At 42.2% G+C, this 533,769-nt stretch overlaps 9 protein-coding genes, 3 non-coding genes and 1 pseudogene across 15 annotated transcripts; 8 read left to right on the top strand and 5 right to left on the bottom strand.

Moving 5' to 3' along the window:
• Positions 1 to 30,941: 30,941 nt before the first annotated feature.
• Positions 30,942 to 56,759, top strand: SLC22A5 (solute carrier family 22 member 5). Its single transcript, XM_065918136.1, has 10 exons — positions 30,942 to 31,815; positions 38,256 to 38,359; positions 45,324 to 45,478; positions 46,698 to 46,869; positions 48,020 to 48,146; positions 49,888 to 49,988; positions 51,815 to 52,029; positions 53,509 to 53,691; positions 54,821 to 54,956; positions 55,323 to 56,759. The coding sequence occupies exons 1-10, from the start codon at positions 31,423 to 31,425 to the stop codon at positions 55,408 to 55,410; spliced, it is 1,674 nt and encodes a 557-aa protein (XP_065774208.1). The 5' UTR covers positions 30,942 to 31,422; the 3' UTR covers positions 55,411 to 56,759.
• A 16,047-nt stretch (positions 56,760 to 72,806) lies between these two features.
• On the top strand, positions 72,807 to 329,916 carry RAD50 (RAD50 double strand break repair protein). 2 transcript variants are annotated; one of them, XM_065918132.1, is made up of 27 exons: positions 72,807 to 72,930; positions 80,839 to 80,955; positions 111,792 to 111,830; positions 214,210 to 214,293; positions 251,957 to 252,108; positions 256,427 to 256,612; positions 256,949 to 257,153; positions 264,438 to 264,566; positions 264,783 to 264,948; positions 266,689 to 266,882; positions 267,211 to 267,417; positions 268,482 to 268,664; positions 269,455 to 269,612; positions 275,769 to 275,944; positions 276,441 to 276,678; positions 280,743 to 280,932; positions 283,301 to 283,427; positions 284,067 to 284,260; positions 287,200 to 287,310; positions 287,770 to 287,862; positions 287,949 to 288,062; positions 294,370 to 294,497; positions 296,424 to 296,648; positions 325,156 to 325,241; positions 325,787 to 325,929; positions 328,053 to 328,186; positions 329,555 to 329,915. In XM_065918132.1, the coding sequence occupies exons 5-27, from the start codon at positions 252,041 to 252,043 to the stop codon at positions 329,739 to 329,741; spliced, it is 3,642 nt and encodes a 1,213-aa protein (XP_065774204.1). In that variant the 5' UTR covers positions 72,807 to 72,930; positions 80,839 to 80,955; positions 111,792 to 111,830; positions 214,210 to 214,293; positions 251,957 to 252,040; the 3' UTR covers positions 329,742 to 329,915. The 2 variants fall into 2 exon arrangements, with proteins under 2 accessions (XP_065774204.1, XP_065774203.1); XM_065918131.1 differs by lacking the exons at positions 72,807 to 72,930; positions 80,839 to 80,955; positions 111,792 to 111,830 and adding an exon at positions 211,547 to 211,955 and having other exon boundaries at positions 329,555 to 329,916.
• IRF1 (interferon regulatory factor 1) lies at positions 143,886 to 156,875 on the bottom strand. 3 transcript variants are annotated; one of them, XM_065918135.1, is made up of 11 exons: positions 156,860 to 156,875; positions 152,298 to 152,443; positions 150,263 to 150,354; positions 148,863 to 148,962; positions 147,888 to 148,064; positions 147,715 to 147,764; positions 147,475 to 147,607; positions 147,155 to 147,226; positions 146,767 to 146,816; positions 145,781 to 145,916; positions 143,886 to 145,466 (listed from the first exon to the last, which is right to left on the bottom strand). In XM_065918135.1, the coding sequence occupies exons 2-11, from the start codon at positions 152,326 to 152,328 to the stop codon at positions 145,354 to 145,356; spliced, it is 954 nt and encodes a 317-aa protein (XP_065774207.1). In that variant the 5' UTR covers positions 152,329 to 152,443; positions 156,860 to 156,875; the 3' UTR covers positions 143,886 to 145,353. The 3 variants fall into 3 exon arrangements, with proteins under 3 accessions (XP_065774207.1, XP_065774205.1, XP_065774206.1); XM_065918133.1 differs by lacking the exon at positions 156,860 to 156,875 and having other exon boundaries at positions 147,155 to 147,274; positions 152,298 to 152,433; XM_065918134.1 differs by lacking the exons at positions 152,298 to 152,443; positions 156,860 to 156,875 and adding an exon at positions 151,380 to 151,753 and having other exon boundaries at positions 147,155 to 147,274.
• Positions 195,778 to 197,964, bottom strand: IL5 (interleukin 5). The gene is made up of 4 exons (XM_065934212.1): positions 197,827 to 197,964; positions 197,589 to 197,621; positions 195,984 to 196,112; positions 195,778 to 195,876 (listed from the first exon to the last, which is right to left on the bottom strand). The coding sequence occupies exons 1-4, from the start codon at positions 197,962 to 197,964 to the stop codon at positions 195,778 to 195,780; spliced, it is 399 nt and encodes a 132-aa protein (XP_065790284.1).
• Positions 268,933 to 269,003, top strand: TRNAW-CCA (transfer RNA tryptophan (anticodon CCA)). Its single transcript has one exon. It is a non-coding gene; the product is annotated as a tRNA-Trp (tRNA).
• Positions 329,917 to 345,283: 15,367 nt separating the features above from the next.
• Positions 345,284 to 345,590, top strand: LOC136157032 (anaphase-promoting complex subunit 13 pseudogene; annotated as a pseudogene).
• Positions 345,591 to 351,759: 6,169 nt separating this feature from the next.
• LOC136156719 (U6 spliceosomal RNA) lies at positions 351,760 to 351,863 on the bottom strand. The gene has a single exon (XR_010661205.1). It is a non-coding gene; the product is annotated as a U6 spliceosomal RNA (small nuclear RNA).
• Positions 351,864 to 372,136: 20,273 nt separating this feature from the next.
• Positions 372,137 to 374,091, top strand: IL13 (interleukin 13). Its single transcript, XM_065934202.1, has 4 exons — positions 372,137 to 372,268; positions 373,238 to 373,291; positions 373,530 to 373,634; positions 373,984 to 374,091. The coding sequence occupies exons 1-4, from the start codon at positions 372,137 to 372,139 to the stop codon at positions 374,089 to 374,091; spliced, it is 399 nt and encodes a 132-aa protein (XP_065790274.1).
• Positions 374,092 to 391,602: 17,511 nt separating this feature from the next.
• Positions 391,603 to 399,356, top strand: IL4 (interleukin 4). The gene is made up of 4 exons (XM_065934199.1): positions 391,603 to 391,737; positions 392,020 to 392,067; positions 396,851 to 396,976; positions 399,258 to 399,356. Exons 1-4 carry the CDS (start codon positions 391,603 to 391,605, stop codon positions 399,354 to 399,356), a joined length of 408 nt encoding a protein of 135 aa, XP_065790271.1.
• A 5,689-nt stretch (positions 399,357 to 405,045) lies between these two features.
• KIF3A (kinesin family member 3A) lies at positions 405,046 to 488,141 on the bottom strand. Its single transcript, XM_065918130.1, has 17 exons — positions 487,999 to 488,141; positions 484,538 to 484,811; positions 467,952 to 468,096; positions 467,735 to 467,819; positions 452,520 to 452,625; positions 430,320 to 430,459; positions 429,714 to 429,911; positions 429,018 to 429,192; positions 423,081 to 423,179; positions 415,772 to 415,928; positions 415,357 to 415,537; positions 415,061 to 415,171; positions 414,575 to 414,700; positions 411,414 to 411,467; positions 410,825 to 410,893; positions 410,119 to 410,243; positions 405,046 to 408,030 (listed from the first exon to the last, which is right to left on the bottom strand). The coding sequence occupies exons 1-17, from the start codon at positions 488,002 to 488,004 to the stop codon at positions 407,982 to 407,984; spliced, it is 2,100 nt and encodes a 699-aa protein (XP_065774202.1). The 5' UTR covers positions 488,005 to 488,141; the 3' UTR covers positions 405,046 to 407,981.
• On the top strand, positions 462,007 to 462,113 carry LOC136156634 (U6 spliceosomal RNA). Its single transcript, XR_010661126.1, has one exon. It is a non-coding gene; the product is annotated as a U6 spliceosomal RNA (small nuclear RNA).
• Positions 488,142 to 492,819: 4,678 nt separating the features above from the next.
• On the top strand, positions 492,820 to 500,753 carry CCNI2 (cyclin I family member 2; the record flags this gene model as incomplete). Its single annotated transcript, XM_065918129.1, has 6 exons — positions 492,820 to 493,287; positions 493,588 to 493,719; positions 494,263 to 494,337; positions 495,979 to 496,119; positions 497,065 to 497,295; positions 497,909 to 500,753. Coding segments are annotated over 6 exons (1,110 nt in total), but the record flags the coding sequence as incomplete, so codon positions are not given.
• A 103-nt stretch (positions 500,754 to 500,856) lies between these two features.
• Positions 500,857 to 522,286, bottom strand: SEPTIN8 (septin 8). Its single transcript, XM_065918128.1, has 10 exons — positions 521,958 to 522,286; positions 510,755 to 510,875; positions 509,573 to 509,768; positions 509,053 to 509,239; positions 507,835 to 507,996; positions 507,168 to 507,264; positions 506,804 to 506,972; positions 506,463 to 506,595; positions 506,169 to 506,359; positions 500,857 to 503,717 (listed from the first exon to the last, which is right to left on the bottom strand). Exons 1-10 carry the CDS (start codon positions 521,985 to 521,987, stop codon positions 503,714 to 503,716), a joined length of 1,290 nt encoding a protein of 429 aa, XP_065774200.1. The 5' UTR covers positions 521,988 to 522,286; the 3' UTR covers positions 500,857 to 503,713.
• Between the last annotated feature and the right edge of the window lie 11,483 nt (positions 522,287 to 533,769).

The following is a 533,769-nucleotide window of genomic DNA, read 5'->3' as shown; positions in this document are numbered from 1 at the left end:
AAATATATATGTATTTACTATCTAAATATTTTTCAAAGGAACCTTTGATGAAACATCTTGGCAAACAATCCTTATTGCTTCAAGACCCTTAACTTGAGCTTTTCAGATTATCTCAGAAGTTTTTCTTTATATTGCCATATTTCTAACACATATTTATACCCCTACGGACACACTGATCCCACTTCTGAGTGTTACCTTAAAACCCACTAGAATTCTTGAGAGAGTTTACACTTTCTCACTGGGGACTCAGGTACACAGCTTCATCTACCCGCCACCTTTATCTCCCCACTGGGGCAACCTGTCTGGATCACCTTTCTACCTACCCTGCCGGATACTAGCTGCCTGTCATGCAAAGAGCAGGTCCTGCTGCCTTCCAGGAAATGCTCCTTCAACTTCCTTCCCACCGGCAATGACTGTTCACTCCTTTGTGCTCTTCTGGTACTTGTTTTTATACCTTGCCTCTGTTGGGTTCTTGTCTAGTTGCCCACACCCTTCCCCTACCCCACATGTCTATAAGCCTCTGGGAGGCCAGGCACCTCACCTTGCTTATCTTTTTATCCTTACTGTGGTGCTTTCTTGCACGGAACAGGCATTTGATGATATTACTTTCAATTAAAATACTTTGTAATGCTAGCTTGGTAAAAATGTTGTTTGAAACATAGACATTTAAATTTTTTTTTTTTACATTTAAATTTTTAAACACTGAAGTATAAAATGCACTTAAAGCTTTTTTTTTTAATGTAAAAACTAAGGATATGATCATTGCCTTTTACTGCAGTTATATGCATATTATATGGGTGCTTTATTATTATATTTTATAATTGTAAAAACACGACTTTTAAAAATCTATTCATAAAAAAGCAATGAGTACACAAATGCATTATCTCTTTGGTAGTTCAAAGCCCAAATAGATCAATACATGCCAAACTAGATGTATTCCTGATTTTTAAAAACAACTTTTAAAATTAGGCCTACAAGGCAATGACCTGAACTGGCTTGTGAATATCAGTCTCAGACTGACAGCCAGTATTACACTACATGTTAGAGTGAAATATTGGAAGCATCCCATTAACAGTAATTTTATGGATATGTGTTTTAGCACCTTTTCAACATTTTTTGGTTTTACTAACTATAGTCGTAGTATAAAATATAGATTAAAAATAAAGCTATTATAAAATAGGCAAAATTATCAATATTACAAGGATTCTATAATCATATTCTATTTTATTTTTAAAATCCAAGAGAATTAACTAAAAGTTCTAATATTTAGGAGTTTCAGCTTAAGTGGAGGCATATAAGAAATTTTCCAAAATCAGCAACTTTTTATGTACTAGAAATAATCAGCTAGAAAATACACTAGAAAAAAATAGGATCCATTCTTAATAGTCATAAAAACATAAAATACCTACAAATAATCTCTAAACAAACATATAAAGTCTAAGTGAAAAAATTATTCCATTTTATTAAGAGTTGAGTAGAGACATGCTGTGTGTAAAATGAATGCTGTGGACCTACCTACCATTCTTACCAAATTAACTCACTAAAATTAATATTCCAGTGACATATTTTAGGAACTCAAAAAATAATTTTAAAGGGCATCTGAAAGAATAATAAGCAAAACTAAGAAATTTTGGGGAAAGAAGAGTTGTAAGGTAAAACATTCTTCAGATTAAAAAATACAAAGATAAATAGGAAGGCCAGAAACAGACCCAAATGTTTATAAAATTATAACATATGATAAAGTGCATTACAAATTATCAAGAAAAAGATAAACTATTCAAAACTAGTTCTGGGACAACCGACAAACTAGGGAAAAAACAGGATCTTACCATAAAATACATACCAAATTAATTCTTAATGGATTAAAGAGTCAAAAGTAATAAATAAGCTGAAAGAAAATACAGGTGATTGTTTAACCTCAGGATGGATAGGGAATTAAAGATAAGGTAAAATAAACAGACTTTGCTATAAACTTTAAAAATTTTCTGTACACCAAAAATCTTAAAATTAACACAAATTTGAAAAATGTTAACAAAAATATTTTGGACAAAGTTAGTTTCCTTTCTGTTTATTCATCAATTTAAAAGTACCAGCTAATACTCCAGTTGAAGCAAATAGTCGGAAGGTTAAGTGCACCTTTGGAGACCAGTGTTCTTGCTTGGGTAGCCTTGAGCAAGTTAAACAGGCACACCTCGTTTTATTGTGCTTCACTGATACTGCTTTTTTTTTTTTTTCCAAAGTTTTGTGCAGCCTTACATTTTCAGATGATGGTTAGCATTTTTTAGCAATAAAGTATTCTTAAATTAAGGTTTGAACATTTTTTTTTATGACACCATGCTATTACACACTTAACACTGTGGTATGGTGTAAACATAATTTGTATGTGCACTGGGAAACCAAAAGATTCATGTGGCTCACTTTATTGTGATATGATGGTGGTCTGGAACTGGACCTGCGGTATCTCTGAGATATGCTTGATATCTCCGATATTCTTGAGCCTTCCTAAATCTCAGCCTCTTCATCTCTGAAGGAGGCCAAGCAGTTCCATGGGATGACTCTGAGGAGTACATGAGATAATGCATGTACTTAGCCCCCTACCTAGCAGACTTAGATGTTTTCCTCTATCTCATATCTCGCTGTACTCAACAGTTAATCATTATAATCAACTTCCTTGCCCCTTTCTTAGTCCACCTTACTCTCCTGGGCAAACTGCAATGCTGGTTAAATCCAGCCCCCCTCCTACTTCCATCAGCACCTGCACTGCTGGACATCGCTGGGGGGGAAAAGATGCAAAACATGCTGACTGGGTTCATTTAAAATTAATCATCAGTCATCAAGAGGAACTTTAATGCTGACTGACAGTCATGCTCCACTGCTCCACTGGTCCATTCTCTGTCCTCAACGACCTTTGTCTTCAGAACTCTAATATCTCCTCCCCCATGCTCACCCTCAGCTGTGCCTTTTCTTCCTATTTCACTTAAGCTCTTATCGTCTTAATCTTCCAATCTAACTGCCTTTATATCCTTACACTCTGTCTTTTCTCCTATTATTTGAGATCAATGGTCTCTGCTCATAGCAGAGAATTCTCTCTCTCTCTCTCCCCCTCTGTATGTGTGTGTTTCTGTATTTGGTGCCCCCATCCCCTCCTTACCTACTCAAGGACATTGCTCCAGCAATTAATTTTCCTGCCTGCTCTATGATTGATCAATCAATCTTTTCCCTCTCTACTGGATCTTTATCATTCAGCATGCAAACATGCTATTATTTCTACAATACTGAAAAAGCTCTCTCTTGACCCCACTTCTGCCTTCAACTACTGCCCCATCTCTCCCTATCCTTTTACAGCATAACTTCTCGATAGATATAGTTAGCTCTATATTTGCTACTTCCAAGTTTTTCCTTCCAGTTTTCTCTTGAGCCCACTACAATGAAGTTTTAGCCCCCACCTCTTCACCAGAGCAAACTTCAAGGTCCCCAATGGCCTATATGTTTCTGAACTGAATGGTCAATTCATAGTCCTCATCTTACCACCCCTCTCAAGGGATCAGACAAACTGATTTCTCTTCCCTTGAAATGTTTTCCAGATATCACATTTGCTTGGTTTTCCTCTTGCTGTGTTGACTGTTCCTTCACAATTTCTTTCACTGGTCCTTTCTCATCTCCTCTATTGCTAACCATTAGAGTGCCCAGAACTTAGGCTTTGGTCTTCTTCCTCTTCTTAAAAAAAAAAAAATCTTACAATTTTAAATACCACTTCTACATTAACAACCACCAAATACAGAGAGAGCTTAACTTCAGGCTCACACACCAATTCACTATCCTCACAGATGTCTAATGGGAATCTTAAACTTAACACACCTCAGTTTACTTTGTACTCTTACTCTCCCCCACTTCCATCCCAAATCTGCTTTTCCTATTCTGTTTCATTGGCCTATATATCTGTCTTTCTGCCAGTACCACAGTGTTTTCATTACTGTAGCTTCATTTTATTCTTCTCAATTTGGTTACTTTTTATTTCTTCTTCTTGCCTAACTATTATTATGGTCAGAACTCCCTACACAGTTCAGGTCAGTTTAGTCGCTCAGTTGTGTCTGACTCTCTGCAACCCCATGGACTGCAGCACGCCAGACTTCCCTGTCTTTTACCAACTCCCAGAGTTTGCCCGGGAGTCTCATGTCCATCCAGTCAGTGATGCCATCCGAATGATGCCATCTGCTTCTTCTCCTGCCTTCAGTCTTTCCCAGCATCAGGGTCCATTCCAATGAGTCAGTTCTTCACATCAGGTGTCCAAAATATTGGAGCTTCAGCTTCAGCATCAAGTCATTCCAATGAATATTCAGGAGTGATTTCCTTTAGGATTGATTGGTTTGATCTCCTTGCAGTCCAAGGGACTCTCAAGAGTCTTCTCCAACACCACAGTTCAAAAGCATCAGTTCTTCAGCACTCAGCTTTCTTTATGGTCCAACTCTCACATCTATACATGACCACTGGAAAAACCATAGCTTTAACGATTCAGACCTTTGTTGGCAAAGTAATGTCTCTACTAATTAATATGCTGTCTAGGTTTGTCATAGCTTTTCTTCCAAAAAGCAAACATCTTTTAACTTCATGACTGCAGTCACCATCTGCCATGATTCTGGACCCCCAAGAAAATAAAGACTCTCACTATTTTCATTGTTTTCCCATCTATTTGCCATGAAGTGATGGGACCGGATGCCATGATCTTAGTTTTTTGAATGTTGAGTTTTAAGACCTAGAATTTAATTCTGTTAGCTTCCTAACTGGTCCCCTCTCCTTAATCCTGCTCCTGCTTTCCTTCAGTCTGTTCTCAGCATAGCAATATGAGTTATCTAAATGAGATCATATCATGTTACTGCTCAAAATCTCTCTATAGCTTTCCATCTCAGTCAGCGTTCTTAAAAGCTAAAGTCTTTATAGTAGTCTATAAGTAGGATGATCCCATGTCCCAGTTTTCCCAGGACACTTGCAGCTTCTATCTATAGACCCAGTGTAATACCTATTAATGGACCTCTCTGGTGGCCCAGACAGTAAAGAATCTGCCTGCAATGCAGGAGACCCAGGTTTGATCCCTGGGTCAGGAAGATCCCCTGGAGAAGGAAATGGCAACCCACTACAGTATTCTTACCTGGAAGATCCCATGGACAGAGGAGCCTGGTGGGCTACAGCCTGTGGGGTTGCGAAGAGTCGGACACGACTGAGAGATTAGCACTTTCACACGCTTCACAATACCTACTAATACCTCCCATCTTTCACTCTAAAAATGTCCCAACTTGGATAATGAAATGTATATGGTCACCCAAATTTTAGGACCCTCCTCCGTGTGTCCCCACCCTTTAGCTCCCTGACTTCATCTCCTATTACTCTCTCCTTTGCTGTCTCTTCAGGTTATTCAGGCCTTGTTCTCCTTTGAACATGCTTCTTCATTTTATTGAAATATAGTTAATTTACAATGTTTTTATGTTTAATTTCTGCTATACAACAAAGTGACTCAGTTGTGTGTGTGTGTGTGCGTATATATATATATGTATATGTATACACACTCTTTTTCATGTTCTTTCCCATTATGGTTTATCACAGGATATTGATTATAGTTTCCTGTACTTTACAGTAGGACCTTGTTGTTTATAACATGTGCTTCTGCATGTTCCCTCTTCTTAGGAATGCTTTTCCCGGGTGTCTATGTGATTGGGTCCCTATTTCCTTTATGTCTTTGCTCAAATGTCACCTGCCTAATCAATCCTTCCTTGAAGACCCTATTTAAAATTATAGCCTGTTCTCTCTTCATCCTAACCTTACCTGTTCTGCTTCATGTTTCTCCATATCACTCCCTGACATCCTAACTATTTACTTCTTCTTCACTGCATTCTTCTCTTTTCTCATGGGACTTACATCCCAGAGGCACACGTTTGTCTCATTAGCAGTTAAAATAGTGCTTAGCACATAGTAGTGCTCAATAAATGTTTGTTGGAAAAAAATGAATCCATGTGTTACTGTTATCATTATTATAGTTAAATGGGTAAAAGAAATTATTAATTTTCAAACAAGAAAACACTGGCTGGCCAATAAATACACACAGACACACACAAAAAAGTGTCCTTGGGAATTCCCCCCTGGTCCAGTGGTCTTGTGGTTAGGACTCTGACCTTTCACTGCTGAGGGGCCAGGTTCAATCCCTGATTAGGGAACTAAGATTTCATATGTCTTACAACCAAAAAAAAAAAAAAAAGGTGTTCCTGCTTCACAAGTGAAGTGACAATGTGATTCCATTTTCCATGTAACACTTTAACAAAGATTACAGAATGACTGTGTCAGTATTGAGTATGATGAGATACACTTTCATACTCTTCTGGTGGAAATGTAAAACTGGTTTATTTTTTCTAGAAAGAAAATGGCAAAGTGTATCGAGAGTCTTAAAATACCTTTTTTTTTTTAATATAGTAACTCAACAGCTAAGAAATAATCAGAGATACATGAAATATTTATGAACATATATGTTTATCAAAGCATTATTTGCAATCTTAAAAAATTATGGCCTAACAAGGGACTTCCCTGGTGGCTCAGTGGTAAAGAATCGGCCTGCCAATGTGGGAGATGCAGATTCAATCCCTTGGTTGGGAAGATTCCCTTAAGGAGGAAATGGCAACCCACGCCGGTATTCTTGCCTGGGAAATCCCATGGACAGAGGAACCTGGCAGGCTACAGTTCATGGGGTTGCAAAAGTGTCAGACACGATTTAGTGACTAAATAGCAACAACATGGCCTAGCAAAGGAGGTAAAAGACTTGTACACTGGAAACATGAAACACTGCTAAAAGAAGTTAGAAACAGATGGAAAGACAGGCTATGCTTATAGATTGGAAGTCTCAGATATCAGTGAAATGTCCATACTAACTAAATTGACCTACATATTCAATGTCATCTTTATCATAATCCCAATGGCATTTTTTAAGAAGTAGGAAAAAGAATCATCCTAAAATTCATATGGAATCTTAAGGAACTCTGAAGAGCCAAAACAATTTTGAAAAAGAAGAAAAGAATTGGAGGCCTCTCACTTCCCAGTTTCAAAAGTAATACTAAAGAGCAACAGCAATCAAGATAGTTTGATACTGGCATAAAGCAAGATATATGAACCAATGGAACAGAGTAGAGATACCAGAAACAAACTCTTGCACATATAGCCAAACGATTTTCACAAGCATGCCAAGAATACACAATGGTAAAAGGACAGTCCCGTCAACATACTTTTTTTGAAAACTGTACATTCATGTGCAAAACAATGAAATTGGATCCATACCTTACACCATATATAAAAATGAGCTCAAAACAGACTTAACTGTAAGACCTAAAACTATCAACTCTGAAAAGAAAAGCTTCAAGACTTTGAATTTGGCAATGATTTCTTGGCTATGACACTGAAGCACTGGCAACAAAAGCAAAAACAGACAAACGGGATTACATCATAATTTAAAACTTCTGAGTGTCAAAGGAAACATCAGAACAAAAAGACAACCTATCAGCAGACGAATGGATAAGGACGCTGTGGTACATATACACCATGGAATATTACTCAGCCGTTAAAAAGAATTCATTTGAATCAGTTCTAATGAGATGGATGAAACTGGAGCCCATTAGACAGAGTGAAGTAAGCCAGAAAGATAAAGACCATTACAGTATACTAACACATATATATGGAATTTACAAAGACAGTAATGATAACCCTATATGCAAAACAGAAAAAGAGACACAGATGTACAGAACAGACTTTTGGACTCTGTGGGAGAAGCCGAGGGTGGGATGTTTCGAGAGAACATTTATATTATCTATAGTGAAACAGATCACCAGCCCAGGTGGGATGCATGAGACAAGTGCTCGGGCCTGGTGCACTGGGAAGACCCAGAGGAACTGGGTGGAGAGGGAGGTGGCAGGGGGGATCTGGATGGGGAATACGTGTAACTCCATGACTGATTCATGTCAATGTATGACAAAACCCACTGCAACGTTGTGAAGCAATTAGCCTCCAACTAATAAAAATAAATGAAAAAAAAAAAAAAAGACAACCTAGAAAATGAGGGCAAATGTTTGCAAATCATATATCTGCTGAAGGTTTAATACTTAGAATACAAAAAGAACTCATACAACTCAACAACAAAAAAGCAAATAACATGATATTAAAATGACCAAAGGAATTGAACTGACAGTTCTCCAAAGAAGATATGAAAATGGCAGGCATTTGTAAGAAATGATGCTCAACATCACTCATCATTCAGTTCAGTTCAGTCACTCAGTTATGTCCGACTTTTGCGACCCCATGGACTGCAGCACGCCATGCCTCCCTGTCCATCACCAACTCCCAGACTTTACTCAAACTCATGTCCATCGAGTTGGTGATGCCATCCAACCATCTCATCCTCTGTCAGCCTTTCTTCTCCCACCTTCAATCTTCCCCAGCATCAGGGTCTTTTCAAATGAGTCAGCTCGTCTCATCAGGTGGCCAAAGTATTGGAGTTTCAGCTTCAGCATCAGTCCCTCCAATGAACCCTCAGGACTGATCTCCTTTAGGATGGACTGGTTGGATCTCCTTGCAGTCCAAGGAACTCTCAAGAGTCTTCTCCAACACCACAGTTCAAAAGCATCAATACTTCAGCGCTCAGCTTTCTTCACAGTCCAGTTCTCACATCCATACATGACCACTGGAAAAACCATAATCTTGACTAGATGGACCTTTGTTGGCAAAGTAATGTCTCTGCTTTTTAATATGCTGTCTAGGTTGGTCATAACTTTCCTTCCAAGGAGTAAGCGTCTTTTAATTTCATGGCTGCAGTCACCAGCTGCAGTGATTTTGGAGCCCCCAAAAATAAAGTCTGACACTGTTTTCACTGTCTCCCCATCTATTTCCCATGAGGTGATGGGACCAGATGCCACGATCTTAGTTTTCTGAATGTTGAGCTTTAAGCCAACTGTTTCACTCTCCTCTTTCACTTTCATCAAAAGGCTGTTTAGTTCTTCTTAACTTTCTGCCATAAGGGTGGTGTCATCTGCATATCTGAGGTTACTGATATTTCTCCTAGCAATCTTGATTCCAGCTTGTGCTTCCTCCAGCCCAGCGTTTCTCATGATTTACTCTGCATATTAGTTAAATAAGCAGGGTGACAATATACAGCCTTGATGTACTCCTTTTCCTATTTGGAACCAGTCTGTTGTTCTATTTCCAGTTCTAACTGTTGCTTCCTGACCTGCATACAGATTTCTCAAGAGGCAGGTCAGGTGATCTGGTATTCCCATCTCTTTCAGAATTTTCCACAGTTTGTTGTGATCTATATAGTCAAAGTCTTTGGCATAGTCAATAAAGCAGAAATAGATGTTTTTTGGAATTCTCTTGCTTTTTCTATGATCCGACAAATGTTGGCAATTTGATCTTTGGTTCCTCTGCCTTTTCTAAAACCAGTTTGAACATCTGGAAGTTCACGGTTCACATATTGTTGAAGCCTGGCTTGGAGAATTTTGAGCATTACTTTGCTAGCGTGTGAGACGAGTGCAATTGTGCGGTAGTTTGAGCATTCTTTGGCATTGCCTTTCTTAGGAATTGGAATGGAAACTGACCTCTTCCAGTCCTGTGGCCACTGCTAAGTTTTCCAAATTTGCAGGCATATTGAGTACAGCACTTTCACAGCATCATCTTTTAGAATTTGAAATAGCTCAACTGGAATTCCATCACCTCCACTAGCTTTGTTTGTAGTGATGCTTCCTAAGGCCCACTTGACTTCACATTCCAGGATGTCTGGCTCTAGGTGAGTGATCACACCATCGTGATCATCTGGGTTGTGAAAATCCCTTTTGTACAGTTCCTCTGTATATTCTTGCTTGCCACCTCTTCTTAATATCTTCTGTTTCTGTTAGATCCATACTATTTCTGTACTTTATTGAGCCCATCTTTGCATGAAATGTTGGTATCTCTAATTTTCTTGAGGAGATCTCTAGTCTTTCCCATTCTATTGTTTTCATCATTAAAGAAATGCACATGGAAATCAAAACCATAATGAGATACTACCTCATACTCATTAGTATAGCCGTTATCAACAGAACGGAAGACACATATGGGTAAGGATGTGGAGAAATTGGAATCCTTGTGCACCACTGGTGAGAATGTAAGATGGTACAGCCGTTACGGAAAACAGAAATTTTCCATAACACACAGAGTATAGAGGTTCCTCAAAAAATTAAAAAATAGAATTATCGTATCATCTATCAATCCCAATTCTGGATATATATCTAAAATGATTCAAAGCAGGATCTCAAAGAGCTGTTTTGCACACCCATGTTCATCACAGCATTATTCACAATAGCAAAGAGCTGGAAGCAGCCCAAATGTCCATCTACAAATGAGTGGATAAAGATAATGTGGCTTATACATACAATGGAATGTTATAAAGCCTTAAAAACAGATGAACCTCAAGGATACTAGCATATCCTTGAGTGAAATAAGCCAGTCAAAAAAGGACAGGTTCTGTATGATTCCACTCATAGGAAGTATCTAAAACAGTCAAAATCATAGAAATTAGAAAGACAGTTACCAAGTCAGGGGGAAAGAGAGAAAAAGAGATGAGGAGGAATTAGTGCTTGGTACATTTTGGTTTTGCAAGATGAAAAAGTTCTAGAGATCTGTGCACAACAATGTAAATATATTTAATACTACAGAGCTGTACTCAAAAAAATAGGTAAGATGGTAAATTTAAATTTTTTTAATTACAATTTTAAAAACTCAGTATGGAAATAGTTAAATCAATAATGGTGTGTTTTTATGAAAGAATGTTATTCAGCCTTTAAAAATAGTGTTTAAGAATTATTTTTAATAACATGATACAATATTTGTGATATAGTGCAAATAGTTTTAAATGTATACAGTAGTACTGACCAATTAATGAATTCATGGATGAATAAACTATGTTTAAAAAACATGAAAAAAATAACTTGAAGGAAATATCTTAAGGTATTAATAGTAGGTATGTTTTGATGGGGTATTATAGATGACTTCTATTTTAGTTTCTTTTCTGCAGTCTTCCATACTTTATAATTGTTTACAAATAACATATTTTTATAATCATATAGAAGTTAAAACATTAAATTTTTTATTTTTTACTTTCATTTTATTGAGTATTAATAGAAGTGTTTCTTTTTTAATTTCTATATGATTATAAAGTACTAGGGAGCAAACATGAAAAACATAAAGAATATAAAACTGGAACTCTCATGGACACAGTCTAGCCAGATCATAAGCTCCTTCCTTTTGGCCTCAGTAACTAGACTGGTGCCCCAATCTGGACCTGAGCACTGTAGAGTTGAAACCCAGGTCAAAGTCATTTTCTTCCATCCCAACTTGGCATTTTTATCTCTCCTCTCACTCTGCTTGAGCAACAGTCACCTCTACCCTGATTCAGATCAAGTCAAACTTGCTCTGCTGAGGTAAATTACCTTATCATGAGGTCATGTTTAAGAGACTGATTAAAAAAAGAGAGAGAGACTGATGAATGGGTCATAAAAAGGTATGAAGATCTGACCCATCACTCAGTGTCTCTGAGTTAGAACAGAAATGTCTGAAACCTGATTTTTACAACTGTGAAACTGTCTCTCTCCAGCGCTGCAAATTTAATCCCTTTTGTTGAATACTCTCATTCTGGCTCCCCTCTCTGCTCCCTGTCCCTGCGTAGCCTGCCGTCTCCCACTCCCACTGTTTCCTTCCCTGCTCCTCTGTCCTCTGAAGCCCTGGTCCACTGTGGATAGGCAGCTTTCCTCCATCAAGAAATCCCTGGTTGCTCTCTCCACACCCTCCCTGGGCACTCCGCTGCCTCGTGCTCCTGTCTTTTAAATGGAGGCTCTTTCTTCTCTACCTCCTGTGAACTTCAGAGCCAGGTAAGATCTCAGGACTTCCCTTGTTCTCCACCACAACTCCCTCACCTTCACATATATAAAATGTTTCCTTCAAGGTTTGCGCTCTGCCCTTCTGTTTGCTGTTACCGACAATGTGCCAGTTACTTATCCACATTCTGTGGGTTGTCTGGAATCCAACCTGAGGTATTGACTTTTGTGCTCAGGTAATGAGTAATCCTACACCACATCCTCATAATAACTTGACTTTTACAGTCCTATAATCCCTCCCTGACAGGGACACACCCTGGGCCCCATCATCAGTCACAACAACTCCACCTCATTCCAGGACCTTTTATTTTCTTCACAGCTATTTAGCTTGACATCCCTTGACATCCCTTCCTCTCCCTTCCAGTTTATACCTCATGATCCCTTCATTACACTCACACTGCTACCCGAATCATTCTGTTTACCCATTTTGCAAAATCTAAGCCCAAGATAAATCAAAACCATTTTACTCTTCACTCTCAATCTGCTCCTGAATCAAGATATAGAAGGGAAGGGGGATCACTGATGGACTGGAGGTGAAGAAGGAATTCATAGGGCCTGGACTCCATCTCAGGCCTGTCCGTGCTGATCGTGCTCGGCTGCCTCTCCAGTGGACTCTGAACTCTCTGCTTAGTGCCTGTGGGAACAACAATGGAAGGATAAGACCCCCTCCGGACAGGGGAACCTTGAAGATCATATCCAGGTTACTCATCGCCTAAGAGAAAACAGACACTAATCACCCCTGCCTCCGGACACTATCTATCAGAATGTAAGCACAGGCTTATCGGTTATTAACTGTTTGGAATGTAACTGCGGGCTGATTGATTATTGACTGTTTGAACACATAACACGGGAATGATGGGGTTATTGTAGTTAGTTGTATTTACCCTGCCTTTGTTTATGTAAGTCTCAAGGGAATTGAGGTGGTGGGTTTGGACACGTACACATGGGGTATAAAAGATTTTCACAAATGCTGGACGGGGTCCTTGGCTAAGAGGTGACTCTGCCTTGGGCCCGCCGGTGTAATAAACTGCACTCCACTATCTGCATTGTCCTTCTGAGTGAGTCTGTTTCCCGGAAAGCGTGGCTATAACATTTGGTGCATTGGCCGGGAAACTCCTCGCTTTGAGGAGACAGGTCTCATTTGAGGCCACCCCGAGGCTTTGTAGCTTGAATCTCCTAGAGGGGGGAAGGCGCCTCGCCCCTCTGGAAGGATTCTGCTTTTCAACGCCCGGACCTTTCACGTAAGCAGGTAGTGGACGGCAGCAGGGGAACTGAGCGCTCAGGTGAGGAGGAGCCCACCCAGCAGGGTGGAAGAGGGGGCCTGATCCCCCCCCTGGGAGGGACTAGAAGGAGCGGGGACCCACAGGAGCCTGGAACAGGCAGGTGGCGATTGCTTGGTACACAGGTCGACGAGCGTGCTAGGGTTTAAGAAGGAAATTTGTGAAGGACATTTAGGAGGTGTGTCCACGCCGTCTCGGGGAAAATTATTACCAAGCGATCGCCAGGGGATTCTTAGGATAGGAAACTGGTCCTTGTATGCTCGTATTCTGCCCTCCCCCAGGAGGTGTCCCGTCTGCTGTGAAATTCTTGACCCCCTCGGAATTGTTAGGCTAGAAGGAGGGGGATACAGAAGTGAGTATGAATTGGCTTTTCCGGAGATGGCCTGGGACATGAGATATTTAACCCATCTGTGTTTTCATCCGCACCTGATCAAGCCCACCAAGGCAGAATGGACTTTAAGGGAGAAACAGTCTCGGACCATGTGATGTTCTGGTTCAGCTGTGCTGACCGGCAGGTGAAGACACGCCGATCCCCCTTCTCCCTCTGGGATCTGGCAGGTAAGGCTCTTCTCTCCCCAATTAGAAAGGAGGCAGAATGGCAATTTAAGTGTCACTGAGTGGAAATATGAGAAGTACATAGGGTACTGAGAACTTCGTAGACAGAACGAAAAGGAAAAGTAGAAGAAGGTCCGAGAAGGTAAGCAAGATGGGGGAAAGTGAATCTAAGGCAACTGTGTTGGAGTGCATGATTAAAAATTTAAAGAAGGGATTAGGAGGAGACTATGGGGTGAAGATGAAGCCTAACTGCCTCCACATACTCTGTGAGGTCGAATGGACCCCTATGGGAGCAGGATGGCCACCAGAGAACACCGTGAACTTAAAAATAGTGGAAGCAGTCTATACAGTAGTCACAGGCGAGCCAGGACACCTGGATCAATATCCATCTATTGACTCATGGCTAGGGTTAGCTAAAGACCCTCCTACTTGGACAAGGTTCTGTATCCAGAAGGGAAAGGGAAAAATATTAATGGCACAAAAATTGACTGATGATAAAAAAGGAAATTCTACAGGATTTGGACGGGGATGACCTGACCCCTCCCCCATGCTGGATAATGACACGCCTGCCTCCCAGTGCTCCACCAGGACCGGAGGCCGCCTAAATGCCCGATCCAGGGCCAGGTGAAGTTTCTGCAACAGCCACTGCTCCTCCGCCAGCTTTCCCGGAGTTCGGAGTTCGTAGAGCCGCCGTTTGGGCAGGCTCCGATCCCGGTGACAGAAGCCTCTGGCCAACACTTCCAGGATCCGGCTCCAACCAAACCGCCCAAGCTATACCTGCCTCTCCCGGTGAGTACTGACAAGAGGGGAGGGAGACGCTGGAATTAAGCAGAGACTGTGCTCTGCCAGAGAGCCGGAGGGAATAAAAGAGAACAGACAAGAGACTTACAGTGCTAGCTGCTGCTCTGAAAAAGTCTATCTTGGGCCCTCCAGAAAACCTCATCTGCCCCAGGGACAGGACAGTCCTTCAACGGTCCCAAGGGAGGCCCCGGTCCCCGTTACAGCCAAACCAGTGTGCCCAGTGCATGCTTTTGGCCACTGGAAGAATGAATGTCCTAAGGCAAGGAGGGAAGAGGAAGCTCCTGCAGTTTTGGGGCTTGCTGACTTGGATATTAACTAGGGTTGCCAGGGCTCAGAGATATCAGGTCCCTGAGAGCCCATGGTAACCGTAAAAGTGGGGGACCAAAACATTGACTTCATGGTGGATACAGAAACAGAACTGTTGGTAGTAACAAAACCTGTGGCACCACTGTCCAAAAAGACTACCGCTATAACTGGGGTATCGGGAGAAGAGATGATTAAATCGTTTTGCAAGCCCAGAAAATGTCAGATGGAGGGGGGACACCAAGTGACATTCCTGAGTGCCCAGTACCCCTGTTGGGAGGAGAGCTCTCCAAACTAGGAGCACAGGTGACTTTCCTCCCTGAGAAGAGGCCCACCTTCTGGACGGACTCTATGACTTATTTGCCCTCTCTCTCAGTGCCAACCCAAGATGAGTGGAGGTTGCATGAGCCCCTGAAGGCAGAGCCGGGTGGGCCGGAAGAGCATGAGAGAGCTAACTCAATTGTTCCCTGAGGTCTGGGTGGAAGACAACCCCCCCTCCCCCCAGGCTGGCTGAACATCACGCCCCAGTGATAATGGAACTCAATCCAGGTACCATCCCAGTTAGAGGGCACCGGTACCCGCTATGGATGGAGCCTGAACCGGCATATTGCCCTACATCAATAGATTGAAACAAGCAGGCATTCTAGTAGAGTGCCAGTCGGCTTGGAATACGCCAATCCTGCCAGTCAAAAGGGAAGGAGGACAGGACTATAGGCCTGTACAAGATCTCAGGCTAGTCAACCAGGCTACTGTGACTTTACACCCCACTGTTCCAAACCCCTATACCTTGCTTAGCCTCCTCCCGCCGAGGACTAAAGTTTACACTTGCCTAGATCTCAAGGATGCCTTCTTCTGCGTACACCTCGCCCCAGCATCACAGCCCATAATTGCCTTTAAATGGGAAGATCCAGTCGGGAGCACCAGATAACAAAGGCTAACTCCACAGCCATCTTTGGGGAAGCCTTGGCTTCTGATCTGAACTCATTCCATCCGGAAGAGTATGGATGTCAGCTCCTACAGTACGGAGATGACCTGCTGCTGGCTGCCTGAGACCAAGGAAAAATGCTAGAAAGGGACAAATGCACTGCTCCAGCTGTTGATGAAAGCAGATTACCGGGTGTTGAAAAAGAAGGCACAATCTACAAAGAGGAGGTAAGGTATCTGGGGTTTGTTTTAAAAAAGGGCTCAAGGTTCGAGACCCTAATTGGGTCTTATATACTGATGGCACTCGCATGATAAAACAAAGACAACAGCTGTTGGGTTAGCCAGAGCAGAAGGGGCCATCAAGACTGAAAAGAGATGGTGGGAATTGTCAGGTGACAAATTATTGGTACCAGAAGAGCTGGCACACACTCTGGTAAGCCAAACACACCAAGCGACCCACCTAGGCCATGCTGTCTGCTCACAGGTTAATGCTGCCTCTTGGGTATTCAGACAAAATCCTCTGAGTATTCACCTGAAAGGCATGCTGCCCCTTGAACACCTGGGAGTGGACTTCACTAAAATGAAACCTCACCAACACTACCATTATCTGCTGGTCATGGTATGTGCATTCTTGAGATAGGTAAAAGCTTTTCCTACCTGGACTTAAAGAGCATCAGAAGTAGCCTGGTGGCTGCTTAGAAAAATGGTTCCCAGATTTGGATTTCCTACCAGCATTGGATCAGGCAATGGCCCGGCTTTTGCAGCTGATTTAGTACAAGTAAGCAAAACTTTAAACATCAAATGGAAACTGCACACTGCATATAGGCCCAGAGTTCTGAGATAGTGGAATGAACCAACCAGACACTTAAAGAGACTGACTGCTCCTGAGTGGACTTGCTTCTGACGGCTCTGCTCAGACTCAGGATGACCCCACAGTCCCAAGGCTATTCTCCATTCGAAATTGTGTATGGGAGGCCTCCTCCCATAATAAAACAGGTGTCAACAAATTTGCCTCAGGTAAGGGGGGATAAGATTTCACAGCAGATGGAACTGGGTAAGGTAATAAATTGGGTAACTAAGTTTGTACAAGAAAGGGTGCCGTTCCCCCTTGGGGAACAGATTCATGAGTTTACACTTGGTGACCAAGCATGGGTCAAAGATTGAGAACATGATTTGCTAGCCCTTTGGTAAAAGGGCCCTTATGTTATTCTAACTACCCCTACTGCAGTTAAAGTTGCAGGTATTGTCCCTTGATCCATCACACCAGAGCAAAGAAGGCATACCACGCTGACCCGGAGGACGCCAAGTGTACCACCCAGAAGGACCCCACCAACCCACGGGAAACCAAGATCATTCTGAGGAGAAAGAAGAAAACGAGGTCCCGGACGAGCCCTCTACAGGATGGAGCTGGGTAAACGACTCCTGCTGCTCGGCCTCATCAACGCAATTCTGAACCTGACCACTGCTCCTGCACAGGACAACGTCTTCATCTCGTGGGCCACAACTCTGCCAACTGTTGGGTGTGTGGGGCTATGCCCCTGTCAGTAATGGACAGACTCCCCTGGTGGGTATCGCCACTCTGTTCCTCTCTCCAACCATAACCTTTCTTTGCTCTCCTGGTGTAAAAAGAAGCCATCAATGGGCCAGGGACATAGGGTTACATTTAACATGAACACCAGCCTTACAGAAGTAACAAAGGCTTATACCTCATATGTGAAAAATAAAAAGGAGAAGTGTTCTTTACAAAAGGGGGACAGGCCTCCCGGTACCTTGAGCAATACTACTAGGTCTGGGATGAACATTTCTGGATGACTCCTGAGAAAGGACAGTTGATTACCCCTGCTACTATTTGCTGGGAACAAAAAAAAAAACAAAAAGTTAGATTTGGAGACCACCCCCTAGACCCAAAAGAATTAAAATATATGGGTTATTTGCCCCCTGAACAATGTAAACAAATCTTGGAAGTTACCTATCACCCCAATCAATCTGTTCAGTGACCTGTTTCCGACTGGAAATATAATCCTGAAATGTGCTGGGTAGCCCCCAATGGGACCCAGTGGCTCTGTGGGCTTAACTTATGGCCATGGTTACCAGTTGGCTGGGTGTGGCGTTGCACATTAAGATTTGCTTTCGCCCATGGCAGAATTAAGCCTAGCCTACACCAGCCTCCAGTAAACCTGCCTTATCTGCATGCAAAATGGACACGATCTGTGTTCCAATGGTATGACTATCTCGCTGCCTTGTTTGTACCCTCTGTAGGGACAACGGATATCATGGTTAAAGTAGAGGCCTTAACTAATTTCACTAAACAGGCCCTCTTAGACAGTACAAAAGCCATTCAAGCTTTGAACGAGAAACAAATTCAGATGAGGAAGGCAGTAATTCAAAATAGGATGGCATTAGACATACTCACAGCAGCCCAAGGAGGGACTTGCACCGTAATTAAAGTTAAATGTTGTGTGTATATCCCTGACCTGTCTGAAGATGTATCTACTGCCTTGAAGGATATAAAAAATCAAGTGAAAGCCATGTCTAATGAAAATATTCCCTTTTGGACTTCAGTTCTCTCCTGGGTAAAGGGAGACTGGTAAAAAACCATTGTAACTGTTGTTATAGTAATCTTAATCATACTGCTCTGTGGGCCCTGCTTCCTATAATGTCTTGTGAATTTTGTAATCCAGAGGTTGATAGCATTCTCTCATATGGGTGGCAGGAGGGCTAAGGTACAATATATCTCAATAAATGATGCTCGTTATGGAAACTAAGAGCATCAAGAGGGGGGAATGAAGAAGGAATTCATAGGGCCTGGACTCCATCTCAGGCCTGTCCGTGCTGATCGTGCTCGGCTGCCTCTCCAGTGGACTCTGAACTCTCTGCTTAGTGCCTGTGGGAACGACAATGGAAGGATAAGACCCCCTCTGGACAGGGGAACCTTGAAGATCATATCCAGGTTACTCATCGCCTAAGAGAAAACAGACACTAATCACCCCTGCCTCCGGACACTATCTATCAGAATGTAAGCACAGGCTTATCGGTTATTAACTGTTTGGAATGTAACTGCGGGCTGATTGATTATTGACTGTTTGAACACATAACACGGGAATGATGGGGTTATTGTAGTTAGTTGTATTTACCCTGCCTTTGTTTATGTAAGTCTCAAGGGAATTGAGGTGGTGGGTTTGGACACGTACACATGGGGTATAAAAGATTTTCACAAATGCTGGACGGGGTCCTTGGCTAAGAGGTGACTCTGCCTTGGGCCCGCCGGTGTAATAAACTGCACTCCACTATCTGCATTGTCCTTCTGAGTGAGTCTGTTTCCCGGAAAGCGTGGCTATAACAGAGGAACACGTGGGTTGGGAGAATGACAAGTGGGGCAAAAGTCTACCTGTGATTGAAAAGGTAAATTTGTAGAGACACCAATTCACATAGTTGTGTGATCTTCTGTACGGTCCCAGGGTAGGAATGAAATGCACAAAGGACTGGATTGGGGGGTTTGCAGTACAGGTGAGCAGAATGACAAGACAACAGAGGAACTGAGATTGAAGCAAAGTGAGTGAGAGTGAAAGTCGCTCCGTCGTGTCCGACTCTTTGTGACCCCATGGACTATACAGTCCATGGAATTCTCTAGGTTAGAATCCTGGAGTGGGTAGCTGTTCCCTTCTCCAGGGGATCCTCCCAACCAAGGGATCAAACCCAGGTCTCCCGCATTGCAGGCGGATTCTTAACCAGCTGAGCCACAAGTGAAGCCCAAGAATACTGGAGTGGGTAGCCTTTCCCTTCTCCAAGGGATCTTCCCGACCCAGGAATCGAATCAGGGTCTCCGGCATTGTAAGCAGATTCTTTACCAACTGAGCTATCAGGGAAGCACTTTTGAAGCAAAGGACCATAATATCTAGATAGAAGATGAAAGGGAATAAAAATGTGACAACTTCTGTTGTTTCTTGTGTGCTGTGTCCATCAGTCTTTTTATTTTTGGTGTATGAGAACCTGGCACAGTTTTAAGATCCAGAGTGTTCAAAGTGCTGCAGATCAGCCTAACTAAAGGTGTCAGGATTGTTTCCACCTTTCCTGAACCATTCACCACCAGCAAAGATGTGACTATGGTGATATGAAACCTAAGGAGACTGAATGCAGTCAGTTGGTAAAGGCCGGGGGATAGATTCCATTTTTCATAATAATGAGATTAATAATTAATAGTGTAGGTTTGATGTAGACCAACCAGAGTTTTAATTTGGCCCTGCCACTTACTAACTATAATAACTAGGTGAATTACTCACTTTGGTTTCTTTATCTGTAACATGGGGACAATAAGAATATCTTAAGCAGCCACTGTGAGGACTAAATTATGTCTTGGGCTATTGTTAGTATTATTATTGTAATAATACAATAGCAAAGAAGGTTGATACTTTGCCAGGAGTTTCTAATTTATAACCAGGCATCTAGCTCAGAAGATTAAGATCTTCAATAACTCATATTACTCGAATTTAACTCAGTCAAAACCTTCTGATATTTTCCTATGAAATCTTACTTCAGTATGACTGTATCCTATTAGGAGACCTATGTGTTCCTATGTATCTTCTCTTTTGGTTGGTCTCATACAGACCTATGGTTATAAATACCACCCATACATGGATAACTCTGTATCTCATTCAGACCTCTCCTATGATCTTCAGATTTGTATGTCCAACTATCTCCAAACTTTATATTTAAATATTAGTTTACTTTTATATTTAAAATAAAACTCTTTTTACACAGGCAACAAAAGAAAACAGATAAAATTGAACTCCATCAAAACTTAAAACTCCTTAACATAAAGGGATCTAATCAACAGAGTAAAAAGGCAACCCATGGAATGGGAGGAAATATTTGGGAACTATACATCTTATAAGGGGTTAATACATAGAACATAAAAAGAACTCCTACATCACAACAACAACAAAAAATCACCCAATTAAAACTGGCAAAGAATTTGGATAGACATTTCTTCAAAGAAAATACACAAATGACCAATAAACACATGAATTGATGCTCAACATCACTGATCATCACAAATCACAAAGAAATATCACTTTGTACCTTATTAATAGAATAGCTACTATTTTTATTTTTATTTTTTTTACTTTTTATTTTTTTATGTGTAATAAAGTTTTATTAAAGTATAAAGGAGATAGAGAAAGCTTCTGACATAGGCATCAGAAGGGGGCAGAAGAGTACCCCCTTTGCTAGTGTTAGTAATGGAGTTATATACTTTCCAATGAATCCAAAGAATGTCTGGAGGCTGCAAAGACCTCACCAGACCCACTCCCATAATTTACATTTTAAGATAACAGAGTTGGCCAGAAGGTTTAATTCAAAGATTGTCCTCAGGCAGGATACTTCCTTGTAAAGACCAGACCTGCTCCCATAATTTACATTTTAAGATAACAGAATTAGCCAGAGGGTTTGATCCAAAGACTGTCCTCAGGCAGGACACATTATTATTATATAATCCTAAGGAATGTAGAGGGAAAAAAGTAAAAAAGTTTGTCCTTTCTTCCTCCTTGAATATCCCAGACCTCTCTCTCCTTGGGGACCCCTAGACTTCTTATCAACTTGCCTAGGAAATGACTCTCTCATTCCCCCCTTTTCTTTTAGGAGAATTATGTTGCCTAGGGAAAAGGGGCGTCGTTCTCATTCCATAACTGCTTCTGAGCTGACAAGGGGCGTTGTCCCTAAATTGGTGAGGCAACATATTCTCCTAATCCTCATAGTGAGGATGTCTGATCCAGGGGCTCCAAGTAGTAGTTGGAGGAGGCTGTGGCACTCATAGGAGCTCGGACAACTATTTGTAAATTAAAAGAATAGCTACTATTTTTTAAACAAGGGGAAAGTAACAAGTGTCAAGGAGGATCTTGTTGCACTGTTGATGGAAATGTAAAATGGTGCAGTCCCTATGGAAAACAGTATGGCAGTTCCTCCAAAAATGAAAAATAGAGTTACCATATAATCCAGAAACTCCATTCTGGATATATACTCAGAGAACTGAAAGCATGGACTTGAAGAGATATTTATACACCTATATTCACACTATACACAACAGCCAAAAGATGGAAGCAACCCAAGTGTCCACTGACAGATGAATGGAAAAACAAACTGTAGAATATCATACAAACAATGGATTATTATTCAGTCTTAAAAAGGTAGACAATTCTGACACATGCTTTAGCACAGATGAACCTTGAGGACATTATGCTTACTGAAATGAGCAGTCACAAAAGACAAATACTGCATGATTCCATGTAAATGAGGTACATAGAATGGTCAAATTCACAGAGACAGAAATTAGAAAGGTGGTTGCTAGGGGCTGAGGAAGGTGGCGAATGGGAAGTTATTGCTTAATGGACAGAGTTTCAATTCTGCAAGATGGAAAGAGCTGGTGATGGTTGTAAAACATCATGAACATACTTAATGCCACTAAACTGTACACTTAGAGTTACGATGATAAATTTTACATTATGTGTATTTTATCACAATAAAATTTTTAATTAAAGCAAAATTCTTAATTTCCCAAATCCCCCACCCCACCCAATTTCCTCATTCCAAAAACTGGCACCAGGTTACTTAAGCCCAAAACCAGGAGTCATTTTAATTCCTTCTCTCGTGCCCATATCCAATAGTTAGTAAGTCATGTTACCTTTTGCTTCCAAATTGTATTCTGAATTCATCCACTTATCTCTTCCACACATACCACTCTCGCCTGTGATGCTCCAGAAGTTTCCTAACCAGTCGATCTGTTTTCATTCTTGTCCTCTACGGTCAGTTCTCCACAGAGCAGCCAGAGTACTCTTTTGAGGATAGAAACCACACCTTACCCTTTCTCTGCTTAAAAATATTCTGGTGGTTTCTCATTGTACTGAGTATAAAATTCAAACTCCTTGACATTGTCTACAAAGCATTAGATGGTCTGGCCTCTTGCCAATGTCTCTGATCTTATGTCCCATCACTACTCACTTTGATCACTATGTTCCAGTAATGCTGACCTTCCCTCTGTTGCTCAAACACCCTAAGTGCCTTTGCACTTGTTCCTCTGCTTGGGACACTGTCTTCCAGTTCCTCACATGATAGACTCCTTCTCACCCCTGCGTCTCAGCTCAGACATCACCTTCTCAGAAAAATATTCACTCGCCATTCAGTCTAAAGTAGCCACCCACTGACTGTCACTCTTTACACCCTTATGCCCTTTTATCTCTACTTGGCGCACTTAACCACTATTTGACACTTATACTTATTTTCACAAGTTTACGGCTGGTTTCACCATCCTCCAATTATCTCACCATCTGAGCTCCCTGAGAACAGTGTCTTTCTCAATTCCAGAACAAGGTTGGGCATATAACCTAATTTGCTGAATGAATGAAGAAGTAAATAACATTAACAACCCAAGTTTCCTTCCATGTCACAGATGCTCATAAAATCCTTTGGGGGTAAATTTGTATTTCTAATGCTAGCTGTCACCAAAGTCTCTTCCATCTGTTCCAGAATGTGCTAACTAGCCTTTAAAACGCAAGCAACCTATTTCACATCTCATTCTCTGTAGGTGTACCTGAAAGAACAAGTTTATATTTCTACCCCCACTTTTGTGGCAGTGGGTATTATATGAAATTTTTAAACTCTCATGTGTCTCTTGAAGATAGATTGTGGGTTTTTGTATTAGAAATTACACTCGTTCAAAGGAAAAGTCTGGATATCTGATAAGTCCTTTGAAAACTGTTCAAAGTATTTGATTATATAATTTTTTAGTCTGCAGAATGTTTCAAGGCCCATTCTCTTCATGATTAGCTACCTATCTGTCCAGGACAAAATAGTCTAGCACAAATGTGATTTCCCTGGCCGTTCTGCTTGAGCAACTCCAATCTCCAACCACAGTTGGGCTCATGAACATAGACTTCTCTTTTTTTTCCCTGAGATGTGTCTGCAGTAGACACCTGGATAACAGCACAAAAGTGCTGCGTACCCACTGACAACTGAAGTCATGCATGCCGAGCTCAGCTGCAGCTGCTCTAGTGTGCTCAAAATGCTGATATCCGTAGGTGATGACACGCCACTTGGGACGTTGTCTGGTGATGTGGATAGAGTCCTGTTCCTTCACTCTTGAGTCATACTCTGGTGTTTTGAGGCCAAGGCAAACAATGTCTCACAGAGATCTTGGGCAAAAGATAGCTATTTTAAACTTTACGCATGGTCCCCTTTCTATAAAATCCATACACAGTCAAGGGGATCACCTGAAGAGGCTAGACAGACCTTCTGCATTCTCCTCTATTCTGATGGAGAAGTTCTATTATTCAACTAAGCCTGGACTCTCTACTCTTTTTTTTTTTTTTTTCCTCAAAGGAGTTCTTTAGAGCTTTCCTCTTCCTTGGGCAAGTAAGTACTGACTGCTTCATCCCACACAACTCACAGACACATCCAAAGGTGTTTTTTTAAAGTCAGTAATCAAAATAAAACCATTAGTTATAGCTAATGTTTATTTCACACTTAATGGACCCTAGGTGCTGAGTTAAGCACTGCGCTAAGTTAAGCACTAGCATCTGGGAAATTGAGGCTTGGAAAGTTTTAAAAACTTGCTAAGCTAAGACTTGAACGAGTCAGCAGTTGAATACTGATCTTTATTCAGAGGTTATACTTTTAACCAATACACTATGTTACCTCTTATGAGGGAAATAAATTATAAAGCTTATCTGTAAAATTCTATTCTGATGTTTAGAAGGTAAAACAAATCAAGGAGTTACAGATGTTTATTCTTCTATATTTTAAGTCAAAATATTGTTCAATTATCTATGTATTAGTTATATATTGCTGCATAACAAGTACCTCAAAATTTAGCAACTTAAGACAATGAACTTTTATCTCTTATAGTTGATGAGGCTCAGGAATCTGGGAGCTACCTTAGCTGGGTGGTGCTAGCTCACAGTTTCTCATGAGGTTGCAGTCAAGCTATTGGTTAGGGCTGCAGTCATCGAAAGATTCAACTGATGCTGAAGTCGCCCCTCACAAGCTCACTCATATCAGGTCAGAGCACCTTGGTTCCTCATTGCCTGCTGGCAGGAGTCTTCATTCTTTGCCATCACCTGGGACAGTCAAAAGGCTGTTTACAACATGGCAGACACCTTGCTTCTCCTAGAGAAAAAGACAGACAGAGAAAAGGGTGGGGGTGGTATCTAGGAGGGAGGTCACTTTATTTATTTATATTTTGGGGGGAGGTCACTTTAAAATGTAACCACTGAAGTGATGAAATATCACATATGCTATATGCTCTTGGTCACAAAGACCAATCCTGGTACTAAGTGGGGGAAGCCTACACAAGAATATGAATACTGTCAACAACAACAACAAAATCACAGGAGGCTGAAATAAGAACATAGTTTACCTGGGTCTTAAGAATTACAATTCAGGAGACACAGATTAGGGTTAACCCTGAAGGAGTGTTCCATGGGAGAGAAAGAGCCACGGGCTTACAAAGACAAACAGGCATGGAAGTTGTTAAAAGTTGCCTGGCAAAAGGTGTAACTGACTGATGCAAGTCAGAAAGCAATTGCCCTTAAGGAATCATGAGCTGTTTTAGCGTAGGAGTCTAAAAAGTAGAGAGACTATTACAAGTTAAATCAGAGTAAGGGTCCCAAACTGATCACATGAACCACAACCTTGTCTAATTCAATGAAACTATGAGCCATGCCATGTAGGGACACCCAAGATGGACGGGTCATGGTGGAGAGTTCTGACTCTCATGGTGTGGTCCACTGGAGAAGGGAAAGGCAAACTACTTCAGTATTCTTCCCTTGAGAATCCCATGAACAGTATGAAAAGGCAAAAAGATATGACACTGAAAGATGAACTCCCCAGGTCGGTAGGTGCCCAATATACTACTGGAGAAGAGTGGAGAAATAACTCCAGAAGGAATGAAGAGACGAAGCCAAAGCAAAAACAACACCTAGTTGTGGATGTGTCTGGTGATGGAAGTAAAGTCCGATGCTGTAAAGAACAATATTGCATAGGAACCTGGAAGGTTAGGTAAACTGCATGTATCAAGGTGTGTATCCATGAATCAAGGCAAATTCCAAGTGGTCAAACAGGAGATGGCAAGAGTGAACTTAGACATTTTAGGAATCAGGGAACTAAAGTGGACTGCAATGGGTGAATTTAACTCAGATGACCATTATATCTACTACTGTGGGCAAGAATCCCTTAGGAGAAATGGAGTAGCCCTCACAGTCAATAAGAATCTAAAATGCAGTACTTGGGTGCAATCTCAAAAATGACAGAATGATCTCTGTTCATTTCCAAGGCAAACCATTCAATATCACAGTAATCCAAATCTATGTCCCAACCAGTAAAGCTGAAGAAGCTGAGGTTGAATGGTTCTATGAAGACCTACAAGACCTTCTAGAACTAACACCCAAGAAAGATGTCCTTTTCATTATAGGGGACTGGAATGCAAAAGTAGGAAGCCAAGAGATACCTGGAGGAATAGGCAAATTTGGCCCTGGAGTCCAAAACGAAGCAGGGCAAAGACTAACAGTTTTGCCAAAAGCACACACTGGTCACAGCAAACACCCTCTTCCAACAACAGAAGAAAAGACTCTACACATGGACATCACCAGATGGTCAATACTGAAATCAGACTGAGTATATTCTTTTTTTTTTTTTTTTTTTTTTGAGTATATTCTTAATAGCCCAAGATGGAAAAGCTCTATAGAGTCAGCAAAAACAAGACTGGGAGCTGACTGTGACTCAGATCATGAACTCCTTATTGCCAAATTCAGATTTAAATTGAAGAGAGTAGGGAAAACCACTAGACCATTCAGATATGACCTAAATCAAATCTCTTACGATTATACAGTGGAAGTGAGAAATAGATTCAAGGGATTAGATCTGATAGACAGACTGCCTAGAACTATGGACAGAGGTTCGTGACATTGTACAGGAGGCAGTGATCAAGACCATCCCCAAGTAAAAGAAACGCAAAATAGCAAAATGGTTGTCTGAGGAGGCCTTACAAATAGCTGAGAAAAGAAAAGTTAAAGGCAAAGGAGAAAAGGAAAGATGTACCCATTTGAAAGCAGAGTTCCAAAGAATAGCACGGAGAGATAAGAAAGCCTTCCTCGGTGATCAATGCAAAGAAATAGAGGAAAACAATAAAATGGGAAAGACTAGAGCTCTCTTCAAGAAAATCAGAGATACCAAGGGAACATTTCATGCAAAGATGGGCATAATAAAGGACAGAAATGGTATGGACCTAACAGAAGCAGAAGATATTAAGAAAAGGTGGCAACAATACACAGAAGAACTATACAAAAAAGATCTTCATGACCCAGATAACCATGGTGGTGTGATCACTCACCTAGAGCCAGACGTCCTGGAATGTGAAATCAGGTGGGCCTTAGGAAGCATCACTACAAACAAAGCTAGTGGAGGTGATGGAATTCCAGTTGAGCTATTTCAAATCCTGAAAGATGATGCTGTGAAAGTGCTGCACTCAATATGCCTGCAAATTTGGAAAACTCAGCAGTGGCCACAGGACTGGAAAAGTCAGTTTTCATTTCAATCCCAAAGAAAGGTAATGCCAAAGAATGCTCAAACTACTGCACAATTGCATTCATCTCACACGCTAGCAAAGTAATGCTCAAAATCCTCCAAGCCAGGCTTCAACAGTACATGAATGGTGAACTTCCAGATGTTCAAACTGGGTTTAGAAAATGCAGAGGAACCAGAGATCAAATTGCCAACATCCACTAGATCATCGAAAAAGCAACAGAATTCCAGAAAAACATCTACTTTTGCTTTATTGATTACACCAAAACCTTTGACTGTATAGATCACAACAAACTGTGGAAAATTCTGAAAGAGGTGGAAATACCAGACCACCTTACCTGCCTCCTGAGAAATCTGTATGCAGGTTACAAAGCAACAGTTAAAACGGGACATGGAACAACAGACTGGTTCCACATTGGGAAAGGAGTACATTAAGGCTGTATGTTGTCACCCTATTTATTTAACTTATATGCACAGTACATCATGGGAAATGCTGGGCTGGATGAAGCACAAGCTGGAATCAAGATTGCTGGGAGAAATATCCATAACCTCAGATATGCAGATGATACATCCTTATGGCAGAAAGAGAAGGAGAACTAAAGAGTCTCTTGATGAAAGTGAAAGAAGAGAGTGAAAAAGTTGGCTTAAAACTCAACATTCAGAAAACCAATATCATGACATCCAGTCTCATCACTTCTTGGCAAATAGATGGGGAACCAATGGAAACAGTGTGAGACTTTATTTTGGGGGACTCCAAAATCACTGCAGATGGTGACTGCAGCCATGAAATTAAAAGACACTTGCTCCTTGAAAGAAAAGTTATGACCAACCTAGACAGCATATTAAATAGCAGAGACATTATTTTGCCAACAAACGTCTGAATAGTCAAAGCTATGTTTTTTCCAGTAGTCACGTGTGGATGTGAGAGTTGGACCATAAAGAAAGCAGAGTGCTGAAGAATTGATGCTCTTGAACTGTGGTGTTGGAGAGGACTCTTGAGAGTCCCTTGGACTTCAAGGAGATCCAACCAGTCCATCCTAAAGAAGATCAGTCCTAAATATTCATTGGAATGACTGATGCTGAAGCTGAAGCTCCAATACTTTGGCCACCTGATGTGAAGACCTGACACATTGGAGAAGACCCTGATGCTGGGAAAGATTGAAGGTAGGAGGTGAAGGGGATGACAGAGGATGAGATGGCAGCACTGACCCAACAGACATGAGTTTGAGCAAGCTTCAGGTGTTGGCGATGGACGGGGAAGCCTGGCATGCTGCAGTCCATGGGGTCACAAAGAGTTGGACACAACTGACTGACAGAACTGAACTGAAGGGTCCCCAAGATTAGCTTGAGTCTCTGGTAGGTGTTTTGGATGACTTCATCAGGCCAAAAGGTCAGATTCCACTCAGATTAAGACATTCATAAATCACACTTCTTTAATGGCCTCTGACTCAATTTATAAAGCTCTCTTAGCAATACTGACTCTGTTTTCATTTTTGTTTTGTAATAACACAGGACACAACGATCATTGTGTATTATCCTGGAGACCAACTACCACATCCGCTAACATTTTAATCCATTTAATATAGGGTCCTAATCCTGAATTTGCTATCTACCATAAAAATCAGTTTTATTTTCTTTTATTCATAAAGTAAGAACATCCTAATTCAGAATCTTGAGGGTTAAAGGGACTCAGGTAACTGATTCAGATTCTGAGTTCAATCTCTTTTGAAAAGATGCAATTCAAATAATTATAACATTCAGAGAGGAATCCCTGCCCCACCAAGAACTGGAAGGCCCTGAGTTGCTCTTGGCTTTGTGCATTTGGATAAGCCATACACGAGAAATGGTTTGTTTTCTTTTCAAGATCTGCAACCTCTTTAGTAGCCTATTGAATTGTTTCTAAACCCTTTCAGGTCTGTTTTCTGATGCCCAACTGATTATTTCTTAAAATAAGGCTTTTTCACCTCCTTTGGTCTGGACACAGGTCAGCATTTTTCTCATAGAAGCTTTCATTTATTTTGCAATATTAAAACAATTCTGAAAGTTGATAAAAAAAAGTTTATGTTCAAAACGTTTTCCCTTCTGTTAGTTCCAGCAAAGGACTGTTACTTGAGATAAGATGCTAGAAAGGATTAAGTACATTTAATCCTCGCCAAGCATCTTCAGGAGGCAGAAACAGTAGTAGGTTACAGTCGGTGTAAACAAGTAAGACCTGTTTAGTAAGACTAAAACCTGTATAAAGAATTTGAGCCTAATTTTTTAAAAATCCTTGCATTTTATGGAAACGTTTCCTTGTGTAAAACATCCTGGCAAGGATAGCTTCTCCTCTTTTTTTATTTTCAATGTAGAATCGATCACAATTGGTTTAACCAACAGGTTATATTTAAAAGTGAAAGTTTAGTTCTCTATCATTAGGCCACTATTATTACAAAAAGGAAAATGCCCCAATGTTAAATTTAACAACCCTAATTCTTAAAGTCTTAGAACAGCGCTGTCCAATAAAATAGCCCATAAGCTACATGTGGCTACTGAGCTCTTAAAGTTTGCCTAATCCAAACTGAAATGTGCTATAAAATCACACATTAGATTCTTTTTTTTTTACACACAGATTCTTATGATTTAGTATGAAAATTATAAAAATATAAGATCTTATGTAAAAATGTAAACTATTACAATAATTTCTATATTGATTACACTATGAAATGTTATGGGTATATTGGATTAAATAAATATGTTATTAAAGTTAATTTCACCCATTTCTTTTGACTTTATTATGTAGGTTTGCTGTACACAATACATTTGAATTTCATATGTCCCTGTGCACATTTTATTAGTATAAAATTATTCATTGTTTGCGAGTTCTCTAGTGGTCCAAAGCTTAGGATTTCCAGCTTTCACTGCTGTAGCTAGAGGTTCAATCCCCTGATCTGGAACTGAGATTCCACAGGATTCATGGTTTGGTCAAAAAAAATTTTCTTGTATATAAGAAATTCAAATTTTAACTTGGTGTCCTACACTTTTACCTGCTAGATCTGGTAACTTAATTAATATGACTACTAGAAAACTTTAAATTACAAATGTAGCTACTTATTCTATTGGACAGTGAAGCTTTAGAATCACGTAGTTGCTTTTAAAAATTACCCTTCAACTCTTAACTCTGTGCAGAAATAACTGATCTGAGGAACATTTATTTAATCCTAGACTGAGATCCTCAATAACCCTGAAGTTAAAATTTTACATTTGCTTGAACAAGTTAAAGAACAACAAAAAGGGCTTGTTGCAGACCACAATGTGAAAAGGGCATGTGAATTAGAATTAAGTGCTTGTTCCCAGTCTCTCCATTGGGGTAGTTAACGGTTTCGGTTTCAAAATAATCACGGTCTCTTTTACAAAAATGGGCGGTGTCAAGGGCATATACTAACTACGAGGCCCTGGGCTAGTCACCTACCCCTTTAGGCCTCTGTAAAAGAAGAGGTCGGGGAAGGGACGCTGCAGTATTTCTAATACCTGAGCCTAGCTGCCGGCTCACCCACTCGGGCGCTCTCCGGGCTCCGCGCTGGGCTAGCGAGCTTGGCCTCAGACGCCGGCGAGGTCACAAGCCTCGCGGCACTCCTCAGCCCAGCCAGGGTTCCTTCGGCTGTAACCTCAGGGCTTGGCCCACTGAGGCCAGCGGAGACCGAGCGCGCCCGGGGGCAGCGACCAGCCGGAGCTCCAGGTGCGCCCGGCGGCCCGGGCCCGCCCCCCGCCGTCACGCGCGGTCCAGCTCCACCCCCGTCCGCGCCGCACAACCGGCGACTGGGCGGTCTGGGCGGCTCAAGCCCAGAGCCCGCCCCGGCCTCGCGCGCTATGTAAGGCCAGTCGCTTCGGCTGCGGCGGCGGTAGGAGCCTGCGAACCTGTTCAGTCAGCGGGCCGTCCCCAAGCTCCGGCCCTTGCTCGGCCGCACTGTGGGAATCCGCCGCGCACGCGCGCACGCTCGCCACGCTCCGCCCCCGCGCGCCGCCGCGTCCTCCGACCCCGGGCCGCGGGCCGCGCGCGCGCGCCGGCAGCTGAAGGCGGCATGCAGGACTACGACGAAGTGACCGCCTTCCTGGGCGAGTGGGGGCCCTTCCAGCGCCTCATCTTCTTCCTGCTCAGCGCCAGCATCATCCCCAACGGCTTCAATGGCCTGTCGTCTGTGTTCTTTACGGCGACCCCGGAACACCACTGCCGGGTGCCGGACACCGCGAACCTGAGCAGCGCGTGGCGCAACCACAGTGTCCCGGTGCGGCTGCAGGACGGCCGCGAGGTGCTTCAGAGCTGCCGGCGCTACCGACTCGCTACGATCGTCAACTTCTCGGCGCTCGGGCTGGAGCCGGGGCGCGATGTGGACCTGGAGCAGCTGGAGCAGGAGGGCTGCCTGGATGGCTGGGAGTTCAGCCAGGACATCTACCTGTCCACCATCGTCACCGAGGTGGGTACCAGCTCCGCGCTCAGGGCCTGAGACCTAGGCGTAGGCAGGACCTTCACTGTCTTTAAGGTCGCGCACTCCACCCGCCAAGGTGCGTGCTGGATGCTGTCACTCCCTCTCCGCGGACTCACTACATACTGGTGATGGACATCCTCCAGCCAGGTGGCTCTGAAGCACTTTTCGTGGTGACTTCCAGAGAGATCATGGCCATCGCAGCACGGTTCTGTCTGGCCACCCATCCTTGTTGGCTACCTTGGAGAGGAAGTCAAGAAGGCCCTGGCAATTCCTTGTAAATACTCCAAGATACTGAGCAGTCAAAGTCATTCCCCATTAAAAAAAAAAAAAAATTGTTTACTTTTTACTCATGGTCAGTTATCATTAGTCTTTTAGGATTCTGTGCATCTGAAGATCCATTCGGAGTGACTTCTTGACCTGGAATGTTTTAGGGTATAAATGTCTTTAGCCAGATTTAGTTAAAGCATACAGCCTTAGTTCATCGGAAGCAGGGGGAAAACCTTTCTTATTCCCCAGCCCCTTGGATTTTCCTTTTGGGCGGCCTTTTCTATCCCCGGTGACCTTGTAGTTATTAAAGCTGGATGTATGCTGTGATATTTATGGATGCATGTGGTTCTGCTTTGCATCTTACTCCAGCTCTGGCACTCTGACTCTGTGTAGTCTCAGCAGAACTGAGCAAGCAGGACATTAAAAAGAGTACTTCTTGATAGATCCTCGGGTGCCTAGGTTCACTGGGTGTCAGAAACAGGGGGTTGAGGAGTAGGGAAGGCTTCTTGGAGAAGGAGGCTTGTCGATGAGTCTGGGGTGTATAGCTCAACAGAGACAAAGTCTGGAACATCTAGAAACAACCTGGCATAAGGCCAGAATTCACAGGGAAGAGGCTGAAAGGAATGGTCCATAGTTCCTGGTATGGCATCAAACCCTACTGGAGCCTCAAGGAGGCTTTCATGGAGACTGTGTGTGTGTGTTGCTTCTGGGGGTTGTCACCCTTCAAGGTAGTCTGAGTGCTGCCACAACAAACTTGTGTGTGTGTGTTGTTTTTTGTGTATTTGGACATTTGATGTCCCCAGATGTGTGTAATAGGAGTGTGAGAAGAGCCCCACTGGGATCTCAGCAAGTGACACCATTCCAGCGTCCTCAGGCATTGCTGCTTGAGAGAAGAGGCACTGCTTGGAGGTAGTTGATTATGATCTGTGGCTGAAGAGGGCACGGAGCATTAAAACCTCCAGTCGTCACAAATCCTCAATCCTAGCCTCCCAAGTGAGTCTGTCACTCTCCTGGAAGCCAGTGAGCATTGTGAAAGTAGAGGCTGTCCCTCAGATTGCAGGCAAAGACCACGGAGGGGAAGCCATACTCCATGACTTAGAAGTCCCTGCAAGTTCTGCATCTGGCTGCCTGCAGAAGGAGAAGGCAGTGACGTCAGAAGCAGCTCGTGGCATTTCTTAAGACTTTGCCCTAACCCCTAATGTTTCTGATTTACTCGAATCATTTGCTCTTTCTTTGCTGACCCCATCCTACCTTTGGCTGAGAGCAGTGATGGCACTGATGAGCTCCCAAAGGCAGACTGTTCCAGAAGGGTCCTTGAGCTATGTTGCTACCAATATCAGCCTTTCCTTTTATATGTTTCGGCTGTTTCTTTAGCTGTCTAAACAGTTTCATAAGAGCGCTGTGCCCTTTCACCTACTTCCAGGTTGTCAGTGTTTGCAGGGAGGGAAGATTAATACATTACTTAGCTCTTTGTTTGAGGATGCTGGTGTGCCAGACTTTTAGGTTCAAGGCTTCTCGTTCTCCTCTGGTGAACAGTCACTGTTGTAAGCTGTTACATTAACATTCTGATGGCTCCATTTTTCTAAGGCCCCTTTTCTTTCAATCGGACCTGCCCGGCTGACCACTGCAGCTAGTCCTGTGCCTGTTAAATGTCTTCAAGCCTGCCCTCTGCCCCAAATCATGCCTAGAGGTATTTGTAAGTATGCTGGTATGGAATTCCTATTCATGTTTTTCAGCAGAAGATGAAAACCCCCCGTTTCATGTTTGATTTTTTTTTCTTTCTTGGAGTTGACGAGTACACACATAGTACTAAACTTTGTGGCGCACTTATATCTTGCAAGTCCTGACACTGATGCTGGACGCAGATTGAGTGCTCAGAAACATTTTTGTTGAATGGATTAATGAATCATTTTGAAATCTTCTCCACTGTGGGAGAACTGAAGAAGAAAAGGACAGGTTTAACTCATAGAAGAGAAACTCAGGGGTGGTCAAAAAGCATTAAGTGGACTATTTCAAAGTAAACATAATCCCCCACTCCAGAGACTGGTGCTTGTGCCCGTGTGGATCTGCAGCAAGGTGTTGGGAGTGGCAGAAAGAAGGGGACACTGTTTATGAGGTGAAAGAGGTTGTTCTCCCATGTCTCTAGAGTAAGTTAGTGGTTCGGGAGCTCCTAGGCTGAGCCCTTCGGTAGCTAGCCGTTCAGTCACCCCGGGGCATCGGCCGCTCCACTGTGCAGTGGAGCCACTCCAATCCCTGTGTGTTCCTTGGCCCAGCACTGCCTCCTCCTCTGGGAGCAGGGGTGACTTTTCCGGCTGCCTGGGTCACCTGCCTTTTGGTGTTGCCATAGCACAGCCTGTGGCTGTGGAGTTTTCCTTTGGCAATGTCTAGGCACTCATGAGGTAGGGTCTCTTCAGCCAAAAATCCCGCAGTTCTCTGTGGCCCCTTGCCCCGTGCCAGCCTCTGCTTCCCAGAAGCCCCCTGGCCCGGCCCTTGGCAGCACTCTCACTCACTCCCTGTTGTCCTGGAAAGCCTCTTTTTGTCGACCAGCTTTTCCATCAGCCTTATCTCATAAGTGTATAGTCTTAGAAAATAGGAGAGCACCCGCTGTTATCTCCACATCCACCTAAAGAAAAGGCTACATCAACTGGGCAGGCACACTCCGGACTGACTATAGGGTGGGGAGACCAGAGAGACCCGGAGCCAGTGCCTCACTGCTCTGCCTTTCTGACTCCCCTCACTCTAGGGAAGTGCAGACCCTATTCTCTGCCCCTGCAGCTCATGGCAAATCCCCGAGGGCCCCTGTGTACATAAGTCACAGCAGACCCATCTGACCATGAGCGGTCAGATTGAGACTCTAGCTAGCTGAGAACCAACACCCTGGGTCAAAGTTCTGACAGTTGACACAGAGAAGGGATGAGGGAGAAAGGAAAATAATCTGTTCTTGAGAATGAAGTTCAGGGTTCATCTGGGCTTTGGGCAGCTAAACCCAAGGACGAAACCCAAGGGATAGTATGGTTTGGAAGGTTAACAGTCCTTTATGCATCGAGTCACTCACTCACCTGGGTATCAAACAGGTACTGAGTCTCTCTGCTGCAGGGCTCTGCCAGGCTTTTAGAGGATGTGGTTGCAAATTCTTCTTGCCCTGACAGCCTGGGGTCAAGGATTCACCATTAACAGGATGGCAGGAGGCAGGATGAAATGTGTGTAGGACTGCATGGCCTTCAGTAACAGGTAGTCCTTACCAGTGTCTTTGACCACTGATGCGGTCAGGCTCGGTATATCTTAGGGAAGAGCTTCTGCCCTGTGGGCACAGGCTCTATCACTGTTTTCTTCCAGTTAACTCACAGGTAAGAACATTTAGTCCCAGGGGACTACATCATCTCTACTTCCCATAACTGAGAAGTAGCACCAATTACATACTGCGTTCAAGAGACACAGTTCTCTTTCTTTTTAAAAATGTAAACAGCTTTATTGAGGTATAAATTACATAAAACAAACTGTGCCTAACCATAGTATGTAATTTTAAAAGCTTTATATATATATATAAGCTATCTCCAAGAAGCTATCGCCGCTAGAAAGGCACATTTCTAACCAGAAAGGGTAGCAAGCCTAGGCCCCTTGCCAGGGTTACTGTCAGATTTTTTTTTTTTTTTCCTCAGTTTGCTCCTGCTTTTATAGCTCACCCAACTGAGGGGTAATGATGCTAGGGTCATGACATAAATCTTAAGCCTACACATTTAGTTCTAAGGTTAATACCTATTATCATCAGCCAGTACAGTTCATCCTTCATACCAGGTGGCTCCTTCAGTGAGCAGATCTATAGCTGCCTTAGTCACGGCTGCCAAGCAAGGAACTCGGTAGAGAAATACTAGATTATTTTTGCTGTAAAGACAGCAAACCTTGGGTCATAACCTGGACTCTATGGGCCTCTCATCCCACTCCTCCTTAGGGAAGGCCAAATCCTAGAGCCCGCTACAGTCCATCTGGTGGTTGCCAGGTGGGTGGGTTGGGTTGGCTGGGTGGAACCTAGTCTGTGCTTGCCCTTCTGTTCATTTTTTGAAACCTAGTACCTTTCCTGACCCTATATACAGGCCCCTTTGGCCAGTAGGAAGGAACTATTAACCCATGCTTGCTTTTGGAGGGCCCAGAGCCAGACCATGAGAATTGTTAAGAAATGTCGGTAGTAGATGGAGAGCCCAGTTACTTAAGGTAGTTACACGCTTGCCCAGAGTAAGGACACTGAACCAAGCTGGAGATATGCTCTGGGGATCCACATGAGGAGCACTACAGTTACCTTATCTCCTGCAGAGCATTGTTTGACCTGGTTTCAGGTAGCATCTGGCCTTGCCAGTCGAGAAGTCCCTAGAAGCCTATACTGGGAGACCCGACATGAGGTGGGGGGCTAGAGGTTCCACTCCAGAACTCATTGAAAAAGCCCCTTTGGACTTCTAGTCTGGCTCAGCTATATCAGACCCCAGCTCTCATGAGAAACCTATTGAGAAGCAGCTAATGACTCTATTCAGTCTTTTTTAAAATCTCTTGTCACTACAAAAATAGTGCCTGCTAGCTGGGAATAGATCCCATCATATTCTCTTGTGGCCATAACCATAATCAGGCCCTGAAGCTCTAACACCCAGAGGCTGGCACCCCCTCACTGAGTCCCTCAGCTCTAACTCCCTGCCACTCCTATCCTGACTTCAGCAGCTGTATCTGGATGGCAGCTGCCCTAGGAGCACATACCCTCCTAGAAGGAAGATGGTATCTGGCTGCTGGCACCACTGAGACTGCAGAGATGAGAAGGCTACCCTTGCTTGTCCCCTGATAGTCTGGGCTTCCTCTAGACTTAAGAGTTGGTGACCCGCAACTCTTCCCTGGAGTGGGGATCACCACCTATTCTCAGTCCATCCAAGGTGCAGGCTTGCTCCCGAATGGAGGGCCAGCTTGCGGCTGAGTGATCCTTATCATCTTCTGCAGGGGTTCTTGATCCATCCTGAGGGCTGCCCATTCTGAGGTGCCTGGAGGCTTTCTGCATGCACTTCCCAGCAGGGCTGAGAAGCAGACTTGTTTTTCCCTCTGACCTTGACCTAGAAGAGATGCTTTCTTCTTGGAAGCCGCACATTCCCCAGGAGCCAACAGGATCCATGGAGGACAGGCCTGCAGCCTGTCACCGGGCAAGCAAGGGGCTGAATTCCCTGGAAGGTGGCCTTCTTGGTTATTACAGAGCACCATCTCTCTGTTCTGGGAAACATTTTTCTGGGAACCAGCAAGCTTCCTATTTTGGTTTCTCATCCTTCTCTTGGCCCTTGTTAGACTGGAGCAATCTCATGTGTGAGTGTTCAGTGCTTCTCCGTGCCCGCAGATCTCTTCCCATGCCAACTATGGTTGCAACTCTATACCAGGTTCCAGGAACCTCAAGCACTGTAACCTGTTCCCTCCCCCAGTCACTGTTTCATAAATGGGGAGATTAAGGCAAGATGGGGTTGGTAGCTAGTTAACAGAGTAGAAGCTACAACCCAGCTTGGCTCCCAGCTCAGAGCTCTTGGCTGTAATCGGGCCTTACATTGGCACAGCATCAGGGATAAGAGCTCTAAATGTCAGCAGAAGAAGCCAGGGGTCATTGACCCAGAGTCAGGACCTGAGCAGAGCTGAAGGAACAGATCCAGAAGGTGCATACTAGGCCTTCTGGCTGCATTTCCTTGCTGGATGCCTTGGCCCTTGGAGCTGCAGAGCCCTGCTCCAGAAACACTCATATGCCATCCCTGCCAATGGCCTGAACCCCACTGAGAGGTTACCTACTCCACCCACAGTCCCAGCCTCAGCCCAGATCCTTAGAAGCGACCATATTAAGCCTTGCCCTTCCTCTTGGGTTGGCACGTGGGCAGACTACCTACTCCCTGCCTGTCTCCCCTCCTGAAACTGATAACAAAACAGTGAGACTAAAAGTTGTGAAAAACAAGATGGCCAGTCTGCCCACTGAGGGGAAACCTGCGCCATGCCTTGCTGCCTGATGGGCCATCACCTGCCTTAGTGAGCTCACACACCCTTGCAATCATATAAACAGAGCATGCAGGGATATGGGATGTTCTGATTTCATTTTCCAAGAAGCTGAACATTTACAGCATTTTTAAAAAGAAGTAATACATCCCTCTCTCCTCTTTCAGTGGAACCTGGTGTGTGAGGACGACTGGAAGGCCCCGCTCACAATCTCGTTGTTTTTCGTGGGTGTGCTGATGGGCTCCTTCATTTCAGGGCAGCTCTCAGACAGGTAAGGTGGGTATCTGTCTGCTGCAGCTGCTGGGGACCCCAGCACAGAGCAAGGTAGTGTTCTCTCAACCTGGGCTGTCTGTTTGAAAAGGGGGCATGCACATCGATACTATAGACTCCATCCCAAGTAAGGAGAGTCAGCGGCCTCCTCTCACTGATGCTTGCTGAGCAAAATAACCTCAGCTGAGTGTATCCATGATCCAGTTGACCAGAAAATATGCCTTGATCCACTTCTGTGGTGCCTGGCTGGCCTTCCCTAGGTAAGCATAACTCTTTGGTGTCTTCGCGAATTAGGAGAGGGAGACACCACACACAAGCACATGAGCTATGTTGTAGATCTTAGGGCATTCCATAGACAGTTGCCTCTGTGTTCCCAAAAACCATCACTCTTTCCTCACGGTAAGAGGAGGTCTGACTAGCCAATGGCAGTGTGATGGGCAGAACTCTTAAGTCCACAGGGCTGTTTCCCTTTAGCTAACAGGCTTGTGGTTATTATTTATGGTACTTCACAGCAATCAGGAAGTGTGCTGTTTCGACCCATAAGCAGGTGATTTGTATAATTCCAGGGCTCTTGACTCAAGGTCTGGGGCTTAGGGCGTTCATCTCCTCTGGAGATTACCTACAAAATTTTAGAGATTGTATGCGAGCATTGTTCTGGAGACAGAAATTCCAGAGTTGCCACAATTTTCACAGAGGGGTTTATGATATTGTATCTTTCTATCTCAGGACTTCAGGGTCTGTGAGAGAAGCCTGTGGCAAGGAGAGTAGCCTTCAGCAAGGTCCTTGGCCACACTGGATCACCCAGTGGAGAGGAGTCCCAGCATCCTCCCAGCAGGGGGAGTCTCTCATAAGTTCAGGCTGAGGATGTCATCCTGCTTTGAGAACATAGCCATTTTACCCTGTAGCTTTCATGCAGAGGGATGTTTGGGCATGTTGCATCTATGGATTAATATCTTTACCTGAGAAGTCTTTCCTCATAAGAAATATGTGCATTTTTCACTAGATTTGTCTTTTCCGGTGTGTCATCTAGTGATTTTGAAAGGGACAAATTCCCACAGTCACCTGTAAGCATTAAAGAGTTAAGTAGGCTGTGACCACTGACTGTTGACTTTAGATGAGCCTGAGACACTTGCTTCTTTAGGTGAAAGGCCTTTGCTTCCCCAGACTCTTAACCTAGCAGCACGTATCAGTTAGTTACTTACATTTATTTAATAAACATAGAGGATCTGAGAATTCCTTGGTAGTCCAGTGGTTAGGACTCCGTGCTTTCATTCCCAAGCTCACAGGTTCAGTTCCTACTGGGGGCGGGGAACTAAGATATCTCAACATTTACATATTTAAATGCATATTTTAATGAAACTTTTTTTTTCCCTGTTTTTCCTTTATAAATACACTTGGAGCATTAGCAGTATTTACTGAAGGTGAATATACACTGACTCTATGACTCAGCTACCCCACCCAAGAGAACTCTTAACCTACGGCAAGCGTCAGTTAGTTACTTACATTTACTTAGTAAACACAGAGCATCTGAGAATTCCCCAGGGGTCCAGTGGTTAGGACTCTGCACTTTCATTGCCAAGGTCACAGGTTCAGTTCCTAGTCGGGGCAGGGATCCCAGATCCCATAAGCTGCACAGCACAGTCAAAGTAAATGAATAAATAGATAATAAATACATACATGTGGAGCTTCTAATATGTGCCATTCACTCTTACAAGTACTGTACAAATAAACAACAAATAATTTAATCTCTGTAACCCTATGATACAGGAAGTAGTATTCTTGTCATTTTACAGATGGGAAAAATGAAGCCCAGAGGAATTAAGTGACTTGCCCCGAGTCACACAACTGGCAAGTGGCAGGGCTAGGATTCGGGGCCAGAGAGTCTTGATCCTCTGTTTCCTGTGAACTACTGTTCTAGGTGCCCACTCTTCTAGAACTTGCCTTCTAGCAAGGCAGAATGTATTAAACAACAAATTGAGGGAAATACTTATTACCCTTTGTGATGGTAGGTGATAGAGAGAAGTACAAGGTACTCAGAGAGGGTATGACAGAGGAGGCCTGAGATGGTGAACCATGTGCTAGGGGTTGAAAAATGAGTAGGCATTAACCAGCTAAAGGGATGGAGAAAGGAAAGAGTGCTCTGTGCAGGAAAGCCTAGAGTGCTTAAGTCTAGACTCAAGAAAAGGCATGGTACACCATAGGAGCTTGGAGACAGTGCTCTGGGGTGGTGTGGAAAGTGGAATAGAGACACAGCAGTGAGGCAGGCTGAGTCCCACGCAGAAGAGCAGGCCAGACTTAGCAGGTGACAGGAGTCTGGGCTTTCATCACAAAGCAGGGTGGAGCTTTTGAGAGTGTGACATCATCAGATTTGCATTTTTAAAAAGTCATTTGATAACTTGGTGGAGAAAGGATTGAAAGGAAGCAAGAGGGATGGTGGAAAGACCAAGTGAGAGGTTATCACAATGATTTATACAGGAAATGAACGTGACCTGGACTAGCCTGAAGGCGGTAGACATGGAGAGGAGTAGAAGGAGGTAAAACCAACAGGACTTAGCTATGTGCACACAGGAAGTGAGGGGAGGGAGACGCCTGGCCTGCGCAGCTGTGTAGATGATGATACCTTTCCCAAAGACAAAGCCCTGTGGAAGAGGACCAAGTTTGTAGAAGAAGATATTGAATTCCATTTGAACATACTTAATTCAGGGTGACTATGAGACTTAGGGTCTCATAGAAATAATTGAGTATGGAGTTGGATGTATGGATAGGGTGCTCCATGAGAGGTTTGGGCTAGAGAAACACATTTGGGAATTGTCAGTTCACAGAACCCTCATCAAAGCCCGGCAAGTGGATGGGAACAGCGTAGAGTGAGAGAAGGGCATGCCGTGGACTGAGCTTAGAGGGCCTCCTGGAGCGGAAGTGGGACGTCCTCCTCACAGGGTGGGTTGGCAGCTGAGACTCAGAGTAATTACCTTGATGTGAAAAACTAGGAGCAAGTACCCCAAGTTCAGAGTTGAAACCCAGTGCATTTCTCTGGTCAGCTGTGTCATAGAATAGGTAGATCTTTGTGGGTCAGCTTCGGAGCCTGATGACCATGTAAAACCATGATGGATCTGAAGAAAGGGTTTAAGTTTCAAAAGATCTGCTCCCAAGGAAACAATAGAAACAAAGTTAGTGACTGTGTTGAAGACTACCTTATTCTTCAGAAGGGCTAGTAGAGTGCTTCTCAAACCTTTAAAAATTTTTTTTTGCCAGCAGACTTCTTCTTTTAAGTAGGATCCTTTAAGTCCAGTAAATGAAATAGCCAAAAATGTGGCTGTTTTGGCTGCAGCACCTGCCTTTAGCTCCTTTTACCACCCCTCAAGCTTGTCTGCACCACCTTAGGCGGCCCCAGGGCTCTGCGGGGTGGACAGTTTTCTCCTAAGTGAGCCAGGTCAAAAACCTAAGCCTAACAGATTGCCTTAGAGCAGTACATTCATGCCCTCCAGTGTTGTCTGTGATAGCAACAGTAACTTTTTATATAGGACTCCTTTCAGGAATATGAATAAGCCTAAAAGTCAAGAGCAATAAAATAATCCTGGGTTGCCAAAGTGTTTTATCTGATGTCACTGAGTTACCTTTAGGCGCAGAATTATAAGGGAGGCACAACCCTGGGGAAGAAGTAGCTGATATTTTTTATTTTTGTGGACATGTGTGTGTTTAACCTTTTGTTGACAGATTTTAAAAGTGAGCCTTTCTTGCAAATCAAAACTACAGTGACAAGTATCACCTCATACCAGTCAGAAGGCCATCATTAAAAAGTCTACAAATAACAATTGCTGGGAAAGGAAAAAAAAAAAAAACCAAATGCTGGAGGGGGTGTGGAGAAAAGGGAACCCTCCTACGTTGTTGGTAGGAATGTAAGTTGATGCAGACACTATGGAGAACAGTGTGGCGGTTTCTCAGAAAGCTAAAAGTAGAACTACCACATGACCAACAATCCCACTCCTGGACAAAACTGTAATTCAAAAAGGTACGTACACCGCTATATTCATAGTAGCACTGTTCATGATAGCAAAGACATGGAAACAACCTAAATGTTCATTGGTAGATGAATGAATAAAGAAGATGTGGGACATATGTACAATGGAATTCTACTCAGCCATAAAAAAACAATGCCATTAGCGGCATCATGGATAAAACTAGATATTGTCATATTAAATGAAGTGAGTCAGAAAAGGAAAGACATACCATACAATATCACTTATATGTGGAATCTAAAATATGACACAAATGAATCTATCTACAAAACAGTAACAGACTCACAGACACAGAGAACAACGTTGTGGTTGCCAAGGGAGAGGGAGGTGGGGAGAGATGGACTGGGAGTTTGGGATTGGTAGATGCAAACTATTATGTTTAGAATGGATAAACAACAATATCCTATTGAATACTGTCTAGCACAAGAAACTATATCCAATCTCCTGGGATAAACTGTAATGGAAAAGAGGAGGAAAAAAGAATGTCCATCTCTATATAATTGAGTCACTTTGCTGCACAGCAGAAATTAGCCCAACATTGTAAATTGGCTATACTTCAATTTAGAAAAATAAAGAAAAAAAATGTTAGTGGCTGTCAGAGAATATAGCTGATTTTTATTTTCTTCTCTGTGCTTTTCAGTATTTTACAAATGTGCTGTATAAATAAAAATAGACAAATGTTTCTTTTTAAAAGTGACTGTTTTGAGTCCCAAACCCAGATTGCCAAGGACTGTTGCAATGGAAGGGCTCCCTGAGTTGTCCTCTTGACTACTTTCCAGGGAGCCCTTGGGAGGGGAGAGCAGGGTAGGGAGGCCCCACCTCTTGGTTGGCGTGCTGCGCACTATTGTTACAGGACAATGCAGGGGAGTCTCCTTTTAGGCCAGGGTTGCTCAAGCTCGGCACTGTTGACATTTTGCCCCAGAGACTGCTTTGTTGTGGGAGACTATTGTGGGCATTTTCAGATGTTCAGAACATCTCTGGCCTCTATTTACTAGATGCCAGTATCATCACAAACAGCAAAACCCTGTTGTAATGGGGAGAAGCACCAAACTCTTTACCGTGGCTGAAGGCCTTGTGCAGTCTGGCCCCCTGGCACCCTCTGCAGTCTCCCCCCTGACCAGCTGCCCCTTGCGTGCATTCGTCTTGCCCCTCCAACCATAGTTGTACGTGCTCTTCTCATAGTCACAGCAAAACATTCCCAGACCCCCACCCCTGTGCCATGGCCTTCCTTGACCACACAGGTAACCTCCTCAGGGTGTCTGGTTTACATTATTACTCTGGTTCCTTGTGCCTTGCCTTCACATTGCCTATCAGAAATAAATAAAAGATGTTATCATATGATTAATGTTGACCTCCCCCACTGAACTGTGAATATCATTAAAAGCTTGCTCACTCTCCCCTACCCTCTCTTGTCAAAAACTGCTTTACCTTTGGGTCTGATCTTGGTGCCCCATCTTCAAGGAGCCCTCCCCTGAATGCCCAAGTCCTCAGCCCCTCCCTGCAGTCCAGGACAGGTTCCTTCTTGGGTCCCTTGTGGGTCAGGATGCTGATCCTTCAGCGCCCTTGTATCAGTGTGTGATCGTACATTGAGCAGTGTGATTAAAATATGACTACTGTCTGTCTCACCAACTACACACTATAAGCTCCTTGAGGGCAGAATCAGTGTCTTTTTTTCTTATTCAAATACATTTATAGTGACTAGTATATAATAGATGTTGAAATAAATATTCATTGAATGAAAATGGGTATCTGATAGCCCTGGCCAGACTCAAGCTGAATCTGCTAGGTTGAATGAACTAGGTTGACTTGTTCCTACTTTTTGTAGCACTGTCTTTAAAACCAAACAAATCCAAAAAACCCAACATTTTAAAAAATTTTAAGTTGAACATAGGTATAGAAAACCACATAGAACAAATGAGGTTTAATGAATTATTCCAGGGAAATAACCATATAAATATCATCAAGTCAAGAACTAGAACTTTGCTGGCCACCAGGAAGGCCCACTCATCTGTTCCATTCCAAGGACAATAGCCTCCCTCACCTATCAGTAAACACTAGCCTGACTTATAATAATCACTTCCCTGTGGGTTTTTGGTAGTTTTATCATCCTAATGTGCATCCTTAAACACAAGTTTAGTCTTGCTCACTTAAAAATTTTTACATGTCTGTTAGTCTGCTTTAACCTAGGGGTTCTCCATCCTTTTCTCTGCCTGGGCTATTCTACCTGTAGAATTTCCCAGTCTGAATTTTGCTGAGGGTATACTTACAGTGCAATTGAACATATTCCTTTTTTCTCTGCATTTCTTGCAAATTGCAGCTAGATCCAGAGACTTCATCATATTCAGATCCAGCCTCTTTGGCAAGACTATAGGAGTCATACAATGTTCAAGTGTCTCTTTTTATGATGTTAGCAGTCATTGAAACATGATGCCCATATCTGTTCACTCACTGAGAGTTGTAAAAGGATGATATTCTAATTTTATCACTTTGGTTTCATTTAATAGTTGGGATACTTTTATGAAATGATACTTTCCCTCATCTGTTACTGGTTACTGTTGATATAGTTTACATAGAAAAGTCAGGACAAATGTCTTCCCCTTTATTTAAACAGTTTTCATCTATAATGAATTGTTTCTCCATTATCCTCCAAAGTAAACAAACTCTTTAAAAATATTAATTATGAATGTATGAACTTAAGTATAATGAATGTGTTTCGGTCCCTTGTGATCATTGTGTCAACTCTGGCACTGCCTTTTGGGCAATGCTGGTGCCCGGGCTGTGCATTCGTAACAGCCTAGGGACCCAGAAACCAGGACTGCCCCCGCACCAAGTGCCCTGACAGCACTGTCTGCAGCCCCTCCCTGAATGACCCCGGGGAAAGACCCCTTGGGGGGCCATTCCTGCTGCTTTCTCGCAGCTGGTTCTCTGTCGCTCTCCTTTCCTTCCCAGGTTTGGTCGGAAGAACGTGCTGTTTGTGACGATGGGCATGCAGACAGGCTTCAGCTTCCTGCAGATCTTCTCGAAGAACTTTGAGATGTTTACCGTGCTGTTTTTCCTTGTAGGCATGGGCCAGATCTCCAACTATGTGGCAGCATTTGTCCTGGGTATGGCCATCAGTTTGGAGTTGAGTACTTGATCCTGTGTTTCACCATCATCCCACCACCCACTTTCTGGGGACAGCTGTGATGTCCCTGGGGGGAGGTGGTCTCTGGCAATGCCAACCAGGGATCCTTGGTGGACCCAGTTAGTAGGCATGGAAACTGAGTCCTCCAAGTGCCCACCTAGCCTTGCGTCCCCAGCAGCACAATAGCCTGACTGCTGATTTCCAGTTCTTCTCTGGCTCCCGACGTGTGGCACCTTGGTCTCATTAGTACTTGATGGCCATTTTACTAGAATTCACCTAAACATCTTCTGTTAAAAAATAGGGCCTGCCATTTCCCAGGGCTGGGGTAGCTAAGGAAAGAGGGAGGCATGACATGAGGAGCAAGGGCCATGATTGGCAAGCTCACCAAGGAAGAAAACTGCCTCTTCTGAAACACACAGTGGCTAGTGAAATTGACTGGCAAGAATGAATTGAGGGACTTCCTTGGTGGTCCAGTGGTTAAGACTTTGCCTTCCAATGCAGGGGGTGAGAGTTCAATTCCTGGTTGTGAAGCTAAGATCCCATATGCCCATAGGGGAAAAAAAAAAAAAAAAACAAAGAAAAAACCCAAAACATAAAACAAAAGCAATGTTGTAAAAAATTCAATAAAGACTTTAAAAATGGTCCACATTTAAAAAAAAAAATCTTAAAAAAAAAGTGGATTGATAGGGGTGGGCTTTAGTCACGAGACCTTCAGGGTTTTAATTCATAATCCACAGTGCAGGACTTGGGCCTGCTCTCACTGAGAAGCTGCCAGTCGCACTGTTTGGAGGAATCTAACTCTAGCTTTTGGGTCATTGGGTTCCTTGGGCTGATCGTTGAAAGGATTATTTGTTTCTCTTCACATTTAATGGAAAAATTTTTCTTAAAAGTGCAATAGTCAGCACGTGTGGCTGTAAAGCAACTTCCCCTTTAATGAACCCTTCCTCAGTGAAGATTTAAATTTGAGGCCCCTCATGGCATCTTTAGCATAGGGTTTCGGGAAGTGATGTCAGTGTCAGGAGAGAACCCTGAGGTCCCCGCAGCAGGTGGTCAGAATCCTGTCGCTCCCAAAGGCTTGGAAACTTTGAGATAATTCTGCCTGATCCCTTATCTGTATGTTGAAAATTACACAAGAGAAGATGAATAAGGAAATGACCAGAATTAAAATACTAACCTGACTCCTCCCTTGTTTTGAACAGGAACAGAAATTCTTGGCAAGTCAGTTCGTATTATATTCTCTACGTTAGGCGTGTGCATATTTTATGCGTTTGGCTACATGCTGCTGCCCCTGTTTGCTTACTTCATCAGAGACTGGCGGATGCTGCTGCTGGCACTGACGGTGCCGGGGGTGCTGTGTGCGGTGCTGTGGTGGTGAGTGTGCCCTGTGCCCTGGTGGAACCCGCCAGGGGCCGTGGTGTCTTCTGTCTGGCTTACACTAGGGGGCAGCAGCAACCCACACATCCTATGTTCTTTCAGAATGTTTTTTCCATCCACAGAAAAGCCCCAAACAAAACAACCTCAGGAAATCAACAGACTTGTTCTCAGCCCTGTGCTGGGTTGATCGGAGTGTACAGAGAGGAAAAAGCAGTAGATGCGAGATGATAAGTCTAGCATGACCTCCAGGAAGCTGTCAGACCGCAGGACAAGACAGCTCAGGCCCTGGCTCTGGTGTTGGGTGTTGCTGCAGCCTCGTGCCGCAGGACTGAGAGGGGAGGGAGCACATTGTAAGTGTGAGTCCCTCCAGGTAGCAGGATGGAGGAAGTCAGGCTCCATCTTAGCCTCCAACATAGAGCTGGACAAGTAGAGAGGAGGCTATTCCATACTAAGAGAGAGAATGCAGCTGAGAGGCTGAGGCGGGAGTTCCACTTTGCAGGTGGGGATGGTGAGGGCCCTGGCCCACCCGGATGTGAGAGCATTGCAGAGCACAGTGGGAGAAGATACAGGGCACAGAAGACACAGATGAGTCCTGGTTATGACCCAAGGGCAGAGGCCACCTGGTGAGGTTGAAAATAAGATCCACAGTCTCAGAACACCCAAGTGCCTTATAGAGGGTCAACTGGAAAAATCAAGGAGGGAGGGATGAGGATAAACTAGAGGCTGTCAGAGGCCAGTGCAGACGCTTCTGTGGATGCCAGGAGCAAGCAGGGGAGTACAGCAAGGTGAGGTTCCTCCCCCCGCCCCAGGCTCAGCCCTTGACCGAAGCCAGGCTGCAGGAACCCATGTTGCGCCTGTCTACTTAGTGTCCAGCAGGTGGCACCACCACTCCCCAGAAGTGGGAGGTGGCCAGCCAGAGAGGACCCCATCAGGGTGTGTTGGCCCCTGTAACTTCTGTGTACTTCAGTGTAATCAGACGCTCACACTCACTGGTTGTAGCACGGTGCATCTCTTAACTTCTGGCTTGGAAGTATCAAACATTCCTCAAACCTCGCTCTGGTTCTGAAACCCCATTTCCCACCTCCACTTGTGCTCCACCTGGTCTGAGGGACAGAAGGCTCAGTGAGATTGCTTCTTGTACTTCCAGGTTCATCCCTGAGTCCCCCCGATGGCTCATCTCTCAGGGACGATTTCAGGAGGCAGAGGTGATCATCCGCAGGGCTGCCAAAACCAATGGAATCACTGCACCTTCAACCATCTTTGACTCCAGTGAGGTGAGCACCGTGCAGGGGCCGGTGGGAGGGTCCCGGCGACCACAATTTTAGGGCAGCATCACACAGCCCCAAAGCCCTCGCTTTACACAGCAGCCCAGCCCCCTCCATGCCTAAGGCCCAGCTGCCCCCAAGGCAGGTCCTGTTAAAATTCAGAAGTTGAGAAGGTGCCAGCTGCCTCATTCCTTTAACTTTCCTGTGGATTTTAGATTTTCATACTTTGTATAAATCTTCTCTTTTAGGTGATCATACAGTGGAACCATTACTTTTCATAATAAAAACTCTTTATGTGTTTATATGGTCTTCCATGAAGTTGGCATTCTGGGAAATCATTGTTTCTTATACCTTAGTCAGTTTCTAATTAAAAAAAAAATGCACTGCCTAAAATATGAAACAAAAATAGATTTGGAGTTAAAACTGTTCTGTCTCCTTCCGCCTACCAGTGCGGAGTTGTTGAGTATCGTCTTAGAGCCAGGTCCTTTTTGATATCCACCCTCCCCCAAACTCACGCCTTCCTGCAAACCCTGTTCTCCCGTGCAGTGAGTAATTTCCTGGCCCTGCCTGATTCCTGGGTCTTGCTTCTCTTTCCTGTTCCCTCTGTTTCCACCCTGTCTGTAGCAAGCAGTTTTCCTCAGTCCCATGGCTCTCAGAAGAGGTTAGACGTTGTCATTGTTGGCTGATGGGGTTCTGGAGTGTGTCTCTGCTCTGACAAAGACAAGGGCCTGGCTGTGAGAAGAGCCAGCAGGAGCATATTGCTGTGTGCAAAGGCACGTTCGAGCCAGTCTGACTTCCGATGCAGAGTTCAGGTTTGAGAAAGAGAGACCAGTTACTAGAGGTGGCCAAGAAGCCGCTTGCCACTGCCAGCTCTGCCAGCCTCACAGTTAAGAAGTGGCCCAGCACCAGCTCCCACTTAGCATGTCCTAGAAAGGACTCGGTCAGAGTTCAGCAAGGGGTAGATGGCGGGAAGGCTTCTAGTGAGGTAGCCTTGGTAGCTTTGCAGAGGTCAGTCTGGTGAATGCATGAATCCACCGGCATCTTTATAGAAATGAGGGTATTTCAGGGGATCTGTTAGGTCAAAATTTGACCTTTTGTTGAACTGCTAACTCAGGAAAAACAGACTCCAAAGCTGGGTTTGCTTAAGAAAGCAACATCAGTGTGTTTAGACGTGTGGTTTATTAATGTCCTTGGCTGTGCCAAATTTCATAGGAAGTTACACTGGGTGAAGCCAAGGTCAATTTTCCTGTTTTTCTATCTGAAAAATTTTTTTCCTTGGAAGTAGACCAGTAACTACATGGTAGGAGGACCAAAAAACATTAATTCTTTAAAAAATATCATATCAATAAACTACACAGCCAGTTTCTCTCTCTGACCCAGAGGGCTGGGAGCCAGGCTTGGGAAGGAATGCTCAGAGGCCTCCCTGGAATGTGGCCATTGACGGGGTTCGGGGTGGTGCTCAGAGAAAGCCATCGGCTTAGGCCTCCTCCTTGGCTGCATTGCATTACAGGCTGGTCACTTACTTTTATTCCTCTTTCTTGTTCACTAATTTGTTATCAACAAGGCCTGGTGAAGCCTTCTGCAGCCCAAGATGCAGCCTCTATACCTACTCTTCTTTTCAAGCAAGAAACATGAACCACTTCCCAAGTCAGAGACACAGAAAGCTAAGATGCCAGGGTTTCAAGTATGTTCTGGGGTCTCTAAGTCTGCAACCCTCTCTCCCTCCCATACCCTGTCCTGTTGTCCGCAGCTACAAGACCTAAGCTCCAAGAAGCAGCAGTCCCACAGCATCCTGGATCTGGTCCGAACTCGGAACATCCGGATGATCACCGTCATGTCCATAATTCTGTGGTGCGTAAGTGAGACCTACCTGGGTCCTCCAGATGCAGCTTCTGGCAATAGCTCTCAGGCTTCACATTTGCAGGCATGTCTCAGACCAAAATTGGAAACCTGTGTAATCAGAAAATGGCACAGATATGCCTTGCAATTAAAGAAGTGGGCATGTCCTGGTTCTTAATGGAATCTCAGAAGAGGAGTACGAAAAGTGTTGTGGGGGCTCTTGAGGAAGATACGGGATCTGTGGAGATCCCTCTGGGTCATAAGGTGAAGAGTTGCTCATGTTGGGTCCCTGGTTTAGTTGTTCCTGTCGACAGTGCATCAGACGGTGACAGAGGAGGACTGGTGAGGTCTTTAAAAGTTAGAAGTGAAGACTCCACGTCCTTTAGGGTACATTCTTGAAATGTGGAAGCAGGAAGTCTTCTCTCTGGAATGTTTGGAGACTGTCCTGGAGGCAGAGCCATGGCCTGCATGTGCTCTTCAAGTTCCTTCTAATGTGGCATCTCCCCAAGTGTGTCAGGCAGGGATTTGTGACTTACCAGAAAGAAGGAACACTTCTAAGTGCCTAGAGAGTGTTTGCTCAGTGGCCAGACCCTTGGGATTACAGGTGACTACCTGAGCCTGCAGTGGGGGAGGAAGGCAAGCTACATCTCAAGAGTCCTTATTGCCAGAGTCAACAAGCCTTGGCAACCAGCTGGGTTGCTCCCTGGGCGGTACTATGAGTCACCCATTTCCAAGGAATGGCCCGGGATCCCTCAGGGCAGCACACCACCCCTGAGTCTGCCTCAGACAAAACCAGCATTCAGCCTACACCACAGACTTGCCAGTCCTGAGGTTCACCCGGGCTCTCCACCTGCTCTGGATTTCCCAGGGACTCCTGTATGAGCCCTCTTCCCTGATTATAATGGCTGTGACTTCAACCTGCAGATGAGTTAGAAAGAATCTGATTCATGTTGGTCTGGTTTGCCAAAAAGTGCTGACCGTCAACAGAGGGAGTGTCTGCTGGAGACAGGCACTCAGATGGCCCACTGGGAGCTCCCTTTCCTCCTCACAAGTCTGGTGGGGTTGGGATCAACTGCTTCTGACCAGTCTCTTAGCTCGTCGCCCCAGAGGATCTGCCAGGGATCTTTCTCTAAATATTTGACCAGTGACTGTTCCTTATTTTATGTTATGTCACCAATTTTACCGTGCCCCACTTAATAGCTGCCTCTTTACTCATTCCCGAGCTCCTTCTGCAGTTGCTGATCTGGAAGGTTCGGAGAGTAGGGAGGTAGGCTTTTGTGAGTGCTTCAGCTTAGGATTCCTGGGTGGCTCAGTGGTAAAGAATCTGCCTGCCAGTGCAGAAGACGCAGGAGAAGAAGAAGATGCTGAAGACTGGTTCAATCCCTGGATCAGGAAGTTCCCCTGGAGGAGGGCATGGCAACCCATCCCAGTATTCTTGCCTGGAGAATCCCATGGACAGAGGAGCCTAGCGGGCTACAGTCCATGGGGTCGCAAAGAGTCAGACACTGCTGAGCACACACAGCTTAGGATTTGTAAAGTCAAAAGGCCTATTGACGGGTTGTTGGGTCTTGGTGTTTTTTTCCAACATAGGAAATCTATCTGAATTATATGTCTTTGCTGGGACACTTTGGAATGCTTTGAAAGTGCTCTGACCCAAAAGGTACCCTGGTCTGGGGGAAGTTATCTTTGTTTCTAAGAAGCAGGACTCAAGGTTAAGCCTGTTGCCCTCCTGGTGAGGATAGTTTTGAATTTCCTGCAGTAATGATATTTTAAAAGTCGCCCAGGTAGGGAGGCACCTGGATGCTGCTTCTCCAGCTTTCCTCGGCACTCTGTTTCAGGATGACCATATCCGTGGGCTACTTCGGGCTCTCCCTTGACACCCCTAACTTGCATGGGGACGTCTATTTGAACTGCTTCCTTTCGGCCGTGGTTGAAGTCCCAGCGTACGTGTTGGCCTGGCTGCTGCTGCGGCACCTGCCCCGACGATACTCCATGGCCACGGCCCTCTTCCTAGGTGGCAGCGTTCTTCTCTTTGTGCAGCTCGTGCCCCCAGGTAGGTCCCATACGTGTCTGCAGCCTGAGGTATCCACTGAGTCACCCGATTTCTAGCAGACTGTCTCACCCAGTTAGTAAAGAGCATGAAGTGATGCCGTCACAGCTTGCCTGCATATCTGTGTTCTCGTCCAACAAATCAGGAGAAAGTACCTCCCGGGACCAGACAGTCATCACGGCCTGGCTTTGGGGGCAGGAGGGACAGCAGCCATGTGGGGCTGGCAGTTGATGGTACTCTTCTACCCAAGCTAAAGTGAGCGTGTTTGTTTCTGCAGAGTGAGGGGGAGGGAAGAGAGCCATCCCTGTGTCTTTTCAGTCTGGCCCCGTCTTAGTCATTCATTCACTCATTCAATAAGCAGCTGAGCCGTGTTTACTGTGGGGGAGGTGCTGTTCTTGGGGCTAAGGAGCAGAAGTAAACTAGTTGGGCAGGGCCCCAGGTCTTCCTGGAGCTCAGGTTCCAGTTGGGAAAACAGAAAATGAACAAGTAAATAAAATGCTTAGTATAGCACAGGCAGTGTTACCTTTTATAATGACAGTGAAGTACAGTGGAGAGCTGGTTTATATAGAGTGGTCAGAGACAGTGTCCCTGAAGAGGGGACAGTTGAGTAGCAACAGATGAAATGATGGAGAAACCCAGGAAAAAGTCTAGAAGCAGAACATTTCAGGCCAAAAAAAAAAGGCCAAGACCCTGAGGAGGGTAATGAGCTTGGACTGTATGGTAAGAGGTGAGGGGAGGAAAACGGGAGGGTCAGTCCACAGCAGGGTTCTCACAGGCCAGCTGCAGGAGTTTATTTGTAAAACTGTCTTTGTATCCTACAGAAGGGTGTGAGGTCTTTGAAAATTCACAAAATGGTTTATGGACCCTCATGTCCATGGTGGTACCCCGAGTTGTTATGGATCGGGGACCTCTGGATCCCTGAGGCTGGCAACACTGCATAGTGTGGCTGGGAGCCCAGGGGTGTATGTGGAGGCTCACATCACATCTCAGGGAGACCCACAGGGTACTCGCAGCATCTCCTCATTGGCACAGCAAGCAGGGGAGATCAGAGGGTCATTTCTGAAGGTCTGCTGGTCTGTGAAGTGTTGAGTAGAGTGATAGCATGAAGTGAGTTATGACTGGACTTCCCATTTATACACAAATCTTTAGATAATTCCACAGTGTGGCAGCATGAGGTTCCATGTCTTCAGTGACTTTGTGACTGGGGAGCAAGTTTCCTTTGGATTATTGAGGGGCTCACTCTGGTGGTCTCAAGACTGAGGAGAAAAGTATGTCCTCACACAGCTGCTGGTCCCAGCCTCCTCTCAGTAAGCAACTTGGAGGGACATAAGCCCCTTATCCCACAGTAGGAAGTTATAGAAACTTCCCTCCCCAATGCTTCCCAGAAAGAAAGGGAGAAAATATGTCTGTTTCAGGCAAAAAACAAACAACAAAAAGAACCCTCTGTTGCCTCCTCCTACTTGCCTCCCTTTGCCTCTCCAGAGCTCTATTACTTGGCTACAGTCCTGGTGATGGTGGGTAAGTTTGGAGTCACAGCTGCCTTTTCCATGGTCTACGTGTACACGGCGGAGCTGTACCCCACCGTGGTCAGGAACATGGGCGTAGGCGTCAGCTCCACAGCGTCCCGCCTGGGCAGCATCCTGTCTCCCTACTTCATTTACCTTGGTAAGTCCCTTGGGGCAGATCGCACACAGGAGGGTTGGGGTGGAAACACTGATTGGCTGTAATGTGGGCCGGGGACTGCTCAACAGGAAAACAATTGTACACGCAGCCAAGACTGGATCTGTGCCGGGGGGAGGTTCCTACTGAGGTGCACTGTGGTGGAAGCACTCATGTGGAAAACAACCTACAGACAAGCTCGAAACTGACAAGAGTGGAGGCTTTTGTGCCTGTTTTAGCCTTCCTAGGCCTTCTGTCAGAGAACGTAATTCCCCAGTCCTAAGAAATTGCAGCATGTTTAGGGAGCCAGTGTACTTAATTGGTGAAATTCCTTCTTGGAATTTAAAAGGAATAGGAATAGGGAGGGAAGGATGTCCACTGAAGAGATCTGGTGAACAGAGAATCTCTGTAACTTGTAGCACTCAACGCAGCAGTTTTACACTGTGCAAAGATCTGCATTATGGCATCTTATGTGACAGGGCCCCAGTTTTATCTTTCTCAGAATTGTTTCCTCACAGCAGCTGCAGTCCCCCTGCACATTCCTAGCTGGCACATCTCTGGGGAGGGTTGGCCCCGCCTTGGGAGCACTTTATGAACATGCTGCAAAGATCTGACAAGCAGAAACACCTCCTGACCTGGCCTGAAGACAAATCGAGTGGGTTGTGACATGTCTGGAGAGGTGGAGGAGTTATTCCTGTCTCTGGATAAGTACCTCGAGTTCCTTGGAAATCCAGCATTAGGAAACAGGAATGGAGGGACTTCCCTGGCGGCCCAGTGGCTAAGACTCTGCGATTCCACTGCAGAGGGCGTGGGTTCGATCCCTGGTCGGGGAACTGAGATCCCACATGCCACAGGGGATAGCAAAAAAAAAAGAAAGAAAGGAAATACAAATAGAAGTGGCCCAGCCCTATCTTTCCAGTCTACACCCCTCCCCTGCATCAAGATACTGCTGGTTTGTGCCAACTCTGGGTTCTGTGACCTGCCTAGGTGCCACATTCCAATATGGCAGCTCAGACTGGGAGATGCCGAGGCCGAGAAGCCAGGTTATACCATTAGAGTCCTGGGGACATGAAAGGAGGGGAGAGACCATGTCTAATTGCACCCCCAGCTTGGGACTTTGTCTGCTTCACCACAGGTGCCTACGACCGCTTCCTGCCCTACATTCTCATGGGGAGTCTGACCATCCTGACAGCCATCCTCACCTTGTTCCTCCCAGAGACCTTCGGCATTCCACTCCCAGACACCATTGACCAGATGCTAAGGGTCAAAGGGTAAGGAGGCCTCCTTCTTCACAAAGTTAATGTGCTAGATCTGGGGCTGGCAGAGAGTTCCCCACAAACTCAGAAATGCCATGGACGAGTTTAGCCATAAGAGGATCAGACATGGCGAGGTGCTTACAGCCTGTTCTTTCTGGCTGGACCTAGACCACCAGGTCATCACGCATCTCTCCACAGCAACAGCAACTCTGGGATAGTACAGAGACAAGGAGAAACCTTTCTGAATCTGCTGTATGATTTTCCCCCCCCTTTAATGAGATAACCTCAGCTACGGCAATGGCGGGGGTGGGGTTTGTTTTGAGACTGGTAGATAATCTTTCTAAGATTTGTTACTAACTTTTGTTTGACTTGTTTTTACAGAATAAAATACAGGCAAACTCCAAGCCACACAAGGATGTTAAAGGATGGTGAAGAAAGCCCCACAGTCCTTAAAAGCACATCCTTCTAACACAACCTCCAGTGAGAAAGTGAAGAGGAAAGACTGTCTTGTCAGAAGTGACTTGTGCAGACACTGGTCCTTCAGTGGCAAAGGTCTTTGCTATTGATTCTATGGATGCCATGTCTGCCTTGCTCATGATGGACACCCAAACTCAGCTGCTTATGGTCCTAGACACTACCTTTCTCCAGGGACTCTGGCTACTGACAGACAACTTTGGATAAATCCTAACCATTACAATGATGGACTTGGCACTTTCTAAGAAGTTAACCACTAACTGGAACCAGTAGGATTTGGAAAATAGGAGAGGCATTTGCTAAATTTACGTTTTAATTTCAGACTGCCTAAAAAAGGCCTCTGATAGACCGGAGGGTCTAGTCCTCCCCTCCCCAACCCCTACCCCACTAAACATCTTTACCCCATTTCCCTCTAATGGTGCCCTTTAGAGGAAGAGAAGTAATTTCACAGGAAGTTTGATTTCTCATACTTTCTCAGTTACAAAGGATATTGTTGCTTCCCCAGGGCAGGAGAACACAGGTCTGGGGAAAGCTAGAAGAATTTAATATGGAGGGAACTGAGCAGATACAGAACATAGACAAGTGCATTGACTTACGAGCACTTAAACCACTCAGAGTGACTTCTGGGTAGACTTGTTTACATCTGATCAAAGCATTGGGCTTGTCCGGGCCCATAAGAGATGCATCACTGAATCTACTATACTTGTTTTCCACTGCTATGTGAATCAGGTCTCCTAGCTACTATGGTTTCTGACGTATGGTTTGAAGGAAGTAAATCAGTGAGAGAGACAAGCAAACGTGTCTCCTCTCCCAGAACTATAATGAGGATTTTGATTGTTTGTGTTTTGTTTGTTGTTTGTTTGTTGTTATGTCTTTTTTCTCCTTAAGTTATTTGCCCTTCAGAATAGACTTAGGAAAGGCTGGTTCCTTAGCCTCCTGGTTTTGTCTTTTGTTGTTTTGTTCGTTTCAACCCAGAATCACTCGGGCAATGGTTTGCAGTTGCCACCTCTGCATGGCCTCACCAGCCTTAGCTATACTAGCACTTCTCTGAGTGCCAAAAATGACGTCATTGTGTGTGTTCCTTTTGTGCTACTTAATCATGGGGAAGAAATTACAGAGAAGAAGGTTAAGTTGTGCTCAGTCTTTCAGAGTTGCTCACTTCAGTGGTTTAACACTGGGAGATACTCTGTGTTCAGTGTAAAATTGTCTTCTCTTTTCTGAATATGTTACCATGGTACTCCTAGAGCATATGCTTCACCTGGTTTAAAAAAAAAAAAAAAGTATTTTTGTGAAAGCTACTGAAGTGCCTTGGGAAATGAAGATGTTTTAATAAATGATTTTTTAAAATAATAACTGCCCACAAGTTTTATTTTCACAGTCTGGTAAGTCATACCACCCCTTCACGTGACTTTTCTCTGTGTCAGCTTGGACTAATTCTAACAGAAGTTTATAATTGGTCTCTAAAGCTAAGATTTAATTCCCGTGTACTAGAGACCCTCGCTCTGTTGACTATGGATTGAGCCAGAATTCTTGCACAAATGTCTTAGCCTGGGTTCCCCTGCAAGTGGAGCGGAAGACCAGTGCTTCTATGTAGTTGTGTGTGTGTGTGCTCAGTTGCTCAGTCACATCCAATTCTTCGAAATTCTCCTGGCAAAAATACTGGGGTGGGTTGCTGTTCCCTTCTCCTGGGGATCTTCTGGACTCAGGGATTGAACCCAGGTCTCCCACATTGTTGGCAGATTCTATACCATCTGAGCCACAGGGAAGCCCATAGAAATACGAAAGACAGAGCAAAGGAAATGGAGGAATAATTCAGATTTTTTTTTTTCAGATTTTTAAAATAATAAAAAGTTTTCTACTACAGATCAAAGTGAAAACAGGAGTGTACCCTATAATATTTTCCTATTCTTGGCAAATAGTTCCTGCCTCCAGACTTCCCTAAACACTCTTCTAAATTCCAGAAGGCTAGTATTTGACAAAGAGAATTAGTCTGCTTAATATCTAGAATAATGATGGTGAACATGTTGGGCAGAGGGTCTTCTCTGTCAGGTGGTAAGTAGCACAAGAAATCTTTCCCCTGGGTGTTTGTCACTTAACTTATTTTCCTAAAGGACTTTTTAAAAAAAAATTATTTATTTTAATTGGAGGCTAATTACTTTACAGTATTGTAGTGGGTCTTGCCATACATTGATATGAATCAGCCATGGGTGTACATGTGTTCCCCACCTAAAGGACTTTTTAAGGTGACAGAAAGAGGCATGATGCAATTCAGCATTAACAATACCTTATGTTGTGTGCCATAAAAGCACTTTGGAAAAATACATCTATATTTTCATTTGATTCTCATAAAAGTCTTATGAGATTGAGAAAGGATGTCCAGGATGACACATCAGAGGTTTCTTAGCAGAAATCATAGCTACCTGGAGTCTCAGGCAGACCCACCCCAGAAGGTCTCACCTTGGGAAGAAGGGGCCTCATTTTAAGCACAGGTGTGCAAGAGGCTGCCAGAGACACTGGGACATCATCTCTCTGCTGAACCAGCCAGAAGGCAACAGTCGAGAACCAAGAACCGGACTGACTCTTCACCCCAGAAGTCTCACATGAGAAACTCTTTTCATGGATGCATAGGGAAGATATGGAAATAAACATACATCAAGGAGAGTTTGCTGAATGCATGCAGCGGTGTCAGTATTTCCCAGACTGATTTACTGAGCCTTCAGAACTACTTTATTCATAATCATGTAACCTTTGATTATAAACAAAATAGTTCTGAAAAAAAAAAAAATGTCATCTTAGAATTGCCTTCCCCTAGATGAAACAGAGCATTAAAATGTAAAAACCTATGAGTTTTTTTTTTTCACCAAAATGAACCAAACAAGAAAGCAACATAACTTAATACACTTTAGAAACTGGTGGAAGGAAAGAAATAGAAGAGTCTAACATTGCCCCTCAACTCTTCAGCCATACTATGAATAAAAAATCATCAACATCTGAAACAGTCTCTACTTACTCCCACATCTGACAAATAGCAAACTGGGTGAAGGTCTCTATTTCCCTATTCAAAGATTTTTGGCAACTACCATAGAAGTTGGCAACAAAGAAGTGAGAACTGCTTGGGACTTCCCTTGTGGCTCCAGTGCAGGGGACGTGGGTTTGACCCCTGGTTGGGGAACTAATCCTGCATGTTGCCAAGCATGGCCAAAAAAAAAGAAGTGAGGCCTGTTCAATGAGAAATGGTAAAGGGAGTCCTTTGGGCTGGAATGAAAGAACAACACCAACATAAAAACACGTGAAAGAATAAAGAATACAGATAAACTGGAACTAGCTAATAAATATAAAAGACCGTGTTAATGAGAGTGAGAAAATCACTACCAATAAGAGAATACCAGAAATAATCATATGCAAACAAATTAGATAAGCTTGATGAACTGGACAAATTCCTGCAAACACACAAATTATAAAAGTTGTCTTAAGAAGAAATAAAATCGGAGCAGACTTTGAATTAATAAACAACCTCCCAACAAAGAAAAGCCCAGGATCAAATGGCTTCACTGGTGAATCTACCAAGCATTTAAAGAATTAACACCAATCCTTCTCAACTTCTTCCCAAAAGTAGAAGACACTTCCTAATTCATTCTATGAGGCCAGCATTATTCTGAGAGCAAATCCTGACAAAGACATCAGAAGAAATCTATAGAGCAATATCCCTTATGAAAATAGATGTAAAATATTCTACACAATACCAGCAAGCCAAATTCTGCAGTATAATAAGAGGATTACATATTTGACCAAGTGGGATTTATCCCAGGAATACAAGGGTAGTTTAATGTACAAACATTAATCAATGTAATACAGCACATTAATAGAATGAAGGTTTTAAAAAATGATGATATAAATTGATGCAGAAAATCATTTAACAGGGATTTCCCAGATTATCCAGTGGTTAGGGCTCCGTGCTTCCACTGCAGGGGGCATGGGTTCAATCCCTGGTCAGGGAACTAAGATCCCACAAACTAAACAGCTGAAAAAAACCCCAAATCATTTGATAATATGCAACACCTTTTCTTGATACACACACAAAAAAAGGACAAAACACTCAACAAACTAGAAATAGAACTCCTTCAGTGTGATAAATGGAGAAGGCAATGGCACCCCACTCTAGTACTCTTGCCTGGAAAATCCCATGGACAGAGGAGCCTGGTAGGCTGCAGTCCATGGACATGACTGAGCGACTTCACTTTCACTTTTCACTTTCATGCATTGGAGAAGGAAATGGCAACCCACTCCAGTGTTCTTGCCTGGAGAATCCCAGGGACAGGGGAGCCTGGTGGGCTGCCGTCTATGGGGTCGCACAGAGCCGGACACGACTGAAGCGACTTAGCAGCAGTAGCAGCAATATGATAAATGACCTCTATAAAAACCCCATAGCTAATGCTGTACTCACTGGTGAAACTGAAAGTTCATCCCCTAAGATAAGTAACATGACAAGGATGTTCATCTGGCCATTTCTGCTCAACACTGTGCAGGGAGTTCTGACCATAATAATAATCAGGCAAGAAGAAGAACTAAAACGTAGCCAAAGTGAGAAGAATAAAATGAAGCTACAGTAATGAAAACACTGTGGTACCGGCAGAAAGACGGATATATAGACCAACGCCGAAACAGAATAGAGAGCCTCAAAACAAAGGAAGGACAGTCTTTTCAACAATGGTGCTTCCAAAACTGGGTGTGTGTGTGTCTGTGTGTGTGTGTGTGGTGTGGTGTGCACTGGGTGTGTGTGTGTGTGTGTGTGTGTGTGTGTGGTGTGGTGTGCACTGGGGGTGTGTGTGTGTGTGTGTCTGTGTGTGTCTGTGTGTGTGTGTGTGTGTGTGTGTGTGGTGTGCTCAGTTGTGTCCAACTCTCTGTGACCCCATGGACTGTGTAGTCCACCAGGCTCCTCTGTCCATGGAATTTTCCAGGCAGGGATACTGGAGTGGGTTGTCATTTCCTACTCCAGGGGATCTTCCCAACCCAGTGATTAAGCATGTGTCTCTTGCATCTCCTGCTTTGGCCGGTAGGGTTACTTTAGTGAAGTGAAGTCACTCAATCGTGTCAGACTCTTTGCTACCCTATGGACTGTAGCCTACCAGACTTCCCCGCCCATGGGATTTTCCAGGCAAAAGTACCAGAGTGGGTTGCCATTTCCTTCTCCAGGGGATCTTCCCAACCCAGGGATTGAACCCAGGTCTCCTGCATTGACAGGTGGATTCTTTACCACTGAGTCAGCAGGGAAGCTTGATACTGGACGGTATGGGCAACAAAAGAATAGATAAGTTGGACTTCATCAAAATGAAAAACTTTTGTTGTATGTTGATTATATCTCAATCAAGCTGGGGAGGGTGTTTTGTGTATCGCCCAATATTTTGTCCTTGGTATAGGACATTACCAAGAGATAAAAAAGCAACCTACAGACTGGGAAAAAATGTTTGCAAATCATATATCTAATACGGGGTTAATATCCAAAATATATAAGGAACTCTGACAACTCAACAATTAAAAAAAAAATTTTAATGGGCAAAGGATTTGAGGAGACATTTCTTCAAACAAGATATACAAATGGGCAATAAGCACATGAAAAGATGTGTTAGGCGTGAAACATGTGTTAGAACACGAAAAGATTTGCATTAGGGAAATGCAAATCAAAACCACAATAAGATACCACTTCACACCCAATAGGATGGCTGTTATTTAAAAGAAAACAGCATTGGTGAGGTTGTGGGGAAACTGGAACCCTTGTGCATTGCTAGTGGGAATATAAAATCGTACAGCTACTATGGAAAACAGCATGGCCTTTCCTCAAAAAAAAAAAAAAAAACCCAAACAGAATTACCATATGATCCAGAAACTCTACTTCTAGTAATGAAAGTGACAGTGAAAGTCGCTCAGTCATGTCTGACTCTTTGCAACCCTATGGCCTATACAGTCCACAGAATTTTCCAGGCCAGAATGCTGGAGTAGGTAGGTGTTCCCTTCTCCAGAGGATCCTCCCAACCCAGGGATTGAACCCAGGTCTCCCACATTGCAGGTGGATTCTTTACCAGCTGAGCCACAAGGGAAGCCTACTTCTAGGTATAAGTCCAAATAAATTGAAAGCACACAGTTAAACATATTTGTACAACTGTATTTATAGCAGTATTATTTACAATAGACAAAAGGTGGAAACAACCCAAGTTTCCATTAACAGATGGGTGGATAAACAAACTGTGGTATGTATATACAATGAAATACTATTTAGCCTTAAGAAGGACTGGAATTATGAGACATGCTATAGCATGGAGGAGCCATAAAAACACTGTTAAGGGAAATAAACCAGACACAAAAGGACAAATACTATATGAATTCATTTATATTAGGTACCTAGAATACTCAAATTAATAGAGACAAAAAACGAATAATGGTGACCATGAGCCGAGGAGGAAGAGGTAATGGAAAATACTGTTTAGTGAGTAAATAGTTTCAGCTTGAGATAATAAAAACACCATCACCATTCCGGAGATGAATGGCGGTGTTGACTGCACAACAATTTGAATGTACTTAATGCCACCGAATTGTACACTCAAAAATGGTTAAAATGGCAAATTTTATGTTACATGTATTTTACCACAATAATTTTAAAAGAATTGTTCAAGTAAAATGGAAATAAATATTCTCAAATACGAAATTCAAGCAATAAGGTACCCATAAATCCTTTTTGAAGGAAATTATTTAAAAACTAAATCCAGCCCATTGCCAAAGGAATCCATTTGCAACTCATATTTTGTTGTTGTTCAGTCACTAAGTCATATCTGACTCTTTGCAACCCCATAGATTGCAGCACGCCAGTCCTTCCTTCCCTATCTCCTGGAGTTTGCTCAAACTAATGTCGACTGAGGCGGTCATGCCATCCAACCATCTCATTCTCTGTCACCTCCTTTTCCTCCTGCCCTCAGTCTTTCCCAGCATCAGGGACTTTTCCAATGAGTCGGCTCTCCAAATCAGGTGGCCAAAGTACTGGAGCTTCAGCTCCGGTATCAGCCCTTCCAATGAATCAGTTCAGTTCAGTTGATCAGTCGTCTCCAACTCTTTGCAACCCCAAGGACTGCAGCACACCAGGCTTCCCTGTCCATCACCAACTCCTGGAGCTTGTTCACTCATGTCCACTGAGTCGATGATGCCATCCAACCATCTCGTCCTCTGTTGTCTCCTTCTCCACCTTCAATCTTTCCCAGCATCAGGGTCTTTTCCAATGAGTCAGTTCTTCACAACAGGTATCCAAAGCTGTTGAAGCTATTGGAGCTTCAGCTTCAGCATCAGTCCTTCCAATGAATATTCAGGGTTGATTTCCTTTAGGATTGACTGGTGTGATTTGCAACACCACAATTTGAAAACATCAATTCTTCGGCACTCAGGCTTCTTTATGGTCCAACTCTCACATCTGTACATGACTACTGGAAAAACCATAGCTTTGACTTATGGACCTTTGTCAGCAAAATGATGTCTCTGCTTTTAATACGCTGTTTAGGTTTGTCATAGCTTTTCTTCCAAGCAGCAAGGCACCTTTTAATTTCATGGCTGCAGTCACCACCCACAGTGATTTTGGAGCCTAAGAAAGTAAAATCTGTTACTGTTTTCACTTTTTCCCCATCTCTTTGCCATGAAGTGATAGGAAGGGATGCTCTGATCAGAGTTTTTTGAATGCTGAGTTGTAAGCCAACTTTTTCACTCTCCTTTTTCATCTTCACCAAGAGGCTCTTTAGTTCCTCTTCACTTTCTGTCATTAGAGTGGTATCATCTGCATATCTGAGGTTGTTGATATTTCTCCCAGCAATCCTGATTCTAGCTTTTTCCAGCCTGGCATTTCGCATGATGTACTTTGCATATAACTTAAATAAGCAGGGTGACAATATACAGCTTTGACATACTCCCTTCCCAATTTTGAATCAGTCTGTTGTTTCATGTCTGGTTCAAACTTCTTGTTGCTTCTTGTCCTGCATACAGGTTTCTCAGGAGACAGGTAAAGTGGTTTGGCATTCTCATCTCTTTAAGAATTTTCCCCAGTTTACTGTGATCCACATAGTCAAGGCTTTAGCGTACCAATGAAGCAGATGGTTTTCTGGAATTCCCTTGCTATCTCTATAATCCAACAGATGTTGGCAGTTTGATCTCTGGTTCCTTTGCCTTTTCTAATCCAGCTTGTAAATCTGGAATTTCTTGGTTCACGTACTGCTGAAGCCTAGCTTGAAGGATTTTGAGCATTACCTTGCTAGTATGTGAAATGAGCGCAAGTAGACAGTAGTTTGAACCTTCTTTAGCATTGCCTTTCTTTGGAATTGGAATGAAAACTGACCTTTTCCAGTCCTGTGGTCACTGCTGAATTTTCCAAATTTGCTGGCATATTGAGTGCGGCACTTTCACAGCATCATCTCTAAGGATCTGAAATAGCTCAGCTGAAATTCCGTCCCCTCCACTAGCTTTGTTCATAGAAATGCTTCCTAAGACCCACTTAACTTCACACTCCAGGATGTTTGCACCTCATATAACAAAAAGCTAATTTACCCAGTACAGAAAGATCTACTACAAGAATAGAATAAAAAAATAAGAAATCAACAACCCGGGTAGAAAATTGCTCAAGAAATAAAAACAATCTGTATTGACATACAGATGACATTTATTTTTATTTTTTGGCTGTACTGGGTCTTCAATGCTGTCAGGCTTTTCTCTAGTTGCAATGTCCGGGCTTCTCATTGCAGTGGCCTCTCTTGTAGCAGAGCACTGCCTTGAGGGCACTGAGGCTTCAGTAATTGCAGCTCCTGGGCTCTAGAGCACAGGCTCGGGAGTTGTGCTTCATGGGCTTAGCTGCTCCACGGCATGTGGGATCTTCCCGGATCAGGGATCAAAGCTGCAGCGGCAGGCAGATTCTTTACCGCTGCGGCACCAGTGTGTGCTAAGTTGCTTCAGCTGCGTCTGACTCTTTGCGACACTGTGGACTGTAGCCTGCCAGACTTTTCTGTCCATGAGATTCTCCAGGCAAGAATACTGGAGTGGGTTGCCATTTCTTTCTATAGGGGATCTTCCCGACCCAGGGATCAAACTTAAGTCTCTCATGTCTTCTGCATTGGCAGGCAGGTTCTTTACCACTAATGCCACTTGGGAAGCCCCTAGAGATAACTGTTACACCTATGAGAAGATTCCGTACCTCTCTCCTAATAAGAGAAGCACAAATGAAAACTATACTGTCTATTCATCCTTCTCTCTGAATAAGTCAAAGAAAAATCTATCTAATAATATTTTCCTAATATTAGTAGTAGTACTTTTTAGATAGAAGGATTTGTGGAGCTTTTAACACATTTATTGTTGAATGTGCTACAGTGTTTATATTTCTTATAATGAGCATGTATAAATTTTTAAGCAGTTTTAGTTAAAAAACAAAGATATGTGCAAAGGAAGTAAATGTGCAAGATGAAAATGAGGATGGATTATTTTCTTCTGTGTACTTTTCAGTATTTTTTAAACTCCTCCCACCCCCTCCCAAGCTTTCACAAATTTTAATGTATTTCAACTCCTGATATGACACACTTTCAGTTTTATATTTCTTTTTGTCACTCCTGCCTTCATATATACATTGTCCTCCTTCACCTCTGATTATCCTAACTCCACCCATGTTCAAGGTTTACTTCAAAGCACATCCTCTCCTGGGAGGCACTATAGCTACAGCTAAGTGTCCGCACCAGAGCAGATATGTGGTCCCTGAGATCCAAAAGCAGGCTTCTCCACTTACCAGTTCTATAAGTTTGAGCAACTCAATTAACCATTCTGAGACTCAATTTCCTCAGTTATTGAATAGGTGGTCTATTCTAATCTCATTAGGTTTTTATAAGGATTCAATTGGATCATGCATGTAAAGTACGTAGCAGAACTAAATTTGTGTTGATAACAATATTGCTATTTCTCCTCCCTCCAATGTAATTTTTGAGTCTACAAACAATCTTTATTTTCTGTTTGGTTTCATGAAAGGAATTATAACTACCTTTGGGAGAAAAAGACAGATCTTCTAACCCTAAAGTATTTAAGTAGTACATTCACTTTACATTTGGTCATTTTTCAACAAATACTTTTACTCATTCATTCCTTAATGAGGGACAGACCTCTCAGGAAAATATATTTCAAGAAATATGCATACTTCACACAGACTTCTTTTTCTTTTTAGTCCAAGTGAACTAATGATACTAGACTTCTCAAAAGCTAGGTAACAAAACATGTAAACTCACCTACTGTCAGCCTCCACACTTCACAGTGAGATGGGTATGGGTTGTCTGGGATCTGGGATTAGTGAAGGAATTGTTTGTCCTTTGAGAAAGCGCAGCAGTAGTCATGGTTTGTGTTCAGGCCTGCTTCAGTAGGATAAGCCAGTGTTGGACCTAAAGAGCTCTGCCCTCTCACAGGTGATTCACTCCAACAGGCATCCTCTGGGGCCAGGTCATCCTATGCCACCAAGCTCTCCAAGGGAAACTTGCTCAGGAAGAAAGATATCAGAGCAAGAGTGACTTTTGGTGTGCTAACTTATTTTTCGCACAGAATGACAGAGATTTCCATTTGTACTGCCAAATATATGTCTTTCCCTTTGGGAACACTTATAAAAGACTTCTTTTTCCCAGAAAACCAGGGTCACCTACAGAAAAATAATTTACCTTCGATTGTTCAAGAATAATTGCTCACTCCTTTCGATTTTTTGATTCTTGCCTCCTCCTCAAGAAGGTTGAAAGTTATTTTTGCTGTTGGTTGGTCACATTTCTGTAGAGACCAATAGTTACAGTACTGAGTTCTAAACTGAGATTTGGAGATTATCCATGGAACAAACATATTATAAAGAAGATACCAGCTCACACAGAGGACACAGCTGATAGTTTCATAGTAAAGCAGAATATATCTTATGAATGGGAAAGTGGATAGAGAGGTCCCCTACCCACCTGACACCTCACCCGACGTGGGCAGAACTGAAGTCCTCCAAAACAGGGTCCTTTTCCAGACTCTCCAGCTCAGAGAACAGCACTGTTGTGTCAGTCTGAGTCCTCCTAGAGCAGGTGACAAGATGGAATTAAATGTGTGAGCTTAATGGGGAAAGTGCTCATGAAGGGTTAAGAGGAGAGGGAGTGAGAAAAGGCAGAGAGACTCAGATGATGATGCAGTATGTCGCCTTATGAAAGAGGAGAGGGAAGAAGGGGGACTATGTAGAAAGAGCCTCAGACTGCAAAGCAGTTCTGGGAAAGTGTTGGCCACACTTACAGCACGTCTCAGAATACAGATTTGTTGTTGGAGTCCCACCTTAGGCAGAAATGGCCTGGCTCTGGTATCCGCCCTGTGATGGTTCATTGACTGGTAGCAACCAGAGTGTGAGGCCTTGTGTGAACACTGCAGTGGATCTAAAGGTGCAGTGGCTGCAGGCTCACAGCTATGTTTATCATAGAAGGGGGCTTTTTTTTTTTTTTAATTTATTTTTTATTGTGCTGGGTTTTTGTTGTTGAGAGAGCTTTTCTCTAGTTACAGAGGGCGGGGGCTACCCTCATTGCAGTGACTTCTCTTCATGTGAAGCACAGGCTCTAGGGCACCCAGCTTCAGTAGTGGAGGCACATGGGCTCAGTATATTTGTGGGTCCTGGGTTCTAGAGCACAGGCTTAGTTGCTCCGCAGAATGTGGGACCTTCCTGGATCAGGGATCAAAACCATGTCTCCTGCACTGGCAAGCAGATTCCTTACCACTGAGCCACACCAGGGAAGCCCTAGAAGGGGCTCTTGAAGAGACAGCTGAATACCTACATAGCTGCCAGAATCAGTCATTCAATTATGCAACCTGGGAGTCATGCATGGTGTCTCCTCTCTTATCTCTGTGACCCAATCCATTGGTGTGTTCCTGGATCATTTTATCTCCTAAACAGCTCTCACATCTGTCCATTTCTCTCCATCTCCTCTACCACTACCACCATCATCTTGCTCCCAACTGGTGACCATCTTTCAATCCATTCACCACACAGCAGACAATCTTTCCAAAACACAAGTCAGATGATATAACTCCTTGCTTAAACAACATCAGTGCTCATGGGATAAAGACCTAAATCCTTAGCATGACCTTCAAGGCTCTACCTGATATGGCTTCTGCCTTGCTCTCCAGCCTCCTGGGACTTGGGTTCTCCTAACTGCTCAATTGACCCTTTGGGGTATCACGTAGATAAGGGATCAGATTCAACCCACTTCCAGTTCTTCAAATGCTCCAGGTTGGTTCTTTCCTGCCTTGGGACCTTTGCACATGCTTTCTTTCACTGATTATCTCTTCTCCAACCCCATCTCCTTTACCCAGTTAACTAATCCTCATTCTTCCTCGCAGTTCAAACAACCAACAACCCTTCATCTAAACAAACTTTTCTGACTCTCTCCCTCCCCCCAGGGAAGTTCAAATCCTACTCATAAAATCAAATTCCCTTTGTAATATTTAGGGCAGTATTCTATAAATGACTGACTATTTGATTGTCTGACTACATCACTAAATTGTGTTTCCTGAGGGCAGAGACTGTCTATTTTCACTCATTATTGAATCCCCAGGATTAGTAGAGTGGCTGCATTTTGTAGTTGCCACAAAACACTTTTTGAATGACTGAAGTATCTAAAAGATTTTTAAATTTTTTTTACTTTTTATTTGAATCACACACCAGGTGTTTTCTTTTCTAACCATGTATTTCCATTTATATTGTACTCTAGCTACATTGCATTATCTCCATCCCCACCTCCATTCTTACTCTCTGACCATGATAAAATTTCTGAGCTCTGACCATGGACTTAGATTTTTGGGTCTTCATTGATGAGCACTGCAGGCTTGGATAAAGTGCTTATTGCAGAACTTGCTATTGCACAATATTTTACTCTAGATTTAGAAGGTCAGGGAGGGTAAGAAAATAAAGTGAGTTACCCCCAAAGAGCTGGAACACACAATTAGATTATAAATCAAGTCAATCAGAGCAAAGACAGGCTTCCATAAAAAGAAAGGAGGACTCCAGGACATAAAAGGCCTAACAATACTGTTATTCAGTAAGGCCTTAATTTATCTAAAAAAGGAATCTGAGCATCTGAGAAGGCGCAGCCCATGAAGCATAAAAAAAAATCGAGGGTCAATCAGGTACCATTCCAAGGAGAAGGTCCAGCCAGGCCAGGAGGAATGAGTGCCCCGTCCTCCCAGCAGGTCATTTGATCTTTGGTGTGGAAGAAGACATAGCAGGCTACCCAAGGCTGTTATCATTAAACATTTAAGGCAGATAATTCACTTTTCCGATTCTCTGCCAAGCTCGCAAACCCACTTGCTAATGATTAGGCTCCAAATTGCACACTTATGAGAAGGTAATGCATTCATTAGGCAAACTCTAGAGTCCAGTTCTCTGGACAGTTTTGCTGCTCACAGGACCAGTTAGGCTCCAGATTTTGGAATCAGATGACCTTTATTTGAATCCTGACTCTACCACTTATATACACCCTAACTGTGGGATCTTGGGGATTTCATTCATCTTTTTTCCCCCAAGTGAAAAAAGATCACAAGGTATCGCATGACTGTAGAGAGAATTAAATGAGGCAATATATGTAATGTACTTAACATTAATGTACATGCAGAGTTCCAAAGAATAGCAAGGAGAGTAAGAAAGCCTTCCTCAGTGATCAATGCAAAGAAACAGAGGAAAACAATAAAATGGGAAAGACTAGAGATCTCTTCAAGAAAATCAGAGATACCAAGAGGACATTTCATGCAAAGATGGGCTCAATAAAGGACAGAAATGGTATGAACCTAACAGAAGCAGAAGATATTAAGAAGAGGTGGCAAGAATACACAGAAGGACTGCACAAGAAAGATCTTCACAACCCAGATAATCACAAAGGTGTGATCACTCACCTAGAGCCAGACATCCTGGAATGTGAAGTCAGGTGGGCCTTAGGAAGCATCACTACGAACAAAGTTAGTGAAGGCGATGGAATTCCAGTTGAGCTACTTCAAATTCTAAAAGATGATGCTGTGAAAGTGCTGCACTCAGTATGCCAGCAAATTTGGAAAACTCAGCAGTGGCCACAGGACTGGGAAAGGTCAGTTTTCATTCCAATCCCAAAGAAAGGCAATGCCAAAAAATGCTCAAACGACTGCACATCTGCACTCATCTCACACGCTAGTAAAGAAATGCTCAAAATTCTGCAAGCCAGGCTTCAGCAATATGTGAACCCTGAACTTCCAGATGTTCAAACTGGTTTTAGAAAAGGCAGAGGAACCAGAGATCAATTTGCCAACATCTGCTGGATCATCAAAAAAGCAACAGAGTTCCAGAAAAACATCTATTTCTGCTTTATTGACTATGCCAAAGCCTTTGACTGTGTGGATCACAATAAACTGTGGAAAATTCTGAAAGATGGGAATACCAGACCCTCTGACCTGCCTCTTGAGAAACCTGTATGCAGGTTACAAAGCAACAGTTAGAACTGGAGATGGAACAGCAGACTGGTTCCAAATAGGAAAAGGAGTACATCAAAGCTATATGTTGTCACCCTGCTTATTTAACTAATATGCAGAGTACATCATGAGAAATACTGGGCTGGAGGAAGCACAAGCTGGAATCAAGATTGCCAGGAGAAATATCAATAACCTCAGATATGCAGATGACACCACCCTTATGGCAGAAAGTGAAGAACTAAAGAGCCTCTTGATGAAAGTGAAAGAGAAGAGTGAAACAGTTGGCTTAAAGCTCAACATTCAGAAAACTAAGATCATGGTATCCGGTCCCATCACTTCATGGCAAATAGTTAGAGGAACCAGTGGAAACAGTGGCTGACTTTATTTTTCTGGACTCCAAAATCACTGCAGATGGTGACTGCAGCCATGAAATTAAAAGATGCTTACTCCTTAGAAGGAAAGTTATGACCAACCTAAACAGCATATTAAAAAGCAGAGACATTACTTTGCCAACAAAGGTCTGTCTCGTCAAGGCTATGGTTTTTCCAGTTGTTGTGTATGGATGTGAGAGTTAGACTATAAAGAAAGCTGAGCGCAGAAGAATTGATGCTTTTGAACTGTGGTGTTTGCAAAGACTCTTGAGAGTCCCTTGGACTGCAAGGAGACCCAACCAGTCCATCCTGAAGGAGATCAGTCCTGGGTGTTCATTGGAAGGACTGATGTTGAAGCTGAAACTCCAATACTTTGGCCACCTGATGCGGACAGCTGACTCATTTGAAAAGACCCTGATGCTGGGAAAGATTGAGGGCAGGAGGAGAAGGGGATGACAGAGGATGAGATGGTTGGATGGCATCACTGACTCAATGGACATGGGTTTGGGTGGCTCTGGGAGTTGGTGATGGACAGGGGGGCCTGGCGTGCTGCAGTTCATGGGGTCGCAAAGAGTCAGACATGACTGAGCGACTGAACTGAACTGAACTGAAGTGTCTAGCAAATGGTTAATGAAATCAGTAAGTTTGCATTCTGATTTTATACTTCGCTGATTTTTAATCAAAGCTGGAACACTGAAAAGATGAAAGTTTTGATCCCACAAGGTCAAGGACCAAATCTAGACCTTGGGAAATCACCAAGACTCCAGGCTAGCCCTCACCTCCTGGCACCTCCCTGTTCCCATGGGTAACATCTATAAAAGGTAACCAGGATTTGACTTTATCTCCTAGTGTCTTTTCTTGTCTTTTCCCTGCCCCCTATCTCCCAGACATATTTCTTATGCAGAAGCAGATTTAGGTCTACTTTGCTGTTACAGAGTCAAGAATCATCGCCCTTTAACAAGGGAGAGGCTCCGAGGCTGTTTTGAATTTTTTTTTTTTTTTTTTGCTTCATGCTACACACTAAAAGCATCATCTTCCGGAGGCGGACATATGTTTTTCTAAGGTCATCATTTGGCCTGCCCCCGTTCCCCACCTGCTCTTGAGGGAAACACTGTCAGGACACATAAAAAGCCACAACATGAGTCACAGATGAAGACCTCCATCGTACAGGGAACGTGCCTAAATTACACACAGGCAAACCAGAGTGACTCTGGCAGATTAAGCGGTTTGTTTTGTTTTTCTGTTCCAGTTATCAGACCACTCTGTGATTAAAAAAAACACCAAACAAACCCATGGTAAACTGTGTTTGGAGTATGGAGTCTTTTTTTTTTTTTGAGTATGGAGTCTTGACAGTGTATTTTGGTTTCTATGGAAGTGCCTACAGAAGTATTTTTCAGATGTCAGTGGCTGATGCTGGACAGAGCTGTAGAGACTTCTGTCAAACTTTGGAGCAGTGGCATAATTACAGGGGCTAATCGTCAGGCTCAGCGTGAGGTGCCCTCCAAAAAGACTGCATGTTCCCCCTCCCCCTCAGTTATAAATCAAGGTAACACGGTTCAAACTTTGAAAACTTCAGCTGTTCATTAGAGAATGTCTATCAAGCATCCAAAAAAACAACTTGATCACTGCCCTCACAGAACCCACCTAGAACCTAATAGAAAATACCAAGTATTTTCTCCCTTACATAATTTAATTCCCACAACGCTGAGGTAGGTATGGTTTTTATCCCCATCCTACAGGAGAATAAACTAAGGCTAAAAGGAGTAAATATTTTGCTCTAAATCACCCAGCCAAAAATTGCCAGAATCTGTGCTTGATCGAACCTGGAATCTCTAAACCCTCGGGTATTGATGGGGACCACTTAGGCCAGTGGGTCCAAACCTTAAACTTGCAGTTTCAGTTTTCCTTATCAAACGAAGCGTCCCTCATCTCACAGGCATCACTGAATTTTAGCTCTCCGCTGACCCAGGATGAAGAGCCTGGTGCCTCACGGTCAGGACCCGGCTGTAGCCTTGCTGGTGCCCCCAGCTCGGCCGAGGGACCAGTGCGGGGAGCGCCCCGCTGGGGAGCGCCGGACCCCTGGGGTCTGCGAGCGAAACCCGCCCCGGTTCCCTCAGCGCCTCCAACGGGGACCCCTCAGTGACGTGCTCCCGGCCACCCAGGCCGGCACCCGCCTGCTCAGGCCAGAAACCCACGAAGCGCCGCGGGCAGTCAGGCTTCGGGCCGGCCTGCAGCTGCGAGGCCCCGACGGGCGCTGAAACGAAAGGCAGATGAGGGAAACGGCGCCAGGGGAGCGAGGCGCCGCGGGCCGCGTAGCCGGCGAGGGAACGCTGCGCCGCCGCGACGTGCGCCAAGGGCTGGCTTATCGGCGCCTCCGGTGGACGCGGCTCCAGCCGGGACGCCGCCGGGACCGCCGAGCGCAGACCCGAGGCCTGGAGCCCCGGCCTCTGGCTGCCGGCCCGCGCCCCGCATTCTCCGCGCACTCGGGCCCGCCTCTCGGCCGTTTTCGCTTTCGCTTTCTTGCCGAGAGCGTTGAGGAAAATGAAAGTGGCAGTGTCCAGAGCCTGCGCGGCAGCCGTCGGGGCGAGGGGCGCACCGTGCGGGGCGCCCAGCCTGGAGCGGGCGAGCCGGAGCCTCAGCCCGCACCCGGCGAGGTAAGCGCAGCCCCTTTCGCGGTCGCCTCGCGGGCTCCTCCTTGCGGACCGCGCGGGCGGGACGCCAGGCGGCCGTTGGACGCTGGCAGGCCCGGCTGGGGGTTCCTGCCGCGGGGTTGGGAGGGCTTGAGATGCGGCACTACTGGGGCTTTCGGGGCTCTGGTCCTCCAGGCCGGGCTGGAAGACCTGTGCGAGTCTCGGACTAACGTGCCAAGGATCTGGCGGCCTGAGGTCGAGGTGGGGCGGGTGCAAGCCAGGCCACCCCTCCCAGCACACATTTTCTTTTCTGTAGAATGCCGCCCCGACCATCCCCCGTCCCGCCCCACCCCCATCCCCACCGAGTTTCGATAAAAATCAAAGTGGGAGGATGTATATAAAATGCTGAGAAAAGTATCTCACCTGAGCCCAGCAGGGAGGAATTAATAATTTACCCCTTCTTACCTATCAAACTCCTCTGTTTCCGCACGCAGCCCCAAACCTCGCTTGTTTGGCTAAGTTTTTCAGATCTGGTGCACTTGCATGCACTTGGGATGCCCTCCAAGCTTGCGACTAGTCTCTTTTGGTCGTAGGTATGGACAGGAGCTAGGCCAGGATACCACCCGCTTCCCAAAGCTCTGTCCAGGTGAAAACGGGCTGACTCTACAGGAGCCCCTATCCATGGCTGGCAGAAACGGTCAGGGATGGGTGCACTGAAACTCAGTAGATCCCAGACAGGACGCTTTCTGTGCAGAGTCCGCCAGCAGAAGGGTGAAAGATGAACGCCCAAGTCTTGTATGCCTGCTCAGAATTGGGCTCCTCCTCAAGGCTGTTGGGACAGTCTCTGCTTTTGGGTGCCCCCCATTCCCTGGCAAGAGAAAATATATATGCAAAACCAGTTGTGTAGATGAGGGAAGACCCTAAGTGTTAGGAGTAAAGTGACTAAATCTGCAGGCACTTGATTTAACATTTGAGTGAAGATGGTTTTTGTAGGCAATACCAAGAACACCACCCCCATTTTACTCAACTTTAGTCTAATTACATGTATCTGATCATAATACCCATTACTGAAAGAAAACTTGAATAACCTTAACTTTGAAAACAGCCTTAACCAAAGATATAGGTCCTTCCTAATTTTTAAAACATGGAGTTCCTCTTTTGTACTCTGCTTCAGGATGGCGGTAAGAATTCACTGTTTTTAGAAAATACCACCTTTATCATGAGCCAGAGAATCAGATTCTTTGATTTTTGCAATGTACTTTCAACAAGCTGTTCCTTTTCTTCGGAATTCCTTAATGTCTCTCTCTTCTCTCTCTCTCCTGTTAACTAAATTTAAGCTGTAATGCATGGTTCTCTCCCTTTCCTCTTCTGTCTGTGGGTGGAGAGGGAGAGGGTTGTAGTGGACACCATCCACAGCATTTTCACCCTGCCAGGTTCTTGCTTTCATGATGGTGAAAACTGAAAGACTCCACTAAAAATCAGGCAAGCCTCTGTCTTCCCCAGTGCCTTCTTTTCTCCTGGCTTTCTTATTCATTGGTTTAGCATGTGATGAACTTTATTACGTTTTTCAGAAGATAGTAATGCGTGGGATTTTATTTTCCGTAGGATGTCAGGACTTCAGAACTAAATTGCTCATACTCTTCAGTTAATGGCACACTCTAATCCTTGGTCTGTTTAGAATCATTTTGTTTTATTTTATTTCCTCCTTTTATCTTCCATTTCTCAACACCCTCACTCCCATGCTTGCATACTTGGGCAGGCATGGTGACATATTTGTTCTTACATCTTTCCTTATATCTTCTCAGAAAATGTGTGTCTTTGGAAGGTATGTGATGTTTTGCTTTTATCTGAATAAAAGGCATCATGTTATAAATCTCATGCTGTTTGCTTCTCTCTTTTTTTTTTTTTGGCCACACTGTGTGGCTTGTAGGATTTTACTTCCCAAGAATCAAACCTGGACCCTTGGCAGTGAGAACGAGGCGTCCTAACCACTGGACTGCTATAATTCCCTCATACTGTTTCTTTTTTTCCCCCAGCATCATGTTTTTAAGTCAAACCATCTTGATATGTGTGAGTCTAACTCATTAGTCCTGGCAGTTGTGTACTTTTCTATCAAGAGTGTACACCACAAATTCTTAACTAGTCTCCTGGGACTAGACATTAGGTGAGCTTCATCTCCTTGCTTCCACAAACAGTACTGCACCAGAAGTTCTCCAGCAAGAACTTCTCTGAGATAGATAGATGGGGAGATAGATTGCTAATTTTGGAATACTTGTATGATGTCATTTACTAAAAACTGCTGCTTTGGGCTGCAGAATGGCTTCATCGGTTTTCTCCCATCAGGAGTTCGTGAAGGGTCCCTTTTCCATCATCTGCCAGCACTTAGTATTATCTAATTTACTAATTTTTTGTCAAACTAGTAAGTTAAAGCATTTCTGTTTTCGTTGAGCACCACATATTGTTCTGCCACTTGTGAATTGCCTATTTGTCTCGTTCGCTCTTCCTTTAGGTTTCTGATATTTTTCTGTCTGGGTTTCATTTTGATCCTTATATATTGGTATGGTCACTAAAATGTTAATCCTTCATGGAATGGCAGTGTTATAAATCATCCCCTAGTCTGGTCACCCATCTGTTAACTTTATTTATGATCTTCATTTATTATTACTATTAGCACCTTTATTAAGATATAATTTACGTACCATAAAATCCACCCATTAAAAGGATACAGTTCAGTGGTTTATAATATATTTGCAGGAGGTGTAACTATCTCCATAATCTAATTTTAGAACATTTGTGTTACTTCATTAGCAATCACTCTCCAGCAGCCCTTAATATTCCCCTCTCCAGCCCTAGGCAAGCACTAATCTACTTTCTGCCTCTATATTCTTTTTTTTTTTTTTTCTGCCTCTATATTCTTGCCTTTTTCAGGCATTTTATATAAATGAGATTGTATAATATGTGGTTTGTTGTGACTGGCTTTGTACACTTAGAGTAATCTTTTGGAGGTTTATCCACATTATATTATGTATCAGTAATTTGTTCCTTTTTATTGCCCAGTATATTCCATCCTGTGGCTATCCTGCATTTTGTTTATCCATTTATCAGTTGATGGACATTTAGATTGTTTTTGCTTTCTGGCTATTATGAATAATGTTTCCGTGAACACCCACGTACAAATTTTTGTGTAAGCATATATTTTAATTTCTCTTGGGTATATACCTATTAATAAAAGTGGAATTGCTGGATCATATGGTGTGTCTGTGTTTACACTTCCAGTTTGTACATGCAAAGTCACTTCAGTTGTGTCTGGCTCTCTGTGACCCTATGGACTGTAGCCTGCCAGGCTCTTCTGCCCATGGGAATCTCCAGGCAAGAATACTGGAGTGGGCTGCCATGCTGCCATACTTTTCCCAAGTAGCTGCAACATTTTACATTCTTACCAGCAGTGCATGAGTGTTTCAATTTGTCTATATCCTCACCAACATGTGTATATTTTTTATTATAGCCATCCTAGCAGGTGTAAATTTCTAGCTCGTTGTGGTTTTAATTTGCACTTCCTGGATGACTAATGATATTGAGCATCTTTTAATGTGCTTATTAACCATTTGTATATCTTCTTTGGAGTAATGTCTGTTCATATCTGTTTGGAAAATTTGATTGTATTTGTTACTGAGTTGTGTTATTTATATATTGTTTCTTTTTTCTGACGACATCTGAAATCATCAAGGTGTCTTTGGCTCCATTCTTTTCTCCTTAATTTCATTCAGTGACTTGGAATTCTGTATCCTATTAGGAGCCCTAAGCATAGGTAAACATTTTCCTACAAATGCTAAAAATTAATTAAAATATCCAATTTCATCCCAAACATAAGAAACATTTTAGCATGTTTTTAATTCTCTTCTTCTCCCACAGGCACATGCACATGAGTGTGTCTGCCTGAGAATTATTGAAATAATCTGGAAGCTTCTTATTGTTATTAAATCTTCATGCTTCAAAATACATTTTTATTTTTCTATTTTAGAAGTCTTTTCTTAAGAATTGCATTAATTTGTAGCATATTTGCAATTACCTATCACACCAAGATAGGAAGGCTTGAACGTATATTTATTTTAGAGTTTTGATTGACATACTGAAAATTTTTAGTGATTTGTGTCTCAAGAGTAGTACCTCTCTGGGTCTCTTTATTTCTCAAAAGTATTATGTGGAATCCATGCTATTCTGATCCTCATTTGACCTTTGCCAGAACAAAAGCATTCTAAAATATTGGCAAATGCTAAAGTCACTTCCTCGTATTTTACTGAGTTTACTTTAGCTTGGTTAAACCAAGTGCAATATCAGTTTTGCAATATCACTAGCTGAAAGTTTATATAATTGCCTTCCCCCCTGCGTCAGAAACTGACCAGAGGAATATGAAAATAGCTTTGAAAAATTCAGCTGCTGAATATCTTATACCAGAAAGCTAAACATTTTTGTTTATGACAGTATTTGAGGGTGAAGTAAATCAGACACTCTAATAGTAAAACTATGGTAAAACTGACTTGGATGGAGTTTATCAAAACCTTCTTAAAGTGTCCATATGTTTTTATCCCAGTAATTCTACTTTCAGCATGTATCCTAGAACACATTTGCCTTTGGGCTTTTTTCAGGTGGTACGGGGTATAATTCTAGGTGGGGTATATTTGCAGCATTACGTAACACTGACTCCCATGGTGAGAAAGTTATTCCTCTGGTCGATTCCTTTCCAATCTTCTGATCAGGGGAAGGAGAAAAATCTCAGCTTGGTACAAGTATGTCTTTAACACCGTGTTAAGCCTTCCAAATCTCCCACTTGATATGAAAGGATGTGCAAAGCGATAGCAATATCAACTATGTTTTCATGACACCATTGTGTTTTCCATTGTACTTAGTCTTATGACTGCCTTCATTTATGACATTTAATGCTGGCTTTCCATTTACAGTAGTAAATAAGGTTTGCTTTTAAAACATTTATCTAAGGGTAGAAATGAGTTGATTTAAAGAGAAATGTTAAGTACAGTATATATGACATTTAATTATGGAAAAATAATAATAGTGATGTATGGATGGCTGAAAGGTGTGAAACACAACCCTGAAAAATAATCTGAGCTTCAGACACAGATTTTAAGTGAGGAGGTTTTTTTATAGATGGGGCTGTTCCTCCCTGTCTGACTTCTGTTATAATGAAATTAGAAACCAGTCAGTTGTCCAGCAGTTAGGGATTAATTAAGAGATTTTGATACCACGAAAAAATAGTGATAGAATAGTGCCAACTGTTGAAAGTATATTTAATGACATGGAAAAATTGTATACTATTAGATAAAACAAAGCTGGTTGCAAATATGCACAGTATGCTAATATTGTTAGAAAGTGTATGTTTGTATGTATGTCTGTGTGTGAGAATCTCAAAAATTATTAGAAGAAATATTTACAAATAAGTTACCTCTGAACCATTGGGACTACAGCAAGTTTTTGGTTTTTTCCACTAATAAACATGTCACTTTTGTCAACAGAAAAACGGTTTATACAAATAACTGTTCTAAAATGAACCCATTTGAACGTTCAGGACTGCCTGGTATTTTGGCGTCTATAGGCACTCCTGCGTCCTTGTATGTATGCTCCAAGAATCCAGCCTGGTCTCTGTGGTCCGCAGAGCCACAAGAGGTTGACAGGACTTGCTTGTTACCACTCAGTGTCCTCCAAGGTACTTCTTAGTGTGTCTATATTTATACTTTTGGAGTAAAACAGAATATATCTAAAATTCCCTGAAATAATTTTTATTGCCTCTTCTTCTCAGTAGCCCTATTAGGTTGGGCCAGATTAGAATCCCACTTTCTTAGCGAGTCTGAATCATTAGATAGGAATGGAGGAGATGGTGAGAGAGGGTCTCCTAGTTTTCTCCTTTATTCTCTTTCTGTAATTTCTGCATTATTCTACTGACCATGAAATTTCTACATGTTTGGTAAAACCATGTTTCTGTTTCACGTGGGTTTAAGATATGTATATTTAAATTTTGGATGCCTCCTTTCCAGGATTACAAAATCTCTCTTAGGAAGAAAAAAAGGTTCCCAGCAAGGCCTCATGCTTGGCCAGAACACTTGCTACTTTTTTCCTGGTAGAAATTCCTAGGTTGTTACTTCTTAGAGCATATTCCTGGAAGTCCCTGGACTTCTTTGTGGGAAAGGGGTTGGCAGGTCCCTGTCAATTGAACAAATGGTGTCTGTGTCTGGTCTTACAGCCCTGTGCAAACTTGCTCCTTCTGCAGAGGGTGGTGTTCTCTGCCTAGGGTGAGCCGGGCAGGTCCTGAGCCTAAAGAAAGCCTGCTTCAGCATTCTAGTAATGTCTGGAACTTGACTGGCCAATACCTCCCCTCCTGGGGTCCTTCTGCTCCTCTTCACCTCTCTGCCACTGCTGTTGTTCAGGCTCTCCCATCTCTTGTCTGGGGGACACAGTGACCTCCAGCTGGTCCCTGCCTCCACTTCCCCTTACTTATAATCTGTGTTTTACAGAAGCCAATGTGTAGTAGTGTATTGTTGTTATAACAAATGAACACAAAATTAGTAGCTTTTAACAATCCAAATGTATTATGTTACCATTGCAGAGTTTTCAGAAGTGCTCTTTTCCTTCTGGAGCTCCTGGAGGAGAATCATTCTGTTGACTTTTCCAGCTTCTGGAGGCTTCCTGTATTCCTTGGCTCATAGACCCTTCCTCCACCTCTAAACTAACAAGTGTTTCTCACGCTGAAACACTCTGACACTCATCTTCTGAATCTCACTTTGCCTCCCTCTTACAGGGACACTTGTGATTCCATTGGGTCCACCTGGACAATCTCCCCATCTTGAGATCCTTAATCATATCTCCAGTGCTCTTTTTGCCTTTGTAAGGCAATATAGTCATAGCTTCCCGGGATTTAGATGTTGACTTCTTTGGCGAGACCATTAGACCATTATTCAGTCTACACCATAATGTAATCGTTTAAAAACACACTCATCCAACCATGTTACTTCTCTGCCTAAGGCCCTGGTGTGGTGCTTTCCTCAAAGGATAAGGACCTCCTGTGGCTGGAAGTGCCGTGCAAGGGCCACAGCCCTGCTCCCCTCCTTCCATCTCCCATCTCCCCACTCTGCCTCTGCCCTGCTGTCTGTGATCCAGCCTTTGCACATGGTCTGCTTTATTACCAAGGGTGCTTCTTCTTCTCCCACTCCATCCCAGGTTATTGAGCTCCCTAAGATGCTCTCACTGGGACCTGTGCCGTTCTGCTATCACACCTACTACAGGTTAACATCTTTGCTTTTACTTAGGTGATCATATGCTTCTTCTGTACAACATTTATCACCTCCTCTATTGTGGCTTCCCTTCACCAGAATGGAAGCTCTGTGAGAGCAGGGACTTTGTCTTTTGCGTTCATGCCGTTATTCCCAGGTCCTAGAGCAGCGTCTGCTCCATAACGGGCATTTGATAAATATTCAGGGGATGGATGATCTGGGGGATGTTCAGAATCTGTCCCAGAGTTTTCTTATCTGACCCTTCTTTGAAATCAGGTATTACCAAGTTTTTCATTTTAGTTATTCAGCTTAACTCAATAATCAGGCAAATTGGCAGAGACCTCCTAAAACATCCACCCAATTTTTATGAGGATTAAATGAGCTAATAAATATAAGGCATTCAGAGCAATGTCTGGCACATGGTGAGCCCCGTATAAGGGTTTGCTGATATCGGTAAGATGTACTTGAGCCCTTAATTGTTTAGAATTTTTACCATGTCTCAGCTCTGTGGTGGGATCCCAGATGCAGAACTGAGTGAGTTCTTCTGTTTCTTGCACCTGGACAGGACCCAGGTGTTTCAGCCCAGGCAGGAGGGCTTCAGGTGGGTGATTTGAGCCATAACTTGTGTTTTTTTTTTCTGTTTTGCCTGCAGATGGCGGTAGGCCCTGGACTTCCCTGCACTGCAGGGAAGTGATGAGGCTGAGCAGCAGAGAAATAAGAAAATGGACTCCCTCCTCCTGAAGACAAGAATGCCAGCCACCAGCCATGGGTGAGCTTCCAGCTTGACCAGAGTTTTTCTCTTATTTGTTCCACATTATTGGTGGTTGTTGTTATATAGGATTGGTATAGACCACACTTGTTTGATTTTGAGGTAGTTTGTTGATTTTCACAGTTTGTTTATAAAAACAGAAAAGCAATAGCAGTGAAACCAGAAATATTCCTGGAATGTTACTGGACTATATTACTGGAATATAAGGGAATGGAGGGCCAGGTGGTCATCCTCTGCACTGGGAGTGTGGTATCCCTTCACTTATGCTCCTTGGGCCAGCCCCTTTTGTCATCCTGGGAGCTGGTACCCACCCAGGCAGACCCTTTAATTCGGCAAGTGTGTGGTAGGTTGGAAATACGCGGTGTTCTCTGCGTGGACTTTGTGGTCCTTTTTGCAGCTGCTCACTGGGCACGTTGTTCCTGCACTGCTGGAGAGACACCCCTGGTCCAGGAAGGCCCAGGGTTCCTTTCTCCTCACCCTGACCTTGTTGCCCCCACAGAGGGCTTCTCCCTCTGGTCTCCCCCCAATCCCACGTTGGGTAATTTCACAGCTCTCGTTTATCTGTCCTAAAACCACCATTAGTGTTGTAATCTGAGCAGTTGGAGTAGGGATTGTTTCTGTTCTGTTTTACCCCCATTTGTGAGATTTGTCCTCAGCAGGCAGTAATTCTAAGTTTTATATTTGGTAATAATAATACTTTCTGTCCGTAACGCTGAGGACTGCTACCCCACTTCTTGGCATTCTGATGGGGTCTCGCAAAGGCCTTCCTTGATTTTCAGCATCTGCTAGGTATGGTGGTGTCCTTCCCTGAGCTGCAACCCCTTCGGAGCCCTGCCTGACAGGAGTCCCGGGACATCTTCCCTCTCGGTGTCACAAGTCTTTGCGAGGAACTTGATGTTCCCTCGACCTTCACCGCAATCCGCGCCAGCTTTGCCTCAAGCCTCTGTGTGTTAGGCATATGCCCCATGGTTTACAGCTTATTCAGCCTCCCTGCAAACTTGGTCAAATAAGTGATACAATTCATTTGTTTCGAATGTGGAAGCCAGGACTCAGAGATTAGATTACTTTCAGAGCGAAAATGTAACAAGTCAGAGTGGCAGCCCAAGGTCTCTGAAGCTCTTGCCTGTTATCAGAAACTTGGGCTGCGCCTTCCCTGATAGCTCAGTGACAAAGACTTTGCCTGCCAGTGAAGGAGACATGGGTTCCACCTCTGATCTGGGAAGATCCCATATGCGGCAGAGCAACTAATCCCCTGCACAACTATTGACCTGTGTGCCGCAACTACTGAAGCCCGTGTGCGCTAGAGGGTGGCCCCTGCTCGCTGCAGCTAGAGAGAAGCCCGCCCTGCACCGAAGACCCAGTACAGAACCCCCAAAATAAATAAAATTATTATTTTTTTAGTTAGACTGGCCACTTACAGGTAGAAGATGAATTATATTTGCATACGTGTATCTGTAATATACTTCTTTTTTCATATTTTATTTAACCTGAACTGTTGGCACACACTGGTAAAGTTTGCCTTTATTACTGTTTGCCTTATGTGCATCATTATGTGTACCAGTTGATTCAGGGTAGTTCAGTAGTTCATCTGAAGAACCTGTAACCTCCATAAATTGGAAAGGTTTGATTTCAAAAATCTGAAGTCTTCCTCTGCACCTGGGAGGTTTGGTGACCTGTTTGAGGAGGAACAAACGGACAAACTCTAAGCATAAATCTTTCTCAGCCTAGTTCTAATAAAACTGACACAACTCAAGTCTAAGTTGTTGTCAAGATCAGCTGTTTTATAAACCAAGTCACTAATAAGTACTTGCTAATATCTGAATGTTTTAAAATATTACAGTTAAAACTGTGGTCCATGAAAGAAAAGCTGTCCTTTGTCCTGTGGGACTGCTTTAGGGCACTTATCCTCAGGCCACTCAGGACAGCCTTGAGAACAGATTAATTCTGGGTGTTTCAAACTGATAGTTTTATACAGCAGTCTCAGAAATCACAGTCACTGACTTGGGATTGTGGAGTACTTTTTCTGTGTCCACTTTTTAAAAAATTTTTATTGAAGTATAGTTGATTTAGAATGTTGTGTTAGTTTCCTCTGTACAGCAAAATGGGTTATACATATATATATATATATATATATATTCAGTTATACATATGTGTATATTTTTCATATTCTTTTCCATTATGGTTTATCATAGGATATTGAATATAGTTTCCTGTGCTATATAGTAGGACCTCGTTATTTGTATATTTTGTATATATTAATAATTGTTTGCATCTGCTAATCCCAACTCCCCGTCCTTCCCTCACCCATGCCCTCCCTTCTTGGCAGCCACAAGGCTGTTCTCTATATCTGTGAGTCTTTCTGGTTCATAGATATGTTCATTTGTGTTATATTTTAGATTTCACATGTAGGTGATACTGTATGTTATTTGTCCTTCTCGTTCGGACTTATTTCACTTAGTATGATAATCTCTAGGTTTACCCATGTTGTTGCAAACAGCATTATTTTATTCTTTATGACTAATACTCCATGGTATATACATGGCATATCTTCTTCATCCATCCAAAGACAGTTGGGTGGACAGGTAGGTCGTTTTCGTGTCTTGGCTATTGTGAATAGTGCTGTTATGAACATAGGGGTGCGTGTATATTTTTGAATTATACTTTTTTCTGGATATATGCCAACGAAAGGAATTGCTGGATCATGTGACAACTCTGTTTTTAGTTTTTAGAGGAACCTGCATACTATTTTCCGTAGTGTTTGCACTAATTTACATTCCCGCCAACAGTGTCAGAGGGTTCCCTTTTCTCTACTCCTTCTCCAGCATTTGTTATTTGTAGATTTTTTTTTAATGATGGCCATTCTGACCAGTGTGAGATGGTACCTCACTGTAGTTTTGATTTACGTTTGTCTAATAATTAGCGACAATGAGCATACTTTCTTTGGAGAAATATCTATTTAGGTCTTTTGCCCACTTTTCAGTTGGGTTGTTTGGGATTTTTTTGTTATTGAGTTGTATGAGTTGTTTGTATATTTTGGAAATTAGGCTGTTGTTGGTCATGTCATTTGCAAATATTTTCTTCCAGTCCATAGGTCATCTTTTTGTTTTGTCTGTTATTTCCTTTGCTGTTTGATTAAGATCCATTTGTTTATTTTTGCTTATTTCCATTGCCTTGGAAGACCGACCCAAGAAACCATTGGTGTGATTTGTGTCAGACAATGTTTTGCCTGTGTTCTTTTTGAGGAGTTTTATGGTGTGATGTCTTCTTTATGGTGTCGTGTCTTCTTTTTAAGAAACAGCTTTATTTAAATATAGTTCTCTGGTGCACTGGGAGGACCCTGAGGATTCGGGTGGGGAGGGAGGTGGGAGGGGGGATCGGGATGGGGAATACGTGTAACTATATGGCTGATTCATGCCAATGTATGACAAAACCCACTGAAATGTTGTAAAGTGATTGGCCTCCAACTAATAAAATAATATTTAAAAAAAAAAAAAAAATAAATAAATAAATATAGTTCTCATACTGTGCAATTCACCTATTTAAAATGTACAGTTCAGTGGTTTTTAGGATGTTCATGGAATTGTGCATTCATCACCAAAGTCAACTTAAAACCTTTTTCATTACCCCTAAAAAAAACTCTGTACCCCTAATTATTGCCTCCCCAATCTCCCCATTTCCCCCAGCCCCTGAAAACCACTAATCTACTTTCTGTCCCTATAGATTTGCCTATCCTGGATCATATGAATAAAACCATACAATATGGGGTCTTTTGCATCTGGCTTCTTACACTTAGCTTGATGTTTTCAAGGTTCATCCACATTGTAGCATATGTCAGTATTCCATTCCTATTCGTTGCCAAATAATATTCCATTGTATGGGGATACCACATTTTATTTATTCATTCATCATTTGATGAATGTTAGGGTTATTTCTATTTGGGGGCTATTACAAATAATGCTGCAGTGACCATTTTTGTGTACAGGGTTTGTGTGAACTATGTTTTGTGACTCTATAAGCTGTAGTGACCAAGTCCTATTTTTAAAAGTATGATAAAGGAAAAGAACTAAGTTGATGCTGTTTGAAATTTAAAGGTACATTTTCTTCGTGTCGATGTAGAATTGCATTCAAAAAGATTATCTAATACCAGGTTAAAATCAAAAGATATGATATCTAATTCTTCTCTTGATACTCTATCTCTTGAGTTTTCTTTTTTTTTTTTATTAGTTGGAGGCTAATTACTTCACAGCATTTCAGTGGGTTTTGTCATACATTGACATGAATCAGCCATGGAGTTACACATATTCCCCATCCCGATCCCCCCTCCCACCTCCCTCTCCACCCGATTCCTCTGGGTCTTCCCAGTGCACCAGACCCGAGCACTTGTCTCATGCATCCAACCTGGGCTGGTGATCTGTTTCACTATAGATAATATACATGCTGTTCTTTCGAAACATCCCACCCTCACCTTCTCCCACAGAGTCCAAAAGTCTGTTCTGTACTTCTGTGTCTCTTTTTCTGTTTTGCATATAGGGTTATCGTTACCATCTTTCTAAATTCCATATATATGTGTTAGTATGCTGTAATGTTCTTTATCTTTCTGGCTTACTTCACTCTGTATAATGGGCTCCAGTTTCATCCATCTCATTAGAACTGATTCAAATGAATTCTTTTTAACGGCTGAGTAATATTCCATAGTGTATATGTACCACAGCTTCCTTATCCATTCGTCTGCTGATGGGCATCTAGGTTGCTTTCTCTTGAGTTTCTAAGTGGTATCTTTTAATATTCTTTAAAAACACACAAGAAAGAAATATGCATTGGTCCTTAGGTCTTACTTGAGACAATGTAGAATTAGTTTACGTGGGGAGTTAAGCAAGTACTTTTTTCCAGATGTATTTAGTAGATGAGTGGGGGAAGCAGAGGCATGGGCCAGAGAGAGGAACAAGGCAAGAGGAAAATCTCAGGTGATGTTGCTCAGCTTCCCCAGGGCTCACCCCCCCGGCCACAGGGCGCTGGCCAGTCATACTTAGTGTGTGTATTGCTTGCTCTCTGGGTGTTGTGCTCCACGGCTGAGTGCTTCTGTGTCCAGTTTCACTCTGCTTCTGACTCACAAAGCTCTGGTGTTGAGCTGTTGGTTTTTAGTAAAAGCAGGTGTTAGAAAGAATATGCTGAAGGGTGAATCAGCCCCTAAGGGTCTTTGATAGACATGGTCCTAAAAAACACTTCCTGTCTGTTTGTTGTGTGTGTGTGTGTGTGTGTGTGTGTGTGTGTGTGTGTGTGTTTAACACCAGTTAACAGTTTTCAGTTTAACTGTGTTTTCCTTCCTGAAATCTTGAAGTGAGACTAGTCCTTGTGATTTATTCAATGCATTGTTTTTAGGGAGTTCTTTTACTTGTCAAGTCTGGGTTGGAGGTTGAGGTGGTTTTTTTTTCCCTTTCCTTGGGTAATAGAGGTAATATTGGGGAGCATTTTAACTGAATTCTAACTTCAGATGAGTCAGCAAGAATTTTTATGTATTATTTAATGCGATCAGTCCTGAGTGTTCATTGGAAGGACTGATGCTGAAGCTGAAACTCCAGTACTTTGGCCACCTCATGCAAAGAGTTGACTCATTGGAAAAGACCCTGATGCTGGGAGGGATTGGGGGCAGGAGGAGAAGGGGACGACAGAGGATGAGATGGCTGGATGGCATCACCGACTCGATGGGCATGGGTTTGGGTAGACTCCAGGAGTTTGTGATGGACAGGGAGGCCTGGTGTGCTGCGATTCATGGGGTCACAAAGAGTCGGACACGACTGAGCAACTGAACTGAACTGAACTGAACTGAGGGAGGAGACATCATAAGAGAAGAGACAGTTGCCCTCAAGGATCCCACATTCTGCTTGGAGAGTCAAAACTTTGTTCCTATCTGTTAACATGCAATACTTACACCAGTGAGTGCCCAGAAAAGCCCATGTTGGGGAGACTTCGTGATGCCTGCCCCTGGGCTTAGGTTGACTCTGGTAGGGAGAAGAAGGTGGGTGGTAGCCCCAAGTGCGCAGGTATGAGAAGGAGCAGGAGTGTTGGAGGAAGACAGAGGGACCATACCTGGTACACTGGGTTGACTGGATTTTGGTGATGGTGGGATCTGATGATCAAGCCAGGGAGTTTGACTTAATATCACAAAGAGTAGGAAGTAAAGGCATTTGAACAGGAAGACAGGCTTACTATATAAGGGGGGGACATTTTTTCCATTTTGCACCTGAGAAAAGCAGTGTTTTTCAAATGTTGTCTTTTCAAATGACTCTCCAAAATCACATGGTTGGCGGAGGTTGGGTCTTCCAGAACCCAGAGTTCACACACACACACTTGCGTCTACACTGGCCTGCCTTATCTGCAGAGCACAGGCTGGTCTCCAGTTCACGAAGGCTTCCCCCAACCCTGACCTCATGTGACCCTCTGAATCTGTACATGGCTGCATTTGTTTGTGTCACTCGCTGGGCTGAACCGGTCCAGGGGAGAAAGGAGACTTTGGGCAACTCACTTGCCAGCCTGTCTGAGGCCCTGGGAAAGCAGGGACAGGAACCTAGCCAGGCCTTCATGGTCTGCACAGCAACAGCCCAGACAAGTTCCGAGAGCTGCAGAGACTGATAGGGGAGTTTTGGAGGTACAGGTCCCCAGGCATGTCTTCCCTCCAAAGTGGGAGCCACAGGGCTGATCAAGATCTGGGCAGGGTGACAGCACAGCTGCAACCAGAACACAAGTTGACTCTTGCTGCTACCTTAATCCTCCACCGCAGGCCAGAGAATGTGAGGACCTGTGTTGAAGTTTTCCATTCATTCCTTTGTTTATTCCTTCATAAAGTATTCGGCAAATAGCTAAGCACTTTAAAGATGTCAGTCTGTGAGATTACAGCAGTAAACAAAACAGCCTGCTTTCATGGAGCTTGCAGTCTGATTCTGGAGACAGGCAATGCCTTTTTTTTTTTATATATATTTGTTGTTGGCTGTGCTGGATGTTCATTGCCATGCGGGCTTTTCTCTAGTTGCCCAGAGTGGAGGCTACATGCTAGTTGCGTTGCAAGGGTTTCTCATTGCGGTGGCTTCTCTTGTTGTGGAGCACCCCTCTAGGTCGTGGGGGCTCAGTAGCTGCGGTTCATGGGCTCTAGAGCACAGGCTCAGTAGTTGTGGCGCACAGGCTTAGTTGCTCCATGGCGTGTAGCGTCTTCCCAGACTAGGGGTCAAACCTGTGTCTCCTGCACTGGCTGGTGAATCCTTTCCTGCTGAGCCACCAGGGAAGCTCCGACAGGCAATGCTTTATGCGGTGTTTGGGAGCAGTAGATGCCGTGAGGGAGAGTCAAACCAGCGAAGAGCTTAGAGTGACAAGGTAGTCCAGGAACACTTCTTCAACGGGGTCTTTGAGCAGAAGTCTAGGTGAAGTCAGGGAGCAAGCGAAGTGAATGTCCTTGTTCCAGGCAGAGGGAACAGTAAATTCATAGCCCTGAGTGGGGACTGTTTGCAGAACAGGAAGGAGGCACTTGCACCAGAGAGCCCGCTCCTCCTACCAGAGAGAAGAGGCAGCGGCCGGAGGAGGGGCGAGCCCTGCAGGGCACCAAGGGAAGGTAGGGTTTTGTTCTCCTCCCAGCTCTAGGGTGTGGTTGAAGCATTGTTCCTGGTTGGTTGGCCTCCCATCTCAGAATTCTGTTTAGACCCTTCCCTAGCAGTATTAGCCACTGTTAGTTCCATTGTCTGCAACTATGAGCCCTGATACAGAGCTTTGCCAGGAGAGGGAAGACCAACTATGGTCAGAACTCAATATTGACCAGCTTTGTCGTGAAATAAAATTTGCTTTTAAGGTTAGAAAGGGTGTACTTGAATATTATATTAAAATGTTTAAGTTTTGGTTGGAGGGGCTCCACCTTAACACAAATGGGAATCCTAGTCCTATCTTCCTCTTAATCTCCTGGCTGAGGGCCTAAGTTGGCCAACTTTGCTTAACCTTTCTGGTATCATCCATAGAATTTGGCTCGTCGTGGCATTCTTGCCCACAGGGAAGGAAGAGGGGGAAAAATGACTTATTGGGGGTCTTTCCTGTCTTGGAGGTCTCTGATTCTGTGGACACATGCTACAAAATGTGCTTCAGGAGACTAGGGTTATACCTTAAGTGATGTCTGGGGAGTTGTGATTTTTATTTATATTTCGAAGCCCCTCTTCCTAATTTGCTTTGAAACGTTTTTACAAGTGTCCTTTATAAAGTAACTCTGTATGTCACAGTGGGGAACAGCTTAGAAAACACATGATCCTGAGAGCCAGAGCCACCCTTTCTAACTGTGTGGCTCTGGGCATGTCTCCTAACTTTCCTGTTCCTCCACAGTTTCCTGCAAATGGCAGAGAAAATAATAGCTACCTCAGAGGAGTCTCTGAAGATGAACGTGGTGATACATCCAGCATAGGGCCTGGTTCAGAGTAAAACCTCAGTGAATGTCAGCTATGATGACAGTTTAGACCGGGGAGATCGAGCGACTTGCTTCAGGTCATGTGGAGAGTTAGGAGCAAAGCTGGAAATAGGAGCCATGGCTCATGGAGTCCCAGGCCAGTGCTTTCTCCCCAGGATTCACTTTGGTGTCCAAGAAAAAATGGTAATATACAGGAACAATTCTGAGTCTAATCCTCTGGCAGCTGGTACTGGCTGTTGTAGGGGATTGAGGCACAAGGCCTTCTCAACACACGGGACCCTCAGTCTTGGGCATTAGGAGCCCCTCATAGAAGGGCATCCATGGTAACAGATGCTGGGAGCCTCCTTTGTTTTCTGAGAGGCAGAGCAGGGCTGGGGGCAGTGTGTTTCCAGTGTTCCCTTCCCCATTCCCCACCAGACCAGAGCAGACCTGCACCACCCTTGCCCTCTCCCTGGGGTGACACAGACTAAACCTGGAGTGTGGAGGGGCCTGAGCAAACATGCAGGTGGCAGGTGGGCACTCGAGAACTCTCTGTCCTGAGCAAAGCTGGGCCCTTACCCCTACAGCAGTACTCTACGTCAGGCCTGCAAACTGGGTGTGGGAGAAGTCTCCTAAGACCCTCTGGGAAAAGAAACCTGACTTGCCCTATGGGGCAGGGATGGCAGATGCTCTTTCCCGCTGCCCTGGTCACCCTGCAGCCTGAGGACTGCTCCCGCTGGTCTTAGATACACAGTTGTGGCTCTTGCTCCTAGCAAAGGAATTTTAAGGTCTACCCAAGTGGGTTTTCCCAGGATGTGCACAGCTCTTAAATTTTTGCTTCAGCTAGTATAGCACCGTGGGGAAGTCCACAGTCAGTCAGGCCTGGGCTTGAATCCTGGGTGTGCGTCTTTGTATGTGTACACAGGTGAGTGGGGGTGTACGTGGGAAACTGTTCAGCTTCTTCACCTCTCACTTTCTACATCTGTAAAATGGGAACAAAGAATGCCTACCTCATAGATTTGCAGCTTGAATTAAATACAGTAACCTGCGTGAACTGTTTAGCATGTGCATGGCCCATGGTAGCTATTTTTATCATCCTTGTCAAGCATATCAGTAGGCTCCACTAGTCTGTGGGTGGAAACAGCTTTCATGTGTGGTTCAGTCTGTTGAAGGCCGTACATCAGGAGCCTAGAATGACTGAGCCAAAGAGCTCAAGCCTGTCTTTGCTGTACTCCTACTTGTAGTCATTTCTGTTATCCCAGGCAGGTAATCAAGTTTCTGCTGGTGTGTAATGCCATGCCATTCACTTCCCTGTTTCTCTTCTATTTAGTTCATTGTTCTTGAAAGAAAAAATAGTTACATAGCTGAAATGTATTGAAGGTTTTATAACTAAAAGTTTTATGCATCTTATCTCCTTTAATTTCCATGACAACCAGATGAAGAACCAGCAGGTAAATGATGCCTAAGGCTACACTGCTGTCACGCAGCAGAGCCAGGCCTTGAGGGTCCAGTTTGAGAGTCCACGCTAAGCCCTGTACTGCCTCCCTGAATGGGGCAGTGGCTGACCTTGGTGGCCTTGAGGAGTCAGGTGGTCTGGTCTGTCCCCCAGCCCCCCCCTGTGTGTCACAGAGGGGAGAATGAGAATCTGTCTTATTGTAGAAGCTTCCCTGAGGACACTGTGACGCTTCCTTTGGTGGCCACTTCAGGTCTGCAGGGGCAGTGGCTTCCCTCTTAGTCCCCTTGCAGTGGCCTCTCGAGGCCAGTTGTCCACCCTTGAGGGTTGTTCTGTCGAGGGTGTGCTCGGTCGTCAGATGGACACGCTGACAGCGAGGGTGACGTTCCCCTGGCAGGCTGAGGGTGGGACCTTCTGCCACTCTGACCGTGGTGCTTGGCATCCAGTGCAAATGTGGCCACTCTTCAGCCCTGTCTGCCCTCCAGCCAAGTTGCCTGACCACAGCTGACTCCTTCCTCAGAGGTCTGTAGGACTCCTGGCTCTGAGAGCAGAGAAAGTGGCCTGTGGGCCCGCTGGATCTCTTGAGGAGATGAGAGGCCGTGTTTGGCGTGGCCTGCAGTCCCTGGGTTGACGCAGGTGGTGGTGGATCTGCTCCAGCCGCAGCAGCCCCTCCAGGGCTCCCCAAGGTGCCTGGAGGCTTGAAAACCAGCATCCACCCTGGGGGGGTTCTTCGTTCAGCAAGCACTTATTGAGCACCTATTTTGTGCCTCCAGAGTTCACATGAATGAGACGTCAGGTGCCAGTTGGTGTAGGGCTGTCCCACCCAGCGGGCAGGGCCGCCAGTGGCCACCAGGGAGCACCACCGCTCTCAGAAGGACCCAAGGCTGGCAGAGGAGCCAGGTTGGCTGTGTTGCTGTTTATCTGAGCAGCTTCCATGACAACCGGAAGATAATTACCTGAGGTCAAGCAAATCCTGGAGCAAGATTAGGGTGTCTGGATAGGGTGGGGCCTGCACTGTGATTTGAAGACCCTTAAGTGACCAGAATGTTTTGGATGGTCAATTCAGTGTGTTTAACTAGTTTGTTAATGCCCCACTGTATTCCGGAAAGGATTCAGAGTGACTTTCCATTCAGCAGGTTTCTTAGAGGGAAGAAGGTATCCTAAGCTTGCTCTGAGCTAAATGTTAGGGTTTAGACCTCACAGGGGTCATTTACCAGCTCACCTCCATGCTCCCAGGGCTGGGTCCCTGGAAAGCACAGCCTTTGCTGCCAAAACTCGTTTGCAACATTTCTGTGCTCACCTCCTGGTTCCTTTGCAACAAGTGGCCCCGATGTCTTCCTGCCTTGAAGCAAACCACGTGACTTAAGAGAAGCAAATCTGACCTCAATTACCAGGTGCAAATATCAGTCACTGGGAGTAACCAGGAGGCCAGTGTCCCTGGTCGTTTTGGCCTCTGGCGTTAAACATTAAGAGTGCACTGTTCAGGGCGTGATAAAGACTGTCTCTCACAGTTTATGGTTTCCAGTAAACCAAAGGACTTCAAGGAAGGGCCAGGGGCAAGGGAGAGACTCAAGGCCTGGCCCGCTGCTGAGCTGGCAGAGCAGTTTCTGCAGGAGCAGAGGGGCAGGAGAGAGGCCGCAGCTTCTCAAGGCTGTTTCTGTGGCAGAGCCAGGGAGACATGCTGCCAAGCCATGTGAGGCAGGGCCAGCTGCTACACCCAGCCAGGCAGGTCCGTGTATCACCACCACTCAGGGTGGTGATGTGGGAAAGGAAGATTTCTGTTCTCAGCGTGCTGGACACTGCACTTCCTTCCTGCTGGGTGCCAGCCCAGCTGGGAGCCCTGAGCACGTTCCTCTGTCAGTCTGAGCAGTGGGCATCTGGAGGTGCATTCTCAGCATCTGGAGCCTGCAGAGACATGGGCCAAGATTCCTCAGCCTCTGGTCACAGGACGCTGTAAGCAGGCAGCATATCCCACCTTGGCCTGGGAAGGAGCCGAGGTCCCCCTCCCGGCCTCCAGTGCCATGAGGGAGACGCGTCTCAGTTTCTCTGGATCTCCTGCTCCAACAGCTGAGAGAGAAGGTATACATCAAATTAAATCAAAACACAGTAATAGTTGCATGCATTCATTTGACAGACATTTCATGAACACCCCGCTAAATGGCATGTACTTTGCCAGGTGCCAGGCATACAGTTATGAACAAGGTTCCTGCTCATATGAAGCTTAGAGTCTAGTGGTAAAGATAGAAAATAATTAAAATAAACACATAAATAAAATGTCAACACAGTAAATGTGATATAGCAAATTAAACCAACTGATGCGTAATCAAGTGACTGAGTGACTGCTTTGGATCAGGGGTCAGAGGCAGCCTCTGAAGAAGTGGCATTTAAGAGATTCCTGAAAAAGAAGAAGACTGATGAAAAAGCAGGTGAGCAGCCGTAAGGTTACCTGTCCTGACTGCTGTTGGTGCAGGAGAGGCAGGGTGATAGGAGGAAAGGAAGAATGCCATAGAACATATAGTTTGGTTAATTTGATGCCTTGGGATTTGTGACACTTCTATTTTCTGAATTATTTCTTAAACATTTTTTCATTCAGTATCCTTTGTGTGCCAGGCATTCTGCTGAGTGGTGATAAAACCAACATGAGTATGTCAAGGTCCCTCAAGAGGTTTTCAGTCTGTTGGGAGAGTTAGGCCAGGAAACAAGACAGTGTAGTATGTACTGTGAGATGATCAAAGAGAGTTAGTGGGATCATACAGAGGGTTTCCCAGCCCCTTTGGGTGTTGAGAGGAGGAGATAAGTTAAATAAGGCTTCCTGGAGGCAGTGACATCTGGGAGGGTTTGGAGGATGAGGTGAGATTAGTCAGGCGAAGAAGGCAGAGTGTATGTTCCAGGCAAAGAGGATGGCCTATGCAAAGGCCTGGAGAGGGAGAGTCAGCACATGTGAGAAAGAGCAGATACACAAGAATGTTCTGCTCTGTAGCCTATACCAGACACTCAAGAGTAGCTTGCAGAGTTAAGACAGATTCCTCAGGGGCCACGTCAGCAGCAGGCAAAGGCTTAAGGAAAGGATTCTGGGGTTCAAGAGCTCAGACAACTCTCTGGACCTCCCTGCCTGCTGGGAGTCATCCCATGAGAGGACCAACTCACTCCAAGCAGACACTTCCCAAATTAGAATATAAGATTCACTTGAACCAGGCACATAGATGCGAGCATGCATGAACATCCATGTGAACAAATTTGACTACTTCATTTTTGGAGGAAAGAGGGTACTGAGTTAAAACCTATTAATCTATGGGTAAGAACAAGATTTTGTATTTAGGGTAGGAATACCTCTTTGCATCCTTAGAAGTCTCACTAGGCTTTCTGGCAAGTCTCACTAGGCTGTAAAATTGCAAAGGCATGGTTGTTACATCCCAGTAAGTGCTTAATTTGATCATAAATTAAGATAATCTCATGTTCACTTCAACCTGATAGGGAACATACAGCCTTCTCCCATCCTTTCCTCCTACCTCCTCCCCTTATTTTGTTTCTCTCTCTTCCCTAGTCCCCAGAGCCCCTGATTATCTTTTTTATGCACTCATTGCACCCTCAAAACCCTGTAATAGTGATAACAGCAGTTTATTACTTGTGAGACACCTCAATCATTCATGACCTATTAAAATCCAGAAAGTAAGCAGTAAGATAAAAAGGCAGCCAGAAAGAGAGCAAGTGAGAGAGAGAGAGAGAGAGCCAAAGTTCAGAATGAATTAACGTTTATTGAGGACTTGTGGACTTACTATGTTCAAGGCCTTCTGCTAAGCTCATCACATTCTCTGTTTTGTTTAATCTTTCCAAAAGCTCTTCCGTTTGTGCCTCCAGATCTGTGCTCCACCATCTCCACCTGCTCTGTGCTGTGGAAGACTGACCTGTATGCACTGCATCACCATCTGCCTTGCCTCTGACTTCTGGCTAGGTTTGGCTAATAGAGAGTACTGGCCAGAGATCGGTGGACACAGGAAAACTAGATCAAGAATTTATTCCCCTGGTTTGCCATTGATTCACTGCAGGCCAGTTGCATCCTCCACTGAATCCCACAACTCCAGTCAGACACCTGTTCAGACAGCAGCCTCCCCTGGGCTTGTTTACCGCTTCCCTTCCTTCACACCTTCAGGCTAGAAGTAGTAACAGCTCCCCATTGTCACCAGCCCTAAAGTGCTTCACTAACCGTTGTTGATTTCCTTAAACCCTTCCAATAAGAGTGTGCCATCTGTTTCCTCCAGGACCCTGATGGTACGATAAACTTTTTGAGGGAAGCACAGTTCAGTTCAGTTGCTCAGTCATGTTCGACTCTTTGCGACCCCATGGACTGTAGCAGCCAGGCTTCCCAGTCCATCATCAACTCCCACAGCTTACTCAAACTCATGTCCATCGAGTTGGTGATGCCGTCCAACCATCAAGTCGTGATGTCATCCAGCCAAGAGGGAAGCACAGTATTATCCCGTTGTAAGATAAGGAACCTGAGGTTAAGAGAAATTTAATAACTTGTTCAAGAACACACAGCGGGCAAATGGTAGAACTAGCACTCAAATCCAGGTGTTCCTGATACATGTGACTAAACACACGTATGTTCAGTCATATGTCACGTTGCTTCCCAGGACTAAACACCACCTCCCCCAGACTCCACTAAATATCCATTTTCTCTTGTATTTTGTTTCCTAATCCACAGCCATTTAAAAAGAGCAGAAATTATAAGTCAGTGCTAAAAGCAGGCTTTCAGTTAAATAATGAGAAGTGATGGTTACAGTTTGAGAAAACGCATAATTGCTATTAAAAATAGGCCTAAAAGCATAAAACACTTTCAGAGTTCACGGTTGGCTGTGTCTTCTCCACGTTTTGAGGGATGGTAGTGCTGACACTATAGTCCACTGGAGCCCAAAGTAAAATTTCTCAGTCGGCCAGAAGAGTTAAGTTGGGGTTGCCCAATTCTCCCTCACACTATTCCTTATTATAGTGGCCAGTTTTCATGCTTGATTTGTGACACTGCAAGCAAAGGGGCAGAGGTTCTTTTTAGTTCTGAAACTGCTGATTCAGTTTGCATGAGGATATTACTTTTTAAGGAACTTTCAAAAACACCTAAAATTTAATTGTAGCCATAGTTGAGTTAGAGAACCCCTGGGTGTAAAATTTTCTCCACCTCCTGTTTATAGACTCTGACATCATTTGGGTTTGGAGGGAGACTCTGGGGAGAAAGGCCAGGAGACACTCAGCAGGTGGAAGGGCCTTTACCTTGGGATTCTTATTGATGGACAGCTGTATGGAAGTTGTTATAAAGACTGTCAGCTCCTAAGTGTCCTCTTGATGGCTTGTCTGGCCTTCAAGATCTTAGCATGAGGAGACTAAAAGAAGGCTTCTTTGCATTTATTTATTAGTTAAAGTTGACATTTTAAAAACACTTTACATTTGTATTTCTTTTGAGAATTCTTTTTCTTCTTTTCAGCCATATCGTGCAGCACACAGGATTTTAGTTCTCTTCACATGTATGTTAGAAATTGCTAGTTGTTTTCCAGTTTCTATCCCCACCCCCTTTCTTAGTAACAAATCCAGTTTTTCAGCTGAGCCCTTTGCCACATGACTGAAAGTCTGTGTTTCCGTGAAGCTTGGTATGGCCATGTGACCGAGCTCTGGCCAATGAGATGTAATCATTATGTGGGATTTCTAATAAGTCCCCTTAAAAGGAGAAGAGTGTATTGTTCTACCCACCCTCCCTTTCTCCATCCGACCTCCTTAAATGAGGGCATGTTGACTAGAGCTCTAGGAACCAGCATATGCTGAGAGCTGTACCCTAAGGATGGGGCAGAATGAGCAAGATGCCTGTCTCTGATGACTCCTGGAGTTACCATCCTAACCCTGAGCCGACTGTGAACTTCTTTTTTTTTAATATAAGAGTGAAATAAACTTACATCTTGTTTAAGCCCCTATTGTTTTATGTTATATGTAATTGGACAAAATTCTAATCAATACAAAATGCTTGTTTCTGTCTGAGCCATTTTTTTTGTTAGTGGTTTTTTTTTTTTTTAACATAAGAACGATGTTTCTTCTCTGTAAATGTTGTGAATATTAGCCCTATTTTCGCATGCCTTTTGGTTTTGTTTGTGTTTTGTTTTTAAAGAATAGTTTTTTTTTTTTTTTAATGTTGTAGAAAGTTAACAGACTTTTAAAATGCTGTTTGCAATTATGTTTAAAGTCCTTCTCCATTCAGATCAGATAACATTCACCAATATTTTTTCTAGTTTTTTTTTTTTTTTTTTAACAGTTTCACTGTTTATATTCAGCATTGTAGTCCACTGGTAAGTGCTGCTGGTGAGTTGTGACTCTTTTGTAGGTCAAAAGTTTCTATCCCCAGCTACCCTCCTAGCTGTGGGACAGAAGCCAGCATCACTTCTCATTTACACCACCTGGCTTGGCCCAAGCCTCTGCACTCAGGCCAGTACACTCCGGCACACATCCCCTCTGCATCTCCTTCCTCCACCCTCTCCTCCTCTGCGAGTCATGTACTCACTACCCAGGATAGCACTCTGGGCTTCTTCTGGAACTTCTGTCTTTGCCACCCTGCATTCAGCTCTATTCCCAATCATCTCTAGTTCCTGTTTACCTAGACCAGGCCATTGACATTGACAGACCTCCCCAATATCCCAGAAGCTTTTTGTTATATTTTCCTCTGGATAAGAAATATGAAGAATTTTAATATATTTTTTCCCAGGACATGGAGCTTTTTAAATTGCAATTTTTGTTTTAAGAGAGATTATCTGTGTTTATCACCTTAAAAATTGGAAAATACAGAAAAGCACCAAAATAAGTAGAAATAAAAACCTGATTCTCTCTCTTAATAGTACTTTGTAAAAACATAAAGTAAAAAAGTGAAAGCCCTCTGCTCTGAGAAATAACTGTTATCAACGGTTGATGTATCTCCTTCCAGACTTATGTGTATAAGCACATGTAGAAGATACGTATATGCACACTTATGTTCTTGAAAACTGGATCATGCACTATATTCGTTCAGCAACAGGCTTTTTACAAATGGCAATATAATGAAAACCTCTTTCTTTCTAAGACAGTACAAAGAGGCCTGCTACACTCTTTTTAAAGACTGCATAGTATATTATTTTATTGTGTGGATGTACCATTTTTTATCTTCCTTCCTACAGATGAACATGGAGTTTTCTAATGTCATGCTAATATATATAAGGCTACTATAAATGCCCTCATTATTATATTTTCATGCATTTGTCCTAGCATTTCTGTAAGATTTCTAAAATTTGGATTGTTGAGTTAAAGAGTATATACATAGTAAATTATACAGGCTGCCAGTTTCTTCATGTCAAAATCTTGTACCAATAAATGCACTGTCCTTTTAAATGGTCCTTTCACCGCCACATTCCGTCCTTACTGGTTCATTCCTTACTCTGTTGCTAGATAACATTTGTAAAATTCATATTTGATCATGCTTCCCATATTTAAAAGACCTCAGTGGCTACTCCTTGCCAACAAGTCAGAGTCCAGACACTGAGGATTCATCCAGGATCCTTCTCAGTCAATTTGGATCCTCTGGGTAGCAGACACCAAGACGGAGTTCAAAGTGCAGGAGATTACATGAGGGGACTGGGGGGTAATGCCTTTGAAAGATGAAAGGAGGACTTCCCTGGTGGTCCAGTGGTTAAGAATCTGCCTGTCGGTGCAGTGTACACGGTTCCATCTCTGGTCTTGGAAGATTCCACATGCACTAAGCCCATGTGCCACAACTACTGAGCTGGTGCTCTAGAGCCTGTGCTCTGCAACAAGAGAAGCCACTGCAGTGAGACGCTCGCACACCGCAACTAGCGAATAGCCCCTGCTCACCATAACTAGAGAAAACCCACAGCAGCATTGACGACCCAGTGTGGCCAAAATAAATAAATTAATTGAATTCTTTTAAATAGATAAAGGGAAGGCAGCAGGAGGAGGTCAGGAGAAGGCAGCCTCCAGAGGGAAGTCCAGCAATCGAGGTCGACCTCCTGGGAAGGGAGACGGGGAAGGAAGAAGGATTGAGTAGGAAGACCCTCTGACTGTGATGCAGCGCTGAGAACCTCTCAGTCAGCTCACTGGGAAGCTCCAGCATAAAGATTGCCCACTAAAGGAGTACCACTAGGAGCAGAAATAGACAGGCCCTGACACCCCTGCCATAGTCTGCTTCTGGCTGGGAACTTCCTAGGAGGCAGTGGGGCCTTGACTTGAATGGTTGGTATGGCAGATGCTGAAGCTGCAGGTGGGCACTCCACACAGCAGGCCCTCTGAATGGCACTTATCCACGGCTATCATAAACTGCAGCCTGCCTTTTATTTTCTCATTCCCTGCCCCCAGACCTCAGGCTCTGGCGCCGCTGGCCTAACTACATGATATACCCCATGCAACCAACTGTCCATTCCACTCCCTCCCCAAATCCTAAGCTTTGTTCTGTCAGTTCTTTCTGCTTGGAATATCACTCCTTCCCAGCTTTACCCATCAAAATCCTAGTATGTTTTCAAAGCCTGACTTAAATGTCACCTCTCTAGGTCACCTTCCCTGATCCCACCATGCAGAACTAGTTGCTCCTTGCGCCTAAGGTGCCATTTGTAGATTAGTGCTTCCCAGGTTGGATTATTCCTAGCTACTCTTTTCTAAGATTCTTGTCCCCTCAAACTTTAAAACCTAGCACAATGTAGGTATACAATAAATGTTGACTGAACTGTTTTCCTGCTCCTCTCAAAATGCCCAGAGATTGCATAACTCCAGCTCCTAGAATGGTAGGACGCAAAGTCAGTGGTCAATAAATGTTTGCAGAATTATCCGGAACCTCATGTGGTGAGGCAAAGCGGGCCGAAGGGTGCTGGGGAGAGGTTGTTTACTGTAAACAGTAAACAACTGTTAGGGATCACTTGGTTTAGTACCAAGTCAGAGTTTTAAGACTAGAGCGTGTCTTTGTCTGTTTATATTTTTCTCTGTGATTTGGAAAGACCCCAAAGGTTTTGTGTGTGTGTGTGTGTGTTTTTAAGTCTTTATTTTATTGCCTCTGGTCAACAGATGGGAACTTTTGGGGGGCTTCCCTTTTTCAAACACATTTTTATGTGTTGGGATTTTGCATTTCTTCATCAGTCATTCTCTTTATGGATGTAAGGAGAGCCATTAGGGTACCTGGCATGAGATCTCCAGTTATTTTCTAACTGAGTATATTTAGAGAGTGGAGGGAATTGGGAGGCATAGAAATATTTTTCCTCTTCCTCTTTCCCACACCCACCAGTTAAAGAACTTCCCTGGGAGGGGACCTGTGGGAAGTGGCGGAGGGTTTTCAGGGTGGGCATAGTAGGGCTGACATCAGGGCTTGGTGCGGGGATCAGGGTGAGTGGAGAGAACTGAGAGGAAGAACTGCTGACCCAGACTCTTCAGCCTCCTTTACGTGTCCGTTGGCCACTGTCCCTCAGCGGAAGGAGGTTAGGGCTGGGGTGGCCACACTCTCCCTCTTCTCTTCAGCCTCTCCAAGCTGTGGGGCCTGAGGAGAAGCACAAGGGTTTTCTGTCAAGGTGGGATGGTCCTGTGCCTCTGCCTTCTGTCCAGGGTGTTCAGTGCAAGAGGAAGTAGGGCGGTCCTGGACTGAGGCCTCCGCTGCTGGTGCTTGCTTGGTGGTGGTTAGGAATGCTTAGAGGCTTTGCTTTATCAGGAAGCCCCTCCAAGGCCCGAGGTTCTTATCTCTAGGTTCAAGGCTCATCTTCATGGGCTGTGAACCCATTCTGTCCCCTCAAGTGGTATTTTATTGTGTATTTGGTGGAGACATAGCTCTCATCAGATTCTTTTTTTACTGGAAAAGTCTTTGATCCAAACTATACTGTAGCCCAAAGAAGAATAGCCTTTCTAATTAAAAAAAAAAAAAAATTAAAAAAAGGAGATGTCTTTCTGTAAAAGCTGGATTCTAGTTGGACTGCCAACTAGGCGATCCCAGGGTGATGCTAGAAAGACGCCCAGACTGTCACCTTCACACTGTGATTGTCCCTCGGGAACTTTGCATGTCCCCTGTAATCAAAGTTTGTGGTTTAGGGACCAGGACCGTGTGGGTTCTGTTGGTAGAGATCCAGAGACCTGAACCCCTGAGAGTTGTGCCAAGTAGTCTGACGTCCACCTCCAAGGACACCAGCCCAGAAACAGGGCAGACCCTGCAGGTGTGTTGATGGGGGCAAGGGAGCCATGTTGGCTCTGGTGGGCATGGAATGTTTATGAGAATAGAGTGTTGCCAGGCTTTTAAATGAATTCCAGCATAACCAGGCTAAAATCCCCTACAAACCTGAGTTCTGGGCAGATTCTGGTCTCCATATTAGGGGAACAGTCCTGATGCCGCAGAAGCACAGAGCTTTAATATGACAGCCTCTGCAATTTTGACAACCCCCCTACTTTTATTTTTTAAGTCCTGGCCACAATTATAAATAGGGAACTATATCTGTTGAGACTTCCCAGGAATTACATAAACAGTTTTTGGATGGTTATATTTTTTTACACGACAGTTTCTGAAAACACTGGGAAAAAATCCCACTTATTTAACAGCGTGATGCTTGAGCCAGCCCTGGGAGTCCCTGGGAGGCCTTGCTGCAGAATCACTTCCTCCTGGCTGCAGTGGGGGCAGGGCTCTGGCGTGGTCATGAAGCTCGCTGACCACGCAGAGAAGGAAGAGCAGGGCACAGTGGGAGGGCTGAGGAGGCCTCAGATTGCTCCTCCTCAGGACATCTGCTGTGTCTTATCACCAGCAGAGAGTAGGGACCCAGGATGCAGCAGCCATAACTTTTCTGAAGGCTTGGCCCTTCCGCGAAGGAGCATATGCTTCAGATACGTTCCTCCCACTTGAGGACTGATGTGATCATAGAAACAGGGTTCCTGGGCCCCTAAGTCATAGTGAGAATCTTCCCTTCTTTCAAAGGACTTAGCAGCCTCAGTCGCCTTGGAGGTGTCTTGAACCTGAGGGACTGAGCTTCATCTGAGAAATTCCTATGTCTCTTTTGGCAGCGCCTGTCTCTCCTGTAGTAGCCTTCAAAAGCCATCTAGACAGAAAAACCGATCTTCTGCACCAGTGGGAGTGGCTGAAAGGATAGCAGGAAGGCCTCTTGCCTCAGTGTCATCCTCCCTACCTCAGATTTCAACTCTACTTCAATTTTGCCCTTAGAAATGCGCTTTCAGTTAAGCGTTCTCCTTCCTGAGGTGTTGTTTTGAAAATACAGTTAGCTAAAGATGCATTTAAGTCATTAGTGTAATTTAACTTTATACTGTAAACTACCTTCACCTTTAAATAGAGGGCTTGGTCCAGTGGTTCTCAGCAATTTTTAAGTCACACACCTCTTTTAGAACCTAGGGAAATAGATGGACCATTTCCCCAGGAAAACTCATGAACATCCAGGATTTTGTATACCACTTGTGGATTTCAAGGAGCCCTTTGACCTCACCCTAGAGTTCTGAGTTCTTATGAGAGGACGGCAAATGGGAGAAGGTAGTGATGAGGAGTAGGAACCGGGACAAACAAGGGCACCGGGTGCTGCTGCTGTGACCACTTTGTGGTTTTCCCCAAGACCCGTCGTGTGAACACGTCAGAAATGAAGTCTGTCGCCTGGCTAGTGCTTCTGTAGGTAGTGATGCTGGGGACCTGTGCACCACATCTCTGAGCGCCTAAGAGTGTGTGGTGTATCTCCATGAAGCTGCTTAAGAGGAAAACTACCTTGGGGATGCTGGAACTGCCTTTCTGCTGGAGGAGCCTTGTGTCCCTCTGGTGGGCCAAGGTCCTGTTGGCAAGGTGACAGGGACCACCAGCCTGCTACCACCACCCCCCAGTAGAAGAGGCAGCAGCTTGGTCATTCTGGACTGCATACTCATGACCTTGAGTCTGAGATCTCTCTTATTTTCTTTGGGGAAGTCAGCTTTATGAGGCAGCTTGTGATTCCCTGGGTATTGTTCTGTTCAAACTGGGGGAAACATGGGGGAAGTTTTGGGATCTAGACTTCATCTGAAAGCCTCGCAGGGGATTTTGGAAGTGATGCAGCATAGTGAAACAAGCATGCAATCATCTGTAGTCCCATGCTTGTGATGTGAAGCTCCTTCTGTTTGTGGTGACTCGAAGAGGGGAGAATTCCCCCATCGCGAGCCAGCTGGACAAGTGTCAAAACTGCTCTCTCTGCAGGTTTCAGCATGGAGGAGGAGGAGCAGGGCATGGACTAGGGGAAGCCCCCAGGGTTTGTGGGGCTGGACCCAGTTTAACACACATGAGGGGGGGGGGTCCTTCTCTTGAGCCAGTCAGCCAGGGTCCCCCTGTCCCTACAGAGCCATTCTCAGAGCTGGCACAGCACCCTGTCCAAACTGGACACCAACACTGGCTTGTTGAACTGATCAGAGACTCACCTCTCGCCTACATCACATCCTAGAATGAAGCACAGGCTTTGCATGTCACACTCAAGTGGGCACACCCTCATGGACAAATGCAGTCTTTCTCCCACTCAGTCAGACTTTGTCTTTTCAATTCTTTGGATTTTTTTTTTTAATTTTTAATTATTTTTATTAGTTGGAGGCTAATTACTTCACAACATTGCAGTGGGTTTTGTCATACATTTCTTTGGATTTTTAAACATTAGCTTTTTGTGATTATTTCTGTGTTTACTGGATTTATTGACATTAAAACAAATATTTCTTTTTTAAAGAATTTAGTTATTTTTATGTTTGTTTTATTTATTTATTTTTGACTGTGCTGGATCTTTGTTGCTCCGTGGGCTTTACTCTAGTTATGGTGAGTAGGGGCTACTCTCTAGCTGCAGTGCCTGGACTTCTCATTGCACTGTCTTCTCTTGTTATGTCTCCCAGGCTCTAGCGCACAGGTTTGGTGGTTGTGGCAGTTGGCCATACTTGCTCCTGGCATGTGAGATCCTCCCAGATCAGGGATCGAATCCATGTCTCCTGCACTGACAGGTGGATTCTTTACTACTGAGCCTCTAGGGAAGCCCCTAAAATAAAGATTTCTTAAACAGTGTACAAAAAGCAATAGTCATAGATGAAAAGATAAATTGAACTTTCATGGTCTTTTGTTCATCGAAAGATACCGTTAAAAGAATGAAAAGGCAAACCACAGGCTGATACTTTCAGTGACAGAGGACTTGTAGTCAGAATATGTGAAGAACGCCTGTAGGTCAATAAGAAAAAGACAGGCAGAATCAGCAAAAGCCTTGAGCAAGAACATGTTTAAAGTGGACATCTAAATAGTCACTTTGCAAGTTAGAACTTATAACACTGTATATCTACCCTAAAGGACCAAAGCCTAAAAGATTGATAATACCAAATACAGGCAAATCCTCATGTGTTGGCTTCCCTGGTGGCTCAGCTGGTAAAGAATCCTCCTGCAATGCGGGAGACCCGGGTTTGATCCCTGGGTTGGGAAGATCCCCTGGAGAAGGGAAAGACTACCCACTCCAGTTCTGGCCTGGAGGATTCATGGACTTTATAGTCCATGGGGTCCCAAAGAATCGGACATGACTGAGCGACTTTCACTTTCATATGTTGGGGATAGGAGTATAAATTTGAGCGTTTGGAAATTTGGAAAACTATTTAGTAGTATCTACTAAAGCTGAGATTACATTCATTCTATAAACTATCAGTTCCACTCCTAAGTATGTACTCAGTTGGAATGAGTGTTTATATCCTCCAGTGTTCTTATTCATCAACTGGAAACAGCCCAAGTGGCCATCAGCAACAGAATGGATAAGTATATATGCATAAGTCATATGCATACAGTGGAATACACCACAGCAATTTGAAAAAGAACAAACTATGTTGGCACATAACAATATAGATGAATCTCAGGCATGTTGAATAAAAAAAGTCAGACACCAAAAAAGTACATATTGTATGATCTTGTGCTCCTGGAGGATAGGACCACGCATTTTATCTCTGAAAGTAAATATTTGTTGACAGAGCGAGTAAAGGAAGACGCGGCCTTTACTCTCAAAGATATTTTCAGAGTAACATTTGTGTGTGTGTGTTAAGGTGAAATCAGTTTGGGATGCAGTTAACAAATGCTCAGTTTGCTGTAAAACGAAGTAGAAAATACATGCCAAAAAAAAAGAAGAAGAAAAAGCAGAAAAGAATCCATTTTACCTTAATGGGGAAGGGAATGACAAAGGGGCTGTATGATTCAGGAAGAGGCATTCACCAGTGCTCAGGGGACTAGAAGGGCTTCCTGAAAGGAATAGTATTGAGCAGAACTTTGACAAGGGTTGAGATGACAACAAGCAGAGAAGGCCTGAGAAGGACAACCCAGGTTTAGGGAATGGCACATCCAGGTGTTTCTCAGGCTTTAGCACATGTCAGAATCATCTGGAGGACTTTTGAAAACACAGGCAGCTGGGCCCCACCCAGAGATCTTGGTTCAGTAGCTCTGGAGTAAGACCTGAGAATTTGCATTTCCAACAATTTCCAGCTGATGCTGATGCTGCTGGTCTGGGAACCACACTTTGGGACACACTGGCTGGTCCAGGTAATTGCATCTCATGTGAGTCACATTCACTTACTTAGGTAAGTGAAGTGCAAGATGGGAGGGTGTTTTTAGGCAGGTAAAGTGGGCCATAGTGTGGAGGCCTTTGGCTGCTGTCTGAGCTTACACCTAATCCTATAGACTTAATTTAGGGCCACGTGGATAGATGTGTGTTGTATGTGATTTCCAGGGTGTCCCCCTCAGGATCTAGATACCGTCAGCCTTAAGGCTTAAGCTTAAGGCTGTACAGTTGTGCAAGCGATAAAATGCATACTGAGTTTGGCCTTGTAGAGATGAGCCCTGAACAAAGCACATCATCAGAGGGCAACACAGTTTACACGGATTGAAGAAAGGCATTACTTTAAGTCTGCAACACCAGGATTATTTAAAGCCATGTAACACATGCATGCAGGGGCTTCCCAGGTGGCTCAGTGGTAAAAAAAAAAAAAAAAAAAAATCCACCTGTCAGTGCAGGAGCTGCAAGAGACATGGATTCAATCCGTGGGTCGGGAAGATCCCCTGAAGGAGAAAACGGCACCCTGCACCGGTATTCTTGCCTGGAGAATCCCATGGACAGAGAAGCCTGGTGGGCTATAGTCCATGGAGTTGCAGAGTTGGACACGACTGAGCACACAAAAACACCACCACATACCGTGGGAATGGCAGGTGGAAAAAGAACCTGCTGATCTGACCGTTCAGGCAAAAGCAGCAGTTTTACTTTAAAGAGATAATTGCTCTGAATGTTTCTTTCTCATGGCCCACAGCCCTCCCACGTTCCTCAGGACAAGGATGTTACACCATACACCCCGTCCGTTTCTGTCACCAGAGAGACGCACAGAGTCAGGAGATTCCCCCCAGGTGGTCTTTCTTTGGCTCGGGAAAGGAGAGTTAGTCACCTGGGTGGGATTTGGGGAGGGAGGCACACACCCTGAATAGCCCAGCTGAAGAGTCCCTGCCCCTCTCTGGGGCCGTCCTGGTCAGGACACTGGACTTGCAGGACCGCCCTTTCCGGGATGACCCCGGCACAAAGAGCCAATGCCGTCTGTCATCCTTTATACTGGCTTCCAGTTATACCTCAGTAAGCTACAATTCAGTTGCTATTACCGAATACTAAAGTATTCTACTGGGTGTGGTAGAGACACAGATGAATCAGCCACAGACCTGCCCTCCAGAAACGTACAGTTTAGTAAAGGGGAAAGGAGACAGAGGTTGTTCTTGGTCATTAAAAACCCTCCTGCCTGGTCCCTGTTTCCTCCCTCCACATCCCTGGTTTACGTCTAATTGCTCCCTCTCCCTTAGTCACCACTGTTGGAGACTGGGGGCTCTCACTCATTCAGTAGGATCCTGAGGTCATGGAGATGAGTAAATCAAGATGCTTGTGGTCTGATAGGGAGCTTGTCCTGCCGCACAGTTGAATTCAGGCCATCCCTGAGCAGATACCCTGAAGCTGCCACCCCTGTTGCTGGGACCAAGACCATCAGCTCTGGGCAGGAGAAACCTAAGTCCCCTTGCTGGCTGGGTCCCACACTGATAGATGATGCCTGGGGTCCCCACCTTTGCATCAGCCTGTCGCAGACCAGCTAAACCACGGGCCTCTGGGGGTTGCAGCTGTTGCATGCATGGTGATCCATGGGAGGATAAGAGGGGGCTCCGGTGACTGCTGGTACCCTGACAACTCTCCAGCTCCCTGAAGACCCCATTCCTCTTGGAGTTCTGCTGGCCTTTTCCCTCGGAAGCCCTGGGAACTAGGTTGCTTCCTTCTTACCCCCATTCTATTTGTTAAGAGAGTCACCTAAAAGTGAGCAGGGGCCCAGAAATCAGAACTGGGTTTAGATCTTACTCTGCCACTCCCAGTCTGTGCAACTAGGGCAAGGCACCTAACCTTTCTCAGCCTCAGTTTCCTCATCTGTAGAATGGGAATAACAACCTTGCTTATTACTTCATATTGTTGTTCAGAGACAGAGAGGATACAGACAGAATTCTTGTCCTTAAACTGCCCTAAGCCTAACGGGGTAGTTGGACAAGCACGCATAGTGTAATGTGTACCACACCAGAGGCATGTTTGGGATGCAGTAGTGAGCAGAGTAAAGGTAAACTAATTCTAACAAGGGTGAACTGCAGAGCTTCATGTCAGTGCTGTGTGCAGAGCATGGTGGAAGCACCTCTCCAGGGCTTTGGCCGCTAGTGTTTCTTGAATACCTGACACTGTGTTAAGTATTTACCCATGTTTTATATTTTAATTCACAACAAACCAGTGAGGTGTTATCACCCCATCTTACAGATGAACAAACTGAGGCTCCAAAAGGAGCATATATTGACCTGGCGTGGGATTTATTGAGCACCTACTACATGCTAAATTTTACAAATATAACAGTAAACAAGAGAGATCCAAGTCCCTCCCTCCTAGATCTTACGTTCCGCAGGTGAAGTCACTTGCTCAAGATGAGACTGAAATGTGCCAGAGCTCAGATTCAAACCCAGGTCTGATGACCTCCTGGGCTTGTGCTTTTCCCACTCACTCCAGAACTCACTGTCTCTGAGGACATTCCTCACATGGGAGGCACAAACTGTCCCTGCCAGCTCCTCTGAGGAATTCAGGGATTCGGGAGCAAGGCTGGATCAGGAGTAAGAGAGGAGCTCCTATTTCTGTAGAACCCTCTCTTTCACAAGGACTCCCCAGCAGCCCTGCCCCAAAGAAAGACGGCCTGCCTGACCCCTCAGATATTTTCCCCAGGAAGGGGTGGACGGAGGAGCTTCCCCGAGGGGATTTCATGGGAGAGGTGGTGCTGTCTGTGCTCAGGTCAGAGAGAGACACCCCCTTCCTGGCTCAGGTGGGGAATCCCTTTCGATTTCACTTGGCCTGTGGGAGGGGCCTATTATTTTCCTACTCCTCAGGTCCTCTAGGGAGGAAGTCAGGCCTGGGTTATGTCAGAGGATTAAATCAGGCTCTGGGGCTCTTGGGTGCAGGCCTCAGCCCTGCCCTCCCTCTGCCCTCAGCCTCAGGCTGCCTCTTGATGCCATGACATCTGTGGCACTCCCACTGGGCAGTGACATTTTCACTTAATCCAAGGAAACAATGAGAAATTTGCAAGCCTCTTCCACTAAAGAAAAAAGATACATATAGGATTACTCATTATAGTATTTACTCATAGTAGCAGTCACCTGGAAGCAATCTAAATGGCCAGTGTTTTGGAATTAAATAAAATATGATAAAAGTATGCATTCAATGAAATACTATGCAGCCGTTAAGAATCATATGGAGAAGAAAATTATATGAGTGCTTATAATTTAGTCACAACTCATGACTAAAACAATGTACACAAAACAGAATATACAACATGATCCCATTTTTTAAAAATTTGTGTATATATGAGTAGAAAAATGTCTAGAAAGATGCACACCAAATGTGAACAGTAAAAATAAAAAGTATGAGCAATAACGATCTCTGGGTAGTGGAATTGAAACTTCTGTTTTCAGTATTTCCACGTCTTTCAGTGAAAAAAATGTGTGTATTTTCTAATCATGGAGCGAAGAATCCCCACAATATATATTAGAGAAGAAGAGAATATCTCTTTTTGGACCTGTACTTAGCTGGTTCCAGTCCCTACCTAGCCTTGGGAGGTTTGAAAGCTCAAGAGCAGTGTGAGATTGGGCACAGCTTGAGGAGAATGAGCTGCCCTCTGTTCAGTTCAGTTACTCAACCGTATCTGACTCTCTGCAACCCCATGGACTGCAGCACTCCAGGCTTCCCTGGGTCTCATCTGAAATGTCGTCTGCCAGAAAGGCCTCCTGATCGCACACCCGGGCTGAAGGAGGCCCCTCCCACATTCTCTCTTCCTCCCTCACCCCGTTTTTTTGTCTTCATTGCACTTAACTATGTCTGCAGTGACCTGCTGCTCATCTGTTCTGGGTGGTTATTCGTCCTCTCCACCAGAAGGCAGGCTTTGTGGGGGCAGGACCCCTGCTGTCTTGCTCCTCTGACTTCCCATCAGAAGAGACCTGAGCAAAATCTTGGTCTATAAGAAGCAGACCAGGCTGTTCAGCAACCCTCTGAAGTTGTGAGCATGGATCCTAAGGCTGGAGGTGACCTGGAGAAAATGGGATTAACATCCTGGGAGTCTAGAGACAAGCTGATTACTCTCTCTGAGGACCAGAACTGGTTGAAGCTCAGCAACATGGAGAACCTGGTCCAGCTTGGTAACACCAGCTGCCAAATTGTTACGTGTGTTGTGGAAGTGCCAGCTTTGTGCTTTACAGCTTATAAATGAGTGAAGTGAAGCTAGAAGCAGTTTATCTGATCATCCCTTACCCCTTCGCTTCCAGAGCTCCTGAGGCTGCCAGCCCCCATCTGTCCTCTAGCTCACGACTTGGGCTCCCCTCTTTTGAACCTGTTCCAGTCAGGTTCTCATCCCAGCCATTCCGCTGACTCTGCCCTTGACCGAGATCGCCTGTGCTGCCAAGACACTAAATCCAGTTATTAATTCTCTGTCCTCATATGACTTGACCTAGCACAGTGAAGTGCTCCATCTCCTCGAAACCCTTTCTCCTGGTTTCCTTCCTATTGTACTTGCTACTCCTTCTCAGTCTCCTTTGCTGAGCAAGTGAATGGAGCTTAGCCTTCATGAGGGCTTCCCTGGTGGCTCAGACGGTAAAGAATCTGCCTGCAATGTGGGAGACCTGGGTTCGATCCCTGGGTTGAGAAGATCACCCTGGAGGAGGGCGTGTCAACCCACTCCAGTATTCTTGTCTGGAGAATCCCCGTGGATAGAGGAGCCTGGTGGGCTACAGTCCATGGGGTCACAAAGAGCCGGACACAACTGAGCAACTACGCATATACACAGTCTTCATGAACTGAAGGCAGCTTGTACATTGACAGTTACCCGCCTTGGTGACCTCCTCCTATAGCATGGCTTCATAAGAACTACATGCTGAGCACTTGCAAATCTTCATTTCCAGCCTGGATCTCTCTTTCCCTGAACTCCAGACACATATATCCACCTGCCTACTCACCTCTCCACTTGAGTGTCTAAAAGTCATCTCTTGCTTAACAAAACTGAGTTCCTTATCTCCCTGCCAGACATGCTCCATCTTCAGGCTTCTGCATGCAGATAATGACTATTCCTTCTTCTCATTTTCTCAAGCCAAAATCTCAGAGTCCTCTTTGACTCCTTTATTTCATATTTTTCTTCTAAATCCATCAACATATCCTGTTGGCTCTACTTTCTAGTATCTGACTGGATCTCAATACCTGTCCCCCGCCCCAGGCTACCTCTCCAGTCCAAACCACCATTGTCTTTTCCAGGATTTCTGCAGTATCCTCCCAATTGGTTTGACCTGTGCTCCCCAGGTTACTCTCAACACAACGTCCAGACTGACCTTGTTAACACGTGAGACACATCGTGTCCCTTCTCTGTGTAAAACTTTCCAGTGGCCCCCATTTTGAGTCAAAGCTCAAGGTCAGTGCTTGATGAACTTCAGTGCTCTGCACACTCTGGAGCCTCTCACTGCCTCTCTGCTCCCCTCCCTTACTTCCTCTTCACTCACTCTTCCCTAGCCACACTCCCCTCCTCTCTGATCTTTACCATCTCAGACAGGCTCTTCCCTTCTGCCCTTTGCACATGCTGTTGACCCCACCTGGAAAGCTTCTTCCCTACTTATTGTCAGGGTTCATGTCCTCATTTCCTTCAGTTCTTTGTCCACAAGTTATCTTCTCAGATATCCGGGCTTCCCTGGCTACAGTATTTACAGTTTTAGCACTTCTTTCCACCTTCTGCTCCAACATTTCCTTCTACCATCTTTTGCTTTATTTTTTCTCCAGAGCAGTTAACTTTTCTGATTACTATGTAATTAATTTATTTGGTTGGTTGGTCTTCAAGTTCCACAAGGGCAAGGTTTTCATCTGTTTTGTCTTGTGCTATATTTCTAGAGCCCAAGGACAGTGCCTGGCATATGGTAGGTGCTCAGTAAATATTTCGTGAATGGATATATGAATTAAAGTGTATGACGGGGACTTCTCTGGTGGTCCAGTTGTTAAGACTCCACACTTCCACTGCAGGGTACATGGGTTTGATCCTGGGTCAGGGAACTAAGATCCCATATACCACATGACATGCCCACCCCTAACCACCTCCCGCAAAAAAAAAGGTATGACAGAACCACTTACTGTTTATATAAGGCCTTGAGACGAGGGGAAAGAGGTTTCTGCCAGCAAGAGTGTCAATGAGCCAAATGAGAAAGAACTGCCCTGGGCAAGAGAATACCCCTGTGTGGATGTCAGGGGCCTGTTTCTGCCTTGGGCCAGCATGCAGCCAACTCACAGCTGAGTTGCCACAGATGAGCACTCACCACTCAACTTCCATTCAGGCTTACTTTGCCCCAAGGCTCCCCCGTAGTGCGCTCCCTTAATCACTTACTTTCCTTTTTACCTGCAGGTGCCAGTTTGCAGCCTGTTGAAGGAAAACAACATCAAGGTAAAAGCACAATAAGACTGTGTCTAGTTTAAAACTTCTCAACTTAAAAGGCCTTGAAATGTATTCAGTGAAGACCCAGAGGGCTGAAAGTGTTGGCAGACAAATAAAGTGAAGGTGCGGGAACTGGTGTTGACCTCTTGGTTAGAGTGAGAGCTGGGGACAGTGAGGAACAGCTAAGTAGTGAGGAATGGGTCAGCAGAGGCGGCGATGCAGTCTTCAGACCCAGGAGGACAGTGCTTCCCTTGGGAAAACCTGGCAGCCTCCCCCACGACAGTCAGTCATGGGCCCACAGCGTGGCCCTCCTCCTCTGCTTTCCTCCCTCCAGGCCTCTACTCTTCTTTGGTCTCTCTGGAGGTTCTACCCCGCCTGCTGAAGTCAGAGCAGGCCTTGGCAGAGTGTGTGGGCTTTTTTTTTTTTTTTTTAAAGCAAGAATGGTTTGGTTCTAAGTCTAGAGGAATATACTAGGATGCTTCCAGCATAGAGGGGTCTCTGTTTCTGTGTTAAATCACAGTCCAAATTTTAAAAAGTGAAAATACTCAGTAAATAATGAATGTGGGGGGAATGTGCAACGATGTGTATTGCTGATGCGATTGGAAAAGGGGCCCCTTTTAAAAATGTATCTAGCTTTTGTCCAAGCAGTTCTCCCATCTGGAATTTATCCTCTGGAAATAAACACATGTTTGCAAAGGTAGATGAATAGATATTTATAACTGCATTGTTTATAATAGGAAAAAAGGAAACATTGGAAAGCCCAACAAAAAGGAGTTGGTTGTTTAAAATCTGGCATATCTACACAAAGACATGTCATGCAGCAGCATGACCCAGGGGTGTATATATATTGATAAGAACAATGTTTACATATATTGATAGGTTTAAAAAAAAAAAAAGTGTACGGTCAGGCCATTCAGAAGAGCTCTTCTCATTTTTGTTTTGTTTTAAATATTTTATTTATTTATTTTTGGCTTTGTTGCTGCTTTGTTGGGTCTGCATTGCTGCTCAGGCTTTTCTCTAGTTGCAGAGAGTGGGGTCTGTTCTCCATTGTGATGCCAGGGCTTCTCGTTGCGGTGACTTCTCTTGTGGAACGCGAGCTCTAGGGCGCACAGGCTTCAATAGCCGCAGCGCGTGGGCTCGGTAGTTGTGGCTCCCCGGCTCTAGAGCACAGGCGCAGTAGTTGTGGCACACAGGCTCAGTAGCTCATCCACATGTGGGGTCTTCCCAGATCAGACGTTGAACCCACGTCAGGTGGATTGGCAGGTGGATTCTTTGCCACTGAGCCACCAGGGAAGCCCAGAATGGCTGTTCTCTTGCTCTCTATACGTGCCGTGCTGGATCAGTGCCTGCTTCACCTACACCCTATTCACATGACTGAGCTTCCTATATACTTGCTTGCCACAGGCCCCAACTAGAGATTGTTCTTGTCCAAGAGGCAGTGAAGGGCGTGCCCCTCTGCTAGGTTCCCTGGTATCCGATGAGCCAACCTGCTCTCTATTTCCCCTGTAACATGCAGTCTACCCTTACCAGGAGCGAAGGCTGCCTCCTTGTCCTGCTCACCATCACATGGGGGGTGTTGCTCCAGGACTTTGCTTCACATTTGTAAGATGGATCCCCCTATCCATTTATATCATTGATGTCTCTGTCACTGACTCCAGGCTCTTTCTTCAGTCTTGAAACTGGGCAAGTATAGGCCTTATAGGCCTGTGAGATGCACCCCAACAGAGAGAAAAAGAAAAATGGAAAAATCTTAACAAAACATGCAAGGAAAGTGGCTTTGTACTCAGCCTAGAGGGTTTAAATCGAGATCAGTCTCTTAACCCACATGAGAACTCAGGCAAGTGATATGATCTCCTTAAGCCTCTGTCTCCTGCTTGTAAAATGGGCATAATAAGGCCTGCCTCACAGAGTTGTGAGGATTTGGTGAGATTAACACCTCTAAAGGCCCAGCTCAGGGTCCACCCTGTAGTGAGTGCTGGTGGTATTCAGATGAAACATGAACCAGTAGTACTTTTCCTGGGTACCTGTGAGGAAGCGTGGAAACATTCTGCAAATTCATAGACAAATATTGATTTTATTTGGCTGGTTAGAATTATAGATGATTTTCAACAGTTTGAAACTTTTCTGCAAGGAATACATGTTACTTATGTTGACTGAAAAAAAAAAAAATGCAGCCTAAGTAAGAATTGTGTTTTATTCCATGAATTTTATGAGGACTTCAAGCCTGGGAGTCAGCCTCTCAGATAGCTCTGGGGGACTGTTCTCAAAGAGGTAAGGTAAGGGAGGAGCCAGGATACAAAGGAGTTTCGCCACAAAAAACAGGTAGTAAGAACGTAAAAAAATTACTGTTAATTAAAGAAAATTAGACACCTCGAGTTAATGAATTTAGCGCTTTTCTGTGTATGGGAAGATGCAAGAGTCTAGGCTCATTGAAATCATTCCTTTGATATGCACCTTAGCTGTCCAAGGCCAGTATTCTGGCCAGTATCTCAGGCTCACTGTTGGGAGTGGTGGTAATGACTGATGGCTTGATGATCATAGGATCCTTTGTTTGCTGATATGGCAGGCAATATTTTTCATCCACACTTATATAATGATGATGTAATTTTTAAAAAGGAAGTAACAGTTGAAAAGGTTTAAAAAAGAAAACAAACTTCAGGCAGGCCAACTGAGCAGTCTCCAGGTCAAAGCTCCTGAGGACTGAGGTAGAAGGTAGTGGAGAGGGAGAGGGGTAACAGTCAGTGAGTGGGTGAAGGAAAAGGATGGTTAGGCTTGAGGGCTGGTGCCCATTTAAATGTACCTCAGAGGTAAGGCCCCAGACCTCACAAGCACGTTCCCCACTTTGCCAACCTGGGGAGCCTCTGGTAGGAGATATGGTGACCCATCAGATGATAAGGAGCGTATATAGTCCTGGGTGGCTACGGAGATGGCCTGCGGGGCGGGGCTGCAGCCACGGGCTCAGCTCTTGGCCCACCCTCAGAATCCACGCTCAAGGGCAGGGTCTCCCAAGCAAATACAGCCTGCTGGGAATGGGATCTGGTGATGACTGCCCAAGGGCTGCTCTGCCACCCCCCTGTCCCCACCCCTGCTCCCACCCACCAGCTGCTGACCAGTGATGTCAGGAGACTTCTTCCACATGAATGAGCTCTGTGCTGCCCATGCCAGTTTACTGAGCATTCTTGGGGCATGGTTTGCCCACGTGAGTGAATTTTCCAAATAATTAAATATAATCCCATCACACTGCAATTTGTTTATTGGATTCATTTTTAATAAATGTTTATTTTTTCAAATTTATCAAAATAATGCATGCATATGGTTTAAACAAAATAAAGGCTTATAATATTAATAAAAATCCTCTCTCCATGTTTTTCTGCCCCACTCTGTTCAGAGGAACCCCCCTCAACCCTTTTATTATTTTCTGTTTCTATTTATTATGTTATTTCTTGATTTACCAGTTTTAGACCTCTGTGTACTTCTTGTGGTATCTGAGAATTGAGCTCACCTACAAAACCACCTCCAGTTCTTCTTCTTCCATCCTTCCAGTAAGACTAACAAGATTTTTGGTTAACTCAACACATAGTGAATGTAGACATTCTTTACTGCTGTGCTAAGTCATGTGTGATGTATCTGTCCTTGAGTTCTAGAGGAAAAAAATTAATTCTTTGATAATTTTCTCCCCTCTGTTTTACCTGTTGAACCTACTGGATTAATCATCTAATTTTCTTATGTTTTCTCTTTTGTTTCCCCTCCATTTGCCTTTTGGAAATACTTTCTTGATTTTTAAAATTTTTGGCTTTTATATTTTTAATATACAAATACTCATTCTTATTTCTGATTGCTTCTTTTTCATAATATTACAGTCTTGTTTTATGAATACACTATCTCCCATTTATTTCTCTGAAGGTATTACTTACTTTTCATTTGTCTGTTAGTTTTTAATATTTTTCTATTCTCTAAATTGTCTTTGTTTCCACCTGGCTTCTTTTTGTTTTCTCTCTCTCTCTCTTCTACATTGGAAGTTTTCCTCAAATATCATAAATATCTATTGATATTTATGAGTGAAGCAATAAAAAGCTGAATTAAACTGTATTTGGGGAAAACTTGACTGGGGCATCACTCTAGGAAGCAAGCCAGTCTTTTCATTAACAAGCCTCTAAATGTCAGACTCTTTTCTCTAGAGCTGGCTTTCTCCCCCTCGGCATGTTGACACTCGGGGCCAAATAATTCTTTGTTGTAGGATGTTTAGTGGTATTACTGAACTCTGCTCTCCAGGTGCCTGTAGTAACCCTCCTCCCAGAGTGGTGATAACCAAAAATGTCAGTAAACCTCACCAAATGTTCTCTGGGGAGCAAAATTACCTCCTTAAGTACCATTGCTCTAGAGCCACACGGCCTCTCAAGAGAAGGGTTCTAACTCCTGTTCCAATTACTATTACTGCCTAACAAACCACACCAATACTTAGTAGCATAAACAACACCCACTTTGTTGTGCTGCAAGCCAGGAATTGGGAAAAGGCATGGCTCTTCTCTGCTCGACAGTGTCTGAGACGGCTGAAAGTTGGAACCAGCTGCAGCTGAAGGATCCACTTCCAACATGGTTCTTCACTCGGCAGGGATAGCTGGAAGACTGGGTGCAGCAGGATTGGAGACCAGGCAGACGACCCATGGCCTCCCCAGGACAGCAGCCTGGTAGTTGGGCCTCTTGTGTTGTAGCTCAGGATTCTAGTGTGAATGTTCCTGCCAGCAATACGGAAGCTGCAGGGCCTTTTGGAAGTCACATAACATCACTTCCCCTGTAATACAAGCTCACCCAGATTAAGGAAAGGGGAAGAGTCCTCCCTCTCAAAAAGTGTCAAAAATTTTTGTAGCCGTGTTTGAAATTCACTATACTGTGGTACAGGATGACACACACCTGGACAAGGTGGGGTATGCAGACTTGCCATCATTCCTGCATTTACATCCTTGTGTCCATCTGCCCTCTCTTCTGCCAGGGTCTCTCCCATTTAGTGTCTGCAGTCTCCTGCTGTGTTGAACAGAGTATGACGTGGGATCTGGGAGGATTCCAAACTATGGCCCTGGTTCCTTTCCCCACGCTCTCTGTACTTTCCCCACCATCATAATACCTGGTCTCACCAAGGTCTGAGCTCCCCCACGGTTCTGAGACAGAAGTGGCTTGCGTCATGTCAGTCTCCCTCTCTGGGAGCCCTTAAGAGACTAACTTTTTCCATATCAGCCCTCCCTCATTCTTCCATCTGCTTTCCAGTTTCCCAGAGTTTGCTGAGGTCTCTCATCCGCTAATGTCTCTTTACCATTCTGTTTGCTCTTGAGCATATTTACCATTTTACTTCTTGACTGGCATTTTTAGTGACAGTTCAGATGAGAAAGGAGGTAGAGACATGTGAATAACCTGACATGTTTAATGATAACTTGTTACACTTCTTTTGAATGGATGTGTGTGTGTGTGGGAGGGTGCTCAGTTGTGTCCAGCTCTTTGCAACCCTCTGAGAGGCTCCTCTGTCCATGGGATTTTCCAGGCAAGAATACTGGAGTGGGTTGCCATTTCCTTCTGCAGGGGATCTTCCCGACCCAGGGATTGAACCTGGGTCTGTTACATCTCCTGCATTGGCAGGTGGGTTCTTTACCACTGTGCCACCTGGGAATCTCCTTGAGTGGATATATGGTATCTCTAAATTGTGTTATAATCTTCCCTTCCCTGTTGAAGCTCAGTTAAGTAGTACAGTGACCACATTTAATGTGTTATTGATCATTTAGAATCTTCTTTATGAATATACATGTTTACTTTGGAATTATTAAACTTAGTAAAGCTATCTGTCCCCCTTCATGTTGAGGATGCAGATCACTGTACCAAAATTCCTTAAACCTTATTTCATGGACATCTCTGTCTCTGACTGCCTCTTTTCCCATTTATATGTGGTGAGGGGGCCATATTACAGCTTATTAACTTCTAATTTACTCCTTTTAAATGGCTACTAAACTAGATGACCATGCAGGGTATGGACTTCCCTGGTAGATCAACAGAAAACAATCTGCCTGCCAAGGCAGGAGACGTGAGTTCGATCCTTGGGTCGGGCAGATTCCCTGGAGGAAGACATGGTAACCCACTCCAGTATTCTTGCCTGAAAAATCCCATGGACAGAGGATTGCACCAACCAGGCCCTATGCCCTCGTGCCTCCAGTTGGGTTTGGCCAGGTGAAGGCCCCTGCAGGAGATATGAGAGTAATGTTGGGGTGTATTAGGGTACTTTATCCACCCCCCCCCCAGCCCCACCAGCTCCCTCCCTTGCCAGGCCTCTGGTCAGGACTGTGTTCTTCTCCTTAAAGCCACTGCAACTCCCAGCAGCCCTTCTTTCTGCTCTCTCAGGGTCCTAGTAACAGTCCCACCTCCTCCCTGCAGGCCATGGTAACAGCTCCTCATTGTCACTGATTCCAAGGTGTTTCTCCTTTCCTCCATGCTGCTCACCCCCTTGGAAACAGTCCCTCCTTAAGCTCTGCTCATTACCGGGACCCTGCCCAGACAGAAACTTCTGATTTGCTTCTAAAACAATAATGGTCCCTGCCTGAGCCCTGAAGCATCCTCTTTGAAATGTTCTGTGTGAGCTCCTTGACATCTCTGGGTTACTCAGGGGCTTTTGAAAATTCACTTCCTAGTTGTTAAGCAGAATAGATAGTAGAGGGTACGGCATTAGTGACGTCTTCATGTGGGGAAATGTTACTGAAGTGTTTTGAAAAGGAAAATAAGCATGTAAATAGAAGGAAACCATGAGAGAGAATTCATGATGACTTTCAGAAATTATATCACAGGCTGGAAAATATCAGGGGTTTTAGAAAAGGATTAAATCCCTTCCTGCATAACAGATCCTTGCTGGGTCTAAGGTAAAGTGGGTATTTGGGGGACATCCAGAGCAATTCTGAGTGGGATTCCCCCAGTGTGACATTAGAAGTCCCTCAGTTCAGACCTGCCAGGCCTCTGTGCTTCCCGGTCAGTAGCTTCTCTGATGCTTTTGCTCTGGGAAGTGCCATGTGCTTGTCTGTCCACTAGAGCCCAGTGAGCCCCACAGCCCTGCAGCAGCATCAGGGCTCACACCCTACAGCAGCCGAGCTCTCCCGTGGCACCTCTGAGCTCAGCCCTCACGACTCACCTTCTGGAATGCTCTCTGGATTCTCTTACCTCCTCACCTGCTGCCCAGTCCACCCTTGGTGAATTTATGCACCCCTTTCAAGCAGAATTTTTCCTGGCCGCCCATTTCCTAAAGCAGAAAAAGGAAATGTATCATAAATACTTCTCAGAGATGATGACAGGACGGGGTAGTGTCCCTCTGGCTGGCCAGGGTTGCCACTGTGGCAGTTCACAGGTGGGTGGTGAGGCGGCACATGGGGGCTGATGTCCCAGCTAGGGGCAGCACAGGCACAGCCCTCAGGGCCCAACCTCCCCGACCCACACCAGCAGACTCCTGGACCCTCAGCCCTCCTGCACAGGAGGAAAAGGCCTGGAGGCATTGCCCTGTCTCACAGGAAGGAGCCCAAAGCCAGGGAGATCGAGGGCTGCAGCTTCAGTAGAGAGACATCCTTATACCCTGGCTTCCTTATTCATGTTTCTCTTACCTCTAAGGACTTTTTTTTATTAATAAAATTATTTTATTAATAATTTGAGGAGTGGGGACAGGGCAGTTGGAGAAGGGTTTGTTATTTTCAGTGTGGCTACCCTCAAGTGATGTAGTCTTTTTCAGTTTACCTTATTCTGTTTCAACCCTATACCACTCTGTGTCCTTCAGCCAAGTGAGCTGAAGCGTCCCACCCAACAGAGGTGCAAGAGGCCCCAGGTCGCATCCTGTTCATTCTTGCTCTGTAAACGTACTGCTGGGAGACAGATATGTAGGAACGTGGCCAGAGGAACCAGCCCCTGGCTGGAAAGTGGAGGACCCTGGAGGGCTGGGGGAGGTTTCTGGGGCCTCTATGCACTCCTCCCATAGCCGAAGGTTCAAGGTCCATGCACTTCTGGAAGGGTGGATGGGCCCCAAGCAGGCAGAACACTTGTGTAGTGTATAAGTCCATGTGCTTTCCAAACTTCCCATAGTTTGCTTCAGTTCAGTTCAGTTGCTCAGTCATGTCCAACTCTTTGCGACCCCTTGGACTGCAGCACACCAGACTTCCCTGTCCATCACCAACTCTTGGAGCTTACTCAAACTCATGTCCATTAAGTCAGTGATGCCATCCAACCTTCTTATCCTCTGTCGTCCCCTGCTCCTCCCACCTTCAATCTTTCCCAGCATCAGGGTCTTTTCCAATGAGTCAGTTCTTCGCATCAGGTGGGAAAGTATTGGAGTTTCAGCTTTAGCATCAGTCCTTCCAATGAATATTCAGGATTGATTTCCTTTAGGATAGACTGGTTGGATCTCCTTGCAGTCCAAGGGACTCTCAAGAGTCTTCTCCAACACCATAGTTCAAAAGCATCAATTCTTTGGCATTCAGCTTTCTTTATAGTCCAACTCTCACATCCATGCACGACTACTGGGAAAACCATAGCTTTGACGAGACGTACCTTTGTTGGCAAAGTAATGTCTCTGCTTTTTAATATGCTATCTAGGTTGGTCATAGCATTTCTTCCAAGGAGGAAGCATCTTTTAATTTCAAGGCTGCAGTCACCATCTGCAGTGATTTTGGAGCCCACAAAAATAAAGTCTGCCACTGTTTCCATTGTTACCCCATCTATTTGCCGTGAAGTGGTGGGACCAGATGCCATAATCTTAGTTTTCTGAATGTTGAGCTTTAAGTCAGCCTTTTCACTCTCCTCTTTCACTTTTATCAAGAGACCCTTTAGTTCTTCACTTTCTGCCATAAGGGCAGTGTTATCTGCATATCTGAGGTTATTGATATTTCTCCTGGCAGTCTTGATTCCAGCTTGTGCTTCATCCAGCCCAGCTTAGGGTGTGCCAGAATTCAGCCATTGCTTGGGCAGCTGTCACTAACCACTTGGAATAGAAGGAAAATTCTGAACCCAGGCACATGCACCAAGCCTGACATCATCCTCAGCAAGATGTTGCAAGTTCCTAATCAGGACACAGAGGCCAGAGAGTTTGCGCATCATCTAGAGCCCAGAGTGGGCTGTTAGCCACAAATGTAGACACCTTGAATGGAACCTACCCACCCTGCCTTGCCTGAGGAGGGGCCAGGACCCACTTGATTCCCATGATGCACCACTGCAAACTGACGCCACCAGCTTTCAGCAGACCGTGCCAGGGAAGAAACACATTACAGCGGCATACTGCAATACTTCCTCTGCCCAGGCAGAAGGCTTCATCGTATCAACAAAGTTGGACTTCTCACCCAGCATCCCACTCCACCAAGCTGGAAGTGCCTTTTATCAAGCCCCTTTACAGCCTCTTAGTAGATCTGCTTCTCCCAAGAAATTAAACCAATGGCTTTCAATCCTGGCTTCACATTACAGTTATCTAGAATATTGAAAGTACTGATGCCTGGACCTCATCCTCACCCCGAAGATGCTGACTGAATTGATCTGGGCTTTTATTAAAAAAAAAAAAATAAGTCTTTATTGACAGATAATATGCATGCAAAAAAATAAGAGAGAAAAAAAAAAAAAACAAACATGAGTGTAAAGCTTGGTGAATTTTGACAAAGTGAATTTATCCTAAGCTGCTTCCAGATCAAGAAACATGACTTGCATCCCTTGGTGCCCCAAAGCATAACCGCCATTCTCATTTCTAATGGTAGAAATTTAGTTTTACCTGTTTTATGCTTTATATTATGTAAGTATAATCAAACAGAATATATTCTTTTATATCTGGCTTCTTCTGCTCAACATTGTATTTGTGAGGTTCATCAAAGCTATCTTACAATTGCTTGTAGTTGTTGTAGCTAGTTCATTCTCATTGCTGTAGGGTGTTCCACCATGTGGATATTCCTCTTCTTCTCTGTATTTGACTACCTGGGTTGTAGTTGGCCATTTGGGGTTATTATGACTACTGCTGCTATGAGCCTTCATTGGTGTCTTAGAGCACATTTGCTTGCGTTTCTGTTGGGTCCATACTTGGACATGGAGTTGCTGGGCAAGTATAAAAATCAGTCTGTACAGCTTTAGTACCTTATGCCAAATAATTTCCAAAGTGAATGCACCAATTTATACTTTCTCAGTGATGTATAAGAGTTCTGGTTGCTCTCCATCTTTGCCAGTGATTGGTGTTTTCTAACTTTTTCATTTTAGCCATGCTGGTGGGTGTGTGATGATATCACAGTGTGGTTTTAATTTGCATTTCCCTAATGACTAATGCAGTTGAACACCTTTTCACATGTTAGCCATTAGGTCCCCCCTTTGCAAAGTGCCTGTTGAAGTGTTTGAACATGAGTACTTTTAAGACGTTCCTTAGGTGGCTCTAGTGTGCAGCCAAGGTTAAAAACCATTGAGCTAAACCACAGCTTCATATCTGCTGTTCTGCCTCTCAGTGTTCTGCCTTTGAGCTTGGAGTATTTTGGATCTGAGGGACCTAATGGACATGGGGAAAGATGCCTGTTACCTGCCATGCCACAATGAACCTCCCAGGAAGAAGCAAGAGATTGGAGCTAGAGTTCAGGCAGTTGAAAGTCTTTGGGAACGTGGTCTCCACTTCAGACGGGTTCAGGGAGGGCCTGTGGTGTCCACAGCTGCCACAGGCATTTCCTGACCACAAAAATCACCCCTTTCCGGTCCCCTTGGAGCTCTAGGCAGTCATGTGGAGGAAGTGGAGGGGCCCCATGCCAGGTACTTCCCAGTTTCCAGGCCAGCAGGAGTGGGACGCAGCTCGTGTGGCATTGTGGTCAGGCTGAGGGCAAAGGAGCATGCGCTCCATGTAAAGCTGAGGGAGGCCTGCTGTCTGTGGCCTCTGTTCTGGGTCAAAAGGCAGCCTGTGGGGCTCTTCCACATGAGGCCAGGCCTGGCTAGCTTTTAAGTTCTACAGGTTTACACACAGGTCCCAGTTGTTTCCCTCACCTGTACTGGTCTTCTCTGTCCTCTGTGCCCCACCTTGGGGGCCCTGATCCAGGACCTTCCCTGACCTCCTTCCCTGTACTTGACCCCTTACTCCTCTGGACTTCTGCAGCACTTAGAGTGAGAACTCACAATGTGGCTCCCAATTACACCTTGCCTTCTATTAAGTCCTCATTGCATCATCTGTGCTCATCTCCTCCCCTTCTGCAGCCTCATCCAGGACTGCTGGACACTTCTCTGTGCTCCCCCACAGTGGGTTAAGTGGCAGTTGGTAACTCAGTGATAATGTCCTCCAAATTGGAAAGGAAGATGCAAAAAAATACAGATCACACACAGAGTCCTTCCCTCAGCCTGGAGCTCCGCAGGTGTCAAGCAGTGCTATCCCGTGAGGGCTCCGTGTTGGCACACGTGCTGCTCATCTGGTAGAGGGCTCAGATGCTGGTGCCTGACGGGGTGTGCATACCCTGATGGAGTTGACCACGGTGCCCAGAGCTGGCACCATGTGTGCTAGGAAAGAGCAGAGTCCACCTTCTGCTGACTGAAGTCTTGCCAGCTCTCTGATGTGAGATGAGGTCCATGGAGGCATGTGGGCAAAGTTGACAGTTTGGAGCCTGGTGAGCCCAGAGCCAACTCTGGGCTCTTGGTTGTTCCATGTCCCCTGGATTCAGGCCTATCTTGGAAATTGCTCTGGACATAAAATATTTTATGTCTGATAGTCCAAGTGCAGATGCTATGGTTCCCTTGATTGGCCCAAATGGTAGCCTGAACCAGCCAGCAACCAGAGTGCTGTCTGAAGCCTGGAAGAGGACTCTCCCGGAAGTGTATGAGAGCTCCAGTTGCTTCACATCCTTGTCAGCGACTTGCATTTCCTATTTTCTTCATATTGACCATCCACATATCATAAAGTGAGAGACCCCTCTCCTCCCATTGACCCTGCACCCCCGTCTCTCCCCTTTCACCCAGCCCCCTATCCAGCAGTCAAGCCCTTCAGCTCTCTCACACCTGGGTCTTCAAACTTTCCTTCTCCCCTTGCTCCTGGGGTGCAGTACTTGGCATGCCCCCATCTCCACCATCCCTGTGATGTTTCCCTCCATCCCCTTCCCCATGGAGTACAGCCGTGCTGTCTGCCTCTCATGGCCAAAATTCTGGAATGAGACATCTCCTTTCCCCCCTTCCTTCTCCTCCCCTGCTCATTTATTCAGCAAGTATCCATTTTATCCCTGTCTGCGCTGGGCAGAGCAGGTTCAACAGTGAACGAGACTACCCAGCCCTGCTCTCATGAAGCTTATAGTCAAGTAGGGAAGAGAGGCATTAATCATTACCAAGTGCTAATGGAGGGGCTGCCACAGCCCAACAGCACAGACCAGTTCCTTTCTGCCCTCACACACCTGCAAATGTCTGCTCTTCTTCTGGGGCACAGCTCACAAGCCACCTCATCTGTGCTGCCTTCTCTACGCTGTACCTGAAGACATTGTGGCCCACTGGGCCCACAGAAGCCTTGGGTGTAACTACTTGCCACAGAGGTTGAAATCTGAGGGCAGAGACCAGACTACACTCACTTTAGTGCCTCCTCCTACCTGGCACAGAGCCCAGAACATCAGCAGTGCTCTAGATGAATGCATGTCTCTGCCAAGGCTGAGCTAAAGTGTGTGAACATCTTCAGGGCCTGAGGATCCACATATTTCTTCTTCCTCTTTTTTAATAGCCTTTTGGTTCTTCAAATCATTGTAATGTTTGGTCACAACAGTGAATTTACTTAGCAATATTGAACTGTACATTTATAAATGGTTACAAATGTATATTTTGTGTTATGTGTATTTTACCACAATTTAAAAAAACCAAAGTGCAAAGATTAAGTATTGCAAAAAAAAAAGGAGGAAGAGGTCCATATTATTAAGAAATTAAGGACAGATGACTTGATTTAGGCAAAATTGGATTAAAAATAAATAGTTTGGGACTTCCCTGGTGGTCTAGTAGCTAAGACTCTGTGCTCCCAATGCAGGGGGTCCAGGTTTGATCCCTGGTCAAGGAACTAGATCCCTCATGCCACAACTAAAAATCTTGATCTCCATGCTGAAACTAAGCACAGCCAAATAAATAAATATTTTAAAAAATAATAATTAGTTTGGATTAGGGAAATGCAAATCAAAACCACAATGAGATACCACTTAACACCCTTTAGAATGACAATTATTAAAAAAGAAAGGAAGAAAATAACAAGTGTTGGTGAAGGTGTGGAGAAATTAGAACCCCTATGGAAGAACTGATGCTGAAGCTGAAGCTCCAATACTTTGGCCACCTGATGTGAAGAACTGAGTCATTGGAAAAGACCCTGACGCTGGGAAAGACTAAAGGTAGGAGGAGAAGGGGACGACAGAGGATGAGATGGTTGGATGGCATCACCAACTTGATGGACATGAGTTAAACAAGCTCTGGGAGTTGGAGTTGGTATTGGTGATGGACAGGGAAGCCTGGCATGCTGCAGTCCATGGGGTCGCAAAGTCGGACACAACTGAGTTACTGAACTGAACTGAACTGATGCCCTGCCACTGTGGAAATGGTACAGCCATTGTGGAAAATAGGATAGCAGTTCCTCAAAAAATGAAAATAAACTTACCATATAATCCAGCAATTCTACCTCTGGTAGAATCAAAAAGAACTAAAACCAGAGTCTCAAAGAGACATTTGTATACCCATGTTCATAGTAGCCTAAAGGTGCAAACAGTTGACAAGCGTCCTTTGACAGATAAATGGATAAACAAAATGTGGTATATACACACATGGAATATTATCCAGCCTTAAAAAGGAATGAAATTCTGTCATATGCATGAGTGAAATTCCTGAAATTCATGCCGCATGGATAAACCTTGAAAACTAAAGCTATTTCACTTTCTAAAGTAGGAAGTGAAATAAGCCAGACACAAAAGGGCAAATATTGTATGATTCAACTTATATGAGGTACCTAAAATAGTCAAATTCATAGAGATAGAAAGGAGAATGGGGGTTGCCAACCACCGGCAGTAGGAGAGAATGAGGAATTAGTTTGCTGGGTTTGGAGTCTATGTTGGGGATGATGAGAAAATTCTGGAGTTGGATGGTAGTGATGGCTGCACCACAATGTAAATGTACTTAATGTTATTGAATTGCACACTGAAAAATGGTTAAAATGGTAAATGTTATGTTATGTATATATTTGCCATTATAATGTAATTTGGGTACACTGTAGGCATTTTAGAAACTATTGATAAGCTCAAACGGGAAAAGTTCAAATCATTCATAATCTTACCAGCTAGAGAAAGCTTGCTGTTAAAATTTCTGTGTGTATCTTCCCATTCCTTTCGCGTTCTCTCTCTTTAAAAAAAAAAAAGTGAGTGAGTGAGTGTGTGTGTGTGTGTGTGTGTGTGTGTCTTTGAAGACCACACTGGACCTACAGAAAGCCTCATCACGTGTCCCTCAATTGTCTTAATTGTTCCTGTTGGTGCTGCTTCCCCCTTTCCAGATATTCAAAACGAGGCTATCCCTGTTTTGTACAACAATCGTTTGAGCAATTTCTCACACCTGTTATAATTTCACTGCTTCTAGGGTTACTCTTCACTGAAAATGCCCATTTCTTCCGTGGGTCTGAAATATGGTACAAAGCGGGCCTGGTAATATGTCTGAAGGGGTTGGAGAGAACAGCGAGTGCCTCTCCCACTTTCTCAGATACTGCAGGTCTTAGATACGTGCTTCTGAGCACGTCAGCTTTCTTGGATGATACAGTTGCTGTGGCTCCCGCAAAGGTCGCTGACAACTTAAACGCTCAGTCTGTTGGTCCAGGCTGCACTTAGCCCAGGTCCACATGCACTGCCTTGGGGGTCCTTGCTTCTTGGACCTGGTGCTGAGCCTCACATTATCGCTGTTGATTCTAGCTCCTAGATCCAGGTTCTGCAGCCAAGAGCCTGTAGCCCCAGTCCCCAGTGAGCAGATCCACCCTCTCCACTGTGAGGGAGCACAGAGAGGAGTAGGGTCCCATAGACTCTACGCCTGCTGGGTCCTGGGAGAAGCAGCCACTTCCTCTCTTCCTCCCTTGAGAAGTGGGCCTTCTTCACACCAGGCACCACCCTGCCCTGCACAGCCTTGAGTCAGCAGGAATGAGCCCAGCTATCAGAGAAAAGGGTGCCTTCCACTGCATGGGCCCTGTGGGCTTTGGGGGCTGCCACAGGCCTGGCCTCCAGAGCTGTGCCACTCTCACACCTTGTGGAAGTGCTCCTAGACCCTCACATCTGGGCCCAGCTGCAGCCTCCCTCCCCAGCTTCGCCACCTGGTCCAGGAGCCAGAACATAACCAGCTTCACTGGCAGTGAGAGGGGAATCAGGAGGCCACCGTCACTCAGGTGGCTAAAGTTCATGTCTGTGCCCAGCCTTCATTTGTTTCTAAATCCAGTCACAGAAGTAAGACCCTTCTCTCTCAGCTTTGAGGCCTCCACAAAGGGGTTTATTTAAGGTTTCAACCAAAACCTTTATAGCCCAGTCCTGAGAAGATTATCTTTTTATTGCAACTTTGATTAATGATTGATCAAAAAGTGATACTAGAAACACTGAAGAACAAATTTGCCCTAGAGATTAGCAAAGGTCTACATCTGCCAGGCTTGGGGACCTAACCACCTGCTTCCTCCAAGGTCAAACCAGGGCAAGGGTACTTTGGAAGACCCACCCCACACACAGGTTTTCTCTCTCTCTCTCTGTTTCTGCCTCTGTCTGTCTCTCTCACACACATAGGGAAAAATACAGATGTGTAAATGTTCTTAAATCCTTTTTGGGATTAGCAGGGACAGAACAAAAGGACTTAAGGGCTCTTAATAGAATTTTTCTTTCTTTTGTTTCTATTAATGCCTATTTTAATGTCTGTTACAAATTAGCATCTTAAAGGGAGATCTGGAGTGTGAGGAAGAAAGGAGATTGTGTGAGGACCACAACCTGGGCTTCCTCAGATCTCCACCCCCAAAGAACTGACATCTGAAACATGTCCAATTCCAGGCAGGGAAGAGGCAGGGCATGTGGAACAAAGCTTCACAAGCAGTTGTGGGAAGAGCCTTGAGGAGTGATTGGGCTCTGCTCAGCTGAGGTCTGGCTGTTTTGATGGTCTCTGAGGCTGTGAGTCCTTGTAGGGTCCAAAGGCCGCGTCAGAATCAGAAGGACCCAAATCTACCACCTCAGAGACGGGGGAGCCAGGGATCTGCATTTTAACAATCTCCCCTACCCAGGGTTCGCCCAGTCCCCACCTCCATGAGCTCCATGGAGCAGGGTACTGACAGGAACACATTTTTCTTCTGCTTCTCAGCCCCTCTGGTGCCCTGGGGCATGAGGAGTGGAGAGCTGGCAGAACAGCTTCTATATGGAAACTGAAAAATGAAACCGGAAATCACAGCCTCACAGCCCAAGGAAGTGGGGTTTCTTTTCCACAGGGAGAGTCCCTGAGGGTAAAAGAAGCAGAGGAGCTGGGAAAGGCATGTTTAGTGAAGGCCGCAAGGTGTTTCTTAAGGAGCCTGCTGGTGGACACACTGAGGGAGGGTTGCCGGGCGGTGCCGGCAAGGATGGCTCCGGGGGCTGGCTGGCTGGCTGGCCGCTGTCAGCCCTAGAGGGCTTCCTGTCCTGCAGAAGCTAATTTCAGGCTTTATGTTGAACGGCTATTTTCAGAGGTACTTTAGGAAGAGCCCTGGCTCTCAGTTAATCTGAAAATTGTTTCTCAGAATTGAAAGTTTCATACCAGCATTTCATCCCAGCAACTTCTTGCCCCACCGGCCTCTCCCACACGCACACACAGGCCTTTGATGAGGATTGGAGAGGCTTGAGTTTAGCTGAGGATCAAAGATCAAACACCCTCATCTGCCCGCCCCTCTGGTCTCCCACACCACACACACCTGAGTTTGTGCTCACCCAGGCACAAACGCTAAAAGAGCTTTCACAAAGACGCCGCTTGAGGCAGCCTTGAAGATACTTAGCAGAGCAGCCTTCCTGGAAACAGATTTCCTGAAGGGACTGGAATGCGGGGGAGAGGAGGCCAGTGGGATAGGGGCCAAGAACTGTCCCTACCCACTAACTCCACACCATCCTGGCTGCCCAGCCCCCCATCCCACACACTCCTTCTTTGATTAGGACCTTGAGAGTGAATCCTCTCATAGGACACTGTGTTTTCCAGATATTTGTGTAATTATTTGCCTCACGTCTGTGTCCCTCATTGGAACTAAAGACTCCTCAAGGCCTGGAACATGGTTTGTGTTATTTACCGCTGAATCCTTGATCTTTTGCATAGCGTTTGACATTTGGTAGGGACACACAAAAATATATGTTCCATGAGTGAGGGCAGCCTGAAATGCCCAGCAGAAGGACGGTGCTCTAGCGCACTGGCGTATCTCAGTGTCCACACCCACCCTGGCCCCTCATAGCACCTTCAGCTGAGGAGGCAGTGGACAGATAGATTCCCCAGCTCTGTTGTCCAGTGTCCAGGCCCATGGACTCTTTTCCCATCCCGGTGTGTACAGGCGAGGGCTTAGTGGGGGGCTCTTCTGTGGCTCACCCTCCATAGTCCTGGCTTTGCCTCCTTCTCCTGTCAGATGGGCTCATATACCCTCTTCCCAACAAGCCAGGACCTTGGCTCTCTGGGCTACCCCAAAAAACAAAGGCCACTTTATGATTATTTTTATTTTTGGCTGTGAGGCATGTGAGATCTTCTTTCCTCAACCAGGAATTGAACCCACAGTCCCAGCAGTGTAAGAGTGGACTCTTAACCACTCTACCTCCAGGGAAGTCCCAAGAAAGGCCATGTTAGCAAATAGGTCAGGAGGAGACAAACTGGCGTTGAGTGTGGGGAGAGGGGGAAGTGTGACAGTGATTTAAAAAAAAGAAGAAGAAGATGCTAGTGAATGGTCCTCCGGGAGGAGACGTGGACATGAAAGCAGCTCTGATTTCAGGCCCCTTGTCTTTTATTCTTCTCAGCCTCACTTTCTCATCCAGAAATAGGATTTGTTCTTTTGAATGTGCCTCGAAGCCAATATAACAGAAGATAATAGGGCTTAATTTGGAATTGGGCTATCTGAGATAAAATGTCAGCTGTGCATTTACAGACTACGGGACCTTGAGCCGGTCACTGAATCTATCTTTGCCGCGTTTTTCTGTCAAATGGGAACAATCATAGTGGATTCTGTGCACTAATTCACATTCCTGACACTGGTTGAGGGCTCAGTCATTGTTAGCTATTATTACCTTACCAAGGTTTGTGAGGCGCCAACAAGATGACAAGTGTGAGCATAGTTCCCAGACCCAAAGGTGCTGGGCAAATAAGAGGAAAGAGGGGAATATGTTGGAAATACTGAAGGCACAACTTCCCTCCCACATTTGTTTGGGGTGGGGCAACAGTTAGCTTATTAAATGTTAAGCTAGAAGATGCACCAAAGGAAGGTGACGAACTGAAACCGCCAGCCGTTTGAGCTGTAGGCTGCACTGAAACGTGTGGCCGGTGCAGATGGTGAGGGCCTGGGCAGGCCCACTTCCTCCCTGCGTGCCACGGGTCTTCCTCATACCAGCCGCTTCCCAAGGCTACAGGAAGTGGGGCCAGGAACACTTCAGGGTGTGTGCGGGGAGGCTTGGGCTGGAGGTCGGCAGCTGCCAGGGTGAGAACAGAACCCTTCCAGCTCCTTGGTGGGTCCCAGGGCCACCTGTGCAGTAGACCCTGCCCTTTTCCTACCCGGGAAACCCAGGACGGGTTTGTAGCAGGCTCTCCACCCAGGCTCTTCTTTCTTGAGGTTGCAAGCCACTGTACACAAGACGTCCAGCCCGAGAGAGGCAGGCCAGAGAAGAGAGCTGAATCTTTTCTCAAAGGAAATGCAGTTGTGGTTTTAAGATGTTCACTTCACATCTGTGGTTGGCGTTTCCCAGGGTTCTCAGAGGTGAATGCAGGGTCAGCCTGATGTTGTCAAATAAGGTTCACCAGTGACCCTAGCAACAGGCTTCGCTGCCCATTGGCTGCCACTGCTGCTGCTAGCCAATGAGACTTCCTGCAGGCCAGCGCTGACGCTTCCTCTTGAGCAGGGATCCAGCTGCTACCTGTCAAATCACTGCCCTTTGAAGCAGCACAGATAGGTAGAGAGCTCAGGGCAAAGGTGCCAGGACAGTAGGACTTGCCTGGGTGCCCACATTTCAGAGTCCACTGGGCCAGCGTGCAAATCCAGATCCCACGCTATTAACTGTCATACTGTATTGCCAGTTGCTCAATGTCTCTGACTCAGTCTCTCCTGCTGTGGCATGGGATGCTAATACCTCCCTCACAGGTTTGGGGTGAGGATTACGTGGCATAACTTATGCCACGTGCAGGAACCTAGTGCAGGAACCTAGTACAAAGTGGTGGCTTGTCCAGTGGCACGCCTTGGCACCTGTAAGCTAGGAGCCTGAGAGGTGTGCAGCCCGCACGTTCCTCTCCCACGGAGTGTGCTGCTGAAACACTGAGGTTTGTGGGCTGGACTTCTCTGCGGCCCTCATATTTGGTTTCCACTTCCTCATTCTCAGCCTCCTCCCACCCTCACCCAACTGTGTCACTGAAGTAGGGAGGCTGGAGAGGAGTCTGCTGCGAGAGGCCCTGACCTATGGGAGCCAGAGGGGATAGAATGGCTGGGCTGAACAAGACAAGTTTGGAGGACAGGAGGTGGGCCAGTCAGATGCAAGGGCAGGCATCCTTCATTTCCTCTACGCCAGATAGAAACATGTTCAGAATTGAAAAATACATAAACGATCTGGTAACAATGAAAATACATGTACCCTATAACCCAGCAACCCCACTTCTCAGAATCTGCTCTAACCAGAGTCTCACCCATGTGCAGCACAATATTCACACAGCACCAGCAAGAGTCCAAGTGCCCATCAGCACTAGAGAATGCGAATAAACTGTGCAACATTCCTGCAGTGAAAATGAATGAACCACAGTGACCCGTGGTACTGTCATATTGGATAATAATACCACAATAATACTGTGGCCCTCATCAACATAATGTTTACATGAAACCGCAAAAGAATACACACAGTGTAATTCCTTTCATGGAGAGTTTAACAGCTGGCAAAACTGAATTGTATTGTTTGTTTAAGGATATGTGCAGGGAAGGTAAAACTATAAAAAGCACAGAAATTACCACAAAAGTCAATGTAGTCATGACCACAGGGGAGGGTTGAGGTTGCGATTAGGAGGGGCAGAGGGGTCTTTGAGGGTGCTGGCATTGTTTTATTTCTCGACCTGGCAGTGGTTATACAGATATTTGCTTTATATTTTGTACTTATTAAACTGAACATGTGCTTTGTGCATTTTTTCTGCATAATTATTGTTTTGCAATAAAAAACAAGTGTGTGTATGTCAGTTCTAGCACTGAACCATGCAGTGAATGGACAGGACAGCAGAATGAGCTTTGCCCGACGTGAGCCTTTTTTTTTTGAAACAGCATGCAGGAGTCCCACACTGTTTCCTGAAGCACAGGTGTTAACTGCAGATGAGGAGCCTTGGCAGGAATGGAAGATAAAGGCCATTGTGGAGCTTAGGATTGACAATGATATGTTCAATGGATTGGACAATGATATTGACATATCATTGCAACCAGTGGTTGTGGAAACAGAGGCTGGATCACACCGTGGTCAAGACCTGGCTGAACTTGAGGGGATCTGAAAGGGCAGAAGGACACACGCAAAGCCCACAGCCAGGACCCAGCCTGCTTGGCCCCCATAGAGGGTTGATTCAGCTGGAACTCCCATCCCAGGATCCCCTCTTTAGGGATGTGTATATTTGTTGATTATCTGCTGTATGCCTAATGCCTTCAGGATCCAGGAAGAAAACAGCCCTCCTCAGTGGCTGAGACAGGGCCTTATAGGATGCGCAGCAAAGAGTCGAAGGCTACAGGATGTGCCTTTCCCGACTCGACCTCTGGGGGTTCTGGCATTTCCAAGGTGGCAAGCTTGTTTTATTTATCCTCATTTCCCTACCATGGAGTAGGCAATGAATGACTGCTAATAAACCTTTTTATAGAATATATGCTGCAGAGAGTAAGGTCTCATCAGGCTCCAGAGGCACAGCCTGCCAGGCACCCTGCTTCTCTGGCCCATCTCCAGCCATCCCAGCCGATTACAACAGACTTCCTCAGGAGCCCCCAGGGCTCTGGCCCAGCGGTAGCCCATCAAGTATCAAAGATCACCCTCCGTTTTATTTTTTTCTTTCCAACCTAAATACCACCAGTTTCCACAATTATTTGTCTTATAGCCCTCAGTATTCTGGTTATCCAGTCTTGAGTGGCAATAAAAATATCCAGACATGGTCTGAACAGGCAGAAACATGCCTGCAGATGGCAGATTTAGGTTTGTGTGCTTTGCCAGTCAGTGTATTGAAGCTGTGATGGTGACAGCAGCTGGCGTGGCCTTGGACATGGTCGGAACGTTCATGGTTAGTGCTGAGTGTCTTTCTTTCTTTGGTATTCTCATAGCCTTTGCATGACAACTTTTGGATGGGGTTACAGTCCCAAGCTGTAACCGTTGTCACAGTGTCATATTTCTCCTCAACTCTCCTGGAGACTCCCTGATTGTTGGCTAAATGTAGGCACTTCATAGATACTCAGTTCAGTTCAGTCGCTCAGTCGTGTCCGACTCTTTGCAACCCCATGAATCGCAGCACGCCAGGCCTCCCTGTCCATCACCAACTCTTGGAGTTTACTCAAGCTCTTGTCCATCGAGTCGGTGATGCCATCCAGCCTTCTCATCCTCTGTCATCCCCTTCTCCTCCTGCCCCCAATCTCTCCCAGCATCAGGGTCTTTTCCAGTGAGTCAACTCTTCGCATGAGGTGGCCAAAGTACTGGAGTTTCAGCTTCAGCATCAGTCCTTCCAATGAACACCCAGGACTGATCTCCTTTAGGATGGACTGGTTGGATCTCATTGCAGTCCAAGGGACTCTCAAGAGTCTTCTCCAACACCACAGTTCAAAAGCATCAATTTTTCGGTGCTCAGCTTTCTTCACAGTCCAACTCTCACATCCATACATGACCACTGGAAAAACCATAGCCTTGACCAGACGGGCCTTTGTTGGCAAAGTGATGTCTCTGCTTTTTGATATGCTGTCTAGGTTGGTCATAACTTTCCTTCCAAGGAGTAAGTGTCTTTTAATTTCATGGCTGCAATCACCATCTGCAGTGATTTTGGAGCCCCAAATATGAAGTCTGACACTGCTTCCACTATTTCCCCATCTATTTCCCATGAAGTGATGGGACCGGATGCCACGATCTTAGTTTTCTGAATATTGAGCTCTAAGCCAACTTTTTCACTCTCCTCTTTCACTTTCATCAAGAAGCTCCTTAGTACCTCTTCACTTTCTGCCATAAGGGTGGTGTCATCTGCATATCTGAGGTTATTGATATTTCTCCCAGCAATCTTGATTCCAGCTTGTGCTTCTTCCAGCCCAGTGTTTCTCATGATGTACTCTGCGTATAAGTTAAATAAGCAGGGTGACAATGTACAGCCTTGACGTACTCTTTTTCCTATTTGGAACCAGTCTGTTGTTCCATGTCCAGTTCTAACTGTTGCTTCCTGACCTGCATATAGGTTTCTCAAGAGGCAGGTCAGGCGGTCTGGTATTTCCATCTCTTTCAGAATTTTCCACAGTTTGTTGTGATCCACGCAGTCAAAGGCTTTGGCATAGTCAATAAATAGATAGTCAATAAAAGTCCACAGATATTAGCTCCTATTATTTACTTTACTATTTTCTTTATTTGAATGGACAGACATAACTTCAGTGTCATTTACTGAGCACGCACTATTCATCAGGCACTGCTAGGTGCTGGAATATGACAGTGAACAGAATAGGCCTGTCCATGGCCCCCTGAGAGCTCCCAGACACTCTGGGAAGACTTGTTGATTGAATGGTTGAATGCACTGTGATCCACACCACCACCAGTGACATTCAGACGTTCCTTGGGTGCTCTCTGCGGGTTCTGTTCAGAATGCATCCTCCCTGCCCTCCAGTGCTGGAATTCGAGAGTTATTGAGGAAGACACCACTGTGGGAGTGAAAAAACTCTGAAGCTGAACTGTCTAGAGATCAAGTCCTAGCTCTGCCACAGACCCACTGTGGGACCATGGATGAGTTGACTTGACCTCTCTGAGTGTTGGTTATCTCCTCGTGAAATGGAAATAACAATCCATCCCTCAGAGGCAAAGATGATCAAATAGGGTCCCTGCACTCCACAACTCCAGGGGGTGCCATTCACAGTTTAGTCTCTGCAGCTGCTGGTGGCCTAGGATTAAATGAGACCACTTTGGCTGTGTGACCTGAAGTTAACAGTCAATAAATGGTAGCTATTGTTATGTACAAGTTAAGAGGGGAGCAGGGTTCATTGCAGGCTGGCAGGCTGCTTAGGATTCGACCAGGCTTTGTTCTTCAAGGAAGGGCAGGGCTCTGAGAAGCACAGACTGTGATGCAGGCAATTGTCAGGAGGCAGCAACTCCCAGGGCAGGTCTGGTGGAAAGGAAGCTGGTGAGGGAGGTGGTAAGGAATTCTCTAGAAGAAGCCCACTGGAAGCTGGGCATGGAGCAGAGATGGATGTGACTAAGATGAATGCTCTAATTATTGAACTGCAGAGAATCCTAGAGAGCATCTTGTCCAGCATCCAGTCTCACTGGGCCAGCAGAGACCAGGGAAGAAAAGCCGTTGAATCTCTGAGGTTCTGCATCAAGGACCGGAGTTAGGACTTCTGCCTTTGCAGCACCCAGCTCAGATGACTTCCATTCCAGCATGTAGCTACACAAAAGGAAGTACCTGGCATTTTTCATATGTATATATATATATATATATATATATAAATTTTTTTCTAACTGTAAAAGTACTTATAGTTCATTGTTAAGCATTTTTAAGTTACAGCAATATAAAGAAGAAAATACAACCGCCTACAGTCCTACCAACCAAAGATATCACCATTAATATTCTGATGCATTTCTTCTAGTAGGTATCCCATGTATAAAATTATACATTATATATTCATTAGATTGGAACTGTATTGTGTAGAGTTTCATGTTCCATCTTTTCCCTGTAAAATTGTGTTTCATGAGAAAGAAGGGCCATTTTTTATGCAAAAGAAATTCTAGAAAACTACTTTGCTTAGGAGAAAAAAAAAAATGTGCAAAGCCCCAGTCTGCAGTGGTTGGGAGGACATCCGGCAGGCTGCAGGGTGGCTCTGTCTCACGTCCGGTCTGAGCTCTGAGGCAGCGGCACCAAGAAAGACGAGTCCTCTCCTCTCCTGCCCAGGTTGCAGCCTCCTGTCTGCGGGCAGAGTTGATGAGTTTGCACTCAGCCTTCCTTCCCTGACACAGGATGTATCACCCACTCCATACAGAAGCCTGTGGGGCTGCGATTGTTATTACGGATAGTTACTGCTCGTGAATGACCACAGCATCTCAGTCTGCGCGGTACAGCGTTTCCTCACGCGTTGTCTTTCCCGAGACTCACACACACGGTCAGGCAGGTGAGACAAAGGCTGTCTCACCCATTGTACAGATGAAGAGACAGTCTCCTAAGAGGTTTAGTGCCTTATTTGAGGCCACACAGCCACGAAGTAGCAAAGCAAGGATTTTATGAAGATCTAGCTGACTTTAAATCACTTTGGTGATTTTTTTTTTTCCCTCTCAACTTTTTTTCTCTCTAGTCCTAGCTTGTCCTAAGCTAAACTGAAAGAAAATCCTTTTAGTGAGGTCAGAGACTGACAGAGCTCTGCGCACTATGGGTGTGTGGAAAGGACACAGAATACCGCCCTGGGAGTGTTAAGCCAAGTGCTGTCGGCTCTGGCTAGATCCGCTGGGTGGCCTGACCTCAGGGCAGCTCTTCAGGACAGCTCAGAGCCGACACCATCGGAGGTTTGGGGAGTGGGTTTAGGGAGGCAGCTGCTTCCTGTGGGCTAGCCCCACAGAGGCACTACTCTTCAGGCATCCTTCTTGACCCACCCAGTCATGGGGCTCATGCCCTCCCCTGGACTCCAGAATCACAGTGTCTCCCAGGACAGAGGCAGCTCCTTCCCAGAGGGGCTGTGGAACTCTGTGAGGCTAACTCTAACCGAGGGATTCTGAGCAGCTACGTCCCTCAGGTGGTGTTCCAGAACTACTTCTCTAACAAATCACTGTAAACTAAGTGGCTTAAAACAACACAAATTTATTTTATTTCTGTAGGTTAGAAGTCCAAAACGGGTCTCACTGAACTAAACTCGAGGTGTCAGCAGGGCTGCATTCCTTTCTGGGGAGCTCTAGTAGACAGTCGGCTTCCTTGCCCATTCTGGCTCTTAGAGACCACTTGCATTCCTTGCCTTGTAGCCCCTTCTTCCATCTTCAAAGCCAGCAATGGTTGGTCAAGTCTTTCACACAATGCTGTCTGCCTGATTCTGATTCTTCTGCCTCCTTCATTTAAGGACACTCCCAATTACATTAGACCCATCCAGATAATCCAGAATAATCTCTTTATTTCAAAGTGAGCTAATTGGCAACCATAATTCCCCATTGCCATGTAACGCACAGATTCCATACGTTAAGATGTGGTCGTCTTGATTCCACCATGGACCATTATTCTGCCTACCTCCTCTGGGTTCTCCAGAGGCCCTGTTCTGAGGCACAGAAAGCAGGCCAGACCAGACCACAGTCAGGATGTGCCCACCCTTATTAGGAGAGGTCCCTTATGCTTAGGTCCTCTCCTTCAGCTCAACCTGTCCTTGATTCCTCTTTTCCCATCCTCTGCTCCCAATCTTAGGTAGAGAGGAATTAGGTAGGAAGCTCCAGGGAGTGTGGACATGGAGGAGGGGGGATGCAGGCTGGATGCAGCAGGGCTGTAAGAAGCCCTGGGAACTGCGCACCTCCCACGCAAAGACCCTTGGGCTTCTAAGGACTGGGGCCTGAGCCTTGTCTCAGAGCACTCAGGCGCTGAGGTCTAAGGGTAGGTCCAGGCCTGGAGGGGCAGGCAGCCAAGTATTGAAGCCCCTCTCCCTCAGCATCTCTGACTGCCCTTGACAGCCAGAGCTTACCTGGCCCCTTTCCTCAATGTGACTGCTTGTCTGCCTTTACTCATTCCCTTTTACCACTCCTTCTCTGGGCCTCAGGCTGGAACTTTGTGGGGACCTGAGGGAGCCATGGGCCCTGTGGAGCCTCTGTCCCTGGGCTGCCTGCTGAGGTCCCCAGGGATCTAAGACCCAGGAGGAGGGCTACCCTCCAAGTAAGGTGACCAGCTTACCCCATTTGACCCAGGACTTTCTCAGTTTTAGCAATGAAAATTCCCACATCCCATGAAACTCATCTGTCCTGAGCACACTGGAACACTTAGTCATTCTACCTCCAAGGCCCTTTGCCCCTACTAATCTACTCTAGATTACCTCAGCAGCCTGGATGGATGGCCCTTTGGACTCTTTGATGCCAACCTCTGCCTGGTGTCTGGGAGCAGAGATCTGGGGGCTGATGAAAGGCTCCAGTCGAGTGCTGGGGAAGCACATATCCCAGCTTGCAGTGTTCCCAGCAGAGGCAGCACTCCTGGACCCATGCCACGTATCTACATGGGGCAGAGCTCCTAAATATGTGGACAGGGGAGTGAAAAACTGTGCTTGTACGTGGTCCCTAAACATTTAACAGCCCGATTACTTTGGGGTGGTGGATTGCAGGTGGCTTTAATTAATGTTTCTGTTTACTCATCTTTATTTCTTAACTCTGTACAATTAAACCATGTTCTTTTTTACTTGTGTACATTTTTAATAAAAGAAAGTAATTAATGACTCAGCCTTCCATCTCCAGCAGTCCCACTGAGGGACACAGATGGGTTGTGCTGCTTGTCGTGGGACACAGTGGCCCTTGTTCTGGGGCCTTTGGCCTCTGGCTGGTCATGGCCCATTCTGCCCAAGACTGCCCTGCAGGGTCAGAGCTAGTTACCACTCTGTGCCCTCCCTGTCTCTCTGCCTGCTCCCTGCACCCCAGAGTCCAGCCTTGATTATCCCCCAAGGAAGGACTCAGACAAGCCAGGTGGACTGTGAGTAGAGAGGGTGAGCAGATGCTAACTGCAGGGCTTTGCCGGCCCAGCATTTTGGAAATGTCCTCAGGCACCTCAAGATCCTGCCTGAACAGGATCTCCTCCTGTGAGAATATGGAGATGAACTGCTTGGCTTGGTGGAGCTTCCAGTCTGGTCAGAGTGGTTGGGCACGTGGGGAGTAGCAGACAGGAAGGGAAGAGGCACTGTCTGGTGAGGTTTTGCCTGTGTGAGCAGTCAGATCTGTGAGGACCCCAAGACTGCATTGCATGTGTCTCAGTCTGGCCAGAGACCAAAACTAGGGTCCTCCTGAGTATCCTGAGGAAGGCCTCTCAAGTGGGTGGCAGTTGGTCTCCTAGGAGGAGAACTCAAGTGGCTTGACAGTTCATGGCAGAAGTGTGGCAATGAACTGTTTTCAGATGCTGTTCTGAGTCTTAGAAGTTTGAACATCCTTCAGGCCCTCCTCTGCCACACCCCTCCACCTGGCAAGCTCAGAAGAAGCACTGGAAGGGGAGCTCTGAGCCCTCATCAGAGGCAACCACGTTCCACCTCCCACAGGCAAGGGCAGCAGCTCCACCCCAGTTTACCATCGCCGTTGTATGGACAACATGAAAGGACTTCTTGACTTCTCTCAGTTTTAAAGAATGCAATTGCTCTTCTGGCATAATGACTGCCTCACTCCCTATTCACCTACCAGATCCCTAAAGACCAGCTCCACACAACCACACAACTTCCTCGTTCCATGAAGTCAGCTTTCTCAGAGAAGCCTGACACACAATTTCCTCCCCCCAACCCCGACCTGAGGACTCAGATGGCCTGGGCCACTTACCTTGCTCCTGAACTATGATCCCAAGCGTACCCCTTCACCTGTCTGAGCAAAGGTGTGGCTGGATATTTTTAACTGTTGTGCACCTGCCCTATAGTTCTCGGCCGACTTGGGATTGACAGTGTGAGGGAGAAGTTGGTGGTGGAACCAGGTACCCCACACCCACCTGGCTGGCAAGGGAAAGAGGAGAACAAAGAAGGAGAAGGACCCAGACCAGTCAAAGGCAGACGGCCAGAAATGGAGCTGAGCGGCACCCTGGCTGTCTCTCAGCGGAGTCCGAAGGGTGGGGGAGGCCTTTCCTGAAGGAAGCTTGCCAGTGAATCTGAGAGCCCACCTGATGTAGGGCTGCCAGAGGTGCTGGGTTTTCCCAGGGGTCACAAAGCCAGGAGTCGACTCAAAACAGCCAGAGGGTGGCCCCAGCCTTGTGTCTGAGAGTTAAGATGTACCACTGACAGGCTTGGCTCCTTCCCAGAGCCAGAGTCCAGATCTCTGAGGGCCCCAAGGACTTAGCAAAGAGTCTGATTTACAGCAGAACAAGAGAGACCCAGTTGCCTTGCTCAGACAGAAATGCAGCTGAAAAAGTCCTCTTGGATCCCTAGGGCTGAGCTAAGACCTAGCAGGCTGGAGTCCCCTGGAGCTGGGAGCTGGTTCACAGAGACTTGCAGGACTAAGCCCTGCGCTGAGGCCAAGTTACAGGCCAGTCTGTGTTCCACCCTCGGGGGCCCCACCCACTGAACTGCAGGTGGCCTCCAGGGCATTTGCATCACTTCCCTTTAGGACCAAGTCAAGCCTCACCTCACTGGGGCCCCGGGGCTGGTGGCCCACAGCCTCGTTGCCTGGGGTGGGGACAGGGAGCTGAAGAACGGGGTCCCACACAGTGTTGGGGCAGCTGCAGCTTCTGCTGCCTTCCGTATCTCCAAATGATTTTTGTGCATGAGATACTAGCTGCCCCAGGCAAGCTATCCCAGACGTCTTCCCGAGGTCTCAGTTTCCTCCTCTCTGGGCAGCCTGACACTGTGGAACCAGTCTGGGCTCTGGGCAGACAGATGTAGGTTGGAATCCAGGCCCCATGCTGATTAGCTGAATCATCCCGGACAAGCGCCTCGTGCCAGCTGAGCTTTGGTTTCCGTGTCCATGAACAGGGGCTGCAGTGGGGTGCCAGAGCCATGGTGTGTACAGGGAGCTTGGCAAGTGAGCCCTCAGGGCATGTTGCCATTACCTAGCTGGACTCTGAGGTCCTTGGTCAGTTCTGCTCCTCTCTGAGCTTGTGGAGCTGGATGAGGGATGTTGCGGTGAGCAGACGTCTGTCTGTCCCCTTATACTCAGTCCCCACGTCCTGGCCTCATTGCCTCCAGCATCTTCCCAGTTTAAATTAAACTCAGCATAGACTCCCTCAGCCTGCCTCACCGCTGACCTTACAGAAGTAGGGGGTTCTTCTGCGACTCCCCACCCCTAGGAAATGGGCAGAAATGGGTCTCTTGGGAGCTGCCTAGAGCTGGGAAAACCATGTGGCCGTGTGTACCCTCGTGCTGCCTTAGACTTGGCCTCCCAGGCGAGCCCTGGCTGACAAAGGCAAGCCTCACTCTGCCCAGTACTTTGACTCCTGGAAAAAGAAGTACATGAGCTCCTCATTCTCCCTGCAAGTCTCTGCCCCTTTGACTGGCACGAGTGGGAAAGGTGAGTGCAGAGTTCTGATGAATTTCAAATGTCGTTGTGACGGGAGGGTTAGCTGTGCCCAAATTGAGAAAGGTCACTACGTCTGACAGACAAAAGCTTCCTGGGTGCTCCAGCACAGCTGCTGGGGAATCCCGTACCTTGCTCACACGAGGATTTTTGGATGTGTGCAGACTGTGTAAAAGACCAAATGTTCCCAGGGAATGACAGACAGCCTGGGTGTGACCCAGCCCCACCAGCCTAGGGGCATCACTTCCAGGGGAAAGGACTCCACCTCCAGCCAGGCACAGGACTTTTTCCAAGACTTCAGTTCTGTCTTTGGCAGTCCCCACCCAAGACTTCCAGAAAGATCTGAGAAAGTGCTTATCTTGCACACAGTACACTGAGAGATGCTGCACACTGATATGTCAAAAAGGGATGATTGGCATGTCTTCCCTAAAGGTCTTCTAGGAAGCTAGCATACTAGCCTCTAGCTTTCTTTCTGTTGCCAAGTGAGCTGGATGAATAACAGCCCAATTAAAGGGACACCTTCAGAGTAAGGCGAGGAAATTCCTTTCACTAACCAGAAACACCCTGGAACATCTGTAGACTTGGCAGTTCTGCCCGGCGTGCCTGAATCCTGCTTTGTTGGTTTATCCCATTGGAAGGTGGTCCTTCATGACAATGAGGTTATCACAACCCCCGCAAAGCAGATCTTTCTATGAACTCCTAGTCACTCAGCCAAGAGCTTCTACCATTAGTGCTTCAACTGAAGTTCTTGCGAGTAAGCCACAAAAGCATTGGCAGGTTCTTCAAATGAATTTATTATTTTTTTTCTTCTTCAAATGAATTTAAATTATTATTCCCAAATCTGACACAGATTATACTGATGTTGCTCCATTTCAGGCACTATTTGGCTAATGAGTTAGTGTCACCTGCCATCATCCTTAAGTGAGCATTGGACTTTCCTTTTTCTCCTCAGGCGTGGTGGGGTGTGGTAAGATAACTCGCCATCCTGGAAAATCTGGCTCCATCTCACACTACCCCTCCAGGTCTGGCCACTGGGACCCAGCTCCCTTGTGATGGGGAGGAGGATATTTTTGGGGTCCCTTCTGGAGATTCCAAGGAGTTGGTTCCAGTTGTCTCAGATGCCTAGGGTATGAAGAGTTGGAGACCATTACTCTAGAAACTCCATCTTGGCTCTAGAGATTGGGAGCTCATTGATGGAATTCCTTTCCCATTTTGGAAACTTATAAGTGATGAACTTTGTGTACTAAAACGTGAGAGATATCCATACCTACCTGGGACTTCGGCATATCCACTGCCTACTTACTATCAGGGATTAAGTCTGAGGTCCCTGCTGTTTGCTCTGGGTTGCATGCCTTCCCCGACATCCCTCCTAGGTCTGATCTACCTGGCTTCACACTACTTCCAGCCATCATTAGTTGGAAAAACCACCCACTAGACCTTGTCAAGCCCCCAGTTAGAAGCCATAGAAGGCTGGCCTCCCCCAATACTATTTTTCACAGTAAGGGCTGGGCCCTGGAAGAGCTGGGAAAGTCCTTATTCCTCTCCTGTCGCCAGGTGATGTTACTCTTGGAAGATCCAGGTGGATCTTCTGATGGGCAGGACTTGAAACGAGTATGTCTAGACCTCCACAAGTAGAATGCCTACCCAGCAGGAGGCCACCTGCCATTCAAGGAACAATACTTCATAAGCTTTGCAGAGAATGGCTGACTGAACTTTTACCCATTTTCCAGTTTTTTCTTTATTTTCCCACTCAGCCTTCCCCCTCTCACACTCTTTCCAGACAGCTCGGCCCAACAAGGGGTTTCTCAGACCAAGAATATGGTCTTGATTTTCCTGAGCAACCCCTTCACCGCCATGGCTTCATTCCCTGGAGGATACTAGTGATGCCTGCTGGCTTTCTTGGGCTGGCCTGCCTACTGCTGGGTGCTGTTTAGCCCTAGAGCCAGCCTGCAGAGAGAAATGAGAAAAGCCCATTTCCAGACCTCTGAATCGGTCCTTCATTGCCTTGTATCAGTGATTCCCAACCTGCAGTTTTCAGAAACACTGTCCTGATTCTTCACCCAGAGATTCTGTGTGTGTTAGCCTAGCCAGAACCCTGAAAAGATGTGCAATAAGGACTTCTGCTTCATGTAAGTTATCCAAGATTCTCCTAACACATTTGTGCATGGAGCTGTTACACAGTACACTGCAGGGCTGATTTTCAGCACCAGTTATTATTGACTGTCAAAACAGTAAAATACTTTTGAACAGTCAGGTGAATAGTCCCCAGTCCCAGTCCCGTGTCCTCCAGCTACCCCAGCCCCTGCCCCTCAAATCTGTTCCCAATCCTGTATCTTCCTATATTGTCCAATATGGTAGCCACTGGCCACATGTGGCTTTTTGAATTTTAACTAACTAAATGAAACTTTAAAAATCCAGGGAAATCCCTGGCGTCCACTGATTAGGACTCCAAACTTCCACTGCAGGGGGCATGGGTTCTATCCTGGGTCCAGGAACCAAGATCTTGCATACGAGCAGCACAGCCAAAAAAAATTTTAATCCAGTTCCTCCATTGTACTGGCCACATTTCAAGTGTTTGGTTTAGCACATGTGACTATACCACTGCCTGTTGTAGTGGACAACACAGACAGAGAACATTCCCATCACTGCAGAAAACGGACAGCAAGTTATGCTCAGCATAGAAGGCCTCAGGGATCTTTATGGGGCTGGTGTCTGATCTGATGATGACCATGCTGTGTTAACTGATAACTTTGTGAAGTAGCACCTGAGTACACTTGCAATTTGAGTTTATAGCAAAACATTAGTTGATGGCACATTCCTCAGAAGAACTCAAACCTAACACTCCTTGGGCCCCAGGAGCCCCAGGTCAACTCATAGCTCTATCTGTATAGCCAAGGGCAATGACTGTATTTACATGAACATGTACCTGTGCCACAACTGTCCTTTCTCCTGCCATCTTCTCCATGACCGCAACTGAAAGGATTTCACAAAAGGTGTGTTACCACTCATCCCAAAGTTAAGCTCAGGCAGGATGCCAACACTGAATCCATCATAATGTGTCTATGAAAAGTAAAATCACCTATAATTTACCTCTAAATAAAAGGCCACAACCCTTATAAACAATACAGTTTTTATAAAAAGACAAATGTACATATCTACACACATGTACATGTGTGGTCACACAAGACTTAGTGGTCAGATGGTATTTCCAATTTTAAATCACACCAAGGCACTCACGCTTGCCTCTCTGGGCCTGCTGGGGGCTGCCGGGGCCTGCCTGAGGGGGCACGTGGGTGCAGGGCAAGGCACAGTATAAATAAATGCGAAGGCCAAGAGCTTGGGAAAACGTTAGTGTACACCTCTGATCAGAAACGTGGCAAGGTCCACAAGAAAAAGTGCCAGGTTTTTTTCACAAGCCCCTCAGCCGAAGCAGGGAGCAGGGCAGAGCTCCTCTGAGGCAGGGGGGGCACTGTCCCACAGGGACCCCATTCTTCCTTCACATTTCACTGGCTTTGGAACAGTCCCCAGGGCTCAGCTAGGAGGGGAGGCGGTCACTTTGGGAACAGGATCCACTTAGTGCAATTGTCTCTTAGTGCAGAGCCAGCCCTGGAGTCGATGCCATGTTTTCTGAGGTCACTGGTCCGTTCCCTCGGGCCAGCTCAGGGATAGCAAAGCCCTCTCCAGGCAGTGGGGCGCAGAGGGGAAAGCTGGAGGCTGACTCCTGTCTGAGACTGCCATCTGACACGCCGATCTCAGATCCCCATCTTCCCAGGAGGCAGGGCCAGCTTTACCCCACAAGATGAGTCCAGACCCTGCCCTGCCGGACTGCAGGGGGCCACTGTCCCGAGGAGGCTTCATCCTTGGCCAGCAGTGGGGTCACACTTCATCATATCAAGGGGCCACAGGATTCCTGCTTCTCTGCACCACCGCCACCATGATGCCAGGCCCTGTCACCTAAAGGAGTCAAAGGAGGCCAGGGGGCCCATCTATGGTGCACAAGGAATGGCCTGGATGGAGGGCAGTCTGACCGGGGTCAGCAGGCTGTCCAACCAGCTGGCATCCATGTTCTTCATATCTGAAGATATCAGGCCAATATACCCTAGAAGATATGAAGAAGGTGGGGTGAGGACAGGGGTGAGGAGGCAGGTGTGTTCCCCCACCCCACCAACCCTCCAGCCCATTCCTGGAAGGCACAGACACAGCAGCTCCTGCTGTCCACCCCTCAGCAGCCTCATCTTAGGCAAACCTGAGGGCCTGGGAGCCACAGCCAGTCTGCAAGCTGTCTGTACCCCGATGAATTTAAGAAGGATGCTTTACCTCTGCTGCTGTCTCGTCCTGCCCCCAAGTCTCCCCCACCACTTCCATGGTTTTTCCCATCTTTGAGAAACTATATTGGATCCAGGGTTGTCTTACCCCCAGGGCTGTCAACTTCTGGCTCCTCCTTGCAACTGAACTCTCCATAGACAGAGGTGGGCTGGGCCCCGGGTTCATTAAGCAGGTACCCCTTCCCATCCACGCTTGTCTGCTGCCACCCTGTTTGCTCCAAGAGCTGGGGACAGATAAATAAGAAGCCATCAGCTCACTTCCAGTACGGACTCATCCTCTGGCCCTGCCCGCAATGAGCCAAAGCTTCCCAGCCAGGATCAGGTCCTTGGCTATTTTCATATTCTCAGATGGATACAGATGCGGAGTGCAGTTAGGATAGAGGTCTGGAGGTGAGGGTCTGCCCTGGGCTAACATTCCCACATCTACCTTCTGGCATAGAATCTCCAAGACCTCCCTCTCTATAGAGTAAGGACATACCAACTGGGAGGGTGGCTTACAGCAATGGTTAACATGCTAAGAAAAGACGCCTAGAAATTTCAGCTAGAGATAGGGAATTATGCCCATGTCTCCATTTTTCTATGCTGAAGGAACACAGCCTGGGTACAGCTACTGCAAAAACTTTTTTTTGTATTTATTTTAAAAACTGAAACAGAAAAAAACCTGGAGAATAATTTGCTTAAAAAAAAAAAAAAAAAAAGCCATCATGTTACAGATCCCAGAGGCTGATTATTGAAACCTGATGTGCATTTCCCAAACTAACAGGACTGGGGCATGTTGGGGCGGAGGACGCGGGCCAGGGACCCAGCACTGATGGGAGCTGAGTCAGAGCTATCTGAAGCCTGCTTTAGGACAGCATGTCAGAAACCCAGCCTCCCTCCTGCCCTCATTCCCAGTGTTTCTTTCCCGTCAGCCAAAAAGTCCAGTGGTCCCCAACCACATGGATGTGACACTTGTCGGACTATGCAAGCCAACAGGTCACAACAGCAGCAGCTGCCTACCCTCCAGTTTGGAAGCCCTCACTGAGAAGTAGCCACCTCTAAAGGGCACCAAAGGAGGAAGGAAGGGGCTTTTACCTTCATGATGTCCTCAGTTAATTTCCCTTCCTCGTCCTCATCTGTTGCAGCTGTGGATGGGGAACAGCAGAGAGGTTAGCTGAGGTCAGCCAGGCTCACCCTGAAGTGCTAGCCCACCCGGTCCCCCTGCCCCTTCACCCCCACTCCCCCAAAACACACACACACTGGCCTCCCAGCAGATGTCTGCCTGCCATGAAGATTACAGAACAAAACGCTGTCCTGGTGACTCAGCCTCTTGAACCCTGAAGCCACACCTCTTCCCACCTCTTCCCTCTCCGCGCCAGCCCACCAGTCAGCTCAGTGCCAAGCGGAGTTCTGAGCGTCTTTTCTCCCTCAGGAAACCCCTCCTTGGACCCCAACAGGAAGGCCAGGCCCCAGAAGCACGAACCTTCGGAGGTGGAGGGCATGGGCGACACCTGGAAGTTGTACAGGTCGCTGGTGCTGTCTGGCACAGTTTCCACTGGAATGGGCCAGATAGAGAGAGTGCTACTGACGCTCGGTGACAGCGCTTCAGGACAACAGAAACTGAGGGTCAGAGCTGTGTGCTGTCTTAGTTTGCCAGGATACCCAGCATCCCCCGCATCCCCCGCCCCCACTTATAGCCTGCTCCAACAGGCCACCATCCACAAGCTCAGTGCCTGCTAGATCCAGGAGTAAGAGCCTTCCCACCAATCTATGCGGTTCCCTGACAGCCCCAGCCCTCCTCACCTGGAGTGAGAGTCCGTTCAATGTCCAGGTCCTGCCCCATGTAGCTGCGAACTGTGTAGTTGCTATGGTCATCGGGCAGGGTGGAGCTACTGAGTCCATCAGAGAAGGTATCGGGGCTGTATTCCCCATATGGCTGTAGAAGGAGAAAGACGCTTAGGCCTAGGCTTGCTGTGGCACTCCTTTCACCACCCACCCTGACCCTCAGGAAACCAAAGGCTAACTGCTTAGGATCACACTCACCTTCTTCTTGGCCTTGCTCTTAGCGTCTCGGCTGGACTTGGACTTTCTCTCTGTGGGGGAGATAGGCTGTCAGCCCAGCACTGGTAGAGGCAGGCATGCCGGCCCCAGCTGCCCTTCCTCCTCCTTCCCTCTCTCCCTGAGGGCTTCCCCAGGACCCAGAGCCCTTTGGGTACCTTTCCTCTGGTTCTTGGTGAGGGGTGGGAGCATCCGGTACACCCGCACAGCTGAACTGCCCTTGTTCCTGCTCTGGTCCTTCACCTCCTCAATATCTGGCAGGGAGTTCATGGCACAGCGAAAGTTGGCCTTCCAGGTCTTGGGATCCGGCTCCTTTTCCCCTGCTTTGTATCGGCCTAGTGGGCAGGAAAGGTGGAGAGGATCATCAGGGCTATAGGTGGGAATCCTCATTTGTGCCCTGGCTCGGAAGGACAAAGACAAGGGTATCCCTAAAGCTTGCATGCTGCCAGAGATCCACAATGATCAAACCAGCAGGTATTCCTGGATGACACTGGTGCAGGTCCTGGGCTTCTCAAATGCCCAGACTTGGGCATTTGATACATCCAGCAAGCCTCCAGGAAAGGCCTACCCAGAAGCACTAGAGAGCCCAAGCCCAAAGTGCTATCTTTGTCACAGATCAAGGCAGTCCCTCTTTGGCTGTCAGCAGCCAGAAAGAAGGGACTGGTGCTTATCTGATAGTTCCAAACATGGGAGAGGACACAGAGTAGGCAACAAAGAATATTTACTGATAGGGGGACTGAGTGGTCCAAGATGGGCCAAGAGCCCCATCCTTGAAGGATAAAAGGAGGCTGCCAACAAGATGGGCCCAGGACCATTGGTCAACATTAAGAAAAAGGAAGGCCTGGATCTTTTTCCGTGTCCATGCTTGCCACTGCTTTTGCCAGGGAGAACTTTAATTCAGCCACAAACTCCATGAAGCCACACTTTTTAAGATTTTGGCTTTATAAATTCCTTTGTGAACTTGCTGAAATGATGAACCTCTCCCCCAAAACAAAGGCCTGCTCCCTGCCCACCCTGAATTATGTACATCTCAGGGAACTCAGAGACCCCAGTGAAGATCCTCCGTGTTAACAGAAGTGCCTCCCCTTCTCTCTTTCCAGCTCCTCTTAGGCTATAGAGTCCAGCACACTCACCTGTGTGAATGGCCCAGCTCCGAAACAGACAGGCATCCTTGTTGATATCCCAGCCATGCTTCGCAGCGTGCTTCCATGGGATCTGGAAGATCATCTCCTCCTACACAGCACACAAGCCTGTGTCAGCTCAGAGACCACAGGCTTTGGGCCTTAATCTGCCCAGCCCCCCAGGTCTGGGAAAAGACTGACTTCCCTTTTTCACCCTGACATCTGGCTGGGGTTGACCAATCCCGACAATGGCCTAAACAGACTGGTCCATCTCTCTGGATCTCTCAGAAGAGGCTCTGGGTTCTGATGAGCTATGGCATCATCAGGTCAGCAAAGACCTCCTTCTGCTCATTACAGATGTACTAGGATCCATACAGAGGACCCCTGGATGCTTCTCTCTGGCTTGTCAGCACCAACATGGAAGTGAGAACTTGGTCCATTATATGGGGCTTCTCAGAACAACTATGAACACTGGCTCCTACAAAGGGGGTCCTGGTCATATACCTGCAGGAGCCCAGGACCAGGCTTGGATGATGCCTACCTGTGTGACCCTGGCATTGACACTGTACCTCTTTATCCCTCACTGGTTTTCATGAAATGGGAGCAAAAAAAAAAAAAAACACCACAGTAACAAATATAAAAGCTAAGGTCCCACTGTTATCATTACTGGTGGTTAACAGTATGGATTTTTGAGTCAGGTTGCTCAGGTTCAAATCTTGGCTCTATCGCTTTTTGTGTGATCTCATTATCTACCTCTCAGTGCCTGTTTCCTCATCTGAAAATGGAGATATTAGTAAAATCTTCCTCACATGGCTACTTTGGGGATTAAATGACACAGTGTAAGTAACATACTTAACATGGTGCCCTGCTCACTCCTAGTAAGTGAGCATAGTAAGCATTAGCTATTATTATGAATACAATTAGTACTACTAAGCCTTCAGGGTCTGTTGTTCTTTTTTAAACAGCAAGAGGCCACTTGGGTCTGGACAACTGGTGCAAGATTAATTCTTGGGTCACCTCCTGGGTCAGCCACCTCTTCCTGCCAGCAGTGCCCACTTCTCTGTTTCCTATCTGCCCAAGTGGAGCCCTCTAGAAGGCTGTGTGTGCTTGTAGAGGTCTCCCTCAGTACAGGCCAGAACTTTGGCTCTGCAGATGCTGGGAGAATCTTGCTACTGGAAAACTGTAAGTGACCTCAGGTGGATGCCCCATGCACACCTCAAGAAGGGAGGTGGGCAGAAGGCAGCCAGTGGGGCCCTGCCTGGGCTGGGTCTTACACACTCCCTGCAGGATCCACTGGGAAATACATCTACCTACTCCCTATCACTTCCCTTTTTGAACTGCATCTGAAGCTTTGGACCCCTAAAGAACATAGGTTAAAACAGTGGCAGAAAAATCCAAAGAGTAACACTCACTTTATTAATCCAGATCAGTCCTGGGATTTGGTTGGAATTAATCTGCATCTCTAGCCAAGGTCTCATGCGCATCCGAGTGATGGGCATGTTGTCTGTGAAGAGAAGACAGAAGGCTCCTACTTGGAGTCTGTTGAGCAGTCCCTGGCCACTACCCAGCCCCACCCCAGGTCATTCAGTTACCCTCTCCTGCCCTCATCTAGATACCAAGTACTACAATCATGCTGAAGAAGACTTTCTCTCTAATAAAACCGTCCTCCAAATCTTTTCAGCATCTTGAGCAACACACTCCTTCCCTCAACCCCTCCTAGACAGTCTTGGGAGGAGACAGACATGCCAAGTGACACTTTCAAGATTTATGTTAAGGAAAAGAGACAAAACACACAGATATCTAAGTACTAGAACTTTTCTCCCCAAATTCAAATTATTTGGGAAGAGAGGGCTTCTTTTGCTTGATGCCAAGAAATTTTCCTGTTTGAGCTGTTGTCACTAGCCGTGCACCTTCCCTAATGAACAATCACCCTGCATCCTGGTCACCACCACCCCCCAATCTATCCTATGCCTTCCTGACAGCCACAGTGCCAAGGCACGCACGCTAACCCTTTCGACCTGGTTGCCCTCCTCGAGTGAAGTGGCCCAAAGAACACCTGTGGCGCCTCTTCCCGCGGCTCCGGGAGGCCCTCCAACCTCCCAGCGCAGCCAGCCCCAGCCCCCGCCACCTGCAGAAGACAGCCTGAAACCTGGGGCCTGAGCCTGAGCTGGAACCGCCGAAAAGCCGGCGCGGGGAGCAAAGGGCGCCCACACGCTGATATACACTCGAACCCCCCGCACAGCCCTCGGATGCGCGCAACGAACACACAGGGCCACCCAGAGGCCGCCAGCGGCTTCGCGCACACAGGTCTGCGACAGCGGCCAGGCACGGACAACCTCGGCGGGGTGGGCGGTCCACGCCGCTGCCCGCCCTCCCCTCACAGCTGCTTGCGGCTCCTCCAGCGCCCTCCCGAGCCCGCGCGGGGGCCCGTCGCTCTCCCGGCAGGGGTTTTCGTCCCCCACTTCCTGGTGCCCCGAGCGCGCCTTCGTCCGATGCCACCGGTGCCCCCTGCGGCGAAGGCGGGCTCACCTCGACAGCAAACGCTATCCGACGGCAGCAACCGAGGGTCCCGGCGAGGGCTGCTTTTTGAGAGCGCTAGGAGCGCGATTCCAGTGGGAACGGGGAGAAGGCAAAGGATGCCCGGGTCGCGGAGCCGCTGGGCACGGCTGGCCTTGACTTGGCACGGCTCTCGCTGCCTCTGCTAGCCCGACTTGGGTGCACGTCCTGCCTCGACGAAGGAGTGGCGCGCTCTGCCTGAACCGCGGCGCCGCGGAGAATCTAAACACTTAGCGGGATTCCCCCAGCCCAGGCTGGGCCCCGCCTCCTAAAGAGCCGAGAGGACGCCCATTGGCCAGCGCCGCCTCATCATTTCGGGGAAATCAGGCTGTTGTAGAGCTAGCGGCGAAGGGGAAGTACAGGGCGGCTGCCCCTCCCCACCCCCTCCGGCCTGGCGCCGCCGCCCCGGGGCGATCGCGGGCCCGCCCCGCCGGCTCCCACTCCACCCCCATACCAGCGCACCCGAGAGAAAGCGCTCCTGGAAAGTCGAACGCCCCCGGCCCGCAGTTACTCCCCTCACTCGGCGCTCACCCAGCCTGCTAGCTCCTGAGGCCATCTCTTTGCCCTTCTTTCCTGGGGATGCCCCCGGGATCTCTGTCTTCCAGCCCCAGTGAGGGGGTCACCCCGGCACCTGCCGTCCTGTTCAGAGTGGACTCAAGGATTGAGTCCTTGAAAACCAACCTGCTTCCTCAAGCCCGTTAATGGGTGTCAAGGGAGGGTTTCGGTTTTCAAACTGTCCCCTTTTCGAGGGGTGGCCCACCTCCGGGGGGTTCACCTTCCCCGGGGAAGTAAAGCCAAGCCTACCCTGCGTGGGGCTGCCAAGAAGAAATCCCAGTTTGGCCGCTGTAGTTTCCTCAACTCCAAAACAATAGCCCTACTTTGCTGCTTTACCGTGACAGAGATGATGTCTGTGAAACATCATGCCCTACTTGGGCAGCAGATGATGCGTGGTTTTCGAGGCCCCTGCCAGATTCTGTGACCAGGAGAGACCTCTTCCGCTTCTCCATCTGCATCCTTGGGACTGCCCCACTGCTGGCCTTAGGGAAAGAGAGAAGGGTTTCAGAGAAGCCAGGACTGCTGAGTTGGGGTCGGGGGTGGGGTAACCTTGGTTCCTCCTAGCACTCCTGCCTTAGGCCACCTCCACAGCCTCAAGTGGCCCTTGCCTGAGAGCCTTCCCTGGCAGCACTGGTTTAGTTTCTGGGGCCTCAGGGCTTGGTCCAGAGAGATTCTGGGCAAATGGGGTAATTGCTTACCTTGATCAAGGCCATGGGTCTAGCTAAAAGGTTGGGGAGTCCAGGTCCCAGGTGCTTTGGGAGTGACAGCTATCGAACTCTTGTGCTTACAACTAGACCATGCCCTACTTGTACTCCTAGAGGCCGGGCTGGATGTTCATGTTTCTCTCCAGAGCTCTGGCCAGCAGGCTTCTTCCTTCATCTCCCCAAAGCTGCTGACTCAGAAGTAAATCTCTCTTCCAGTTCAGGTTGGTTGTATCATTCCGGTCACCCCAGCTCTCCCTCCATAACTACACCCCATTGCAATGTTTCAGGCTATAAACAGACATGTGGATGCACCATTCCACCTGTCAGTCACACTATAGCTTTCCTCCCACAGAGGAAATGGATGGGTTAATTCAATTCTGGTACACCAGAATCTGATGCTGTGACTAAGGCCACGCTTGGTTCCCAGGAAACCAATAGGAATGGGTCAGAGCTGTCTCCCAGATACTGATGGCTGGGAGAGCTGAGAGGCAGAGAGACAGGAGAAACTGTGAGGAATGAGGCTACCTGGGTGTTAAGCAAATGCAAGGTGCTGAGGCCCTGGAAGGGGGAGAAGGGTTGGGGTGCTTTAAATGACAGGAGGGAGTGGGAATGCACTACAGAAACCAACACCTTTCAAGCAAGAAGAGAAGAAAACAAGTGGCTCCTGAGTTGCTAAGTCTGTTTTCTGTGCAGCAAATGGGTGCTTGTCCTACCCCTAGGAACCTGACATAGCTGCTGGAAAATGCAGAGTGAGATTAGGGAAGTGAAGTTTGCATTTGATGTCGTCTGAGACATTGACCTTGGGAAGGCAACAGGAGAGAGTCAAGTGTGCTTTAAAATAAGAATTTTAATTCATAGATAATCATTTGTATGTATACATCTCTAATGAGCATCTTTCTGTGTCATGAAATGTACTTCTGCAATATCATTTATAATGGGTATATATTATTCTACCATAAGGATAAATAAAAATTTACCCAATTAATCCCCTATTGTAGGACATTTAGGTTATTTCCATTTTTTCATAATACAGACAGCACTGTGTAGCTAAATCTTTGCACACACCAATCATTTTTTTGCTAAGGAGAAATTCCCCAGTGTTAGTATTTACCAGTGAAATTGTCATTTTACATTTTTGAAGTGTTCTTTGACTTTTTTTTTTTTTTTAATTTTTTAACTTTAGGGATTCTTACATACTCTTGATGCTTATTATGATTGGGGGTGCTATATTTCAAATCAGTGAAATAAAGCTAACCCCTGTTTAAGCATCTCACATTTTTATGTAACTGTTCTTGATGAATCCCACTCTAAAATGTATCACACATTCCTTGTGAAGCTGGACAGACGCATTTTGTCCTTTTTAGGTTTCTGTCAGTAATTCGGGGCTTGCCTTTCCACATTTCTGACTCAAAATACTCTTCTGTACTTCCAGCCATCCCCTTTGGGCAGGTGACCTCCAAAACCATGCTGTGGCTGCCTTCTGGCTGCTCCCCTACAAACCTAACCACAGATTCCGCACACAGCAAACAACTCTTGGCCTCCCCTTTCCACACTGCCCCCAGCACATTTCTTCCTAGTCCCAGCTCCCTCTCTGGTGAAGTCTTTCCCATCCTCCTCCCCCCTTGGCCTCACCTGGTCCTCTGGGTTTTTCTTCCCTACATCAAGTCCTGCTTTCACATTTGAGGATCAGACTGTTGTTGCCACAGCCTCCCCCTGGGAGTGCCTCTCTGCCTGGCCTGCCCTCCAAGTCACCTCTGCACTAGAATTATTTCTGTAACTTTGATGATCTCCCTAACATTTAGGGTACGCACGGAAGCTTTGTGAGTTCCCTTAGACTCTTTAGCCCCACATTCAATTCACTGCTGACTCTGGTCCCAAGGTCCCATTCCAACCTTCTGTCCCACAACTCCCCTACCCTTGGACTATAGGGCCATGGAAAGATAACACAGAATTTGAGTTGTGAAGCTGCATTCTTGTGCTTTTTGCCACTTTCCTGTGTGACCTCAGGCAAGTTACTGTCCTTCTCTGGATCTCAGTTTTCTCATCTGTAAAATAGAAGTACTCTCTGCGCATCTGTCCTGATTGTTACAAAGATGAAAGAAATTATATAGACTATCAAATTCCTTTCTCAAGTGTAAGACATTACTCAAATGACATGTACTCACAGTAATGCATGAACCTTTCACTGTATTTCCATTCTCTAAACACACTTTGTATTTTTCCCCTGTCTTTGCTCTTTCCATTTGCTCCTCATCCCTGACTTCCTAGGATACTTGCATCACTCACCTTACCTGCTGCCCCCCCCACTCCCCCCGCTTCAATTTTAGTCTCTGTTTTAAGGCCCAGAGCAAATGCCTGGTCTTCTATGAAGCATCTCCAAAGCAGCCAACCAGAAATCCTTCCCCTCCTCAAAACCCCCTAGCCCTCAACTTTCATATTGTCTTTTCTCTTCTACTTATCACCTTCTGGGTGGTGATTCTCTGTGGAACAAAGTCTGCATTTGTTTTTTGTTTTTTTTACCAGCTGAACATTATGCAAGATCTTAGTTCCCAGGGATCAAACCCATGCCCCCTGCAGTGGAAGCACAAAGTCTTAACCACTGGACCACCAGGGAAGTCCCAAAGTCTGGTTTTTCTGCAAGAGACCCGAGGGTTTTCTGCAGGGCTCCTCACACTGCAGCTGGAGTTAGCTCCAGAGCAGGGTCTCACTCAAGGATACCTTCCTTCTATACCGTCACTCAGTAAGGGTACATTTATTGCAGCTGTTCTGTACTAGGGTCTGGAGTTTTCTGGGCTGGCAGTGAGGCTGACTGGCGGGCAGAACCACCTTTGCAATCAGGCTGCTGAGGGCAAGATCAGCTATCTGGAAACCTTTTCCTCGATGGACCAAATCATGCTTCCAGTCCCCTCTCTCAGGCTCTCAGAGGCTCTCAGTGTTCACCACCCAGGGTGGGTTCCAGTTAATCCTGAAGTACAGGACCTAGCAAGGCATTAACTAGGTTTTTGAGAGTAGTGCAGCCCTGGGCCCCTGTAGGGCCTGCCACCCAGAGAAGAGGCCACAGTCCCCAAAGCAGATGAAACCCAGCAGGCATTTCACCCCCCAGGTCCAGAGGGAGGGCTATCTTTGATGCTAAAAGTCCATCCCAGCCATCATCTATTTTCACAGCAACTTGGAAGCAGGGCAGTCCTAAACTATGAAGCGCAGAACACAAAGTCAGGCATAAAATAATCTAAAAGCAACCCAAAGCTTTAAGTTAGAATCTAGGCATCATCACCCTAGCTGAAATGAGCCTAATTGGAGATGAAGAAAGTCGTTTTTTAATTCATTCAACAAATATGAATGGCACTCCTGCTCTGGGTCACTTCCAGGTTTGGCCCTGGAGATGTGCTCAGGCACGAGACTAGCCCCTCCCCTCTCACAAGTCAGGCAAAAATGGTGTATGACACAGCAGAATACACGTTGTGCTGTTATAAAAATACTAAACGCAGAGTGGGAGGCTGCAGCTGACTGGGAAAGCACTAGGGGTCTGGCGATATAAGAGTGGGCCGAGGATTGCTCCAGCGCTCCGGGACCGGAACCCCGGAGCGGGAGCTGGGTGTCAGTGTGGGCTGCCGCTGATGCCCTCTGCAGTTTCATTTCTTATAAACACTGCGTTGGGAGGAAAAGCAGCCTCGGCTCTCCAACCACCCCAAGGGGCCCCGAGGCGGGGCTGAAGCTCTGTGGCCAGGCTCAGTGGCCGTGACCCGGAGTGGGGCTGGATGGGACCTGCACCCTCCTCCACCCTTCCTACTCCCACCCCACCCCCGCCAGTGGGTCTTGCACTACGGCCAGCGCCCCTGGCAGGCTTCTTGGCCTTGCTGGGGGTAACAGCACCCCTACTTCGTCCTGGGTAATCGAGTCCCGGTCTGGAGCCCCTCGCCCTAGGTGACCCAAGTTCACGCTTCCCGGGGTCTGAGATGGGTGTGTTTTTGGAGGGGAGGGGGCGCAAGCTCTTCCGGCCAACTTCCACATTCCTGCTCGGCCCAGGCTGGGGGTGAGTTGGGGTGAGCGGCCGGCTCTGGGCTGGCCGGCTTCCTGGAAAGGGAGGGAGGGAAGGAGAAAAGCAAAGCCTCCAGTCCTCGCGGCCCGGGTGGCGGCCTGGGACCGCCCCTCCCCCTCCGCAGCTGGCTGCCCCGCCCGTGCCAGGCAGCTCACCTGCCGGCAGCCGGCCGGGGCACTTCCTCCTTCTTCGCCCAGCCTCCCGCTGCGGGCCACAGGTTTGCAGCCAGCTTCGCAGCTACAGGCTGTGTGATCTGGAGCAAGTTGCCAAACTGCTCTGTGCCCGCCCTACCCCCGCCCCCCACGATGAAGGGGTGCAGAGTCGGAGTACAGAGCTCTTTGTAAACGCCCCTGCCCTTCCTCCTTATCCCCCCTGCGCCCCTCCCCTGGTTTGGCGGACGCACAGTAGGCGCACACAAATGGCGCCCACCTCTACATTGTTGCAGGGGAGGCTGTGCTGCTTGCCCCCCACCCCCCCCTCGCTGGGCACTCCGCCATCGGATGCAACCTGAACGATCGGGTTAGAACTGCAGCTTTCCCGCGGGCGGTGCTGAGCCGCTGGGAACGACACCTGCAGGGGGCGGGCGCCGAGCGCAGCCTCGGCACTCAGAAGGGCCTCCCTCCTCCACCTCGGCTCCGTCGGTCCGGGAGGGGCCGCTCCGGCCGCCCAGTTCTGACCCAGCCCCGGGCGGAGGCCCCAGTTGCCAGCTCCCGGCTGGCGCGGGGGGCGGGGCCTGGGTTTCGGTTTCTTGCAAACGCGGCGGCGACAGGGAAATCGAGGAGTTTCCGGGAACCTCGCCGGGAGCGCAGAGGCTCGCGAGCTGCGGATGCAGGAGGAGGAGGGGGACGGGCGGGTGTCCAGTGTCGCGGGCCCGTGGCCCTCTGGAAGTTCCAGCGGGAGCCGGGGAAAACCGGCCTTGGAAAAGCCCCACCTGCATGCACCTGCCCCCAGCCTCCTCCCGGGCGGCGTTCGCTCCTAAGGGAGCGTGGTGCGGTGTGGATGCAGGGGCTACACTTGCATGCGAAGACCGGACTGTATGCAGGCTGGAGGAGTCAGGAGTGTGGAGGCCCCCCCCTCAAAGGGCCGAGGTCTCCAACTGTAACACTGGCTTGTTGTGTTGTCTTCATAACTGTTATCATTGTCTTCATAGCACTTATCATTGCTGAAATTATCCTTTGTGTGTGTGTGCTGGAGCCTGTCTTGGAGCCCCGTGAGGGTGTGGCCCTGCCTGCCTAGTCCAGCCTGCTGGGTCCTGAGAGCCTCTGATGGGGCTAACACAGGAGGATATCGGGTGAGTGCTTAATGAATGGATGAAGAAGTGGAATGAGTTAGAGGCATTCAGGGTGGCCCCTGTGGCCTTCTGAGCTGCTCCCAGGGGAGCTGCTCCCTCTGGGCCCCCAGCTGTTCTTGCCCCATAGCCTGGCCAGGTCAAGCTGATGCCCCAGCTGAAGGAAGTCCCACTCTGTAAGAGAGGCCTCAGCCTCCTTGGGAGGGAGTCCCCTGTGACTTCCAGAGAACTGCCCTCCAGATGGGGTGGCTGGGCAGTGAGCACACTGTCGTCATCACAGAGGAATGTTGCTGTGGGGGTCGGTCACTTCCTTCCCTCTCCAGGGCTTGCAGCTCAGGCCTGGGATAATTGGGGGTTGGGCCTGCATCTGAGCCAGGGAGGCTGGGAGTTTGGGATGGTGCGGCAGAGTCTAGCACCCTACCCTGACCTCTTCAGACCAAAGTCGCCTGTGGTTAAGGTGGGCTGCGTACACATATTTCCTAAATCCTTGCTTTGGAGCTCCCGCATAAAGATCTCCTTGCTTATAGCCTTGAGAACATGGCTCTTGAAATCAAACAAGTAGAGCTCCCTGAGTCCAGAGAAGCTGAGGGTGGAACAGTGAGTACCAGTGACCACTCTGAGGCACCTAGCTAGCCAGTGGAGGGACAGACAGACCCTCAAGCATTCCTTGACCAGTCCAGCATTGGTTTCCTCTGGTCCAGGCTCAGGAGAAGGGTGGCTGGCCTGGGAGAGGGCCAGGGAAACTCCAAATGCTGCAAGAGTGGGTCTTGTGCTATGAACACAGTCCCTAGTGACCCTGGTGACTCAGCCTGGGAATCCCAACTCCAGGGGCTGCCATGGAAATAAGGGTTAAGACATTGAGGGGGTGCCCCTAAGGGGTCCAGAGACCATGGCAGCAATTTAGTGAGGCTCCAGACCAAATAAGGTCTTGTCTCCTCCTTCTCTTGTGGCCCAAGTCTGGACCCACCATTGCTGGTCCTCTGCCTAGACCAAACAGTCTCTCTGAGGCAGAGAATTCAACCCCGATCCCTGATCCTCTCCCTTAAAGTGGACTCGGTGAAGGACCTGGTCTTCGAGTGTCTATGTCAGACTTCATTTGCGGTCTCCTTTTGGAAACAGTAGATGTAGCTTAAGCTAGAAAACAGCAACAGGAGTATGTCTTTTAGCTTGTATTCAGCAACTGCTGAGTTATAGGAATGTTCATAGAAGGAAAACAGGGCAAGAGACAGGAGAAAAGGGGGTTGGCCCAGCAGGTGTTCTGTCCTGTTCACTGCTGTAACCCCAGGATCCAGCCTTGCCTGAGCACAGCAGATACCCTATGAGTGAGGTGTGGCATGGATGGGCATGGATGGATGGATGATGGATTCGGGTTGTCTCAGCAATATGCCCCCAGTGGTAAAGAAGAAGGGAGGGACATGGCTTTCCTGAGCATCACTGTGGTCATTTCTGTGTGGTTCTGTCATTCCAAGAGGATCTTTGCTCCCTTTCCAGTTGTCTTCACATGTGTGTCCGCTCCTAATCATGCAGAAAGACTGGGTGTCTGGTGACATCAGCCAGCCAGCCACATAACAAGGGGAAGGGGCTGTTAACATCGGGTAGGGTTTCTCTTCCTCTCCTGGAAGGTAGGTCCACAAAGGCCTCAATTTAGATAGAACCTCAGCTCAATGTGAGAGGTTCCAGTCCTTTCTCTGCATGAGTGAGTATCAAGAAAGGCTCTCTTGACTGACTGACTGACTGGCAGGAGGGGCGAAGGGTCAGCAGAGACCCACCTGCCTGGATAGTCCGGAGAAAGCACGACTGACTGCCCTCCAGCTTGGCAAGTGAGAGACTGCAATGATCATGTCACCAGGTTGGATAGCCACTGTGATAGCTAACTCCTAGATTGCTGCTCTGGGAGTATTTCAGAGGACACAGTCCACATTGGGGGTAAAATGGACCAGGGTTTGCTGGGAGAAGGAGCTCTTAGCCAGGAGGCCCCTGGTGACTTGCCACTGCCAGGAAACAAAAATTAGTCTCCTTTCCTCAAAAACCCTCAAGAATGTTGGAAAAGACTTCCCACAGCCTCATGGGCTGGAGCACACATGTATTCTTTGTTGCTAGTTGAGTGGTGACTCTAGAAGCCTGAAGACATAGGGGCATCTGATGGGCATGGAATGTTTCTCAGGCCCATGCCTGTACCAGTCATGCAGAGGCACTTCGAAGCGAGTTGGCACGGTCCCCACGTGCCACCAGCTACCCTGGATATAAGCTCTCTGGGGACAAAAGATGGGGTTATTACCCTCAGAGCCCCCTCCCTGACACCCAGCTCATTCCTTGCTAACAGCAGACAATTAGTAAGTGCACTTGATTGCAGAATGACAGATGTATATCATACCTGGAGTATGAGGCGAAGGGGCAGAGATGCTGGGACGTGGGGACAGAAGTGACTTATCTCAGCCAGAGTTCACAGGCAGCCACTCTGAGGAACTGGCATTCAAGGGCCTTGAAGGGTGATGAGTCAGCCGTGGGAGAACGTGTTTAGGTTGTAGGCACAGCCCAAGCAAAAGCCTGGAGGCTCCCAAGTGCAGGACAGATCCTGCTTGTGGTGTGGCCTTGTGGCCTTGTATGGCTGCTCCAGGAACTAAGGCTGGACCAGCCCACAGGAGCCATCCCGTGAAGAGGCTTGAGTGCTCCTCAGAAGTATGGACTTGATCCTGGCTCTGCGGGGTGAAACTGAGAGTCTGATCTGTGCTTCAGAAATCTCTCTGTGGAGGAGACGCTCACGCAACCCTGTTCTTGCATGACCATGAGAGTGAGTGCCTCCCCTTGAATGTCATACCGCAGGCCCCTACTTGCATTGCCCTTGTCTGGTACCCTGCTGCAAACCAAGGCAGGGCAATGGATAGGAGGCAGCTCGGGTCACTCCACGTGGACTGGGGCTCTGGCCACGGGGGATGGAGAGAAGTGAGCTTAGTTGACAGCAGTATCCATGGATGGCCCGGATGTGAGATGGGTTGGAGTAGAACCCTTCCCAGGCCTTCCCAAGGTTCCCCATTCTGGGAGAAATGTAGGGAGATCCCCACTTTGCCTAAGGGGCCATTGGTTTGATCTCAGGTTGTGAGACTGAGGAGTTGAGGGCATTGAGCTAAAGTGTAGGACAGGTGATTAAAATTCACACATTGTCCCAGGAATACCCAGGTCACTGGTGATCACAGCCAGAACCTGAAACAACATACCAGCACTGTTTGGCCCTGCCCTTTGGACACTGGGTGTGTGGGTACAACAGGCCAGGAAGGCTGGATAAGGGTGCCCCACTGCTGGATGGGGTGTGTCTATAAATTTATCATCCCGCTGCTGTCTAGCAGGACCAGAGTCCACCCCCAGGGCCACCTGTGTTCCCAGGGGATTCAAGTTCTACTCACAAGCCCCAGCCCTCTGAAAGCTCTGATCCCGTGACCGCAGCGCCCCCTGCTGGATAGCACCCTTCTTGGAGTCTAGGGAAGAAAAAGGTGCAGAGACAATGCTGACTCAGAGGGTGGGAGCAGGAATTGAGGGTGGACTTTGGCTGAGGTAGATAGGCAGGTGCCACCTGGTAAACAGAGCACCACGCTTCCTTGTCAGTAGCCTTTAGCTGACCCCAAGAAAAGGAAGAGATGGGGTTTTCTAAGGTGACTTCTGGGGGAGGCAAGAGAACGAGGACCCTGTCTTCTCCCCTGGGGTCATAGCCCAAGAAGGCCTACATCCTAGGCTGAGCACACATCTCTTCAGGTGGGCTCAGGAACCCCATCAGGTTCTCCCAGAGCAACCCCTCTGATCCCTAGAGTGATTTGTCTTGGGACTGAGGGCCAAGGGAAGGGACAGACAGTGCCCTAGGCACTCTAAAAAGAGGAAGAGTCATCCCCAGACAGAATTCCTGCCCAACTGTCCAATCCTGGCTGAGAATGGAGACAAGGACCGGTCACAGAGTCCATGAGCAGCTGCCTGGCTTCTCAGATTCAAACCTTATCTGGACTCACTTCCCTCCTGAGCCCCAGGCCAGTGCCTGGGACACAGGGACCGATTTGGAGTGCAGTGAGATGCCTAGTGGACAGAGGGGTGAGAGGACCCCACAGGCGCCACCTCCTTCCCCCATCTCTGAGCCAGGAAGTCCACAATTAAGGCCATACCTTGGGCGGCCACTTCCCCAGAAGGTGAATTTCCCCGATGAGCTGTGCCCTCCCATGACCCTGGCATCTGGAGTCCCCACCTCAGATAAGAAGCTTCTGGGAGTTTGTTTACCTTGTGAGTCTCGGTTAGCGTGAAACCCGAGGCCTCGCCTGGCTCCTTGGAGCCCAGGCAGCAGTCTTGCCCCCTGCCTCCGTCCCCCCAGGAAACTTGTTTCCCAGGCCAAGACAGGGTGTCTGCTGCCCCCTTTGGGACTGCGCCCTAGAGAGGGCCTAGTGCTCAGGAGAGCAGCTCCTCGCCACGGCCCAGCTGTGGCCTTGGCAGCCATCTTGGTTCACGGCTCCATGTAAGCTCCGCGCAGAGACTCTTCAGAGCGCTCACCTACCAGGTTCTCAGGGAGGGATGAGGCCTAAAGGAGGGTCCTTGGAGAGAAGAGCTGTGTGCTAAAACTGCCTATGCACACTGGGTGCCACCTCACCCAGCAGTTGTTCATTGTTGTCGTTCAGTCACTAGGTCATGTCAGACTCCTTGCGACCCCAAGGTCTGCGGCACGCCAGACTTCCCTGTCCATCACTATGTTCCAGAATTTGCTCAGACTCATGTCCATTGAGTTGGCGATGCCGTCCAACCATCTCATCTTCTGTCGTCCCCTTCTTCTCCTGCTCTGTCTTTCCCAGCATCGGGGTCTTTTCCAGTGAGTTAGCTCTTCACATCAGGTGGCCAAAGTATTGGAGCTAGAGCTTCAGCATCATTCCTTCCAATGAATATTCAGGGATGATTTTCTTTAGGATTGACTGGTGTAATCTCCTTGCAGTCCAAGGGACTGGCAAGAGTCTTCTCCAGCATCACAATTCGAAAGCATCAGTTCTTCAATGCTTAGCCCTGTTTATGGTCCAGCTGTCACATCTGTACATGGCTCCTGGAAAAACCATAGCTTTGACTAGATGGACCTTTATCAGCAAAGTAATGTCTCTGCTTTTTAATACGCTGTCTAGGTTTTTCAGAGCCTTTCTTCCAAGGAGCAAGCGATTTTTAACTTCATGGCTCAGCCAGGAGGACTGGTGCCAAATGGCCTGAGAGAGAGTGGGAACCATGGGAGCAGTAAGCTATTACCCATTCATGGGGGAGCTGAGGGTTGTGGAGTGGGAAAATTACCGTGCAGACTCCAGGAAGTAGAGGAGCAGAGTGAACAGTGGATTAGGTCAAAAGGGTCTAATTTCCTTTGACAAGCACGCCTCCTGCAGACCTTTGGGCTGTGCCTACAAACTGCACCATTACCTCATGTGCATTATGTTCGGGCCTAATAGTACCAGCAACCAACGTAGAGGTTTCCCTAGGGTGGGAGCCCATACCAAAGCCAGTGATATGACAACTCTGTCATAAAACTCCCCACACACTTCTAGAGAAACTGATTTTCTCTCAAACTTCTCTGCAATTTTTCTCTTGTCATTTTCCTAAGTATGTGTCTCTTCTCTCCCTCTTCTAGCCCAGGGATGCTTTTTGATCATTGGTGCCATGGGGATGGATTACATGACAAATTAGACGGCAAACATTTGCTTTCTAGCCAGGTGACAGGCACAGAGGTAGGTGCCATGGGCACAGACAGTCAACAAGAATTTATTGAGCCTGTACTATGTGCCAAGCATGGCTCTAGACACTAGGGATATCGAAATGAATGAGATGAAGTCCCTACTCCCATGAAACATATTCTAGTGAAGACAGGAAACAACAAGGAAAGTGTCACACTGTGGTAACTATTCTGCAGAGAAATAAAATAGCATGAAGTCAAGATAGTGTAGAGGTAGCAACTTTAGATTTTGTGTTCAAAGAATATCTCTCTAAAGGGGTAATATTTTAACTTTCTAAATGATAGAAGGGGCAGCAATGTGCAAAACAGAGTGAAGAGCACCCCAGGCAGAAGGAATAGCTGGTGCAAAGGTCTTGGGAAGAAAACAAACTCAGTGTGTTTAAGGAAAAAGATTCCTGTGACTCCAGCATGGCGGTCAAGGGGAGAATGATAGAAAAAGCATCCAGTAAAATAGGCAAGGGTCAGATAGCATGGGGCATTTGGGGCTTTAGCATTATGCCAAGGGAACAGAGAGCCTTTGTATAATGTTATGCATAGAGGAGAAATGATTCAGTGTGCATTTTTAAATGCTCAGTGACTGCTGTTTGCAGATTGGACTGTGGTCCAATCCCAGTCCTTCTGCAACTGTGAAGCAAGAAGACCATGGGGGAGGCCAGGGTAGGAGGACGATCCAGGAGAGACGAACAACAGTGGTGGTGGTATCAGTGGACAGAACAGGGGGTGGATCCAGGTAGAGTATGGAGGGAAAGCCAAACAGAGCTACACAAAACACAGTGGCTGCAGAATGGGAGAAAATATTTGCAAACCATGTCTGATAAAGGACTTATATGTAGAATATAAGTTTAAGCAAAGAATTTTTAAAACTCAATAAGAAGAAGACAGCACATTTTTTAATGGTCAGAAGATTTGAATGGCTGTTTTCCATCTTCTTTGGTAAAAGAAACATGCAAACGAAGACCACAGTGAAATACCACCACACAGCAAAAGACTATACCAAGTCTGAGCAATGATATGGAACAAATGGAATGCTCTTAAGCTACTGATGGGAATGTAAAATGATACAACTACTTTGGGAAATGTTTTGGCATTTTCCTAAAAAGTTAAGTGTACACCTACCATATAACCTAAGCTTTCCATTCCTAGGTATGTATGCAAAATAAATGAAAGTATGTGTCCACGAAGACTTGTACATGAATGCTTATTGCTGCTTACTTTGTAAAATCCAGAAACTGGAAACAACAAAAATGACCATTAATAAGAGAATTGATAAAAAAGATAGTAGATATCTATACAGTGAAATACCACTTGGCAGAAAAAAGGAATGAACTAGGTAACATGGAGTAAACATTCTCCTCCCTGTCTCTCCCTGTAAATGCAACATTAAAACCTGGACTGAATGCGTGAAAGACTTTCAAGAGTAAATATCAGGGACGTCCCTGGCTGTCCAGAGGTTAAGACTTCACCTTCCAGGGCAGGGGTTGTGGGTTTGACCCCTGGTCGGGGAAGCTGAGATCCCACATGCCTTGGGACCAAAAAGCCAAAACACGAAAGAAAAGCAGTATTGTAATAAAGTCAATAAAGACTTTAAAAATAGTCCACATTAAAAAAGAAAATCATTTTAAAAGTTGTAAGAAAAAAGAGTAAATATCAATAGCGGGTGAACTGGGGAATGAAAACAGAATTTGGAGTGCCGTTGGACTGGGGATGAGTTTCCTGTTTTCCCTCCAGTATTTCTTGGCTGGGCTCTCCAGGTGGTTCAGTGCTAAAGAATCTGCCAGCCAATGCAGCAGATGGCAGGTTGGATTCCTGGGTCGGGAAGATCCCCTGGAGAAGGAAATGGCAACTCACTCCAGTATTCTTGCCTGGAAGATACCACGGACAGAGGAACCTGGCAGGCTACAGCTCATGGGGTTGCAAAGAGTCGGACAGGAATAAGCAACTAAACAACAACATTCCCTGGCCAGACTCAAAGCAGCCTGGAACTTTCAGGTGGAAGTGGGCAACTGGGCCATAGACGGTGAAAACTCTAGGAGAACCCTTCTAGTTCTGGTTTGAAGAATGGGAAAGGAACTCCTAATGTTCAGAGTGAGTGAAGAAACACCCCTTTAAAATTTTTTCTCTGCTCTTCATGCCCCAGCCCCCTAATACTCCTGCTACTGAGGCGTTAAGGCCCCTAAAATTCTTAAGGAACAGACACTTTCATTCTGATTGCAGGTGTATCAGGAGATTGGGGCAAATCTAACTGCTGTCCTTTCACTCGCTCGGTTTCTCTTTTCTTCGTCCTTTTGCCACTTAGCCCTGGGCGAGGGCACAGTTGTAGGAAGTACACAACAAAGCAAAGCAACTAAAGAACCAAAAGGAGAACCAAAAAGAGGAGCCCCAGAGAGTCCCAAAGTACCAAGGAAATTATGGAGAAGGCCCTTGGGAAATTAATTCCATAAAATTGCTTATGAACTGTGCTCTCACCGCCAAGATGAGCGTGCATGGATTCAATCCTCAGCAGCACACCCAAGACTGGAGGACTAAACTGACCCACCGCCTGTTCTCAGAATTACCACTAGAGGGCGCACGTACAGCACAAATCTAAACAGTACCGGAAAGGTTTTGAAAGGGGAACTTGCCTTGAAACCACAATCCCCAGAAGGCTGCTCAGGATTGGTGGCTCAAGCCCAGTAGTCAATTGCCTGCTAAAATAGACATGCCAACGATCTCCATAACTTTCGAATAGGACCCGGAATCTCATAAAATTCAGATGTCCAGGATTTAAAATTATTTGGCATAAAAAGATCCAGGAAAACTTCAACTTGCATGGTAAAATATGACCAAAAGAGGCCAACAGGGAGATATTAAAATTAAGTGACAAAGCCTTTAAACTGCTGTAATAAAAATGCTCCAAAAGTAAAGGCTAACACTCCTGAAATGAATGAAAGTCTTAAATAAATAAAAGATAGAGAAACTAAAATTTTAGAACTTAAAAATATGAGCCAAAATCAAATACTCACTAGATAAGCTCAAGAGCAGAATAGCAATGACAGAGAAGTCAGTAAGTAAACTTGAAGGTAGACCAGTACAAATTATCCAATTTGGGTAACAGTGAGAAAAAGACTTTTTTAAAAAATGAAAAGAGCCTCAAAGTCCCAGAAAGTCTATCATTGGAGTTTCATAAACAGAGGAGAAAGAGTGCAATAAAGGCAAAAATAATGACTGAAAACTCCCAAAATATGACAAATGACATAAACTTCTGGATTCAAACATCTCAGCAAGTCCCAAAAAGGGTAAGCCAAGAAATTCATGCCTGTATGTATCATAATGAAACTGTTGAAAACTTAAGAATACATAACACCACATATATGTGTATGTGTGTTTTTCACTATTGTTGTTCAGTCGTTCAGTTGTGTCCAACTCTTTGTGACCCCATGCATTGCAGCATGCCAGGTTTCCCTGTTCTTCACCATCTCCCAGTGCTTGCTCAAACTCATGTCCATTGAGTCAGTGATGCCATCCAAGGATCTCATCCTCTGTCATCCCCTTCTCCTCCCACCCTCAATCTTTCCCAGCATCAGGGTCTAAGTTGGCTCTTCACATCAGGTGGCCAAAGTGTTGGGAGTTTCAGCTTCAGCATCAGTCCTTCCAATGAATATTTAGGATTGACTGGTTTGATCTCCTTGATGTCCAAGGGACTCTCAAGAATTTTCCAACACCACAGATCAAAAGCATCAATTCTTTGGTGCTCAGCCTTCTTTAAGGTCCAACTCTCACATCCATACGTGGCTACTGGAAAAACCATAGCTTTGACTATACAGACCTTTGTTGGCAAAGTAATGTCTCTGCTTTTTCATATGCTGTCTAGGTTTGTCATAACTTTTCTTCCAAGGAGCAAGCATCTTTTAATTTCATGGCTGCAGTCACCATCCGCAGTGTTATATGTTATATATTTGTGTGTAAATACTTTAAAATTTGTATATATTTTGGTATATGTATATGCATACACACATAGACATATATCTGCCCGAAGAAAATATCTTATTGTGGAAACCAGAATGAAGAGATCACATCTTTAAAGTACAAGAGAAAAAGAACATCAACTAGAATTAGATACAATTCTGTATCCAATAAAAAAGAGTGAAGGTGAAATTTTCAGATGAAGGAAATCTGAAAGAATTCCTTGACTGCAGACCTATTCTAAAATAATTTCCAAAATTTTTTCAGATAGAAGGGAAATAGTACCAAAAGTGTACTTGGAGTATCAGGAATGAAGGAAGACCAACAGAATGGTAAAGTATGGGTTAATTTAACGTTCTACTCTTTTGCTCTTGAGTTCTTTTTAAAAAATTTATATTTAAAACAAAAATTGTAACATTTTCTGATGGTATGTTCAAGGTATGTATATGCAATGTGTAAGAAAACTACAACAGAAAGAAGGGAGAGTAAAGGAAGCTATATGATGGTTAGTTTTTACATTCTGTTTAAAATGGTAAAAATGTCTATCCTAAGCAAGCCTAAAAAGGAAATACGTATCTTGTAATCCCTAGAGTAACCACTGAAAAAAGAGAGAGGTAGTTAAAAACACAACAAATGGATTTAACTGGAATGCTTAAAAAGATGTTCAAACAATCCAGACATACTCAGGATAAAGGGAACAGAGGGAGGGAAAATAGAAAATAAATAATAAAATCTCTAGACATAAATCCAACCATATCAATAATTACAATACGTGTAAACAGACTAGGAGTGATGGCAGCAAAAGTGGTGGAGTAAGGAGCACCAAAAGCTTATCTCTACACAAAAGCAACAGACAAACTGGCAAACCTGTCAGAATTGGCTTTATTGGAACTCTGGATACCTCCCAAGATTTTACAGCAACTAGGAAAATGCTTGAGCTTCCCGATGGCTCAGTGGTAAAGAATCTGCCTGCAATTCAGGAGCCTCAGGAGACTTGGGTTAGATCCCTGGGTCAGGAAGATCCCCTGGAGAAGGAAATGGCAACCCACTTCAGTATTTTTGCCTGGAAAATTCCACAGACAGAGAGCCTGGTGGGCCATAGTCCATGGAGTTGCAGAGTTGGACACGACTGAATGACTAAGCAAGCAAGTAAGAGGAATACTTCAACAAGAAAAACAAAACAAAAACAAAATGCTGAATCTTGATAGGAGAATTTTGTAGTGCTTTAACTTACCAAGGCCCAATCCTCTCTCCCCAGCCTGGTGAAGGCCTTGAAGACAGCAGCCTGAATTCTCAGTTCGGTTCTTAGTACCAGAGGGAGCAGAATGGGCTGGGTTCTGAAGGAATTGAGGTTTTTGTTTTGTCTGTATTTTCAGCTACACAGGGAACATTCTCAAGGGTAAATCATATCAGTTCAGTTCAGTCGCTCAGTCATGTCCAACTCTTTGCGACCCCATAAATCGCAGCACGCCAGGCCTCCCTGTCCATCACCAACTCCCGGAGTTTACTCAAACTCATGCCCATTGAGTCAGTGATGCCATCCAGCCATCTCATCCTCTGTCGCCCCCTTCTCCTCCTGCCCCCAATCCCTCCAAGCATCAGGGTCTTTTCCAATGAGTCAACTCTTCACATGAGGTGGCCAGAGTACTGGAGTTTCAGCTTCAGCATCAGTCCTTCCAATGAACACCCAGGACTGATCTCCTTTAGGATGGACTGGTTGGATCTCCTTGCAGTCCAAGGGACTCTCTAGAGCCTTCTCCAACACCACAGTTCAAAAGCATCAATTTTTCGGCGCTCAACTTTCTTCACAGTCCAACTATGGTAAGACATAAAACAAGTCTTAGTGAATTTAAGATTAAAATTATGCCAAGTATCTTTTTTCTCCCCCTGCTGTGTCACATGGCATGTGGGATCTTAGTTTCCTGACCTGACCGGGAATGGAACCTGTGTCCCCTGCAGTGGAATCAAGGAGTCTTAGCCACTAGACCACCATGGAAGTCCCATACCAAATATTTTTTGGATCACGGTGGTACACAATTAGAAATCAACAACACAAGGAAAACTGGAGACTACACATGGTGGAAACCAAACAGCACACTCCTGAACAACCAAAAGAAATCAGAAGAGAAATCAAAGAATGCCTCAGAACAAATGAAAATAGAAACACAATTTACCAGAACCTATGGGCTTCTGCAAAAGCTGCTCTAAGAGAGCGTTTTACGGTGATAAATGCTTGTGTTAAGGAATCAGAGGGACTTTGCTGGTAGTCCAGTCTTCCCTGGTGGCTCAGACAGTAAAGAGTCTGCCTGCAATGCGGAGGCCCAGATTCAATCCCTGGGTCGAGAAGATCCCCTGGAGAAGGGAATGGCAACCCACTCCAGTATTCCTGCCTGGAGAATCCCATGGACAGAGGAGCCTGGTGGGCTACAGTCTATGCGGTCACTGAGAGTCAGACACAACTGAACGGCAAACTCTTAAGGATGCATCCCTGGTGATCCAGTGGCTAAGACTCCGTACTCCCAGTGCAGGAAGCCGGGGTTTGATCCCTGGTCACTTCAGTTCAGTTCAGTCGCTCAGTCGTGTCCGACTCTTTGCGACCCTATGAATCGCAGCATGCCAGGCCTCCCTGTCTATCACCAACTCCCGGAGTTTACTCTGTGTGGATCACAATAAACAGTGGAAAATTCTGAAAGAGATGGGAATACCAGACCACCTGACCTGCCTCTTGAGGAACCTATATGCAGGTCAGGAAGCAACAGTTAGAACTGGACATGGAACAACAGACTGGTTCCAAATAGGAAAAAGAGTACGTCAAGGCTGTACATTGTCACCCTGCTTATTTAACTTATATGCAGAGTACATCATGAGAAACACTGGGCTGGAAGAAGCACAAGCTGGAATCAAGATTGCTGGGAGAAATATCAATAACCTCAGATATGCAGATGACACCACCCTTATGGCAGAAAGTGAAGAGGCACTAAGGAGCCTCTTGATGAAAGTGAAAGAGGAGAGTGAAAAATTTGGCTTAAAGCTCAATATTCAGAAAACTAAGATCATGGCATCCGGTCCCATCACTTCATGGCAAATAGATGGGGAAACAGTGGAAGCAGTGTCAGACTTTATTTTTTGGGCTCCAAAATCACTGCAGATGGTGATTGCAGCCATGAAATTAAAAGACACTTACTCCTTGGAAGGAAAGTTATGACCAACCTAGATAGCATATTAAAAAGCAGAGACATTACTTTGCCAACAAAGGCCCGTCTGGTCAAGGCTATGGTTTTTCCAGTGGTCATGTATGGATGTGAGAGTTGGACTGTGAAGAAAGCTGAGAGCAAAAAAATTGATGCTTTTGAACTGTGGTGTTGGAGAAGACTCTTGAGAGTCCCTTGGACTGCAAGGAGATCCAACCAGTCCATCCTAAAGGAGATCCAACCAGTCCATCCTAAAGGAGATCAGTCCTGGGTGTTCACTGGAAGGACTGATGCTGAAGCTGAAACTCCAGTACTTTGGCCACCTCATGCGAAGAGTTGACTCATTGGAAAAGACCCTGATCCCTGGTCAGGGAACTATTAACAGATTGCACTTGAGGCAACTAAGGGTTCAAATGTTACAACTAAAGATCCTGCATGCTGCAACTAAGACCTGGCACAGCCAAGTAAGTAAATAAAAAAGAAAGAGAGAAAGTGCTCATTAAAAAAAGAAATAAATAAAAGAAATTATAAACACTGTAAATAAAAGCTTAGCTTTTGCCTCAAAGAACTAGAAAAAGAAGAGCAAATTAAAGCCTAAAATTAGCAGAAGGAAGAAAATAATAGATCATAGTAGAAAATAAATGAAAATAATAGAAATAAATGAAATAGAGGTCAGAAAAACAATAGTAAAGATCAATGAAACTAAGAGCTGCTTTTTAAAAAGATAAGCAAAATTGACAAATCTTTAGTGAGACTAGTAGAAAAAATAAGAGGACTCAAAATAAAAAGTGAAAGAGGAGAAATAATAACTCACACTACAGAAACACATACAATCGTAAGAGACTACTATGAATAGTTATATACCAATAAATTAGATAGCCTAGAAGAAAGGAATAATTTCCTAGAATCATACAACCTAGCAAGACTGAACCAGGGAGAACTAACAAGTCTGAACAGGCCAATAAAGAGTAAGGAAGTTGAACCAGTCATCAAAAACCTCCCAATATAGAAATCTCGAGGGCAAGATGGCTCCACAGGATTATTCTACCAAACAACTAAAGAGGAACCCCTATCCATCTCCAACTCTTCTCAAAAACTGAAGGAGAGGGAACACTCCCAAATTCATTTTACGAGGCCAGCATTACCCTGACACCAAAGCCACATAAGCACATCACAAGAAAAGAAAATTATAGATGAATATCCCTGGTGAACATAGATGCAAACATTCTCAATAAAAATTAGCAAACTTAGTTGAAGAACTCATTATAAAGGTTATATGCCATGGCCAAGTGAGATTTATCCCTGGGATACAAGGATGGTTCAACAAATGTAAGTCAATAAATGTGATATCTCACATTAATAGAATGAAGGAAAAAAATCATATGATCATCTCAATAGATGCAGAAAAAGCATCTGACAAACTGCAACATCCCTTCATGATAAAAATCCTCAATTGGTTGGGTGTAGAAGAGACATAGCTAAATGTAATAAAGGCCATATACAACAAACCCACAACTAGCATTATAATTGATAGAGGAAAATGGAAAACTTTTCCGGTAAGATAAGGAACAAGATAAGGGTGCCCACTCTCACCACTCTTATTCAACATAGTACCCTAAGTTCTACCTAGAGCACTCAGGCAAAACAAAGAAATAAAAGGCATACAAATTAGAAAGGAAGAGGTTAAGTTATTGCTATTTACTGGCTATATGACCTTTTATATTGAAAACCCCAAAGACTCAACTTAAAAATTTCCTGGATCTAATCAATGAATTTTGTAAAGTTGCAGGATATGAAATCAATGCATAGAAATAAGCTGCTTTTCTATACACTAACAATAAAACATCTGTAAAAGAAAGTGTCTCATTCACAATAGCATCAAAACAACAAAATAACTGCTATTATGGCAATTATGTTGTAATATAACTGTATAAAATCAATACGCTGTACACCTTAAACTTATATGTATTGTGTTTCAAATATAGCTCAATGAAAATAAAAATTTTAAAACTTACTATAATGCTACTGTAATCAAAAGAGTATGGTACTGACACAAAGATAATACATATCTGTATTCAAATTTATACACATATATATTTGGAACAAACTTGAGAGTACTAAAACAAATTCTTACATTTATAGTCAATTCGTTTTTAGTAAAGGTGTCAGGACAATTCAGTTGTGTTTACAACAAATGGTGCTAGGACAGTTGATTATCTACATTCATGAAGAAGTTATATAATTACCTCACATAAATATTCAAAATGGATCATAGACATAACTGTAAGAGCTAAAGCTATAAAATGTTTAGAAGCAAACACAGGAGATTATCTTTAAGAGCTCCGAGCTACACTACCAAAACCACAATACATAAATGAAAAATTGACAAATTAGGCTTCAAAATATAAAACTTTTGCTTTTCAAAAGACATCATCAAGAAAATGAAAAGTTAAGCTTAAGATTTGAAAACATTTGAAATCCTATATTGGATAAAAGACATATCTAGTATATAAAGAACTCAGAAAGCCGAGAAAAGAAAACAAAGAAATGAGAGAACAAACAGAATGTGAACAAGAAGAAATGGAAGATTTAAGCCACAATACATCAATAATTACATTAGATGCAAACATTTCAGCATCACTTACTACTAGATAAATGCAAATTATAACTATGATGAGGTACTACTACACATCTATTAGAATAAAAAATATTGGCAAGACCAAGTATTGGTGAGAAAATGGAGCAACTGGAATTCTCATACATTTCAGATGGAAATACAAAATGATACAGCCACTTTGGAAAAGAATTTGACAGTTTCGTATAAAGTTAAACAACATTTATTATATGATCCAGCAATCCTCCTTCTAGATATTTATCCTAGATAGATGAAGATGTATTACAAGTTCACACAAACACCTGTGCACAAATGTTTATAGCAGTTTTATTTATAGCTGTCAAATACTGGAAGCAACTCAAATATGCACCAAGTAAATGGATAAACAAACTCATACACCCATGCAATGAAATATTACTCTTCAAAAAAAGAAAGGGAGGGAGGGAAGAAAGAAAAAGAGAGAGAAAGAAAGAAAAGAAAAAGAAAGAAGGAAACAGAAATGAACCCACGATTTGGGTGAATTTCTTAGTCATCGTGCTGAGTAAAGGAAACTGATCTCAGAAGGCTACATGCTGTCTGATTCCACTAATATGACATTCTCGAAAAGACGAAACCATGTTGATGGAGATCAGATCATTAGTTCCCAGACGTTCTGGGTGGAGATAGCATCAAGGAGTTTTCTGTTCTGTATTCTGATTCTGTGGTGTTGGTTACTCAAATCCATACCCATGTTAAAATTCATAGAGCTGTTCACCAAAAAAGTTTTTTTTTTTCCCCCTGTGGGGGACTTTCTCGGTGGTCCAGTGGTTAGGAATCCTCCTTGCAAAGCAGGAGACATGGGTTCGATCCCTGGTCAGAGAACTAAGATCCACATGTGGCAGAGGAACTAGGCTGTTACTGCTGCAGCCGGAGAGTCCACACGCCACAACAAAAGATCCCACGTGACCCAGTAAGAATTCCGTGTGCCACAGCTAAGGCCTGATGCGGCCAAATGAATAGATATTTTAATTTTAAAAGTTATTTTGTTTTACTGTAAGTTAATTTAAATATAAATCTAAATAAATCAAAATAAAGAATAAACTAGCTGACCCTGAACCACGCTGAGTTAGGGATCCAATTCCCCCATATAGCCAAAACCTGAGATATAACTTTTGACTGCCTCCACTCTTGACAGTATACTAATATCCTACTGTTGCCTGAAACCCTCACAGATAACACAAACAGTTGATTCACACGCGCACACACACACACACACACACACACACACACACATTTTTGTTTGGCTGCACCTGAAAGCTTGTGGGATCTTAGTTCCCCAATCAGGAATCAAACTCTTCCCCCTGCAGTGGAAACACAGAGCCCTAACTACTAGACCTCCAGGGAATTTCCTAACACGTATTTTCTATATGTATTATGTACTGTATTCTTAGAATAAAGTAAGTTAGAGGAAAGTAAAGTTACTAAGAAAATAGTAAGGAAGAGAGAATACATTTACAGCACATATGTGTATTTATTTTTAAAAATCTTCATTAAGCGGGCTCATTGCAAGTTCAAACCAAGGCTGTTCAAAAGCCAGCCCTACTGATGTATGCAGTCAGTTCAGTCACTCAGTCACGTCCAACTCTTTGCGACCCCATGGACTGCAGCACTCCAGGTTTCCCTGTCCATCATCAACTCCTGGAGCTTACTCAAACTCATGTCTATCGAGTCAGTGATGCCATCCAACCATCTCATCCTCTGTCATCCCCTTCTCCTCCCACCTTCAATCTTTCCCAGCATCAGGGTCTTTTCCAATGAGTCAGTTCTTCACATCAGGTGGCCAAAGTTGACGTATATACAACAATATGATAAATCGCAAAGTAATTCTGCCGAGTCAAAGAAGCCAGGCTGAGGGTGATCCCATTTTTATAAAATTCTAGAAAATGCAAACTAATCTATAGTGACAAAAAGCAGATTCTTGACTGCCTAGGGGAGGGGAGGCCAAAAAAAAAAAGGTGGAGGAAAGGATTGCTAAGTGGCACAGTGAAACTTTTAGGGGTGATTGATCTGTTCAGTCTCTTGATTATGGTGATGGTTTCACAGATGCAAACATATTCCAAATTTATTAAATTGCCCAATTTAACTAAGTTCAGTTTCTCCTTTGTTAATGATACCTCAGTAAAGCTGTAGAATAAAACACAGTGGTTGCCCTCAAGGAGCACAGGTTCCAGTGACAAGGAAATTGACAGTTCTGTGACCCAGAGTTACAGGAATAGAAACTGTGGGAGCCCAAAGCTAGAATACCCCCACCCACCCCACCCACCTCAGACATCCTCCTGCAGCTGGTTACCTCTAACACTTTAACTTTGCATCCACAGCTGGAGTGACAGAAAACACAGGCCAGCTGATGGTAAAGCTGAACACATGAGAAAACTTTTTCTCTTTTCAGATTGCTCTCCCAGCACATATCTTTTGTCCTCATTCCATATCCCAATCATTCACAAGCTGTGTGAATTTGAGCTAGTTACTTGGCCTCTCTAACCCTCACTTTCCTCATCTATAAAAGATGGGTGATTAAAGTGCCCAACTGGCAAAGTGAAAAAGACCAAGGCTATAAAGTATCAACATATCCCCAACTGACTGGAGGATGCATCTGGGAAAATTTTGCTTTATACATCATGAATACACACATACACATACACACACACACACACACATATATTCACACCATGCATGTAACACTTTTGATACAGAAAAAAAGAGAAAGAATTGCAACTCTGGGTTAGGACAGCACAGTCCTAAGTAAGGTTGGGTACCTTCTCATCCCACTTACTTCCTAGGTCTGGGAGTGCCCCATTTTGGTTATGGTTGGGGCCATGAGAGCCTCTGGGGGGTCTCTGACATCAGAGCTGGGAGTCCAGACACCTAGCCCGGTGTTCTGACAACAAGGGACCGAGGCCAGGAGAGGAACCAGAAAAATTGTCACTTGGGAGCTGGAGATGGAAAAGTAGGGGAGGTAGTGAAGTGGGAAGCTATTTTATGAGCCACAGCACGCTGTGTTGTAGAGGCAGGATGAGAAGGCAGGAGGGAGGGAACGAATGAGCCAGGGTTCAGTACACACATTCATTCCCTGCATCTGATCACTCTGCCATCCAACACTTGTGGACTGCCAGCACTGTGCTGGGATCTGAGGGAGCAGGGCCGGCCCCTCCCCGCCACTGAGCTGGCACTGACACAAGCCTGAGGGGTGAGGGTGAGGAGAGAAAAAGGGATGCTTGGACACAATTTTAGTTCTGTCAGTGCATTTGGGGCTAAGCCATTGGCTTTACTCACCCTTGTTCCCTGGATTTGTTCTCGCTGCCAACTGGGCCAATGTTTAGGGTGGAAATCAAGAAGCCGTGAGATATCGAGTGGTCAAGAGAAGGACTTGAGACCTAAGATGAATCATCTCTACTTCCCCTTGGCCTTTCAGGTTCAAGGTCCCACCTGACCTCTTCCCTTGACTGAACTCAGATCACCGCTGAGACTCAACCGGGTAGGCCCCCAGAAATATAATGGCCCCTCGCGGAAGACAGAGCTTGGTCCAAGGACTTGTCTCTGTCCCCATCTGGGGAGTGAGCCGATCGGCCTAAGGCTAGGGAAGGCTTTGCGCTAAGAGGTGGGCACAGTGGGTTTTAGAATTAACACCTGTCAGCCACCAGAGGGCAGTGTTGGGGCATGTGAATACCCCAGAAAACTGTCCCTCAGCCAGGGAACAGTAACGAGAGCTTGGTTTCCTTTAGCCCAGGTTTCCGTGTCAGACAGTTTTCGTTTGTTTCCTGATGTCTAAAGCACCTTAAACTCTTAGGACCAGTGTACGTTCAGGGGCTTCAATGGCAGCCTTGCAGCCGGTCACCGTATCCGGTTTCAGTAGGAATTATTAGGGAAATACCCGGATCAGCCAGTAGAGGGAGCCAGGAGGCTGAGATCGTGGGTCCCTGGCCAAAAGAGGAGCTGAGGTCCCCAAACCTCTAGGAAATCGCTCTGGATTTGGGTGAGTAGGGAAGGGGAGTTGGCAAGATGGCACGAGGTTGGAGACAAGCGTCGTGAAAAAGAGGATGGAGAAGAGGAAAATTCACCGCACGACTTCAAAGACCAGGAACACGAGTGCTCAGTTTGAGACCGCTTCTGTCACAGAGGTCTGGGTGGCTGGTCAGCTTTGCTGTGTGAACAGGATTCAGTGGAAAGGGCTGCGTGCTAGGAGCAGCGCTCAGAGAGTATCTGGACAGACCGCAGATGGCAGGAGCAGGGAGCCAGTGGTGGTCATGGGAACACAAGCCCCTGGAACCTGCTGCTACCTTGGCAAAGGCCGTGGGTGGGCAGACGGGAGCTGGAGCCTGCTCATCCAGGTCTCAGGAGCCAGACCAGACTAGCACTCACTCATCTCTGAGTTACAGGAGAGGGCTCCCGGGCCATGAAGCAGCAGGTGGGGAGACAGGGGGCAGGGACCTTAGGTCCACAGGAAGAAGCCGCAGGGGTGGGAGAAGACAGAGATCAGGCTTCCACATGATGGGATTCTGCTCCCTCCAGCCCATCCCACACCATCCCCTGTATCACACACAGACCCAAATTCAAGCCACCGACACTAGAGCAATAGCCTCCTAACTGATTTCCTTGATTAAACATTAGTACCCTCATCTGTTTCTACACAGAGGCAAGAATTTTTTTTTTTTTTTTTTTCAAGAACATGTCAGATAAAGTCCCTCTTCTGCTTGAAACATTCAGTGAGTTCCCACAGTAGAAGAAATGCTGAGTCCTCTCCATGGCCTGCACGGGCCCTCCCTTCTCTCCCTAACCTCGTCTCCAGACCCCCAGCTAACATGCTCCGGCATCTCTGTCTTCCTGCTCTTCCTCAGCCACACCAAGTTCACGCCGCTTCAGGACTCCCGTGCTTGCTGCTCCTTCTGTTTGGCTGTGCCTTCCACAGAGGTGGCTCCTTTTCACCATTAGCAGAGAGGCCTTCCCTGATACCTACGGTGGCCCTTGCTCCCCAGCACCTCCTCAATCTCCCTCCGTCACCTCAAGTACCCGGCCTTTACCACGATCTGAAATGTCCTTTGCTTAACCACTGACTTCCTCCACTGTGATGTAAGCATGTTGAGGGCAAGGCCTTGCCTGTCATCTTCACTATTGATCCTTTGTGCCTGGCACAGAGAAGTATTAGTCATTCAGTTGTGTCCGACTCTTTACAACCCCATGAACTGTAGCCCTCCAGGCTTCTCTGTCCATGGAATTCTCCAGGCAAGAACACTGGAGTGGGTAGCCAGTCCCTTCGGCAAGGAATCTTCCCAACCCAGGAATCGAACCCAGGTCTCCCACATTGCAGGCAGATTCTTTACCATCTGAGCCACCAAGGAAGCCTGGCACATAGAGGTGCTCAGTAAATAGTTTTTGAGCAAATCAGTGTTCAGCCAACTCTATACAGTAAGTTTGATTATCACTGCCAATTTACAGAAAGGGAGACTGAGGCCTAGAAAGGTTAGTTAACTTGCCCAAAGAATGGGCAGTAGAATTTGAACTCAGGTAGCCTGAGTTTCAGGGCTTCCAAAGTGGTACTAGTGGTAAAGAATCTGCCTGCCAGCGCAGGAAGCCTAAGAGACGCGGGTTCGATCCCTGCGTCGGGAAGATCACTTGGAGGATAGCATGGCAACCCACTCCAATATTCTTGCCTGGAGAATCCCATGGATAGAAGAACCTGGCAGGCTACAGTTCGCAGGGTCGCAAAGAGTCAGGCATGACTGAAGCGACTTAGCACATAGCCTGACTTTCACACTGATAGCTTGGTCTGGTGGTTATTTTCCTCCACCTTTGTCTAGCGCTCACCACGGTTTACAGTTGTTCCATCTGCCTGTTATCTGACCCCACTGCTGGTGTAATGGAGCTCGAGCAGGCCAGGGTCCTGCTCCCTGCCACGTCGCCAGTACCGAGAACAGTGTGGCACATCACATGTGCTCGGTGAGTGTTTGCTGGGTGCTGGATAATCAGCCACGTGACCAGACCAGGGAGGGATGGATCTGGAGGGCCTGAGGGCACGGGTGGTGGCAGACGTCCTCAGCCCCAGCTGAGGCCACGCCCAGAGCCCCACGGTGCCTCCACTGGGGGCACAGGGCTTCTCTGAGGGCAGGCGACGGACGTGACCTTGCTGGCTCTTACATCATTACAAAGGTCATCAGCTCCTTGAATCTTCAAACTGGGGGTCATTCCCCAATGAGGGACCTCTACTTGGCCTTTGTTCCTGACCACAGCTGGGAGTCCAGCCTGTCCAACCCTGTCCAGCCTGATACCCAGGGTTCTGAGTGGATCTGTATAAACGGCAGCCTGGCTTCCACTCATTACATGATGTCAGCACCTTTTTCAACTTCTGAGAAACAGGAAGCACCATGATGTGTGGTGGGGTTTGAAAGGACGATAAGAGACATAATCACATTTCTCTGGTTTGGGCATGGAGGGCTGGGGTTCCTGTTTCCTCTGACTCGAACGCATCACCTTTTCCCTTAAACCAGAATTCTGGAGGATGAGGACTGTGTGGAAAATATGCTTTGGGAGGCGGGGAAAGAGCAGGAGGGTAAAGAGCATTAAAGTTACTATTATGAATGTATCATACATATAAAATATAGTGTACATGGACAGTTTAAAGTTTAACAAAATAAAAACCCATGGTAACGATAACCCTATATGCAAAACAGAAAAAGAAACACAGAAGTACTGAACAGACTTTTGAACTCCGTGGGAGAAGGTGAGGGTGGGATGTTTCAAAAGAACAGCATGTATATTATCTATGGTGAATCAGATCACTAGCCCAGGTGGGATGCATGAGACGAGTGCTCGGGCCTGGTGCACTGGGAGGACCCAGAGGAGTCCGGTGGAGAGGGAGGTGGGAGGGGGGATCGGGATGGGGAATACGTGTAACTCAATGGCTGATTCGTGTCAATGTATGACAAAACCCACTGAAATGTTGTGAAGTAATTGGCCTCCAACTAATAAAATAAAATTAAAAAATAAATAAATAAATAAATAAAAAATAAATAAAAACTAAAAAAAAAAAAAAAAAAACCCATCGAATGTGTTTCTTCCACAGCACCCCTCTCGGTCCCCACCAGAAGTAACCACTATTTTGATTTTCTGGTTAATTATTTCTTTGTTATTCTTTATAATTTTATCACATATGTAAATATCCTCAAATTACATATGATTATATTTTACTGGGTTTTGAACTGCTCATAAATGGAATCAGTATTTAAAACTGGCTTTTATTGCTCAACAAAATGTTTTCAAATTCATCCACATTGACCCATATAACTGTACATTTATTTACTGTATTTACTATAATCGGGTGAATGGATAAACCACAATTTATTTACATTTCCCCTCAACTTTTATATTAAAAAAATTTTTTTTTGGTTTATTTTTTGCTGATTTTTGGGTGCGCTGGGTCTTCATTGCTGCCCGATCGATGGCTTTCTCTAGTTTCTGTGAGTGGGGGGCGGCATTCTCTCTAGTTGCAGTGCACAGGCTTCTCGTGTTGAGGTGGCTTCTCTCATTGCAGAGCAGAGGCTCTTGGCATGCAGGCTTCAGTAGTTGTGATGCACAGGATTAGCTGCCCCCACAACTAAGATGTGGAATCTTCCCACATCAGGGGTCAAACCCATGTCCCTGTATTAGCAGGGAGATTTTTTACCACTGGACCACCAGGGAAGTCCCAAGTGTTCACTGTTAAAAACAATGATGCAAAAGGATTAGGTAATAGATAAATAAGATAATTAGATAAATAATAAGGAAATCTGGATAAGGCATAGGCTTTAATTAATAATAACATATCAGGATTGGTTCATCAGTGTGACAAATGTACATTACTTACATGCGTGCTAAGTCGCTTCAGTCGTGTCTGACTCTTGGCAACCCCATGGACTGTAGCCTGCCAGGCTCCTCTGTCCATGGGATTCTCCAGACAAGAATACTGGAGTGGGTTGCCTTGTCCTCCTCCAGGGGATCTTCCCAACCGAGGGATCGAACTCACGTCTGTTATGTCTCCTGCGTTGGCAGACAGATTCTTTACCAACTAGTGCCACCTAGGAAGCACCACATTACTTACATAAGATGTTAATAATAGGGGAAATTCGGTGTGGAGTACTCTGTACTCTCCTCACAAAATTTACCATTTTTTTTGTAAATCTAAAACTATTCTAAAATAAAATTTTATTTTAAAAAAAGCCAGTGCTGTTAGGAACAAACTTATGCTTTCTGGTGTACACATGCAAGAATTTTTGTAGACTACACAGTAAGTTGAGTTTCTGGGTCCAAGAATGCACCCATCTTCCATTTTACTGGGTACTACATTTCAAAAGTACGAGTTTACACTCTTGCTTACACTAATACTTTAGAACGTGTAAGAATTCCTTTTACTTCACACCCTGGGCAAGACTTGTAATATCTGACTTTTTCATTTTTGCCAGTCTGGTGGGTGTGAAATGTTATCTCATTGCGGTTTAATTTTGCATTTCCCTGACTACTAACAAGGGTGAACATCTCTTGATATGTTTATTGGCCATCTGAGTTTCCTGTTCTGAGAAGTGCTTATTCATGTCATTTACCTTCTTTTTGTAGTGGGTTATTTATCTTTTTCTTATTGATAATGAGGACTTTGTTACATGGTCTAGAAATGAATCCTTTGCCTTTTATACATGATACAAATATTTGTCCTAGATTGTGGTTTGTCTCTTCACCCTCCTTATGGTACATTTGAGAAATGTTGACTGTATCCACCTTTCCTTTAATAATCTATACTTTGGGGATTTATTTGCAAAATCCTTGTCTTGGTGCTGGAGAGGCCTGTGTGCCCCTTTAGACCCCCTGCCACCCCTTCTTTAGCTTCTTCTGTGTCCTGGGAGGCATACCAGTGTGGACTCCATTAATGAGTCTGTGTTGGAAGGCTCCCCATTGGGTCTGGCTGGGAGCTCAGCCGAGCTAGGATACGTGTCCTCCCGGCCGCCGTCTTGCAAGGTTGTTGAGCGCCACGCAGCGCAACGGCTGTGTCCCTCGGCTGAGGGTCCTGGCTCCTACCCGTGACCCTCTCCACTCAGCCCTCCGGAGCGCAAAGTTTTAGATACTATTTCCTCTCTTGTTGCAGCTCCTGTGATGAGTCTCAGGAGACTGCATTTTCCTTCACGGTGTTCCTACACCCTGTTCTCACTTTTGGCTTCCCCGGTGGCTCAGTGGTATAGAGTCCACCTGCCAGTACAGGAGACGCAGGAGATGTGGGTTCGATGCCAGGGTCGGGACGATCCCCTGCAGAGGAAATGGCAACCCACTCCAATATTCTTGCCTGGGACATCCCCTGGAGAGAGGAGCCTGGTGAGCTCCAGTTCATGGGGTCGCAAAGAGTCAGACACGGCTTTAAAACGACTAAACATCAGTTCTATTTTTAGCTTTTCAAGAAACTTCCATACTGTTCTCCATAGTGGCTCCACCAATTTACATTCTCACCGACAGTGTAGCAGGTGTCCCTTTTCTCCACACCCTCTCCAGCATTTATCGTCTGTAGACTTTTGGAGGGTTTCCCTGATAGCTCAGGTGATAAAGCACCTGCCTGCAATGCAGGAGACCCCAGTTTGATTCCTGGGTCAGGAAGATCCACTCGAGAAGGGATAGGCTACCCACTCCGGTATTCTTGGGCTTCCCTTGTGGCTCAGCTGGCAAAGAATCTGCCCACCATGCGGGAGACCTGGGATTGATCCCTGGATTGTGAAGATCCCCTGGAGAAGGGAAAGGCTACCCTCTTCAGTATTCTGGCCTGGAGAATTCCATGGACTGTATAGTTCATGGGGTTTTTGATGGTGGTCATTCTGACTGGTGTGAGGTGACACCCCATTTGGTTTGCATTTCTCTAATAATTAGTGATGTTGAGCGTCTTTTCATGTGCTTTCCTGCCATATGTATGTCTTCTTTGGGGAAATGTCTATTTAGATCTGCCCATTTCTTGATTGTGGGTTTTGGTTTTAAAAGACTGGTTTATTTTAAGTTAGTTCTTATTCTAGAATATAAATCTTCAGGGGTCCCAGCTGAAAACAGCATTATTTACCGGAACTGTGCCTACCTGGTGGGCACTGAATTCCCATTTTCGTTCCCCCTTACCCTTGAGACCTCGTAAAACTCTGCTTTATCCACAGTCCCTCAGCCACAGCTCTTCTGTCAGCGTCTCTGTGGCTCAGCTCCTCGTTCTCTAGACCAATGGTTTGTTGCTGTTCAGTTTCTGAGTCGTGTCCAAATCTTTGCCACCTCGTGAACTGCGGCACACCAGGCTCCTCTGTCCTTCACTCTCTCCATAGTTTGCTCAAATGCATGTCCATTGAGTTGATGATGGGCTCTCTAACCATCTCATTCTCTGCTGCTCCCCTCTCCTTTTGCCTTCAATCTTTCCCAGCATCAGGGTCTTTTCTCATGAGTCAGCTCTTCCCATCAGGTGGCCAAAGTATTGAAGCTTCAGCTTTAGTATCAGTCCTTCCAATAAATATTCAGGGTTGATTTCCTTAGGATTGACTGGTTGGATCTCCTTGCAGTCCAAGCGACTTTCAAGAGTCTTCTCTGGAACCACAATTTGAAAACATCAATTCTTCAGCACTCACACCTTCTTTATGGTCCAGCTCTCACATCCATACGTGACTACTGGAAAAACCATAGCTTTGACTATATGAAACTTTGTGGACAAAGTTATGTCTCTGCTTTTTAACATGCTTTTTTGGAAACTTTCCCTTCAAGGAGCAAGTGTTTTTTAATTTCATGGCTGCAGACACCGTCTACAGTGATTTTGGAGCCCGAGAAAATAAAATCTGCCTCTGCTTCCACTTTTTCCTCTTTTATTTGCCATGGAGTGATGGAACCAAATGCCTTTACCAGTTTTTTGAATGTTGAATTTCAAGCCAGCTTTTTCACTTTCCTCTTTCACCTTCGTCAAGATCTTTAGTTCCTCTTCACTTTTTGCCATTAGAGTGATATCATCTGTGTGTCTGAGTTGTTGATATTTCTCCTGGCAATCCTGATTCCAGCTTGTAAGTCATCCTGCCTAGCATTTTGTATAATGTGCTCTGCACATAAGTTAAATAAGCAGGGTGACAGTATATAGCCTTGATGTACTCCTTTCCCAATTTGAAACCAGTCCGTTGTTCCATGTCTGGTTCTAACTTGCTTCTTGACCTGCAAATAGGTTTCTCAGGAGACAGGTAAGGTGGTCTGGTACTCCCATCTCTGTAAGAATTTTTCACAGTTTGTTGTGATCCACACAGTCAGAGGCTTTAGCAGAGTCAATGAAGCAGAAGTAGATGTTTTTCTGGAACTCCTTTGCTTTCTCCATGATCCAATGAATGTAGCCTATTCATTCTCTTGTTCCGCTGCCTCCCAGGAGACACTGGCAGTAAAGAATCTGCCTGCCAATGCAGAAGACATAAGAGACAGGGTTTTGATCCCTGGGTTGGGAAGATCCTTGGAGTAGAAAATGGCAACCCACTCCAGGATCCTTGCCTGGAGAACCCATGGACAGAGGAGCCTAGTGGGCTGTACTCCATAGAGTTGCAAAGAGTCAGACACAACTGAAGCGACTTAGCACACACGTATTCTCTGCCTCTTTGAAACTCAGCTTATATATCTGGAAGTTCTCAGTTCACACACTGCTGAAGCCTAGCTTGAAGGAGTTTGAGCATTACCTTGCTAGCATGTGAGATGAGCACAATTATAGAGTAGTATGAACATTCTTTGGCATTGTCCTTCTTTGGGATTGGAATGAAAACTGACCTTTGCCAGTCCTGTGGCCACTGCTGAGTTTTCCAAATTTGCTGGTATATTGAGTGCAGCACTTGAACAGCATCATCATTTAGGAATTTAAATAATTCAGCTGGAATTTCATCACCTCTGCTAGCTTTGTTCATAGTAATCCTTCCTAAGGCCCACTTGACTTCACACTCCAGGATATCTGGCTCTAGGTGAGTAACCACACTATCATGGTTATCCAGGTCATTAAGACCCTTTTTTGTATAGTTTTCCTGTGTATTCTTATGACTTCCTCTTAATCTCTTCTACTTCTGTTAGTTCTTTACTGTTTCTGTCCTTTATTGTGCCCATCTTTGCATGAAATGCTCCCTCGATATCTCCAATTTTCTTGAAGATATGTCTGCTGCTGCTGCTGCTAAGTCACTTCAGTCGTGTCTGACTCTGTGTGACCCCATAGACAGCAGCCCACCAGGCTCCCCCATCCCTGGGATTCTCTAGGCAAGAACACTGGAGTGGGTTGCCATTTCTTTCTCCAATGCAAGTGAAAAGTGAAAGTGAAGTCGCTCAGTCGTGTCCGACTCTTCGCGACCCCATGGACTGCAGCCTACTAGGCTCCTCCATCCATGGGATTTTCCAGGCAAGAGTACTGGAGTGGGTTGCCATTGCCTTCTCCAGAAGATATCGCTAGTCTTTCCCATTTATTATTTTCCTCTATTTACTTCCATTGTTCATTTAAGAAGGCCTTCTTATCTCTCCTTGCTATTCTCTGGAACCCTGCACTCAGCTGAGTATGACCAATGCTTATTAGTCAGTAAATGCCTCAAGTTAAAAGCTATGCCATGTCTGGCTCACTTTTAAGTTTCCCTCTCTCTGGAGCTTTCATATTTTATGTCTTTATTGCCTTGTTGTGCTCTGATTTTTAAATAGATTTTTAAAACTATTTAACCAACTTTCCTAATTGTTCTTAGGGCTTCCTGGGTAGTTCAAACAGTAAAGAATCTGCCTGCAATGCAGGAGATCTGGGTTCCACCCCTGGGTTGGGAAGATCCCCTGGAGAAGGGAATGGCTACCCACTCCAGTATTCTTGCCTGAGAATCCCATGGACAGAGGAGCCTGGTGGGCTACAGCCAAAGGGCTAGTTTGTGAAAGCTGGTTTGCTTAAGCCTGAGGGATGACTGTACATTGAATGGCATTTGATTATCCATTTTCTTGATTATCCAGTTTCTTGCTCTAGGAGCAACTGAATGTAACAGCCATCACTATAAATCCCTGAGAGTTAAAGATCAAGGGACCCTGACTGCCACTATGGCCTTGCTGCCAGTCGTAGAATGATGTCCACCTTGCCTCTGATGATCATGTGCCCCCAAACTGGCCACTGCCACTCCAGGGATCCCATCATGCCCACTGATATTAGGAAGCTCATGATGGCGGCACCCCCCACCTTCCACCCAGTTTACAGAGAACATGCACTGCCAAGCTGTGTCATGGTGCCTGCTTCTCCCCACTAGTGTTAGTGAAGTTACTGTTGCTGTGTTAGTGAAGGACCGTCCCCTGTGCCTTCTAGGCCCTGGAGTCTAGGGAACATAGAGCTTCCAAACCACAGAAAGGAAGTTCTGGCATCACTATTTCGTAGGCCAGTATCGAGGTCAGGTTTCAAAGCGCCTTTCCAGCAAACTGTCAGCATCAGCTCCAAGAGTTCTTGCCAAATCATTAAATCCTGAGTCACAGTGAGTCGCCTGCATGTCGATGAACTCAGCCCTACTCAACTCTATGTTCTTCTAGACTAATAGACTCAGGTCCACTGTGCTCTGGATTTGGACAGCGTCTATTCGTGAGCTCCTGCAGGCCTTTTGCTTCCCTGCCAAGACTGAATGTCAGTTTTGAAGCTATTGCCTTTCAGATTCACACCTGCCTTCTATACTCTGCTAGGACTGGGTTCTGCAAACCAACTTCTCCTATGCCAGCTGTTTCTCTGTTAGACTCTGTCAATAGCAGGTGCTAGACTAGGAAGCTGGAGGAAGAAGGGACTTGCTTTTTCCTGTTTGTTTCCTAGTCCCATCTCTGATATTCATATTCCTAACCCTAAGGTTAACCCTGGCTGCAGAAGTTTGTTCCAGTAGCAGCAAGTGATTACACTTTGCAGGTTTTCCAACATTCACAGAACCAACCTCGGCACAAACTCGTTTCCTGGATCCCAGCACCAGCCCCCTGGCACCCGCTCAGAGATCTGGATCCCATCCCCAGAGACCCCTTTCCTCCCCTGGCTCAGAAACACTACCGTCAGTAGGGCAGCGCCCCTCCTCCAGGCGCCTGAGTTTCAGGCCCTCCAAGATTCTAGGTTTTACTATTTCTACTCCTTCCATTCGATTCCCAGCCATAGGGGTGAGAGCTGCTTCCAACAGTTACTAGCTTCATGAAATACCTTATTGTTCCCTTTTTGCACTTCCTGTTTTCAAATACCTGCTTAATGGTTATTAATATTCGATTCTATTAAAGTAACCAGCATAGTTTCTGTCTTCTAGTTGGGCCCTAAATTGTACAGTCTGAGATCTGACTCTGATTATTGGCCTGTAGACAGTGAGGGGTGTTGAGGGAGGGTTACAAGGAGAACAAATGTCATCATGTAAAGCACATGTTTCAGGAAAAATGATTATTCTGTCTCCAAGCAAGGAGACGCTACTCTACTCTGGTAAGAGGGAAAGGGCTTCTTATGCCAATTAAGGAAACCTCAGGAAAATTGAAATCTTCAAGAGTCTCAGGTTTTCTCACCCAAAAGTTACTATCCCAGGTCTCATGGTCTCACTCTTTCCCTTATAAGAGCCCCAATTATAGAAGAAGGCCAAAGGTACACACCTATTCTTCCTTGAAGCTCTATGAAGACCTGCAAGTAATCAGACCCTGAGCCTAATTTTCAGCTCAGTCTGCCCTGAGACTGTAGGAGATAAGGGCCTCCTTTAAAGTTGCCATAGAATATTCTAGTAATTGGAGCATATCTTAAAGTGGAATTGGATTGTCCTGAGCCTATCATTCTCTTTTGGTAAGGTCAGGAGAGTACGCTGCAACCCTTGTAATTATTAACAACATGGTTCCCATAAGTTCCCAGCCACTTTAACTGCCATTGACTTGTTCTCCATCTTCCCTTCACCCAAATTAGCCAGAGTTTAAAGCTTAAGACATTCCCAAGCCACTACACATCAGAAGTTATTGCCACTCCACTTATTCCCAGCAAAAAGCTCCTATTATTTTACAGAGGTGAGGGATCCAGCTGCAAAATTCCATTCCAAGGATTCATTACACCTGATACCGATTGTCATAGCCCAGTTCTCCTCAGAAAGCAGAAGGTGAGGCAAGGATTGGAGTGCTGACACTTTATTTGGCAGTTATAAGCCTAGGCTGGTGATGCTGAGGAGAATGGAGAAGTGAGGGAAGAAAGACGTGAAGGAAGATGACGTGATGTACTGGCCACACCATCTTTCCTAGAGACTAGGAAACCCTCATGATTCATATTCAAATCTTCAATGTCTGTGATGTAAATGGTGCTTCCTGCAGATTGTGCAGTTCACATATACCTTCAGTGGTCCTGCAGGCTTTCTTACATGGTCCATGCTTTCTAAGAAATACTTTTAGTCATCACCATTGAGTGTGGTATTTGCTGTAAGCTTATCAGCTGAAAGACATTCCTTTCTATTTCAACCCTGCTGAAAGTAGTTATAATAAATGGATTTTGAATTTCAGTAATTGTTTTATTTCATCAATATAATGTAGTTTATCTCTTTGGTTACTGTAGTAAATTATATTAATGGATTTTTAATCTATTTAACCTTGAATTCTTGAAATAAATTCAACTCAGTTTATTACACCATATATGTTTATATGTACTGGACATGAATTGATAACATTTGTTTACAGTTTTTGCATCCATGTTCATGAGTTTAGGATCATAAATTTCTATTCTTATATAATCCCCCTTGGATTTTACTATAGTAAGTATTAGTTTCATAAAATGAACTGTGAAGTATTCTATTTTATTTTCTGTAAAAGTTTATGTATGTTTAGAATTACATGTTGACTTGGAAATTTGTGGAGACTTACCAATAGAACTCTCTGGCCTTTGTGTATTCTTTGTGGGAAGATTTTAGATGATTGATCAGATTTCTTTAAAGGTTATAGAACCCTTTTGGTTCCCTTTGCCTTCTGGCATCAGTTTTGGGAATTCCTGTCTGGAATAGGACACATGTTTGTATGCCCTCTCTTTCTGATGTAGATGGAATGTCACATTGTCAGATGAGGTCTGGCCTCTTATGTGGCTGCCGATCACCAGATGATGTGACTTGAAAGTACCAGGAGTTGAGCTCTGGTGGAGTAAACCTTGACTGATGGGGTGTGGGAGAGAAAAGGGAGCCCAGCATATCAGCTCCCCTCTCTTTTGCCCTTTCTCTGTACTGTTCTAAAATATTCTTTCTTCTTTCAATGCTTCCGCAGGATGTGATGGGCAGACATACTTGCTGAGACTTGTTGTGTGTCTTTCTGCCTCCATGTGATGGTATGATTTTTAGAACTGACGTGTGGTTCTCCAAGGATAATGGAAAAAAGCAATTGTTTTGTTTGTTTGTTTGTTTTTTGGTGAAGCCACTCAGCATGCGGGATCTTAGTTCCCTGAACAAGGATCAAACCCATGTCCCTTGCAGTGGTTAATCATTGGACAGCCAGCAGCTGTTGATGTGGCAGCACCCTGGGATGGAAGCATCCTGGAACCTGAGCCGACCTGTGGAGGACAGCTACTTTGCAGGGCTGTCCAGGTGACACCCACAGTGTGATTAAGAAAGAAACTCCCCTTGTGTCCCTCCGCTGAGATTCAGAGGTAATTTATTACTTTAGCATCCTCCAGATAATTCTGACTGATGCATATTCAGAGTTGTAGAAGATGGATCTGAAAAGACTACAGTATAAAAACAAGAGCTCTGGAACAGGAATTCTCTGGCAGTCCAGGGGTTAAGACTGCACTTTTATTGCTGAGGGTCCAGGTCCCATTGCTGATTGGGGAGCCAAAATCTGACAAGCTGTTCTGTGATGCAGCCAAAAAAAAATTAAAAAAATAAAAGCAAGGTCTCTGATAGAGGAATGCCCAAAGTAATGCAGGGCATCTAATACTGCTGGTCTAGGCAGAGAGAGAATCAAAAATATTAGTGTAACTCATTAGTGTAATTAGCTAGTATTAGAGCCTGACTGTGGGAGCAGAGAGAAAGGGATAGATGAAAACATCCAAAGGATAACTGCAGGTTCCCTGTGTGGGAAAAGACAGATGTCCTGAGACAGGGTGGGTAAAGGCACAGAAATGGGAAAATCCCTGGGTATGCTGGAAGAGCTTGCATTCCCTACAGAACTTCTTCCCAGTTTTCCACATAGAACATTTATTCATGGGACACATACATATGCCTTCCGAAATACAATACTACATATATGTACCCCAACCCTGATGCATTTTTAAACAGAGTGATGAGGCGGCGAGCTCAACAGAGAAAACCTTTAGGTTTATTCCCAATATAGCATATTGGTAGCATATTGAAGTTCACAGAATACAATTGGAAAGGCTCAGAATGTCAGCTAAGGGGACATGTAGTACATTATTAGGATAAAGAAACCATAGTAATGGTTTCATGATCAGAATATTTAATCTGTTTATTAAATTTAAATATTTAATATTTAAATATTTTACATTCTTATTTCACTACAATTTATTAAACAGACAAATACAGAAATATAAATCTAAAAATATTTTACAGCCTAATATGTCAGCTTGTTGGTTATATACAGGCATTTTACTGTGTTTTATGTTTTGGAAAGTTGGTTGAGGATTTTGGATTAAGACGTAATGCACGAATAGTCTTCCCATTTAAAATAATGGCAATGAGGCTCCTGTTTAGCATTTTCTTTCAAGCAATGTTTAATGAGAGATGCCTGTGTTTCTGAATGGTGGCGCTTAGAGGAGACAATGGTATGACCTGTAAAGAAAATGGACTTGAGAACCAGAAAGTTTTGTTTGCAGCAGTGACATGTGGACGTGAGTGTATTTTATCAATAGCCCTGACTTGGCAGTTATGGAGAGAGCCTGAAGTAGGGAGCTGGTGATGGCTGCGTATAGGTGACAGGTGAGGGCCTCAACTGAGGCACCGATGGAGAGGGGGAATCGGAGAGACATTCCAGAGGCTGGATAGTTGATGGAAGGGCACAGAGGGTTAAAGTCAGGGAGTCTTCCAGAAGGGTGATAGGAAGGTTCAGTTCAGTTAAGTCGCTCAGTTGTGTCCTACTCTTTGCGACCTCATGGACCATAGCACGCCAGGCCTCCCTGTCCATCACCAACTCCTGGAGTTTACCCAAACTCATATCCATCGAGTTGGTGATACCATCCAACCATCTCATCCTCTGTCATCCCCTTCTCCTCTTGCCCTCAATCTTTCCCAGCATCAGGGTCTTTCAAATAAGTCAGCTCTTCGCATCAGGTGACCAAAGTATTGGAGTTTTAGCTTCAATATCAGTCCTTCCAATGAACACCCAGGACTGATCTCCTTTAGGATGGACTGGTTGGATCTCCTTGCAGTCCAAGGGACTCTCAAGAGTCTTCTCCAACACCACAGTTCAAAACCATCAATTCTTTGGCACTCAGCTTTCTTTGTAGTCCAACTCTCACATCCATACATGACTACTGGAAAAACCATAGCTTTGATGAGACTGACCTTTGTTGGCAAAGTAATGTCTCTGCTTTTTAATATGCTGTCTAGGTTGGTCATAACTTTCCTTCCAAGGAGCAAGCGTCTTTTAATTTCATGGCTGCAGTCACCATCTGCAGTGATTTTGGAGCCCCCAAAAATAAAGTCAGCCACTGTTTCCCCATCTATTTGCCATGAAGTGATGGGACCAGATGCCATGATCTTAGTTTTCTGAATGTTGAGCTTTAAGCCAACTTTTTCACTCTCCTCTTTCACTTTCATTAAGAGGCTCTTTAGTTCTTCTTCACTTTCTGCCATAAGAGTGATGTCATCTGCATATCTTAGGTTTTGATATTTCTCCCAGCAATCTTGATTCCAGCTTGTGCTTCATCCAGCTCAGGGTTTCTCATGATGTACTCTGCATATAGGTTAAATAGGAAGGTAGTCATGGTTATATTAGCCAAGTAGGGAACCTCGAAGGAAGAGGACAAAGAAGGACAAGGAAGAGCAGCAGCAGCAGGTTTGAGGGGATGCAGATGGATGACAGAGAGGGGGCTTTGGTTTTAAATGCATTGTGTTCAGGTGTTCTCTGGAAAGGTTCCTCTGCGTCTCTCCAAAACTTAACCTGATTTCTCACTCTGGCACCTCCCACTGGACATTAACAGCAGCATCACTAAGGCAGAGTGCAAATAGATGCTCTTTTATTGGAATAAGCTTTTGAGAGGGAAAATAAGACTCATGAAAGTCTTTCTGTAACCTGGAACCTGCCAGGCCCTCTCCTCTGCTCTACTAGGTTCTAGAGCCCCGCAGTAGTCAGGCCTAGGTGAGGAAGCACTTCATATAACTTGTAGGAGTCCCCCTCTCCCTGACCAGGGGCCACCCCACCTGATTGGTATTGTTTTATAGACTCAGCCGGGGAATCATTGTTTCCACCTTAAATATCCTTGGTAGGTGTAAGAAGTTCCATTTCTGTGAGTGTCATGCAACCCTGAGAGCTTTGGGCTTCTCTGAGACTGGTAGATTGGTAAGAGTTGATGAGTGGGACTTTAGATAGGATATTCCACCCTTAAATCCACAATAACTATATTGGACCTTGATCAAGAAGTAGGAAAATGACAGTTTTTTTTTCCCGCCAAATTAATTTTATTTTTATTTTAAAAATTGATGTATAGTTGAATTACAATATTATTTTAGTTTCAGGTCTACAACATAGTGATTCAAAATTTGTATAGATTATACTCCACTTAAATGATTTAAAAATATTTAGTGTATCCCCTGTACTGTACAATATATCCTTGTAGCTTATTTATTTTATACATAGCACTTTGTGCTTCTTAATCATTACCTCAATATTGCCTCCCCCTGCTCCTCTCCACGGGTAACCAGTTTGTTCTCTATATTCATGAGTCTGTTTCTTTTTTGTTACATTCACCTGTTTAATTTTGTAGATTCTGCATTTAAGTGATAACACACAGTATTTGTCTTTCTCTGTCTGACTTAATTCACGAAGCATAATACCCTCCAGGTCCATCCATGTTACAAATGGCAAATTTTCATTCTTTTTATGGCTAAGTAGTATTCCATTAGATACATACATATATAGAGAGAGTTATATACATATATGCATATACATATATATATATAGTTTCCCTGGTGGCTCAACAGTAAAGAATCTGCCTGCAGTGGCAGGACACACAGGAGAGGCAGATTTGATCCCTGGGTCAGGAAGATCCCCTAGAGGATGAAATGACAGCCTGGAGAATTCCATAGATAGAGGAGCCTGGTGGGTTACGTTCCACGGGACCACAAAACATCGGACACAACTGAAGCGATTTAACACAGACGCGTAAGTTTACAAGGGCAGGGAATTTTGTCCTTTTTATTCACTGATGAATCCTGGTTCCTAGAACAATCCTGGAGCATATGGGAGCTCAATAAATATTTGCTGACTTGAGTTAAACTGACATTCAGTCTCTTCTCAAATTGAGTTTCCTGTTTCCTGTCAGTTTCAAGAGTACTCAGCGTGGTGCTGTGCTGACATCTCTTAATCAGCTCAGCCCCAGCTCTTGGGGCTTCGTGGGTGCACAGGTTGGGAACCTAAGCCACAGCAGAGTGCTGACTACCTTGCCTGAGTTTGTGCTGGAAGGCAAATGCGTCTTCTTGCACAAAAGAACTTGCATTCTCCCACTGGGAGCCTGTGTGCAATGGCCCTGGCCCCTCTCCCACTCCCAGAAACAGCAGGAGCAGTTTCTTCACGCAAGCAATGGAGCACAACACGTGCAATCCATGCAGCTAATGCCAGGTTAAGGGCACCATCTGTAAGGCCCTCTAGCACATGTGCGCAGCTCTCTCCCAGCTCACCGTGCTGGACCTGTGATCAGTAAACGAAGGAAGGAATTAGTGGCATAATAAATGTTGTTACTGGGCCACTCCTTCAGGTCTCAGGTTTTTTAACTTTTTAATTTTTGGCTGTTCAGGCTTTTCTCTAGTTATGGTGAGAGGGGGCTGCTCTCTTGTAGTTGGATGGCTTCTCATTCCGGTGACTTGTTGCAGAGCATGGGCTGCAGGGCATGTGGGCTTCGTCATTGCCGCTCCCAGGCCCTAGATCACAGACTCAGTAGCTGTGAAACGTAGACTTAGTTGTTCTGTGGCCTGTGGGTTCTTTCCAGATCAGAGGTCGAACCCCAGGTCTCAGTTTTAAAGTATATCTTTAAAAATCATATTTTCTGAATCCTTCAGAAATTTCCTCAAGCAGAGGAACTTTCAAATATGGTACCGATAGTGGTAAACAGTCTGATTGGGTTGTTGTTCTGCCTAATGCTGTTCTTCCCTGGGAATATAGATGGTGAGCACCTCTAGAACAGTCTCCCCAGTATAACTGCCTACCAGTGCTTCTCTGCCTGCTGTTAGGCCACAATGTCAGGTGAGGTGAAGAACTCCCCCAGGTCCACAGTGCTCCGGGCTCCACAAAGAGCATTTCCAGCCCCCTCCCCAATCTGGCAGTGGGACTGGTCTGCCACATTCTTCTCATAGATTGGAAAGAGACCTAAATACAGATTCCTACAGTGCCCTCCTCTCTGAGCAAAGTGGTGAAACTCATTTGAATTCTCTGGCCAGCCCTTATAATCACTCATTCATTCATTCACTCATTCATTCATCACCCGCCATTTAGCCTGCACCATCCTAGTCTCTGGGTATAGTGGAATGGAAGCCAGGCTTCGGCCCCTGCCCGTGCCCCTGCTGCCTCCTTCCCCATTCGGTCCCACTAGGTCACATCCACCCACGGTACTCCTAGCAACCTGCCACGTCTGCCACCCAGAAGATGGGAAAGACCTCCAAACTCAGCATGGTCTCACACAGATTGCGCTTTCTGCAGGAGTAAGACAAAGGCCAGCAACAAACTGAACTAGAGTTGTCTATTTTTGTTTTATTGAAACATAGCTTAAGGTGAAATAAATATTAATTTTCTAAGTTCTCAATTATTTCATAAATAATATTAAGTTAACAGACATTTTACAAAATGTTATGTTAAATAAGATAGATAAAAGTATATATATATATATGTATCTATTTTGCCTGGAGCAAACTGGTAGAAAATACTTCAGTGATTCTGACATCTGAAATACAACTCAAATTTTTTGTTTTTATGCACTTTCTGCCTGTGTGAGGTAAAACAGTTGTATGCCTAAAATATTTACTTTGCTTCTGAAGTTTAATTACACTGAATATTAAGGCTCCGCCATTGGTTGGCCCTCATCCTTGTTGCATTAAAACATCCTTCTCCTCCTCCAGAAACTTTCCCTACAGTGAAAGAGGTAGGTCTCAACTTTCCATTGTCCACTCTGTGTTTATCACACCAAGAAAAACTTGCAGGTAGTCTAGGAATTGTTTCACTCTCCATCTTTCTCCTCCACACTTCTGCTGTGAAAAGAACAGACAATAAGTATTGTAGGAAACTGTCAATTCCTACAAATGTAGGCAGAACCAAACAAATATACTTAAGTTTCCACTAAATATTTTTAGCTTACTTTTTGTCTGTCTATGTGTTCTTTTATTAAAGACAAGTTTTTGAATATTTTTTTCACGCCATCCCCTTGTGCAGTTTGATTCTTCAATGTGTCTATTCCCTGAAAGACTTCTTCAATGCATAGTTGGTGCTAAATAAGGAAGATTTAAAAACAATAAATAATCAAAACAAGGTATAAAAATTTGGTCCCAGAAGTTAGTTGTGTTGTTTACATGAGTTCCCTTCTCCAAAGAATGTTTTACTTGTTCCTTTTCCAAGTAGCAGACCACTTCACAGTGAGACATAATTTCCAAAAGTAGATAAAATTTTTGTAATTACTGAGGAGTTTTACAAATGATATAAATTAACTCCTTAACCAAAGTTAAAATGTTTAGGAAGTATAATGTAACTACAGTACTGATTGACCTCACATGAGTTTCCTTTTGTAGTTCCAGCCGGTAATTTTATTTTATTTAGACTAATAAAATCATATATTTTACATTTTAACACAACCATGACTTACTTTAAATGTATGCAATTCCTTTATACAATCATAATAATTTAAATATGTAGAAATGACACACATATTAATATAGGGCATTCATTGTATATTTTAATGTCTACTGATCATGATTCTAAAAGTATAACCCTAACTTGCTCAAGTTTCAGAAAGACATAAAAGTGAGGAAAGTCATAGGTAGTCAGAGTTGAACGGAGACTAGGAGGCTCCTCTCACTCAATATGGGATTCTTATAGAAAGATGTGCTATTTACAATAGCCAATATCCTTTGACAGAAGAATGAATAAAGAAATAAAAAATGAATATAAAGAATGAATAATGAATGAATGAATAAGTGAATAAAGAATGAACAATGGACTATTGTTCAACTATCAAAGGAATGAAATAATGCCATTTGCAGCAACATGGATGGACCTAGAGACTATCATACTAAGTGAAGTAAGTCAGACAGAGAAAGACAAATATCATATATCACTTATATGTAGAATCTAAAGAAATGATACCAAAGAACTTATTTATAAAACAGACTCACAGATATAGAGTACAAACTTATGCTTAACAAAGGAGAAAGGTAGAGGGAAGGGCTAGATTAGGAATTTGGGAGTAACATATACACACTACTATATATAAAACAGATAAACAACAAGGACCTATTGAGTATCACCTATACTCAATATTTTATAATAACCTATATGGAAAGGAGGGAAAACAATCTGAAAAGCAATATATATAAAATAATGTATATATAAACACACACACACGTAACTGAATCACTTACACAACATTGTAAATCATCTATACTTCAATTTAAAAAATAAATTAATTTTTAAAGTAAAAAGACATTAAATACCTAAAAAAAATGAATGCCTGACTCAAGGCTGTTTGAGATGGAGAACTGACATCACTAGAGGGCCTGATCCACTTGTTTAATGGATTTTACTTGTTATAAAGTCATTCCTAATATTTTTAAGTACATACTTTTGTATTCACACATATAAAAACAAAATGGAGAAAAGTAAATCATTCCAGTGATAACTTTGCTTTATAGCTTAAAACATGAAATTCACTTATTCACTCAATCATTTATCAAATCATGATTTAACTTACATTTGTGTGCTCAGGAGTAGGAATCATCAAGTTCTGAAAAGGAAAGGAAATACATTCATTTTAAAAGCACTCTAACACTCGTAACTTTTAGTAAAAATGCTTGCTAGTCGTATGATTATCAATTATATTTGTACTAATCTCTCATAATTTCAAGACTAATGACAGATCTCTAAAAATTAGCCACCACAAAGGATTACCTATATATTTTAAAGGCTGTAGGAATCAAAGAGAAAATTACCCCATCACCTATCAGCAGAGTTCGATGAGTGGAGAGCAAAGTCAAGGTCTCTGCCACCAGTCTACTCAGGGTACTTTCTACAGCAAGGGCACGGGCAGCTCCAAGAGCCACCAAAGTCAAATGCAGAAGCATTCTCATGGCTCTGAAACGTTCAGCGTTTGCCTTGGCAGAGAAAGTGCATAGTACAAGATTGCATACCCAACCAATTTATTCTCTCTCTTTGAGGAAATGAATAATTTCTAACAATCAGATAGAGAATGCCTAATAGTGGCATATTATGAAACTAAATATTTCCAATGCCTGTATCTTATAGTTTTACTTTTATCTTTTAATAATAATCAAAATCCCTATTTTTCCCCCTTAAAAATGTTTCCTGTTTCCAAAGAAAATCATTAGACTGATATATCATTGCCCCACATTTGCATGTCTTAAAGTCAGAAGATTGAATTTCCTTTTAAAAGCTGAGTATAAAAAGAAGTATAATGTAAACCACTACGTAGAATTTTATGCTGAAATACATAAATACTGAGAAGTTCTTTTCAGATCAAGTAAACTCTAATGCAGTTGTAAGCGAGGTTGATCTGTCTTAAAAGAAATTGAAAATACTGGTTGGTGATTGAAGATGGTGATTAGAGTGGAGACCATCAAAACTTAGCAGTCAAGTTGTGTTCACTGTACTCTTGATTAGGATCCTTTCTCTTGCCAGTAACCAAAACCTAACTCAAACTGGTTGAAGCCAAATGAGGGATTTGTTATCTCATACAGTCAAATGATCTAGGGTGGAGGCTCCTTTATGTTGCTTGCCAAAGTGACTTCTGTCTCCACTCTGAGGCAGCGACCCACTCCTTGGGTCACTGTAGACCCAACACCATGTCCAAACTCTTAAATCTGTATGTACCCTGTTCGTGAGCCACAGGAGAAAGCAAATTGTGTTTTTCTGATTGCTCAATTAAAAGTTCTAGAATTCAGCCTTACTCACCCTCAATCCCACGTTTCCCCCTACCCTGTGGCCAGGGCTATGTGATATGCTGATTAGCTCTCCAGGCAGCTGGAGGTGGGCTTCATCCCACTTGAACTGCATAGCTGAGAAATTTGGGGTCCTAGGTGGTAGTAAGAGGGACCTAGATCCTAGGAAAGCAACCAAAAATATACATCACATTCACATCCCACAAAGTGGGGGGATATCCTTTCACACCCTGGGTGGGCCACATAATCCCGGGAGGGAGTAAAATGGGGCCCTCTTCTGGACCACATTCTTCCTTCTTCCCTGGCTGGAGCACACATAATGGAGGTGTAAGCCATGGCTTGTGATGGAGAATTTCAGTGAGCCTCCCAACGTGGTTCTGTGTTGGTGCCTTGGAACCCTGGCTTTAGGACTATTTTGAGTATCTAGCAGAGATGGTACCAAATAAAAATTGCTACCTAGAATCCTCTTCCAAAGCTGGATAGAGCTGTGTATGAGAAGCAGAAGTACCCAGGAGGTACAGAAACCTTTTGCATGCGTGTAGTCACACCTCTGCACAGGTAGCGTAAAAGTAGTGTGGGACTTCAGTAGCAGCCTTCACGTCTGGTTTTGTTCCTGCTAAAGTTTTGAACTCTTAGTTTGAACACTCGAAAAAACTTTTTTTTTTTTTTTTTTTAGACTTCAGGAGTGAGGTAATGAGGTAGGAATCACAATAGACTAGATCAAGGTGCTCTTAAAACGGTGCTCTCAAAACCAAAGCTGACTCAAGCTGACTTCTCTCCCCGGAAGATTTCACAGAGAGTTTGCTCTGTTTTTCCTTGACTTCTACGGGCTATGCCGAGAACGTGTGGGCTTAGATGAACGTTTCAGACGAACTGCCATGTGACTTGTTATCTTAGTACCTTAAATACACAAAGTTCTGAGTTTTAAACTTCTTCCTGTTATAGAGTTGCGCAGGGAATTAGGTGGTGGAGGACTAAGATATCACTGTACTAGTGTTCACTAAAGCAGGAGAAAAGCTCACCAACCCCCCACTATTTTTAGGGAGTCATGCTGGCTGGTTATGAAAATGAGTGAAATGGGCCAGGTCTGACACAGTACAGATGGTGGGGCTGCAGAAATCTGCAGCAGAGTGACCTGTCTCCAGGCAGCAGACGTGCTCAGCTCCAGCTGCCTGTTGCCATGTGACATCCTTGGACTTATGTTGCCAAATCATCCAATTTTTCAAAGAAGCCAGAAATCCTGAGTACCGTGTATAATCTCCTGATTCTTAGATGTCGGCAATTCATAGTTTTTAAAACCATACAGGGTGCTATTTCTCAGCCTCTGATCTATCGCATAACTGTGGGTCCCTATTGGAGGGCGAGTTATTTAAAAATCCTCTTATTCAAAATTAGACATCTCAAAACTTTTAAAAACTGTGGTAAAATACACGTAACATAAAATGTGACATCAATCATTCTTAAGTATACAGTTCAGTAGTGTTAAGTACATTCATAATGTTGTACAACCCATTTCTAGAACACTTTTTTATCTTGCAAAGCTGAAACTCTGTACACATTAAACAGCTCTCTTTTCCCCCCTCCCTCCCAGCCCCTGACAACCATGCTTCTACTTTCTGTCTCCACAGATTTGACTATTCTAGGTAACTCACATGAGTGGAATCATATAGTATTTGTCATTTACTGACTGGCTTATTTCACCTAGAATAGTGTCTTCAAGGTTCATCCTTCTCGTAGCATGTGGCAGAATTTCCTTCCCTTTTTTTTTTTTTTTTTTGGTTTTTTGGTCATGCCACACTGCCTGTGGGATTAGTTCCACAATGAGGGATTAAACCCAGGCCATGGCAGTGAAAGCCTGGAATTTTCCACTGTATGTATATATCACATTTTGTTTATTCATTCATTTATCAATGGACATTTAGGGTTATTTCCATCTTTTGGCTATTGTGAATAATGCCATTATGAACATGAATGTACAAGAATGTACAGGATTACATTTCTTATAATATTGTCATAAGTCATTAACTATTCCTCTATTAGTCTGATTTCCCCAACCTGATTGCAAACTCTCTCTGAGCAGGGACCATAAAATAATGTATTTGAAAGAGGTTTATTAATGTAAAACTTCAAACAAAAGTTAATAATTTTGATCTCTTGTGCAGAATTCCAAGTAATTAAAATTTTTTATTTTATATTGAAGTGTAGCTGATTAGCAATATTGTGATAGTTTCAGATGGATGGCAAAGGGACTCAGCCAAACGTATGTCCATTCTCCCTCAAACCTCCCTCCCATCTAGGCTGCCCTGAAACATTAAGCAGAGTTCCTTGTGCTGTACAGTAAGTAGGACCTTGTTGGTTATCCATTTCTAAAAAAGAAATGATACAGACAAACTTATTTACGAAACAGAAACAGACTCACAGACTTAACTAATGAATTTATGGTTGCCGGGGTTCAGTGTTGGGGGTTGAAGAATGGAGGAAGAGAGAAGATCGGGAGTTTGGGATCGTCGTGTACACTCTGCTCTATTTGAAATGGATAACCAAGTAATTTTTGTAGATATTCTAGCCTCAAGGAAATGGAGTATAATTCCCTTTCAGTGTGGGATACCCTTAAGGTAAGTGTGGGATAAGATTCATTTTAAAGAGTGCAGTCTGGAAAGGGGATTATGAGAAGAGTAACTTTGCAGTGGATAAACCTGGCAAACTTCAGCTGGGTGATCAAGGTCAACATCAACAGTCATAGGTCATGTTGCTTGTGTGTTCCCTTAACAAGATGTAATGAGAATGGCATTTTATTCTTGTGGTCTTACTCCCTAAAACTCAAAACCTCTGTCTAACCATGAGAAAGATACTACACATACCCAAACTGAAGGAATAAATACCTGACCAATACTCTTTAAAACTGTCAAGGTGATCAAAAACAAGTCAAGTCTGAAAACTGTCACAGCCCGGTGTAATTTAAGACAACATGATGACTAAGTGCAATGTGGTGTGCTGGATGAGATCCCAGACAGAAAAAGGATAAGGAAAAACTAAGAAAACCCTCTCAAAACTGTGGAGTCTAGTAATGTGCCTGTGTTGGTTACCCAGCTGTGACAAATATACTATACTAACATGAACAACAGAGGAAAGTGGGTACAGAGGACTTCAGAACTCTAATCTCCTTGCAACTTTCCTGTAAATCTAAAGCTACATCAAATTAAAAGATTATTAAAAATAAACTTGCAAGTTGAAAAAAAGTTAATGATTGTTTATATTATTATGATGATGTAAAAAGACTTTGTATCCTGTAAGTGTCACGCACTTGGGAACTTTTTTACTTCAATAAATTGTAAACACCTTGAGAATAAGGGTTTTATTTAATTGATCTCTTTATCCTCATTGAGCAGCTTATTGTACACACTCAATGTTTATTGAATAAACAGTCAGGCACTTAGCTGTGTCCTGGCTGGCTACAGTCAGTGGAGTTGCAAAGAGTCAGACATGCTAAGCAACTAACACAACAAACATGGTTGTGTTAGATGAACACATTAATGTGAGTACAGTAGAAACTGAAGGAGCCTATGGCCCGGGGCTAAGAGCCTGAAGACAGAAACAACTTTGGTGGGCTCCAAGATAGAGCAAAAGTGAAAGCTCATCTATAGAGAACAAGTCAATGTTAACTACCATGGCATTTTGAAAAACCCACATTATTTTAGGAGACTAGAAAGAAATTAGCAATCAGTATACAGAATTTTTAAGAGTTACTAATAATTTTATAGTTTAGAAGAAGGACTTTGTTGTTGAAAAGTTGTATTAGTAGGCAGCATCCATCCTGTTTTCCTAAAACCTTTGTCTCTATTAGTAAGTAAGGAAGTAAGTAAGTGTTAGTCGCTCAGTCGTGCCCAACTCTTTGTGAAGGACTGCAGCCCAAGTTCCTCTGTCCATGAGATTTAGCAGGCAAGGATACTGGAGTGGATTGCCATTTGCTTCTCCAGGGGATCTTCCCAACCCAGGGATCAAACCTAGGTCTTCCGCGCTGCAGGCAGATTCTTTACCGACTGAGCTACAAGGGAAGCCGTTTGTCTCTCTTAATGGCTTCCAAATTGGCAACAAGGTTTTTAAAAAATGATAAGGATAAGTTTGTTTGTTTTTTTTTTACTAAGCGTATAGTCATTAAGGTCAAATGACTTTTCTATGAACTGATTCTAATCAATCCACAGGGCATGATGCCACATTTTTTTTTTTTTGTAGTGACTAAATGTAAAATGATAGCATCTCTTTCTTGATCTTACTCTCTCATCCTTTCAATCTCCAAGTATATCTTTTGAATAATTTTTAAATGAATAAATAACATCATAGGAAAAGAAACACAGAACAACTTCCCCTTGGCATAGCAACTATCAGATTTTTGTTGATCACTTCCAGTCTTTACTAAGACAGCTTTACAGAGTTACAATCAATGAATGTGTGCAATTTTATCTTTTTTTGCTTATTAATACTTCTCTTCCGTGTAGTATTTTAAAGGTTGCGTGCGTGTGTGCTCAGTTGTGTCCGATTCTTTGTGACCCCATGGACTGTAGCCCACCAGGCTCCTCTGTCCATGGGATTTTCCAGGCAAGAATACTGGAGTGTGTTGCCATTTCCTCTTCCAGGGGATCATCCCAACCCAGGGATCAAACCCACATCTCCTGTGTCTCCTGCATTGGCAGGCAGATAATTTACCACTGAGCCACTGGGGAAGCCATTTTTAAAGTTTACCTGCTGTTAGATGAAATTGGTATACCACAGTTTACCTCACCATTTGGTTTGTTGCTAGTATTCCACGATTAAAAAGCTCTATGTATAAGTTAAAAAATATTTCCTTATGCTGAGAAACTTACATGCTCATTTCAATAGCTTTGTTACATTTTACCAGATAAACCCTGTAAAAATATTCAACGCACAAAGAATAAATCATATTTTTACAGTGTTTTACCATTAAAAAACAACTTTATTTACTTTAGGCTATGCTGGGTCTTCATTGCTGTGCGGGCTTTTTTGTCTAGTTACAGCGAGCAGGGCTCCTGTGGTTGCAGTGCACAGGCTTCTCCCGCTGTGGAGCACGGGCTCTAGGGTGGGTGGGCTTCAGGAGTTGTGGCTCCCCGACTCAATAGTTGGGGTGCATGGGCTTAGTTGCCCCTCCACGTGTCATCTTTCTGGATGAAGGATCAAATCCATGTCTCCTGCATTGGCAGGTGGATTCTTTACCACTAAGCCACCAGGGAAGCCTGTGTTTTACCATTTATAAAGCACTTTCACAAAATAACTTTGCTTAATCTTGATATCAGCTCTGTGGGATGGATTTCTTTCCCTCAAGATTCTTTAGCACTAGAATATAATGAGAGAAATGAACCAAAAAGGAGTGCTATGAAATGATCCAAAGAAGTGCTAATAAAAAAGGTTGATAAATACGTTAGTAAACATAAATAATTCTGGTTTAGAAAATAAATGAGGGTATTTCAAGACAATATGGAAAAAAATTCTAAACACTGATAATGTGGAAAACTAAGGTGGAATTAGACTCAGTGGTTCTTATACTGTTTGAAAGGATACTTAAGATATTAACTTCAGATTTCAAAATAGGCAGGTGAAAAATTCAAGAATAACTATTAAAAGAATCAAAATAGAATGTGCAACTTCAAAACCAGTAAAATAAAACAAGAGAATAATGAAAACTCCATCAATCCAGAAACCTAGAAAGGAGAAATAGAAGGAAAAAGCACAAAATATGAGAAATACAACCAAATTCATCAGGAATAACTGTTCACTTCATGCAAAATGACACTGAACTCAGTCGATTCAGTAGTGTCTGACTCTTTTCAACCCCATGGACTCTTTGCCCACCAGGGTCCTCTGTCCATGGGGTTCTCCAGGCAAGAATACTGGAGTGGGTTGCCTTCTCCAGGGGATGTCCATCTCCAGGGGATCTTCCCAGCCCAGAGATGGAACCTGCATCTCTTGGTTTCCTGCATTGCAGGAGTATTCTTTACCCATTGAGCCACCTGAAGCCTAAAACAACATTAGAAGGGTTTTAAAATCAAAGGATAGAAAGACACATTGTGTGCATGCATGCATTTGTGCTCAGTTGTAGCTCACTCTTTGCAACCCTATGGACTGTAGCCTGCCAGACTCCTCCATCCATGAAGCTTTCCAGGCAAGAATACCAGAGCAGGTTGCCATTTCTTCCTCCATGGATCTTCCTGACCCAGGGACCCAACCTGTTTCTCCTGCATTGGCAGGAGATTCTTTACCACTGAGCCACCTGGGAAGCCTCAGAAAGACACACTAGATAAATACTAATCAAAGGAAAGCTGATAGAACTTCCCTGGTAGTCAAGTGGTTAAGAATCTGCCTGCCAACACAGGGGACACAGGTTCGATAACTGGTCCAGGAAGATTCCACATGTCTAAGGATAACTAAGCCAGCATGCCCTAGAGCTGGTGCTCTGCAACAAAAGAAACCACCACAATGAGAAGCCCCCACACCACAACTAGAGAGCAGCCCCCACTCACCAGAACTCAAGAAACCCAGCGCAATGCACCAAAGACCCAGCACAGCCATAAATAAATAAATAGAATAAATATACACAAATAAAAGAAAGCTGGTACACTGATATCGATATCAGAAAAAGACAGGGTTTTGTCAGAAAGTATTATAAAGATAAAGAGATTCACTAATAGGTACATGAATAGGTATTGCATGGTATTTTACTTATAATGAAAATTTCCATTTCATTGATTATAAGTGAAGCAACATTTTAAAATAGTTTACTGAGAACTGGGAACTTGACTGATCTGCCTTTTTAGTCTTTTTAAAAATTAATCATTTTTATTTCAAATCTTTCCACCCCTCCTCCTAGAGTTGTTATCTTAGTTTTATAGATTCTATAGGTTCCTACCATTAGCAAAAGTGGGGTCTGGCTGCTCACTGCTCAAAAGCCAATAAAGAGGCCAGGTTGGTAGAAAAGAAGGCTTGTTTTATTTTCAATGCCGGCAACAGGAGCAGCAGAGGTGGAGGGAGGATGGATTTCTCTCCAAAAGCTGATCCCTCCCCCTTCCATCAATCAGGGGGCAAGAGCTTTTATAGACAGAGGGAGGGGGCAACATGCAGAAACAGCACAGTCAGCTCTGGCATTCATGTTGAAATCGGTCACTGGTGGTCTGACCAGCATCATCTTGATTGTTTTGGATACAGTTAGTCTTCAGTTCCATGGTCAGTTTTTCCCATTTCCTTGAGGCTAATTCTTGGAATTGAGGCACCTTACGTCATGGCTATGGTCTGATCATCATGTAGTTAACGTCTTCCACCTGGTGGAGCTTTCGGTATTTGTAAGACAGTTCACAGGATATAGCTCAGAGTATTTTCTACAGCCCTTGAGAAGAAACTGAAGGTCCCAAAACTACGTTTAATGACCACATTATTATTTGGTCTCCTTTGTTGTTTTTCTTTGTTTCTGCCTGTTTTTACTTCTCTGATTATTTTTTTGGCTAAAGTTTTCCACATTCTTATAGAATCTACAAAACCCCTTGTTTTAATGACACTAATCTGAGAGTCTGGGGCAATGTCTTGTAACACATTCTGCCTTCCAGATTTGCCTCTTTCATCCTTGTGTTGTTATTAGTTAATACTTCTTATAAACTGGAAGTTTAATCTAAAGGTGCTAAAGATTCAAGTTAAATTTTTTCTTTATCTAAATTCATAAAAGGTAATGTGGGCTACTTCATATTAAGACCACAGCAGGAGACATATAATGTCTGGTTGTCCAAATATTCAATGCCTTTGGTATATCCATCACCTCCAAAAGTTTCTTCTCATCTTATTTTATTTTCTATTATATTTTTTTTGTGTGTGATAAGAATAGTTAACACAAGATCTACCATCTAGGCAAATTTTTAAGTATATAATATAGTGTTGTTAAAAATACCCATGATGGTGTACAGTATTCATCTTGCATAACAAAACCTCTTATTTTAAAGGTGTCTATTCCTTTCTTGTGGTGGTACTTATGATAGGGACAGAGTGAAGGGACAAAGTAGGTAATTAAATAGCTAATCCCACTAGGGGATGGTAAGTAGAAAAAAATATGTATGCTAATGATAGGTACGTAAGTTAATGATTACTCAAGAAAACAGGTTTGCTTAACCACAAAACCAAGCAGGTTTGCTTAGCAACAAAACTATGCAGCAGAAGCACGCGACGTGCCCCAAAACAATGAAATAATTGTGGCATGAGATCCACATACTGCCCAGTGAGCTCAGAAAGTTAAAGATTCCCTACAACATGCTCTCTGCACACACAGACAACAATAATTTGTGGAACTAGCTTGACCCAGTAGGGACAAGAAAACTCCCCTGCTCAATCTGGAGAAGGAACTGATGATGGAAGCATGACATCTAGTCAAGAAAGACAAAGGAACCCTTCTTCCCCTCTGCATTTTTCCTTTGATTATAAAACTGTAGCCCAGTAAATTCTTAGGGTGCAGCATCACTCACTCGCCAGCTTGTAAGCCTCACAAGTGTCCTATTCTAATAAATCACTTCTTATCACTTAGCTCTGGATGAATTCTTCTTTGCACTGAGACATAAAGGACTATGGTACCAGAGTTCTTTAGAGCCCCTGCCCAAACAACATCAATTAGTTTTGCTTATAAAAGTGGACTTCCTTCACATAGTTGTGTAATTTTATAGTTTTATAACATGGGCTTCCCAGGTGGCTCAAGAGTAAAGAATTTGCCTGCCAGTGCAGGAGTTGCCAGAGACGTAGGTTTTGATCCATGGGTCTGGAAGATCCCCTGGAGAAGGAAATGGCAACCCATGCCAGTGTTCTTGCCTGGAAAATTCCATGGAAACGGGAGCTTGGCAGGATACAGTTCATGGGGTCACAAAGAGTGGGACACAACTGATCGGCTGAGTGCAAACACACGCACACACAGAGTCTTAAAACAGCTTTTGGTCTACAATAGTATACAAGTTTTTCTTATTAAATTCCTGTCTGCACTTGTTGAAACTACTGAGGATCCAAAAGAGCTTTTATGTGAGTCATAATTATTAATATTTACTCAATTTGGAGCTAAATTTGAGTTTTAGAAAAGTCATAAGAATATACATGCATACAGTCCATCAGCCATCATTTCGATGATGTCTCCGACATCACGTGATTACTAGAAAACACAGTACACTAATGGCCACTGAGAAACGGACACCACGCCCCCCACTCCACTCCAGGTGTCCCGAGATCACACGATCACACTCTGGGAATCCCTGGCCATCTCAAGTCTTCTCAACTCTTAGTGTTACTGTCCCTCAGTGCTGCCTCTGTATAATCATAAGAGATCTGATTTAGATCATACCGGAATGGTTTAGTGGTTTTCCCTACTTTCTTCAATTTAAGTCTGAATTTGGCAATAAGGAGTTCATGATCTGAGCCACAGTCAACTCCTGGTCTTGTTTTTGCTGACTGTATAGAGCTTCTCCATGGCTGCAAATATAATCAATCTGATTTCAGTATTGGCCATCTGTTGATGTCCATGTGTAGGGTCTTCTCCTGTGTTGTTGGAAGAGGGTGTTTGCTATGACCTGTGCAGTCTCTTGGCAAAACTCTGTTAGCCTTTGCCCTGCTTCATTTTGTACTCCAAGGGTAAATTGGCCTGTTACTCCAGATATCTTTCAACTTCCTACTTTTGCATTCCACTCCCCTATTACGAAAAGGACATCTTTTTTTGGGTGTTAGTTCTAGAAGGTCTTGTAGTTTATAGAACTGTTCAACTACAGCTTCTTCAGCATTACTGGTTGGGGCATAGCCTTAGATTACTGTGATATTGAATGGTTTGCCTTGGAAATGGACAGAGACCATTCTGTCATTTTTGAGACTGCACCCAAGTACTGCAATTCAGACCCTTCTGTTGACTATGAGGGCTACTCCATTTCCTCTAAGGGATTCTTGCCCACAGTAGTAGATATAATGGTCATCTGAATTAAATTCACCCATTCCAGTCCATTTTAGCTCACTGATTCCTAAAATGCCAGGGTTTACTCTGGCCATCTCCTGTTTGACCATTTCCAATTTTCCTTGATTCATGGACCTAACATTCCAGGTTCCTGAGCAATATTGTTCTTTACAGCATCAGACTTTACTTCCATCAGCAGTCACATCTACAACTGGGTGTTGTTTTCACTTTGCTTCCTTCTCTTCATTCTTTCTAGAATTACCGCTCCACTCTTCTCAGTAGCATATTGGGCACTTACGAACCTGGGGAGCTCACCTTTCAGTGTCCTACCTTTTTGCCTTTTCATACTGTTCAGGTTCTCAAGGCAAAAATATTGAAGTGGTTTGCCATTCCCTTCTCCAGTGGACCACATTTTGTCAGAACTCTCCACCATGACCCGTCCGTCTTGGGTGGCCCTACATGGCATGGCTCATAGTTTCATTGAGTTACACAAGGCTGTAGTCCATGTGATCAGTGTGATTAGTTTTCAGTGATTGTGGTTTTCATTCTGTCTACCCTCATGGATAAGGACAAGAGGCTTATGGAAGTGACAAATAGATTCAAGGAATTAGATCTGATAGACAGAGTGCCTGAAGAAATATGGACAGAGGTTCGCAACACTGTACAGGGGGCAGTGATCAAGACCACCCCCAAGAAAAAGAAATGCAAAAAGGCAAAATGGTTGTTTGAGGAGGCCTTACAAATAGTTGAGAAAAGAAGAGAAGCTAAAGGAAAAGGAGAAAAGGAAAGCTATACCCATTTGAATGCAGAGTTACAAAGAATAGCATGGAAAGATAAGAAAGTCTTCCTCAGTGATCAATGTAAATAAAGAGAGGCAACCAATAGAATGGGAAAGACTAGAGATCTCTTTAAGAAAATTAGACATACCCAGGGAACATTTCATACAAAGATGAGCACAATAATGGACAGAAATGGTATGGACCTAACAGAAGCAGAAGATATTAAGAAGAGGTGGCAAGAATACACAGAAGAACTATACAGAAAAGATCTTCATGACCCAGATAATCACGATGGTGTGGTCACTCACCTAGAGCCAGATATCCTGGAATGCAAAGTCAAGTAGGCCTTAGGAAGCATCACGACAAACAAAGCCAGTGGAGCTATTTCAAATCCTAAAGATGATGCTGTTAAGGCACTACACTCAATATGCCAGCAAATTTGGGAAACCCAGCAATGGCTATAGGACTGGGAAAGGTCAGTTTCCATTCCAATCCCAAAGAAAGGCAATGCCAAAGAATGTTCAAACTGCCACACAATTGCACTCATCTCACACTAGCTAGCAAAATAATGCTAAAAATTCTCCAAGCCTGGCTTCAACAGTACATGAACTGTGAACTTCCAGATGCTCAAGCTGGATTTAGAAAAGGCAGAGGAATCAGAGATCAAAAGGCCAACATCTATAGGATCATCAAAAAAGCAAGAAAATTCCAGAAAAACATCTATTTCTGCTTTATTGACTACCCTAAAGCCTTTGACTGTGTGGATCACAACAAAATGTGGAAAATTCTTAAAGAGATAGGAATACCAGACTACCTTACCCGCCTCCTGAGAAATCTGTGTGCAGGTCAAGAAGCAACAGTTAGAACCAGACACGAAAGAACAGACCAGTTCCAAATCTGGAAAGAGGTACGTCAAGGCTGTATATTGTCACTCTGCTTATTTAACTTATATGCATAGTATGGCATGCTAAATGTCAGGCTGGATGAAGCAGAAGCTGGAATCAAGATTGCTGGGAGAAACATCAATAACCTCAGATTCGCAGATAACACCACCCTTATGGCAGAAAGCAAAGAAGAACTAAAGAGCCTCTTGATGAAAGTGAAAGAGGAGAGTGAAAAAGTTGGCTTAAAACTCAACATTCAAAAAACTAAGATCATCACTAATAGATGGAGAAATAGATGGCAAATAGATGGAGAAACAATGGAAACAGTGACAGACTTCATTTGTCTGGGTTCCAAAATCACTGCAGATGGTGACTGCAGCCATGAAATTAAAAGACGCTTGCTCCTTGGAAGAAAAGCTATGACAAACACAGCATACTAAAAAGCAGAGACATTACTTTGCCAGCAAAGGTTTGTATAGTCGAAGTTATGGTTTTCCCAGTAATCATGTATGGATGTGAGAGCTGGACTATAGAGAAAGCTGAGCCAAAAGAATTGATGCTTTTGAACTGTGGTGTTGTAGAAGACTCTTGAGAGTCCCTTGGACTGTAAGGAGATCAAGCCAGTCAATCCTAAAGGAAATCAGTCCTGACTATTCATTGGAAGGACTGACGCTGAAACTGAAACTCCAATAGTTGGGCCACCTAAGGCGAAGAACTGACTCATTAGAAACGACCCTGATGCTGGGAAAGACAGTGCAGGAGGAGAGGGGGACGACAGAGGATGAGATGGCTGGATGGCATCACCTACTCGATGGACATGAGTTTGAGCAAGCTCCGGGAGCTGGTGATGGACAGGGAAGCCTGGCTTGCTACAGTCCGTGGAGTCGCAAAGAGTAGGACACGACTAAGCGACTGAACTGAACTGAGTGCTACCTCACCCCTGCCCCGCCTCCTCCCCTCCCTCTCGCCCCTCCTCCCTCGGTCCGCAGCTAGGAGACACAAGCCGCTTTCAAGAAGACCTGGCACGCGACCGTCTCGGGCTGTAAACCTGCGCGCGCACCTAGCTTCCGACTTCCCGGCGTGCCCCGCGCCTGCGGCGTAAACGCGCGCCGGCGCAGCGACCCACCTGACCCGCGGCGCAGCCAAGGCGGGAGTCTGTGAGTGCCTCGGTCTCGGGCTCCCTGGGCCTGGGTATGCTGGCGGGCAGCCCCGGGCTGGCCCCCACCCCCGCTCTCGTCCTGCAGCAGGGAAGGAATCCCGTGTGGGAGGGACGGTCCCAGCCCGAGCCTTCCGGGACGCTGCAGTCCTTACGACCCGTTCTTGCTGTGCTCCGGTCCAGCTGCTAAACTTTGGTGGGCCCCGGGATCTAGACCCCAGCTGTTGAGAAAAGAAACGTTTGCAAACATGTCCCGGATCGAAAAGATGAGCATTCAGGGCGTGCGGAGTTTTGGAATAGAGGATAAAGATAAACAAATTATCACTTTCTTCAGTCCCCTTACAATTTTGGTTGGACCCAATGGGGCGGGGAAAACGGTAAGTCCTCTAAGGAGCCGCCTTCAGTTCATGGGTCGCCACGTGTTACAAATCTGGAGAATATCTGCAGAGTTCGGAACTCCAGGGTGAGGGGAGTCAGTATGACTCAGCTCCTGGGGCCCCAGGGTACACCTGGGTCTCCAGCTGACTTCCGTGTCCAGGAGCGTGGCTTGGTTTGGCCTTCAGGTCTCTGGCGCCTGAGGCACCTCCCAGACTCACGTCCAGTGCTGCCCAGTGGACAAGGTTTTCTTGAGAATCCCGAGAGACCGGGAGCTATCTGTGTGAGCTTACCGAACTCGCAGCCCCACAGGAACTTTTATATATATATATAGATAGATGTTTTCTTAATTCTGTTTATTCTCATGGCATAGCATTCACTTCCTGGTAGTTGTCTCCGTTCGGGATTTTTTTTTTTTTTAATTATAAAATATAAATATAGATGTGTGACTTTAAGAAAACTGACTATCCCGACTCAGCATAATGACTAGATAAATAACAGTTTTAAAATGAAACATCCATTGGGGCTTTGTTAAGTTGGGAAACTTTTGTTTTTGGGATGCTCTTACCTAGTTCAAATAAAAGGTTAGAGCACGGCATATATACTGTGACTTTAAAACCCTGGAAATACTTAGAAATTTGAGTTGAACCCTGGAATGGTACACAATTATGAGTGAAGTGTAGCTAAGAGGCTCTCTGGTTCGAAAGGGTGGTTTGAGAAAAGCAAGGTGATAACCATTGTAACAGGGAGAAGAAGTGAAAAGCAGAGAGAAAGACAAGGTTTAGTGTTGAGAGTTGAATGCCAGACTCTTGTGTATTTGTTTATGTAAAAATATTATTTAGTGAATGCTTTTTTATGTACCTAAGCACTGCATTAAGTGTTCTACTGATAGATTAGTATGTTTAGTGTTTATGAGCCCTAGCTGCTTGAATACAGAATTTTTTTTTTTTTTTTTTTGCTTCTCCATTTATTAGTTGTGTGACTGGGCAAAAGTGACCTAAATGTTCTTTGCCTTAGTTTTCTCATTTATAAAATGGATGTTAAAAATAGTTTCTATGGCCTAGGGTTAATGCGAGAATTAAATGCTTAATGTATGTAAAAGTGGTTGGTACAGTACCTGTCACATAATAAGGTTGATACTAGCCATTTGTTTTGTTTCAGTTTTTAAAAAAATTTCAGCTTTATTGGAGTATACATATACATTGTATACATAATCATTGTAGGCTCTTTAAAGTGTACATCATGGTGATTTGACAAAAATGTGTTTCCCAAAAGGTTTCTCCTATTCTAGTTAGTTAACACATCTATCACCTTGAACCAGAAAGCTCAGCTTCTCTGTACAACGTTGCCAAATTAGATCTCGGAGACAGTTTTGGGTGAAGTACCTCCAGACCATGTGTCCCCAACTGGGGAATATAGTGACAAGTTTTATAGTAACAGAGCATGATTAGCTTGTGGCCATTCTGAAGGTGAGGTAAGTGGGAATCAACATCATCAACCCTCAGGTGTAATTACTCTGGGGTCTGACTGCATGCCCTGGGCAGCATCCCACCTGGAGGGGGTTTTGGTATCTGCAAAGTAGCTCAAAGATATTGTGTGTATCTGTTGATAAGGAAACAGGACCTTGCCCCAAGGCTGCTCTTGACTGTCTCTCTGGTCTCATCCCCTCCCATCCCTACATCCCCTCCCTTCCCTAAATAACCTTATTGCTTGAATCTACCCTTTGAAACTCAGGGAAGGTCGTGGAGGGTGAATGAAGGCTGCTTCCTATAATCAAAGAAATGGGGGACACAGAAAGTCCTTGTGCCCAGGGCCCTGCAGGGTATCAGCCTCACAAATTTATCCTTGTGTGTGTGTGTGTGTGTGTGTGTGTGTGTGTGTGAGAGAGAGAGAGAGAGAGAGAGAGAGAGAGAGAGAGAAAACATTTAAGTTTCACTCTCAGTAAATTTCATTTATACAATATAGTGTAATCAGCTATGGTGAGCTGTTTAAGCCATTGTTATTAAAAACTTAGTTTAATTTTAATTAGAAATAGAAAATTTTCCTCCCAAAATAATAATTGTTTTTTCTTTCAGTATACCTTCTTAATTATGTAGCTTTTCTATATTTATAGGTCAGGTTTTATATATCAAAATTTACCTAATCATATCTTTTATAGTCTTTTATCTTTTATAAACATTTATAATGAATTAACATTTTATGGTTAAGTTCTGCAGTTTTCTAATAAGTAAATAATATAATTTTCTATTTCTTTAGACCATCATTGAATGTCTAAAATATATTTGTACTGGAGATTTTCCTCCTGGAACCAAAGGAAATACATTTGTTCATGATCCCAAGGTAATGATGCCAGTGAAACATTTTTTTTTCTTTTGTTTTTTAATTTTACTGAAGTATAGTTGATTTGATTATGTTAACTTGTGTTAATTGTGTTGTGTTAATTTCTGCATAGCAAAGTGATTCAGTTATATATATTCTTTTTCATATTCTTTTCCATCATGGTTTATTACAGGATATCGAATATAGCTCCCTGTGCTATAGAGTTGGACCTTGTTGTGTATCCATGCTAAATGTAATAGTTTGCATCTACTAACTCCAAACTCCCAGTCCATCCCTCCTCCTCCCCTCTTCTCCTTGACAACCACAAGTCTGTTATCTGTGTCTGTGAGTCTGTTTCTGTTTTGTATGTGTGTGTTCAGCTACATCCAACTCTTTGCAACCCCATGGACTGCAGCTTACCAGGCTCCTTTGTCCATGGGATTTTCCAGGCAAAAATACTGGAGTGCATTGCCATTTCCTACTCCAGAAACATTTTTTTAATAAAATTTTCATAATGATAAAAGTGATAAAAAAAAAAAGTGATAGCTCGTTGTAGAAAACTTGGCAATGGAAAAATATGAGATATGAAAGTCACTCACGTACAGTGAGTGAGTGATAGCCATTGTTGACATTTTCATGTGTTTCTTCTCCTTTATGTACTGTCTTAAGTAGCTGAAGTCATACTCCTAATTTTGTATTCTGAGCTTTTTTTCCATCTAACATTATCATAAAGTCCTGTGTTATTAAAAACTGTATTAAATTCTTAGTCTGGGTGTTTGGTACATGGGTGCTTTTTATTTATTTATTATTTATTTATTTTAATTGGAGGCTAATTACTTTACAATATTATAGTGGTTTTTGCCATACATCGACATGAGTCAGCCACAGCTGCACATGTGTTCCCCATCCAGAACACCGCTCCCACCTCCCTCCCCATCCCATCCCCCAGAGTCATCCCAGTGAACCAGCCCTGAGCACCCTGTCTAGTGCATTGAACCTGGACTGGCGATCTGCTTTACATATGATAATATACACATTTCAACACTACTCTCTCAAATCATCCCACCCTCACCTTCTCCCACAAAGTCCAAAAGAGTGTTCTTTACATCCGTGTCTCTTTTGCTGTCTCGCGTATAAGGTCATTGTTACCATCTTTCTAAATTTCATACATATGCATTAGTATGCTATATTGGTGTTTTTCTTTCTGACTTACTTCACTCTGTCTAATAGGCTTCAGTTTCATCCATCTCATTAGAACTGATTCAAATGCATTCTTTTTAACGGCTGAGTAATATTCTCTTGTGTTTATGTACATAGGTGCTTATGTAACCTTTTATGAACATTTTTAATGATTGCATCATTTTCTTATAGTCTTGCTTTTAGTTTTTCATTAAAATGTACCATGCTGAAAGTCTGTGTATGAATCTTTGAATTATGGTGTTTTAACTATTAGTGTGTGTTTAGGACATAGACTTTTCTATATACATTTTGGCTTATAGTTTTTCCTTTTTATTGTTGCAGTATAGTTGATTCACAATATTGTGTTAGTTTTAGGTATACAGAAAAGTGATTCAGTGATATGCATATATTTTTTAAGATTATTTTCCATTATAGGTTATTACAAGATATAGAATATTGTTGCCTGCGTTAGATCGCTCTTGCTTATCTTATATATGGTACTGTGTATCTGCTAATCCCAAACTCCTAGCTTATGTCTCTTCCCTAAGTAGGTTTTTCTTTGGTGTATGTGTAGTGAGGTCCTGTGCCTCTCATTACCCCCGCTCCCCAAGAGTTTGTTGTGTATTTCTTCTAGGCTTTTTTGTGTCTTTATTAAAAAAAAAAAAAACCCCTCTGTGTGTATATAAATACACTCACATAAATATTTTAATACATCAATAGAATTTTATTTTACCATGGTACAAATCAAGTATTTATTTTGTGATATTTTTGTTGCTGTTTTTTTAGTTGCTAAGTCATGTCCAACTCTTCTGGCCTCATGAACTGTAGCCCTCCAGGCTCCTCTGTCCATGGGATTTCCCAGACAAGAATACTGAAGTGGGTTGTCTTCTCCCAGGGATCTTCCCAACCCAGGAAACAATCCAGTGTCCCCTGCATTGGCAGATGGATTCTTTACCCCTGCGCCACCTGTAGATACATTAAAATATATATACTTTTGTTTCATTATTTTTAATACTTAATAATATTCCATTGAGTTTATATTCTCTAGCTTATTTAACTGACCCACTGTTGATAGTCTTTTAAATTGTTTCCACTTTTATATAGCTAAAGATAACTCTGATTATGAAAATGATCTCGAGCAGTCTTAGCCTGCAGTGGCTTGAAGCAGGATATTGCCTCCGTGTCCAGAGACTGAAGTCAGGCTGCGATAGAGCACTGAATCCTAGACTCTAGACCATCAGGGCCAGTGGTCAGTGACAAGAGCCAGTGTTCAGTGACAAGGCCCTGGCCCATTGGTTTTGTAGAAATGAATTTCCACAGAGACAGAAAGTAGTGAAACATGTGAAGTGTTTATTTGAAAGAAAAAGGGTATGTATGAATAGACTGACATGAGCAGACTTAGAGAGAATCATGCCCTGGAGGTAGTTTGAATCACTTATATGGGGCGTTTCTTCCAGGTTTCCTCTGGCCAATCATATTACTTTGCCTGGTTCTGAGACTGTATTTGATTTAACTCAAGGTCCTCCCCTGTGTGAGTGTACATTTCTCAGCCAAGGTGGATTCTAGTGAAGAGGCCTATGGGCAGGTTGACATCATCTACCATGGGGTGGTTCCCCCTTCTTTTTGGCCCCTTAGGAGCCTTTCGGTGCACATGTTGTTGGGAACATCTCCTTGACCTCAAGAATGAGAAATGTGTGGTCTCTATCTGGGCAGGGCTCAGGTCCTCCTCACTTCTGCTATTATTTTCATCTTGGAGTATCTGTCCACAGGGGATAAACTCCAGCTGCTCAGCCTGGGGCCGATCTATCTCCTGTCTCAAATCCCCCTGAGAGACGTGAACCCCAAGAAATCTTTATTGGGAGGATAAAGCATGAAGGTCTGTCTTTTGGGCTGGCATGGGGCTTGTAAGCCTACCTAGTTGGCGTCACAGAGCTCTCAACCTGTCTCATTAAGGGGCCCAGGATGACCTCTCTTGTTACACCAGCAGGATCTGTTCTGAGGAGTGGCTGGCATCTCTGCATCGCCATTATCTTGATATGAAACTACTGTAATCTGGAAGAGACAAACTTAACAAGTAGATTAAAAGGGCAGGGGCCAAAAACCAATAAATGAACTATTATAACCAGGGACCCAAGCAGGAGTAAGAACCAGGATATATATGGTAGCAATTTTGATCCAGGTCCAGATGGAGTCAGTACTGGGGTTACTCTATCAGAAGGGATGGAGCCATTTGGCGTGATCTTACATATTTTTGATGTCTGCTTCTGTTAGCCCAGTGTGATTTGATGTAGGTGTTAAAGACTCAGTTGGTTGGACAACCTGACATTAATAGGCAAAATAGATCTCATTTCCTCTCAGGAAAATAAGCCTGAAACCCAATTTGAACCTAGTGCTTTGGGGAGACTTGTAGCCAGGTAGCCAGTTGTCTAGTTTAATCTAACTAGGTTTTAATCTTTGATGTGATATTAACACATAAATAATATAAGCTGTTGATCATCATACATGTCTCTTTTTGTTATTTTGTAAAGCAATTTTAATATCTAGAAATGTAATAGTTACAAGAGGAGACTTTAAAAAGTAAGGTTGTAGTTGCCAGCTGTTAGCATGGCTGGTGAATGGCTGGTGGCATCTCAAGACTGACACCACTCAGAAAACTTAAGTTCTCAACAGTATAAGGACTTGTCTGAAATCACACCCGGTACTAAGTGTCACTTAGTAGTGCCTTGGATGTCTGAAGCATAGTTACTCCATTTTGACTTTAATTGTAGTTTTCTCCTTAATAGCCAAAGCAAATGCTGCTATTAATGATGTTAGTACCTCTCTAGGTAAGAGAAGATGCAAGAATTTGGGCTCGTAAAATCTCCTGAAAATATCTAACTATCTAAAGACCTGTTTTGTCAGTTTTTCCCAGAGCACAGAGTGAGTGCCTCATTACTGATCTCCACCCTGAATGTCTTTTAGGGGGTGTTAAAGGTCAGCAGCTACAGCAGCTCATGATTTAATCCTTGCCAGCACCCTACAGCGGTAGGTGGCAAGTGCCAGTCTCCAGTTGTCAGGGCCCCTTTATGGTCATAAATTTTATGGTCATTAAAAGGGCCCTTTCATAACCATTTCATCCCATGGTGCTCAGATTGCTCATTTCTGGGTCTGGTGAAATTTTGTTGCCAGGCTGCTCAATGAGCTCTTATTGTACTAAGCCTTATTAACAGTAGCCATAAATCTCTATACCACCTGTATTAATTACTAGGCTCTTATGGTCTAGGAAAAGATTCCGTCTTGTAGCTTCTTCTCATTCATGTAAGAGTTCCACTGTTCTAATCATTGACCTCATATAGAACTATATATCTTTGTTGGAGACTCAGTTACACATTGGTAACGCAAGAAATGACAATCTTGTAAAACAGGCAATGTAAAAAAATAATATAGCTAACAGGGTCATTAAGATCATAAGTAAGAAATTAAGAATTTGTCTTACGTACAACCCAGTATATCCCAGATTGTCTGACTTTGTTTTGTACTGATCCTTATCTTTAAGAGAAATTATTATCCACAAGGCACTGAGCTCAGTTTCCTAGTGGTGGTGGTCAGTCGCTCATTCGTATCCGACTCTTTGCGACCCCATGAATTGCAGCATGCCAGGCTTCCGTGTCCTTCACCATCTCCTAGAGCTTGCTCAAACTCATGTCTATTGAGTTGGTGATGCCATCCAACCATCTTATCCTATGTCATCCCCTTCTCCTGCCTTCAGTCTTTGCCAGTATCAGGGTCTTTTCCAGTGAGTCAGTTCTTCACATCAGGTGGCCAAAGTATTGGAGCTTCAACATCAGTCCTTCCAATGAATATTCAGGACTGATTTCTTTTAGGATTGACTAGATTGATCTTGCAGTCCAAGGGACTCTCAAGAGTCTTCTCCAACACCACAGTTCAAAAGCATCAATTCTTCTTCGCTCAGCTTTCTTTATGGTCCAGCTCTCATGATTACTGGAAAAACCATAACTTTGACTACACAAATCTTTGTTGGCAAAGTAATGTCTCTGCTTTTTAGTATGCTGTGTTTGTCATAGCTTTTCTTCTAAGGAGCAAGTGTCTTTTTTAATTTCATGGCTGCAGTCACCATCTGCAGTGATTTTGGAACCCAGACAAATGAAGTCTGTCACTGTTTCCATTGTTTCCCCATCTATTTGCCATGAAGTGATGGGACCAGATGCCATGATCTTAGTTTTTTCAATGTTGAGTTTTAAATCAGCTTTTTCACTCTCCTCTTTCACTTTCATCAAGAGGTTCTTTAGTTCCTCTTCACTTTCTGCCATAAGGGTGGTGTCATCAGCATATCTGAGGTTATTGATATTTCTCCTGGCAGTCTTGATTCCCGCTTGTGTTCATCCAACCTGGCATTTCACACGATATACTCTGTATATAAGTTAAATAAGCAGAGTGACAATGTACAATGTTGACTTTTTTCCCAATTTTGAACCAGTTCATTGTTCCATGTCTGGTTCTAACTGTTGTTTCTTGACCTGCATACATGTTTCTCAGGTAAGGTGGTCTGGTATTCCCATTTCTTTAAGGAATTTTCCACAGTTTGTTGTGATCCACACAAAGGCTTTAGCGTAGTCAGTGAAGCAGAAGTCGATGTTTTTCTGGAATTCTCTTGCTTTTTCTATGATCCAACTGTTGTTGGCAATTTGTCTCTGGTTCCTCTGCCTTTTCTAAATCCAGCTTGAACATCTAGAAGTTCTTGGTTCATATACTGTTGGAAGCCTATCTTGGAGAATTTTGAGCATTACTTTGCTAGCGTGTGAAGTGAGTGCAGTTGTGCCGCATGTTGAACATTCTTTGGCATTGCCTTTCTTTGAGACCGGTATGAAAACTGACCTTTGTCAGTCCTGTGGCCACTGCTGAGTTTTCCAAATTTGCTGGCATACTGAATGCAGCACTTTCACAGCATCATCTTTTAGAATCTGAAATAGCTCAGCTAGAATTCCATCACCTCCACTAGCTTTATTTGTGGTGATGCTTCCTGTGGCCCACTTGACTTTGCACTACAGGATGTCTGGCTCTGGGTGAATGATCACACCATCGTGGTTGTCCAGGTCATTAAGGTCTTTTCTGAATACTTCTTTTGTGCATTCCTAGTGTTACTAATTATCCTTAGTATGATTTAATTGTTCTCAACAAAGGAATTAAGTTTTCTTTAGAAATAGTAAATCTTTTACTATTTACTGAGCCTTTTCTACAATGATTATTTCATACCTTCTCTTAAAATGTACTCTTTTCAATTGATGGATGATCTTGCCTTGTGTTTTCTTGAGAAAATAGAAGGAATCAGATGAAAAGAGGAGAAGGCAATGGCACCCCACTGTGTTTATTGGTCCTTTAATGGACCAGAACCTGGTGGTCCGGAGTCAACGATAAGAAAGTAAGAGAGAGAAAGAGGCTGATATCCCCTGGTTTACTCGGAAAGCCAATAGAGTCCTGTTCTTAGGGCTCGCGCTGCTGCACGTAGGCACCAGGCGCCCTCTCGAGTGGATGAAGGCACAGTGTGCCTTCTCGAGAGGGTCTTAGAAGCCCGGGCAAGAAAGTGAGCTCAGCGGGCCTCCAAGGAATTAGCCAGAAGTAGAGAGAGAGAAAGACATGGGGACCCAAGCTCTGATGGAGCAAAGGTGTTTTAATCAACATGGTGTGTGAATATATACTGTTTTACAAGGTGGTTATTCTCAGCAAAGATAAAGATTAAAATTCCAGACTTACAAAACATAAGACGATCCCTATCAAAGAGAGAGTTGCAAACAATCACCTTTTACCATATGGCTCATAAAAAGGAAGAGGGTACTTATCACCGTAATGAGAAATGCCTGGATTCCTCAGCCCCGGGGGAAAAGTGTGCCTCTCCTCTTATTTCCTGAATATTCAGGATTTAATAAGGGCCAGAGGGTTCCTGACAGATCCAAAACAGCACTCAGGAAGCCTCTTATTAAATGCTTCCTGACACCACTCCATGGGGTCGCTGAGTCTGACACGACTAAGCGACTTTACTTTCACTTTTCCCTTTCATGCATTGGAGAAGGAAATGGCAACCTACTCCAGTGTTCTTGCCTGGAGAATCCCAGGGATGGGGGAGCCTTGGTGGGCTGCCGTCTATGGGGTCACACAGAGTCAGACATGACTGAAGTGACTTAGCAGCAGCAGCAGCAGATGAAGTCCTCGTTTCCAATCATTAAATCTACCAAACTACCCTGCATATATATCCGTACTGTTTTCACCTTTGTAATAAGGGTAAGTTGTTTATCATTTGTTTTAAGGTCAATCAAGACCTCTTGGAACCTAGATCCAATATCAGTCGCTTTTGTCAAGTCAGGCATTTTGCCTTTCAGTTGTCTTTGCCTCCTGCATTCAGTTTCTCCCTCTTTAGGGTATCATTTAAGTCAACAGATAAACTTGGTCTGGTTGCTCCAGTCTACAAACAGACGAACTCTCCCTTTACTCCAGTTCAGCCTCTGGTTACTACTCTTTGTTCTGTTTATACCAAAATTCTTAAGAGTTATGTGTACTTATTGTTTTCACTTTATTGCTTCCCCTTTTCTCCCCAACCTACTCTGTTTAGATTTTCTTTTTTCCCCTAAAACTGCTCTTTTAAGGTCACCAGTAATCTCCATATTGCCAGATAACTTTAAAAAAAAAATATTTGTTTAGCTGTGGCAAGTCTTCATGGTGGCACTTGGGGTCTTTGATCTTGTGGCATGTGGGATCTTCTCTTTTTTTAGTTGTGACATGTAGAATCTTTGTTTTTATATCTTGTGGCATCTGGGTTCTAGTTTCCTGGCCGGGGTCCCCTGTGTTGGGAGCACACAGTCTTAGCCACTGGACCACAGGAGAGTCTCAGAATGGTTATTTTCTAGTTCTCAACACTTTCTGTGCAGATTTGATGTATTAATAATTGGTTTTCCTCTTTTTTTTATAACATTGCTCTCTTGGCTGTCATGACACCATAATCTCCTACCTCTTTTTTGATGGGCTATACTTTAGTCTCCTTTAATGAGTCTACTTTTGCCTGACTCTTCTTGGATGATATTATTCACTCTCACAGCTTTAAGTATTGGTTATGTTGCAGGAAGAGGGACCTCTTTCAGGGCCCAAGAGTGGGCTCTCGTCTAACACTCAGAGGCGAATTGTCTGAGGAGACATGTGCTGAAAAAGCAGGAGACTTCCTTGGGAAAGGGTACTCGGGCAAAGAGCAGCAGAGCGAGGGAACTCGGGAGAACTGCTCTGCCATGTGACTTGTGGTCGCAGGGTTTATGGTAATGGGGTTCCCTTCCAGATTGTCTCTGGCCAGTCATTCTGACTCAGGGCCCTTCCTGGTGCTGTTCTCATTGTTCATCCAGGATAGGTTCCAGTGAGAAGGATTCTGGGAGTTTGGTAGGACATATGAATTAATGTCTCCTCTCTCCTTTTGATGTTTCCCAAATTCTTCCGGTTGGTGGTAGCTTGTTAGTTCCACATTCTTTACCAAGAACTCCTGTTGTAAGATAACCCAAGCAGGTGGTTACTGTAGGGCCTGGCCTTGACAGGCAGTTTGGGTCAGTGGTTCCCTGTACAGTTACATGCTGATGAATCCCCATTTATTATATTTAGTCCTAACTTCTTTCCTAAACTATAGACATATATGTCCAGTTGTTTAAGTATTTAATGGGCATCTCCAATTTAACATACTGAAAATAGAACTCTTAGTTCCCTTTTCCCCCATTCCTCTCACATTCTCAAGCCTATTACTACCTCAGCACCCTGCAGTTTAATAAATGATATCATCTGCACATTTGCTCATGCAGAAACCTGTTTGCCATTCTTTTAGTGATTCCTTCATCTCATCTTGTTTCTAATTCATAAGCAGTTCTTACCTACTCTTCTACAATATGTCCAGAATATGTCCCTTCATTTCATCTCTACTGATTTCCTGGTCGAAGCCACCACCCTTTTCCCTTTGAGTTCTTCTGATAGTCTGCAAACTTGTTTTCCTGCCTCATTCTATTCTTTTTCTGGCTGTGCCATGTGGGATCTTAGTTCCCCAACCAGGGATTGAACCCATTCCTCCTGCAGTGGACATGTGAAGTCTTAACCACTGGACCACCAGGGAGGTCCCTCCTGCTTCATTATTGAAATTCTTTTTTATAGAAAAGAAGAATCTCTTTTCTAATAGCAACAAATTATCTCTAAATATTTATTCATTCATTTAACAGGGAGTGGGTCTTTTAAAGTCTGAGGAAAGAACATTCCAGTCAGTGTTAATACTAAGTGCAGAGTCCTTGAGGTAGGATCATATTTGGTGTGTTCAAGGAATCACACCAAAATAATCAGGGGAGGAGCAAAATAATCAGGGGAAGGCTAGTAGAAAATTAAGTTAGAATAGTTGAAGTGTCTAGATCTGTAGGATTTGGGGTTCTAATTTAAATAGGAATCCATTGGAAGATTTAAGCAGGAAAAGGGCATGATCTTTATTTAAAGTGATCAGTCTAGCTGCTGAGAGGGCTCTCTGTAAATGGCAAGGGTAGAAGGGTGAAGACCGATAAAGGGCATTTTGTGGTAATCCAGGTGAGGAATATTGGTGGCTTGATTAAGCGGTAGTGGTAGAAAATATGACAAATGCTTGGATTTAGGATGTTTTAAAGGTAGAACCAGCCAATTAACTACTGATTTGGGTGTATGAGAAAAATAGAAGCATCAAGCAGAACTTCAAGTTTTTTGACTTTAGCAAATGGATAAAATAGTAGTAATGAGGAAACTCCAGAAAAGGAGGTTTGAGGGCCTCTGGTTTAAATGTATAAATTGGGATGGGAATTCCTAGGCAGTCCAGTGGTTAGGACTTGGTGCTTTCATTGCTAGGGCCCACCACCCCGCTCCCCCCACCCCCACCACTCCTGGGTTCAGTCCCTGCTCAGGGAACTAAGATCCTGCAAACCGAGTGGTGTAGTTAAAAAAGAGAAAAAGAAAAACACATGTAAATTGTGGATGTTTGTTATGTTTGATATTGAAAGGAGATGTCCAGTAGGTAAATAAAAGTATGTCTGGGGAGAGATTTGAGTTAAAATTAGGAATCATTGATGCATACACTTACATATGTATATCGTTAGTGTTAAAGCCTGATGGGATCTCCTAGGAAGTGAATATAGAGAAGACCTGAGCCTAGAGCATATTAGCATTTAGAAATAAGAAAGAGGAGGAGCCAGCGAAAGATGCTGAGAAAACAACTAGTAAAATAAGGAAAATAGAGAATGGTATCTTAGAAGACAAAAGAATAGTGTCACAAGAAAGAGGAGTCATCAGCTGTGTCCGATACGTCGATAGCTCAATCAAGAAGCAGATTTGACTATGTGAAGGTCATTGGTGATCTTGACAAAACCAGTTTTAGTAATCTGAGAAAACAGGAGGTATGGAAGTAAAACGTAGAATTGTTTCATGAGTTTTACTATAAGTGGAAAGAGATGGGGCAATAACTGAAAAAGTATGCAGGATCAAGAAGAGTTTTTTTGACTTTTGTTCCTGTTTTTTTTACATATGTGTCTATTTTCTGGATGTTTCCATGTTGATTGATGCTCTAGTATCTCTGCCAGTCTCATCTGTCACCCACCCCCTTTCCAATTGCTTTCATCTTTCTAGAGCTGTTTTTCTCAGCTATCCTCTCTGTGGTTCTTCTGGCTCTGGTGGTTTAGTTCCCTTCACTTATTACCCGCTTTTTGGCTGCTCTCATTTTCCAGTTCTGAGCTCCCACCTACACTTGTTCATCAACTCTTCTCTCCTGAGTCACTCACACCTCCTACTGTGGGTGGAGCTATTCCCCTCACCTGAATTGCCCACATCCCCTCAGTTTTCCCAATATGCTATGTTCCTCTCAACATTTCAGTTTCTCTCACCCTCTTGTATCTTCAACTTCTTTTGTCTTTCTATTTCCCTGTTTTAATTTGACCCTGCACGTAATATTGTTTATCTTAAACAAATGTCTGGGTTTTTCTGGTTTTTCTCAGTAATTTTTCTTACCTGTGTTCAGTTGTTTCTATCTTTTTAGGTACTTTGATTTCCATGTTGCTTTATTTGCCTAACTTCACACCTTTCTCCTCTACTTCTTTCAAACTTGCAGCTACGTGAGTACATCCATTCTTCTTCTACCTAATTTGCATTTCTTCAGTTGACCTGGACCCTCAGGAGCTCATTTCTCTGTTTATCTGCATCTCATCAAGTTTGTTTTGCTTCTGGCTAATACTATAAATTTTCTGGATGCTTATTTCCTCAGCAGTTTCTTTATCCCATTTTGCGGCCATGTATTGTGTTCCTAACAGTGGGAGACACTAGAACATTTATAAATTGATAGGAATGACACTGGATAGAGGGGGAAATTGATCTAAGGGAGGGGACAATTATAGAGCAAAATCCTTGAGTAGGCAAGAAGAGATAAGATCCATTGCTCAACTGAAGGAGCTAACAAGAGTGCACATTGTTTATGCATTGTAAAAGGACTGCAGGCAGAGGTATATGGTAAATTTGGCGGTGAGAGGATGAATCAGTTCCCTTCTGATTGTTTCTGTAGCCTCAGTGGAAAAAGGAAGTGAAATCATTAGCTGAGAGTGGGAGAAGGGAATGATTGAAGCTAGTAAAATGAAAAAGTAGTTTTTATTTCAGAGTAACTTGATTAGGGAAGTGTTAAAGGGTTACGTGACGGTGTCAAGGGGTCACTTGAAGTTTGCGGGTGAAAATTTATAGGGAGAGCAATCATTGTGTTTGTGTTTTTTCAGTTTTCTTTAGCTGCTCAGTGGCAGACACTGAGTGAGTTGGAAAGTTGGATTTAATCAAGGTTGAGGGTTTGCCTGGTAAATAAAATGAAGGGAGTAAGAGGCAAGGAATTTACTATATTCTTTTTTTTTTTAAACTATGTTCTCAATAGATTTACTTATTTGATCAATCCCCTTATATGTAATGAATCTCCTATCAGTGCACCAGAACTCTTAACACTCCATATTGGACCAACTCTACCCGCACCCCCGCCCTCCACCCCTGTGTACAAACCCTCTTCATCCTTCTTGGGCTATAACCCCTCATGCTGGCCCTCTCGTGTGAATGTTTTCCCATTCCGCTAGGGCTCTGACTTTCCATGCTAGGCTGCCTCCTGCTTTCCACCCATGAACACCTTGCTTACCTTTCTCAGCCACAAATACTCTTTACTGCGAGGCCTCTTGTAGGGTTGCCGTCTCTAATCTGGCATCTGAATGGTCCCAGCAGGCTTCTCCCCAACCCATGTGGATTCCCTCCTCAGTGTTGTCAGGCTCTGCATCCCCACATTATGCCTTCCCCTAGGACAGACATTGTCCTTCTCCTGAGCTTGGTCATCCCTACTCACAGATGCCCTTTTAGCCTGCTTGAATGGACACCCTTGGACTTTGGAAACCCTGGGCCAAGCTGTCTGTCCATGTGCGTACCCTTGTCAGCCTACTCAAGCTCATTCAGCCTGCTCCATGCTGAGCCACCATGTCCCCCCACCTCCAGCTAGCATGCACATGCACCTTCTTCTGCCCCATCTAATGGTTTTACAACTAGATTGTTTGGAAAGAGAAGGGCTTATTATATTTTTTTCTTTTGGGTAGAAATTCTTCTAAGGTATAATATATGCTTCTCCACCATAATAAATTGCTCAGTTTTACTGAGGGAGAGCCACCGGGGAAACCCCTCCTTTTTGAAGAGCATCAACAACAGTGTTGTGCTTGAAATGCTACAGAATACCCCTTCTTTAAATTGCTAATACATTTATTGTTTTGATTCTTGACAGATAGATGCCAGGAGAAAAAATATGTATATGGCTAACCAGGCTATTTGTAACTAACAAGGCATATTGTAAACAAGTTAACTCATTTTCTGGTACATAGATGTGAAAATCCTTTAACTGCCATGGATTAAAATCTCAGTAGTTACTTTCCTTGGCTTCCCTCGTAACTCAGTCAGTAAAGAATCTGCCTGCAATGCAGGAGACCCAGGTTCGATCCCTGGGTCAGGAAGATCCCTGGAGAAGGAAATGGCAACCCACTCCGGCATTCTTGCCTGGAGAATCCCAGGGACAAAGAAGCCTGGTGGGTTATAGTCCATGAGTGTTGCAAAGAGTTGGACACAAATTAGCGACTAAAACAGCTACTTTCCTTGGGATGAAATGATAGGATCAAGTCCCTGGGCAAAGCTAAATATTATATTAATCTTTTACTACCTCCTCACTAAGATGTCTATATCTAAATTTCTCCTGGATTACTCTCAGTTTCTTATCTTACCTCAGTTCAGTCTGTTTACCCTGAAGACAAAATGGTTCTTTTAAAATGCATTACCTACTGCATGCCTTTCCCCTGGAATAAACTCTTTAATGATTTTCCATTGCTTTAAGTTCAAAACTCTTTTAACATGTTTCAGAAAGCTTTTAATTAGTGAGACCATTTTCTGTCTCTACTTTCCTTTTCCCTTCTTTCTGCAGAAAACTTTCTGAAATTACTGTAGCCATTCAGTGTCTCAGATCTTTTCATCTGCTTGCTCCTGCTTATCTCTGTCAGGTTTCAAGTTAAACATTCATTTCCTTTAGAAAACCTTCCCAGTACTCTCCTAGATAAGTTAGATGCCTTTACTCTATGCTCTCAAAGCATCTTGTACTTCTCTTATGATGATACTTAACATTCCTTTTTCTGCCCTTTTGTTTAACCCCTGTCTTCCATGCACCAAAGGAAAAAGTGTCATTTTTGAACCAAAACAACACATGAAAGCTAATGAATGCCTAAAAAATATTTGTTAAACAGTTGATGAATATGAAAGTTAAATTTATGCTAAACAGCCATTAAAAGGTCAACAAAAGTTACCTACAATTTTTTTAAAAAGGCAAAACCCGGGGTTTGTGATTTTGGTTGCAACAGAATAATGACTGTCATACTTGTTCTCCCAAGATGAGCAGCTATAAAACTGGAAAAAAATATTTGAATCAACTCTTTCAGGCATTGGACAACAGATGCTGGGTTGTGATATCTGAGAAAAGCAAAATATATATGGTGATTACACATTTATTCTAGCTTTCTACCTAGGGACACTTTGCAAACTTCAGTGTATAGAATTAGAATCCAACAGAGAGCAGTAGTCACTTGGCAGATGAAACAAAGAAGTTTGGGTTTGCTGAGGTGGTTGTAAATTGTGAGGCAAGGTTCAGGGATGGGATTGCTGTGTAGAGATGGGACCCCAGAAATCTTCATAAGGAACCCATGAATCTTTTGCCAGATACTAAGCTGCTTGTGTTTTAGAACGAGATTCAGTGAGGACTGGCAGAGAACAGCTACTGGGGTAGAGAAGTGGGATTGTGAACTGAATAGAGATTCTAGCTTTCCTTCCAAGGAGCAAGTATCTTAATTTCATGGCCGCAGGCACCTTCCAGAATGATGTTGGAGCCCAAGAAAATAAAATCTGTCACTACTTGAACTTTCCCCCCCTTCTATTTGCCATAAAGTGATGGGACCAGAAGCCATGACCTTAGTTTTTTGGATGTTAAGTTTTAAACCAGCTTTTTCACTCTCCTCTTTCACTTTCATCGTTAGTTCTTCGCTTTCTGCCGTTAGAGTGTTATCCTGTGTGTATCTGAGATTGTTGATATTTCTCCTGGCAATATTGATTCCAGCTTGTGATTCATCCAGCCTGGCATTTTGCATGATGTACTCTGCATATAAGTTAAATAAGCAAGGAGACAGTATACAGCCTTGACATACTCTTTTCCCAATTTTGAACCAGTCTGTTGTTTCATATCTAGTTCTGACCGTTGCTTCTTGACCTGCGTAGGTTTCTAAGGAGGCAGGTAAGGTGGTCTGGTATTCCCATCTCTTTAAGGAATTTTCCAGTTTGTTGTGATCCACACAAATGCTTTAGCATAGTCAATGAAGCAGAAGTAAATGTTTTTATGGCATTCCCTTACAAAAAGACCCCAGTAAAGAAAAAGGAATACCAGTAGGTTTTTTTTCTAAAGTATTGTTGATTGACATTTTTGTGTTACTTTCAGGTGTTGTAGTGATTCAATATTTTTGCAGATTATACTGCATTATAGGTTTTTACAAGAAAATGGGTATAATTCCTTTTGCATTCTTGTTGCTTATCTATTTTGTATGTAGTATCTTGTATCTGTTAATCCTTTATCCCTAATTTATTCCTTTCCCCTCCTCTTTGGTGTCCACAAGTTTGTTTTCTATATATTTCTGTTTTACATATACATTCATTTGTGTTAATTTTTAGAGGGAATAGCAGTATTTTTAAATATAATAATACAGATAAATTAAACATAAAAGGATGGAAAATGTACTAAAATATGCCAGCTAATAAAAAGAAAACTGAATTGGCTATATTAACATCAGACAGTATACTTTAGAACTAGTAATGCTATTGGGGTAAGAAGTGATGTTTTACGATGATAAAAGAATCAGTTCATCAAGAGGATATAACAACTCTAGATTTAGAGCTTTGATATGAAAGAGGCAAAAAAATCTATGGAACTAAAGGAGATACAGAAAAATCTACAATTATAGTTGGAGATCTCAATGCCCCTCTCTGTATAGAAACAGAAAAAGTAGACAAAATAGCAGAAAGACATGGAAAACTTTAACACTATTAATCAAATTAACCTAATTGACTTTTATAGTCCATTTTAACAGTGAATGGCAGAATACACATTATTTTCTTTAATTTATTTTTTTATTGAAGGATAATTGCTTTATAGAATTTTGTTTTCTGTCAAACATCAACATGAGTCAGCCATGGGTATACATATATCCCCTCCCTTTTGAACCTCCCTCCCACCTCCCTCCCCATCCCACCCCTCTAGGTTGATACAGAGACCCTGTTTGAGTTTCCTGAGCCATACAGCAAACTCCTGTTGGCTATCTGTTTTACATATGGTAATGTAAGTTTCCATATTACTCTTTCATACATCTCACCCTCTCCTCCCCTCTCCCTATGTCCATAAGTATGTTCTCTGTGTCTGTTTCTCCATTGCTGCCCTGTAAATAAATTCTTCAGTACCATTTTTCTAGATTCCATATATGTATATTAGAATACGATATTTATCTTTCTCTTTCTGACTCACTTCACTCTGTATAATAGGTTCTGGGTTCATCCACCTCATCAGAACTGACTCAAACGCCTTCCTTTTTATGGCTGAGTAATATTCCATTGTGGATAGCTACCGCAACTTCTTTATCCATTCATCTGTTGATGGACATCTAGGTTGCTTCCATGTTCTAGCTATTGTAAATAGTGCAGCAATGAACAGTGGGATACATGTGTCTTTTTCAACCCTGGTTTCCTCAGGATATATTCCTCGGAGTGGGATTGCTGGGTCATATGGTGCTTTTATTCCTAGATTTTAAGGAATCTCCATACCATTTTCCATAGTGACTGTATCAGTTTACATTCCCACCAACAGTGCAAGAGTGTTCCCTTTTCTCCACACCCTCCAGCATTTATTGTTTGTAGACTTTGGTGATGGCCATTCCGACTGGTGTCAGGTGATATCTCATTTGGTTTTGATTTGCATTTCTCTAATGAGTGATATTGAGCATCTTTTCATGTGCTTATTACCCATCTGTATGTCTTCTTTGGAGAAATGTCTGTTTAGGTCTTTTCCCCACTTTTTGATTGGGTTGTTTGTCTTTCTAGCATTGAATTGTATGAGCTGCTTGTGTATTTTGGAAATTAACCTTTTGTCAGTTGTTTCATGTGCTATTATTTTCTCCCATTCTGAGGATTGTCTTTTCACCTTGCTTATAGTTTCCTTTGCTGTGCAAAAGCTTTTAAGTTTAATCAGATCCCACTTGTTAATTTTTGTTTTTATTTCCCTTACTCTAGGAGGTGGGTCATAGAGGATCTTGCTATGATTTATGTCATCGAGTGTTCTGCCTATGTTTTCCTCTAAGAGTTTTATAGTTTCTGGTCTTACATTTAGATCTATAATCCATTTTAAGTTTATCTTTGTGTATGGTGTTAGAAAGTGTTCTAGTTTCATTCTTTGACATGTAACTGTTTTCCCAGCACCATTTATCAGAGACTGCCTTTGCCCCATTGTATATTCTTGCCTCCTTTGTCAGAAAAAAAGGTACCCATAGGTGCATGGGTTTATTTCTGGGCTTTCTGTCTTGTTCCATTGGTCTATATTTCTGTTTTTGTGCCAGTACCATACTGTCTTGATGACTAATGTTGTAGTATAATCTGAAGTCACAAAAGTTGATTCCTCCAGCTCCATTCTTCTTTCTCAAGGCTGCTTTGGCTATTTGGGGTCTTTTGTGTTTCCATAAAAATTGTGAAATTAAAAAAAAAAAAAAAAAAAAATTGTGAAATTTTTTGTTCTTGTTCTGTGAAAAATGCCATTGGTAATTTGAGAGGGATTGCATTGAATCTGTAGATTGCATTTGGCAGTATAGTCATCTTCACAATATTGATTCTTCTTACCCAGGAACATGGAATATCTCTCCATCTGTTTATGTTGTCTTTGATTTCTTTCATCAGTGTCTTATAATCTGTGTACAGTTCTTTGGTCTCCTTAGGTAAGTTTATTCCTACATATTTAATTCTTTATGTTGCAATGGTGAATGGGATTGATTCCTTAATTTCTTTTTCTGATTTTTCATTGTTAATATATAGAAATGCAAGTGATTTCTGTGTATTGATTTTGTATCCTACAACCTTGCTAAATTCACTGATTAGCTCTAGTAATTTTCTGATACTATCTTTAGGGTTTTCTATGTACAGTATCATGTCATCTGTACACAGTGAGAGCTTTCCTTCTTCTTTTCCAACCTGGATTCCTTTTATTTCTTTTTCTTCTCTGATTGCTGTAGCTAGGACTTCCAGAACTATGTTGAATAATAGTGGCCAAAGTGGACACCCTTGTCTTGTTCCTGATTTAGGGGGGAGTGCTTTCAGTTTTTCACCATTGAGAATAATGTTTGCTGTAGGCTTATATATGACCTTTTCTGTGTTGAGGTAGTTTCCTTCTATGCCCATTTTTTTGAAGAGTTTTAATCATAAATGAGTGGTGAATTTTGTCAAAGGCTTTTTCTGCATCTGTTGAGATTATCATATGGTTTTTATCTTTCTCTTTGTTAATATGGTGTATCACATTGATTGATTTGTGTATATTGAAGAATCCTTGTATTCCTGGAATAAGCCCAGCTTGATCATGCTGTATGAGGTTTTTGATCTGTTGCTGAATTCTGTTTGCTAAAATTTTGTTGAGGATTTTTGCATCCATGTTCATCAGTGATATTGGCCTGTGGTTTTCTTTTTTGGTGTTTTCTTTGGTTTTGGTATCAGGGTGATGGTGGCCTCGGAGAATGAGTTTGGAAGTGTTCCTTCTGCAATTTTTTGAAAAGAGTTTTAGAAGGATAGGCATTAGCTCTTCTCTAAATGTTAGAATTCTTCTGTGATGCCATCTGGTCCTGGGCTTTCATTTTTTGGGAGATTTTTGATCACAGCTTCAATTTCAGTGCTTGTAATTGGGTTGTTCATAATTTCTATTTTTTCCTGGTTCAGTCTTGGAAGATTGAACTTTTCTAAGAACCTGTCCATTTCTTCCAGGTTATCCATTTTATTGCCATATAGTTATTCATAATAGGCTCTTATAATCCTTTGTATTTCTGCATTGTCTGTTGTAACCTCTTCTTTATCATTTCTAATTTTGTTGATTTGATTCTCCTCTCTTTTTTTCTTGATGAATCTGGCTAAAGGTTTGTCAATTTTGCTTGTCTTCTCAAAGATCCAGCTTTTAGTTTTATTAATCTTTACTATGGTTGGATGGCATCATCGACTCGATGGACATGGGTTTGGGTGGACTCTGGGAGTTGATGATGGATAGGGAAGCCTGGCATGCTGCGGTTCATGGGGTCGCAAAGAGTTGGACACGACTGAGCGACTGAACTGAATTGAACTGAATCTTTACTATTGCTTCTTTCATTTCTTTTTCATTTATTTCTGCTCAGATCTTTATGATTTCTTTCCTTCTACTAATTTTGGGGGTTTTTTGTTCTTCTTTTTTCCAGTTGTTTTAGGTATAAAGTTAGGTTGTCTACTCAATGTTTTTCTTGTTTCTTGAAGCAGGATTGTATTGCTATAAATTTCCCTCTTAGGGCTGCTTTTGCTGCATCCCATAGGTTTTGAGTTGTCCTGTTTTTCATTGTCATTTGTTTCTAGAAATTTTATATTTCCCTTTTGATTTCTTCAGTAACCTGTTGGTTATTTAGAAACATGTTTAATCTCCATGTGTTTGTGTTTCTTACAGTTTTTTTCTTGTAATTGATATCTAGTCTCAGTGTTGTGGTTGGAGAAGATGCTTGGCGCAGTTTCAGTTTTCTTAAATTTACTGAGGTTTGATTTGTGACCCAAGATGTGAACTATCCTGGAGAATATTCCATGTGCATTTGAGAAGGTGTATTCTTCTGCATTTGGTTAGAATGTCCTGAGGATATCAGTTAGATCCATCTGATCTAATGTATCATTTAATACTTGTTTCTTCTTATAATTTTCTGTTTTGATGATCTGTCCATTGGTGTGAGTGGGGTGTTAAAGTCTCCTACTATTATTGTGTTACTGTCCATTTCTCCTTTTATGTCCGTTAGTGTTTATCTTATGTATGGAGGTGCTCCTATGTTGGGTGCATAGATATTTACAGTTGTTATGTCTTACTCTTGGATTGTTCCCTTGATCATTATATAGTGTCCTTCCTTATCTCTTGTAGTCTTCTTTATTTTAAGGTCTATTTTGTCTGATACGAGAATTTCTACTCCAGCTTTCTTTTGCTTCCCATTTGCATGGAATATATTTTTCCATCCTCTTACTTTCAGTCTATATGTGTCTTTAGGTCTGAAGTGGGTTTCTTGTGAAGTGAAGTGAAGTTGTTCAGTACTATTCAACTCTTTGTGACCCCATGGACTATATAGCCTACCAGGCTTCTCCACCATGGAATTTTCCTGGCAAGAGTACTGGAGTGGGTTGCCATTTTAGACAGCATATATATGCATCTTGTTTTTGTATCCATTCAGCCAGACTGTCTTTTGGTTGGAGCATTTAATCTGTTTACATGTAAAGTAATTATTGATATATATGTTCCTCTTGCCATTTTCTTAATTGTTTGGGTTGATTTTGTAGATCTTTTTTTTACTCTTGTATTTTTTGACTATATAAGTCCGTTTAATATTTGTTGGTGGTACTGAACTCTCTTAACTTCCGCTTGTCTGAAAAGCTTTTGATTTCTCCATCAGTTTTGAATGAGATCCTTGCCGGGTACAGTAATCTTGGTTGTAAATTTTCCCCTTTCAGTACTTTAAATATATCCTGCTATTCCCCTCTGGCCTGCAGAGTTTCTGCTGAAAGATCAGCTGTTAAGCATATGAAGTTTCCCTTGTATGTTACTTGTTGGCGTCTCCCTTGCTGTTTTTAATATTCTTTCTTTGTGTTTAGACTTTGTTAGTTTGATTAGTATGTGTCTTGGGGTGTTTCTCCTTGAGTTTATCCTATATAGGACTCTTTGTGCCTCTTGGAGCTGATTGACTATTTCCTTTTCCATTTTGGGGAAATTTTCAACTATAATCTCTTCAAAAATTTTCTCATACCCTTTCTTCTCTTCTTCTGGGACCCCTATAATTCAAATGTTGGTGCGTTTTATATTGTCCCAGAGGTCTCTGAGACTATCCTCAATGCTTTTCATTCATTTTACTTTATTCTGCTCTTCAGAAGTTATTTCCAGCATTTTATCTTCCAGGTCACTGATTCACTCTTCTGCTTCAAATATTCTGGTATTGGTTCCTTCTAGAGTATTTTTAATTTCAGTAATTGTGTTGTCTCTGCATGTTTATTCTTTAATTCTTCTAGGTCTTTGTTAATTGATTCTTGCGTTTTGCTTTCAAGGTTTTTGATCATCTTTACTATCATTATTCTGAATTCTTTTTCAGGTAGTTTGCCTATTTCCTCTTCATTTATTTGGACTTCTGTGTTTCTAGTTTGTTCCTTCATTTGTGTAGTATTTCTCTACCTTTTCTTTATTATTACTATTTTATTAACTTATTGTGTTAATAAAAGGTTTCCTTTTCCCAGGCTTCAAGGTTGACTTCGTTCTTCCTTTTAGTTTCTGCCTTCCTAAGATTGGTCCAGTGGTTTGTGTAAGCTGCTTATAGAGTGAGATTTGTGCTGAGTTTTTGTTTGTTTGTTTTTCCTCTGATGGGGAAGGCTTAGTGAGGTGGTAATTCTGTCTGCTGATGATTGGGTTTGTATTTTCGTTTTGTTTGTTGTTTAGACGAGACATCCTGCACAGGGTGCTATTGGTGGTTGGATGATGCTGGATCTTGTATTCCAGTGGTTTCCTTTATGTGAGTTCTCACTATTTCATACCCTCTAGGATTAGTTCTCTGGTAGTCTACGGTCTTTGAATCAGTGTTCCCACTCCAAAGGCTCAGGGCTTGATCTCTGCCATGTCCAGCAGCACCATCTTCACCCATAGCTGGTGCTTGCAACATCCACTCCTGCTCCTAGTGAGTCTGCAGTGAGTCTATAGGGCTCAGCTAGGTACACATTATTTTTAGTCACTGTAAAACAAGTGTAAATAAATTGCAAAGGATTGAAATCCTACAGAATGTATTCTCTGACCACACTAGAATTAAACTATAAGTCAATAAGAAAAAATCTCCAGGTACTTGAAAATTAGACAGTACATTTCTCAAAAAAGGAATCATGAAAGTAATTTGAAAAATACTTTAAATAAAATGAAAGCATACCATATAAATATTTGTGGACTGCAGGTAAATAATGGTTAAAAATTTACAGGATAACATGTTTATATTAGAAAACAAAAATTGCCTAGAATTAATGACCTGAGCTTTTATCTTAAGAAACTTGGAAAAGAAGAGCTAATTAAATTCAAAATAAGTAAAAGAGGGAAATTAAATAAAGATAAGAGCAAAATCAGTGATATAGAATACAGAGACAATAGAACCAGTGAAAGCAGAATGTGGTTCTTTTCTTTTTTAATCAATAAAATGAATAAACCTCTAAGCAAAGTGATATAAGACACAAATTACCAATATTAGGAATGAAAGAGACAACATCACTGTGAATCCTACAGACATTATATAGGTAATAAGGGAATATTGCTAGGAGGTTTATGCCAGTAGATTCAGCAACTTAGATGAAATGGACAAATTCTTTTAAGAACATAAACTACCAAAGTTTACTCAAAAAATACACCTAGTGAAGAAACTGAAAATCCTCACAACAAGAGCTTCAGGTTCTGATAATTTTACTGGTGAATTATAAAAAACATTTTAGGAAGAAATAGTGTCAATTCCACAGGAACCGTTTTCAGAAAAGAGGAAAGGAAATATGTCCCAACTCATTTTATGAAGGTGGTATTACTGTGGTACCAAAAACTAGACAAAGGCATTATAAGAAAACTACAGATGAGTAACTCTCACAAATGCAGAGATCCATAACAAAATATTAGCAAGTCAAATTCAGCATTATATACATGAAGATGACAGAGGTCCAGAATTTAGTAGGAGGAGGAGAGCATCCACAAAATCCTTATTGGGAGTTAGAGCCCAAGAAAAGAATGTGTTAGTCCATAGTGATATTTTAAAAATGAAAAACAGGGTGGCATTTGCAGGGTGGGTGGTATGAGGCAGGGTGTGAAGGATAAATCCCTTCCTTATAGTAGAATCTTAACCAATAAATACAGGAAGAAAAATGGAATTAGAAAATTATTATTTGACAGCTATCACAGTAATAATTGATACAAGAAACATTAGTAGAGGTGCTAAAACTGATGGAGGAAAAGCTTGATGAGATATGAGACATTTACACAGTTTCAATGTGTCTGTGTCCCAAATATTGACAGCAAAGTAAAAAAAAAAAAAAAATATGATGGAGAAGCCTGGCAGGTACCACCTTTACCAGGAGATAGAAGGTAACATCCTCAGTAATGATACAAATTGAAATAGTGCCCATCTGATAAGATGCAATGTAAGGACTATATCATCATTTCTGTGATATTGCTATAGAAAAGTGAAGTCGCTCAGTCATGTCTGACTCTTTGCGACCCCATGGACTGTAGCCTACCAGGCTCCTCAGTCCATGGAATTTTCCAGGCAAGAGTACTGGAGTGGGTTGTCATTTCCTTCTCCAGGGGATCTTTCTGACCCAGGGATCAAACCCAGGTCTCCCTCATTGTGGGCATCTGAGCCACCAGGGAAGCCCGATATTGCTGTAAAGATACATAATCTGATTCTAGTCCTGAAGAAATATTAGAAAAATATAAATTTGGGGAGACATTCTGTAAAATAATGTTCAGTGATTTTTAAAATTACCAGTCATGAAAGTCAGGGAAAATCTGAGGAACTGTTCGAGATTGAAAGAAACTAAAGAGACATGACAACAATGTGTAGTTCTGAATAATGCATAATATAATGTGTAATTCTGAACTGGATCCTGTTATTGTAAAGGACATATTGGAACAGTTGGCAAAATTGCATGGGAACTGAGGACCATATGGTAGTAGTATATCATTCTTAATTTCCTGATTTTTACAGTAAAAAATGCCCTTGTTTTGTAGGAAATACTGGTGTTTGGATGTCAGATCAGCAATTCATTCTCAGGTGGTTTGAGTGGAAAAGTCATGATATATACTGTATTTGTTTTTCTGTAAGCTTGTGATTATTTTTTAAAATATTAAAAACAAACATTTGGTGCTTAAAAAGATAAAATTCATTTTTTTAAAAAATAATGGAGGTAGATAATACAGTTCTGGTAAATTGAACTGTACTTTTCCTCATGCATGTATTTTTTAAATTTACTTAAAAATTTATTTATTTATGTAGTTCCACTGGGTCTTAGTTGTGGCATGTGGGATTTTTGTTGTTGTTGCAACACACACATTCTTAGTTGTGGCATGTGATCTAGTTCCCTGATCAGGGATCAAACCTGAGCCCCCCACTTTGGGAGTACAGAGTTTTAGCCAGTGAATTAGAGAAGTCCCTTAATTTACTTAAAATTTTTTTTTTAATTTCATGTTGAGGTATGGTTGATTTCCAGTGTTGTGTTAGTTTCAGGTGTACGGCAAAATGATTCTCTCATACAATACATATGTCTTTTTTCCCTCCAGATTCTTTTCCTGGGTAGATTATTACACAATAGTGAGTAGAGGCTCTTATGATGTTACAGTAGGTCCTTGCTGATTGCCTATTTTATGTATGTGTGTGTGTGTGTTGTTCAGTCGTGTCCGACTCTTTGCGACCCCACAAACTGTAGCCTGCCAGGCTTATCTGACCATGGAATTCTCCAGGCAGAATACTGGCGAGTGGATTGCCATTCCCTTCTCCAGAGGATCTTCCCGACCCAGGGATTGAACCCTGGCCTCCTACGTTGCAGGCAGATTCTTTGCCGTTTGAGCTACAGGGGAGTCCTATATTTTACATATAGTAGTATGTTAATGTCAACCTCATAATTACCCCCCAACCCTAGCTTTCCCTGTTGGTAACTATAAGTTTGTTTTCGAAGTCTGTGAATCTTTCTGTTTTATAAATAAGATTATTTTAGATTTCATATATAAGTGATATCATATTTTTCTTTGTCTCACTTAGTATGATAATCTCTAGGTCCATTCATGTTGCTCCAAATGGCATTATTTCATTCTTTTTTTTTTTATGGCTGATTAATACTCCATTGTATATATTACCACACCTTCCTTATTAGTTCTTCTGTTGATGGACATTTAGGTTGCTTCCATGTCATGGCTATTATAGTGCTACAGTGAACATTGGGGTGCATGTATCCTTTTGAATCATGGTTTTCTCTGGATATATGTCCAGGAATGGGATTGCTGTGAATGGGATTGCTGTATCATATGATAGTTCTGTTTTTAGTTTTTTAAGGATCTTCAATACTGTTCTCCATAGTGGCTGTACTAATTTAAATTCCTACCAACAGTGTAGGAGATTTCTCTTTTCTCTTCACCCTCTCCAGCATTTATTGGTTGTAGACTTTTTGATGATGTCCATTCTGACCAGTGTAAGGTGATACCTTCTTGTAGTTTTGATTTGCATTTCTCTAATAATTAGTAATGTTGAGCATCTTTCATGTACCTATTGGCCATCTGTATGTCATTTTTTGAGAAATGTCTGTTTAGGTCTTCTGCCCATTTTTTGATTGGGTTGTTTTTTTCTATTGTTGAGTTATATGAATTGTTTGTATATTTTGGAAATTAGCCCTTGATCACATTGTTGACAGATATTTTCTCCCATTCTATAGGTTGTCTTTTCATTTTGTTTATGGTTTCTTTTGCTGTGCAAAAGCTTGTAGGTTTGATTAGGTCCCATTTGTTTATTTTTGCTTTTATTTCTATTGCCTTGGGAAACTGACCTAAGAAAACATTGCTGTGATTTATGTCAGAGAATGTTTTTGCTAATGTTCTCTTCTAGAAGTCTTATGGTGTCGTGTCTTATATTTAAGTCTTTAAGCCATTTTGAGTTTATTTTTGCGTATAGTGAGAATGTGTGTTCTAAGTTCATTGATTTACATGTGACTCTCCAATTTTGCCCACACCACTTGCTGAAGAGGTTGTCTTTTTCTCGTAAATTCTTGTCTTGTCAATTAATTGACCATAGGCGTGTGGATTTTTCTGTGCTGTCTATTCCATTCCATTGATCCATGTCTGTTTTTGTGCCAGTTCCACACTGTTTGATTACTGTAGTTTTGTTAGTGTTGTCTGATATCTAGGAGGGTTATGCCTCCTGCTTTCTTCTTCAGGATTGCTTTGGCGATACTGAGTCTTTTATGGTTCCATATGAATTTTAGAATGGGCAGGAGGAGAAGGGGATGACAGAAGATGAGATGGCTGGATGGCATCACCGACTCGATGGACATGAGTTTTGAATAAACTCTGGGAGTTGGTGATGGACAGGGAGGCCTGGCGTGCTGCGGTTCATGGGGTCACAAAGAGTTGGACACGACTGAGCGACTGAACTGAACTGAATTCTAGTTCTGTGAAAAATGTCATGGGTAATTTGATAGGGATTGCCTTAAATCTGTAGATTGCTTTGGGCAGTATGAACATTTTAATAATAATAATTCTTCCAGGCCAAGAGCTTGGGATAGCTTTCCATTTCTCTGCATCATCTTCAGTTTTCTTTTTTTCTTAATATATGTATATTTTATTGACCTATAGTTGACTTAATGTTTCAGATGCACAGTAAGGTGATTCAGTTTATACATGTCAGGCGAGTGTATGCTGCTCGATTCTGTCTCGTCACAACAAAGATTTGGAGTGACGGACATTAAAGCTTCCCTTGGCGTGTCACAGCTCTCGGGTCTTGGACAGACAGTGTTACAGCTCTCAGGTCTCAAACGGACCGTGTTTTAGCTCTTAGACAAATCAGTGTTACAGCTCTGTTTTATTTAGATAATAGCAGGAAAATCCATCTTCGAGGCGTGTCGACCCAGAGACGTGAAGAGAAGAGCGCCCCCGCGCATGGGAGAGAGAAAGAAAGAGCGCATAAGTGCACCACACGTGGGGTGGGGGGCGGGACAAGGAGCGCACAGGCGCATGCTTGTGTGGGAGAGAAAGAGAGAGAGCCCTTTGACTCCTCTTTTTATATGTTTTTTTTTTCCTTCCCCCTGGGCCTGCCCTATGCAAATTGGGCTTTGTCAGCAGTGCTGTTCTACCCGAAGTCCTCACTCAGGTCCTGGGACCTTCCTTTGACCTTCCTCTGTTGTATTTTCACAGGCTTTTCCCTTCCTTGTCTTTTAGCCACCGCCATTTTGGACTCCTTCTCCCTATTCTGACTACCTAACATACACAAATACTAGTTTTGAAATTATTTTCCATTATAGGTTATTAAAAGATGTTGACTATAGTTCCCTGTGCTATCCAGTAAACCCTTGTTGCTTATCTTTTTTTTTAATTGGAAATCTAGCATTCTATTCATAAGTCAAACATTTGTAAGTGGAATAAAAATGTCATAAATGTTTTAGTTAGAGAAACATTCATAAATTTTCTAAAATATATAGAATGCGTGTTATTTATACATGTATATACAAAAGCTTTTCTACTATGCTTGATAAAGTTCTGAGAAAGAACATTCAAAAAAAAAAGATGGAGAAATTGGAAAACAAACTAAATGAGATAGGAGCACTGAATATGTAATAGAAAAAGTGAAACTAGATAAAAGTAAAAGATCATCATATAGTCCAGTTGTGTTTAAATATGGTTGCTTATTAGAAATATATCTGGAGCTCTGGCCAAAAACCCCCCAATATCTGGGCATTTGTATTTTTAAAAAAGTTCGAAGATAATTCTGATATGCATTAGGATTTTAAAAAGTGATTATGGATTTTTCTATTAAATAGTAGTTTTGGTGATACAGAATTCTATTATTTTTCTTTTGACCAATCAATCATGAGGCAGTGGTATTAAGGGAGTAATAGTTACATGGTCACAGTAGTAAAAGATATTCATCAGTTTTCACAATCAGTAGCCAGACAAAAAGTAAAAGATAGTTACACTGGCAAGCCATAATGGGAACATGATTAATCTAGCAATATAAAATAGTCACATACAATTTGAGGAGTCAAGCAGGGTGATGTGGTAAGTGGAAGTGCACACATGCACATGTTTTCATCTGCCCAGCCAGTCTGTGTCTTTTGGTTGGTGCATTTAATACCATTTACAATTAAGGTAACTATCAATATTATGATCCTTTTACCATTTTCTTAGTTGTTTTAGGTTTACTTTCTGTAGGTCTTTTCCTGCCTAGAGAAGCTCCTTTTAACTTTTGCTTGTCTGGAAAGATTATGATTTCTCCATTGAATCTGAATGAGAGTCTTGCTGGGTGGAGTATTCTTGGTTGTGGGTTCTTTCCTTTCATCGCTTTAAATATATCATGCCATTCCCTTCTGGCTTGTAGAGTTTCAGTTGAGAGTCCTCTAATGGGAGTTCCCTTGTATGTTATTTGTGATTTTTTTCTTTATTGCTTTTAATATTTTATTTTTGTCTTTAATTTTTGCCAGTTTGATTACTGTGTGCCTTGATGTGTTCTTCCTTGGGTCTATCCTGCCTGAGGCTTTGCTTCCAGGACTTGATTGACTATTCTTGACGTTTTTAGCTGTTCTCTCTTCAGGTCCTTTCTCTCTCTCTTTTGGGACCTCTGTAATGCAACTGCTGATGCGTTTAATGTTGTCCCATAGGTCTCTTAGGCTGACTTCATTTCTTTTCATTCTTTTTTTCTATATTCTTTTCTGTGGCAGTGATTTCTACCATTCTGTCCTATAGGTCATTTATCTATTCTTCTGCCTCAGTTATTCTGCTATTGATTCCTTCTAGTGTATTATTCATCTCTGTTTGTTCTTTAGTTCTTGTAAGTCATTGGTAAACATTTCTTGCATCTTCTCCATTGTTTTCCCAAGATCCTAGGTCATCTTTACTCTCATGCTGAATTCTTTTTCTGGAGGGTTGCCTATCTCCACTTCATTCAATTGTTTATCTGGGATTTTACCCTGTCCCTTCCTCTGGGACATAATTTTCTGCTTTTTCATCCTGATAAAACTTTCTGTAATGTGGTTTTTGTTTTAGCTGCTGTGGGACTGTGCTTCTTCCTGTTGCTTCTGTCAGTTCTGTGATGGAGGAGACTGAGAGGCTTGTTTAAGCTTCCTATGGGAGGGACTGGTGGTAGAAAAAACTGGATCTTGCACTGGTGGGCAGGGCCTTGCTCAGTAAAGCTTTAATCCAGTTATCTGCTGATTGGTGAGGATGCACTCAAACCTCCCTCAGAGTTATTTGGCCTGAGGCTACCCAGCCCTGGGGTCTGTGGGTTCTATGGTAGGGTTAATGGGGGCCTCTAAGAGGGCTTATGCCCAAGGGGGACCTTCTCGGACTGCTGGTGCCAGTGCCCCCTTCCCTGTGGTGAGCCCTTGCCGACCATGCCTCCATAGGAGACCCTCCAACACTAATAGGTAGTTTTGGCTCAGTCTCCTGTGGGAACACTGTGCTCCTTTCCTCTGGGTCTTGGTGGGCACGAGAGTTTGTGCTCTCCAAGACTGGAGTCTGTTTACCCTAGTACTGTAGGAGTCTAGTAATCAAATCCCATTTGCCGGGACCAGCCGGCAAAATGAACAAGTCCTGACCGCAACCACACGGAAGCCTGAGAAAAAAAAGATGATAGTAAAGGATGGGGTCGAGAGGGCTGAATGCTCTTTAGGCAAGTCAGCAATTTTATTGAGTAAAACAGCTACCTTTATACTAATACAAGCAGAAAACATAATTCATAAAAAATGCCATCTGGTGTCTGTCAGATCAATACAATTCTTTGTTTTAAGTGATTGCAGAAGCTTACATCTTGTTTTTGGCTTTCCCAAAATAAACTACTAAGTGAAGGTCACTACTACGTTTTTCTCAAGGAAGAACAAAGGAGGCCCAGCAAATATTTTACTACTTTATCTTGGGGTGGCGGGACAGGGAATGGCCCCCTTCAAGGCCTTTTCCCAGGGCCTTTTTGGGCCTTGAGCAGGCCGGCTCCCCACACCCATTGGCCTTCAAAGTTAGATTTCCTGGGGATTCCCAGTCCCTTTGTCAGATCCCCAGGCTGTGAAGCCTGATGTGGAGTTCAGAACATTCACAACAGTGGGAGACTTTCTTTGATATTATTGTCCCTCACTTTGTGGGTCACCACCCAGTAGGTATAGAATTTGATTTTATTGTGATTGCGGCCCTCCTACTGTCTTGCTGCAGCTTCTTCTTTGTCTTTGGACGTGGGGTATCTTTTTTTGGTGGGTTCCAGCGACCTCCTGTCAGTGGTTATTCAGCAGATAGTTACAGTTTTGCTGCTCTCGCAGGAGATGAACACACGTCCTTCTATCCCACCATCCTGACCGGAACCTCAGTTTTCTTTACTAATGTTTTATAGTCCTCAGTGTGTAAGTTTTTCACTTCTTTGATGAAGCTTATGTCTAAGTATTTTATTTTTGAGATTGCAATTTTAAAAAGTATTTTCTTTTCCAGTTTCCTTTCTGATATTTCATTGTTGGTGTAAAGAAATGCAGCTGATTTCTGTCTGTTAATCTTGTATCTTGCTACCTTGCTGGATTCTTTTTTTAGTTCTAGAAGCTTTTGTGTTGAGTCTTTAGGGTTTTCTATGTAACGGCTATTGTTCAGTCATGTCCAACTCTTTGCAACCTCATGGAGTGCAGCACGCCAGGCTCCCCTGGTTCATCACTATCCCTTGGAGTTTGTCCAGATTCATGTTCATTGAGTTGGTGATGCTATCTAACCATCTCATCCTCTGTCACCCCCTTCTCCTTTGGTCTTCAATCTCTCCCAGTATCAGGGTCTTTTCCAATGAGTTGGCTCTTTGCATCAGGGGACCACATATTGGAACCTTAGCATCAGTCCCTCCAATGAATATTCAGGGTTGATTTCCTTCAGGATTTGATCTCCTTGCATTCTAAGGGAGTCTCAAGAGTCTTCTCCAGCCCCACAACTCGAAAACATCAGTTCTTCAGCCCTCAACCTTCTTTATGGTCCAACTCTCACATCCATACATGATTACTGGAAAAACCATAGTTTTGACTATATGGATCTTTGTCAGCAAAGTTATGTCTCTGCTTTTAATACGCTGTTTAGGTTTGTCATAGCTTTCCTCTCAAGGATCAAGCATCTTTTAATTTCATGGGTGCAGTCAACATCTGCTGTGATTTTGAAGCCCAAGAATAATAAGATCTGTCACTGCTTCCGCTTTTTCCCCTTCTGTTTGTCATGAAGTGATGGAACCAGATGCCGTGATCTTAGGTTTTTGAATGCTGGGTTTTAAGTCAGCTTTTTCACTCTCCTGTTTTACCCTCATCAAGAGGCTCTTTAGTTCTTCTTCGCTTTCTGCCATTAGAGTGGTATTATGTGTATCTGAGATTATTGATACTTCTCCTGGCAGTCTTGATTCCAGCTTGTGATTCATCCAGCCCTGCAGATGATGTACTCTGCATATAAATTAAATAAGCAAGGTGACAATATACAGCCTTGTACTCGTTTCCCAATTTTGAACCAGTTCATTGTTCCATGTCTAGTTCTAACTGTTGCTTCTTGACCTGCATACAGGTTTCTCAGGAGACAGGTAAGGTGGTCTGGTATTCCCGTCTCTTTAGGAATTTTCCATAGCTTGTTGTGATCCACACAGTCAAAAGCTTTAGTGTAGTCAATGAAGTAGGTGTTTTTCTGGAATTCCCTTGCTTTCTCTGTGACCCAGTAAAGGTTGGCGATCTGATCTCTGGTTCCTCTGCCTTTTCTAAATCCAGTTTGTATATCTGGAAGTTCTTAGTTGATGTACTTTAGAGTCCTAGCTTGAAGAATTTTGAGCATAACCTTTCCAGGATGGGAAAAGGTCAGTTTTTCATTCCAGTCCCAAAGAAGGGCAATGCCAAAGTGTTTTCTATATGTAATATATCATCTGCATACAATGGCAATTTTACCTCTTTCCTTCCAATTTGGATACCCTCTCCCCCACTTTTTTTTGCCTTACTGATAAGTCATGGCTAGGTTTTCCTCTACCATAATAAATGAAAGAGATGAGAGTGAGCATCCTTGTCTCATTCCAGATGTTAGCAGGAAGACTTTCAACTTTTCACCACTGAGTATTATATTAACTGTGGGTTTGTCACAAATAGCTTTTATTGTCTTGAGATGTGTTCCCTCTATATCCAGTTTGGTAAGACTTTTTATCATGAATGGATGTTGCTTTTTGTCAGATGTTTTTCTCTGCATCTGTTGAGATGATCATGTGGTTTTTGTCTTTTCTTTTGTTTGTGTCTTCTATCACACTGATTGATTTGCTTTTGTTGAACCAACCTTATAAACTTAGGATGAATCCTACTTGATTGTGGTATGTGACATTTTTTATGTGTTGTTGGATTCAGTTTGCTAATATTTTGTTGAGAACTTTTGCATCCATATTAACCAAAGATATTGGCCTGTAATTTTCTTTTTGATGGTGTCTTTGGTTTCTGTATCAGGGTTGAGAGCGTTTACTGCTCTTCCATTTGTTGGAAGAGAATCAGTGTATGTTCTTTATATGTTTGCTAGAATTCTCCTGTGAAGCTATCTGGTCCTGGACTTTTGTAGAGTACTTTTTCATTTTAAAAATAATTTTATTTATTTTTGGTTGTGCTGAGTCTTTATTTCTGCTTGGGCTTTTCTCTAGTTGCAGTGAGTGGGGGCTGCTCTGTGGTTGCAGTGTGCAGCCTCCAGTAGTTGTGGTGTTCAGCCTTAGTTGCTCCTCAGTGTGTGGCATCTTCCTGGACCAGGGATCGAACCCGTCTCCTTTATTGGCAGGCAGACCCTTTCCCTCTGAGCCACCAAGGAAGCCGTGTAGATCTTTTTAACTACAGATTCTGTTTTGCTTCTAGTGATTGATCTATTTCTTCTTGATTCAATTTTGGTGGAGTATATGTGTCTAGAAACTTGTCCATTTCTTTTAGGTTGTTGAATTTGCTGCCGTGTAATTGTTCATAGTATTCCCTTACGTTTTTTTTTTTTTGTTTTGTTTTTTGTATTTCTGCAGTATCAGTTGTTACATCTCCTTTGTCATTTCTTATTTTGTTGATTTGGATTCTCTATTCTTCCTGGTCAGGCTGGCCAGAGGTTTGTCAGTCTTGTCTCTCCTTTCACAGGTCTTGATTTTATTGATTTTTTTTTTTCTCATATTTAAAAAAAAATTGTATGGTACTTTTTCTTTCATATCTTTATTATTTCCTTCTTTTGACTGATTTTAGGTTTTCTTTTCCTTTTTTTTTTTTTTTTCCTGATTTCTTAAAGTGGTAATTCAAGTTGGTTGTTTGAGATTTTTCTTGTTTTTGAGGAAGGAATGTATCACTATGGACTTCCCTCTAAGAACTACTTTTGCTGCATTCCGGAGATTTTGCATGGTTGTGTTTTCATTGTCATTTGTCTCAAGGTATTGTAAAATTTCCTTTTTAATTTCATCATTGACCCATTGGTTTTTTAGTAGCATATTGTTTAATCTCCAGTAATTGTTTTTTTCTCATTTGTTTTTCTGTGGTTAATTTCTGGTCTTATGCTGTTTTGGTCAGAAAAGATGCTTGAGATGATTTCTGTACTCTTAAATTTGTTGAGGCTTGTTTTTTGTCGTGGTATGTGATCAGTCCTAGAGAATGTTTAGTGTGCACCTGAAAAGAATGTGTATTCTGGGATTTTTTTGGAGGTAATGTCCTAAAAATATCAATTATGTCTGTTTTATTGTATCATTTAGGATTTTTCTTTCTTTACTGATTCTCTGTCTAGAAGATCTGTCCATTGATGTGAATGTGGTGTTATAGTCTCTTATTATTGTATTCCTGTCAGTTTCTTCCTGTATGTGTGTTAGTATTTATTTTACATATTTGAGTGCTTGTATCTTAGGTGCATATATGTTGTGTAAAATCCTTTTCTTGTATTGATCCTTTTGTCATTGTATAGTATCTTTCTTTATCTTCTTTATGGCCCTTTTTTAAAAGGAATTGAATCATATGCATTTATTTCTTTTCGGATGTGCTGGGTCTTCATTGCTGTGTGTGGGCTTTCTCCATTTAAGGTAGGCAGCGGTTACTCTCCGGCTGGGTGTACTGCCTTCTCATTCAGTAGTTTCTCTTGTTGAAGAGCCTCGGCTCTAGAGCTAGACTCGGTAGCTGTAGTGCACATAGGCTTAACTGCCTTGCAGCATGTGTGGTCTTCCCATTCCAGGGATTGAACCCCTGTCCTCTACATTGGCATGTGAGTTTTTAGCCTGTGGACTACAAGGGAAGTCCTGTGACCTTTGTTTTAAATTCTTTTTTGTCTGATACAAGTATTGTAATTGCTTTTTTGTCATTTCTGTTAGCATGAAATATCTTTTTTCAGCCTCTCACTTTGAATCGATGTGTGTCCTTTGTCCTGAAGTGGTTATCTTTAGGTATATTGTAGGCTCTTGTTAATCCAGTCTGCCACTCTGTCTTTTAATTAGAGCATTTAGTCCATTGACACTTAAGGTAGTTATTGATAGGTTTGTATTTATTGCCATTTTAAACCTCATTTTCCTCTTGATTTTATATTTCTTCTTTGTTCCTTTCTTTTTGTTTTTCCTGTTGAATTTTGATGTTGTTTTTTTTTTTTGTATTATGTTCGTTTTTGTTTTTCCGAATCTATTTTATGTTTTTGATTTGTGGATACCCTGTTTTTCAAGTGTGCCAACCCCTTCCTTGTGTATTTCTCTTAGACTGGTAGTCATATAGGCTGAAAGACGTTCTAGGAAGAAAACTACATTTTCTTACTTTCCTCCTCCACATGTTATGATTTTGATGTCCTGTTCTACATCTTCATGTTCATCCTTTTGTTCTTCATTGTGTTATCATCACTTTAATAGAAGTTTAAAAATTTTTTTTATATGTGTAATAGTTTAAGTGATTTACTTTCCAATTTTGATTTTCTCTTATAGATTCTTCTTTTCTTTAGAGATTTAGAGAAGATCTTTCAATATTTCCTTTAAGATAAGTTTAGTAGTGCTGTATTCTTTTAGTTTATGTGTGTCTGAGAAATTCTTTATCTGTTCTTCTATTCTAAGTGATAATCTTGCTGGGTAGAGTATTCTAGGTTGTAAATTTTTCCCTTTCAAGACTTTGACTATATCTTGCCACTCCCTTCTGGCCTGTAATGTTTCTGTACAGGTGATAAACGTTATGAGGGTTCCTTATAATTAAATCTATGTTTTTTTCTTTCTGCCTTAAGAATTTTCTCTTTAACTTTTGCCTTTTTTTTTTTTTTTTAACTTTTGCCATTTTTATATAATATGTCTTGGTGTAGATCTGTTTGGGTTTATCTTATTTTTTACCTCCTGTGGTTCCTGTTAGGGCTTCCCAGATGGCTCAGTGGGTCCACCTGCAATGCAAGAGTCAGAGATGTGAGTTCAGTCTCTGGGTTGGGAAGATCCCCTGGAGGAGAGCACAACAACCCACTCCAGTATTCTTGCGTTGAGAATCCCATGGACAGAGCAGGATATCTGTTTCCTTTTATAGGTTTGGGAAGTTTTCAGCCATGATTACTTCAGATAATTTTAGACCCCCTTCTGGTAGCCATCTTATTGGTGGATTTGCATGCCTTATACTATCCCATAGGTCTCTTATATTGCTTTCATTTTTTTCATTTGGCTTTCTATCTGCTGTCCTGATTGAGTGATTTCCATTATTTTATCTTCCAGGTCACTTATTCATTATTCTGCATTGTTTATTCTGCTGTTCATTGGTTTTAGCTCAGCTTTCGTCTCTGCAAATGAATTTTCTAGTTGTTCTTGGTTCTTTGTAGTCCTTTGTTTCTTTTTACAGTAGTCTGTATTTCTGTTGATAGCCTTTCTTATTCCTTCAGTATTTTCATTACCTCCTTTTTGAAGTTGATGTTTACTAAAAGAGGTCTGTCTCATTGTTCTTTCAGGGGATTTCTCTTGGTCTTTTAATTGAGAATGGTTCTTCTGCTTTTTCATTTTACTTATACTTTTCTTATTCTGAGTTTAGGAAAACTAGTTATATACCATGGCCTTGGAGGGCTGTTTATATGTAGGGTTGTCCCTTTGTAGCTTGTATAGGATTAATACATTTGGTATGAAGGCGCTTTCTAGTATGGATGCCTAGAGCCTCTTTCTTCAGTGTATACTGGTTTTTATCCCCTTGATGGGAGTGTGCAGATGTAGAGGCTTATTGCCCAGTCCTGAGGTTCGCAGTGGTGACCCAGGGGCACCCCTGGGGCATGCAGTGGGAACAGAGGTGGCTCGTGACTATTCCTGGAGTCTGCAGCAGGGGGTTGTGACTACTCCTGGGTTCTGGGAGGGAGGTGGAGAGGGCTTGCAGCCATTCTTGGTGTCTGGAATGGAAGTGGTGGGGGCTGAAGAGCACTAGAAGCCCATGCTGCAGGCAGTGTCCTTTCCGCTACCAGTACACACAGTGGGGAAAGGGCTGCTATCCGGGTCCTGCCCCTCTTCTCTTTGCACCCCCTAAACAATGGCAGCTAGCCTCTAAGGTCGCCCAGGCTTCCTTTAAGTTGAGCTCAGACTGGATTCCAGCCCCATGCTCCAGGCTGTTTCCGCAGGGCCAACCACAGTTCTCTTTGGTTCTGATCTCTGAAGCCTGACTGTCAGCACTCAGTCCCTGTCCGCACCAACAGAAGAGCATCTCATGCTAGGGAGTGCAGGTTGGCAGCACCGACCATCTGTGCAGTTGTCCCTCTGGCCTGACTATGCAAACCAGCTGCACATTCTTCTCTGAGACTCAGAAACTCCCCTTATGTCCTGGCCAATCTCCCTGCCAGTGAAGGAGGTCCACAGGGTGCAGGAACCTTTCCTCTCATGGCTCCCTTCCACAGGTGCAGGCCCCGTCCTGATTCCTTTCTCTATTTCTTTTTGTTCTTTTTTCCTACCTGGTTATGTGGAGATTTTCTTAACCTTTCAGAAGTCTGAGGTCTTCTGCCAGCTTTACAATAGATACTCTGTGAGAATCATTCTACATGTATATTTATTTTTGATATGTTTGTGGGAGAAGGTAAACTTCAAGTCCTACTACACTTCCATCCTGATGGCTCCCCTGTATGTCTTTTTTGAGAAATGTCTAGTTAGATTTTCTGTCCATTTTCTGATTGGGTTGTTTGTTGATAGTGAGCTGCATGAGCTGTTTGTGTATTTTGGAGGTTAATCCCTTGTCAGTCACATTATTTGCAAATATTTTCTCCCGTTCTGTGGGATGAATTTTCTTTTTTTATGGTTTCCTTTGCTCTGCAAAAGCTTTGAAGTTTAATTAGGTTCCATTTGTTTTTGTTTCGATTAGTCTAGGAGGTGGCCTTAAAAAGATACTGCTGTGATTTATGTCAAAGATTGTTCTGCAACAGTTTTCCTCAAAGAGCATTATAGTATCCGATCATACAGTTAGGTCTTTGATCCATTTTGAGTTCATTTTTGTGTATGGTATTAGAGAATGTTCTAATCTCATTGTTTTACATGTCACACACCAGTTTTTCCATTACCACTTATTAAAGAGACTGTCTTTTCTCTGTCATATCTTCTTGCCTCCATTGTTGTAGATCAATTGACCATTGGTATGTGGGTTTATTTCTGATCTTTCTAGCCTGTTCCATTGATCTGTAAGTTTCTCTTTGTGTCATTATGTACTGTTTTGATTACTGTAGCTTTAGAGTATAGTCTGAAGTCAGGGAGCCTTACTCCTCCAGCTCTGTTTTTCTTTCTCAATATTCTTTGGTTATTTGTGGCCCTGCTATATTTTGGATAGCATGTAATAATCTCATTCATTTTGTTGTTTGGGTTTTTTTTTTTTTTCATTTTTGATAAGTAAAATTGCTTGAATATTTTCTTTTCAGAAGTAATACTCTGATTCTTATTAAGATAGCATGATTTTCCTCATTTTACCTTCAAAGGTTGCTCAAGAAACAGATGTTAGAGCCCAGATTCGTCTACAGTTTCGTGATGTCAATGGAGAACTTGTGGCTGTGCAGAGATCTATGCTTTGTACTCAGAAAAGCAAAAAGACAGAATTTAAAACCTTGGAAGGAGTCATTACTAGAACAAAGTAGGTGTTTATTTTATATTTGAATGTCTGATCCTTTTTGTCTTTTGGTCTGCAAATCTATGTTTTTCTTCTACATTTTAAGTGTATTTTAAGGGAACTTAATATTGTTTTGCTTTTTAAAACTATTTCAACATAACTGTGCTTACAGAAATACACTCATATGGGTTAATAGAATACGCAATTTGAACCAAAAGCCTGGTACAAGGTTTGTTTGGGGGGCGGGGGGGGGGGGAACAAAGGGTTTGCAGTCTGGTTTTTCAATCTATTAAAAATGGAACTTATTAATTTTTTAGTGGACTTTACCTTTAAACCTGTTTTAGTTTCTTAGCACAACTGAGCAGAAAATAGAATTTCATCTATCTCTACACCTGCACAGCCTTATCCACTATCATCATTTAATTTTTTATTTGATACTATTTATCAGTTAAACAGAGTGATCCCATTAAAGATTTAGTAATAATGGTCCATCCCTTTGAGTAATTTATGGACAGTTGCTGAATTGAAGGTGCATAATCCCTCAAATGTAGATTGAATGAGTGAAAAGTGCTAGTAATCATGTCTGTAGGGAAAGATGAGGTAAGCAGACAGGTAGGAAAGCATATTGTCCCTTTCAGCTGTTGTCATTCTGTTAAGGTCAGGTATCATCTTGTAATGGGTTTGGATGTTGGCATTAAGCTGCCCTGAATTCAAAGCTTTATCCTTATTGAGCAAATTATTTATCATCTTTTCCCTTTCATTTTTTAATTTGTTAAACTAATTAAATAATCTGTTAACCAATAATGTGTAACACCTATCATGTGCTAGAGACAGTGACTTTTAAACACACTCAGGTCTCGCCTGCAATCTCAGGTTTCATTTCACCTCAGTTACAGTCTGTCTTCATCTTCCCCTTTATGGTCAGTTTTTTCAGAAGAGTTATTGATACTCACTATCTCCATTTCTTCACTTCCTCCTGACTCCTTCTCTTGCCCCATTCGTATATTGAAACAACAGAAGATATTAAGAAGAGGTGGCAAGAATACACAGAAGAACTGTACAAAAACTGTACAAAAAAGATCTTCATGACCCAGATAATCACAATTCTGAAGGAGATGGGAATACCAGACCACTTGACCTGCCTCTTGAGAAACCGGTATGCAGGTCAGGAAGCAACAGTTAGAACTGGAAATGGAACAACAGGGTGGTTCCAAATAGGAAAAGGAGTACGTCAAGGCTGTATATTGTCACCCTGCTTATTTAACTTATATGCAGAGTACATCATGAGAAACGCTGAGCTGGAAGAAGCACAAGCTGGAATTAAGACTGCCGGGAGAAATATCAATAACCTCAGATATACAGATGACACCACCCTTATGGCAGAAAGTGAAGAGGAACTAAAAAGCCTCTTGATGAAAGTGAAAGTGGAGAGTGAAAAAGTTGGCTTAAAGCTCAACATTCAGAAAACTAAGATCATGCATCTGGTCCCATCACCTCATGGGAAATAGATGGGGAGACAGTGGAAACAGTGTCAGACTTTATTTTTGGGGGCTCCAAAATCACTGCAGATGGTGACTGCAGCCATGAAATTAAAAGACGCTTACTCCTTGGAAGGAAAGTTATGACCAACCCAGATAGCATGTTAAAAAGCAGAGACATTACTTTGCCAACAAAGGTCCGTCTGGTCAAGGTATGGTTTTTCCAGTTGTCGTGTATGGATGTGAGAGTTGGACTGTGAAGAAGCTGAGCACCAAAAAATTGATGCTTTTGAACTGTGGTGTTGGAGAAGACTCTTGAGAGTCCCTTGGACTGCAAGGAGATCCAACCAGTCCATCCTAAAGGAGATCAGTCCTGGGTGTTCATTGGAAGGACTGATGCTGAAGCTAAAACTCCAATACTTTGGCCACCTCATGCGAAGAATTGACTTATTGGAAAAGACCCTGATGCTGGGAGGGATTGGGGGCAGAGGAGAAGGGGACGACAGAGGATGAGATGACTGGATGGCATCACCGACTCTATGGGCATGAGTTTGAGTAAACTCTGGGAGTTGGTGATGGACTGGGAGGCCTGGCGTGCTGCGATTCATGGGGTTTCAAAGAGTCGGACACGACTGAGCGACTGAACTGAACTGAACTGACACTGTCACAACCTCTGTATTAATTAGAATAACGCTATTGGTTTACCGAATAGACCTTGCAGTGAGTCTGTTTTTTTAATTTGTAAACTATGGCTTCATTATTGCTGTAGATATCTTAGAAAGATGTTAAGGGTTGAAGTAAAGGACAAAAAATGCTTAATGTGTCATTGGGACTCATGTATTAGTTTTCTGTGATTGCTACAGCAAATCACAAACTTAGTGGCTTAAAGCAGTGCAAACTTATTTTATAGTTTTGTAGTTTAGAAGTCCAAATTGGATCTCACTGGCTTAAAATCAAAGTATTGGCAAGGCTTTGTTCCTTTCTGGAAGCCCTAGGGAACATCTGTTTCTTTGCCAATTTCATCTTTCAGGGGCCACCCATATTCCTTGGATCATGAAAGTCTCCAACAGTGAGCAGAGTTATCACATCATCCTTATTTCCTCTTCTGCCTCCCTCTCCCACATTTAATCCCCTGTGATTACCTTGGCCCTACCCAGATAATCTATTTAAAGTGAGATGGTACAGTGAAATGCTACTAAGCAGTTAAAAAGAATGATCTGTTGATACAGCAGCATGGATAAATCTCAAAGAAGTCAAACAAAATAGAATACATACTTACTCCATTTATATAAAACTCTTGAAAATATAAATCTGTAGTGATTAAAAAGGTCAGTCATTGGTTGAGAGTAGGGGTTGGGGTAGAGGAAGGTCAAAATTATAAGGGACATGGTGAATATGTTGAAGATGATAAATATGTTCATTTTTACTGTGGCAGTGGTGTCATGATTATATGCATATTTCAAAAGTAAAAGCCATTGTACAGTTTTAATATGTGAAGTTTATTATATGTAATTTGAAAATATTTTAAAATGCTGAAAATTGTAATAAAATACACTTAACATCAGTTTCCAAAAATAAAGTCAGATGAGGAACAGTCCACTTAGCCATGTAAACTAACACATTTACAAATTCCAGGAATTAGAATATAACTATCCTGGAGGGTCGTTGTTCTATGTACAGCTCAGTAAATGGTAGCTGTTAATCACTTCTTGAAAATTTTTTTCTAGAGTTCCATTTTATAAGACAATATTGTTGCCTCTCTCTCTCCCTCACTCACATCCTACCCAGTCAATTGTTTGGAGTTCCATAGGCTCTGTTTTAGATCCTCTCTTGTTTTTGCTCTACATTCTCATTCTTTTTCATTTGTATTTGTACATATTCATATGTATTTGTAGGTGACTCATACATGAATGTCTCTAGACCAGACCTGTTTCCAGATCCATGTACCGAGCTGTCTCTCTCATTTTCTACCAGTTCTTCCAAAGAAACCTCAGTTTCAACATATTCAAAAACAAGCTTATGATCCTTTCCCCCTTGGCTCCCCGTTAGAAAGCCTCCTACAACGTCCTGATCTGTCCCCCTACAAAACATTTGTAGTACATTCAGTGTAACATTTTCAGAATACATACAAAAATGACAGTAAAGACAGACGTTACCTCTACTGACTGGATACAAGACAGAAGATTTGAAAGAAAATGGTCAGTTTACCCTTCTGAAAAAAGGTACTGAGAAATCACTTGGAATCCAAGGCTAGGGATGCTCCTGGCCCCAGGTGTAATGAAATAGAGAACTTATTTAAAAGGCCCTGAGGCAATTCTGTTTTGATTGTTTTGTCATTATGACCCTACAACTTAGGTCTGTTGATTAAGAATCTTCCTAGGATTTATTTGGATGGGCATCACTAAGGTTTGCCTTTACACTCCTTTTATTGTATCTTTTACTAAACAGTCCCTTATCTAATCGGCACAGTATCAATGTTTTTTTAAGTACCTTTGCCTGTCTGCTGTATATCATCATGCTTTAATCTTTTGAGTCTCTTATTTTCCTTATTTTAAAATTTTGAGGATGGAAGATAGTTTATTTTCCTTTATGTATTGCCTATAAATGTTTTCCAACTACGTAACAAAACAACTCTTAGCACCTGTTCCCTACCACCCTGTTTTACATACTTTTTCATTTCACTTTTACATACTGAAACATTTGAGAGTTGTACTTTTTAGTATTAGAAGGCCATCCACTGGGGATGGATGAGGGGGATTTTTTTTGGCTTTTTTGTAAGTACGGGCACAAAGAATTAATTAAGTAACAGACTAGATACAATTGGATGCCATTTTCCATAAATTCTTGATTTTCTTTTTCTACAGGCATGGTGAAAAAGTCAGTCTCAGCTCCAAGTGTGCAGAAATTGACCGAGAGATGATAAGTTCTCTTGGGGTTTCCAAATCTGTGCTAAATAATGTCATTTTCTGTCACCAAGAAGAGTCTAATTGGCCTTTAAGTGAAGGAAAGGCTTTAAAGCAAAAATTTGATGAGATTTTTTCAGCAACAAGGTTTGTAACCTGTAATTAGATTTTGTAGTCCATTAAGTTATTGAGCCAGAATTGTAATTTGGGTGCTTCTTTTTCTAAACAGAAAGTTAGCAGTTATACCACTTATCCAGTGGAAACCAATGGGCATATTTCCTTTTAGTTTTCTTTCTTTGCATCTTTATTCACTTGGTTGACAGAATACATGTAACATTTGTACTTACTATTATGTCATAAGCATTTTCTGAGTTATTAAAAACTCTTTGTAAATGTTATCTTAATGACTGCATAATATCCATTGTTTGAATATACTATAGTATGCTTACCAAGAAATTTTATCTTTATTTAACTTCTTCAAAGGTACATAAAAGCCTTGGAAACACTTCGGCAGGTACGGCAGACACAAGGTCAGAAAGTAAAAGAATGTCAAACAGAACTAAAATACCTGAAGCAAAACAAAGAAAAAGCTTGTGAGATTCGTGATCAGATTACTAGTAAGGAAGCCCAGTTAACATCCTCAAGGGAAATTGTCAAATCCTATGAGAATGAACTTGATCCGTTGAAGGTAATTTGATTTCTTGTATGCTGAGGAGAAGGTCACCATTTATCTATCTCTTACCCTAAAAGTACTTATTTTTCTGTGAATGGTGTGTGTATTTCTAGAAAAAAATGATCAGAGACTATATATTATGGTTATGTCTTGAAAGTGAAGGTGAAGTGGCTCAGTCGTGTCCGACTCTTTGCAAGACCATGGACCGTAGCCTATCAGGCTTCTCCATCCATGGGATTTTCCAGGCAAGAGTACTGGAGTGGGTTGCCATTTCCTTCTCCAGCTGATCTTCCTGACCCAGGGGTCAAACCCGGGTCTCCTGCATTGCAGGCAGATGCTTTACCCTCTGAGCCACCAGGGAAGCATGGTTATGTCTTAGGTCTGTGTTAAAATAGTCTTAAAGTTGCCTGAAGATCTTGCATTTGAGAGTAAACAAATTAGTAGTATCATATTAAGTGAGTCATGTCACTAGTTTTTAACAGTGTAATGACTCAACCTTACAGTTCTGTATTCTTAAGAAGATTATTTTTTTAATCATTTATTTATTTATGCTTGCACTGAGTTTTTGTTGCTGCATGCAGGCTCTCTCTAGTTGCTGTGAGCAAGGACTACTTTTTGTTGCAGTGCACAGGCTTATTGCGGTCGCTTCTCTTGTTGCAGAGCACAGGCTGTTTGTAGGTGCATGGGCTTCAGTAGTTGTGGCTGTGAGCTCTCAGGCCCTGGAGCACAGACTCTGTAGTTGTGGTGTGTGGAATTAGTTGCTCTGTGGCATGTGGGATCTTCCTGGACCAGAGATTGAACATGTCCCCTGCATTGGCAGGTGAATTCCCAATCACTCTACCACCAAGGAAGTCCGAAAGAGATTACTTTTTAATTAACAGGTCTTTCTTTGCAATTTTTATAATTTGTAGGATGTTCTTGACATTGTACAAAGTTTGAAATTGATGTGTAGCATGTTGATATATTTACAGATGTGTTAGATTTCTAAATTCTGTGATTCGTAAGCAAGACTTTAACAGAATCCCATTCATTCATTTCACAAGCATGCATTAAGTGTTTCCAGTATATACTATGTTTGGAGCTACAGGTGCAAAGAGAACGACAGTAGTGTCCTTTCCATTTACGGTATTACTGGTCTAAAAAAAACATTTTTTAAAATGGCTTTTTAAAGTAGCAGATAGAGGAAAGTTTAAAATTTTTTTTTAAATTACTGATTTGGTTTTTTTAAAACTCTTATAAATACTGGTATAGATATTTGAATTGTAATCTGAAAATAGCTTGGTTTTCTGTCCCAGTGCCTATTGACATGAATGCATCCTTTAGTGAGTACTTACTGTTTTGTGCATAGCACTATGCTAGGTACTCTTGAGGATTGTTGTTGTTGATCAGTCGCTAAGTCATGTCCAACTCTTTTCGACCCCATAAACTGCAGCATGCCAGGCTTCTCTGTCCATCACTATCTCCTTGAGTTTGCTCAAGCTCATGTCCATTGAGTTAGTGATGCCATGTAGCCATCTCATCCTCTGTCACCCCCTTCTTCTCTTGTCCTCAATCTTTCCCAGCATCAGGGTCTTTTCCCATGAGTCAGATCTTCGAATCAGGTGGCCAAAGTATTGGAGCTTCAGTTTCAGCATCAGTCCTTCCAATGAATATTCAGGGTTGATTTCCTTTAGGATTGAGTGATTTAATCTTCTTGCTATTCAAAGGACTCCTCAGAGTCTTCTCCAGCACCACAGTTTGAAAGCATCCGTTCTTCAGTGCTCAGCCTTCTTTATAGACCAACTCTCACATTTATACATGACTGCTGGAAAAACCATAGCTTTGACTATACAGAGCTTTGTTGGCAAAGTGATGTCTCTGCTTTAAAACACTGTCTAGGTTTGACATAGCTATTCTTCCAAGGAGCAAGTGTCTTTTAATTTCGTGGCTGCAGTCACCGTCCGCATTGATTTTGGAGCCCTGTTCTCTTGAGGATAGGGAAGTCAAAGACTTAGACTTTGTTTTTAATGATCTAATAGTCTAGTTGGAGAAATAAAGAATATATTTTAAAAGATAGGATTACAAAGAAGTAAAATGAAGAGCTGTAGCAATGTGAATGATACAGTTTAAACATAGGTTCTTTAAGAGCTTGAAGATGGTAATTGTGGCACAGTTGAGAAACAAGAAAATAGATAAATTGGACTTCATCAAAACAAAACTTTTATTTAGCAAACTATACCATCAAGAATGCAAAAAGACCACACACAGAATGGGAGAAAATATTTGCAAGTTACATATGTGACAAGGAACTTTTATCTGGAGTGTATAAAGAATCCTTGTTGTTGTTGTCTAGTCATTAGGTTTTGTCCAACTCTTTTGCAACCCTTTGGGACTGTAGCCCACCAAGCTCCTCTGTCCATGATATTTCCTAGGCAAGAATCCTGGAGTGAGTTGTCATTTCCTTTTCCAAAGGATCTTCCTGATCCAGGGATCAAACCCACACCTCCTACATTGGTAGGCAGACTTCACTGAGCCGCTAGGGAAGCCCCAGCCAAGATAATGCTAATGCTGCCACACACAGGGAAAACACTGATGGAAGTCGACAGGTTTCTGAGAAGTAGAGACTCCTCTGTTACAGTAACAGAGGTATTCCTGTTTATTGCCGTTGAGAATTAATCCAGTTCTCTTTGTTAGACTGCTCAATATATTTTCTGAATACAGTTTTTTCCCCACAATTGATATGAATGATCACATTCATGAAGGACTTTCTGTATGCCCTGTCACTGATCAGAATGCTATAAAACACATTATACAAGCCCTGTGGTAACCCTGTGAAGTTTTTCAGACAAGAAAACTGAAGCACAGGTATTCATGCTGGAAGTAAGGGGTAAACCTAGGATTTAATTCCAGACCTCTCTGATTCCTAAACCCATACTTTTCTTCCTTGGTCAGATTTATCAAAATATAATTTACTTTTAATAAAATCCACACTTTTGAAATTACTGTGATGAGTTTGGACAAACGCACACAGTAGTATTACTAGTAGGGGTACAGTCAATATGTGGGAACTTTCCATCACCCCCAAAAGTTCTTTCAAGTCTGTTTGTAGTCAGTCTGCTACCCCCACTCCCAGCCTTTGGTGGTCACTCATTTGTTTTGTGTTTTGCCTTTTCCAGAGTGCCGCATCAGTGGAATCATGCATTATGTAGCCTTTGTGTCTGACTTTTAGCGTAACACTTTAAAATCTACCTATGTTGTTGCATGTTTGAGTAGCTCATTCCTTTTTATTGCTGAGGATATTCCAGCATAAGGATATATTGCAGTTTGTTCATCTGTTCTTTTGTTGATGGACGTTAGGTTGTTAACAGCTTTTAGCTATTACAATTAAAACTACTATAAACTTCTGCGTAGAGGTCTTTATTTGTAGATATGTTTTCATTTCTCTTGGGTAACTCCCTCAGAGTGAGTTGTTAGGTTATATATTAAGTGTGTGTTTTACCTTAGTTGCCAGACTATTTTCAGAGGTCATTTGGTAGTCCCACAATGATTTTTAAGAGTGTAGTTGTGCTTCATCCTCACAGTGCTTAGTGTTACTGTTTTTTATTTCAGCCATCAAAATAAATGTGTGGTTGCTGCTGCTGTTGCTGTTCAGTCGCTTAGTCCTGTCCGACTTTTTGCGGCCCCTCAGACTACAGGATGACAGGCTTCCCTGTCCTTCACTCTCTCCCATAGTTTGCTCACATTCATGTCCATTGAGTTGGTGATGCCATCCAGCCATCTCGTCCTCTGTCGCCCTCATCTCCTTTTGCCCTCAGCCTTTCCCAGCATCAGGGTCTTTTCCAGTGAGTCGGCTCTTCTCAGGTGACCAATGTATTGGAGCTTCAACTTTAGCATCAGTCCTTCCAGTGAATATTCAGGGTTGATTTCCTTTAGGACTGACTGATTTGATCTTGCTGTCCAAAGGACTTCAAGAGTCTTCTCTAGCACCACAGTTGAAAAGCATCAATTCTTTGGTGCTCATCCTTCTTTATGGTCCAACTTTCACATCCATACATGACTGCTGGAAAAACCATAGCTTTGACTATATGGACTTTGTCAGCAAAGTGATATCTCTGCTTTTTAATATGCTGTCTAGGTTGATCATAGCTTTTCTTCCAAGGAGATTTTTACTTCATCAAAATTAACATTTTCTTATAGTTTTTGCTTTTTGTTTCCTATCTAGGAAATCTTTGCCTGACCCAAGATCACAAAAATTTTCTTCTTGAAGTTTTATAGTCTTGAGTTCTTATATTTAAGTATATTTCAGGTTAATTTTTTAATACGGTATGAGGTGAGGTTGAGATGTCCTTCTTTACGTAGATGTCCAGTCATTCCAGCTCCCAGAGCCTGTGGTCTTCATTGTTGCACCACCTTGCCTCCCAGTGTCCTCGCCCGCGTTTAAGTCTGGGACTCTGTACAAGTCCTTGGAGTCTCCTGCTGTCCTTAGCATGTACAGGCACAGGTTGCTTTATTGTGCTCCGTAGATAACTGCTTTTTTCTTTAATTGATTTTTTTGTAGTAACTCTGTGTCAAGTAAGTGTGTTGGTGTCATTTTTCCAACAGCATTTGCTCATTTTGGAAGACAGCTCTGCTCACCACTGTATCACCAACGCCAGTCTGTGTCTCTGTGTCACATTTTGGTAATTCTTGTGATATTTCAAGCTTTTTCATTGTTATATTATTATGGTATTTTGTAATCAATGATCTTTGGTGTTATTACTGTAATTGTTCTGGGGTGCCACAAACCTCACCCATATAAGACAGCAAATTTTATTGTTGTACTTCACTAAATTTCTTTTTTTAAGACAACACATTTAATCGATAAATGTTGTATGTGTTTCTACTGCTCTACCACTTGTCCATTCCCCTTTCTCCATCTTCTTCTGAGACACCTATTATTGAAATTAGACCAGTTATTAACCCTGTAGGGGCCTCTCACATCTTCAAGAGACAGGAAGAGTCACACATTTCTCACTTTAAATCAAAACCTAGAAATGATTAAGGTCAGTGAGGAAGGCATATCAAAAGCCATCACAGGCCAAAAGTTGGGTCTTATATGTCAAGTGGTTAGCCAACTTGTGAATGCAAAGGAAAAAGTTTTTGAAGGAAATTAAAAGTGTTACTCCAGTGAACTCATAAATGATAAGAAAGTGAAACAGCATTATTGCTGATGTGGAGATTTTAGTTATCTGGATATAAGATCAAACCAGCCACAACATTCCCTTAAGTGAAAGCCTCATCCAGAGCCAGGTCCTAACTCTCTTCAATTCTGTGAAGGCTGAGAGGTAAGGACGGTGCAAAAGAAAGGTTTGAAAGTAGCCAGAGATTCTTAACTTCAGAGTGTAAGGTAAAGCAGCAAATGCTCATATAGAAGCTGCAAGTTATACAGAAGACATAGCTAAGATCATGAATGAAGTTGACTTCATTGTACAGCAGATTTTCACTGTAGGTGAAACAGCCTTATACTGATACAAGACTAGGACTTTCATGGCTAGAGGAGAAGTCAATACCTGGCCTCAAAACTTCAAAGGTCAGGCTGACTGTTGTTAGGGACTAACATAGCATGTGACTTTTAAGTGGAAGCCAGTACTTGTTGACCATTCTGAAAATCTTAAGAGCCCTTAAAAATTATGCTGTATCTACTATGCTTGTGTTCTGTAAATGGAGCAACCTGGATGACAGTGTATCTATTCACAGCATGGTTCAGTGAATATTTTAAACCCATTGTTGAGATTTACTGCTCAAAAATTTTTTTTTCCAAAACATCCATAATTTTGCTCATCAACCATGTATCTGGTCACCCAAGAGTGCTGATGGAGATGTACAATGAGATTTATGTTTTCATGTCTGCTAACATAGCATCCATTCTGCAGCTCGTGGATCAAGAAGTCATTTTTCATTTTCATGTCTTTTTAAGAAATACATTTCATAAGGCTGTAGTTGCCATAGATAGTAATTCCAGTGATGGATCTGGGTAAATTGAAAGCCTTCTGGAAAGGATTACCATTCTAGATACCACTAAGAATATTCATGGGAACAGATCAAAATATGAACATTGTTTTCTTTTAAGACATAATACTATTGCACACTTCTACATGGTAGTGTAAACAGCTTTATACACTGAAGTCAAAAGATTTGTGTGACTTGGCTTTATTGTAGTAATCACATTATTGCAGTGGTCTGGAACTGAACCCACTTTGCCTGAGGTGTCATAATGATTAGAGGGAATATATAGCAGCACTTAGTACAGTGTCTGCGATATAGCAAGTCTTCCATCGCTGATAGCTATGACTGTTATTGATAATTGTTTTTTAATCTCTCATTCAGCTAACGTACTAAACACTTATTACATGTGCTGGGGAAGCATTGGTGAACAAAGTGAACAACGTTTCTATGATGATAACACACTACCTTTATATAAATCATAAGATATGGTATTAGTGAAGTGAAAGTCACTGAGTCATGTCCAACTCTTTTTGACCCCATGGACTACACAGTCCATGGACTTCTCCAGGCCAGAATACTAGAACACTGGAGTTGGTAGCCGTTTCCTTCTCCAGTGGATCTTCCCAACCCAGGGATCGAACCCAGGTCTCCTGCATTGCAGACAGATTCTTTGCCAGCTGAGCCACCTTAGTATAATTTAGTAAATGACGTTAAAGTTGAGGATGCATTTTGGTACAGGTATGAAAGCTTACAGTTGATATCCATAATGTGCTAGTTTAAAAAGTATCTTAGAAGAGGAATTGGTCAGCCTTAGAAATGTAGAAGAAAACACCAGAAGAATATCCCCAGCATCATCCAAGGAGGGAATTTTCTGAGCCAAGTCACCCATATTCCTAGGAGGTGAGGCAGCCAGCTGTTGCTAGAAGCAGGCCACTGAGATCATTTGTCACATTTCACTTGTGATGCAGCATGAGTTACTAGTCCACTCAATAGTTCTAATTTCTTTTTTAATAAATAGTTATCCTTTTAAGGATTAAGTTCTTAAAATGTGGTATTTTACATAATGTGACTCCAGTTACCCAGTGACTGAATGACTTTTGTGAGAGGTGTTGAAGGTAGGGCATGGGCTTTGGAGTTAGAAGGGAGTTTATTTCCTTCTTTTCTTTATGAGCTATAAGGAGTTGCACAAGTTACAATGTCTAAAATCCTCAGTTTCTCTGTGCTCCCTTTATAGCAATGTGACTAAGTGACTGGCCCTGGGACATATTATTTATCTTCAATTATTTGCAGTGTAAACTATAGTGAATTTTACTTATGCAGCGTGTTTATTTTCAGAATCGTCTAAAAGAAATTGAACAAAATCTCTCTAAAATAATGAGACTCGACAATGAAATTAAAGCTTTGGAAAGCCGAAAGAAGCAAATGGAAAAAGATAATAGTGAACTGGAACAGAAAATGGAAAAGGTTTGTGGTGGTAGAATTTTGTTCTACTTCAGAATTTTGAGATTATTGTCATGAACCTCATTTGATCCCATTTTGTCACTCATTTCCAAACATAGAAATCTTGATGTTTGTGTTACTTCCATGTTTATGTTAAAAGGAAGGATATTGAATAAGCTCTGGTTCATATTTTGTACCTCAGTGTGATACCTTGTTATACTTTATTTTCGTTCTACACAGGTTTTTCAAGGGTCTGATGAGCAACTAAATGATTTATATCACAATCACCAGAGAACAGTAAGGGAGAAAGAAAGGAGATTGGTAGACTGTCAGCGTGAACTGGAAAAATTAAATAAAGAATCTAGGCTTCTCAATCAAGAAAAATCAGAACTCCTTGTGGAACAGGGTAGGACAGTGTTTACTTGTTTTTTTCCTGTATTATAATGTTATGAATTTTATGTATGAATGATGAATCTCCAGGGAATTATGCAGTGTGAAAAAAAGTCAGTCTCAAAGGATTATATATCATATGTTTCCATTTTATATGACATTTTGAAATACTAAAATTTTAGAAATCTAGAATAGATTAGTGATTGCCAGAGTTACCCAGTAGGAGGAAGAATGGGAGGAGGGTTAGCATGATTATGGTTTTATAATTTTAATTTATTTATTTTTGGCTGTGCTGGGTCCTCACTGCTGCACAGGCTTTTCTGTCAGTGGAGACTACTCTCTCCACCGCGCCTGGGCTTCTCGTTGGGGTGGCTTCTCTTATTGTAGAGCACAGGGTCTGGGACGTGTGGGCTCAGTAGTTGCAGTTCCTGGGCTCTAGAGAACTGACTCAGTAGTTGTGGCACACAGGCTTAGTTGCTCCACAGCATGTAGGGGGTCTTCCCAGGCCAGGGATCAAACCCATGTCTCCTGCATTGGCAGGCTGATTCTCTACCACTGAGTCACTCGGGAAGCCCTGGTTCTGGTTTTAAAAGAAAGAAGAGGGGTTCTTGTGGTATTTGAACTGCTCAATATTGACTGTCATGGTGAATGTAAGAACCAACACAGCTGATAAAATCATATAAAAGTTATACACACAGATACAGTTTAAACTGGGGAGATAAAAGATTGATGGATTGTATTAGTGTCATTATCCTTATTGTGATATACTGTAGTTTTGCAAAATGACTAAAAGAGAACATTGTTTTTCTACTCAACAACAGTTCTGACATCAGATGTGTAGGTTTTTCCACACCAAGCAATTTCCCAGTCATCAGTGGATACCAGGTGTCCTGTAATTTCATTCATTTCTGACATCCCTGGTCCGAAATTAGCACAGACCCCACAGATTAAGGACTCAGTCCCATGAGACTGGCCCTCACTTTACTTCAGATGCCGCTCCCAAGTCCCAGGTTGTCTAGCACCTGTACTTCTGACCAACTGGCTATATAAATCAGGGGTTTCCACAACTCCTTTCTCAGGTTCAGTAATTTTCTATAACTTCCTAGAACTCAGGGAAACGCTATCACCAGGTTATTAAGAATAGAGCTCAGGAACAAACAGATGGAAGAGGTGCATAGGGCAGGATAGGGGAGAGGGACATTGAGCTTCCATGCCTTCTCCACATGTGCGACTTGCCCAGCACCTCGATGGAAGCTCTTTGAGTGTCATTGCTTAGGGTTTTTATAAGTTGCATTAGGTAGGCCTGATTGATTAAGTCACTGGCCATTGGTGATTGAACTCAGGCTTCAGCCCCTCCCCAGAAATGGGAGGGGTGGATATTGAAACTTCAGACTCTCTAATCACATAGTTGGTTCCTCTGATGACCAAGTCCCATCCTCCAAGAGTCACCTCATTAGAATAAACTCAGGTAAAGTTGTAAAGGACTTACAATGAATAACCAAAGATACTCTTCTCACCCCTGTCACTGGGAAATTCTGAGTTTTTGGAGCTCTGTATCAATAACCAAGGACAAAACCAAATGTGGATTTCTTACTGTATCTCAATAATATAGTTACCATTGGGGAAACTGGGCAAAGGATATAAGAGATCTTGTTCTATTATTTCTTTTTTTACAATTGCATGTAATGTACAATTATCTTAATTTTTTTAAAAAAATCAACTGATAAAAGAATTACTATGATTATGTTTCTTAAAGGCCGTCTACAACTACAAGCAGATCGTCATCAGGAACATATACGAGCTAGAGATTCATTAATTCAGTCTTTGGCAACACAACTAGAATTGGATGGCTTTGAGCTTGGACCATTCAGTGAAAGACAGATAAAAAATTTTCACAAGCTTGTGAGAGAGAGGCAGGAAAAGGAAGCAGAAACTGCTAGCCATCTGTTGGTAAATACTGTTATTTTCTGTTTGTATTGCATTGTCTAGTTGAATTGTTTTAATTTTTGGGTGGATCTTATTTTGTCATATTTTTGGATTAATGTTATCCATTAAAATTAGCCATGAGGTAAAATTAAAACCTTTATGGGAGCAAATTTTGTAAAGTTTAAAGTTATAAAAGTACAAAGGAAATACAGACCTAGTTTTTTATTTGATTTTAGGTAAAAATTCTTTCTTTATTTTCCTCAGATTATATTACTTTTGCATCAAAGAAACTTTTCCTTAGTGGTGTTTTTTTGTGAAAAATTGATGCTTATGCTTCTTGCTATGTATTTAGAATGACTTCGCAGGAAAAGAGGCTCTGAAACAAAAACAAATAGATGAGATAAGGGATAAGAAAACTGGACTGGGAAGAATAATTGAGCTAAAGTCAGAAATCCTAACTAAGAAGCAGAATGAGCTGAAAAATGTGAAGTACGAATTACAGCAGTTGGAAGGCTCTTCAGACAGGATTCTTGAACTGGACCAGGAGCTCACAAAAGCTGTAAGATAATCTGTGTAATCCAATAGTTTTAAGGTGTAAGATATTTGGAAGTATTTTATCTTTTGCTAGTCCTAAGATTATGGCATTTTAATAAAAATTTCAACTTTGTCTATCAGTCTCCTATAAAATGAATTTATTTGGCTGTCTTAATCACCCATCTCTAATCCTGAAACCTGGTGTGCTGAAAATTAGAATCATCTAAGGAAGGTTTAAAAAAAATACTTAAACTTAGATCTTAAACCTTCCAAATAAAAGTCTCTTAAGAGTGGGATGTGGAAATGTATGTTCAAAACAGAACTGGGTGGTTCTTACGAGTAGTTGAGAACCACTTGACTCAGTTTTAAAAAAGTAGTATTTTCCCTCTAGGTTCCACACACTGTAGATATTATGATTAAATATATGATTAGATATATGATTATTGCCATGTTACCACTTTTTCTGTGGTAGAAACTTTCTTAGCCCACTTCTTCCTTCTGTGAATTTCCAAAATTTCTTCTCCGTTCCTAATCTGTTCCCTTCCCTCTTGTCTGTGTTAGCAAAATAAGCATCCTAAAACTTGGCAAATCCCCGCTTTTGGTCCCATTTGATTATTTAAATGTTTCTTTTTTGCTCCCATACTTAAGAGATAGCGTATATTTTTGCCAGTTTAACCGTTGATCACAATATTGCTCTGTTGTGATGGAGAGATACTGGTCAGGGACCACATCACATTTTCTGTATGTTAGGCAGTGTGTAGTGAGTTACTTACTTCCTTGATAAATGCTTAATTATTGACTGAAGAGTCACTGAACTGTATACGTAGGCATATTTTTCTTAATTTTGAACTAATTTTCATTTTCACTCCTGTTTGACTCTTGTAGATTTATTTACTAAGTCTCTGCTCTTATAGTAAGGTAACTTTGTAAGATATTTCTTAAAAAGTTTATTCCTTCTGTTTTTCTGTTGTTGAATAAAATCAAACTAGTATTTTGACCATTCGGAGGAGTAGCTGATTTCTGATACACTTTGCCATCATTTTAACCCAAAATGTTTAAACCTGTTCGTTTGTTTGAATTATCAATAAGGTACGTGAGCTAAGCAAGGCTGAGAAAAACAGCAATGTAGAAACTCTAAAAACAGAAGTAATAAGCCTTCAAAATGAGAAAACAGACCTAGACAGGACCCTGCGTAAATTGGACCAGGAGATGGAGCAATTAAACCATCATACAGCAACACGTACCCAGATGGAGATGCTCACCAAAGACAAAGTATGACCTTTCTTCTTATTCTAATTATACTCTCTGGTGTTTAAAACAGTTTATCTTACATTCATAATTGTTATACTACGAAGTGTTTAGTTGGTATTGACTTTATATTTGAAGGGTTAAGTGAGCTTTATGCTCTATAAAATAGACTTTCAGGCTTAAAAACTGCACTCTAATTACAAAAAAAAAGAAACAGTACAAAAGTATTTACACAAACACACACATGTACAGTTCTATTAATTTTTAATGTATCATACAGAAATTTTGATCTTCCCAAGTGACTCAGTGGTAAAGAATCTGCCTCCAGTGCAGGAGGCTCAGGTTCGATCCCTGGGTTGGGAAGATACCCTGGAGAAGGGAATGGCAGTCTATTCCAGTATTCTTCCATGGAGACTTCCATGGACAGAGGAGCCTGGCAGGCTAAAGTCCGTCGGGTCGCAGAGTCAGACGTGGCTGAGAGACTGAGCATACATGTACAGAAGTTTTAATTTTTGTGTCATCAGACCTGTTATTCTTTCCTTGAATGCTGTATGAAATTTTCAAGAGTTCCCTGATGGCCAAGTATTACTGGCGGTTTCACTGCCATGGTCCAGTTCGGTCCTTGGTGAGGCAACTGAGAGATTGCACAACCCGCATAGCACAGCCAAAATTAAAAGTGATTTTTTTTTTTTCTTTTTCTCCTTGCATTTTCAGTTTTATTTTTAAGCCTAGAACTGTAATCAACCTAAAATTTGGTTTTATTCTTTATGTGGAGATACTGAGTTTCATTTTTAAAAGTTTTTTTTCCCTTTAGGCTGACAAAGATGAACAAATCAGAAAAATAAAATACAGGCATAGTGATGAATTAACGTCATTGTTAGGATATTTTCCCAACAAAAAACAGCTTGAAGACTGGCTTCATAGTAAATCAAAAGAAATTAATCAGACCAGGGACAAACTTGCCAAGTTGAAGTAAGTAGTTATAACATTTGAAGATGTAATAGAAGTCTCTTATGTCATGCTTTCATTTTTAATTGCTTTGAAATCATTTATTGTCATGAAATGGTATGTCTTATTAATTGACTTTGATTCTCCTATATTTTACAAATTAAGTAAAATGGCAACAGTGATTTGAGCTTCTTGTTCCTTAAAAGTTTGCAGAACTAAGAGAAAGAATTAAAATATTCCTCTGTAAAAAGTGAAACTTTAAAATACAAAACTCCTAAAAGGTAATGTGGGGACGAGTTTCATTATGTTGAAATTGGCAATGATTTCTTGGTTATGACCCCAAAAATATAGGCAGCAGAAACAAAACTAGACAGATGGGACTACATCATACTTAAGAACTGTTACACAACAGAAGGTAAAGGCAATCCACATAATGGGAGAAAACATTTGCAAATGACATATCTATTTAGGTGTGGTGGTTGTTCAGTCACTAAGTCATGTTCAACTCTTTGCAGTCCCATGGACTGCAGCATGCCAGGGTTCCCTGTCCTTCACTGTCTCTTGGATTTTGCTAAAACTCATGTCCATGGAGTTGGTGATGCCATCCAACCATCTCATCCTCTGTTGCCCCCTCCTCCTGCCCTCAGTCTTTCCTGCGTCAGGGTCTTTTCCAGTGAGTTGCTCTTCGCATCAGGTGACCAGAGTATTGGAGCTTCAGTTTCAGCATCAGTCTTTCCAATGAACATTCAAGGTTGATTTCCTTTAGGACTGACTGGTTTGATCTCCTTGTTGTCCAAGGGACTCTCAAGAGTTTTCTCTAGTGCCACATTTCGAAAGCATCAATTCTTCAGCACTCATCCTTCTTTATGGTCCAACTCTCACACCCATACATGACTGTTGGAAAAACTATGAAATGAAATGATGAAAGTCAATCATGTTGTGTCCAAATCTGTGCGACCCCATGAACTAGCCTGCCAGGCTCCTCTGCCCTTGGAATTCTCCAGGCAAGAATACTGGAGTGGGTAGCCATTCCCTTCTCCAGGGGATCTTCTCAACCCATGAATTAAACTTGGGTCTCCTGCGTTGCAGGCAGATTGTTTACTCTCTGAGCCACCAGGGAAAAACCAGTTTTGACTATGGACCCTTGTCGGCAAAGTGATGTCTCTGCTTTTTAATATATTGTCTAAGTGACCATACTGTCGTGATTATCTGGATCATTAAGACCTGTTTTTGTTGTTCTTCTGTGTATTCTAGATACCTCTTCTGCTTCTGTTAGGACCTTGCTGTTTCTGTCCTTTATTATGCCCACCTTTGCCTGAAATATTCACTTGGTATCTCTAGTTTCCTTAAAGAGATCTGTAGTTTTTCCCATTCTGTTGTTTCCTTTTATATCTTTGCATTGTTCACCTATGAAGGCTTTCTCATCTCCTTGATACTCTCTGGAACTCTGCATTCATATCCCAACGGAATATCTTTGCCAGAACCTTTGCCTTGTGTTTCTCTTTTCTCAACTATATATAAGGCCTCCTCAGACAACCATTTTGCCTCCTTGCATTTCTTGTTCTTTGGGATAGTTTTGATCACCGCTAGTGTTATGAACCTCCGTCCATAGTTCTTCAGGGACTGTGTCCACCAGATCTAATCCCTTGAATCTATTTGTCATCTCCATTGTATAATCATAAGGGATTTGATTTAGGTCATACCTGAACTAGTGGTTCAGGTCTAGTGGTTTTCCCTGCTTTCTTCAATTTAAGTCTGAATTTTGCAGTAAGGAGTTCATGATCTGAGCCACAGTCAGCTCCAGGTCTTGTTTTTGCTGACTGTATAGAGCTTCTCCATCTTCGGCTGCAAAGGATATAATCACTCTGATTTTGGTATTGACCATCTGGTGATGTCCATGTGTATAGTTGTCTCTTGTGTAAGACGGTGTTTGCTATGACCAGTGCGTTCTCTTGGCAAAACTCCATTATTTTTTGCCCTGCTTCATTTTGTACTCCAAGGCCAAACTTGCTTGTTACTCCAGGTGTCTCTTGACTTCCTAGTTCTGCATTCCAATCCCCTATGAAGACAAGGACATCTTTTTTTGGTTCTAGTTCTAGAAGATCTTGTAGGTCTTCATCGAACTGTATGATTTCAGCTTCTTCGGCATTAATGGTTGGGGCACAGACTTGGATTACAGTGATATTGAATGGTTTGCCTTGGAAACAAACCGAGATCATTCTGTTGTTTTTGAGATTGCACCCAAGTACTGCACTGATGTGAAGAGCTGACTCATTGGAAAAGACCCTGATGCTGGGAAAGATTGAGGGCATGAGGAGAAGGGGGCAACAGAGGATGAGATGATCGGATGGCATTACCGACTCGATGGACATGAGTGTGAGCAAACTCCGGGAGATGGTGAAGGACAGGGAAGCCTGGCATGCTGCAGTCCATGGAGTTGCAAAGAGTCAATACGACTGAGCAGCTGAACACAAACATCAACTGCATTTTGGACTCTCTTGTTGACTGTGAGGGCTGCTCCATTTCTTCTAAGGGATTCTTGCCCACAGTAGTAGATATAACGGTCATCTGAGTTAAATTTGCTCATTCCTATCCATTTTAGTTCACTGTTTCCTAAAGTGTCAGTGCTCACTCTTGCCATCTCCTGCTTGACCACGTCCAATTTACCTTGATTCATAGACCTCACATTCCAGGTTCTTATGCAATATTGTTCTTTACTGCATTGGACTTTACTTTCACCACCAGATACATCTACAGCTGAGCATCATTTCCACTTTGGCCCAGCCTCTTCATTCTTTCTAGAGCTATTTCTTCACTATTCCCCAGTAGCATATTGAACCCCTACCAAGCTGGTGGGCTCATCTTCCAGTGTCATATCTTTTTGCCTTTTCCATGAACAATACTAACAATATGATTAGGGGTTAATATCCAGAATATATAAAGAACTCTTACAATTTGGTAATGAAAAAACAAATACCCAGATTAAAAAATGTCAAAGGACTTGAAGAGCAATTTCTCCAATAGATATACAACTAGCCAACAAGCATATAAAAAGATACTCAGAATTGCTAATCATTAAGGAAATGCAAATCAAAACCATGGTGATATATCACTCCATACTGGTTAGGATGATAGTTATCAAAACAACAGGAAATACAGTAGTGGGTTATAATAACCTATAATAGAAAATGAAAGAGTAATATGTATATAACAGAATCACTTTACTGTGCAGCTAACACTAACACATTGTAATTCAACTATACTTCAATTAAATAAGTTTTTTAAAAACCCAGAAGACAAATGTTGGTGAGGATATTGAGAAATTGGAACTCTGTGCACTATTCGTGGGAATGTAAAATGGTGCAGTTACTATAGAAAACCTTGGAGGTTCTTCAGAAATTAGGAAAATAATAACCAGATGATTGAGCAGTTCCACTTGTGGGTATATATTCAAATGAAAACATGATCTCAAGGAAGTGTTTGTTAGTCCATGTTCACTGCAGCATTATTCACAATAGCCAACAGGTAGAAGCAACCTGAATGCTTATTGATGGATGGATAAATAAAATTTGGTGTATGTATAATGGAATATTATTTATCTTTGTAAGAGAAGGAAATCTTGTGTGTTGAGAATCCTTGAGGGTATTAAGTGAAGTATACTAGTCACAAAAAGTACTGCATGGTTCCACTTAAATGAAGTATTCAAAGTTGTCAAACTCTTAGATACAGAAAGTATATATATTGGAGGTTCAGAGTAGCTAGAGGATGAGGGCGAGGTGGGGTGGGGTGTGTTGTTCAGTGGGTATAGAGTTCAGTTTTGTAAGATGAAAAAGCTTTAGAGATCTGTTACACAAAAATGTGCATACAGTTAACACCACCATGCCATACAATTTAAAATGGGTAAGGTGTTTTTTTTGTTTTTTCCATAGTTTAAAAAAAGTGATCAATTTTTTCAGATATCACCTTGAGTAGTGTTTAGATAGGAGGGTCAAAAATCCCACACATTTTTGAGGAAGATGGTGAATTTGGCCATGTTAAATTTATATTTCTTGTGGAAATGTCTGTTAGGGAATTAAATATTGGAGTTTGAGGTTTAATAGATTGGAAGTTGTTGCTTTGCAAATGATATTGGCGTCAGTAGTACATAAAAACTTGGAGTTATTCAAAGAGAAGAGAAAGAATTGTAGTCAGATTCCTGGAAAACCCCAGCATTTAAACTGTTGGCGAGCAAAGGAAGAGGAAGCAGGAGAGCCAAATGCCCAGGGACCCAGGGTGCGATCAAGAGAGGCATGTTGTCTGGTTTGCCTGGAGAAAACATTCTTCCAAGGAGGGGCCCAAACGGTGGTGGTGCTGCTAAAATAGTGATCCTAATGAGCGGTGCTCAGTGTCTAGGACGGTGAAAGCATCATCTGCATGTTACTTTATTTCCAAATTTTGACTGCAACTCACAGTGGAAAGTATCAGGATGAGGCATGTGTGCACTCATGCATATTCATCTGAAACAAATTGCTTAAAATAGTACCAGTACTAACTACGCTTAATCCACTCCAATATATTCTGCATAGTATGTTCAGTTTTTCAAAATATGTTGACTATAATACATTAAATTGATTACATGACTTACCTAATGTGTCGAAACCTGTACATTGAAAACCCCTGATTTGTATGGGCACGGAGGCTGGCTAGGATAATATTTAAGAGTTGGAGTGGAAATTAATTGTACTAGTGAGCAAAGTCTTTGGTGAATAAGAGGGAATGAGCGATCAGGTTGTTAAAACTGGTTTGGCCAAGATGTTTGTTCGGTTTTTCCTCTGAGATGGCTCTGGTAGATCTAGTTGTCTTTAACTTCATTCAGAGCGATTTTGTTAGATTGTATTGTGACAGCTGTCCCATCAGCATGCTTTTTAAAATAAATAAATGTCCCCAAATTGGTGAATTTTGTAGCCATTTTAGTATTGAAGATGAAAGAGAAAAGCAACATTTTCACATATTATGCTTTGTTATTTCAAGAAAAGTAAAAATGCAACTGAAACACCAAAATGATTTGTGCCATATATAGAGAAGGTACTCTGGTTAAAAACAGTCAATGTTATGTCATGCGAGATGTAGCTGACATACTCAAAATATCCACATCAAGCTCTGAAAATCATTTGCACCAGCTTGGTTGTGTTAATCGATTTGATGTTTGGCTTCCACATAAATTGAGTGAAAAAACCTTCTTCACCATATTTCCACATGCAATTCTCGACTTAAGCATAACAAAAAGTTCCATTTTTAAAAGAAATTGTGACAGGCAATGAAGAGTGGATACTGTACAATAATATGAAATGGAAGAGATCGTGGGTCAAGGAAAGTGAACACCACCAACCACACACCAAAGACCAATCTTCATCCAGAGAAGTTAATATTGTGTATATGGTGGGATTGGAAGTGAGTCCTCTACTATTAACTCTTTCCAAAAAACCAAACAGTTCCAACAAGTACAGCTGCAAATTAAACCAACTGAAATTCTGTTAATGGAAAAAATTTCAGTTCTTTGGAAGACCATAAAAGGCACCTGGAACAAACTAGTTCTTTACTCAAAAAGATAAAAAGTTTTCAGAAGATGGAATTATGAGTTGCTTAGAAAATGGCAGAAGGTAGTGGAACAAAACTGAATACATTGTTCAGTAAAGTTCTTGATGAAAATGAAAAATGTGTCTTTTATTTTTACTTTAAAACCAAAGGAACCTTTTGGCCAACTCATTGGATGACAGCAACAAAGAGGGAACAAAGGAAAAATTTTTTAGTGGAGGGAATGGAAGTACAGTTTGTAAAGGGTCCACACAGAGTTAAGTGAATGCTCTCCTTTTTTCTAATCTCCCTCCAGTAGATCTGTGAAGCATATTCTCCTTGCTAAGGTTCTTAACGCAAGATCTCAGACCATGATCCCCCCTCAAACCAAGCAGAGTTCGGTCTGTACACATTCTTCTGGGAGCAGCTGTCTGACCAGAGTGAGTCAGTGTACTGTGGGAGTAGAGTGCAGGCAGGAGTAGACTGTTGCCATGACTTCTAAAAAAAAAGCACTTGGTCACAGCAGACTGTTGTAGTATTTTCTGGCAGAGTTTGTCTTGTATCTGCCTTCACACTTTGAATTCATTTCTCATATTTTAAAAATTGTAATCTATTTTCTTATTTTAGCAAGGAACTGGCTTCAGCTGAGCAAAATAAAAATCATATAAATATTGAGCTAAAAAGGAAGGAAGAGCAGTTGTCCAGCTATGAAGACAAACTGTTTGATGTCTGTGGTAGCCAGGATTTTGAAAATGACTTGGACAGACTTAAAGAAGAAATTGAAAAATCATCAAAACAACGAGGTAAGTTACCTTCTTTATGTTATCAGGGCATTTTCATGTTTTTGAATTTTTGTTCACAGGTAGCTGTTAAGGATGGGAGATTTAAAAACTTGGTGCTGGAGCCAGGTGGCTCAAGTTTCACTTCTGGTTCTACAACCTACTTGCTTTATGACTTTGGACAGATTATTGAAACTTTTTATACTTCAGATTCATTACCTGAGGACATAATTGCCTAGGATGTTGGGGAGGAGTAAATGAGATTATAGTGTCTGGCACATAACACTCTCTATAAGTTTTGTTATACTTTTTGTGTTACCAGAAAATAATTTATATAAATCTGAATGTATTGTGCCCTTGAAAAGATTTAAATGTCAGAATTTTTATTTCTTTCATAGTGTGTTTATAAAGCAAGAAGAGTATCATGTATTTACAGAAAAGGATAGAAATATATTAACAAAACCATATTTTATATGCATCTCACTGAGAAGATATATATATATATATGTTTTTTAAATAGCCATGTTGGCTGGAGCTACGGCAGTTTATTCCCAATTCATTACTCAGTTGACGGACGAAAACCAGTCGTGTTGCCCTGTCTGTCAGAGAGGTTTTCAGACAGAAGCTGAATTACAAGAAGTCATCAGTGATTTGCAGTCCAAGCTGAGGCTTGCTCCAGATAAGCTCAAGTCGACAGAATCAGAGCTAAAGAAAAAAGAAAAGCGGCGCGATGAAATGCTGGGACTAGTGCCCATGAGGTGAGAACAGCAATTTCCCATTACCGTGCCTGTATAGCAGCACTCTAAGAGATACCTCTCCACCTCCTAGCATAGGGTGGGTATTCAGTTAGCAAGAGTTGAATGAATAAAGGTTAAAGTCAGGAATCTAGGCCAGAATGTTCCTTCCCTGTTAATTTATGTGATAAGGAAGAATTGTTTTCTTTCAAAATAAGTTTGTTTCTTAAACTACTCACAGGATGGATACATTCTTTACTCTGTGAGTGTGTGTGTGTGTTTCATCCCTGAGACTTGGGTTGAGGGCAGAAATTTTAAAATCTAAATTTTCAGACTATTTGCTGATGTGTCACTTTCTAAACCCAGCAGAAGAATTAAAGTACTGGAAAGCCCCCCTTAAGAGACAAATTTTAAACTAAGGTTTTTCTCACTCCCAGAAAGAATAAATTATAGATGATTTCTATTGTTTATTTTTCCCCTCTCTTCTCTAAGAAATCCAGATGATGGTCTATTTATAAATAAAATCAAGTCAGAGAGTATGTGAAGATTGCCTTGGTATTTCCCAGAACATAGAGCACAAAAATGGTCACAGAGACCAATAAGACATGAGCTTCATGGAGCTGATGATCTTTGTAAGGAAATGCATTAGTTAGGAAGAAAGAAGCCAGTGGACTACAGAATGAGGGTAGTATTTTGAGGGAAGGAGGAGGAATGTAAAGCATAGAAAAGTTGATTTGACTCATTAAAGAGAAGGAAAGGGGAGAGGGGAGTTAGACCAGTGTGTATAAAGGACAGGGAAGAGTGAGACATGTGCTGCAGTAGAAACATTATCTGGAGTTTGAGAACTTATTTGTAGTGACTGATTCCCATAAGTAGGGAAGACAGAGCTGCATTATGTTCATTCCTAGTTACAGCTCTGTCTTTTAGGTGATGGGGAGCCATCCTCAGGGATTTAATGAAAAATGTGTTTTAGGGAAATTAATCTAATGTTAATACATTGAATGGATGAAAGTGAGAAAAACTCTGTAAAAGCAAAAAAGGAGGAGATATGTTGACTTGGAAAACTGAAGAGGAGTGCAAGGAAAAGGAGAAGGAAAGATGCAAGAAGATGTGCTTTGTGGTAGCCAGCTTGTAAGATGGTCCCCAGTGATCCTTGCCTCCTGGTATTCACATTCTTGCATAGTTGTCTCATGTTCCAGGATGGGTTCCAGGATATGTAACCAGTAAAATACAACAGAAGTGATCACAGGTTCCTTCGAGGATCAGGTTATATAAGACACTATAGCTTCCCGCTCTCCTTTTCTTTCTCTTGGATCTGGGGGAAGCCAGCTGCTGTGTTGTGAGCAGCCCTGTGGAGGGACCCACTTGGTGAGGACCTGAGGCCTTTGAACAACCACAAGAGTGAGTGTACCATTTGGAAGCAGATTTTCCAGCAGTAATACCTTCAGATAACTAGCTCACAGCTTGACCGCACCTTCAGTAACACACCCTGAGTCAAAAATACCCAGGTAGCAGCTAATCCTCCTATCTGTGGAGGATTTTTGGGGTGTTATGTAGTGATAGATAACTAATATAATCATCAAGAATAAAAACCAGATCATTAGGGGCTACAGAGAGCATGTCATATGGTGACAAAAGCAATAATTTGAGAATGAAAAAGAATAAGGCAAGATCTTAAAAAGAAAGACATTAAGTGAAAGATAAAATTAGAAGTTGGTAGAAAGTACATGTAGTTCTGTGTCAAACTGATAAATTATGAAGAGCAGAAATAGGACCCTTGCCAACATAGCTCCCCTTGTCAGAATGAGGTACGTATCTTATTCATTGTTGTGCCTCCATAATTCTTTGTGTTTTGTAAATTTGGTAAGTAACTATTTGCTGAATGAATAAGAACTGTAGTAACTGTAGTTCCATGTGTTTATTGCTGCTTAACAACCCCCCCTCAGAACTTGGTACCTCACAACAATGATTTATTACGATCTTCCATGGTTCTGTGGGATAATTGGGCTTAACTAAGTGGGATTGGGGGCAGGAGGAGAAGGGGACAACAGAAGATGAGATGGCTGGTTGGCATCACTGCCTCGATGGACATGAGTCTGAGTAAACTCCAAGAGTTGGTGATGGACAGGGAGGCCTGGCGTGCTTCGATTCATGTCACAAAGAGTCGGACACGACTGAGCGACTGAACTGAACTGAAGTAGTTCTTATTTGGGGTATTTCATGCAATTGCAGTCAGATGTTGGCTGCAGTCATTTCAAGGCTCTACTGGCCTGGTTATTCAGTAGAGTTCACTCATGTGGCTGGTGTTGATGCTGACTGTTGGCTAGGCGCTCATCTGAGGTTCTGCTGGCCTGGGCATTCAAAATGGTTCACTCACATGGTTGGTGGTGATGCTGACAGTTGGCCACAGGCTTACCTGGGCTGTCACACAGAATGCCTTCATTTGACTTCCACCTGTGTCTTGGACTTTTGGCAGCATAGTGGCTAGATTACCACAGGAAGTATTCTAATAGCAAATGTGTTAAGGCCTGGGCCCAGAAACTCATAGTGTTACTTCTGCTGTTTTTTATTGGTCATAGTGTTGCTGCTATTTTTTACTGCTAGTTTTTTACATAGACCACGTCTATGTGTGTATGCAAATGTAAAAATGGGGTTAAAATTTAATGGATGCCTGTAGTTCTCCACAAAGATGACCCAGTCAAGTGAATGCTTGATTGTCATTAGGCTGTTGTAACTTTGTCACTTTTTTGGTAGTCGGCACATAACTTAAGACAAACTTAGGGTCCATAACATCAGGAAAAAATGTGAACATGAATTATTCATAATCTGAATACATTCTTATTTATTCAGGAAAGTTTTTTCATTGCTCTGGTATAAAAGATTACAGGTCTTTTGTCACCACAGAGTGGTTGATTGGCATTTCTTGGTCATAGTGTGGACTTTTAAAAAATCATTAAGTGATTAATGTGTAACATTAATGTGTAACATTAAGTGATTAAGTGTAACAGCTAATGCTTGAGTTTCTAGTTTATTATAAGATTCTCATTAGAAATCAGTTTAATTTATCATACTAATTTGATTTTGATTAAGAATTTAAAACTTTTCTGAAATAAGCTTAATAGCTTTTTATTTTTCAGATTAAATACAAGTTTTGTTGTTTCCAAGGTATTAACAAAAACAGGCTTGGGGCCAGTACCTGCCACAGGGGTGATAATTCATTGGCTAGAGTAGCAATAGTAGAGTGGGTTTAACAGCTTTTGTACCATAAACCCATGTAGCATTTGGCTGGTTTCCTTCCTTCCTTCCTCTTTTCTTCCCTCCTTCATTTTTCTAACATTTAAAGTTTTTATTTTAAAAGTTTTAAACTTTTAAAACTTTTAATTTGCAATTTTACACTTAAAGAAAATTTACAAAGGTAGTACAGAGAGTTCACATATATCCTTCACCCCGTTTCTCCTGATGTTCACAATTTATGTTACCATAATATGGCTGTCAAAATCAAGAAGTTAACTTTAGTGTAATTCTATTAAACTACAAACCACATTTGAATTTTAGCAGTCTTTCTGTTAATATCCCTTTTCTATTTCAGGATCCAACTTAGGATCTCCACATTGCATGTATTAATTATCCTTGTTATTAATATTTATCCTTAGGCTCTTGTGTGGTCTACCATAGTTCTTTGTCTTTCATGATCTTGACACTTCTGATGAGTATGGTCTTGGTAATTTGTAAAATATCCTTCAGTTTGGCAGACAGAGTGGTAAAATTGTTGCTATCAAGATCTCTCAAAAGGTACTAAAATTAGTGGACAAAGGTTTGAGGAAAAACAGAATGTTTACATTGTCTTCAGTGTATTTCTCCTAGGTTTTTATTGATTACATAGAGAAAAATAGTAACTTTACAATGGATAAATCTGGCTGACACTGTCTTTACTAAGTAAGAGTAACATAATGACATCACGTGCCCACTAAAGATGCCCTGAGAAGGATACAACATGACTTCTATGGTATTCTTGCCAAAAATATGTAACCTCCATCTCCTTATGAAGAAACATTACATTGCTTATTTTTAATTGTGTTTTTGTGAAGGCAAAGCATAATTGATTTGAAGGAGAAGGAAATACCAGAATTAAGAAATAAACTGCAGAGTGTGAACAGAGACATACAGCGCCTCAAGAATGACATAGAAGAACAGGAAACACTCTTGGGTGCAATTATACCTGAAGAAGAAAGTGCTAAAGTGTGTCTGACAGATGTTACAATTATGGAGAGGCTCCAGGTACAGTTACTGCAGTTTAATGCTGAGTAAAACTTGTTTCATGTTGGTTTGAAAATGACATGTGAGTGTTTAAATAGCTAGTTTTCTGGTACAAATTGTGTTCCCTATTCTGAATTTTAGGTAGTTTCAGGGAGTAACTGCTTAACTTACATTTCTGAGTTTAGTTCTTTCTATCCATAAGTTAGGAGAATTATGTTTACTTTTCTTTTTTAGTCTGCTTCCTGTAATTTGCTTTAGTCTGCTTCCTTTAGTCCAATAATCAGTTGGGTCTGACTCATTGTGGCCCCATGGACTGTAGCGCACCAGGTTCCTCTCTCCATGGGAATCTTTTCAGGCAAGAATACTGGAGCGGGTTGCCATTTCCTTCTCCACAGATCTTCCCAACCCAGGGATCAGACCCGTGTCTCTTGTGTTTCCTGCATTGGCAAGCAGATTCTTTACCACTGAGCCACCTGGGAAGATGCCTTTTATTTTCATCATTTAAATTAACTTAAGCATAAAATTAAGAGACCAGAGAGCTCTTCAAGAAAATTAGAGATACCAAGGGAACATTTCATGCAAAGATGGGCACAATAATGGACAGAAATGGTGTGGACCTAACAGAAACAGAAGATATTAAGAAGAGGTGGCAAGAATACACAGAAGAACTATACAAAAAAGATCTTCATGACCCACATAATGACAATGGTGGAGCCAGACATCCTGGAATGTGAAGTCAAGTGGACCTTAGGAAGCTTCACTATGAACAAAGCTAGTGGAGGTGATGGAATTCCAGTTGAGCTATTTCAAATCCTAAAATATGATGATGTGAAAGAGCTCCACTTAGTATGCCAACAAATTTGGAAAACTCAGCAGTGGCCACAGGACTGGGAAAGGTCAGTTTTCATTCCAATCCCAAGGAAAGGTAATACCAAAGAACATTCAAGCTACCGCACAATTGCACTCATCTCACATGCTAGCAAAGTAATGCTCAAGATTCTCCAAGCCAAGCTTCAACAGTACATAAATGGTGAACTTCCAGATGTTCAGGCTGGATTTAGAAAAGGCACAGGAACCAGAGATCAAATTGCCAACGTTCATTGGATCATAGAAAAAGCAAGAGAATTCCAGAAAAACATCTGCTGTATTGACTATGCCAAAGCCTTTGACTGTGTGGGTCACAACCAACTGTGGAAAATTCTTAAAGAGATGGGACTACCTGACCACCTTACCTGCCTCCTGAGAAATCTGTATGCAGGTCAAGAAGCAACAGTTAGAACCAACTTGGAAACAATGGACTGGTTCCAAGTTGGGAAAGGAGTACGTCAAGGTTGTATACTGTCACCCTGCTTATTTAACTTATATGCAGAGTACATCATGAAAAATTCCGGGCTGGATGAAGCACAAACTGAAATCAAGATTGCCAGGAGAAATATCAATAATGTCAGATAAGCATATGACACCACCCTTAAGGCAGAAAGCGAAGAAGAACTAAAGAGCCTCTTGATGAAACTGAAAGAGGAGATTGAAAAAGCTGGCTTAAAACTCAACATACAAAAAACTTAAGATCATGGCATCCAGTCCTATCACTTCGTGGCTAATAGGTGGGGGAAACAGAGACCTTATTTTCTTAGGCTCCAAAATCACTGCAGATGGTGACTGCAGCCATGGAATTAAAAGACACTTGCTCCTTGGAAGAAAAGCTATGACCAACGTAGACAGCATATTAAAAAGGAGAGACAGTACGTTGCTGACAGAGGTCCATATAGTCAAAGCTATGGTTTTTCCAGTAGTCATATATGGATGTGAGAGTTGGACTATAAAGAAAGCTGAGTGCTAAAGAATTGATGCTTTTGAACTATGTTGTTGGAGAAGACTCTTGAGAGTCCCTTGGACTTCGAGGAGCTCAAACCAGTCAATCTTAAAGGAAATTAGTCCTGAATATTCATTGGAAGGACTGATGCTGAAGCTGAAACTCCAGTGCTTTGGCCACCTGAAGTGAAGAACTGATTCATTGGAAAAGACCCTGATGCTGGGAAAGATTGAAGGTAGGAGGAGAAGGGGACGACAGAGGAGGAGATGATTGGATGGCATCACTGACTTGAAGGACATGAGTTTGAGCAAGCTCCAGGTATTAGTGATGGACAGGAAGCCTGGTGTGCTGCAGTCCATGGAGTGGCAGAGTTGGATACGACTGAGCAACTGAACTGACTGACTGAAGCTTAAAATTAATTTCATTTTTATCGTATTAAAATTTGTTAAAATTATATCTGGGAACAGTTACAAATTAGATTTTTTAAAGTAATTAAAAGCAGTTAATTTTTAAAGAGTTTGAATAATAATAATGCCATAAATTTCCTAAAGGAAATAACTTTGATTTATTCTTAAGATGGAACTAAAAGATGTTGAAAGAAAAGTTGCACAGCAAGCAGCTAAACTCCAAGGACTAGATTTGGATCGAAGTGTTCAGCAAGTAAACCAGGAAAAACAAGAAAAACAACACAAATTAGATATAGGTAATAGAGTGTGTTTCCTTATAAAGACTTCAACATTCCCAGCATATGGTTTTTACCATTAATTTTATAACTATTATGTGGACAAGGAACCGTCTTCCAGTCCACGGTATAGTCAGTTTCTTTTCTCAAAAGCATCACTTCTCCTCTCTCCTTTCTTTACAGAACAGACTTTGAATAATAGGAACTTCTGAATAATTAATAATAGATGGAAAGTGAAAGTCGCTCAGTCATGTCCGTCTCTTTGCGACCACATGGACTATAGAGCCCATGGATTTCTCCAGGCCAGAATACTGGAGTGGATAGCCTTTCCCTTCTCCAGGGGATCTTCCCAACCCGGGGATTGAACGCAGGTCTCCTGCATTGCAGGTGGATTCTTTACCAGCTGAGCCACAAGGGTAGCCCAAATAATAGATAAGCTGTTCTCTTTCTCAGTCATGTCTGCCCTGTGAGCTCACCCATGGGTGTTGGGACAGCAAGTGGGTTTGGGAGCTGGATAGATTGTTCTGGCATTTTTCTGCAGTGGGTGAGACCCACAGAAACTCAGCCTTTGTGAATGCCACAGACCTATAAACTAGAAAGATGTTACTTATGGTGTTTTCTGTGCCCTTTCATTAACTGTATGGATGTGTTCTCATGCAGTTTCTAGTAAGATAGAATTGAACCGTAAGCTTATACAGGACCAGCAGGAACAGATTCAACACCTAAAAAGCACAACAAATGAACTTAAATCGGAGAAACTTCAGATATCCACTAACTTACAACGTCGTCAGCAGCTAGAGGAACAGACTGTGGAATTATCCACTGAAGTTCAGTCCTTACACAGAGAAATAAAGGTAAAAACATTCATATGTATTTGTTTTTTAAAATTAGTTCAGATATATGAAATGCTCTTTTTGGGACAATGGCCAAAATATGGTTATTGTGAGAATCAAATCAAAATGGTATACAGAACTTGTACTAATAGGTAAAGACTTCTGGGAGAAGATTTACTGGCCATAATAAGAAGGAACTGGCTGCCTGGTTAAGTAGTAAACTTCCCATTACTGGAGGTGGTCTGGTGGTGACTGCTAACTCCGTATGAGGATTCCTACTTGTGTTGGAGATTTGTCTTATCTAAAAATCCTACATGAACGGCAGACACTGCCTCTCAGACATAGCACTTTTCTTTGATTCCAGATGTAATTTCAGTGTACTTCCCACTACAATCAGCAGGCACTGAGTTGATACATGGAATGGAACATAATTGGCATCCCCCACCTAGTTTAATCAAACCTAAGTAAAAAGTGAAAGTGAGAGTCGCTTGGTCATGTCTGACTCTTGGTGACCCCACGGACTATACAGTCCGTGGAATTCTCCAGGCCAGAATACTGGAGTGGGTAGCTGTTCCCTTCTCCAGGGGATCTTCCCAACCCAGGGATCAAACCCAGGTCTCCTGTGTTGCAGGTAGATTCTTTTTTTTTTTTTTTCCATTTATTTTTATTAGTTGGAGGCTAATTACAATATTGTAGTGGTTTTTGCCATACATTGACATGAATCAGCCATGGATTTACATGTGTTCCCCATCCTGAACCCCCCCTCCCACCTCCCTCTCCATCCCATCCTTCTGGGTCATCCCAGTGCATCAGCCCTGAGCACTTGTCTCTTGCATCCAACCTGGGCTGGTGATCTGTTTCACCCTTGATAGTATACTTGTTTCAATGCTGTTCTCTCTGAACATCCCACCCTCGCCTTCTCCCACAGAGTCCCAAGGTCTGTTCTGTACATCTGTGTCTCTTTTTCTGTTTTGCATATAGGGTTATCATTACCATCTTTTTAAATTCCATATATATGTGTTAGTATACTATATTGGTGTTTATCTTTCTGGCTTACTTCACTCTGTATAATGGGCTCCAGTTTCATCCATCTCATTAGAACTGATTCAAATGTATTCTTTTTAATGGCTGAGTAATATTCCATGGTGTATATGTACCACAGCTTCCTTATCCATTCGTCTCCTGATGGGCATCTAGGTTGCTTCCATGTCCTGGCTATTATAAACAGTGCTGCAGTGAACATTGGGGTGCACCGTCTCTTTCAGATCTGGTTTCCTCGGTGTGTATGCCCAGAAGTGGGATTGCTTGCAGGTGGATTCTTTATCAGCTGAACCACCAGGGAAGCCCCAAATCAAACCTAAGACTCAGCCAATTAAATTTTTGAACAGTTTTAGAAAAAATAATCTTATCTAAGTTTATAATTATACACATTCAGTAAGAACTAAGTATATTACTGAATCTGTTGTTACTATAAATGTTTCTTAAGTAGTTTTAGATTACAGAATATCAGAGGCGTATAGTATAAATAGTAATACTACCTTATTTTTTTATTTCTTTACTGCTTATAAAACACTGTGGCATTTAAACTGTTGTATCTCATTTTGCATTCAGTGTATCATTTTGATAAATGTGAATAAATTTCCTTCTTAAAGAAAAAGAAGTTGAGACTTCCAGATATTCCATGATTTGTCCAAGTTCATACAGTTAGTAGGAGGCAGAGTTAATTTACTGGTATATATCTTATGATGTGTAAGACATTTGACTTCCTACCACACCAAACCACTTCCTAATATAAAATATACTGACACTGAACTAATTCTGGATAATTGTTTCTACCTTTATGAATTCACTAGGTACTTCAGGATCTTTTGAGGATCATGATTTTGAACAGTAGTTATTATATTATGCTATAGAGATGTTTCAAGGCCAAATGATGTGTACTTCTGATTAAAATAGTTTTTTGAAAACCCCTTTCTTTCCAAAATAAGTCAGGACACACCTACATCAGTGTACTAGTATGGTTTAATTACCATAAAATATCTGCTTAGCTTCAGCAAGCTAAGCTTAATGTCAGAAGTTCCTTTATGATCATATTTCCATCTGTGAAAGAAAGCACTGGACTGAAAGAGCTTTCCTATTCTTTGGTTACACAGAACTAATATGGGCCCTTACAAACTCAGGAAAATTTATACCTGAAGCCACATGCTCATGTAATTGGAAGCACATGGCATAGATTAAGAATCAAGTCAATGATCTAAAAAGAAATGATACAAATGAACTTACAAAACAGAAGGAGACTCACAGTCTTAGAGAAAGAATTTATGGTTGCCGGGCTGGGGAGTGATGAGGGAAAGGGATAATTAGAGAGTTTGGGATTTACATGTACACACTACTATATTTAAAATGGATAACCAGCAAGGACCTGCTGTGTAGCACATAGAACTCTGCTCAGTGTTATGTGGCAGCCGGGATAGGAGAGGAGTTTGGGGGAGAATGGATATGTGTATATGTATGGCTCAGTCCCTTCCCTGTTCATCTAAAACTGTCACAACGTTGTTAATTGGCTATACCCCAAGACAAAATTAAAATTTTGAAAAGAAAAAAGAATCAAGTCAGTGTAGCATATATACTTGCTGACACAGTATAACATAGTGGCTAAAAGAGTGCCTCTGGGGGGGGAAGAAAAGAGTGCCTCTGGAGTTGAATGAGATCTGAATCCTGGCTCCTTCGTTTACTGGTTTTGGGGACCCTGGACAAATCATTTCTGTGCTCATCTGGAATTTAGCATGAAAATAATGGTACTTTCCTCATAGGGTTGTTGAAAGGAGCAAATGAATGATTTAATCATTTAAATGATTTTTAAAGCCTGGTACATAGAAAGTGGTTTTATTATGACTATGAAGTCTGAAATAAGGTAATGTAATGCTATTATATAAGGTCTTATTTTTTTATATCGTTAGGATGCTAAAGAGCAGCTAAGCCCTTTGGAAACAACATTGGAAAAATTTCAGCAGGAGAAAGAAGAATTAATCAATAAGAAAAATACAAGCCACAAAATAGCACAAGATAAAGTAAGATTTCATTTATTATATATTTACCAAAAGCATTTTTTAAAATTATTATATTCAAAGCACCATGTTGGACACTAATATTTCACATGAAATTAAAAGCATGATAAAATAATATTTGTGACATAATAAGATTTGTGACATAATCTTTTTTAAATAAGGATTAATTATAAATTATTTTGCTTTTTTGGTATTATTTTGCTTCTTGATTTAAACTATTAATAGAAGTTTGAGAATTGAGAGCTTTTAATCTAATCTAATAGGTAATAAAGGGAGATTGTAAAATTTGATTTGAGATAAAATGTGTCAGTGATGGAAACTGGAACCCAGCATTTCTAACCTCCAAGCTCATGTTTCACTGTATGCTCCTGTTAAGTTTTTGTTACCTTAATGTAAGATATTCCTTGGAAATAAATCTTCCTAAATGCCTACTCCCAATATTTAATAAGCATTTTTCTACAGATAAATGAAATCAAAGAGAAGGTTAAAAATATTCACAGTTATATGAAAGACATCGAGAACTATATTCAAGATGGAAAAGATGACTATAAGAAGGTAATTAAAACTACTTAATTGAATATAATTTAAAATAATTTGTTATATCTTTATTTCTTGTGGTTAAGAAATTTTCTTTTTTGTAGCAAAAAGAAACTGAACTTAATAAAGTAATAGCTCAACTAAGTGAATGTGAGAAACACAAAGAAAAGATTAATAAGGAAATGGGAATCATGAGACAAGATATTGATACACAGAAGGTAGGTCCTTTTTTTGCTGATGATTTATGGTGGTATTTATACCAGTAACATTCTTACTTTTTTTATTTTTTACTCTTCAATACTTGCATTGAGTAGATATGAAAACAGTAGGGAAAAGCAATTCTTGTGTATATATTTATATAAAAAGTATGTTTTTCTTTTATGTTATTGAGAGACAAAGCAAATTTTCCTGTGGCAATGTAAAAAGAGATATATTTTCATTTGTAAAATGAAATTTCAAAAAAGTGCACTTGGTGTAACTTAAGCTGTTGTGATTCTTTTGATCATAACATTTTTTTTCTGGTTGTATTTTTTTTTTATTGAAGTATAGTTGAATTACAATTCTGTGTCAATTACTGCTATACAACGAGGTGACTCAGTTATGTATTATATATACACTTTTTCATATTCTTTTGCATTATGGTTTATCACAGGATATTGATACAGTTCCCTGTGCTATACAGTAGGACTTGGTTGTTTATCCAGTCTATATATGCCAGTTTGCATATGATAATCCCAACTCCCAGTCCCAGCTTCTCTCACATCCCTCCCCCTTGGCAAGCACTAGTCTTCTTTCTGTGTCCATGATTCTGTTTCATGTGTGTGCATGCGTGCTCAATCGTGTCTGATTCTTTATGATCCCATGGAATGTAACCCACCAGGCTCCTCTGTCCATGGGATTTCTCAGGCAAGAATACCGGAGTGGGTTGCCATTTCCTTCTACAGGGGATTTTCTTGACCCAGGGATTGAACCCCCATCTCTTGCATCTCCTGCAGTGGCAGGCGGATTCTTTACCACTGTGCCACCATAGGTTCATTTGTATCATATTTTAGATTCTCTATATAAATGATATCATATGGTATTTGTCTTTGTCTTTCTGACTTCACGTAGTATAAGCTCTAGTGGCATCCATGCTGCTGCAGATAGTTAATTCATTCTTTTTAATGGCTGAGTAATACTCCATATGTACGTACCACATCTGTATTCATTTGTCAGTGGACAGTTAGGTTACTTGCATGTCTTGGCTATTGTGAATAGTGCTGCTATGAATGTGGGACTCGTGTATCTTTTTGAATTGTAATTTCATCTGGATGTATGCCCAGGAGTGGAATTGCCGGTTCATATGGTTAATTCTATTTTCAATTTTCTGAGGAACCTCCATACTATTTTTCCACAGTGGCTGCACCAATTTATATTCCCACCAATAGTGTAGGAGTGTTCCCTGAGAAAAGCAATTCTAATAACATTGTGATTTCTTCTTTCCTTTTTTGTTTTCAGTAAGAGACTTCCTTGGTAAAAGTTTAAACATAAAAACATAAAATTAAAAGTCTCCCTCCCCTTCTGACAATTGTCAGTCTCACTTCTATATATTATTCTTAAATGTTGTAAGTAGACTATATATTGTTTTTCATTTGATTCCTTTATTTGCTTTCTCTATTAAAGAAATTAATTTCTACAGTATAATTCAAATCACATTGAGAAAATAATTTTCAACATATCTAATATAAACATGATGGTTAATATCTTTAAAAACTATACTGTTTCTCTGTTCTTGCTGTTCTGAACAAAATTTGATGTTTGAATGCTTTAAACATTTGGTTATAAATAATGGTTAAAATCTCTTTAAAGATTAGCCATATCTGCAGATTCTCTGGCCATAGTGCCAGGAATGTTAAATGTGAGTATCAGTTCAGGTCAGTAGCTCAGTCGTGTCTGACTCTTTGTGACCCCCTGAACTGTAGCATGCCAGGCCTCCCTGTCCATCACCAACTCCCGGAGTTTACCCAAACTCATGTTCATTGAGTCGGTGATGCCATCCAACCATCTCATCCTCTGTCGTCCCCTTCTCCTCCTGCCCTCAATCTTTCCCAGCATGAGGGTCTTTTCAGATGAGTCAGCCCTTCCAATCAGGTGGCCAAAGTATTGGAGTTTCAGCTTCAACATCAGTCCTTCCCATATGAGTATCAGTCAAAGGTAAATCAAATCTCTGCCATATAATAAATGCTATATAAATTTATGATGCATATATGATAGTTATCACTAGCTTATTACGTGTGTTTTCTATTTAAGATCACAATCTATAAATAAGTAAAGTCCATACCAATATACAGAGATAATTAAGATAATACCAGTCTGTGACCCTTTTCAAGTTGATGGTCTAAATTTAGTAGATCTGACTACATTAGTTTACTTTTATAACCTACCTTGTTCTAGAAGTTATTTACTAATTATTTACATAAAGCAATGCTAAGTAATAAATTAATGAGAAAATGCAACAGTGTAGAAATAAGGATAAGAAGGTGGCAGTGAAGCAGGAGAGTACTAAGTATATAAAATGTAGGCCATGAACTCTGATATGCTTGCTGAAGATCTCAGTAGTCACATGAAAAGAGAAAGTCATAATTAAGATTCACATTGTCTCAAAACTAAAAACAAACCAGTTTCCTGGACTGAGACCAGAGAAAAATGTCTCTGTAGGCATTCATGGAAAGAAAGGAAGACGCTGTATAGATTAATAGAAACCAGGTCTTCAGCAAACTTCATGAGGCCTTCTTTTTTTTTTTACAGTATGTTTCAGTACGTTTATTATCCCTTGAGGAAGATTCTGTAGAAGGTGGTATGCTTGGAGCCTAGAATAAATGTTAGAGTGTTTAGAGAGCAAAAGTTAGCTATAGGCACCTATCAAAATCATGTGGATTTTTCCCACTCCTAAGTATACAACCAAGAATTTAAAATATATATTTGCATGCTGCTGCTGCTGCTGCTAAGTCACTTCAGTCATGTCTGACTCTGTGCAACCCCATAGATGGCAGCCCACCAGGCTCCCACAACCCTGGTATTCTCCAGGCAAGAGCACTGGAGTGGGTTGCCATTTCCTTCCCCAGTACATGAAAGTGAAAAGTTGAAAGTGAAGTTGCTCAGTCATGTCTGACTCAGTGCGACCCCATGGGCTGCAGCCTACCAGGCTCTTCCGTCCATGGGATTTTCCAGGTGAGAGTACTGGAGTGGGTTGCCATGCCTTCTCCAATATATTTGCATAAAATATGGAAAACAGCCCAAATTGTTATCACCTGATGAATGGGTGAACAGAATGTGGTATATTCATATATATTTGCCAGGAATTTCCAGAGAAACAGAACCAATAAGAGACTGATAAATACAGATGAAGATATAGACAAAGATAGTTATCATAAGGAATTAACTCAAGTGATTGCGGAGGCTGAGAGTTCCCAAGATTTGTGGTTGGCAAGCTGGAGACCGAGGAGAGCTGATGGTGTATTGTAGTTCTGGCCTGAGAACTAGGAGAGCTAGAATATTCTCTCAATTCAAGAAGAGCCAACGTTTCACCTTAAATATGACAACAGGAAAGGAAAAAAACACCGTCCCAACTCATACAGTCAGACAGGATGATTACCCCTTAATCAGCCTTTTTTGTGCTGTTCAGGTCTTTAGTTGACTGGATATGGCCCATCCACATTAGGAAGGGCAGTCTGCTTTATTCTGTCTACCAGTTTAAATTTTAATCTCACCCAGAAATACTGTCATAGACAGAATAATGTTTGACCGGTGTCTAGGCACCTTGTGGTGTCAAGTTGACACATAAAATTAACCATCGTGGAATATTACTCAACCATTAAAAGTAAGGAAATAATAGATGCTATAATCTGGACAAACCTTGAAAGTATTGTGCTTAAATGAAAGAAGTCAGTCACAAAAGACCATATTGTATGATTCTATTAACATGAAATGTATAGAATAGGCAAATCATAGAGAGAGAAAGCAGATTAGTGTAGCTTGGGATAAGGGGAAAGGAGAGAAAAGGGAATAGAGAGTGACTACTAATGGATATGGAGTTTTGGGAGCAATAAAATGTGCTGGAACTAGCACTTTATGAATACACTGAAACCACTGAACTGTATACTTTAAAGTGGCAAATTTTATGGTACACGAATTATGTCTCAATTAAAAAAAAATCACCTGAGTTATTGAAAATACACATCTGTCTCCATTCCAGCTCAATAAATAGAACCCCTGGGGCATGGGCAGAGGCATGTATATTTTGTTGAAGGTCCTCAGGGATTCTGATGTATCCCATTAACTATATATCAGTTACTGAGTCAGAGCACTGTATAGCTTTCAGGAAATTGGTCTATAAATGGCATTTTCGCCAACTAGACTTTTGGTGGATTTTGGAATGTGGTTTATTCAGCATATTACTCTCTCATAGGTACCTATGAGATTTTCATGTTTCCTTTAGGTGGCAAACCACATGCATTAACTGTTCTCTGAACTGAGTGAGTGGGATTACTATCAAACAGCATATTTATGTACTTTACTCCACAGAATTAAAAAATTTGGAAGTTTAATAATCTTCCTCATTTTTCAGATGAAGGAAACTGGAGGTGACCTGACTTGCCAAAGGTCATAAAAGTAATAGAGTCGAACTTTACCCTACATTGTCAAATTGCTAGTATAATGGAAAAACAGTTTTATGACTGCATCTAGTTTTGTCTGATACTTTATCTCTTTTTCCTCTGATACTTTATATTTTGAAGACTGTAACTGGAATTTTTACTGCTTAAAGTACAAGGACAGATTTGACCCAAAAAGTATTTCACTAGCTTATTGAGCTAAGCACTGCATTTAGTACTTTTTATATACAATAACTATTTTAATTTTCAAAGTAGTTCTCTTGACAGGTGGTATTATTATCCCTATGTTACAAGTAAACTGAGGCTCAGAGAATTTAAACTAGTTTGCCCAAAGTCATTCTGTTTGAAAGTTGCAGTGCTGAGATTTGAGCCTAGGTATATTTGACTTCAAAGCCTATACTCTTTAACTACTGTGCTGTATACTGTCTTCCTAAATGAAAAAGCAATTAGAAGCTGACCTGAAAGAAAGAAATCTCTAGCTTTCTGGTGACCATGCAGGCTAACAGACCAGGAACATTATTTCATGCAAAAAATCAGTCTCACCCAAGAATGTGATAGCCATTCAGAGAGTCCTTTCAGGTATTCATGAAAGCAAATTCCATTGTTCTGTTAGATAAAAGCAAGCAATGCCACATTCTTTTGTTCCTAATAAGAAAGAAGTATAAGCATAGTCCCCCATGGAAGAAGCTTGGGGAGTCTTAGCAGCTGTGGTGGTACATTAGGTTGCCTTGGCAACAAAAGGTAGTTTACAACTGTATCATTTTCGTCATCTCTAGCTTATAATGATGCCTTTAATAGATACGTATATATTTACATTATTCTAGGAAGACTGAAAGGAGCCTTAATGAAGTTAACAACAACAACAAAAAAACAGCAAAACTCAGAATAATGATTTATAGGTGGGCAGGGGTGGATGTGAACATTAAGCATGTGAGAGAAGTGGCTTCCCTTCTGATCTCCCACTTCCCAGAACTGCAGTGACTCTGGAGTCATTACTTTGGCAACAAAATGTTATCAAAGATCTGCCTCCTCCCCTCACCCCCACCTCCCTCCACACTGAGTTTATCTCAGGTTGCTGTAGAAAGGTCTTCTTTGAAAAGGCCTGACTCCAAAGTTAAGGTAAATTTTTTATATTCAGGGTTTTTTGGGCCAAACCATCATTTTTTTGCAGGAAGACTTTTTCTCCCTAAGTTGCAGAGAGTCAACTTATAAATTGTATTCTGTTCGTCTCTTGACAACATAGTCCATTATAATCACCAGGGAAGCTACTGAAATAATTGTGTGGTGCTGCTACCAACAAATGATTTAATGGTTGCTTTTTAAGGACAAAGCTACTCAACAAGAACAGCTAAATTTAAAGTTTTTCAGTTCAATTCAGTGGCCAGAAAAAAATGTCATCAAGTATATAGATACACTATTTTTGTGAAACTTCTTACCACCTTGTCAGCTTGAAGGTAAAGATCTTATCTGACATATTTAACAGTATATAATGGTCTTGGCACATGTTAGTAGACAAATACAACTCAGGAAAAAAAGTGGGGGAGAGTTTGATAGTAGTCTTGCTCTCTTGTATCTCTTAGATCAGTGGGCTCCATTTTGAGGTTCTTAGGAAAGATGATCCTATGGAGCCTGGGTATGAAATACTGGAAATCTAGTGGTAGCATTTTCTCTCATCATTTAAATGTTTGTTTTGTGTGGGGGGGGCCTTCCAGATTTGTCTAGGCCTGGAGGCCCCTTTACATTGGCTTCTCCCTCTGCTGAGTCACACATGAGTCTAAGGCAGAATTGGTACTGCCTGTTGCCAGTTACCTGCTATGAATCACATGTTGGTAACTTCATTATTTTTGTTAACGAATTTAATATTTACATTTAGATACAAGAAAGGTGGCTACAGGATAACCTTACTTTAAGAAAAAGAAATGAAGAACTAAAAGAAGTTGAAGAAGAAAGAAAACAACATTTGAAGGAAATGGGTCAAATGCAGGTTTTACAAATGAAAAAGTGCGTTTTTAAAAATAGTCTTTAGTTTAAATAAAGGTCCTTATAAAAGAAATGTGAAATATATTCAATGCATTTTTTTTTTTTAAGAATTTAAGCCTGTGGCCAAAGTGTCCTTTCAAACTTGAAAGAAGGTAGGCACTTGTATACAGATACATTTAATGGCTTTATAAACTGAATTACTGAAGTAGTAGTAACACAGAATTTATAGTCACATTGTAACTATGCAGTGATAGCCAGTATTAAAAATACCGAATTCACAGACTTTAGCAAGCCTGCTTCACAAGTTAATGATAGAAACAATATCTGGCCTCTGAACCCTGCCTGGGTCAGTGCTTATTCATTCTGTAATTGCTAGTGGAGTTACAGCCAGTTCTTTGTCCTTGATGACCCGTTGTACATGGTCCCAGGTATAATTATGTGACAGCCAGAGCATTTGATTAATTAGATTCTTCTTTGATCTGGTTTTATTGATAATTACTATAGTTGCTATCATCCTGCTACAGCAGAAAAGATTTTATTCTTGTTTTCTTTGCCTTAGGAATTCTGTAAGAACCCGGTTGATGGCTGAGGCACTAGTCTGGTGTAAAAGGTTGTACTAGCCAGAGTTTTTGGTCCCACCTCAGCTGGTTAGATATACTCATTCATTCAGCCATTCCTTATGGAATTTTCATTTTTCTTCTTGACTTCACAAAGAAATCTGGATCAAAGAATGCTTATGTTTTTCTGAAAGATATAATAAATTGAAATTTAATTTAGTTATTAAAACCTAACAAATAGTTACTCCTGTGTTATTGTAAGTTCTCTTGGTTTGGCCATTTTCAATCTGATTCATATATCAAAGAAATAAGGCTTAACTAGAAGAGCTCTTTATCTTTCAGCTTGTTTGTTTTTTATGCATTAGGACACTGAGACCCAGAAAAAAAGATAATAGGAAATTAGAATGAAAGCCAGGAACATGACCCAGATATCCTAGCTTCCAAGCTGCGCTCTTTTCCATTGTAATGTTGGTGCTTTTAGTGCCAAGTTGGTGGTGGGTGGGGGGGTGGGGGTGGGGAAAGCTTATAGAAATAGCCTTTAAATGCAACCATATATTCCTTGCTACTAAAGACCAAAATCGGATATTTTTATACTTCCTTCTGTAATTGGCACATAACAGTGCTTTTCACATTCATTCAGACTGCTAGGCACAACTGCTCTTTTTCAAACCTTTCTTCAACCAGGACACAAGAGCATTGTCAACAAAACAGGAATCAGGCCAGTTCTTTAAGAATATTCATAAACTTGAGAGGTGTGCTTGGCAAATAAGAGGACACTTAATAAGTAACTGTTGAATGAAGGTTTTTAAAGCATATGTTAAAATCTGCATTATCTACCAAGTTATGAGAAAAGTTTAAGTTTTTTACCTTCTTGATCAGTGTGATGCTCTTTATACTTATGTAAGAGAAATTTTGTTTTCATAGAGGAAAATAAACTATTAGTGGTATTACTGCATAAATTAATAGTTTGAGATAGAACTTTATTTTGTCTGACATACTGTGAACAAACTGATGAAACCTGTTAGTAACTTCTCAGAGTCGGTAATTGTGCACTGAGTTCACAATGAGAAGTTCGTAAATTTGTAATATTAGTCACCAAAAGTACTTTACTTAGGTTAATGTGTAAACGTCAGGAACTTTTTCAGTGTTCACATGTTATGAGAGTACTTCATTCAGCACACAAAAATCAGCTGTTTAGAAACCTGCATGCTTCAGAGATTTGGAAAGAAGAAAGTTTTCTTTAGTATTGAAGCCTTAAAGAAAAAGCAAGGAAAGACAGTATTCTGATTGCAAAGAGAATGATTTATTTATCTAGCTGAAGATATCTGGCTTTTCTACTGTAGGCTGCTAAAATCTAAAAATGGTCCTCATTTGTTATTTTCCCTCCTAGTGAACATCAGAAGTTGGAAGAAAAAATAGACAATATAAAAAGAAATCACAGTTTGGCAATAGGGCGACAGAAAGGTTATGAGGAAGAAATCATTCATTTTAAGAAAGAACTTCGAGAACCTCAATTTCGGGATGCTGAGGAAAAGTACAGGGAAATGATGATTGTTATGAGAACAACAGAGCTTGTGAACAAGGATCTGGACATCTATTATAAGACCCTTGACCAGTAAGTACTGGGGATTTGGTTCCTACTGCAATCTGTATCAACTAGCATAATTTAGTTTTACTCCCCACTCCCTTTTAACTTTTTTTTTTTATGTTTAAATATGTTATTTTTCTTTTTTTTATTTTTTATTTTTCAGTGGGTTTTGTCATACATTGATATGAATCAGCCATAGAGTTACACATATTCCGCATCCCGGTCCCCCATCCCACCTCCCTCTCCACCCGATTCCTTTGGGTCTTCCCAGCCCACCAGGCCCGAGCACTTGACTCATGCCTCCCACCTGGGCTGGTGGTCTGTTTCACCACAGATAATATACATGCTGTTCTTTCGAAACATCCCACCCTCACCTTCTCCCACAGAGTTCAAAAGTCTGTTCTGTACTTCTGCATCTCTTCTTCTACCCTGCATATAGGGCCATCGTTACCATCTTTCTAAATTCCGTATATATGTGTTAGTATACTGTAATGTTCTTTATCTTTCTGGCTTACTTCACTCTGTATAATGGGCTCCAGTTTCATCCATCTCATTAGAACTGATTCAAATGAATTCTTTTTAACGGCTGAGTAATATTCCATGGTGTATATGTACCATAGTTTCCTTATCCATTCATCTGCTGATGGGCATCTAGGTTGCTTCCATGTCCTGGCTATTATAAACAGTGCTGCGATGAACATTGGGGTGCACGTGTCTCTTTCAGATCTGGATTCCTCAGTGTGTATGCCCAGAAGTGCTATTGCTGGGTCATATAGTAGTTCTGTTTCCAGTTTTTTAAGAAATCTCCACACTGTTTTCCATAGTGGCTGTACTAGTTTGCGTTCCCATCAACAGTGTAAGAGGGTTCCCTTTTCTCCACACCCTCTCCAGCATTTATTGCTTGTAGACTTTTGGATAGCAGCCATCCTGACTGGCATGTAATGGTACCTCATTGTGGTTTTGATTTGCATTTCTCTGATAATGAGTGATGTTGAGCATCTTTTCATGTGTTTGTTAGCCATCTGTATGTCTTCTTTGGAGAAATGTCTGTTTAGTTCTTTGGCCCATTTTTTGATTGGGTCATTTATTTTTCTGGAATTGAGCTTCAGGAGTTGCTTGTATATTTTGGAGATTAATCCTTTATCTGTTTCTTCATTTGCTATTATTTTCTCCCAATCTGAGGGCTGTCTTTTCACCTTACTTATAGTTTCCTTTGTTGTGCAAAAGCTTTTAATTTTCATTAGGTCCCATTTGTTTATTTTTGCTTTTATTTCCAATATTCTGGGAGGTGGGTCGTAGAAGATCTTGCTGTGATTTATGTCGGAGAGTGTTTTGCCTATGTTCTCCTCTAGGAGTTTTATAGTTTCTGGTCTTACATTTAGATCTTTAATCCATTTTGAGTTTATTTTTGTGTATGGTGTTAGAACGTGCTCTAGTTTCATTCTTTTACAAGTGGTTGACCAGTTTTCCCAGCACCACTTGTTAAAGAGGTTGTCTTTTTTCCATTGTATATCTTTGCCTCCTTTGTCAAAGATAAGGTGTCCATAGGTTCGTGGATTTATCTCTGGGCTTTCTATTCTGTTCCATTGATCTATATTTCTGTCTTTGTGCCAGTACCATACTGTCTTGATGACTGTGGCTTTGTAGTAGAGTCTGAAGTCAGGCAGGTTGATTCCTCCAGTTCCATTCTTCTTTCTCAAGATTACTTTGGCTATTCGAGGTTTTTTGTATTTCCATACAAATTGTGAAATTATTTGTTCTAGTTCTGTGAAAAATGCCGTTGGTAGCTTGATAGGGATTGCATTGAATCTATAGATTGCTTTGGGTAGAATAGCCATTTTGACAATATTGTTTCTTCCAATCCATGAACACGGTATGTTTCTCCATCTATTTGTGTCCTCTTTGATTTCTTTCATCAATGTTTTATAGTTTTCTGTGTATAGGTCTTTTGTTTCTTTAGGTAGATATACTCCTAAGTATTTTATTCTTTTTGTTGCAATGGTGAATGGTATTGTTTCCTTAATTTCTCTTTCTGTTTTTTCATTGTTAGTATATAGGAATGCAAGGGATTTCTGTGTGTTAATTTTATATCCTGCAGCTTTACTATATTCATTGATTAGCTCTAGTAATTTTCTGGAAGAGTCTTTAGGGTTTTCTATGTAGAGGATCATGTCATCTGCAAACAGCGAGAGTTTCACTTCTTCTTTTCCTATCTGGATTCCTTTTACGTCTTTTTCTGCTCTGATTGCTGTGGCCAAAACTTCCAACACTATGTTGAATAGTAGTGGTGAGAGTGGGCATCCTTGTCTTGTTCCTGATTTCAGAGGAAATGCTTTCAATTTTTCACCATTGAGGGTGATGCTTGCTGTGGGTTTGTCATATATAGCTTTTATTATGTTGAGGTATGTTCCCTCTATTCCTGCTTTCTGGAGAGTTTTAATCATAAATGAGTGTTGAATTTTGTCAAAGGCTTTCTCTGCATCTATTGAGATAATCATATGGTTTTTATCTTCCAATTTGTTAATGTGGTGTATTACATTGATTGATTTGCAGATATTAAAGAATCCTTGCATTCCTGGGATAAAGCCCACTTGGTCATGGTGTATGATTTTTTTAATATGTTGTTGGATTCTGTTTGCTAGAATTTTGTTAAGGATTTTTGCATCTATGTTCATCAGTGATATTGGCCTGTAGTTTTCTTTTTTTGTGGCATCTTTGTCTGGTTTTGGAATTAGGGTGATAGTGGCCTCATAGAATGAGTTTGGAAGTTTACCTTCTGCAATTTTCTGGAAGAGTTTGAGTAAGATAGGTGTTAAGCTCTTCTCTAAATTTTTGGTAGAATTCAGCTGTGAAGCCATCTGGTCCTGGGCTTTTGTTTGCTGGAAGATTTTTGATTACAGTTTCGATTTCCTTGCTTGTGATGGTTCTGTTAAGATCTTCTATTTCTTCCTGGTTCAGTTTTGGAAGGTTATACTTTTCTAAGAATTTGTCCATTTCATCCAAGTTGTCCATTTTATTGGCATAGAGCTGCTGGTAGTAGTCTCTTATGATCCTTTGGATTTCAGTGTTGTCTGTTGTGATCTCACCCTTTTCATTTCTTATTTTGTTAATTTGGTTCTTCTCTCTTTGTTTCTTAATGAGTCTTGCTAATGGTTTGTCAATTTTGTTTATTTTTTTAAAAAACCAACTTTTAGCTTTGTTGATTTTTGCTATGGTCTCTTTAGTTTCTTTTGCATTTATTTCTGCCCTAATTTTTAAGATTTCTTTCCTTCTGCTAACCCTGGGGTTCTTCATTTCTTCTTTCTCTAATTGCTTTAGGTGAAGAGTTAGGTTATTTATTTGGCTTTTTTCTTGTTTCTTGATGTAAGCCTGTAATGCTATGAACCTTCCCCTTAGCACTGCTTTTACAGTGTCCCATAGGTTTGGGGTTGTTGTGTTATCATTTTCATTCGTTTCTATACATATTTTGATTTCTTTTTTGATTTCTTCTATGATTTGTTGGTTATTCAGAAGCGTGTTATTTAGCCTCCATATGTTGGAATTTTTAACAATTTTTTTCCTGTAATTGAGATCTAATCTTACTGCGCTGTGGTCAGAAAAGATGACTGGAATGATTTCCATTTTTTTGAATTTTCCAAGACCAGATTTATGGTCCAGAATGTGATCTATTCTGGAGAAGGTTCCGTGTGCACTTGAGAAAAAGGTGAAGTTGATTGTTTTGGGGTGAAATGTCCTATAGATATCAATTAGGTCTAGCTGGTCTATTATATCATTTAAGGTTTGTGTTTCCTTATTGATTTTCTGTTTAGTTGATCTATCCATAGTTGTGAGTGGGGTATTAAAGTCTCCCACTATTATTGTGTTACTATTAATTTCCTCTTTCATACTCTTTAGCATTTGCCGTACATATTGCGATGCTCCTATGTTGGGTGCATATATATTTATAATTGTTATACCCTCTTGGATTGATCCTTTGATCATTATGTAGTGTCCTTCTTTGTCTCTTTTCACATCCTTTATTTGAAAGTCTATTTTATCTGATATGAGTATTGCGACTCCTGCTTGCTTTTGGTCTCCGTTTGCATGAAATATTTTTTTCCAGCCCTTCACTTTTAGTCTGTATGTGTCTCTGCTTTTGAGGTGGGTCTCTTGTAGACAGCATATATAGGGGTCTTGTTTTTGTATCCATTCAGCCAATCTTTGTCTTTTGGTTGGGGCATTCAACCCATTTACATTTAAGGTAATTATTGATAGGTGTGGACCCGTTGCCATATACTTTGTTGTTTTGGGTTCACGTTTATTCAACCTTTCTGCATTTCCTGTCTAGAGAAGGTCCTTTAGCATTTGTTGAAGAGCTGGTTTGGTGGTGCTGAGTTCTCTCAGCTTTTGCTTGTCTGTAAAGCTTTTGAATTCTCCTTCATATCTGAATGAGATCCTTGCTGGGTACAGTAATCTAGGTTGTAGGTTATTCTCTTTCATTACTTTCAGTATGTCCTGCCATTCCCTTCTGGCCTGGAGGGTTTCTATTGATAGATCAGCTGTTATCCTTATAGGAATCCCTTTGTGTGTTATTTGTTGTTTCTCCTTTGCTGCTTTTAGTATTTGTTCTTTGTGTTTGATCTTTGTTAATTTGATTAATATGTGTCTTGGTGTGTTTCGCCTTGGGTTTATCCTGTTTGGGACTCTCTGGGTTTCTTGGACTTGGGTGGCTATTTCCTTCCCCATTTTAGGGAAGTTTTCAGCTATTATCTCCTCGAGTATTTTCTCATGGCCCTTCTTTTTGTCTTCTTCTTCTGGGACTCCTATGATTCGAATGTTGGGGCGTTTCACATTGTCCCAGAGGTCCCTGAGGTTGTCCTCATTTCTTTTGATCCTTTTTTTTTTTTCCTCTCTGCTTCATTTATTTCCACCATTCTATCTTCTACCTCACTTATCCTATCTTCTGTCTCCGTTATTCTACTCTTGGTTCCCTCCAGAGTGTTTTTGATCTCATTCATTGCATTATTCATTTTTAATTGACTCTTTTTTATTTCTTCTAGGTCTTTATTAAACATTTCTTGCATCTTTTCAATCTTTGTCTCCAGGCTATTTATCTGTAACTCCATTTTGCTTTCAAGATTTTGGCTCATTTTTATTATCATTATTCTAAATTCTTTTTCAGGTAGATTCCCTATCTCCTCCTCTATTGTTTGACTTGGTGGACTTTTTTCATGTTCCTTTACCTGTTGGGTATTTCTTTGCCTTTTCATCTTGTTTAGATTGCTGTGTCTGGAGTGGGCTTTCTGTATTCTGGAGGTCTGTGGTTCCTTTTTATTGTGGAGGTTTTACCCAGTGAGTGGGGTTAGACGATTGGCTTGTCAAGGTTTCCTGGTTAGGGAAGCTTGCGTCGGTGTTCTGGTGCATGGATCTTGATTTCTTCTCTTTGGAGAGCAATGGAGTGCCCAGTAATGAGTTTTGAGATGGGTTTATGTGTTAGGTGTGACCTTGGGCAGTCTGTATGTTGACGTTCAGGGCTATGTTCCTGCGTTGCTGGAGAATTTGCATGGTATGTCTTGCTCTAAAACTTATTGGCTCTTGGGTGGTGGTTGGTTTCAGTGTAGGTATGGAGGCTTTTGGACGGTCACTTATTACTTAAAGATCCATGTAGTCAGGAGTTTTCTGGTGTTCTCAGGTTTTGAGCTTAAGTCTCCTGCCTCTGGATTTCAGTTTTATTCTTCCTGTAGTCTCAGGACTTCTCCAACCATACAGCACTGATAATAAAACTTCTAGGTTAATGGTGAAAAGTTTCTCCCCCGTTAGGGACACCCAGAGAGGTTCACAGAGTTACATGAGGAAGAGGAGAGGGAGGAGGGAGATAGAGATGAGCAGGAGGAGAAAAAGGGGGACTCAAGAGGAGAGAGACAGAACTACGAAGTTGTCTGATCCCAGAGTGTTCTCCGTAGCCCAGACACCCACAAAGATTCACAGAATTGGATTGGGAAGAGAAGGGGAAAGGAGGAAATAGAGGTGTTCTGAGGTAGAAAACAGAGAGTCAAGATTGGGAGAGAATAATCAACACACTCCTGAATAAAAATGGGAGCTGAATATTGGATTCTTAAATGTTCACAATTTATATCATATACTGAAAAACAAAAATTAAAAATCTAGAGTAGAGGTTAGACTCTTAAAAATACTATATTAAAAACAAAAACCAAAACATAAAAAAAAAAATTTTAGAAATATAAAGTTTGGTTTAAAAATAGGGCTTCTCTTTTTTTTTTTCCCTGTAAGGTTATAGTGTATTGAAAATGAAAATTAAGGAGTAGTAAGAGGAGTACTAGAGGACTTTAAAAGAAATAAGAGAAAAAGAAAAATAGAAAATAGAAGAGAAGAAGAAAAAAGAAAAGAAAAAAAAAAGAAGAAAAAAAAATTGTTTTACCTAATTAAAAAAATCGTAAAAATCTATGAAAATGAAAGTTAAGGAGTAATGGGGGAGTAATAGGGAATTTTAAAGGAAAATAAAAGAGAAAAAAGAAGAAAAAAAAATTTTTTTTCTTACTTAAAAAAAAAAAAGAAAAAATATATCTAGGAATTTCTCTGGAGCTGTTGCGGTCAGTGTGGGTTCGGCTCAATTTCAGATATCTCCTCATTCCAGCTTACACTTCTCGATATCTACAGGCCCTTCCGGTGAAGTCGGTGTTTTCTTCAGGGATTTTAATCTGTTGCACCGGTCCCTTCTGAAGCGGTTCCCTTTGTTTATTTGGCTTCTGTTGCCGGTTTCTTCCGCGCCTAATTTCCCCCCTGACACAGGCGGGCGGAGGTGGATTCTTAATCAGGTAGCTAGTTCCGTCGGGCTCCGGGGAGGGGCTGGCGCTCCGGGTAGGGGCTGGTGCTATTTTCTCGGTCTGGGCTGCTCGGGCTGCTCAGGCTCCCGGCTGCTCTGCATGGAGCGCGCCCCACGGTGCGCGCGGTTCCAGCCCTCGGGTGATCCACAAAAGCGCGGTACACAAAGCTGCGCCTGCGTTTTGTCCCTACGCCGCCCGAGTGGCTCAGGCAGCCAGGCGCTTGTCGGGGGCTCTCTCTCCGGGTGTGGCGCGTCTTCTGTCCTGCGCGATCCCAGCCTCAGTTTCCGCCCGCGCCGGTCGGGTGCGTGCGCCTTCTGCCCTCCGCGTCCCCAGCCCCAATCCCCGTCTGCACCGGCCAGGCGCGTGTACCCTGTCTAGCCACGACCCTCCCGGCGGATGTCGACCATCCAGAATCTCGGGGTTCTTTTATTAGAAGGTGGAGGCCCGTTTGCAGTGCGGCAGGGGATGCGGTCCTTGGGGCAGAGCCTGCCCCTTTCCCCTCCCCCCTGCCTCCTGCCTCTGGCGGGGCTGGGCTGGTCCGTAGCCTGCGAGCTCTTCTCAGGACTTTCTCGGTCCCTTTGTTCTGCGAACGGCCGGCAGTGTGTTCAGGCCGGTTAATTTTCTCTCTCTCTTTTGCTCTCCCACAGTTCAAGCTGGGAACTCACAAAAGCTCCCTCCGATTGTCCTCAGGGCACTCAGGCCCGGACCCTGCCCCAAGCAATGCCGCCGGCTCCTCTCCGTTCCGCCCCCACTTGCTGGTTGCGGATGCGGGCGTCTGGGGTACTTTTCTGCTGGGAGTTGCTTTTAGGCTCGTAATCTGTGGGTTTTATTTATTGTTCCCCTCCCAGTCAGATTCAAACTCTGAGATTCAAACACTTCCCCCAGGCCCGCCAGTGCGAGGGTTTCCCGGTGTCTGGAAATGTCCTCTATTAAGACCCTTCCCGGACAGATCTCTGTCCTTAGCTCTTTTGACTCACTTTTTATCTTTTATATTTTGTCCTACCTCCTTTGGAAGATAATGGGCTGCTTTTCTGGGCGCCTGATGACCTCAGCTAGCGATCAGAAGTTGTTTTGTGAAGTTTGCTCTGCGTTCAGTTATTCTTTTGATGAATTTGTAGGAGAGAAAGTGGTCTCCCCGTCCTACTCCTCTGCCATCTTGGCTCCTCCCCCCCTAACTTTTTTAATGTAGTTCAAACCTAGCAGAGAATAGAAAAATATATGTATGTATGTTAAGTAAAGCATGCTTACTTAAATTACAAAGTTAAGTTATAAGGCATATTAATATTAACAAGCATCATGATCCCACCCACATACCCAATCTGAGAACTCTGCCATTATCACTAACTACTATCCACTGAGATGCTCCTCCTCATCTCAACCACAGTCATTCCCACTCCCTGTAACTGCTGACACAGATTTTTGCTCTCTCTCTCTGCTTTTTAAAAAATAATTTTGTAAAGTGTATCACGTTTTTAGCTTTAAAAAAAAAATTGTATTCTTTGTACTCTTCTAGAATTTTTTTTTTTTTTTGCTTGTTTTGCTTTTATTAAGTTGCTTATAGCTGTGGTTTATGCATTTTCAGTGATGTACAGAATTCTGTTGTGGAAATATACCATAATGTATCCATTTTCTGGTAGATGGACGTTTGGGTTGTTTCCAGGTCTTTACTAATCTAACCCTTATTGCTAGGAACATTTGTGTCATGTGTTGTGGAGCAAAGATGTAAGAGATTCTCTGGAGTACACGTGGGGGTAAAATTGCTGGGTTGCAGGGTATGCTCAGTTTCACAGAATAATGTTAAATTATTTTCCAAAGTAGTTTTAATGATTTATACCACTAACAGGATATAATAGTTACCTTTGATGTATGTTGTGACATTGATTTTGCCGATTTTAGTTTTTGCAGTTTAATGGGTTTTAAATGATAAATCATTTTGGTCTTCATTTGTAGTCCCTTGATTTAAAAAAAAAAAAGTATTTATTTCGGTTTTGCTGGGTCTTTATTCCTGTGGGGTGTTTTTTCCTAGTTGTGGAGAGTGGAGGGCTACTCTCCAGTTGCATTGTGCTGGCTTCTCTCATTGCAGGGGCTTCTCTTGTTGTCGAGCACAGGCTTTGGGGTGTGTGGGCTTCAGGAGTTACCATCCCTGTGCCCCAGAGCACAGGCTCAGTAGTTGTGGCAGATGGTTTTTAGTTGCTCTACTGCTCTGGAATCTTCCTGGACCAGGGATTGAACCTATGTCTCCTACACTGGCAGGCGGATTCTTTACCACTGAACCACAAAGAAAGCCTTGCAGTCCCTTGATTTCTAATGATGCTGAACATCTCTGTGTTTGATCATGTTTCTTATTTGAAATATTCCCTGGTGGCTCAGAGGTAAAACGTTTGCCTGTAATGCGGGAGACCTGGGTTCAATCCCTGGGTCGGGAAGATCCCCTGGAGAAGGAAATGACACCCCACTCCAGTACCCTTGCCTGGAAAATCCCATGGATGGAGGAGCCTGGTGGGCCACAGCCCATGGGGTCGCAAAGAGTCGGACACGACGGAGCGACTTTGCTTTGCTTTTACCCATTTTGGTGGTCTTACAGATTTGCATGTGTTCTTTTATCTTTTCTGAATTTTAATTTTTTTTGTTATAGGTGTTATAATTATCAAGTTTTTTATATTTATCCTTTTACTTTCTTATAGTGTCTTTTAATAAACAGATTTGATTCTTAGGTAGTTATATTTACTCATCTTTTTAGGTTAGCTCTTTTGTGTCTTGTTTAAAAAATCCTTCCCTATTCCTATGTTTTCTTCTAAAAGTTCTAAAGTTTTGCTTTCACACTCAAATACATTTAAGTATCTAATTCTAAATTTAATTTTGTGTACAGTATAAGTTAGGAATCCAATTTCATTTTTTTCCTGTGGATACCAGTTGTCCGGGCTCTATTTATTGGGTAGTGTATCCTTTTCTAATGGTCTTCAGTCACTTCTGTCATCTTAGTATTTCATGTGTGCATGGGTCATTTCTGGGTTTCATAATTCATTGGTCACTTTGTGCCATTACCAAGATTTTTAATTACTGTAACTTTACAGTATATTTTAATGTGTGGGGAAATTTTATTTTTTATTCAGTCTGTCCATCTTTGTCTTTTTTTTTTTTTTTTTTTGGAATATAGACTTTACAGTGTTGTGTTTGCTGTAAAACAAAGTGAATCAGCTCATCTTTGTCTTTTAACTAGTGGATTTAGTCCATTCGTTTCATTGTGATTGATTACGTAGTTGTATTTATTTCTGTTTTTTTTTTCCTACTTCCCTGACTTCTATGGGATTGATTTATTTTTCTTTATTCATCTTTTACCCCTTCTTTGGGTTGTAAATAATATGCTTTAGTTATTTGGATGTTTCCCTTTACTTTTTTTTTAACATTCACATTTGACCTAAAAATCAAATGTTTTGATTCCCAAAGGGGTCCTAGAGCAACATTACCAGCATCACCTTGGAACTTATTAGAAGTGAGAATTCTCAGTCTCCACTCCAGATCTGTTACATTAGAAATGTTAGGGACAAGGCTTAGCAGGCTGTGCTTTTAACAAGCCTTCCAGGTGATTACAATGCACACCAAAGTTTAAGAACCATGGCTCTGATATGACTTGCTTTATGTTCTTCCAGAATGTTCATTTCTCCTATCTGCTGTGTTTCTATTGCCTGGTATTTTCATTTAACCTTATTTTTATATGTCAGATTAGAAAATAATGTGGTTCATGGTCGGTACTTATTGATAAACCCACATGTTTACCAATTTCTTAAAAATCTCATTCCTTCTTTCTTGGTTCAGTTTCTTTCTTTTTTTGAAGTATATCCTTTAATAGTTTTTTCCAGTGAAGAACTGTGAGTAGTAAATTCTTTTTCAGTCTGAAAATCTCTGCTCTCAATCTTGATACTTTAGCTGAGCATAGAGTTCTAGATTGAAAGGATGTTTTTTTCTTTCAGTACTTTGAAAATATTCCATTTCTTCTTGATCTCCATGATTGCTGTTGAGAAATCATTCTAATTATTCCTTTGGAGGTAATCTGCCTTTTTCCTCTGGTTCTTTTAAGAGTTTTCCCTTATCTCTTGTATTCTGCATTTTTTTGGAGTGTGTCTAGATGTAGGTTTCGTTTTAGTTCTATTTAAAAATTATGCCTATTGATCTGAGGATTGATACCTTTCATTAATTTTGGAAAATTCTCATGTATTATCTCTTCAGATATTATCCTTGCCCATTTCTCACTATTCTTCCCTCCTTCATTTGTCATTAGACATAAATAAACCTTATTCTTTCCTCCAAATTGCTTAATGCCTCTTGCATATACTGGTAATACCCTGGGTAACACCCTAATGAGGACCTTCCAGTGCAGATTCTTTAGTTTCTGCTTATACTGCCTGTTGAGGTGTCCATTTTTAACCTATTTTTCATTTCAATATTTCAAGATATTTTTCAATTCTGTAAGTTTTATTTTACTCATTTTCAGAACTTTTTATTTTTCATAATTATTTTCTCCTTAGTGTTTTGATTCCTTGTATGTCTTTACTCATTTTAAATATAGATTATATTCTTTTTCACAGTCATTTTTTTATCTCACATTTTTAGGAGTCTGTTTGTGCTATATTGTGTGCTGACTCTAGCTCTAGGGAATTATTTCTTGGGTTTCATGTAATATTTAATTGTAAACTCATCTTTAGTGGTGATTTTTTTTTTTTTTTTCCCTCTATGAAGCGCCCCTGTGACTTTTTTATGTGGATGTCCTTCCACATAGTTGTTTTGTTATCTGTTAGACACTCTAGGGCTAACACTGGTCTGAGTCTAGTTTTTATGTTAATTTTTCAATCTGGGAGCTCCTGAACTACACTGGTGGTATAATAAAGGAACTTAAACTCTTGGAAGGGATTTGCCCAGGACTTTGAACTCTCAGCTTATTAATTTTCCACTTTTTCCCTGAAGTTACTGTTCAAGAGTCTCAGCCTTTATATTGGGAGTCACTTCTCTTTGCCTCACTTGGGCCCTATACCTCACCTTCTGTCCTAGGTGAGAATACCTAAACCCTGGGTTATGAAAATAATAACTAAATTCAGCTGCAGTTATCACTGACCATTCTGGTTTTTAGTTCTCTCTTTGTTTCCACCACATAGAGAGTTGCCTTTCTTGTAAACTTGGCTATGCTGTAAAATAATTTTTGTTCTAAATCTGTGTAGCATTTCTAACTGCTTTATCAAGAGAATGATCAGTTACCTTAGATTTTGTTTGTTACTATTTTCTAAAAAAGAATGTATCCTCCTCAATAGAATCTCTTATGTTATAAGGCTTCCTCTGGAAAGAGCCTGGTGAACAGACCAGCCTCAGCATTGGGAATCAGACCACAAGGCTCAGGAGAACAGAAAGACCCCACTTTTCAGTCTGAGGATTCTTTTAGTTCATGACGATAGCAAGGGTAACCCCAGAATCACTTAGCTGTACAGGTTTTGGAGAGTACATAGTATTTTAAGATAAGTGAAAACTGGAACTGAGCCAATTATGTTAGTCATTTTTAAAAATAAATGCTAGTAAGGTTTTTGTTGGATTAAATTTGGCTTCTATAATGAAGGAACACATCTTTTGTCCTCGTTCTCAGTGAGTGAATAAGCTAACATTACAATGCTCCTTGGGTTCAGAAAGGCTCATGGATATGTATGTTTGTACCAGGTAAGAACTTTTGTTTTTAATGTCTTCAAATATTGAAATCTCCCCTAGATTTTTAGTTCCAGTAGTTTAAGTTGTTGAGATTTCATGTTCTTATATAAGAGCAAATGCAGGACATTATTAAAGAGTCCTTGCCTGGTAGACTTTACGTATACAACATTTGTCTTTTTTTAAAAAACTTTCATAATTCTTTTTAGTATATCCATCTATAGGCATATATGCCTTTAGAAGCCTTATTACTTTTCAAGTTCTTTAACAGCTGATGCTGTGTATGTTGTAAACGTTCCGAACATTTGTTGAATGGTAAGGAATATGAAACCCTGTCCTTACTGGCAAGTTTATTTGAAGAGAGAAAAATCTGTACAGAATAGGATAACTTAACTTGGTTTTGATGGAAAAATTAAGCTGTCTTAAACAGCAAGAACTGTTTATATAAAAGTTAATAGTACCTTTTCGAGGCCTGAAAAAAATCCATAATTTGTTGTTAAAAGTGTTGTCTCTAGTCTCTAGAGACTATCTGAATCTGACTTGACATTTAGCAAATTATTTAAATACCATGAGCTTCAGTTTTCTTATCTATAAAATGGAAAAATTTTTTTAAGTCCATTGTAGCAGTCATTGTAGAGTCAGAATTAAAAGGGAAACTCACAGGCCACTTAGTTCAGCTCTCCTTGTCATGTTACAGTCTTTAACAACGTATATTGTTAAATTCTCTATTTCTTAAGGGCACTAAGGAACTTGACAAAGAAAGCATAGGTTTCTGTTGTTTCTATCTAAACGAGCTTTAAGACTAAATTTCTCAGACAGGGGCTGTGCAGAGGAGATACTAATAGTAATTAAATACTTAATATGTGTTGTTCAGTTGCTCAGTAGTGTCCGACTCTTTGCGACTGCAGCATGCCAGGCTTCCCTGTCCATCACCAACTCCCGGAGCCCGCTCAAACTCATGTCCATGGAATCGGTGATGCCATCCAACCATCTCATCCTCTGTCATCCCCTTCTTCTCCCGTCTTCAATCTTTCCCAGCATCAGGGTCTTTTCCAGTGAGTCAGTTCTTCGCATCAGGTGGCCAAAGTATTGGAGTTTCACCTTCAACATCAGTCGTTCCAATGAATATTCAGGACTGATTTCCTTTAGGATGGACTGGTTAGATCTCCTTGCAGTCCAAGGGACTCTCAAGAGTCTTCTCCAACACCACAGTTCAAAAGCATCAATTCTTCAGCGCTGAGCTTTCTTTATAGGCCAACTCTCACATTGATACCTGACTACTGGAAAAATCATGGCTTTGACTCTACAGACCTTTATTGGCCAAGTAATGTGTCTGTTTTTTCATATGCTGTCTAGGTCTGTCATAGCTTTTCTTCCAAGGAACAAGCGTCTTTTCACTTCATGGCTGCAGTCACCATCTGCAGTGATTTTGGAGCCCAAGAAAATAGTCTGTCACTGTTTCCATTGTTTCCCCATCTATTTGCCATGAAGTGATGGAACCAGATGCCATGATCTTTGTTTTTTGAATGTTGAGTTTTAAGCCAGCTTTTTCACTCTCCCCTTTCACCTTCAAGAAGCTGTTTCGTTCCTCTTTGCTTTCTGCCATATGGGTGGTGTCATCTGTGTTAGCCATAATTTAATTGAATTCGATCTCAACAAACTGTGGAAAATTCTTAAAGAGATGGGAGTACCAGAATACCTTACCTCCTGAGAAATCTGTATGCAGATCAAGAAGCAACAGTTAGAACCAGCCATGAAATAATGGACTGGTTCTAAATTGCACGAGGAGTATGTCAAGTATTGTCACCCTGTTTATTTAACTTCTGTGTAGAGTACATCATGCAAAATGTCAGGCTGGATGAAGCACAAGCTGGAATCAGGATTGCTGGGAGAAATATCAATAACCTCAGATATGCAGATGATACCACCCTTATGGCAGAAAGCCATAACTTCATGGCAAGTAGATGGGGAAACAATGGAAACTGTGACAGCCTTTATTTTCTTGGGTTCCAAAATCACTGCAGATGGTGACTGCAACTATGAACTTAAAAGACGCTTGCTACTTGGAAGAAAAGCTATGACCAACCTAGCCAGCATATTATAAAGCAGAGACAATACTTTGCTGACAAAGGTCTGTATAGTCAAAGCTATGGTTTTTCCAGTAGTCATGTATGGGTGGGAGAGTTGGACCATAAAGAAAGCTGAGTGCCAAAGAATTGATACTTTTGAACAGTGGTGTTAGAGGAGACTCTTGAGAGTCCCTTGAACTGCAAGGAGATCAAAACCAGTCAATCCTAAAGGAAATCAGTCCTGACATTCATTGGAAGGACTGATGCTGAAGCTGAATGAAGCTCCAGTACTTTGGCCACCTGATGCAAAGAACTGATGCTGGGAAAGATTGAAGACAAGAGGAGAAGGGGATGACAGAGGATGAGATAGTTGGATGGCATCACCAACTTATTGGACTTGAGTTTGAGCAAGCTCTGGGAGTTGGTGATGGACAGGGAAGCCTGGCATGCTGCAGTCCATAGGGTCACAGTCAGTCACAACTGAGCGACTGAACTACTAGTATAGAGCTGTAAAGAGCAAGTATTCATCAGAGAGATCAAGTAGAGTGTCCAAAATTACCCAGCTAAATGGTAGAGATGAAATTAGATCTCAGAACTAAGACCTTTCTATTCCCACTATGCTGTGCAGCTACCACCGTTCTCCCCCCACTTTTTAATCTTTAAAAAACTAATATTTATATTAAAAAATTTCCTTTTACTTAACTCATACTTCCTGGTTAAGAGCCACAGTAGTCAATTTATATATTTTATACTGCTCAGCAAACTGTGTATATGTATGTGCAAAATATATCTTGTCATGTGCATTAGGATTTTGTTCAATTAAGATTTGAGTGCTTGTACGTTTGGTACTGTTTAGATATTGTATACTAAGTATGTAGAGATGTAGAAACAGAAAGTTCAGAAATAAATCCGTAAATGGTGAAAATTAACCATGATGATGGGAATAACTGACGGGCTACTTTAGGCCTTTTCTAAGGCAGGATCTTTTTTGAGAATTTGACATTTAAGCTGGAATGTGATTCATACAAGATATGCAAAAAGCGAAGATAGAGGCATTCCAGATGGAGAGAGAACTGATGCAGAGGCCCTAAGACCAATACACACATGTTGTGTTCAAGGAACAGGAAGAAGGCAAGCATGGCTGGGAACAGTGAGCAGGGGAATCAGGTCAGAGGGGAGCAGTTCCCAGAGCATGCCATGCCTTGCAGCCTTGGTTAATAGTTCGATTTTATTTTAAGTGTGATGAGGAGTCACTGGAGTGTTTGAAGCAGGGAGGTAGTATAACCTGACTCATAGTTGGAAGAAATCACACTTGTTGCTATGTGGAGAATGGATTGTGGAGGCACCCAGGAGAGTGGTGGACTGGACTAGGATGGTAGCAGTGGAAATGGAGAGAAGTAGATGGGCTCGATTTTTGTTTTGGAAATAGAATTGACAGGCCTTGCTTCTGAACTGAATGTAGGGGAGGAAAGGTGAAAAAAAGGGAAGATTGATCCTACGTATTTTTTCATGAGCAATAGGATGTTGGGGAAGCAAATTCCCACTCCCTGAAATGGGCAGGATTGGGGAGGAGAAAGTCTTTTGGACACTTGAAGTTTGAGGTGCACTTTAAGTAGAGATGTCAGACAGGCAGTTGGATCTGTAATTTAGAGTCTAGAGTTCAAGGGAAAGCTATACATTTAGGAATTATCAGTATATATGTAGTATTTAAAGCCATGGAATGAGATTACATATGGAATAACTGTGGATAGAGATGGGAAGGGTCCCAAAACTCATGTTTACTAATGAAGTGAAGAAGTAGCTGATGAAGAAGGAAAAAAAATTAAAGGCATGGTAGCTTGAAAACCAAGGAAAGAAACTGTTTCAGGAATCTAATGTTCTTGAGAGGTCAAATGAGATAAGGACTAAGAAGTGACCCTTGATTTGATAAAATGGAGAATGTTCATGACTTTGGGGAACAAGTTCAGTGGCGTGATTGGAACTGAAGCCTTAGAGTTGAATGAGGAGACAGTAGGTGGTAAGAAATGATAACAGTGAGTACAGTAAACTCTTTATTAAAAAAAAAGAATTTGTGTTGTGAAGAGTAGCAGAAAAATGGGGGCTAACTAGAAGGGACTTAAGCGCCAAAGTAGGTATATAGATTGGTTTTATCCTAAATCTTTTTTTTTTTTTTAATCCTAAATCTTAAGTGTACATAATTCTGCTACAAAGTAGTTTTTCCTCTTAGTACACTGACTTGCAGACCTGGGGTTTCATAGGTGTTAACTGAACGGAAAGCTGTACCTAGGAACCCTCCAGCTAACCCTGCAAGACCCTGAGAGCCCTGACAGCAGGAACAAAAATTCCCTCAGTGAGGCACCTGTTCATTGAAAAAAAATCCCTGTTCTGTTCTCTCTGGGCAGACTCTGAGGGGATAGAAATATACCCTGTTCTTCCTGTAAAGTTGTAACCGCTCAACAGGAGAGACCATGGTGGGTGGTCCACAGTCTGTTCTGACCTGGACCATGAATAATGAAGGGAGGGCATTTCAGGAGAGAAAAGAGCCTCAATCACAGAGGCATCACACTGAGCAGAGTGAGGGCATATGTGGGAGCTTGTGGGGTTGGAGAGGTACAGGGGTGCTTCCCAGCAATTTAGGCTTGCCTAAGAAACAAAGTCAGGCTGTTTACTGAGTTCTGTTGTCTGGTAATTAGATGGATTCTTCTAAATGAGAAGAAAAGAAGTGGTACAGATTTCCTCAAAATTGAGTGTGTGTGGGCTTATGCTTGCAACTCTTCTTAAGGTTTATACTAGGAGCCTTAAATTTGCCTTCTCACCTAGAAGAAGAAAGGTCCAAAATTTCCCTCATTGTTTCACCTCTTAGAAGAAGCATGCAGTCGTCGTAATTGTTGCATTCATCTATCTATTTAAGATAACACAGGAAATTAACAGTGCATTTTCAAGAAAAGCTGATTGCCATCTGTTATTAGTAATCATTTAAAACCATCACTGATTGTCAGCATTACCAATGGTCAGAGACTCACTCGACAAGGGGAAAACATCCATTATTTAGAATTTACTATCCCTTATCCACTCCCTTAAAAGAAGCCATTGATTAAAATTAAGTGATTTTGGAATATATCATTCAAAGTACACTGTTCTGCCCTATCCCCAAAATGTTACACTATTTTCCTCCAAATGCGTGATGTTGAATATTAAGTCATACTTCTTCTGAGACTCAGTGGAAACATGAAAGTTTTATATCCAAGGCAGCCACCTCTCTTTGAGTCTCTTCAGAACCCAGCTTCTTACTCTCAATGAGGGCTTGATGCGGGACTCACATCATGGCCATCATTCTCATTCTTATCTTAGATACAACAGTTTCACATCAGCTCCCGTAGCATCAAACAAGTAGATTATAAAACCCAATGATAGCTAGTGGCATTTCACAATGACTTGCAGGGTTTTTTAACCAAATACTTATCAACCACTATAGCAATAGTGGTTGACCCATTACCTGAATTTTAAAAGCTGATAATTTGGGAGTCTGGTCAAAGGAAATTAGAGCAGTTCAATAATTTCAAGGGTTTTAGGAAATTAGTTTAATAGTCTTAAAGGGTTATCCAGAAAAAGAGGACATTTTTCTTTTACATGTGCAGCTTAAGATTGGCAAGTTAGGGATTTTAAATTGTGCTAAGTAATAAAAATCACTACTAGTTTAGAACACAATACTCAGTAGAATGTGATACTCATCATATCATTTCCCTTATACTAGAGGACTTCCGCTGACCTATATGTAGGAAGACAGGAAGTTCTCATGGTGGTAGCTACAGTAGGGAAGAGTATTCAATATAATAATGAACAACAAAATTGATCTTAGCGAGTTTTCTGGCAACCTGTATATCTCAGGAAGTGAAGCAAAGCAAAGTGAAAGTTGCTCAATCGTGTCCCACTCTTTGCAACTCTATGAACTATAGCCCACCAGGCTCTTCTGTCCATGGAATTCTCCAGGCAAAAATGCCGGAGTGGGGAACTAATGAGTGAAGAAGCATATGAGAAATACATAAAATCTATTGAGGAGTGAAAATGGAACCCCTAAATTAGTTTGAAACAAGTTAATCTAGCATAGTTGTCTTAAAATTAGGGATGGATATGTATTTAAATGGAGGGCATCACCAACTCGATGGACATGGGTTTGAGTAAACTCCACGAGTTGGTGATGGACAGGGAGGCCTGGTGTGCTGCGATTCATGGGGTTGCAAAGAGTGGGACACCACTGAGCAACTGAACTGAACTGAACTGATGTTTTTAAAGAGCAACTTCTAGGAAAAGAAACTACTTGTAACAATGTTTCCTGAAGAATATACCCCTTAACTTCCTAATGACTTCAGAAAAACACTGCATCTTTTTGACAGCACCCTATGATTTTAAGTCTAGGCTCCAGTTACAATATTCAGAATTCCTGAAATTATCTGGTAAAACTAGTTATAAAAATTATGTAATTCAAGGATAACATGGTTATCTTAAGCCTTATATAATTTTGTAACTTGCTTACAGCCATCCCTGGATTTGGGTCAAAATGATCTTCCCATTAGAAATAACTGGCAGGAGAGAAAAGTTTGTTTGTTGTATAGCATCCAGAAAAGAATAATTACTATCTTAATTTTGCAATATACTGTGTTTGCTGGTGCTACTTTTATACAGTGAAGCAACAGCCTTGCAGGAGAATAAGAAACAATTTAATAATAAAATATTTCAACTTCTTAATTAAAAAAAAAATACTGGAGTGGGTTGCCACTCCACCTCTGTTTGGAGGTACCACCTCTGTTTGGTACAATTTTATGTGTGAGGATAAGAATAGTATTGTTGGAAAAAGTCTTTGTAGGTATAATCTTTTCTACTGCTTTTATTAGGAAGATTTGTATTTGGCCCCTTTAATATTTACTGAAATAGCTTGAGTTATGGGGAGATCCAGTTCAAAGTTTGCCATTGTACATGCATTTCTGACTTTGAATAGCAAAATGGTAACTAACCTTCCTCAGCAGTTGGAGCCCTGGAGATGGCTTAAATATGAAAGGTATAACATTTGAAAAGGTGTTTGGCAGGTGAGGTTTTAGTCTACTTATTTTCTGACCACTCCATTTCAGGCATTCAGTTCTCTGCTAAGACCAAGTCCTGTGATGATTTTAAAAGTGGCTAGAGAGCAGTAGCAAAAACTCTGAACTACTGTCCTGGGGATGCCTAACATGCTTCATTTGTGACATCAAGCTAGAACCCATGCGTACTTAGAAAGTAGATAACTCCAAGGCTTGCAGAAGCTTTTTATTATAGGCCCAAGAGTGGAGACAGTTTGACAGCTTAGAACAAAAAGGAAAACCATCTAGAAGTTGCTAGGGCAGAAGCCATAGTGCAGAGAGGTGCTGATGGGCAGGACAGTCAGCTTGGCATTCAAAGAGTTGTGTGTGTGAAGAGGGAAGAGGGACATGTATGAAAACAGCTCTACTCACTGCATTAGTTCATACTCCTTTCTCTCTCTGTCCCTCTCAATAGACTATTTTTTGAGCAGTTTTAGGTTCACAGTAAAATCGAGCAGAAAGTACAGAGATTTCCCATATACCTCTTTTTCCACCCTTCCCTGACCATAGCCTATCCCACAGTCATCCCTTACCAGAGTGGTACATTTGATGAACATCGTACTCACCAAAATCTGTAGTTCACATTTGGCTTCACTCATGGTGTTCTACATTCTGTGCAATTAGACAAATGTTTAATGACATGAAACTACCCATGTAGCCTGCCATGCTGCAGTCCATGGGATCGCAAAGAGCTGGATGTGACTGAAGAACAACTACCCATATAGTGTCATATGGAATAGTTTCACCTGTATATGTCTTTTTGTCTTTTGGCCTCATTGTGCCCCCTTTCAAACAGCTAGGCCTTTGTCATCTCTGAGGATCACATTCTAACACTTTCATGGATCACTAGAATTTAAATACCACTAAAACCATCCTTTGTCCTCATAAAATGAAATAGATTGTTACTGAGATTTTCAAGAAAATCTTTCAGATTACCAAGAATATTTCAATATAAGATTGATTTATAAATCACTATTTTCTTAGATCTTATAACTTTTCATTTTATTTTGGGAAATCCTTTTTTACAAAACATACACTTAACATGCATCAGTATTATATGCATTTAACTGAGTGACATGCACACTCCAGGCACAGGTGGGGCTGATGCAGCTAGCCCGATGACCACCTACCCACAATAGTTTCCAGCCCATGAAATTTATATCTTTGCCTAAGCAGAATGATAGTTTACTAGATGTCATGGACCTTCAAGGTCATTCTTAAGTGTTAATTACCTGTAACATACAAGTGCTATAATTTTTTCTTCCTTTTGTACATCATAATATTTTGTACCACTTAACCCATTCAGTCTTGTATTACAGATATTTTTATTTCCTCTACACCATTATTCTGCAAATTACAGAACATGGTTCAGATTGGGACTTGAAATTTCCTTGACAGGCTTTGACATTTAGTCAGCACTTCAGTAGAATTACACTGATGAGACATTTTCATTTTCTTCACAGTGCTTTTGCATGCATGTACACATAAATATATCTTTTGCTTTGTGTGAATAGTATCACACTGTAGATTTTTTTTTTCACTTTACCATGTGATGAAATTGATGTTTGTATATGTAAATACCTCATTATTTTTAATGTCTGCATAATATTCTATAAGATGGGTGTTACCTACTTTATTTGACCACTGATAGACATATTAGGAAAACTTTAAATGTTTGCTACTGCAGATAATGCCACAATGTGTGTCTTCGTACACTTGTGCAGATATATCAGAAAGATGGCTACTTAGAGCTACTGGGTCAGAGGGTATGTACATTTTTAACTTGTTAGTGCCACATTGCCTTCCAAAAGCACAAAGTTTGTTTCTACCAGTAGTGCATGAAAGTACCTACTTAAATGTATGGCATTTCTTTATGTCTGCCTTACATATTATCAACTTTTAAAATTTTTGAGTCTTAAACATAAAATATTTTCACTGTACATTTCCCTGTTTAATGGTGAAGTTGAATGTCTTTTCATATGTTGGCTGTTTGTATTTCTTCTCCAGGAATTGTCCAGTCGTGTCTCCTTGCCAAGTTTTCTGTTGGATTGTCTTTTTCTAAGTGGTTTGTATTCCTATTCTAAAATAGATTCTGGATATTCATCCTTTTCACATACACCACAAGTTTTTCCTGGTTTGTCATTTGTCCATTAACTTTCTTGATGGTATTATTTGTAGCTTAGTTTTTAGGTCAATAAATCTTTGGTCTTTTAATGTATGACTTCTTAATTACAAGGACCTTCCTAATCCTAAGATTACAAAAATGTTTTAATAGTCTTATTTATTTTTAATCTTTTATTTGGACTTTGTTTGAAATTTGATAAAAGATAGTGATATAATTTTAGTTTTTTCCTCTTCTAAGCACTATTAAAACCTTTCCCATTGACCTGAAATGTCAGTTATAAAGTTCTGTGTATAGTTGGTTTAATTTTTATTCTTGTCCTCTACTATGATTTTATTCATTGGCATTATCTCTCATATATGAACTTTAGTCATCTTGTGGGTTTTATTTTTTAAATTATTTAATCTTTTTGGGAGTTTTGTTTGGATTCCATTTAATTCAAGATTACTTCTGGGAAAATGTTTGCAATATTGAATCTCCCTGTAATGTATTTATTTAGGATGGTTTTGTTTTTGTTTGTTTTGTTCTATTGTAAAGTATTGCAGCTTTTTCATTTAGATTCTGTACCTTTTTTCTCCTGGTATTTCTTAGTCTTTATTGCCATCATGAATAGGATCCATTTTTCTATTATATTTCATATTGAATTTTGCTACAGTAATGTATGTTTATTTCTGACTACCTTATTAGTCTTAGTTTGTCAGTTGATTTCTTAGGTTTTCTGAGTGTATAGTTATATCATCTGCAGAAACAATAACAAGTTGTTATTTTTGTTCCCCTCGTTTAGTCTTCATTTCTCTTTATTGTCTTGCTCAGTTGTTAGGGATCTCCAGGACATTATTTTAGAGTAGCAATACTGAGAGTTCTCTTTCTCTTGTTCTTAGCTTTAAGAGGAACACTCTTATACCTTTTAACAGTAAGTTTGATGCTTGCTGTGGCTATCTGATAGTCATCTTGTCTAATTAAGAAAATTTTCTATTTCTCTGTATTTAGTTTTTATCAAAACTCAGTATTATACTTTTTGACATCTATTTCGATAATATTTTCTTGCAATCTTTTAATGAAGTGAATTATCTTAATTATCTGTTGTACCATTCTTGGGTTCCTGAGATAAACACTATTTGGTTGTAATACACTGTTTTTAATATGCTCAGCCCTAAATTTGGTATTATTTAGAATATTTGTATCTATATTTGTAAGCAAAATAAGCCTATCTTTTTTTTTTTCTTATTTATGTTTCTCCTTGCTATGTAGTATTTACATACTTTAGAACTAGGGGTACCTTGAAGATATGAAAACATTCACTTATAAAACTGTCTGAGTCTGATGGCTTCAAAGATGGCATTTTGACTGCCTGTTCAAAGAATTTTGATTATATTCAAGGGCTGTTAATATCCCATTTCTCTCTGATCTTGAGCACATTACCAGTTTGATTAAATCTCAGTTTTCTCCCCAGCTTCTGTTTTATTTTATTGAGAAATAGTTAACATACATCACTGTATATGTTTAAGGTATATGGCATGATGGCTTGATATACACATATTATGAAGATTATTAAAGTAGGTTTAGTTAACATCCATCATCTCATGTAGATAAAAAGGAAAAAAGTTCTTGTGATGAGAACTGTTAGGATCTACTCTCCTAGCATTCTTATGTCATACAGCAGTGTTAAGTATAGTTAACATATTGTATATTACGTACCTAGTACATATTTATAAGTGGAAATTAAATTCCACATGTAAGTGAGATCTTATAGTATTTGTCTTTTTCTGACTGACTTCTTTTAACATGCCTTCAAGGTCCATCCAACATTGTTCCAAATGGTAAGACTTCTTTTGTTTTTTATGGCTGAATAATGTTCCTTTATATGTGTAAATGTGTGTGTATAGATATGCTATATTGAGATACATATATATATCTCACATCATCTTTATCCATTCATTCCATGATGGACACTTAGGTTGTTTCTGTGTCTTAGCTATTGTGAACAATGCTGCTGTGAATGGGGGAGGGGGGGGGTGCAGATATCTTTTCAAGTTAGTGTTTTCCTTTCCTTTGGATACATTGCCCAAAGTGGAATCACTAGATGATATGTTACTTCTAGTTTTAATTTTTTTAGGACTGTATACTGTTTCCCACAGTGGCTGTACCAATTTACAGCGTATTCTACCAACAGTGCACAAGGGTTTTCTTTTCTCCACATTCATGCCATCATTGTTATGTTTTGTTGGATGTTCTAAGAGGTATGAGGTGCTCTTTCATTGTGGTTTTAATCTGTATTTCCCTAATGACCGTTAGCATCTTTTTCATGGACCTTTTGGCCATTCATGTATGCTCTTTGGACAAATGTCTATTAAGGTCCTTTGTCCATTTTTAAATTGAGTTTGTTTTTTTTCCCCAGGTTGTATGAGTTCTTTATGTTTTTGGATATTAACTCCTTATCCAATACATGGCTTTCAGATATTTTTTCCCATCCCATAGGTTGTCTTTTCACTTAGTTGTTTGTTTCTTTAGCTGTGCAGAAACTTTTTAGTTTAATGTAGTCCCCCACTTGTTTTGTTTTTGTTGTTGTTTGTGCTTTAGGTGTGATTTCCAAAAATCATTACCAAGACCCATGTCAAGGAACTTTCTTCTGGCAGTTTCATACTTTCAGGTTTTACATTTAAGCCTTTGATTCATTTAGATTTCATTTTATGAGTGATTAAAATAGGGATCCAGTTTCTTTCTTTTACATGTGAATATCCCATTTTCGCAACACTATACGGAAGAGACTGTCTTTTCTCCACTGAGTGTTTTTGGTTCCCTTGTCAAACATTAGTTGACTATATGTGTCTGCATTAATTTCTGGACTGTCATTTATGTCCTATTGGTCTCTTCGTCTTTTTATGTCACTGCCATACTAGGTTTTTTTTTTTAAATCTCTTTTTATATTGAAGTATCAATATAGTTGATTTACAATGTCATGTTAGTTTCAAATGTACAGCACAGTGATTCAGTTATACATACATATGTTATTTTATAGATTCTTTTTCCTTATAGCTTATTACAAAATATTGAGTATAATTCCCTGTGCCAGTACAGTAGGTCCTAACTGATTATCTATTTTATGTAGAGTAGTGTGTATATGTTAATCCCAGCCTCCTAATTTATCCCTCTTCTCCCTTCTTCCCCTTTGGTAACTATAAGTGTTTTCTGTGTCTGTGGGTCTATTTCTGTTTTTTAAATAAGTTTATTTTAATCTTTTTTCTTTTTTTCAGATTCCACATATAAAAAATATCATATGATCTTTGTCTTTCTTTGTCTGGCTTATTTCACCTTAGCATGAAAATCTCTAGGTCCTTCATGTTGCTGCAAATGGCATTATTTCATTCTTTTAATGACTGAATAATGTTCCATTATATATATGTACCACATCTTCTTTATCTGTTGATGGACATTCAGGTTGTTTCCGTGTCTTGGCTATTATAAACACTGCTGCAGTGAACATTAGGGTGCATATATCTTTTCAACTTATGTTTTTCTCTGGATATATGCCCAAGAATGGGATTGCTAGATCATCTGGTAGTTCTATTTTTAGTTCTTAAAGGAAATTCCATACTGTTCTCCATAGTGGTCATGCCAGTTTACATTCCCACCAACAGTATAGGAGAGTTTGATTTCCTCTGCACTCTCTCCAGCATTTATTGTTTGTAGACTTTTTGATGATGGCCATTCTGACTGGTTTGAGGTGATACCTCATTGTAGTTTTGATTTGCATTTCTTTTGAGATGTTGAGGATCTTTTCATGTGTGTTTTGGTCATCTGTATATCTTCTTTTGAGAAATGTCTGTTTAGATCTTCTGCCCATTTTTTGATGGGTTGTCTTTTTTTAGTTTTTTTGAGCTGTGTAAGTTGTTGGTATATTTTTGGAGATTAATTCCTTGTTGGTTGCTTCTTTTGCAAATATTTTCTCCCATTCTGTGGGTTGTCTTTTCATTTATCATTTCCTTTGCTCTGCAAAAGCTTTTAAGTTTAATTAGGTCCCCCCTTTTTTTTCTTTTTGTTTTTAATTTTCATTACTCTAGGAGATGGATCCAAAAGGATACTGCTGCAATTTATTTTCAAATGTGTTTTGCCTGTGTTTTTCCTCTAGGAATTATACAGTGTACAGTCTTATCTTTAGGTCTTTAACCCATTTCGAGTTTACTTTTGTGTGTGGTGTTAGAGAATGTTCTGATTTCATTCTTTTACATGTAGCTGTCCATCTTTCCCAGCACCACTTATTGAAGAGACTCTTCTTCATTGTATATTCTTGCCTCCTTTGTCATAGATTAATTGTCGATGGGAGTACAATACTGCTTTAATTACTGTAGTTTTAGTATAACTTGGAATCAGGAAATACAATGCCATTGCTTTGCTGTTCTTTCTCAGGTTTGTTTGGCTATTTGGGGTCTTTTGAAGTTCCATGTAAGTTTCAGGAGTGTTTTTTCTGTTTCTATAAAAAATGCCATTGGAATTTTGATAAGAATTGCATTGTATTACATACATAGCTTTGAGTAGTATTAGCATTTTAACATAATTAATTCTTCCAATCATGAACATAGGGATATCTTTCCATTTCTTTTTTTCATTTTGGCCGTGTTGCCTGGCTTGTGGGATCCCTGACCAGGGATTGAACCCATGTAGTTACTGTAATCCTTGCATAGTGGGGCTGTAAACTCCATATTAGCAGAGAGAAGATACAAAGTGGGATTCCCATGTGGCTCAGTGGTAAAAGAATCCACCTGTCAATGCAGGAGACACTGGTTTGATCCCTGAGTTGGGAAGAGCCCCTGGAGTAGGAAATGGCAACCCACTCCAGTATCCATGCCTGGTGAATCCCACGGACAAAGGAGCCTTGCAAGCTGCAGTCCATGGAGCCACAGAGTCAGACATAAGTGTGTGACTGAGCGTGCATGCAAGATACAAAGTGAGTGGTCCAACTACTGTTGACATCAGCTCTGTCTGCCACACTCATTGGTGAGTGTAGACTGCCCTAAGGACCTACTCATGGGTGAGGATGCCCCACCTCTGGTGTCCCAGGGAGCCATAGTGTAGACCCTTAAGTATGCATCTGGGACATGTGTGCCCCACCTGGAACTTGTCCTCCACGTTGAGAGTGCTTATTTATGTTAATTATGGATGATTTTTAACTTGAATGGAAAGATGACATTTTTTAAAAGTCATTTGAAGAATCAAGATCATAATGTATAAAGCTAAGGATCACATGATTCATCTCAAGAACATTCTCTGAGGTTTTTTTGGTTTTAGACAAATACTTAGAAGTTGTGTCTCTGTCCTTTTGAAAGAAGTATAAAATCTGAGATAAATGTATAAAAGTAGAAAATAGAGACTTGTTGCATTCTCATCAACAGGCAGAATATGTTTTTTTTCCAGGCTTTATACTTAAAAATCCTTCATCTGATATTTAAAATGTATTTATGTTGAGTCATTTCTTTCTCTTTTGCTGGTAAACCAGAAGATCATGAAATGATTCTGCAGAGGCAGTAGCATTACGTTCAGTTTCTTTTTTTGTATATATCAGATAAGAGACTTGCAAATGGAAGTACGTCCGCCTCACATCCTTTGTATGGTGATGGCAGTGATGTTTGCCTTTTTGTGACTGTTGCAACATTTATTAATTCATAAACCCACTTCCAGAGAACCTAAGGGCTTTTTGGTGAAAGGTGACTATAGTAAAAACGATGTTAGATTTTGACAGGCTACTTTTGTTTTTACAGACATTTCTTTTCTTTTTCGTATTTCAAAACTACTAGTATTTCAAGAGTGTTGTGGGGGGTAGAGGGCTGCCATGATCAAAGAAAGTTAATACACATATTTGGAGTTAGGATTTCTGAATCATTAACTAGTAAGGGAAAATAAAATTTTGAAGTTCAGGTCAGCTTAAGCCTCTGTATCCTCCTCTCTGAACCAGTACTTCTGGTTGGTAAAAAGCCCACAGATCTGAGAGACAAAAGCAGCTTCAGAGGTTGACTTTGGTAAACTGTAATAAAATAGAAGAGAAAAAAGGCAGCAGTTCCAGAGATTCACTATTTTCCTGTGGATTAAGGGACCCTGTACACTTTCTACCCCTCTTTAACTCACTGTCATCCATTCAGCAGAGCTTCTTGTATAACCAGTTGGTATCAGTGGAAACAGCGCTTCTGTTAAACCTGAGGAAAAGTCTCATAAAAAACTGTTTTCAGAAGTTTTCACAGTATTTAAGCATTTAAGGGAATGTTTGTCTTATTTTGGAGCTTCCCTGGTGACTTAGATGGTTAAGAATTAGCCTGCTATGCAGGAGACCAGGGTGTGATCTAGAGAGTGAAAGTGGAGAAGGATAAGGACCCTGGAGTACTGGAATTATATATGCCTGACAGTTCGCAGTACTAGCCAATAGCAAGCTTTTGGTTCTGTTTATTTTTTCCAGCTTTTACTATATTCTACTTTTATTATTAATATGGGGGAAGTTATCTCATTGTTATGATGTTACTTACTATATATATTATTAAACATTTTGTATATTTTTAATATATACTGTTAAATATATTGGTCTTCCCTGGTGACTCAGATGATAAAGAATCTGCCTGCAATGCAGAAGACCCAGGTTCGATCCCTGGGCTGGGAAGATCCCCTGGAGGAGGAAATGGGCAACCCATTCCAGTTAAATATTATGTTATCTTTACCAGTGGATTCTTTTTCCAGAGCAATAATGAAATTTCACAGTATGAAAATGGAAGAAATCAACAAAATTATTCGTGACCTTTGGCGAAGTACCTATCGTGGACAAGGTAATTAACATGGTGTAACATGAATGCTCTTTCTAAACCCCTGTGTCAAGCTCTTGCTTCATATGACCTCTCATCATGCCAGTATTGCCTTTAGACCCCTGTTTGAACATCTCTTTTAGATTTTCTAAGAATTCTTATCTTGATAATATCTTGTAGCAAGAAAAAAATGCAAAGCTTTCTATTCCAAAACCTGACAGGACTTACAAATTTGGCTATGGTACACATTATATTTAGCTGATGACATAATAGGTTCTGTTGAAGTGCAGATAGGGATAAGCTGAAATGAGATAAGAAGAAGAAAACCATTAGGAGGAAATTCTTCATAGGGGAACTAAGAAAAGGGCACAGCTGAGACCAAAGGTTGGTTGGGTATCTGGTTGCTTCTGACCAGGAATCCTCATAACCAGGAAAAGTTTCCAAACCACCCAGTGTTTCCCCTGGGAATGGCAGCCTTGCATGTTGCTTATAATGTTCTTTGATAAGGTTTGCAAATGACAAAAGGTTGCAGAGTATAGGTTCCTAAAGTCTTCTTCTTTCTGTATCAGATATTGAGTACATAGAAATTCGATCAGATGCTGATGAAAATGTATCAGCTTCTGATAAAAGGAGGAATTACAACTACCGAGTGGTGATGCTAAAGGGAGACACAGCCTTGGATATGAGAGGGCGTTGCAGCGCCGGACAAAAGGCAGGTATCTTCACGAACATAAAACCATTTGTACACAGAAATTGACAAAGAGAAATGATTGTCGGTGCAGAGGAAGCGCCCAAGGTGCCCTTGAATGGTGGGAAGCTCCTTATGGCATCATCGCTGCCACATGAAGTGAACCAGGCTCAGTTACTCTCCTTATACTCTCAATTCTAACCAGTATTTCCTGCAACATTATGTAAAGCAGGCTTTTAGAAGAAGAGCCTGAAACAGTCTCACAGGATAGCCTAAATGTAGAGCAAAAAGCTGAAGGCCATTCATTGTTTCATGGCATTCCTTATGAGAATAAGGTTATTTGATCATCATTTATAGACCCACACTAATTTATGTGCCACCAAGAAAGACAAAATTCAATAGTAATTCTAAGATGCATCTTGATTTCAGAGAAGTCAAAGGATAAGGAAGGGTATGTTTTTGAATCAGTGACATACAGTATTAGCACACCAGCCCCTAGATTTAGCCAGATGAGGCATTTCAGTAACTAAGAGTCTGATAGAGAAGGCAGCCTCACCATAGGACTGAGTCCCCACCGCCACTCCCAGCCTAGCCTTGGGGCCTGGGAACCATCTGAAAGCAGGGTCTACCAGAGTCAAAGGCTGTGAAACCCACAGGTGCCTCTGCCCCCCCACCTCAGGGACTCCGTGCTGGGCCAGGCCACCTAGCTCTGCAGGGAGCTCTGGGAGGGAAGCCTAGGCTGGATATACAGAGCACAGAGGAATAACATTTCAAAAAGTTGGGAAAGTGGAACCTGCATCCTTGGGGAACAGTGCTGGGTTCTTTCACTGTGCACTGGTTTGTCCCCAAAATGTTATAGATTTTTGATCTTCCTCCTTTGCAGATTAGAAGCAGAACATTATCAATATTACCTCTGGACCCCTGATTCTTAACAAAATTTTGTAGTTCTGTAAACAGATGCTCACATCATCGGAGTTATTCACATAAAAAGTTTGCAGTTTTTTAAAGACACACTATGCATGTATTTTTGTCATCAACCCAGACAACTGATACAAATTTATAAGGCATCTGCAGATTATTATCTTAATCAGACTGCAAAAATGACAAATCTGTGATCTATAATCAATATCTCTTGAGTTTGAAACATGTCTGTTTGGTTAAAAATACTCTCTGAACAGAAGTGGATTTCCTGTAGCTACTATAAATTACAAAAATTAGTGCTAGTGTTTCCTTGGTGTTGAGTGACAGAACAGACAGTGCTTCGTAGAGGTGGGCCAGGAGCTCCATTCCTACCCCACGCTGAGTGGGTGACAGTGGCAGCAGGAGAGAAGGGCCGGACTGTGGCCCTGGCATCTTCAACCTCCCAGCCTGCCCTGTGCATCAGAGAAAAGCTCTAAACTGCTCTGAGATCGCTCACTCACTCACTGATGCACCTTTGCTCACAAATCTGGGGGTGGAGAGGATATTACAGCTCACACAAAAAGTAGTGTATCCTTCCTAAACTAGTCCTTCCCTCTTAATTCTGTGTCCCTTGTACCCTCAGATGGCTTCAGTGGCAGTCTTAGTATTAGGTTTCTATTAACCACATAAGTTCCTCATAGTTTTGGTTGCTTGGATTTTCTGTAGTCAAGCTTAAATAAAACCATACTTCTGTACTCAGCACTTTTCCTCTCCCTCCCTCTCAGAATCATACACATAAACATTTAAGTTTGGGTTAGACCAATGGTGCCACTTTGGTTCCGCAGAACAGAGAGATTTAAAGATGTCTTCAAGAGAAGAGGTGTCTGTGAGGCTCTGGAAATGTATTATATCCAAGCTTTCTAACAAACAAACATCATCAGGAAAATAGCCAGATTATGAATTTTTAAGGTTATACCTGATAAAAATCATGTTATACCACTTTTAGCATTGTCAGTAACATTAGATAAGTATTAACTGCATTTCTGATGCAGGTCTGTAATTGGAAGCTTTGTTACAGCTGACGTGAGGTGTTGGTGTGGCATTTTAGTGATGCACGCCTGAGGTCAGTGATCCTGTGACATTGCCCCACCTTTCCCTTCGAAAGACCTTGTGCCAGGTCTGCCTGTTTTCCTCAGGTGAGTGAGAAATGTGTGCAGTGCAGCTGAGTTCTGGCACCCTTTTTCCAGGTATTAGCCTCACTCATCATTCGCCTAGCCCTGGCTGAAACATTCTGCTTAAACTGTGGCATCCTTGCTTTGGACGAGCCAACGACAAATCTTGATCGAGAAAACATTGAATCTCTTGCACATGCTCTGGTTGAGTAAGTATCTCAAATTTGGGGCCAAGTTATGATTGTTTTTAAAGGAAGATTAAGAAATTCTATGGTGAAAATCCTCTGTAGATGTGTCCTCCTTGGCAAAACTGGTTTTACCAGAGCTTAGACTTTACCTTGATAGTAATTTTTCAGATGCTTAAAAAAAGAACTACGTGGTGAACAGATGCCCCAGACACATCCTACATCTCCCCAGGAGTGTTCACAGTGAGGGTTTCCTGGCTTGGTTTGGTTTTCCTGTAAACCCACCAGAGGGGCCCATGTGTCTTATACAGGAGTTAGCGTGCTCCACTAAGGCATTTCTAGGTGGTGACTGTGGGTTTTAAACTACCTCTCCAGGTTCTCACATGTGTCAGCATCTATGAGGAATGACAGCGCTTACTCAAAAAGTATATTAGTGGTGAAGTAGAATCCAGACTGTGGACACATTTATCACAGTTCACTGGTGGGGTGGTACAGGCTCTAGGGATAGACAGCCCTTGCTTCTGCACAGTGCCAGCAGAGGAAAGGCAGTCTCCATGAGGTAGAGAAGCTCTTCTGAGGGCTCTTCACTCCAGACAGACTCTTCTAGCAGAGAGAACGTTTCCTGTGGTAGGAGACTTGAGTGGCCCCAGAGCCAGCTGTCTCAGTAGTCTTGTGTGACCCACAAGTAAGGGTTGGTGCTTGTGAAACCTAAGTGCATCCAGCTCCAGGCAAGGGATAAATAAGACTTTTTCTTTTAACTAACCACTTAAGTCTCAGACTCATAACTAGTTACCTTAACATATAGATAACAAGCAAAAATGTTCTCAGTACACCCACTCAGGCCCCCTGTGTGTCATACCAGTGATGCATCTAGTGACTGGTGGTGGCAGAATTCTAAGTAGACCCAGCTCCTAAGAAGGCAGTGGGGCTCACAGTGTTATTCCCCTTGCCTGTAGACTCTTTTTTTAAATAGTTTTCTTCCAGAGAAAACAAATATCAGGTCAAGAAAACCCCAGGAATAAGTCAGAGTGGCATAGATTATTAAGGAAAATTCAATAAAACATTTCTACCTGCTTTAAGAATAAAGCTAGTTCATCATGTATTCTCACCAGTCTTTAAGTCAGACCTCAGTGAAGAGTCAGGCCACACATCCCCACTGTCTGGAGAGATGAGACTGCTACCTGGCTGGCCTGAAGGCCTGGATCCACCCCACCCCTCCCCCGCCACTTCCTGCAGGGCTGTCAGAGGCCCTGATACTCTCACGACACAGGAAAAGCCTGGTTATCACACACAGCACACACTTTATGTGTCTGACAGGGTGCTCAATGGCTTTTGCAAATAAAGGAAAGAGTTATGTATGTTCTTTTGTAATAAAATGTTATATTGTTTCAGGATAATAAAAAGTCGCTCACAACAGCGTAACTTCCAGCTTCTGGTAATCACTCATGATGAAGATTTTGTGGAGCTCCTAGGGCGTTCTGAATATGTGGAGAAATTCTACAGGATTAAGAAGAACATTGAGCAGTGCTCAGAGATTGTGACATGCAGTGTTAGTTCCCTAGGATCTTATGTTCATTAAAAACATTCAAGACTTACATGTTTTAGAAACACTGGTCCTCTGGCAACTGCTTATTTCTGGTATTGAGTCAATATGAAAATGTTCTTTCAAATGAGCCTTGTGTCTAGGGTTTTAAATGTCTGAGAGGTTCAAAAATCATTAAAAGTGTTTCACATGAAATTTGGGCTGATTCTCTGAACTTCATTCCCCTCCAGGCAGCATCTGACAAGCCTCAACAGCAGCGAAAATATGCTCAACTTCCCTGCTTCCCTCCCTAGCACTAATGAAGGAGTCTATGGGACCTGACACTTCTAACTAAATGTTCACTTCTCAAAGCATTAGTGAGAAGCAGTTTCTCTACCTGGAAACTACAGTTTGGGAATTTAAACAAAGTCAGTGTTAAGAGTTACCTCTAAATTTAGTTGGTTGGATGTGTTTTTAAAAACTGAGTTATCAATATTAATATCTGAAGATGAAAGAAATGATTATTAATATCTGGCTCTGTTCTTAACTTTCTAAATCTAGGTAAGTGACCTCTCCCTCTTGGGACCTCAGTTTCTCCCATTTAAATTTGCAGTCGTCAAATGGGGGCTTCAGAGTTTGAAAGGAATCTTAAGTAATTTAATTTCAGTGCCCACTCTATTCCCTCCCCACATATCCCTAACCAGGTAGTCCTCCAAACCGGGGCTGTCTGGAGACAGGAAGTTCCCCACTGTGCACATCCATTTCTGGAAAGCTCTGCCCAAGAGCAAGGCCGCCTCCTCCCTGGGGGTCCTGACCTGCCTTCTTGCAGGGGTCTGTAACTTTCCCATATGTCTGTGCTGTTTTATCAGTTCGGCCTTACCGTGTGTCCCGATGGCTCTCCCAGTGTATAGCTCTGGTGTGGAAAGGAAGCAGGGCTTGCTCAAAGTCAAGACTTGCTCCTGACGGGATCCAAGCAGTCCTGGAAAAGCCCGCCTCATTTTCATTCCAGATGTTGTTTCTAATAAGAGCCCAAATCATACCCTTTCCCTGGAACTGCCAGCTGACAACTTGAAGCCTTTCACAGGCATGCCACAAGAGTGCTACCAAGTCACACACTTCTGAATTAGACTGTTAAGAGTCTGTCAGTCACACGGCACCGTCACTTTTGCCCATCTGCAAATCTAACGAGCACATGCTACAGACAGCCTTTCTCAACACGGGTCTAGAAAAGAAGTAAGCCCTGAGGTTTTAAGCTATCTGTGATAGACTGAATAACGGCCTCTGAAGATACTGAGGTTCTAATCTCAGGAACCTGTGAAAATGTTACCTAATAATATGGCAAAAGGGACTTTGCAAATATGATTAAAATTAAGGATCTTGAGATGGGGAAATGAGCCTGGTGGGCTGAATGTAATTTTGAGTATCCTAGTAAGGAGCGGGCAGAGAGAGTGAATGGCAAAAGAGGAGAAGGTACTGTATTGAGAGATGCAGAGACTGGAGTGATGCGCTTTGAAGGTGGAGGAACAGCTATAAACCAAGAAATATAGGCAACCACAGAAGCTGAAAAAAAGGCAAACTGATTCTTGTCTCAGAACCTCCAGAAGGAACCATCCCTGTTGACACCTCATTTTCAGTCCAGTAAACTGATTTTTGGACTTTTGGCCTTCAGAGTTAGGTAAGAAAATGATACTTGTTTTAAGCTGCTAAATTTGTGCTAATTTGTTACAGCAGCAATAGGAACTAATACAGTATCCACTGTATATAACCAGTTTCTGTGCATCTGATGGTGATTTTATACTACCTTGAGAAAACTGAAAAAGGTTACTCACCATTTTCTGTGTTCTATGGTTCACACAAAGAACCTTGTTTGAAGAAGTCTGGTCCAGACCCTCACTAATCCCTGGAGGAAAGGGCCAAGCAGTCGAAGCACCACTCTAGCCACCTGCTTCTTGTCCACTGGCTAATTTCAGTCATCCCAATGAGCTCTGAAAAACTAAAATTGAGAGAAATGCAAATCAAAACCACAATGAGGTACCATCTCATGCCGGTCAGACTGGCTGCTATCAAAAAGTCTACAAACAATAAATGCTGGAGAGGGTGTGGAGAAAAGGGAACCCTCTTACACTGTTGGTGGGAATGCAAACTAGTACAGCCACTATGAAGAACGGTGTGGAGATTCCTTTAAAAACTGGAAATAGAACTGCCATACAAAAAAAAAAAAAAGAATTGCCATACAACCCAGCAATCCCACTACTGGGCACACACACCAAGGAAATCAGAATTGAAAGAGACACGTGTGCCCCAGTGTTCATCGCAGCACTGTTTACAATAGCCAGGACATGGAAGCAACCTAGATGCCCATCAGCAGGTGAATGGATAAGAAAGCTGTGGTACACAAACAACAGAATATTACTCAGCTATTAAAAAGAATGCATTTCAATCAGTTCTAATGAGGTGGATGAAACTGGAGCCTATTATACAGAGTGAAGTAAGTCACAAAGAAAAACACCAATACAGTATATTAACGCACATATATGGAATTTAGAAAGATGGTAACGACAACCCTATATACGAGATAGCAAAAGAGACACAGATGTAAAGGACAGACTTTTGGACTCTGGGAGAAGGCAAGGGTGAGATGATTTGAGAGAACAGCATTGAAACATGTATATTATATGTGAAACAGATCACCAGTCCAGGTTTGATGCATGAGACAGGGCACTCAGGGCTAATGCACTGGGATGACCCTGAGGGATGGGATGGGGTGGGAGGGGGGTTCAGGATGGGGAACACATGTATACCCATGGCTGATTCATGTCGATGTACGGCAAAAACCACTACAATATTATAAAGTAATTAGCCTCCAATTAAATAAATTAATAAAAAAAAATAATAAAATCACTATATTAGCCAGGCTAGCATGATATCAACAGCAGTACCATGAGGAAAGAACAGCAGACCAATCCTCACTCAGAGGACACATTCAAGAATTCATAAATTAAGAAAGATCAATTCCAGTCATCTTTTAAAATAAACACATGTAATAACCAAGGTATCTTTATCCCAAGAATGTAAGAATATTTCAGAGGATAACTCTGTTCACAAATCATTACCATAACAAAGCCAAAGGGGAAAAATTCTGATAAGAATTTTTTGATAAATTATTTGACCATTATTTGATAAAATTCAATACCTCCTAGCTTTAGTAAACTCAAGTTTTGCAAAGAATAAAAGAATATTTTCTTAGTGTTATTTGTCTGAGTTAAAATTTAATAGTCATCTTAATAGTAAAAGATGAAATATTTTCCATTAAATAAAAATACCAGGTAACTTCCATCAACATATTTTTGAAAGCTCTAGTCATTGAAACAAATAACAAAAAGGCAATAGGAGATAAACACAGCCAATGAAACAAAGTTACTTACAAATTAAAACAGGACTCCCAGTTTCAAGTCTGGTTTCTTCTGAGGATGTGACTTCCCTCACAGCCCTTTTGAGTAACTTTTTCTATTTCCCTCATGTCACTTGGGCTTGGAGGTCGTGTAGGTGCCCTTTTTAAGCTTTTCACCGCTGCTTCTACATTGCTCCCCACCCCCTACCCCCTAAACACACACACTTGAAGATGAATGGACATCACAATATGGAAGTCAAGAATATGAGCCAGACTCACAGGCATAAATCCCAACACCACCACTTACTAGCTTTAGGACCTTGGGCAAGTCATTTAACCTCTTTTGCTCCTGTTTCCTTATCTGTAAAAGTAGCTAAAATGGTGCCTATCTTGTGGTGTTATGAGGATTAAGCGACTTTTAAAGCTGCTTAGGAAAAAAAAAAAAAACTGCTTAGAATTCCCTGGCACATAAGTAAGTGTGTGTATTTAGGAAAAGCATCACCTCATCAGTTTGCTCTTTCTTGTAGTTATCTTTAGGCCCCAGCCCTGTCACTCCCACTTAGTGGCAATTTCAGCTCTCAATTGAGAATTATTCTCCAAATTAATTTCATGACCATTGGTGACTTCAGAATCCAAGTGATGGTCACTTAGATCATACACTTGGATCTCTCGACTCCTTACTGTTTCCTCCAGTGAGGAGATACTCCATAGTTTTAGCCAGAGTCCAGTCCTTCAACAACAATAACCACAACTCTCCATATTTCCATTTTAAGCATCTACAATAATCTCTGGTATCTTTACAGTTCACGCCTGGGATCTCCAACTCTGGCAATTCTTTAAGCCCACCAAGATTTCCTTTTCCGCTATCCATAAAAACATTTATTAGCAAGCATGCACAAACAAAAGAGGTCACGCGAAACTATTCGTGAAGCTCAATGAAGTCCCAGCTGTTGGTCCTCACCAGCGTTCTCAACAAGGACCGTGCTGGGAAGGTACACTGAAGCCCACCAGGATCTCAACCCATTGATTCTACCACTTTTTCAGTTCATGGTCTTTAGATTCCATGGTCCATCCTAGTAATACTGTCTTGCATAAAAACTCAACTTTCTTTTCCCTCTTCTGTTCACAAGTTTTTCTCACAGTATCCAACCCTGGCAAAACAGGACTCCCTTCTCCCTGCACATGCACTTTCTTCTGCTGGTTCTCTATTTCCCTGACCTTTTGGTATTGCCCTGCTTTAGAGCTCACCCTGCATCTGCATCTCTTCTTCTCATACTGACTTATTTGGTGACATTATCCAGTCCCACAGGTTTAAAATTATCTTAGTTTGAGCTCTCCCTGAAGTAAAACCTGAAACAGTGATTCAAGCAAAAGTTAACAGTAGGAGATCAGTTCAGTCGTTCTGTTGTGTTCGACTCTGCAACCCCATGGCCTGCAGCACGCCAGGTTTCCCTGTCCATCACCAACTCCGGGAGTTTGCTTAAACCCAAGTCCATCGAGTCGGTGATGCCATCCAACCAACTCATCCTCTGTCATCCCCTTCTCCTGCCTTCAATCTTTCCCAGCATCAGGGTCTTTTCCAATGAGTCAGTTCTTCGCATCAGGTGGCCAAAGTACTGGAGCTTCAGGTTCAGCATCAGTCCTTCCAGTGAATATTCAGGACTGATTTCCTTGAAGATTGACTGGTTTGATCCCCTTGCAGTCCAGGGGACTCTCAAAAGTCGTCACCAACACCACAGTTCAAAAGCATCAGTTCTTCGGCGCTCAGCTCTCTTTATAGTCCGACAGTAGGAGATGGGGAGTCACAATACATAGTGATGAGAAAGCATCCAACAAAGTGTATTCTTAAACCAGCTACCATAGTAGGCAATTTGGAGTTTAATCCCACAGAGTGTGTGGGAAATTTGGCAAAGCGTGCACCTCAGAATTATCCCAACCGAGGAGCAAGAGAGCTGGGGTATTTATATACCAACTCCCAAGAATCACTAAGGCTATTTCAGGGCCTGTTAAGCTACTGGCTTTCCATGTACATCTTCCACAGAGCTGCCTTCCACAGTCTTTTTTAAAAACGGGGGTGAGAAAAAAGCTTTCTGACAGAGATACAGAGAAGAGCAGCATCTGGAAGTGGGCTGGAGCACACAACGCTCCGGCACAGAGCGGGGGCCCTGGCTGCTCGTTGAATAGTCTTGGAGAGTTGAATCCTCAGGTGTGTCTCCAGTCCAAAGTGATTTAAACTCCTGACTCACACATGACGAAGCAGCAGAAGAGCAACTGGATAGCTGGTTGCACCTGGATGGCCATCTAACAGACATCTGAAACTTAAAATGGCCCAGTCTTCCGTGAGAACCTGCACCTCCCATGGCTTTGGAGGAATGACCACTCGTCTTCCAACTACTCAGGAAAAGATCTTGACATCTTCTCTTTTCTGTTTATCTCATCTCACATTCAACCCATCAGCTTAATACTATGGATTCAACTTTAATATTATATCCAGAATCTGACCATGCCTCACCATCTAAACCATCACTGCTCTGGTCTAAGCCATCATCATCATTTAAGCCAAATAATCAGGAACCACCTAACTGTTCTTGCTGCTTTGGTCCCTCTCCTCACAATTTGTTAACATAGCAGTCAGTCAGTCATCTTTTTAAAAGTAAATCAAACAAATGCATTTTTCACTGGAGTATGGGTTAGCAATTCTGAAACCACTTTACATATGAAAATAAATACATATACATTTGTAGATAATAACTGAGTTTCTCACTGTTAGAGAAAGATGTTTGCACATCAAGAAAGGAGAAAGGCTATAAAAAGAACCCTGTAGTGCTGGATTGAATCTGAAGTATCAGTATAAATGTATGGTTTTAGTAAGTAAAGGAGTTCTGCTTTCTTCAGGGATGTAAGGGAAGGGGAAACTGGGAAGAAAGTAGGGAAAATAATGGAAGAGTAAAGTCTGCCAAAACTCTGCTCCTCCATAAAACCAATGAAAACCCTATCAAAAACTGTCAAACTTTTTCAGAACTTTGGAAGTTAAGGCTTGCAACAAGCCAAGGATAGTTTGTTCAAGGAAAACAGCTGGATTTCAGGGAGAAAAGCCGGTGGCATTTTAACTTGCTCTAAACCCACTCCCCTCGCCCTGTCTTTGTGGTAGCTTTGAAGATCAAAAGCCCCATAACTACAGTACCTGTGAAAGCAGCAACCACCGGAAAGAGCAGAATAGATACGGAGTTCCCCCAAATCTTCAGCTGAACAGAAGTGCCAGTGTTTGACCTGTCTGGCAGCTTACTGAAAATCTCCACTCTTTATTCAGTCTGACTCCAGCTCATTCTGCAAACAGCCCTACCTGCTGTAGTCAACTAGTGATGATTGGCTGACATTGCAGCTGCCAAGGCAGCATTATTAATTGGGACCAAAAGACAGTAACCAAAAAACTTAAAGGAGATGTCCGTGGGGGCTTCAACAAGCTTGAACATAATTCCTAGGAGTCTAGAAGTTCATGTGTATGTCAGAACTTTGTGCATACTCAGGAAAGACCTAAGAAGACCCTAAGCTCTGACCTCTGAGTGACCTTGAAACTACTTATACAAGAAGTGAAGACAGTGGGACTTCCCTCATGGTCCAGTAGCTGAAGCTTCACACTCCCAATGCAGGAGGCCTGGGAGTGATCTCTGGTCAGGGAACTAGATCCCACATGCTGCATGGAAGACTGAAAATTCCGTATGCTGAAGCTGACTTGAAGCAGCCAACCAAATTTTAAAAAATTTTGTAAGATACATGTATGTTATAAAAAAGAAGTGAAGGTGAGGTTGTTGTTTAGTTGCTCAGTCATGTCCCCCTCTTTTGCGACTCCATGGACTATAGCCCGCTAGGCTCCTCTATCCATGGTATTTCCCAAGCAAGAATATGGACCCAGTTGTAATTTACCTTCTACAGCACTGAAGACTGTGAGGCTGTCACGGCTAATGCCATGGCATGCAGCCTAGATTAGGAGTAGGCATGGTTTCCTGGGGTAACATAATTATCAGGCCTCCTGGAGCCAGCCAATCAACATATGCCTAGCCAGAAAAACAAGGGAGCCTATCAGGGGAAAGCTGAAAGCCCCACGTTGAGCCAACAAAAATTACCTTGCAACTGTGTAACCAATCCAATTGCACCAACTACCTGCTGCTTATTTTGACCTAATAAATACCGGAGAGAACTGGAGCTCGGGGCCTTTCGTCCTCACACGTCTGGTGAGGGCGGGAGGCCCTGGCTCGAGTCAGTAATAAATTCCCCTATTGCGAGTTGCATTGTTTCGAGGAGTCTTCTTTCCCGACCGGGGACTCGGACTACGGGCAGAACAAAGACATGACTGAACAAACTGTCTCATACAGACAAAGCCCTCCAACAAAAGCTTGGAAATTTATTAGTTCAAGGCATTAAAAGAAATCTCTGTCAAATCATCAATATACCACTAAGCTAAGACTGCTGTGATCACACGAGAAAGAATACAGCTTTACAGAAGAGTCAAGTCACTAATGTACTAATTAAAGTCAGTAATTAAAAGTCACTATTTAAAGTCAGAATTCCAGAAAAACATCTACTTCTGCTTTATTGATTACACCAAAGCCTTTGTGTAGATCACAACAAATTGTGGAAAATTCTTCAAGAGATTAGAATACCAGACCACCTTACCTGCCTCCTGAGAAATCTGTATGCAGGTCAAGAAGCAACAATTAGAACTGGACATGGAACAATGCACTAGTTTCAAACTGGGAAAGGAGTACGTCAAGGCTGTATACTGTCACCCTGCTTATTTAAATTATATGCAGATTATATCATGAGAAATTCCGGGCTGGATGAAGCACAAGCTGGAAACAAGATCGCTGGGAGAAATATCAATAACCTCAGATAAGCATATGACACCACCCTTCAGGCAGAAAGTGAAGAAGAACTAAAGAGCCTCTTGATGAAAGTGAAAGGAATGTGAAAAAGTTGGCTTAAAGCTCAGCATTCAAAACACTAAGAGCATGGCATCCGGTCCCATCACTTCATGGCAGACAGATGGCGAAACAATGGAAATTGTGACAGACTTTATTTTGGGACACTCCAAAATCATTGCAGATGGTGACTGCATCCATGAAATTAAAAAAGACACTTGCTCCTTGGAAGGAAAGTTATGACCAACCTAGACAGCATATTAAAAGGTAGAGACATTACTTTGCCAACAAAGGTCCGTCTAGTCAAAGCTATGGTTTTTCCAGTGGTCATGTATGGATGTGAGAGTTGGGCTCTAAAGAAAGCTGAGCACTGAAGAACTGATGCTTTTGAACTGTGGTGTTGGAGAAGATTCTTGAGAGTCCCTTGGACATCAAGGAGATCCAACCAGTCCATCCTAAAGGAAATCAGTCCTGAATATTCATTGAAGGACTGATGCTGAAGCTGAAACTCCAATACTTTGGCCACCTGATGTGAAGAACTGACTCACTGGAAAAGACCCTGATGCTGGGAAAGATTTAAGCGGGAGGAAAAGGGGATGACAGAGGATGAGATGGTTGGATGGCATCACCAACTCAATGGACATGAGTTTGAGCAAGCTCCAGGTGATGGACAGGGAAGCCTGGTGTGCTGCAGTCCATAGTGTCACAAAGAGTCGGACATGCCTGGGCAGCTGAACTGAACTGAAAGACTAAAGTTTACTTTTTTGTGGAAAGTCACTAAATGAAGAGTAACAATTACAAACCCTGGGGATTAAGGTAACAAACCCTGGGGATTCAGAGTCAACACATTATATTTGTTTAAATATCCAATAGGAAATTATAAGACATGCAAAGAAACAGGAATATATGGCCCATACAGAGGGAAAAAAGCAGTCAATAGAAACTGTCCCTCAGGAAGCCCAGATAAAGACTTTAAATCAGCTTTATAAATATGTTCAAGGAACTAAAGAAAACCATGTCTAAAGAATTGAAGGAGGGACTTCCCTGGTGGTCCAGTGGCTAAGACTCCACACTCGCAAGGCAGGCGGCCCAGATGTGATCCCTGGTCAGGGAACTAGATCCTGTATATGCTGGAACTAAGACCCAGCACAGCCAAATAAATAATTCTTTTTTAAAGAATTAAAGTATGAGAATGAGATTTTCAGAGTGCATGCTGGGCAGGTGTGGCAAGTCTTGCTTATCTGCTTGGCTAGTGGGCCCTCTGCTTTTCCACGCTTTGGTCCTCTTAGGGAGTAAAGACTTTCTTTTTTTACTAGAAGGGAAAGGCCGCTGACTTCAGAATCAGCCGGAACTTCAGCAACTCGAACTCTGTACCAGACGGTGTGGCCCATCAGCTGGAACGACACTGCTACTGGAGCGCTTTCTTGAGAGCATCCACTCGGATATCCCAGGACACAGGTGATCCAGGGGTTACAGGAGTGGCTGTGCGGTGCTGGAGCGGCGAGCAGCGGAGAGGAGCTACCCCACGTCCAAGGTCAGGAGCAGCGGCTGTGCTTTGCTGGAGCAGCCATGAATAGATACCCCATGTCCAAGGTAAGAGAAACCCCAGTAGGCACTGAGAGGGCATCAGACGGCAGACAGACTGAAACCACAATCACAGAAAACCAGCCAATCTGATCACATGGACAATAGCCTTGTCTAACTCATTGAAACTAAGCCATGCCATATAGAGCCACCCAAGACAGACGAGTGGAGAGTTCTGACAAAATGTGGTCCTCTGGAGAAGGGAATGGCAAACCACTTCAGTATTCCTGGCTTGAGAACCCCATGAACAGTATGCAAAAGCAAAAAGATAGGACACTGAAAGATGAACTCCCCAGGTCAGGAGGTGCCCAATATGCTACTGGAGAGCAGTGGAGAAATAACTCCAGAAAGAATGAATGGGACGGAGCCAAATCAAAAACACCACCCAGTTGTGGATGTGACTGGTGATAGAAGCAAGGCCCAATGCTGTAAAGAGCACTATGCATAAGAACCTGGAATATTAGGTCCATAAATCAAAGCAAATTGGAAGTGGTCACAGGAGATGGCAAGAGTCAATGTTGACATTCTGGGAATCAGCAAACTAAAATGGACTGGAATGGGTGAATTTAACTCAGATGACCATTATATCTACTACTGTGGGCAGAAATCCCTTAGAAGAAATGGAGTAGCCATCATAGTCAACTAAAGAGTCCAAAATGCAGTACTTGGATGCAATCTCAAAAACAACAGAATGACCTCAGTTCATTTCCAAGGCAAACCATTCAATATCACGGTAATCCAAGTCTATGCCCCAACCAGTAACATTGAAGAAGCTGAAGTTGAACGGTTCTATGAAAACCTACAAGATCTTTTAGAACTAACACCCAAAAAAGATGTCCTTTTCATTACAGGGCACTGGAATGCAAAAGTAGGAAGTCAAGAAACACCTGGAGTAACAGGCAAATTTGGCCTTGGAGTACAGAATGAAGCAGGGCAAAGGCTAATAGAGTTTTGCCAAGAGAACGCACTGGTCATAGCAAACACCCTCTTCCAACAACACAAGAGACAACTCTACACATGGACATCACCAGATGGTCAACACCGAAATCAGATTCATTATATTCTTTGCAGCCAAAGATGGAGAAGCTCTATACAGTCAGCAAAAATAAGACTGGGAGCTGACTGTGGCTCAGATCATGAACTCCTTATTGCCAAATTCAGACTTAAATTGAAGAAAGTGGGGAAAACCACTAGACCATTCAGGTATGACCTAAATCAAATCCCTTATGATTATACAGTGTAAGTGAGAAATAGATTTAAGGGACTAGATATGATAGACAGAATGCCTGATGAACTATGGACAGAGGTTCGTGACATTGTACAGGAGACAGCGATTAAGAAAAATAAATGCAAAAAAGCAAAATGGCTGTCTGAGTAGACCTTACAAATAGCTGTGAAAAGAAGAGAAGCAAAAAGCAAAGGAGAAAGGGAAAGATATACCCATTTGAATGCAGAGTTCCAAAGAACAGCAAGGAGAGATAAGAAAGCCTCCTCAGTGATCAGTGCAAAGAAATAGAGGAAAATAATAGAATGGGAAAGACTAGAGATCTCTTCAAGAAAATTAGAGATACAAAGGGAACACACTTCATGCAAAGATAGGCTCAATAAAGGACAGAAATGGTATGGACCTAATAAGCAGAAGATATTAAGAAGAGGTGGCAAGAATACACAGAAGAACTGTACAAAAAGATCTTAACGACCCAGGTAATCACAATGGTGTGATCACTCACCTAGAGCCAGACATCCTGGAATGTGAAGTCCAGTGGGCCTTAGAAAGCATCATTACAAAGCTAGCGGAGGTGATGGAATTCCAGTTGAGCTATTTCAAATCCTACAAGATGATGGTGTTAAAAGTGCTGCACTCAATATGCCAGCAAATTTGGAAAACTCAGCAGTGGCCACAAGACTGGAAAAGGTCAGTTTTCATCCCAATCCCAAAGAAAGGCAATGCCAAAGAATGCTCAAACTACCACACAACTGCACTCATCTCACATGCTAGTAATGTAATGCTCAAGATTCTCCAAGCCAGGCTTCAGCAATACGTGAACTGTGAACTTCCAGATGTTCAAGCTGGTTTTAGAAAAGGCAGAGGAACAGAGATCAAATTGCCAATATCTGTTGGATCGTCAAAAAAAGCAAGAGAGTTCCAGAAAAACATCTATTTGTGCTTTATTGACTATGCCAAAGCCTTTGACTGTGTGGATCACAATAAACTGTCAAAAATTCTTCAAGAGATGGGAATACCAGACCACCTGACCTGCCTCTTAAGAAATCCGTATGCAGGTCAGGAAGCAACAGTTAGAACTGAACATGGAACAACAGACTGGTTCCAAATAGGAAAAGGAGTACATCAAGGCTGTATATCGCCACCTTGCTTATTTAACTTATATACAGAGTACATGATGAGAAACGCTGGGTTGGATGAAGCACAAGCTAGAATCAAGATTGCCAGGAGAAATATTAAAAACTTCAGATATGAAGATGACACCACCCTTATGGCAGAAAGTGAAGAAGAACTAAAGAGCCTCTTGATAAAGTGAAAGAGGAGAGTGAAAAAGTTGGCTTAAAGCTCAACATTCAGAAAACTAAGATCATGGCATCTGGTCCCATCACTTCATGGCAAATAGATGGGAAAACAGTAGAAATAGTGGCTGACTTTATTTTTGGGGGCTCCAAAATCACTGCAGATGGTGACTGCATCCATGAAATTAAAAGATTCTTGCTCCTTGGAAGGAAAGTTATGACCAACCTAGACAGCGTATTAAAAAGCAGAGACATTACTTTGCCAACAAAGGTCCATCCAGTCAAGGCTATGGTTTTTCCAGTAGTCATGTATGGATGTGAGAGTTGGACTCTAAAGAAAGCTAAGCTCTGAAGAACTGATGCTTTTGAACTGTGGTGTTGGAGAAGACTCTTGAGAGTCCCCTGGACTGCAAGGAGATCAAACCAGTCCATCCTATAGGAAATCAGTCCTGAATATTCATTGGAAGGACTGATGCTGAAGCTGAAGCTCCAATACTTTGGCCACCTGATGCGAAGAGCTGACTCATTAGAAAATACCCTGATGAAAAAAAAAGAAAATACCCTGATGCTGGGAAAGATTGAAGGCAGGAGGAGAAGGGGACGACAGAGGATGAGATGGTTGGATGGCATCACCAACTCAATGGACATGAGTTTGGGTAAACTCTGGGAGTTGGTGATGAACAGGGAGGCCTGGCATGCTGCAGTCCATGGGGTCACAAAGAGTCGGACACGACTGAGTGACTGAACTGAACTGATGAGAATGATGTCTCACCAAATGGAGACTGCCGTTAAGGAAATAGAAATTAGTTTTAAAAGAACCAAATAGAAATTATGGAATTCAGAAATATAATAACAAATAAAAATACACTAGAGGAGCTAAATGGCAGATTTAAACTGACGGAACAATCAGTGAACTTGAAAAGAGCTCAACTGAGATTATCTAGTTTGAGCAACAGAAAAAAAATGAAGAAAAATGAACAGAAAGTTCGAGACCTAGGAGACAGTGTCAAGCATATTTAACATTATAAGCCCACCAAGCTTAACAAGAATCCCAGAAGGGGCAAAGAGAAAGGGGTAGAAAGAACACTGAAAGAACTGATGGCCAAAAAGTCCTGAACTTTTATGATAATCATTAATCATCATGTCCAGAAACTGAACAAACTCCAAGTAGAATAAACTCAAAGACCCAACAGCTAACATCATAATAGTGAAAAGCTAAAAGCTTTTCCTCTAAGATGGGGCACAAAACAAGGGTAACCACTCTTGCTGATTTTTTTCAGCGTAGTATTGGAAGTCCAAATCTAATAGGAAAAAGTAAAACTGTCACTATCTGCAGATCATATAATAATAGAAAACACTAAACACCATTTAAAAAAAACTTAGAACTAATAAATCAGTAAAGTGCAGGATACAAAAGCAATAAACAAAAATCGATGCCATTCTTATACACTAATAAGGAACTAGGGCTTCCCTGATAGTTCAGTTGGTAAAGAATCCACCTGCAATGCAGGAGACCCCAGTTCAATTCCTAGGTCAGGAAGATCTGCTGGAGAAGGGACAGGCTACTCACTCCAGTATTCCTGGATTCCCTTGTGGCTCAGATGGTAAAGAATCCACTTGCAATGCTGGAGACATGGGTTTGATCCCTGGGTTGGGAAGATCCTCTGGAGAAGAGATAGGCTACCCACCCACTCCAGTACTCTGGCCTGGAGAATTCCACGGACTGAATAGGAACTGTCAGAGAGATTAAAACAATCCAATTTACAATTGCAATAAAAAGGAATAAAATGCCCAGGAATAAATTTAATCAAGGAGATGTAAGATCTTTTCAGTGAAAACTGTAAGACACTGGCAAAACAAAAGTGAATCTGATACAAGTAAATGCAATAGTATTCCATGTTCATGAATTGGAAGAATAAATATTGTTAAAATACTACCCAAAGCAACCTGCAGATTCAATGTATTCCCTATCAAGATTCCAATGGCATTTTTCATAGCAAAAGAACTAACAGTCCTATAATTTATATGGAACCATGAAAAACTCTTAATTGTCAGAGCAGTTTTTAGAAAGAATGAGGCTGGAAGCATCATGTTCCCCCTAATCTCAAAATGTATTACAAAGCTATAGTAATCAAAACAGCAGTATGATATTGACAGAAACGGATGTATCAAGGGACTTTGCCAGTGATCCAGTGGCTAAGACTACACACTTCCAGTGCAGGAGACATGGGTTTGATCCCTGGTGGTGGAACTAGGATCCCACATGCCACGTGGCACGGCAAAAAACAAAAAAGACACATCAATCAATGGGACAGAATAGACAGCACACCCCCCCAAAAAAATAGACAGCCCAGAAACAAATCCACACATATATGGTCAGTTAACTTTGACAGAAGCACCAAGCATATAAAATGGGGAAAGGACAGTCTCTTCACTAAATGGTACTGGGAAAACTATACAGCAACATTCAGAAAAGTGAAGCTGGACTATATTACACCATACAAAAAATTATCCCAAAGTGGATTAAAGACTTGAACATAAGACCTGAAACCAAAAACTCCTAGAAGAAAACATAGGCAGTAAGTTCTTTGATATCAGTCTTGGCAATTTGGATTTTTTGGATTTGACACCACAAGTGAAAGCAACAAAAGTGAAAATCAGTAAGTGGGGCTACATCAAACTAAAAAGCTTGTGCACAGCAAAAGAAACCATCAACACGATGAGAATGCAGCCCAGTAAATGTGAGGTGTTTGCAAATCATGTATCTGACCAGGGGCTAATATGCAAATACATACAGAACACATAAGACTTTATAGCAGTGAAACAATCTAATTTCAAAAATGGACAGATAATCTAAAAAGACATTTTTCCAAAGATTGCATGGCCAATAGGATCATGAAAAGGTTCCTAACAGCCACCAGGTAAGCCCTTCATTAACCAACAGGGAAATGCAAATCAAAAACACAATGAGATATCACTGATACCTGTTAGAATGACTGTTATTAAAAAGACAAGAAGTCCTGGACTTCCCCCACTTCCGCATTTGATATAGGTTGCCTCGGGCGGAAACCGAGGCTGTGGCGTAGGCTCTCACACCTGTACAGACGGTGGTGGCCCGAGAGGGTCATTTTTACCGAGGGAAGAGGCATTCCAGGTTTGCTCTTGTAACTACAAGTTTACGGAGCTCTAATACAGAGGTCAGACAAGATCAAAGCTGCAAGAGAATGAACAGTGAAGTACAAAGAGTTGGAAGGATCTTGGATTTGACTGACGATGCTTGGCGAGAAGACAAGCTGCCTCACGAGGATGTTGCAATACCACTGAATGAGCTTCCTGAACCTGAACGGGACAAAAGAAGCACCACGGAATCTGTTAAAGAACAAAGAGATGAAGTGGACTGACTTGGCCTTCCAGTACCTCCCTGAGAATGTTCCCCCCGCCCCCGCCCTGACACCTGGCTCCTTGTTCATCAACAGATTTTTTTTTTAATACAGATACAAAACATAAAAAAATAAAAAATAAATAAAAAGACAAGAAAAAACAAGTGTTGACAAGGATATAGAGAAAGGGGAACCCTTGAGTACTGTTGGTGGGAATGTAAACTAGTGCAGGCACTGGAAAACAGTATGGTGGTTCCTTTAAAAATTAAAAATAGGACTATTGTGTGATCCAGCAATTCCACTCCTAGGTATTTATCTGAAGAAAACAAAAACACTAACTTGAAAAGATATATGTACCCCCACTGTTCACTATAGCATTATTTATAATAAAGACAGGGAAACCTAAATCTCCATCAACAGATAAACAAATAAAGAAAATGTGGGGTGGATGTTTGTGTAATTCAGCCATAAAAAAGATGAAAATCTTGTCACTGCAACAACATGGATGGATCTTGAGGGCATTATGCTAAGTGAAATAAGTCAGAGACAAATATAGATCTCACTTACATATGAAATCTTAAAATATGAAAACAGGCACTTCGCTGGTTGCCCAGTGGTTAAGAATCTGCCATCCAATGCAGGGGATATGGGTTCAATCCTGGTCAGGAACTAAGATCCCACATGCAGTGGGGCAGCCAAGCCCACATACCACAACAGGAGAGCACCCTTCAACTACCGAGCCCACACAACTAGAGAAGCCCACGTGTCACAGGAACCAGCACAGCCAAAAAAAAATTTTTAATAAAATATAAGAGTTTATTTCAAAAAAAACAACAAAAATGAATTCATAGATTAAAATACCTGATTTCAGGTTGACAAAGGTAGAGGATGGGGGTGTGTGTGAAATGGGTGAAGGAGATTCTAAGATAAAAAGTTCCAGTTGTAAAATAAGTCATGAGGATGTAAGATACAGCATAGCCACTATGCTTAATAATACTGTATTGCATATTTGAAAGTTATTAAGAGACTAGATCTTAAAGTTTCTTGCCATAAGAAAAAAAAAAACACCTATAACTATATATGGTAACAGATTTTAACTAGACTTACTGTGGTAATCATTTTGCAAAATACACAACTTTTGAATCATTATGTTGTACACCTGAAATTAATACAATGTTATATGTCAATTATACCTCAAAAAAGAAAAAATTCCCTCAAGAGATCTACACTTAGATGCATCATAGCCAATGTCAAAAAACAAAAGACAGAGTCTTGGAAAGAGAAGAGAAAGCAGTGAAGAAGCCTCAGTAAAATTAACAGTTGACTTCTCCTTGGAACAGTGGAAACCACAAGTCGTACTGGGATGGCATACTAAAATGGCTGAATGAAAAAGACTGTAACCAAGAATTCTATATCCAGTAAAACTATCCTTCAAAAACCATGAGGAAATAAGAGATTTTTAGATAAACAAAAACTAAGATCATTTGTCTCCATCAGACTTGGCCCTGCGATACTAAAAGAATCCTTCAGGCTGAAATGAACTAAAACTAGACTCAAATCCACATGAAAAAATAGCTTCAGTAAAGGTAAATACACAGGTAATATAAAAGTATAAATGTACTTTGGTTTATAATTCAGTTTTCCTATCTGATTTTAAAAAACTAAAAGAATAAATTTAGACACTGTGTTGATGGACTTATACTGTATCAAAATATAATTTATATGACAATAATTGTATGGGGCAAAGGGGAAAGACTGAGCTATACAGAAGCTATTAAAATAGAAATTAAGTTGGTATTCATCTAAATTAAAATGCTAACTTGTAACCCCCAGGTAGCCACTAAGAAAATAATTCAAAAAACCTATAGCAGAAGAAAAAAGGGAACTTTAGTGTTCTTGAATTTATCTACCTAACACAAAAGAAAACAGTTAAGGAAGACTAAGAAAAACAATAAAAACATGAGACAGAAGAAAATATCAAAATGAAAGACATAAATCATATATTATCAGTCATTACACTAAATGGACTAAAGACTCCAATCAGAAAGCAAAGGTTAGCAGAATGATTTTTTAAAAAATAACTTAACTATATGCTGTCTATAACAGACATGCTTTAGATGTTTTATACAAATAGGTTGAAAATAAAAGATAGAAGAAGAAATTTCACACAAACAGTACTCAAAAGAAAAAAATAGATTTTTAAAAAATATTTTTTATGTAAACCATTTTTGAAGTCTTCATTGAACTTGCCACAACATTGCTTCTGTCCCATATTTTGGTTTCTTGGCTGTGAAGCATATGAGATCCTAGCTCCCCAACCAAGGATCAAACCCACATGAAAACAAAGTCATAAACACTGGACTGCCAGGGAAGTTTCGGGAAAAATAAATTTTAACATAAAAATTATTACTAAAAACAGAGAGGGGCATTCTATAATGATGAAAAGTAAATCCATCAGGAAAAGGTAAAGTGTTAGTCACTCAGTCATGTCTGACTCTTGGCGACCCCATGGACTACAGCCCTCCAGACTCCTCTGGTCCATGGAATTCACCAGGCAATAATGCTGAAGTGGGTAGCCATTCCCTTCTCCAGGGGATCTTCCTGACCCAGGGATCAAACCAGCGTCTCCTGCATTGCAGGCAGATTCTTCACCATCTGAGACACCAGGGAAGCCCTAATCCATCAGGAAGATGGATTATAATATACGCTTATATATGCAAATATATGCATATAATGCGCCTATATATGCATGTAATGCATATGTGCAAATATATGTGATTATAAACATATATGCAGATAACAATAGATACATGAATGCAAAATATATGAATAAAAACTGACAGAATTAAAGTAAGAAGTAGACCGTTTCAACAGTAATAGTTGGAGCCTTCATTAACCCACTTTCAATAATGGATAGAAATAGAAGATCAACAAGGAAATAGAAGACTTGGACAACATGATAAACAAACTAAACCTAACAGACACCTACTCTATCCTACAAAAGCAAGGTACACATTCTTCTCAAGTGATACAGAACATTCCTCAGAATACATCATAGTTATGCCATAAAACAGGTCTCAATAAATTTGAAAAGATTGGGATTGTAAAAAATATGTTCTCCTACCACAGTGGAGATCAGAAATCACAAAGACATTTGGGAAAGTCAAAATATGTGGAAATTAAGACACACTATTAAATAATTAATAGATCAAAGAAGAAATTGCAAGGGAAAAGACAAAAGATTTTGAGATGAATGAAAATGAAAACACAACACCCAAATTTATGGGGTACAGTGAAAACAGTGCTTAGAGGTAAGTTTATAGCCATAAATGCTTACATTTTAAAAAGAAAAAACTGATCTCAAATCAGTGACCTAACCTTCCTACTACACACTGAATGTTTGTATCCCTCAAAATTCGTATGTTAAAACTTAATCACCAATATGATGGTATTTGGAGGTGGTGCATTTGGGAGATTATTAGGTCATGAGGGTGGAGCCCTGGTGAATCAGTTTAGCGCCTTTATATAAAAGATCCTAGAGTGCTTCCCTTGCCCCCTTCCACCATGTGAGGACACGGCAAGAGGATGGCCACTTAGGAACCAGAAAGCTGGCCCACACCACATACCAAATCTGCCAATTTCCTGTCCTTGGACATCCCAGCCTCCACAATTTTGAGAAATAAGCTATTCTTGTTTAAGTCGCTCACTAATGTTAAAAATACGAGTCTATGGTATTTTTTTTTAATAGCAGCCCAAATCAATTAAGATAGAAGTAAGTACCAAGAGTAGGATGCTTCTATAACAACCCATAGAATATGAAAATGGCCAATAGGCACATAAAAAGATATCCAACATCAGTAATCTTTAGAGAAATGCAAAACTACAATGAGGTATCACTTCACATCCATTAGGATGGCTATCAAAAAATAGAAAATGTATTGATGAAGATGTGGAGAAACTGAAACACTTGGGCAGTATTTATACAAATGTAAAATGATGTAGCCACTACAACAGTTCCCCAAAATTAAAAATAGAATTATCATATGATCCAGCAATTTCCCTTCAAGATCCATATCCAAAAGAACCTAAGTCAAGAGGTCATACTGATATAAAGTACTTAACTAGATAAATGAAAAGAGGAACAAGGGACAGCTTTTCTCTATAGCAGAATTACAAATGACAGATGCAGAAGAAATGAGGGAAATAGAAAAACCACCATTAAGCAAATACCACAGTAAAAATGATTTCAAACAAGATCTTGACTCACTGGAAAAGACTCTGACGCTGGGAAAGACTGAAGGCAGGAGAAGGGGATGACAGAGGATGACATCACTGATTCAATGGAGATGAGTTTGAGCAAACTCTGGGAGGTAGGCAAGGACAAGGAAGCCCGGAGCGCTAGAGTCCATGGGGGTCGCAGAGTCAGACACAACCATGCAACTGAACAACAACAACCCAATGACTGATGGGTGCTAATATTAGTGGACACAAACTAAAGAAAAATAATTTATGCAGTCTCAAACTATCTCAATATATTTATTAACTAAGAAGAGAAAGTAACTTTATAGTGGAAAAACCTGGTAGAAACCAGTTTAACCAAGTGATCAAGGTCAACACCACCATAATAAGTCATACTGGCATTATGAACTCCATGACATGTACTTAAGAAGGACACAATTTCATTTCTGTGATATTCTTGCCAGAAATGTATAACTTTACTTCAGTTTTGAGAAAACATCAAGAGTGACATTGAGGAACATTTGACAGAATAATTGATCAATACTGAAAAGTGTCAAGGTTATGAAAGACAAGAAAAACTGAAGACCTGTTACAGACTGCAGAAGACTAGGAACTAATACTAAATGCAATGTGGGCTCCTGGGTTAAGTCTTGGAACAGAAAAAGAACATTAGAGAACACTGTTGAAATTAGAATAAGGTCTGTAGTTTCTTGATAATAGTAAACCAATGTTAATTCTTGTTACAGTTGCACTATGATTATTCTGTACAACATGACACACACATACATTAGTGTTTGAATTATATGCTTAAAACATGTCTTCCACACTAGGCTGAATATTTACAAAGGCAAAGATTTCATTTTTAGTTTAGGAATGAGGCACTCATCATATACACATACACCTACTAGAATGACTACAGTGACGCTGGATGCTGAGATTATGGGGGATTTTTCTTTCTTTGCAACCTGCACTCTACACAGTATTTTGTGTATTTTATAAAATACAGAACATTGATATTGGAGAATGCTTTTCATATATTTTGGGTGAAAAAAAGAATGCAAAAAGTATATAATCCCATTTTTGTAACAAAATATAAATGTGCACAGAAAAAGGACTGCTAATAGATACTCAGGTGTTATCAGTGCCAGGTCAAAAAGGTGCAGGGTTAGTGTTTCCTATTCATTGCTTGTGTCCTTACTAAATTCTCTATTTTAAAAACATATATTCCAAATAAAAACTGTGGAATAAACATGTAAACTCCCACCTGATAATCCAGTAAGATGAGAGTAATTAAATTTTTAAAAGGTTTAAACCCACGAAAATGGAAGAAAGTAACAACAGCAGCATTTTGAAGGGTATAAACCAAACTGAAGCAGACACACTACTTGGCTGAGCCCAAAATACTGAATCTTAAACCAGCCACAGAGATGAGACCTACTCTGATGTATGGATTCCTCAGATGATCAGAAGCAGACAGAAGACCAAGTACCTCTGGACAGGGAGTGGTGAAAATAAGTCACAACTTGGTTAAAGAAGCAGTTAAATTCCCATTTCCACTCCTCAAAGTTGAGTGATGCCACTCCAGCAGAAGATCAAAGAATTTTTTCTCTGGAGAGGGTATCTAAACCAAGAAACACTATAGGCACAGCTGAGTGTGGCCTAGCTCTACTGAAATCAGGGCATTAAGTGAAAAATTAACAGATGCTGGGACTCCCTTAACAGATGCTGGAACCTTAAACCTTTAACAAAGTTTTAAGTTTGGCTTAAAACTCAACATCCAGAAAACTCAGATCATGGCATCCAGTCCCATCACTTCATGGCAAATATATGGGAAAACAATGGAAACAGTGACAGAGTATTAACTTGGACTCTAAAATCACTGCAGATGGTGATTGCAGTCATGAAATTAAAAGACGCTTACTCCTTGAAAGAAAAGCTATGGCCAACCTAGATAGCATATTAAAAAGTAGAGACTTTTTTTTTTTTTTTTTTACGAATGAGGCAATTTATTAACCCAGCATCATTTATTCTAATGCTTCAAAAATATGGAACGCTTCACAAATTTGCATGTCATCCTTGCACATCCATGCTAATCTTCTCTGTATCGTTCCAATTTTAGTATATGTGCTGCTGAGGCAAGCACAAAAACAGAGACATTACTTTGCCAACAAAGGTCCATCTAGTCAAAGCTATGGTTTTTCCAGTAGTCATGTATGGATGTGAGAGTTGGACTCTAAAGAAAGCTGAGTACCGAAGAATTGATGCTTTTGACTGTGGTGTTGGAGAAAACTCTTGAGAGTCCCTTGGACTGCAAGGAGATCAAACCAATCAATCCTAAAGGAAATCAGTCCTGAATATTCATTGGAAGGACTTATGCTGAAGCTGAAACTTCAATACTTTGGCCACCTGATGCGAAGAACTGACTCACTGGAAAAGACCCTGATGCTGGGAAAGATCGAAGGCAAGAGAAGAAGGGGATGACAGAGGATGAGATGGTTGTATGGCATCACCGATTCAATGGACATGCGTTTGAGCAAGCTCCGGGAGTTGGTGATGGACAGGGAAGCATGGCATGCTGCAGTCCATGGGGTTGCAAAGAGTCGGACACAACTGAGTGACTGAACTGGGACCCCCAGGTACAGCCCTCTACCCACCCTTGGCTGCCAAAATGCTGTCAGCCAAGCTGGAGACATGGTGAATTTTCCTGGGGAAGCTCCCCCACCTCCCACAAAATGTCCTTAAGAAGCTGGTATGGGAGGGCCCCCATTGAAACAAGCCAACAGCCCTCTAGTGAACACTGCCCCCACCAGCACACACACACACATCTCTCACACACACACACACACACTCTGAAGCCTTTAAATCTGTTCTTAGTCCTCCACTCTTACTAAATATGATCAGGGAATTCCATAACATGAAAGAAAGAAGTCGAAACACATTTAAAAGAGAAAACATGGAGGAAATAGAGGCTACGTATGGAGAAGGAATCAGCAAGCATTTCAGACTGCTGAGGAAGGACGGTCACCAGTGAAAGTAAGAGCTTGGTGCTATTAGACATACACACATTCAGAGGAGAGTATAACACCCTTGGCAGGGAAGATAATGTTATGGAAATACCCTAGAGAAGAGAAACATTTTGAATTAAAAAATGAGAAAGATAAAATTAGAGTACCAGTCCAAGAGGTATATCATCAAAAACTTACAGTTCCAATAAGAGAGAAGAGAGATAATAGAATTATAAAACATTTTAAAATATCCTAATCTAAGTTTGAATATAGAAATATATTATTATAAAAAGTGAGACAAAGCAAGGTGCAAAAGTTATATAGGATCCTACTCTTGTGTACGAAGAAGAGAAAAATAAAGCTATATATTAATAGTTGCTTATATGTGTGTAAACTCAGGATACACCAAAAAACTAGTTATTTGTGTGTCCTTAGGAAGTACTGGTGCCAATAAAGCTAGTGAAGGTGATGGAATTCCAGCAGAGCTATTTAAAATCCTAAAAGATGATGCTATTAAAGTATTCCACTCAATATGTCAGCAAATTTGGAAAATCCAGCAGTGGCCACAGGACTGGAAAAGGTCAAAGTGAAAGTTGCTCAGTCATGTCCAACTCTTTGTGACCCCATGGACTATACGGTCCATGGAATTCTCCAGGCCAGAATACTGGAATGGGTAGCTATTCCCTTCTCCAGGGGATCTTCCTGACCCGGGAATCAAACCAGGGTCTCCATATTGCAGGCAGAGTCTTTACCAGCTGAGCCACCAGGGAAGCCCCAGAGAAGGTCAATCCTTATCCCAATTTCCAAGAAGGGCAGTACTAAAGAATGTCCAAACCACTGGATTGTTGCACTCCTCTCCCATGATAGTAAGGTTATGCTTAAAATCCTTCAAGCTAGGCTTCAGCATTACATGAACCAAGAACATCCAGGTGTTCAAGCTGGATTTAGAAAAGGCAGAGGAACCAGAGATCAAGTTGCCAACATTCACTGGATCATGAAGAAAGCAGTGGAATTCCAGAAAAGCATCTACCTGTGTTCCATTGACTATGCTAAAGCCTTTGTCTTTGTGGATCATAACAAACTGTGGAAAACTCTTACAGAGATGGTAATACCAGACTATCCTAACTGTCTCCTGAGAAACCCGTATGTGGGTCAAGAACATGGACCCACATGTCAGTATGGAACAACTGACTGGTTCAAGATTGAGAAAGGAGTATAATAAGTCGGTTTATTGTTACCCTGTGTATTTAACTTGTACACAGACCACATCATGTGAAATGCTGGGCTGGATGAGTTATAAGCTGGAATCAAGATTGCTGGGAGAAATATCAACAACCTTAGATATGTGAATAATACCGCTCTAATGGAAGAAAGAAAAGAGGAACTAAAGAACCTCTTGATGAGGGTGAAGGGGGAGAATGAAAAAGCTGGCTTAAAATTCAATATTAAAAAAACTAAGACCATGGCATCTGGTTCCATCACTTCATGGCAAATAGAAGGGGAAAAGGTGGAAACAGTGATAGATTTCCTCTCCTTGGGCTCTAAAATCACTGCCGATGGTGACTGCAGCCATGAAATTAGAAGATGATTGCTTCTTGGCAGGAAAACTTTGACAAACCTAGACAGTGTGTTAAAAAGCAGACATCACTTTGCCTACAAAGGTCTGTATAGTCAAGGCTATAGTCTTTCCAGCAGTCATATACGGATGTGAGAGCTGGACCATAAAGAAGGCAGAGTGCTAAGGAATTGATGCTTTGAACTGAGGTGGTGAAGACTCTTGAGAGTCCCTTGGACAGCAAGGAGATTAAACCAGTCAATCTTAAAGGAAATCAACCCTGAATACTCATTGGAAGGACTGATGCTGAAGCTGAAACTCCAGTCCTTTGGCCACCTGATGCAAAGAGCCGACTCACTGGAAAAGACCCTGATCCTGGGTAAGAATGAAGGCAGAAGGAGAAGAGGGAAACAGAGGATGAGATGGTTGGATGGCATCACCAATTCAATGGACATGAACTTGGGCAAACTCCGGGAGATGGTGAGGGACAGGGAAGCCTGTCGTGCTGCAGTCCATGGGGTTGCGAAAAGTCAAACACAACTGAGCGACTGAACAACAACCAAATTTGTGGGGGAATTTGAGGCAGTTCACTTAATTTTTTCATATATTTCATTCTGACTTTTGAGCCATGTGAATGGAATACCTATTCAAAGTTACTGGGTTAGCCAAAACTCATTTGGGTTTTTCCATAACATCAAAGCCTAGTCTGCTGGAGTTTTGTCAGAGCCGAACTGGCCTAAGAGAAGAGAAATTCCCATCTCCAGCTGTCTCTAGGCATTCTGTCCCACTGAAGGGTGAGAGGACTGATAGGCACATGTGAAGTTCCAGAGGGACAGGCTCACTAAAAGACTAAGAGGCACTACTCTTAAGACTATAGAAAACAACCCACCCCCATACATACACAACTTACCATCACATTACTAAAGGCATATTTACAGCCGTTCTTTTTACTGAGTACATCATGTCTGGCTATCGAGAAAAAAATTATAAGACATACTAAAGGCAAAAAACACAGAAGAGACAGCAAGCAAGAGAACTGGATTCAGATATGGCAGGGAGAAATATCAATAACCTCAGCTATGCAGATGACACCACCCTTGTGGCAGAAAGTGAAAAAGAACTAAAGAACCTCTTGATAAAGTGAAAGAGGAGAGTGAAAAAGTTGGCTTAAAGCTCAACATTCAGAAAACTAAGATCATGGCATCTGGTCCCATCACTTCATGGGAAATAGATGGGGAAAAATGGAAACAGTGGCTGACTTTATTTTTCTGGGCTCCAAAATCACTGCGGATGGTGACTGCAGCCACGAAATTAAAAGATGCTTGCTCCTTGGAAGGAAAGTTATGACCAACCTAGACAGCGTATTAAAAAGCAGAGACATTACTTTGTCACCAAAGGTCCGTCTAGTCAAGGCTATGGTTTTTCCAGTAGTCACGTATGGATGTGAGAATAGGACTCTAAAGAAAGCTGAGCACTGAAGAATTGATGCTTTTGAACTGTGGTGTTGGAGAAGACTCTTGAGAGTCCCTTGGACTGCAAGGAGATCCAACCAGTTCATCCTAAAGGAGATCAGTCCTGAGTGCTCACTGGAAGGACTGATGTTGTCGCTGAAACTCCAATACTTTGGCCACCTGATGCGAAGGGATGACTCATTTGAAAAGTAATTAGCCTCCAACTAATAAAAACAAATGAAAAAAAAAAATAAATAAAGTGAAGAGATAAGACTGAAAAAAAAAACAAAAAGAAAAGACCCTGATGCTGGGAAAGATTGAGGGTGGGAGGAGAAGGGGATGACAGAGAATCATATGGTTGGATGGCATCACCAACACAATGGACATGGGTTTGGGTGGACTCCAGGAGTTGGTGATGGACAGGGAGGCCTGGCGTGTTGTGGTTCATGGGGTCGCAAAGAGTCGGACACAACTGAGCAACTGAACTGAACTGATGAACTGAACTGATGGCAGGGATATTGTGATTATCAGATCAGGACTTTAAAACAATTATGATTCCATGGCTGATTCATGTCAATGTATGACAAAACCCACTGAAATGTTGTGAAGTAATTAGCCTCCAACAAATAAAAAAAAAAAAACAATTATGATTAAGATGCTAAAGCCTTTAATGGATAAAATAGACAAGATGCAATAATGGATGGGCAGTGTAAGCAGAGAAATGGAAATTCTATGAATGAACTCTAGCAAAAATGCTAGAGATAAAAAACAATATGAAAAATGCCTTTGTTTTGCTTATTAGTAGACTGGACACAGCTGAGGAAAAAATCTCTGAGCTTGAGAATAGCTCAGTGGCAACCACCAAAACTGAAAAAAGCAAAGAGAATAAAAGAGAGAAAAAAAGAACAAAATATCCAAGAACTGTGAGGCAACTACTAAAGGTGAAGCATATGTATAATCAGAATTTCAGAAGAGGAAAAGAAGGAATAGAAGAAATATTTGAAACAATAACGAAGGAAAAATTCTCCTAAATTAATGTCAGACACCAAACCATAATTCCAGGAAGCTCAGAGTATACAGAGCAGGATAAAAGCCCCATCCCAAACTCCTCTCTCCAAATACCTTAGGCATATCATTTTCAAAATACAGAAAGTCAAAGATTAAAACCACTATTCACAATAACCAAGACAGGAAAACAATGTAAATGTCCACTGACAGATGAATGGATAAAGTTGTGGTACATATATACAATGGAATTCAACTCAGCCGTAAAAGAAAGAATGAAACAATGCCATTTGCAGCAACATGGATGCAACTAGAGATCATCATACTAAGTGAAGTCAGAAAAACAAATACCATATGATCTCACTTATATGTGTGATCTAAAATATAACTGATGAGTTGCTGGAGGCTCACGATGGTCAAATCGGAGAGACTAAAAACTCTAAAGGACCTAGTCATGGGGAGCACACACAAATGAACCTATCTATGAAACAGAAACAGAATTGCAGACATAGAGAACACACTGGTGGTTGCCAAGAGTGGCTGGAAGAGGGATGGACTGGGAGTTAGCGATTAGCAGATGCAAACTGGCATATGTAGAATGGATAAACAACAAGGTCCTACTGTGTATAGCACAGGGAACTATATTCAATATACTTGATAAACCATAATGGAAAAGAACATGAAAAAATATATATACCCATATATGTATAACTAAATCACTTTGCTGAATAGAAGTAATTAACACAACACTCTAAGTTACCTATTGTTGTTGTTAAGTCACTAAGTTGTGTCCAACTCTTTCACAACCCCATGGACTGTAGCCAGCCAGGCTCCTCTGTCCATGGGATTTCCCAGGCAAGAATACTGGAGTGGGTTGCTATTTCCTCCTCCAGGGAATCTTCCTGACCCAAGGATTAAGCCCACATCTCCTGCATTGACAAGTGGATTCTTTACCACTGAGCCATCTGGGAAGCCCCAAATCAACTATAGTTCGATAGAAAAAGAGAAAAAAACTCTAAAGAAACTGGGGGTGGGGAAAGGATGCCTTACCTATAAAAGAATAAAGATAAGAATTAAACCTCTTTCTCTTCAGAAATCAGGCAAGCAAGCAAAGAGTAAAGTGAAATATTTTAAATGCTACAAGGAAAAAAACCCCCACCAACCTAAATTCTGTACCTTGCAAAATTATCCTTCAGAATTGAAGGATAAATTAAAACTTTCCCAAGTGAAAACTGAGGCAATCTATTGCTAGTAGACTGAACTTATTTGATTATATATTGTTATATATAAATAAACACACACAAATACATATTCCATATCCATGAGTTCTACATCCATGAATACAGAGGGCTGACTGTAAGGGACTTCAGCATCTGTGAATTTTGGTATCTAGAGAGGGTCCTAGAACCAGTCGCCTGTATTGATGGATATTGATGGATAACAGTATGCATACATAAGCAAACAGGCTTATATGTATGCAACAACAGTGAAACAGCAACAGTGAAACAAGATGGAAGAGAGGAATCAGGATTATTTTGTTATTTGCTATCACACTCCCCAGGAAGTGGTATAGTGTTATTTGAAGTGAACTTGGAATAATTGTAAATATACGCTGCCAATTCTAGGGCAACCACTAAAAAAGTTTAAAAGTATAACTAATGTACTAATAAAGGAGGGAAAATTGAACCATTTGAAATGCTTAATTAATTAAAAAACCACAAAAGGCAGGAAAAAAGTGAAAGGCAAAAACAGCAACAAAAAGCAAGGGCAAAAACTAGAAAACAGTATCAATTATGATAGATTAATTCAACTATAATTCAACAACAATTAATTCAACTATATCAATAATCGGACTTCCCTTGTAGCTCAGCAGGTAAAGAATCTGCCCGCTATGCCAGAGACCTGGGTTTGATCCCTGGGTTGGGAAGATCCCCTGGAGAAGGGAAAGGCTACCCACTCCAGTATTCTGGCCTGGAGCATTCCATGGACTGTATAGTCCCTGGGGTCGCAAAGAGTTGGACACAACTGAGTGACTTTCACGTCACATGCATGTCAATAATTGCTTTGAATATCAATGGCCTAGATGCACCAAATATGTCAGAGTAGGTCAAGAAACAAGGCCTAACTATAAATCCATTTAAAATATAAAGATATATAGAGAGAATAAAAGTATATTGATGGAGAAAAATGTACTATGACAACACTAACCAAAAGAAAGGAATGGCTTTATTAATAGTAATAATATACTAATTTCAGAGCAGACTTCAAAAAAAGGAAAGTTATCAGGGATAAAAAGAGGCATTACATAATGATGAAGGAGTCAATTCTCTAAGAAGACATATCAATCCTTAATGTGTATGCCTCTAACAACAGAATGTCAAAGTGCATGGGGTGAAAACTGTTAGAACTACAAAGAGAAATAGATGAATCCAGTATTATAACTAGGAGTCTTCAACACCCATCTATCAGAAATAGAAAGATTCAGCAAGTAACACTTCAGTAAGGACATTCAACAGCACCATCATATATAAAAACATCTATACACTACTTCATCCAACAACAGCAGAATGTATGTTCTTCTCAAGCTCACAGAGGAAGTTCACCAAGATAGACCACCATTTTGGGCCATAAAATACCTTAACAAATTTAGAAGAACAGAAATCATACAATGTCTACTCTTCTTAAACTACAATCAAATTAAAAGTCAGTAACAGAAAGAAAGCTGGAAAATGAAAGTGAAGTTGCTCAGCCGTGTTCGACTCTTTGTGACCCCGTGAAGTGTAGCCCATCAGGCTCCTCCATCCATGGGATTCCCCAGGCAAGAATACTGGAGTGGGTTGCCATTTCTCTCTCCAGGGGATCTTCCCAACCCAGGGATCGAACCCAGGTCTCCCGCATTGCAGTCAGACGCTTTAACCTCTGAGCCACCAGGCCCCCAAAATATGGAGACTAAACAAAATACATCTTAATAATATATGGGTTAAAGAAGAAACCTCAAGTGAATGTTTTGAAATAAAAATTAAAACATAACATCAAATTTTGTAGGATGTAGTGAAAACAATGCTTAGTATATTTATAGCATTGAAAATATATATTAGAAAAGAAGGGAAAGATCTAAAATCAATCATCTAAGCTTTTACCTTAGGAAACTAGAAAAAGAGCAGATTAAATCCAAAGTAAGCAGAGGAAAAGAAATATTAAGAATTAGAACAGAAATCTATGAAATTGAAAATACGAAGTCAATAGAGAAAAATCAATTACAATAAAAAGTTGATTCTTTTAAAGGATCAATAAAACTAATAAGCCTCTAGTCAGGCAAACCAAGGAAAAAGAGACAACTCAAGTTACTAATAACAGAAATTAAAGACAGACATTACTATAGATTCTATGGACACTAAAAGGATAATAAAGGAACAATAGGAACAACACTATGGCCACAAATTTGATAACCTAGATGAAATAAACCAATTCCTTAAAAGACACAATTTGCCTAAATTCATACAAGAAGAAACAGGCAATCTGAAATAGGCCTGTATCTATCAAGGAAACTGAATAATATTAATAACCTCCCAAAACAGAAAACACCAGACCCAGATGGGTTCACTGGTGAATTTGGCCAAACATTTAAGGAGGAAATATAGAAATTCTCTTCAATAACTTTCAGAATATGGATGTAGAATGCTTCCTAACTCATCCTCTGAGGCCAGCATTACCATAACAAAAAACAGACAAAATTATTACAAGAAAAGTACAGATCAATATCTGTCATAAACATAGATGCAAACTAAATGAAAAATGTATACAAAGAATTATACAGTACCACCAAGTGGGATTTATTCCAGATATGACAGGCTGGTTCAATATTTTAAAAATCAATTAATATAATCCATCACATCAACAGGCTAAAGAAGAAAAATCACATGATCATAGTAAGATATGCAGAAAAAGCATTTTACAAAATTCATCACCAATTCATGATAAAAACTCTCAGTAAACTAAGAATAGAAGGGAGCTTCCCTTGATAAAGAATGGCTACAAAAATCTACACTTAACATCATTCATCATGGTGAGAAATGAAGCTTTCTCACAAAGATCAGAAACAAGGCAAGGATACCTTCATTTACCATTGCTTTTCAACATCATACTAGAAGTCCTAGCTAAAGTAATAAGACAAAAAGAGGAAATGAAAAGGAAAATAGATTAGGGATAAAGAAAGAAAACTTTGTCAATGACATGATCATCTAAGTATAAAATTCAAAAGAATCAATGGGAATTCCTGAAACAAGTGATTATAGCAGGCTTGCATGATACAAGTTTAATACACAAAAGTTGATCACCAACAATGAACAAGTAGAATTTTAAATACTTTCACATTAGTTCCCCCCAAATGAACTACTATATGAACTACAAAATGAACTACTATAAATTTAGCAAAATATGTATGAGATCTATATGATGGAAACTATGAAATTCTGATGAGAGAAATGAAAGAACTAAATAAATGGAGAGATAGCACTCTAATGGCAGAAAACAAAGAGGAACTAAAGAGCCTCCTGATGAAGGTAACGGAGGAGAGTGAAAAAGACGGCTTAAAACTCAATATTAAAAAAACTAAGATCATGGCATCCAATCCCATCACTTCATGGCAAATAGAAGAGGAAAAGGTGGAAGCAGTGACAGATTTCCTCTTCTTGGGCTCTAAACACCACTGCAGATGGTGACTGCAGCCATGAAACTAGAAGACAATTGCTTCTTGTCAGGAAAGCTTTGACAAACCTAAGCAGTCAGTTCAGTCACTCAGCTGTGTCCGACTCTTTGCGACCCCTGATTTGCAGCATGCCAGGCCTCCCTGTCCATCACCAACTCCCGGAGTTTACTCAAACTCCTGTTCATCAAGTCGGTGATGCCATCCAGCCATCTCATCCTCTGTCATCCCCTTCTCTTCCTGCCCCCAATCCTTCCCAGCATTAGGGTCTTTTCCAATGAGTCAACTCTTCGCATGAGGTGGCCAAAGTATTGGAGTTTCAGCTTCAGCATCAGTCCTTCCAATGAACACCCAGGACTGATCTCCTTTAGGATGGACTGGTTGGATCTTCTTGCAGTCCAAGGGACTTTCAAGAGTCTTCTCCAACACCACAGTTCAAAAGCATCAGTTTTTTGGTGCTCAGCTTTCTTCACCATCCAACTCTCACATCCATACATGACTACTGAACAACCATAGCCTTTACTAGACAGACCTTTGTTGGCAAAGTAATGTCTCTGATTTTAAGTATGCTATCTAGGTTGGACAAACCTAGACAGTGTGTTAAAAAGCAAAGATGTCACTTTGCCAACTAAGATCTGTATATTCAAGGCTATGGGCTTTCTAGTAGTCATATACAGATGTGAGAGCTAGACCATAAAGAAGGTTGAGTGCCAAAGAAATGATGCTTTCAAACCGTGGTGTCGGAGAAGACTCTTGAGAGTCCCTTGGACATTAGGGAGATCAAACCAGTAGATCTTAAAGGAAATCAACCCTGAATACTCACTGGAAGGACTGATGCTGAAGTGCCAATACTTTGGCCACCTGATTCGAAGAGCTGACTCATTGAAAAAAGACTCTGATGCTGGGAAAGACAGAAGGCAGAAGAGGGCAACAGAGGATAAGATGGTTGGATGGCATCACTGATTCAATGATCATGAACTTGAGCAAACTCTGGGAGATGGTGAAAGACAGGGAAGCCTGGGGTGCTGCAGTCCATGGGGTCACAGAGTCAGACATGACTTGGCAACTGAACAACAACAAAAAGTCCATGTTTATGGATAGGAAGACTCAATATTGTCGAGATGTCAGTTCTTCCCAACTTGATCTATAGATTCAAGCAATCCCAATCAAAATCCAACAGGTTATTTTGCAGATATCAACAAACTGATTTATAAAGTTTATATGGAGAGGCAAAAGATCCAGAATATTGAAGGAGAAGAGCAAAGTTGGAAGACTGACACTACCCAACATCAGGACTTACTATAAGACTACAATAATTAAGACAATGTGGTACTAGGAAAAGAATAAAATAAATCAATGGAACAAAACAGAAAGCCCATAAACAGACATGTAAATACAGTTAACTGATCTTTGGCAGAGAAGCAAGGGAATTCAGCGGAGCAAAGAAAATCTTTTCGATGAACAATGCTGGAACAGGACATCTGCAAGTGAAAATACACACACACACACACATATACATATATGGATCACAGACCTGAATGTAAAATACAAATTTATAAAACTTCTAGAAGATAAGAGGAGAAAACATAGGACTGTGGGTTTGGTGCTGACTTTCTACATGCAACACCAGAGTCATGCAGAGGCATGAGCCATTAAAAAAAATGAATAAACTGAACTTCATTAAAATTAAAAATTTCTTCTGTGCAAAAGATACTGTCAAGAGAATGAAGACAAGTCACAGACTAGGAAAATATATCTGCAAAAGATGTCAGATACGATAACCCATGCACCTACTGACACCTTATTTTTGACAAAGGAGGCAAGAGGCAAGAATATACAATGGGGTAAAGATAGTTTCTTCAATAAGTGATGCTAGGAAAACTGGACAGCAGTGTGTAAAAGAATTAAATTAGGACACTTCCTAACATCATACACAAAGATAAACTCAAAATGGATTAAAGACCTAAATGTAAGACCAGAAACTATAAAACTCTTAGAGGAAAACATAGGTACACTACTTTATGACATATATTACAGCAAGACCCTCTATGGCCCACCTCCTAGAATGGAAATAAAAACAAAAATGAACAAGTGTGACCTAATTCAACTTACAAGCTTTTGCACAGCAAAGGAAACTATAAACAAGGTGAAAAGACAACCCTCAGAATGGGAGAAAATAATAGCAAATGAAACAACTGACAAAGGATTAATTTCCAAAATATACAAGTAGTTCATGCAACTCAATACCAGAAAAACAAACAACCCAATCAAAAAGTGTGCAAAAGACCTAAACAGACATTTCTCCAAAGAAGACATACAGATGGCTAATAAATACATGAAAAGATGCTCAACATCACTCATTATTAGAGAAATGCAAATCAAAACTACAATGAAATACCACCTCACACCAGTCAGAAGGTCCATCGTCAAAAAAATCTACAAATGATAAATGCTAGAGAGGATGTAGAGAAAAGGGAACTCTCTTGCACTGTTGGTGGAAATGTAAATTGATAAACCCACTATGGAAGACAGTATGCTGCTGCTGCTAAGTCGCTCCAGTCCTGTCTGACTTTCTGCGACCCCATAGACGGCAGCCCACCAGGTTCTGCCGTCCCTGGGATTCTCCAGGCAAGAACACTGGAGTGGGTTGCCATTTCCTTCTCCAATGCATGAAAGTGAAAAATGAAAGTGAAGTCACTCAGTCGTGTTCGACTCTTCGTGACCGCATGGACTACAGCCTACCAGGCTCCTCTGCCCATGGGATTTTCCAGGCGAGAGTACTGGAGTGGGTTACCATTGCCATCTCTGGGAAGACAGTATAGAGATTCCTTAAAAAACTAGGAATAAAACTACTATACGACTCAACAATCCCACTACTGGGCATATACCCTTAGAAAAGCATAACTGAAAGACATATGTACCCCAGTGTTCATTGTAGCACTATTTACAATAGTTAGGAGATGGAAGCAAGCTAGATGTCCATTGACAGGTGAATAGATAAAGAAGCCATGGCACATATATACAATGAAATATTACTCAACCATAAGAAGGAGTGCATTTGAGTCAGTGCTGAGGTGGATGAACCTAGAGCCTATTATACAAAGTGAAGTAAGTCAGAAAGAGAAAAATGAGTACTGTATATGGGATCTAGAAAGATAGTACTGAGGAACCTATTTGCAGGGCAAAAATGGAGACACAGACATAGAGAACAGACTTACGGACATACGAAGGCAGAGAGAAGAGGATGGGACAAATGGAGAGAGTTGCATGAAAACATTCACCAAATGTAAAATAGATAGCCAGTGGGAATCTGCTGTATGACTCATGGAACTCAAACTAGGGGCCTGAGACAACCTAGAGGGGAGGATGGAGGGAAGAGAGGCGGGAGACTCAAGAGGGAGAGGAGATATATACACACACACCTATAACTGATTCATGTTGATATATGGCAGAAACCAACACAATATTGTAAAGCAATTAGCCTTCAATTAAAAAAAAAGACATCAAATACAAAAAAAAAAACTCTTGAAAGTCAAAATAGGAAAATGAATAACCCAATTTTATTTTTTTTCATAACCCAATTTTAGAAAGAGGTCAATGACTTTAATAGACACTTCACCCAAGAAGATTATATAGCAAGTAAGCCTGTGAAAAGGTACTCCACATCATATGCCATCAGAAAAACGCAAATCAAAACAGGGAGATACCATTACATTTTAGTTCACTGATTCCTAAAATGTTGACATCCACCCTTGCCATCTCCTGTTTGACCACTTCCAATTTGCCTTCATTCAGGACCTAACATTCCAGGTTCCTATGCAATATTGTTCTTTATAGCATCAGACCACGCTTCCATCACCAGTCACATCCACAACTGAGTGTTGTTTTTACTTTGGCTCCATCTCTTCATTCTTTCTGGAGTTATTTCTCCACTTATCTCCAGTAGCATATTGGGCACCTACTGACCTGGGGAGTTCATCTTTCAGTATTCTATCTTTTTGCCTTTTCATACTGTTCATGGGGTTCTCAAGGCAAGAACACTGAAGTGGTTTGCCATTCTCTTCTCCAGTGGACCACTTTTTGTCAGAACTCTCCTCCATGACCTGTCCATCTTGGGTGGCCCTACACGGCATGGCTCATAGTTTCATTGAGTTAGAATAACTTCAGATATACATATGATCCTTATGGCAGAAAGTGCAAAAGAACTAAAGAGCCGCTTGTTGAAAGTGAAAGAGGAGAATGAAAAAGTTGGCTTAAAACTCAACATTCAGAAAACTAAGATCATGGCATCTGATCCCATCACTTCATGGCAAATAGATGGGGAAACAGTTCAAACAGTGTCATACTTTATTTTGGGGGGCTCCAAAATCACTGCAGATGGTGACTGCAGCCATGAAATTTAAAGATGCTTACTCCTTGGAAGGAAAGTTATGACCAACCTAGACAGTATATTAAAAAGCATAGACATTACTTTGCCAACAAAGTTCCGTCTAGTCAAGGCTATGATTTTTCCAGTAGTCATGTATCAATGTGAGAGTTGGACTCTAAAGAAAACTGAGCACCAAAGAATTGATGCTTTTGAACTGTGGTGTTGGTGTTGGCAAATACTCTTGAGAGTCCCTTGGACTGCAAGGAGATCCAACCAGTCCATCCTAAAGGAAATCAGTCCTGAGTGCTCATTGGAAGGACTGATGTTGAAGCTGAAACTCCAATACTTTGGCCACCTGATGCAAAGAGCTGACTCACTGGAAAAGACCTTGATGCTGGGAAAGATTGAAGGCATCTTCAATCTTCAAAGGGGACGACAGAGGATGAGATGTTTGGATGGCATCACCAACTCAATGGACATGAGTTTGGGTAAATTCCGGGAGTTGGTGATGGAGAGGGAGGCCTGGCGAGCTGCAGTCCATGGAGTCACAAAGAGTCGGACATGACTGAGCAACTGAACTGAACCATTACATACCCATAAGAATGGTCAATATCCAAAACACTGATACCACCAAATTCTCATGCGGATGTGAAGCAATGGGAATTCTCATTTACTGCTGGTGGCAATGCAAAATGGTACAGCCACTTTGGAAGACACTCTGACAGTTTCCTACAAAATTAAACATACTCTTACCATATGACTCAGTAACTGCATTCCTTTGTACTTACGCAAATAAATTGAAAACTTGGGTCCACACAAAATTCTGCACGTGGATGTTTATAGCAGTTTTATTCATAATTACACAAACTTGATGCAACTAAGATATCCTTCTGTAGATAAATGGGTAAATAAACTTGGTACAACCAGACAACAGAATATTATTCCATGCTGAAAGGAAATGAGTTGTCAAGCCATGAAAAGACTTGGAGGAACCATAAATGCATATTACTAGGTGAAAGAAGTCAATCTTAAAAGGCTATATATTGTATGATTCCAACTATATGATTCTGGAAAAGGCACAACTATAGAAACAGTAGAGAGATCAGCGGTAGCCAGGGGTTAGAGTGAAGACAGGGTGAATATTTAATGCAATTAAACTACTATGTGTGTGTATGGCAGTGACTATATAACATTATACATTTTTTAAGACCCATAGAATGTACAACACGAAGAGTGAACCCTGAAGTAAACTATGGACTCTGTGTGATAATGATGTGTTCATGTAGGTTCATCAATTGTAATGAATGTACTCTGGTGGGGGATGTTGGTGACATATGTGTGAGATTAAGGAGTATACAGAAACTTTCTATACTTTCTACTCAAATTTTGTCAAGAATCTAAAACTTCTCTAAAAAATAAAATTATTTTTTAAAACAGCAATGGCTTTACAATTATTTTTAAAAATAAAATAATAAGAGGTTTAAAATTTCGTATCAGAATGGCCATCATCAAGAAGTCTACAAATAATAAATGCTAGGGATGGTGTGGAGAAAAGGGAACCCTTCTGCATTGTTGATGGGAATGTAAATTGGTGCAGCCACTATGGAGAACTAAAAATAGAGTCACCAGATGATCCAGCAATCCCATTCCTGGGCATATATCCAGAAAAGACAAAAGCTAATTTGAAAAGCTACATGCACCCCAATGTGCATAGCAGCAGTATTTACAATAGCCAGGACACGAAAGCAACCTAAGCGTCCACGGGCAGTGAATGGATAAAGATGTGGTACATATACACAATGGAATACTACTAGGCCATTAAAAGGAATGAAATAATGCCATTTGCAGAAACTTGGCTAGACCTAGAGATTATCACACTAAGTGAAATAAGTCAGAGAAATACAAATATTTGACATCACTTAAATGTGGAATCTAAAAAACAGTACAAATGAATTATTTACAAAACAGAAACAGACCCACAGACACAGAAAACAAACTTACGGTTACCTAAGTAAAAGGATAGGGAAGGATAAATTAGGAGCATGGAATTAACAGATACACATTACCATACATAAATTAGATAATCAACAAGGATTTACTGTATAGCACAGAGAACTATATTCAATACCTTTAAATACAGCATAATGGAAAAGATTTTTTAAAAGAGGTTATATGTACAACCAAATCACTTTGCTGTACATGTGAAACAAAGAGGTTATAGGTATAACCAGATCACTTTGCTATACATCTGAAACTAACCAAGTATGGTAAATCAACTATATTTCAATTAAAAAAAACTTTTTTAAAGAAAGAAAATTTCCTAAAACTTAGAGACATGTTTGTTTGAAAGAGCCCACTATGTCTGGCATCACAGATGAAAATAGAGCCACATCAAGAAACATCATTGTGAAATTTGGAGCACGGGAACCAAGAAATTTTCCTACAAATTTCTAGAAGGAGAGTTAGAAAAGATCTGGATTCAAAATGCTATTGGACTTCTGAACAGCAATATTGGAAGCTAAGAGACAATAGCACAGGTATTCAAAATTCTAAAGGAAAATTACTTCTTTTCTGAAATTCTATGTTTTTTTGGATGTGTTCCTCCCAAGAAAGAGGAAGACCAGGGAAACAAGGAGTAGGAGAGCCACAAAGGAGACAGAAGGGGATTCCCACGGCAGATGGCAGCGTCCATGTCAGAGCAGGTCAGCAGGCTCTAGGGGAGGCTTTCTTGGGAAGATGAAATTGTGAGAATAACTGATTTACCCAAATCTTTTGAAAGGAGATTTATGTAAGTGGCTGAGAATTTAGGATTAAATCACTGAGAGGGACATTATGCAAACTAAGCAGGTGGACAAATAAGACTATTATTATTAGAAAAAAAAAGTTTTTGAGAGAAAATTAATCTTAATTATAGGCTTTAGCAGAGAATATATTAGCATAATTATGCAAACAATAAAACTTTTGACCAATTTCCAAATTATGATCTATGTATACTGGTAGAATGAGAAAAAAAAAGGAATGATGCAATGGAAGGAGGATGGCAAGGAGGAGAAAGAATTAAATATTCATTGTAAACCACAGATAATGCCTGCATCTGAAAACCAAGAAATCTAGAAACATGGAGGTAAACACCAAAAGAAATAGTTAAGGTCATAGTTCCTCCGGAGGCCAATGGGGAGGCAGGGAATTGTTTGTCAGAACTGAAGGCTCTGAGATTTTTATCCCACTTGCATGCTAACCAGTCAGCTTGCCATGGTTTCATGGAGGCTGGCAGAAGACACAGGACTCCCAGATCAGAGACAAAGAACAATTTATTGGACAAAGCACAAGTATTAGAGTATTAGCTCTTTTTTTTTTTTTTTAGATTTTTTTTTAATATGGACTATGTTTAAAGTCTTTATTGAATTTGTTGCAACATTGCTTCTGGTTTATATTCTGGTTTTTTGGCCACAAGGTATGTGCACCCCCTGCATTGGAAGGCAGTCTTAACCGCTGGACCACCAGGGACGTTCCTAGAGTATTATCTTTTTCAGATTCCCTGAATCCCAGTTCTCACAGAGTAATGTCAAGAGAGCCATATGGTACCTGTACACACAGTGAGTTGCATTACAAGATAAGAAGTCTGAGCTTGGACAACCTGAATTGCTAATAATGGATATTTAAGTCTGCCTGCTTTTTGCTTCAGAGGAAGATGCTATCTCTTCCAAGGTTGTTAGCTATGCAAACACTTCTAAAAATACTGCAGGGAACAAAGGAGGGCAGTCAGCATGCCTCACTCACCAGACATGCAGACCAGTGGGGAAATTCTCAAAAGTGCTATTTTTCACAATAAACCTCCTGAAATTGTTTGATTAAAAAAATGAGATGCACGTATTTACCTTCATAAAAAAGAAAATCTATTAAGTTAGGAATTTTACATTATTAAAACTCCTTGCCTAAGCCTTATTCCAACTGACTGAGTTATCTCTTCTTTCAAATGCAGAACCAAAATTGGGAGGAAAAGTTGTTAAAGGAAGTTTTTCAAAACTTCACGCAGGGCAGGCTGGTCCCAGTGAAGGGCGTCCTAACCCGTGTATGGCCAGAGCTGGGCAGTGAGGCTCCTGAGGCTGCCCTTCCCTGGCCAGGGATCTGGGCTGACTCCTACATGCCCTGAGAGCCGGGTTCTGCTCCTGTAAGAGCCGGACCCGGTGGTCCAACTCCAAGTGGCTGGTGGAGAGCTTCAAGCCACATGTGTCAAGTGCCCGGAGCAGCACTTCTGTAGTTGTGTTTATTTCAACGATTCGGGACGTGAACCGAGCCCCGCTGAAAACAAAACAGCATCACGGTCCGACTGACTAGCCAGCAGGGGCTCGCCGGGGGCTGAGGGCCCGCTCAGGAGGGGCGGGCAGCTCGGTTGTGTCCCCGCAAGATCCCCGCCCCAGGGACATGGGCGCCGTCCCCTAGCTGGTGCGCACAGGCACACTGACCCAACCTGGCGCTCAGTCCGCTTGCTCCCACCCTTGCCACTCTCTCGTCGGGCCTCCAACACGCGCGGACGAGGACCAGGGGCGGGAGTGGGTGCTTCGCGACTCCGCGGAGAAGCGAGTCTGCACTCCTACCCCGCCCTCCCTCACCAGCGGACGCCTGCAGCCAGAGGGGACCCAAGCTGCGCGGATCCCGTTTATCAGCCCCATCTCCCATTACATAAGGCGGCGCCTATCTCCGGGGCATCGCTGCGACCGCGGGCCTTCTCCCACGCGCGGGGGCGCCCCTGCCCACCGCTCCCCGCCTGGTTGTGCTGTTCGTAGGGGGGAGGGGGCATTCCACTCATCCTGGCACAGGCCATGGTGGTTCCCCACTCCTTCCCCCAACACAGAGACCCCCACTCCCCCAGGAGATGCTACTGACGCTGTTCTGCCGTGGAAGAAACTGAGGTCCCACAAGCACTCCAGGCACCCGCGAGCCACAAAAGGCAGGGCCTGGCTTCCAGGCCTTAGGGTCTCAGTTATGCTAGGAAGCCTGGGGCTGGGAGAGAAGAGAGGGTGACAACCATGTTACCAGTGAGAGGAGAGGGTGGGCGAGGCTGAGCTTTCTCTTCTGAGCAGGAGCGACAGCCCCGGCGTCCCTTAGAGGACCCTGTGGGCAGGCTGAGCCCCACTGGCATAGGACAGAGATGCAGCCAGAGCCGACAGAGGGGGCCTAGTGGGGGAGGCACAGGCTTAGGGGAGGAAGTGGGTGAAGGAGCAAGCTTGACATCAGCACCCGATAGGCAAATACTGGGGCCTCGGCTGCATGCGTTTCTGAAGGACTTCTAGAGAAATGAGGGGAGAACAGGGAAATGGCTACCCTTCCAGTGTCCCTTCAGGGGGTGGGCTGCCCACAGGGGACCCAGAGTGGGGGCAGGCCCAGGAGTCACCCTCCACAGCCTTCAGTCTGCCAGGGAAACTTGACGACTCAGAGTACAGGTTGGTCTCACAGATACTGGTGTAGAGAGGGGGTCGCCCCAGGTCTCAATGGCACTGGGGACAGTTACTCTCCAACAGGTCCTCTCCAGGGCGAAGGCTGGGTCCACCTCTTGCCAGCGCTGCCCTCTGAAGGTTTCCCAGCAAGATGAACCCACACTGAAGGCTGGGTGTGGCACCCAGTGTCCAGGCTGCACATACTGAGAGGTTATCACCAAAACAACTTTCCAAAGGAAAGCTCCCACAAGGGTCTTTCGATGGAGTCCTGGGAATCTGAAATTCCACAGTCCTTCCCACACTGGGGCAACAGGGAATCAGATGGGTTAAAAGAAATGAACATCACTCTTCTTTTATCCTGTTTGAATTTTGTATCCAGAGCAAGCATTGTTTTGGTAATGTAACAGAACTGTTCAATGAAAAAATAATCCCCCCAGATTCCCACATCTGATAGACTGTGATCAGAGCACTATCTCTCCAGCATTTCTGGTGACCCAAAGAGATCTGTGGACAGGAGCTGGGTGGGCACTCACTAAAAGTGCTGGAGTTCCAGCTGGCATAGTTGACATCGGGCTGCCCTCAGGGTCCTCTCGTTCACCCCTGCAGTAAGTTCACCCAGATCTCGAACCTGCCGTAGACCCTTCTCAGTCACAAGTCCACAAGAAATCAAATTCTTTCCTTTATGTGACACTGGATTTTCCACAAAGTAAAATTAAGATGAGTAAAGATGTGGTTTGTAGATAGTGCCCGACAAAGCGGAGACCAGGGTGTGAGGCGTCACCACTTGGGCCTATAAAAGCTGCCACAAGAGGCTAAGGCCACAAGACACTCAGCTTAGGCCAGCCTATGTGTCTGCTTCTCAATTCTTCCTGTGCATTTCTAGGCTCCATGGCGCTCTTGTTGACTGCAGTCATTGTTCTTACCTGCTTTGGTGGCCTCGCCTCACCGGGCCCTGTGCCTCGCCCTACAGCCCTCAAGGAGCTTATTGAAGAGCTGGTTAATATCACCCACAACCCGAAGGTGAGTGCCTGTGGGCCAGGGTCCCAGCTCTGAGGGGGCAGGGGTGGGGGGCTCTCAAGGAAGAAGCCCTGAGGACTGTGAGGTGAGTCTGGCCTTGAGGGAGAGGAACCAGGCTGGGGGTGAGGTGCAGCAATATGGATGGACCCATGAAGGAATACGGCAGAGACCCCAGGGACCACTTGCTCCTCTGGCCTGGCCCTGCCTGCCACGGTCAGCTCCTGCTCAGTGGTTTTGGAACAGAGGAAAGAAGAGAAGAGCTGGCACCCTCCTAGAATTATTTGGCATTTGCCAACTAGATCTGAACACCATGATGGGGCCATTATTCACAGCATCTTAGTTAAGCCCATTCTTGTGGAAGAATGCATTAGTGGGGTCAGCTCCTCTCCCCAGTGGTGACGGCCCACACTTTCTGAGCACTAATAATGTGCCAGGCCCATTTCTGGGGCTTTACATCTTATGACATTGCTGCCAACCACCTCAAGAGACACGTATGATACCCCATTTTACTAAGCATCAGTGAGGTTAAATGATGAAAGTCAGATTCAAGCCAGTACTGGTTGACACCAGAGTGCCCATGCTCTGAACTGTAGTATCCCCAGTTCAGAAGGCAGGTCGTTTCCAGACCAGATTCCCATCACCTCCCATCAGGTTGGCCGGGCACCTCTGCGCTCACCCTCCCCAGCCCTGGGCCTTCCCTGCAGGCCCCCGCCAGTGTCACCTGCCCCCCGCCCTGGCTATGGCAAGCTTCAGGCAAGGCTTGTCCCTCACTGGTGTGTCACTCAGCATTTCTCAGTTCTGAGCCCCTGGACAGGGGTCTACCCCTCTGTGCAGAGCGGGCAATGAAGCCCGGGAACACTGAAGGGCCCAGGCCTGCCCCTGCTGTCCTGGGAACGCTTGTGGGGCCTGAACGCTGTGGAGGCCTGGCCTGGGATCCCGCCAGCACTCAGCTTGCTGTCTTCGCTCCCTCAGGTGCCGCTGTGCAATGGCAGCATGGTGTGGAGCCTCAACCTGACGAACAGCATGGTGAGGACCCCCAACACCGCGGGGATGAGGCCCGGGCTGCAGCCCTGAGGTCATTTCTGAGCCTCGCTCACAAGACTGGGGGGTTCCAAGCAAGCTGCAAGAGCCACTCTCTGCCCCCTCATAATCTGGGCTCCCCCACCAGCCAGACCTGTCTCCGCCAGGCCTCTCAGTTCCCCTCCTCCTACAGACTCACTGAACTCAGCCTGACTCCCCGGTGTTTCCCCCCACCCCCCCACAGTACTGCGCAGCCCTGGACTCCCTGATCAGCATCTCCAACTGCAGCGTCATCCAGAGGACCAAGAGGATGCTGAGTGCACTCTGTTCTCACCAGCCCTCAGCTAAGGTAAGGCCCCACCATCCTTTGACCTGGCACCCACTTCTGCCAGCCCTGGGCTCACCCTGGGAGCCCCAGAGGAACCTGGCTGAGCATCTGAGGCATGTGTCCACAAAGGGGTGGGCCCACTGTGGAAGCAGGGACATGACTTGGGATTTCCAAGACATGGGCTTGAGGGCTCCCAACTCCTACCTGAGCTTCATTCAGTTCCACATCTGTAAAATGTGGGTGATAACACTACCCACCTCATGGGGGCTTTTGTGAAGAATGAACCAGCCGGTGAGTGGAAAGCCCCTGATGGATGCTGATCGTCCTCACTCTGGCGTCCTACCAACATGCTGGCCTCTTTGCCTTGCAGCAGGTTTCCAGTGAGTACGTCCGAGACACCAAAATTGAAGTGGTCCAGTTTTTAAAAGACCTGCTCAAACATTCAAGGATCGCTTTTCGCAACGAAAAATTCAACTGAAACATGAAAAACTAGCATTATTATCTGCAGAGGCAGATCCTGACCATCTAAGTTGCAGATTTATTTTTCTTTCAGATGTCAGAAATTCCTTGGGGAGACTAAAGGAGGGTTAGGGAGGGGGGATAAGATGTCCTTAGCTTAGACTTAAGCCTGCGCTGCCGGCCTTGAGCCTAGCCAAGTTCAGCTGCCCTGTACCTTGATATCCGGGGCTCCGCCCTGCAGGCCTCCTCCATCCAGGACTCCGAGCTAGGTGGACAAGGGTGGACCTTGCCCCACATGACCTCTCCCTCCTCAGAACAAACTGTAGTGTTTGTTAGACACCTGGTGGAGGAGTCACCTGCTTTACACAGGGGCAACTGAGGCAGAGAGCAGCCCAGGCACGTTCCTTCTTGGCCTTATTTATTATTGTGTGTTATTTAAACAAGTGTTTTTGTCTGTACTGGGGTTAGGAGGGACTGTTACTGCCAGAACTTGGAGCCTTGGGGCTCCAGCACTAAAGCAGTGGGCATTAGGAATCCCTGGCAGTAAGTACTGTATGCAAACTTCTGCTACCTCACTAGGGTCCTGGGGCCAAGGCAGGGGACAGGAGAGAGGGCCAGAGTAGCCACTCTTGTCTGACAGCCAGCAGTGGGCCCTCAGCCAAGTAATTTATTATTTTCCTTGTATTTAAAGTTAAGTATTAAAATATGTTATCAAAGAGTTAATAATATATAGAAGTCTAGAACACTGCATATGGTATGTGTGGACTGAGTGGGGGGGTCACTGAATAAACTGTTTCATTGATTTTGTCAAGCTAAAAGCTAAAATAAAGATGGTAACAAGAGATCTGATGGTGTTTGCTTTTTATTTTGGCCTTTTGGGGATACTGGCCTGTGTTCTTAAAACTCTAAGGAGCTCTCTGGGAAGTAGGCCAGCTGGAGGAGGGGGCCTAGAAAAGAGTGGAGGGGAGAGTGAGGGACGAGACCTAGGCTGAAAGAAAACAAGCAGACTCCTTGGGGAGAGGAGACCTGGCCAGGAGGAAGTTCCCCCACCACCACCCACAGGGAGGCGGAGGAAGCATGGGCCAGGGTGTCGGGGTTCAAAGAGGATGTCTGGAGCAGGCAGAGACCTCGGAAGTGGTCTCATGACCACAGCTCTTGATGGGTGGCCAGCCTCTGTCTGGCACCACCCACTCACCTTCTGGTATCACCCTATGATGTTCAGGGAAGAGGAGGTGGCTTACCAAAGGTCCCACAGGTGGTCAGGAGCAATGCCAGGGTGTGAACCCCAAACTCATTCCAACTCCATAGCTCACATATTTAACTACCCTGCCTTCCTCTGTTCAAATGCCATCTGGCCTGAATCCACGACCTTTATAATATTTTCACCAGCCTGTCTGGGCACCTCCCCTGATGGGTAGTTCACTACTTACTTTCTAGGGACAGCCCATTCAATTCTGGACACCTCTTGTCATGAGACAGTGCACACTCATCATCTCTGTGAACAAAGAGTACCACTGACTTGTGGTCCCTGGTCTGTGGAGTGACCGAGGTGGAGAGCCAAGGTCTCAGGGCCTAGGTCAGACTGCTCCCCCAAGCAGGTCTTTTTGCTTCTCCTTCAGTCAAGGCCAGCACATGGAGGGCAGGAAGCAGCCAGCCACAGCAAGCCACAGCTAATGGGCATACCCATCAGCAATGGTTTACACTGTGCATCTTTGAAAGCACAAGATGCTTCTTGCAATAGGTGGTGGGTCATCAGAGACCAGTCTCAGATGCTGAGTGGAAGGCAGGCACACTTCCTGGGGAGCCCAGAACCCTGGGGGAACATCTACAGTGATGTTCATAAGTCAGTGGAGACAGTCACTCAGGAGCAGTGAGAGTTTATGCCGTGCATGATTCAGGCAACAGAGACCATGGCAGGACCTGTCCAGGATACAGATGACAACAGTGCACGGCTCCGGGGACCACTCACAAATAGAATGAACCCCTCATTTGCACCTAGACAGAGGTGAGGGAGGAAGCCACAGTCAACTGTGCAGGGACCTGGGGATGCTCAGCCCAGAGAGGGAAGACCTGGGAGTAGGCACGGGAGCTGAGTGTCCCATGGGCTGTCCAAGGTGGGAACTGACAGTCTGTGCCCAAGAGGTCTCAGAAGCTGTCAAGTGCCACCGCATTTGCTGAGGACTGCCTGAGGCCCGCACCTCCCCAGCCTGGGACAGTGATGACCAAGACACCACACGTACTCAAAGCTTAGCAGCAGAAAGAAAGAAGTCTTTAAACAATGGGGTGCAAACCATGGAGTTGCAAAGAGTCGGACACAACTTAGCGACTGAACAACAACAAAACAATGGCATCTGGAGAAGGGTGCTCTACCCTGGGAGGGGGAAAGCTCGAATGTCAGGGTGGGAGTAGGAGTGAGATCTCTGCCATCCTCCTTCATCCAGAAATTTGAAGATTTATAAAGTCAAAAGAGTATTATTTATGGAAGATTGAGCTTTTTAAAGCCACACATTTATTTAAAAGTCAAGAGTTTAAAAAAGACTAAACATAGTGGCAAGGATATGGAAGAATTGGAAGCCCCAAACTCTTCTGGTAGGAATACAAAAGGAAAGACCCATTTTACATCACAGTATGTGCTGATATGCTCAGTCACAGCCGACTCTTTGAGACCCCATGGACTGTAACCCACTAGGCTCTCTGTCCATGGAATTTTCCAGGCAAGAACACTGGAGCAGGTTGCAATTTCCTTCTCTAGGGTGATTTTTTTTTTTTTTTTTTTCTTTTTTAACACAATACTTAGTGATCCATTCTCTGGAGGCATCACTTCTGACCCACATCCTCCCTGCTCAAGCAGGGCATTGGTCTGTCCAAAACGAAGATGAAAAGACTTCCAGTGAAAATTCCACGTGAATTTCTTGAGAACAAAGGCTGGAACAGAGGCTGACCTAGGGGAGGACCCCTTAGGGTTTCCCACACCACACACTCAGGAGGGCCCGGCTGCGGGGATGCAGACAGTCCCGACAGGGCTGCCTGGACCCCACCACTAGGGGTCCACAGTGCGCCACATCCTCAACAGCAGCTCCCTGCCTGCACCTCCTCCGAGACTGTCCGCAGAGGGGCCTGTGGTCTCCAGGGGTGTGCGGTGAGCCAGAGCGGGCTGGGGGCTTCCAGAGATGACAGACCTCACAGAGCCACAGAATCAAGTCTCTGCTGCTGGCAACAGGAAGGTGGGCCAGTCAGGAATGAGATAAGGAAGAAAGGGGAAAAGAAAGGTATGTGTCAGCTCTTGTGGCTGGGAGCATCAGCGCCTGGGGACTGACCCGCTGGGTACTTGCTGGAAGTTTTCTCTAACCACATGGCCTCACAGCTTTCATACACAAGGTAAACCCCAAGCAGGGCCCAGAGAGAAGGGGCATCGGAAGAGACAGAATCCTTGGTGAGTGGGAGGGAGATGCAGTGGTGGGGCCCAGGGTGGGGAGCCCCTTGGCACCCCAGGAACCCCAGGCCTGGGAGGTTTCACTAGAAGAGGGGCTGGGGCTCAAGTGAGAAGTGAGACACACACTCAGGTTTCCAGTGAACTTGGTGCCAAACACCTCTGTTTGCTGCTCAGATGAGGTGTCAGAAAACATTCCGAGTCACCTCGGGGGTTTCTCTGAGGCTGGCCGTCTGAACTGCTCAGGACCCAGAAGGATAAGGGTCTGCATCTTGTTTCCTTGTGACCAAGAGGCGTGAAGGCTGGGGTTTATCGAATCCATCAGCTTTTCACTTTTTCATTATGATCAATGGGGAAGTGCCCTCTGGTCATGATCTGAATTTGCTGGTCAGTTTGAACAAACTCAAAACCCACTCCCCCCGAGCTGACTCTGTTCTAAGAAGACCCGGACAAGTGCAGGCTGACTGTCCAAACAGGGCGCCCGGCCTGGCACACACAGGCCAGGGAGCCAGCCTTTCCAGAGGTCCAAGCTGGTGTCAGAACTGCTGGCTGTATCACCCCTCCCACACGTGCTGCCCACTCCTACTCTGAAAAATAAAAGTCATAAAGCCTCATTATCTTCACTCATTTCTCGGCTCCACCCAAAAGCAACAGAGCACAGGGTTTGCAACAAACTTTCCCAGATCAACTGATTTCTCGGCAGCAAGGGAGGGCCCCATGACGAAGCCATTTGAAATCCCAGAAGCAATTTTCTACTTACGACCTCACTTTCTGTTGCGTTCTCTCCCTTCCCCTCCTGAGTGTCTTCTCTTGTGGAAAGTGATTCTCTCAAAGCATCGTTCAGAAACGCCCCCAGCCCGCGCTGCCTGGGCAAATGCTGCTGTGTGGTCACCAGTGACGCAGACGCCAAAATTAAATATAGTAACCCTCGTCAGCTCTGCTCGCTGCATCACTTGGACCAACGTGGGGGCCCTAGGGTTCTTCCTGAAACCTACAAGGGTGGAAAGGCCTGAGCTGGCTGTAGCAAACCCTGTAGAGCCGAGCTGATGGCCGCTGGTGGGCCAGAGGGCCCTGGGCCAGAAGGGGTTACGGTACTAGAAAAGCAGTTTCTCATTCATTGCCTTTTCTTTCTTCTAATTTGTCTTCCCACATTTTCTATGAACAATGAGCATACGTTCATTTCCCACTGGGGGACAAAGACGAATATAATTAGAAAAATTAAGCAATAGAACATGGAATTGATGCCACGTCCATGAAGGAGCTGATCAAATCTGGGGCTGGGAAGGGCCAGCAGTGCACATGAGAGGCAGAGCCCAGGACCCCTCAGCTCAGGGCGAACTGCTCCCTGGGGTTGGCTGACTCAGGAGAGGAGGGGGCCTTCTGTAGGGGCCAAGACGTAGGAGGTCCTACACTATTCCCCACATAGGCTGGACCTTCTTGAACCAATCAAATCCTATACTGCCAAACATAGAAGAAGATATCCTATTCTTGGGAATCTTCACCTAGCCCAACCTGCCTGGAGGTGGGGCCAAGGGGATCAGAGTAGGAAGAGAGAGGAAAGAGTGAATTGCCAGCCCAGCTCTGAGACTGAGGTGCCCTGGGGGCAGATGGACAGCTCCTGCAGACTCCTCAGTTGGCTTCCCTCTCTTTCAGGAGAAGGGATTGCTTTAGCATCTGCTTGGCAAAGACCAAGTCCACAGCCTGCCTCCCTCCTTTCCTTGTCCCCTTGTCAGGGGTCCTCCCTGGGTCTACACCCAGAACCCCATTCCCCTTACCTTCTCCAAGGGTTCAGGGCAATGACTTCAGCATCCAAACAGCCCTGATTTCAAGTCCCAGCTGTGCCCTTGACTTCCCCTGTTGTGACTTAGGCAGAGTCTCAGCTGCCCTTCTGTGAAATGGAGCTCCATTCATTCAAGGACCTCCTGAGGCCTTTATTAGGTGCTACACACTTTTCTAGGAGCTGGGGACTCATGGTGGAAAAAACAAGGTTACTTCTACTGGGGGGACAGGATGCACAAACAAGGGAACACAGGATGTGCAGGGGACAGTGAGTGTCGTGGGGGCAATAGAGCAGTTAGGGGGCAAGCAGGGGCTGCCATGTGGTGAGGGGAGGTCAGAGTCAGATGTATATTGATATATACTTATTTGTATACATCATTTACATCAACATTACATTACATATGATACACAGTAATTATAAATACATGTATATTATGTAGTACATGAATATTTAACTTTTCTATCCATATAAAATTTAAAAATATTTTACTATAGAAAATTTTCAAAAATGTATAAAAGTAACTCTCAGATATCCATTGTCCAACTTCAACACTTAGCAACTCATGCGCTTCTCTGGTGGTCCAGTGGTTAAGAATCCGCCTTGCGACACAGGGGACACCAATTCGATCCCTGGTCTGGGAGGACCCTGCGTGCGGTGGAGCAACCAAGCCTGCACACCAGAACTACTGGGCCTGCTCTCTAGAGCCCTCTAGCGCCCTCCAGAGCCACAACTACTGAGCCCACACACCGCACTCACCGAAGCCCGTGTGCCTAGAGCCTGTGCTCCCCAACAAGGGAACCCACCACAAAGAGTAGCCCACGCATCTCAACCAAGACTTGCCCCCACCTTCTGCAACTAGAGAAAGGCAGCACGCAGCAACAAAGACCCATGACAGCCAAAATTTAAATAAATAAACCTTAGAAAAACACCTCACCCATCTCCGCACTGCCTGTCCCACTTCTGAGCCAGCACATCATTCAATTCTGACTGCAGTCTGAAGGCAGAGACTTGGGTGGCAAATTGGGTATAGAGCACAGCAGGTTTGCACCAGGGTATGAGCATCCTGGTGGCGGTAAAGAACCTGCCTGCAATGTGGGAGACCCAGGTCCCATCCCTGGGGTGGGAAGATCCCCTGAAGAAGGGAATGGCCTGGAGAATTCCATGGAGAGAGGAGCCCGGCAGGTTACAGTCCATAGGGTCACACAGAATCGGAGATGACTGAGCAACTCACACACATGCATATTGGCATGCATACACACACACACAAGCACCCGGAAGAATGGAACTGACGTTTACAAAGGAAGCCTGTGCTCAAGTGTGCCCCACTTAAAAAAATAACTATTGATCATGTGTTGTCCCCCATCCCTTGCAGCTAATACCCCAACATAGTTTGCCTTCCAGAATGTATCCATGCCGCTGTTTCCATTTCAAGAGCCCACACGCTCCAGAAGCCATCTCTGTGATGTCACTGATTGTCTCCCATCACTAAATCCAGCAGAAGCCCTTCTGCCCTATATCTCATCTGACCCTGAGGAACAGTTGACACTGCTGACCTCTCATTTGTCCTCCAAGGCTCTCACGCCTGGGTTCCTTCTAGGGCTCTTGGTTGCCTACCTTTTCTTCCTTCCCTCCCTCCACTGTCACTGAAGTGCCACAGTCATTTCTCGTTCCCCCTCTCCCCTTTCTGCCCACCCCAGGCAGGACTGTTCCCTTGGCATCCCCTCACTCTCTGTCTACCATGCAGCCCCTCCTCAGCTCAGAGCTGCACACCCAGCAGCAGGGGCCTCAGTCCATAGCCGCCTCCCACCCTCCTTCCCTCCCTCAATGGCCATCTCTGCAAACAGCGGTTCCCCAAGCTAGAATCCTGGGGTCCTCTTCCTCTTCCCCATATTCAGCCAATTCTAAGTGCCATTAATAGTAATAATGATGATGATAACAATGATAAAGGTTAAAATGCTAGCTGGCATCTATGGGTTTCCCACATGGAAGGCACACCAAACACTTTATTACCTCAGATAATCTTTCCAGTTTGACAGAGAAGCCTGGACAGGGTCACCCTTCCCCAAGGTCACCCAGAGAATGAGTGACAGAGCTGAGACTTGGGTCCCACTGAGTCTAGAATGTTCTATTGCTGCTGAGTAAACCCCAGCCCCACAGCACTCACTGTCTCACCCTCCGTGCCAGCTCCCTCCCTCACAGGATGACTGCAGTGTTCTAACTGGCTCCCTCCTCCCCACGACCCACTGGCTTTCCTGGCTCCCCCACCCTCTGTAGGCCTCTCACTGCTACCGCTGCCCTAGCGCCCTCCCCACCCTCCAGTCCCCTACATATCCCAGTCTCTACTAAGCACCACGCCCTTGGAGGAGTATCACCTGTCTCCATGAAGAAGCCCATGAGGAGGTGGAAGGGCTCTTGTGGGTGTTGTCTGGCACAACTGACAGAAGAGGAGCAGGGCTTGGGGTGGGACGAGCCACGGAGATGGTGGGAGAGGCAGGAATCACCAGCCAGGGTCCAGAGAGACTGGGCTGCTCTGCTCACCCTCCACGCCTTTCCCCTGAATGTTCACAACTACAGCTCTCAGAAACCCCTGAAGTTAGTCAGAGTCCGGGTGTAACTGCTCTCCTAGAGGGGAGGTGGGGGGCGGGTGTGTGCAGACACCATTTTCCATTCCCTTGGACTAGGGGTAGGGAGGCGAGGTTCCCCCTGGAGGAGTTTGTAGGTGCTAGGAGGCAGTAGCCCTAGGATCCCCGGATGGCAGCCTGAGGACATTCTTGGGCTCCAGGCCTGTAATGGCAGCCTCACGGGTAGCAGTCCTCCCTGAGGGCCATCTCTTTAGAGTTCTGAATCCAGCCTGGAGCCTTCCCTCTAACCTCCCAACATTTTTATAATACCTACTTTCCTGCATTCAAAGTTTTCTGCATAAGGTGCCACTGCAGTATTTGTTTCCTGTAATGAATCCAGATAAATAATCATAAGGGCCACAGTGGAGCAGCTAAGAGTGACTCTCCAAACAGGAATGGAGCTTCAAAGAAGGAGATGCATCCAAGAGGGACATGGGTGGGGAAGTGGCCACTGGAAAAACCTCCACTGGTGCTGTTCGGACTCAAGTTTGCCTAACAAGTAAAAGTACCACAGTCGTCCAGATGACCAAAGATATGGTTAACGTTAACTAACAGCACTCTCTAGGTGCCGGGCACTAATCTGACTGACTACTTCAAAAACATTAACTTCATTATTCCTCAGAACAACCTCAGAGACAAGCTCCACTATGATCCCCACCAGACAGAGGAGGCTGAGGGCGTGTCTAAGCCCACAGAGCAAGAAAGCAGAGCACCCAGGACCAACAGGATGGGAGCTGGCCCACTGGGTGATCTGGGGGCCTCCAGAACAGCCACCCTTCATGGAGTTGATTTCGGGTGGCCTCAGCCTGCAGGGGTTTGAAGCAGGGCTTCGGCTCCCCGCCAGAGGCTGAGGCCAGGTCACAGGGTAAGAGCTCCGAATCCTAGGCACTAAACCAGGTTACTGACAAGGCCCTGGCCATCCGACTTTGCAGAGCAAGAATTCCCACAAAGACACAAAGCAGTGAAACGAGTCAGGTACTTATTAGGAGGAAACAGAGCACAGAACACGGGTGGGCTCAGAGAGAGCGTCGCCAAGTCGTGCCCTTGAGGCAGTTTGAATTACTTTTATGGGGCATTTCTTCCAGGCTTCCTTTGGCCAATTATTTTGATTTGCCTGGGTCACAGTCCATATTTGGCGTATCTCAGGATCCTCCCGTGAGTGAGTACGCATCTCTTAGCCAAGATGGATTTGACCAAAGAGGCCTATGAGTAGCCTGAGCATCACTCCCCTTTTGACCTCCAAGGAGCCTTTCTGCCCATGTGTGGTGTGGGAGGTCTCCTGACTCCAAGAGTAATAAATATGTGGCCTGAGCAGGACCCAGTTTCCTCTTTCAACTGTCCTGCTATTATCATTGAGGAATTTCAGTCCACAGGAGATGAACATCCTATCATTTTTCCACGGAAGGGGGGCCCATCTACCTCCTGCCTCAGGGTCGTGGTATTGCCTACTGCCAACAGCTCTCTTAAGGGTCAGGGCAGCTCCTAAAATAACCACTAAATTAACCCCTTTCAAAATGACATACAGATGATCATTCCTTACTCTGGATATGCTAACCCAGAAACCAAGGCTCATCTTTTTTTTTTTTTTTTTCCAAACCTCATCTTAAATACATTATAAACCTAGGCCAGGTCCAGAAGGCTATATAAGAATATGGCAGAAGAGTAATAAAGCCCTTTTCAGATGACAGTCCCAGTTACCCTGCTGTAAAACCTGGAGACTGGGTACTTTTAAAGACCTGGAAAAATGAGTCCCCAGGGGACCAGCGACTCCCAAAATGGAAGGATCTTTACCAAGTCCTGCTGAGCACCCCTACGGTAGTCAAACTCCAGGGGGTCACCAACCGGGTTCATCCATCCAGGATCAAAACTATCTCCATTGATATGTTACAGGAACCTCAAGGCCCACATTCCAGCCATCCCTGTGAACCCACCCCTCCCTCCAAGTCTCTACAGGAATCAGAAGACCCAGAAGAGCCTGAAAGTTCCAGGCAGATGAGTGGGCCACCACGAGACTTGAAGCTGCTATTCAAAAAGGATAAAAAATACTTCTGAGACCCTAGGCTAAATACCCATAGCTACTATCTGACTGACTGACCCTGACTGGTGGTACTATGAAACTACTAACTGCCTCAGCATCTCTATCCCTATTTCCCTTAACCTGTAGGACGGACATACAACTCTCAACTCCCCATTGCATGAACTCATGCTTCCTCCACTTGGTTGACTGCTGGACTTGTTTACCCCAAGTTAAGTTCATCATGGGCCATGGCAACCTGTCTATCCCGTGACGAATTTTAGCCAAGTTCCTGATGGAAATTGGTTCTACCAGAGACCCAAGGCTTGGAGCAGTAATGTACAGGATTAGAACTGTTCATTTTCCTACTAAAGAAAATTCTAATGCCTCTTCCCTAATCCTCCCCTTAGCAACAGAAGGAGAACATGAACTCAAACTGGGAGGATGAATTGGCATTAAAGTACCCCAGCACTTTATAAAGGATCCTCCTAAGTCAGAATTCCAGCTACCTATTTGAGCTCAAATTCTAACTTGCTACCTGAAGAAAGGAAGAAGGATCCACCTTACAGGAACAGGTATTGGGATGGACGTGGATGGAATACATTGAGTATATGATTGGAAAACATTCCCATAACAATAGAACTGGATATTGCTCCATCGCTAAGTCATGTCCAGCTGCTTGCAACCCCATGGACTGCAGCGTGCCAGGCTTCCCTGTCCTTCATTATCTCCCAGAGTTTGCTTGAATTCATGTCCGCTGATTCAGTGATGCCATCCAACCATCTCATTCTCTGTTGCTCCCTTCTCTTGCCCTCAATCTTTCCCAGTATCAGGGTCTTTTCCAATGAGTTGGCTAGGTCCAGTTAGATGGCTAGGTCTTAAATTCTTAAGCCTGTTAGTCTGCTGTGCCCTGCCAGCAAACATATGCCAAATAGATAAGAGACCATGGACCACTAATTGTCTACACAATAACTCCATGTCCACACAGTGTATGCTGGGAGCCTTGATTACTCCTTTCTCAATCCACTCCTTAAATGAATCCAAGCACAGGGCAAGTTCATTAAACTGTTTACTCAACTAACTCGAGATTTACCTGTTGGTATCCCAGATGGACATGCCTATCTCTGTGGGTACACCTCATTACCATGGTGGGGAGTAGATGCCCACCAACATGTTCTTCAAAACTTATCTCTTACTGCCACAACTAGTTCTCTTACTAGTTTACAGAAGTCTCTAGATTCGCTGGTCAAGGTGGTACCTGACAACCGTCTGGCCCTGGATTATCTGTTGACAGAATGAGGAGGAGTATGTGCAGTTGTCAACACTTCTTATTGCACATACATTAACACTCCTTCCCAGGTAGAGATCAACATGGAAAAAAATTGACAGCAAGCTACCTGGCTTCAACAGACAATACACCACCAATCCACCCAATCAATATGGGTGGGGAAATTGAAAATGGTTTCTCTAACTTGTTTTCCTGGATCCCACAAGGTATTAAAAACTTTCTAAGAGGAGATTTCCATTCTCTTATAACCCCCCTTTTCTCAGGCATCTGCAACCAAGACCTTTCAATCCAAGAATGAGGTCTGGGACCAACAGGTTCAGATCTTCCATTACAGAAATAGAGAAAGATGCTAAAGTTTAAAACCTGAAAATAACAAAGATATGCTGACCTTGTACAACCAGATTCCCACCCATGCTTGAGCCTCTGATTAAAAGTCTTTTACTGATCTTAATCCCTTGCTTCTCTAATCTAACTATTCAGAGGCAGGAAGATGGGCATCCCCCCTCACCTGGGTACACTGATAGTAGATTCATCCCCCATGGACCAAAACTCCAGGATGAGAATAGCAGGACAACTGAGAGAGGAGACTGCGCCCTTCCAAAAACACTTTTCTCACTCGAAGTCAAGAGACCTCTCCAACTACACACCAGCAGAAAGCCTCCTTGGAGATCAGAAGAGGAGTAATGCTAACTGATGCCAAGCTACCCACAGGCCTCTTTGGATAACTGATGTGTGTGCACAGGTGGGAGGATCCTGAGATATGCCAAATATGGACTCTTAACCAGACAAATCAAAATGATTGGCCAAAGAAAACCTGAAAGAAATGCCCCATAAAAGTAATTCAAACCGTCTCTGACAGGGATTGGACAGTTACACAGGTAGCTGTAGAAGTCCCAGTAGGGGACTGTAGATAGAGGGAAACCTAAGAAACTTTGGGAGACCACTGTAAGTTAATGGTCTATTGGAATGTCATTGAATGAAGCAGCCTTGCTGAACTGTAAAGCCTGCTTATAAACAAAAGTATGAGCTATGCCCCAGGTCATTAAGTGAAAGAAAAAAAGTCACATCCCACCATGAAGCAGGCTTAACTATAAAGACTGCTTATAAATAAAAGTATGAGATATGCCTCAGACCATTAAGTGAAAGAAAAATGTCACCATCTCTTTACTGATTCAAATAAATGCTATGAAAATCCTAGTTTGATCTCATAGGGTCAGATACTCTCCTGCCTGATATGAAGGAGAAGCTAGCAATTTAAGCCTCACGTCTACTCAAAGAGGACAATCTTTTCCCTTCTCCCACTTTCCTCTGACTATAAAATTTATTCCTGGATTGGGAAGATCCCCTGGAGGAAGAAAATGGCAACTTACTCCAGTATTCTTTCCTGAAAAATCCCATGAACAGAAAAGCCTGGCAAGCTACAGTCCAAAGGGTTGCAAAGAGTTGGACAGGACTGAGGATTAAGCACGCACATAAAATTGTAGCTCACTAAATCCTCAGGGCATAGCTCCCTTGCCTGCCCCCTTGCATCTCTTACAAGCATCCTATATTAATAAATGTACTTCTTGCCTATCATTTTGCCTCTAGTTAAATTCTTTATGCACTAAGACACAAAGAACCTGAGCCTCATTAAATCCAGAAACCAGATGTGTGACCTTCGTTGGAAGATTGTGGGTTGTGGCCAGGTTCGAGTCTCAGTCATGTGGATTCAAGTCCCAAACTGGGTTTTGGCTGGGTTTGAGTTCCAGCACATGGGTTCAAATACCAATCTGAGGTAAATTATTTCACCACAAGGGCAAGACTCAGCGACTCTCTCTTTGAGTCCGCTTGTGTCTATCTGCACATACTAGACTTCTTTTCCTCCTAAGGACTTAATACTTGTTTCACTTCTTTCCATCTTTGTGAGAATTCTTTTTCTGAAAAGTCAAATGGTCAGGGCCTGGTCACTGACCATCGGTCTAGCGGCTAGGATTTGGTGTTTTCACTGCTAAGACTGGACCTCAATCTGGTGGGAAACCGAAGCCTGGCTTCAAGCTGCTGCAAGCCGATGCCACCTGAGATCATATTTAGTGCCGAAACCTAGGAATTCAGGAAGTCAAGGTAACCTGCAGGCTTCGCCCAGTTCTGGCTTGAGGCAACTAACTTTCACTCTTGCTTTCTTTCTCTAGCGCTCGACTTTGTTTTCTTTTTGAGGCCTGCAAGGCATAACCTCTGTCCACTCACAGCATTATGGCTCCCCCCAACACTGGGGGAGGCAGACGAATTCCCCAGCCTGTGCAGATTCAAATGCTGTCCTTTGGAACATGGCACTTCAGTGGTGCCCCACCTGCCTCGCCATCCTGCCCCACAGCTCCCGCAGGCTGGGAAAGGTCCCTTTGTCTCACATGGCGAGGTGCTGGCTGCTCTCCCTGACATGCAGGTCCCCACCTTCCCAGCTTCTGAACACCTGGTCACATGCATGGTTCCACCCTGCAGGCAGGGTGACCATTTTTAACTGCTACTCTTTGAGGGGAACTTCTGGTCACTCCTGATAGGTTGGAGAGTTTATCCTTTTTTCTCTGGCCTCATCCAACAACTGAAACAGCAAAAAAGAAGCTGTATTCTGCTTCTGGGCTATGGATACCAAATTATATTCCTTTTCTGACTCACATCTTTAACCCCAGAACCCCGAGCCCAAGGTGTGGCCCTCAGCAAAGGTTAAAAAAACAAACAACTGTTCAATATGTAGACAGCTTTTCTATTGCCTCCCACACATGCTGGGATTCTGGTGAACTCTCCTCCTCTCCAGCTCTGCCTCAAACCTCAAGACTTTAGAGGTGTGCTCTACACCCCTTGAACCTTTTCTTAAAAAAGAACTAGGCACCATTTTACTCCAAATGATAGCTAATCTGGATTTGAAGTCTCTATCTATCCTAGAAGGAAGTCTGCCCTTCTCATTAACTCCCCCTATTTGTGTAGCAAAAAATAAACATACCCTAGCAAAAAACACACATAATCAAATTTTAAAATGTCTAAAACTTGCATAGACACTTTTCCAAAGAAGGTATATGAATGACCAACAAGTTCAGGAAAAGGTATTCAACAACACTGATCATCAGGGAAATGCAAATCAAAACCACAATAAGATAATACCTCACATCTATTAGAATAGCATCAACAAGACGAGAACATTGGCAAGGATGTGGAGAAAAGGGAACACCCATGCACTGTTGGTAGGAACACAAACTGGCAAAGCCATTACGAAAAACAGTTATACAGGTTCCTCAAAGAATAAAAAGATAAGAACTACCACATAATCCAGCAATTTCACTTCTGGAAATGTATCCAAAGGAAACAAAATCATTAACTCAAAAAGATACCTGCATTCCCATATTCAAAGCAGCATTATTTACAACAGCCAAGGTATGGAAACATCCTGTGTTCCTCACGAACAAATGAATTTTAAAAGTTGCAGTACATATACCATGGAATATTATTCACCCATAAAAAGGAAATCCTGCCATATATGATAACAGAGATAGACACTGAAGTGAAAACTCAAATGCTATATAATTTCACTTATATATGAATCTAAAAAAAACCCCAAAACTCATAGAAAAAGGGATCAGATTTTTAGTTACCATAGGTGGGGGAAGGTGGGGTGGGGAATTGGATGAAACCAATCAAAAAGTAAAAACTAGGGACTTCCCTGGTGGTCCAGTGGCTAAGACTCCAAGTTCCCATGCAAGGGGCTGGGTTCTATTCCTGGTCAGGGAACTAGATCCCACATGCCAAAACTAATACCCAGAGAAGCCCAAAGAAAGAAAGAAAGAAAAACAAAAAAAATTTTTTTAAAGGTACAAACTTACAGCTGTAAATAAGAACTGGGGGGTATAACATAGAACATGATGACTATAGTTAATACTCTAGTATGGAATATTTGAAATTTGTTGAGAGTATAAATCCTAAGAGTCCTCATCATGAGGGAAAATACTTTTTCTTTTTTTATATCTATATGAGAGAACTCATGTTAACTAAACTTACTGTAATCATTTCACAATGCTGCTGCTGCTAAGTCACTTCAGTCATGTCCGAGACTGTGAGACCCAATTGATGGCAGCCCACCAGGCTCCTCCATCCCTAGGATTCTCCAGGCAAGAATACTGGAGTGGGTTGCCATTCCCTTCTCCAATATATTGATAAATATGATTTAAATCATTATGTTATTCAGTGACATGTTAATTGTATCTCAATAAAACTGGGGGGGAAAAAGAAGTATTATAAAAAATAAAAAAAGAACTTACCCAGAGAAGTTTGATTTTTGTCCTGGCTCTTGGGAGGTAACCTCTAAAACCTTTGAATAAAGAATTGACAGGTCTTTTGTCACCAGTTCCTGGAGGTAGCTCGTAAATCCTTGGGATCTTCCAAGTTACAGGAGTGTCTTTGCTATTTGTGGCAGAACCTAACAGTTCATGCTAGTAAGGCCACTCAAGACGGAGACCAGTTACACTATTAAGCTCTTGTGTCATCAGCCCATCCTCTAGGGAGGAGGTTGGAGGATGAGGTCAACCAAGAGGCCATGGATTCAATCAGTCACATCTACTGAATGACACCCCAGTAAAGCTGGACACCGAAGCTCTGATGAGCTGCCTCGCTTGGCACGTTGTGTGTGGAGTCACACAGCAAAGTGCTGGGGAAGCGATGTGCTCTGACTCCAGGGAGAGAACAGAGGAAGCTTCGTATCTGTGACACTCCTAGACCTCAACCTCCATGTCCCTTCTTTTGGCTGAGTCAGACTGGTATCCTTTTGCTGTAATAAAACTATAACCTTACATATAGTGCTTCTCTGATTTCTGTGAGTCATTCTAGCAAATTATGAATCCGAGAGGATAGTGGGGACTCAATTTTGCAGCCAGCTGGACAGAAGTGAAGGTGGAATGGGGATCCCTGAATGATCAGCCAGTGTATGAAGTGAGGACTGTACTGTGGAAACTGTGCCCTTAACCTGGAAGTCTGGCCCGACGTCATGCAGCTGGTGTCAGACGTCACTGCGCTAAGCCCGGCAAATTTGCTGCACAGTCCCAGTGGAAGGATCCTAAATATGGTCCAAGGACCTTCCTGTTACAATTGTCCAGATTCTTTCATGGACTACAAGTCGCGTAAATAAGAGCCAAAGTGCAGGAATGACCTTAGCAGTCATGGTTTCTGTATGACCTTCCAGAGGAAATTATTGGAGAGGAAGGTCAGAAACCAACAGAAAGGAAGTAGAGAGGAAAGAGAAGAAAGGGCTCAGAGAGGAATAACCAGTGGTATGCTGGGACGCAGGCATCTGAGTCAGTGGTAGGGGTGTGCTGCACCCACAGGAATTAGACTGAGTTGCCAGGGCAAGTGGAGGCAACTTGACCAGGACAATTGATTTGCAAATCTGTGAAATTATCACTCTTTCCCCCTAATTAGCTGAGGTTGTATTTCAAATCCATTTTCAAAGTGATCATTCCTTTTTTAAAAGTTACTTCTAAAAAAAAAAAAAAAAAAAAGTTACTTCTATTTTTTATTTGTTTTTTTGCTGCACAGTATGTGGGATCTTAGGTTCCCTGACCAGGGATCGAACCCATGTCCTCTGCAGTGGAAGTGCAGAGTTTTAGCCACTGGACTGTCAGCAAAATCCCTCAAAAGAGTCATTCCTGAAACCTTGGGATAGGCGTACTTTGCCTAGAGCCTCCTTATTGTTAAAGACCTATGGACCTGACATGGTTCTAATGAAGCTCTACCACATATTACATGTCCTTGGCCAAAATCCTAAATGTGGAAGAAAGGCACGTTTGAGTGCTACAACAGGAGAGAATCTGTGCCCATTACTTTCCTTCTACCCAGAGATAAGAACCACAGATCAGCTTTTCCACAAAAGGAGAGTTTCCCAGATGCCACCCATACTTGGAAGAAGCCAAGGTGAAATACTAATCAAGTCAAACTTTCTTGATATTACTCTATCTTTCCCCAGGAGGGCTGCACTAAAACAAACTCGGACACCTGTGGCCTCTTCCTTCTATGCAAAGTAAAAAGCCAGCAGCAACCCCAAGCTGATAAGATTAATCTAAAGAGCAAATTATGGTGTAATTTCCTATGCTGATACTTTGTAGTTAATTTTAAAAAAAGGTTTCATTTTCCTACTGGTCTGATTTCACAGGAACATTTTACCTGTTTTTGTGAGGCATTTTTTCTCCTGGAAGAGAGGTGCTGATTGGCCCCAAATGACTGACAACCTGGTGTAATGAAAATTTCCAATGTAAACTTATTTTCCCTCAGTTTCAGCAATTTTTAAATCTATATATAGAGATATCTTTATCAGAATTGCATTGTTAGCTTCTCCTGGTAAACTAATTGTCTCACATTGTCAGTGCAAATAGAGATACTATTAATGGGGCTCACCTCCCAGCTGATCCCAGTGCTGGTCTGCTTACTGGCATGTACCAGCCACTTCGTCCACGGACACAAGTGCGATATTACCTTAGAAGAGATCATCAAAACGCTGAACATCCTCACAGCGAGAAAGGTGAGTAAGCTATCTGGCACCATCTCTCCAGATGTTCTGGTGATGCTGTGCCTATTTCTTAGACTGTGAAAAGAAGATAACAGCTCCTAGAGACTTGGTGGTTGGTGGTAGGATGGTGAGCACTGTGGAGATTTTTCTCCTGGTGTTTTTTGTTTTTTTTTCCCCCTGAGGGACTATAGGAAGTTTTCTTAGTTTGAGAGAGTCAGGTCTGCTCAGGAAGGCTTACCCTGTGCAGTTGAAGGTAACTCACTCTCTTGTTCTCTCGTTCCTGCCTGGGCCAAGAATTCATGCATGGAGCTGCCTGTAGCAGACGTCTTTGCTGCCCCAAAGGTAAGAGCTGTCCTGGGTCTGCTTTGGCTGATGGGTGACTTGGTGAAGAGAGCCATCCACAAGTGTTTAAACAAATTTCTTTAACAGAAAGCAAACAGGCTCAAACTAACTATAATGTATGAAATGTTTTCAAAGACTGAGAATTCTGATCTTTATTCTCAAATGCATTTTGGTGTTTCTGGTTTCACTTGACTTAGAAGATACACAGTAGAAAGCTCGGGTTTTGTAGTCATAATTTAGACCTCAATCAAGGAAAAGCTCGTTAAGATTTTACCCAACCCAGATCTAGTACCTGGAATATAGGAGGCACTCAATTAATGCTGCTGAAGGAGAGAATTTTTCTGGCCCATACATTTCTGAAAAACCAAATTCTCTCACAAAAACAGATATTGAGATTACAGGTTGAGAGAGCTTTCATTTTGTCTAAGAGACTTCCTATGGCAACAGAAAACGTATCGCCAGAGCCCCTCCTCTTCCGCAGCCCGGTCACCTAACAGCCCACCAGCTCCGGGCATGGCTGTCCAGAGACCCTCAGCTTTCTCTGTCCTGCAAACCCCCCTCTGGCCGGTCCAGAACCATCCTATCAGACAGGGGCCAACATATCCCTGCCTCCGGCTGCTCCTGCCAGGGCATCTCACCTTTCCTCCTCCTGCGCCTCACCCCCGCCTCCCGATCTGCAGTGGGAGGAGATAGATTTGACAGCTGATAGTGCATTTTCTCTGACAAACACATGACTACAGCCATATCAATAGCTTTCAGCACATCAGTTCCTGTTTTCATGGAAACACACAAGTGAGAATGAAAAACCCAAAGCTTCAATTTACCAGTGGTCTCCTAACCACTTGCTTTCCATGTGTACCAGAGGGTAACTTGGCCAGGGCCAGAGCGCAGGCCTGTCCTGCTTGTAAGCAAAACTATTCTTCAGGCCTTTATCCAGAGTATCTCATTTTTCATTAAAAATTATTCCAGGAGTTGGAAATACAATAAATAATATGAAATATTTTAATATAATAGCATATAATATAAACATATGTACTGTATAATACATATTATATAATTATATCCTTCAGAATCTCATCCTGTATCAGACTATCTAACAGCAGGTTGGAAGGATTTTACATATATATATATAGATAGATAAAATATCATATCTAGTGTATAATACTTTATATATTTCATTTATTAATATTTTATATAGATATCTTATATATAATACTTTATCTATCTTAATATTTTATATAGAGAGAAATAAAATAGCCAAGCATCACCGAGTCATGCTCTGGGTTCTCCAGGGGGTGGCTCACTGCTGAGAGGGTGCTATCAAAGCCAAGGGCAAAGCCCAGCAGAAGCACTGTGGGGCTGGAAGTGAGACAGTTGGTGGCTTTACCCCCAGTTCTGCTATTAACTATGTGGCCTTTGACAAGCCTCTACACCTTTCTGTGCCTCAGTTTCTACATCTGAAGATATGAAAGCAATTTTGAAAGTTGGTTGGAATGCAACTCTTGAGTTAGTGGAAAATGTTACTATATAACTCTTGATTAAAGGCAAAAACTGGTTGTAGAGAAGCAATCATTCTGAGAGAGAGGGGCCAGGGGTTTGAAATCATCAACCCTCCATGACTGCGAGCCCAGGGCGACCCCACTCTGGGCTGCTCTAGAAGACAGCCAACCCTCTCCCCAGCCAAGGTGCAGGTCAGTTCCCACTACCTTCCTTCACTCTTCCCTGTCTCACGCCTTCTCCTGAACTGCTTTCTAGTCCTCCTGGATTAACAATCTCATCTTTCCATTCTTTTCCTCAAAGACTCAGCACTGCTTACTTACCTTTCAAGATACTTCAGAACAAAAAAAGGCTGTTATTTTCAAAACCCACAAGGTTGCTATATGGGAGGAAAAGTTACTTTCTTGTGTTCTCAAGAATATCTTTCCAAAAATCAAGCATATTGATTTTAGTGCTTTTTTGAGATCCAGAGGTCCATTACGCTCAAGTTGGGTGGCATCCTGCTCTTGGCACACGCTGGAACAATGAAAATGTGCTGATCTAAATGCTGGGTTCTGCAGGCAGTGCTCCCAGTGTCTCTGAAGTAAGGTGAGAAAGGTAGAAAGCTAGCAAGCTGGCAGGTCTAGGGAGGACTTCTCTGGTGGACTATTAGTTGGAGGCATTTTCTACTACCAAAAGGTGCAAAAGTCCATAAGTTTTCAGAGAGCTCTATACCAAACCTGAAATCTTTTTTTAAAAGTGAAAGCAGAGGACTTTTTTCACATATAGCACTGGCTGATTAAATCTGGGCATAAGTGGAGATAATGGATACAATACATATAGGATAGATCTGTTTGTCCCAAAGAGAAGCTAGCCAAGACCCTCGTTAGAGCTCTAGCAGAAACCCTGCACAGAAGTCTCACGAATGGTGTGCCACCACTGTTGTACTCCCAGGAGGGGCAGGCTTCTTTCTGGCAGGAAACCAGGTCTCCCTTTTGAGCCTCTTTCCTGAGCAGTTTTGAACTGCAGAGTCCACATGGCTCCTGAAAGTGAGCCCCCTGAGCTACGTAAGATATACTCAAGGCAGTGAAAGCTGGACAAGCAAATAAAAAAGCAGGCGGTACAGAGGGTCATTCTATTGCTACAATCCCAATGGAACTAAAACATTAAGGCCTTTAACTAAAACTGCCATTAGAATTTCTTCTTTTAAAGGTTTTCCATTTGATTCAAACTCTTTTCTGTACTTATCCTAATCATTTTTAGAAATCTTTTGAAAATTCTTTAGAAGATGTTTTCTCAAAATCGAGGCAGTGTAAGTTCTAAGTCCCTAGTCAAAGTAGTCAAAGTTTTAGAAAAGTCTCATTAGATTCTGATGGAAAAATAAGCAAAGGATCTCTTCTCCTTCTGACATTCTTGAACCTCACTGTTCTGTCCCCAGCAACACAGGCGTCTGCCTCCATCCTCATACACAGCTAGCGTCTGTCATCTTAGTCTCACCACCTCTGCTCACCCACAATGCCCCCCAGAGATACAGTGATTTATGGGAGGTTTCTTGACTCCCAGAGCCCAGAGACACTGGTGCCACTCTTAAACTTCCAATTAGAGTCAGGACCCAGGAGGGTTCATGGCTGTTCATTATATACATGTCCTTCTAAAGGACCATGGGCCATCAAACTCCACAGTGCAGAGGAAGCTTTGTAGTCTGGGATTCTGGTGCCTCGGTCTGGGTGAAGGTTTTCCTGGAAATATCCTAAAAAAATCAACAGCACTTCTAGAATGCAGCCTGAAGAAATAAGAGATGAATTCAAACATCTCTACAGATGATTTGCTGCTACTGTACTGATATAAACAAAAACAATGCAAAGGTAGGGGATTGATCAGCTGTGGCACAAATATGCCCTACGTTCCTCCACAGTTCTCAATCTCATGTTCTAAAATACTACTGAATGATTTAAGGAATTGCTAGTACTATATGTTAAGCGTAAAGAGGTTAGAAAAGAATATCACTAGTTGGTCCCTATTGAAAAAAAAAAAAAGTATTAAAAAGAATCTGGGAATATAGTTACCAAAATTGTAATAGTAGTTCTCTCTGGCTGATGGCTGATGAAAAAAAAAAATTCATTCTTGTTGAATGCATATAATTTTTATAGTTAAAAAGCCTTGATAATCAGAAAAAAATATGGAAGAACCAAAAAAGCTGCCTGGACAGAGCTCCTCATGTAAATCCCCTGGAGATCCTGTAAACAAAGACTGATTTAGTGGGTCCAGAGGGAGGCCTGAGATTCTGCATCTCTAACAGGTTCCCAGGTGATGTCCATGCTGCTGCTCCACGGACCTCACTTTGAGTGGCAAGGGATGAGAAAAGGTCCTGGCAGAGGCTGAAGACAGGTTTATCTGAGCTGGATTGGGCTCAAGCTTAAGACATACCCTCCAGGCTCCATGACCCTGTTCTAGAGTAGAATGAGAGAACATACCAGGCCTGACCTGACCCCGAGACATATTCCCTCTCCCAGGTTCATAAAAAAGAGAACCATGTGGCCAGACTCACATCAGAGCTGCCAGTATTCCAAAGAGGTTCTGACCCTGCACACTCAAAGCCAAAGGCCTCTTAGGGAAACTCCGTCCAAAGCCCAGCACTCTCTCAGAAGCTGCCCCTCATCTTCCCAGGCCCACCTCCTGGGGTACCTGGCCCTGATCCCGGAACTCATGTCCAGCTGTGTGGGGACGTGCCTCCTCACACTGCTACCTTCTAGGAGGAGGGCTAAATGGGAGAGTACTGGGGCTAAAGCAGCACTATCCAGGCCAAAGGATGGACATTCACTTTCTCAATAAGCATGTGGGATTTCCAGGGAAACCTAGATTCAAAAACTATAAATTATAGGAGTAAGAGAGAGCAGACTCTGATTATGAGCTCATGTACCTAAGACTCCCTCCACAGACAGAAGAACTTGCATGGGGTAAAGAAATAGACATGGGCTGTAGACAGGTAACCCTGCATTCAAACCCCACTCTCTCATTAACTTAGTTGAGTGACTTGCTTCAGGTACCCTTTCAATAAAACCCTCCAACGGAAAAGAAATTGGGAGGTTTTGGTAAAAGGCTACTGCATTTGCAAGTAACTGGGAAAGGCTGTTGACTGTGATGAGCAGCCTCCATTCACATGGCAGGAATACCTGAATAGCTGGACCACAGGGAAGCAAGCTCACCTTCTCCACCTATCCCCCTGGAAAGAAGAAATCAAAAGGAAATCTCTCCCGTGTTCAAAATCCAGCTGGCCAGTGGCTATCTGTAGCATTTCTCTTTCTAGAACACAACTGAGAAGGAAACCTTCTGCAGGGCTGGAATTGAGCTTAGGCGTATCTACAGGAGCCACACGTGCTTGAACAGATTCCTGAGCGGACTTGACAGGAATCTCAGCGGCTTGGCAAGCAAGGTAAGCTCTGCTATGACAACAGCCTGCCATCCAATGGATGGCAGTACGACTTCTTAAAATATTCCTCCTCATGACTAGCAGTACACTTTTAATCAGCCTGTTCATTCATTCAACAAATTTTATTTGTTGAGACTCTGTGAGTGTTGCTTATAGGTACTGTTCTAGGCACTGGGGATACATTTCCTGCTCTCACAGAATGTTGTAATGGGTCAGTGAGAAAAGCAAACAAGCATATAGCATGACGTCCAGCAGTGATAAGTGCTATGAAGAAAAATACAGGAGTAAAGAACATAAGGGTCAAGAGGGAGAGGGCTGACTTAGTAGTTGGCGACATCATCTAAGCAGGTATTTGAATTAAGCAAGAGAGTTGGCCACATCACTAACTTGGAAGGAACATTCCAGGCAGAGGGAACAGCTGTATAAAGGCCCTAAGGTAGAAATGAACTTCATGTGTTCAAAGATCAACAGGAGGGCCAATGTGGCTGGATCTGAGTAAGTGAGGGGCTTTTAGCAGGAGACCACACAGGGCCTATGGATTCTGCCCCAAGCATGGTGGGGAAGTCCCACAGGGTTCTGAGCAGGGCAGAGACTACCACCTGATTTATGTGACTTTAAATGATCATTCTGGCTACTGTGTGGTAAACAGAATGAGTAGGGTAAGCACAGAAGTGAGATGGCTTGTCAGGAGGCTACCACACTATTCCAGCTGCAGATGATGGTGGGTGTTGCAGAGTAAGAGTGGCAGACATTGTTGGATTCTGGCTATGATCAAAAATAAAGCCAGAAGGACTTGCTGACAGATCTACGGTGCGGGGTAATGGGAAGGGTAGAAGATGGCCTCCTGGTTCCTAACCTGGGCCCCTTGGTGGATGGTTGGTGCTGTTTACAGATATGGAAGACTGGGGGTGATCAAGGCTGGAGGTTGTGAAGACACTGATAGGACTGTTGAAAAAGTCTGAAGCTTAAAGGGAGAGGTCAGAACTAGTGGTATTAAGTGAAGCATTCTCAGAAAGATCTTTAAGTCACAGACCTGAATGACACAGAGAAAGGACAAGATCCAAGGACTGAGCCCAGAGGCACTCATATAGATGTCAGGAAGAGGAGGGACCAGCAAGAGAGACCGAGTAGTAGCCAGTGAAGTAGGAGGAAATCAAAGAGTGTGCGGTATCCCCGAAGGCAAGCGAAGAAACTCTTTTAAGGAGGGAGTGTGTCAAATGTACTGAAAGGTCAAGTAAGATGAACACTAAGAATGGTCATTGAACTCGGCATGATGGAGGTTACTGATGGTGCTGACACAGATGGAGATGTGGGAATGAACGTCTGAGGAGAGTAGGTTCCATAGAGAACAGGTGTGGGGAGGAGTGAAAAGAAAGATATACTGAGTATGAAAAACTCCTTTAGGGTATTTTTCTATAGGGTTGCAGAGAAACAGAACAATAGCTGAAGGCAGGTATGAAGTGAAGGAAGTTCTTTTAAGATGAGGTCTATATGCAGCATGTCAATATACCAGTGGGAATGACCTAGTAAGAGGGGAGAACTGATGATGTAGGAGAAGTGGCAGAGCCAAGAGTGGATGTTACCTAATGCCAAGCAGAGGAACTGGGGATGTTCATCCTCTCTCTGGGCATGCTGCTTTATTTAGAAGGTAACAGAACAGGGAGCAGATATTATACTCATTGTCTCTTTGGACCCTCTTAATGATCTTAGTAAGTAGGCACTATTGTTCCCATTTTATACAAAGGAGGAAACTGAAGCTTTTACAAACTAAGTAGTTTGTCTTAAGCAATGCAATTAATAAATTGGTAGAGCTGAGATTCAAACTGAAGCAGTGGCCAGGTGGTAGGCAGCAGGAAACCTTCCCAACTAAAGTGCTGCCAACCTGTTAGGTTGCTGTTTAATGGGGAGGATGGCAAATGGACTGAATCTGTCTCTCAGTAGTCCAGGTGGCCACACAGAAGGCCCAAGACGGCAGTGGGCAGGTCTGAGCCTCCGTCCCTGTTACGCCCTGAGCAGCACCTAGCTATGACACACCTGTCCAGGGACGGCCACACCCTGAAGGCAGACAGTTATGGATTTACAGTGGCCGATTCTGGAATGTAAGTAGCATGCACAAAAAACAGCTAAACCCTGTTAGCTTAGCAGCAGAGTCAAGCCAGATTGGCAGCCTTGGTTTGATCACCGTTCAAGTGGCAAGTGCAAACACAGGCTTGACCTGGGTAGACTGGCACAAGCAAGATTCAAATACTTAGCAATGCAAACTAATGAAATATTTTTTTTGTAGATCTGTTCTGTGAATGAAGCCAAGACGAGTACAAGTACGCTGAAAGGCCTCTTGGAAAGGCTAAAGACGATTATGAAGGAGAAATACTCAAAGTGTTGAAGCTGAATATTTTAATTTATGAGTTTTTAATAGCCTTATTTTAAACATATTTATATATTTATAAATCATAAAATAAAGTATATGTAGAATCTGATGCATGATGTCACTTTAATGGCACAGGCTATATTTGCTTGCCAACTATTGGGAAAACCAATTTACTGAAGAGAATAAAATTGGTGTGAGAGTCAAAAGGGAAAAACTACTTCCCTCTCAAGCTTTCTCACTGGGGACATAACACATGGTATGATTAAAGAATACAAGGTCACATAAGATATAAATGATAATTAAAAGAGCTTGCAGATTAAGTCCATAAGTCACATTGATTATCGAAAAATTCTGAATTGAAAATGTGTCAACTGGATGCTTAGAACATTCTTCTCCTATTGGCACAAAGGTTGTTATATTTAGTCCATAAGAATGGGGGTGGGAGGAATAATTCTAGCACACTACTCAGCACTACAGTAAACAAGAGTTAAAGTCCTAATAATGTAAATCCTTTTGATACTCAAGTCTTAGAACCAACCAATAGACAAAGCATAGAAGACTTAATTATGCCTACAGAACAGACTGTAAATGCTATCAAACTGACAACATAAAAATAAGCTGAAAATGATTAAGAGGTAAAGAGCAAAAGAAGAGAAAGAGGTGGGGGCACCAATACTCCCCAGCTCACTCAGGGAGAGGTCAGCAATATTGTCAAAGGTTGATAGAACATGAACAAGTCAAATATTTATTCAAAATTGCAAAAGTAAGAGAAGATCTAAAAATAGCTTACTACAAAAATTTGGAAAGGGCAATATAAATAAGGCAGACTCTCACTTTTCAATGGAGAAACCAACACAAAATATCTAAAGTGTGATTAAAAACAGTTGGTGTGGTGGTCATGAATTGAACATTGCAGTTGGAGAGGGGTACATGAAGTTTGGTTGCATTACTCTGCTTTTACTTGTTTGCAAGTTTTTACAATGAAAAATGGGGGGGGGGAGAACAATAGTGAGTAAATCAAGAAATCCTTGGAATTACAATGGGAACCACCAGAGAAACTAAGAAAAAAAAGGAAGGTGGATTGTTGAGGATGGGACTTGGAATAAGGAACAGTGAAAGGACAGGAGATTTTTGACTTTCTACTTGAAGTCTGTGTGTATGACCATGTGCACAAGTGAGAAAATGCTTTTGAAAGTTTAAAAGTTAGGAGACTTCCCTGGCAGTCCAATGGTTAAGATCCTGCACTGCCAGCACACGGAGTGTGAGTTTGGTCAGGGAACTAAGATCCCACATGCCATGAGGTGCAGCCAAAAGATTAAAACAAATTACATAAAAGTTTAAAAGTTAAGGCACTAAAATTAAAGACAGACAGTAACAAACATTGGTGCAAATGTGAAAAAACGGAACTATCACACATTGCTGGTATGATCAGAAAATGGCGCAGCCACTCTGGAAAACAGTATGCCAATTCTTCAAAAGATTAAACAGTTACCGTATACTCCAGGAATTCTAATCCTAGGTATCTCCATCAAGAGAATTAAAAACATGCCCACACAAAAATCTCTACACAAATGTTCACAGCAGCATTATTCATTTACAGCAAAAAAGCAGAAACACCGCAACTGTCAATCAACTGATGAGTGGATAAACGAAATGTGGCATAGCCATACAAATATTACTTGGCAGTAAAAAGAAAAGTATTGGCATATGCTACATGAATATACATATACATATGCATATACATGAATATACATATATATATGCTATATGACATGAAGCCTGGAAACACTATGCCAATTCAAAGAAGCCAGACACAAATGCCACATATGGTATGATTTCATTTATAAGAAATGCCCAGAAGAGGCAAGTCCACAGAGGCAAAAAGTAGAATATTGGTTGCTAGAGGGTGAGGGGATGAAGGAAGACCGAGTGACTGCAAATAGATACAGGCCTTCTTTTGAGAGTAATGAAAATGCTTTGATATTAGATAGTCATAATGGTTGTACAACTCTGTGAAACTACTAAAACCCACTAAATTATATACTTAAAAGGATGAACTTTACAGTATGTGACATATCTCAATAACGTTGCTATTTTAAGAAATTAAAGGGCAAAAAACAAATGTCAAGTCATTGAAATTTGTCTTTAAAGACATGTCTGCAAGAATATGGATCTAGTAACAGTGAATGAGCATTCTCTTTTCATTCTTGCTCACACACATATGACAAAAATTAATACTAGTACTAAAATTATACCAAAACATATAACATCTTTTTAACCCTTTCAAAATAAGGGAACAAATCAAAAGCTTAAAGTCTCACCCTGACCACAGCCAGTTTCACCCTGCCCACATAAAATACCAGCATGCCAAGGGCAACAAGTAACTAAGAGAGTCATGGAGCCTTCTAAGGCCACAATGAACACTTTTAATTCATTTGCATTCAATGGCTAATGTGAGCTGTAGTCTGCCACAGGATATGACTTGTGGGTTACAGTTTGTGTATGAGGCCAGGATGGTAAAAAGAAAGGCAATCGGAACAAAGAGTTAGAACAGGCCATGGAAGGGTCGTACGTAGGCTCCAGGCAGATCTGTCTGTCATGGATGGAAATATCCAACAGTAAGCGCTGGGGTTTACCAAGGGAGTGAGAGAACATGAACCGAGGAGGACACTCACCAGAAGGGCGAGCAGAGAAACATCAGGATTAAGTGAAAGTTGAGATGCTAATCACTTAAGCACGCTCACTTAGGAAACTTAGCTACAGCCCACACCTACTTCATGGGACGTGCCTCTCGTCTACACATGGAACGTGTGACACCGACAGCACAGGCTGATCTCCTCCCTCCCTGCTCTCACCTACCTCCACCTTTTACCTATGAGCACAGTCTATCTCTAACTGGCATTTGTAGATAATAAATACTTACTGAATAAGCAAATGAAAGAAAAAACACATTGTTCAAATCTATAGCTGAATGATCTTCACTGAAACACAAGTTAGAAATGCCAGCCTCTGATAAAAGTGCACCAAGGGCTCTCTTGTTGCTATTAGCCAGTGCCCTGACTTTTTTCCACCCTTCTCGGCAGGTCCTCTTGGTCAGTTTCTTAGGGTGTCCATATCATCGGAGAATGCAGAATTTCAGGGCAAAGTGCAGGGCACAGTTTTCTCATGGCCTGGCCTCTCAGCATACAAGGTTAGCCTTGCAATTCCTACCACCTTCCATTGAGGACAAGGCAAGCACTTTCCCTAGTCTCGGAGCTGATGTCCTGGTTCAAGTGATCAGTGCAACTGGAGCTCCATTCCCAGGTGGAGTTTTCAAACCTCCCAGTTAGCTGCCTTTGCCCTTGAGCACTCAAGAAATTTTCTTCTCAGCTCTAGTGTTTCTTTTGATCCATCCTTCATGTCAACTTCTTCCTTGTTCAACGTTTAGTCTCTAGGATGTCTCTTCCTTGCTTGCTTCCTATTAGCCAACATTAAACCAAACACAAGCATGTTCACACGTTTTAGGTGCTGACTGCTTACCTGGGTACATGTTATACAACATCAGTAACAACAACAAAAAAAAAAATAGTAAAAGATACATAGGTTCCCTCAGCCTAAGTACCAGTCTTGAGGGCAAGACAGCCAGCAAGGAGAGGAGGAGGTTGGCTCCTCTGGCCCATGACTGTCCCAGCCTCCAGGGCACAGGTGTGTACATCATCTGCTCTCATAGCTCCTCCTAATCTAATCCTTCACAATCTTTTTAGCAGTTGTTTTTCTAAAACACAAATAATGTATGAGTCACCCCTTTAAGATCCTTCTGCGGCTTCTCACTGTTTAAAGAAAACTCTGGATCCTGGCCTGTCTCTTTCCTCTTCAGGATCATCAGTCCCCACCTCTTTTGCCTTACTTCAAGCAGGCCACCAACGCACATGACATTCACATTACTCCTTCTGCCTGGAATGCCTTGCCGCACCATTCAAATGCTTTAACGCCTTGAACAGCACTTCTCCTGGGATGAACCTTTTCTGACCCTCCAGTCAGACAAACACGTGCTAGGCATTGAGTCAGCTGCTAGGGAGGAATGCTGTGCCCGGCAGCTCACCATTCACCCTCCTTCACTACAGCCTTCGACATGTCATTCTCCACTCATATGGCCATGAGCCATGCATGGGTCCAGAGTAAATACAGAAGACGCCTGGTGACCGAGCACCCTAACACATGATGGAACAGAAATCAAGGTCAACATAGTATTTCTGTAATGACTCTAGCAGTTTAGGTTGGGTTAGGCAATATCCTCTTGTTAAGATTGGTATCAACTCTGAGAAATATTTTATTCAGTTGTAAAGTCCCAGTTAAATTCCTTTGTAAAGCTGGAGAAATAAAGTCTTTGATTAAAAACTAAAATTTCCCCAGGCCTCTAAAAAGGGGTGGGGGAGGGGAGCAGGTGTAGAAGAATGTCTGATCTGTCATATTCTTTAGTCAGAGCCATAAACGTGTTTGGGTAAGACAAAGTGATGTTCTGATAACGTTGATAAAAGTAACTTTAAGATTGGGTCACAGGAAGCCCAAGATAAATGCTGAGAGGAAACAGGTTCCTTTTGAAGTAGCCTCTTCATAATCATTTTCCCACACATGTGTTCAACTTCCGAAGGAGGACTGAATACTTGATTTGCTTTGCAAATGAAACAGCTTAAGAATGAGACATTCAGATAATCTTACAGCTTGTTTAGAAGGCTCACTTTAAGTTTAGGCTGCAGCTTCAGAACTGTGTTAACAGTTCCTGTAGGCACATGCGAACTGAGGTACCTTAGAATTTTTATTTTGTTCTGTTTTTAGTACTTGACTTTAAAACAGACTCTCAAGGGTCTTCATAAGAAGGTGGGATGAACAATGACCCCAGCAGCATCCTGACAACACAAGCAGCAACAGGCTCCCTGAGGGGTGTGCCTAGTGGTGTTGCTTGGTGAAAGTGAGCATCACAGCTCCAGAATTCAACTGGGGAGGAGGGGCAGCCAGTGCACTACTGATTCCCTTGCTTACACTATGGCAGGCCTCTAATCTTATTTTCATATTCTACACATGTGTAGCAGTTTTACACCAGCAAGCAGTTTGGAAGACCGAGAGAGCAAGAACTGAAATGGCCAGAGTCCCCTCTCTATACAAAAAGCACACGGAAATTCTCTGAAACTTGCCGACAAATCAAAACTTCGTAATGTCCGCTGTGAACTTCTTGTGGCTGCCGAATAATCAATAAGTGTTTGTGAAAAGAATGCATGATTAACAATAATTCAAGCAATATTATGGCTTGAGATATTTTAAACAAGTAAAGTTTTTGAAAGAGATCATGATACCGTTACCACTAAGATACGTCTTTTACCTTTAATGAGATACATTTTCCATACAGACTTCTTTAAGTTTCTGTTCTCAAATACCTAATGATAAGGATAATAAAAAAAACTTAGATTACATTTTTTTTTTTGGTGAAAATAAATTTTTATCAATGAGAAGCATTTTTAAAAACATCTCTCCCAGGTTTCTGTATCAAGATGACTTCTGTTTAAAGACCTGCAACATTAAGAGTTTCTGGTACAAAACTACACAGGCTTCTCTTAATCTCATGAAATTGAGACGCCAAGCACAAAGAACCTGTTTATTAATTATTAAGATTAACATGGATGCAAACACAAAAATGGTCGAGTAAAGAAGCAGACCACAATTACAGGCGTTAGGCTAAAGATTTTTATTTCTTACTTAAGCATGCTGTATGTATACATACAATATCAATATATACAACTTGAACAAATACAATTTATACATAAAATACAGTGAAAGTGTGGCTTTTGAAATTAATGCAACAAACTCATCATACAATTTGTAATTCTGGCCAGTATACAGTATTGTAGTAATGCTATTGAAGTTACTGATGATTTAAATTAGACTACAGTAGAAGTTCAAAGGCACTAGGAAGATCTATGTTTTCTTCTAGCATTTACATCAAAGAGTAACTAAAAAGGAACACAGATGCGTACATTAATAAACTGGGCAGACACTGACATACTTAAATGTAAACTCTACCCATCCTTTAATTTACAGCCCTGCAGGAAAGGGAGGGACTTTCCTTATGGTAACAGTTAAGGGGAAAATGTTATTAAAAGATGAAAAAGAAACACAATAAACTAAAGCTATAATTTAAAAAAATATGTTACAGTTGAAGTAGCACCACCCTCTCCCTCAAAGTAACCTTAAATTTCTTGCGGCAAAAAAAAAGGTCCCCTTTTCTCAAAAAGTAGATGATGTGGCATGTCAAACTGATTCTACCTGTGGGATGAAAACATGGATGTAAACCTCCCACCTTAATTACCCCTACACTTCACAAGAATCTAAACAAAAATGGGGAATACTATCATATTTTAATATCCCAATTATTACTACATGTATTTGCAAGGTTTACTAAAGAACATACCACAAACAACATTCTACCAAGGCTCCTCTTAATAAATATGACTTTTTTAAATTAAAGAGAAAAAATAGCCATTCACATTCAATACACCTACTTATATGTGACACTCATTTTAAATGTTTCTTATTTCAAATAATGAGCAAATTTATCTATATCTTTTCATGAAACTAACACTGAAGTTACAAAATACTTCATTTTTGGACGATGACGCAAAGTAAATGTGAAGAAACCACAGAACTGCTATGATTGGAGCTAAGTGAACAGCTTTAACGTTAGGTTCCCATGCTTTCACATGGATACTCAGGCCTGGCTCCAATATCTAATCTAGATATCAGTTCTAATGTAAACGCTAAAGCAGCCCATTTTTAAAATTTCTCAATGTTTTGACTTTTTATAGCTTTCTTTTTGTTACTGCGGTGACACGGAAAAGAAAAAAATCTAAGATACTGACTTAAATTTTCCTTAATGTTTTAAAGCTTAATGCAAAAGTTATCCCTTTTCTATTAAATTGATGGTTAAAGGCTAGACCTGTGGACTTTTAAAAATAAGACATAGTCATTTTTTTTTTCCTACTGGTAAAATTAAGATTTCTCTACAGTAATTACTAAGAGTTAAATGTGCATCTCTAACTGCCAAGATATTCTGCTTACACAAAGGCTTTACAAGACATAAGTTCACCTCAAGTCTTCACAGTATCTAAACAATGCCCCACAAAGTTATAAATGTCTAACTATCTTGCACATCACAAAGAAAATGTTGTTAGTTAAATCCAATTCTTCTTACCTAGAAAATATTCACCATACACAAGATATTTAGTACATCACCTTTGAAATGTACTTTAAATTTATGGACATATTTTTACACAATTCACAAGTATGCTACCTTCACGCCCATTCTATACATAGCTTTGTAATTGCAAAACAGTATTTAACCAAACTTACTAATTTATGCAGTCTTAAAACATGTAGCCAATGTGTTTCAGGGGTGATTACATAATTTTAAAACCCATAAAAGATAAATATATATATATATATAGTGGTTTTAGAGTAGCATAACTTAAAAAAATAAAAATTTTACAAGCAGCCAACAAAAAAACAATAATTCTATCTATGAAAACTTTTCCTTTGTACTGTAAAATAAAAATAATTTTTATTTTAGAGGTGTGTTCTAATTGGAATTGTCAATGGAAGAAATTCAGGGAAGACTATTTTCTTTATAAAATAAGAAGAAAGACAAACAAAGTATTTCAAAGACAAAGAATTAAAAGGTATTTTTCCTGCTTTGGTTGTATTTTTCAGAAAATGGAGATCCTTCTCAATTGGAAGAGACAGAGCAATTTCCATCAAAATTTAGAAGTCAGACACAGGAAAGTATCCATTAATCAAGTTTCAAAGTGAATTTAAAAAATAATACCTAGTGACAAATATTTAGCTTCTTAATTTTCTGTAACTGGGTGACTCCTTTATATTTAGGTACAAATTCAATGTTTCAAGAAACATGAAATCAAACAAAATTTTTGACCTTAAGTTAAAGTGGCAGAAAAGGTCAAGGGAGGTCCAGATGAAACATATTTTCAGCTTTTGTTTCTTAAACATGTATACTTCTAGACTATCAAATCATAAAAATGTTCTATAGATTAATAAGATCACCCATCTCACACATTAAATGCAATCAATGTGAGTATAAAAATTAGAATATATTTTAAAAAGCCAGGTGGGTGTTAGGATTCCATCATTTCTTAGATATGCAACCCATACATTCATATATAACAGGAAATCATAGGACAACTAGACCTGCAACTTTTCTATGTGCAAAACAGGACTTCTTTTTTTTTTTTTTCTATTTTGAATATCAGTCCAGTTATCTAAATAGATAGTAGTCGAGGAAATCACTGGTAGACTTACGTATACATTTAAACTGCAACTCTCTATAGTATGGACTGCTCCTTCAACTTCCCTCAACAATAAGTTGAAAAAGTAATTGACAATTTGAACAATTACCAGCGGTACAATTTTCATGTTATATTAACTTAATATATATGGACTAAAAGTTATTAGGCAAATTATTAATTCCAGACTTACTCCATGATTTACAAGTTGAATTACTGGAAATTACACAAAAGTCTTCAATGTTTTAATTAAATATTTTATCCAGGCATGAGAATATCACTAATTTTTATTTTGACTTTAAGTCTGTAACGTTTACTGAAGTAAAGAGTCAATTACAGTTTCAGGCTTTGCAGAACGCTTTCTGTTTGGAGAAGAGAAAAAGAAAACATGAATGCTTCCCTTTTTAAAAGACAGAAGTACAAACACTTTACATTATGTAGTAGATAATATCAAGCAGCCAGAGAATCTAGAAACCAGGCAACGTTTGACATGCTATGTTAAGAGATCAATTAATGCCTGCCTTTTCAGGCTAGGGAAAAAGTCACTTAGAGTGAGCCCAAGAGCATGGCACTGCACTCCACCACCCACAGTGATGAGGGAATGAGTGAATGATAAACCAGACTAGACAACGTGGACAGGCTGAGTGGCCTGCATGCCTGCCAGATTTGAACTCCTTGATTATCTCTTCTGGAGTATGCTAAGGGTTCCAGCTTATTCAGTGAAAATCAGAGCCACAGATCACCTGAAGCAACACCTCATAGATGACTGTGTACGAACTGATGGAAATGCTCCATTAATGTATCACGTTTATTGCAGTTTTGCTTAGTACACTGAACTATGTGTTTCTAATGAGGAACATCACACTGAACATTATCAAGTAATGTAACCTAATATCAAAAAACCATGTAATGTGCACATTTGTCTGTATTTATGGCCATCTACTGTTTTCACAATATAGCAGGCTAATTCTGGTACACAGAGGTGCTGGGTTTGGCTCATCTAATGTTCATTCACATGTTGTTTTTTTTTTTAGATTAACAAAAAAGTACATTATTTTAAAATGAGCATTCTGAAAACTGTATCCAAATACCATATTAAATTATTTGCTTGACTGTTTTAGGTCCACATAGTTTCTTAAAAGTAACTAAAAACAAGAGACTTCATATAAATAATCCTCATTTCTGGTTTTTCCTTTGATATAGGGAGATCCAGAAACAATGGGTCCTCTTTCCCCAAACTCACTAGAAACAGGGCAGCAGCTACTCAGACCACGCTCTGCTCGTTTACCCCAGCACATCAATGCCTATTTTTCTCCTACATTGAGGCCAACTGTCTTAGCATTTATCATCACACTTGCCTTGCTACTTTTTTTTTTTTTAACTAACTGCAAAGTTAGGAGGAAAATACCTCCATTAAAAGTGGAAAACTTAATGATCTAGAGGAATTTGTATTTCTTTGAACCAATTTGCTTCATTCATTAATCATGCATGGCTTCCTTTGGCATATGAAAATCTTTTCATATCTGACATCTAAATGCTGGAGAATGTAAAAATTTGTACACTTTTAATATGCTGATTTCTCCTTCCAAAATTTATAAAAGTTAGGTTATGCCTATAAGATTATGTAACACAAAAATGTTAAAACTTAAGACTTTTGAGTTACATGTACGGTGAAGGCTATGTACTCAAAGTAGGGAAGAATACAAGTTTATTATTTCCTATCATTTTAGGAGCCCCAAAGTCTTACAGTCAGTTTAAATAAGCTAAACAGTATTTGCTGTATGGAAGGGAGAGAATAAACAAGCTCCAGCCCAGGACTTTTGTATCCTGGTTTCCCTGGGCTACATTACAATACATTTAAACTACTCAAACAGTCAAAACTAGACCACAAAGCAGAGGAAAAGATAGTCAGAGAAGTTTTCTTTAACTGGTAACTGAGGAAATCAAGGTTCCTAAGGCAATATTCATGACAGAAAAATGAATCAGTTGAATACAATACCTTGAGAGTCTAACCAGGCAAATTAATTGGTATCTCACTAGAAAAATTAATACAAAGATCAAGGAATTTGCCTTATTACACATTTGGAAAGAACAAAGTAAATTAGAAATAAATTCTACTACTCAGGAGGGCTAAAGAAGAATCCAAACTACATAAGGACTTGAATTATTTAGTTAAATAGTTATCATGTTAACTGGGCTTCCCTCATGACTCAGCTGGTAAAGAATCCACCTGCAGTGAGGGAGACCCGGGTTCGATCCCTGGGTTGGGAAGATCAGCCACTCCAGTACTCTGGCCTGGAGAATTCCATGGACTGTACAGTCCATGGGGTAGCAAAGAGTTGGACACGACTGAGTGACTTTCATTATCACATTAATTAAATTTCCCTTAAATGTACCTAATTTGAAAATCTCATTGCCTTTGGCTCATGGGACCCAAAGACAGTTCTTACCTTCTCCCAGTCTTTGGCCTTGCTTTTCCCTTTGAAGTCCGTGGCCTCTCTAATTTCATCAAGGACTGCCGTAGGCTCTCCTCAGTATAGGCAAGATACACATGGGAAAGGTCCACTTCAAAGGGCTATATAAAGGAAAGGAATAAGACATTCTAACACACAGATTTGAGGGAAGATTTAAAATGCTGAATAAATGCCTAGAAAAAAGTCAGAGACAAAACCAAATAAATATCTACAGATATATTTTTCTAATTCCATATATCTCAAATGTATACACCAATCATTGGTGAAGAAGCCCTGACCCACTATAAATTACTCAGTAGTAAAGAAAAACTGTTGGTTTTTCCCTAAAGCTGCTGCTTTCTCTTGTTAACCTAAGATTAGGACCAGTTTTGAGAGGGACAGACACACTCTAGTCTCTAAACAAATCCCCAAGACCCAGAGAGGTGGTGAAAGAGTTTCTGAAGAGGACTCCATGCCCTTCTTATGATATAGAAATGATAAGCTGCTCCCATGACTGCGGGTAAGCAGAACTGTCCTAATAATCACCTGATTCTAGGGCCTCTACTCTCAAAAGATTAGCCTATTTTTCAGCAGAGCTGATTAACAGATATCATGATAACACAATTTAGTGACCCCATTCCTATAAAGAACCAACTGTAGTGTTTTTTTTGTTTTTTTTTTTTAAAAAAAGAAGCACTCTTACATCTTTCTCCTTTTTATCTGGAACTGGAGTCTGCTTTCTCATGTTATTTCCTGTGTAGGCAACACATTTCTCAAAAAAGGAAAAAAGAGGGGGAGGAGAATTATCTTAATTAGCAATTAACACTATGAATGAAGCAAATTACTATGAGATATTCTGACGGTACACTCATAAAACATGATTTGAGGGATTTCCCTGGTGGTCCAGGGGTTAAGAATCCACCTGCCAATGCAGCGGATGTGGATTCAATCCCTGGTCAGGAAACTAAGACCCCACACGCCACAGGGCAACTAAGACCCAACACAGCCAAATAGGTAAATAAATGTTTTTTTTTTTTTTTTTAAAAACAAAACATGACTTGAATGCTGGGACAGAAAGAGAGACCCAGAGTCATTCAGTCCTACACACCAACCAATAATACCATCTCTACTGAATATTCTGTGTGTTATAACCTTTTAAACATCTTATCCATCCTAGTGGATTATCATTTGATTCATCCTCTGGACCATCCTCCCCACTGTAGCCAGCACACTCCTGTCTATAGGAAGTATTCCATTAACTATTTCATTAAAGGATGAAGGTTAATACTCACTAGCTGCCATTCTCCTATGTCTTCATTCCAATGGACATAGTTTTCAATCATTTCCTTTTAAAAGAATCAAAGATGATCTACTTTTAATATTTAGTAACATTTAAAATACTGACTTAAACATGGAACTATGGAGAAGGCAATGGCACCCCACTCCAGTACTCTTGCCTGGAAAATCCCATGGACAGAGGAGCCTGGGAGGCTACAGTCCATGGGGTCGCAAAGAGTTGGACACAACTGAGTGACTTCACACACACACACACACACACATACACAGACTAGCACATACTTTTAGGCTAGACTGAATACGGCTCCATTTTGAAAGGGTGTTTTGGATTATAGAAACAGTATCATATGTTCACGTTCTATATACTGGTACTGCATTGTATACTTTTAATTTTTAGTATTTATCATAATTCTAATTTATCAACTACTGATTCACCACTTATTTACCAATAAGTTTAGCATTTGTAAACTAAGCCCCAAAGAGTACAGACAAATTCCTCTTGGTCATTGCTTATCTGCATCACCTAGCACATGTGCGATGCTCGATAAACATTTCAAATCATTGGATGAAAGACTAATGCAAGGATGTATAATGTAAGGTCTCACTATATTATGTACTTTGCTATGAAAAATCAGCCAAATGTGTGCATTTATATGAAGATATGAGCGAGAGGCAAAAGTTACAAGATAGGAAGTGATATAGAAGTTTGGGGGAGGATACATTTACTTTTTTAACTCAGGAGGGAAGATTAGAGCAGGTTACAAGGCAGAACAGGGAAGCAGGGCTTGAAAACAGAAGAGCAACAGAAAAATCGAGGGACTGAGAAGCATCAAATTATTTGGGTAGAACAGATTGAAGCAAAGGGCTGATTTATGAAGTTGTTGGAAATCATGCTGGAAAAGACAGATGAGGGGCAGTTTACCAAAAGTTTTGTGTAACACACTGTAGGATTTAGTTTCTGTTTAGTCAGAAAAGGAGACAGCAAGGCTTTTCAGTAAGTAAATACCAGGATCAGAGGGAGGCATTGGGGAAAAAAAAAAAAAAAAAAGGAACTAAAATCTTAATATATTAACTGAAAAAAGTTAAGTTTCAAAACATTATGTATTGCATGATGCCCTTTTGGGCTTCTCAGATGGCTCAGTGGTAAAGAATCTGCCTGCCAATGCAGGAGACACAGGAGAATGAGGTTTCAATCCCTGAGTTGGGAAGATCCTCTGGAGAAGGAAATGGCAGCCCACTGCAATATTCTTGCCTGGAAAATCCCATGAAAAGAGGAGACTGCCAGGCTACAGTCTATGGGTTTGCAAGGAGCTGGACATGACTGAGCAACTGAGCAAGCACATGCGATGCCCCTTTTATAAATTTAAAAGTATATACCTTCAAGGAATATAAGTAGATGCAATTAAACTATATAAAAATAAAAAGCAAGGAAATAAAGAATTTAGGATTCAGGATGGTGGATACCTTGAGTTTGAAGAAGTAAAGCGATGGAACAGGGGAGAAAGAAACCATTTGGTTAGAAATAGGTCACTATAATGGTCCTAGATTTTGTTTTGGGTGACAAGTTAACTACAAATTAAGTAAATAAAAGAAGGCCATCCAAGGACCATCAAGGACAGTGTACCGTGAACCAAATATTAACTCTGAAAGAAAGAAAGAAAGAAAGAAAGAAAGAAAAGAAAGAAAAGAAAATTAAAGAGAAAAAGAAAAAAAATTAAAGCTTTATATTTAGACAAATTTCTTAAAACTGTACAGATTTAAAATTTAAAAGAAAGAAAAGGAAAAAAAATTAAAGCTTATGTCTAGACAAATTTCTTAAAACTTTACATAGATTTAAAATAAAATTTAAAAATCAATGTTAAAGTCTACTAAAATGTATTGGAAAGAGATATTTGGTGAAAAGAATAATAGAGGCTCTGATTTTAAAATTATACTAGTATTTAGAGTTAGCATCTATCTAGAGATGGATGGTAGTAGTCATTGCACAATATTGTGAATGTACTTAATGAAATGTATTCTTAAAAAGTTAAAATGGTAAATTTCATATTACGTCTATTTTACCACTCCACCTCAAACATACAGAATTAGCAACCATAAACAGGAAAAAAGAAGTCAACACAGGAATTCTGTTTACCCTATTCACAGGATAAAGAATGTTGAAAAAATAAATAGGACCTATGCCTTTACATGAATTACATGAATCTGGCCTTCCTCCTAAGGACTGAGAAATTCTTATTCAGATACTTACTCAAATGGAGAATAATATATTAAGAAAAGTTAAGTGCCATATGACCCAGCAATCCCACTCCTGGGCATACACACTGAGGAAATCAGAACTCAAAGAGACAAGTGCACCCCAATGTTCATCACAGCACTGTTTATAATAGCCAGGACATGGAAGCAACCTAGATGCCCATCAGCAGGCGAATGGATAAGAAAGCCATGTACATATACACAATGGAATATTACTCAGTCGTTAAGAAGAATACATTTGAATCAGTTCTAATGACATGGATGAAACTGGAGCCCATTATACAGAGTGAAGTAAGCCAGAAAGATAAACACCAATACAGTATACTAACGCATATATACGGAATTCAGAAAGATGGTAACGATAACCCTAGATGCAAGACAGAAAAAGAGACACAGATATATAGAGCAGACTTTTGGACTCTATGGGAGAAGGCGAGGGTGGGATGATCTGAGAGAATAGCATCGAAACATGTATATTATTATCAAGTGTGAAACAGATCGCCAGTCCAGGTTGGATGCATGAGACAAGTGCTCAGGGTTGATGCACTGGGAAGACCCAGACGGATGGGATGGGGAGGGAGGTGGGTTCAATATGGGGAACACATGTAAATCCATGGCTGATTCATGTCAGTGTATGGCAAAAACCACAATACTATAAAGTAATTAGCCTCCAACCAATAAAAATAAATGAAAATAAATAAATAAAGAAGAGAGCCACAGTGAATCTATTCTAAAAAAAAAAAAAGTTAACAGCTGGAGTAAAATGTGATGGAATTAAAGAAAATTTTATCAGCAACAACTGAAATGTAAATATTTACTGTTAACTAAATTAGAAATTGCATTTCTTTAGTCCTTAACCCCAGGCAAGTGACCTAATATTTAAGTCAGAGAACTTCCCACTTACTTGATAATCCTGAGGTATGAAGTTATCAATAATAAGCATCTGAAGTCTCAGTTCCCGGCTAAGTTGTCGAATGTTCTCCAAGAGGCCTTCAATTTCCCTCTGATGTTCTTGTTGGAGATCAGCCATCTACCAGAATCAATGAAAATACTAAGGGACAAATAAAGATTTTAAATACAAAACAATTTCATCTGACAGGGCAGTAGTCTAGGAAACCTTGTAAAAGCTTACCCAGTTCTTTCACAAAAACAATGGACAGAATAATGTAATACTATCACTGTCTACTCCACCACATTAGTAGTTAAAAAAGGCTGAAATAAACTACTTTTACTAGCTTAACAGATGAAATTTAAAATTTCACATAAAGGTGAAAATTTTACTACTTTAAAATTGTAAGCACACGTTATGACTCCTTTAGGATTCTTAATCACACTTAATCAAAGCTAAAAACTTCAAACAACAATAATAGGTAATTTCTAAGAGATCAACCTCTGACTTTGCAGCCATCAGCATAGTCCAAACTTTCTTTAATTTCTTGGTCTTTCCTTGTGCTTCTTCTTGCAAACTGGTATACTTTTCTTCAATATCCAAGCGTTCTTGCTATGACAAAAAGTGGTGAACTTCAGAATAATTTTCTTCATTAAAGCTTAATTATTTAATAAATGATATAAATATTTAGCAAGTATTATCTTTCAAAGCAACCCATAGATATGCTTCAAAATTTTATTAAGAGAAAAGTAAATACCTCAGATGAAACATCAAGCAACAATAAAAATTCACATTACCTCTTTTTCCTCAAGTTCTCTACGAAGTTGCTCTGCTCTTTTTCTCCTTTCTTCCAGTTCCATGTTGGATTCTTCAAGAAGTTTCTCTTGTTCCTCAGCTTTTGCCAACAAATCAACACCACCAACAATTACCTTCTTCTCCAGTGCAGATAATTTCTCTAGCAAAGACTGATGCTCCTGTCTGTTAATTAAAATGAGAATACACAATATCCATCAAATATCTACTATTCTACCAAATCTACCCAAATGTAACAAAAATTTAGATATAAAATTTCAAAATAGGAATGTAAGTACATCTCGCTCAAATTACACAACTGGGTAGTATTATTTTTAATTACAATTCAATTTTCTTGCTTATGCATGCTATAAGAAAAAAATTCAAATCACAAATTCATCTCAATTCAGTAACACTCACTGGGCCTTAAGAAGATCTTTTTCCCGTTTCTCTAACTCAGCTCTAGCCTTGTTTCTTTCTTCTTCTTCCATGTCAAGCTTTGTTTCAAGTGCTTTTCTCTCTTCATCAATTTTTGCTTGCATTTCAACCATCTTGTCTGGGGAAACTTTCTTTTTACCTGTGAGTCATTTAATTGCAACAATCACTTCAGAGTCAGTGTTTCAGACATACACATTACCTTCAAAGGATACACTCCTCAAGAATACAAAATCAAATCTCAACATTTTAAGGAAATCAACTGAACAATATTTTTCAATTCTACTTCTTATGTTCCTAAAAGATTTTTTAACTGCTAACTTCAAACTGCTGTCCAACTGTGCAATGATAACTAAGAACAAAAGTAAATAAAAGAGAAACATGAGATGAGTAGGAAAAAATAAGAGAGAGATTAACAGGAAAACCAAATAAATAAAAAAGCAAAGATCTCTGTATCCCCAAATAACATATTTCATCAAAAAAGCAATATCATTATTTAGTTACTTTTTTCTGATAACCAGGTACAAAATCAAGTTGCTTCTCAAAACACCTTCCCACAAAATTTATTAAAATAAATGAATAAGTTACACACAGATCAGACAGAATTTATATAAAGTAGTTTTTTAATTTTTTTTATTAAGTAGTTTTTAACGCTAAATATATCTTCAGAGGTTTTTAAAAATTTTACTTGATAAAATTACTTGAAAGTATTTTATTTCACAGCTTACTTTTAAAGGAAGTAATGCTATATTAATTATGTAACAGTTACATAGTAATTAGCCAGGCATTTTTTAGGTGCTGAGCTGTCATGAAGTATCAGCAAATCTTAAATGAACTAAAATAACTTATTTTGTCAAATTCAGGATCCTAAATCTCCCTAAGTCAGACTAAACATTTCAAGTGTGAAATATAAGTAGAAATATTATCAAATGATATGGCTAAAAATACAATTTCCAATTGACTGTTTTGATTATAATGCCTAACACGTTTTACATATATATATAAAATAAATGTTCATTAAAGATTTAAAGAATTTCAAAATCATGAAATTAAGATGAAAAATAAAAAAAGAAAAACTAGTTTATTAAACTCGTTATGAAACCGAATTAAAGATAATTCATTTCTGGTAATACAATTTCTTTGAAATGTACTTTCCTTCAGAAAAAACAATCAAATTTTTCGTAGAACTGGTCTGAGGCTCTCCTGAAAGCTTTCTGTCATTCTTAACTTCCTTCCCAAAGGACCACAGAAGAGTGTAGAAGAGTTTATAAACTGTTAATGTCTCCACCCAAAAACTAACCCCACATGCTGACAAGGAAAGAGAACTGAAAAATAAAGATGATGGAGATATATATCTGAATAAACTCTTTCAGGAACCACAAGACAATGAATCATTCACAGGCTTTAATTCTTTGGGTTAAAATCATATAAAACCCTCAAAGTTTTAAAATACATTACCCTTCACTTCTTCAGAAATATAAGTCCAAAGCAAACTAAAGCCACAAGATGAATAAGTTAAATAAAAGAGTAAACAAAAGCACTGATCCAAATTCATGCTTTGGTGTGGTGTGATTCATTGCATCCCAAAGTCAGGATATAGACCTGACTCTATTGGTTTTCTGGCACAATCACCTGTATTAAACACTCTGAACTATACTGCTAAAAAGTAATATTAAAAAGTAATTTAACTCTTATTCCCAGTGAATTCCTAGAAAGGATTTTCCATCAGTAGTAACTATTTCTTAGAAATTTGAGGGGGGGAAGTGTTAAGTTCAGGTATAAAGTAAGTGTGTGCACTAAAATAATTGACTTCCTTTAGACTCTAAAATTATCGTAAAGAAAAAATGGCAAATATGTGAAAAACTGTATGTGTGAAAACTCTATGTATATAGAGGAAACGGTCCTGTCAACACAAGTACATTCATTTCTTAGGCATCTGGGGTTGCAACTGTGTTGTTAGTTAAAAATACATAGCTTCCAAACGCATTAAAAAGCAGCTAAATAAAAAAAAAATGTGTGTGTATACATATATATGTGTGTGTGTGTGTATATATGTGTGTGTGTGTATATATATGTGTGTGTGTGTATATATATGTGTGTGTGTATATATGTGTGTATATATATATGTGTGTGTGTATATATATGTGTGTGTATGTGTGTATATGTGTATATATGTGTGTGTATATGTGTGTGTATATATATATATGTGTGTGTATATATGTGTGTGTGTGTATATGTGTGTGTATGTGTATATGTGTGTATGTGTGTGTATATGTGTGTGTATATATGTATGTGTTTATATGTGTGTGTATGTGTGTGTATATGTGTGCGTGTGTGTGTGTGTGTGTAGAGATACAAAAGCACGTGCCCGCTAATGAATTACTACTCTGCCTGAACTGCATCACTTACTCAAAATCACTCAGGTAATATTTTCAAACTGATGTTTTAGCAGCAAAAACCTTACTGTGCTCACAGCATTTTCATAAAAATGACCATATATACATAGTTAGTTTCAGTTTCAAAAGTCTGATATTTAAGTAATATATTATTTTAGCCAGAATTAGTCTGATGAATTGTATTTATTGTAAGCTAAATGTGGATATGTACCAACTCTAACAAGGCATTTAAAAAAAACATGATACTATGAAAAGTCAGTTTTAGATTTTTTTTAAAGATTAAAAAAAATTATTAATGAATCAAAAAAAATTATTAATGAATCAAACCAATCAACCAACCAAAAAAAAAAAAAAAAACCCCTCCTAAAATTGTAAAAATTTAACACAAAGTTTCAGGTAAAAAAAAATCTAAAAAGAATGTAATGCCACAGAATATTTAACTGAGCCAAAGAGGATTGATAATATTTTAATTCCCATCTACCACATCCTCTAACCAAAACTGAGAAGGTGAACTTTGGCAAGGTAAAGTTAAAAGGAAGAATTTTAGGAGGTATTAACTGGATTAACTTCATTTTCATTACATGAGTATCCATGGTCATATGTAAACAGGCATTTGAGTCCTCGCTTTAAAAAAAAAAAGGAGAAAAATGCTTGTATATGTATTCATTTATATTTCTAAAATTTGGCTTACTAGGTCTTTAAAAATTTAAAGAAATGATTATGCCATGTGGTTCTGGTGATATATTTATTTTTATTGTTTATTTTGTTAATTAGGTCTAGAATGTACAATGTGTTTGTCACTGTCAAGCTAGTAGTTCAGAATTATTTCCTTAAGAAGATAATTTGGAAACTAAAATGTTCCTAATACCTTCATTAATAAAAAGTGAAATAAGCTTTTTAAAAAAGAATTTAATAAAAATGAATTTTAAAAAAAGCTAAAACTGAAAGATACTTTAAAATATGAAAGAGATACTTACCTTGTAAAAAAAATGAATTAAAAAAATGTAATGTGGTTAAATAACAAACTTCTCTATAGTTTAAATAAAATTGTACCACGTGGAGTGCAAATCAATCACACCAACCTGCTTGATCTTTCAACAAGAAGTAGTAAGCAAATCGGAGACAGGAAGCATATGCACAGAGATGAACAGGAAAAAAAGAAAAAAACATTATTTCTTTTGTAAAACAAAGAAAAATGTATTATAGCATTTATTTATAGTATAAGTATAGGAGTAAAATCATTACACAAACTGAAATAGAGCAGTTTTAAGCAAAAAGAAAAGAATATTCAACATAATCAGAGATGATAATTTAAGCAAGGATAGTAAGATTAATTTAGTCAAAGATTATATTTCAAATCAACCTTGACTCCCAAACTTGCAAATATAACAGTTGAGCAACAAATGGAGGACATGGAATTGGGAACCTGCTAAGATCTGGCAAGTAATCTAAAAGAGCAAAACAGGAAACAAAGCCAATTTTAAAAATTAGTAAGCTAAAAGTAGCAGAATTCACACTGTCCATTTTCAAAATTTCCCAATTCAATGACCTCTAATAAGGATACATTACAGGTGTGCCCCCCTTTAAGAAAATCAAACACAAAACCTTCAACCAACTAAACAGATAAACTAGAGAAATTTGCAGTGATCATGTGACTAACAAAAGCACTTAATAAAGAATTTTTAAAGACAACAATACAACTGATTTCCCAACTTGATTTATAAGCATTTTCAAGAAATGCTTATTGCATAAAGTGAAGTACACCTGTACAGTAACAAACTTGCATTCAATCTATTAGTAGACTGTTAAGGGTAATTATAATGATTCTATATAAGTAAATGATCAATTGATGATTCAAGCAAACAACACCTAAAAAGAGGGCCATTCATATTTTTAAAAAGGAAGGAACATACAAGTTACACACAGCAACCACATGCTGGGGCAACCATCTTTCCATGTCATCAACATACCCACAGTGCAACGAAAGAACTGAACACTACACACCAGGTACACACAAAGTAGCTAAAACTGCTTGAATGGAACAAGGTACAACTCATTTCATAACAAAGCTTCATGTAACTGCTTTTTAAGAATTAATGTAAAATTTTAAAACAGAAAATTAAATTATAATACCTCCCACTCAGATATTTTCTTACATTTAGCAATTTATAATACAAAATGAGACTTCTATATGGTTTCTAAAGCAATGTCATGTCTTTTATGAGTTAGCTTATGAAATTAATTGTCTTGGAAAAATACAGGAACTGACAATAGAGAAAATAATTCCTAATATTCTGACAACTCTTCCTCTAGAAAGCTAAAAGCATGAGAATAACAACCAAATGTTTTTTTTTATTAGTTTTGGAAAGGTAAGAATATATAGATAATGCTTTAAAAAGCAGTAAGCTGCAAGCTAGTACAAGAAGGCATCAATTCTCTTTTCTTCTGAAACTAAAATATAAATAAAATTAATAATACTTTTCAAAATAATCGATCAAATTATGGTTTAAGAAAAAGCTTTAGGTTTGAAATAAGTCAAGACAGATCCTGCACAATTTCTGGTGGATCTGAATTCTCTAATCATGACACAGAAAGTTTCTTAAAATCAATCAGGTCATTTAGAAATAGAGATAAATGGTCATTTGATATAAAATATCATTCAATTTATCTTACTTGCTTCAAACTTTACATTCTTCTTTATTTGGGAGCTTTTGGTCTTAAGTTACCCCTAAGAATAGGACACCAACCATAAAATCTTTTTAACTACAATATGTTGTAATGGGCACCATTGTACTTCCAAATAAAATGTGTACCTCATGAGATTCAGAATTTTGTTATTATAGATAGCTCCCTTACACTGACTAGGATGTATGATGAAACATGAAAAGGAACCATAAGAGTTATTCTCTTATACAGCTTACTAGCTCTCTTTACATTATCTCAACTGCAAAAGCATGAATCTCTCTTCCATTGTCTCAAACATAAGCTTAAGCATATGTTTTAACAATTATGGTTAACTGGAAGCAATGAAGAGGGGAGGAAAAATCACCACATGCTTTGTTTTACTGAGAAGTCCAACATGTATTCTTTAAGTCATGACAGGGAGCGGTGCAGCATTTCTCAAATGAAGCCCATGAGTTATGGAAAAGCCAAAGCTCTGTTAGAGAATTTAAGAGCTACCACTCACTAGGCAAGAACTTATCCAGAGGTTTCTCTATGACAGAACATGTGGAGTCTGAACTACTGCTGCTGCTACTGCCTGGAAGACAAAGAAATGAGCCCAACGGGAACCAAAGAAAGAGGAAACAAGAAAATGAACACATACACAGAGAAAGAATTTTAAAGGACAATCAAGTTTTGTATTAAAGAACCAAAACTTACTTTCCCTTAAAATCAGTCTTGGCAGTCTCTGTAGTATTCTCTAATTACAAAGCCATATAGGGGAATTAGAAACTGTATTTAAGTATGCACTGTGGGCAAATCTCACTATTCACTTAAAGTACAGTAATTCAGAGGTTTGGAATGACAAGAATAAAAAATAAGTCACTTGGTGACACGTAAGTCTATTTAAACCATTTCTGTTGATAAACTAAAAGAACTGAGCTTTAAAGTCATGCACAATTAAAGTTATAGGAATGATAAATTACCCTTTAACACAAACAGTTTGGGTATGTCTCCAATTTCACTCTTTCATCTCCAAAACACCAAACTATCAGATATATATGTTTAAGGTTTCACAGCAAATCTTTAAAAGGCTTACTGAAATTGTGAAAATTTCTAAGCCTGGAAGGAAGATGTTACTATTAAATATTTTAATATAGTAAGTAAGCAGTGGCATTTTTCTAAATTCAAAACTTTTTTTTAACAAATTATCTGCTTTAGCTTTGAATAGCTTACTCTGAAAAAATAGGTATGGACACAAAACCATTTCTCTAAATCAGGGGTCAGGAAACACTTGCTGTAAAGGGACAGAAGATAAGTGCTTTAGGCTTCACAGGCCATAGACACATGTGAAGACAGCTGCAGACTGTATGCAAACAAATGAACATGGCTGCTTAATAAACTATATTTACAAAAACAGATGGTGGGCTGATTTTGGCCAGCAGACTACTCGCCAACTCTTGATCTAAATTATATTTTTCCTGTCTTTTGAAGGACTCCCTATGGCTTTTAAATTTGGGACATGTGATCAAACACTGATGAGTTATTTTCAGCAAGAACATTTTAATAAGACAAGCAAAATATGCACCAGCTTGAAAACAATGATCCACATTAATGGAAGAGAGTTCTGAAATAAATACTCCGATAAAAAGATCTGAAATGTAGGCCATTATAATGTGTGTGTCTCTTTCGCACTGTCACCTATGTCTTTATCACAATATACAGTTTTAATAGATACTTGGAAACGAATGCCCCATGTTAACAGATCAGTACATTTTATAAAGAAAATACATTTTACCTGCTATTATATAATAGAATCCTTCTACAAATTTATTACTTAAAAATTCAATGACTTCTAAAGCTTAATCATATTTGAAAAAAAATCACATTATCTTAACTTCCTAAAATATTCAGATTCCTAACATAGATAAAGGTCCTCACATTAAAATCCCACATGAAATTTAAAAATGGAATACCCACTATCACAGATTTTTATAATTCTAAGTAGTATAAAAAACTAGAACATACTGTATGCTGATTCATCTAGAAATAACAGATCAGTATAGGAGGAAAAAATAATGCAAAGTTAACCAGGTATATGGCAAATCCTCTGTTCAAATTGCTACCACAATAAAAAAATGGCAAAATAAAAAGCATGTACTCAAAAGCCTTAGGAATGTTAAACCATCATTAGGCAGCAATCTCATTTAATTTTTAGAACACTGAAATGAACTTACTCCTCCTTTTTTTCCTTTTCTCTCCATCTTCTCCAACCTCACCCTCTTCATCATCCTCTTCCTCTGACCCGCTGATATCAGAGCCTGATATTTCTTCCCCTTGAACAGAAATTTAACACAATGATATTTATTCTGTACCAGATCACTGCCTATTCAGGAAATGCCTATATCAACTTTCTTCATTAAGTTTTTGTGCCCTAAACAAACCTTATTTTAATATTCCTAGAAAGTATATCAGATATGTTAACCTCAGAAACAGATATACACAAAGGTTCTATTTTTAAAGTTCCTAAAGAGAAGTTAGACTTTGACCTATTTCAACTTTCAAATGATTAGTTTACAGTTTTAAATGTTACACGTTAGAGATATTATTTCAGTGTTTGAAAAATATGATCACTTTTGGAAAGCATTTTTTCCTCAGTTTCCTGTTTAAGATTTTATTTATTTATTTTTATAAATGCCACATCTCACTGGCTCATTTTTTTTGCTTCTTTAGTTTTCAGCTGCACTGGGTCTTTGTTACCATGTGCAGGCTTCTCCAGTTGCAGCTGGCAGGCTCTAGAGCACGCGGGCTCTGTAGTTATGGCACACAGGCTTAGCTGCAGTAGGTGGGACCTTAGTTCCCTGATCAGGTATCCAACTTGGGCCCCTTGAATTGAGAGCATGGGGTCTTATCCACTGGACCACCAGGAAAATCTATAAGATTTTAAATAATTTATTCAACCTTTTTATATTTTAAGAGCCATAAAACTGTCATCTAACACATGATCCCACTTTTAGGACTATATCTCATGAAGTAATAGAAGAAGGGCTTATTTGTACAACAAATATGTTAACTTAAAAAAAATTTTTTTAAAGGATATTATAAAGCTAATATTAATGCAAATCAGTACTATGGCACCTTCAAAGCAGTTATTTAAAATTACCATTGTCCACATATGAAATGTCTAGGAAAATAAAGATAACTGGGTGGGAGGGAGTAAAACATACACTAATCATAATAGTTGAACCTAAAAAACAAAAAATGGAAAGAATTCAGAGTCTTGGGAAAAGAAATTCATTAAACATATATTTCTTCAGGTCTAGAAACAATGACACCCTGGCAGCAATGAGTACACGTAATGCCTACATCTTGGTTTCTAAATACCATTCTCCAATGAAAGGAACCAGGAAGAAACAGATGATTTTTAAGAACAGGGTAAGGAAAATATAAATATGAGCCCCAAACACCTGTGGTGCCAGAAAATCAGGAAGTGCTCAAAAAATAGGCAAACAAACTAATGAGAGCATGCTGAAAGGATACAGAAACTACCCTGAAAGATCTCCTAATGGCCAAAGCTGGAACAATTTGAACAATAAAATAAATAATATTATTGTATCACAAACCCACAGACTAAAATAAATATCCATGAGTCCATACTGACATTAAAAAATACTCAAACAAATAGGGGAGAGGAGACCAATCTTCCTTACACTAAAATTCAGAACACTAAACATCAGAAAGAAAAATGGGAAGAAAATGTTATCATTGAGCAAATCCACAGGACTACTGTTGGATGCTAAAATTAGTGAGAAAAAAGTATGATGAGAAACAGAAGTTTTGTATAGTGTCAAAGCATATCTCCACAAGATACAAATTAAATACAAAGGAAATAATAAAATAAATTTACAGTGGAGAAAGTTTGCAGAATCATTATGAGACGTGAAAGTCACTCAGTTGTGTCTGACTCTTTGCAACCCTATGGACTATTCAGTCCAGGCCAGAATCCTGGAATGTGTAGCCCTTCCCTTCTCCAGGGGACCTTTCAGTGGTGAAAATTTGCAGAATAATTATAAGAAAACTACAGATAAATTCAAATTGAGGAACATTCTACAAATATATGACCAGTACTCTTCAAAAATGTCATGATTACAAAGACCGAGGAATTAAGAGACTGAAGAAAATTAAACAGACATGACAACTATCAATAAATGCAATCTATGATCTATAACTGGATCTCGAACTACAAAAAAGGGGCATTAAAGAGAAAACTGTCAAAATTCTAGTAAAAATCTATGGATTAGTTAAAAAGTTGTATCACTGTAAACTTCCTGGTGTGATAATCATCATACACGATTATGTAAGATGCTGACCTCAGGGGAAGCCAGGTAACAGGTACATAGAACTCTCCTTGCTATATTTGTGAGTTTTCTATAAACCTAAAATTACTTCAAAGTGAAAGTTAAAAAGTTATTCTTTTAATATTTTTGCCTATTTTTAGATTACTCCTATGATCAACTCTATTAACTGGATTATAAGAAATGTCCTAAGAGTGTAAATAAAATGAAGTTTATTAAAAACAAAGTTAGCATTACCATATATCTAGTAACTTCACCTCTGGATATATATCCAAAAGAACTGAAAGCAAGGACTCGAACAGGTATTGGTACACTGACATTCATAACAGCATTATTTCCAATAGTCAAAAGGTAGAAGCAACCCAAGTATACATCAACAGATAAAAGGATAAAAAAAAAAATGCAAGAAAATTCTAACACATGCTACAATATGGATGACTACTGAGGACCTTACGCCAAGTAAAATAAGCCAGACACAAAAGGAGACATATTGTATGATTCTACTTATATGTGGTACTTAGAATAGTCAAATTCAGAGAGATAGAAAGTAGAATAATGGTTACCAGGGATTGAGGGGTGAGAGGGATGGGGATTTAGCATTTAATGAGTACAGACAGAGGTTCATTTTGGGATTATTAAAAAGTCCTGGAGATGGAAGCTGGTGACAGTTGCAGAACAATGTGAATGTATTTAATACCATAGAACTTAACACAAAAATAGTTAAAATGGTAAATTTTATGTTATGTATTATATATTTTACCACAATTTTAAAAACGCAAAAAATGGATCAGCAATATAAAGGTATGAACTCAACACTAACAAATCTAAGAAATTTTACATCTTTGAAACACACTGACTATAAATACCACCTAGTGGTCACAGTTAAAATATCAAATTCCATTATCTAAGAGGCAGCTAAACTATAGCTCTTCCTCAACAATCTTACTCAAATTTATTGAATCAGCACCTTCTTCAAATGTTTGTGATGTCTGGATCTGGATTTTACATCTGATTTAACCAGTTTCCCTGTAGACTGGAGACAGGCAATTTCAAAGCCCTTTATTCACCAGGTATGTAAAGGAGCCCTGTGCCAGCTAGTTCATAACACGAAGATTCAAGGAGTTACTGACCAACTAACAATGGTTGGTAAATTTCTCACCCTCATGACAAGGTCTTCCAATTTTCTAAATGTCTAACATTATATCTTGTTAGAAAAGGATTTCCAAAATAGAATCTCAAGTTCAAATTTAAATATGAAAGCATATTTTCAAGGCCATGCAATCAATTTTTACTTATAGTAAATTAGGTTTACATGAGCAATCAACGCAACTGATTATGTTACAGCCTTTGTGTGATCACAACAAACTGTGGAAAATTCTTAGAGAGATGGGAAAACCAGACTACCTTACCTGCCTCCTGAGAAACTTGTATGCAGGTCAAGAAGGAACAGTTAGAACCAGAACAATTGACTGGTTCAAAACTGGGAAGGAAGTACAACAAGAGTGTATATTGTCACTCTGCCTATTTAACTTCTATGCAGAGTATATCATGTGAAATGCTGGGCTGGATGAATCACAAGCTGGAATCAAGATTGCTGGAAGAAGTTATCAACAACCTCAGATATGCAGATGATACCACTCTAATGGCAGAAAGTGAAGAGAAACTAAAAAGCTTGTTGATGATGGTGAGAGAGGAGAGTGAAAAAGCTGCTTTAAAACTCAACATTAAAAGAACTAAGATCATGGCATCTGGTCCCATCACTTTATGACAACTACAAGGGGAGAAAGTGGAAACAGTGACAAATTTTATTTTTTTGGATTCCAAAATCACTGTAGATGGTGACTATAGCCATGAAATTAAAAGACACTTGCTCCTTGGAAGGAAAGCTATGACAAATCTAGACAGCATATAAAAAGCAGAGATACAAAAGCAGAGGTATCACTTTGCCAACCAAGTTCCACATAGTCAAAGCTATGGTTTTTCCAGTAGCCATGTATTGATTGTTGGACCATGTATGGAGAGTTGGACCATAAAGAAGGCTGAGTGCCAAAGAATTGATGCTTCTGAATTGTGGTGCTGGAGAAGACTCTTGAGAGGACCTTGGATTGCAAGGAGATCAAACCAGTCAATCTTAAAGGAAACAAACCCTGAATACTCATTGAAGGACTAATGCTGAAGTTCCAATATTTTGGCCACCGGATGTAAAGAACCAACTCACTGGAAAAGACCCTGATGCTGGGAAAGACTGAAGGGGGTAGCAGAGGATGAGATGGTTAGATAGCATCACGACTCAGTGGACATGAATTTGAGGAGACTCCAGGAAATAGTGGACAGGGAAGCCTGGTATGCTGCAGTTCATGGAGTTGCAAGGAGTGGAATGCAACTGAAAAACAACAAACAACAAACTAGGTTCATCCATAACTCTGTGACTGCTTTATTTACTTCAAATAATAGGGCCTGATATTTATTACAAAGAACTCTGGTCATAATAACTAATTACATGTACGGCAGAACTCACTATAGAGAGAAACAAAAATTCCTTGTTTAGTAAATGGTCATATGAAATCTTTACAAAAGATCATGAAGACTGAGATGGAGGTTTAAATCAAATGAATTTTTAAATCACTACACAAATATTACATAATTACTTGAACTTAATGTGAAAATGTTTAATAATATAAGTAGCAAGTTACTTTGCAAAAATATTCCCTTAAACATCAACGTCAGACATTCAGAGAATTTTTAATATGTGGTTTTGTTAGAACACTTATTGGTTAAACAACACATTTTTAGGCCTCTTGAGGAACCTATATGCAAGTCAGGAAGCAACAGTTAGAACTGTACATAGAACAACAGACTGGTTCCAAATAGGAAAAGAAGTATGTCAAGGCTGTATACTGTCACCCTGCTTATTTAACTTATATGCAGAGTACATCATGAGAAACACTGGGCTGGAAAAAGCACAAGCTGGAATCAAGATTGCCAGGAGAAATATCAATAACCTCAGATATGCAGATGATACCACCCTTTATGGCAGAAAGTGAAGAACTAAAGAGCCTCTTGATGAAAGTGAAAGAGGAGAGTGAAAACGATGGCTTAAAGCTCAACATTCAGAAAACTAAGATCATGGCATCTGGTCCCATCACTTCATGGCAAATAGATAGGGAAACAGTAGAAACAGTGGCTGACTTTATTTTTCTGGGCTCCAAAATCACTGCAGATAGTGATTGCAGCCATGAAATTAAAAGACACTTACCCCTTGGAGGAAAGTTATGACCAACCTAGACAGCATATTAAAAAGCAGAGACATTACTTTGCCAACAAAGGTCCATCTAGTCAAGGCTATGGTTTATCCAGTGGTCATGTATGAATGTGAAAGTTGGACTGTGAAGAAAGCTGAGCACCGAAAAATTGATGCTTTTGAACTGTGGTGCTGGAGAAGACTCTTGAGAGTCCCGTGGACTGCAAGAAGATCCAACCAGTCCATCCTAATGGAGATCAGTCCTGGGTGTTCACTGGAAGGACTGATGCTGAAGCTGAAACTCCAATACTTTGGCCACCTCATGAGAAGAGTTGACTCATTGGAAAAGACCCTGATGCTGGGAGGGATTGAGGGCAGGAGGAGAAGGGGACGACAGATGGGATCACCGACTTGAGATGGCTGGATGGGATCACCGACTTGATGGACATGAGTATGAGTAAACTCCGGGGGTTGGTGATGGACAGGGAGGCCTGGTGTGCTGCAATTCATGGGGTCGCAAAGAGTCAGACACTACTGAGTGACCGAACTGAAGATTAATATTTTCAAGAAAACGTTACCTTCTTCAAGCTTTTTTTTCAGTTCTTCTATTTCCTTCTGAAACTGACGAAGCAAAGCATCCTTTGGATCTTCATTAATTCTAGCTTTGTTTTTAATATTCTTAGCACGATTAGCATACCGCAATGTACTGATGGTTTCATCATAATTATAATCTGCTGGTCCAATATTTGCACACTGTTGAATTAGGAACACAAACCATTTCACTCTACACGTGATACAGTTAAAAATTTTTAATTTATTTTTATAAATAATATTTATAATATTATTTTTATTATTACATTTTAATTTTTAAAATTTATTTATATTTTGGCCATGCTGCATGGCATGCATGATCTTAGTTCCCTGACCAGGGATGGAAACTGCAGCATCCCTTGAAGTGGAAGCATGAAGTCTTAATCACTCACTGGACTACCAGGGAAGTCCCAACACACTTAAAATTAATAATACCATTATGAATATATCAAAGTATTCTGGAACATATTTCCACTCTGACCGTGAAAAGGGGGGCATCACCCCATGGGTTTCCAAACAATCCAATTATAGGCTAGCACACATAGTGTGCTGGAAAAAATAACCACAAATTTTAAAATGTAAAATAATCAATAGCTTTTAAAATGCTATGAATATCAATTGCTGGCATAAATCAGAATCTTAAAATTTTCCTGATAGTAACCAAACCACCAATTAAGTCTTACCATCATGGTTTTTGAATTTCCTCCTAAAGAATCCTGAAGAAGACGAGTCAATTTAGAGTTACGATAAGGCACATGAGTGCTTTTTCCATCAACCAAGGCAGAAATAACATTGCCAAGGGTGGAAAGCGAAAGATTGATTTTTGTAGCTTCTTTCAGGCGCTGTCCAGTAGCTCCAGTCTTTGCTTGTCTTTCTGAACCCTAGCAATAAACAGAGACAGAAGTAAAGCTATAACAAAAAAATACAGAATATTCTTCCCAAAGTTAAAAAATATATATATTTTAACAGTAAAAACTAGTATGGTATCTGGAATTCACTTCAAAATAATACTGGAAAGGAAGAAGTGGCTGAGGGTAGAGATGAAATAGAACTGAACATGAACTGATAACTATTAAAGTTGGGTGGTGAGTACTTGGAAAATTATACTATTCTTTGTTCGTATATGTTAGAAACAGTTCTTAATAGTAAGTTAAACACACATATAAAACTTAAATATATATATATATATATATATATATATAATCACTCCTTTTCACTTGAGTTATTACTCATTTATAAAATAAAAAGAAACTACAAGAGTTATTCTTAACCAGCATCCTCTTACTTACAGCAAGATCTACAAGATGAAGCTTCCCCATCCTGACATGCATGTTACCATCAACACCTTTTTCACTGCATTCTATAGTAATTGTAAAGATGGCATGTGAACGGGAACTATGTTCATTCATATTAGTTGCACCAACAGAACCTTGAATAAAAGAAGGAAACTCTTGAAAACTACTAACAACAGGGAATGCCTCTAAAAATAATATCCAAAATACTGAATTTCATCACAGCCAAAAGTCAGAGAACATGGCTAAAACACAAAAGCTTAGGTGTATTTAGCTATGAAATTTCTGACATTTATGTTGGTAATAAAAAATTAATTTTTTTATATTAAAAAGGTAATTTTAGGACAAAATATTTAATTTCAAGTATTACTGGCTTAAAAAATTAACTAACTGACTTTACAATATATGTTAAATAGTTCAAAAAATAAACTTCTGTTTCAGCTGTCTCAAAAAGGTATTATATTCTGGGAAACAATCACAGGAATACTTTCACATATATGTTAGATGATAAGAAAAATCTTCAGGGTAAAACCATTTACAACAGCAAGACATCAAAAGCAACCAATAGGGCAGCAGTTAATCAATTATATTAAGAGAATAGTCACACTATGGATTACGAAGCAGTCTCTTAAAAAAATAAGGTAGATCTTAATGACATAGAAAGATACCCAAAACATAAGAACTAGAGAGAAAAAAGTTAGACAGGAGTATACAGTATAATCCCATTTCTGTAAAACAAAAGGATCCATTCAAAATATGCTAAGAATTTGAGTGTGTATAAATGTTTTACATGAACATACTGTGCACATAAAAAGATGCTTTGTTTTTCACAATGGGCATGTATAGGTTTTTTCCTTAAATTCCAAAGCACTTTAAAAGCAATATGTTAATTTCATCCAACACCAAAATTATTTTCCTACTATACATTCATGTACAGGCAAGCTGCGATTTTAGAATTTAAACATTAAAAGGGTACTCTTTATCAGCAAATAGCTATATTAGAAGTCAGATAACTAGAATTTAAATTGCATAGATAAGGAAGAGAAAAGCTCAATGAAAGAAGGTAAATGGAAATCAGTGAGGGAAAATGCAAGGATTTGTGATTCCTCATACATAATCTTTTCTATTTTCTTTCAAATCATGAATTTTTAAAAATCAAATTTATGAATTTTCCCACGATATAAAAAAACAGATAAATCTGACATCACTTCAAATCATCTCATCAGAAGAAACACACTATACATATTTCCACAGCGTCAATTCAGTTCAGTTCAGTCGCTCAATCATGTCTGACTCTTTGTGACCCTATGGAATGCAGCTTGCCAGGTTTCCCTGTCCATCACCAACTCCCAGAGCTTGCTCAAACTCATGTCCATCAAGTGATGCCATCCAACCATCTCATCCTCTGTCGTCCCCTTCTCCTCCTGCCTTCAATCTTTCCGAGCATCAGGGTGTTTTCCAATGAGTCAGTTCTTCGCATCAGGTAGCCAAAGTATTGGAGTTTCAGCTTCAATCCTTCCAAGGAATATTCAGGACTGATTTCCTTTAGGATTAACTGGTTTGAACTCCTTGCAGTCCAGGGGACTCAAGAGTCTTCTCCAACACCACAGTTCAAAAGCATCAGTTCTTCGGTGCTCAGCTTTTTTTATGGTCTAACTCTCACATCCATACATAACTACTGGAAAAACCATAGCTTTGACTAGACGGACCTTCGTCAGCAAAGTAATGCCTTGCTTTTTAAGACACTGTCTAGGTTTGTCACAGCTTTTCTTCCAAGGAGCAAGCGTCTTTTGATTTCATGGCTGCAATCCCCATCTGCAGTGATTCTGGAACCTAAGAAAGTCTGTCACTGTTTTCATTGTTTCCCCATCTATTTGCCATGAAGTGATGGGACTGGATGCCATGATTTTCATTTTTTGAATGTTGAGTTTTAAATCAACTTTTTCACTATTTTTTAAGTCAACTCTTTCACTTTCATCAAGAGGCTCTTCAGTTCCTCTTCATTTTCTGCCATAAGGGTGGTATCACTGCGTATCTGAGGTTATTTTATATCTCTCCCACCAATCTTGATTCCAACTTGTGCTTCATCCAGCCCAGCATTTCACATTGATGTCTGCATCAAAGTTAAGTAAGCAGAGTGACAATATACAGCCTTGATGTACCCTTTCCCAATTTGGAACCAGTCTGTTGCTCCATGTCTGGTTCTAACTGTTGCTTCTTGACCTACATACAGATTTCTCAGGAGGCAGGTAAGGTGGTCTGGTATTCCAATCTCTTGAAGAATTTTCCACAGTTTCTTGTGATCCACACAGTCAGAGGCTTTAAGTAGTCAATAAAACAGAAGCAGAAGTTTCTCTGGAACTCTCTTGCCTCCTCTATGATCCAACGGATGTTGGCAATTTGATCTCTGGTTCCTCTGCCTTTTCTAAATCCAGCCTGAACACCTGGAAATTTTCAGTTCATGTACTCTTGAAGCTTTGCTTGGAAAATTTTCAGCATTACTTTGCTAGCGTGTGAGATGAGTGCAAATGTGCAGTAGTTTGAACATTCTTTGGCACTGCCTTTCTTTGGGATTGGAATGAAAACTGACTTTTTCTAGTCCTGTGGCCACTGCTGAATATTCCAAAATTGTTGGCATATTGAGTCCAGCATTTTAACAGCATCATCTTTTAGGATTTTAGGATCCCACAGCATAGGTCTTATTTTATCTTATTTTTTTCCCTCTTAACATTATCTCTACATATATTTCCATGTTAAAAACAACTTAAAATTTTTACTAAAATTGATTTGCTATTGCCTTGCTGAGGGATATTTGGAATTGTTTCCTATTTTAGTTATATTTTATAAAGGAAACTAATATGAGTATCTTGAGCAGATACTTTTTTCTCTTTAGAATTATATCCATGGGATGTATTTTTTAAACTGGAACTACCTTATGAAATGACAGGAATAGTTTTATAGCTATGTGATTATCCAATCAAACTATAGCAGTGTTTTAATTTGGAGAGGAAGTCTAATTTGAAAAAGTCATATTTAATATTTTAATACCTATTATTTTTGCAATATAAGTAAAGCATGCTACTTATGATTGTGATTTTTCTCTTTTCAGTCATGAAAACAAACCAATGTGACAGACATTATATCAAAAGTGACCTACATTAAATTTTACAATGCCTAGGAGAGAACAGCTTGCAGCAATTGAGTAGATTCAATGACCCAACCTAATGATACATAATGAAAATAAAACTAAACACTTCCATAGCTGTAATTTTTGTCAAAATATTTATTTTGGGATATAAAATTAAATTATTTTTGTTTTACAAGAGGGTACAGAAAAACTGATGCCAATCCTCCTCCATACCACCCTTCCTCCTCCTCCTCGGCAATCACTAGTCTGTTCTCTGTATCTATGAGTCTGGTTCTGTTTCATAGATATGTCCAATTGTGCTGTATTTTGGATCCCACATATAAGTCATATTACATGGTGTTTGTCTTTTTCTTTCTTACTATGAAAATCTCTAGGTCCATCCATATTGCTGCAAATGGCAATATTTCATTCTTTTTTGGTCTGAATAACTGAGTTTCCCAGATGGCACTAGTGGTAAAGAACTTGCCTGCCAATGCAGGAGATAGGAGAGACACGGGTTCAATCCCTGGGTCAGGAAGTCATGGCAACCCACTCCAGTATTCCTAACTAGAGAATCCCATGGACAGAGGAGCCTGGCAGGCTGTGGTCCATGAGGTTGCAATCAGACATGACTGAAACAACTTAGCATGCACATATGCAATATCACATTATATGTATATATACATATATGTTGATTCATATTAATATGTATATATAATGCATTAATATGTGCACGTGTATGTTAATATATATAATGTATTACTTTATATACCACATAAATATATCTATATATTAGTATATAGACATATATATTAATTTACAAACACACACACACCACATCTTTTTTATCCATTTATCTGTCAATGGATATTTAAGTTGTTTCCAAGTCTTGGATATTGTGTATATTAATGCCATGAATACTAGGTTGCATGTACCTTTTTTTTCTTAAGTTGTTCAATATATTTTTTTTTAATTGAAAGATAATTGCTTTACAGAATTTTGTTTTCTGTCAACCTCAACATGAATCAGCCACAGGTTATATATATATATCCCCTCCCTTTTGAACCTCCCTCCCCATCCCACCCCTAGATGGATACAGAGCCCCTGTTTGAGTTTCCTGAGACATACAGCAAATTTCCATTGGCTATATTTTACATATGGTAGTGTAAGTTTCCATCTTATTCTTCCCATATATCTCACCCTCTCTTCCCCTCTCCCCATGTCCATAAGTCTATTCTCTAAGTCTGTTTCTCCACTACTGCCCTGTAAATAAATTCTTCAGTACCATTTTTTCTAGATTCCTTACATGTGCATTAGAATATGATATTTATCTTTCTCTTTCTGACTCACTTCACTCTGTATAATAGGTTCTAGGCTCATCCACCTCATCAGAACTGACTCAAATGCATTCCTCTTTATGACTGAGTAATATTCCATTGTGTATATGTACCACAACTTCTTTATCCATTCATCTGTTGCTGGACATCTAGGTTGCTTCCATGTTCTAGCTATTGTAAATAGTGCTGCAATGAACAATGGGATACATGTGTCTTTTTCAACCCTGGTTTCCTCAGAATATATGCCTAGGAGTGGGATTGCTGGGTCATATCATGGTTTTATTCCCAGTGTTTTAAGGAATCTCCATACAGTCTTCCATAGTGGCTGTATCAATTTATATTCCCACCAACAGTGTAAGAGCGTTTCCTCTTCTGCAAACCCTCTCCAGCATTTATTGTTTGTCGATTTTTTGATGATGACCATTCTGACTGGTGAGAGGTGATATCTCATTGTGGTTTTGATCTACATTTCTCTAATAATGAGCGGTGTTGAGCATCTTTTCATGTGTTTGTTAGCCATCTGTATGTCCTCTTTGGAAAAATGGCTCTTTAGGTCTTTTTTCCCACTTTTTGACTGGGTTGTTTGAGTTTCTAGCATTGAGTTGTATGAGCTGCTTGTATATTTTGGAAATTAGCCCTTTGTCAGTTGTTTCATGTGCTATTATTTTCTCCCATTCTGAGGGTTGTCTTTTCACCTTGCTTATACTTTCCTCTGCTGTGCAAAAGCTTTTAAGTTTAATCAGGCCCCATTTGTTTACTTTTGTTTTTATTTCCCATACTCTAGGAAGTGGATTACAGAGGATCTTGCTTTATGTCATTGAGTGTTCTGCCTATATTTTCCTCTAAGAGTTTTATAGTTTCTGGTCTTACATTTAGGTCTTTAATCCATTTTGAGTTTATCTTTGTGTATGATGTTAGGAAGTGTTCTAATTTCATTCTTTGACATGAGCTGTCCAGTTTTCCCAGCACCATTTATCAAAGAGGCTGTCTTTGTCCAATTGTATATTCTTGCCTCTTTTGTCAAAAATAAGGTACCAATAGGTTCATGGGTTTATTTTGGGGCTTTCCATCTTGTTTCACTGGTCAATATTTCTGTTTTTGTGCCAATACCATACTGTCTTGATGACTATAGCTTTGTAGTATAATCTGAAGTCAGAAGGTTGATTCCTCTAGCTCCACTCTTCTTTCTCAAGACTGCTTTGGCTATTTGGGGTCTTTTGTGTTTCTATATGAATTGTGAAATTTTTTGTTCTAGTTCTGTGAAAAATGCCATGGTAATTTGATAGGGATTGCACTGAGTCTGTAGACTGCATTTGGCAGGATAGCCATTTTCACAATATTGATTCTTCCTACTCAGCAACATGGAATATCTCTCCATCTGTTTATGTTGTCTTTGATTCTTTCACCAGTGTCTTATAATTTTCTGTGTACAGCTCTTTTGTCTCCTTAAGTAAGTTTATTCCTACATATTTAATTCTTTTTGTTGCAATTGTGAATGGGACTGATTCCTTAACTTCTTTTTCTGATTTCTCATTGGTAGTATATAGAAACGTTTAAGTGATTTCTGTGTATTGATGTTGTATCTTACAACTTTGCTAAATTCACTAATCAGATCTAGTAATTTTCTGATATTATCTTTAGGGTTTTTTATGCACAGTATCATGTCATCTGCACACAGTGAGAGCTTTACTTCTTTTCCAATCTGGATTCCTTTTATTTTTTTTCTTCTCTGATTGCTGTAGCTAGGACTTCCAGAACTATGTTGAATAATAGTGGTGAAAGTGGACACCTTTGTCTTGTTCCTCATCTTTGGGGGAATGCTTTCAGTTTTTCACCATTGAGAATAATATTTGCTATAGGTTTCTCATATACACCCTTTACTACACTGAAGTAGGTCCCTTCTATGACCATTTTTTGAAAAGATTTAATCATAAACGGGTGGTGAATTTTGTCAAAGGCTTTTTCTGCATCTATTGAGATTAACATGTGGTTTTTATCTTTCAATTTGTTAATATGGTATATATCACATTGGTTGATTTGCATATAATGAAGAATCCTTGGATTCCTGGAATAAACCCAACTTGATCATGCTGTATGAGCTTTCTGACATGTTGCTGAATTCTGTTTGCTAAAATTCTGTTGAGGATTTTTGCATCTACGTTCATCAGTGATATTGGCCTATAGCTTTCTTTTTTGGTGTTGTCTGAGTCTGGTTTCTGTATCAGGGTGATGGTGGCCTTGTAGAATGAGTATGGAAGTGTTCCTTCCTCTGCAATTTCTTCAAAGAGTTTTAGAAGGATAGGCATTAGCTCTTCTCTAAATGTTAGATAGAATTCTCCTGTGAAGCCATCTGGTCCTGGGCCTTTTGTTTTCTGGGAGATTTTTTTTTAATCACAGCTTCCATTTCAGTGCTTGTAATTGGGTTGTTCATAATTTCTATTTCTTCCTGGTTCAATCTTAAAAGATTGAACTTTTCAAAGAACTTGTCCATTTCTTCCAGGTTATCCATTTTATTGCCATATGGTTGTTCATAACAGTCTCGTATAATCCTTTGTATTTCTGCATTGTCTGTTGTAACCTCTCCTTTTTCATTTCTAATTTTGTTGATTTGATTCTTTTTTTTTTTTTTTTGATGAGTCTGGCTAAAGGTTTGTCTATTTTGTTTATCTTCTTAAAGAACCAGTTTTTAGTTTTATTAATCTTTACTATTGTGTCTTTCATTTCTTTTTCATTTATTTCTGCTCAGATCTTTATGAATTCTTTCCTTCTACTAATTTGGGGGGGGGGTGTTCTTTTTCCAGTTGTTTCAGGTGTAAAGGTAGGTTGTCTAGTCTATGTTTTTCTTGTTTCTTGAGGTAGGATTGTATTGCTATAAACTTCCCTCTTAGGACTGCTTTTGCTGCATCCCACAGGTTTTGAGTTGTCATGTTTTCATTGTCATTTGTTTCTAGAAATTTTTTTATTTCCCTTTTGATTTCTTCAGTAACTTGTTGGTTATTTAGAAATGTGTTATTTAACCTCCATGTGTTTGTGTTTCTTACAGTTTTTTTCTTATAATTGATATCTAGTCATAGCATTGTAGTTGGAGAAGATGTTTGATATGATTTCAATTTTCTTAAATTTACTGAGGTTTGATTTGTGACCCAAGATGTGGACTATCCTGGAGAATATTCCATGTACACTTGAGAAGGTGTATTCTTCTGCATTTGGATGGAATGTCCTGAAGATATCCATGAGATCCATTTCATCTAATGCATCATTTAAGACTTGTATTTCCCAAGCAATAAATGCTGGAGAGGGTGTGGAGAAAAGGGAACCCTCTTACACTGTTGGTGGGAATGCAAACTAGTACAGCCACTATGGAAAACAGTGTGGAGATTTCTTAAAAAACTGGAAATAGAACTGCCATATGACCCAGCAATACCACTTCTGGGCATACACACTGAGGAATCCAGATCTGAAAGAGACACGTGCACCCCAATGTTCATCGCAGCACTGTTTATAATAGCCAGGACATGAAAGCAATCTAGATGCCCATCAGCAGATGAATGGATAAGGAAACTGTGGTACATATACACCATGGAATATTACTCAGCCGTTAAAAAGAATTCATTTGAATCAGTTCTAATGAGATGGATGAAACTGGAGCCCATTATACAGAGTGAAGTAAGCCAGAAAGATAAAGAACATTACAGTATACTAACACATATATACGGAATTTAGAAAGATGGTAACGATAGCCCTATATGCAGGGCAGAAGAAGAGACGCAGAAGTACAGAACAGACTTTTGAACTCTGTGGGAGAAGGTGAGGGTGGGATGTTTCGAAAGAACAGCATGTATATTATCTGTGGTGAAACAGACCACCAGCCCAGGTGGGATGCATGAGTTGAGTGCTCAGGCCTGGTGGGCTGGGAAGACCCAGAGGAATCGGGTGGAGAGGGAGGTGGGATGGGGGACCGGGATGGGGAATACGTGTAACTCTATGGCTGATTCATATCAATGTATGACAAAACCCACTGAAAAATAAAAAATTAAAAAAAAAAAAAAAGACTTGTATTTCCTTATTAATTTTCCATTTTGATGATCTGTCCATTGGTGTGAGTAGGGTGTTCAAGTTTCCTACTATTATTGTGTTACAGTCAACTTCTGTTTTTAGGTTTGTTAATGTGTCTTATGTCTTATGTATTGAAGTGCTCCTATGTTGGGTGCATAGATACTTACAATTGCTATGTCTTCCTCTTGGATTGATTCCTTTATCATTACATGGTGTCCTTCCTTATCTCCTGTAATCTTTTTAATTTTAAGGTGTATTTTGTCTGATAAAAGGAGTGCTATTCCAGCTTTCTTTTGCTTCCCATTTGCATGGAATATTTACCATCCTCTCACTGTCAGTCTATATGTGTCTTTAGGTCTGAAGTGAGTTTCCTGTAGACAGCATATATATGGGTCTTGTTTTTTTATCCATTCAGCCAGTCTGTGTCTTTTGGTTGGAGCACTTAATCCATTTAAAGGAATTATTGATATATATGTCCCTATTGCCATTTTCTTAATTGTTTAGGATTGATTTTGTAGCTCTTTCTTCTTCTCTTGTATTTCTTGACTATATAAGTCCATTTAACATTTGTTGTAAAGCTGGTTTGGTGGTATTGAATTCTCTTAACTTTTGCTTGTCTGAAAAGCTTCTGATTTCTCCATCAATTTTGAATGAGATCCTTGCTGGGTACAGTAATTGTGGTTGTAGATTTTTTCCTTTCAGTACTTTAAATATATCCTGACATTCCCTTCTGGCCTACAGTTTCTGCTGAAAGATCAGCTGTTAAGCGTATGAGGTTTCCCTTGTATGTCACATGTTGCTTCTCCCTTGCTGCTTATAATATTCTTTGTGTTTAGTCTTTGTTAGTTTGATTGGTATGTGTCTTGGAGTGTTTCTCCTTGGGTTTATCCTGTACGGGACTCTTTGTGCCTCTTATACTTGATTGGCTATTTCCTTCTACATGTTGGGGAAATTTTCAGCTATAATCTCTTCAAAAATTTTTTCATATTCTTTCTTTCGCTCTTCTTCTTCTGGGACCCTTAAAATTCAAAGGTTGGTACGTTTGATATTGTCCCAGAGGTCTCTGAGGCTATCTGCAGTTCTTTTTGTTCTTTTTACTTTATTCTGCTCTTCAGAAGTTATTTCCACCATTTTATCTTCCAGCTCACTGATTTGTTCTTCTGTTTCAGACATTCTGCTATTGATTCCTTCTTGAGTATTTTTAATTTCAGTAATTGTGTTGTTTGTCTCTGCATGTTTATTCTTTAATTCTTCTAGGTCTTTGTTAATTGTTAATTCTAAGTCTTTGTAACTGCATTTTCTCCATTTTCTTTCAAGGTTTTTGATCATCTTTACTATCATTATTCTTAATTCTTTTTCAGGTAGTTTGCCTATTTCCTCTTCATTTATTTGGACTTTTGTGTTTCTAGTTTGTTCCTTCATTTGTGTAGTATTCCTCTGCCTTTTCATTATTTTTTTTTTTAACTTATTGTGTTTGAGGTCTCCTTTTCCCAGGCTTCAAGGTTGAATTCTTTCTTTTGGTTTCTGCCCTCCTAAGGTTGGTCCAGTGGTTTGAGGAAGTTTTGTATAAGGTGAAATTTGTTCTGAGTTTTTGTTTGTTTGTTTGTTTTTCCTCTGGTGGCAAGGCTGAGTGAGGTGGTAACCCTGTCTGCTGCTGACTGGGTTTGTATTTTTGTTTGATTTGTTCTTTAGATAGGCTTCCTGCACAGGGTGCTACTGGTGGTTGGGTGATGCTGGGTCTTATAGTCCAGTGGTTTCCTTTGTGTGAGTTCTCACTATTTGATACCCCCAAGGGTTAGTTTTCTGGTAGTCTAGGGTCTTGGAGTCACTGCTCCCACTCCAAAGGCTCAGGGCTTGATTTCTGGCCAGGAACGAAGATTCCACAAGTGGTTTGTTATGGCATTAAATGAGATTAAAACAAATATCCAAAAATGAGAAACCAAAGATGAGCCCCGGACAAATGGCAGTTACAAAATCAGGCAAGTAATAATTAAAATAATGGAATATACACATATACATATACACCCATGAGCAAAGTCAAAAGAGTCCAACAAAAATCAAGTACAATAGACTGACCCAGCAAACAAAGGAAATCAAAAATTATATTTATCAGTTAAGAACACACTAACTAAAGCACACACTGGAAAACAAAACTAAGGCAAGGTGGCAAGTGGGGAATAAAGCGATGAAAAGAAAACTAACAAAAATGTTGAGAGGAAAGGGAAAAAAGAAAGAATAGATATGCAAAGTTAAATAGAGGCAGATGAAGAAGATTTATATACATTAAAGATTAACTGCAAGGGGAAAAGAACAGGAGGAAAGACAAACAAAGGAATAAACGTAGAAAAAATATAATAGGTTTTAAAAAATTAAAAATTAAAATTATAAAAAAGAGGGGAAAAAAAAAAAAACAGAAGAAAGAAAAAAGGAAAACTCCATAGAACTGCAAAAGCCCAATACAAATGGAGAAGTTTATAACAACAATAAAAAGTGTGACTGAATATACACATCTACATATATACTCATAAGCAAAATCAAAACAGTACAACAAAAATACAGCACAATAGATTGACCCATGGAACAAAGGGAACCAAAAATTATGTCTACCAGAACAAAACTAACTAAAGCACAAACTGAAAAACAAAACTAAGGCAAGATGCCAATTGAGGTATAAAGCAATGAAAATAAAACTAACAAACATGTTGAGAGGAAAGGAAAGAAAGAAAAGAAAGAAAGAATAGATTTGCAAAGTTAAACAGAAGTACATAAAGAAGATTTATATATATTAAAGATTAACAAGGGGAAAAGAACAGTGGGAAAAGCAAACATGGGAATAAATGCAGAAAAATAATAATAGATTTTAAAAATTAAAATTAATAAAGAAAAATGGGGAAATAAAGGAAAACTCCCCAGAACTGCAAAACCCCAATGTGGAGGCAGAGGTTTACAACAATAAAAAAAATGTGACTGAGGAAAAAAAAGAAAAGAAAAAAGCTCAAAAGCTTAATTAGATTTCATAGTGCCAATAAAATCAACAACTACAATGGGGCAGGGGAAAAAAGAAGGAAAAAAATCCAAAAGAATCTACAGAACAAGTCAAAACATAAGAAAATAATAAATGTTTTTCTTGAGCCACTGCTGTCAAGAGTCCTTTCCCTCACTGGGTGTCACAGTCCACCCCACCTCCCTAGGATGCCCTCCAACACCGTGCTGATCTCTGGACCTGCTGTGGGGGCAGCTCAGATCCTAACCTGGTCCTACTCCTCTCTGTGTTCTTGACTCCAATGCCCACAGCTATCAGAACTAGTGCGTTTTTTGTGGGAGCTCTCAATGACCCTTTATATATTCCACAGACACAGAGTCTGCCTAGTTGATCATGTGGATTTAATCTGCAGCTTGTACAGGTGGTGAGAGGGTTTGGGGTCTTCTTCCTTAGTTACACTGCCCCTGGGTTTCAACTGTGGTTTTATTTCCACCTCTGCATGTGGGTCGTCCACTGGAGTTTGCTCCTGAGACTGCTCTGGATGACTTGGATGCACCAGTGAAGACCAGTGTGGAGGTGATGCAGCTGCTTGGGTCGCAGGGGTTCTGGCAGCACCAGGTACTCAGGGGAGTCGGCAGCGAGGGCAGCAAGAAATATAGTGCTCTAGAAGGGTATGACAATACCCTTTGGCCAATATGCCAGTATTGCCAATACGCTCCAGTTTTCTTGCCTGGAGAAGCCCCTTCCCTGACAGAGAAGCCTCGTAGGCCACAGTCTACAGGGTCGCAAAGAGTCAGACACTACAGAAGTGACCCTGTGCACATAGGCACAAAACTTCTTTTGCCTGTGGCAGCTGTGCCCCAGTGAGAGTTGAGTGTGAAGGTGGCGCAGCTGCTTGGCTTGTGGAGACCCTTGCGGCGCCAAGTGTGCAGGGACACGGACTGCCTCTGCCGCAGGAGTTATGGCCCTATCAGAGTCTTTTTTCTAGCCTCTTGTAGTTGGCGATCAAAAGGCCTCTTTGGCTGGTCTCTATTCGCACAATCAGGCGCTGAGAGGCTTCCTTGCCTGGGGTCTCTGTAGTTCAGCACATCAGGCACACAGAAGGGCCCCCCGGCTGGGGCCCTACTCTGTAGTTCAGTGCATCAGGTGTTTGAGGGGCCGGCCTCTCTATTGTTCAGCTGCACATGCTGGCATGTGGGGGGAGAGAGGCTATGGTGATGGCTCCATCCCCTACGCGTGACTCAGCAGTATGGCCTTGCTTCCATAGCTGCCCCACAGGCATTTCCCACCATAATCTCCTCCCTCACATCCCCTCCGTCTCTCTGCAGTCAACAGCAGCCCTCACCAGGGGGATTGCTCCACAATCCCTAAACTCCAGCCCCCAGCCACTGCGCCATCTGGGGTATGTATGGCTGCAGCAAGGACTGATTCTCATTCCATTTAGGCTGCCACAAATCAGCTGTTTCACTCTCAGCCTTAAATGTTTCTCCTCTGACTCAGAAAACTGCCCCGATGTGGGGACCTGACCTCTGCTTCAGCTCCCCCACCTGCTAAAAGCAGGTCCAGTCCTACTAACACTCCTGTTTTTTCCCCTAGTTCCTTCATCCTACTGAGTTTTGCATGAGTCAATACATTCTTTTCTGCCAGTCAGGTACTCCTTGTCCACTCTCAGCTGCTGTTCTGCACACACTTCTGTGTCTGAAGGTATATTCCTGATGTATCTGTGGAGAGAGATGTGCTCCACATATACTTACTCTTCCATCATCTTGTTCTCCGCATGTATCTTTTCAAATTATACTTTTGTCTGGATATATTCCCAGGAGTGGAGCTGCTCAACTATATGGCCAACTCTAGTTTTCTGAGGAACCTCCATACTATTTTCCAAAGTGGCTGCACCAAATTTACATTGTCACCAATAGTGTAGGATTCCCTTCCCCCCACCACTCCACCCTAAATATTTAATTCTTGAACTCAATTTATTTATTAAGATTGTTTTCCTTCCTGCTCTTAGGTCTTCAAATCTCTTTACCTTCCTTTCATTTTATCTCTCCCATTAGAATTTTTTCATTTTCCTTGGACAAATCTCACATATCAAGTTAAATTAATTTTTAAGTAGTTTATGGAAGGTTTTGGTCACTATTATGAATAAATTATGTTCAAGTTTTTAATTAAATAAGCAATACATGAACATATTCCTAATACAAAAAATTTAAAAATACACACATACATAAAGCAAAGAGAAAGCTCCCTTACAGCCCTTTCTTTCAATGTTATTTCCCTTTCACTAAATGTAACCACTATTAAATGTCTTTTCATTCTGTACTTCATATACACACATGTGAACACACACAGACAATACCTAAACACATAAAGTTTAATAATTTGGCTTTCTTAACACATATATAAATAGGATAATGCAGTACATACTTTGCTAGTTAGATTTCTTTTTCACTTACATCTGCAAAGTCTTTTGAGTCTCTACATGTAGATTTAACTCAGTGTTGTTTTTTATAGCTTCACTATAGTCCATAGTATTTTTGCACCATAATTTACATAACCAATATTCTACTGATGATTAGATTGCATCAAACTTCTTGCCCTTATAAATAATGCTGCAATAAGGTATTTTTTGTTCACATCAAAAAATATCTTTCTAGAATATATTCAATATATCTAGAAATAGAAACAGTGGGTCAAAGGACTGCATTCTTAAAATTTCAACAGATACACTTATATTATCCTTCAAAAAGGCTGTATATTTCCATCACCACTGACCATTTCTTCAGAGTATCACCAACCTGGATATCCTTTCATCCAAACTGATGAATAAAATATCTCCCATTGTTGTTTTAATATACATTTCCTGATTACTTGTGAAGTTGAACATCCTTTCATATACTTACTGCTGAGGACAGTTCTTCTGTGAACAACATATTCACATATATCTTTTGCTCATTTTCCTGTAAAAGTTTTGGTCTTCTATTTTTCTATTATTTGGCTTATAAGAAGACAATTGATTTTTTTACAATTTTTGCTTCATTTCCTTGAGTTTGCTAGATTTTAGTCTAGTCACAAATTTAAAAAAAAAAAAAAAAATGTTTACCTGAGACTGGTTCAAGATGGTAGAGTAGAAGGACATGCACTCATCTTTTCCTGCGAGAGCACCAAAATTGCAACTAGCTGTTGAACAAACAACAACAGGAAGACACTGGAACCCACCAAAAAAAAGATACCCTCACATCCAAAGACAGAGGAGACGCCTCAACGAGACGGTTGGGAGGGGTGCAATCACGATAAAAATCAAATCTTAAACCCACTGGGTGGGCAAACCACAAACTGGAGAACAGTAATACCTAGGCCCCACATCAGGCTTTCCAGCCTGGGGACCCAACAAAGGGACTGGGAATCCCCAGGGAATCTGTCTTTGAAGGCCATTAGGATTTGATTACAGGACTCCCACAGGACTGTGGGGAAACAGAGGCTCCACTCTTGGAGGGCACAAATAAAACCTTGTGTGCACCAGGACCCAGGGGAAAGAAACAGTGAGCCCACAGGAGACTGAGCCAGATCTACCTGTGAGTGTGTGAGGGTCTCCTTCAGAGGTGTTGGTTGGCGGTGGCCCATCACAGGGACAAGGGCACTGACAACTGCAGTCTTGGGAGACGCGTCTCAGCCTAAGTCCTCTTGGAGGCAGCCAAGAGCCCTATCACAGAACCTACAGACTCTAGGCCTGGGTTGCCTCAAGCCAAACAACTAACAGGGAGGGAGTGCAGCCCCCTCACCAGCAGACAACTGGATTAAAGTTTTACTGAGTATGGCCCTGCCAGCCAGAGCAAGACCCAGTGTTCCCCAAAGCCAATCTCTACCATCCAGAAGCTTGCACAAGCCCCTTATCCTCATCCACCAGAAAGCAGACAGAAAAAGCAGTAACTATAATCCTGAATTAATACCATAATCACAGAAAGCTAACCAGAATGAAAAGAAATAGGATTATGTCCCAGATGAAGGAACAAAATAAATCCCCAGAAAAACAACTAAATGAAGTAGAGATAGATAACCCCCTAGAAAAAGAACTCAGAATAATGACAGTGACAACAATCCAGGATCTCAGAAAAATAATGGAGAAGATGCAAGAAATGTTTACCAAAGACCTAGAAGAACTAAAGAACAAGCAAATAGAGATGAACAATACACTACAAAGAATCAACAGCAGAGTAACTAAGGCAGAAGAATGGACAAGGGATTCAGAAGACAAAATGGTAGAAATCACTGCTGCAAAACAGAAAATAGAAAAAAGAATGAAAATAAAAGAAGGCAGCCTAAGAGACCACTGGAACAACATTAAGTGCACCAATTTTCACACGGTAGGGATGCTAGAAGAAGAGAGAAAGGACCCGAGAAAATATCTGAAGAGATAACAACTACAAACTTCCCTAACATGGGAAAGGAAATAGTCAACCAAGTCCAGGATACACCAGGAGTGCCAGAACAAACCCAAGGAGGAACTCACCAAGGCATATAGTAATCAAACAGACAAAAACTAAAGGCAAAACCAATAAGGGGAAAAAGGCAACATTCAAAGGAAATCCCATAATGTTATCAGCTAATTTCTCAACAGAAACTCTACAAGCCAGAAAAGAATGGCACGATATATTCCAAGTAATAAAAGAGAAGAACCTTCAACGAAGAATACTCTACCCAGCAAGACTCTCACTCAGATTTGATGAAGAAATCAAAAGCTTACCAGACAAACAAAGCCTAAGAGAATTCAGCACCGTGAGACCAGCTGTGCAGCAAACGCTAAGGGAACTTCTCTCAGCAGGAACACAAGAGAAGGAAAAGATCTACAAAAATAAACCTAAAACAATTAACAAAATGTAACAGGATCATACATATCGATAATTATCTTAAATGTAAATGGATTAAATGCACCAACATAGACTGGCTGGCTTGGTGGATAGAAAAACAACATCCATATATAAGTTGTCTATAACAGCCCACCTCAGACCTACGGATACTTACAGTTTGAAAGTAAGAGGATGGGAGAAAGTATTTCATGCAAACATCAATCATAAGAAATCTGGAGCAGCAATACTCATGTCAGAGAAAATAAACTTTAAGACAAAGATGGTTATAAGAGACAAAGGACACTACATAATGATCCAGGGTTCAATCCAAGAAGATATAACAATTTTAAATATATATGGACCCAACACCGGAGCACTTCAGTATGTAAAGCAAATACTAACAAACATAAAGTAAGAAACAGACAGTAACATAATAACAGTGGGGTACTTTAACACTCCACTTCTATCAATGGACAGATCATCCAGACAGAAAATCACTAAGGAAACACAGGCCTTAAATGACACTATAGACGAGTTGGATTTAACTGATATCTATAGAATATTCCATCCAAAAGCAACAGACTATGCATTCTTCTCAAGGGCATGCAGAACATTCTCCAGGATTGACCACATGCTGGGCCACAAGGCGAGCTTCAGCAAATTTAAGAAAATCAAAATCGTATCAAGCATCTTTTCTGATCACAATGCTTTAAAATTAGAAATAAACAAGAAAAAAACTCTAAGAAACACAAACGTGTGTTTAGCTAAATAATATTCTACTAAACAACCACTGGATCACTGAAAAAAGCAAAGAAGGAAAAAAAACACTTAGAGACAAATGAAAATGAAAGCACAATGGTCCAAAAAATAATGGGATGCAGCAAAAGCAGTTCTAAGAGGGAAGTTGATAGCAATACAATGCTATCTCAAGAAACAAGAATATGACAAAATCCACTGAAGTGTTGTGAAGTAATTAGCCTCCAACTAATAAAGAAAAAAAAAAGTAATAGATACATAATAGAATGGATAAAAATGAATAAAGTGATACATAAAACACACACACACACAAAAAGAAACAAGAAAAATCTCAAATAAACAACCAAACTTTACACGTAAAACAACTAGAGAAAGAAGAACGAACAAAATCTGTAAGTTAGTAGAAGGAAGGAAATCATAAAGATCAGAGAAGAAATAGAGACAAAATCATAAAGATCAATGAAACTAAAAGCTGATACTTTGAAAAGATAAACAAAATCGATAAACCTTTAGCCAGACTCATCAAGGAAAAAAGGGAGAGGACTCAAATCAGTAAAATTAGAAATGGAAAAGTAGAAGTTATAACTGACTCCACAGAAATACCAAGGATTTTAAGAAACTACTATGAACAACTGTATGCCAATAAAATGGACAACCTGGAAGAAATGGACAAATTCTTAGAAAGGTACAGTCTCCCCAGACTGAACGAGGAAGAAACAAGAAAGTATGAACAGATCAATCCCAAGCACTGAAACTGTGATTAAAGATCTCCCAATAAACAAAAGTCCAGGACCTGACGGCTTCACAGACAAATTTTATCAAACATTTAAAGAAGAGTTAATACCTATCCTTCTGAAACTGTTTCAAAAAGTTGCATAGGAAGGAAAACTTCCAAACTCATTTTATGAGGCCACCAACACTCTGATACCAAAACCAGACAAAAAATACCACAAAAAAAGAAAATCATAGGCCAACACCACTGATGAACATAGATGTAAAAATTCTCAACAAAATACTAGCAATTTATATCCAACAACACATCAAAAAGATCATACACCATGATCAAGTGGGATTCATCACAGGGATGCAAGGATTTTTCAACATCCACAAATCCATCACTATAATATACCACCTCAACGAACTGAAGAATAAAAACCACATGACCATCTCAATAGATGCAGAAAAAGCTTTTGACAAAAATTCAACACATTTTTATGATAAAAACTCTCCAGAAAGTGAGCACAGAGGGCATATACCTCAACATAAAAAAAGACCATATATGACAAGCCTACAGCTAGCATCATACTCAATGGTGAAAAGCTGAAAGCATTCCCTCTAAGATCAGAAACAAAACAAGGATGTCCACTCTCACCACTTTTATTCAACAAAGTTTTGAAAGTCCTAGCTACAGCAATCAGAGAAGAAAAAGAAATAAAGGGAATCCAAATTGGAAAAGAATAAGTTAAACCATCACTGTTTGCAGAAACTACAAGAACTCATCAATGAATGTGGTAAAGTTGCAGGTTACAAAATTAATATACAGAAACCCGTTGCATTTCTATACACTAACAATAAAAGATCAGAAAGAGAAATTCAAGAAGCAATTCCACTTACCACTGTATCAAAAAGAATAAAATACCCAGGAATAAACCTAAGGAATATAAAACCTAAGGAGACAAAAGATATGTACTCTGAAAACTATAAGATGCCGATGAAAGAAATCAAAGAAGATATAAACAGATGGAAAGATAAACCATTTTCACAGACTGGAAGAATCAATATTGTCAAAATGACTATACTACCTAAGGCAATCTACAGATTCAATGCAATCCCTATCAAATTAGCAACGACATTTTTCACAGAACTAGAACAACAACAACAACAAAAATCTCAGAATTTGTATGGAGATACAAAAGACCCCAAATAACCAAAGCAACCTTGAAAAAGAAAAACAGAGCTGGGGGAATCAGGCTCCCTGACTTCAGACTATACTACAAAGCCACAATCATCAAAACAGTATGGTACTGGCACAAAAACAGAAATATAGATCAATGGAACAAGACAGAAAACCCAGAAATAAGCCCATGAACCTATGACATTAATTATGTCATTAATTAATAATATGTCATTAATCTATGACAAAGGAGGCAAGATCACACAATGTTGGAAGTCAGTCTCTTCAACAAACAGTGTTGAGAAAACTGGACAGCCACATGTCAAAAAATGAAATTACATCATTCCTTAACTCCATACACAAAAATAAGCTCAAAATGGATTAAAGACCTAAATGCTAGAAGGAACACTATAAAATAAACTCTTAGAAGAAAACATACGCAGAACACTCTCAGACATAAATCACAGCAACATCTTTTTTTATCCATCTTCTAGAATAATGGAAACAAAAGCAAAAATAAACAAATGGGATCTACTTAAACTCAAAAGCTTTTGCACAGCAAAGGAAACAATAAACAAAATGAAAAGACAACTCACAGATTGGGAGAAAATATTTGCAAATGATGTGACCAATAAGGGATTAGTCTCTAAAATCTACAGTTTATGATGCTTAATAGCATCAAAACAAAGAACCCACTCAAAAAATGGGCAGAAGACCTGAATAGGGCTTTCTCCAAAGAGGATATACAGATGGCCAATAGGCACATGAAAAGAAGTTCAGTGTCACTAGTTACTAGAGAAATACAAGTCAAAACTACAATGAGATATCACTTCACACCAGTCAGAATGGTTATCATCAAAAAATTCGCCAACAACAAATGCTAAAGAGGGTGTGGAGAGAAGGGAACCCTCCTGCACTGTTGGTGGGAATGTAAATTGGTAAAGCCACTAAGGAGAACAGTATGACGGTTGTATGTAAATTGGTACACGGGAATGTAAATTGGTACAGTCGCTATGGAGAACAGTATGACGGTTGTATGTAAATTGGTACACGGGAATGTAAATTGGTACAGCCACTAAGGAGAACAGTATGACGGTTCCTGAAAAGACTAAAAATAGTTACTATGTGATCCTACAATCCCACTCCGGGCACATACCCAGAGAAAAACATGATCCAAAAGGATACATGCACCGCAATGTTCACTGCTGCACTGTATGCAATAGCCAAGACACCTAAACATCCATCAACAGAGAAATGGATAAAGATGTGGTACATACATACAATGGAATATTACTCAGCCATTAAAAAGAATGAAATAATGATATTTGGGTAGACCTTAAGAGTGTCATACTGAGTGGAGTAAGTCAGAGGAGAAATATCATATGACATCCCTTATATGTGGAATCTAAAAAGAAATGATACAAATGAACTTACTTACGAAACAGACTCAGAGTCTTAGAAAATGAACTTATGGTTGGGGGGAGGTGGTGGGGGACTTAGTTAGGGACTTTGGGAAGGTAATGTACATACTGCTTTATTTAAAATGGATAACCAACAAAGACCTATTGTACAGCACATGGAACTCTGCTCAATGTTCTGTGTCAGCCTAGATGGGAGGAGGGTTTGAGGAAGAATGGACACATGTGTATCTACCGCTGAGCACCTCTGCTGTTCACTTGAAACTACCACAACATTGTTAACTGGCTATACCCCAATACAAAATACAAAGTTTCATGATAAAAAAAAAAAAAAAAAGTTTACTTTCTATGTTCTTATCTTTCACCTCAAACTTCTAATTGCTGTTAGCAATATCATTAGTACTCAGCCCTGGAGGGGTTGGAGAGAGGGATCAGCAATATTGCAAAAGTTTTTTATTCTTTATAAAAAACTTGAAACTTACTAAAAAGAATGCCATTTTGTTTGCTTTCTTAGCAATAAAAGGAAGGCACTATAGAGCCAGGGTATTTTTTTAAGCTGAATATATATTTTTAATTTTTTAATTGGAGGATACTTGCTTTACAATGCTGTGTTGGTTTCTGCCTTACAACAACATGAATCAGCCATGACTATATATATACACACACATGTACACACACACACATATATATATGAATTGAAGTGTAAGGTGCAAGTCACTCAGTCATGTCCGACTCTTTCCAACCCCATGGACTATACAGTCCATGGAATTCTCCAGGCCAGAATACTGGAGTGAGTAGCCAGTTCCCTTCTCCAGGTGATCTTCCCAACCCAGGAATCAAACCCAGATCTCCTGCACTGCAGGCAGATTCTTTACCAGCTGGGCCACAAGGGAAGCCCATATATATGTATCACCTCCCTCTTGAGCCTCCCTCCCAACCTCCCCCCGCCAATTCCACTCCTCTTGGTTGTCACAGAGCACCAGGCTGGGCTCTCTGTGTTATATAGCAGCTTCTCACTAGCTATCTATTTTACACATGGTAGTATACATATGTCAATGCTACCTTCACAATACGTCCCACCTTCACGTTCCCCTGTTGTGGCCTCCATGTCTGTTGTTCTCTACATCTATGTCTCTACTGGTGCCCTGCAAATAGGTAGATTCTATACGTGTGTGTAAATATACAATATTTTTCTCTTTCTGACTTACTTCACTCTGTATAACAGGCTCTAGGTTCATCCACCTCAGTTCAACTGACTCACATTCATTCCTTTTTGTGGCTGAGTGGTTACTGCTGACTAACAGTGTAGATTCACATACTCACTCTGACACTTATTAAGTAGTATATGACCTTAGATAATTTACTTTAAATGTCAGTTTTCTCAGCTATAACATAGGAATTTAATACCTTAATAAAGTTCATTCTGAGGATTAAAAGAGATCATTCTTACAAAGCATTTGCACAAGCACTTGCCACATGGTAAGTACTCAATAAATGTTACCAATATTATTACAGCTAACAAAAGACAGTGATATGAGAGTCTCAGATAATAGCATTATCAATAAGCAACAAAATTCTGGACAGCATAGAAAGCAATCTGTGATATCTTTTATTCATATGCTTTATATCAAAGCATATATGCTTTCATAATCAAAGAGAAATGGTTTACAAGAAACCTAAAAATCCAATCTTTATGGTACAAAGTGCCATACCAACTTGGCTTCTAAACCGGACTACTCAACACGTAACTGTTTAATCACAATTAAGCACTACACTTACGATTCTTATGGCCCAGTGTCATAATTCTATCCATATCATCAGCATTATTGACCACATAAGCTGATAAATCCTTGATATAAACTCCCACATCAGGTCTTTCTTTAACCTAAAAAAAAAAGAAATAGAGACTTTACACATATATCCATAATTTTGCCACAGTTATTTACCGAATATCTACTACATGCTGGATACTGCTAGATAGTGATGAATAAGGCAGAGTTTCTACATGGCGGAAGTAAATATCTGCAGGGAGAACATACAAATAAATAATTACACACAAAAATTATTTTAACTGTGATAATGCCATGAAAAAAAAAAAATACAGGAAACTACATGAGAATACATTATGGAGAGACTCAAGCTAGTGAAGCAGGAACCGGACAAGTTTCCCCAAGATGATGTTTAAGCTAAGACCTGAAGAAATAGAAGGTTCAATCTGTGTTAGAATAGGATGAGAGTATGTACAAAAAGCCTGAAATGAGAAAAAACTAGGTAATTTAAAAAACAAAAACCAACTAAACAAACAAAAGCCAAATAAAGAGCAGGCAGCGCAGGGGAAACAGGTGGGATATCTGGCTAAAGAGGTAAGCAGAAATAAAACTAAGCATAGTTATTGGACAAATTTGATTTTATTGAACTATAGTTGATTTACAATGTTGTGCTAGCTTCTGGTATACAGCAAGGTGACTCAGATTACATACATATACAAACATACACACACATTCTTTTTCATATTCTTTTCCATTATGGTTATTACAGGATATTGAATATAGTTCCCTATACCACATGGTAGGACCTTGCTGCTTTTTATTCTGTATATAATAGCTTGCACCTGCTATTCCAAACCCCCGATCCATCCCTCCCGCACTCCCCCCACCCTGGCAGCCACAAGTCTGTTTCCTATACCTGTGAGTCTGTTTCTGTTTCACAAGTAAGTCAATTTTGAGTCATATTTTAGATTCCACAAAAAACCAACACTGTGGTATTTGTCTGACTTGCTTCACTTAAAGTGTGATAGTCTCAAGGTTCATCCATGCTGCTGCAAACGGCGTTGTTCCATCCCTTTTCACGACTGAGCCGTATTCCACTGCACACACACCACATGTTCTTCACCCACTCATCTCTCGATGAACACCTAGGCTGCTTCCATGTGCTGGCCACTATAAATAGTGCTGCTGCTCATACTCTGACTCGGACCCTCGACCCACACCCTTCTCTGCTTCACCAAGAAATTAGCGTCCACTTAAAAAACATGCACAACCTAAAGTTACAAACTGTTTATTCAGTGGACATACTGAAGATTTAAGCCCAAGAGACAGTCTCTCAGATGGCTCTGAAGGACTGTTCATAAGAGGTAAGGGAGCATGTATATTTTCAAATTAGAGTTCTGACTGGATATACACACAGGAATGGAATTGCTGGGTCACTTGGCAATTCTTATTTTTTAGTTTTCTTAGGAATCGCCACACAGTTTTTTCATAGTGGCTGCACCAATTTACATGCCCACCAACAGTGCAGGAAGGCTCCCTTTTCTGCACACCATCTCCAGCATTTACAAACTTTTTAATGATGGCCATTCTGACTGCTGTGAGGTGATACCTCACCGTAGTTTTGATTTGCACTTCTCTAATTATTGGTCTTTATCTTAACAGCAATTTGAAATCACTAGAATATTTCACACAGGTGAGTGAAATAATCAGATCTATGGTATCCATGTTAAAATATTATCTTTCTGTGAGTAACTTTATGAGAACTTTGATCCAATTTGAAGGTTGTATTTAGGATATGTGTATCTAAAATACACATAGTATTTTAATACTAATTGAAAAATATACATAGAAATATAAAATTTATTTTGCATGGACTAGAAGTCACCTCCAAAAATCAACAGAATAACGTGAAACTGAGGTAGAGGTCTGTGGCTGCCAGTGGGACAAGCCATTTCCACAGGTAGTAAGACCTCACAGACAAAGATGACAAAAGTTTAAAAAACAGTATCAGAGACAAAGTCACAGCAGCAAATACTCTGAATTCTAGGTGTTGATTTTAAATCTAATTACAGTTTGGGGTCTTTTTTATAAGACATATTTATGCATTACAAATACTGCCTTTTCTCTGTCATGGAATGTATGTTAACTCCTAATTTTAGTAGCAGTAAATAAATGTGTTGATCTCCATAAAGCAGTGGGTTTCAGACTACGCTCTGACAAGCACTAGATGGCCTATTGGTGGCAATGAGGGGGCCACGGTTCGAGTTTGGGGTTTTAGTCCCAGACAAATTATAAAAAGAACTTTACTTTCATTTATTTTATAGATTGGGCTTCCACATAAGGTCTGGTTTGATTCAAGTGTTAAAATGCTTTAAATCTTTATGTGAATATGACTGGTCTATACCAATGCTCAGAAAACCTATGTTAAAAAATAATGTGTATATTTCTAACGTGGAAAAGTGGTATCTCTGGGAAAAAATCATGCACTTGGATGTCATGAAAATGTCTGATTTCAATGAAAGTTTTTAGTCATGTACTTTCACTTTCTATGCTTATCTTACTGCAGATGGGAAACATTCTTCAAACTGGCATCAGTCTGCAAAGTCTAAGGTCATTTCCAATCACAAGTTATTAATTCTATATTCAATTATTAAGCATAAATTATATATGAAAGATGAAAAAATTGAATATGATTCTGAAATAAAGCAGGACCCTGACACAAGATGGTGGAGCAGAAGGGTGCGAGCTCACACCATGTCAAGAAAACACCAAAGTCACAACTAACTGGTGAACCACCACCCCAACAACAAAAACAAACACTGAAACTTACCAAAACAGATATCCTATATTCAAAGACAAAGGAGAAGCCACAAGACATAGAAGGGGTGCAATCACAATAAAATTAAATCCCATATGCGCCAGGTGGGCAACATACAAACTGGGGAATAATCACATCACAACGGTCCTGCTGCAAGAGTGAAAGCTCTAAGCCCCATATCAGTCCCCATCCTGGGGTCTGGCACTGAGAGGAGCCTGTAGAGCAAATGACTAGGGGAAAGAGAAACTCTGCTCTTGGAGGGCACACACAAGGTCTCATGGAGAACAGTATCTAGGGGAAAAGCAGCGACCTTATAGAAGCCTGGGCCAGACCCACCTGCGGGTCTTGGAGAGTCTCCTAGGGAGTCGGGGGGCAGCTATGGATTACTGTGTGGAGAAGACACTAGCAGCAATAGTTTTGGGAAGTACTCATTGATGTGAGCCCTCCTGGAGGCCATCATTTTCTCACAAGACCCAACCCCAACCAACAGCCAATAGGTTCCTGTGCTGGGACACCTCAGGCCAAATGACCAACAGGGCAGTAACACAGCCTCACCCATCAGCAGACAGGCTGCATAAAATCTCACCAAGCCTACAGCTGCCTGTTAAACACACCCTTTGACACAGCACTGTCCACCAGAGGTACATGGTCCAGCTCTACCCTCCAGTGGGCAAGAAACACTCCCTCCCACCAGGAAGTCTGCACAAGCCTCTTAGATTAGCCTCATCCACCAGTGAGCAGATGGCAGAAGCAATCTAACTATAACCCTGCAGCTGGTGGAATGGAAACAGCAATCACATAAAGGCAGACAAAATGAGATGGCAGGAGAGTATGTCCCAGACAAAGAAACAAGATAAAACTATAAAAAAAACAACTAAGTGAAACGGAGACAGGCACTCTAACTGAGAAAATTCAGAGTAATGAGAGTAAAGATGATCCAACACCTCAAAAAATAGAGGCACAGACCAAAAAGATACAGGAAATTTTTAAAAAGAGCTAGAAGATCTAAAAAACAGAGATGAACAACACAACAACTGAAAAGAAAAACACAATAGAAGGAAACAGTAGCAGAGTAAATGAGGTAGAAAAACAGGTAAATAAGTTGGAAAACAGAATATTGGAAATCACTGCTGTGGAACAAAAAAAAAAAAAAAAAGACCTATATATATGCTGTCTACAACAGATCCATTTGAGCTCTAGGGACACATACAGACTAAAAGTGATGAGGTGGAAAAAAGGTATTCCATGCAAATGGAAATCAAAAGAAAGCTGGAGTAGCAATACTCATATCATGCAAAACAGAATTTAAAGACTGTTACAACAAACAAAGAAGGACACTAACATAATGATTAAGGGACTGATCCAAGAAGAAAATATAACAATTGTAAACATACATGCACCCAACACAGAAGTACCTCAATATATAAGGCAAATGCTAAGACCAGGAGAAACTGACAGTAACACAGTGATTGTAGAAGACTTAACACCCCACTTTCAACAATGGACAGATCATCCAGGCAGAAAGTCAATAAGGAAAAATAGGTCTTAAATGACATCGGAACAGGCAAGACAACTGATTTTTATAGAACATTCATCCAAAAGCAGCAGAATATACATTCTTTTCAAGTGTACATGGAACATTTTCTAGGAATGATCACATACTGGGTCACAAAGCAAGCCTCAGTAAATTTAACAAAACTGAAATCATATTAAGCATTTTTCTGACCAAAATGCTATAAGATGAGAAATCAATACAAGAAAAAAAAAAAACTGTAAAAAACACAAATACTTGGAGTCTAAACAATATGCTACTACTAAACAACCAATGGATCACTGAAGAAACCAAAGAGGAAATAAAAAAATACCTAGAGACGAACACGAAAGCAAGAATATTCAAAAGCTATGGCATGAAATGAAAGCAGTTCTAATACAAAGTTTACAGCAATACAATCTTACCTCAGAAAACAAGAAAAATCTCAAATAAACAACCTAACCTTGCACCTAAAGCAATTAGAGAAAGAAGAAAAAACAAAACCCAAAGTCAGTAGAAGGAAAAAAATCATAAAGATCAGAGCAGAAGTAAATGAAATGGAGACAAGGATAACAATAGAATAGATCAATAAAAATAAAAGCTGTTTCTTTGAGAAGGTAAACAAAATTGATAAACCTTTACCTGGACTCATCAAGAAAAAGAGAGCTCAAATCAGTAAAATTAGAAGTGAAAGGATTAATTACAATGGATACCACAGAAATAAAAGGGATCATAAGAGACTACACTACAAGCAACTATATGCCAATAAAATGGGACAACCTGGAAGAAGTGGACAAACTCTTAGAAAGGTACGACCTTCCAAAACTGAACCAGAAAGAAATAGAAAACAGGAACAGACCAAACCTATGTACCTATGGTCACGTAATCTATGACAAAGAGGCAGAAATATACAAAGGGGAAAAGACAGTCTCTTCAATAAGTGATGTTGGAAAAACAGGACAACTACATTAAATAAATAAAACTAGAATACTCCCTATCACTATACACAAAAATATAAACCCCAAATGAATTAAAGACCTAAATGTTAAGGCTAAATATTTTAAAACTCTTAAGAGGAAAACATAGGCAGAACACTCTGACATAAACCAGAGAGATCTTTTCAAATCCACCTCCCAGAGTAATGAAAATACAAACAAATGGAACCTAATTAAATTTAAAAGCTTTTGCATAGCAAAGGAAACCATAAAAGAAAAAAATAAGACTATCCACAGAAAGGGAGAAGATATTTACAAAGTATGCCACTAACAAGGTATTAACCTCCAAAATATACAAACAGCTCATGCAGCTCAATAACAAAAAAATTAACAATCTAATAAAAAATGGGCAGAAGGCCTAAATAGGTATTTTTCCAAAGATAACACACAGATGGCCAAGAGGTACATGAAAAGATACCCAACATCAAAGAAATGCAAATCAAAACTACAATGAGATATCACCTCACATCCTCAGAATGGCCATCATCAAAAAGTCCCCAAATAAAGGGCATGCAGAAGAGGCAACCCCCCGCTACACTGTTAGCGGGAAAGTAAACTGGTACAGCCACCATGGAGAACAGTATGGAGATTCCTTAAAGAACTAATACAGAACTACCATATGGGACTTCTTGGCGGTCCAGTGGTTGAGAATCCACCTCCCAGAGGGGACACAGGTTTGCTCCCTGGTCAAGAATTCATACGTTGTGGGGCAACTAGGTCTGAGTGCCACAACTAATGAAATCCATGTACCCTATAGCCCATGCTCCACAACAAGAGAAAACATTGCAATGAGAAGCCTGCCCACTGCAACTACACAGTAACCCCTGCTCACTGCAACTAGAGAAAGCCTGCACACAGCCATAAAGACCCAGCACAGCCAAATGAGTAAATGGAAAAAAAAAAAAAAAAGAAAAAAAAAAAAAACTACCATATGATCAAGCAGTCCCACTCCTGGGCATAAACTCAAGAGAAAAATTTAACTTGAAAAGATACATGCACTCCATTGTTCATTGCAGCACTTTTACAATAGCCAAGATATGGAAGCAACCTGAATGTCCATCAACAGAGGAATGGATTAAAAAAGATGTGGTACACTTGTACAATGGAAAATTATTCAGCCGTTAAAAAAAATGAAATGACATTTGCAGCAACATGAATGAACCCAAAGATTATCATGCTAAGTTAAGTCAGAGAAAGACAAATATATTTGCTTACATGCAGAATAAATATATACACATATTAAAAAAAAAAAAAAAAAGGTAGAAATGAATGTATTTACAAAACAGAAAGAGACTCTCAGACTTCAAAAACAAATTTATGGTTACCAAAGTGGAAAGGCTGTGGGGGGGACAGGGGGCACAGAAAGGATAAATTAAATGTTTCAGACTGACACATACACACTAATATATTTAAAATAGATAACCAACAAGGAAGGACCCAGGGAGCTCTACTCAACATTCTGTAATAAGCTAAATGGAAAGATAATTTGAAAAAAAGAACAGATACACGTACGTGTACAACTGAATTACTTTGCTATACACCTGGAACTAACGTAACACTGTAAATCAACCACACTCCAATATAAAATTTAAAAGCTAAAAAAAAAAAAGACAGGACCATGCAGGACCCTCCCATATACAAAAGCCACTCCATGTTCCCTGTTTCTTGTTTGTACAAAAAAGGATGTAGTCTGCTAGGCCTTTTCTGAATTCCAAAGAGCAGAGTCAAGCAATCACTAATTAAGGAAAGGAAGGAATACAAAATCAAAGAAAAAGTCAAGAAATTACTCTTTGTAGTTGAAACAATAGTTCATCTATAATCAGAGTCCTAGTTCCTCCTCGAGAAATATATTCAACAATCTCATGCACATCTTAGAACTGTTCTGCAGAAACTAAGATCCCTATCCAGCTTGAGGATGATGACTACATGCTGACCACAAGAACTAGACCCCAGACTGGACTAAACTAGGAGGTTAATGATTTAAGACTCCTAAAACATCACCCTGTTAACTTACCACCAACCAATCAGAAGAAAGTCAAGCACCCTGCATCCCTCAACACAAATGTTGCCTTTAAAAACCCTTTCCTGAAGGACTTCCCTGGTGGTCCAGTGGTTATGAATATGCCCTGCAATGCAGGTGATATGGGCTTGACCCCTGGTAAGGGAACTAAGATCCCACATGCCACGGGGCAGCTAAGCCCAAGCTCAGCAACTAGAGAGCCCATGTGCTGCAATGAAGATCCCACATGTCACAACTAGGACCCCAGGCAGCCAAATTAAAAAAAAAAAAAAACCTTCCCTGAAAAACAGTCATTGGCGACTTTGTGCCTTTTGAACAAGAATTGCTCATTCTCCTTGCTTGGCACCATGCAATAAACCACTGTACTTTCCCTCAACACAAACCCTTGTCAATAGAATGGCCTTGCTGTGTGACAGGCAAGCAGACCTAAGTTTGAGTCAGTGACAATTTTGGGGACCATGAAGGGACAGCCATCTTGAGAGGCATCTCATCCACTGTACATCAGCCCCTGACTGCCAGTGGCACTCAGATCTTGTCTAGCAGGTGCCAGAGCACTTCTGTCTCAGGGACACCCCAAGTGCTTACCACTAATGGCATCACTGGCCCATGGTGCTTTCCATTCCCTGGTAAAGCAAACAAGGTTCTGGTCCTGGTCTGTAAGAGCTCTCTAGTAAGTGGTGCAACCTCTCATGTCCAGGGCATTCTTCCCTAGTGGGTTGCCTTGACTGGAATTTTACTTTTGGGAAGGGGGGAGGTGTGGCACTCTGTCATCTGGTTTTGAGCACAGTAACACTTTAATTGGACCTTCCTTTCCAGAACAAAGAGTCCCTTCGTTGTCCAGCACTGCCTGAGCAGTAATCAAGAAACTCCCTGTTAGAGCAAGACTCATCTGCACCCCCATTCTCATGCCAGGTAACTGTGATCCTGAGAAGACTCCAGATACTAATCTAGTCTATTTCTGGTAACATCACTCACGTGAAAGAATAATGGGTAATGAGAGCTATGTTCCATCTTGTAATTCCCTAAGGTGTATTTTGCAAACCTGGAAGATCTTAAGCTGCACTCCCATGAAAAGAAAGACAATGATATTTAACTGTAACACCACAGGGCCCCAATATTCTTTAGGCTCTGATGAACAATGACCCCTCAATTGTCTGTAGACTATAACACCTACATTCAACTAGAACTGTTTTTTAAAAAGGGAAGAAAATGGGATAAAATTCCTTATGTAAAGGTTTTATGGTATTGCATCAAAATGAACTTGACTTTTATCTTGGGAGTCTCAATACATGAGTGTGAATTCTGTTTCCTCTCTAGTTTCGACCCTCGTTAGGGGATCCTGGACCTGATTTGGGAGGAGACCCCACCATAAGGAGAGAAAGGAAATGAAAGGATTAATCATTCTCAGACACCCCTGACACTGATCCTCATTAGAGGACCCTGGTCTTTACCTTTGTTAGACTCCTGATAACTTAAATGTGGTCTAGACACTCATAGAAACTAACAGTTTAAATTCAGTCATGAGTCTGAGTCAGAGCTGGCAAGTTCATCTAGAAGTGAGGCATGTGAATGTGAGTGTTATGTATTACTGTCTATGACTACTATTTGTTAATAAAAGCTCTTAAAAATTGGATGGTAATCCTAGCAAAGAATTTTTATCATAAAAACAAAAATATTTAATTTGTATAACAAATAGCTTGTGACACCAAAACAATGAATCTCAATGAAGGCAGCTACTCCCCTGACCAGACTGTTTTAGAAACTTGAGGGGGAGTTTCTGGTTCAGTTAAGGACACTATTAGTATTTGTAGGCAGGAGACTAGGATACTAAACACCTTGAAGTAGGTGGGATGGTCACAATCATGAATGGTCCCATGCAACTTTGAATGTCCTACCAGATATTCACAGGGGTGAAAAAAACAACTTATTAATTTAATTATCTGAATTTAGATCCTAACTCTACTTTACATATAAAGACAAAGTGCTTTCCCAAGGTAATAATAATTTAGAAATGCAGGAAAACTGAGGAAAGAACTACTTTATTTTCCTCAGAACTCTACCAAGAGCTAGATACTACTGTAAAGGATCATGTCATTGAGTAACACCAAACAAGGTGTTTAGATTACCAACTCAGTGCTCGCTTCAGCAGCACATATACTAAAATTGGAACAATACAGAGAAGATTAGCATGGCCCCTGCGCAAGGATGACACGCAAATTCGTAAAGCATTCCATATTTTTGAAACTGGAGCCCATTATACAGAGTGAAGTAAGCCAGAAAGATAAAGACCAATACAGTGTACTAACGCATATATATGGAATTTGAAAAGATGGTAACTATAACCCTATATGCAAAACAGAAAAAGAGACACAGATGTACAGAACAGACTTTGGGGCTCTGTGGGAGAAGGCGAGGGTGGGATGTTCTGAGAGAATAGCATTGAAACAAGTATACTATCAAGGGTGAAACAGATCGCCAGCCCAGGTTGGATGCATGAGACAAGTGCTCAGGGCTGGTGCACTGGGAAGACCCAGAGGGATGGGATGGAGAGGGAGGTGGGAGGGGGCTTCAGGATGGGGAACACATGTAAATCCATGGCTGATTCATGTCAATGTATGGCAAAAACCACTACAATACTGTACAGTAATTAGCCTCCAACTAATAAAAAAATATTTAAAAAAATAATAAACTCATTAAAATAAAAAAAAGATTACCTATTCAACATACTTGTAATAGTCTACATTTGTGGGTATTGCAGTCATAATGATTTAAATATGCCTCTATTTATATATGTCATTGAGTATGATCATGTAAGCATTTATATTGTATATTGAAATACCAGTACTTTTTAAAAGTAATATTATAATTGGACAGTACATTGATATCTTTAAAGTTATGTGTATAGATAGATTTTATCATCTATAAATTTTATTTCAGAATAATCAAAGGGGCATTACAAAATATATGATATAAAAAACGAGCACTGGGTCTAATGTACTTGAGAACCACTGACAAGACTGCTTCTGAGAATAAATCTGATCTATAATTACTATTATAAAAATGGAAATGTTCTTTCCAAATGGTTTTTATTCTAATCATCTGTACAAATAACAAACTTTTAAAAGGTAAAAAGCACAGAACTAAGGGATCCATCAAAACCAAAGATGACAAGAAAAAAGAAACATCTCTATATTTGTTGTCTACATATTATCATTATGGATTAAGTCTTCATTAAGGTCCAACAAATTCAAATAATACTAACACCTAAGCCTATAACATATTGCTCCAAAAGTTCAGTTCATATAGTAAAATTTTGTTTAAAAAGCTAAAATGTATTAAATATTATGTGTGAAGCAATGATCTTAAAATCTTGTATTAATTTGTTATCTTTGGCAATAATCATATAAAGTAGATACTATTATTATTTCCATATTCATGTGGCAAACCTAAGGCTCATAGAGGGTAAGTAACCTGCTTAAGAGATCAGAACCAATATTAAAGCTAAGATGTTAAAACCTCAGAAATCACCCTTTAATCCTTAACCCATTTACCTTACACAAACAAGTCATGAAAATTCCTCTAGGTTTCATTTTTTTACATTAACAAAACTGAACTGCTGAAAAGTTAAATGAAATATGTACTACTACCACCATTTACTACACTAAATGCCTGTTGCTACATTATAAGAGCTTCTTAATAATAGTTATTCTATTATTCTACTGTTATTCTCAGTATATTTTACACTGTTCTACAATGGAGGCTACCATAATTCTATATGCTATTCTACTGTTATTCTACACACATTATTCTCTAATTATTTTATTGACAATACAACTCCAATCAAAATTCCAATATTAATATTTTAAAGGCTAACCTTCTGTCTCATACACCAAAATCTTAATATATTTGGCAATAATTACTAGTCATCTACCACTCGATTCAGCAATCCTGTTTCAGGAATTTATCCTCAGACAAGCCTGCGCATGTATGAAATGGTGTAATTACAAGGTTATTTAGTACATAACTGTTTGTAAGAACAAAAGATTTTAAACAACCCAACTGTTCATCAATAGCGGAGTAGCTAAGCAAACTAAAAGTTATGTCCATACTAAGGATACTATGAGGCAGAAAGGAAAAAAAAAAAAGACAAAAAAAGAATGAAGAAGCATTTCTCTTTACTTACATGGAAAGACTGTCACAATCCATTGCTCAGTTAAAAAAAAGCAAAGTACAATGAGGGGGAAAAGTCTTTTCAATAAATGGTGCTGAAGGACTTCCCTGGTGGTCCAGTGGTTAAGATTCTACACTTCCACCTCAGGAGGGTGGGTTCGATCCCTGATTGGGGAGCTAAGATCCCACATGCCGCGCAGTTACAAAAAAATTTAAAATGGTGCTCAGACAGCCAGATATCTGTATGTAACAGTGAAGTTGGTCCTCTAACTCACAAGGTATATAAAAAATTAACTCAAAACGAACCAAAGACCTAAATATAAAAGCTAAAACTATAAAACTCTTTGGAAGAAAACAAAGGCATAAATCTTCGTGACCTTGGATGAAGCAATAATTTCTTAGATACAACACCAAAAAACACAAGAAATGAAACTAAATGTAGATAAAGTAAATATGATCAAAATTGTAAACTTTTAGGCTCCAAAAGGACACCACCAAAAAAGTAAAAAAAAAAAGTAAAAAGATAATCCATAAGAGAATATTTTTGTAAATCCCTATTATCTGTTAAGAAGCTTGCATTTGGAATATATAAAGAACTGTTGTTTAGTCACTAAGTCATGTCCAACTCTTTTGCGACCTCACAGACCATGTATGGCCCTCCAGGCTCCTCTATCCAAGGGAATTCCCAGGCAACAACACTGGGGTGGGTTGCCATTTCCTGCTCCAGGGATCTTCCTGACCCAAGAACTGAACCCACACCTCCTGCACTAGCAGGTGGATTCTTTGTCACTGAGTCACCAGGGAAGCTCTCATATAAAAAATTATTAATATTTAATTTAAAAAATAAGGACCCAATTAAAAATGAATAATGGATCTGAACTGAAATTTCTCCAAAGAAGACACACAGATGGTGTAAAAAGATGTTCAATGTCATTGGCCATCAGGGAAATGGAAATCAAGCCCACAGATGAAATACCACTTTATACTCACTAAAATCGTTATAAAAAATGACAATAACAAGTGTTGATAAGGATATGGAAAAACTGAACTCCTCATACATCACTGATAGGAACGTAAAATGGTACAGCCACTGTGGGAAACAGTCTGGCAGTACCTAAAAGTAGAATTACCACATTATCTAATCACTGCATTCATTGATACATAACCAAGAGAACTTTATTTTTTTTTCCAAGAGAACTTTAAAAATATACAGTTCAAAGATACTGAAGGTTCGGTTCCAGGCTACCACAATAAAGAGTACCATGAATTTTTGTTTCCTCAGTGGATATAAAAGTTATGTTTACACTATACCATCCATAGACTATAAATGTACAATAGCATTATGTTTAAAACATGTTTGTACCTTAATTTAAAAATACTTTATTGCTAAAAGAAGTGTTAACCATCATCTGAGCCTTCAGTCAGCCATAATCTTTTTGCTGGTGGAAAGTTTAAAATACTGCAAGAATTACCAAAATGTGACACAGACACATGAATTAATTAAGCAAATACTGTTGGAAATACAAAGCTGAACAGACTTGTTCCATGCAGGGTTGCCACAAACCTTCATTTGTTTGGGGGAAAAAAAAAAACAGTATCAACAAATATAATAAAGTGAAGCACTATAAAGTGAGGTATGCTTGTATTCACACAAAAACTTTTACAAGATGTTAAAAGGAAAAATGAAATACTGATTCATGCTACAACATGAATGGATCTTGAAAACATCATAAAAAGTGAAAGAAGCCAGACACAAAAGACCACAATTGTATGACTTCATTTAAATGAAATGTCCAGAATAGACAAATTCATAGAGACAGAAAGTAAATTACCGGTTACCAGGAGGGAGAAGGGGAATGGAGAGTGACACCTAATGGGCATGGAGTTTCCTTCAGGAATAATAAAAATGTCCTAGAACTAGATAATAGTGATGATTGCATAACTTTCTGAATATACAAGGAATCACTAAATTGTACACTTTAAAAGGAAGAATATTATGCTATGTAAGTTACATCTCAATTAAAAAAATAATGATTTGAGGGAGAACTGAGTCCCTTCACTGTTCACCTGAAGCTACCACAACATTGTTAATTGGCTATACACGAACACAAAATAAAAGTTTAAAGTTTAAGGGAAAAAAAAGAAAAAATATTGAATGTGAATCAGCTATAATGAACCAATCCACGATTTTTGTGATTATCTGATAGTTATGCATATAATCTCACATTCCCCTTTTCTAAAATATAAGATTAAAGTAGTGCCAATATATTACCCAAAAGTACACAAACTATAGAGTTTCTCAATCAGAAAGTCTGGTTTTTCCTTCAGGTAAAAGAAAGATTAAAAACACAAATATTTGTGACAACATTCATAATTAGTATTAATACCTCCATTTCTGATACTGTAAAAACTTGGTAAAGAGTCTGCCTGCCAATTCAGGGAACACGGGTTTGATCCCTGGTCCAGGAAGATAAGCCCATGTGCCGCAACTACTGAAGCCCAGGCACCCCAGGACCCGTTCTCTGCAACAGGAGAAGCCACCACAATGAGAACCCCATAGACAGCAACTAGAGAGTAGCCCCCACTTGCCACAATCAGAGAAAGTCCATGCACAGCAATGAAGACCTAGCACAGCCAAAAATTAATTAATTAATTAAATTTTTAAAAAACTTCTGACTTTAAATTCTGGAGTACTCTTGGGAATTCATACCAGAGAATGAAAACTTGTGTTTGCATAAAAATCTATGCGTGGATGTTCATAGCAGCTTTACTCATAACAGTCTCAAATTATACATAGCAGGTGAATGGTTGTCCTTCAGCGGGTGAATGGTTAAATACACTGTGCACTATTACTCAGACATAGAAAGGAATGAGTAACTGATACATGCAACAAGTTGGATGAATCTCTAGGGAGTTATGCAAAGTCACAAAAGCCAATTCCAAAAAGTTACATATTGTATATTTACATTTACATAACACTTTTGAAAATACAAAACCGTAGAACTGGAAAAGAGTTTAGGGTTGTCAGGGGTTAGGGATGGGGACAGAGGAGAGTGGTCACCAGAGAGGTGGAGTGTGGTTATAAAAGGGCAACTTAAGGCATCTTTGAGATGGAACAGTTTAAGTACCTTGTTGCAATAGTGGATAAAATAATCTACACGTGTGATAAAATAGTATACAACACAAATGACTGCAAGAAAAACTGGGGCATTTGAACAATGGATTCAAATGGATTATATCTGTGGATTACATCAAGATCAATATCATTATGATACTGCATTATAGCTTTGTAAAATGTTATCTCTGGGGAGAACTGTGTAAAGGGTAATTTCTCTGTATTATTTCACACAACTGCATGTGAATGTATCTCAATAAAAATTTTAATTTAAAAAAAGGTGCAGATCAATGTATATAGGGTGCTACATAGGAATAAAAATAAAATTATATTTGTATTTACATAAAAAACACTTAAAGGATACCGAAAGTGGTTATCTTAGGGTAGGGAGAAATAGGGTAGGAACCAAGACTTCTCGGTGCATAAGCGTTTAAAATAGTTGTATTTTTGAAATATGTTATCAAGTTTCCTGGTCAAAAATAATAAAATATTGAGAGTACATTTTGTTCAAAAAAGAATTTAATTCAGTACACATTCTCTTGCTTTGGAAAGTACTCCAATTTCAACTATCCTTACCTCTAACCTCTGTGTCTGATCCTTGCCCAAAAGGTCACGAACTTCTTCATTATATATTTCCAAATAAGACACTCGAACCAAAAATCTGTAAAGAAAACATCATTCTTAAATTAAAAGCAGTGAAATATTTATTAGAACAGTTTTAAAAATGTGTTTATAAAGGTTGTACATCTTTCTTGTGTTTGTACTTCTCAATGTTAAAAAATAGTTATTTTACCTCGTATCACCCTCTGCTTTTGCAATATGACCAAATATGTGAGCAAAGGAATTTGGAATGATTCCTCTAAGTTCAGGAACAGCTCGAACACCTTCCATGGTAAACGTTTTGCCAGTTCCAGTTTGTCCATATGCAAAAATAGTCCCTGAAAACAATGAAGAGAATCAAGTCTGATTCTACAGTCTGATGCTACAGAACAATAGCTCTTAAAATTAATTCTTTTGACACAGTGATGCAATTTCTAGCCTGGATTTAAAGTTTATTCTAATATAAATTTCTCCTTTATTATCAGCAATTACAGCATGAACTGTGTACCACACGAGCACAGTACTGTTAAAGTTCTAGAGCCAATGAGATAAATGCAAAATCGAGCATTTTAGCTAATCCTAAGAAGTATCTTATGTTTATGTTAATTATTTAATGCGGACATTAGAGAAGATAGTATAGTTACAGCAAAAGAACAAAGGTTCCAGACTAGAAAGACCTCAACATGAATCCACACATTTGCCACTTTTCAGACATCTGACCTTAGAAACTATCCACCCAAAGATTATCTCCTCAATAGTAAAATGAGGATAAGAATAACTATTGTGCACTGATCACATGAAACAAGAATCACATGAAACAATTTACTTCAAGCAACCAACATGACACTGAGCAAATAGCCTAATCCTAAAATAAGTATGTTATTTCAAAATAAAAGTTAAGTAACAGCTATAAGGAATAGGGGGAATTAACAAAAAAAGTGACTATATATTATAAGAAATTACAGATACAACTTAAATTTTCTAAATATCCAAATTAATTCAATTTAACAAATACTATACACCTGAGCCTGGCATGGTGCTATGCCTCAGGGACACAATGATAAACGCAATCTTTAATCTCCCGGTATGTGTCATCCTGGAGAGGACATATTAGCCAAATAATTATAAGCAAGATGAGTGTTGGGAATGAGAAACAGAGTTCTACATGAGAGTCAGGAACATAATCTAAGCAAGAAAACTAAGGCAGAAGGAAAGGGGAAGAGGTCAAAGAAGGCTTTCCAGAAGAGTCCATATAATACATGAGCATGAGTCAGAAACAGATGGACAGCAAAGATTCCGCAAAAATGCAAGGAGGCCAGAAGGGAAAAAACAGAGACGGAAAAAGACAGTGGATGCGGTTAGAGCTAAAGAAATTGAGGGGCTTAATTATACCGGGTGATGAAGAACATGTTAAGGTTCTAGAGCTTATCTTAAAAAACAAAGTGAAGAGTGTCATCACAGTCACTGGCTATACTGTATACAAAGAACTGGAAAAAAGCAACGGAAGAAGTGAAAAAGCCAGTTAGAGGGCTGACACGGTTAACCAGGTAAGAGATGGTGCTGACGACAGAAGGGGATGAGAAAGATGGAAAGTATTTCACAGATATTTAGCAGTTAGAATCAAGAGGCCTGGGAAAGAACAAGTCAAAAGCGGACCAGGGCAAAGGAAGTATTTATTGAGGGTGACTTTCAAATTTCTGGCTTGACCAAGGGAATGTAACGCTTGCTATATACTGAGATGGTGAACACCACTGGAAGAAATGACAGTTTGAAAGGGAACATCATGCATTGAGTGTGGAGGTACTGAGCTTTAAGTCTGAGATACACTCACATGGACGTGCCCAGCAAGCAGGCAGACGGATGAGACTCATTTGCCAGCTGTAGCTGTGGCATTGGGTGAGACTTCCTCAGGAGACAGTACAACAGATACAGCCCAGGAAGTGCCAGCAGAAACGAGAAAGGCTAAGAAAGTAAACTTTTCTCTAACTCCCTAAATATTTCAAACTCTTTCATTAAGAATATAACTTACTACATTAAAAGGAGCTAAAAATACCATGAACTCACATACTGCATTTTAGAAAAGACACAACAGCTATCATTTACTGACCATCTGCTATGTGCTATGTCATATACTTTATATGCATTCCTATTTTTCACCCCAATCCTAAGAGCTAGGCAATATTTATATCCCCACAATTTAGCTGAGGAAACAAAGGCTTAGAGAGGTTGAATTACTTGGTCTATGTCATTTTAAACAAAATCTGGACACACTCCAGTTGGCTCCACAGCCCATGTATTTTTACCAGTATGTAATGACCAAAAAAAAAAAATTTTAACTCAAAATTAACACCTACTTAATGCAGGACTTCCCTAGTGGTGCAGTGGATAGGAATCTGCCTGCCACCACAGGGGACACAGGTTGGATCCCTGGTCTGGGATGATTCCACATGCTGTGGAGCAACGAAGCCTGTGTGCCTCTGAGTCAACACTCTAGACCCCGCAAGCCACAACCACTGAGGCTGTACGGCACAACTCTGCAAGTCTGCGCACACCAGGGGCCACGGGTTCCAACCACCGAGCCTCTGTGCCACAACGCGTGACGTCTGCGTGCCTGGAGCCTGTGCTCTGCAACAAGAGAAGTCACTGCAACGATAAGAGGCTCACACACCACAGCACAAAGCAGCCCCTGCTTGCCACAACTAGAGAAAGCCTATGCAAAGCAACGAAGACCTAGCACAGCCAAAAAAATACACAAATAAAATGAATGCAATTTCTATGAATGGATTAAATACATGACCATTACTAATTTTAAAAGTATATTAAGTAACTAGAAGAACAAACAAAACCCAAAATTAGTAGAAGGAAAGAAATCAAACGATCAGAGAAGCAGAAATAAATGAAATAGAGACAAAGAAAACAGAAAAGAACAATCAAACCGAAAGCTGCTTCTCTGAAAGATAAACAAAACTGACAAATCTTCAGCCAGACTCATTAAAGAAAAAGGTGGCTCACATCAATGAAATTAAAAATGAAAAGGAAGCTACAATGGACACTGCAGAAATATAAAGGATCATAAGAGACTACTACAAGCAACTATATGTCAATGAAATGGACAGCCTAGAAGAAATGGACAAATTCTTACAACCAACCAACATACAACCTTCCAGGACTGAACCATGAAGAAATAGAAAATACAAACAGACCAATTACAAGGTACAACAGGGATGGTCTTGATCACTGCCTCCAGTAATGCTAAAGAAGCTGAAGTTGAAAGGTTCTATGAAGACCTACAAGACCTTCTAGAACTAAAACCCAAAACATTCCTGAAATGTTCACTGATTCCTAAAATGCTCAATTTTCCTGCTCAAAATTCTCCAAGTCAGGCTCCAACAGTACGTGATCCAGGAACTTCCAGATGTTCAAACTGGATTTAGAAAAGGCAGAGGAATCAGAGATTAAATTGCCAACATCTGTTGGATCAAAGGAAAAGTAAGGGAGTTATAGAAAAACATCTTCTTCTGCTTTATTGATTACACCAAAGCCTTTGACTGTGTGGATCACAACAAACTGTGGAAAATTCTTCAAGAGATGGGAATACCAGACCACCTGACCTGCCTCCTGAGAAATCTGTATGCAGGTCAAGAAGCAACAGTTAGAACTGGACATGGAACAATGGACTGGTTCCAAATTGGGAAAGGAGTACATCAAGGCTGTATATTGTCACTCTGCTTATTTAACTTCTATGCAGAGTACATCATGTGAAATGCCAGGCTAGATGAAGCACAAGCTAAGATCAAGATTGCCGGGAGAAATATCAATAACCTCAGATACGCAAATGACACCACTCTTACAGCAGAAAGTAAAGAGGAACTAAAGAACCTCTTGATGAAAGTCAAAGAGGAGAGTGAAAAAGCTGGCTTAAAACTCAACATTCAGAAAACTAAGATCATGGCATCCAGTCCCATCACTTCATGGCAAACAGATGGGGTAACAATGGAAACAGTGACAGACCTTATTTTCTTGGGCTCCAAAATCACTGCAGATGGTGACTGCAGCCATGGAATTAAAAGACTCTTGCTCCTTGGAAGAAATGCTATGACCAACCTAGACAACCAAAAGCAGAGACACTGCTTTGCCAACAAAGGTCCTTCTAGTCAGAGCTATGATTTTTCCAGTAGTCATTTATAGATGTGAGAATTGGACTATAAAGAAAGCTGAGCACCGAAGAACTGATGCCTTTGTACTGTGGTGTTGGAGAAGACTCTTGAGAGTTCCTTGGGCTGCAAGAAGATCAAACCAGTCAATCCTAAAGGAAATTAGTCGTGAATATTCACTGGAAGGACTGATGCTGAAGCTGAAACTCCAATACTTTGGCCACCTGATGGGAAGAACTGACTCATTGGAAAAGACCCTGATGTTGGAAAAGATTGAAGGCAGGAGAAGAAGGGGATAACAGAGGATGAGATGGTTGGAGGGCATCACTGACTCAATGAACATGAGTTTGAGGAAACTTCGGGAGTTGGTGATGGACAGGGAAGCCTGGCGTGTTGCAGTCCAGGGGTCGCAGAGTCAACATGACTGAGCGACTGAACTGAAAATTAAAACTGATTTTAAAACTCCCAACAAACAAAAGTCCAGGACCAGAAGGCTTCACAGGCAAATTCTATCAAACATTTAGAGAAGAGTTAACACCTTTGAAACTTTCCAAAAATTGCAGAGGAAGGAACACTCCCAAACTCATTCTATGAAGCCACTATCGTCCTGACACCTAAACCAAACAAAGACGCCACACACACAAAAAAAGAAAATTGCAGGCTCCAATATCACTGATGAGCACAGACACAAAAATTTTCAACAAAATACTAGCAAACCAAATACAAAAATACATTAAAAGAAAAAAAAAATACATTAAAAGAATAATACACCATGATCAAGAGGGATTTATTCTGGGGATATAAGGATTCTTCAATACCCACAAATCAATCAGTGTGATAAACCATATTAACAAACTGAAAGATAAAAACCGTATGATCATCTCAATAGATGCAGCAAGTTTTTGACAAAATTCAACACCCATATATGATAAAAACTCTCCAAAAAGTGGGCACAGAAGGCTCCTACCTCAACATAATCAAAGGCCATGTATGACAAACCCACAGCTAACATCATTCTCAACAGTGAAAAACTAAAAGAATTTCCTCCAAAATCAGGAACAAGACAAGACGTCCATTCTTGCCACTTTTATTCAACATAGTTTTGAAAGTTTTAGATACAGCAATCAGAGAAGAAAAAGAAATAAAGGGAATCCATGTTGGAAAATAAGTAAAACTGTCACCATTGCAGATGACATGATACTATACATCCAAAATCCTAAAGATGCTATCAGAATACTACTAGAGCTCAATGAATTTGGTAAAGTTGCAAGATACAAAGTCAAAACACAAAAATCTGTTGCAATTCTATATACACTAACAACAAAAGATCAGATAGAGAAATTAAACAATTCCATTTAACACTGCATCAAAAAGCATAAAGTACCTAAAACAAACCTAAAGAGGCAAAAGACCTGTACTCTGAAAACTGTAAGACACTGATAAAAGAAACCAAAGTTGACACAAACCGATGGAAAGTTATACCATGTTCTTGGATTGGAATAATCAATATTGTCAAAATGACTATACTATTCAAGGCAATCTACAGATTCAATGCAATCTCTATTAAATGATCAATGGCTTTTTTCACAGAACTAAAACAAAAAAAAAAAACTTTAACATATATGATAACACAAAAGACCCAGAAAAGCCAAAGCAATCCTGAGAAAGAGAAAGGAGCTGGAGGAAACAGGCTCCCTGATTGAGACTATCTGACAAATCTACAGTCATCAAAATAGCATGGTACTGGCACAAAAACAAAAATATAGATCAATGTAATAGGATAGAAAAGTCCAGAGATAAACCCACACCCCTACTGTCAATTAATCTATGACAAAGGAGGCAAAACTATACAATGGAGAAAAGACTATCTCTTCAATAAACAGTGCTGGGAAAACTGGACAGCTATATATTAAAAAAAAAAAAAAAAATGAAATAAAACACTCCCTAACATCATACATGAAAATTAACTCAAAATGGATTAATGATCTAAATGTAAGACTACAAAACTCTTGGAGGAAAACATAGGCAGAATTCTTTGACATAAATCACAAGACTGTTTTCTATCCACTTTCTAGGATAATAAAAATAATAATTAGATCTAATTAAATTTAAAAGCTTTTGCACAACAATGGAAACCATAAACAAAATTAAATGGAATGGGAAAAAAACATTTGCAAAGTATGCCACTGATAAGAGATTAATCTCCAAAATATACAAACAGCTCATGAAGTTCTATATGAAAGAACCAAATAACCCAATCAAAAACTGGGCAGTAGACCTAAACAGACATTTCTCCAAAGAAGACATACAGATGGCCATGAAGCACACGAAAGATGCTCAACATCACTAATTATCAGAGAAACGCAAATCAAAACCATAATGACATATCATCTCACACCAGTAAGAATGACCATCATTAAAAAGTCTACAAATAATAAATGCTAGAGAGGGTGTGGAGAAAAGAGAACCCTCCTACACTGTTGGTGGGAATGTAAATTGGTATAACCACTATGGAGAACAGTATGGAGGTTCCCTAAAAAACTAAAACTAGAACTACCATATGATCCAGTAATCCCACATCTGGGCATTTATCCAGAGAAAACCATAACTCAAAAAGATATAGGCACCCCAATGTTCATTAGAGCATTATTTACAACACTCAAGACATGGAAGCAACCTAAATGCCCATCAACAACACAACAGATAAAGAAGATGTGGTACCTATATACAATGGAACACTAGTTGGCCATAAAAAAGAATAAAACAATGCCATTTGAAGCAACGCGGATGGATCTAGAGATTATCATACCAAGTGAAGTCAGAGAAAGACAGCTATCACATGATATCACTTATATGTGGAATCTTGAAAGAAATTATGCAAATGAACTTATTTACGAAACAGAAACAGACCTACAGACGTCAGAAACAAACTGAGAGTGACCAAAGGGAAACTTGGTAGGCAGGGATAAGTCAGGAGTTTGGGATTAATATACACACATACTATATATAAAATAGATAATCAACAGGACATACTGTCCAGCACAGGGAACTCAATTACTTGTACTAATCTATACGGGAAAAGAATCCGAAAAAGATGGATATCCGTATAACCTAATCACTTTGCTGTATACCTGAAACTAACACAAAATTGTAAATCCTCCAGTATGAAATAAAAATTAAATTTTAAAAAATTTTAAAATAAAAGGATACTAATTTACAATATTAAAACTAAGAAAGAAGGACCACAAATCTCCTAAAATTCAAGAATCTCATCTTATTTTCAGAAATGAGAATCCAAATTTCTACTTTTTAAATGTCACTCTTAACAAATCTAATGCTATCATTTCCTTCATATGAGCTTTTTAAATGAACTTTTTAAACATTTAAAAATGGCCTGAGATTTTACCCAGTCTCCTTGTTTCTAACGATCACTAATACTTAAAATGACAGAAGGTTCATCAAAAAACTGCACATGGATATTTACAGCAGCTGTATATAACTGCCAAAACTTGGAAGCAACCAAGATTTCCTTCGTAAGCAGATAAAACTGTTGTACATCAGGACAAAGGAATATTATTCACTGACTAAAAAAGAGATGAGTTAGTCAGTCATGAAAAGGCATGGAGGAAACTTAAGTGCATGTTACTATCAATCAGAAAAGGCAACATACTATATATATATAACTCCAACCATGTGACACTCTGGAAAAGGCAGAACTATGGAGACAGTAAAAAGATTAGTGGCTGCCAGGGTTTAAGGGGAAGGGAGGGATGAACAGGTGGAGTACAGAGTGAAACAACTGTGTACGATATTACAATGGTGAATAACTGTCATTATCTATTTGTACAAACTCACAGAATGTACAATATCTAGAGAGAACACTAATGCACACTATGGGGCTTGGAGGATAACGATATGTTAATACAGGGTCATCAATTTTAACAAATGTAATCACTGTGGTGCAGGATGTTGACAGCGGGGAAGGTTGTGCGTTTTGGGACATAGGGGAACTCTCACTACTTTGTTCAATGTTACTGCAAACAGAAAATGTTCTAAAAATAGCTTATTAATTTTAAAAATCTTTTTTAAATGGTAGAAGGATTATGAACTTGCTACTCAGAATCCAAAAAGTTACAATTAAACTACATGTGAATAATGCAGAGTAAACTGCATTATATATTATAGCATTCCTAATTTTTGTCCTTTTTCAAAATGTTTTTCTATTTTTTACTATCAACAATCTTCAGTCAGCATAATACACTAGAAAACGGGCAGAAAGTCCTTGACATTCACACATTACTCTCTATAATGTTTATTTTTTATATATACAAAACTGTTAGTTCAAAATTCAACTTGTGGCATTTCTGCTCCCAACAAAGATGGAATAAGAACCAAATTCACTCTCCCGGTAGAACAAAAAGCAGACCAAATATATAAAACAATAGTTTTCAAGAGAATGAACATCAGTCAACAAAGGGCTGTGGTTCCTGAAAGATGAAAAACAGGTAAGGTAGGTCATATGATTGCCCAGCTTCCTGTCGTGAGAGAGAATCCAAGTCATGCAGGAGGAAGAAGAACCCAAGCAGCTGTCAGCAGATTCCCTGAGTTGAGAAGAAGCTGAGAATCCCAAGAGGCCAACATAGCTAGAATTTGGAGGACACATTCCCAGAGACGAGAAAGCTGCACAGAAAGAGCTCCAGAGATCTACAGAAGTTCCTCCTCGAGTATTCAGCTGGGTACTCGTTAGCACGAGTATAAGGAAGTATAAAGAAACTATCTAAGTATGGGTGGTAGGGGAAGGAATCACATGAAAAGATGGGAAGGAAAAGTCCCCAGCACTCACAAAGTCCAAGAACTGTATCTGTTGCCTCTCATAATTCACAGGACATTAGGAACATACAGTATACAGTAGGGCCTTCCCTCTGTAGTGGGGAATAATAACCTTACACTGAGCACTGCTCTAGTCCTAACCAAAAAATCTTACAAAAAAGACTTGAAAGAATGAAACTGCTTTCAAGTAAGCACATCACAGAACAAAGCTCATAAATATTTATAGAATGAAAAAAAATCCAAGACCCAAAGTAAAATTCAGAACACCCAACCAAAAATTGCCAAGCTTGTAAAAAAAAAAAAGGCAAAATGATGACTCATAATGAAGAAATCAATCAAAATTAGTTTATAACTAACACAATGTTAGAACTAGCAGATGGTTTTAAAACAGTTATAAAAACTGTACTCTTTATACAATAAAGTGCAAACTCTGGATGGAAGTTTGGAAGAACTTGGATGGGAGATATAACAAAGACCCATGTCAAACTTCTAGAGATGAAAAAAAACTACAATGTATGAGATGAAAAATACAACACACAGGGATAATAGTAGATTAGGCACTGTAGAAGAAAAGATCTGTAAACCTGAAAACATACCAACAATCTAAAATGAAACCCACACAAAAAAAGTAAAAAATCAGCATCAGTGAGCTGTGGGGTAGTTTCAAGCAGCTAAGCATATGTGTGATTATATGCCCCCCCAAAGTGGAGAGGACAGAAAAAATATTCGAAGAAAAATGACTGAAAATTTTCCAAATTTGATGAAACCCACGATCCAAGCAGATTAATGAACTATGGCCCAGACACATGAAGAAAAAATACATTAAGGCATATCATAAACAAACTGACAAAGCCAGTGACAAAGGAGGAAATCTTAAAAGCAACCAGAGAAAGACATGTTACATGAAGAAGAAGAAAAGGATGAAAGTAGATTTCTGGTCAGAAAATAATTTAAATGAGAAGAAAGAAGAGCATTGTCTTTCATACTAAAGGAAGAAACCATCAATCTAGAATCCCATATCCAGAGAAAATATCCTTCAAATACAAAGGCAAAAAAAAACTTTTTTTAGACTACAAAAGCTAAAATAATTTATCACTGGTAGACATGCACTCTAAGGAATGTTTAAACAAAAATTTTCAACGCAGAAGGAAAATGATATTAGATGGAAATATGGATCTACATAAAGGAACAAAGAATACTAGAAATGGTAATTACATGGATAAATAAACACAATTTTTTCTTTAAAATATAACTGATGGCTTAAACAAAAATAATAACAATATGGTTTGGAGTTTATAACATGTACAAGTAAAATGTATGACAACAATAGCACAAAGCTTAGGAGGAAGAGAAATGGAAGTATAGTGTTAGTTTTTATATTATCCATAAAGTGGTACAATATCACTTGTAAAACCATAATATATTTAATATTTATATTATAAACCCTAAAGCAACCACTAAAGTGCAACAAAAATACACTGCTATAAACCAACAGAGATAGAATGGAATAATAAAAACACTAGATTAATTTTAAAGAGAGCATAAAAAGAGAAAAAGGGAACAAAGAACAAATGGGACAAACAGAAAACAAACAGCAAGATGACAGATTTACACCTAAGCAAGTAATTATAATAAATAGAAACTGTCTCAATACCCTAATTAAGAAGCAGAGGTAAGACTGGACTAAAACCCAAGACCAGTCACATGCTGCTGCGCAGAAAACAGCTAACTTAGCAGACCTGAGAAAGCTATCCTTTCAAAGTCCCGCTTTCAAAATTGGCCTTTGGCTGATATCTGGGAATTCAGATTTAGGAAGGGTTCCCACCAATCCCTGACTATTAAGAATAACTCACTATGCCCAAACTGTTTGTATAAACATGGTGGTTTATTCTAAACATCTGCTTTACTTATGAGAGTCTGGGATCTTTGCATGCACCAAGCTGAGGGCCTCCACGAGCAGCCTCCAATAAAAACCTTGGGCATTGTCTCTCCACAGAGCTTTCTGACAGACAACATTCACAAGTACTCTCACAATCAACGCAAAGAGAATTCAGTGTATCCTGAGGGTCCACTAGGAGAAAACTCTTACAAGTCTGTAACCTGATTTCCTCCAGACTTCCTAACATGCACTTTTTCCCTTTGCTCATTCTTTTTTTCGGTATCCTTTTTGTTCTAGTAACCAAAGCCGTAAGTACAACCATATGCTGAGTCCCATGAATCCTCCTAGCAATCATCAAACCTGAGGTGATCTTAGTGACCTCCAGGACAACTACCTACTAGAAATGAACTTTCAATATAAAAACACATATAGGTTAAAAGCAAAAGGATGGAAAAAGATATACCACATTAATTCCAATCAAAAGAAAACTAGAATGTCTATAATAATATCAGACAAAGTAAATATTGGAGCAAAGAATATTACCAAGGATGAAGAAAATCATTTAATACTGAAAAAGAGGTTCATCAAGAGAACTTAACACCCCTAAGCATTTATGCAGCTACTCAGAGAGTTTCAAAATATATGAAGCAAAAACTGACAGATTTAATGACATAGGGAAATACAAGAATAAAAGAATAGCCCCTTCTCAATAACAGACCAAGTAGAAAATAATTAAGTACACAGAAGATTTGAACACTACCAAACAAATTGACCTAATTGACATTTATAAAAATTCCAACAATAGCAAAACTATACATCCTTTTCAGATATACACAAAACACTGAATAATAATAAACCACATTCTGGGTCATAAAACAAAAGATGCAAGTTACATAGGATATCTTCTCTAACTAAAATGGAATCACATTAGAAATCAATAACAGAAAGATGTCAAAACATTTGGAAACCAAGACATGTCTAAATAACCCAGAAATCAAGAGGGAAAATAGAAAGTATTTGGCACTGCATAAAATGAAAACACACTATGTCAAAATCTGTATGATGTCACTAAAGCAGTACTTAGGGGTAATTTAGAGCATTAAATTCCTATATTACAAAGGAAGAAAGGTCTCAAAATGATGACCTTGGCTTCTACCTTAACAAAGCAGAAAAAGAAGATGAAGTAAGTAACAGAATAAAAAGAGATCAAAGAAGAAATCAATGAAATTGAAAATCATAAAAATAATGAAGAAAAATTAGTAAAACCAAAAATTGGTTCTCTGAGAAAATTAGAAAAGATCAATAAAACTGATAAACCTCTTGCCTGATTAATCAGGAGAAAAAGAGAACACACATTACCAATATCAGGAATGAAAAAGGTTACATCACTATATTCTAACATAAGGATAGAGGATTGACACACACAGCTTTCCTCCAATAAAGCCCATAACTTAGATGAAACAGACAAATTCCATTAAAGACAAACTGTCAAAGCTCACTAAAAAAAAACCAAAAATAACCTGAATAATCCTGTATCCATTAAAGAAATTCAATGTGTAGCTAAAAACCTTTCCATGAAAAAAATTCCAGGCCTAGTAGACTTCACTGGTGAATCCTACCAAACACTTAAAGAAGATATAATACTAATCCTAGGCAAATTCTTCCAGATAATTAAAAAGGAGGGAATTCTTCCTAACTCATTCTATGAAACTAGCATTATTCTGACACCAAAACCAGACAAAGACATTACAAGAAAACCACATATTTACATCCCTCATGGCCACAGTTGCAAAAATGTTACACAGCATTTTAGCTAATCAAATCTAACATTATACAAGAGGATAATACCCCACGGACCAAGGGGCATGGCTGATTTCACACTTAAAAATCAATCAATGTAATGGACCATGTTAAAAAACTTTTAGAAATAATGTAAGTGCAAAAAAACTGCATTTGGCAAAATCTGATATACACTCCTGAAAAGAACTCTCAGCAAACTAAGAACAAACAGGAACTCACACAATCTGGTAAAGAATGTCTATGAAAAATCTACAGATAACTTCACATTGGTAAAAGTATGAATGCTTTCTCCCTAAGATTAGGAACAATACAAAAATGTCCCCCCTTACCATTTCTATTCTACACAGGGCAATTCAGGTTAACAGAAAGACTGGAAAGAAAGAAGCTGTCCTGTCATTATTTTCAGATGAGCTCTTGTGTGTAGACAATCCTAGGGAGATTACCTTCCCCAAAAAAAAGCCTACTAGAAATAAGTTTAGCAAGGTTGCAGTATACAAAATATACAAAAATCAGTTGCAAAACATGAGCTCCCACATGAGAAATCACACCCACTACATTGTCTATAATCAAAAAGACAAATAACAAGTTTTGGCAAAGTTATGCGGACGTTGGAAATTTCAAATATTGCTAGTAGGAATGTAAAAAGGTATAGCCATTGTGGAAAACAGACTGGCAGTTACCCAGTTACCGTTTTTTTGTTTTGTTTTATTTTTTAATTGAAGGATAATTGCTTTACAGAATTTTGTTGGTTTCTGCCAAACATCAACATGAAGGCAGGTAGCATTTTGACTCAGCGGTTATATTCCTAAGTACCTAAGAAAACTGAAAATTTATGTTCACATAAAAACTTGTACAACAATGTTCATAGCAACATTATTCATAAAACCCAAGAAATGGAAACAACCCAAATGTTCATCAACTGATGAATAAACTATACAGTATATCCAGACAACGGAACATCATTTGGCCATTAAAAAAGAATGAAGTATGGATATACACAACAACATGGATGAACGTCAAAAACATCATGCTAGGACTTCCCTGATGGTCCAGTTGTTAAGGATTTGCCTGCCAATACCAGGGACACAGGCTCAACCCCTGGACTGGGGAGATTCCACACACCATGGGGCAACTAAACACACGTGCCCTAGAGCCCAGGCTCTGCAACAGCAGAAGCCACTGCAACTGGAGACAGGCCAAGAGCAGCAGTGAAGACCCAGTGCAGCCAAAAACTAAGTAAATAAATTTTTAAAATCATGTTAAGAAGCCAGACACACCAGAATAAATGGTATCTGACTCTATATGTTAGAAATGCCCAGAAAAGGCAAACTCATACACACAAAGTAAGTGCCTGCCAGGGCAGGAGAGAGAGAACTGGGAGTAACTGCTAACAGGTACAGAGTTTCTTTGAGGGGTGATGGAAATGTCCTGGAAACAGATACATGGTTGCACAAATGAAGGTACTAAAACCCCCTAATTTGTACAGTGTAAAATGGTTAAAATAGTGAACTTCTTAGGCTTCCCTGGTGGCTCAGACAGTAAAGGATCTGCCTGCAATGCAGGAGACCTGCCAGGTTCGATCCCTAGGTCATGAAGCTCCTCTGGAGGAGGGAACAGCAACCCACTCCATCCAGTATTCCTCCCTGGAGAATTCCATGGACAGAGGAACCTGATGGGATACAGTCCATGGGGTCACAAAGAGTCAAACATGACTGAAATGACTAACGCTTTACCACTTACTCATGTTATTTAAATTTTATCTCAATTTAAAAAGTCTAAAATAATCAATTGCATTTCTATACATTAACAATGTGCAATTCCCCAAAGAAAATTATGACAGCAATTCTGTTCACAATAAGCATCAAAAAATACTTTAAAAAGTTTACCAAAAGTAGTACAAGATCTGCAATTAAAAACTACAAAATGATGAGAGAAATTAAGATATAAATAGATATATCATGTTCATGTATTGCAAGATTCAATACTGTTAGAATAGTAATTCAACACAATCCCTACCAAAATCCTAGGAGGTTGTATATGTAAATTGACAACGTGTTCCTAAAACTTACATAAAAATGCAAAGGACCTAGAAAAGTTAAAACAACTTTGACAGAGTAACAAAATAAGAAAACATACACTACCTAATTTCAAAACATTTTACAAAGCTATAATAATTAAAACAAGACAGACATGGAATAGAACAGACAATCCAGAAATAAGCCCACCTATTTGTGGTCAGTTGAATTTTGACAAAAGCACCAAGTTATTCAATAGAGAAAGAGTAGTCTTCACAATAAATAACGCTGGAACAACTAGATAGCCACAAGCAAGATAAGGGGAAAAGGGAGTGAGATAGGGAAAGGAAGAAAAAAAAACAAAACTCAAATCCTAACTTCACATCATATATAAAAATTAAAATGGGCCAGAGGGCTTTCCCAGTGGCTCAGCGGTGAAGAATCTGCCTGCCAATGCAAGAGACACAGGTTCAATCCCCGGTCCAGGAATCCCACATGCTGTGGAGCAACCAAGCCCATGTGCCACATCTACTGAGCCTTGTGCTCCGCATAAGGAGAGGCCACGGCAATGAGAAGCCTGCACGCTGCAACTAGAGAGCAGCCCTGGCTCGCCACAAAGAGAGAAAAGCCCCTGGAGCAATGAAGATCCAGCACAGTCAAAAAAATAAACAAAATTATTTTTAAGAAATGTAAGATCTAAATGTTTACAACTTCTAGATAAAAACACAGGAGAAAATCTTGTGGTCCTGGGTTTGGAAAAAATTTCTGAGCTATGTCACCAAAAGCATATGATAAAAGAAAAACTGATAGCTAGACTTCAACAAAATATAAAACTTTTCAAAAAACGTCACTAGGAAAATGAAAAGACAAGCCACAGACTGGGAGAAATATTTTCAAATCACGTATCTGATCATGAATATGAATCCAATATATAAAGAGCATGATTGAATAATAAGAACACAGGCAACCAAAGTTTAAAATGGGTAAAATATTTTAAGAGATATTTTACCAAGAAGATACATAAATGACCAATAAGTACACAGATGTTTAATGCTGTTAATCATTAGGGAAATACAATGAGATATCACTACATATCCTCTAGAATAGCTATAATTAAGAAGAATGATAGTTTAAGAGTTGGTGAGAACATAAAGAAACTAGAACTCTCATACCATGCTGTTGGGAAGAAAACAGTCAACACTGTGAAAACTGTTTTGCAGTTTCTTCAAAAGATAAACATACATAAACCACAAGACACAGCAATTTCGCTCCTAGGTATCTATCCCAAGACAAATTTTGAAACTTATCTGCAGAAAGACTTAACAAAACAATGTTCCTAACAGCATCATTTTTAATAACCAAAAAACTAGAATCATTCAAATCCCCAAAGATCATAAAAGGTGGTATTTTCATATAATAGAATAAAACTTAACAATAAAAAGGAATTACTGGGAAAAAAAAAAAAGGAACTACTGATATATGCTACAACATGGATGACCCTCAAAACATTACACTAAATCAAAGAAAGTGTTAGTCGCTCACTAATGTCTGACTCTTTCGGACAGGCTCCTCAGTCCATGAAATTCTCCAGGTAAGAATACAGGAGAATTCTTTTCCAAAGAATCTTCCCAACCCAGGGATCAAACCTGTGTCTCCTGCACTGCAGGCAGATTCTTCACTGTCTGAGTCACAATGGTTGGATGATATCACCAACTCAATGGACATGAGTTTGAGCATACTCAATGAGATAGTGAAGGATACGGAAGCCTGGCATGCTGCAGTCCACGAGGTGGCAAAGAGTCGAACACAACTTAACAACTCAAAGAAAACAAATAAAGGCAAAACAGTGTATAATTTGATTTATACGAAATTCTAAAGAAAGGCAAAACTAGACAGAAAGCAGGTCCACGGTTGCTGGGGGTAGGACTGCAAACAGACACAGAAGAACTTATGGGGATGATAAAACTGATGGTTTCCCAACTGTATGTATTTGCTACAACTCAAACTGAACAATTCAATTATACAATTATAGTGGGTGAATTCACTGGGTATTATTAATAACTTGATAAAAAGTTGTTTAAAAGTAAACTAAAGTACTCACCATTGTAGCCTTCGAGAACAGAATCAATAATTGGTCTGGCAGTTAAGTTATAAACATCTAGTTGTTTACTCTCTGGTCCAAAAACAGTATCAAAAGTAAATGTCTTTGGAGGTTCATTGGAAGAATCAGTCTTGTGCACAGTGATAGTTCCCCTCATCTCATCCACACTGACAGCCTGTTTGTAGCACATAGATTTCTCTCTCTCATTGAGGGGCCGGCACCTAACCACCACCTTCACGTTATCGCAGCTTTCCGGCTTCTCTGATTTATTGATCTGGTGGAGAAAATATTTACAAATAATGAAAAGAACACTTATTTTTACCCTCAACAGATTAAATTTAAAACCTGAAAAGGCTACTGTGCCACCTCAGTGCCTTGCACACGTTAAACACTCCATAATTACTTGTTAAATGTAATTAAAGACCTTACAGATATACAGAAAAACTTATTAAAAGGTATAAAAAGTTTCTTTTATAAATACAAATAATGGAAGAGATAATTTAATTTACATTTATAGTTAATGTTATTCAGGCAGAAAAATCAGAATCTATAAGAGACCTGTCTTTCTGCACAAAGTCCCTGACTTCCTCTGAGTTTCCTGCCTATAGAAAAACAAATGTGAATGAGGTTAATAACTTTAATCAAGAATCCAGTAGTAGGTCCTCTGTGCCCTCTGAGACTTTCAATTTTCTTTTCTACAATGCATTAATTAGTAAAAAAAAAAAAAAAAAAAAAAGAAATTAATCAAATAATATATCCACATAAGGTCTACTTTTTCTATATTAGTGAAAGACAGGAAAAAAAAGCCTAATGGCAGAGAAAAAATGTTTTGGAAAAAATTTTTAAATGACTCTACCCTTATGAACATTTGTATACGTAAAGTTTCAAATTCTGAAATTCTGTGATTAAGCATCTATATTAAAATTCAATCCAATTATTAAATATAATCCAATTATTATCCAGTTTAACAGTTTAGTTGAACAGATATTAAATTGCTACTCTTTCAGATACTCTTCTAAGCATCAGAGAAACAAACATGAGCCACTGTCATTCACAAGGAATAGATGGTATCAATTCAACAGACTTCTTTCCATCTCTACTTTCACCACCTTATTCCAGGTTATTATCTTGTCCCGAATTATAAGAGGCTCCTAACTGTACTGCTGGACTTCCCTGGTGGCTCAGCAATAAACAATCTGCCTGGCAATTCAGGAGTCTCAGGTTCAATCCCTGAGTTGGGAACTTCCCCTGGAGAAGAAAATGACAATCCACTCCAGTACTCCTGCCTGGGAAATCCCAAGGTCAAGAGGAGCCTGGGAGGCTCCAGTCCATTGGGTGGCAAGGAGTTGGACATGACTTAGCAACTAAACACCACCACCTACAACTGTACTATTGCATCTAATCAGGTTCCCCTATGGTCTGTTCTCTACGTGGCAGTCGGTTTCAACACAAATCTAATTATGTCACTCCCCTACTCAGAACTCTCTGCAATAGTTTCCCACAGATTTTAGGATAAAAGTCAAAAATCCTTACAAAAGTCTATAAGATCTGGTTCTGGCCCATGTCCACTTCTCCAGCTTTATTTCACGAGTTACTCTGCTTGACTTTCTTAGTCACAGCCACAATGGCTTTCTTTTAGGCCTTTTCTTATCTTCATGCTTCCGCTCACCACACTCCTTTCCAGGGGCTGCTGCTTATGCCTAAAACATACTCCACCCTCTTCAATTACCTTGTAGAGATCAGCTCAATAGCTCCTTCACCTGGGAAGACTTCCCTGACTAGAGTTGACCTCATATAGGTCCTGATAGCACCATTCTTTCTTCTGCATTGGTTACAATTTTTTTTTTTTTTGGGGGGGGGGGGGCTTCTTATTTTATTAAAGTCCATGTCTGTACCTAAAATGAGAAGTTCCAAACAGGTACTCAGTCAAGGGACTAAATCCTGCCCACGAAAGTCTTCTGTTTGGCTCCTATTATCTAAAAATATTTTAAGTTAGTTACTAAAATTTAAAAATTAGAAATTTCATTAAAATAACAATCTCTAGACTCTCTGAAAAAAATACATATCTGACATTTGTAAGCCAGCATTCCTACATGGCAACATTTAAACAATTCACCAGAGTCTACTTCTATCTATTGTATGCCACCTATCCACTTCACTTAGCTAAGTATTCTATCACTCTAAATATGTGTGGTTTTCACTTCTGCTCTACACAGCAAGCTTTTCTCTTCCCGAGTTCAAGAACCTGGCTGGTTTTGCTCAATATTGTATCTCCAGTGCCTAGTATGTATGTAGTTGTTGTTTAGTAGCTAACTTGTGTCCCCATGGACTGTAGCCGCCAGACTCCTCTGTCCATGGGATTTTCCAGGCAAGAATACTGGGGTGAGTTATCATTTTCTTCTGTAGGGGAACCTCCCCAACCAGGGACCAAACCAGCTTCTCCTGCATTACCAGGGGGATTCTTTACCACTGAGCCACCAGTGTGACTGGTGCCCAGTAATAAATTGTTGAATAAAATGATAATTAAATAGAAAGCAACAAGGAACAAATACTAAGCATTTAATGCTAAAAGTCAAGCACTGTCCTTCAAGTCTCCTGCGCATTATCTTATTTCATCCTGATACCCCCATGAGGAAAAGTTTAATTATGCAGGAAAGAAGAACCCAGAAAGATAAATTACCCAGGGCCTCGCAACCGGCCACTGCTCAGGTGTTCTCCATGACCCTATAACGGACTTACGACGCCTGCTTATTAAGTGAACGATAATAATCTGTGAAATCCTACAAGACAAACATACGACCACCCACCACTCACGCCCTCACGTAAATAACCGGCCACAGTTGAAATGTTCCCCATGACTCTGTACTGGACTTACGACGTCCCCTTATTAAGTTACACGATAATAATCTCTGAAATCCTACAAGACAAGCATACCATCACCCACCACTCGCCCCCCTCACACACAAAGACACCTACGGAATACATTCTGCACTGTAAGCTAGAGCGCCACGAGAGAAATGACAGCTCGAGTCAGGAGCCTGGAGCAGGGGCAGAAAACCCCTGCTCTGCTGCCTTCCAGAGCTTGGCTCCGCGACGCAGAGACCCACCCGGCATCCAAGAGCCAACCCTCCGCGGCCGCTCCTAGACGCCCTACCCAGAGAACAGGGCTGGGAGCGAGAGCGCATCCTCTGGCACAGCGCCTTTATGTCAAGCACCCCAGGCCTTTCGGGATGCAGCAGCGACCAAGGTGGCAAAGCCTGCTCCGGGGCCCTCCCAGGGTCGGGTGGATCCCCACCAGCCCGGGCCCACCCGCCTGACTCCCACACCGCTTGGCCGGCCTGGCCCGGCCCCGCCCCACCCCACCCGGGCCGCCCGCCTGCTCTGCGCCTCCATGGTAACGGCCGCGCCACCCGGCCAGGCCTCAGAGATGAGAACCCCAGCGGCTGAGTGACTCTCCTTACCGGCATTGCGGCTTCCTCCCGTGCCCCGCGGACGTCCCCGCCCGGGGTGCAGTCCAACGACGCCGGGTTCACGGGAGAGGCGGGTCAGAAGACTACTGAAGCACCACCTTGGCGCACCCAAGACTGCGGCTCCTCTGGCGAGAGCGCGCCGTGCGCAGGCGCATTCCGAGCTCGCCCCGCCCCATCCCCGGGCTCGAGGCTTCCTCCGCCTCTTGTATTACGCCTGCGCCAGAACTTTCCGAGTCCGTCTCCTAGGAAGCCAGACTGAGGCTGCGCTTGCGCAATGCTGCCATTCCGCTGCCTCTGGATAACTGGCCGGATTTGCAGGTGGGATATCTGGCTACTACCGATGGGGATGAGGCAGTCGTAGACCGGCAACGCCTCCCATCTTCTAGCGCTTGCTATGTTCTAAATATTATAAACAACAATAGCAATTGTACATTGTTTCCTCAGAAGACGCACTTTACATACGTTATCGTGCTTTATTGCCGACTTGATTATGACCTGTCTCACCATTAGCTGAGGAACTTTGTCAGCATTCTCACAGTTACCTCCAGAGCCTAGAATAGAAGCTGGCACAAGGTGGGTTTTCAATAAATATTTGTGAAAGAAAGAATGATCTATCCTCTTTCCTGTCCGAACCTCTCCCCTGAACACCGCTCTGCTTGGACGTGCAATAGACAGTTCAAGTTTATCATGTCCAAAATTGAAACGTTGATTCCCACTTCCTATCGCCTACTAGTACCTACGCCACACCTGTTAAATATAAACAATTTTAAAACTCCGTCACAATAATGTAAGCTGGATTCTGACAATTGATGAGGTTAAAACCACAGTCTTTCTCTCTCATACTTAATATCCAATCTTTCTATAGAACTAGAATTAATCGTCTCTATCCCAGAAGTAGAACCAGAATCTGACCACTTTGAGCACCACCATCTCTCACCTGCATTACTAAACAGCTCAGAACTGGTTTCCTTGAAGTGAATCCTTGCCCGTCTAGTCTACTTTCAACATAAGACGCAGAATGCTGGTGTTAAAATGAGTCAGATACTGTTGCTGGCTCAAGGGTAAAGAATCCGCCTTCCAATACAGGAGATGGAGGTTCTATCCCTGGGTGGGGAAGATCCCCTGGAAAAGGAAATGGCAACCTACTCTTGCCTGGGAAATTCCATGGATAGAAAGGCCTGGCAGCTACAGTGCATAGGGTTGCAAAAAGTCTGACACGGCTTAGCAACTAAAACAACACTGCCTTCATTCATAACCTGCCAGTGATTTCTCATCTCCCAGCATAAACGTCACAGGCCCTCTCCCTGTTTGCTGCAGTCTTCCCTCTTACTCATTATTGCAAGCTATCCCTCTCGCAGCAGCTCCACTTGGCCTCCTTGATTCATTGCAGGCATCACCTTGCAGGCATGGTTTCATGATAGAATACAAGGCCTTTTATGCTTGCAGTAGGAGCTAATAAAAATACTTAGTGTCAGCATACTGTTCTAAGTGCTTTAATTCCTTTTTAATTATTAATTTAGTTCATATAATAACCTTTTGAAATAGGTACCATTAGTCATTTTAATAGAAAATAGGAGGAACTATTTCACAGATTTAAAAAACTGAAGCATGAGCCATTAAGTAACTTGTCCAAGGTCATACATATTGGCAGCGACAAAGGTCAGATCCAAAGCCAGGCCCTTCCTAGAAAGCTCCTCACTCAATATTGCCTGACTCCCTCATTGCCTTCAGAATATCTTTGTTCATATATCACCTCCTTAGTGAACCCTACCAATGATCTCTCTACTTAAAATGCCAACCTTCAGAGATTTTCCCTGTGGTCCAGCGGTTAGGACTCCATGGTCCAATGCAGGGGATGCAGGTTCCATCCCTGGTCAGGGAACTAAGATCCCACATGCCACATGGTACAGTCAAAAACTAAAAAAGAAAACAAAATTCCAATCTTCAGTCCCAGCCTTGTTATCTTCCCTCCCTACTTTATATTTCTCCATAGTACTTATCACTCTCTGATATATGATAGATATAATATATATCTGCTTTATTGAGATTCACCAATTTATACAATTGAATGATTCTTACTATAGACAGAGTTGTGTGACCATAACCACAATCGATTTTAAACATTTTCATCACACTCAAAAGAAACACTTATAGCTATCACTCCCCCTTCCCCCTTGCAACATCCCAGCCCTAGGCAACCACTAATCTACTTTCTGTATCTACAAATTTGCCTATTTTGGACTTATCATATAAATGGAATTATATAATATGTAACCTTTTGTGAAATGATGTCTATCACGTAGAATAATATTTTCAAGTGAAGTCAGTCAGTCTTGTCCAACTCTTTGTAACCCTATGGACTGTAGCCTACCAGGCTTCTCCTTCCATGGAATTTTCCAGGCAAGAGTACTGGAGTGGGTTGCCATTTCCTTCTCCAGGGAATCTTCCCAACCCAGGGATTGAACCCAGGTCTCCTGCATTGCAGGCAGACACTTTACCCTCTGAGCCGAATCATCCCTATTGTAACACATAACAATAATCCTTTACTTTTTATGGCTGAATAATGTTCTATTGTATAAATATACCACATTTTTATCTATTTATCAATTGATGAACATTTGGTTGCCTCTACTTTTTGGTACTATGGGTAATGCTGCTATAAGTTTTTGTGAACATGTTTCATTTCTCTTGGGTATATACTACAAGTGGAATTGATGGATCATTTAGTAACTGATGTTTAACATTTTGAGGAACTATCAAGTTGTTTTCCAAAGTGGCTGTACCACCAGCAATGTAAGAGGATTTCCATTCCCACCAGCAGTGTATGAGGTTTACAATTTTCTCTATATCCTCGCCACCACCTGCAGTTGTCTTGAGTTGCTTATTATGGCCATCCTGCTGATGTAAAATAGCATCACAATGTAGCTTCTATTTGTACTTCCTTGATGATTAGTAATGTTGAACATGATTTCACACGCTTTTTGACCATCTGAATATCTCCTTCAGAGACATGTCTAATCAATTATTTGCCCTTTTCATTATTAAGTTGTAAGAATTCTTTAAATATTCTAAATACAAGTCTCTAATATATATGTGCTTTCTCCCATTATGTGTGTTGTTTTTTGAATTACTGGATGCTGCTCTTTGAAGCACAAAAGTTTTAAATTTTGATCAAGTCCAAAATTTCTTTTGTTGTTTATTTTCTTGTACATTTGGTGCACATCTAAGAAACCACTTGCTAACTCAAGACATGAAGATTTTCTTTTTTAACAGTTTTCTAGTTTTAGCTCTTACCTTTAGATCTATGATCTATTTTAAGTTATTTTTGTATATGATATGTTATTGGGATCCAGTTTCATTCTTCTGCACGTGAATATTCATCTGTCCTATCACCATTTGCTAAAAAGAATCTTCTTTCCCCCGTTGAATTATTGTAGCAACCTGGGCAAATAACAATTGGTCATAAATATGAGGGTTGATTTCCAGATTCTCAATTCAATTCCATGAATCTATATGTCCATCCAATACTATATTGTCTTGATTACCATAGGCTTGTAGTAAGTTTTGAAATTAGATACTACAAAGCCTACATATCTGCTTTTTCAAGGTAGTTTTGGTCATTCTGAACTCCTTGGTTGTTCATAGGAATTTTTAAAACACCTTGTTAGTTTAGATCTATGATCTATTTTCAATTATTTTTGTATATGATACGCTATAGGAATAAAAAAGACAGCTAGAAACTTAACAGGGATTATGTTGAATTGATAGACAGTTCTGGAACTATTGGTATTTTAATAGTTTAAATCTTCCAGTTCATAAACATGGAATGTCTCTCCATTTATTTAGATCTTCTTTAATTTCTTTCAGTAATGTTCTGTAGTTTTCTGTAGCATACACACATATCCCCCAAGGGTAACCACTATCTTGACTCTAACATTATAGATCCCTTCTTTATGCTTTTTATAAGTGAAATCATACAGTATGAATCCTTTTTTATCTGTCTTCTGACATTCAGTATTATGTTTGTAAGATTCTTCCTTATCGGGTGCAGCAGTTCATTCTTTTTCTATGTGGTATAGTATCCCCTATATCGTGTGACTATACCACAATTTGTTTATCCCATTCAACTATTGGTGGACATTTGGGTTGTATCCGGTTTAGGGCTACTACAAATAATGCTTCTGTGAACATGTAGGTTCACATATGCATTTCTGTTGGACATCTATCTAGGAGTGGAATTGCTGGGATTTTCATATGTTCTACTCAAGCTTTCTTCTTTCCTGACTAGAATATAAGTTCCACGTCTCTTCTATTCACTGTTATGTTCCAGCGCCTAACACATTGCAGCCTTCAATAGATAACCTTCTCCGGGGCGGCTAGCTCACCAGCCGCCCCAGCCCGGCTGGAGACTCTGCGCCTAGGGCTAGGGCTTTAGGTGCGGAAGAGGGGCTCAGTGGGTGGGCGCGGGGTGGAGTAAGAATACAGAGGATCCTTCACCCACCTGCGCGCTCGCCCTCCCGCCGCGTCCCCGGCCCGCGCCCCTCACTTCGAGAACTAAGGGCTGGGAGAGCGGGCCCCCGCGCGCCGGGACAGTCCCAGGGCCAGGGGTTGTGGGTGGGCCAGCTGAGCCCGCCCCGCCCCGCCCCGCCCCGCCTCGTGGCCTCCCCAGCTGCAAGTCACTGACGCTGGGGTAGAAAACGCCGAGCCAAGCCGGGACTCAGACCCAGGATCTGACGCAGCCATGGCTTCCGGAGGGCGGCATGCGCCGCAGAACTCGGCCTCGGAGGTGAGATCCTCCCGACGTCCAGGTAAGAGTTCGGACGAAAGTCTAGGCGAAATGGCCCTTCGCTGTCTGCTCCCCTCGCGGCCGTGGAACGTCTCTCTCTCCGCCGCGATCCGGAAAAGTTTCTCGGAGGCGTGCCTGCGCGATGCGCTCCGGCTCCCCGCACCTTCGTGGACCAGATCCGTGCGGGCGGGAATGCGGGCTCGGCCAGCTGCAGGCCCCGACCCCGCCGCAGCTGGGGGGCCGCCGCCCGCACCATCTACGCAGCCCCCAGTCCCCAGCCCGCCCAGGCTCATGCAGAAAACCTGGGAAGGCTTCCTGGACCAACGCCGGCTGCTCGCCTACCTGACTCAGGCCCGGGGCCGCGAGGCGCGTCTGTGGCGGGGTGGCCAACTCCAGGTACCGGTACCCTCGCGGGGCCCTCCCGGAAGCACGGTCATCCCCCTCCCTCACGCGCGCACGGGACGAGGCCGGGCTCCACGTGCACCCGCGACCAGGTGAGCCGCACCCTGGAGCCTGCACCTTCCCCGGGTGCGTCCCCCTCCGCTTATCTCACTGAAACGGTGCTTCACTAGAGGGCTTTGGAAGAGGGCTTGTTTGAGTTGGGGAATTCAGCTGAAGACCCAAAAAACGGGCACAGGAAGGAGAGGGTCTGAATGGGGGAACATCTGGACAAGAGAGACACTTTTATGTGACCGCTATTTAGGGTGAAGGGGCTTCTTACAACACCTCTGGTCCAGCCACTGATGGGCTGAGACCAACGACCTTCCCTGCTCTCCCCCACCTCCCCCTTCCAGCAGGCGGAAATTTGCGAAGCCTTCAGAGAAGTTGTGTTGTGGCTCCTGAGAGTGGAGAACATCTTTGACTTCTCTCAGAACACTTTTAGCCTGGCTCTCACTATCTTCAGCCGCCTCCTTGTTTCAGTAAAGGTAAGGGAGTTATGAGGGATGGTGACAGATGGTTGGGTGTGGAAACTAACCTTCGTTTCCTGTTGCCACCCCAGGTGCTCAAACCCAACATTATAAATTAAGTCAGTGACTCCCAGAATAGAACTGGAATTGGAAAATCCTACCACCTTACCTGTCTGACTCAGTGTTGTGTGGCCATCAGTGGTCGACTTGGGGAGCATGAGAGGACCTAGCTGAGAAAGGACTCTCAATGTGCTATGAGGTCAGGTGTGCTTGTCTGGACCAGTACTCGCAGCCTGAGGCCAGGAGGGGCCTGTGTGTTCCCTGAGATGATGCTGTATTTCCCACCTCCAGTCAGTCTTCTAACAAAGGGCTATTGACTAATCATCTGTGGTTCTGAAACCAGGAGGTTTTCACTGGTCACATCTAAAAATGGGCTAAACTCTTTGTGAATAAATACAATGTCCTTTTTAAAAATTAAAAAACAAACAAACAAACCCACAGATGCTTTATGGTTAGTCTCTGGCACTCATATTTGCAAATGTGTCTCTTCCATACCTGCAGATAAAAAAGCATTTACTCCATTGTGTCACAATTACTTCCTTGAGACTTGCTACAAAAGTTAATGAAGAAGAGGAGGTATGCATCCCTGGAAGCTCATTAATGGCTGCTTTTGAGGTATAGGGGTGTATAAACACAAGTTTCCTGAAAGGTCTGTGATCTTGGGAATGGACATTTTGGAAAAGTCACACCTCCCAGGATCTCTGCTGTCCATTCCTCAGGCTTGTCAGATGCTGGCGGTGGTGGTTTAGTCGCTGAGTCCGACTCTTGCGACCCCATGGACTACAGCCTGCCACATTCCTTTGTGGAATTTCCTAGGCAAGGATACTGGAGTGGACTGCCATTGCCTTCTCCAGGAGATCTTTCCAACCCAGGGATCAAACCTAGGCCTCCTGAAGGATTCTTTACCAATCTGGGCCATGGGAATTCTGGTACCCCACAAATGGGAAAACAGAAGAGCTGAATTGTCCTGGCCCACCAAAGCCAGAAGCCTGATCTCCTGGCAGATATATCTTGCCTCATTGGTTGATGGTAGATGCCACCTCCCACTAAGCAGAGGAAAGTGGCCTCCCAGACCATATGACCTAATAGCCATCCCCCAGAAACTACATCTAAGAAAGCTGCTTGAGACTTGAGGACTTGCTTGTGTCCAAGAAACTGGTCTTCAGGGAGTCTGGGACCCTCGTCTGGGAGGGGCAGGAGGGCCACGAGGGCCACAAGCAGTGGGTGGAAGAGAAGCCCCCGTAATTGCTTCAGGCTTGCTTGAATTTCTCAGTTTTGCTATGGCTTCTATTCAGGAGAAGATCCTCTCCCAGTATCCTTCCCAAACCTCCCTCCCTTCCTTCTTCCCTCCCTCCCTCCCTCCAACCTCTCCCCCTTTGTGGAACCACTGCCATTAATACAAGGTCCCCTTGGCTGATCTCAGGGTCCAAGGGGCCAGAAAAAGGCATGGTGTGTCCAGTTCCAAACTTGGGTTAAAAACTATTTTAACCCTGTTTGTTAGAATGTAATGTGTGTCCCGCAAAAATGCTTTTGTTCAACTAAGAACCAAGTAAATAACCTTTAAAAGAACTACTCCTAGAAGTTATATAATACTTTGTTTATCTAAAAGAGTAGGACCAAGTCTTCAATGCACTTGGTACTTGAGTGTTTACTCATAGACAAGCCTTATAATTTCTCTGGGAAAAAGTCATAGTTTTTCCAGAACTGAACTGCCTTCAATAAAGGCTGAAAGGAATGTGTTTGCAGCTGTGGTGTTACCTGGTTCTGGGAGGTTTTATCAGTGAGTCTGTCTGATGCAGACCAGGAAACTCACAGGCCTACTTCTCTCTATGACTAACAATCATGGTAGTGATTGGAACCAGGGATGGGTAGACTCCATAGCTGGAAAGCTTTGAGTGAGTTCTTGCAGCTGAATGTGGGAGACGGCACAGTCCCAGCCTCCAAAGCACGTTTGGGTAGGAGCTGGAGTGCAGCTGGGGATCAAGACCTGTTGGCAGCAGATGACCACGTGACATTTACTACACACTGTCACAACTACCTGGGGACTTGACAGATAGCCAAGATCTGGTTTGGTTTTTCTTTCAGAAGCGTTTTCTGTGGTGGGTCACTGGAAGACAACTCTACTAGGGTCATGGATGCCCAGTCCCCAGCAACAAGAAAACAAAAGCTACTATGACATAGTGTAGGGCTTTGGCCTCTTTTATTTTCTTTTTACAGTTAATTCCACGCGTAAAAGACTTCATAAAGCATTATGGCTCTGGCTATTCCCCGAATGAGCTCCTCAGGATGGAGCTGGCTATTTTGGACAAACTGCACTGGGACCTCTACATCGGGACACCGCTGGACTTTCTGTTCACAGTAAGTACGAGGAACTTCCAGAGCCTACCCTGGACTCATTGTGCCTTTGGAACAGCTGTTCACAATATAGGACGGCAAAGCACACGTCCTTACACATGCAGCACAGTGACGTGACCCACAAGGCTCACGACATAACGGCAGAGTTAAAATATTATCTTACATCCAACACGGTTCCGCCAGACTCCCGCTTCTAAAGGACATTACCTTTACAAAGATATTTAGACGGCACTATTATGGTGAGCTTCTCTTTTAAATACACACTGCAAAAATATTTAACTTTCCATTCTATGAATACTGTACATAAAAATCTGTCTGCTTTTGCTGCACTTTACACACATTCACTTAGCTGTCTTTATTCACCTACACACAATCCTTACTGAGGCTTTAGACCATATTGATCTGGCACTTAAAAATGTCATGTTAGTTTGTATTTGTTTCAGTTAGAGAATGATGGTCATCCTTAAGGATAGGATTCTGTTAGTAAGGCAAAATTATGTAATATGGAAATGTCATGGGGTTTTGGTCTGTTATGAAGTGTGACGATTAAATCATGAAGGGCTGTACCATTATAAAAACTGACCACTGTGGCCAAGCGGCAGCGTTTCTTCTCATGTCGAGCACATATAAGTAACTTCTCTGCTACCTTAATCTTGAACTGTCTGCTTCTGTTTTTCAGAAGTGAAACACTGTCAAGTGGGTACATTAGGCTCTTAATGACCATGTCACAAAGCAGACTGTCTTTTTCTCACCAGGGTTGAAGCTTAGCTTGGCCGCACAGTGGGTATTAAGCCTCAACCCCCTTCTGGGGCCATGGATGGGAACGAAAAGGGTTGGGCAACATTTAATGTTCCCTGATGAAAATTTAAACTGTTTTTTGCACTTTTGGTCATTGATCTATGAAAAGTATGGGGTTTTCTGTTCTAACATAAAAACCACGGTCTCCAGTTCCACGCCCTGGTGGTCCTGGGCTGGCCCCACGTGAAGGAGCTGATGCCTCAGAGGAATCCTTCCCTCCACGTCGCGTCCCTGACCAGGCAGCTGCAGCACTGTATGGCGGGCCACCAGCTGCTGCAGTTCAAGGGCTCCACACTGGCCTTGGTCATCATCACCTTAGAGCTGGAGAGGCTCATGCCCGACTGCTGTACTCCTATATCTGATCTGCTAAAGAAAGCACAGGTAGACATCAACTTTGCCCCACACCAGGCTCTCCGTTTTGCCCCTTCAGCTGATGCACTCTGCCCCCAAAAGGGTACCTACTGCCCCTTCTCGGCCCTTGTGGGCTCCAGGAGATACTCTGGCTGTGATGACTCTTCCTAAGGGCTAGGCTTTCCACACACGACCTATCCTCTGGACTTGAGTATTAGCTACACGTTCCCTTCACCGCAGTGGGCTTCTCTGACAATGAGCGAAGCTGTATCTCAGTGGCAGCCCTGGTAGTCAAGAGGCTGTGGGAACATGTTGAGCTTAGGAGAAAACAACACTGAGCTGAACACTGGGGAGTATAAATGTCAGACCCTTTACCCTTTACAGGCACCAAGGTACTATGAAGTAGGTACTGAGAGGTCAGAACCACTCCGGATGGACAGCATAAGATGGAATGCAGTTAGAAAAATGAGTTTTTACTGAGGTTGAAGATGGGTGTCCCTGAGATGGTGGGGTTAATGTTCTCAAGTTGGGTGGTTGGAACTTCCTGGAAGTGCTCCATGCTAACATTCTGGCAGTCAATTGCTCATTGTTTAGAATGTAAAATGGTTCTGCCTCAAGGATGACCACTCTGTTTTAATTACAGGTTGGTATAAGGCAGTGGAACCGCTGCAAAGAACTTGTAAAGGAGCAACTGGCAAGCCTTTAGTCGTCCTCCTACAGACACTTTATGGCTCACCTGCCAGCATCTGTGCCCTACCCCAGAGCCCTTTATAGCATAATGGCAAAGCTGGACTTCGACTCCTCTATATTCTAGGCTTTATGGATCCTGCAACAAGAAAGCAAGAAGGCCTTGAAAGAGCAACTGAGAAAACACTCCTGATTCTTCAGGGGAAAAAAAAACAAAAACAACAATGGGGCAAAAAGACAGGTCAGGGTCCCTAAAGGGAAAGGTAGTCTGATAAATCAAACTCAGACTCCTGCCTCCCTCATGACCCTGGGCCTGAAACCAGGGAGAAGGAATAAATGCTCATAGTGCAGCTTGCTTTTTCTTCCTCATCAAGGGGTGTATCAGCCTATAAGACAGCTGGACTATGAGGTCAGAGGCAGGCCTTGCTCAGAGCAGAAGGGCCAGGCGGGTGCTGACAGACAAGTTTCTGCTGCTCTACCTGCCAGAACTGGCCGGGTCTTTTCAGCTTCCCAGGCCTGTACCAAGAGCATGTGCAGGCTTCAAGTCCCAAGTGTTCTGCTCGCCTTTACAGAAATGGGATTTACCCTGATTGCCCAGCATCTAAGTCTTTTCTTTGTAAGAACTCAATTCATAAAGGGTGCTTTATTTCATATACAGTAACCAGATCAAGCTTTAGGCATATTTCTGCTTGGTTACTCTTAGTTTACAGGCTTAACTAGGGGAATTTTTGTGTTTAAGAAAATGACACTTCGAGGTGATCCTTGTGTTGGGAAGGCACAGCTCCCTGAGTTTTGGTTGAGATGAGCAGGTCCTGAGGCTGAGCTCCCACTACTGCAGGGAGGAGGGAGAGACCACTAGCATGCTGTGAGGGAGAAGCCAGCTGCCCCTGGGGAGTGGTGACACTATGAGCCATTCTCTAGGCAGTGGAGTCCAGCTGACAGTGACTAGGACTGTGGAAGTAGTCCTGGGGATGTGAATGACTGGGTCACACATTTAGAGGTCATCTGTGAAGTCCTTCCACAGTGAACAGTTTTCTGTAAATGTGCTAAGCCACGGGGAGGGTGATCTGCTACTAGGTGCAATACTAGCTATACTGTATTAATGTCTGCACTGTAGTCAGCACAAATCTCTGCCTCTGGTTAAGACAGATTTGCTTGTTGGAGCTTTTTTCAAATACACTTGACTGCCTTTCAACCCTTTCTGTGTCTTATTTTACATGTATTAGATACCATGCATTGAGATTTGATAGAGTCAAACACATGTGAAATGCAATATCTCAAACCCTATCAGTAACTGTCCTCTAGTCCAGCACAAATGAACGTGCTGGGGGGCAGCCTGCTGCTCATGGCCTCAGCTTTCCCTGCCTCCTTCCTTCCACTGTGAGCAGCACTGTCATTGGTGGAACAGAGGCTAATCCTGAGGGCCCACACCAACTCAGGATGTGTCTGTCTTCAGAAAACAGGTAACAATTACCTGGACCCCTCCCCTCCCCCGAACCAAGTAGCTCTGGATGTAAGCTTCATTCCCCAGAGCTAAACCAACTCTCCATCTCTTGGGAAAAGAAGAAGATAGACCTGTGAGCCACAGTATGGGGGTAAGGGACAGCCTTGTTGCTTCATCTTTCTGTAAATAGTATTCCCTTCTCTGGGGAAGCAAACTTTCGTATTGCCAAAGTACCACTTGTGAGGGGTTTTTGTTGTTTGTTTTTAAGTTTTTATGTTGTTCAAGCTTGCCTTGGAGCCCTAAGTTCTACCTTACTCCTCTAACATTTTTTTTCCCTGCAGTTAGGAATTTCTGTCCCACTTCAGATTAGAGACTGGGGTTCACTGTGGAGGGAGAAATAAGGACATGATCCATCTCCCATTTGTCACCATTTACATAGAGATTGGTAAAGGGCTGTGACTGCTGAAAACAGAGATGGGACAGGGCTCAGAAGTGAATGGGCTAAGAGAAGAACACAGTAGATGAGTATCACGGACACATCTTAAACTTGTCCAAATATTACCTCCTCGTTTGGGTGAGCCAAGTTCCTTCCACCAAGGTGGCCCTATTTCCCCTGGCTTCCTGGAAAGTCTTCGTCCTTCAAAGCTTGGTGAAGACTCTGCCTCCCTGCACCTGCCTGCCCAGGAGCAGAGTGGTGCTGTCCCTTCACTGGGGAGGCCAGCATGCCAGTCTCCCTGCTGGGCTTAGTCCTCCATCTCCTCATTTTGGTCTTCCCGGAGATTAGCCTAGTATCCAACAGAGAAAGCTCCTCGACAAATGGGCCCTGGAGATTGCCGTCCCTTCCTCAAGCAAATATTTGCCTACTTACTACAGCATCCCACCTCAGCAAAACCTTCTTAGGTTCACCAACCTACACTGTCAAACTACACAGGAATAAGGCTAAAGGATAGCAATACTTAAACCTCAATTGCTCCAGTTATGAGCTGTGTGACCTTGGGTAATTACTTAACCTCTCTGTGCCTTGCCTATAAAAAGGAGAAAATGGTACCTAATCATAGGATTATTGTGAAGATTAGAGGAATTAATACATGTAAATGCACTTTAGAACAATGACTAGCACACAGTAAGAACTCAAATGTTAGTTGTCCTATGACAAGCCTCCACAAGGATGTAAACTTTTCAAGGGCAGGATCTGCCTTCTCTGGTGTCTTGTCTGATAAAGATCCTTTGACCACAGGCTGCAACTTCTCTTTCCTATCTTGCCTCCATCCCACACCCATTCAAGAGCCTTTCACAGATGCCTGTGGCAGGATTCACTATTAAACATAACTCCTATAGAAGCTGATCAACCCCACAAAGTTCATGGAAAAAACAAGCGGTATTTTACCACAGCTGTAGCAGATTAATAGAGGAAACATTAAATCAGAAAAGCCACTGCCCAAAAAAGACACCACAAAAACTCAAAATAAATGCAAAATTTAATGAAAAAAATGAGTACAAAGTGAATGGAAAGGAACAAAAACAGTCAATGAATGAAGGAATAAATGAATTAACAAGTGAAGCAGTTTTAGAAAAGCATGTTAATGTAACAGACTAGCAAGCCACACTTCCCTTGGGCCTCTTATCCAGTAACAGGAGCCCCACTTAACAGGGAACCCACACAAAGACATACATAACATGTATGGAGTCAGTCTGCACAAATACAGACCACCTAGACTCAGGTTACCCATAATTCGGGTGACCATATCTCCCAGTTTGCCTGAGACATCATGGCTTATGCTCGTCGACTTGGCAAAATCTTTCACTCTCAAAAGTCTCAGCTTGGGCAATAAATTATATGGTGATCCTACCCAAAATCAACTTGGTTCATGAAAGACGACAGTAAATGCCAGTGATCCCGCTGACAGCCCTAACAATGCCAACAGATGATACGGAGACAGAAAATGAGGGGAAAATCAGATCCTTAGGGGTCACATTCCATGAGGTGGGTAGCTTGTTAAACAATGAATGGTAAGTTTTTAAGCTCACCTTGTGCACCAAAGATTAATTTGGTCTCAGCTAAAAATGACAAAATTCTAAACACAAACAGCATGAGAGAAAAGTGCAGTGAGGCTCACTAAAGTCAGAGGGTCCTGTGGAGGCAGCCCAGACCCCAGAAAATGTAACAAGGACAGGTCTGCCCCAAGGTTCTTAGAAGCCTGGGGCCTGCAGGCAGGTAACCAGCCACAATTCTGGTCACCTAAGTATGCCCTGGCTGCAGCCCATATGCAGGTGGGAGTAGATGGGCAGCAGGATCTGACCATTCTAAGAGTCCCCGGATTGGCCAGGAGTCCTCATTTCTTACATAACTGAGCCTGCTGGGTCATTGAGCCTCATCTTCAGAAATACACTAGCTGACAGAGGTTAACTTAAAGGTCATACTTCCATCCAACTGAATACACTATCAGACACATAATGACCCTAGAGTTAAGTCACTTGCAGTCCACATCTGCCTTAGATATGCTGATTTACCTTTTTAGATACCCACCTTAAGCATCAGTTACTAGTTACAACCACAAGTGGGTTTACTCTAAAGCTAATAAAACTTAATTCTCAGGGCCTCTTCCAAGGCCCTGTACCTGATTTTATACTCATGTTCTCTTAAGAAGGCTTCTCAAGTAGTCTGAGCCCCTCAAAAATCTGTATCCACCCGTGGTCATGGCATAACTTTGGAGAATTTTCACTTTGAGTCTCAACAAAACCTGCTCTGCTCCAGGTGAAGTGAAAAAGACCACCTTTTCCTGGTCATACCTCAGTGGATACATACAGCTCACCCTCCACCCCTCTCTGAATGGAGCATGATCTGAGAAGATCAGGAAGGAGCCAGAACTCTAGCCTTGGAAATCAGTAAAGCAAGCCAAGGCAGGAAGAGGGAAACGATAATGGGAAAGAAAATGAAGCACATAAAAACACAAACCGCCAATCCAACAATGTGTCAGCACAGCTTCCTAAGGCTTCCAACTAGAGAGTGCACTAGACTGTGAGCTCCTTGAGGGCAGAGCTGTGCGGTACTCTGGGTGGCCTGTGCACAGCACAGTGCTTGATCAACATTAAGTGGAATCCTTCCTTTCATCTATTAATTTTTTATGTCCCATATTATCAGGCCATACTTTCAACCCTGATCGTTTCAGTGACTTGCCAACCAACAGGAACATAGAAGAACGCTGTACTTTCTTAGAAGGTTCTCTTTTAAGAATGCAGCTGAAAGGGAAAAAGCTCCTCTGCTGGTAGTTTTTTTCTTAATTGTTTACATACATCAGGCACCTTCATCTCTTTCCCTGCAACTCAGCCAGGAAAAAGGAAAGAATGACCGAGAGAGAAACCTGTTCCCCCTGAGCACTCTTTGCATTTGGAATATGCAGGGTTGGGCTGGGCGGGGAGTTGGGGGGGGGGGGGAGTGGCAGTCTTAGTTAATTAAGAGTCAAACACTTAACATGCACACATGGGGTTGGTCCCTGTTCACAGGTAGCACCTCGGGGGGGAGGGGGGGCACAGAGATAACTGCTTCGGGCTGCTGTTCCATTTACATTCACAGTAACAACACTGAACGTGGCCTTTTTCATGATCCACTTTCATTCGTAAAGAAATCCCAAACACTGTCATTACAGGACGTTTATTACCCACCTCTCCCTATATTTTATAGGGATACTTTATACATAAGAAAGGTTTAGAGATATTTTTAGTTTTTAAAAATCAGGGAATCTGTGTTACTTACGAAAATAACAGGAGGGGGTATTATTTGTCTTTACGCTCGTGCCAAAATAAAAATTTAGAAGTGCTTTAAAAGTTGTTATTGAAATTAAGCTCTAGGTTAGAAAAATTAAAATGAAGGGAAGTGGGGGGAATTCTGCAGCATGTATACCACACCACGTGGCCACACCTAGGGCACTGCATGAGTTGCCATCTTGATGCTGAACAATTAGGCCGAGCATCGCCGGCTGGGGCCTCTGCTAGAGCGGCACAAAACTGCTCCGTCAAGGAATAGTGACACTGTAAATGGAAGACCAGCCACTGGCTCTGAAAAAAATAAACCTCATCAGTTTTGGGTTCCAGCATTCATGGCTTTAACAAGTTTGCATAGAGAGGGTAGCCCGCCAGGCCTGGGCAGCCCGGGGGGCAGGGGTGGGGGACAAGGCAGGGCTGTAAACACTGGAGTCTGTACCGGCTCCCAGTCCGTCCTCACACCATGATATGGGAGAAGGGTCACAAGGTGTAACTCAAGCAACTTAACACATGAAAGTCTAAAGTCCGCTCTTGACATGTAAGTCTGTGCGTGCGTTAACTGAAAAATAAAAATAAAACAAACAGAACAAAAACAGACACATTAAAAGATACACAGACGACCAAATCAAAACAGAAGCAAAAGACAGCAAGATGAACACTGGGAAAGGACAGTCAGTTTGGCACTTGTGACGAGCAAAGCAGAGAATTCACTTCAGTTTATGGCATCCCAGGCTGAGGGGTCAAAATCTGATTGGGAAGTAATTTTGTAAAAATGAATTAAAATTTGAAGAATAAGTACAATCAATCAAAGCCATTCAACTAAATGGTCACAAAACAACATTACCCCTCCAAATGTACTCCTGACCCATCCCAACCAGGGCAGAGGGAAGGGGTGGTCCCAGCCAGCCCACCCACCCCACTCCTGGCCTCCGCAAGGCCAGCATGGGAGGAGAGGGCTCTCTCCCAGAGGCCAAACTGACTGAAGCTTTCTGGAATGTCCAGCAAACAGAAAAGACCTGTTCTCCAGGCCCACGTCACATGAAAAAAAGCAGGAAGGCCTGACATCAGTGATGAGCCCCACCCTGAATTGGCCTGGTGCCCCTGCAGCCAGCCTGCACCCCACCCCCACTGGCCCTCAACACCTTGACCTGGCCACAGGTCCTTGAGCTGCTTTTGAGTGGTTTCTCCATAGCTTACTTCCTAGGGGACTCTGCCTGCCCTTTTTTTTTTTTTTTTTTTAAAGAAAAACAAATAAAAAAACAAAATGGCCTGGGCTAAGCTGGCAGGGAGCAAGGCAAAGTTTCTTTGGGAGCCAGCACTGGGTCATGGATAGCACACCGCTTCCCAGGAGAAACCAGATGTCTGAGCTACCAGCTCAAAATCCACATGGGTTGCAATTCACAGAGCCTGCATGCTCACCAAGCTCACCAAGACTGAGATAGGCACCAGGGCCGGAAGCAAATGCAAAGCAGAAGGGAAATGTACACGGTTGAGGGGCCTGTGGAGCTGGGGACCAGCAGGGGCTTATCTGCTGCAGCAGGGCCAACGGCCGGGGGCGGGGCGGTCAGCAGGATGGAGGAAACTACAGGGTCTGTCCCAAAGCAGAAGACAGGCCTCAGGAACGAGAATTGGCATCCAGTTCCTAAATGGCTGGTTCTGTGCCCCTGGTCTTCCCCAGGGAGAAGCTTTTTAAACTTCGATGTGTCTGTACCTCTGTGCCTGAGTGTCTCGGAGACTGTGTGTGTTAGTGGAGATATGTCTGGATCTGTGTATGTCACAGGAAAAAAGAGAGGGAGACAGTGTACATGTGTCATGCACGTGTGCAGCATTAGGGAACGCAATACTGGGGGGCGGGGGGAGGGCCAACGCCACAAGCAGCACCCCAGGGCCACCGTTAGCTATGCACTGCCTGGCCCTAACCACAAGGCTCCACTGCCACCAAGGAAGGAACAGCCTGAACACACACATTCCCAAACATTCAAGGAGGAAATGGAATTCCAAGAGAATACGAGTGAGGGCCAAGGTGCGTGTACCTGCTTAGTTTCCAGGCTGGCAAGAGAAAGAAGGTACTGGATACAGACCAGGGGCAGGGAGAAGCAGGGGTAGACAGGATCCCCATGGAGAGATGCCCTGGGTGACACTGAATGAAGTGGGGCAGGGGAGGGAGGCACCCCGCCACCCCCACCCAGAGCCAGGGCATCTGGGATCCAGCTGTGAGCATGGAAACAGGCTATGTCAAGGAGAAGAGACTTAGACCAGCCCCCACCTTGCCAAAGTTAACTGTACTCCCGGAGGCTGGGAAAAGCCTCCTCCTCTCCCCCATCACTCTCTCTCCTCTGAGGCTACACTCTGAGGCTGAGGAACAGCTCCAGCCTCTACTTGAGGGGCAGCTCCTCTCTTCAGCAGGACTCACACAGCCCCTCCAGGGAGCTGCTGTCCTTCCTTGAGCAGGCTGTGACCACACTGTCTGGGGGTCAGTGCTGGCTGAGCTCAGGTCTCCACTGCCCTCAGTCACCACCCACCTGCCGAAACGGAACCCACGTCCACAGCCTCAGGACTGAGGGGGAGGCACCACGGCTGTCTAAGCAGAAACCACAGGAGCTTTTGGAATCTGTCTGGAAAATGCTGACATTCTCAGGCCCTGACCATCTCCTGGCCTGATGGACCTTCCCTGAGACCCTAGGACCCTCTCAGGGGCCACTTCCCTGCCTGTGTGGCCCAGCCTTCTCCACCCAGCTCTTGAGGGGGCTGCAGGAGAAAGAGAAAAAGAGATAGAGAAAAAACAGGGTGTGGGGTAGAAGAGTGGGGAGAGGAGCCACTCGTGCACAAACACAAGAGTGGGCATGAACGCTTGATATCTGAAGATGTGAAGATCACCACTGAAAGAAGAAAGGTGAGCAAGAATGAGGTGGGAGAGCGAGTGAAAGGAGACAGCAAAATGGTGAGCCAGCAAGAATGAGTAAGAGCGAGAGAGAGCGAGCCAGCGCGGGGCAGGGAGCCCACCACCTACTTCTTCTTGTCCTTGTCCTTCCTCAGAGGCTGCTGAGAGGTGGCGTGCAGGGCCTGAGTCTGCAGGGCCTCCACTGCTGCCTTCCTGCGGTTGAAGGCGTTGGTCTCCTCCTCCAGTTCCCGGCGCTTCTCCTCCACCTTGCGCTTCTCCTCCTGGTGGACCCGCTTGAGGTGCTCGAATTTCTCGTGGAGCTGGGAGCAGAAGGTGGAGAGGCCGGCTCTGTGTGGGCCCCAAGGGAGCCTGGGCCCTCTCCAGCCTGGTCTGGTCACACACAACCCCGAGCCCAGCACGCACCTCTCTCTCCTTCTCCTTCAGTTCCAGCTCCGTCTCCTTCACTTTGTTGACAAACATCTGCCTCATCTCTTCCTCCTTCCTCTGGAGCTCGCTCAGGAACTCCTTCCTCTTGGCCTCGTATGTTTCCTGGAGGCTGTGGAGACCCAGAGAGAAGAGGCCAAGAAGGGGATCATGGTGGGATGGGGTTGGGCAGAGCCAGAGGGGTGGAATCATGTGGACACATGGGGGTCAGGGGTTCATGCTACTGTTCCAACAGCCTCTCCCCGCTCCTGGCTCACAAGCCCCTAGAAACAGATGCTGGCATGGCAAGTCTGGGTGTGGCTGGGGAGACAGGCTGTCACCTGAAAGGCTGGCTGTCACCATCACTGTCCTGGAAGCCCATCTCCTCCAATTTGCAGCGCCGGTAGAGCTCATAGTGCCGACTGTGTGTCTGCTCTCGGAGGTCCTCCATGTTCACCCGGATCAACATCTCCCGGAGCTTCACGAAGTCGCAGTGATTCTCGTTCTCCACTGGAAGTGGAGGCCACGTGGGCATCAGACAGGGACCCGGCCACCAGCACGGAGGGGACAGGGTGCAGGGCAGCGGTGGGTGTCAGAGGCCGACCCCAGAGGGAAGACAGGCAGCAGATGGTCACGGGGAGAACAGAGGACAGGGGGCTGAGGCCAGGCTCCCAGCCAGGGCTGTGCTCTCACCACCACACTCACCCTGCACCACTCCCCAAGGGTACTGCCGCGCTCGCACCAGTTTGTTCCCCACCTTCACCTCCTCGGTGCTGCCCACCACGGCAAAGGGCAGGTGTGCCTGGAAAGGGGCCCAAGCATATGTGAGCACTGCGCAGACGTGGGCTCGTGGACAGACCCACCCTCGCTGCCCCTGGGCCCCAGGGAGGGGTTGCCCAGACCTGAACAAGGCAGGGCCGGATGCTCACTTTCGGGCTCTCCTTTAGAGAATTATCCTGGGACCTCCAAACAAGGGAGTGGGCTGAACCCACAACCCTGTTCCTCTTGTTATAGGGTATTCTTTCAACCCCTGAGCTCCTCGAGAGCCAGTAGAAAGAAGCTCCCTCAAAAGACCTGTGGGCCTTTCTTCTAGGTTCCCAAATCCGGGCATCCGGCCTGCTCAATCCTGCAGGTTTCAGATCCCTGCCTTGGGTTCATACCTTGGGGTACTTAAACCTGGGGAAGCGCCAGGACCAGCCCAATACCCAATTCTTCCCATCCCCTGTCCAGAGGATTCAGGACTGGCCAGCTCCAGGTGCCCAGCCATCTTTCCTGGAGAGTTAAGGCTAGAACCCAGGGAAAAGACAGTGGCCAGGGGGCTAGCTCCAAGCCCTCCAACCCCAGAGCCCTCAGACCCTTGCCCAAAGCTCACGTTCATGACTGCGTTAATCTCGGCAACAGCTTCGTCATCCGTGGGAAACTGGTAGATCTGGACCCCATTGCTGACCAGCTCACCCATGATCTTGATCTTGAACTTGTGGAGTTCACTCTTGGAGATGGTGTCAGCTTTGGCAATGATGGGAATAATGTTCACCTGCCAGGATTGTGGAGAGGGTCAGGGGTGAGTTGCTCCCCGACTGTAGATAGCCCGTCTCAGGTCACGCCCCTGGGCAGAGGGGTAGGAAGCCAAAGAGATGGAGCTGCTCCCAAAGCTCCCCAGTGGAGTCCCAGCCTGAATCCAGTCAGGTGGGACCATTCTGACAGGTCGTGACAATTGGTTGCGGGCTTCTTACAGCCCCTCCCTGCTCTGCTCAGCCTCCATCCAGCCCCAAATGTGTCCTGTGGGCACACTCAGCTTTGACCCAGAGTGTTCTGAAGGTCTTAGCCAGTATGGGGCCTGATAGGAGTGGCAGTAGGGGGCTGTGCCCCTACACAAGTTAGATGACCCATTAGCAGTAGCCACAGGAAGACCTCAATATCTCCCAGGCCAAAGTTATCTCATTGTTCACAGTGAAAATTAGCTCCTGAGATGGGGAGCATAGTCACATGAGAGCTGACAGGTGGCCCTGGGGCTGTACACCCTCCACAACCCCCCATCGTTCCCGTCATTCCCATGCGGTTGCCTTCTTAATACACACTCCTCATTCCTACTCCAATTCTGGGGCTTAACTCTCCTCTCTCTGCTGGGCTCATGAGGACCCCAAGGGAAAGTCACAGCAGGAAGGTCAGGGGAAGTGAAGGGAGCAGAGGAACTAGGACTTGAGAGAAAAAGAGCGGTGAATTGGCACGCTCAAGGGAGTGGAGGTTAGCGGGGCAGAGGGACAGGGGCGAGGTGGGGAGGTAACTCTAGGGCACGGGGAGGATGCCAGGAGCCACCAGGCTGAGAATAAGAATCATCCCAGCTGGAGGGACGGTGCCCAGGGCCAGAGGCAAGGATAGAGCTCTGAAGAGGTCAGATCAACGGGGACCGGCTGGAGCCATAGGGACAGACACTAGAGAAGATACCGAGAGAACCAAGCCAAGGGAGCTGTCTGCAAGCCCCCAGCCAGCGGAGCCCCTGGGGACTGCAGTGGACAGTCTCATGCAGTCACTGCGCCCCGTCTCCGTGGAGGACAGGGCACCCACAGAATCAGCTGGAAGGGGGCCACACCTTGCTGTCCAGTTTCTTCATGGTCACCAGATCCAGGGACTTGAGGGAGTGCCCCGTGGGCGTGATGAAGTAGAGGCAGACATGGATCCTTGTGTCATGGTAGTCGAAGAGTGAACGGCGGATCTTCAGCTCCTCCTGCAGGTAGTTTTCAAACTGCGCATCGATATAGTCGACTATGGGCCTGTAACTACAGACAGCTCCATCACAGGGAGGCAGGCAGCCAGGCCATGGCCCAGGGTCCGGAGCCCAGCCAAGCTGCCCACCAGCCTTCTCTCTGTGAAAACAAATAGCTTCTACCTGGGGATTCCTGCCTGGGTACAGGTGGCTGACCCCTTCTCCTGGTCCCCCACAGGGTCCTCAGGACCTTAGATATTCTCCAGGCAGCCCTCCCATGGACCTCATGGAGTGCGGGCTGGTTACTTGTCTGGGGGCAGCAAGGAGTGCGGAGTGCTAGGGCAGAGTGTTAGAACCACGGCCAACATGGAGGGACGGGGAAGACACCGCCCTTCCTGCCTCTTGCCTCTCATCCTTATTGATCTGATCTCCAAAGCCCACGGCATCCACGATGGTCAGCTTGAGCTGCACGTTGCTCTCTTGGAGGTCGTAAGTCTGGGGCCGCAGGCGCACACACTCCTCATGGTGACTGGCTTCCTCGGTCTCAAAGGTCGTGTTGAAGAGCGTGTTCATCAGTGTGGACTTGCCAATGCCAGTCTCCCCTGGGTGAGTGGGGAGTGGGCAGAGGGACTGTCACAGACTGGAACTGGAGCTGTCCTGGCTCCTAGCTAGGCCAGGAGGGGCTCAGGCACCCTTGGTCTCCATACAAGAGACAGGCAGGCCTCCCACTCCATCCCTCACTGTCCCTAAACCCAAGAACCATCCCTTCTTAGTGGCCTCAGAAATAATATGTGGAAGGAAGAGCCAAAAGGCTGGCTTGGACATAAGATGTGGCTATGTGGGTTGTGTAAGATGTTTTTGCTGGGAGTGCAGAAGAAGCAGAGCCAGGCAGCTGGGAGACACCAGTGGACACTGGCCTCTTCTGGCCTCAATGGGACCTGGTCACCTGCTCTGCAGGCCATTCCTTCTGGGCCATGGGGCCAGCAGGACCAAGGTCTAAAGGCACGAGTGGCTCAGCCCACCTTTCATGGGTGGCCTCAACTCCATGAAGCTTTAAATGGGGAGGGAGGAGGTTCAGGAGAGGTTGCTTTCCAAGGGGTTCCCAGAGCACCTGTGGAGGGTCTGGCAGAACTCTTTGTGCCCTGGGTCACATGGAACCTTCCAGAGCCTCCCTGTTGGGGGTGTATTTGTTTAGATGAGTACTGGAGCTTTTACTATATGACAACGTAATGGAGAGAGAGTCTGGTTTACCAGTGTCCTTGACACATGGTAAGAACAACAATATATGTTTTTAAAACAAACAAATGGATCCCAACCACTGTGATAAATACCCTTAGTTTACAAAGCACTTTCAGGTACCTAATCCTGTTTATTCTTCATGGCAACTGAGTCAGGCCCTGGCTCCAACTCTATCCTTGACCCTGGCAGAGACACACACCAAAGCCTCATCCTGACCCTCCAAAGTGTCACTCTGCCTGGGAGGTCCCCTTGCAGCTCAACGGGTAGTCAGGACAGTGGCATCTCATCCCCCAGGAAGCCTTCATTCGTCCTCAGTGGAGGCTGTTCCCTGGCCAGGCATGACACTCACCCACACAGAGGATGTTGAAGCTGAAGCCCTGAGTGACCGACTTGCTGACCAACTGGTCGGGGAGGCTATCAAAACCCACATGACCACCCAGGGAGAGGCTCCTGGGCTCCGGCTCTGCATTCTGCAAAGAGAAAAGAGAGATGCAGTGAGCCTGCTGGGGAAGAGGGGTTGAGAAGAGGGGAGGCTAAACCTGAGTCAATACACCCCTCAAACTTGTCTCAGTTCTCAGCAAATCTCAGGACACATAGTGAGTGCACTGGAGCTCCAACTCCAGGCCAAGTTTCCACACAGGGAGCCCCATGGGCCTCAGGACCCATGACTCTACGTGGGGCTCTGCATCTACTGGGCTGGCAAGGGATGCCTGAGCTGGAGGTGTTTCCTGGCAGAAGGCCCCAGGTCCAAGGCTGCTGCCCCAAGGGTTCATCTGCCTTCCTGCCTGGGAGGAGACCCCAGATGGTCCCTAGATCTTAAAGATTTCAAAAGGCCAAGATTTGAGGATGTGCATGTTCCTGTGGCCCTCTCCTGCTGAAGCAGGATGCAGACAGGGGCAGGTCTGGCTTGACCCCCTCACACTCACACCGTTGGGGGGCTCTCCCATCAGGTGGGCTCACAGTCCTCCCTGGGCACCCCTTGCCTCTCATGCACCCAAGCATGGAATGCACACATGAGCCCTGCTAAAGGAGCCAGCACTCACTCAGACCCACCACTGGGTCTCAGGAGCAGTCTCTGGGGCATCCTGAGTCCAAGGCCTCAGCGGTACTCTCTAGGGACTCCCAGGCTCTGGCTCGTGTCCCCCTCCCAGCCCCACCCCAGTCCTGGTTGCTTAGACAGAGGATTCTGGGTGAGAATGTGGAGGCCTGCCCAGAGAGGCAGGCAGCAGGTCCTGAGCGAGCAGGGGTCACTGAGCCGACCACAGCACTATAAAAAGACCCAGCATGACCTTAAGCACAGGGTCAAGGTCAGGCTCCAAGTTGTGCGGATTCTCTGCTTCCCTGGGAAAGGGGGGTGGAATGCTGTCCTGAGAGAAGGTTCCCAGGCTCAGCATTCCCGGGTCTGGCCCCCTCAAGGGCAGACCCCAGGCAGCTCCGTGTAGGGCAGAAACACACCTCCTCTGTCCCCGAGCCCTTCTGCCCTGACTGCCAGCCAGAAAGAGCAAGGACAGGACAGGATGATGGATCTGAGTCTCATCCTGCCATCCAGCCCACACCTTCAGAGGGGAGGAAAGGCCCGGCTGAAAACAGTCCCAGGGGCACAGATCAGGACAGTGGCAGCCCTTATGTGGGTGCAGGCCCAGGGGGCAGAGGAGGCGGAGGACCAGCCAGAAGGGCCCTGGCTGCCTGCCCTCCAGCGCAGGGGTCTCTGGAGCACCTGTGGTCCCTCAGCCTCTCTGGAGCTATAGCCTGTTATCTCAGCCTGAACCCTTCAACCATTCTTTCCTCCCAACCAGAGCCCCTCAACACTCAAACCCACCCCCCTCCTCTTCATTAACTAAGTTCCCCTGCCCTTTCCCCAAGCCCTTTCCCCAGCTCAGTCAAGATGTATCCCTGTATCAAAGACTCCCAAGTGTGCACTTGGGCAGCCTAGACCTCACTTGGCCCCTTGGGGAAGCCGTGCTACCCGGTCAAACAAGTCAGAGTTACCCCTAAACTCTTCTCTCCAATGACCCTCTTCCACAGAGTCTCTGCTCTCAAAGCTGGAGTCCCCTACCCCCAGGGAACTGAGTCACAACCTTCCCAATCAAGTCCAGGCCCCCCAGGGCTGCAACCATAACAACAAAGAGGCCCCAAAGGCAGCTTCCTCTCACTGGTGGCTACAGCAAAACCAGTAAATGGAGCATAGGATGTGCTGGGTCAGGCCCAAACTCCCCAGCATGGCATGCCAGGCCTTTACCATCTGAGGCCTTTTTCCCAGGCTCGGTTCCTGCACAGCTGGTTATCTCTGGATATACTTTTCAAACTCGGCCCCCTCCCTGGGCTCTGGTGCTCACTACCTTTTCCCTGGCACCTGCCCTGACCTGGCCCCTAAGTACTCCCACTGCAAACCCCTCACTTGGCTGTGACCCCATTTCCTCGCACTATTAGCTGTCCTGATATGCATCGTGACTTTCAACTTCCATGAGCTCCTCAAAGTGGGCCGCAGGCTGGGGGAGGTCAGTGTTCCCATTCTTCCCACCCTCCCACCGCCATGGCCGACGTGCTAGACAACACTACCATTTATAAATCACTGAGCACGGCTTCACTGCCACAGCATCGGGCGCATCTGCCCACCTTACACAGAGCTTCATTATTCCATCTCTGTCCCACCTGCTCATGTCAGCTTGAGGATCAAATAGAAGACAGAGCTGTTAGTCTAGAGCTTTTTTCTTTTCGGGCGAGACTAAAAGTCTCCAAAATTTAAGGCGTGCTGTGCTTGCAGAGAAGGCTATGTGTTTATTCATCCTCTTCTTCCAAGGGTGACACAATCAGGATGCAATCCAACATCCTTAGTCTGCCGCCAAAACCCACCAAGTCGGCTGTGTCTGGAAGCCACACGCACGCACACTCACCCAGTTACAGAGTCCCTGCAAAGATTCAGAAGCTATCCTACTCCTGAGTTTCCCCGGCTCTAACCGCAGCACTCGGGGGTCTCACACAAGTCTGCCTGCCTGTGTTCAGTGAGCCCTACCCGCCTTCCGCACGCAGCTGGGCTCTCTGGAGAAGCGTGTGGAGTACAAGGCAGTCTCCATCCCCAAGCTGTCGCCGAGGCTGCTCTCTGTCAATCCAAGGGCCACAGACCTGGGGCAACTGATCCTGCTCAGGAGCCTCAGGGACCCCTGAAGCATCAATCCCCAGAGCACACGCACACACGCACAGAGAGAATGGCTGCTAGTCCTCATGGGGACAGAGTTGTTTTTCTCTAGTCTCAAGAGACTGCTCTAACCTCCCAGCTCTACTGAGGTGTGACTCTGACTAATGCCAGCTTCCCTGATCCTACATGTGGCATCAACAACATGTGACCCAAGGTGCACCACTCTCTCCAAGGTGCCTGCCCAGGTGTGTCTGCTGACTTGCGTGGGGTCTCAGCCCAGGAGGAGCCAGGAGCCTACAAAGCACCTCTGACCCAGCTACCACAGCTCAGGAAGGAACGTCAGATCTCCCACTGGTTACCTGCAACTTGTCAGGGAAGCCCTTAGCTCCAGGGCTGGGTCCTACTAGTCCTGAGCCAATCAGCATGATCCCACGATGGGCACAGGCAGGGGCAAGCGACCCTGAGTGAACCTTCATGACGATCCTATAACCATCAGGGGAGTCAGTCTAAGACGGAAGCCCACCCACCGAGGACTACAGAGCCAAGCACCTCACAGAGGAGAGACAGCCGGCATCTGCCCCACGCCAGCTTTTCCCTCTATCCCAGCCACATCTCCCCTCCACTGCTTAAGCTACCTGAATGGGGCTATCTATTACGTGCAACTGAAAATATCCTGACTGCTACAGTCCCCAAAGTGAAACTCTGAACACAGAGGAACAGAGAGAAAGCAAGAAGAGTAAAGACAGGGAAGAAAAAAGTGGAGTTACAACCACAGGGAAGAATGAACATCAAATGATGACACCAACACCCCACCGAGGACACCTGTATGGGCTAAGCCAAGTGACTTACACCGCCTCCTACACAGCCCTTAGCCACCCTTAACCACCAATAGTGGCAGACACTATTATTATGCCCGTTGTACAGGTAAGGACATTGAGGTGCACCTACGCTAAAGAACTAATCAGGGTAGAGTAGGGATTTGAAAGCAGCCAAGCCAGAACACGGAGCTACACTGCCCCCTACTCTTCCTAGGCTCCCAACTCACTCATTCAGCCACAAAACACAGGCTCGCTGGTCACATCCACTGGGTGTCTGGTACTGGAATGGCAGCCAATGCAAAGACGAAGACACCAGATCCTTGACCTCAGGGGCCCAGTCTAATTCAGTCTAGACTCAAATGGCTGTGGCGGCCTGGCAGGTCGTGTCCATGGGTGAAGGACAGTAACAAAAATGACAACAACCACACAACAGTTATCAACTGCTGACCAGCTATGACTCTGATCTCACCTAGTCCACACATCAGCCCTGCGAGGTAGATTGTATATTATGCCCACTGTACTGAAATAGACAATTGCAGCACCAAGAGATGAAGGAATTTTCCCAAAATCACACTGCTCAGGAGGGTGAAGGCAGAATCTCAATGGTGATGGTGTTACAGCACAAGCCACACCTCCAGCCACATCACTCCGCTCTCTGCTGGATGAAAGACCCGGTGACTTAGCTGAGCATGGGGGACCCTCGGGGAAAGGCAGGAGCAGTGAGGAGCTGCAGAGGCTGGGCTCAGTCCACGATGGCTATGGTTCCGTGACTCCAGCCAACTGTGGGAATGCAGACCTACTGTTGCCAAACCTTCCAATTTTTAAAGAGAATCCAGAAATCCAGATTTTTATGGGAAACCCACTAGTTTTCAAAGGTTGGCAACAACTGCCAATGGAGAAAACCATCAGGGCCCAGCTCGACGTGTCTGAGGGCTGAACCGGATCCATGGCCTGACAGTCTGCAACCCCAGGACTGGCAAGATGGTGACCTGGAAGAACAAAACCCAGGGTGCACCCTTGGGGCAAGGAGACCACAGGCTCTGTGGGAGGAGCCTTTGGGCTGGACAACTTAACCTGGACTCTGATGAGAGGCAGACCTAGCTGCTTCTGACTCTTTCCACATACCCAGCTCCCAGGGGGCCAGTTCAGGGGGCTCAAACTGTACTCAAAGCTCCAGGATAGAGAGTTGGCAGCTCTGAGCTCTACACACACAATGGGAAACTCCACAGGGCCTTTATCCCCATTCTAATCACTAACAAGCTTCTGGCTCCTGAGCCAGGCTCCGGGCTTCTATGTCATCATTTCTTTGGCACATCAAAGACAACAACCAAAATAATAACTGCTCAGGCTGACTGCGTTCCTCCATGCCCGGTCATCCAGAACAAAGTAGAGAATGGCATTTTGTTATGCAGCCCAGTGGATAAATAGGACGTCCTTTTCCTGACCAGGAAATGCTGTCTGAGCCTTCTGGAGCAGCCCCAATCACCAGCCGAAAGGAACCGCCCCTTCTACCAAGAAGAGAGGTGGGATTTGGGGAAAAACCATGTCTTGCACTTGCCCACACAGAAACAGGCTTTCATCCAGAAGAAGTGGAAATCTGCTGAATGTCTGAACCAACATAGCCAGAGAATCTATGGGTGAAAAGAGCCCCTTGAGAACAAACCTCCCAAATGAGGTTAGTTGTTGGGGTGGGAGTAGAGGTGACACTCCACCATTCAAGGATTTGGCTCCTAAATCCTAGGCAAAGAGCAGCCCCCACTCCAGGCCTTCCACAGAGCTCTCTCCAAGTGCATCTCTCCCCTCAGGTTCCCACCACCCTGAGCATCCCACAGGCAGACAGGAAGAAGGCTTGGGCACTTGGGCCCCGGGAGGCTGCCAGTCAGCTCTGGGAGGCCAAGTCCTTGCACAGTGGACCCAAGGGTCACTGTGCCATTGGGAACCTCCTCCACCCATGTTCTGGCACAAACCACCCTCCCCTCGGCTCTCACCACTCTCAGCAGCCTGGGCCTTAAATAGCCAGAGCAGAGGCCTCTGGCCAGAACCCGTGGTCACGGCGCAACTGTCCTTGAGTCTGAGAGGAATCCTAGGAATTTTCCCAGGAAAGGCTTAGGCTCAAGTCCCAAGATTCCATAGCAAGCCTCTAAACCCAGGTCAAAGGTGACGGGAAATAACCACAGGGATGTGTGTGGGGTGGGGGTGGCGGGAAGGGGGGAATACTGCCACCCTGGACCAGGAGGAAAGAACAGAGGCAGGATATACCTGTCCCCAATCAAGAGGACACCAGAGAACCAAAGTGTCTCTCTCCCATGGCGGCAACAAACCTGGGGAGATGACACAAGCCAGGATCAGCCTTCTTGGTGCCTGCACAGTAGCAGAAGAGGTAAGAATGGCAAGGTGGCAGTTGGGCCCCAGGAGAAGGCTGCCAGTCACTCTCTCAAGGCCAGTCATCCTCTTCCCCAACCTGAGAAGTGAAGGGACTTTGGAAGCAAAACTATCCCTAGGAGTCCAAAGCTACCCAGTGCCCTGACCCCAAAACTTTAGTCTCCCTGCTTCCCTGTTTCACTGAGGGCACGTTCCTCCCCTCTTGCTGCACACAGCCAGCCAGGACTGCCACTCCGTAATTTGGGATGGTTTGTTTCACACTTCTCATGTCAGAATCAGGTTTCCAAGAAGCCAAGAGCCCAGTTATTGGCCTCTGGGCCCACCCAGCCCTCCCCAGAGCCAGGACACAAAAATGCCCCTAGATTTTGTGGTGGTGTGCCTCCCGTGGGAGGGAATGGTCCATCCCACCACAGAGCAGATGGGGAAGGCACTCTGGGCCACAGAAGGTACTGCAAGCCCAGGCGTTCATACTTTCCCACTTGGGACTTGGGGACTTCCCCGCAGCAGGGACGACCACAGGGGTCGAGACATCGTGGGACGGAGGTGGCCTTTGTTCCACAGTGAACTTTGGAAAGAAGAATATGGGCAGCAAAGGCAACCATGGCCCCCTCCTGCCCCAGGACGGATGCCGGTGCCGGGAAGAAGCAGAGAACTACATGAGCACTGACATGAGCCAGCAGGGGCTCAGGGCGGCTCGGCTACGCTTCTCTGTTGCTTGCACCATTCACCCCAGCACCAGGCAGAGCGTCACATTCGCACCCAGGCCCCACAGCCAGATCTGGTGAGTGGACTTGGATCCACGGCCCACAGGCCCTCTCGAACCACAGCCCTCAGATGGCCGAAGCCCAGGAGAGCCTTCAGAAAGAAGCCAGCTCCTGTGATCTGAAATAGGCTCTTACTACTTCCTCCCCTGGTTCTGTCCCTCTAATGCAGCTTCCAAGAGAAGGACCAAGAACCATCTGCAAGCCCTGTGATCCGAGGAGGAGAATATCTAATTTGCCCCAATGCCATCAGGGGCGATGAATCTTACAGCCCACACGCCCCGTGCTTTGCGTCCACCACCTCTTCCCAGCCACAGTTCCTCACGTGAGCCCTGAGGATGCAGACAGCTCCAGTAAAGAACACCCCAGCTCTATCATGAGGGCATGTCGACCTTGGGAGGCATCCGTTCCCCAGGCACACGTGTCTCCCTCCTGCCTGCAGAGCTCCATACCTAGTTGTCTGGCAATGCCTGTGCCTTGGGGGCCGGGACTGGGGATCCTGAGAGAGAGCCAACCTGGCAGCGGAGAGGCAGGAAGATCGGAGAGCTGCAGGGGACATGCAGAGGCCAGCCAGTCCTCAGGCCTTTGCTCCGTCATCCTGCAGCAGCTTCCTTCTGGTAGCTGGACCAGAGCCACAGAAACCTTCGTGGTGGTTACTGCCCCCAACACATACCTCCACCTAGCTCATCTTTGGGCTCCAAACTCAGAGGGCTCCACCCTCTCTGTCATCACAAGGGGTCCTTGGGGGCTGAGGGTAGGTCTCAGGCCCCAGAGTCTGCATCTCACCCAACTGTGAGCTGTTGGCATCAAGATGACGGACACAAAGCACCCAGCACCCTCCCTGCCATCCAAAGCTTTTGATAAATATCGAGCCCTGGGTTCCCAGCCTCCATTTGTTCCCCCGCATTGTTAGCACTGTGGCCGGTCTCCCTCTTACCACCCTCTCTGCTCCTGCTCTGGTCAATCCCTTGTCACGTGCTCCTTTGGATCACCAGCGCCTTCTCATCAGTGTGCCTGCTCTGGTCCATTCCAATGCAGATCCTGGGCAGACCTTTCTAAAGTGAGCACCCATAGCATGGGACAATGTCCATGGACGGCGGGGGGCAGAGCAGGGGGGACCAACCTCCCAGGGGAGGGGGTGGGGCTTCAGCTCTGCAGGTGGTGCTCATGTATGACCCCTCCCCACCACCAGGCACTGATTGCTGCACAGATATCCCTTGCTCAGTTCTCACTTCTTCAGAACAGCTCAGCAGAGAGGTCTCTGGCCATTTTTATAGGACAGGGAGACACCCTCTGTGACACCCCCACTTGAGTAAGGGGTTGCTTTCTACATTCCTTCCCACCAGCTCTTGTCTTGGGGACAGAATAGGCATTCCCTGGATAGCCTGCTTCTTGGGAAAGTGTCAAAATTACAGGGGTGACAACGGAAGTGACAGATGGTGCTGGGGATAAAGTGGAGATGGGGGTGGGAGGGGAGTGACTGGCTGGGAGGAGTGCCAGGCTCCAGGCTGCCATGCCACACGTTTCTTCCCTCTCTCCTTCAGATCTTCATTTTCTCCAGCCCCTCCTTGGTCCTCCCCCACCACGGAGTTTGAACCCTGCCCCATGAGATTCTGACAGGAGAGGCACAGGAGATGGCCCCTGGGACAGAAAAAGAGTCTGGGATCCAGTAAGGAGGAAGGGCAGAGGAAGAGTGGATAGGAATCTGGCTGCCCAAGGAGGGCAAGAGGCAACAGACTCCCCAGAGGGCTGTCCCAGACATGAACATCCTAGGAGATTTTGATCATAACCTCAGGGCTGATCTAGGATTGAGCAAGGCCCAGTCAAAATGTAAAGGTCGCTCAGCCTGTGGACAATAGGAATCCAGCACACACTGACCTCAAAGAACCATTCCAGGCACCTCCTTAGCAGTCCAGTGGTTAGGATTTTATGCTTCCATTGCAGAAGGTGTGGGTTCGATCTCTGGTCAGGGAGCTAAAATCACACATTTCATGCAATGTGACTCCCCCGCCCCCAAGAAAAAGTATCATTCCATATGCTCATCTAAGCTCCAGGCTGGGACAATTCCCATGTCCTCCTGAGCTGGTCTGAACACCAAGCTAGCCTGAGGAACAATGTCAACCTGCCACAGCTCAATCAAATTATAACCTCATGGCCACTGATTAACACCCAGTGCAACCTGCAGCTGGTAAGACAGCTAAACGTATCTCCAAACATGTCACAGACTGCAATTATCTTCATAAACGCTTTGAAGAGTATCAGTAGGGTTGTTCCGACTTTAGAGCAGGAGAAAGGAAGAAATCATTTTCCTGGGATGACAAGAAAGGAGAGGAGAATGGAGTCCAGACTCTGAGACTCAGGCCAAACCCAACCCAAGGTCTCCACCCAAATTCAACCATGTCCAAGTCCTCCCAGGAGGCTGATGGCTCAGAGTGTGAAAGGCGTGGAAGGTATCCATCCTGAACTCAGGCTGTACATCCTTACTTGAGTCGATCCCCTCTCTGTGCCTCAGTCATTATTACCAAGTTGATAATACCTGAAATCCTTGCAAAGACAGGAATCTAAAGGGAAGAGCCTTTCCAGCCCACCGCCTGGCACGGCAGCTAGACCCCTCAGCTCAGCCTCTGAGGATAATCTCTGGGTGGGTAGTGGTGGGAGCCCCTAGGGAGGGTGCCCTGGAACAGAGCAAATTCATTCTCTGCTACCTTCTTACACAAGGGGCCAGTCTTCACATCCACATGGGTACTAAGTATCATGTATCATTTACTGTGTCTTCATCATGTGCCAGACACTGTTCTAAGTACCTCATCTGGACCCTCTCATTAAATCCTTCTTATAACCTTATGAGGGAGGTAGTATTTTTATCCCATTATACAGATGAGAATACTGAGGGGTTAAACAACTTGCCCAAGGTCACACAGCCAACAAGTAGTAATCTAGGATTCATGTCAGGCAGTCTGATTCCAGTTACTCTGCATACCGCTCCCACCTGCAAGACCAACTGTTAGAGCAACCTCTGGCCACAGAAAGACAAGACTCAGACATAACTTTCTGGTCAGCTGGGCATAGAAAATGCACACAGGCATGCAGGCAGAGGTGTGCAAACACACATAGGTCTGCTGGTCTCCAGCTAACCAGCAGGTCTGCTGGGATTCAGGCACAGCCCTCCTGGGGTACATAAATTGTTCAGAGCGCAGGGCTGGGGTGAATCTCTGATTTGCCCAACCTCTGAATCTGCTCCTCTTGTATTTATACTGACTCGCAACCCCCTCATAAAACATTCAAGTCTAAAATTATGACACCAAGAGTTCCTGCTTTAGTTAACGCATGTTTCCAAAATAGACCAACAAATGTATTTTCAGATTAAAGAGAAAATTTACATACATAAATTCAGATGACAATATTTATAGCATTAATTACATAAGTCCTGAATTCCTTATTTAGCCCCAGAACCAATTCCTTATCAGTCACATATTTAGCATTTACCCCCTACCCACAACATCCCTGGGCCCTCCTCCCCCTTAGCACCGACCAGGGCCTCACATACTGGCAAGAGGACACAGTTTCCTTCACTGTCACAGCTCAACCTCCCAGACACACCCAAATCCAGCCTTAGACATTGGGGGACATGCAGATACAATCCCCAAAAGGCCTCTCTCCCCAGGGGGAGTGGGGTGGGGGGACAGATTATAAAAACCTTTGGGAAGTTGGTTATTGGCTGGCTCAAGCCCAAAGAGACCTCTGCAGGGACCACCAGAGATGACACCCCTGCAGAAGGCATAGCCGGTCTGGGGCCCAAACAAACATCCACTGGGTTGAATGTGGAATCGCTCCAGTTCCTGGGGAACGGCTGCCTCAGATCCGACCACTGAGGCACCCACTGGAATCGCACCCTGGATCCTGGCGCTTGGGTGGCTGGCGGGGGTTGGAGTGGGAAGGAGCAGCAGGCCAAGGTCTTCAGGACCCAAGTCTGCAACTGCCCTGAGCTCGTCCGAGGGACTTCCTAGGATCTCTAGGGCTTCATCGTCACCGACTGTGCCCATCCACCAGCACCTGCGCGGCCAGGGATCTCCCCAGCCGTGCAAAGAACACACAGGGAGAGGGGGCTCCGGAGTATCCTGGATCTTCCCTCTGATTCCCGGGGCCCCAGTCCGTCGTCACAACGGGCCACAACCAGGCGGGTATTTATCTGCTCCTTTTCGTGAAAGGGGTCTGTTTTTCTTCGCCCAAGGAGGGCGACCCCGCCAGCCTCCAGGCAAGGCGCCCACGCCCGACGCCCCGGGACCCGGGACCAGCGCCGCGAAGAACCCGCTCCAGGGTCCCCCGGCCCGCCCGGCGTCAAGGCCCGGCCGCGCGGCGCTGACAGCCCGGCTCGCGCCCCCGGCCAGCAGCAGGGCGGCCCCCTCCCCGCGCCCCGCGCCTCCCGCGCGCGCCGCGGCCCAGCAGGGCCCTCACCGAGAAGCGCTCCAGGTCAGTGGCCGCCATGGCGAGCTCCGCACCGGGCGGGCGAGCCGGGGCGACACCCGGGCCGCGACGGGGACAAGCCGGTTGCGGGACGCGCTCCGCCCGGGCGGCTGCGGCTGAATGGATTCAATATGGCCACTTCCTGGAAACTCCCCTTGGCGGCGGCGGCGGGAGAAGCCGCGGAGCCGCCCCCGCCCCCGCCCGCGGGACCGGCCTCCCCGCTTGGCCCGGTCCGGCCACGAGCGCAGCCCAAGCCCCTCAGCGGGGATGGCCGGGGGTCTCCGCTGCGAGGCGGGAGGTGCCAGCTACGGGGATTGCTGGGACTTGTAGTCTCCAAGTTGGGGGGCCGGGAGGGCAGTCCCCGGTGGCCGGGGCCGGTGTCTGCTGGCCTGCCGCGTGTCCCCGAGAGGCTGGGGCCGAGCCCCGGAGGGAGTGCCCGGCTTCCACGCGCTAGGAAGTCCGTTCCGTGCGGAGGAGATTGGGGTGCCGCGTGCGCCCTAGGGGTCTTCCCCACCAAGCCGCCTCCAACGGGTCGGCCGGAGCCTGCAGTGCATCGGGCAGAGTGTCGACAGACTGCCTGCGGCCCGTGGGGTGCAGGAGAGGAGCCTCAGCCTCGAATGACCGTACCCTGGGCCCCACCTGGTGCTCCGGTCCTAGCCAGGGCGGTACACAGGGCGGGACCCGCGCGTCCGGCCGGGCGGCCTTCCCGGGCCAGGGACCAGCCTTCAGCTTCTTGCGCAACGAATGCTCAGGATGCGCAGTTCAGTCTCAGGACTCATGCAATAGACAAACCGAGCTGGACAGTCGGGACATCAGATAGCAAGTGACTGTCACCCTTTCTGCCCCCAAGGGTTTGGGGAAATGTCTTAATGGAATCTGGGCACTGTGCAGGAAGGACTACGGCTCCCTATGCATGCACATTCTTTCTGCTAATCTCACTGCTCAAAACCTGTACAAAACTTAGAAAAACGAATACCTTTGCCCAAGCCAGAGGCCTCAGGGGGTTCTGGACCTTTTCACTTGACTATATCAAATCCATCTCTAAATCCTCTGAAATTCTTTTTCTTTCCCTTCTCTCTTCCTTTCTCTCTGCTCTCTTCTTCTGGAAATATATATAGCAAGGCTTGCCTCCTGCTCCTCCAGTGGCCTCATCCCAGGCGTATCCACCCTCCACACCCATCCCACCCACCAACAGTTTCCTGAGGAACAACCCAGCCTGTCCCTCTGACTCAGGAGATTGTCCTAGTTGAAGGTGCCCAAAAACCATATGTGGACTTGGCACAGCTGACTTTAAGAGGAGCCCCTCCCTGTCCCATCTGCTGACTTTCAGGTAGTTGATCCTGTCACCCTGAAGTGGCGTTCCCCTCCCTTCTCTCCAGGGCAAACACTCACAGAGGTGAACCGACATCCTGCTAGTCCTTTCTGACTCAATGTATTCACTTTGTTCCTCCCTATCATGGCGTTTCACAAGCTATGTTGTAGTTATCTACAAGAACTGGGCAAAGCTGTGGTTAAGGAAGCTGGACTTACAGCAAACTGCCGGGGTTAGAACCCTGACTCTCTCCCTTGCTATCTTTTTAACTTTAGGCAATTTACTTACCTATGCCTCTCTTTCCTCATACTAAAATTGAGAATAATTAGGGCTTCCCTGGTGGCTTAGCTGGCAAAGAATCTGCCTGCAATGTGGGGATTCAGTTCAGTTCAGTCGCTAAGTCGTGTCCGACTCTTTGCGACCCCATGAACCGCAGCACACCAGGCCTCCCTGTCCATCACCAAGTCCCGGAGTCCACCCAAACCCATGTCCATTGAGTCGGTGATACCATCCAACCATCTCATCCTCTGTCGTCCCCTTCTCCTCCTGCTCTCAATCTTTCCCAGCATCAGGGTCTTTTCCAATGAGTCAGCTCTTTGCATCAGTTGGTCAAAGTATTGGAGTTTCAGCTTCAACATCAGTCCTTCCAATGAACACCCAGGACTGATCTCCATTAGGATGGACTGATTGGATCTCCTTGCAATCCAAGGGACTCTCAAGAGTCTTCTCCAACACCACAGTTCAAAAGCATCAATTCTTTGGCGCTCAGCTTTCTTTGTACTCCAACTCTCACATCCATACATGACCACTGGAAAAACCATAGCCTTGGCTAGATGGACTTTTGTTGGCAAAGTAATATCTCTGCTTTTTAATATGCTGTCTAGGTTGGTCATAACTTTCCTTTCAAGGAGTAAGTGTCTTTTAATTTCATGGCTGCAATCACCATCTGCAGTGATTTTGGAGCCCAGAAAAATAAAGTTAGCCACTGTTTCCCCTATTTCCCCATCTACTTGCCGTGAAGTGATGGGACCGAATGCCATGATCTTAGTTTTCTGAATGTTGAGCTTTAAGCCAACTTTTTCACTCTTGGCCTGGGTTCAGTCCCCGGGTTGGGAAGACCCCCTAGAGAAGGGAATGGATACCCACTCCAGTATTCTTGCCTGGAGAATTCCATGGACTGTATAGTCCATGGGGTCGCAAAGGGTCGGACACAACTGAGCAACTTTCACTTATAGTACCTCTGCCACAGGATTAAACACAATAAAATAAGTAAAGGGCTTTAAACTATATTTGAAATAAAATGCATAATAAAATCTTCCTGTAAATATGACTGATGCCCTGATGTCAGAACCCAGAGAGGGTGTGGCGGGGGGGGGGGGGGTACGGTCACTCAGTGTTGAGTTCATCATCCTAGACCAGATCTGTTATTTCCTTTTTCTCCACTGTAACTGGCAAGAAATCTGTCCCAACTACCATTTTCTGCATCACAACTCTCTGGGACCTGCCCTAAATTATTTCTAAAATGGTTCCTCCCCTCCACCCCCCAGTGGGGCATATTTCAAAATGATCTACTTCTAGCAGCCATAGCTGCTGGCTGTAAGAAGGAAGAGCCCAGATTACAGCTGACTTCCTTCTCTTGGGATATGTTTACTCGGCTCTACTAGGAAAATTTACATCTACTCCCCAAACCTCAAATTTGTTTTTCTTTCTTCCTCTTCTCCATCTCCTTTTTGTTCCTCTTCTTCTCCTTCCCTCCCCTCTTCTTCTTCATTCTCTGCTCCTTCTCCTCCCCTCCCCTCCTCCTCTTCTTTGCTCCCTCCATCACATTCTCCTCCTCCTTCTTCTTTGCCCCATCCTCCTTCAATGTTGCTGCTGGTCAGAACTACTGAAGGAGGGAGAGTTATCTGTGAAGACGCAAAGCTGAATACAGCAATCATTTCTCACACGAGGTGAAATGTTATTTCTCAAGGCAGCATTTCCTGATAGTGATAGTGAAAGTCACTTAGCCGTGTCCAACTCTTTGCGACCCCATGGACTATACAGTCCCTGGACTTCTCCAGGCCAGAATACTGGAGTGGGTTGCTGTTCCCTTCTCCAGGGGATCTTGCCAACCCAGGGATCAAACCCAGGTATCCTGCATTTCAGGCAAATTGTTGACCAGCTGACCCACCAGGGCAGCATTTCCTAGTGTTTCTTAGAAACCCTGGAGAACTTCATAGCTGTTACACACACGTAGACACACAGTGGTCCCATAGGTAAACAACTGTCTGTATGGAAGGCTTAGTTCCACACAGGAAAATGTTTCTGTACAAGTCCTCAGAGCTTTTGATAAGGAAATATGCACTGTCACTGTCGGAGTGGTAAAGGGAATATGCAGCCCTCCTCAAACTTAATGGACCATCTCTATGCCCCTTCCCTGCATACACACTGAAGTTGAACTTGACAGTCCTCATTGTTGCTTGTCTTTTACTTTTGTTTATAATTTTTTTGTCATACAAAAGTTTAAAATCTTGATGTTGTAAAATTTACCTGTTATTTCCTTTATGGTTTTCACCATAAAATCTCCTTTAAGGCAGATTCTTTACCAGCTGAGCCACAAGGGAAGCCCCCTTTAAAAAAAAGTCCTTCCCTATCTCAAATGCATAAAGATATTCTCTTTGTATCTTCTAATAAAACATTAATTTTTTCACATTTAGATCCTCAGTGATTTGTTTATGTGTGTGCCAAACCTACTGTTTCATCATCACTTGATGTACAATGCAAATAGTATCAAAGACTAAATTTCTGTTTGTGTGTGTATATGTGTGGCTCTGTTAGGATAAGGTTTACTTGTTTTAATAAGGTAGACATTTCTTTCTCACATTATCCAGATAGGCAGTCTCGGTGATGTGACATTCTGTCCACACCTCCTATGTTGCTTTGCTTTGAAAAGCCTGGACCTCATGGTCCCACGTGGTGAAGTCAGCATTCCAGACAGCAGAAGGGAATGAAGGTAATAAAGGAAAATGAACAAACACTCGCAAATGGTTCCAGAAACTGCCAAATGGCTCATCTGTTTATATCCTATTGGCCCCTGCTGGGAAATGGGGTCTTTATTTTGGCCATCATGTGACAAGCTAAAAGTTCCGTAAAATGTTAGGAGAGTAGACTTTGGGAGATGGTAGCAATCTCTGCTAAATCTGTTTCTGAATGTGTTGAGTAAGATGCCTGAAATTTTTTTCTAATTCTTTAATTTTTAATTTATTTACTGAGAAATTAAAATTTTAAAAAATGACAAGAAAATAATCAGCTATATACACCTTTCAGAATCAGTCACAGAAATGACCTTAATATTACATCATTCCAGAAAACCCACTATGCCTAGTTACAGACAGGAGAAAATATCATAGAGATATTTTGTAAGAATCAGACAATAATAGAGATGCCAATTTAATAATTAAATTTAATTTTACTCGAATTTAAAAGAAGTTTAATTTAAAGAAGTGAAACTGAAGGAAAAGTTGAGCTTCAAATAATGCTTCTTCACCACAAGAGAGATTACTTCCTAAAAGATACCTCTGAGGTTAAAGTAAAAACTGTGAAAAACATTAAGAGGCTGGAGTCAGTTTTATTTTTTTATTATAATGCATTCTAATTGCACGTTTCTGTATGTATGTGTGTATTAGCTCTCATGATTCTTTCCATCTTTCCACAGCTCTTGACCCTGCATCCTGACTCTTGTTACATATTATTGTTACATTGTCCAAGTTTATGATAATCATCTTCTGTTCTAGTTACTTAGTATACATTCTAGATTTAAATAAATTCAGTGTTCATGACTGGTCCTTTAATATCAAAGATTCTCCATTTATGAGGTCTTTATTTCAATTCATCTCTTAATGGACTGAATTTCATTGTTAAGTTGTTCTTTCAAGAAGGGTTTTCGATGTTTAAGCATGTTGATCTGTTGCTTTTACACTGGAACCATATCCTAGCTGGATAAAATATTCTTAGGTCTCACCTTTTTTTCCCATAGAATGTGGTAGGTTTTGTTCCTTTTTTTCTGGGAAGAAGCCTGAGGCCAGCCTGAATATTCCCCCTTGTGGGTGACTTTTTTTTCCTGCTTGTGTGTTTAAAGCAGTCACTCTTCATCCTTTATTTTTTCCAGTTCAGTAACTTAACTAAAACATGCTTTAGTATTAACCATTCTGAGTAAAGCTTTTCTGGAATAGAATGTCTTTCAACCAGCAGTTTTAGTTTTGCTTTTTCTGCATTAAACATTCTTTTTTAGCTCTATTTTTGGTTTCTCTTCTTCGGGGATATCAATTAATCCTTATATTGGATCATCTTTGTCCGTATTCCATTTCTATTCATTCTGATTTCTTTTTTATTATTCATTCTAATTTCTTAAATCTGTTTACCTTGTTTAGTTACCCCAATTCAGTAATTTGAACTTCTGTGGGGTCAGTTCTCTTTCTTGTTAGTTCTTCTGTATCTATTTGTTCTATAATGATGCTGTTTTGTCCTCATTTTGTTTCCTTTCCACCAATGCTCTTATTTTATCATCCCATCTTTGAGCCTCCAATTTATTAAGTTCATATTCTTATTAAGTTGCTTTATATATGAAGCCATTGTAAGAACTTTCCTTTGGGGAGGAGGGGAGGAGCCCTTGGTGGGGTTTTTTGGCAGTCTTTTCCCTCTATTTATCATCTATCATCTGCTACTATGTGTTTGCATCCATTTCTTTCCACCTTGATTTGCTGGCTCTGTCCAGACCTTCTTTATGCTGTATAACTTGATGGCAAGAGGGGGGCATTTACTGACCATCTCCCCAGGTTTGAGACCAGTCTGTTTCTCCCTCTGACCTAAGCAATAGGCTGGGGATTTAGCCTGTACACCTTCTAGTTGTCTGAATGGTCGCAGGGGGAAGAGGGGCACTCAGCCAAAGCAGGGTGCAGTGTTTGTTGGAATAGCTGTGAGTGTTCCTGTCCTGAGGTTCTGATTAATGTCCAGCACAAGGCTCATGTCACCTGAATGGGGATGAACAGGGGGACACCATATACCTTTTCCAAGGAAGGAGAATAACTCGGGCTTTGGATCAATTTCTCAAGTTGGAGTGTTGTTTCTGGAGTCTTTATTTCCATTCGCTGAGTCAGCACCATGGATCCTGCTCCAAGCTTCCCCTATTTCTCCCCAGTACACTCTGTAACACTACTCATTCAGGAAAGGAAGACTATGAGAGCATGACTCATATCTGTTTCTTTTCAGAGTCAAGAGAACTGAGGAGAATGTTCAAAGTTTTGTCAATCTCTGGGCATTGAGGACAGGGTAGAGAGCAGAGATGTGCTGTGCCCCTTCTTGCCACTCCAAAATCTCCTGGCTGTTTCTTTGGATGCGAAATTTGAAGTTGTATTTGCTGACAGTAAATTTCCCCTGTGATTTTTATCTACTTTATTTTATTTTGTTAGGAATTGAGAAAGAGAAATCCGATGGGGGAGCTTTCATCCACTACCTACATCTAGAAGTGCCCCTGCCCATTTTTAAAAAAGCATTGGCCATCTCTGGCTTTCACATCTGCCTTGGTATCAAGGGCTGTGAAATGATCCAAAATGAGAGCAGATCCGAGGAACCTCCTGGATCTTAGGCACAGAGTTCACAAGTCCCAGTTTGTCCCAACCAGGTAGGCTAACTCTTGTATTTTGCAAAACATGACTCTTACAAGCCAGATTTAGGAATGATAGTCAAATGGCAGTACTGCCAGGTTGAGGGCTAGGCCAGGAGTCCACTGTCCAGGAGGAAGAAACCATATTCCAACTCCTTCCAGGAGACTGGTCAGAGTTTGCACCAAGGCTGAATGCAGGAGTCATGTGGCATAAGGAGAACGACCAGCAGGAAGCAGCCCTTCCCTGGCCTCATGAGTTTCCAGCTGTCTTTTACCTCAAGTCCCACAGTAGAGACTGCAGGCAGAACAGGAAGCAGGTCAGAACTTAGACCTCCCTGCCTTCCACAAGATCATGTGGCATGGATGCCTCATACACAAAGTACTAGGAGTGCCTTGGAAAGCCCTGGAGATGGGGATCTTTGCCTTTTTTAACAGAAGAGCCTCCTATAGCACATGAGTCCCTGGATCTCTTAGGAGAACCCTGAGACCATGGTTCCCAGGGACACATCCAGGCTTTATAGAGCCTGAAGCTTATAGACTGTGAAAGGCTTTCTTTGAGAAAATAGGATACACAATTATAAGTACCAGTTTGGAAGTAACTGAATGAGGAAAGAACAGGACTCAGAAGGGATCCATATAAATGAGAGGCCTGGGATCTCAAACTTCATGTGTTTCAGGAGGCCCAGGGTGTCCTAGAACAACAGGAACAATAGACTGGTTCCAAATCAGAAAAGGGGTACGTCAAGGCTGTATATTGTCACCCTGCTTATTTAACTTAAATGCAGAGTACAACATGAGAAATGTTGGACTGGATGAAGCACAAGCTGGAATCAAGATTGCCAGGAGAAATATCAATAACCTCAGATATGCAGATGACACCACCCTTATGGCAGAAACAAAGAAGAACTACAGAGCCTATTGATGAAAGTGAAAGAGGAGAGTAAAAAAGTTGGCTTAAAATTCAACATTCAGAAAACTAAGATCATGGCATCTGGTCCCATCATTTCATGGCAAAAAATGGAGAAACAATGGAAACAGTGGCAGACTTTATTTTCTTGGGCTCCAAAATCACTGCAGATGGTGATTGCAGCCATGAAATTAAAAGACGCTTGCTCCTTGGAAGAAAAGTTATGACCAACCTAGACAGCATGTTAAAAAGCAGAGACATTACTTTGCCAACAAAGGTCCATCTAGTCAGAGCTACGGTTTTTCCAGTAGTCATGTATGGGTGTGAGAGTTGGACTATAAAGAAAGCTGAGCGCTGAAGAATTGATGCTTTTGAACTGTGGTGTTAAAAAAAAAAAAAAAAAAAAGAACTTTGGTGTTGAAGAAGACTCTTGAGAGTCCCTTGGACTGCAAGGAGATCAAATCAGTCCTGAATATTCATTGGAATGGCTGATGCTGAAGCTGAAACTCTAATACTTTGGCTACCTGATGGGAAGAACGGACTCCTTTGAAAAGACCCTGGTGCTGGGCAAGATTGAAAGCAGAAGGAGAAGGGGATAACAGAGGATGAAATGGCTGGATGGCATCACTGACTCAGTGGACATGAGTTTGAGTACATTCTAGGAGTTGGTGATGGACAGGGAAGCCTGGCGTGCTGCAGTCCATGGGGTCACAAGGAGTCAGACACAACTGAACAACTGAACTGAGCTGAACTGAGGGTGTCCTTAGTAAAGGGGCCACAAAGACACCCACAGGTGCCTAGTCCCTGAGTCCACAGGGACTTCTGAAGCAACCCCCATAGTCCAGAGCTGCCCAATGGGGAGGAAACCCCACTCCAAACCTGGCCTGGAGCCAAGGACAGGGGTTGATACCAACTTTACAAGGGACTGTATGTGACTTGTCCGAAGATTCCTCCCATGGCTCTGTCCCTGCCTCCCCTGGCTTCCCCCAGTAGGCACAGACTTCCCTATAGTGGAAGCATTTCAGCTCCTCCAAGGTAGCTGTGACCAAAAGAATCCTCTGGGAAAAATATGCTGACTGTCCAGTGACCGGAGAACTACAAGCTGTACAAATGTTAGACTTAAGATATGGAATAGCCAGTGATAAGCAGCTGGCTGGCCAGTCCATTTCAGCATGTTCTCCATCCCTGCAGCCACGAACGGGTGAGATACAAGCAGGTGAGAGGCAGCTCCACATAGTGATACGCAAGGCAGAGATGGGAAAGTTAAAATATTTTGCAGTTTTGGAAAAAAATTACTTTCAAAGCCCACGTGGAAAGTGGAGAGAGAAAGAATACTTCCTTCTGGCCAAGGTGCCAAAGGAAGACTTCAGGAAAGGAGACAGTTAACTCAGGAGAAGCAATGGCAGGGTACAGCTTAGAGTAGGAGGGGTCTGCAGAGCAATAGTTTTCAAACTGGGCCTAGAGGGGCCCTGCGGAAGAGTGGGGAAGAGAAGTGATCTACCCCCTTCCCAAACAGCTCCATTCCATCTGCTTTATATATTGGGTTTTCATTTCAACAAAGGATTCTTCTGCAGCTAAAAATAAGTCTGAAAACCACATCTCTGGGGGGAATTTATTCAGACAGACAAAATGGGTCTGGAAAAGGCTGCTGCTGGAAGGGATCCAAGGGAACAACTGAGTTTGAGTCAAGAGCGCTGAGAGGTGGAGTCTTACCTGGAACCAAGGGGTTGGCCGGGGAGATCAGAAGAATGAATCTGAGGGAGCTGAGAAAAATTGCTCTAACTTGTATTAGGAGTAGAAATAAGACTAACTTAGCAATAAAGAAAACACATAGAGAAGGATGAGGCCAGCTGATTGAGGAATGAAAATAGAACAAAGGACCTGATTAATGTATAGAACCTAACCCAGATGAGCCAATGACCAGCCAAGGCCCCATAACTCAGCTGTTTGGCTCCTACTGCTGGTTTGCCATATATTCATCCTCTGTGGGTGGGGAGTGGCAAGCTGAGCTGGGGAGAAGGGACAAAACAAAAAACTTCTAAGAAAGCAGGCAAAGAAGACTTGAGGGGATACTCCTCTATTCCATTCCATTGCTCTTGTCTTTTGTGAAGAAGAAATTTTTTCCCAGATGGCCTCCTCAAAAACTCCCCCTGAGGTCTCATTGACCCCAGAAATGAGTCACATGGCCACACAGAGGGGATTGCCAAAGGTTGGCTCAGACTAATGTGTTTGGGTTGTATCATTGAGAATGTTTAAATCTCCTGTAGAATGGAAGAAAAAACAAATAAACAAAAAAAACATGCAAAATTCATAAAATCTGTTAAGTACAGACAGTACGTTGGTAACTTGTGAGAAGTGCTAGATTTATTTTTTTTTTTATTTTTTTATTTTTTTTAAATATTATTTTATTAGTTGGAGGCCAATCACTTTACAACATTTCAGTGGGTTTTGTCATACATTGACATGAATCAGCCATATAGTTACACGTATTCCCCATCCCGATCCCCCCTCCCACCTCCCTCCCCACCCGACTCCTCAGGGTCCTCCCAGTGCACCAGGCCCGAGCACCTGACTCATGTATCCCACCTGGGCTGGTGGTCCGTTTCACCATAGATAATATACATGCTGTTCTTTCAAAACATCCCACCCTCACGTTCTCCCCCAGAGTTCAAAAGTCTGTTCTGTATGAAGTGCTAGATTTAGAATAAATGAAACATATGGATGTTGAACATAGATAAGGAGGATACAAGAACACAAGAGTGTTATTTGCAGATAGAAAGGGATAGAAAGAGTAAGTTATAAGGTAAGGATCCTGTTAATGCCAGATTGACAGCTGTCATCCCCAAATTAACTGTCTTGGTGACACCCATTATCATCCCATTCTGGCCCATTCTGCTCTTCCCCGGCTGCCCACAGGGTCACCCACACGCTACGGCTGTAGCCAGGGGTACTTACCTGTGTTTCTCTGGGCGAGCACATGTTGGGTCCCGGCACCTTCCGTTTGCTAAGCCCCTTTGTTCAATCTCAACTCTGGTTCTCATAAGCACACTATCCATGGGCAAGGACGCTGGGGGATAAAGAGAGGATGTGAACACTGGAACTCAGGATCAAGCAGTGTGCCCCTTCCACTCTACACACACTGAATTCTAAGTGGATTTACCTACTCCGCTTCTAAGGATTTACCTACACTTGTTTATTACTGCAAGTTTTAAACTGAATCCTTAAGCTGAGTGATTCGACCATCTTAAATTGATTTATGAGTCCTTCTGTTCATGACCTCTGGACAGCTTCCCTGATAAAGCACTTGGAACCCACATGGAATCAAGATAATTTCCCATATGATAGGCAATAATGGTCAACCTCTAGGACTGGGTGCATTACTATCTAAACAAAATTGGAGTCCTGTTATAAAGAAGGGGAGAATGGCTGAAGTCAGCTGTTTGAAGTCACAAGAGTTCACTTAGTCTTCTGACTCGAGGTCAGATATACTGAGTTCATTTGAGACAGAGTCTATTTTTCTGGTTAAATTACAGACACAAGGCCTTTCGAATTTGTTGTCATCTATGAAATCCTCTTGGAGGGAAGGACTAGCTCACTTCTCAGGGCCCTGCTGGTCCAGGCTATTATGATTTTATAAGTTCCTAGACTGGCTGAACACTGAGGTCATTTCATCATTCACAGCAAAGATTTCCTGAGCACTTCCCATGTGCTGTGGCCATGAAGATAACAAGGCACAGTTACTGCCTCCCGGAGTTCAGAGTTCAACAGGAAAGAAAATATAAAAAGTGCTTAAGATAATAACATATAGCCGAACTTGGTCACCCCTTTAAGAATCTGCCCTCAGCAAAGCAGTGTCAGGGGTCCAATAAAAGGCACAAGCTTTCTGAAGCCCAGATCCTGTACCCCCATGTAACCAACAACTGGCTGTAGTCTCTTACTGCCA

The sequence above is a fragment of the Muntiacus reevesi genome, chromosome 1, assembly GCF_963930625.1.
Source record: "Muntiacus reevesi chromosome 1, mMunRee1.1, whole genome shotgun sequence".
In the NCBI taxonomy this organism is placed as follows: Eukaryota; Metazoa; Chordata; class Mammalia; order Artiodactyla; family Cervidae; genus Muntiacus; species Muntiacus reevesi.
This window is presented reverse-complemented; position numbering and strand designations above follow the sequence as displayed.

Coding starts and splice junctions, on each gene's coding strand:
- SLC22A5 (XM_065918136.1), top strand. CDS start 31,423: ATGCAGGACTACGACGAAGTGACCGCCTTCCTGGGCGAGTGGGGGCCC. Junction 31,816..38,255: donor TGTCCACCATCGTCACCGAG/GTGGGTACCAGC, acceptor CTCCTCTTTCAG/TGGAACCTGGTGTGTGAGGA. Junction 53,692..54,820: donor TCCCTACTTCATTTACCTTG/GTAAGTCCCTTG, acceptor GCTTCACCACAG/GTGCCTACGACCGCTTCCTG.
- IRF1 (XM_065918133.1), bottom strand. CDS start 152,328: ATGATGTTTCACAGACATCATCTCTGTCACG. Junction 148,963..150,262: donor GACTGATCTGGATTAATAAA/GTGAGTGTTACT, acceptor TGTGCTGTGTAG/GAGGAGATGATCTTCCAGAT. Junction 145,917..146,766: donor TAACTGAGGACATCATGAAG/GTAAAAGCCCCT, acceptor ATCTGTCCCCAG/CTCTTGGAGCAAACAGGGTG.
- IL5 (XM_065934212.1), bottom strand. CDS start 197,964: ATGAGAATGCTTCTGCATTTGACTTTGGTGGCTCTTGGAGCTGCCCGT. Junction 197,622..197,826: donor CTCTGCTGATAGGTGATGGG/GTAATTTTCTCT, acceptor TTTCCTTTTCAG/AACTTGATGATTCCTACTCC. Junction 195,877..195,983: donor AACACATAGACAGACAAAAA/GTAAGCTAAAAA, acceptor TTCTTTTCACAG/CAGAAGTGTGGAGGAGAAAG.
- RAD50 (XM_065918131.1), top strand. CDS start 211,827: ATGTCCCGGATCGAAAAGATGAGCATTCAGGGCGTGCGGAGTTTTGGA. Junction 257,154..264,437: donor ATGAACTTGATCCGTTGAAG/GTAATTTGATTT, acceptor GTTTATTTTCAG/AATCGTCTAAAAGAAATTGA. Junction 287,311..287,769: donor ACAAAATAGCACAAGATAAA/GTAAGATTTCAT, acceptor ATTTTTCTACAG/ATAAATGAAATCAAAGAGAA.
- IL13 (XM_065934202.1), top strand. CDS start 372,137: ATGGCGCTCTTGTTGACTGCAGTCATTGTTCTTACCTGCTTTGGTGGC. Junction 372,269..373,237: donor ATATCACCCACAACCCGAAG/GTGAGTGCCTGT, acceptor TCGCTCCCTCAG/GTGCCGCTGTGCAATGGCAG. Junction 373,635..373,983: donor CTCACCAGCCCTCAGCTAAG/GTAAGGCCCCAC, acceptor TTTGCCTTGCAG/CAGGTTTCCAGTGAGTACGT.
- IL4 (XM_065934199.1), top strand. CDS start 391,603: ATGGGGCTCACCTCCCAGCTGATCCCAGTGCTGGTCTGCTTACTGGCA. Junction 392,068..396,850: donor ACGTCTTTGCTGCCCCAAAG/GTAAGAGCTGTC, acceptor TTCTCTTTCTAG/AACACAACTGAGAAGGAAAC. Junction 396,977..399,257: donor TCAGCGGCTTGGCAAGCAAG/GTAAGCTCTGCT, acceptor TTTTTTTTGTAG/ATCTGTTCTGTGAATGAAGC.
- KIF3A (XM_065918130.1), bottom strand. Junction 467,820..467,951: donor AAAGCAGAGGGTGATACGAG/GTAAAATAACTA, acceptor TTTTCTTTACAG/ATTTTTGGTTCGAGTGTCTT. Junction 415,538..415,771: donor AAAGATCTTCTTAAGGCCCA/GTGAGTGTTACT, acceptor TTTAATTAACAG/ACAGGAGCATCAGTCTTTGC.
- SEPTIN8 (XM_065918128.1), bottom strand. CDS start 521,987: ATGGCGGCCACTGACCTGGAGCGCTTCTCG. Junction 509,240..509,572: donor CAGATCAATAAGGATGAGAG/GCAAGAGGCAGG, acceptor AGCTGTCTGTAG/TTACAGGCCCATAGTCGACT. Junction 507,265..507,834: donor AGATTAACGCAGTCATGAAC/GTGAGCTTTGGG, acceptor GCCCCTTTCCAG/GCACACCTGCCCTTTGCCGT.